Raw genomic sequence first — 473,588 nt, forward strand, 5'->3', positions numbered from 1 at the left:
AGCTTAATGTATGTACGATATATATGAAGGTATTGGTTTTCAAACTTCATTTATGGAATTGGTATTTCCTAATCAACCTGCAGTCATGTTTGTGGAAACTAGTTATATTTGTGTATGTACTCAGTGCTTAGAAATTGTTATAAACTTATTGTGACCTGCCCCATAATGCGCCCTTGTGCTAAAAGCTGTGATTTTGTATTGTGCCCTGAAATGCAATACTGTGGTCTGAATAATTGCAAGAATTTTGAGCTTAACTTTACAGCATTTAGTTGTAAGTTTTACAATCATAGTGTCTGATTGTGAAAATTGCATTGGCGGTAAAAATCAATCACTTACCAGGTGAAGTGATGGCCGTGCATCATGAAAAGGAAATGTGAGCCTGAGCCTCACTTGAAACCATTCAGGCTGTCATGAGACAAGACTAGACAAAAAAACAAAAACCAAGCACACTGGTAAGATATTTCTTCCTTTTTTTGGTGCAGAATCCTGAGGGGCTGTGGAGCTTGTGATGCCTTTGCTGTGCTCCTGAGTGAGCCTGTGGCTCGGTGACTGAGCAGAGGGGATTTAAAGCCCAGCATTTTTGCTGTTTCCAGTAGCAGCCATTGCTTGACTTGGCAGGGCAGGGCCCCAAGAGCTGTCTGGGTTTTGTTCTGGCTCCTGCTTGTTGGGATTTGTTTTCCCTGTGCCCGTGGCTGTAGCTGTAGCTCTGGCAGTGCCGGAGCTGGGGAAGGGCTGGCAGCCCTGGGGTGTGGGTGCATCTCAGACCCAGGGTCAGTGGGTGCAGAAGGGAGCACCCTCCCTCTCCTCCCTGACCCTCCTTGGGCCTGCCCAGCCGCCAGGCACCACAGCCCAGCCCTGACCAGCACAACTGGTATTGGTGTTTGCGTAGACACAAAATGGGATATGGGGGGATATTGGAATATGGTCCCAATATTATTGGGTGGAACCTGCCTGGGCTCATCTGACCCTTGCTGCTGGACCAGAGGCAGCAACTGAGGTGGCTTTCACCTCAGAGACACCTTTGGCTGGCACTTGGAACAAGTCCAGGCAAGCAGGAACTCAGTTTTACCTCTGGTGGAAAAGCTTTAGGTGATGGTGAAGGAGAAAAGGAGACGGATTCTGCCGGAGGGTTTAATCCAGAGCTTTATTCCAGGGTCATGGGTCTCTGAACCTTGTAACAGCTCCAACAGAATCCCGACCCCATGGTCCCAGTGTCCTTTTAAGCCTAGGGGAAGGGGTAGGTGTGCCACCAGCCAGGTAGGAGGGGGGAAGGCTCAGGGGACAAATGACACTTGGATGGCCCAATTGTCCCCAGGGCTGAGAAGCATCTTTTGAACTTTTGCCAATCAGACAACGCCCTTGCTGGAATGTTAAGATTGATGGACAGCACTTAGCAGGAGGCAAGGGGAGGGGAAGGGAGAAGGTATTGGCACACCTGGGAAAGCACTGGGATAGGTAAAACAGGATATTGCATCACACTGCAACAGGGGGAGACCTCATAGCCACGAGATTCACTCAGCTGCAATTTGAATATCGTAGCTCTGTTAAAATCAGACACGTGGATTACCAGCTACCTGTAAATTTAGTGAAGCTTAAAAATATTTTCACTCACGGGCTTGTGAATGTACAACAAATATGCTAACCAGGGCCCTGCATGCTGGGAGTGTGGTTTAAAGGGATTAATTAAGGTGAGGATAGTGCTCTTCCTGGCGGAGGAAAAGCTGATTTATGGCTTCAGGACCCAGAGCCAGCTGAGGAATACATTATCTGTTTGCAGATCAGCAAAGCGTGTCATGCTGGCAGGTCAGGAGTGGCCAACTGAATTCCCACCCAGTACTGAACACCTTAATTAGAGGAACCTTCCAGAAAGTTTTGGCATCCTGAAATTTGCTGTAGCATGGTATGAATTTACAGCATCCTAAATGAAGTAAGTTCCAGGGTTCTGGTTTCCTGGACATAAAACAAATTTCTCAAAGCAGTGAATCACAATTAATGAACAACCATGCGTCAGTTATTGACATTCCCTTCAGATTATGCTAAGCAGCAGCAAGGTACTTTCTTCTTCTAATAAGGCCTAACATGACATAAGGTTCTATCTGAAGGACCTTCTTGCTTTATTAATCTCATTATGACCACTTGAATTGCTAGATCCTCTGTAATGATTAAAACATTTGACTCCCAAGTGTGACATTATAATGAGGATGGAGTTCCCAGAATAAGGCATTGTATCATGCTCAAAGGCTGGCAGCAAATAGAAATAAAAAGTCAAACCCCTCAGTGTCTTTTCCTTACTGTTTCCATGGAAAAACAAGCTAAAATTTTTACATACTTATATATGCAGTTTTTCAAACAAAACTAAGTAATCTCTCATAGAGAGATATATTTTTTAAATCTTAAAAAGTATAGATGTCTTGAGCACCAATTTTAAAAGGAGTATTGTTTGCTTATGTGAAGTGCTAAGTTAAATGTACTATATTACATGACCACATGTAATATAGTATGCCCTCCTCTTCCCACCACATGCATACTTTTAGGAAGGACTGGGACTGACTAGCCAAATTCCAGTTTGACAAATAATATTTTTTTCCTTGTTCTTTGTACTTGAAAATTTTTAAACTGCTCTGCATTTTCTTGAATGTACCATTGCTCTGTGGGAGTATATGATTATATATATATTGAGAAACATGCTTTCATTTAAAAAATCTTCATCTCTTATCCCAAAATGAAAAACTCATGTGTAAAATTTGAAATAAATCTTGTTTCTAAGTAATAAAGCTAAATTAAAGAAAGATAGGAAATAAAATTTTATTCTGCTACATTTTCTTCTGCAGGAATCTTGAGGGAGATAAATTTGGACACTTTTCAGCTTGATGATTTGGAATAAAAAGGCATAACATGTGTTGGTGAAGCAATCCTTAGGTATGAGAATTAGTAACAGAAACTGAGAATAATAAGCTTCAGGTCTTTCTTGTTTGTTTTTTTGAGCTGTGTGGAGGGGGATTGTGTTTTTTCTGATAGAATGAGCTAATCCAGCATTTTTCTGGTTCAAGAGAAATTTCTGTGGGTGCAACTATTACCTTAAAAGCTTTCAGCCTTGGCTCTAATTGTGATTTTCTGCCAGCAGTTTGTCTGTCCCAGCACCAAAACCCCAGTGACTTCAATTAACTGCATGTTCAGTTTGTTTTTTATACTCTCTCTTTTTGGTCTAATTACCTACCTAATGGATACACCCAATTCCCCAAGTTGTGTGCTGTTTCCTAATCTTGGTGAAAGCAGGAAGGGAACATAACAAAATAATGTATTATTAGGGAAAATGTCAAGATTTGAATACAACCTGAAAAAAATATAGAGTAATTCCTGCTTTTGTAACCTCCTGGGAAGTGTTCCCCAGGTAGTCAGGGAACCTGGGGTATATTTGTTTGGGGTAAAATTGATCCACAAGGGGCAAGAAACGTGCTGACCTTTCAGATAAACTTATTTCCAAATGATGTTTTTACTGCTATTTTGACTTGGAAAAGTTAACTTTTGCTCAGACTCTTGACATTGTCTTGCTTTTGACAGAAATTCTGATGTTCAAAACCATTAAAGGGGAGCAACAAATAGAATAGATAGTTGGAATATAATTATCAATGAGGTAGAGAAAGAGCCATCCATCATCTTGGGTGTAGCCTTGTGAGAAATAGTGTGTGAGAATGTAAAAAAATGCCATTAGGACATCATTCTCTGCATTCCTGAGCATTTCCTACTGTATGTGCTTGAGAAAAAAAGTAAAGGACCCTCTCCTTTCTCCCCTGCCCCTGATTACTGAGGTAAAAACAGAGAACCAAAAGGATGGACTATGAACTGTAGATAAACCATTGCAAGAAAGCTAGAAAAAAATGATGAGACATTTTTTCAGAGGGTCATTTTTACTATTATTTGTTTTTTAAGGTCACTTTCCTACGATGCTATTTGAGAATGTCTTATGCATGGAATTAAAAATAATTTCCTTTATTTATTGCACGGAAGGGATTGTGAGCTTTTGGAAGCTGTTTGGTTTGCTAATTATATCATTGTCATTCAGTTGTCAAGTTAACTGAATTTTCCACTTGGTCTAGGATTGGGTAGAATTTGTTCTCGTTAGTCTTAATAGGGGAGAGACAACAATTGCACCAGAAGGGATCATATTCTCCCTAATGTTCTTTGAAAACATAACTGCTTCGGGTCATTACAGCACATGTGTGCATGATAAATATTTTATCACTGTAAATTGGGCTAAGGCTGCGTGGTTTGATTTGGGATGTTGATTCAAATGTCAACAGTGAACCTGACTTCCATATTTCTGCGTAGTTTTCATGTTCCATTTTAAATTCATCCTTACATTTGAAGGAAGCTTTTTTTTATCCTGTGGAACAGAAATTAATACATGACATATAAGGCAGCTGCAGTCTTGTCAAGTGTTGTATTGCTTGCAGTCAAGAAGACAAGAAAGCTGACATTTGGGTTTCACAAGGAAAATGAGGATGGAATAAGGAATTCCAAGCTTCATTTTCCTCTTCTCATTTCTTAGTAGCTTGTTCAACCTAAAGTTGTAACTGCACTGATGCAAAGCTGGGGTGGTGACTCTTCTCATATCTTAGGGAGTTTGAAAAAAGGAATGACTCTAGGCTCAAATTACTTTGTTGCTATAAAGGATTGGGTTTTTTTTCTCAAGAGTTCAAAAGGTGATGACTATTTGACATATGTCCTAGAAGCTGCTAATATACCAAAATCAGGTAAATCTCAGCCACCAAAATCAGGTAAATTTCAGCAATCCAAGGTATGCTTATCTGGTTCTATGGAAGTGTATATATTTTAAGATTGTATTGGTAATATTTTGATTATTATATATAAAACTGAAGTGATCAGCCATTGTAGACAAAAGAATTTTAATTTAGTATCTCAGGAAAACAAATAGGTGAAATGAAGAAATGAAATTATTCCATGCATTAGTTGTGAATGGTGAACAAGATCTTACGTAGTGCTACTTTTACTCTATTCATACTGTAAGAACTCACTTCAAGAGGTTTCAGGTGTTTCATTGCCAGTAGTGAGTTTTTGTTTGTGCCAAAAGTTGTTACAAGCCTTCATCTGTTATAGACCCTTTTCTATCATACTTTATTTAGCTATGTTTTTTTCCAAATAATGTAGGCTGTTTCTTTATCAGTAGAGCCCTGGTTTTAGTTTGTTACTGTCTTTGCTATTTAAAATTGTTCAATCCTTACTGAAATACTGGATTTATTAAAAAGACAAACGCGCTTGAAAGTGGACGGAGTACCTTGGGACTGTTGAAAGAGTATAATGTATATACATAGTGTAGTTTTTGTGCCTGTAATGAAATGTATCAGAAGTGTTGGTACAGTGCCATTGCAGGCAGTTCCAGAGACCAGAGGCACACAGCATGATTTGCTATTTAGCTAATCCTGGAAGATAGGTACTTTGGGCTTGCTGCAATATCCCACTGACAGTGCTGTAACTCCTCCAAGGCTGAAAAGCACAACTCCTGCACCTTAATTAGCTAGAACTACAAAACTCCTGCTTGAAAATCTTTCTCCTAAAGCTGCTTGGGTTTTAGGTTTGTTTTTTTTTTTTGGTGGGGGGAGGGCATAATTTATTTAACTCATATTTCTCAGTATCACTGTGTTTCAGACAATTTAGGAGTTGAAAAGACAGGAATAGCAAAGCTCAGGCTGAGAAAGGAGTCAAGTCCCTGTGTTTGGTTTGTATATACATGAGACTCATACTCAGCTGGACTGTTTGTCAAACTGTAATCCCTTAAAAATGGATCTCAAAAGGCTTCTTGGAATAAAGATTAAAAGCCCCAAACAAACAACCAACCAAAACCCCCACCAGCCATCAGGTCCTTTCTGACAATCATCCTTCTGACAATCCTTTCTGCAAACATCTGTAACAGTGTAGATGATAAGACTTTAATTGCCCAAGGATGCCATGTTTACCATTGCAGGTATATTCCTGCTGGTTTAGGGCAGAGTTTCTGTGGGTGCTGACAATGGTGGGAGGAGCAGATGGGTGGAACAGATTATTTTCTGCTACTTGACTGGGGATTGTTTTAGGTGGAACAGATTATTTTTTGTTACTTGACTGAGGATTGTTTTAGTTTGCTGTAACACTCTGCTGTTTATATGATCATGAAAATAGATGTACTGTCAGCAAGAAAACAGAATGTGATGGTTCAGTGTGTTGTCATTTTTTTAGAAACACTTTCTTACAACAAGAGCTCTGCTCTCACAGGCCACTTCCTCTGTCTGTGAGGCCGACTGGAGATCAGCTGTTTCCCTGTTGCAGTTCTTAGCAGACCTCTTTGGATTCTGTGTTGTGGACCAATCTCTGTCTCTTCTCATTCCTTACTCCCCTGTCCTGATGTATTTTTTGTGCAAGATGTAAAGGTACCAGATTCCATGGCACCTGAAAGAGTTACAAGCACATCATGACAAAAGCTCATCTCTCATGTGGTAATTGCTCCTTAGCATCTGCACAGCAGGCTCTCACTAAATTTAGGCATTCACATTCCAGCTCTGTTAATATATCTGCCAGGAAGGTTGAGTTCTGCTTTACTTGAAACCACCTCTGAGTTCCCTGGGACTGAGGAGGACAGGGTGGAACTGTTAATGTAATTTGTGTTCCCTCTGGGACAATGAACAGGCTTTTTTAGTGAACTCCACCTGTTTTCACTTCTGTATCCTTGTGATTGCTCTGAAGGAGAGGAGAGTAAGAAAGGGTAAAAACCATCATCATTTTAGCTCCTAATAAGCTTTTTCTGTGGTTTTGTTCCTCATTCTTACCTTCTCATATAAATAGCCATTAAGAGCTCTATTAAAAAGTTCATTAATCAGGGTCAAAGAATTATCAAAGCCAGCAAACTAAAAGTTGAATTGGCAACCAGATGCTTGGAAGAAATGAGCACCATTTGGCTCCGAACTACCTTTAACCAAGATTTAATTACAATATTCATTACTTCAGAGACTAGGAAAACTCAATATGACAATCTTAAGGGACCAATAGTAATAAAATAATGAATGAAAAATTCTAAAATATAAGCCAAGTGAGGGAGTATATCTGTAACAGTAAAAAAAAAAAGTAATTAAAACAGTCATTTAATTTCAAACCCGATTGTTTTGTGTAGTCTTTAGAGAAAAAGGATAAAAAGAGAAACCACTGAAAAAAACACTGAAATATGTCTGCTTGTGCTCCTGCTGGATGCTGAAAAGGGTTATGCTGTTAGTCATGAGAGCTTTCTGTGAATTTGGGACAGTCATACATATATCTTGCTATTACCATTGTATTTTTTTATTCCTTATTGGCCCAGTTCCTTTGCCATCACACCAGTGTTAAATCCCAACCCATCTGGTAACTGAGAGAAGAGCCCAAAAGTCAAGGGACTTCTTTTGCAAAATATGTCTGATGCCTAATCATAATGTCCCTCCTAGCAAATTGCAGATAGTTATTACTTGATTTTGTTTTAAACCAGGTAATTTACATGACAGCCACTCAGACTGTGTGGCAGAAGAATATTTTGAGTTTTAATTCAATTATAATATCTGCAGAATTGGTTTAATCTTTGATTTGAATCTTTGCATTTTAATAAACTGTGCATCTGCTCTGGACACCACATATAAATTGTAAAACTAACTCAGGAGTTCAAGTGTCAAGTAGTTTATTTTTCAAGTGTCAGCAATTTCTGAAACTGCATTTATCCTGGCATTAATATTTTCACTTGCACTATGCTGTCAGATAGTGACATTAATCTATTACTGTGTATTAAAGCCACATATTTTGTACATAATACCAAATTGCCACTAAGTGGTTGCAGGTGCTGGTTCCTGCTGTTATTTATGTCAAACTCCTGAAATTGTCATAATCTGTAAACAGCTTGGGCCTTTCTGAACAATTCCCATTGCTCTCAGTGAGGTTTATGGTAACCCATAGAGGAGAACAGAGGATGCTTTGTAATACAGTACTTGGGGTATCATTTTTTTACCCCATCTGCTTTTTCTATTGTACAGATTTCTTTTTCTGTTACATCACAATCACATATTTTGATGGTTGAAATACATATTTTAAACCACATTTTCTTCCCTCTTAAAAGATTTTTTTGTTGTCATTTCTGAAATGAAAACCTTTCAGCTGACGTTGTTTTATCAGTTTATCTATTGAGGTTGTAATTTACTATTCATACTGCACAAGGCATTTGCTTTTCTGTATGTTATATACATACGTATCTAAAAATAATGTAGTCTTGTGATGGCTATTATCCCTTTCATTCATTGTTAAGTATTTCATTTACTGCCATATGTCCCTAAGGACCCAAGCTGCTTAGTTTCATTTGATTGGGTTTTAAAATCTATTTGATGAATTAGGTCCACCGAGGCACACCTCTGATGTGACATGAGCTGTACAAAAATTATTTGGGATGCAAAGAAATGTACTCAAATAGTTGTTTTCCAGGTCTTCTCCTAAAAATGCAGTAGATTTAATCCAAATCAGTGGAGAAGCACAAAAGTTTTATATTGTTCCCAGCATGTTTTCACCTACAATTGCTTATATATTTTTTAAAGTCAAGCCCATGCTTTTATGCTCCTTCATAAATCTGCCCTAGTCAAAGAAGGAAAGGATGTGGGCAGAATATAAAGAGGTGGTAAACCTAAGTAATTTTTAATGAACAGCCATAAGATTGTTTTGCTTTGAGGAAAATACATGCAATGAAAATTCTTGTAGTCATGTGCTTGGGCTCTTTGTGGTCAATAGCATTTTGCTTATGAAAGACTCTAAAGTAGCTGCATTTTCCCCACATCCAAATACCAATCTAGATTCTAAATAACACAAAAGCAAAACTTGGACCCAAATATGGATTCAGCAATATCTGAGGAGGAGGTGTCTGTGAAAGGTAGATCTTGGATTAGGCTTGGCAGCTGGACTAAGGCTTTCCTGGGCCTCTCTGTAGAAAGCCTAAATGATTTGAATGTTTTTGCAACTGTGTTGCATCAAACATGTACATTACCTTGTTTACATCTGTTAAGATGTAGGAGTTTAGTTGTTTTTATTCACATTCAAGACATATCAGCATATAGTTGAGGGACATTTGGAGCTGCTGTCGTTTTGACAGGTAAGGAATGTGATGTATTTAGCAAGGTACAATGCAACCTGGGAAGAAATTGATATTTATTTCCATTCATGTATGGGAAATGCTGCTCCAATGTACTGCCCATCACTACCCTGGAAAAAAATAAAAGCGATGGCATAAAGAAAGTGCTTTTTAAAAAATGCAGGATGGCTGAAAGTAGCACTGTTTTAGGAGCAAAAAACTATGAAAGGAAATATTTAAAATATATCTACAGGATTGGAGGAATTTAGCACCTTAAACTACATCACAAAATTTATGCCCTCCTTCTATTGACAAAGGAACCACCAACATTTACATAGAATTTGAAATTTTTTTGAGATGGTCATGTCTGCTTGATGGGAACAGTCTGGACTTTGAGGCAGTATAGCCCCCTCTCTCTGGGCCAGATACTACCCACTTATTTCCCAGTTTGTACTGCATGCTAGTGTGCAGAACCCAAAGCCTTTCTTCTGTCTGAGCGTTGCTTATTCCCTGTGTTTGCATTATTCATCTCCTTTCCTTACATGCCCCCAGATCAAATATTCTCTGTAACAATCATCCTTTAAGCCAGAATCTACAGTAGTCATAATATAGCCTTTTCTTTGTCTAAAGAGCAGAGAATACTTCAAATTTACAACTCTAACACAGCAGAACTAAAAGTAATAGAATAAATCATGAAATTATGAGCATAGCAACAACTAGTACACGGGAAAAAATTAATTATTGTAGAAATATTTTCAACGTATTTCATTAGAACTCTGTGTACACTGTGCTTTCCTTTACCTCTTCTGAGAATGATTTCTCTTTCCAGTCAACAAGAGTATAAATTCTGTGTAATACCAACAGTTTCTTTTGCTACAGGTGATGCATGTCACATGGTTTATTACCAAGCCAACTTGGTTGTAAATGATTTTCATAATTTTTCAATATGATAGTATTTTCATTCCATAGTGGAGTGATTTTGTGTGGTGCATCCTCAGCTGCAGTTTAGCACATCTCAGAAGGAAACCAACTGGGATTTCTTTATACTGAGTTGAATCTGTGACCTGTCATTATCTTGGCTATGTTAAAATTTTTGACACTTATATAAAGTTTTTGTAGGAAGTTGTGTATTTTCTTTTTTTTAAATGAAGATATATTTGTGGTCATAATTGAAAATTAATAGTGTCAGCTAGAAGGCTTGAAGAATTTGACCTGAAATTAGATATTTTTGTTGAAGAAGTTTAGGAATATATATTAAAATATTTTGAATGCTTGCCCCAGACTTTGTAGCATCTGGATTTTGCTACTTACGGCAACATTTGTAGGTAGATTCTGGAGTTATCATCATCACTATTGTTCTTATAATTTGTACTTGGCAGTTGACAGTACCAATGGTACTTGTTTCATCCAATGCACAGATCCATGTGTGAAATACAGCCTGTGTATTCCCTGAGTGTGCTGCCTTCCATGCCACATTAACACTGAAAGCCAGATCCACTGGGAAAGGAGGATAGCTCTGCTGCCAGTGCTTTCTAGGAAAGGGAGAGCTGGTGCTCTGAGAGCAGATGAAAACCTGTCTTATTTAGGCTGGGTGAAGTGCTAATGCTAATATGATTGCAGTCTAGAAATAGATTTGTATTAGGAGAGAAGGAGAAGAAAAGGGGCTTTGTGTGAAAGGTGAAAGTCCAGTGTGCATCATAAGGATGAAGTAATTTATTTTAAAATATTCATATCTAGGTTGGGAACTACAAGAAGCATATATTTGTTACCATGCTAACACAGGGATATGTTCAATACTCCTCTGAGAGGTAGAGGAAGGATGACATTGCAAGGCTGTTACTGGTAGTTAAGTGCTCATGGCCTCTAACACAGACTTATAAAACATGAGCTTTGTATTTATGGGGTCAGGTGGGTTGTGCTGGATTTTTCTTTTTGATACCACTATTGTCTCCAAGAAATAAGATTCTTCCTTCCATTTGTGTATAATGGGTTTCCAGTGCTGCTGATCTGTGCTTAGGGAAGGTTGTTTAGCTTGCTGTTTTGACCCATTAAATTTGTTATTGCATTTTGGTAATGTAAATGTAAATTACTGACCTGTCCCTGATATTTTGTTCTACTTAATCTTGAATACCCTCATTTTTTGAAATTCCTAAGGTTTTTAAAAAAAACCCTCACTGTTCTTAAATTGCTGCCATTCACTGTCTGGAGGTGTTTTTGTATTGTTGTGATCTTTGGAATCAGTATAAGATGTGTCTTTACTCCCAGAATATTTGTGGTGGTTACACCCCTGAGAACATCAGAAATCTCTTGACTCTTGTATAAAAGCTGAGTAAAGAGTACTTCTCCAATATTGCCAGCTCTTCTCCTGACAATGATCTGTTTCATAGGGTAAATTATAATGGTTTGAGAGTTCTACAGATTAGCTGGATGATATTCACTCTAACACTACTGGAGAATACAAATTACATCATTTGAAGTGACTGTTTCCATTTTCTGCTTTCAAGGTCAATGGGTATTTTGGGCCCACTTGATACCACTTACTGAAAAATTTGAGTCGCTCTTGCCATAGAGAGAGAGAAGATTTGAAAAGCTGAACAAAAATGAGCACTTTGCAGAGATTCTATATGAAATTCAGCAAGTGGGTTCCCATTAAATAAAACAGTGTATTTGAGCACAAAATTGGGAATTCACAACTCTTAATTCACTATGTGATCATACTTAAGATCACCACCTTAGATTGAATTCTACGTGTGGACATGCACCTTCATAAACACCGAGAGAAAACAATGGGGGTGCTGCTTATCTGCATATGCAGAGTTTAGTTTTAGCTTACAAAGTTATGCTGAATAACCCTTATAGTAAATAGAGATGAAACAAATTATTCATAATGACAGTGCTTTCCTTCCAATGTGCATTGAATATATTCTATTTTCAGGCAGGAAGCCTCCAACTCCCCTGCTGTGGGGGGGAGCCACCTGCTAGTTCAGGTTGTTCAGGCCCCCATCCAACCTGGCCTATGGTTTGAAGTTCATTTGGCATCCAGCTGTTGTCTCATTGCAAAGCCAAAATGCCAAAATACAGATTCATCCTTTTGAAGATTGAGTTTCATTGTATAGGAGCTTGTTTAAACATAAAAACTGGTATGAAATTTGGTAGGATGAGTATATAAAGTGTATTACTTCTTTATTAACATTCATGTCATCAGATTATGTTAAATTTAAGTTACTTTGAAAGTTTATTATCTTAATCAGTAAAAAGACACTCTTTTCTGGACTACAATTAATATCATGTGTAAATAATTTGCAGCAGGAAATGCATAAGGAAATATGTAAATAAGCTCACTTTACTTTTTGAATCAGTATTGGTGCAGGCATTTTATCAGGTTTTGCTTTGAAGATTATCTTTGAAGCTATCTTTGGGCTTACCAGAAGTCTACCACCACATCCTTGTATTTGATCATTTAGTCTGTTAGTAGTTACATCAACATTGCTTTTGTCTTTTTTAATGGTAATGTTAGCTTAATAAATAGCTTCGTTAACTTGTACATAAAAATGTTCCATTGAGATCCCAAGTAGGGGTTTGGCTGGTTCTGGCTGAGTTTTGGTGTATAGAGGTATTAATCTGATATATTGCAATTCCCACCTCATCTTAGTGCAGACACAGATAAAACTGGCAAATAGGACAAGCAGAAGAGCATAAAAATAATGAGAACTACCAATGATTTAGCAAAATTTTAATCTGAAAATCATTAAGAATATAAATGGTTGTGTTGCTGATCCACTGCTTTGAGTTTCTTATGCTCAAACAGTTCAGTGACTGTGGTGCTGTGCTGCCCTGCCCCACTTGAGCAATAACCACCCGTGGCAGCCAGGATGTGTGCACCCAGCTTCAGCTGGACTGCAGGGAGCCCCATGGCAGCTCAGCAGCTGGGCTGTCCTGCACCTCGCAGGTGTGAGGCACGATTCTGGCTCAGCCACCTTACTCCAGGAGGAGTGCACAGCCCACAGCCCCTGAGCTCTCAGCCCAGCAGTGGGCTGCACACCAGGAGTAGGGACTGCATGCCTCTCAAGCTTTCTACTTCTCAACTTGGAGAGAATCCTGATCAGTTACTCAGTAAATCAAGTGAGAATAACAGTACTGAAACTTTGAAATCTTGGCTAACAGATAGAAAGGATTGGTTGTGCATATATGACCCTTTAGATGTGAAGATATAGACATTGACCTCTAGGACTGTCTGCATCCATCTGCTCATAGACTGGTCCCTGAGAAGGTGTTTAGAACACAAACAAGTCCTTTCTGAACCTTGTGGCTCAAAGGCAGGGTCTTCCTGACAATTTTGTCTGGCACTGTCCTTTACGCAGTAAATACTTGTGTACCTTGCCATCAAACCTTGTTAAACCAGGGCTGCCTTTACCATTGAAGGTTGGAGTCTTATATCAATCAAATATACCAAGGTTTCTGTCCTGGGAGTGAAGTGCATCACTCCTATGCAATTCTCTGCAGAAATATGAATATGGACTAGGAAATGTTAGGACGTGTTTTCAGTAGCCCAAGGATGATTGTGGTAGAAAGAGAGAAAGGAAAGGAGCTGCCCAGATTCTTAAGCTTATCTTTAATGATTTAATGTACTCCTAAAATGTGGGTAAATATTTCTTTGGAGAAAAACCCAAACTGGTAGAATTTTGATTGGAAAAAATAAAATTATGGAGCTTAAGAACTGCCTGATATATGCCTGTGTATAAAGGTCATTTGGGCACAGTGCAGAAATGGGAGTAGGAATTCAATGAGGGCACAGATTCATGACAGAAAGTCATGACCCTTTCATGCCTAGCAGAGTAGAGGATAATGGATTTCTTGTGGTGAGAGGCAGTGTGCCCAGTGGAATAGGTAGTGCTGTGCTGCCCTGCCGTGCCATTTGTAATGCTTGCTGTGGTTCCACTGAAGGCAGCTGCTTTAGATTCCCTGTAAATGGGAGCTCTGCTTCAAAGGGTAAAAGTGCAAGGATCTATTCTCCTGGTCCAGTGGAATAGGAGAGTGTAGGAACCAGTCTGTGTGCAAACAGTTGGTTGATATAAAAATCAGATGCACGTTGAAAATGTGCGTAATAAATAAAAAAGTAGTCTTAATATCCATTTCTTGTCAAAAGTCTGTACTGCTCTTTTCCTCCATTTGACTCAGAGTGCTGGCTTATTTTTTCAGGACTTAATCTCTTTTCTGTCAGATTTCTATAATATTTACGGACACAGATTTTTTTCAGTCCTTGGTCTGAAACAGGCAAAAAGGCAATTTTTCACTAATTTGGCCACAAAATATTAGATGATGTTTAGTTAAACTTTGTTGCATTTGTCAGTAAACTTAATATATAACTTGATCTGGGACCTGTAAGATGATGTTTAGTTAAACTTTGTTGCATTTGTCAGTAAACTTAATATATAACTTGATCTGGCACCTGTAGAGTAGTAGAATAGATGGGTGAGTTAAGTAAAGTTGCTATATTCTGAATTTTAGAATATTCAAAAGTGATCCAGGCAGAATTTAAATTAAAAAATAAAATACATCACAGAATATTCTGAGTTGGAAGGGATTCACAAGGAGCATGGAGTCCAACCCTTGAGTGAATGGCCCATATGGGGATCAAACCCACAACCTTGGTGTTATCAGCACCATGCTCCAGCCAACCTAGATCATCTCAGACGTAAAAGTAATTAAAAATCTGGTATATGTATGCAGAACAATTCGTCTTACCATCCCAAACCTATGGTATATGCTTATTACAGATCAAAATAAATTCCTTGCATAAGAATTCCTTCAATAAGGATGGTGATAATGTTTAGTCTTTGGTCATGTGTAGATTTTTCAAAACAAGAATTCTAATATTTCACCAAAGTCTAATTTCATATTCCCAGATCAGCTGAGTAACTCATTTTCAGCCTTCTCCAAGGTGAGTTTTGAGCAAGTTTTAACCTGCATGCATTTTTGATACATGTGGAAATTGACTTTCATTTCCTGCATGCCTAAAATAATTTCATGTCTTGCTAGATTAATGCCATACATCATATTTACCTTAATAAGTTAAGAAAATGTCTTCAAAAATGTCTCCCTTAGAGCTAAAACTGGAATTGGGTCTTAAAGATTAATCAGCAGGTAACTTACATTACATAAGGTAGAAATACTGGCTGGAAATAATCATGTTTAAAACAGCATAGTTATCCCTTGATACGATGTATTTTCATATGTTAATATGTTTTTATTTCAAATCTGAATAATTGCCACTGGGACCAGCACATGATGTCTGGTTTTGGTTTCTTCAGAATTTATTGAATTTAAACCCAATTGAAAAATGCTCAATTAAAAATCTGCCGCTTTTTATTATTTCCCGATCTGGCCTGCAGTTGTGTTAAATAACATGAATGCCAGTGGCACAGACCGGTGACTGATTTTCCCCAAATACTAGATACAATATTTTTAAATTGCCTTGGGGTTTCTTTTTTTTTTTTTTTTTTGCAAATATGGGTATGTACCTAAATGGTGCCCTTTCAACCTATTTCATGGCTCTTATGGGGAGCAGTAAAGGAAAATCCCTATTTTTTCAGTGAAAGACACCACAGAATGGACACGTGGAACCAAATGGAGGTTAAAATTTTGAACACCTACTGTATATTATTTCAGCAAAAACAACAGGCTTGAAAGCATAAACTCATATTAAATACATGATAGGAGTGCACAGAAGATGGAGGTGTTGGTGAATTTCATACTTTCATTAATTAATCATGGTTGAGAGCCACAATCCTCACCCTGTGAGCTGGAGTTTAAGCACAGCCTAGCTCCCAGTTGAAATGAAGAGCTGGTAATTTATGGTTTCAATTTACACCAATAAAGGCTCATAGATTCAATGTGTTTTGTTGAACCTTTGCCTTAGTTCCAGTTCAGATCTGCAGCAGAGAAGATGAAAGGTGTTTTGCCTGATTATTGGTGCAGGAGGTGACACCCCCATGCTTTTCTTAAATTTCACCTGAATTCAGCCTGTAAGACTCACACTGCCTGGCCTGAAGGAAGAAAAATGAGTAAACATTTTCAACACCTCTTGTGATTATCTACTGTCAAAAACCATAATCAGCATTCTGCAATTAGGCACTTGGAATACAACGTTGAACATGCAAACACTGTTGAAATGCTTGTATGTATTTAGGTGTGAGATGTCCCTTTCTGCATCTTCACATCCAGGTTTCCACTGCACGAATGGAAACTGTTCAGGGAAAATAACGTCACATGGAAAAGTTGTATCCTTGCAAGGAAATTCCTTGAGTTTTTTGAGATTAGAGATTAAATTCTGGTAATTTAGATATTAACTGAGGAAAATATCTTTATTTGAGATGAGAATTAGGTGTTTAATCCCACCTTTATAATCATCTGCTTGTGTTTATCCACATGTGAGAAGCTTGCATGATTACTACGCTGTTCTATTACTGAACTAGTTTGTGTTAATAACCTTGCCTAAAATGTGTCTGTCTGATGCTGTGCTCACATCTGCAGACTTGATGGTATTCATTTTACTGTGGTGATTTTCTGACATATGTTTTCTTGTCCACTGCATGCTTATGACGCTACCAGTGAGATAAATTTAACTTCCCTTGCGAAACTAGTGCATGTGGGGGATGCTCTCCATCAGACCTGGATTTTATCTGTAAGTTGAAAAGAATAAGAATATCGCACTTAAAAGCACTGTTTGCCTTCTCAAAGGGCTGCAGGAAGCCTCTGTTGAAATTGTAAAGCTTTTCAAACAGCTTTTCAAGGTTTTGTGTGTGTGAGAGAGGACTTTGTCCTCCTGTTTCCTTTATGTAAAAAGCAGGCTGTGTAAAACAGGGAAAAATACTTTAAAAGTTTTTCTGCTATATATTTCTTCACCTAGGAGGATGGAGGACTTTATGCTTTTTGTTTTGCCCCTTTATCTTTCACAATATGTTCCCTGGTCCTTGGGCTGTGTCAGGGGGAGTGGTGACGTTCTTGAGATGCATCCTGGCAGTGCTGGGTCAGATGGTTAATAGCCTCAGATTGGGGAGACCATGCTGCCTGTTTCTCATGCCTCTTTTGCATTTATATGAGCCATTGTTCTGTGTGGTTGAAAAAGAGCCCCAGCTGAAAAATACCTCACTTGCAAAGCATTCAAGCAGTTTTAAACAAGCATTTGGCTGGTTTTCAGACTGTTTCCTGCTGTAATTTCTGCCCTTCAGGGAAGGTAGAAGGTTCTGCTGTACAATTATAGCTGTCATTTTGCAGCAATCCAAGGATAACTGTGGGGGGGAGAAATCTTTTCTGCAGAATGCATATAAAAGGAAATGTATATTGAAACAGATATGTGTAGATGCTATGTTTTGCTTTGAACTTTCTGAAAGAATACCAATATAATTTGGAAAATATTACAGGAAATTAGGATAATATGATGTATATTCATACCGTGCTTCCTAAGGGATCCCTGCCAAATTATACTGTGCAATTACAGGTTTATTCATTCAAGAATAAAACTTTAGAATTGCTAATCTACCAGTCTTGATTAGAAATTGGTGATATATTTTGTTTATTTTATGATTACATATGATACATATTTTGCAAGTACAGCATGATTTCCAATTATTCACAACCCTGAACAGATGAAGGAGTTGCAGACTGTTAAAAGCCATGGAATGAGGAACTTCTGGCAGGGAAAGAGATATTTTTCTGAATATGAGATTTATCAGTGATAAAATAGGATTCTGTACACTGCATCTAGAAGTTGAGAACTGTTTATAGTGGTAAATACTTTTACCAGTCCAGGAACTGACTTAGGTCTAAACTGGGAGCTTTCTGTCTGTCATTAACCACCTGGTTTGTTAACTAGCAATTGTGATGTCAAAAAGGAATTCCCACCTTCCCCACCCTCCACCCCAGGGTATAAGAAAGCAACCTTTGATTTCAACGTATTGCTTTTCTGTGATCATCAGTTCAAAGCATTTTTCTCATTAACTAAGGTTTCTTTAGCATCTGTGGACTGCAGTTGATTCATCTTGTCATGAGGCCTTACTCCACTGATGTGTAGTTGTAAAAAAATGATGTAGGAAGTGGCTTTCAGTGGTAGCAGTGAATGGCATTCTGATCTGGTTTGAGTGCCTGTCAGATTATTATCATCATAGGCAGTGGGCAAGGAAGAAGACTTTCCTTCAAAAGTTGGTTCAAAGCACTTACATTTCTGTTTGAAATGTACCTTGGAGAGATGATCTTTGGCAGAATCAACTAGTCTCCTAATCAAGCAACATCAGAACCCACTGACAGGTTACAGAAATTATTTCAAAAGCAGAAAAAGTTTAGGGGGGGCAGAAGTTATTGGGCAGAAGTTAGGCTTGCAGGTTACTTGACAGGAACATCTCAGTCTTTGTGCCAAAACTGTAATTGAAAAAAAAAAAACCCAAATTCAATCAATCTTCATGTTTCTAGTGATATATATGTTTAATTAACTGGTGCAATGAGCACCAGTTTACCTATTTTCAGCATCCAGTGTATATATGGAATTTCCTGGAGTTGTCTCCAAAGAGAATGATTGGGCATGATTTTGAGATGTTGTGGGGAGTGAAGCTAGAAAGCATGGGGAGGGAACATGACTGTAGTGCATATAAGAATGACAACTTCAGCAGGACCATCTCAGATTTCCATAAAAAACTTTTAAGAAGTAAAAAGTCAGTATAAGACTAAGTATGAAGAGATAATCTTGCCAATTCCCCTTTAAGTTTTTTGATTCTTTTCTGCAAGTGCATGTTCATGCTCTCCCAGGAAGAGCCCTTTTAAGCAATCACCAGCACGAAGGTGGAACTTTTTATCCTTTAACTGAGTCATGATGAGTTTCATCCTGTCTTTGTCTGTTGCAGATGCCAGGCAGCTCCGTCTTCACAGCAGCAGCTTCTGAGGAGAGGAGCAATCCTGTTGGCTTGGTATGACAGCAGTGGCCACTAACTTTGAAATTCTCTGAGGTAAGAGAAGGGAGTGGTGGACTGTGAGTACAGGGCTGTTATAATCACTGATCTCCTAAGGATAAACAGATGAGAGTAAAGATAATGTACAGACAGAGAACAATGCTTTGAGAGTGGGTCTCCAGGCTCACCTCCAAAATGCTTCACATCAAGATGCAGCTTTATGGTCAGTTTGTACCTATGTTTGTTAGCGTTCAGAAACACATAATTACAAGAGCAATTATATGTAGGTGCTTTTTATTGAAGAGCTCTGGGTGTCAGGGGTATTCAACCCAGATCTGACTCTGATATGCATTCGGGATGAACATGTTTTTAAATTCTATCGTTATGTGACTTTCATGTTAATTATTAAACTTATATTGTTCTATTGTATACATAGATTTCAGCCAAGCATGGCTCCTCGTGGCCCACCTTTAAATTTCCAACATAGTTTCTCATGATTCTTCTTATGATTATACAATAATTATATTTAGTTACTAAGCAATCATCACGTGTAACAATTATATCATTTATCATACTGCTTACGCAGGTGCAATGATCTGGCAAAACACAAAGCCTAACCTTTTCAGAGTCTATCTTTAACATTTTCCAGGGCCCCACTGTCATGTTCATTTGGTTCACAGAATTTAAATTCTATATGATGCTGGCTACTGTCTGTCCCTATGGGTGCAGTGGAAGAACAGATAACTGACTTTAAATAATGCTACCACCGTGTTGATGCAATTTCCTACAGCAGTGTAGTATGGGCCTAGAATATTCATTGAAAAGGTGTTTTGCATCATCAGAATATCAATATGCCTAATACAAATTCAAAAAAGAATTAGTCTTAGTTCCATGCAGACTTTTATAAAATAGCATGGCTCTGAGTTATTTGGAGGAAACTTCAAATAAGCTTAACACATTTGTAAAATATGTTTTCCATATATTTTAAACTTTTTTTGATCATTTACTGTGTGATTTGTATGATCTTTTCCATTTGTCATCTTCTTCCCCTGATTTCTAGGAAGCTATTGAATTCATAACAAAGGTGTTAATGGGTTGCAACACAAAGGCAGAGTTTATATTCTAATAACTTAACTTCATCTGGTCTTGAAAGAAGCCACACTATGTTCTCAAGCTCTAGGAGGTCAGGATTTCCTTTCTTCTCAAATATGGTTTGGAGAAAGAATACTGTGAAGAATGGTAGGATCCTGATAATAATCCAAATATTCTTTAATATTTTATCAAACTCATACTTTTCATCTCTGTTGTGGCCTCGTAGGAAATAATTTATTTTAGACTTGATTAGAGAAGTTTGGGGAAACAAAGAATTGGATATGATGTTTCATTGAGAGAGTGTTTGTGTAGAGCACTGCAAAGGAATGTAGCATGTTGGCTGGGTGCTCCCTTTGGGAGAGGAAGCTCTGGGCAAGTACTTTTCCTCAAGGATCCATTTAGTGATTGATTCTAGAGAATCACATCATAACTCTGTATGAAGTGACACTCTCTGTATATTTTCCGGCCACCTAGCAAAATGCCATGTCATGTATTGCTTTTGATTTTGAACTGCAAGGTGTGTTGGTCTTGCCAACTGGGACCACTTGTTAATTTATTTATTATATATTTATTTATTTAATTTTTGGTAGAGCAGCTTGTAACAAGTACATGTTCGCTGTCTTTTGTATGGTACTGTAACACAGTGGGATTGTGCTACAATCTACAGGCTGGTCTTTTTTCCTTCTCATTTCACTTTTGTGTCATGTCTTGTTGTATCCTTTCTTTTTTTCTCTTTCCCACTGCTCTTAATCCTTGTAGAAATCTTTGTTTCCAGTTCTCTCTCAGAGCCTGGAGCAGGACCACTGATGGAGATGTTCTCACTGATTTCAGTGAGCACAATTCAAAGCTGAGGCCGTGCCTGTACAAAGGGGTGTACCATGGGACAATACCCAGCTCATGGCATCTCCTCCCTGAAACCCAAACCTTGTGAGGTACTGATTTGTAGGTGGTTATTAATAGTCCCCCCCCAGGTGGTTTGGCCAAACAAAAGCAACTGCAAGGCAATAACAGATTCTGTGCTTTTTTAAAAAAAAAAAATTGCCCTCAGGCTCCTGGTACCTGATCTCTGTTGCACCTCCATGAAGACAGGACCAGCAAGGTAGTTGACAAAGATTCCTGCACCTATAAACAAAATTTCAAATGAAACACTGAAGCTGATGTCAAAGTTTATTTTTCCTGTAATATTTCTAAGTGGTAAGAGGTTAAGTGCCATTGAAAAATGTTGCAAATTTCAGAATGGAGTTGTGTTGGATTTGTAGCTAGTGGGAATCAATGAAGTTTCACTGATTTTAGTAGGGATTGAATATTTTCATCCATTGAAGTTTTGTGGTAAGATCAGCATTTATATAACAGTTTCTGAGGGCTTGGTTTGCACAGAAGAAAACCAATCAGCTTCATCCTCCATTCAAAAAGTTTCCATATTATAAATCATCAACTGATTTAAAAATCCAGTAATTTTTTTTTACAAAATAATGATTTAAAGCTGTTAATTAGTAACTTTTTAAGCAGTTAATAAATGTAATTCCTGAAATGTCCTGAAATAAATAGCTTTTGTAAAAACGGAAAAAAAAACCCCAAACAAGACCTCTACCATAACTACCATAGTTTTATTGCTGTTAGATTTTTCTGAATTCATAGATTGGTTGACTATCAATTGTTGGTGTTTTTATTATGGAATTCCTCTGTTGTCATTTCCCTTCTTTGTTTCCCCTGGTTTTTTTCCTCTTCTGTGAAGGAGGAAATAAAAGAACCATAATGCTTGAGGCAATTAAGTAAACCACCTACAGCTAGCATAGACAGCTAGTATAGGCAATGTTCAGAAGTTAGTCACAAAATGAGAGGAAACTTGCTCAAAAAATGGAGGTTAAATCTCCATGTGTACCAGAAAGGAGCTGTGTGAGGCCACAGATCACAGATATATAGGACAAAGCTGTGTTTAATTCAGAAAGGAAAAAAAAAGGTTTGTTGAAATCTGTTTGAGTCCAAATCTGGAAAACTATTTTTACCATTTATCTTTCAGTGTGTTTCTCCTCTATGCCTTTCCCCTTGTACCATGCCAGTCTGGCAACCCAGAATGCACTTGAAATGCCTTCCCTTACTGTCTAAAATGATAGCTTTTATTTCAGGACTTGGCTTATTATTTGATCCTTTAACCCCCTAAGGCCAGTATTAGCAGTTGGTGTCAGGAAATCCCAATTCCCAGTGCCAAGGGGTTAATTGCTTTTTACCGTTTGATCTCTTTCTGCCCACTTTATATTCTACCTGACCCTTTCACCACCTATAGGAGGTACACATATTTTTCTTTGTTGGCCTACTTCCTCAGTCTCCCCATAGTTTTCCTCACTGCTGCCTTGCCAATTTCACATTACATATTTCTCAACGAAAAAATTGAAGTTGACCTGAATTTTTCCTTCTTATGCTATCCAATTTTCCTGGCAGAAAAGGTGCAGTGTGCTGCTATTGTATTTCTAGGAACTGAGATAGAGAGGATGGGCATGTGATATATTTTAGAGAAAAAAAAATTTGAATATATGTATAGACTTATGAAATTGGACTGCTGATGTGTTCAATTTGGAGAGCTTTGTTGGATAAAAATAATTTTCATGTCTTTTTAAACAAAAAAGCTAAAGTGTGGGGGATTGGGGAGGAAGAAACCCTTAATATTAAATAAAGGCATCTCAGATTTTATTGCTAAGCTAAATAATCTATAATCAAACAAAATATGATCAAATTTGTCAGGAATATTTCCCATGTCAAGGCTAACCCAATATTCATTGAAAGTTTTGTTTTGTTACCAGTTTACAAGCATAATACATTAACTCCTTTAGGGCTTCTTGTTTTAAAGTAGTAATTTTATTTATGTTTTCTTCCTATTCCCCAAAGCTGGCAGTCAAGCTGATACTATGCCATAGTATTTTTTGAAATCTTTGCAGTTGTCAGCAACTGACATTTTTTGTGATATATATTAATTTTCTTTTAGAAAGTGAGAAATTATTCAAAATAAGGGAAAATTTTAAAAAACCTATCAGCATAGATTTTAATGGCTATAATTCTGAGAAATACTTATCTTCTGTATTTTTACTGTCTCTGAAAATGTAATGTGCCACTCCAACTCTCAGATTTTTAAAATAACTATATCACTAGTAAGATAAACCAACATAAAAAGAGAGAAAACTTCCATGGAGTATATTGGATAGTGAATTTCAGGTCCTTAGTATGGAAAAAATAAAGCAGTTTAAATGGGGAAAAATAGTTCTATCAGTGTAAAAGTTACCCACATTCCAGTGTATCTGTATCTCATGATAAAATAGTCTCAATATTCAATTCTTCCTTTAGCTCGTGATTTTATTAAATATTTTCCATGGTGTTTGTCTGGTCTGACAGAATGAGAACTCACACATGAAGATTTTTACACTAGCAGGGTGCTTAGGCCTGGTCACCAGTCTTTTAGGCTACCTGTTTTTCACAACAGCAATGGATACTTGATTCTCTCAAAAACTTGAGTGATATTGAGCTTTGATAAAAATGTGTTGCCAAGCTAGTGAGTGATTTTTTTTAAATGGAGGTGAAAGGCAGAGAAAGAAGCCTGTGTAAACCTAGTGCAGTCATGTGAGATTTACTGACTTCAGGAAATAGATTAAAATTAAGAGTAAAGTTTTAGCTTTTGTGCATCCTGATGTGTTTAAAAGCTTAGCTGGATTGTGCTAGTTTTTGAAACATTCAGTAAGACCCTGCAGGTCCTTCAAAATGTAACTTGAAGCCAAGTTTACATGCTCTTGAATTTTAGTATAAGATAGAAGATAAAAACCTGCGAAGGTAATTCGAAAAGCCACACAGGAGTTACAAAATTCACCCACCTTTTTGGCTGGTGAATTTTGTCTATTTGGAGTTCATTTATCTCCTGCTCATTTATTTCCTTCCTCTGCAGGAAAGGAGCTAATGCTTTATCACCTGGGAAGGGGCTGTTGTTTCTGTAGTGTCATTTGCCTTCTTCTGTACTGTTATTTGCCTCTTTCAGTGACGCCCCTGCCTGTCCCCTCCCCAGGACTGAGCTCCCTTCCAGCTTGGGTTCCATGGTCAGAGCACACGGATTCTTATTCCTGTGCTCAGGTGTGCTAGATCCTTCTCATTCCAGGACTGAATGTTTTGTTAAAGACCATATGGCCCTTGGAGGGATTTGGGAATTTTATGAGGTTTGCATAATGTCTACTTTGCCACTTTCAGAGATGAAATCCTGCACAGCAGGGACCTCTGCATTGTGGCTGCTTCAGAGTATGAGCTGGAAGGAAGAAGAGGGATCTTAATGTGGGTGGGATGGCCTATGGGATGCCAATCCTTGTTTTTACTGTGTCTCAGAATGTTGCATAAGAAAAGTCAGAACTGTCTCCTCACTAATGAAAAAGGAATAATATAAAGCATGGCAGTAGTAGGTATGTTTGCTACTTTCTGTGGAAGTTCATCATAGTGTCTGGAATTAGAGTCCTTTGATGTGAAAGCAAGGAAACCACAAGCCCCATCTAACAGCCATTTCTGACAGCCCACAGAAAATAGTGGGCATGAATTTATTTCTATTTCTGACATTATAGTCCCCAACTTAAAAATGTTTTCAGCTTGGCAGCCTTAACAATGGGTCAGGAATCAGGCTTGTACTACCTTTCTCATTCATTATCCAGACTTTTATCTTGCTACACAATAGCTACACAATAATAACTAGCTTAATTTCCCTTAGGCTCCTAAAATTTTTGGTGTTAGGAAAGTGCAATTGCTGTATCTTCAGATCCTTTATTGGTGACAGAATGTCATTCCCTCAAAATACAAAGAGAAGTACAACCATTAAAAAAATGAGGAAAATAGAAATGTTTCCCTTCTACTTCTTGATGCAATATTTCATATCTTTCATGTTGACTTAGCTCAGCAAAATTCTTTATAGAATTTCTTTTCCAATGGGCAGACTTAAGACTGCATTTTCTATAAATTATTGTAAACTGCTCTGAAGTGTTGCAACATGAGTTATAGTGAAGAGTTATTTTGGACTGACAAAGTGAAAACATAGAAAATAGAGAGTGAGTTTGCCAGAAATGTCTTGCTGAGTGCCCAGGCTGTTTTTCCATTGGCTTGGAGATTTACCTTCTAAGAAAGGGTTATCAGAGGTGGACATCCATGACACTGGGCTGCTGACTCTTAGCTAAGGCACAGCTGCAAATGGTGAACTACCCTCTGAATAAGTGGCAACAATTCTGAGCCACTGAATGATCTAGTTTGCTCATCTCTTTAGCCTTCATAGGAGTAAACAATGCAGAAATCACTGCTGGTTTGAGGAAAAGGGTAGGTGACATGCACTACTCCTCCTCTGCATGTTTAATCTGCTCTTCTGACCACTTCCTTGAACCTTGCTGAAATAGCCATTTGATTAATTATTTATTTTTGATTTATTTATTTCTGTCACAGCAGCAGATTGCAAATTACAGGATCAAGGTACTTATCAAAATCTGAGTTTCTGTGTGCTTGAAAGCCAAGGACAAACCTACATGATTTCCATGGACTGCAAACCTCTCTATTGTGTGCCACATTTACACTGTCAAGCTATTACCTGAAGTGTCTTGTAGCTATTCCACATTTAAACTTGACTTTGACCTTTTACTGTTTTCATTCCCATGACCTCTTTTCCCCTCTTGTCCAATTTGAAGGATATCATATCTGTCTGGCACCAAGTTGTGCCAGTACTCGGGAGCCTGAGTAAATGTTACAAAATAAGAGCAGCTAATTAAAAATCTGTAGTGTTGACATCTGTTTAATATATGCAATACTTCCAGAATTTGATAGCAGACCACCTTACAGTAGCAAGGGTCTAAGTCAGACTGTTTAAATAAAGTAATAATGAAGTATAGGGATATGGTTGTAAACTTGGAACAGTTCCAAATGGGGTAATAAAGTGTGCTAATTGGTTCTGAGAATTGGAATGCCGTAAAAGTCAAATTTTACCACAGTGACTATTATACAGTGGAATTAACTTGGCTGCTCTTGAGGTTTAAAATATACCTAGCTATTAAGAGACAAAGTCACAAGATTATAGGGATTTGACTCAACTAACAGAGATTGACAAATCTGTTTTCATTTCTGAAGATTAAGATAACAAGAACATCCTAATTAACCTATTTAGGTAAAGGAGGGGAGTGTACAATGGTATTTGTTTCAAAAACTTGGTAGTACTGACAGGCTTGATTAGGTAACGCGCTGGAACACTAACTAAAACTTAAGTAATTATTTCAGTCGCTTTAAAGGTATGTAATTATTTGGTTTACCATTATTCAATCAAGTCATAGAGCAACTTCAATTCAGTAAATGCATTAAGTTAATAAGAAGTAGAGAGATTATAGCTTTGACAGAGTTGAAGTATCCAAAATATTTAAGCCTATAAAAGACAAACAAAATAATTTTATACCAAAGTGGTGATCTCAATGAAATGCATCACAAATATGGTAGCTATTTAACATATTTCTGTAAATTTTAAACCAAAAGGAACTGCTGAGAGGTTTCAGTGTCTGCTGTTATTGAGGCATTCCATTTTCTGTGGCAAAAACCTCTTGATCCATTCAAAACATTTTCTCTACTAAAGTTTGGGGTTTTCTTTTTAATATTGCTGGGGTTAATATGATATCTTATTGCAACTTAATGAAAATATCACCATTTATGTGATGTTTTCTGGATCTTAAAGGCAGTGATTACTGTCATCTGAAAATGAACCAACAAGTCAGTAAGTCATGGTTGTGGCAATCCAGTGCAGCAGTCCTTGCAGCTTCCATTACTGCCTTGCCATCTTTTCTGACAGTGGGGATAGAGACTCAGAAGGAAAATGCAGAATACCTTTTACTGGATAATTATACTTCAAGTGGTACGCTGGGAGAGGCACAAAGGAAGCATTTGGTTCCTCCCCTGTTATTCTCTGAGTCTATTCCAGTCTGAACTGATTCTTTAACACTAATGAGTGCACTGTTAGTAGTTAATTAAACCCAGCTGTGTTCTGTCCAGTCTGTCCTGGTGGGTATGTGTTGGAGCAGAAATTTGTTGGACTTTATAGGATCTGTTTCCTGCAGAGGCATCTCCTACTAATAACCAGCTTCTGAATATGAAGAACCTGTCAGGTACAGAGAAAATACTTCCTGAAGAAGGATAGGAAGGAGTAGGTGCAAGCAAGAAAATATTTTTCTTTAAATCTGTGAAGTCTCCATATCTGAAATAACACAATTTAGAAGAATAGAATTTAAAAGATGAGGCATAAAAGTTAAAAAGAGACAGACATTGTTTGCAGTTGTCTTCTTCACTTGTACTGAAGCAAATTAAAAGATAACTGCAATAGAAAATTGCCATTAATAATTCAATTGGAAACAGGTGCAACAGTATTTAAACTGCACAAAGATTATGTTAGTTTAGCATCAATCAACAGCTGTGGAGTAATTGCCCTTTAAAAATGAAGTTATGAAATTGTTGGCAACAATAACAGTAACCCAAATCTATGACAATGTTGCTAATTTGATACTTGGATCACCATCAGATGCTCAGATGATTAGGTTTTCCATTGATAACTGGATTTGTGGGGAGCTCTGTTGCTAACAAGTTATTGTAGAAATGATCAAGTAATAAAATATATTGATTTAGTCTGTTGAATTTAGAAAATACTTATCTTTTTAATGTACTCAACTGTCAGCATAATATGATGTGAGAGGAAATGTTGTGCTTGAGCTATTTATTTTTAAAAGAAAAAATTTACATTTAAACACTGCAGAACTGAATATAGGTATAGTATGAGAGATTTGCTTCATATCACATTTACTGTAAAGCTTATATGATCATTACATCATTCTTAAGATGAGCCTGAGGAGGGCTCTTCTTGCTTTTTGCATGAATGAAAATTTGCACAAGGTTTGTTGTGTAAATCTGTTGGCTATTTTCAAACTTTTGACTAAATAACTCCTCTTTAGACTTATTTTTCAGCAGCTTAATTTCAGATAATTCTCCTGCAAATAAACTGTAGTTTGGAAGAAGAGGTTGCTGGGAATACATCTCTGTTGCAAAGAAGTGATGTCTTTTCTCTTCTTTCTGATCTCTTTTTGTTTCTATCCCCCACTTTTTTTTTCATTTTCCTCTCAGGCTACAGATAGTGTGCAGAATAGTGATGAGGCAAAAATTCAGCATAAATCCAGACAGTCATTTGCAGATAACTGCTTTGGTCTCTAATCAGCCAAAATGTGCCTATTTTCAGGAGATGAAATTGACTCTATTCCATCCTCCACAGTTTCCATATGAGCCAATATCTGTTCTCTATTTTTTAAATTTTTTTGTAAAGCACCTCTTGGTACATCCTCTTCCATCATGAGAGTATAGCATCTCTTGTTTCTAGCTCTTTTCTGTTTCAGATATTTAAGTTTATAAAAGTTTAAGGATTCAGGGCAGCTGCTACAACAGCAAATATCATGCATATACCTTGTACTTGCTTTCAACCAATATTTCACAAAGATAAAATAGTTCAGATTATGAAGAGGTATTAAGATGGAGATCTCTGCTCTTATCTGCTATGTACCACAAGCCAGTTTGGAGAAGTTGGTTGTAGCACCAAAGTGCTTGCATCAAGATAACTCCAGAAAGCATTTTTGATGTTGATGAGATTTTTTTGTCTAAATAATCTTGTCTGATCTATTATAAATGCCAGTTATTTTCTGAAACAAATCTTACTTCTGTGCTACAGAGTCTCCAGTGCTGTATGACAGTGGATTAATCACTTCACCTCAGCTTTAAATCAATTTTCCTTCTGAAATACTATTTTTGATAGCCTTATGGAGAATAGCTGGCACGCACTTGAACAGGATTTGACCACAAGTGCATTAAAAATCCATTAGTAGCCATGTGTGCTGAAATAAGTAAGAAAACCCGCTCAGTTGTTTTCACCAGCCCCTCACGAAGAATCTCATGATCTGTAATGTCCTGATGGGCTCCTATCACTATTAGCCCTCATGTGTAATCCATTTGACTGGGTCAGATTAAGTTACACAGGGGCACTTTGTGTGCATGAGCTGTGGGCTGTGTTGGTTTTGCTGTACACAAACAGCAGATCAGATGAGGATGTTGTACCTACCATTAGACCTTCTAATGTGGACAGGTATTTTTTATAATGGTGTTTTTTAAATAGCATTAACCTCTTGGTCGTAAGAACCCAAATCAGAGAAAAAATACTAATAAACAAAAAGGCTTCTGAAATATAACTTCTGCTAAGAGGGAATACAGCTTCCCCTGGGACACTGCAATTGGAAACCACAAGGTTTGTCACAGTTCCCAAGGTGTGCTCTGAGTGCACACAGTGCAGGATTGGTTTTCATTTTCCTGCTGTTAATGAATTCTCTTCCTTTTTGATTACAGCATTCTAATAGTTGAAAATGCGGCCTGACTCCATACTGACCTGACTGATCTCACAGTAAGATAACTTGTTAGGAACTCAGCTGTGCTAATCTGGGAATTAAATTCTTTAGGCTACAAAAATACATTAGGACAGGACCTAATAGCATCATTCCTCTTTGCAGGCTTACAGCTGCTACATAGCAAGCAGGGATCTAGTACCTGGAAGCAGCTGGAGAGGTTAAGGGGGAATCAGAAGAAACAAATAAACCACTTTTTTTTCCCTTTGTTTCTCAGACCCTACTGTAGAGAAAAGACCTTGCCTAGTCTACTTCTCTACCTGCCTAGAGGCCTTTGCTGCCCCCTGATGTTTCCTTTACTTTTTTTATATGTATAAAATGAAGGTTGAAAATAATTTTTCCCTATCTGCTGGTCTTTTCTATGCATTTCTACAGTGTCAAGGGCAGCAAAACTCCTGTCTCAGTTAAGGTCTGTGTGTGTTAATGTCATCTGTAAGTTTTAAATCAGCCTCTAAATGAATCACTACCTAGAAAAACCTCTATGTCCTCTAATGCAGTTAAAAATAGGGATAATATGTTGATACATTTTCATAAATTTTTTCTACTTCAGGATGTATGTTTTCATGTAAGTACTGTGAGGCACTATAAAGTCACACATTTCTGCCTAATTCCTGAATTTCACTCTAAAATCCCACCAAACAGACCCTCTTTCACATGATAATTCAGTCTGTCACCACAAAAACGCCCCAGAATTTGTAGTTTACTGCCCTTAATCTTTCCATGATAAACAGCAGGACAGACACAGTAACTGCAGTTGACAGATGCTCAGCTGTTAAGGTAGTTTGATGAAGTAAATAAAAATAACAGTTTCTACAGTCAGATTTCATTCTGCAGGCTTTGGGTGCTCTGGGTAATTACATCTACCTGCCAGCAAGAGTGTGATGTGACCCAAGCCTTAATTTACTGAAGGGGTTTTGTGAGTTCCTCCAGAAGCTTTCTAGAATGAAGATGCAGGAAGAAAAAGCTGTCTTGCACAAAAATGGAGGTTGAGTCTTCTTTCCCATTTCCCTTAGGGTGGTTTGCAGACCAGTCTGTAGAGATCACTGCTGCTGTGCAGCTGCTAGCACTGAAATGGGTGCATTTCTGAATTCTGAGAGGTCACAAACAGTTCATTTTCATGAGCTTTCTAGATGTAGAGTTGATTGAAAAAAATAATAAAAAAAAATGCACCTGAATAGAATTTACCAATATCTTAAAATTTGAAGGTGGAAAAATCCTACTTACTTACAGTTCTGATTTTCAAAGTCTGGTTTTTGAACAAACACACGTGATATTCCTATGAAGGAAGCATAACTACAAATAGCAGTGTTTATTGTATCCTATTCTGAGCAAATGCTCAAAGGATAAAACACCAAAAGGATAAAATATTTTATATTAAATTATTATATTTTATATGAAAAAACATTTTTATGGGTACATCACAGTCGAATTTCAGTAATATATGTTAACTAATATGCATGATCATTAAATAATTTATTAGGTTTTTCTTTTTCTTTTTAATTTTACTTTAATCCTATGGAATGAAAGAAGTAAATGTAAAAATTGGGACAAGCTGGAAATTTTTCTTTTCCTGCCCTTGCATCAAATTCTTTTCATCCTCTTACTCTGTGAGCACAGAAGGAAAAGTGAAATTGACCTTCAAACTACTTACCTTTCTTTCTGGGCTATATTTTCTTCCAGAACCTGTCATCTAAAGTGTTTCCTCAGGTCATCTTGACACCTTCATGTAAGACAGTTGTCTCTGCCCCTTACATCCAAAAGTATTTTCATTTTTGGATCCAGAAAACCTAGCTTGTAACCCATTTTCTCAGATCCATTTTCTACTATCTGAGGCAAATGTTCCCATACTATTTGATCAGTATTCTTAGCAAACTTCATTAACCTTGCAGTTACACTGGGAGCATGTAATTGTTGCTTGGGTTATTTATTTTTTTTATCTTTAACCTCAAATTTGTTGGAATTCTGACCAGTCTGGTGTTATGATGATGTTGTGATGTATCATTATACACTGTTTTTTTTACCAACACATACCATGCACTTTTATATGTAGCTCTTAATAGGCAATTAAGTGTGGTAACTCATGAGTTGACTGAAGTGATTCTGTCAGGAGTTAAGCATCATTGTGGTGTGTCCAGCTCCGAGGCCTGCACTCTGTTCTGTGCTGCTCCTGTGCAGAGGGATGCAGCCTGGACAGCAAGAGGTGAGGTTCTGTTAAGCTCACGTGATCATTCTGGCTTTATGGGTACTATGGACACACTTATGGGCTCTCCTGTGATGAGCAGTAAGGGTGACATTAAAATGTAGGTAAGAATCTGTAGAAATACTGTGGCAGACATTGAAAAGTGATAAGCTAAATTTAAGCTTCTCTTGAGAAAAGCTCTTAAAGACCTTTGAGAAAAAGGTTTTAAAGTCTCCCAAACTCAGCCCCAGCCACACTGAAGCTCTGAACAGAGAATCACAGAATAGCCCAGGTTTGAACACACCCTGAAGGATCACCTGGTGCAGCATTTTGTGGAAAAGGACCCTAGGTGACCTCATCTAATGTCAGTCCAGTTCTATCTTGGAAACTTCCAGTGATGGGAATTCTACCACGTACCTGAGAAGGTTGTTCCAGTCACTGGTTGCTCTCACTGTAAAAAAATTCTTTCTTATCTCAAGGTGAAATGTCTCATGGTGCATCTTGTACAGATGTCCCTTGTTCTCTCCACGTGGCTCCCTGTGAGGAGAGACCTTCCTTTCATGCTGTAGCTGCCCTTGAAGCTGAACTGGGAAACTGTGATGTTGCTCCCACTTGAGCCTTCTGTTTTTCAGGATGAAATTATCTAAGTCCTCAAAGCACAGGTTTCTCAGCCCTTTGGGAAACTTTGTGACCCTCCTCTGGACCCTCTATCCAGTCTTCTTTAATTGGAGGGAGCAGAAAAAGATGAAGTAGCCCAGACAGATAAAGCCTGGCCAGTGCTGGGCAGAGGAGTCAGCTGGCTTTATTCCTGTTGATGACTTGCTGAGGTAGATTGTGTTGTTGGAATGTTTCTGTGGTGAGATGTGAGTGATAAATATGCTTATAATTACTTTTTATGGGAAAAAACCTTTATAACATTTGTTCCCATTGTGAGTCTATCTTACCTGGCTTCCAAAACCAGGGCTATTTTCAGCTATGAAATACATATTCTGCACTATAACTGGGTCAAACGTGTGAGAAGGAAATAATGTGGTAAGAATAAAAATAAATTTATAGCACCTAGATAGTGTAGTGACTGTTGCTCCATAAATATCTTCAACAAAAATTAACATATTCCAGGTGTAAGTGGAAATATAACTAAAAAGGAAGGGAGGTGACCAAAAATCAAGTGGAGGAGCCTGTCTAATGGGAAAATACTGAAGAAACTAAAAACTGTATGGCTTCACAGTCCCCCATCCCAGCACAGTTAGAAAAGTAAATAAAATTAGAGAGATGTTATCACAATGGTCAACATTAATCTTTGTTAAAAAACCCATTTCTAGTGGCATGGAATGGTTTTGTATTCCAGCAGCACTTGGGCAATCAGCAGCACTCCTGATAAAGCAGATCAGGCTACAGGGTCAGTCTCCACTGTGATGAAGTCTGTCTGCACCTGAAGAAGCAAATGTCCCAAACTATCTTTTTTCAGTCATACTTTGTTGCTGAACCAAGCATTGACTTTGGAATTACTATTTGAGTGGGATTGTCTGAATTCTCTCCAGATTTCCCTCAGAAGAATGTGGAACAGCATAAGGTGCAAAAAATGGATTTCTGATATATAAGGATATTTTTATAAGCTTAGAAACAAACTAAATTGCCCTAAAAGTTGTTTTCTGGGCTTTTACCAGTTATGACTTTTTCAATGTTTAGCACAAATAGAGAAAAGGTAAAGAGAGAAAATGAGAGCCACAAAATTAGGGTTTTTTAGTTGAGAAAAAGAAAATGAAATCATTCTCAGAACTTAGTTTTGAAATAAAATTTGAGGATATGTTGCACTATCATTTTAAGAATCTAAACTTTGCTACCATATAGAATTCATTAGCAAGATGTATGATTAACTTTATGTTGCACTCTTGCTGTGTACTTTGGATAGTATCACATCATCAGATTTTGTTTCAACATGCATGCAAAAAGAACCTTTAAGTGAATCCTCTGTGTTTCAGTTTTTAGGTAATTTTCTCAGTGCAGTGAGTAGTAATTTTGTAAGTCCAAGATGAAACATGCTTCTTCATGAGAGTTGGTGTTTTTTCTCTCATTGGGATTTTTTCTTTCCCTTTTTTCCCTTAAAGGGGAGAGGTCACATTTGGGGCTGACTCATTTGATGTTGATATGATTATGAATGCTGCTGCATTGTGTTGGACACCACATCAGTGGCCTCTTTAATACCTCTGTGTATATACATGTGGGCTGCTTTTCTAGTAGATAATGCTTTTGTATTGGATAGCTAAAAAACTTTTTTGTAAAGTTTATTTTCCCTTTGTTTTCAGATACACCTACTACACTAAGTAGCACACAGAGCTCATTTGCTGTTTTATAAATTTGCCTGATTGATATATTCAATACTATTTAGCAAGTCGGTGAGCGGATCTCTTTTTTTTTTCTTTATTTCTCCTCAAAACAAATACTTCACTGACAGAAGCTTAGTAATTGATCTGAAATTGGATGGACAGAATCATCCATACTCAAACACTGCCTCTTTAGTTCCTGTCAGCTTCTGGTCTTTGTTTAATCAATATATTCAGCAGTAATGCAAGATGAAGTGGCCAGGTCTGCAATGGCCAGTCTGCAACAATTCCGTATATGGCGTTTGTAAAATTGAGAATTGATTTTGCCCCACTGTGGAATGCTTAAAATAAATTAATTAAAAACTTGATCTGCATTGTGGAAAATTCTGATTTAGATACTCTTGCCCAGATTGTAGTGAGAAAGTAAAACATAGCAAGGACAGCTTTGACTTTAGGGAACACTCAAGATGGTGATGGGGAAGGGTTATTTTTGTAATATTTGATTTTGCAGTCAGTTTCATATGGCTGAAAATGTCCTGCCTGGATGCAAGAATGATTTTTAATTTTAGACATCAGGAGCAGTAATGCATGTTTGAAAAGTGTATTGCCTTGTGGCTATTGGTCCAGACATACAAGTGAGAAGAGAGTTACAGAATGACAGGAATCTTCTATGACTGTCCTCTTTGTGAAATCAATTTATTTTTTTACAAAGTTGCATTTGCATGTAGATAGCTCAAATAACAGAAGTTTTTGCAATATTTTTTTAAATTACTAGTTGTCTGTAATAAGCTTCTGTTTGCTGCCTACTTTTCCATTCTCTGATGCATGATTTTTCATCATATACTTGGTAAAATATTTAAGTGGAACTAAGAAGAATAACTTTCCTCATTAACTTATAATTCTGGTTTTCACACAAATATTTCTTCAGTAAATAGGTCCTTCAAAAAATGGAAAAAACAAGTTTAGTTCTTCCAAAGTATCTTGCAGCACAGTGCTCAGGCTGAGAACATTAAAAATATTTGTTCAGAGTGCAGAGCTCAGTTAAACTGGACCATCTCCTAAAGTCAGGAATTAGAATATGTAATTTCAGTTAACCCATATGAAGAAGGTACTAACATAATGAAATTGAAAAGCATGACATGATCTTGAAGTTCTTGAAGTTTGGAGTTTGGGTGTTGGGTTTGTGTTTTGCTTTTGGTTTTCAGGTGTTGGTGGTGACTTTTTCCTTCAGTTTGTGGTGTTGTAGTTTTTTCCTTCTCCCCTCCCCCCCTTTTTCCATTTTCTTTTTCTTTCCTTTTCTTTTTTCAAGTGAACAACTAAAGGTCACAGTAGCAATAAATTTTGTTTCTATGGAACAATTTAAACAGCTAACTCCTTACTTCTCTCCTTTCATTCTGTGCATTCCAGTTACTCCTACACTACTTCAGCACAGCCAGGAGTCAAACAAAAAGGTCACTGCCTGGGTTACTTGTGTTTTGGTCCACCATCCAGTCAGCCTGCCTGCTGCATTACATTGTCAGAGTTAGCCCTTCTATTGACAAGCCTATTGATTTCCTGATTAATGTACCTCTGCTTTATTGGCTTTTACTACAGGAGACATAATTTTAATGTTTGGATGATCAATAGGCCCATCAACACCAAGAATTCCTACTGTTAGCTTGCACAGCTCTAACTATGGGGAGTTGTATATTTCTTGATAAATACTACAGGGAAGCTGTAAACATTAGAAAAGCAAAGAAAATTGATGTTCTCTGTGGATTCCTATTGTATTTCAGCCCTAGGAGAGAATGCAAAAACTTTCAAGTAATTCTCTGTAGGAAAGGCAGCCAACAGGTACTTGATCTCTGGGCTGGAATATAAATGTATGGGAAGTAATTACTTTCAGAATTTCCCATTGTGTAATCACTTTATCTCAAATGTGTAAATACCCATAAGAGAAATTATGGCTTTTATTCAGTTTTAGATAAAGAAATTGCATTTTAAGTGCCCTTAGTTAACTTCATTATAGGAAGGGAATTCTGTGGCTGTCATACATGCTTCTAAACTTGTATCTCTCCAAAAATTACACAAGGTACCTTAAGGCATCTACTTAAAATGTAGCAGCTTTTTGTCTTGGAATTGTAACAGACTTCACAGTCTTCACTTGTTACCAGTTTCTTTTCTTCCTTTTGCCTTCTCACCTGCCCTGTTTTAGACTTTTCAAAGCTTCACAGAATGAAGAGACTGATTTTTTTTTCCACTCAGATAAAGTAGTAAACTTAAATGTAAGTTTACTTTTTTTTTAAGCTTTGAAATTAGCTAATGAGAAAATGACAATAAATTGTGCCATTTACCAGAAACCTTACCTAAATATCTTTCAGATTAGATTCCTTCATTTCATTAAAGTTTTCAATTCCCAGTGGCTGGCAGGCTTCCTCTGTGATTTAAAGGAGATATTTCAATGGCTTTTCTCAGTATCTGAGGAAGTGCTTGTATTTGAATATTCTCCCAAGGAGCACAATTTTGTGTGAATGCCCTGGTTAAATCAGGGCTGGTTTAGCCTTACAGACAGGGAGGTGATGGCTGTTTATCAGGTAATTTATGCATTATCTTAAAGCTGGTTCTTTCAGTCAAAGATCAGGACAAAGGCTCTGTATCTTGAGAGACAGAGTACCCACCATTAAATATTAATTAAGAAAACAGAAGGATGAAGGGAAAGCTATTGGAAATTTCTCATCTCTCAAAAAGCAGGAACTCTCCCCTTAAGTTCTTTCCAATAAGGACTAAAGTAGTTCCAAAAACATCCAGCAGTTTCCAAGCACACAATTTAAGTGTTTTGATCTTTTGGTATAAATTTCAGATGCTGGAGTGTTTATCACTTTCTTCCAGCATTGACATATCCCAGTGGATGAAATTCTAAAGCAAAAAGAATCTTCATGTGATGATTAAATCCACTAAAATTAGAGCTATGAAGATCACTGAGGAAGGTGCTAGTGACATGCAGCTAAATCCTCTGGTATATGGAACTGAAAAGAAAAGAGGTCAGTAATGAAGGTTTAGTTAGCCATTAGTTTCCCATATTTGCCCATGGAACTATTTTCAAATATGCCTGTATTCCTGAGATAATTCACCAACCTAATGTTGTAGAGATTTAGAGATATCTCTGTCTCTGAAAGTTCAGAGTAGCAGTGAATATTTACTAAAAACAAGCATAAAATATTATCAATAGGTGCTACTCCTGATATCTATCTCTGTGTCTGATTTTACTAGAATCTTAATTATTGCTCTTGCAGCAAGCCAGCTAGTTTGAGTCATAGCTTTCAAGTGATTGTTTTAACTTTTGGACTCTTTAAAGCCACAGGGTTCCCTGAGGGGATGCTGATGCTGCCTTTTATGTCAGTGACTTTGGGTCCCAACTTGTGTTTCTATTCCCTCTTTTGTGGAGTAGAGACTTGCTGTTCTGAGATTTTACTGGTTTGTTTTGAACACTGTGGGACTCTCAGTTCTTCCTGAGGGTCTGTCAGAGAAAGGCTCCTGCCTTTCTCCTGGGCTGGGGTGGGGCAGAGGGCCTGGCACTGAAGGAGGCTGTGTGGGTGCTGTGTTCACCCTGACTTCAGCTTCACTGGAGAGTGTGACAATTTAGGCTTTAAACCAAAGGACTGTAAAGATTAAATGCTTACTTTGATTAGATATTTGGTTCTAATTTTGTGTTCCCTCTATAAACTGTGTATGAGTGTATAAACGTTCATTACCAAAGGAAGTATGTGAGTCTTTGTACATCCACAATTTTGTTAAGATCTTTAATATATAAATCTTTACCTGAAACAGTAGAATGATTGAGTTCAGGTTTCAGGAAGTAATGACCCTTTTTAGCCTTAGGCATCTTATTTAACTTCCCTGTGATTCATATCATTTTGTGTTACATAAAGATAATTTTAACTCCATTTGATCCTGAAACAAAAATCTTGGGTAAGTACTAAATTAATATACAGATTTTTTTTACCACTTCACTTTACCCCTTTTGTGTGATATCACTTTAACACAGGTACCAATCAGAAAGATTTAATAGAAGCAACAAATTGCCTTTATTTCATAAAGGCAAATTGCCTTTATTTCATAAAGCCCTTACAAACAGTTCTGGCAAAATTCAGGAAAAATGATACTTCAGTTTCATTTTCAGGATTGGTAATTTATCCATCTTTTAGCCTCAGGGTTCTCCACAATTCAGCTTTCCCTTTTTTCTCTTTTTTAAGCAATCACTATAGCAACCCAGTGTTATCTGATGAGCAGTGCACACAGAGGGCAGATAGCCATACCTGCAGCATAAGATTAAGAACCAAAAAAAGAGAGCCAGGTAGACCAGTGAGGTGCTATATTAGCCTGACACACAGAAGATCTGAGCCCAAGCTGCACTTTTGAAGTTTGTTAGCAGGGACAAATTTTTTGAGATGTCATCCCCCTTAGTAGAAATTGGTGGTTTCTCCTCCAGAGTGGTCTCTGGCTGAAATGGCAATGTAGCTGGTGGGTTCCATCAGTGCATAAGAGCTCTATGAAAAATTGACCAGCTTTTAAACACTGTTTATTTACTTTTATTTGTAAGCACTGCACTGGCCCAGGTATTGTAGGGGTAAAATTGCATTCCTGTTGCATTTCTGTTTCCTTTAAGTTGTGTTTAGCCAAGGAAAGATGTGTTGGGACAATATGAGATAAGGAAAGGCAGGCTTTAGAAAAAAATTAGGTAAAGGCCTGGATTTGAACTTTATTAATAAACTCCACAGGATCTGACAGATTGTGCCAATCTTTGATTGTGTCAACCTTTGAAACTTGCAGAATCACAATATGTGAACTCCAATGAGTCAGTTCTTCAATCTTTATTCTTGTTGATTGGTTCTTAACTAATATTAATTGTGGCAAAGGACTGCATTGGAATGGAGTAGCATCCAAGGGGCAAAGCAGTGCTGTGCATCTCAGCTCCAGATCTGCAGAGTTAATGAGCCAGCAACAGGCTGCTCTATGGATAGATCACTTAAAGAAAAGGCACACCCAAATTCACCCATTGGGTACTCCTGTGGTTCTGTCTCTGTTCAGAAGGAATGCATTATTTTAACTGAAGGCTTTTCTTCCCCTCTTCCTCCTCCTGCTGGAAAATAGAGGACTTTCTATCCCTGAACATCTCATGTTTGTTATCACAACTCTGTGCTGATCAGCCCTCTTTCTTTTCTCTATGGCTGTGCCAGTGAGAGCAGCATTAGGAGCAGGGAGAGGTCAGTGCTCAGCTACTCTACATTTTCCCTTCAATGCATAGTTTTTCATGGTCAAGCATTCTGGTTTCACCTGTTATATTACTTGCAAAAGAAATACCTTCCATAAAGAAAAAAACTTCTGCATAATGTGTGAAAAGAAAGAGGAATTTTAATGTGCTTCATGTGCTGTTCTAGACCAACAAGGACCCCTGTGTCTCCATGGTGCTAATGCTCTGTGCCACTAGAAAAGTGAAAAGAGCACATTTTCATTTGTTGCTGTGAAAGAGGGGATACATTTTAAAGAGTGCTTTTCAAGAAATGCCTTTGACTTGCTTTGATCGTGGGTGCCAGAGCTCTGCCTGTACACATGCCTCCATTACAAAGAGAGGTTAATTGCACCACATCCTGCACCTTCTGAATAGACATTATTTTGCATCAATTGATACACTGGTATTTTTACCAAGGGAGGTCACTGTATTCTTCAGCTCAGAAATCGTCAATTTGCTCTCTTTAGCCTCACTCCAGGCTCTACATGAAGAAGAGAACTCAGTGAAATTCTCTCACAATTTTCTGGAGGGGCAAGGCACGCACTGCCTGCATTGGATCCCATTAGCAGGGCCATGTCTAATTTGGGTATTTATGGTCCATGAGATGGGGGTGTGAATCCAAGTTAGGCCATCCAGAGGATCTGTAGGAGCTCTGCTGTTCTGAGGGCGTGAGCTCTGCCAGGTTCTCGCCCCAGCACACAGAGGTGGTGGCTCCCACTGCAGGTATCCAGCATTGGCACATGGATCAGGAAAAGACAGCAGGCATCTCCCTGGGAATGTTTTAGCTGGTAGCAGGGTGGCAGAGGAGACTGACAGGCAGTGTGACAGGGAGACAGTGAAGAGAGAATTGAAAGGTCTGTTATTGACAAGTTAACCACTGATTTTCTTCTTATCTTGAGCCTTAGCTCTGTGCTCTCCTGCCACATATCTGAGCTCTCAGGACTCATGATTTGCTCAAACCCTGAGCTTTGTTTCCCAGTTTTGTCCTGCAAACCTGTAACTAGAGAGGTTATATTAATCTCTCATCCCTGAGCTCTTGTGATAAAAGCTGTAGAGCAAGAAGTAACCGTGGGACACCTCTTGCAAGGGTGGGGGTGTTAGGATTGCCTTGACTGTAGGAGGAAAAAAAGTAGTTCTTTACCCCAGAAAGACTACTTTTTCCTTGTACTTCAGAGAAGGAGGTAAATGCCATGGTGGAGAGGATAAAACTCAGGTAAGGGGTACGACTGTATCAGCTGGTGTTTTGCAGGGAGATAGATACTCCTTTGACCAAAGTCATCAGTTTGCAGTAATATGAAGAAGCTTTGTTCAGAACTCTTGGCTGTTAGCGTTTTATACTATACAGAGCTGAAGAGGAAAGTCTCAAACTAGGTCTGTAGTGAGCAGAAAATTAAGCTAAAAATTTGGCAATTGCATTGCAAGTAAGATCTTTATCTTAAAAACCTTTATAACCTAAGGTAGAAAAGAATGGGTTATCAAAATATAGCCAAGCATTTAGGTCGTGAGTTTACAGCCCTCCACCCCTCACCCTGCAGCAAAATCTGTACACTGCAAAGCCCATCTTACCAGTAAAATGAAATTTCATTTTCAAGCCTAGGCAACCTAAGTAAAACTTAATGTTTTTCTGACACTTCTTGATCCTAAGCATAGGAGGAATTTGAACTGCTGAGAGTGGCCTGATGTATATGTAAGGAGCTTTATTCTTCTCTATTTAAAAACAACAAAACAAGATTCTCAGTCTCTGCTTTCAGCACAGTTTCCTTATGCTTTTAATTGATCGTTAATCAATATCAATTTAGCAGAGATCTAAGAATCTATGACTTGAGCAGTAGGTATCTGATGTGAACAGTAGGCATTTTATGAACAGCCTTTTAAGGCAAGATACTCAAAGATCAGATGTTTTAAAACAGAATGCAATAAGCTATAAATGCATTTTTGAAAGGTGGAGAGAGAAAGGGGTGCTGCTTCAGTGGTGGGGTCAGTTTAGATTGCTTTTTCTCCTGAACTTTGGTCCTCAATCTTTTACCACTGCAATTGAAATTGCTGTGGAAACCTATAAGGATAAACAATATTGAAACTTTCAAGCATGATTTAGTGTTACTAAGGTAACCAATTGTAATTAATTTTAAGCACCGGCTGGCTTGTGATGAGCATGAAACCTGACAAAGGCTCTCAGAAGGACTGCTTCTCATTTTCTTAGCCACAGTAATAAGACTGTGAGAACTTTATTTAAATAAAGCATCTGCAGTAACAAATCAAGGCGCAGCTTTGATATTGGTTAGTTAAAGGAGACCAACCCCCACCTGGCTACACCCTCCTCCCAGGCGCTGGTGGAGAGTGATGAGCTCTGCTCTGAGCCTCCTTTTCTTGGCTAAACACCCCCATCTCCCTCAGCTTCTCCTGGTCAGACCTGTGCTCCAGACCCTTCCCCAGCTCTGCTGCCTTTACCTGGACTCACTCCAGCCCCCCAGTGTCTCCCCTGTAGTGAGGAGCCCAGAACTGAACACAGCACTCACTGTAGCCTCACCAGTGCAAATGGGCCAGGGGGCTGGTTAACAATATATGATCCTATAGGATCACATTTTCAATTGTTTCTTTTCATCCCATAACACTAGAATTGCTTACTTTCACAGCTGGTTTTTTCTTGAATCAATGTTATGATTATTGTATAATTCCTGGACTCCATCATTTAATTAACATTTTGGACAATCATAATTAGAAATATGAACAAGTTCTCTTTGAAATGATAAAGCATAAAAAGAATGAGGACAGTTTTCATAGTCTTTGTGTCCAATTAAAAACACAGAAGAAAGCAGAATACCCAAATATTTAGAAACTGAACTAAGTTACTGATGTGGCTTGATCATTTGGCTTCCTAAATGTCAGCATGGGTCTGGAGAGCTTGAGTTATTCTATGTGATGGGGTAATATAACATCAAAGCAATCACAAGTGGAGTGCTTTTTCCCTCATTTTTAAAAGGGAAGGTATTCAAAGCCAAAAAATTGCCCATACTTTATGTGAAAATAAATATCCTATCTTAAATTAAGAAGTTATTAAACTCAAGGAAGTAAAATTGCTCAATTTTTCATTTGGTTTTGATGCTGATCTCCTTAATCACAACTGAAAGCTTAAGATTAGTGAAAGCTAAAACATTACTTCTGCTCAAAGGAACGTCTTTGAAAAAGAATTTATTTTCCCCAATCCTACAAATGCAAGCAGTACTCTATTGGGTGTTCATATATCCAAGTCAAAATGTAGAGTTTCAAGTAACTTAGAGGGAATCAGCATGGTTACTACCACAGCCCTGTGCAAGACTTGTTATACTCTGTTTGGATGACCCTCAATCTAACCTTGGTTATGTTGGAATACAACCACAGGAAACTAATGAATGATTATAAGACTGTGGATACAGTGAAATTACAGCTGAATCATTCCATAACAACTGAGATAAAAATCTGCCCTGGTTACTGTTTCACTTGGCACAATATGTCCCTAATGAGCCACATTTAACTTTGCTGGTAGGACTTTGGTTGTGAAGGTTACTTTGCACAAAATGGTGCCTTTTTTAGAGTTGAGGCAATTGGAAATTCTCCTTCCATAGGCAAGCTGACAGCCCAAGCTATATATGGTCCTAGATATGAGACTAGAGGCAGGGCTTTTGCTGGTTTATGAGCTGCTGCAGAGCATCCCCTCAGGTGAGTGCTGAGGCCATGCAGTGGCTCTGCTCCAGGCTGGAATGGGATGTCTCAGGCAGAGTGTGGATGGTGGCAGGTCTGCTCAGGCCCTCCTTTATCTGCTCTCTCTGGCCTTTCATGTCTGGCTGCATTCAAACTTCAAGGGAGGCATTTTACTGAGATATTTTCTTCCTCCTTTTGTGTATGTCTTCTCACTATTGTGAGAAGGGGATGCATCCTATTTAAAATATTTTATCCTCATTGCCTTGAAGTGAGGGGGAAACATAGTATTTTTTATCTCTATCTCTGTTATCCTTTGTTGTTGGTAGCCTTTCAGAGTAGCAGCCTGGAACTGATACAATTCTTGAGGGTTTTACTGCTCTCAGAGTTCTGAATGGCAATAATAAAACAGACCCATGTTACTAGATTGATTCTGCTCTTGTATTGAAATGTAGAAGCACTAGTTATTAATCTGCACTATTAGAGATCCTTCTCCAAACCTGTATTGTGAACAGCATTGAGGGTTTTAAACCCTTGACGTTGGGGAAGTTTCTGTTGGTGCAGGTCAGCAGAATGAGTCCACCCTGTGTCATGACAACCCATAATTCAGAAACAGAGTGTGCAGTAGAAAGAAAATGTGCAGGTTATTTGTTTGCTTGCTTAATTTTGCCTGTAAGGTTTTTGGTTACTTGTTTGCGGTAGCTTTTTGTTTCGTTGTCCAGCTACAAACCAAGCTTGCTTTCAAAGCATGCTTCTAAATCTAAGTAGTTAATGTCTGTTAGCTAATTATGCTTTAAGAACATGAAAACTTTTAAAGTCATATATTTATTTTGAAAATTATTGTTCTCATCAATAGTTGATTTGTATTATAACTAATTCCTTCTACAACTCTCGTGCTACATTTTTGCTCTGAATTTAGAGAAATAACTGATCTATGCAAATAAAATTGTGTATGTACAGGCAGATAGCTGTGCCCAGAACACTGGTGGACTCTGGTTTGCCCTTTATATCAAGTAGCTCTTATGACAAAAGTATCTTTTCGCTGACTTTTGTGAAATGTGTGTTAATTTTCCTTACTTTTTCTCTAAATATTTGAGGAGACTGCAGAAATGTAATCAAGTGGAGCTCTACTATAAGGTTTTAACTGGTTTGTCCACAATTATAAACTGACATGGGATAAATCAGAGTTGAATATCTTTTTTTCAAATCAAGTGATTATGCACTCATTGTAAAACCAGCTTTTGATCCCCATGAGCAAAATGCACACCTCTGATTTGAGAATGAAATTAAGTCAGTATATGATATGTATTGTAGTTTCTGTATTGAATTATTTATAAAGGCAGAAGGATATTTAATTATTTTCAGTGTTAGCTTGTGTGAAACTTGTGTTTGAGACTCCATGTGCTAGCTAAACAAAGAATTGAGAAACTTCTAAAAACTTTGAAGGATAACATTTGAGGGCTGGGAGCATTTGTAGCCTCGGGCTATGCCATGAAACAGCCACTGCATTAGTCTGCCTCAAAATCCACAGCAGAGTTTTAAAGAATTGTTATGGGAGTATTCAGGGGAGTAGGGGGGAAGGCTTAGAAGTGTTTGACTTCTGGTATTTCTGCATACATATAGGATAAAAGGCATTCGATCATTACCATATCTAAACCGGTTTCGTTTTTCTTTTACAAAATCTCTTTGGATTTTTATAAAAGAAATCGGGATGAAAAGATAGAGACTGGGATGGTGGGTGAAAAGAACACATCCATTTTAATACTGGAACATTTTAAGAGTAGGACTTAAAAACAGTTTAGGAATGATTTTAAAGTTCAGGAATGTGTCCATATGTTTTAAGAGTCTCAGGTTGCTCACAAGTTTCACAACACATACTTGTTAAAATCACACACATGTAAAATCAGAAAATTAAATTTTGTTATCTAGGTTTTATTTCTGTCTCATCCATCCATTCCACTGAGTTGCATTTTCTCCATATTTGTGTCTGTTCAGTTTTAAACTGAATCTTGGAAACATAGACTCTGTCACCCACGAGGCCTACTCAGAATGATTATTTCTTAATAGCCCTCACATTGAAGTTGTTTACTGCCTGCAGTTGAAATTAAGGGTAGTGCATCAGCCAAAGAGGAACAAAATTTCCAAATTAGAGGCTCAGCACTTTTCATTTCTCGGGCAGCCTTTACATCAAGTGTTCTCAGAAAGCCAATAGAAGGCATTTTAGCAATTTAGGTCTTGGTAAGTGATTTAAAGTTATTTGTTTAGTAAATCAGTTTAGTTGTGAAATGCTGCTTAAAATCAGCTAGGATTGTGATATGGATCTGGAAAAAGAGCATGAATGTGAAAACATGCTGTGCAAAGCTGCCCAATTGTTTTTTTTGCTTTGCTTGGCTCTGCCCTACAGTGTCACTGCAGTGTCTGAAACAGGAGGTTTGTGCTTCTGTACCAGAAAATTCCATCTTTCAGAGCACAGTGTACACTTAATAAATGATTTCTTAGGTTGTGCATAATGTTGGATGTTTTTTCCAGCTGAAAGTTAAGCTCTAAATGAGGCAGGTTTTTTGGTTCTTTTTTTCAAATGGAGAAAAATGCTGTTTGCAAGGTTTGCTTGCATAGGCTAAGATAGAGACACAGGGACAGTTTTCACTTTGCAGACCAATGAATTTCCCCTTTGTGTGCTATGGACAGCATGGCTGCTTTAAAAAGTGTTCCCAGGGAAAGCCTGGGCCTTGGTAAGGGAAGTGCTGGTATGGAAACAACCCTCAGAGAGCCAGGCTGATTCCAGGCCTTGGGGTCTGGTGTGATAAAGGAACATTTCTTACAGCAGAGCCCTGCTGCAAGTGTTCCTATTGCATTTGGGGCAGAGGTGGCAGCTTCACATGCAGTATTATTCCTGCCTCTATGGGCTTCCTGGGAAAGGCTCTTGTTGAGTTGGAAATCTTCGTGGTTGCCTTATTTCACCGTGGCTTGGAGTTTGGTGATAATGACAGAAGTGGGTCTGTCTGTAATGCTTTTATAAATTCTGATGGAAACTTTTTTATTGTAGAAAGCTCCAAGGTCTGTATTTGACACAGAATCAAGGGAGGGCAATTTAACAGTGACATATGCATGTGTATATGGACCCTGTTGAGGGGGATGAGCTTCAGGGTGGGTGGGTGCAGTGTGTATGTGGCATTTAAAATATTGTCTAATAGTACATGCTTAAATGCAGGGTGGAATGGGCTGGGAGAAGGAGAGCTATGAGCACTGAGGACAGAGGAACTGTAAATAGCAGTAGAAGAGGAGGCTAAGAGTTAAATAAAGAAATAGTGACAGGAAACAGGGATGGGAGAACAGAAAATTTCTTTTGACCATCTATTTTCCCCTGAAATAATCAGGTGATGTATCCATTAAAAACACATTCAGTTATACTCCTGGGATTATTGCTGAGTGCTAATATCTATGCATGATGTTGCTAATCTATCTCTAACATCTTCCTTTTTGTAGAGCAAGAGCTGTAATTCATTCAGTAAGTCATTGTTTTACTGTATTTATTTGACACTTTGGAATATACTATAGATAATGGATTGTGAATAAGGAAGGCTCAGTATGTTACAGATTGTGAAATTTTAGGTCAGCAACTCTCATCAGGAAAAGTTTTATTTTGTATTTCCCATGACTTTTTCTTGCCATAGATAGAGTCTAAAAGATGTCTACAAGTAGTCTCAAAATAATGAGGAACTGATAAGGCTGAAAATATGCATCCAATTCAAAGGGTTTGTGTCTGAACAATGTGTTTTCCTTGTGTGTCATGACAAGCTTTTTCCCTGAGGTCACTGTTATGGACAGAGAGATTGACCTCTGCTGCAGAAGGCAGGTTTTAAATGTAAATCAGCTACATCTGCTGCTTTCTGATTTCTAGGTGTAAAAAAAGGTTACCCATCTTTCATAAAATGATCTAAGTTGTTGGAGGTAAGGTTCCTTCCAAACTGGAGAGAACTTTTAATGTCAAGTTTTGTTCCTAATACTGCAAATTCCATGTCCTGTAATACCTTTCATTAATGTAGTGAGTTTTATGTTTACAGCAGTCAGGAAAATGTGAAAAACACCATTTATCTAATGGTTTGGATTTTTCTCATTTTTAATCTACATTTTCTCACAGCAAGGCATTGCCTGTTATTTTGGGTTGGTTTTGTTCTGGTTTTTGTTTTGTTAACCTTATCCTTTAGCCTCAAAGTAGTTCTTCAGAGCTTTGGCTCTACTTGTTGCAATGCTATTGTTTAGCTATTTGGATTTAACAGCAACCAACCAACCCAAAACCCCCTTAACTTTCAGCTCAGTGTTTTCCTGTTCAATCTCAGGATCTCATTTTGTACCAATTCTAGTTTAAATAGCTCTTCCTTGAAGACAGTTGATGAGTGTTATTATGCATTGATCCAGAGAATGTCTTGTAGAATTCTATTCTTTTTTGTTCCTTGGTGTATCCTAAGGTCAGAATATAATCTCTTGGGTCTGTATCACAGCTTTATGATCATCTTTCCTTTCCTTCATGTGCTTTCTTCAGGTGCTTTCTGGGCCTGAATTCCAAGTTAGCTAAGAAAATTACTTTCTTTTTATGCAATTGAATTTTGATGCTTCTCCTACTGCAGTCCTCAAGATTTCCATTTCTCTGATAGTAACATTATCTTTAATAAAGATAAAGATGAAGTTTTCTCACACCTATTTATGTCCATGCTATTGCTAAGAGTACTAAATGAAATACTTAATGAGAGTAACCCTGGGGAAATTTGAAATTACCTGTTCCTGACCAGATGTGTTCCCTTTCACTGCTGTCATTTCCCTTCCCTTCAACTCCTTAATTCCTTGTATGTTTTAAATTCAGCTGCTAATCCTGGCTTTCTGACTTCAATGCAAGCTCTAATGTGACACCATCTGTAATGCATTCCTGGAATCCTGTTAGATAAGATTTTTTTGTACCTCACTTGTGTTGTATTGAAAATCTATTGAAGAAAAGCTGTCAGGTTAGTCTAGTGTGATCCATAGCTGGCAAAATCACATTGAGCTACATCTTGTTTTCCAGGTCCATCTAAGTCTTTAATTAGAGTGTTGCATGCTCTTGAAGACAATCTGTTGCACAGTGAGTGTTTGGGGGTTTTGTTATTTTTTTGGGGGTTTTTTTGGAGGATAGAGGTCATGTTTATGTTTGAGTGTGTTCTTTCAAAGGGGCAGTAGAATTAGTGAAAATTAGCTACAGGGATAAAGGCATTGCCAACTTCAAGGCTCCTGAGTGTCAAAATTAATTTGTGTTGAAAATTAGATTTTTCTAATAACAATGCTAAGCCAGTTAAGTATATCTAAATAAACCTGAAATTTACTCATATTAAATACTGCAGGACAAGGATTTTTTTTTTCCTGTGTGTAGCACTACTGACTCAAATGAAATTCAACAGATATATCTGAAAAGGCAGAATTTCATCTATTTAAGTTTCATGTGAGCCTTAGGATACTACAGGGAGAGCCCTTCTGGAGAATTTAAAATTTTGCCAAAGGTCAAGGTGCTTTTTTGCATCCCTGGAACACTCTCACTTGATGTAGAGAAAGTTGTCATAGTAACACTAAGAAAACCTAGAATTCACACTTTTTTTTTTTTTAATCCTTGCAGTTGAAAATAATGTTCAAATTATTGCTGTAAGTTTGCTTCTTCCCTGCCAGCCCCCTATCCCATCCCAGTTTTCTTTACACACTGTGCCATTGTATTTGTTGTTCAATGCAAATATTTCTACCTTGAGTAAGAGGGTATTTAATTGCAGATGATTTTGATTCTGTGTAAGCATTATTTAGTAATCCAAGGCAGCTGTGTGTGATATTAAGTAAAATGCTGAGTAGGAATAATTGATGGAAAGTTGATTTTAATCATATTCTTTAACTTTCTGGAAAAGTATTATTTCTTTTGCAATGAACCAGTGTGAACCCTGTGATTGTGGGATGCTCACAATCTGAGTTGTGAAGCTGAGTACTCCATTATACATTACATATCTATGAGATATAGAATTTAGGAAGGGAAACAACTGTGACCACTTCACTTGCATCTCTCAGGATATGAACAAATAATTGTCATTGACCAGACACTCACTTCCATAGGGAATGTGCACATACAGAGAAAAAACAATGCAGTTTGCTGGGGGTCAAAAAATCAACAGGCTTCATTATGGCCCACTCTACTTAGTATTCTATTTAGCATCCCTCTCATGGACTTGTGAGCAATTTTACAGACTTTTGAATTCTATGGGGTTTTTAATTCATGTAAAGTGGCTTGAACTGAAACCAATTATTTTGTCATTTTTTCCCTGAGTTAGAAGTAAGAAGTGACATCTTGAAAGCTGCAGTTGTAATGACTTGTATAAGCATCTTTTTACAGCTTCTATATAGGTGACTTGCTTTTGGTTTGGTGTCCTAATAGGTAGATTAGCAAATAGGATTTCAATTTGTACTTTGTTATGCTCTCCCTGTTTTTATTGCATTTTGCTCTGCCACCCAATATGCTCTGAACTGATCCCACTGAAAAGATGGGATACCTGAAAAATTAATTGGTATCTCTCTAAGATTCTGTTAACTGAAACAGCTATTTCCTGACCTAAATCCACATGTTCAGATTTAATTAAAATGATGCAATCTGCTGTTTTTTCTTATATCCTGAACCTAATCAAAGCTCAGTGGGCTTTCTGGAGGAGAAACAGCCACAGTGTTCAAACAAAACCAAAGCAAGCAAACAAACAGTGCAATGTGACATTATAAATATAGGTTGGTTTTTATTTGAGGACATGCACTTCTGGCATGATCAATCAATGTCAGTGTTTGTCACATGAATAATCATGACAACATTTATATGTAAATGTTAAAAGGAGTAAGTTTCCAATTCATTGCTTATATAAAAGAATTTTAAATCTCTAGTCCTCAAATTTGTTGAAATGGAAATTTTGAGACTTGTGTTTTTTGGTTTGGGTTTTTGTTTTTGTTTTTTTAATAACCTAATTCGGACACTAAAATAGTTTACTAAAGTATATAAAAAAACCTTCTTTTAATGAGACATGGCAATTGGTTTTGCTTTAGTATTTAATTGCCTGAATCTGCCTCTTGTTTTGAGTTTCTGTATTTTTTCCTTTCACTATTCATAGAAATATGTGTGAGGTTTTACAATTAATGGAAAGCTGGCATGATTTACAGTCTTAATCCTGTTGATCTCTGTTTTAATCTATGTCACTTTGGTCCTATAATCTGAATACTGCCACTCCACACTAAATAAAACACCTGTCAGAAAAAAAACAATGTTCAACCTGGACATGTTTCTAGTTCCATAACTGTAGCCATGTGTTTGAGCTTAGTTACAGAAAAAAGAAACTAATACTATTTCAATTATTCAGATATGAGCTAGAGGTGGAATGTCGAACCACGGGACTTTGGGAAGGTATAGCTAAAAGAAGGGTTCAGAAAAAAAAAAAGGGAGAGTTTTTGTTCTTAAATTCCTAAACAAAAAGCTCAGGTCTGAGCTGCTTCCCTGCAGCCTCTCTGCAGACAGAGACTGGCCTCCAACTTCATGCAACTCTAGGTGGTACTTTTTTACTCATCACTACCTACCCTTGAATCTTATATACATATATATAAATGCAAACCTACATCAGAAAATGAGATGTCTTGCATGTAAAAGGCATATCAAGAAGTAATGACATTTTTCTGTAGAAGAGTGTAACTGCTGGTAATTCCATTAGAACAGTCTCTTTGAAGTCAAGTCCAGAATGTGATTGCAGTACAGGATTTTCTGGTTAATATCTCTTCTCTTTTTCTCCTTATTTCTCCTGTAGGTGTAGTACCCGCTGACTTTTAGCCAGAACCTGGATGCCCCAAGGGAGAGAGAGTTTTCAAACTTTCTACCCCTTCATAGGCAGTTATCTAGTTGAAACAGGGAAGGAAGATTTAATGGGGAATTGCAGGGGTTTGAGAGGGTGTCAGCTGGCACCACTTTCAGCCTACCTGCAATGCAAGAAATCTATACAGAATCTACTTTAAAAGTTAAAGGAGGAACATGAATGGCCATATCTGAACATGCTGCTATTACAAACTGTCCAGTTTTCTGTAGTACATGGTTCACAATATTCACTTACTTATAAAGACATAGATATATTGCTACACTTTAGAAGATTTTATTAGTTCAGATTTCTGATTTCTTTAGATTTTTTTTAAAAGGTCATATTGCAGGTTGGGGATGCAATTCAAACACTGGAACTGGTGAAATGTCACATTTAGTATACTTTGCTTTTGATTATTCTGTGTTTACTGAACAACAGCTTGATCTTTCCATTTGACCCTTTCTTGGAGATTTCCTCTCTCTGTGAGCTATGTGACCTGTTCTGTCACTTAACTTCCCTACATGCTTTACCTTGGAGACACTAAGTGCTTGCTGAGTATTTTCAATGCCCCACTCCACTCCTGCTTTACATTTTTCATGTCTTTTACATCTGGGGGCTGCAGTTGTATCCTGAACTTTGATGTTAAAATTTGTTTTGTGTCATAGGTTTTGCACCATTTTTGATGCTGCAGAGATCTTAGTGTGTGTCAGGGTTATTCTTATCAGTGTCTACCTATTTTGATTATGTAATAGTAGTCATGAGTTTGAGGTTTTAGGTGCAGCAGATGAGATGTGGGTTACTAAACACTTGATCCAAAGCTGAGAGAAGTCAGGGGAACACTGTTGACTCTGAAGAAATCTAGAAAAAACTGCTAGGCATAAACATTTTGGAAAAATATCTCAAAACAAAACAAAAATATTCCTTTTGCTCAAATTCATATTAGTGACTGATGTAGATTTGACATTACAAAAAATTAGTGTGTTTTGGGATGCTCTTAGTCCATATTGCAGAGTTGGCAAGCAGTAAGGGTGAAATTCAGATTTGATGATAATAGTTTTGATTCTGACATGACCAGGGCTAGGACTGATCTTTGGAAATTTATAACTGTGGAATAACTTTGGAATAACTGTGTTAACTTTTCAGGTTATTCTGCTCTAAATTCTTTGCTGTCATTAGGATTTTATCCTAGTGATTCCCTGTGTAGTAACAATGTATTCCCTGTGTAGTAACAATGAATTAAAAGCAAAGGCTCTGGGGAGACCTTACCTCAGCCTTCCAATGCTTAATGCAGCCCTATGGGAATGATGGAGAGGGACTTTAGCAGGACCTGCTGTAATATGACAAAGGGTGATAGTTTTAAACTAGAAAAGGATAGATTTAGACTAGGTTACAGTTTATTTGTGATGAGGGTGGTGAATTACTGGCCCAGGTTGCCCAGGGAGATGCTGGATGCTCATCCCTGCAAGGCCAGGCTGGATGGGGCTCTGAGCACCCCAGTCCAGCTGAAGATGTCTTGGCTCATTGCAGAGGCGGGTGTGTGTGATTAATCATCTTTAGAAGTCTCTTCCAACCCAAAATATTCTATATTCTAATGAAAAAATTCTGTGATTCCAGCTTATCAGTACTTCTTTTAAAAAAGCAAGAAACATTTTAGGACTGATTGTTACACATGCCAGGCTCTGAGAGGAGAAATGTTATGAAAGATTATAAATACACTGTTCCACTTTATGTTTGGCTAACATCTGGATCTGGAAGATTTTTTTTTTTTTAATTTAAGCATGCATAGCCTTGTTTTCTTATTTCTAGAAAACACATATGTTTCACATGTATTTAATTGCTTAGTAAAGTAATTGGTGGCATTATTGTATTGCAATGTCAATTCCGTATTATGTTAAAACATTGATTCAAAATTTAACATATCTGGTGTTTCTGAATGTTCAAGTAATTGTCTTTATTGCTCCAGAAATAAATATGGAAATTATCTGAGGCAGTACGATGTTGCAATTTTCTCTTTAATGATTAGGTGTACTGGAATTATTTTCATATACTAGGCAGTTGAAACAGTATGTTTTTCATTCATGTTGAATAGGAAATCTAAATGGATCAATAACTGATTAACCAGAATCCTGAGAATGCAGTTAGAGGAATCAAAAGTCTTTCTGTCAGTAACTTATAATGGCATCTCACAAATTGCAATTAAGGTACTCTGAAACTCTCTAAGAACTCACTAGAGGAAAAAATAGAAAAAAAAAAACCAACCCCAGAAGCTCTATTTTATTTTGCTGCATGTTGGAAGGTCATAAGATTCAACTGGAAAAGATCACAGTGGTGGAAATGTTTGGGTTTATTTTTTCTGGGCTACAGCATGCTTGAGGAAAATCCTAGCTTGCATTTACCAAGTTTGCTTTTTTGTTGTAAACTTTGCTCAGTAGAAATTGCATGGCTTTGCTGAACTTAGAACTTCTCAGTGTGGAAAGGAAGGAATTCCTGGAACTCCATGAAATTTTATTAATATTTGAGGTAGGACTGGCCATTCAGCTTGTTTTGTTTAGTTTCCTTTCTCTGCTACACAGGTCAGATAAATTATCAGTCTAACCCAGCCTGTGCCTGCAGCAACAGCTGATGATACTTTGGGAGAGCCCAACAGCTGGGCCACTTTCTGCTCTTCCATCTATTTCTGCTCTGCTCTTCACCTACCTCCAGCTGTAAGGATCATGTCAGAGGTGTTGTGGGCCATTCTGTGAAAATGAAACAGTAGAAATAACAGAGGAAGGTGTCTGGAGTTTATTTGAAACTTTTCCTGCTTTGTAATACAAAAAGATGTTGGTTCTTTAAAACAAGGTGATGCAAAAGAATCTTTTAGTTGTCCCTCACAACTTCTATTACCTCTCACTTTTCTTTTTAGCTAAATCTGTTGCTCTTACTTTTGTGGGGGAAAAAAAAGAAAATTAAATAAGCCAGCCCTTTTATTAATACTTGCAGAAAACATTTCTCTCAAACAGCTTGGGAAAAGCACTGCAAGAAGAGAAGTACAGCTTTTAAGTAGTTCAAATTTATGCAAAAAAAAAAAAAAAAAGGAAAACATGAGCCAGACTTTGAAGGTTGCCATATTTGTGCCAGGAAAGTTTTGGAAACCTGATTTTTGCCTTTGGCCATGACCCCAATCCTCCTTGACAGGCTGAGCAGTCAGGCTTCTGAAGTGCCCTGGGAGCCTGTCCAGAGCCCCTGGTAGTGGTGAGAAGGCTGCCCCTGGGCTGGGCTCTGGGGGCACGGCCAGGGAAGCCTCTGCCTCCTGTCTGCTCAGAGCACAGCACCAGCACAGCCTGGCCGAGAGGGAGGGAGCAGGGCCTTGGCCACAGCGGCACAGCACTGCATCTGCTCTGGCTTCAAAAGATGCTTGGAGATCGTGTCCCTGCTGGAAATCAGTGGCAGGTTCCAAGGACTTGACAAACTTGTGCCCTAACTAGTGCCAACCAAAGAAAAAGGACAAACACAGACTAGCCCCAAATAGGAAAGCACAGCAGAATATTCTATTTTGTTCAATTTGCTAATTTTATATCAACTGTTATCTGCTATTTCTGATGCTTATGTAACATTAAATGAGCATATCTTCACTGAGATGAGACTGAAGGGTGTCCCAATCCCATCACTGAGGTGTTACTGAACTTAGGAGGTGCAACTATCTCCTGATTATCAAGCAAGGAGAATTTCTCCAGGGAGAGTGTGTTTTCAGAGAACATATCTGCATCCTTATGCAGAAACAGGTGTCAGCTAAGGCCTAAACTGAGCATTACAGTTACTCTTGCTGAAGTGATAATGAGTCTTTGCTAACAGTGTTTAATCCTTAGTTAACTGGGTTAAATTACATTTTCTTTTCTGAAGCAGATTGTGTACTAAACAGGATTTGTCCTCTCACTTTCTCAGTGGTCAGTAGAAATCAGCTGTATTCCCCTCTCAAGGCATGTGAGGGCTTGATGAAAAAGCTGGCATTAGAGTGACTCCTTTCCATCTGGTGCTTGTGTTTCTATATTTTTATAAAAATTGTTCTATCAAGTGTGCAGAAAAAATAAGGCCATATTTCAGGTCTTGCTCCTTTGGCCCTAAGTATGTTTCTTTAGTCTGACTAAGGTGGATGTTGACTCTCCACTGCTTATCTTGAACATGCTCAGTAATCTCATGCTCACTTGATATGTGAAATTCATGGGTGGTATTTGTTTATCTCATTTGATAAACTTTTAGCAAATTCTGCCTTCTGACAGATGCTCTGTCACAGTGTTTTAAGGGGAAAAGATCCAGCAGATAAATTTCAACTCCTGGCCCTCCTCCAGCATCTTCGACAGGTCTGTAAAAACAAACTGATGGATGATGTCACAGGAGCCCTGAAGGAGTTGCACAGTAATGACCATGATCATCAGGCAGAATACTTTCTCATCAATCTCAGCCAGGAGAGAAAGGACTGTTATTTTAATGCAGTATAAACATTTTTAATGGGGTGCTTAATGGGATTCTACACACATCTTATTTACTGGTAATATATTGAAACATACCAGGGGGATAATTTCCCTTAATAATATTTTTAAAGACTCCAGTCTAGAGCTTGTTTGTTTGGATGTGCATTTTTTCAATTATTTTGAGCTTTTCCATCCTCCAGGTTTTCTCCTAAACAGGACCTGTAAGCAACAGCTCGTTTTCTTCTCACACAAAGTTTACACTGGGCTAGTTCTAAGTAAACAGTTTTGTGCCTTTGAAATTTGTTAGCAAATTTCCTAAGAGGTGGTTAGCTGATTTGCAAGCATGACAAAAATGGTGTGGAAATTTCAGACAGTGATTATTATATAGGATAAAGAAACAAACAATTTTAGAAGTTAGAGCCCTGTTCCATTTCTATTGTCTGTGTTGCTTTTATGTAAGTTAAAACATTTTACTTTTTCTTTTTATATTACTTCAACTAGTTTTTTACGTACTGCGTGGAAATAATAGGAAACATTTTTTTGCTTTGGAAATCATCTGCTTGGCTTTTCAAGCAGTGCTATTTATCTGTGTCTTACTGAACATCCCCAGCAGAGGCTTGGACACTGAAATGCTGATTTAGCTCTGTACCCCTTACACAAGGCAGCTTCACCTGCAGTTACATGTGTGTCCACTGTGCCCTCGGGGTGTCCCTGGCTGTACTTGGCATGCATATATATACATATATATATATATATATATATATATATATGTAATTTTATATATATATAATTTTCAATATATATATAATAAAAAATTTCAAATATATATATATATATTTGAACATTTTCTGTAAGGCTGTGTGATTTCTGAATGTTCAAGTAGTAAGAGACAATAATTTTTCTCCTAAGATAAATGTTTATGTTTAGTCAGTGATCATTCCTGTGTTGTGCCTTCCAAACCAAAGGGGAAAAGTACCTCTGCTGTCAGCTGCTCTAAACCTGCATCTAATCACACAATTTCCAGGTCCAGCACTCCCTGTGTTCCAGTAACATGGACACACAGAGAACTTTTATTGCCCCCTTAGGCTGCACAAAGATCAGCTGTGCTGAAGCCCTGTGCCATCAGAGTCAGCTCTATCTCCAGAAAACACTATACTCCAAGAGAGGCAAAGGGAGACAACTCTTCTCTTCCTGCATGAAAACACTGGTGTGCCTCTTTCAGTGTCATTGCTTTGGGATCTCTCATCTTACATAGGCATGGCTGGCTTTTTTGCCTTTTTTTTTTTAACTCAATGAATTTAAAGTAGCCCACCTTGGTTTTTGCAGGACTTTAGTTATAAGTAATCTTGCTTCTTGAAGAGTGGACTTGCAGGAGGGAATACACTCTATCTTGGAATTTGAAGCTTCTCTGTGATGTCTGGCTGCTGCAAAGTTTAATGTTCTCTATGAACGAATGTTTTTAGGTGAAGTGGAGCATTGTATCCTGACTGAGACTGTAGACAGTGGCTGGAAGTTTGCAAAAGGGGTTTATTAATTTCTCTCAGTTATCTAGAATTTGCCTGTTCATGCAATCAAACAGATGAGTAAAACAGAGATGTGGAGAATATAGATCATGAATGGATATTTTGTTCTGACCAGTAATCTAATGGCAGACTGTCATTTGTTTCCTCTGACTCTATTTACAACTGCCTGCAATTGAGACAGAAAATATTGCTCAATTAGATAAAAAATGCATTTTTAATTAATTATTTAGTGCTGTCTTGCAAAACTGGAATGTGTCCAATAGAACCTGGAAGTGCCCCCCATATCATATGATACCATGGGTTGAATGAATTCAGCACCTGCATCCAAGGAGGATGTGGTATATATCCATTCTCCTCCAAAAAGTATATTGTTGACAGCCTGCTGTTCTCTGTATTCTTCCTGTGCACTGGACTGAGATTTTTTCATTTCATGCATCATCATTCACAGCTTGCTGGAGTAACTCCATGAAGTCAGTACATATCCCTCACACACACAAACAGAAGAGGGAACAATATATTTTTGCTGCTGTTTTTGAAAGCTGTGCACATTTACATAGATTTAATTTTCCTTTTTGCTTGCTAGTGAAGTCTGTTGTGCAGGAAGGAAGAACAACCTCTAGTTATTTTAAGCTCTTTGTAAGCTTGAAGTCCATTACTAATTTGTTACAGAGTTTGGTTTGCTTTGCTTTATGGTTTTTATCACTTCAGTTAATATGAAAAACAACCTTGATTTAAAAGAAGAGGCATTGCATAGTCTAGCTGAAATCACCTTGATAGTGCCTCACCCCTAAGAGTTAAGACATTAAATTCAAACTCGTGAGGTGACTGTCCTCTTGGCTTTGGTCTAGATGTGCATATGGACTTAAAGATCCATATTCTGCTATGAAGCCTTTTGTACTGATTCATGAGGATCAGCAAGGAACTGGTTAATTGCTTTGAGAGTGTCCTGGGGTGGGGAGTCCCAGCTGGTGAGCAGGGAGTGTCAGGGATGTGAGGCAGGAAACTGCTGTTCTGTGGGCTTGACCTTAGCGTGCCTTTTGCTACCTGGTCTAGTTAGAACATCAAAATTACCTAAAACTGAATGAGCTGCTATGAAGTTGGCTTTTTGTATCTCTGCAGTGGGAAGTGCAATGTCTTTTTCCTTTAGTCAAGGTATGCAGCATGCTGCTCCTGCTGCTCCTGCTGCTCCTGCTCCAGGCTGTAGCTGGGAGCCTCTGGCAGCAGTGTCAAACTGAGCATCTCCCACTGCTGGCTGTCCCCTCTGTCCCTTCCCTGATCTCTGACTCTGGCTCGTGTCTTTGTGATATCCTGTCAGTTGTGGAGTCACTGAGAGCAGGGCATGGATGAAGGAATAGCATCCCCTGGCAGGGATGGCAGGTGGAAAAAGTGACTCCTTGAGCTGCCTGTATCTCTGTGTGCTTCTGAAACCTCAGCAGCACTGGTTGGAAAGGTGTGGGAATAGAATGGCCATCAGCAGAGGAGGGGGATGGATTGTGATTGCTGTCATGTGAGCACAGGGATACCCATCCATTTCTGTAAAAGACCACTGAAAACTCTCATGAATCTCGTCCAGATCACCAAGTGTGAGGGTTGAACTGAGGCTGAACTGCAGGGTCTGGAGACTGATAAAATAAACATGTGATTTAGGTGCTGATTAAAGATGTATGTGTTTATGAGGGAAAACAGCAGGGAGTTCTCAGAGGCAGATAGAGTAATGGGGAATTGACATCAGTGCCATGTTTCAAAGCAAGATGGAAAGGAAGGGGGCTATTCTGAGGCTTATTGCTGACTCTCAGAGACACAGTGTTAGGAAAAATCTTGCTGATTTGAGTTTTTCTTTGTTTAAGGAAAATTACCTCATATATTCTTAATTATTAAAGACAACTGTATTTATGTGAGATGTGAAGTTTATGTGAGATTGGTCTTTCTGATTGGTTAAGTGCAAAATAAAGTTGTGTTTGGATTTTGATTTTGGTTTTCTCATCTGTTTTTGAAAGTTGCATGTTATTTTTTTTAGAAGCAGTGTTTCAAAAATTTACCTTTTCAGTGTAAACTTGATTCAGCACTTAATATTGCTAATTTGGATAGGCTTGATTTCCTATGGCAACCAAGCCCTGGTTTCTACAAATCATATTTTTCTTGTAAATTTTTTTTTTTAGTTGGTTGATTGGTTGGTTTTCAAAATACTGCTCTGTGGCTTTGAAACTGCATCCTAAAGCATAATATATGGTCTAAAGTAAGCTATATTATTTCACATTTATATCTCCATCGATTTTGAGGGAATGATTAGTAAGTGTAATACTATCTAAATATCATCTAAAATATATATAATTAACATATTAATATGATATTTTTAATAGTATCTCCTAGCCTGAGCAATCATTTGCTGCATGTACATCCAGCTTGTGCTCTGAGGATGTCTAAATCCTTGGGTGGTGAGGTGGTTTAAAGGCCACATGGCAGCTCACAGTGGTACAAACTTCTGATAGAGCTTCTAAGCCAAGACTGAACTCTGCTTTGCACTGTGTGAAAGGAGCAGGAGCTGCTAGAAACTGCTCTTTGTGCATCAGCCTCAGTGTGTGTGTGCTGTGCAGTGGTCAGGGCCATGTGCAGTCACAGCAGTACCTGTGCAGGTGTGACCTCTGCATGGCCTTTGCCTTCCACATCACAGGGAAACTCATCATTGTAATCAAGGCACTTTTGTGCACTTCAGGCTTTCAGAAGCAATGTATATTTATCTCTATTGATATCCTGACAACAAAGAGAATTTCTAGGTTTTTAACTGAGCAAGTTTTGATTCAGCCTTTTTTCTAAACTCAGCTTAGAGGGAAATGTGAGTACATATTCTTGTTGATGCTTCTGACTGTATCTATATTGTGTGCTTGCCTTTATCTAAGGAAAGAAATTAAATCCTTTTCTTCCAGTTTCAGCAACGTTGCCTGAATAATGTGCTGGGTGCAGATTGGGCTCTGCTCCCTCCATCAGCACAGCACTGCAAAGATGATCATGTGCTGTTTGAATGCTTTGTAAGTAGCTCAGTGTTTCCTGATACAGAATAGTTTGATCAAGTGTTGAAGAGAACCAAGAGCAGGGACCAAAAATACCCCAGGGACTGCAGGTTTAGCCTTTCCTCAGCACTAACAATTCCCTCCCCAGCTCCCTGCTAAAAGCAAGCTCCAGCCTCTGGCAGTGTGCAGTACATCTCTGGCTGTGTGTGTGGCAGGGTGCTGCCAGCCAGGGCGCAGGCCCAGGAGAGGGGCTCCGTGCTGGGGCAGGGCTGGGGAGAGGCAGGAGAGGGAGGGTGGCCATGGAAACCACCAACACAGCAAGGAAAGGAGGCCCTGAACATGCTGGATCTCAGCTTTGCAGCACCTGCTAGTTTGCTTATGTGGCCAATACTAAGTTAAACCTTAGGTGTTAGTTCTTCCTTTTGTTTCCTCTTTTGTAAATTCAATCTATGCTGTGGACAGTTTGAGGCCAAGTGAAAATGTGGGACCAGGGATCCTGCTCGGGAAGCCAAGCTGCAGTGCTGCCCCTGTGTGCCTGTGAGCAGCCCCCCAGACCATCACTTTCCAGCCTTGGCTGGATCCTGACTTCTGAGATGTGAAACCAACTAAGAATCTGCCTGGGAAGTCATGACAACTACTTTCCTAAAGGTTGCAAGTGGATAGAAGTGTTGCTTACTGTCTGTATTTTTATCTAAGCCACCATATTTTAGGTCAGAAGTACTTGCCAGAGACTTGCAACGTTGTGAAATGAAATATGCCTTGTCTCTGCTTCCTCAGAAGATGAGCTTTTTACTTCCATAAAAGTCCCAACTCATGACTGGAAACTATTTAAACTTATTGTGTAGCATAAAGATCTTTTTCTTAGTGATAGCTGAAAGCTTATAAAATTACACTAATGTGATTTTTAAAAGCTTGATCTTGCAGTTGACAAGTTCAAACTAGCATGACAAATTAGTGTATAATACTAAATCTTATTTTGTTTTCTAAGTTTCAATTCACTTAAAAGTCATGACACAACTTGATTTTTATTTTCAATGAGAAAAAAAGAGAGTGAAATATTTGTGTAACAGTTTTAAACATTGAAAAGATGCCATTAGTTCTACTTTCAAGGATGCTCAGTTTGTGTTAATAGGGATAGGATTGAGCTCAAGGAAATGAAACCAAGCACCTTACAGTGAGAAATTACCCCTCTCTAAGTGTTCCTTCTCTTTTTTTGGACAGTTTTTTCCAAGTGTGAGCAAGAATAAAATATTAAATCATCGTTTAATACTTTCAGAGGAATGCAGCGCAGTGAAAATCTGTACCTAAACTGCAAGCATTTTAACCACTGCTGTATAATAGAAATAACTTAGTAAGAGCTTATTCTCAGTTATAATGAGACATGCACACAAACCAAGGTAGATTAAATCTCAAATTCCAAATTCTGATCTTAATTAATACCAGTGTAAATCTACAGTAAATTCACTGAACACAATATTACAGCAGGATCACGGAAAATATATTGGGGTGTCAATGTACCACAAAATGCTGGGCTCTTCTCGCTCATTTAACACCACTCCATTTGTATAATAATGTAAAGCTAATTGTCCAACCCTAAGTTAGCACATGATATTGGTCTGTAGCTCTTAATTAACAGAACAGGCTTTTGAGTAATTTTAGGTAGACTGTATTTTAAGGTCACAAGGAATTTAAAATCTATTAAATTAAAGATAGCATTGTACATAAGTCATTAGAGTGACAACTTAATTCCACATCCTAAATACTTGATTTAGCAGCACAGTTCATGGTTGCCAACTACATGAGCAGCTCTCATGCATGAAGAGACAGCTACAACACTTCTTTCCCCCAGCTGCAAGGGCAGCTCCTCCAGGAAGGGTCTGGAGGCTGCCTGGGCCATTGAAATATAGAACATTATCTCCTCTGTCCTGCCTCTCCAAAGTCAGCTTGTGCTCTCAGGTTAAAATCTCACAAATCATTAAAGTGTCAGAAGAAGTTGTAGGAGTGTAGAATAAGTATGCCACATTTGTAAAATCCAGCTGGCATATTTTATGGTTAGGAGCATCTCACAATTAACTGTCTTTGCAGAGTCATAGCAGTGCAGCTTTCAAAAGCTTAGTAAGACAGTTTAATTTGGATGAAAATTCCTTGTTTAAAGCTTTCCTACAGTGTTACCAGACTCTTTCAACACTCAGTGGTAATAAGGCACCTCGTTATCAAAATGACAGAAATGCTGTTGTGTTCAGAGTATGTGATAAATATGATTGTCACATCTTATGAAAAAGACTTTTGTACTATTTTAGCTTACCATTAGGATACAAGACATACCATAATTCTTAGTTTTATTATGGTAACCTAACAATCCTCTGGAGACCCAGAAATTGCTGTGTCAGACGTACCTTAGCACCTGATGCAGTGATGAGAAGACAGCAGCTGTGCATAGCACTCCTTGCATTCAAAGGGTGAACTCCTGCCCCAGAGTCCAGGCAACACCCGCTCTGACCAGCCTTTGTCAATTTGAACAGCATCTCTTTTAAGCCACTATAGTGTTTTACTACAGAAACTTTTAAAAGACCTACTTAGAAATTTGAATTTGCTCTAGTGTGTTAGGAAGGGGGATGGCCCATTTCAACAATAATGTCATGGGCAATAGGGAATTGAAGTTTTCCTCTCCAGTAAGTTTTCAATGGAAACCAAGTTGATGCAAAGGCATTTTGTAGATCTTCCCCTCACTTCTTGAGTTCGTATTCTTGAACAGCAAATACAATCTGAACACAGATCTGACATTTAAACAAACTCTCCTCTTTTCCTCCTTTCTGTTCCCAGTAGACATGGGAAAATCAAACCAAAAATTTCTCAACTCACTTTCACAGCTTTCCCAATACAAAAATGTACATTTTCAAAAGGATTATTCTGTTAAAAATGCATGATGTACCTTATTGTACCTCAGGAAGGGTGGAGATCTCTTTCAGTCATGGCTGTGTGTTTTTCCATGTTTTTATCCCTATCTGCCTTCCCAGTGCATCCCAGGCTGAGCTGACAGTGGGCTGTGGGTTATCACTCAACACCCACAGCTGCCTTCCAGCTCAGGCAGAGCCAAAGCCACAGCCAGGGAGGCCAAGGGCACAGGGCCACCAGAGATGGGACAAGTCCCAGTCAGCTCTGGCCTGAGCCTGCTGGGGCTCTGCCCTACAGGACAGTGCAAACCTGTGTCCTCCTGCCGGCAGTGGCAGAGGTCAAACGAACAGGACCACTCCAGTCATATTTATGCTGGCTATGAGAGAAGTATTGGCATCAGCAAGGACACATTGAAAATGAAACAAATTGTCCTGTCTGGCAGTCTAAGTGTGAGAACCTGGGTGCTTCCTTCAACCACTCTTACCTCAGATCCAGTATTAAGGAACTAAGTATAACATACTCTGTTTGATTGTGTTCCTTTAGGACCACTCAGCTTCAGGAAGATTTGATATGATTTTTGGCTAAAGCAGGAGACTCTCAGTAGGTATTTTTTTATGTTTGCTGTGGCAGAGGCTCTGTAGAAAAGGCATTCTTTTGTCCTTTTCCTACTATTCTATAATCACCCAGGCAATACTACAAGAAAAAACCAACCCTGCATATGAGAATGAATGCATTTCAGGATATGAAAACAATTTTACATTTACTTGTCAGAAAACAATCTCCCTCACCCAAGCTATGCTAGATGACAGGAAGATATTTGCTACTCTATTTCCTTAGAAAAACAGAGGAAATGAGCCCTCATGCTCCTATTTCCTGCATGGGTGTTCTGACATTAGATTTGGTACTGTCACCTGGAAAGAGACAAACAGAAGACAGACTGAAGTTCCTTCAGTTTTTTAAAAGATGTGAAGCAAGTAGGCACCTCATGTTAGAGGAAATGTGGACATGAAGAACTAAGAGATGTTCCTCCTCAGGGGCAGGACACTTGGCAGCACGCTGTCATTTTTTGCTGCTTGTTGAAGAAAATACAGTGTTTAGGCAGCTCAGCATCTGCAGGTCAATCCAAAGTGGATTTTGCCATATCCTTACGTTGCTCTCTGCTGAGAGCCTCAGTACCATGTTCAAGGCTCCAGATTTTATTTTCATATCTTTATTTAATTCTTTGTTTTATAGGCACTTTTATTATGCCTAATGCTTAACTTCTCAGTCCCTTCCTGAAATCAGGGGACAAAAGACAGTGAATTTGTACTATAGAGGATATATGCATCTCATGTAAAGCATTCAGTTTCATAAAAAATATAGTTGTGGAGGAAGATGAATGTTTCTTAGAAATACTAATCTGAGCCTGACCTTGTGGGACAGTTAGAACTAAGAGTATTGGTTTTGAAAAGGTGTGTTGGAGTTCAGAAGTCCAGTTTGGACTGAGAAAGATAAGAAAATCATTCTGGCAAACATGATGGATACAGAAAGGCATGGTGGTTTCTGGCTGAGATAATCCTGAAGGAACTTCATCTTGCAGTGCTGATAGCACTGGCATTTGGTATGCTACAGCTGCAGCAGCATGCCCACGAAATTTAGATTCAGTGTGACAGTTCTTAAGGTGGCTTTAAATAGAAATTAGCAATTTGTAAAGTGTTTCCCAGAGTTTTATCAAAGGAGTAGAAGATGCATAGGATAATAAGTCAGGTATCAGGATTTGTGTTCCAATTAGACTTTTGGAAATATGATTGTTTTGATTCATGTGGGAATTGCAAATAAGAACTACTGGAGCAAGAGGCTCACTAAATCTGAAACCAAGGTATTGTTTTTCCCTCCAAGTATTCAGCACAGTAAATTTACTCTACTAGTAATATCATATTGTAACTTTTGAAAATTACCTTCCAAGAATGTGGTCTTTTACCATTACATAAAAATAACATTTTTGCTTTATAAAGGACTGTAAGGATCTGTAGAAAAAGAGAATTTTCAAGTGCTAATTAAGTTTATTTTTCACTTTTAGCAGATTGATGGATTTTAAAAAAATCATTCTAGTCATATCCCTGAAACCTAAATTATGTAATTTTGCTTCAGAAGTTTTATATTAAAATTTCTTTATGTTGTTTTTAAGTAGAATGGAAATAGAATAGAAATAAAAAAGAGTCTAATGAGGTACTAATTTTTTGGTTTATTCAGTCCCTGCCTATCTTTGTTACTTCTAGTGTGCTAATGCTTCTGTTCCCTTCTGTGGATTTTTTTTTGCTAACCTTTATTTACACTCAATATTTTTCAGATGAGTTCAATGAAGATTAACAGCATTTGACATCTATTTGTAAAATGAAGAGGGAAAAGGTGGGTATTTTTGTTTTGTTTCACTTTGTGGATTTTTTTTAATTTTAAGACAAGTTAAAGTTCTTGAAATACTTTTTTTCCCCCTGTAGTTCATTCTAATATCAAATAGTAGCATCTCAAATAGATATTTACTTAGTATGTTCTAGCCTTACATGAAGAGAAGAATTAATCAAAGTACATTTTTGGCCATTGTTCCTTAGGAAACATGTTTTCAATATCTAAACATTTTTTTACATGCAAACCCTTCATAGCCCTCGTTCAGAGCCTTACTGTGTTTCCTGGCAAACAATGATATTGAAAGAACTGGCAAGGTATTTTGGAGGACATTGAAAGCTTTTAGTTTCACCTCAATGAGAAGGTTTTATTCTATTTTCCTTTGCTGCAGACACACAAACATGGAAACTATTCAATTTGCCCTTCTGGATCATATTAGATACTTGTGGGCAGAGAGATTGTTTAAAGAAACCCCTAATTTGTTGTGGTTTTTGCATAAGTGACCATAGTGAGCACATATCAGAGGTCCCTCCTGCAGAGTTATTTATCCTGTGCCCTGGGCATAGCTGGAGCTCCCTCTTGTCCCCATCTGTTCTATTCCCACCTGTGCTGGTGACTGCTGGCAGTTCCTGGACCATCCAGGGAACTGAGTAGGCACCCAGGCACTGCTCTGTCATCCAGTTATACCACTAGAACAAAAAGGACTTACAAATTCCATAGCTCTTGCCCCAGTGGGGAAATTATTCTCATTTGCCACAGTTAAATGCCAAGCCCAGGTGCAAAGTCAGTTACTGGCTGAATATGGGATCTCAGCACATCGTTCCCGATGTCCAGAGATGCCAGGAGAACCCTTGGGGGTCTCGAAGGTCCTGGAGTGTTGCCAAGAGTGTTTGGTGGCTTGATTTTGATCCATCCACAGAAGTAACAAGAGTTTGAGGACAAGAGAATCACTTTAGAGTGAGGGGTGTAAAAGGGACTCATTTGGAGGGTGAAATATAGACTTTAAGGTTTTTGGTACAGGGGGGTTATGGAGACAAGATGGAGGGATCAGGGCGTGTCTTGTCCTTCTTCTTTCTTCTTCTTGTCCTCCATCTCCTGTGGTGATGTTGGCACTTGGGGATTGGTTTATGGTGAAGGTGCACTTGCTAACATGGGTGAAAAGCATTGGGAAATAAAGGTAAATATTGTGTACGTAGATTTTAGTATAAAAAGACATGACCGCCCCGTGGGTGGTCAGAGAGTGCCTGTGACTGCTTGCAGATCAGACCTCTGTTGGGCAGACAGAAAATTTTGTAGATAAGAAATAATAAACAACCAGAAGATCGAAAAGCTGAAGAGTCCAGACTCGTCCTTTGCATCGTGTGCCACCCAAGAACCACTCTACCCGTGTCGGGGCAGAGACAGACAGCCGGACCCGACAGCTGAAGTCCATGAATATACTTTTGCAGTAACAGAGGATGGATTAATGAGAAGAGATTGTTTTCCCATCATTCCAAGGTGAGGTTTTAGCTGAAGTTTTGAAGGTTCTTCAGAATCAAAGGTTCTATGGGCTCATGGTGATTTGCTTGTGCTTTAAAAAGATGCACACTGGTGGTTGATGTGCTAGTCAAGTACTTGCAGTTCTTAACTTCTGCCATCTGTGAGCAGGATGACCTTGGTTCTTACCCTCTCCAAACAGAATGTATGGCTCTCTTACTGAGAATTCTCTCGGTAAAATCCGTGACCTAAAGCAGCTCAGCGTTTCTGCTGAATGATAATAATCTGCTTGGGAACAGAAGAGAGCTGAGGGAAATTGAGTCCTCAAGTGTTATCCTTGTGTGCAAGAGGCGAGAATCCAAGGCTGAATTTCTGCTTTCAGTCTCTTGACTTTACAATTGCAGGCACCCCCAAATGAACTGCTGCTTGTACTATAAGTGAGAGTAATTATTGCACTTATAAGTAAATTTGTGATGTGTCATGCTTTACTTAAGTGCTAACATTTTTAATTACATTAATTTAATTAGATTAAACTACATGTAAATTGATTACATTGCAGTATTTAATGTAACTTTCTGACTTGGTGTTCTCAAGTAATTGCAAAGACAACTTATTAATTTTCATTAATTTTTATGTTTTTGTAGCCATTTTCCATTTAGAATTTAAATGGAAAGAGGCTATAAATTTAAATGGGGAAAAAACCCCCTTAAAATACTTCAGAGATAAGTTAGAAAAATCTCAAATCTTGCTCCCCCTTTCTATGAAGTCCTATCTCGAGAAAGATGTCATAAAAAACCACCAAAAGAACTTGGAGATGATAATAAAATTATCTTATTTATTGCTTTAGGCAGTTAGTGAAACTTCTTGAAAAGTTTTCAAAAGTAAATCAATAAGATAATAATAATAATTTTTACAGTCCCTTATAGCTCTTAATATTAAAGCATTTCTTATAAGAACAAGCATCTAAATGGTAGGTACAGCCCCTAATGGCCAGATCCAGAAGAAAATAATCCTCTGTCTGAATTCAGCTTATGTTATTGCAGAGCTTAAGAAAAGTTGCAATCTGCTTTATGTGCTGGAGTTTGTGAAAATGAGCTAATTGTGTTAAGGGCATTGTCTCCCTAATGACTGCATAAGGCTGAGTTAATGCTAAATGCTGTAATAATATCTTTGTATCTTCTGATGTAACTGATTCATCCATGCCAGTAACTAACTTTCTCTACATGTCAGGGAATTAAGAGATGCATCAAACTGTACCAAAGGGAGAAAGAGTGACAATCTTTTTTTTTTGGTAAAAACTGGCTTTGCAGTATTTGCTAGAGTAGAATATCCTAATTTTTTTATGCTCAAAAGTCAAAATTTTTCAGAAGAAATTTTCTCTAATGATAAATTTTAAAAGAGAGACTCAAAGGCCTGTAAGTTCTTTGTGCTGAGTTTTTAGAATGCTGTCTCAGGTACTTGAGGGCTGCCATGGTATTGCAAGGGGGAAGGCTCTCTTCTGATGAACTGCAGTGATCTCTTCCAGAGTCCTAACACAGAACAATGGTTTAAATCACAGGAAATAAATTAGGGAAATAATGCTAATAAAAGTTTTATTAGTTGTAATAAAACTGCCAATGCAGTTTAGGCATAGTCTGGTCCCAGCAGCAGCACTTTCTATAGCTGGGTTGGCAGAGCCTGCCTTGACTGATCCTCCTTGCTGGGCTCTGAGTGTAGCTCAGAGAAAGCTCATTGCAGTGCCACTGGTGCATTCACAGTGTCACTGGTCACTGGCTCTCTACTGAAACTGCCAGCACTGCCAATCCAGACCTCTCTGCATGGCATGGGTAAGAAAGGCTTTCAGGAGATGATTTCCAGTTAATCTAAAAATTTATTTAGAGTTATATGAAGTGCAGCTGATTGAAAGCTTAACTAGTTAGTTAATGGCTCCTAGATATAGAAGCTATAGGACATAGGACATCTTTTTTTCAGCATGTTAGTAATTGTTAAGATATAATTTATCTTCAGCACCAGCTGCAGTTTTTTAAAGAACAATAACAAACATGCTCTGAACACAAATAAAAGTCTTTGTCTTAATATAAACCTAGAATAATCTCTTTATAATTAATTTTGAATAGTTTGCCATGTAAAAATGAATTGGTCAAAGATGTTTCTGAAAAAGAATGCATTTCACTTTTTCCTATTTCCCAATCACTGCAGCTCGGTAGCTTCATCTCCTAGTCAGGTTGCCTCCTCAGCTGTCTTCTTGAAAAAGTACTGGATTCTTCCACTAGGAGAAAATGATCAATAAAATAATGTTGCTGTGTTGTGGCAACATTTATAAGTTGATATCTTTTGGGGTATTGGCTGTGATGTTCTAGCATACACACTTTGGTTGAAAATCTGGTGCCTGATTTAAAAAAACAACAGCAGGAAACAGTTGAACCCAGATTTTGAAATGTTGTCATACCTTCACAGAAACAACTGGGAATATTTTAAACTCCATTTAATACATTTTAACTGAACTATTTGAAAATATGCATGAATGTAACTGTGCCTGCTGTTTCCTGCATAGTTCCCTTCCAATACTTGTTGAATGCTTTTTTTCTTTATTATTCCTAGTGGGTGAAAAAAAAGCTGCTCATTGAGAAAACAGAACTTTGGCTGCCCTTGGCAACAGCATGGGGTTATGGATTAGGAATGGCAGTAACTGTCAAGTGTAAAATACATATTGGTTTGGTGAGTACAGGTGCATACAAAATGGCTAAGAAATAGCTACACAGTGCTTAGATAGGGGCAGGACTATACTGAATATCTCTTCATACAAGAGGTAGAGAAACTGAATTAGTTTGCAAAAGTTGGTTTCTGTTCTGAAATCTACTCCATGAGAAACGTAAAGGCAAAAACTTTACCAATTACTTCAAAGGAAAGGTGTTTGAAATGATTGTGTTTTTTAAATTGCATATTATTTAGTCAATGTCCTTCAGGATCCTTATGTATTTATAAAAAATTCAATATTATTTAGTCCTTTTATGCCAGTTTTATAGAGGGAAGATAACCATGAGCCCATTCTGTTTCAACCAAATTACCTTTACAGGGGAGAAGTAGCAAGTGTCCCTGCTGAGCCATGATTTACAAGGTAAATAGCAAATGCCAAAGATTAAGTGGTGATTTTCCCTTTTTGGGTGCTTAAGAAGGGAAGAAATAGGGTTACTTTGTTTAACTTGGGCTAAGTAATGCCACTCTTAGAGTGTATCATTCTGGGCAAGTGCTTCAGCTCCTCAAGACGGGCATCTTGGGAACTGAACATATCAGGAATTAGTGTTTTAAGCATGATGCCCTTTCTGGCTGAGGGAAATAACTTTTTCCTGTCCTTTTCTTACTTCAGACTGCAGATTTTAAAATTCTTCAACAGAAAAAAACCCCTACTTGACAGATGAGGGAATGTTCCCACTGAAAATCTTTTCAGTCTGGCTGTGATCAGCCTGGCTGACCATGTAAAATATAAATTCATGTTAGATGTTGATTGCTGCAATATATAAAGTGTATTTTAACATGAAGATAATAATACTGAATTTTATCTGTGGGTGAATTATTAAGACACCAAAAATAGCAGACTTCCTGAAGTAAAATTCATTAAACACAGGGAATTGTTAAGTTCGCTCTGTAAAGAAAGCTGCTGACGTGGAACTCAGAAAACCAGAATAATTCTGGGCACATTCCATGAGCAGAAAAACCCCAATATGCTGAGCCAGGCTGCATGTTTTTGTTGCTGTCCTTTGGACAAGAGCAAGCACTGCTTCACCAGCTCGGAGCAATAAACGTACGGGATTATTGCTTTAGGAACACTTCACTTTCATATGCTAAGGGAATAAAAATCTACTGTGAATTTTCAGCAGCAGCAAGAGACAGAAAGTAAGGACTGAGAGCTTTAATCTGGGGGGCTGGAGACACAGCCCACAGATGAGGGGGGATTTCAAAGGAAAGCAGGCACAAGGTGTGGTTATGGCTATGGCATCCCTGGAATTACAAAACCAGAACAGACACCACGTACTTCAGTTCTCTTTACCTACTGCAGAAAAAAAGGAGCCTAAATTTTCCAGGAAATGATAATTGTGATGGCTTTGGTAAAATTAGTTTGGACCTAACATTTCACAAGTTATGTTACTGTCTTTGTTAACAAATACAATTTCTTGTTCAAACCACATAATACAATCCTTGATACATGCTAGTTCCTAACTACATATTCTATACTAGGGCTGGGCAGTGGAGCTAGAAAAGGTAATATTTTGTTTATGCAGTGTGGTTAGAAATTGTTGGTGTAGGTTTTTATCTTCCGTGCTTCAGCATTTTTTTCCCCTGAACCCATTAATTTTATATCTATTAAAAGAGTACATGCAGCCTCTTAACAAAAATTAGAACTTCTATTGTATTGAGTACCTCCCATCTATACAGTAATAGATTATCCTACCCTCAACTGGACAGACAAGACAGGCAAGTCTGGTATTTAGGTAATGGTTTTATCGCCATTTAAATTAGAATGGAGTTGTTCTTTTCCTAATTTTTATCTATAAAAGTCTTCTATTGAGGCTCAAGAATTGTTACATAATCGGTGAGGAGACAGTTTAATGGGACAGTGCCAAAATTTGGACCTGAATCCATTGGTTTAGGATTACAGTGAAGGTGTACTTTGTGGACAAGCTCAGCTCTGAATCCTAACTGGCTCAATTTTTGGCCAGAAATTTGAATTCCAAGGTTATCTTTTCCTTTGCCCTTGAGTCTGTGGTGCTGCTTTGCTCTGGGAGGTGAGGAGGTGCCAGCTTCTCTGGCAGAGCAGCTCTTGGTGTCCTGGGATGCTTCTCTCAGTGTACACTGAGGTTCTACAGGCCTGAAAGGGGGGACCACAGAGATTTAGTGACTGAGTGGGTTTCTTTCTTCTGTTAGTGTTGTCTTCAGTCATTTCTGAGAGCAGCTGAAAAAGCTGCAATAGAATGTTTCCCTGGGTAAGGTACTGTGTAAAGGTACCATATAAATATTACATAAATATATGTTATGTGTAACCTTTTGATGCACTAGTTGGTCCCCATATAAATATGGACTGAGCTATGTGGTACAGGGGTGGATTATTGGTATTCATTTTATGCTTTTCCATGATAAAGCCCACGGAAGGCTAAAGGCTTAAGGCAGCATTCTTGACCTGTTGAGCTAAAAATGGGCCTTGATGCAAATTGAGTCAGTTTTGATGGAGCCAGTAAACCAGAACTGAATATTTCAGAAAATATTCAGAAATACTAACACCAAGGAACAGCTTATTGTGATCACATTGCTATCAAGCACTTCTCTACTCCCAGACTTTTAGAAATATTTGAAAGGCAGTATGGTACACTAGTGAAAAAGAATCATTTAAACCATGAATTTCTGTAGCATTTAGTCATTGCTGCTATTTGTAAGGCTTAATCTCTCATTGATAAATATGCTTTATTTAAGGTTTTTTTCTGAATCACTTCTTTACCATCTGAGTGGGATCACCTTGAATTTTTTGGCCATGTCTATTTTGCTAATAATAATTAAAAGTTTGTCCAAAAATTTGTCCAGAGTGAAAGTCTCAGGTATATTTTATACAGAAGAGATAAACCAAGAACCAGCCCACCTGATGAATATATGTTTCACAATGTGTTATGTTTAGTGAAATGAAATTTTGGCCTTGGCCTGCTTGATTCATTTTCAAATTAAACTGCTTAGAACTCCAGAGGACCCAGACCACAGCTGGGGAAACAAGTTTCTGACAATTTTTAAGATATCTTTCTAATTGTGTCCAATGCCAACTTCAGATTATTAATTGTACAAAATGTGTCCTGTTCCTACAGTTGTTTTTATTCACTGCCACCAAGAACTGGGAAAGTTAATTTTCTTATTATAAACATAATGTATGGATCTTATTAAAGACAAATACAATCTAGTGAACACTGAACTGATAAATGCATTTTTACAAGACTGTTAAAGGTCTATCTAAATTTTAAAAACTGATGAGTAGAATGAAGAAATGTCTCAATGTAAATGCCTAAATGTTTTCTTTCTGCAACTGTAGCCTTTATTTCTACTTTGCCAGATTTATACTACACAAGAGCACTGGAACTATTAAAGCCAGACGTGATTGGTTTGCAGCTTTTTCCACCTAGAGGTATGATGGCATGTTTTATTTTCTTTAATTATGGCACAATTATTTGCTACTCACACTCTTTGTGAGTAGTTGTTCGGCCTTTTCTTTACTAGTCTGCCTTTTGCCTCCCAAAGTGTGCTTTCCAAAGTCTGAAATACCTGGAATTTATCCAGACTATTATTTTTGCAAATCTTCAAAGTGAAATATGGCATGGAAACACCATTAGCAATACAGACATTTAGCTAAACACTTTTAACCAACACAAGCTTTTGATAAAGTGTCAGGTGCCCTGCTTCATTAAATAGCACAAATTGAACAGATCAATTCAGTAAGCCATTAACAGCTTTATGCAGAGATATCTTTAGACACTGCAGCTATGCTTCATCAAAATGTGTCTACCATCTTCTTCCTCTTGCTGTTTGAATCCCCTCACTGAGCTATGCACTGTGGTCATACCATAAACTTTAAAACCTAAAACTAGCAGAGAGGTTTTATTGTAAAAACAAATGCAGCTCTAGGAATTTGGCTTAGCAGGCAGGACCACTTGAAGTTTCACCTTTCAAAGTACTTCTGTCCTTTTTTAAATTTATTCCCATCGCAGGCAAAAGTTTAATGGACCAATTAATAATTCATAAAATACTTGGCACAATAAAAGGATTTACTTCCGTGTCAGGTAATATCAGGAATCCTGGTACTGATGTTTGAGACAATGCAAAAGCTGCAGCATCAGATCATTTTTACATTTTCTTGGAGGGATTGTGAAAGGGTACACTGCACCAAAAAGGCTTCTAATGAGATGTGTCCCTTAAGGGACAAGTGGGAAGCAAGATGAGTTCATTTTTTTTGTTGCAGAATGCAGTGATTTGAGCACAACATTAAGAAAAAATACCCATTTGAATCAAAGGACAGGATGGCTGAACATCATTTGGGTTAAATGGTGTATATATGCCCAAGGTTTTATTTTGTCACTAGTCTATGAAGTGATGTGCAAAGAGAGGAAAATAAAAGGATGTGATCTAATAGCCAAGATGTAAGCATCCTGTTTATTCATGGTTAGTGGTAGTTCTCCAAGAACATTAGTAACAACCTTTCAAAAGTCCTGATTACAGAGGGAGATGCTGTGCATATTAACAGCTGGTCTTTGCCTGAGAGAATCTGCAACCAGACTGACAAAAGCAAAAAAAAAAAAGCAGCAAGTCAAGGGAAAAAACCAAGGCAACTGCATTGAGCAGAATGATAAAGATGCACTTGAACTAAACCAAGTTAAGTATATGACATCACAGTGGAGGAAGAGAGTTGTTTAGAGTGCCTCTAACTTAACAGATTACCTTGATAATTGTGAAAAAGGGAAAAGTGGGAAACTAGTAGGTTATGCACTGTAAAAGATAGCTGAATTTTATCTCCTTGTTTTAGGGAACATGTACAAGATTTGTTCTCTGGTTGCTTTATTCCAGAATCTAGACACTTGCCAACCTAGCTTGCTTCAATAAGAAGCAAAACTATTATTCCTATTCAGAAATTAATGCAGAAATTTATATAGCTCTGATTCAAACTTTTTTCCCTAATTAAAAGGTAACCAGTAAAGTGCTTTTTTAAAGACTTACAAATCTTTTACTTTACTTAAAGAAACAACATTGCATTACAGTGCCTGATCTGCTTTGGCATGAAATAAGATCTAGGCTTTCCTAATAAAAACATTTTATCATTACTCACAAAAAAAAATACTAAGAAGTGTTGAAATTAAACTGTGTTTAAAAACTGTGGCACTAAATTGCAGCAGAAATATTTCAATTGGGCATTTAGTTATCCATACTTTTAGTTTATAAATTGTGTCTGCTGCGAGAAGATATTGGATATTAATCAGTATGAACAGAGTTATGCAAAAAGAAATTTAAAAATATTATAGGGCAAGATTGAACAGATTTGCAATGATGTTTAAAATCCTTGAAAGAATATAATTTCATTTAGTTAGGGATTTTTCCTTGTTTTTTTACAGTATTAGCTCGGGTCTCGCATTTGGCAAAACATTTGTGACCCAGCTCCCTTCAGTCCCCAGTCTTCCAGAGTTATTGAATCCATACTGTTTTGGGGGTGTCAGCTGTGTATTGCCTTCATTTCTCTGGATGCTGAAACTGATCCAGGGCAGCCAACCTGGTGTTCCCAGCCCTGGGATGAGACCAGCAGGAGCTGGTAACCTTTCACTGGGTAAGGGGGCAGCAGTGTCCTCCTTTGTGTGCCAAGGCAGGGCAGGTGGCTGGAGGATGAGGAGGAGGACTCTGTCCTCCTGTCCTCCCAGAGGGCACTTGTGGTCCTGCCAACACTCTCATCTGAGTGCCCATAATGGGTATAGAATGTGAGGGTGCAATACTCATGGTGCACACAGCTCTCATGTGGATTTGCATGTGGAAGTGGCCATCACATGCCTTCAAGGATATCTTCAAGAACTCTTTATTTTTCCTTCCTGTGATTGAACCTGAAGTTCCCATAAGGACATAAGAAAGGTGACCAGTACCATGGTGCCTCTAAATTCTTTCAGCCAGCTCTTGCATCAGCCCTATATATGTGCAGAAAGGACAAGTGTACCCCATATTTCACAGTGTGGTGTACTTGCTATTTAGGGAAGAAGTTAAAAATAGAGCAAAATATATTCATGCACCTCTCCAGTGCAGTGGGAAGAGGATAAATATGGGTGCTCTGGATATTTCTCACTCTTGTGCTTTTCAATGTTGTTCATCTTTGCTTTAACCTCAAAGCAAATTTTATTTACATACCTGGGAGAACACACTGGCAGTGGCTTTTCATGGGGTGGAAGTCCTTTCTGTTTGTTTCTGCAGATGGAATTACAGCCAAAAGCCTTTCCTTCAGCACAGTTCTGCTTGTTACTGTTGCACATCTTGACATTGCTGTATTAAATAATTATTAACTAGGGGAAAACAGAACAGTAGTTTAAATTTTTGAATTATAAGTTCCAGGTCATATTAATTATTCTGAAAACCATTCAACAGCTTAATAAGACAAGGGTTTGACCGTAAGTGTTATTTTCATTTGTTTGTGTTATTTGAGACTGTTGTAACTGGCTGCTTAATGGTCTGTGTCATGTAGGTGTATTATTATCTCTCATTGGCACATTTTACTCAGTTATCATTAATGGCACAGAATGTCTTTCCCATCATTTTCTCTTGGAATCCCAGATAGAGAGCAAGATCAGTGACAGTTTTATCAGTGAGTTACATTAAGCTGCTCTTTGCCACTTCATCTCAGACTGGTCCCTGCTCTACATAATATCACTGCCACTCCACTCTCTCATTTGCCAAATGAATAGCAGGGCTCTCATTAAATTAATGCTATGATTTTTTTGCACTGGATTACTGGCAATATGTTCAGTTTGCTCTTTTGATTTTACTGAAAAATGACTCTCAAGTACCAAAGAATAAATAACCACAGTTATATAAGAACTAAAGAAAATAAAATGGTATTTGAGTTATAAAATCAGTCATGGTTCTTGACTGAAAATTCAGCAGTAATTGGGGAGATTAGAGGCAGTGAAGCACATTAGTTCAGCTTGCAGACCTACTGTGTGGTCACTTGTCTTTTTATTTGTGCTAAGTAATACAGCAGGTAGAAGAGAGTAAAGAGCAGCTTCTTAGTCACTCCTGTCTGGATAAATCTGCACCTGACACATTTATAGTCAGAAAATCTTACATATCCACGAGCTTTAAAGGAATGAAATTTTCATTTTCTTACTAAAGAAATCCAAAGTACTCAAGTATTTAACCCCCAGAGAAACAACAATCTTGCTATTATCAGGAGAAAACTATGTATGCTCTTCTCTTATCTTAGATATGGAGGAGGGAAAGCAGGAGAAGAAACAACCAGTTTGCAATAATCTAGTCATGGAAATTGGCTGGAAAACCAGGAAATCCAACCACAAAGTCCTTCCTTCAGCCTGGTAAGCCCTTTCTCATTTGAAAGCAGTTCTGTGTCAATGTTTGTTGACTGTTGGCAAAATGTGAGCATTTTTGCCAAGGGAATGAGCTAAAGGCTCTTGAAAAATCAGTGTAAGATAAAGTAATAATATGAAACTCTTAAAGAAGAGACAGGGGAAAAGAGTGAGAATGTTCATGTGGGCTTTGGCAGTCAATTTGCATTAGCAATAGCACAGAAGCAGTTAGAAGATCACAGAATCTTTAGGTTGGAAGAGACCTTCAAGATCATAGAGTCCAACCCATGCCCCAACACCTCAATTAAACCATGGCACTGAGTGCCACATCCAGTCTTTTTTTAACACATCCAGGGATGGTGACTCTACCACCTCCCTGGGCAGACCATTCCAGAACTTTATCACTCTTAAGATAAGTAAAGAAAGGTGAGTTTGTAGAAAGCATATGGTGTGACATGAAGGTGAGAGAGATAGAAGGCTAAATGTGAGAGATGACTCTGAGAAGAATCTGAGCAAAGAATTCTGAGATCAAGTAATTTCCTGAGTCACAAATTAATCTCTCATTTTATTTAGATTAAAAGGAGAATAGGAGCTATAAAAATGCTGAACCAGGTTTCTAGAGTTAGTTCAGGTTTGGGGTTTGTTTAAATCAGGCACATTATAATGCTCATTGGTCATGGTGCCGTGTCTGAAGACTCATGACCTGAGCATCCCTTCAGGTTTGAACTGTCCTGTTGTTTTATTCTGACCCCACACCAAAACACTTCTGTGTGCATAGGGATGTGGCTGGGAAGTGATAGTCCTTCAAAACTTAAAAAAAACCAAAACAGATTAATGGCATAAGCATGACCACTGTACAGGATATTTCTTGTCTGAGGGAGCTGCTGCCTTGCAGTATTTCATAGAATCATATAATGGTTAGGACTGGAGGGGGTTGGAAGAGATCTGAAGGATTATATAAATCAACATTGGATGGTTTTAAGAATTATCATCTGGCATTGATAGAAGAAGTAGGAAACAGGAGTATATGCTCTCTCTGGGAAAATTGAGCATTTATTATGACTTATTCAGAAGTATTTGTGACTAGCTAGTAGGGTAGATGCTCTACTATTCTAATCAAGATTTGAATTTCTTTACCTTGTACACATTGTAACTCACCAAAGAATCCACCATTTCAAAAATAAGATGAAGCTGAAGGCAAAAGGAGCAAATTCTAAACAAAATTTGGAAAGCAGCTATTAGTTTTGGACAATTCAAAAGAAATAAGAATTTTAGATATATTCTCACTTTCAGAAAATGAACCACCATGCATCAAATGCCTTCCTTTAATTTTAAGGGCTGCTAATCTCCTTATGCCAGAGTCTCCTCAGGGCAGGAGATGAGGCCATTTTCTTGCCCTTCTCTGTAGCAACCAGGAAAAATGTACATCTGCTTCCTCTTCAAGATGCTTTTCTCTGCAGGAGATGGGACACCCACTGCTCTGCCCAAGTTTGTTGGTGTCATTGTCAGCTCCCAGCTCTTTGCACTGCCCATTTTTAGGGACTTATAACATCTTCCCACCTTTTTAGTGCCCTTATGATATTTTTGAATTGAGCAGGATAATTCACAGAGAGAGAGTTCTAAGAGAACCCAGGGTATAAAAACTGGTTTGGCATCTGGGCATGTGGTTACTGAAGGAACATTTCAAGTCGTGTGCTGACCACATTATTGGGAGCAATAGCTCACAGCAGACTTGAGTGTGTTACTAGGTCACTGTCAGAGAAATTATTTGTATTACCCTCCTAAATTTTGATCATCAGAGAAACTTTCAATCAGATAAAGCTGGGAGGCTTTTTTAGTCTTTGCAAATCAGCTGTCCATTTGCTGAGTCTTTTTCCAGTGTCTGTCAAACCAAATAAACCAAATTCCTTGCAGTGTAGTATCTGACATTTGAAGCAAGAAAAAGAGATGGTAAAGATCAGTGTAGGCCACTGATATAATAGCATGTTGAAATGAAATGAATAAACATGGGTGTTCTGATGTGTATTTTATACCTAAGATTTTCACACTTGTCTATGGTGTCATGATAGCTTTTATTGACACCTTTTTAATTTTCTTTTCCAGTAGTGCTAGAACATTGTAAAATGCATAGGTAGAAATAAAGGAAAATCATTGGAAATTAGAATTTTTTAAACTGTAAGGTAAGATGCCAATAGGTCATGCTCTGGAACAGGTTGCCCAGAGAGAATGTGGAAACTCCAACCCTGCAGTTGTAAAAATCTTGCCTGAGCAAGGTCTTGAGTAACCTGATCACACTTTGAAGCTGGTCTTTGCAGGCCTTCAGATCTGCCTTCTAACTCCAACTCTTCCATTCATTTGAAGCATCAAATCTGGCTTAAACATTTTGAGCAGTGCTTCCTTTCTGAGTTTCTCATGTGCTGAGGTGTTTGTGGAAGGAAAGGGGAATCCGAGGAGCGGGGCAGTGTTTGAGCTGCTGCTGCACATGGCAGTTGAACAGATGGCTGACAAGTACCGTGATCAAAGGATGCTTATCTCTGTGTGCCTTGATAGCATCTGGAAAACACTGTGGGAAATCTTTATGATAAGCCTGTATTACATATAAAATAGTACTTTATTTACTTTTCTTTTCCCCTGCCAGGCATATATTAGCATGATTTACATGTATAAGGAAGAAATTTAAAAATTTCTCTTATTTTATTTCAATAATAAAGTATTTTTTAGGAGACATCTTGTAGTCCACAGTTTGTTGCAGAATGCTCTGAACTGCACTTTTATTTCAAAAATCATTATCCTTCCTAGAAAGGAATGTAGAAAAGTAATCAGTTTCTTTTACCAGGAAGATGGAATTTTGTTTCTCATTTCATTCACTGCTAATTGGCTTCAAATTTTCAATAATAACATAAACCATAAAAAATTTGTTTTAAACATTTTAGCATATCAAATGCTTGCTCTGGAATATTCTCTGGCATGTCAAGAACACTGATAGTTGGGTCACTTCTTTAAACATCTTTTTGGAGACTTCATATCATTCATTATGTAATTCTGTAACTGTATTTTGTCACATCAGCCTTCTTGTTGAAAATAATATTCTCTTGCTTAATAGCACAAGAAATTACCCTTGAGATATTTATTTTGCTATAAATTTTCCTGGTCAGTAATAATATGCTGACATTTCTGCTGAGAGAACTTGATGAAATCTTGTGGGTTTGACCTATCCTTGAGAATCACTCCTGGGAAAAGTGCACACTACAGCAGAAAATGTTGGAGTTCTGGTGTGATGATGTCATGTTAAATTCATTAGGAGTACACAAAAACTGAAATTTTGTTAGCCTCAGAAAATGATGAAGTATGAACCTGTGTAGTAGAAGGGAAAAAGATGAGTGGAAGAGAAAGAGAAAAATTGTTTGTTCTTGCCTGTTTTCTGACCTTCTTGACCTTATGCTGTCAAAACAGATGGAGAAGACCATTGAGCCTTCTTTCTTTCCTTCTGCCATCCATTTTGGATTGATCTGCATCTTCTTGCACTTCAGTTTCTAGCAGGTGTTTTCTTGTGATTTAACTTTGGACATTTGCCATTAGTTTGTCTCTTGATTTTCAAGTAATTTTAGTAATCTGAATAATTATAATGAGAGTTACAGAGTTACAGCAAAACAAATCTTCTTTATTCAAATTGTATCTTAGGTGACCTTCTGTACCTTAGTGCTGTATTCCCAAAATATCAGGTTTATTTGGGTGAGGAAGGTAGGACCCATCAGTCTAAGCAAAGGCATCTGTACATCAGCAACTCTGGGTTTTAGTGTCCCATGCAGTTATCCATTTTATTCAAAATTGAATTCTAGCACAGATCAGCTGCCCAGTCCCTCCATGAGCTGCCAGGGAATGATCAGCACGGGGGGCAGTGATCAGAAGTCAGGTGAGGTAGATCCTTCTCCTGCCCTTTACAGATAGGCAGCTAAGAGAATGCTCATACAAATAACTCACCTGGATAAGAAAAAACCTGACTCTAAATTAAGCTGAAATGTTTTTAAAATACTGACTTGGGGTTAAAACATGATCCCAAGACACAACAAATTGTTTTACATGCTCAGACTCCATTTGGGAGCCCTGAGCCCATGCAGGTCTTGTTTCTGTGGGGCTTAGTTGAACAGTGCTGTGACACAAACTCTGCCCCAGTGTCCCAGACAACAAAGTGGTTTTTCATTACGGAATGTTCTAGCATTACTCCCAGCAATTTCTAAGCTACTGATGGTATTTCAGCTGGTCTTTATAAAGGGAAAATAAGTTCTGAAGGCAGAATGAAGGATGAAGAGCTCTCTTTCAGTGGCAAGGCTTCATCCAGCACCGCTGTTGAGACTTTGTTACATGAACGCTCGAAGGCTGAGGAAGGCAAGACCTCAGCACCTTTCCAGGGTGTGCTCCTGGCAGATCAGCTCTAAACTGTCCAGAATATGCTCTCACTTGCAACTCCTATATCAGAAACTGATCTGGTGGTTCTCTGGGTTTTTTTGAAGAATTTTTATTACTAACAAAAAAGTTGGTAGTACCATTTCAGAGTACACGATGGAAAAACATTAAAGTTTTCAACAAGATTGAAAACTGGGTTAATTGCTGGTTATTAAATTTCTTGACATGATTTTGTTTCATTCTTCAAGGTTTCCAGGGTTTATTTATTCCTTTTTAATGCAGTTAGCGCAACTCATGAGGAAGGGTAGATACCATGTTTCAGTTTGTTATTCTTTAGCAAATAGTTCACTTAAGCTTCTTGAAATGCTTCTATTGAGGAGGAATTAATTGAGTGCTGCTGACATAGAGTGATTATCTTCTCCTTTAGACTTGTGATTGGAAATAGATTTTACTTTTGCTTGAGGCAGTGTCACTGCATTTTATATGAAACAATAATATTGTTTTCTGAAATGCTATATTCTGTGATTCAAATTTTTTTCTTTATTAAGATTATATTTAATTAGGACTGAGTGGGAGAGAGACACATACTAATATCTGGATTTGGGGCTTTTTACTTCTTTGTGCAGTGTGAGGCTGCACATTTTATTTGTTGGCAGCTAGGCTTTGTTTCAGTGTGAGCAGTGGCTTTGCAACAGGTGTGGTTTTGGTTAGATCCTGAGTAGGTCTCATGGTTTAAGCCCAGCTAAACACCCCAGAGCTGCTCACTCCCTGCCCTGCCAGTGGGATGGGGAGGAGAATCAGAAGGGGAAAAGTGAGAAAACCCATGTGTTGCAATAAAGATGGTTTTATAGAGAAAGTAAAAGCCATGCACACAACCAAAGCAAATATAAGTAAGATTTCCCATGTTAAATAATTTGCTTTTCTTGAGCCCTGTGTGTTTTCCTTTACCCCCCCCTCTACTTTTTTTTGTTTTACTTTCTTGTCAATATTTCATTATATTTTCTATCAGTCTCTTTTAAATGAGAGACGGGAGGAAATGGGAAAGAGAACCACAGTTCAAACAGTATTTCTTTGCAGTGAATTAAAACACCTTAAGAATTAAGACCAAGTCATTCCTCGCAACTGTGATTATCAGTCCCTGTAAAAATCAGTGTGGTAATCTTCATGTTACATCTACCCAGTACTGCCCCATTGGAGGAGTCAGAAGTTTCATGAGCATTTAATCAAACTAAACTAAATATAAGAAAGTAGAGGATCTGGCTGAACTGTGATTTCTTCTATGCATTACTTGGGTTCAAGTAGTATATAAACAAAATACTTTATTATTGCATGTCAGAGGCATAGGCTCAGATATTAGAATGCTTCCAGTAACCTTGTTAGAGAAGCTGTGAACTGAAATGAAAGAAAAGGTTAAGCATATTTCTTTGGTTTTTTTTGTTTTTTTTTTTTCTTTACTGGGCACACAGCAAAATCAGAAATTTTCAGTAAAAGTTCTAAATGCCACTAGGGAAAAGATAGAGTTTAATTGTTCTTCATTCTTGATGAAAAACCTAAGACAAGGTTTGAAATTATTAATAAAAAAGTCATTGTTGAGTTTTGAAGCTTGCAATAATGTGGTAGTGCCCTTCCTGAGACCTAGTCCATTGTGCCTTGGCTATCTCCAAGGAGATGCAGGCATGGTTGTGTGTGTCTTCTTTTTCCTCTATAAAGTGTTGTGTTTAATAGTTCTCAAGTGTAAATGGGCAAAAATTGCCTTTTCTAAGATTTGGAATACTTAACTTTTTCATCTATGAGACAGAAAAAGTATCTGGGGAGAAACCCAGGATTCCTGAAATCTTTTAAGATTTGCAACAGCTCTGCCATGGTGAATAGTGTTTTTAAAAATACAACTATGAAACTGTTACAATGCATTTCTCACTGTGTTACTTGTCATTCCATTTATTAGGTAAGAAATAACCATTTCATTACATGACTACTCTTTGCCCTCCATCTTTTAATTCTCTGTTATTGCTTGTAGAGTATTTTAATTTATATGTTATTAAAACTTGCTTTTGACTTGAAAGTACTTCAGATTCTCGGTTTTCTTCAGTGCATGATAGTACTTCTCAGAGTCTTTATTCCAATTACAAAACACTCCCAATTCTAGTCTGAGGTGCACTTAAAGATAAAAGGTGGAAAGTATCTTGTGTAGAAAAAAAACCCAAGCTGCTTTTTGATACTAAACAAATATTTCAGTGAGTTTCCTGCTAGGACAGGAGCACAGCATTTTGGTGGTGAGAGATTGAGTACCTCTGTTGTACCAAAATACCAAGGTCAGTCTTTCTTCAAACAATAAGCAAGAAACTATTGCAATAAAAAAAAATGATCTTGCAACCAAACTTTACACCTTGCAGCATGAAAGGGCCTGTGTTGCAGGTTAGAGAATTAATCTTTTGATTTGGCCGTATTGCAATTAGGTTTGTTTTCATTTCTTAATTTTACTGTGCTTACTTACATGCTATTTTGAAATATCAACACTGCTTTTATCATATATTTCATTAGCATCCCACTAGAAGGAAAAGGTATTCTGAATAAACCTCTTTCTGCATGTGTAAGTATTCCTAATTATTCACCATCGCCTTGTGAACTGCTGACTGCTGCTGTTTGGGAGCTGTGGCCATAGGTGTGTTTATGTGTAAAATCAAATGTTAATCCCATTAATATCAATCTGTATGTGAAAATATATATGCAGGTAGTATTTTTGTGCCATGAAAGACTCTTGGAAACAGTAGTTTAGTTCCATGGTTGCAGGAGATATTTGTGAATATGATCGACAATGTCAGGAACCGAAAAATTCACCAAGTCAGGCAGGGATCACTGCCACCATTGATTAGAATCAGATACTCAGCAGCACTTCTGACAGTTTGTTGTACACAAAGCTTTTAGTTATGCAGCTCCTCTCTCTTTTTAAGCTGTCTAGAACATTGCCAAACAATTATTTCTTCCTTGAAGTTGTAGTTTTTGGGTATGGAAAGCCTTTTGACAATGGGATAAGTAGAACTTTGCTTTGATGGTGAACTTGCTTCTTCTTGCCTGAGACCATCCACAGAACAACTTGCCAAGAAGTTTATTGGGATTAGGAAGTTCAGGAAAAAGAGAGGCATGCAATTTTACCTTTAGGAAATATTTCTTCAAAGACACTTGCTTTCATCTCATCTCTGTGTTTTCCTGTCCTTCATGGTGTGACACTTGGTGCCAGGGGGATGTGAGTCTTTTTCTGGTAGGTGTTTTTGAGAACTGAATTTGACAACACAGTTTTGTCTAGAGAAGGAGCTGTGCAGGCAGCATTTGACATAGTTACACATGTAGGTATACTGTTAATGAGGAAATGAAAATAGTTGTTAGCTGGACAAATAGTATGCTCCAACCTGGAATGGTGTTCTTATCCTGTCACAGCACAGGCATGCTATGATGATTTAAAGGTTTGGAACTGGGCACCAAGATGCTGTGATGGGATGTGAGTTTTCACTATTATGTGTATGTTATTCATCCATAACTCCTCAGGACTTTAGCCCTACAGATTTCTTTGCTTTGCCTTATTCAGAGCTATTTTTACTTTTGAGAGTTTGATAAAATTATTTTATCATTTCTAATTATGCTGGAAAATAAGGCTTTCCTGATTTAATTAAGCTACTTGTTTTAGATTGCAACAAAAGAAATCAAGTAGAATAAATCTCAGTTCTAAAGTCTCAGTTGGAATAAAAATGCTGAAGTCTAAGCAAGGCAAAATGATTGTTGGAATTACATATGGCTAAGCATAGAGGCTAAAAGCAGTGGTTCAGAAACAAGTTGGGTGGATTTTTAGACTGTAATATCTCTACTGCAGTGCCCATTAATGACATCAAAAATTACATGTTTTCTATAGAGAAATAGCAGTCTTCTCTTCATCTTCTTTGCCTTGAAAAGTTTTCAGAGACCAAGCTTTTTGTATGGCTTTGTTTTTGGTTTTTGTCTGTTAGTGGCATAACGTTATATGTAAGTAATCCAGACTGGAAAAGAGACTGGTACCCATTGAACTTCACAAAGTAAAGGTTTTGATTCTTTTTTCTTTAGCTGTTTTCTGACATGCTGGCACTTCCTGTGCTGACCTAGGCAGGGCTGAGGGACAGAGGCAGTGTTACACAGCTGCTCCCTGTCCCAAGGTGTGCATGGACAGCAGTGGGAATGGCCAGTGAGGGAATGGGACACACAGGGATTCCCAGGAGAAGGCTGTGGTGTGCTGCAGTGTGCAGCAGCCTTTTTTCTGTGTTATTTTCTGTTCCTGGCTGCAATCAAGAGCTCAGGCTGAGGGAGCAGCACAGGAGTCCTGTGTTGAGCCTGCTTCCATGTACCCTCCTTGCCCTGCCTAGTCAGCAGGACAGGGTGGGGTTTAGTCAGCTAATTTTAACACAGGGAAGTTAGGTGTGGTCCAGGGAGATATTTAGAGGAAGTTTAGGTGAAAGAAGTGTAATCATAGCCATGATATTCCATGTTGTTGTGAGAAAAACTGATAAAAAGGAATCAGTTAAATGCTGCCTTGCTAAGGACCCCCTCCAGCATGCACTGCATCATTAGCACAGAAATGCACCCTATTCCACCACCATCAAAATGGGCTCAAATCCACTCTAGCTCCATCCTCTCTCCTGTAGTTCCTACTGGAGAAATAATAGCACCAAGCAAGGCTTGTTTCCTTAATGGTTGTTGGCATTATATCTGATAACTATCACAAAGAGAAGAAATTATTTGTTTTGCATATTGTAGGCTGTTAACATCCTCTACTTGTCAAATTCTATGATACTACAGACAGGGCTGTCACTCTGTATTAATTTGCCCCTCAGCAAAACAAAGGTACATGTTGTATTCAGTGTTAAGCTGAAGTGACAGAGTCCTTTATGCAAGTAAAATAAATACATCCCTGTCACTTTGAAATCAGCAGCGTTCCCTGGCATGATTTTACAGGTGCTAGAGGAGGTTAAAGGAGGAATTGAGAGAGAGCAAACTTATTGACTTTCCTTGCATATATATGTATCTATACTGATTTTAACCTTGCCCATAAAAGGTCAAGCATAAAGTTATTTCCTCAGAGCAGCTGTCTTCAGGGGGTTGAGTTAACATAGATGGAGAGTGCCATAGAAAAAAAAAGTTCATTTTACCCTAATTGGATTAAGATCAGTCTCACGCATACTGCAAAGGTGAGGTTTCACTCAGGTACAAACTGCTGGGTTGACAGAAAAGGATTAATTTATGTGCCTCTTCTCAGGTTGTTGACTAATAACATATTGATTGTATCTGTAAGATATGCAGAGTGTCTGTCAGAAAGGAAGCCACTCTGGAATTGAAAATTGCCAGCATATCTGACATGATCAAAGCTAGATTAATACCATTAAGCAGCATTAAGTAGGCTGCAGCATGTATCAGATGCAGAGCTTTATGTCACATCTCAGAGCAGGACACCATAACCAGGCATAATTCCCAACTTCAGCAATGAGTGACTGATTTGTGCAGTTCCTGACATTTTTTCTGCTTTTCTTTTCTGTGTTCCTGCAGACATATTGAACTACCACAGTTTAATCCCAGAAGAGCCTGCAGGTGGTATTGTCCTTGCATTGCAGAGTTATTAAATTCTTAAGGTCACCATAAAAAAGGTTCCATTAAATTGAGTTAATAAAAACATTGGGCAAAGGTTTGCTAAGAGTGCAGGTATCAAAGCCCTGGGAATTGGACTGTCTATTATAACATCAAGCTAAAAGAGTATTTTAAACATAGCAATATGAAGATGCCAGAAATGCTGCTTCTGTGCAGTTTTGGTGTGGGTAGGGTGGAACATTTGTGCCTTGCTGAAGGAAATGTCCTGTTTAATATTTGGATGTTTTTCAGAAGGAATGGGCTCTAGCAATTTTCACTGAAGAAAACTTTAAACTTTCAACAAAGGAGTTCTCTTCTGTTGTTGGCCTCACAGAATTCTGCATAAAGAGACACAAAGACAAATAGGTATACATAAAAATGCAGATTAGAGCTATAGATCCATGGGTGATCTGTTGTTAACCCCTGTTTTGTATTTATCAAGGGCAACTGTGCCTGGTGTTTTTCCAGTAATACTAAGGTATTCTGAATGTTTGTAGTCAGGGTAGCTCCTGAAGAAGAGCAGGATTTAAAACCATTTAAAGCCTGCTCAACCAACTCTTGTATGAAGCCTCTGATGAGAAAAATGTTGATTAATTTGACTTATCTTTTTAATATGTCTTTTTTTATGACTGATGGTTTCTTTTCTTTGAATGTTAGTATGAGATTTCAGCTCCACTGAGGTAAATAGTGAATCCTTCATTTGCTTCAATACAACCTAGATTTCAGCACAAGAAAAAGCATGTAGTTTTGCTGAAATATATTATCATGGCTTTAAAATGAATAGCTAATGCCATTTTCAACTCCAAAATATCAAGAGGTGATGAATTAAAACCTTTGTTTGCTGCATTTATTGGCAATGAAGTAAAAGGAAATTGCTATATTAGCTATTAATTTAGGACCAGTCTCTCTAAGGTTTTAGTTTTGGATGACAGGACTTGCAGTAAATTACATATTTAATTATACAAAACAATAAAGCTCTTTCATGTGGTGAATGAGAGTTGCATAGGGTAGTTTTAAATAATCAATTTCTTCCTCCATAAGGGTGCTAGAGTTCCTTTATTTGCAATATGACTCATTTTCTCCTTTTTTTCTTTAACAGAAGAATTTTAGCATATATAAAATGTAGGGGTCTTTTTTATAAAGGTCTGCTTTGTAAGCTATATTAATTTTTTATGTTTGCTGGTTACAGTTGGAGATGTTTTAAACATCAGGTATCAAATTGATAGAAATTCTGCTCACAAATAGTATCAATTTCCGTGTATTTGTGTACAGCTTGTTACAACAAGCAAATGTCAAGCATAGCTAACACTTTATTGTTTAATGAGTGAATACTGGGGGACTGCATGCACAGAATGTTAATAATGAAAATGGATATAAATAAAATAGTAATAAACAAAACACAGCTGAGAAATGCATTACAGGTGCAATGCAACCCAATCAGACAGACTTGATCTGAAAATCCCCTTGACTGCTAAACTCAGAAGAGTTTCCCTATTTTTTCATATGCTTTCAAAAGGATAATTTTTCATTGGCTATTTGCTTTTCCATGAAAATACATCAATGTAGCCTTAGTTCTTAGGTCTAACCTCATATTATATCAGACTACATAAAAATGAACTAACATTTTGGCATTCTTTCCCCACTTCCAGTCACAAGTGTATATATCTCAGAAGCTTCACTAGTTAATAAATTCCCTTTCTGTATTCAGAAAGCAAAAGTAGCAATTATTAGGAGAACATATGGCAGGTGCTTTAAAACTCCAGGGTGACAGTAAAGCATATGACTTCAACTCATTATTAAGTATTCTCTATGTTGTTAATTGCTCTAGTAATTAATATTCACCAGAAACTGTGCAAAAGCCAAACAAATAATACATTCCTAATGCATGTATTGCGTTTAACAAAAAAATACGTGTATTTTTTAAATTTTCAATTCAGCTACTTAGTCATCTGTGTTGTTACAGGGATTTATTTATTTTCATTCTACTGTATCAGCTTTTTACCCTTTTTTATAATTAAGAAATTATGTGTTTGAACATTCAGGTACAATGTAAATAAAACTAATTTAGCTGAGGCTGTCACTGGAAGCAAGGATAGCAAGTGCAAGAAATGACAGATTATATCCATGGAAAAAATGTGATTAATCAGTAATGAGAATTCCACTTGTGGTCAATGAACAGTATTAAAAAGTTTTGATAAAAGGTTTGGAAATGTTCTTTAAAAGACTTCAGGAGGTCTTATTTAATCTGATAGTTCATCAAAGCCCCGGATGTTAAAAAATAACTTCACAGAGAGTGAGGAATGTATGTTAGAGGCAGAGTTTGAGCAGGTTTGACTGAGATGGGAACGCTGGGTTTGTGGTAAACAGGGTTATTTTTGTATATGAAATTGGATTCTTAAATGCAAACCTTTAAATGTTTAGTGGTATTAGAGGTTAGGTAATACCCTTGAGGAAACAGTTATTTTAAAAATATAATCTGAAATACATGGCAGCAGGGCCATTGCAAATTGCCTTTCAGGAGAAGGTTTAGTTATTATGTGTTTAATCAATCCTAGCTGTAAGCAAATTAAGGGAATAGTGTAAACAGAAGAAAACTCAGCTCTTTCTTAAAGGCAAAAAGAGAGATTTACAAATAACTGAGCTTTTAGGAGGTTTGAAGAAAGTTCTTTTTCTGGAGTTGAGAAGGAAGCAGGAAGTAGTGATTTATGGGCAATATTTTTTTAGAGACAAAAAGACCTCCAGCCCTTTAATTGAATAGAAAAATTGAAAATTACATTATGAAGCTAAGCACTCCATCTAGAATGACTGTCCATTTAGCCCAGGTGGTGTTTGCTGGGCATCCAGAATATGAAGAGACTGTAATTATTAATTGGGAGAGGAAAAATGGTTTGTGTCACCTCTGCTTTGTAAAACTCTGTAGCTATATTTTTTGGGTACTATTTAGGGTACTGCAGGCATAAAACTGTAATTTCAGTTTCCCATTTACTGCATAATTTGTAAAGTTGTGAATGAATTTTCCCCTGCACCTTTTCTTTACACTATTCAGCATTATTGAACCTCAACAGAGCAAAAAAGGCTCTAAAAAGGCTCTTTGGGGAGGAACTTAGTGATTAGGGTCAAACCCAGCTTTTCAGACACCTCTGCAGAGCAGTGGATGTTCTCCTGTGTGCTCCTTTAATGTCTTCTCAATTTATTACTCACGTGGCATTCCTGCCATCCCTGTATATGCTGTTGTCTCTCTGCAGCCATTTGGACTCTGATTTTATACTTCTTCCTGTAAACCTGTAGTAGCAGACCTTTAGCTGATCTGCCACCACGTTCTGTAATAGAGAGAGGCAAAATTATCCTCCTGGAAGAAATGACCTGAGTCCTTGAAATCCCCACCCTGCCTGCTGAAGTGAGGGAATGGAGCTGGGGAATTTAGGGGCTGGCTTGGAAAGCTGTGTGATCAGAGGCCAGGGAAGGCAGCAGGGCTGCCCATTGCTGTGATGATTTTCCAGTTTTGCCAGCTTAGGGCTCCATCAGGCAGTGCCACCCTGGAGCAGCTGCAGGTCTCAGGCACGAGGATCCACAGCTCAGAGCTGTGCAGCTGTGGGTAAAAGGGTGGCACAAAGAATGGGGTAAAACCATGGGAATTGCTCCTGGCTTTTCCTGGCTTGCTGATGGTATTACTGAAGTGATGCCTTTCATAAACTTGTGAGATGGGGTTTTTTCAGGTTTTTGGGTTTTTTTTTTAGAAATGGTGATTATTTAGAGACTTTTTTTACTTGATCGTTCAGTCAGAACTGCAATGAAACACCTGTTTTATATTTAGTTTGGCAGCTGGGCTAAATCTATCATGCATACAGCTGCTTATGGGTGGGGAATTCCTATTGAGTGAGTCCAGAGCTGTTTGTTCACAGCTGTTGAAAGAAAAAAAAGAAGGAAGAAAGGTTGTCCACTTGCAAGGATGTACCTACCTGCTTGCTTTGTTCATCACATGCCAGAATCTCAGTCAAGGTGCCCATTTCCGCCGTGAGCATCCTGTCTGTGCTTACACTGCATGGAATGGCCTCTGCTGTTGCTTCCAGTTAAAGCTGGAAAACTCTGCCTGGAGTTGGGTGCTACTGGAATTGCATTTCCTGATGGATGTTTGAAAGATTGCTATGGATCTGGGTGGGGTGCAGGCACAAACAGAAATCTGAGGTCACAGGTGTTTTGTGCTTGATTTACATCAATGTGGCGCTGAGAAAGTCTGACAGAACAGAACTTGGTGAATACTTTAAATTCAGTGCCATTTCCATTAGTTTTCTTTGAAGGTAGTTCACCAAAAGGGAGAATACCAGTTGATGAAATGTTTTTGCTTCACACAGAATCAGATAGAATTCAACAATTGTGCTCCAACCCAGTGAGCCAAGTGCAGGAGTTTTTAATGACACCTTGGTTTACAGATGATTTTGGGTTTGGCCACTCTTCTTCACTACCTCAAATCTACTTCAGGATTAGAAGATTGCATTGATTCGCTGTCAGGAAAGAATGTGGGTCTGACTTTGAGTGGTGACTGGCACTGTTAGGTCACCTAAAAAGTATGTTGTCCCTTGCAGGAGTTTGCTTAATGGGTGTACGAGCTTAAAGCACCTAGGTCTTGTGTTGTGTCTGTGTAAGTTGGACTGTTCTGTTCCCCCCATCATGCAATGGTTCTGCCCTGGTTCTCCCTTCCCTCCTTTATGCTGCCAGTTATCCCAACTCCTCCCCAGTTGCCTTGGAGATCAATGTACCCTTTCTGAAATCCCTCCCCGGTGCCCTGTCCGTCACTCTGTGCTCCCACCCTTCTCTCTAGAACTCTCTAGAAACTTCCAGCTAGAGTGTCGAGTGATTGGCTCAGGGGCCGGGGCCCCACCCTCAAGTTATCCCCATTGGTGTTCTCCCTAAGTCAATCTTTTGTATCCCACTCCCCTCTGAAACCTTATTCGTCCAAGGACTGACTCCTCCCTTGTGTCCCTCCCTCCTTATAAGCTGTTGCAACCCCTCTCTCTTTCTCTTTGGCGGTTGGTTCCCCTGGGGCCCAATAAACCTGGGTTCACCGCAGCTGGAGAGCGCTCTCTTCTTATTTCTGCTGACTGTAGCCATCAGCCAAGCCACGTCCTTCCACAAGGCAGCACTGCTGTCACAGCACAGCACGTTTGCCTCAGGTGCTGTCCCAAACCACAGAGATTGGGACAGTGCCCCCGTACTGCTAGCGGTGCTGGATAGCCAGCCGGGACATCCGAGAAGGACAATCCTTCTCCAGCTGGACTGCTTCCCCTAGGGATTTGCAAAGATACTAAAAAACAGCAATAATGGCAGAGAAGTAGACAGATATGATTTAGGGTCTTGGGGAAGAGTACTGCTTTATCTAAGTCTGAGTAGGCATCTTCATTGCTAATTTTGTTGTAGTTTTTAATAGCTTGTGTGGAAGTTTCTATATAGTGCTAATGTTGGCATTTCTCAGCCACTGTTCACAAGAAAACCCTTATCATTATTCTTATCTATATAAATGCTTGGTAATGGGGCAGCTAGTGGCTGAACGTTCAGGGAAGCCAGTTTATATATATATATATATATATACATATATATATACACACATATTTCAAGATTTGGTCTATCATGAGCCAGTGCTGAATTCAGGTCTAATTCCACTTTTTTCTGAAGTTGCTAGTTTGCATTATTAGAACTTTTATTACAAGGCTTCAGGGCTTTAACACTGCTTTTGGCAGTTTCATCCACAAGACTTATATTCAGCAGCTAACTATTTATTTGTGTATATATAAGTAATATATAAAGGTACACTGAAAGTGTAAGACATTTCAATCCTTTATTTTGTAATTAATTAAGTAGTCAATTAAATAGTCTCAGAAAAAATTATTCTGACATCAAGCTTTTTATTATATGGCTAACTTTGGCCATTATTACTTGAATCATTTGTCCTAATGAGTTGGTCATACTAAGATGAAATTTGGCGTTTCTGACTGGATCCTTCTACCTGTGAGAAGTTGCTGTGTTGTTTTTTATTCTAATTCCAATAAATTCAAATAAACTGGCTTAGTTTCAGCAAGTATTAATGTCTATGAACTTTATTTTGCTTTGAGGTATTGTGCAGAATGCTGCAGTTTTCAATTAATATAGATTGCCATGGTAGCTTGGAGATCTTTGGAGAATACTGATTTTCTTTTCCCCTCAAAAATAATTTAAAAAAATCTTCTACCTCTGTGACTCTTGATTTACTTCTGTAGAAAGGGAAATGGTAATCTGATAGCCAATAATATTGGCTTTCCAGGGCAGGTGATTAATTAATGCAGGTTTTATTTCAGATTTAGTAATAATTTTTATTTTGTTTCTCAACAGCATGGTAAAATCCCACAAGACTTTTGCTGCAACAGGAATGTAAAAAGTTAGCAGGTGTTATTAAGAGAGCATGTCTGTTGCTTTTGCAAAATGCCAGAAATTGATTGCAGACCAACTAGGGAAGACCTATGAGATCCTTCCAGTGTACACAAAAGGAATGAACCTATAATTAAATTACAGTTAAACACAGATGGTTATTTTACAGCAGGTGCTCAACTTTGGAAGTGTATCTCTGGACTATTTTTGCTCCAACACGGTGTTTGGTCCCTGTTGGGTTTCTGGCATCATTTTATGGTTAGATAAAAATATTCCTTTGTATACACTTTTTCTTTCCCCAGGATACAAAGCCATCAAATGCTGCAATGTTTTAAAGGAAAAAGAGAAGAAAAACAGGAAACAGAGATTAAACATAGCACAGGGAAAGAATATTAGAATATAAAAAAAGATGTCTTCATACTATTTATGAGATCTAGAGGACTAACATGTAATTAAATTAAGGTCTCAGAATTTTCAGTTATCCAAGGTGAAATAATTTCAATACAAATATTGTAACTGAATGTATTTTAATTTTAATGCCAAAAAGTATAACACTAGAAGGTGAAATCTTTGCGAGTTATATTTATATGATTTATGTGACCTACGACATGGGTTGATACTGAATGAAGTCTTAGTGAAATTTGTGATTCTCTCATTACTAAAACATTGTATATTGAACTAGATTTTAGAAGTTTGGTTTGTCAGGATAACGGAGGTTAATAGTTCAGCTTGGGTGTATTGATGAATGTCCAGAGGACATTTTACTTGCTGTAACCAATCGGGTCAGCCCCTATAAATAAACCATGAATAGAGATGTGGGAGTTCCAGAACAGTTTTGAGAGCAGCTCAGGTGAGATTTCCAAGGCTCTTATTGTTCAGTTTGAGTTTTTAATGTGCACCTCCACCTTCAAGCACAGAGTTAGTTTCTGCAGCCCTGAGGCTGGAGAAATCTCATGAGATGTCCGAAGAGTGAGAGGAATTTTGATGCTTTACCAGCACTGAACAAAAGGACTCCACATTTTCTTGGACAGTAAAATGGCTCCTTCTGTAGCTGATGAGCTGACTATTGTCTTTTGGTTTCTTTAGGAAGAGGAGTGTGTCTAAACATCTTATTTTGTAACTTACAGAAAGTCACAAAAGGATGTCTTCTGTAAATATCCCCTTTGAATTATTTGCTTAACTATAAAGATGCAAGTAAAGAAAAAGAAATTTCATACAGTGGACAGGTCATAACTTATAAATGGCCAGCCTGTCTGTTCTTTCAAGAAAAAGCCAGGACTGCTGTGCATACATGGTGAGAAGCAACCCCCGTCTTGAAGAGTTTGAAATGCCTGATTAACAAATCTAACAAAGCCTGTCCACTGCTGCCCTGCTTTTCCCCTCTTACTCTCTTATATATGCATGACATGTTTAGAAACATCTTATTTTCCAAATAGAGTACATCCCAAAAGCATTTTAGTGTTGTTCATTTAATTTTTTTCCCTTTAACCAGTTTCTGGGATGACTGGTGTTGTTATCATAGTTACAACGTGGACTGTTTCTCTTGTCATCCCCTTACAAGATGACATTTCTTACCAAACCCAATACGTTTACAATTTAAATTGGTATCTTTCAAAGCATTCCTTACTGAGATTTAATGCGTAGAATGGGTGGTTTAGAATTTTAAAAAATATATTAATCCAGAGGTGCATTATATGATAAGAGATGATTTTGCTTAGGATTTTTTACTTTATCAACATTATCTATTCACTTTTTTCAGGACACATTCTTAATTTTTTTTTAGCTGGTCTGTAATATTGCAACACTGAGATTGAACATTTTGTTGTTACACATGAAATATGACAATTTGCTTGAACATTAGTCACATGCAATTCAGTGCTTATTTTTGAGATTTAAGATGAATTGCAACATTTATTCTGTGAGAGTTATGTGAAAAGACTACAGTGTTCTGAATGAGTATTATACAATGTTGACTAGTTTTGCATTGTTTCTAGTTGAGATTCACCTTTACGGATTTTAAATTAAAATGCTTAACCTTATTGAGGCAAACATTATAGTTTTATCATAGGTCAATACAATAAAATGGAGAATGTAATGGTGGCATGGAAGAAAACATATTTACAGCATAATAGATACAAAGCTCTTTTTTCTTCTTTTTAAAGATCAATTCACATTCTTTTCTAATATTTAATCAGTCATACTGACACAGTGATTTACTTGGCATTACCTCTGATGCATTCCACTGAGACTTTGATTCTTAAATTATTTGTCTTTGAACTCACCATGACCTATATTCAGTCTTCTGTGGCTGATGAAAATTACTCCTTTACCTTTCACTGCTGATGACTAAACCACCAAGACAAGAAATATGCTTTGACATTCTTAATACCCACATTAAGTTAGTTTTAAAGTATTAATATATGAGAACTTTTTCACCTTGTGTATGCCTTGTTGCTGTAGCAGTGCAGGTCACAGAGGTCTGCAGGGCATTTGGGTGCTGGAAGCCCAACCTGCCAGGAGCATTTCAGCCCTGGTAGCAGGGAGAATAGAGATGCTGGAGTTTGCAAAAGTGATCTCATCTAACAGCAGTCTCTGTGGGAAACTGTGGGAACAAAGAGAGCAAACCAAGTGTGTCACAACAGCAGCATGATAGACACAATCCAATTACTGTAATATTATGCAAGATAAATTGAACTGTTAACACTAATTTGGATTCTTGAACTTTCTAGTCTGTTATTTCCCCTTTGTCATCTTGGGTTTTTTTCTATTTAGCTAATGGACATTCTTTCTATTACACAGGAGGATTTTTTCCCTCTCTCTACTTGCTTTTGCTGCCAACTGCTGCATCTCATATCTGGGAAAGAACAGGTGTGTGAAAATACTGGATTTGGCAAATATTCATTTCAATCACACGTATTTGTATAATCTTTAATTGATTCCCATATTTCCTGGGATCTCAGGCAGATATTATTCAAAGATTAAAAAAAAACCTAAGGAAACAGAATTAAGACACTCTTTATATCCTGGAGATGCTTTCCTCAGCTGCTGTTATTTCCATGATCAGTGTCATAGTGGCAGTGATGGAGGTAATGTTGGATGAGATTTTGATGTGGTCATGTGTCTAATGCACAGAAGGTATAAGTGCCTGTAGTGAGAGATAAAAGGCATCATAAGGCATTATAAAAGGAATTATGGACGCTCTGTTTACCTTCTGACTATTTACAGTGTAAAAATTCACTCTTGTAGAATTTCTCTTTCTTGAAAGAGATCTCCTCTCTCTTAACCTTGGCTCTGGCACTCTGAGTGTCTCCAAGCCCACAGTCAGGCTGTGTGAGTTTGTGCTGCTCCTACATTGCCAATCTCTATGTTCCCCACCCAAAGTGCCCTGTGAAATCCTCTGTCCTGCTGACACAGGGTCACGGATGATGCTGGACCCACTCTGAGTCCTTGCTCACCTGACAAGGAGGAGCTAAAAAACTCTATTTAGTGAGATAATCTGCCTTGGAAGAAGACACTACCTCTTCCCTATGAAAAGAAAAAGTAGGGAGTTCTCTTTCTGCCTCCAAGACCAATAGACAGAGGGGGAGATTTGAGGAAAAAAGTGATCAGGAGAGGAATAACAGAAAATTCAGTAAAGATAAACCGGTCTATTGTGATAGCATTCTCAAGACATAGAAACAAACTGTCTGAATACTCTGCATGGAGTGCCCACATGGAGGGGGAGGTAGGAAAGGCAACTGCAGGCAGGAAAATGCTCTGCCTGCTTACTGGTGAGAAAGCCCGTGGTACAGTCACCTTCTCTAACCTGTCCTTGTTTGTTTTATTTAAAATCACTGTACTGTTGACAGCTGCATCTCAGAACTAGGCTGCCTTTTCTGTAGAGTGCCCTAGCCTAAGTTGTCTGCTGTCCTTTGAACCTGTCTTGTTGCTCTTTGTTGCACATCTCCCTTTGCCAAGCCTTCCCTTTGCCAAGCCTCCCACTCAAACTAGACCTATGGCAGGGAGATGGCTTCTTGAGGAATTTTTAAAGGAACAGTGTACACAGCCCAGTGTCTCTCAGCAGTGGTTAAACCAAGAATGTACATATAACTATATATAATATAATTTAAGTACAACAAAGCTGTAAAGTTAGAGTATATACATTACAGATCAAGCACCTTTCCTTAAAATCTTGTTTTCTGGCTGGCATTGCAGTCAAACTTCAGAAACTCTTAGTAGACAGATGTTATCAGAAATTTCTCATATAGATAGACCCTGTCTTATCTCTAATACTTATCTACAATAGGATGCATCTCATGCTCTTTTTAGCTGTAAAAGCATTGGTTTTGTCTCCTTTTCCTCTCTCTCTAAATACAGTTTGAGACTGTAAAGGCACCCTAAAGCTGGGTCCTTCAACATTTCAGCATGATCTCCTGGGACTGCTGTTCTCATTTATTAAATGTAAAATGGTTTCAGTGCTTTATCAATGAGTTGCTCAACAATCTCTTCCTTTGTATCTGACTCTCATGAAATGTTATGCTCACTTTATTATTACATTTTTTCCATTGTTGCCTTTAATTAAGTTGTAAAGCTGTTGTCTTTGTGTACTTGGCTCCCAAAGGGGGAATTATAGCTAGGCAAAGTTATTACTGACAATATTGTCTGAAGAGAGATGTGAAGATATTATGTTCATGGTAATAACAGAAAAGGAATTCCCAAAGCTGACTTCTAATGTACATGCCGTTCCCATTCAGAAAACGGGAATCAGAGCTCAATTCTTCTTTTGGGTAAAAGAAATGACAGTAGGTGTTAATTTCATCTGATTTCTTAGTGGCACCAAACCTTGAAATCAGCTCTATGGAAACACAGGTGCAACCTTCAGTCTGAGGCCATGGGGGCCAATGTTATATGCTGAGTAGGTACATAACACTGCTTGTTACCAGAAACAGCCCACATTTTTCTAAAGGAAAAAGAGAAAAAAATATTTAAAGTGAGGTTTTCCACTGAAAGCAAAACAAATATTTAGAAATCTAATTCCTTGATTGTATCCCTAGATTTAGGAAAATTAGACCTGACTTTGGTGTAGTTTAGCTGGTCTGCTGGAAATAGGAGTGGTATTTTGGGAGGCATCAGGGAGCTGAATAACCACTGCCTGATTAGGATGCTTGTAGGAAGCAGTCTGTCTGGGTATAATGAGCACTCTGAGGAAGCAATGATTTCCAAATGGATTCTGGGAACATATGGACTTATTTATATGCAGCATAGTGAAATTTAGTACATGAAAATGGGACAGGACAAATATCCTTTCCACCTCTATATATTCCTATGCTCAAAGACTTGTTCTGTGCAAGAAGGGGAATGCATCAGGTACACAAAGCCCAGAATTTATTGTTAGTTTAGTTAGGAGTAGCATCAAAATACAATGGTGATTACTGGTTCAGTTACTATGGTACTCCTATTTACAGCATTGTAGCTAGATTGTTTAACTACCTTTAAAAATTAAAAGAACTCTTGAATGTTGAACCTTTCTGGGTTTTGGTGTTATGCTCAACCTGATGCTGCCCTTCCAGGTGCAGATCTTGGGATTGCAATCCTAATCCTGGGGTTGCAGTGCATTGCCAGCAGCTTGCAGGGGTCCTGCAAGGAATTCCATGTTTCTGATGGAGGTTTCTTTGTCCCCTTTGCTGGGGCAATCATGATGTTCTTTATGCTCCTCTCCAAAGGCTTGGTCATTTCTGTGTTTTATGAAGCTTTCTATGCCTTGCTCTTCACGGGGCTGCAGCTTCACCTTTGAGCTGCTTTGGGACACATTTTGTGTGTGCTCAGTAGCTGTTCCATGTCCTTTCTCTTGCCCCTATAAGTGGTCTGAGTACTTTTCATCTGTCACTGTTGATAGTTCTGGGCCTGTAGATGAGATTCAAGGGAATGGTCCTGCCTGGGGGAAGCTGTGATCTGAACACATGGGATTCTCTTCCCTACCACACTGCAGTCTGCAGAGCAGCAACTGGGAAACACCTAAAACTTTTAAAACAACAATAAAATAAGGACTGAACATGAGCCATTTTTAAAAAATACTTTGTGCAATATTAAATTATCAAATAAGAAATTTTTGCATTATTCACCTTGCTTGTGATGAGAAAGAAGAGTGAGTTAAAACCTTATTTTTTGAGCCAAATTTCTAGTTGTTTGAGTCTCAAGAGGGTATTAATATTTTCATTGATGTTGAAATAGTAATTCCTAGCAAAGTTGGGGATAATGCTGTAAACATAATTAGAAATTAATTCCAGAAGAATGCTCAGGCAAAATAATGGAAAGCTCAGATTGTGTTGGCATAAGTAGGTGTCCTAGTGCTTTTAACCAGAGTATCTTTATGTACTTGAGTATTTTGATGAAAAGAAAGAAAACATACTGCTCTTTTTCTTCTTTGGAAATATATCCTGAAAGACATTCACCAGACATTGAGAACACACCTGGTGTGTTCTCAAATTCATGTGCAGATAATTCAAGTTAAATTTTGGGAGTATGAAAATAGAATTACACTTAATTGATAATTTTCACATGTAAAGAAAAGTAATTCACAGATAAGTGCTGGCATGCTGTATTTCCAAACAATTCCTTCTAAATCTGAATGAAGCACCTCAATTAATGCATGAATGGTTATTTAGAAGCCAGACCTGTATTTCATCATTTTATTGACTGTAAAAAGCAGAGGTTATGGAAGGTGTGATTTTGTTTAACATAGTACATCAAATTCAATCTGCTTTAATCCAGTATAGTAAATCACTCCCTTTCTTTTTAAGTTACAAGCTTAAATTAATATTAGACACATTTTAAATACATTTACATCAGTAGTAGTATTTTAGCAATATTATAACTTGCAGCAGCTTTTAATTACTGTGCTTGGGGATGTGTTTCTCAGAATAAAATAGGTCCCTATAATATCCATAGTAAGTTGTTTGATACTTGGACTGTTGGTTGAATCACTGATGAGGGGTATAACATGTTCTCTAAGGTAATTGGTTGATGAATCTGCAGTCTAAATTTATACAATTTGATTAGTTCCACTGGCAGATAATTGGTAATTAGATGGTACACAAAATGTCATTTTCTTCCATGCTTCATCTTTCAATCTTAGTTCCCAAATAACATTTGTTGGAATATAAAATTATAGGCTAACATGAAAACAGTTTTATATCCTAGATAATGCAATGGAATAGAGAATTTGGATTGATTAATTGATACGATTTTCTATACTGATGGTAACAATTAATTTATTCTTTTTAAAGAAAATATGATTTAGGTTTATTTTTCACCCTAACATTTTAGAGACAGATCATCTAAAATGCAAACCCTTTAGCTTGCAGGAATAAAGCATGAAATGACACCACCCATGTTGTTTGTCATGTTCAATTCTTTTTTTATTAAAATCTGTTCTCTCTCTATGGTTTTCACAATGGATTATTTTGACATATATGAAAATCTTACTGAAGGTTTGAGATATCTATTATTGGTTAGTTATAAGACAAATAACTGTGAAATTTGACTATTAGCTTAGCAGAGCAGTGGTGCATGTCCCATTATTTCAACAGGATAAGGCAGCAGTTTTATTAATTTAGCGACCAACAGGAGCTAGACAAGACAAAAGTTGTCTTCAGATTGTTTGGCTTCTTGATTCCTCACTGAATGCTCTTCATGAGGTTTGCAGTGAAGGCTGAAAACCAAGGCAGGGCAGCATTTTTGCTAAGGGAGACAAAACCCCTTAGATTCTGAGCCTGTCTTCAGAAATGCGTTAGCAAGAATTAATCCTGGGGGGGAGTGGGGAAGTAGAACTGCAAAATAAATAGAGAATAATCTGACAGAGAAAAGAGCAAAGTGAAATGAGTGTGGGGGAAGTTGCATGATTTGGGCTGTACCCAAATGTAAAAAGCAATAAAGTCTAAACACATGGAAAGTTGTACTCAGTTGTTGAATCCCCTGGTGTTTCTTTGGCAGTGTACACTTGACTGGGTTTATTTAAACTCTTTGCTTCCCCTTCACTCATAATTAAATAACAACAAAGGGAAACAAAGGGTTTGAATCTGCAAGTTCTTGCACTGCACACATTCACCTGTGTGCTAGCACTTCATAAATCATTACCCCACGAGGATGGTAGTGTTCTGAACTCATTTGGAGCAGACATAAATTATTTTCAATGTTAAAGCCAGTAGAGAAGCAGGTCATATGAAGCTTTTATAATTTTTCTGATTTAATTGATGTTTTTAAAGTTCAAACCTGGTCTAGCTGAGGAAAAACTCCAGCAAGGATTTGCACATCTTTATATTGATTGTGTACAAAACTGTTTATCAAGGGTAGTTATTGCCATGGAGATCACAGGGAAGCCTGATCTTCTTCCATGGCTTTTGCTGGGACGGATCAGCAGCAGGTGTGAGATACTGTGAGGAAGAGCAGCCTTTGCTGGGCCTTTCCTTGTTGGAATGGAGAAGGGCAGAGCCAAGCCTTGCTGCCTGGTGCTGGCTAATGTCTGAATAAGGGGAACCTTGGCTCCACAGATGCCTCAGCAAAGCCTGAAAGTGCAGTTTGCTCTCTTTTGCCTGCTGGTGCATCCCCTGCTCCATGACCGCTGCCAGAGGCTCCTCCAGCTTTGTTCCCTGCTCTGCAGCACCCCAGCCCCTGGAGCTGCGGTGCTGTGCTGTCACCAAACTCGGGGAGCACATGGCTGCTCCGTGGAGCCTTTGTGCATGGGGATGCAAAGGCCCAGCTGCACCCAATCTGAAAATACAGGAAGTGTAAATGATCCTAATAGTGGCTGGATTGGGTTTTTGAGTTTTAGTTTGGTTTTTCTGTTTGTTTTGGTTTTCTGTTTGCATTTTTCTTTTTTTGCTTGGCTGTTTGGCTTGGTTTGTTTTGTTTTTGTTGTTTTCTTGTTTGTTTGTTTTGTAGAATTGTAATAAAAATGTGTTCAGTTCTAGTGGAAACATTGACCAGTCATGCATCCACTCACTCACCATGCATCCAGTCTTGCAGCCCTCTGAAATTTCTTGGTCTAATAAGACAATTAATGCAGTGCTTTTTTAGTTCTTAGAGTTTCAAGAAAAGAATGGCTATTGCTCAATTGTACAGCAGACTATAAATCTCTAGTTTATGCCTAATTACTTTCTAGATTATGCATTGAATCTTCAGGTTGGCATTGTCTTGCCTTTGGTACTGAAAGTTTAAATATTATGTCACAGCATTCACATATCTGTTTCTCCTCATATACAGAAGTATTTAGTAATCTTTGAATGTTCAGTTGTCTACTAATTGTCCCTTAAAAACAGTCAGTATGTACTAAACTGTGGATTATTTTAAATCATCAGATCTAGTCATTTATTACAGCAGTGGTGTGGAATTTGGTTTTTAATAATTCACTTGACCTTTTTCTTTGATGGTAGCTTGCTTTATTTTTCCTTTCTCTGAAGTAATTTTAGGTTCTCATTGCTTAGAACTTCTCAATACATAAATGTTCAGTAGATATTTGCAGAAAACAGAAGTTTTTTTTCCTTCTCAGGAGGCTAAAATACTTTGGTTTTCATCTTTTAAAGCAATTTTGCCTTTATATATATTTTAATTTCCTGATGTTTGCTGTTCATGGAAATCTTTAATAACCCTTTTAATGGTATTTGAATGGAAATTAAGATGGAATTATAGAATTATTTTGTGCTCTTATTTGTGAAACAAGTCTAGATGTGTATGTAGAGTTAAGTTTGATAAAATTTAACAAATTTATGCTAAAACTGATGTGTTTTGCAGGAGTTTTATAGCAGAGTTACAGAGCTACTCAGATCAGAGCTATAGAACTGTTAGATCTCATCCCCTGAACCTTGCTTTTTAAATTACATAATTAGAAATGAGAAAATAAACTTTGGTTTTGTTCATTCCTTCTTTTTTCTCCCCCTTGGATAAGCTAAGTAGTAATTGAATCAACTGAAGCTTCTTTACCTTCAGGAAGGACAGTGTTTTTAATCAAAACTTGCAAACTTGGAAGTGTTTGAAAATTCCCAGTTCTCACTATTGGTGAATTTACTTGGATTTGAATGACAGGACATGATTGTAAAAAGGCATCAGGGTTCTGGTGCCATGTGAATACATTTATACATAAAAACATGGTCTAGAATAAACCAAGAATTCTTTTTATACTCAGAAATCAGAGCTTTTCTCTTCATGCTTAGAAACAAAAAGAAGCCTAGATGAAAAGTCACTGGTTTATATGTTCTTACAGTTTTAGGGAGCCTGGTTTTTGTTTGGTTTTTATCATGCTTCAAGCTGGCAGAACCGTGCTGCACCAAGTCTGGAAAGAGGGACTTGCAATATGTGCAGGGGTTTGGCAGCAGCCAAACGTTTCTGCACTGACCAAACGACAAAGTGGGAAGGAGGATCTGCTCTGGGTCTGACAAACAAGTTCAGTTCCTGTCCCTGCTTGCCACCTTTCTGTCCTGCCTCCTGTTAACAAAACTGTACCAGGAACAACTCCAGAGATGTTTTGACTCTTTATAAAATGCCATGGAGTTTTCATAAGAGTAAAGCAGTCAGTGAGGATAGATGGAATGTGGTTGTTCACTTTACAGTGGGTTATGTATTTTCTCCTTGTGAGAGCTACGTGGAATTTAGAGGCAGTGTTTATGTATGTTCTAACTCTGCTGTGGTGTATGTTGTTTATAGCAAGTTCATTTTAGAAAGATTCAGCTTATGTTTGCAAAGCAGATATTCTTGCCTAACATTTCTGTCCTAGAAGATGGTGTTGCTTGAATAGGCTAAGGGTTGCACATTCTTATATGTAGCTAATCGTGAGCTTCTAATTTGTTTCTCTTAGCTTTTCATGTTCTTACTGTAAATTTTTGAGGAGGGGTCTGATTTGTTTAAGTCTCAACAGTTGAGAGGGTTTTTTTTGCTTCAGAAGGCAGGTTTTCTGTACAGGCACAAATCATGATAATGTGTTTGTAAATATATTTATCCAGTTCTTTTATCAACAAGCAATTTTCAGTGCCACAGCCAAGCCCCTGGTCAGTAATTTTAAAAATAGCTACATTGCTCATTTCATTCCCTGCAATTAACATCTCTCACTCCCAAGATTACACGAGGCAGGAGTTATGTAACTTAGAAGTTAAAACTTAGCTATCTAAACAAATGTTGCAGAGCATGTGGTTTTAGCAAAAGTTTACAGAAGCTTTTTCAATGCCTTGTGTGATGTAGTATCTGCAAGAAACTGGGGCAGAAGTGACTCAGGAGATCTCAGTTTGATGTTCAAATGGGTATCAGATTTTCATATTTAGGATAAGGATGTGTGCCTCTAATACAAAAAGTAGATTTTTTTCCTTTCCTTCCTCTCAGTCAGGCACCTGGTTTCTTTCAATTTTTCTTGCTTTTGGTCCTACTAAGGGAGGAGTAGCAAGGCTTGCCAGTTTTTGCTCATGGATTAAACCAGCCCTGCCATATTGGCCAAGTTCTTACATTAATGGTGCTGATAGTTTTCAAGTGTAAATGATTCCTAGGTAAAAGTGTCTTTGTAAATACAAAACCATCAGAAACACACTTGCATTGCTCTCTGTGGATTCATGGGTTAATGCATGTGCTTTGTGACAGAAACAGTGGGCAGTCCTTTTTTAGAATATCATCCCAGTCCTGATTTGCTTCATTGTGATTGTAAAGCATAAAAAGCATCTTTTCTTCTGAATTTATGTGAGAGGACCAGTGTGTTTTTCCTGTTTGCCAGTTAGGTTTATTGTCAAGCTTTTCTTCTTTGAGCACCATAATATCATCCTTATCTTCAGAGATTTGTTTGTGTCCTGAGCAATAGATTTTTTTGTAATCTGTATAAAGATGTTTCTCTTCGCTGCAATTTTTGCTACTTAATGCATGCCTCTGAGTTGTCCCTCTACCTTTCTTGGCTTAACCCACTCCAGGGGATAAAATCCCAAATGAAACCATGCATTATGAATGCACTCTGGGAATAAGCTGTATTTTGAAAACCAACACTTTCTAGGTGCTTTAATGTGTCTTAAAATGAAGCACAGCTAAGCAGGTTACTAAACAAACCACTATCTTCACAAGCCCAGATCCCTTTTTTGTTAGCTTTTTTTTTTGCTACAATGGGGCCACTCAAGCGTAAATTGTTTGATTATGCAAAATGGATAATGTCATATTGTCAGTGCCATAAATAGAAAAGAGAGGAGAAGCAGCAGTGTCTGTGACTTTTGCTGTTCTTCCTACAGAAAACTGGGGTTTCATTCATCAGACAGATTCATCCTTTCAGAGGCAGCACAGAACCAGTGGCCTCACCCAATTTTGTGTTTCAAATGGCAAAGGTGTTGTGGCATGGACCACTGCAGATCGCAGTTAGTTGTGTTTTCTTGGGGTGCAAGGGAAGGTGAATGGGAGGGATGGAAGGAGACAGTTCAAAATTTCATCTGACATCTCAAAACCAGGCAAACTTCTCCAGGCTGAGCCCTGGTGATGCTCTGTGACTTCCTGTGGGAATCATGACTGGCTTGATTTCATTACTCATTGGGGCCCTACAGGAAGGATCTCTCAGGCAGTGTCCTATACCCTGGTGATGGCCTGTGAAGAAGAGGAGGCTGAAGAAGGGCATACTTGGTTTTGTTGTCTACAAGCTGGTAGATTCCATCCCAGACAGATGAAGTTTTATCAAAAACTTTACTTGGAGTACCTCTGAAAGAGAGACTCTAAGGTAAGGGTAGCAGCCAGTAGATCATTACAAAGGTTGCAAACAACATATTCCTGTCCTGAATCAGATTAATGTTGAGGAAATTGGTAGCCAGAATAATGAAGGAAAATGTTTTTGAAAAAGCCAATTTTATCATAACTCTAGTTTTGTAATAGATAATTAGAGACTATCTCTTTTTTTTAAAATAGTTTTTGTCTCTCATGCCTTTGATCTTTTACATTTTTGTGCATGCAAAAGTTTGTGTGCTCTTCATCAAACTGTAAGGACTTTTGTTGGAGGTGAATCCTTGATCCTGTAGGTTTTAGACAAATTGTGAACTCTGAATTCCTTTTGCTTGGCCTGTCTTGTCAGGGGTCACACCAGAAACACGTGAGCTGCTATTTGAGTCCACACCACATGTTCTTCTGTTCCAAAACTATGAATTTGTTTCTATTAAGCCAAAGGAAATTAGTTCTCAGTAGAATTTCTCTTTCCAACAGTTTGAAAAGTTTAGTTTCAGTAAGCCTCACAGAAATTCTCTATCCTGGTCTAGAAAGTGAAGTTTTTAAGTAATTTCATGATAAATCTAAAGTAGAGATTTTCTTTCCCTGTGTTTTCTTTCCCTCTCCTTAGAGCTATAAAACAAGGAGTGTGGCTACAGCCCTGAATGAATACCCAAGTTGTAACAGGGAAATCTGAGTCCCACAAAGAAGTTATCCTTTGTTATGGGTCTTTCCTCACTTCCCTGTTGAGCTCACTCATACATCACATTCTTCACCTGCCAGTTCACTTTGAGTCATACACTTGTTGCATGAGTGTCTCCCTTCTTTTTGAAGGGAAATTGAGAAGACTTTGGAACAAAGCCACATCCGTGCATTACAAGCCCTACCTTGTAGCTGAAGGTACAATTTGTGCCATCCTTTTTTAAAATTAGTTTTCAGTTTGAAGTGAAAGCTTCTTGCTTGATTTCAAGTGCAGAGAGTTTAGGTGAGCAAGCTCCTTTCAAGCTGTGTAGGGGAGTGAGCTGAGGAGGGCAGACACCATTTATGCAGGTGTTACAGCACTGTCTCCTTGTGAAAGCATTATTTTAGGCAGTAGCTTGAAAATTTTAGCAGTGGGTGTTGACTGCATTTCTTGCATTTTTAAAACAGGCTGCCAGCCAGCAAATGATGTGACAGAGAAAAGGCAGCTGCTCAAGGCCTCATGCTGTTTCAGCAGTCCAGGCTACTGGGACTGATTTTCTAGAACAGTTTTCAGACGGACACCCCAGGACGTTGTCTCTGTAACAATTTCCCTTCTTATTAATTTCGTGCTTCAGAAAGTGAGAAAATGGTAGGATTTCTTCCCCCACTTCACAGTAAATGTCATGAACAAATCTTCCCAGCTAAGGGATGTCTGGGGTACAGCACAGTCACTGGCATTCCTGACAGTGACTCTTGTCTTGATGCAGACTGTGGGTAGAGCTGTGGCATAGTGGGCAGTGCGGGCCATCAGTACAGAAACATGAAACTGGAATTCTGCAGAAGGAGAAAACCTTGGTTCTGTTAGATTAGGGAATGTTCTGTCACCATGGGCGTTTCAGTTCTGCCATCAGATAGGTAGATATAGATGGAAAGGGATTGTTATCCCATGGACATTCAAAGTGGTTTTTATAGATGGCTTTCATGGCACAGAGGATCACTTCCAGATGGCACCAAGCTGGGAGGGGATCCATGCACTTTGTAGGACAGAATTGCAATTCAAAACATTTGAAGAATTTAAAATTTGGTCTAATGTGAAAAGCTATAGTTGATTAAGGAGAGTTCAAAGTACTACTCTTGAGGAAGGAAATTTATGTATAAAAGTTAGAGACTGGCCCATTGGATAGCAGTATCTGGGTCACAAGCGTGATGATTTAGAAATGCCCCTTTGCAAATCATAAACTGAACATGAATCAGTTTTGTTTTTCTATTGTGGAAACAGGCAGGCAGCCCTCATTCTGGGATGTGAAAGTGTGAGTGTATTCAAAAATAGGAAATAATCATTCTGCTCCACTCAGTGTGAATAAAGCCTCTGTTGGAGTCTTTTTTCTATTTTTTGACATAAACTTCAAGAAATGTGAGGACAAATTGGGGAGGATTGAGTGACGCAGAGAAGGAAGGATCCAAAGTGTAGCAAATGTAACTTCTAAAAAAGAAATAGGTTATTGTTGGTATTAAGAATGGAGAAGACAGGACTTGAGGTATGGCAGGTCTTCAAATGATTGAAAGAAAACTGAAGAAAAATCCAAAAAAGCTCTCCTAGCCTCCAAGGAAGTTGAGCTTCTGTTGCAGAAAGTGAGATTTATATATAGCCTTAATAAAACCTTCCCAAAGTAAGGACAGTGGGAGATATTCTCTCACACAAGTTTCATAGAATACAATGAAATCTCCATCACCAAGGGATTTTATGAACAGGATGTACAGCCATCTGCCAAATATAGTTTGGATATTTTTAATCCTTTGTTGTGGTAGGAGTCTGAGAGTAGAGGACTGCTTGACGTCTCTTCCAACTATTTTTTTCTATTATTTTCTACATGCATTATCCATATATTCAAAAACCAATCAGGACTAAGTGTTTTTTCTCTGAAAGGTTATAGATTTCTTTTTTATAAACTGTTTTGCAATAATAAAAATACATGGGTTCTACTTTTAAATTTGACATACAGTTTGCAAAAGTATATGTACCTTGCTGAAGAACAATTCAATTTAGACTTCTACCATAAACATGCTTTTTTAAATTTTCCCTTTAGTGATATATATATATATATACATATTAAAAAGTATGCAAAGTAAATAAGTTTAAACATTATTCATAGAACATTTTCCCAAGGGAAAGCACACTATTATGTGTTCCCATGCCATGAGTACTATCCTTGAGCTGAGAAGAGGAGCAATAAATAGGTTGAAATGTTTTATAATGCAGAGTGGAAGAAATACCTTAGTGCCTGAACTGATTTAAATACTTCTGAAAGTACCAATTCTGATGCTTTAAAATTACACTCCTCTACAAATCTGCCGCTCCTGTTAGGATAGAAAATTCTTGAGCATCTGTGTTAGCTGCAGGATTTACATCTTCCCATCTAAGCTGGGAGGAGGGTTACAAACAGTGCCCAGGGGCTGAAATTCAGTACAAATGTAGACTTCAGCAATGCTGCAACACGTACTTAACAAGAACTGGGGGTGGCATTAAAGCCTGGGTTACAGCTGCTAGCATTCATGGCATGGCAGATCACTCTGTCTGACATCCCTCCAAATTGCAGGCACTGGGCATCAATACAAGATGCTACAATCCTGCTTTCCACTGCAAACCATTTAAAAGTTTGATGAAGGCAGAAGAAAGGCCAAATGGACAGTATTACCAAATATTCTATCCATCCCCTCCAGCTGTTTACTGGGGTCCAAAGGAAGCTCTCCAGCTGGAAAATATGCCCTCCAAATTACCCAGATATGAGATTTTCTGTTCAATCATTGTTTTAATGTTTATCACAAAGTCTGTGGAAAAACATGGTCTCTCTTTTTGATGGCCTGCTGTTATTTCTGTGGGTTTCTGACATAAAATTTGGAATATATTTTCAGACTAGCCTGCCTATATGTGTGTCAATATGCATATACAGAGGGATAAGAGCCTGTTGGGTGCAATGATTGCTACAGAGCATTTACCTGAATTCTCAACAGTTACAGCATTTTGTTCATTGAGCTGTTTCCAGTTGGCAGAGGTTATCCTTGAGGGAAAAATCTGAGCACCAACAAAATGTTTCGGTTAGATAATCAAACCTTGGTGGAGTTGATCAGCTGGCAGTCCTCCAAACCAGAACCTGACATGCCCCTGCTTCATTTATTTGTTTTATGCAGATTCTCATTTAATAAACTGTAAATGAGAAAGGGAAAGCAGTTAGGTTCTACTGAGCAAATTTGTAATGTTTTCTTTATTTAGTTCAAGAAACTGCACACTGTAATGTCAGGCTGCATTTACAGTACAGGAATTCTCTCCAGAGGACTGGAAAATAATTAGAAATACACTAGTTATTTATAACAAAAATTCTGTAAACCAGAAGTCTGCAGGCATTGGTGCTTTTGGTGACTAAAATTGTTCTAGGGATAGATATCTTAAAATACAGCAGATTTGAGATATTAAAGACAAACAGTCCTACTACAACTTCAGTTTGATCTTTCATGTTATTCATATGGATAGATATTAAAAACCCAAGCACAAAAATATACAGAGAATGTAAGCTTAAATATGTTGTTTAGACCAGCTTAAAAGACACATCCTCTTTATCTGACATTGCTCCTAAAATCTGTTATCAGATAATCATGTTCTGCCTACAGACAAGCCAGAAGTCATTCAAGTCATTCTATATTTGAACCCATTAGTGTGTGTGTTGCTGTTTGGAGTTACTTGAATCAGCAGCATGTTACTAAATAAAAGAAACACATACTCAGAGAAACAATCTAAGATATAACATTAAAGGAAATAATCAAGCAACAGAATTTTGTAGGATGGCTAATGAGTTTATTTCTACTCTTTGACTCTACTCAGAATTCCCAAATCAATTTGTTAGTAAAGGGAGGGGAAATCATGGTTCAATTCCAGTTCACTTTCTAATGGGGGTTTTAGATAGCAACTTTTATGTATGTAGGCAGGTAGGTGTAATGATCTAATAAAAATACTTACCTGTCTATCATGTCCCTAATTTTTATGATAATCTGGGTATACTGCTGAAGATAGAATTTCCTTATATTTGTGGTTTTACAAGTTTGATTTAATTATCCCTGAAAAAGTTTTCTGTCCTGTTTCAAATTCTGGTTGATTTTCCTTTCTAATTAACCTTTGCTCCCTGCTTCATACACATACTTTTTAATTGTTTAATTGCTTGTAAAGCAGGGACACTTTTGACTTTGCATTCAACCATGTCCCAGAGTACATTGTTGAGCTCAGGGGGGTAATTCAGAGGTGCTTTTGTGTGCAGCACTGTTTGAACTGCAGCTGCCTGCCTGCTGACAGGTAGGGAAGTCACTGTCAACAAGATTTAAAGTTGCTGTCATGTTTACACAGTGCATAGAAAAGGTTGAGAGAGTATTGTGATTTTGTTGAAATTAAGTACCAGCAGGTACTGGGCCAGAGCAGCGTGCATTGGTTATGATTAATGTTTGACATCTGCATCTTTTGGAGATATTTTAGCCACTTTTCCTGTCAGATGAGATGTGCACTGCGATATGTTTCCAGTCATGAGGGGAAGGTTCAGCGTGCTGAGGTTTCCAGGGCTTCAACTGAACTATTTAAAGTCATGTAAGTTCTTAGTTCTAAACCCTTGTAAGGATTTTCAATAAATCTGAGCAGTTGGGAATTCTGTGCTTCAGTGTCAAAAATCCCACTAGACTAAACAAATTTTAAAGCTATTAAACACTCTCCCTTGGTGCCCTCTGTGTTTTCTACTTGGATCTCCTGGTAACTGGTGATGAGTGGTACCAATATGGATCTGCTAAAGGAATTGTTTCCCCTTACATATGAAAATTTCTATCAAAAGTGAGAAATTGTTAAGAGACAGAAAGGGTTTGTTATGTATATTTTCAATTCAGACTGATATTGAGGTATTAGGAACAAAGATTCAACAGTTAAATACAATTTTTGCACATATTTTATTAAAGTTCAGGGCAGCCCAGCAATGCTCTTCTGCTCTCCAAAGCCCTGTGTAGACACAGATTTTGAAGAAAACATCTTACACCATGATTCTTTATTTCTGTCTCAAATGAACAAACATTGTAGCAATATTTTTGAGTGGTTCTGATGGATGCTGTGGATGCTGTCCATGTGTTAATTTATTGGAGAAAAAAATGAGGTGTGTGCATGTAATTGGATCATAGAATGGTTTGGGACCTTAAAATGGGGTGGTTGCAATCCCCGTGCCAGGGAAAGGGACACCTCACTAGGCCAGGCTGCTCAGAGCCTCATCCAACCTGGCCTTGAGCACTGCCAGGATGGGACATCCACAACCTCTCCAGGCCATCTAAGAGTGTTTCCAGCATTCATTGAGCTGACTCTAAATCAAAATGCATATAGCTCAACCCCTCTGATGTTTGAACCGGTCTGAAATCCAGGTCCATATTTTGGAATTGTGAGATTTTGATCCTGAATATGTATTTTTTCAAAAATATATATTTTGACATGTGCTTGATATATAGAATTTGGATATAATATGAACTTGCCTCTCTGGCAGGACTGTCCTGTTACTTCCATGTGGGTTTTCTCCTATGGGAAAAGCCCAGGACAAAATTGATAGTAAGCCAGAATATACTATCTGTATACATTCCATTGTTCTCATTTTATAAAGCATCTTAATAGATGTCTTTAGTTTTCTGCTGTATTTCTGACAAGCTCCCATAAATATTCTATTTTAATCACCTAGAAAATTTGAAACCTTCCTCTGTGCCTTTCTAGGTGTCATAATCAGTTACCAGGCTAATCATCTGTAGTGACATCACTGCCAATGAGTAACACTTGCAGGTTTTATATCTGGAGCTGATGACCTTGCAGCCAAGGCGTACTCAGGAGATGCATTCTGAAAGGATGGAAATTTGTCTCCTTTACTGTTGTTGTGATTTGGTGCTGCTGTGTCTACTTTGCATTAATACTGATTTATGTTTCGCTCCTCTGTATGTGATATGATGCTTGCTTTCACTCTAGGTCACAAAGCAATCTCTTTGAAATTATTAGAAAAATAGAAATTATTTATAATTATTAGTTTCAAAGTGAAGTAATTATAGCCCATCCCTCATTTATGTGTCAATGAAAACAATACACATTAGTTTCAATAGGATTAACACTGCATTGTTTACGTTTGTTTTTTTCCTGCACTCTGATTTCTGTATTTGTGATACTGAGGGAGATGTAATCTGTAGCTGTGTGTTTTGCATATTAATTTAATGCAAAGCATGAGAAATTAAATTTATAATATGTTTCAGCATTTTTGTTCATAAGCTTGTGTCAGAGAACAAAAAAGTCTTAGCAGGCAGAAGAATCAGAAGGGCCAGAGGATGCACAAACAGGTAAAATGTGACAACTGATAAAATAGTTGGAAAGCAGCCATGTGTCTGATACAGACATCAGGGAGAAATGTTAAGCACTTCGTCATTCCTGCCCTCCAGTATCTGATGCTTCTGATTTCTTCTTTATTGATTCCAACTAAAGAAAATATAGAGGAGTATAGAGGTGACCCATTTTGTTGACAGATACACATGTTAGTCTTGTACTCCCAGCAAATAGTTTAGACATCAGGAGTAATGGCTTATAGGTAGGAGATAAACACAATTTCCTGTGGATTCTAAACCAAGCGAATCAGCAGACACAGCCTGCTTTCAGAGTCTCACTTGTTTAGCTTTTATTCAACAGATTGACGATTTAACAGGACCCTGGAAATTCTAAATTTAAAAAAAAAAAAAAGTCCCAAAAAAAAAAACCCTGACCAACTGACTAACTAAAACCCCATTAACGAAAAATTACTGCAATTATTGAACTTCCGTTACTTCTAGAACAGAAGTTACCCACTGGTAACAAAACCAGTGATAGACTACGCCCCTTCAACCTTGTGTGATTTCATAAGCCTGATCATTTCATAAGTTGCAAGTAACTGATGTCCTGCAGTACATGTGATTATGCTATAAAAATGAAAATTGGGCATCAATTGTTACTATTGAGGTATGAATTCCAGCCAAGAGTGCCAGTAAAGGATTTTCCAGTCATATTCCATCTAGAATCAGTATCACACCTTTCCACACTGTGGCTATGAAATGTCACTGGCAGTTGTTTGGAGTCTGTGTGCAGTATTGACCATCAGGGAAACAATTCCTACATTTGTCTCACATCGTAAAAGGGTATGCCAAAGCAATGAAGTAAAAATGCAGCATCTGAAACAGTGACAAACTGTTGCACAGTGATACTATTATCATTCATTTTGATGCATAAACCAGTCATGTTCTACTTTCACATGTCTTCCTTTGTTTATTTAGAAAAATGCTCTTTTCAGTTTAAGTTATAGCTTTAGAAACATGTGAAACCTCTTTCCTTCATGCTCAGCTAGTCAGTTTTCCAAACTGTTTACTAAGGAGATATGAATTGTGGAGCAAAAAGGAATATCCATCTTTTTTTCAGGAAAAAAATTCCTGCAGTCTCCTCCCCAGGAAAGAGCGTGTCCTGGATGCTCAGCATATTTCAGTGTGCATTGTTCCAGGGCACAAAAGATGGCTTATTGTGTTTCATTGCACATTAGAAGAGATTGTGAATGAGAGATCCAGGTGTTTGCAGCAGGGGTTTATGCAGCACTGTTGGAATTAGAATGTCTTTGAAAGGGAGCCTGTGCCTGGTCCATAATGAACCCAGCACCTCCTGCCCACCCCTCCACAGCCAGAGCAGTTCCCATCCTGGTCCTTGGAGATCAGATGTTGTTGATACAGCAACATGGGCAATTCCTAAATTATATGAATGAAGTGTTTTTTCATATCTCTGCTTTCAGTGCATGTCCCACCCTTGTGTTTTTGGGTGGTTTTACTTGCTGTTTGTAGTGTCTATCAGAGGATTTTTTGTGCAGCTATGAAACTTAGTGTCCTGCCTTCCACAACCCTTTATTGATTCCCTTAGCAGATTACTTAACAAAAAAATTTGGTGTAATTTTTCCTTGATGTATATTGTTTACAGCACAGAAAATAATTTGTACTTATGTAGCATTTTTAATTGTTTTCATGTAAATGTCTCTTGTCCTTTGGTTTGCCTATGTCAAAGTAAACCAAAAATTGGAAATTGATTCATTATCTGTAAGGCTCTGTATATTCTAATCCTCATGAATTTCTATTACTCATTGTTATTGGGACTGGAATGAAAAATTATTACATGCAGAGATCTAAATCTAGAACTATAATTATCTATGTAGTAATTAAAGGAGAAAAGACTATTAGAAAATTTTGTAGTTTTTTCTGTGGTTACAAGCACAGTGTTAGACTGGGTATTCTAATTCAACATTACAAAATTGAAACAAAAAAAAGGGAAAGGAAAAAGTATTATTAAAAAGTCAAAAATAGTGGAAAAGTGAGTTAGCAAAATAAGCTTAATGGGAATCCTATTTCCCTATAATTCTTTGACGGACATTTTTCTGTTGACATAAAGATTTTTAGATATACAGATATACATGTGGACTTGATTTTTTTTTTAACTAAGACGAAAATTTTTTCATGTTATTATTTTCAAGAAAACAAGAAAAAGTCAGATTTGTTACATCTAAATAAGTCTGGTAATAATCTTTATTTTACGTGGATGAGTTACTTAATTGCACTACATTCTACAAAAAAGGCTGTAAGCCCACATTAAAGTAGTGAATAAAGATGTAGGTTAAAATTATGTCTATTTCTATAAGTCTTTAAATAACACTGCAGGAAGCCAAACACCTTCTGTTGCTCTTGAGCTGAAATATGTGGGTGCAGGGTAATGACAGAATATTTTTAAATAAGACATTAGTCTTTAGTTAACCTTAGTGAACCAGTTAATGAGTGAACACATGTTAACAAACCAATTAAAATCCCAGAAAAATCTACATTGAGGTAAAGAAAAAAAACCCCAAAACTTACAGGACCTGTAAAAATGGTTTCTTTAAGCTTTCTAAGCAGAGGTAAAAGGTTCCTGCTTAATCCCACATAGCTCAGGAATAGATTATGTTTTGCCCTTAGTTTCTCAATTTCTGGTGACAAATTCTCACTTATAAACCTAACCATGGTGTAGTTCATAATAGGAAAACAATTTGAAGAAATAATAATCATTTGTGGACTGTGGATAATCTAAAAACCCTGACAGTTAAGAACAAGAATGGTGTTCCCAAACCTTTATATGACAATCTTACCATCAAACCTGAGTGGGATTTTTTCTCAGTGTATGACTGTTTCTCCTGAACCAAAACACCTTTCATGAGGGATTTCAATTGCTTTAGGAATTGTCTTTAGAAAGAGGCCAGAGATGCATTAGTTTAGACATCTACCCTCAATGCAGTCTTGAGACTGTGCACAGCAAAGCTGGATTAAATGATTAACGATTATACCAGCCTTAAATATCCATAATGGCATTTGTATAATCATAATTACAATTATAATTATAATTATTAATATTACTTATGTTATTTAGTTCAATTAGATCTGAGAGCACAAACATAAATACGTGACCCATTTGACTCATTAAAGTGTGGTAGAATATTCACAGTAAATAGTTATATTTGCAATGGAACCGCATTGAGAAGTGATTTGCAGTTAAATCTCCATGTGAGAACCCAGTTAGGGACCAGCTCTTCCTTAAAACCAGTAGCTCTCCAGGAAAGGGATTTAAATTGAGAGAGGAGCAAAAGTGAGCTTTTGTGTTTAACTGCGCTTTCGAATAACTTTAGAAAACATAAAGTTTATGACTAAATTACTTCAGTAAAGCTGAGATCTAGCTTTTTGTTCTTTATCTCTTGTGTGTCTCTTGCCTGAGTTATCTTTCATTTTTTCAGGTTTGGTTTTATTTTCTCACATGCATTACTTGACTCTATACAGTGATTCTGTTTTATCTTTTCTCACAGGTAACTTTTCACTCTCATCCTTTTTCTCATATATAGAGTAGTTGCTCTGAAAATATTACTTTAGACTTCCAAGATAAGCCCACAAGGCCTGTACATAGGGTTTGGCACTTAGTTCAATTATAAGATTGAAATTAAAATATGTAGGAATTAAAATATGAAATAACATATATCACAGAATAGTTCATAATTTATGGACTATTCACCAGTTTTTTATAGAGTGAAATATAGTAGGTTTTGAAAGATTTAAGGACAGAACTCTACTGAAAGTAAGATAAATTTTGGAAGTGAGTGCTCACCTTTACCAATTATTATTTCCCCTTACAGACTCTTCAGGAACTCCTAAGCAGTGTTGGGTTTTTTTTGTTTGGTTGGTTTTTGTTCAGCTGATGCTCCTACTAGGTATCAAATTTTACTTAAAATTTTTTACTTCAATTAATTCAAACCCTCAGTTTGAAAAGTTAATTTGGAATTCTACCATATACTTGCAGTCCTCAACCTCATGCCATCCTCAACTCTGTAAATCACCTACTCATAAGCTAAGTCATTAACAGTCCTAATGAAAATTCTGGATGGATCCAAACCCAGGAAGGTTTCTTCCTGGGAAGTCTCCTTTGCTTTTGGTAACAAATGATGAAAAACTAGTTTTGGACTATGTTTTTTCAGCCAGGTGTTGCTCCTGGCTTTTTTGCTTTTTACTTGGCCAGTGTGCTTGTGCTGATGCAAATGAATTGAGGTGCTATCTTAGTTTTCTTAAAATCAGGATGCAAGAGAGTTTATTTCCCATCTCTTCAACACAGAAGGTCCTCTAGCCTGTTGAAAATTTGGTGCTGACACATCTATACAGTCTGCAGTGTTTCCTGTACTGCCTTCCTGACAAGGAGGTGGAGAAGTTAATGCAGAAATTTGGGGGAACTGAAGGTTACTGTCTGGCCTGTAATTTTTGCTTTTGCTCTTTCTTTTTTTTTTAAACACAGATACTTTGTTGTCCCATCTCCCATCTTCTGACAACGTTGTGAGATAACCATAAGGAACGCAGAAATCACTTTGGCCAGTGCTTTAAATATCCTATAAAACTGAGAACATCCCAATAGCCTCAAAACAAGCTGCTTTGTGGACAACTTTCTATACCATGCTTCAAATTGCACTTCAGGTGACTTTTTAGTAAATAATATCAAAAAAACCAACATTTGCTAATATTGTTAAAGTCTGCAATATTTCTCAGTGAATTTAGTGCTACAGCTACATTTTTATGAATATTAAAACAACCCATAAGAAGGAAGCAGGAAGACATAAAGAGTTTTCACTCAAGAACTTAAGAGAAAAAGAAACTAATAAGTCAGCAGTGCATTTTATATGGCTGAAGGGAATTATTTAAACTAGGCAAATTTGTACTCTGCTTCTAGTTTCTTATTGATTATTGGATTTATTTAGTGTTTAAACTATAGCATAAAGAGCATCCTGCTGTTTATAAGGTTTATCTGGTCATTAATGCTTAACACTTTACATCTGCAGGACACTTTATTGGAAAATATCATTGATGCAACTGTTTCCTCAAGGTGTAAAATCTAGACAAGAGAGAAAATGATTAGTCACAGTGACAGAGTAAACGTTTGGGAATCACTTTTTTCTGTGCATATCATTAAAAAAATCAATAAGATGAATATATGGAAGTCAATAGTATTTACTATAGAAGAACAAGGGAAAAGAGAGCAGCCATACTTTGCATTTCTAAGATTTTGCTCTGTGACCAGGTCCTCTTGTGGGATGAAACTTTGAGGGGTTGTATTAAAGGTCACCTTTGCTGTGCTGTGTTTGTTCTCTTCATAGTGCTTCATGGAGAATGACACTCAGATGGCTTAGTTCTAAAATCCCAAATTTGCCCTCTCAAATTGTATTCAGAAAATGAATCCCATGACTTCATTTCTAGCCTGGCTTTTGCATCTCCAAACTGTGTTTAGTGTGCTTTGGATGATTTTGCAAATATAATTTTCCTGTGCAGGATTGTGCATGACTTATTGATAAATATGCAAAAATATAACTCTAAAATCTATTAACTCTTCATCCTGTGCTGTTTATGGAAGATTATAATTCTGTATTTCCTCCCCAAAGGAGAGGCTATGAGGTAATGTGATATACCTGTGGCTAGTGGTGTGCTTAAGCAAAACAGGCATATTGAAAAGCTGAGGAATTTAAATATGTCCACTTATATCTCTGTATTTCTGCTTTGTGGCCAGTGCTTCCATTGCACCCAGCTGGCCTCACACTCAGGGGAGCACCAGGGCCTGCATGTGAAATGTGCCAGTGTGGGTGTGTGCACAGGATCTGCAGCCTGCACACACTGTGAGCTGATGTCTTGTTTTAGTGGCCCTGGATGTTAGATCCCTAACACTAACACTGGCCAGCCCTGTCAAACAACTGTGCTAACCTTTTATGCTTTTTCTGAAGGAAGTCCTTTGTTTGGCACCAGAATACAGACAGTGGTGTTTGCACTGTCACAGGTGATGGAGCTGCATTGAATGGTCATGTGAGAAAACAGCTGATGCACGTGGTAAGAGCAGAGCACAGTAAATGGGAGTCAGCAAAGCTGGGGTTTAAATCTCAATTAAATGGTGAAGATTGCTTCTGACCATGAGTAATCAAGGTACAACACAGATCTGTAAAATTTCTCAGGATTTTGGTGTTGACAAGATATTTTACCCTGTGGCAGAATAAAGTGGATACATGCTATGCTACAATGTGCTGAGCTCTATTGATATTCTCATTAGTACACTATGACTTCAAAGCCATATCCATAACTACCACAGATGTTGTAGGAATAGACTCGAGTTAATTAATAAGTCTTATTTTTCTGTCAGATTTAATATGTACATTAATTGCTTACTCTGTAAATCCCATTTTGACAGAATGTTAATGTAATGGTTTTGGGTTGTTGGTTTTTTCCCCCATCCTGCAGAATCCTTTGCTACAGCAATATGGAAAGAAAGATCTTTAAAGCTCTTCTCTGTCCCAAGTGAGGAGATGAACAAATGGCTTCTAAAGGCATGAAGTGTTCAGCACTGCTGTGAGTACTGATCTCTCTAATAATTTCTGCTTCTGTGTACATTAAGAGCTGAAATATGATATTTAAAAAAGGCAGGTTGGGAACAGGATGAGCTTAGTGTTGAGTACTGGAGCTCAGCTCAATAGGAACTTCTTTAGCAGTAGCAACATCTCCATGTGTGCAGCAGGAATTGATGGACTCTCCTGGCAGGTCAGGGTTTCAGTGTCTGAAATGGCAGCTTCCAGCTCTGGGAGAGATCATGCAGCACTTTTCAGTGTCCTACAAAAAAACAGTGTCTGGGACAGGATGCTCTCCTGCCCTACAGAATCTGTGCCATCACGATTATGGAATAATTTCCAGCCCTCTCACAACCTCAGAGCCCTGACAAGGTAAAAGGAAGGTGCCTATGGAGATTTGCAGCTCCCAGCAGTGAATGCCCTCCTGAAAAAGTGTGTTTCAGGCATGGAGCTGAGGGCACTGACTTTCCTTTTCCTCACTGCTTTCTTCAAAAAATGCTAACTTTCTTTTTTAGTTCTGGATCAGCAATAAAACAGCAGCTGAGAAACAATTTATGGTCCAAGTATATGGAAATAAATAGCTACATGATCTTTAGGAAATAAAGTTATATTTGTGAAGCCATCACAAATGTCTCTTTTTAATTTTATATTTGTAAGCAGAAAACAATAAGGAATGACTGCTTTACAAACTTACACAGCCAGCAAACCTCCTTGAAATCACAAAAAAGCCTTATAAAAGTGTCATGGGTTCAGACCACATTCTGATACCATCATAAATGAAATGTAAAACTTTAAAAGTCTAGATTTCTTTTTTGTCTCTAATGAGAGTTCTTCTCATTAAAAATTAACACCTTTCTATTATACCTAATTTACTTATAAATCTTATTGCAAACCATTATCAACTCTCACAGACGTCTCAATCAACCTTATGATTAAATCTGTTTTATTCAAGCTATTCCTTTTCCACTGATTTTAATTCTATCTTAATGACTTTCCCTTTTTTTCTTTGAAAATTCATTCAACTTTGGAGAGTTTCTCATTGTTTCATGTGTCACTATTTTCATACCTTGGAATTTGACTATTTTTGTAGCTTCCAGCTACAAAAGACTTTATTACAGGTATGCTTGGTTTGCTGAGGAAAAAAAAATTCTCCTAGCTGTATAAACACTTCAACATCCATGAATGTATTTTTGTAAAAGGCTTTTTACTTACCTCTTCAGGAATTTAAACTCTAATAATTAAAATTATGTTTTACACTTCACATCCATGTTTTTGCTAAGTGTATGGGGGGTTTAGTTGTGACTGAGTAGCCAGTGAGTGCCAGCCCTGTCCTGTGACAGGTGTTCAATGTGATAATCCTGACCAGGTGAAATGGCCAGAGGCAAGCAGGAGAATCCATCTATTTCCTTGTGCTTTGGTGTGTCAGACCATTACTATCAGTGCATGCTAGAATGTCTCCTGTAGAATCTGAAAGTGAAGTTATTTTTCCTGATTATCTCCTGCTCTCTGACACATCATATCCACTATGAACTTACAATAAACTATATAAGAAATAAGAAGACAGAGGTTTTTAATAACTGTTAAGACATTTTGGAAGTAGAATTCATTCTTAGTCTACAAGGGCCCACATGGCATACTGTGTGTCTGGAATTCCTAGGACATGTTCCTTCTCACTGCCAAGCACATGAACTGGTGGGTGCTTCCTCTGTCCTGTTTACATGTTCCTACTCTGCCATCTCCTTGAAAGCGTGAATTTTATCCTAAATGCAGTGAGTTAGGCATTCTTTGTTCCAAAAGAAGTTATTGTGCTGATTATTCCTCTTTATTGAAGTGGTATAAAACAGGATGTCTCAGTATATTTGAGTATTTGAGTGGATTTCTTTCTGTTGAATCTGCATTTCTTCCAATTGAGCATGGAATTAGTCCCACTGAGTGTACTCACAGGAACGAGGAGCACTCTTGCTGCTGGTGAGACAAAAATCTCACCAAAGGTAAATATCCTGAGTGTTTTCATAGATGTGTGCTCTAAGAACTCAATGTCTGTTGGTCCACTAGGAGCTACAACAAAAATAAAGCATAGTGAGGATGGTATTTTTGAAAGGGTTAAGGAAACAAGAGAAAAATGTGTTGCTCTTAATTCACTTCAACAAGTGTATGCTTAAGATTTTTTCTCTAAATTTACCATAGATTGATTTCATCTTAGAATCACTTCAGGTAAGTGTTTTAAGAAGGAGCAGGCATTTAACACATTTGTTTAAGCATTTTCCAGGACACCTGAAATTTGAAACACCCCCTTAATCCTGTCACTCATGACAAATGGTAGTTACTTGTCTGCCTAATTTTGTCCTGTTTTTGTTTGTACAGCAGAGAACAGACTATAGAGATCTATTTTAAGGGGAAATGCTGTAATATTGTCATTCACTCACTGCTCACATGGCATGATATTGCTGTTTGTGCTCTGTTGTTGTTAGTCTGCCAGCTTGGATGTGATAATAATCACAACACAAGATTTCAGCAAAAAGCCTACAAACCTTCAAGTCCCCATTGTATATTATTTGGAGAAGCAGTTTTGATATTTGTGTCTCAGCTTGCATGAGCAATATCACATTACTGGAAATTGTGTTTTCCTACAATGACTCCCACAGGTAAGGACTTTCTGCAGCATCAAGATTATTTTGTTCAATTTGGCACAGGTAGGTTTTGCTGCAGGAGCTTGTTAAACATGAAGTAAGGCAAAATTTCTGGTCTTGAATCCAAATTTTTCCTCAATTCTGACTCTCCAGATCCTGATATACTGCTTCTGACCTTTTCAGGCAGAGGATGGCAGAGACCTGAGCATATGGATCCCCTGTTTGAATTAAAGTAAGATATCTTTGCTACTTATGTGACATGAAAGGATACATATCTATTACCATTTTTACTTAGAAGTGAATTAAAATTCAAATGCCTTGAATTTAACAAACATCCCTGCTTAAAATACTTATCATTTCTTGACCTGTGGGTCATTACTGTCTAGACTGCTTCAGGTTGTTGCTGCTATTTAATTCATAGAGGTTTTGAAAAGTTTCCTCTCCCTTTTTACAAATAAGGGAATTTTGTTAGTCATTGATAGGAAGTGGAGATGTTAATTTTACCCCTCTGCTTTTAGACAAATTATTTCTACTAATCATTCCCTTTCCTTATGTCTGAGTCCTTCATTCAAATATGGCTCTAGGAAAACATCCTGACAGATTTATTGAGAAGCATTTTCCACTAATGAAAATAAAAGAAAATAATAATTTAATTAATTAATTAATTAATTTAATTAAACAAAGAAGTAGAACTTCCACCATTTTGTTTTCTAGGGTAGTAGTATCTTTTGCAGTGCATTTTGGGGTTATGCATGAAAAAGCTTCTGCAGGAATTCTCCATTCAGGAGCATTATGGGTTACACCTGTGGTATCTTCCTGCGCTCAGCAATGTCAGTGATCCCTGCCAACAAAACAAAAGAAACTTCAGCCTTTGTGCTGGGATTCATTGAGGGAGTGGAGACAACTCCACAAGTGCAAAATTTACACAAGCTCAGTTACAAGAAACTGAAGCATTTTAGAAATGGTTTCTAGTTTCCTCACAATAACATACAATGCTATATTTGCACACCATATTCTATCAAGATTGCATATTAAAACATGTTTAAAATACTGCTCAAATAGAGAGAGATTTTTGAAGCAAAATGAATAGTTATAATTTAAGCATTTTATCCTGAGGCCATTGTGTGATTTTTAATTTCCTAATGGTGTATTTTATATACAGTATGTCTAGCAGTTGCAAAAAAGAAAAAAGGAAACTTACATTTGTTCAGAATAAAGTGATGACAGTGATAAGTAACTTCTAATCATATAATTGGCATTTATTCAGAAACATAATTCTCTTGAGATGGCTTGATTGCATTCATTATCACCAGTTAGAGACGACTTAATGTTTTTATCAGCCTGATTCAAAAATTGGAATACAGATGTCAGAATTTGCTCCTAAATCAGCCTGCTGGGTTTTGTTTCTTCTTGTTTTGGTTGGGGTTTTTTGGTTGTTTTGGGGTTTTTTTTTTGTGTTTTTTGGGCTGTTTGTTTGTTGTCTTTTTGTTGTTGTTGGGTTTTTTGTGTGTGTATTTTAAACATTTCTGAACTTAATTTCTGTCTTGAAACTTGTTTTGAAAACCTGTCTGTCAGAAAAACTATACAAGCTTATTTGTAGAATTAAAATAAACCAATCTGAAACCAGTTTATTTAAATCACTGTCATTCTCAAATAATTTCATTTTGTTTTGTGAATTGCTTTACTGCTGTGCCTGCCCTGGGATTGTGCCTATCTCTGGATTTAGCACTTCAAGAATTGGCTAATGACTTCTCAGGCCTTTGTAACAACCTCTCTGGAAGAACTGTAAATTAAAGGTTAGTAGGGAACAGAAAAGGGGCAGTAAATACCTCTCAGTGGCCATGCAAGGGGCAGTGAAAATTAACCCTTTAGTATAGACTGGGAAAAGCTGTCTGATACATTTGCTGGTATTCTTCCAGCCAGAGCATCTCTTTAATGCCAGCTAAATTTCTGTTTACCCTTTGAATTTTGAAATAAATAATTGCCTTGCCTTGAGGCATCCTTGACAAACACCAGCTACTTTTTAACACTGCAGAATGACATTTATCAAGCAGTTACAGATGATTAGCTGTGCTTCTTTTGACTGGAAGAGGAATACAATGGTGTGTAGTTCCTCTCCAGTCATGCTAAGGTTTTGAAACCTTCCAGAATTGTTTTAGAGAAAGCAATAACACATTCATAAAAAACATACTCAGTGACCTCAGATAAACCTTGAGTTGATCTAAGTGAGCCCAAGCTTAATCAAATCAAGTGAAAGTTAAGGGAATCCTTTATTCCTTACTGAGTATGAGTTGCTGGTATAGCTAAACAACATCAAAATACATACATAAAGGACCTGTAAGGTTCAGTTCTTCACCAGAAGATATCCTCAGCATTATTATCTTATTCCTCTGCTGACAACTTCCTTCCCTGCTTATAACAAAAAAATCTAGAAGTGATTAAATTTATTCTGATGCATATTTTTGGTGAACTGAGATAGAATTAAGCAGAAAAGGTGTTGTACCTTTTGAAGAGGGTGCTTTTGCTGCATCCCATTCCATGTTTGCAGGAGTTTCTCTGTGGCAGAGATTACTCCCTGTTATGACTTCTGTTACTCTGTGCTGGTAATATTGCAGACTGGCAAGATTTTTGCTGAGGTTCTGTGGAAATGGAAACCAGAGACCACAAATAATATAATTTAAGAACTCTCAGTAAGTGCACTGTTAGTGCCATTGGATCTCCTGCTTGTTGAGGATGGCGTGGGGTCTGAGCTCCAAATCTGTGAACACAGGGATTTGTTTTCCTCAGTATCACATGATGTTGATGCCAGCTTTCAGAAATTGGGGAAGAACACGTACTGATGCACTGCTGAGGAGTCAGGGCATGATGTCTGGGAGGAGGAGAGCTGTGGGAGGGGCTGGGATTGCTCCTGCCTTGAGTTCTGATTGCATTAGGGTGGAGGAGAGACAGAACAGGACTGGGAATGGGGAGGGGAAAGGAAGAAGAAAGGAAGACTGGGAGTGTTCCTTTGAGAGGGAGAAACTGGGATTGCATAAGCCTAATTTCTGATAGTTTAACACTGTAACCTTAATAATCATCCTTTAATTACAGATCAATGTGATGTGGGCCAATACATATATGAGGGTAATTTTTGGAAATAATATTGCAAAACAAATAAACTGATAAACAGCGTTGTTCCCTTGAAAGGTAATTTATGTATCCAGTGATTCTCTTATAGAATCTCTGTCTGGAGATGAACCCCAAGGGTTTAACATATTAATTAATTTTAAGTATTTGACTCCATATTTAATTAGAGAGTAACCTGGAACATGTCTCCTATTCATGCCTGAGCTTGGGTATTATTCTTGATTAAGGTCTGTCATGTAGAAAACATTCCTGTGTGTAAAGTTGCTATGTTAGAGTGGTGGGTGTTTTGAGACTTGGTGCACTCAGAGCTATCCAGGTATGTCTCAACATACACCACCTAATTGTACCTTCTTTTCAGGAGTGCTCCTCAAAAAAACAGCAGAGTTTTGGGTGCTGGCATCCAAGGAGCTGCAGTATCAGTGTAAGGTCATCTTCCAGGCTTGCTTGTGGAGATATTGTGGTGAAGGCACTGGGTGAAATCATGGCTGTATTGGGGTCAGTAAGAATTTTAGCAGGAATTGGGTTTCACTTTGTAGGTAAACTCTCAGGGCCAGGACCCATGAGTTTTTCTGCAGAGGACATAAATAAGCAAGTGAGTTTTGCCTTTTGAGGAGCTGGGAAAAAGACAACACACAGAGGCTGAGCCCAGTCATCTGTCATAAACCATAAGCCTGCACACTGCTGTGTTATGAAATACATTTAGAATCCATGGATTTTAATATCCCATGAAACACTTTGAGTATAGAGATTTTGGAGCTGGATTCTTGTATGATAAACTTGTTTTTGCTAGAACTTCCAGTACGAAACTTGATAATGTTTTTGCTACAGACTTATTTCTGTACAACAGATTTAAAATAATGGTAATCTGTCAGAGATGCTACAGCCTTAAGCTAATGGAGTAAAATGCAGTGCATGAAAGAAGCCAGGAGATAATACACAGGAGATACTTTCAGACTCCTCTCTAGTAAAGAAATTAATTGTGGACTTAAATGCAACTAACTTGCATTAGTGCATCCAAAATGTTAGGGAGGTTTTAAATTCCTTTGCTACTTCTTTGCCTTTAAATGTGTACATTGGGAAATTAAAGTAGGATTATTTTAGATTAAATACCCAAATAAACAACCAGTAACCTGGCAGACATGAGTACTGAATGTACATAATTTTTATTCTGCCATTGACCAAGATTGAGAAAGTCCCCATGAAAGTATTTGAAAAGAAATAGAATATGTCAGATATAAATGCTGTATAATTCTATCTATCTATAATGCCATCATCTCAATAGAATATGGGAAAGGAATTCCCAATTCGTGCAGGTTGAAAGCAAAAATTTTGCTGAATTCATCTGCATGTGGAAGTAATTTGGAGCAGTACCTGTGTGGTGAAGCCATGACCACACTGTCCCAACTGCATGAGAGTTATTCAGACTCCACCCAGTGCTGTCTGTTCAGAGAGGATTGTTCCCTGGACCACATCTGGCTAAACTTCAAGAGGAAGGAGAATAAATTTCATATCTGTTTCCTCCAGACTCACTCTGTGATGCAAAAGCAACTTTATGATGTGAGGATAACTAAGCAATCCTTTCCAAAAGTGCAGTCTTGCTCTGTACTAAAATACTTCTACAGTCTTCTCTGCTTTTAAGTAGAATCTGTCTGTGTAAGGATTATGCACCTTATTGTTGTTGCCAGTTAGAGTGCCTTTTCTGTCTTTATTTTTTAAAGGAGAAGGAAATGTGAGACTATAAAATATTAAAAGAGCAGCTGATATTTTTCTGTTCAGAAAAAATGTTCCCATTTTCTATACATTATGTGTTTCTTTTGGGGTTTGGTGGTTTGGTGGGATTTTTTTGTTGTTTTTTTTTTTCTTTTGCGTGTGTTGTTTGCTTGGCTTTTTTTTAAATCCTCAATTTGTTTTAGGAGCATCTTTAAATCCAAAATATTTAGTTTGATTCCTTACCCCTCTTCTTTCAGGTGGGAGTGTCTTAGATATTTGTCTCAGACAAATGACTGGTCACTGAACTGCAGCTACTGATCTAATACAAAATATCAGCAATAATTTTTTCATTCTTTCTTTCCATTCTCTTGTTTCAAATTCTCATGATTAGAGATTTTCAAGACTTTGAACATTGATTCACATCTGATTGCTAGAGTATATTTCGTAAAAATCAAAGACAAAAGCCTACAATGGCTTTCATGAAACTCTTATGCTTATTGCAGAGCCTGACTTTACAAGCCATACAAGCTACGTGGTGGGGGTTGTAATTTGGATTTTTTGTTATTCAGGAACATTCTGCTCCAGATTTTAAAAAGAAACAAATTATATGCCTTGCTAGTAAAATATGGTATAAGAGACCATTCAGTTAAAAGGAATACAAATATCCAAAATAAGCATAAGAACTCACCCTTTTATTTTTGAAATTGTGATTATGCCCTCACTGGGGGTTTATTCATCAAAATAGTAATAGCCATTATTTACTCTCCTTCCACACAGATCAAAGTGACCATGCAAAAACAGAACCACCAAAGTGATAAGCCAGCTGTTGCTGCTTTTACCTGGAGCTTTATGAAATTCATAGCTGCATTAAGCAGTAGGAAAATATTTATAAAGATAGCATTGCAGTTGCTCCTATGCAGGGAGCATGGGTAAAACCATATATGAATTACTTTGTAGGGGCAGGGGAAATGAGAGTTTTATTAAAGAGTCTCTTTTGAGAAGGTTTTAGTATCGTTAAAAAGGCAAAAAACACCATGATCTTTTTTTGCCATTGGTGGTGCATTTTTGTGTCCTGACACAGCCCTGGCCAGGGCCCTGGGCAGTTTGGGTTTGTGTTGGTCTGGGTTTCTGGGGCTCATTTTCCTGTGTTTCCTCTGTCCTCCTGTCCCTGGCTTCCCCAGCTGGCAAAGGACTGGCAGCACCAGGGGTCAGAGCAGCTCACGTGAATGGAAATCAGCTCAGAGAGAATTAAACCAAAACTGCAATGGGCAGATTTGGAGCTAGAATGAAAGGGATTGAATAGCTAAGGCAGAGGATTGATAGTAGAAAGGATAATGGATTCAATGGGAGATGAGCAACATTACTACATGAAGTGACACTCAGATTTCTCCCCAAAATAGCGAGCTGGTGCCTTAAACTCAGTTCAGAAATTTGAGGAACTATTGCCTTTTCAGGAAATTGAAGTCCTTCCTCAGACAGTGAGGATGTTAGGTAGCAGTGTGGAACCTGAAGTCCCAGAAAGCCAGAGGGACTGAACTGCCTGGTTTTGGAACATTCTGGTGTGTGAGCTGGGGCAGGGCTGTAGCTGAGAGTTTGCTCTATGGAGGTACAGCTAAGAGGAAAATGGAGCAGATCATTGGCCCTACAGAAAACTTGCTAGTTCCAAGAAGTTTTCATTTTCACAGACAAGAAATGTAGCCTATTAATGTAGACATTGAATACTGCGGAGGGAAGAACCCTCCACAGGATCTGTATTGTGGAAAATTAGTTTCTTTTAGTTTATATTATTTGCATTGCTTCAATCTATCCCCCAGGGTTCCTGTAGGAGCACCTCTGATTCTTGAGTTAACATTTCTGCTCATAAGCAGCAGTGGCTGGGCAATGTGCAGAGTACCCTATGATTTCTGGGCTTTTTCAAAACCAGCTTCCTGGTTAATCTTTATATACTGTGTGCCGTGTGTAAAAAAAAGAAAATGTTGATCTTTTTAAATTTAAGCTGTTATTTTTCTAACTATCTGACAACCCACATAAATTCAAAACCGCTTTTATGGTGCTTTTCCATTATTTTTTGTTGCTTGCTAATTACTTTTCTTGCCCAATTTCATTTGCAGTTTGAATAAATAAATTGTTTGGTTCTGCCTTCAGGTTATTGTAGGAATAGTCAATATGCAGCTATAATAAAATCATAAATTTCTTTGAACAGGCAATTTCTAACATATACTTCCACAGAGTTTTAAAGTTCTATTATTGTAGAAGCAACTTGCTTAGGAGCTGCAAAGTTGCAATGCTAATTTCTGAAGTTGGGAAGACATTTAAATCATGCATAGCTCTATACATTGTACAGGTAGTTTAAATATTTGTGTGGCAACTTTGGTTAAAATGATTCTGTTGTGTACTGGAATGCAGAATCCTGAATAATTTTATTCCTTTTTCATCTAAATGTAGGGAAGTTTTGGGCCTTGATGTGGGCCTTGCTGGGAGGAATCAGGCTACTTAACTACTGCATAATGGATCATTTTTACCCCAGGTAAAATTTTACAAGTTAACTACTTCCTTTTCCATGATACTACTTTTTTTAAATGCTACTCTGGTTGATCATATGAAACATGATTATTCCTATTTCCCTCAATCTCCTTCAAACCACCTGAGATTATCTTTATTACTCTGATGGAATTGTCTCCAGGCATGCTTAAAAATCTGTGCAGAACAGGAGAATCACTAACTTGGAGTAAAAACATCTCAGAAATTGCCTGTTACCATGAAGGACAGGTGGTTTCATTAGAAATAGGACTCATCATCTCCCTTCTCTCAGCATGGCAGCAAAATTGGGTCCTGCTGGGCCTGAGTGCAGCCAAGGGAGCACAGTCTTGGCACACAAACTTTGCTTTCTTACTTATTCTTTTAACAATGCATAAAATAGCTGTTTCCTACACAGGTTCCTACACACAGCAGTTACACTGCTCTCCTGGGATGCTTTTTTCATTTTTACTTAGGTGTTTGTTATGGTTCCTACACATTCTGCTGGCTGTTAACCTGTTGTAGGCTTGGTGGGCTTTGCTCCTGCAGCCCACTGAGCTCGTGACTACCCTTGGAGCATGTATATCCCATTTCCTCAAATACTTGGTTTCCTCTCTCTATCCCTCTAGGCTTTGTAATTAGATCATAGAAAAGAAAATGACAGCTCCAAGTAGCTTTGCATGTATAAGCTTGAAAATAATAAGGCATTAATTTAATTTTGTCTAGTATTTATATCAATGCAAACACATTTGCATTTGTAACACAAAGCAGTGGGCATAGATTAGCCATGATTTGGGATATCAAAGCACCAAGAGGGATCGTTACCAACACTATGAATGCTAAAAATTACTAGGTATATCTAAATAGTCACAGAGATAATTGGTTTTTAGCTGCCACACAGCTATTTAATATTCTTTAGGGGTCAGTTTCCTAAGCCTTATGTATTACTGCATTGTGCAAGGGCAGTTTGTAGGAGCTGTAAATGACAGAAATACATGAAAGATTTTATAATATATAATAGCTAATAGGCCACTAGTGGCTACTGCCTCAAGAATAAGAATTAGGGTGTCTCATGAAGAGTAATACACATCTGGTTGATGTTCTGTGGGTGTAACATGACCTTGATCTCTGGGCTAGAAAAAAGATCATGGTGGCAAAGAAATTAATTCTGCTTGGTAAGCTCATATTAGTGGCAATGGATGAGGCAATTTTTCAGGCCACAGGGAAGCTCACTGACTAAGATTTCCTTTCTTCCTCCTCTTTTCTCAAAATAACAGAGGGCTAGTAAGATATTTAGCTGTTGCATCTAGAGGAGATTTATAATCATAGTTGTGTGCTGTTTCTCTAAGGTATAAATGTTGGGATTAGTCTAGGTCTTTCATAACTACCCTAAATAAAATATTTTGTCATACACCGAATTAATGGATGTTTAATCAGCCTGGGAGAGGTTTTTGAGGTCAAGGTCACAGGTACACTTAGTATTCAGTCAGAAAATTTGGTTTTTATTTCTTTGTTTTAAGGCAAATGCTTAAATGTGTGTTTCTGTTACTCAACATAAACATCAAAATAACCAGCCTTGTACAATACAATGAGCCTGACCTCTTTAAAGGTTGGAAACTTGAACTTGTTGTGAACCCAGGGAATGGTGCTGGGGTCTGCAGGGTCATAGAGTCCTAGACCTGAGAATACTGAGGTTTTCTATGCTCTTACCTCATGTGTGGTGAAAGGATGTAAAATGTATATCAGCCTTTTAAACCTCACAGGGTCAGAGAGGGAAGCAGGGAGATGAATAGCCTACAGCACGCTGTAAATTTTATACATAAATGACTTCTCTGTTGCTATTACATCCCACATCTGAGGCTGGAAATCCTTGTGGTTGTCCATGTGATCACAAAACACAGCATTTATCCAAGCTGGTGAGTGTCAGTGTGTACCATGGCTGGTTTTCCACAGAGGGAATGCCCAGGCACTGGGGGATGCAGTGAGATTTCTGCCTTCATTTTCTCTGTTACAATGTACAGTTGTGATTGACTGCAAAAGCTGCAGTAGTGTGCTTGAGAGTCATGACCTAAAGCATATTCCAGGTCCCCAAATAGCATTTTTCTTCCCTTTTCCCCAGGTAGCAATTTTAAAAGAAAATTACCAGATCAAACTGAAATAATAGGCAAAGTGGCCATGCTTTGTTCCTGCTAAGGTGCATCATGCAGCTGGTCCACTCGTGTTAGAAAGGGTCCAAAGTGCAGGAAAAGGATAGAAAATGGAAAGAATGTGACAGAAGGGCAAGATTTCCAGAATGACACTTAAAACAGGGAGGTCACTCTGGTGCCCAAAAGCTCTAAGCGAACAAGCTCTGGTAGATCTGGCTGGGGTAGATAAAGTTACAGCAATTACCAGATTTTTTTTACCCCTTTGGATCCTATACATACCTAAATATATAGTGGTAGAACTGAAAAAAGGACTGGAGCCATTGGCTGGATGCAGAATTGTTTTTTATAGGTCACAACATGGGGAGCAATCTTCATTCAGTGAAATGTTCAAACACAGACACAGATGTAACTTTTACTAGGTCACCAAGTTCTTGCTGAGATGTAAGAAGCCTCACAGATTTTATGGTTATGTAACATCTTAGATTTATGTTTATTTTTATGTAAATTGTGCGTGTAGTACTTCTAGACCCAAGTCTTCAGGGGTATATCCAGTAAATATAAACAGATATAACCCCTGCACATAGAAAGCAGCAGAATAGAGCTCATTTGATCCTCTGTAAGCTTGGGATGGTAGGAGCCTGATACTGAGCAAAGGCAGGAAACAGCAATGCTCCCCTGGCCCTCACAGCAGGGAGGCAGATATGCAGGGGAGCTCCAGAGGCTGTCTGACTTCCCCAGCTTGCATCCTCATCTCTAATGCAGCTTGTGTGACTCTTCCTTACTGACATTGCCCCTTGGCACAGCCACAGCAAACTGGCATGAACTTAGGGAGATTCATCTTGCTAACTAGCACCAGTTAGAATTTAATAATAGTAGTCAGTATTTGGGCAAATTTTCATTTAGTAACATCAGATATTTCTCTGTATTACATTGCTATGTGAAACATGATGCTCCACTATGTATTAGAGTTACTATTTTACATTAATAAATATTTCTTAATAGATATAAAATATCTAATCTTTTAAATGAAATAATTTTTATTAAGTGTTGTGTAAGCAGTAGAATCAAACACTGTATCCAATCTAGACCATTAGAATGTAATTATATAATAATGAAGTCAGACAGTAATTTACATTCCAAAATTTACTGCAGTGTAACTACCCATTATAAATATAAAATTATTTAATTCTGTGATTAGAGCTACATCTCTGGTTCAGTTTGTGAAGAAATGAAGAACAGTAGATTTTTTGGACGAAAATAGGTGAAAAATTTGTCATCGCCTCTCGGAAAAAAAAGTTCACTCCAGTGACACTGTACTGCTTAACTTAAATAATTTTCCATCAGGATCTCTCTTCATACATTCATACATCCTTGAGAGACCCTGAGTGGCTCTTCTAAAATATTAAATTGTTTTAAACCCCCCCAGTATGAGTCATGAGAATAATATGCTTTATTTAAAATAAATCCTTATTTCACCCCATATGGGAATACTTATTCTATTTATTAACTATTTGTTAATTATTATCAATCTACTTTGCAAAAATTGTTGCTTGCCTCTAATTGCCTCTCAAAAGCATTTATTCTTGCTTTTATCTTTGCCTGTATGATCAGTCCCATCATGTTGATTATAGCTGAAAACCAAACACTGGAACTAAGCATTTATTTTATCAATAGACCCAGATTTAGTATTTTTCTGAACATGAAGGTTTTATTTGTGTCATGGTTTCCTTAATGCATGAGTTGATTCACCTTTCCAGAGGAACATTTTCATTCCTGATAGACTTTGACATTTAAAGTTTAAATCCTCAAGCAACAGCATAGGACAAAAACTCTAGGAGACAGGGTTTTTAAAAAAAATATTAAAAGGAGATGTCACTGAAAGTATAAAATGGTAAAATTGCTCCTGCTTGTGAACTGTGACTAACCCAAGTGGAGGCAGTTTTTCCAGTAGTTGGACTTGAAAATTATTTTGTAATTTAACACTCTAAGGTGTCACTGTTAGATAAAGAATCCTATTCAGCATGCTATAGCATGTCCCTGGCCAGTGTGAAAACCTGAGCCTGGTGTAATTCTGATAGGTTAAAGTTCCAGCACAGAAGTCCAATTCTAATTTTTTTTTTTCCTTTTGGCTACAAGGCTTAGTAATTATTTTAGATTTTACATCTTCAACCTTAGAGGCACATGCATTTAAAAATACAGAAGTCAGGTATGAAGTCATTCATAAGTAAAAGTTAAAACCCTCTCGGTTCTGAGAGAAGTTATTTTCCCCAAAGCAATGTAGCAGTCAATACAAAAATTTGGGATATGTTTTAGAGATTTCTGAAATTACTGTCTACTTTCAAAGTGAGGATAAGAAGCCTGATTATACCCTTTAGCTTCCTGGAGAAGCCCATTATATCTAGGCTGACTGACAGAAGACCTTGGAAACTTTTGGCATCTGTAAGCTGCCCTCACACTGCGCTGGTGCGTCCTGGGGGCTGTGCGGGACTTGAGCAGCATCAGCAGTCAGTGCATCTGCACCCTCCTGTTTTGCTGAGCTATGGCCAGAAGCCCCTCGTGCTCTAAGGGGGGTGAAAGGCAATGCCCAGAGAAGGCTGCAGGAGCCCAGGCAGCCCAGCAATGTCCCAGTGGCACCGGGCTGTCCCGGTGGCACCGTGCTGTCCCAGTGGCACCGTGCTGTCCCGGTGGCACCGTGCTGTCCCGGTGGCACCGTGCTGTCCCAGTGGCACCGTGCTGTCCCCAGTGGCACCGTGCTGTCCCGGTGGCACCGTGCTGTCCCAGTGGCACCGTGCTGTCCCCAGTGGCACCGGGCTGTCCCCGTGGCACCGTGCTGTCCCAGTGGCACCGGGCTGTCCCAGTGGCACCGTGCTGTCCCAGCGCTGGCGGTTCCGCAGCCGGAGCCCCCGGCGATGCCGGTACCCAGAGAGGAGCTGGGCTCACACAGCCCAGCATCAGCTCGCTCCTTCTGGGGGCTGAGGGACCAGTGCCACAGCTGCACCTGCTCGAGTGCCAGCACAACAGGCTCATGTTTTATTGAAAGTGGCTAAATCCACCATGACAATGAGAGATGGCAAAATTTGGATTAAAGATAACCCTCTATAAAACAAAAGAGCTATAATGGCTTACTGTGTCTATAGGGTTTTATCTTTTCATCTGCTTTCCTTTCTATTCTTTTTAGTCAATCTTTTATACTAGGCATGTTTTCTTTCAGACTGTTCTTTCTATAATTTGCAATCTTCCTTAATTGTTTTAGTTTTTCCCCTCTAAAACAGTCTTAATCTTTCAAGGCATTTTCAAATTCCTAATTCAGCTTTTCTGTATCAATTAATCAATTTAGTATCTTGTAGGCATGCCCTTTACTTGGGCATTCAAGTACCATTCTTCAGGATTGAGCATAAAATCCTCTCCTGATGGGAAAGGTTTTTAAATTATTTAACTTTATTATAACTATCATTTACGCAAATATATCAGAAGAGGCTAGTGCTGTGGTCATAATAATTATTTCAGGAAACCTAAATTAGTCTTGAATTTTGAATTAGCTTCCTAACGCTTTACTTAACCTTTTGTATTTAACAAGTAGGAAAACTTCTGTGATTCTGTAGGATTCCATGGAAAGAAAATCATTCCCTCTACATCAGGGACTTCTCAGAATGGCAGATCAAAAGGTAATTCTATCCTTTATTTCAATCTTCGGTGTGTATTTGTTCATTCCCTTCTGTCTGCTTTTGTTTTACATGTCCTCTTCTCATTTTATGACACGGAGTCTGGAATTTTACTCTTCACATTGCTGATACATCACTGGGTAGGAAAATGAAAATAAAAAACAATTCTAGTTTTATACCATCACGTCTAAAATGGGCTAAGTCATGTGTGTCTTTCTAGATGGAAAAAAAAATCTAGGAAACTAAAGTAAATGGTAAAAAATAAAGTTTTCTGGGAGTGTTTATGTTGATTGTCATTGCTAACTAAATAAGAGGGAAAATGTAAAAAATACTTTTTCACATGCAAAGCTCTCATCTGCTTAGGCTATGGAAAAGTAAACCAAAACTCTGCAAACAATACAGGTAATTTAAATTGCTACTGAAAGCCAAACACAGCACATACCAGCTATTAAAAATGTACTGTAAATCATATACCCTGGATTTGCAAATCATGGATTTGCAAGCTAAAAGGGCGTGAGACAGATGACAGGATTGGAAAGACAAATCAGTTGGAAAAGGAACGTGTTCAGTCTTTGGCCATGCAGCAGCACCAGTCATACTTCCCTTCCTAGTGAATTAGATTCCTGTTTGCAGCATGGAAGAGATGAGAACAACATGAGAGAGGATAAAGTGGATTTTGTAAATCTAAAACCATGAGGTAGGAAAGCGTTTTGAAGGTATTCCTCAGAGCAGTAGAAAATCCCAGGTCATGCATGTTTAGCATCACTGCATTGAGAGTTGCTCTGGAATCAATGCAAGATCAGCCTTGAGAGACCTTGTGACAGGGACCAGAAACCCTTTTCTCATGCAGTGGAAAACAAAGATTGGGGGATGTAAACTCTGTCATCTGGCCCAAGAAGCAGGGAAGATCTTTAGTGATTTTTAGAGTCTGCACTTTAAGGATGAGGTTTCAGATGTGATGACCACAGAGAAGGAGATAGCAATGATTCCAGTTTAAGGAGAAGAGGTGAATATATTAGTTAATAGTCTGGGGAGGGCAGAAAAGTTAATTCCAGAGGGATTTACAGATAGAAGCCTCATGACTTCTTTTCAGTCTGTGCAGATGAGAAAAAAGCAACAAAAGGTTAAAGTTGAAAATAAAATTAGAACTAAAAGCAGCAGAAAAGACCTGATGGTGATGTTGATTATAATAATTCACCGGGGGAGCTGAAAGGACATAGAGAAATATTTGACAGAAAAAAAAATCAGTGAACATAAGGCAAGAGTATTCTAAATGCTAAGCAACAGCTATGTTTATGTATATAACTGTAATTGAACCATACTCTGATGACAGAGTAACATTCAAACAAAATTAGCCAGCAGTTGTAGTGATAGACTAGACTAGAACTTGCAATGTTGATATGTTCCTTGCCATAATATTTATTCAAAAAACATAGAGGTAATTCAGATATACTGATATAAATATTTCATTTGTATCTAAATTTTAAGTTTAATTTTATATTTATCCTTCTAAAAATCTCTTTCAGCTGTGGTCAAATTTAGTTTCTTTCATTTCTCCCTTTTCTATAACATATGGAAGTAATATTAAGGGATCTGTGCATGATAAAGTTTTCAGTATGAATGCTAATGGCTCTCTGTGCATAAGCTCAGACTTTCCTCATTTTGCCTTCTTTTTCTCTTTGCTGCTTGTCAGCTTTTTCTAGATTAATTTAAATGTGAGCAGATAGAAGTTCTAAACTAATATCAAACCCCTGCTCCAGGGGAATTACTACAAAACTGAGTCCCAGTCCCAGCTCCTGGCAGTGTAAGCTTCTACCTTTGCTCATCTTCACAGGCCTCCCATCACTCACAGGGCCTTTCATCAAACCCTCCAGTCTAACCATGAAAGAATCAAATCATAAAGTTTTATGAAATGCATTTAAAATAGTGTGAACATAGTTGAGCATGCTGCACATTATTTTTTATCATAAACCCCAAACAGATTTATTCTGCTTGAAGAAGCATCACAGTGCCACATTACAGCAGGAATGTATTCCCTGGGTGCAGCAGCTCTTGTGCAATGCTGGCCTAGAGGATGGTGTCTGACATGATGCAGTTCATCACTAAACACAGAGAGATCTGGCATCAAAGGATGTAAAGAGCTGATAAGAGCCAAGAGACTCCAGCCTGTCCACTTGCCCCATCCAAGTGGGATTTTTTGCTTCTCAGGGATGCTGGTTTGGGAGTCATTCACCTGCTCCTCTTTGGGCAGTGTTCACAGCAATGGAATTATTTCTCCTCCGGTGTCACTTTGCCCAGGAGTACCAGTAAATCTGTAAGTTAATGCAAAAAGGATTGCCAGCTGTGTAAACCTGCATATAGGTATGCAGTACTTGCATGAGTTGTTGGACAGAAGCGTGAATGAGTGGAAAATTAAATGGAAAATTCCTTCCTGAAAGTCTACCCCATGAATGCAAAAAGGAATGAAGAGGAGCCTATGCACAATGAAATTTGTTACTTATTTTCAGTTAAAATTCCACAAAATCACCACTTTTAAAAAGTGGAAAGTAGTAACTTGTGGTAAGTAGTCACTTAGCAAGGAAAAGATTAGTATTGCTGGCAGTTTATTCTTTCACTGTAGGTTTGTGTTCCTGTCCCTCCTCTTTCTCCTTCCATCACTTTTATGGACTTAAGTGTTTTCTACCCTGCCATGCTCAGCTTTACCACCACGTGTGAATCTCATGATACTCAGAAAAGTAAATAGTGCTGGTTTGTACCAAACATCTGTAGCCAATGACATTTCTGATAAGACAAGTTCTTCACCAATTTTGCTTCAATTTTCTGTCCCTGTTATAGTGAAAAAGATATATCAAGAAAGAAGCAGGATATGAGAAAATAGAAGGAAAAGGAAAATTGTGGAGAGCAGTAGCAGAAGTTTTACACACTTGTGCAGTTGTAGAAGAGAAAAATAAATGTTTCCAAGCAGCAAGAATGACACAGGATGAGTTTTCCATGGGAATGTTGCATGGCAGAATGCATAATAATTTACCTCATCAAAGCTCATTTCTTAATTTAGTGAGAACTTGCATTTGTTTCTTTAACAGAAGAGGAAAATAGAGGCAAATGTGAGTCGAGGCCCCCAGGCACGATTTTATTCCACCATTTATATATGGGGTTACAGGAAGCAGTGCACATTCCTTAATTAGCAATTTGGGAGCAAGGCCTCATAATGAAGCTGACTGTCAACACTCTGCTGAGCCCTACAGTCTACTCCAGACATATTGCCAGCAGAGTGGACCCACTCACTAGGAAAGCAAATTTCTTTCAGTCCAAAGGTTTTCACTCTTTCCATTAATTGATATATCATTCATTCATTAATTGATATATCCTGCTCAGGTTGTCTTCTGTCAAAACACACATTGGAAATGCCCTGTTCCCCTTTATCAGCATTTCCAGAGCCTTTGGAGTTCTCAGCAGCTCATGTAAATGAATGAGTAAAAATCCAACAGGTCACATCATCTGCAGTGGTGTTAGGATTATTTGAATGAATTTTGATTTTGCTGGGCAGGGAGGAGACAAAGTGTATGATTGTTTTCTGAAGTGACTTTCCATCTAGAGGTGAGTAAGTCATGGACAAGTGTTAGGGAAGTTTATGCTGAAATTTGCTGGTTTATATGAACATTCTTCTTTCTTCTGCTGTAGGCATCTGTGTTTTTCATGATTACAGAAGACTGGGCTGGCTGGACTAAAGCAGGGCTCCAAAATGTCACGTGGCCAGGAGGTGCACTGTCCCCTGACTTTCCATGTTGCTCTCTATCTTGGCAAATGAGGACTAGATCTTTTCCATTCTCTTCTAACTTCTCAGGTATGGCCTTCCTCTGCATGTGCAAACTGCAGCTGTCTGTGAAATACAGGAGCACCCTTCACACACCCAAGGCCCTGTCTCAGTCTCTCACACGTGTCATTTCTCTATCAGCAGCACGAAGGCTCAGAGGCAGGGCCTACCAGAAGCAGAAAGTGTGGCTCATCAAAGCTTGAAAAGCTGCAGCTCTCTGACCCTGTGAGTCAGATACTGGACTCTGACATGGTCTGTGCCTCATAATCTAGGGAAATTAGAGGTGAGTGCTCACATAGTTCCTTCTTCCAAACTGGGGTTCCACAAAGTGGCCTGGAAGTACAACTCTATCCATTCCTTAGCGCCTTGTGACTAGAGATGCATCTTTAAATGCTCTCTGTTTTTTTGAATCTGGGTCTGCATGGCTGATTCTAGTGTGTTAAGATATAAGCCTATTGAAGAATGGAAGTAATTTCAGTGATTTATTTAGGGCTGGTGTCAGGCACTGTTTATAGTGACACCTACAGCAATTGCCTTGTCAGACTTAGGCTTCTTCAGCTGAGATCATTTAAAAATCTGTAGAACTGATGTAATCTCTGGTATTAAACAGTAGTTCCTCTTAATGCACTGGAAGGTATGCTCATACTTGGGAAAGTAAACGTTTATCTTGCTGAGAACTTGTCAATAAGGCAGTGTATGGAAAGAGCACAACATGCAACCTGCTTCATTAAAAGCTGAAGCAAAGACTGTGAGGACAGATCAAGAGTTCAGTCAAACTGTCTCTGATAGACTTATTTCTCCAGCAATCTCTGGCTGTTGGAGTTGCTAAGATAGAGTCTGGTGTTAAGTAGCAATTGGTAATTTTTTCTTCAAATAGTGCTATTCACAAAACCCCACCAACCCAAACAAATACCTTCCTTGTTACTCAGGAATATTGTGCAGCAGTGAACAATTTGCTTATGCCTTCTGTGTGATAAGTACTTGGAGTAGTTTTATATTTGTTTCTTAACAATATGGTTTTATGTTCTCTATTATTTTGTTATAAAACTAAAATAGTTTCTATCATTGTTCTGTTCTAATAATTTTTAATAGTTTTCTATCATATTTTACTTGGGACATCTCTTTTCCAAATTAAAATATCCTGTCTTATTTAATCTTTCCCTTCACAGAAGATGATCTACTAATAGATCTAATAATAATTATGAGTCTTCATTAAGTCTTCTTCATTCTGCTATATCTTTTTTAAGGTGAAGAAAACAAGCATGCATGCAATATTCAAGGTACAGGTAAACCAAGGGGTGATGATGCAGTGACACCAGTGGTAATTTCTGATGAGCTCTTTAATTCTGTTTTAACAATTCATAATCATCTTTATCATCATCATCCCTTTTATAGGATAACCCTTTTATTGTCTGCCCACGAAAACATTAACATTTCTTTTCTGAGTGCTGTCTAATTTATATGCCATTGGTGTATCCATATGGTAAAAATTGGTTTTCTTCTAAATACATCACTATGAATTTATTGATGCTGAATTTTATCTGCCACTCTTATCTTTCAGTCACTCTGTATCCTGAGATCCTTTTGAGCCTTTTGCAGATATTGTCTTTAGTACCTTGAATAATTTGATCTCATCAGCAAATTTCATTCTGTCACTGCAGAGGCTCTTTCTGGATCATTAATAAATAAGTTCAGGCACACCAGTTCTCTTGCAGATACTTGTAGATCTCCACAGCTAACCCACTCCAACCACTGTGAAAAGTGATTTTCATTATCAATTAGAGAGTAATTTCAGGATTTTTCCTTTTACCATGGGAGAACTTATGGTTGTCCTGAGGTAAAAGGATATTTTGAGATATTGATCTATCTCAAAAAATTACTGTAATTCCTGCCTGGCTTCACACTTAGGTATCAGTGGTGTTGGTTCTCCTGAGAGCACAGATGATCCATAAATGAATATTTAGGACTCTGCAGACAGTTTGTTCTACGCTGCCTAGATGCATGTTCATGTTCATGTGTTCAACACCTGGAACTTATTATGTGAGAAATATAAATATTGGACCTCAGGCTGTGGAGACAGAACATATTTTAGGTGAAACCTGACAATGGTTACTTTGTGAAATCTATCTGCTCTTATTGAGAGTAGTATACTGGAGGTTACAGATTATTTTAGAGATGATAAAGATGAAACAAAAAGTACAAAGGCCACAAAATGAGTCACTGTTCATTTTACAGCCTTTCTTTTGATACTTGATGAAAATGTCCTCTCTGAATGTGGCATTTGCAGTCCAGCCCTGTTGACCCACCACAGCTGAGGAAATAAACACAAACTACCCATGACTTTTCTTCAGTTGACTTGAAGCACAGCAGTGTAATCCTAAGAGGCAGCATTAACCAGGAAACACAGGATAGCTCTGAGCTCAGGAAACATACTAAATCATTCTTCTTCCAAAAACTACATCTAGTACTGTCTAAGTCTCTTTGCAATTATTTTATTTAAAATTGCACCATATGTTTTGGTAACTGTTACTTTGAGGTGAATCTCATTCTGTAGACATAAAAGGATGCAGTTGATAGGGATGCATAAAAATCATTGAAATCAGATGTATTTATTCAGAATATATACTCATGCACACTCAGATATAGAATATGTTTATGCTAGCAGAAATAAAATTAACTACAAATGTTTCCAAAGCACAAAGAGTTTAAGTGATAAAATGCAATGTGACCGTAATTTGGTAATAAATAACTCTAATATCACTGTAAAATATAAGGAGTAAAACTATCAAATAGCCTGTAGACTTTATCTATAAAACAGAAGGCTGAGTATATTGTCTTATTTATTCTCATCTTCTAACCTGTCAGGAAAGCATGATGGCCTTTCAAAGATGTAGTTCTTGAATAAGGGTCAATATAAACCAAACTGTGTGGGATTATATATTTTTAGCTAAATGGATGCAATATGATACAGATCATTAACTCTAAACACCTCATCCATTAATCTTTACAACATACATATTGAGGCTACTGGATGAGAAATGCTGTTGAAGGCACAGACCATTTTTAACAGTGATAGAAGAGTCAAATAAGTAAAAAATATTGTCCTTGTGAATTTGCATGATTTTTTAGTTTAAATAACATTTGCTACATATACCCCTTCCCACAAATGTTTACTATATATCACCCTGAAATATAAAATGGGGATTCATTCACTTTGAAGTAATGAAAAAAACAGAGTGGAGTGTTGTTTTATTTTCCTGGCGTGTTATACATTACATTGTTCTTTTCTATCCTCCCACAAAGATGACTCCTGTAATACAAGGAAACAGTTCCCTAGATGTAACTATCTTCACCTAATCATGGTAAGTTACAGTGTGTCATTGCTGTTACCTACAATTCATATTTAGATAAATCTCACAACCTTCCAAGGCAAGGAAAGACCATATTTATAGGCTTCTGAGGCCATATTTCTATTTCACAGATAAAAATTTATTTGGTAGCAGAAAACATCCCAGCACTTTAAAATATAGATTTGCAACGTGGTGTATTGTTAAAATTTAGTGCTGCTTTTACATGTAAGTACTTCATGGCTGTATTTTATAATGAAAAGCAGAATGTACATTTACACATTACCCTGTGGACTTTATACTCACTGTACCAATTTATTCAGGTTTCTTGTCTGGACTGTAAAAACATTTTTTCCTCTCTGACTAAGGTTAAATAAATGAAAGGTTAGATTCTGTTACTAAGGTCAGGGAAATAATACAAAATTTGACTAAATGAAAACCAGGAGAAAAGCTGTAAGTGGTGGCTTTTTTACTAATAACCCAGTAGGATGCAGTCGCACAAAGAGATCACAGTCAAAATATGATTCATGGAGAAAAAATAGCAGCTGTTATGTCTGGAGTTTATTGGAAAACTAACAGCTGGATTTGAAATCAATGTTATTATTATATCTTTTGATTGAGGTTACATTATAAGGATCATTTCCAGCAATGGAACTGACAGTTCCTCAGCACTACTGCAGAGAACAACAATTGATCCAAAAAATGTACAATTATTGGCTTTCCAATTGTTCCAAATAAAATACTACTTATAACCAGGTGGAGATTTCCTTTGAAACCCTTTGAATACTAGCAGTTTTTGGATGCATGCTTTGTAGTGCAAACATTGGTATAGCTATTTCAAATATCAATGATATTTAAGCTACATATACATCTGTGAATGGTAGCTGAATGCTAAGGATTCATAATAAATTAAATTTGTTACTGTAGTATATTTGTGCTAATATTTTCTTTTGTCAAGGCAAAGATTGAAAACCCAACTCTTCTTGGTATGGAATTTAGGTGTAGAGTCCGTCTCTATTGACACTTGACAAATCTTGACCTATTAGTATCAGATTTAGCTGCTTGGCCTTTATTCCCCTTCTCTTTCCTCAGCATGACACCAGCATTTTATCTATTTGGTGAGAAGCTTTTCAGCTCTTTATTTTTCTATGATTTGTGCTAAAAACTTGTGGGAACATATTTCCTGTATTTCTTTCCTTTATACTTCCTCACAGGCAACATGGACCTACCTGAATGATAGGAGAGGGATTGGTTGATAGATGTAACAGACTTGGCCCATCTTCTGACTGTAGGTATTGTCAACAATGTGTTAAAGGGTGGGAACAATGTCAGGAGTAAGAGATGGAAGATAGTATGAGGAAAAGAATAGGAAAGCAGGATTTTTGTTTGTTTTTATCCATAGAATTTCAGGTCCTCACAGCCAGACCAGTTTATCCAAAAGGACAGTAGGTGCTGACAGGTTAGTAGGACAAGTGTTCCTATATGTATTACTTTAGGCCAAATGTGACCCAGTGCACCTTGAACATCTAGCCCATCATGCCATACAGAACAATAATCCATGAAATTCAGAGATGTGTGTGAAGAAGGCATGATGCATTGGAACTGAAGTTAGAACCTGTTCTAAAATTATGGATACCTGTATAAACCTGCTTTATTTCTCTTCAAGCTCTGTGTAACGGCAGTTATCTTTTACACTATTAGTCATAAATCATTCTTTAAAAGAACAAGCAATACATATGTGTTAAACTCCAGTGGAAATGTTCAAACATCCAAAATGGCAAAGTTAGATTCTCTGGGTTTTCTCCAGGTGCTTGGATGCTCTTTTATCTTTATCTTTCATTTGTTGCTCATATCAGACAACATTAAGTCTTATCAGAGCAGGCTATACTTTGCATAATCACTGCATGGATGCTTTATCTTTGTATCCCTGAAACAGAAGAACCCTGAGTACATATCGTTTGTACAAAACCTCTAAAAGCTAATTGCAATTTTAATCTGGGACAGCAATAATTAAAATAACTTGATGAGGCTTTTTCAGAGTTGGTTTGTATTTTTTGTATTACCTTTTGTCTCTCATGTTTACAGGCTGTCTGTTTGCAAGTGAAATCCCTCTTTAATATGATCTTTGCTTTTCAAAGAACCTATTGGATTTCCCTTACGTAAGGTTTTAATAATAACAGTAAGAGTGATGGTTAGGATTACAAAAATGCCTTTTCTACCCTCAAAGCATCTCTTCCCAATGGTACATGAGGAAATAATCATTGCACCTAATGGCAGAGAACAGGTAAATCTTCAAACCTTGTGGCTCTATTGTATTCCTTCATATCATCCCCTACTAATATTTAATCCTTTCAAAAACCCTTTGGCTGGCTCTTTCTTCTCCTCTGAGCTTCATTTTCCTAAATCTTCCCATGCCTTTTGATACAGTTAAGAAGATTAGACAGACTTAGGAGGAAAATTTCTTTCTTTCTTTCTTTCTTTCTTTCTTTCTTTCTTTCTTTCTTTCTCTTTTTTCTAAACACATGAAGACTTCAGGGTGTCTCTTTAGAACAAGCTATTTTGTGAAATTACAGTGATTGTGTCAGCAATATGTACAGCCATGTGGCACTTAACCCCTAATGCAGTGTCCATTTATCTGAAGAGTCATTCCCTTGAGCTTGTTGGGGTTGGGACCAGGCCCTTTCCATCCATCACCCCCCCCCCCACCACGTTTCTTAATTAAATGAAGAGAAATGGTCCAAGCACGGGTGCCATGAAATGCTGACTTCCCACCAAAGATACATAAAAAGAACATCTGTTCACTTCTCCATCACATCTGAGGCGAACACCACCAATGGTGCTGTTTGTAGCACATCAAAAACGTGCTGCCTTTTTCACAGAGGGAGACCATGAGGCTCTGGGGCTGGCCTGAGCTTGTGGCACACCAAGATCTTCTCCCAAGAGAGCCACTGGCTACCTCTTCATCATATGCAGAAAACTGTCTGGGCAACAGCTACAAGAAAGAAGAGGAGCTTAAAAAGCTTAATTCCCTTGATTTTGCCTCCGGGCTACAACAGCTTGGGCAGTGATTGCAGCCATCCTCGATGGCTGCAGTTGGCACAGAGATGTGCTGGGAGGAGCTGCAGCAGGCTCCCTCTAGGAGCCTTTGAATTACAGCTTCTGAAAGCTGCTGTTCCACACGTGTGCTGCATGTTTTGCTGAGTTTTCCCATGCCCTGTATATTTCGGTGACACAAGAAATCAAGGCAATAATAACTTCAAAAAAAAGTTCTGTCTTACAGCACAGAATGGTGGAAGAAAATCTGGCAGGAGGCAAAAGCCATTTCATTTAAAGATTGCAGCTCAGCTCAAATTTCTGTCTGACCTTGGCCAAACCCATTTACTTCACTTTTTGTCTTCAGAGAAGAATAGAAAGTCCCAAAGGTCATCTGCAGATGAAATCTGTTAAGGCCTATGAGACATTCTTATGAAAATAAAAGCCCTAAAAGTGTTCAGCTTGACAATATGGTTCAAGTAAATATTAATGGAAAAGGTTTCCCAAGGTTTTTATTTTGGTTTACCCATAATCAGACTCATAAGTGTAGAGAAGGCAGATGTTTACCTGTTTACAAATTTTTTGTTCATGTGATTTCAAATATCCCACAGAAAGTCTGAGTTAAAGTTTATGGGTAAGTGGTTCTATAGGGTAGTAACGCTTAGCAAATTTTCTTGTATTATCATATTAGTCCTGATAAAGTAACTGCAAGCCTGAAATTTCTAAGTGGCACAGGGGGCCTAGCTCCCTGAAATTAGGTGATTTAAACCCACCAAAAAACGTTGGATTTCCAGTGTGTTTAGCACCCACAGTGCCTACTAAATTAAACTTCATTAACTTATCAAAAGGCACAGTGGGAATATCAGCACCAGCAGTAGAGCTAGGGGATTCCTGCCAGCCAATGCAGCATTCACACTGTCCAGCTCTTTTACAGAGAACCCTGCTAGCAGGAGAGGTTCAGCATACAGTGCAGATCTTCAGCACAAATAATGAAGAGAAAATGGGATTTTGGGTTGACTGAAGTCGGTAGCTGCATTGATCACAATTCAGCAGGGCCTTGGTTTAACCCTTTAGGATTGGTTCCCATGTGCAGTAAGCATTTACCTGCCCTTAGCAGCAAATACTCTGTACAGAGTATGAAAATACTCTTTAAACTGCTAGAATGGCATGAATTAACCTTAGAATAGAATCAGGCCCTTTAATGAAGATATAAGAGAATAAAGCAAAAGATGCTGCTGTTCCCTATGGAAAGTTATGGGTTAAAGTATTTATATGCTTACTACAGGAGAGTATTCCTACAGTTTACAGAAGCAAAGATGTAGTAGCAGTAAACTTAAAAAAGGAGTGATACTAGGCACTAATTTACAGATGTAACAGGAAAAGAGATCTGCAACATGCCATAGGATGCTGGTAATCAAAGACAGCTAAAAAAAATTAAGTTGAAGCATTTTTATTTTTTCAGTGTGTAAAGAGTGAGAAGTAAATTTAGGATGACCTGAACATATTTTGCAAAAGCCAGTGCTTTTGGAATGGAATACAGATGATTCAAGAATGTTACTCATATTTGTAATATTCAAGCTGATATTAGAGAAGTTGTCTACAGTGTACACACTATTGGAATATCATTAATGAGGGTACAATATTCTAAGATTAAATTTATAGAAGGTTCAGACATTGTGATTTTGTTTTAATAATGCTAATCATAGATCTTTTGAACAAATGTGATTAGTTAGACTGTATGTTACATATTTAAATCACCACAGCTCCTCTATTTCACAGTAGCTAAGAGCTCTGGGCAATAATAAAATGTGAGTAATGACTCTTTCCATATCAACCCTATAAGCAAGAGTTAGAAATGCTCAGTGTTTATGAGAAAATTGTGATTGGGGAAGTGAAAAAGCAGTAATCGTTCTGCATTAAGTAAACAAAGGAAACTATCATATACTAATGCACTCTCCATTTTATTACCTGTTAGTCAAAAATTCTAATCAGCTGTGACAGGAACTGAATGAATTGGCAGCACCCAAAGGTGCTGCTTATTAATTTATCATAACAAATAATGATGGTGTGTCAAAGTAAGTTATGTCACTTCATGTGTTTTATGTCTTTGTTTTAGAATACCAGCAGTGAAAAAGGGTTGTTCATGTTCCCTTTTCAGAGTCAGAAAGGTTAAGCTCTCCATGCATTATCTGGTTTTATGTTTCCCTCCCTTTTCACCATAATCTGGATTAATCACAGGGCAACCATGTAGGCAGACAAAAACAGACACCCAGAAACACTGGGGAATTCTGTTCCATACCCTTTGCTTCTGCACTGAGATAGTTAAATTCTGATTTATATAACATTTATATAACATTATAGAACATTAGTGCTTGGAATCCACACCAGGGTTTGCTTTTCAAGGGGAGGTTACATATATGTGTGTAGATGATAATTTAATATGTATGATGTGTACACATGCATGTCTACACATGCACACATACATAAGTTAAGAAATTGTTCTTAAAGAACCTGTAGGGGTAGAAAGAAAGGAAACCTTTGTCTTCATCCCTGAGGACCAAAACACTGAATCTTAAGTGAGTTGTCCAGAGCCTGAAAGCAGCATAGTGTCCCCAACAGGAATGTAACCTGGGTCTCATTCACTCCAAGCCTCAACTGTTTTAGCCTATTTTTCCTCTCCAGTGATATTTCTAATCTATACCTCCAGCCTTGTGTGCCAGTGGTACCTTAACTTTTAATAAAAGTCCTTTTGAAGTCAAATATCCAAATTCAAGAGTTGATAGAAGGAAAAGCAATTTTACTGGGTTTGACTGTATTGAACTGATACTGGTTCCCTGATTAAAAGTTACACAACTGAATGACCACTTTAGTGTCTATTTTTGACACTTTTCAAGTGTAAACTTTGAATCACTGCACTTTTATTAAATGGGAATGAAATTTCATCCTGAATAGATGAGATCTTTCTGACAAAGATGAAATACAGAAAAAAAATATGCACATGTGTATAATGTGAATATTATTGCCTTGAATTTCCCAAACAAAATCCAATTTGCTGCCACATACAAAAATTAGTTTGTAATACTGTCCTCATAATAAGTCAGAGAAAGTATTGTATTAGCTGGATTGCCATTCTCAGAGATTGTCACAGGACATTTCTAAAATGGATGGACACAATTCAAAAAGCAGTTGGGAAAGACATGTCTGAATATCCACTTTTTAAATTATATAAACTCATTGATGTTATTATATGGTGTTCAATGTGCATTGTAACAGCAACTAAGGATTTGAAAATAACCAAAATACTCAACAATGTATACAAGCATGCACAATCTACTAATTTGCAAAAGCAAGTTCCAGGGGACTGCATCTGTGATCCTGCAGAATGTTCACATTGGCACCAAAATACTTCTACAGACCCTGAATTCAGAGCCAGGACTTCTCTGTTTTCCTAAACTGAGCTTCTGCTTTCTGCTCTATCAGCAATGGGAAGCAGTGGTATTCTTGGGCAGGTGATGCTTCATCTGACATCTTCTTTTCAGGTCAATCTTCCATAAGTTCAGTTGAAGGTAAATAAGAAGAATTTTCCCACTCAAACCAAAGCGACTCTCTACTGACAGGTTATATCACAGAATATGTTGAGATGGAAGAGACCCACAAGAATCATCGAGACCATCTCCTGGCCCTGCACAGGACCATCCCCAAGAATCACATCATTTTCCTGAGAGTGTTTTCCAAGTGCTTCTTGAGCTCTGTCAGGCTGCTGCTGTGAGCACTGCCCTGAGGAGCCTGTCCCAGTGCCCAGCCACCCTCTGGGTGAGCAACCCATTCCTGATATCCAGCCCTAACCTCCCTGCCACAGCTTCAGGCCATTCCCTCGGGTCCTGCCACTGCCACCCCAGAGAAGATGTCAGTGCCTGTCGCTGCTGTTCCCTGGCTGGGAAGCTGTAACTGCAGTGAGGTCTCCCCTCAGCCTTCTCTCCTCCACGCTGAGCAGCCCAAGTGCCCTCAGCCAGTGCTCATGGCTTCCCCTCAGGGCCTTCACCATCCTCGGGGCCTCCTTTGGACGCTGTCTGATGGCTCAATGTCTGTTCCACGCTGTGGCACCCAGAGCTGCCCCAGAGCAGAGCAGGACAACCCCTCCCTTGCCCGGCTGGCTGTGCTGTCCCTGGTGCCCCCAGGACAGGGATGTCCCTCCTGGCTGCCACGGCGCTGCTGACTCCTGTCCAACTTGCCATGGACCAGGACCCCCAGGGCCCTTTCCACAGTGCTGCTCTCCAGCCTCTCATTCCCCAGTCTGTCTGTCCATCCAGGGCTGTCCCATCCCAGGTGCAGATCCTGGCACTTGCCCTTGTTGAATTTCATGCACTTGGTTCTTGTCCACCTCTGTAATTTGCTGAGGTCTCTGTGCAGAGGCTCCCTGGGTATCAGTGTGCCACTATACAAAGGCATTATCAGGAAAACTAACCCAGTGAATGACAAGGAAATATTTGTACCCAGAACACCTGGGTACTTCTGAAAATTCTATGCTTAATATTCAAATGGCTACATATATTTTATTAAAAAATTTGTTGACACACCCTCAGAACAAAATCCTAAAACTAGCATAAATGAGCTTATTTTATAGTTACTTTGCATTTGTACCTGATTTATGCATTCCTTTATTAGAATTTCTATGTTGTCAGTAAAAGAGAACATGAGTGCTTGAAAATAAAATGGAACACACATTCAGTTACCTTAGCCTGGTTTTGCAGAATGATTTGAATATTTTTTAAAGCCACAATAGCATAGGCAGAACTGTTAACTCAGTCTTTATTGACTCACCTATAAGGACAGTAGCTCCAAGTAGCCCTGCATGTCCACAGCTACTCAGCTTGAAAGTTCCCATTAATTTCTTTACATTTTAGGATTAAGAATATGAACACAGTCTGTCTGAGATAAATTAATCTGGTGTGATGAAAGAGAACATTCTTTAATTGCAATTTAATTAATTGCATTTATGCTTTTAGACATGGAAATTATTGATGCTTAAGATGAAATCTGAGAATTAGTAAGACCTGAAGTATTTTGCTGTATTTATTATTTCTGACAATCCATCATTTTTCAACTATGAAAACTCACATTTGCTTCCATGAATCTTCATCTATCTAAATAGATCATAAATCTTTCAAGGTGTATGTACTTGAGCTGTATATCTTGGTCATCCTGGAAATATATTTTATTTTTGCAGATTGTTTATATTCATAGAAAGTAAAAAAAAAAATCATGTTTTTATATGATCTTACAAAAATTTTGCATCCACAAAATAAAGACTGTTTTTTGTTGGGGTTTTTATCCTGCTTAGTGTGACAATGGTACCTCATGCTACAGTTTCCCTGTGGTAGTTTGACTGTACAGCTATTATTAATGTGGGGTGGGTTTAAACTGGATATTTTACTAATTTAAGGTTTAAGACTGAATTAAACCTTAAATTAAATTCTTCTCTTACCAGAAAATTGTCAGCATCTAAATGTGAGTATAAATAGGCTTCAAACAAATTGGCAACATTAATATCTCCTATTTATATTAAAATAAATATTCATGGATGTGTTCAGAGCTTTTCTGGTATTGTTTCAATCTTCAGCCCTTGTACCTTCAGATCCATTTTTAAGATCAAAAAACTGCACAGTTTTTGCAATAAAACTTGATCAGATTCTTCAAGTTTTACAGGAAAGATTGGGATTAACAAAATAGGGTGAAACTTTTAACAAAACTACCTATGGCTTCTGGCATTTGTGCCTCCTCTTAATGACATGTTTTGAAGCAGCTGCTTGTTTATTTTTTTATATGCTCACATACCTATGCATAGAGGTTTGTAGCAAAAGTAAGATTGTTAGTACAGCAGGTGTTCAGAGTTGCAACAAAAATGGGTAACTGAATTGGGAATTATGCAAAAGGGAAGGCAAGGTTTGAGAAGGAGATGAATGCAGTGTCAGCAGCTGATGTGAGAGCTGCTCTGTTTTACTGTCATGAGACAGCATGACTGTATTAGGAATTAGATGACTGATTTTGTATTTCAATTTTAATTGAGTTTTCAATATATTAATTCTGTGGACATGTGTCTGAGTTTAATAACCTTCAAATACATGTTCAGATTGAATGACCAAGTCAATTATTCCTCAGAAATGCTTATTAGGATTGTGTTGGAGGCATACAAATAGCAAAGGAAACATTCTCATGAATATGCCACTTGTTTCCAAATTAATTTCTCTCAACCTTGGCAGCATGTTTTTTGTTAAATAATTATTCCTATATTTGAGGCATTCTTGTAGTACTACAGTAAATGAAAGTTGCAGCATTCCGTGCATTTGCTGAATAAATCAGCTTAGAATTATAATGCCATTTGAGTCAGTGCTGGATCCTCAAATGTGGCAAATGTAGCTTATTTGGACAGTACACAGTGGAAACTTCCTGGTGTTCAGTGGCTCAGTGTGTTGTGCTTTCTCCCAGGCAGTATTTATCAGAATTAGCTAGGTAATGCTGGTATATAGGAGAGACCATCTATTGTATTGTTGGACAGCCACTGTCAGAAGACCAAGCTTTTTTTCCAGAACAACTTACAACTTGTAATTGTATATATCTATATCTATATCTATATCTATATCTATATCTATATATATATATATATTTTTTAATTCTTGAGCAGACATGGTTCCTTTTGCACTGAACCTTGAAATGCACTACTTCTTAAATAGTTTGCTTTGTTATCCTTCACCTCTTTAATGGGCAACAAGGTAAGACATTTTGTGGAAAGAAAAGAAGGCAAAAGCAAGTTTCCCTTTTTTGTGCATGTGCCTTTGTCAGCCACATGAAAGCAAACTGTGCTACATTCAGAAGCAATTTCTTGCAATGAGTAATTTAGCAAATGCCGTCATTAAGAAAGAAATGATCATAATGTGTTTCTTTAATGCACTTAATCTGCATGTCATGAGAACACTTTGGCCTTCACCCCTTCCCTCTACCCTATTAATCTTCTAGCCTTTTTATCTCATCCCTCACACTGAATAATGCCATCAACTAGAAAACCAAAGGATGACACCAAAGAGAAACAAAGAACCATTATTGAATAAGATAAATGTAGTGCCACTTCTGCTAATTCTAATTTACTTAGAATTTAGTGAGGATTATTCTGTCACATCATCCATCACAGACAGACATTAGGGTAGGAGTGAAGTAAGCAATTAAAAACATGTTCTCCATTTCAGGTGTTTTGTGATTTCTTTTTCAGTTAGGTTCCATTGACTGTTTCTCTTTTTCTGCTAAGTATAAAATCATTTGTCAAATTTTGAGGTTAAAATTAGTGTCCCTGAAAGGGCTTGCATTGACAGCCACTGAGGATGGAGTATAAATATATTTTACTTCCAGGACAAGTGCTGCATTACAATGACTGCTGAAGTTTCCCCAGGCTGCCCCATCATCACGTGCTTCCACCTTGGCCTGTGGTGCAAACTCTTAGAGATAAAATTGAATATTCTGACATTTGGGTTGGTGGGCTCTCACATAGCCCAGTCCACCTGCAGCACCCCTGCCTGAGGAAGCTGTCAGGGACTGTACAGCATCTCTAACAGGACTGAAATATTTTATATGCAGTAAGGACACTCAGAGTTATGCAAGCTAAGATAATAAGTGTAATCAAATTTCATACTCCAAGGAATACACTGATTGCTTCAGGGACCAGGAAAAATTTAGCTCCATATCCTCAGCTTTTGTGCTGCTTCATGCAAGCAGAGCAGCTGTCACAGGGCAGAAAGTCCTCCAAGGCATCACTTATTGTCCACCTTTTCAGGCAGGGTACCAAATTGTCTAGAATTTTTTGATACTACTCAAAAAATGACTATTCAGGGTGGGAGATTTTCCACACTGGAGAAGTTTAAATTTGAGAATTGATTACTTCAGATTCTAGTTTGTCTTTGATTTGTATCATGTCATAATCCTAAATATTTCAGTTCCAATCTCCTAGTTAATATTTCTGCATGGAAATATGTGTGTAAAGTTGTTGGCATCAATCAGATATTCTCTGTGCCAAGTCCTGGGTCACAGAAACCCTTCAGCACACCACCTAAACTGAGGAGCTAAAGTGCATTACACCAGCTTAACATCTTAATTATTGAATGCCTTTGTTTCTCAATTTTGGAGATCGAAGAATTCTGTGGGTACTTTTAAGGTGGCTGTAGACTCACTTTTGAGCCATAAATATATATTTGTAAGGCCACCTACACATTTTTCTGTCCCTATAGAGGTGGTGGGGAATGCCCCATGAAGATTGTTCTACCCTCTTGGTGTAGAAGGTGGTGTGTGCGTGTGACTGGTGCCTTTGGCATGAACTTGGCATGAAAATTAGGGTTTAGCTTAGGTGTAGCTGATTTCTGACATTTCTTTCAGCCATAATAAACAAGAGCCAAGTTGTACAATAACAGCAAGCTCCTTGGTAAAGAGAACTAGGGGAAATTTAATGCTTTGAAATTAAATTGTTGTTTGTCACAACTGCAACCCCATCTGGGGAAATAACTGCATTTTGTGATGGTGCTGAGGGCCCAGAAGGTGTTAGTGTCCTGATTGTGCTCACCTGGGCAGGGCTGTGAGTGCCCTTATTATCCTCACCTGGGCAGGGCTGTGAGTGCCCTGATTGTGCCCACCAGGGCAGGGGCTCTTTGTTAGTGCCTGACTGTGCTCACCTGGGCAGGGCTCTTTGTTAGTGCCTGACTGTGCTCACCTGGGCTGGGGGTGGTACTGACCATAACTGCTCCACCTGTCTATATTTCAGGGTCTACCAGTCTCTCTCTGAGTCTCTGGGACTTTCTCCCAATTTTCTGAGCTGTCTTCAGAGCTTTCCTGGCTCGGTTACTCCTGCCTTTGGAGGGTGCTTGTGCCCCCTGCCAGCCCCTGCTGGTCCATGTTGGCCCCTCTTTTCCTCCAGCTTCATCCAAGTACCTCTGGCTGCAGCCCTGCTCTTGGACCCCTCATGTAGTCACCTGAAGGACCCTCAAACAAGCAGGTACCTCTCAGTTTTCTTTACCTGTTTTTGAAACCTGTCTGTTTTTGCATTACTTTCTGTCTTCATTGCTTCATCAAAGTGTGGCCTGAGGCCTCTTCCAATGATGAGGGGCAGTAATTTCCCTGGGGGATGGTGGGGGTTTAGGTCTGCATCTGCCTGATTAGGTTTTGGGGCTTTGCTGGTCTGTTTTATGTTGATGTCCTGAAGCATGAAATTTTCTGAAAGGCTTTGTGGTTCCTTCCTTATTTGCTTTTTCTCTTAAAAAAAGCCTAGTCCAGCTTCATTTGTTTGTCTGTAAAAGCCTGTGGGTTTAGGTGGTGAGCTCTAGAGATGAGATGAAGCCTTAGCTGGGGTTTTTGGCCTCCAAGAGAACTTGGTTAGGTCAGTGACATTGTACCAGCATAAAGGTAGTTATTGATCACATCTTGTGCAGCAACTGTGTTTTGCATTTTTACTTTATTTAAATATCAGTTTTTGTGTTGTTAATTCTAAAAGGTGCTGCACATACTAGTAAGAGCATTTGTAGGGGTGCAGGTAAAGTCCTTGAAGGATGGGCAGGTGGGAAGCTCAGTCTGGGAGAGGCTATTCAGGGCTCAGGGAAACTGGGGCAGCCTGTGGACAGATGAGGGAGGGAGCTGATGCTAAGAGGGCTGTCATTGCTGCCTGGTGGCTGATGGCAGAAGCGAGGATGGAAGTGGAAGTGTTGCAACTGTGTGCTTGGTGTGACTGTCACAGCAGCTTCAGTCAGGAAAGGTGTCCTGGTAATGGAAATAAATTGTGTGCTGTGGATTTGCAGAGGAAAACGGTGGTAGAAGGACAAGAGAGTAAGATGTTAACTGCACTGGACTTGGAACTGTAACTTAGATATTGAGCTGAAGTGAAAAAGGCAGAAGTAAAATTAGCTGACTTACAAAAGGAAACGTGGAGTACTGAAAGTGAAAAACAAGGAGACTGCCTGTCTATAGAATATGGTAACTTAATGGAAATGCAGCTTTCCTGGCTGTGGCCCTGTAGCTACCCATCTGAATATCTAAAGAGCAATACATCAGGAGAAAAAAGGCAGCTCTTCCCTGTTCTTTGCTAGGAGAGCTGTATCCTGCGGGTCTGAAAGCACTCTCCAAAAGATAAATAAGACTGGACCAATTTTAAGTATTAATATTAATAATGCTGCCTTGGACTTCAAGGGTAGCTTTGTCACTGATTTTATTATCACAGCACAAAATGGTAGCCAGCATGCAGAAGCATTGCTTCCAGTGCTTTTTGTCAGAGCTCCCTGTGCCTTTCATGAGTCACTTGGTAGGTCTGGGGTGTTAGCTGCCACAATTATATTTGTTGTTTAGACTATTCAGGTGTGACTGGGGAAACACAAGAGTTTGCTGGCACAGCTTCTTTCATGGTGGTTGCACCTTGTGCTGGTCTGGCTGCCTTAGATCTGCTATTAAAATCAGCATCTTCTGCTTTGTACTTCAGGGCTTCTGTGCTGAGAATCAAATCACCTGGGTGGCTGCTGCTGGTTTAAGAGCATAATTGAGTAGTCTAAGCAGCATCTTAGCAGCTGCTCCAAGAGGCTTTAACCTCCGTGTATACACATTTCCTGGGATTTTGTTTTACAAAGAGAGGGATTATTGTCATATTCGTTGTAATCACTCTTAAGTACTGTAGGCCTGATTCCTGACTGCCTTGTACCTTCTGCAGTCATTTACATCTGAGTAAAAGGACTATAATATGTGATGCCACTAGAATGGCTATGATATTATTGCATTTGCAGATTGATTGTACATTGCATATAGCAATGAAGAGCCAGGGCATGTGCAGAATGACTAGAAAGTCTGTGTATTAAGGTATTTCTGAGGTGTAAGTGAATACATGATAGAGAAAGGCTGTAGAAAGAGAAAAGAAGACAGGGGAGACTATATTGTAATTCTAAATGAAGTTCCTATTCAAATCTATCTTTGTGTGCTTGGACTCACCGGGAGTTGCCTTGATGTTCAAGGCAGCCCTTACTCTAGACAGTGCTCTGGGCTGGGGTGTTTATTTTTAGCTGGGTTATTTTCCAGATGATCTTCATCTCTGCAGTCTGACATGCCAGGAGTGGGCCAGGTGTTTGGAACTGCTTGTAGGCAGTAATGATTTTAGGTAAACATAAAGGCAAATCTGATACTGATGTGCGCCACCAAAATGCATTGTCAATTCACTTTAAAAAAAAAACAAAACCAAGAAAATATAGTAAATAGACTTCTGCTTGCTATATTAAAGCTTGGATTAAGCTTGCAGAACCCCAAAGTGTGAGGTAGTAATGGCTGTACTGTTTTAGAGGTAAAGTTTGACTGCCAGGCTTTGTTTGCACTGAGAGCCAGCTCGCTCCAGACAGAGCAGAGACCAAAGAGCTCAGACACCTGGAGGATCAGGCTGGCACCTGAACCTGGGCTGACAGGAGAGCCCTTGGCTTGTGGTAGAGACAAATCTCCTCTTGCTTATGTATATCTGGCTCAGCCTGACTGTTCTAGTTGTATTTCCACTCAAGCTGTAAATAGTTAGATAATTTTACAAGTGCCAGGGGGAAAAGAAAAAAGTTGCTTCATCTCTTAGGGGCAGCTTATATGTCACTGTCTGTGATTCTGATAGCACAAAATGTCTCAGTCATGAAATGTCAAATCTTAAGTATGACAAATAATCCAAAATTATATTAACATTTATTAAAGGAAAGGTGGAGAATGTATTTCAGAGCTTTAGTAGGAGTTCTACTGAATTTCCATATGAAGAAATCACTCTGCTATTATTGTTGTTTGGAAGTACCATATTTTGAAGGTTATGTTGTTGTCAAGGCAAAAGGTTCTGTATTGCATTTTCAACCAAGCCTGACTGATTAAGGGTGTTGGGAAGAATGAGTTTTCCTTCCAGAATCTTAATTAGGTTGACTTTAACTCACGACAGGAGATTCTGCCAGCTGTCAGCTACTGCTTGGATGTCCTACTAATTAAAACTCTGAGGAAGCCTATTAAAGGTGTTCAAAAAGCCAAATCTCCCTTTAAAATATCTCTGGCACAGCAAAAAAAAAAAAAAAAAAAAAGTATATGACAGTGATATTGCAGCATAGATAACTTGTCTTTTGCTTTTCATGTTGACAAGATGCAGCTTATATTACGTGGCTGAATAGGCTCTTCATTCCAAGCCCTTATCTGTCACCTTCCTGTGGATGGACTGAAAGGAATTTAAGGTGAAGTTTTGTTGGTTTTCAGTGTAGACATGTCTGACATTCAGATTTTCTCTAAGATGAGTCTGGCTGATACTGAAGCACTTCTCTTGAGGTTTAATTTCTGAGACAGCAACAAACATCCTGTAGTTCGTAAATATTTTCAGTATTGAAACAGATTATAATTTCTAATTACCATCATTTTTGTGCTGCAGCTCATGTTCTTAATTAGATGCTGCAACTGGGGTATATCTGTATTTCAAAGCTATTCTAGTGTACCTGTTTCAGACATGTTTAAAAAAAAATCTTCCTTACATACTTCATCAATTTTCCAGACAAATATCCTAAACTAGTGCCAAAAAATTTGTTTTGGCAGTATCTCTTACTCCACTGGGGACCTGGCAAAATATCTCTGAACTTTTGTAGACTGTTTTCAAAGGCAAAATTTTGTTATTATAACTGAATTTTATCTTCTCAGGTGTAAATAGATAAAAATCTAGGAAGGTTTTGCAGAAAAAAAGGAATTGCTACAACAGCAAGAGATTTCAGATGGCAGGGGAATGGAGGGGAAAAATATTGTTTTCCAGAGAGTCAATGAGCTTCTATCAGATTGCTGTCATTTTGTACAGGAATGGATTTCTAACTCAGTTCCTGGCTTCTTGGTAAGGAATTCAGGGGCTAAGAGAAAAAAATTTGTGACAGATGAGAATAACTTCACTGAGAGGCTTTCTCAGTAGATACCTGCTAGGAAAATTAACCAGCCATAATAAGTTCTGGAAGGTGATGTGTAGGATTCTGATTTGTGGCATAAAAAGCTTAGAGCTGCTGTCAAGATTTAAGGTAATTTGGGATTACCCAGAAGTGTGAAATGTGGGATTTCTCCAGAAGAGAAGGTACAGTTCCTTTGAGCTCCAGGATGACCTTCCTCTGCTCCTCGGTCACACACCACGGCAGGCACTGCTGCTCCTGTTATCCTGGCTCCTCACACAAGTTTAAGAGCTCCCTATTTCCCTCTAGGCATATGGCCCTGTGCTAAGTGTGATGTGATTGATGCTCAGGTTTTGCTTATGAATCCTGCTGTGCTCCTGTTTCCCAGCAGGGCAGCCCTGCCCAGGGGGATGGATGTAGGGTGGGTGCATCTGGCTCAACAGGGCAGCAGCTGAAGCCATAGTCATGCACTGCTTTCTTCTTGGCACCTATCCATTCCTGCTCCTATACCTGGCTTGAAATAGATGTTTTTTTCTGCAAATATTTGCCAAATGTTCATGCTGTGATCCTCTGTAGACATAGGTACTTATTTGGGAAAAAATTCTTATCTGCAATGCTGCATTTGTTCATTTACTTATTCCTTGACAGACTTTGAGTCAGTATTGCACTGTCCATGTTTTTCCCGCTGTTTGTTCAATTAATCATGATGTCATGCCAATGGCACTTATTATCTATTACATAGCTGTAGCTTTTAAAAGGTGCTAAAGCAATTCTTCAAGTATTTAACAACTTAATAGGTTAATTAAAGGGTAGGTTTTATTAATTGAATTTCAGACAGCAAGTTCCATCATGTACTTTGGGAAAAGATAACATGATTATTGAAACCCTAGTACCTAATATGCTTGAATGTGCCCATTACTGGAAAGAAGAAGGAAAGTTTTGGGGGAAAGAAAAAATAAAACCTTCAACAAGCTTATTTGAGCACTCCCAAAGGGATAGATTAATGTCAGACCTTTCTAGGCAATACTTCAGGTTTATGCAATTCTGTTCCTTGATTTAATAATAGAAGCACATTGAAGAATGAGATTATAGTTATTTTTACTTGGTTTGGAGCAAAACCTTCTTGGTGTGTGTTTCTGTATGTTTACACAACTAAATTTTTGTACTTTGAACCTCTTCCCTTCCTCTAAAAGAAATATAACTTCTTTTGCTGCTACTATGATGAATTACCTAGTTTTTTTCTGGATTAAGGATGCACATTTATTTAATAGGCAGCTGGTTCATCTAGGCACATTTGTGCCTCAGTTGTTAAAGTTGATTAGAAAGCCATTTCTTTCTTAGTCAAACTGCACAGAAAGGAAGAGTGAATTTTTTTATTTACAAAAACTTCACTCAAGAGGCATTAGATCCTTATTCATGAATTAATTGATTCTTGTCATCTGGGGATACTAAACTATTCTAACACTGTAATATGGCTCTCTCAGTGTCTTAGTGGTGTAGAGTTATTTTGAGGTATTGCCATATGGGCATCTGGTAACATTTCATTGTCTAAGCAGCAAAATTGATCATAAAATTATCAGTGCATCCATACCAAGTTCACATGGCAAGTGAACACCTTTGGAGTACTGAGTGGGACATTTGGTAACTCTCTCCATATGCTTAATAGGCAGCATTTTGATCAAATTATAACTTTGTGATTAGAAACTCAAAATAATGGTTGTGTTATCGAGTGCTGCATCATTCCTTACATGTGCCATTTTGCAGTCCTGTTTATATATTTTATATATATATATATATGCTCACACAAAATTTGTGGGTTTACATGGGTTGGTGTGAAATCTGAAGCTGTCAGGTTTTTTTTCCCACATTCTGGTAGAGCTGTGTGCCACCCCAGTCCCTTTTAGCAGCACATTTCCCACTTTTCACATCAGCATAGCTACCAATTTATCTCATCGGATGAGTTGCAGCAAGGAGACTTTACCTTTTGACCTGTGACAGTAATAAAAGGTGCTGTTTTAAAAAAAGACAAATTGTAAAATTCACCAAGGTGCTCAGATAAGATATAAACTACTTTTTTTTCCCCCCAAGTAATGTGAAGACAAACAAAAACAAAATGCAGAAGGCATTGATCTCTTTTATAGGCAAACTGTTTTCAGTGATTTAAGCTCTAGACTTTAATCTCTGTGTTTTACATATGTTTGATCTGAGGGGCTGCCACTTTGAACTAACAGCCGGCTCAGAATGTTACTGGGGTGTCAGCTCAAAACTCTACTCTGAAATGCATAATCTGGATTTTAAATTGGGAGTTTGGTGTCCAGCAGCAGGGTAGCTCTGCTTTTCCAGCCTCTGTGAAAGGCAGGTGCCTCCAGGCTGATGCCTGTCCCTGGGAAGGGGCCGGGACTGTGTGGGGCAGCAGCTGCAGCAGCACAGAGATTCTCCCTCCTTGTCCCAGGCCTGACTCTCCCGGGCATCCTGGCTGCTCTTGGGCTGTCCCATGGCACCTCTGCCTTGGCCCCAGGTGATCTCTGCTGTGATGCCCTTTGCCCACGGCCAGCTGGGGATACCTGCTGATTTCCAGCAAGAAAACCCTTGTGACAGTAACACTTGGCTCATTGGGAACAGCAGCAGCATCCTTATGTTGAATTATATCCACTTGAACTTGCAGTTCTTTTTGTGTTTTAGGATCTCTTATGAGAAATGATTATCCCTCCTATTTTGCAGAGTTTGGCAGCTGAGTGTTTGTTTATATCTGTGCAAGACTGATTTTCTGGCTGCCAGGCTGGTTTGCCTTGTTGTACATGTAAGGCACAAAACCATGCCAGTGAAGGGGACCATGGTAGCATTCAGACAGTGATTAATTTCTTAAACAATTAAGTACTCTAAATATAAAAATATTAAGTGTATAATTCATCTTGATTCAACTCCTCAGATACAACCAGTCATTCAGGTAGTTCACTTTGTTGCATCAGAAAATTAAACCTGGTACTAGTCATGTTGCTTTCTTAAAAAAAAAAAGAAATCTTTATAGGTGATAGATGACTAATAAAAACCAGAAAGTATCACACAGAGTTTTTATAGTGGATACTCTTGTATTCTAACAACCTGTGCCCCTAAGAACATTATGTGCCAGTTTTATAGAAATACCTGTGGAGAGTTTACCACTTAAAGCTTTCCAGTAGCATTTTCACAGTTTTAGTAAAATTATGGAGAGAAAAAAAAAAAAGTGGAGTCCTTTTGTTTTCTTCATAATGCCTTCCTTGCCTCCTCTTGACTCCACAGTTTAAATTAGTGCACAGATGCCTTTGAAAACTGTTAGGGGATACAAAGTGTAAGCAGTTTGCCTTTTCATCTCCTCTCACTGGTCCACATGCAGCAGTAGGACAGAAGGGCTTCTCTGAGGTTTGCAGCTTTTTCAGAATTTTCTAGGGCTAAACCAAATTTCCCTAAGTATCTCTGAAAACAGGACAACCACAAAGCTGCCAGGACACACAAACAAATTTGTGGAGTCCAAGGGATGTGCAGATCTGTTTCATATCAGGAGAAATTTTTTCTCTGTTTGAGCAGATCTTTCAGGGACGTTCTGCACAGACAACACAACAGGGAAGCAAATTGTGTGTACAGTGTTTGAAGGCATGCTTGTAATTAACCTCCACAGTTACTGTTATTCTGTTAGCATAATTGTTGATGTTATTGAAGAGGTAACAAAGTCCTTTGATTTTACAGAAGCTGTAATAAGCATTGTTGTACTATTGAATTATTGCCCAGATGCATCAGCCTTTTTCTTTCATTTTGAAGAGCTGTGCCATAGGAAAAAAGAAAATAAAGTTAATATACTATAAAATCTTCAAGTGTAAATTTATTTTACTTTTTTATCTGTGACTACAGAAATTTTCTTTTCAGCTTGTACTTCGTGCTGATTATTTTTATGCAAGAACTTCAAGTTCTGGAAGACATAGAACTACAGAATCAGTTTATTTTTTGGCAGTTAAGTTGCAAAATGGGAAAACTTGGTACTCCTGCCTATAAATGGATTGATGAAGAGTTAGGTTGCTGCTGAAGCCTGGCTGCCTAGACAAGCAGGGTACCCATTTGTAACCATCCATTCTCATTGAAAAGGGATCTGTGAGTTACAAAAGTGAAAAAGACCAAGTAGTTTTTTTGTGTCTATTCAGATGTTACATAAGTCTTCACAAGGTACTTCAAATGCTATTTCCATTTTGGTAAGCATGCTATGCCAATGTCCATGAGAACCTGCTGCTTTTTGCATGATGGAGTTTGAAATATAAATATTCTCTATTCCACACAGTTTCCCTGTTTTGTTCCCTCTCATACATCTCTTTGGTCAAGGAACCTGTTAAGCACTTTCATTAAGCTAGAAATGTAATTTTTTTTCTTAAAACTGTTTTTACTCTTCTATTAAAAACAAAGGATCAAAAATACTTTTCAAAATTCCTCAATTTTGATAAAATGGTATGTAGTTGACAAATTCACCATCATGTTTTATTTGGAGGGAACACAGAAAATCAGGCATGAATAAAAAGTGTTTCTCTGTTGCTTATATTTTGAGAAGCCACATGACACAGTTCACAAGAGGAGCATTTAGTTTTGCAGATATCTGGAGTAACAGCCAAGTGTTATGGGGCACATACACAGACCTGTGGGATTTCTGCCTTATCCTTCGCTCCTGATCTTCCCTGATGACTTTTTAGCTGTCTAGCACCTGTGCAAGCACCCCTGCCAGCAATTTTAACCTCTCTATAAGAATTTACACCCCTAATTGCCAACATTCTGGCATCCCCAGTTCTCTGATTTTGCCAGGAGAGAATCTATTGAACATGATATTGAAGTGCAGAATCACTTTCCAAACTGGAAGTGAAATAATCTCAGTTTTTTTGTCAGATAGAGGGATAGTGCCTGTAAATCACAGTTCTTGAAGTTTAAGTCACTTCTGATGAAGGAAGAAGATTTGCAGTTCCTCATTTAAAATCTTGCAAATTCTTCTGTTTATCAGCAAAGGGAAGGGGAGAAGAGAACCTCAGTGCACGCCCTGTGATCTACAACTTGTGTAAGATATTCCTCATGTCATAAAACTGATACACCCTGAGAGGTCAGAAAAGTCTTGAATAGCCCCTATGATATTAAGGTGCTGTTGTGGAATCCTCTACACCACTAAAATTGTTAACAATGGAAAGACAGGTTAGGAGTCCATGTCAATGAAGGATCAACTTCCAGTAATCATTTAATCCATGAGGGATATGTGCACATGATGATCCTACTATTCCAGCAGCCAGAGCTAGGCCAGTGGGTGCTTTTCAAACAGGTTTAAGCTGATAGAGAGAAATTGATATGTGGTACATAATAATTTCCAGAAAAGCATAGAGGATAGGGTAGAAATTCTAAAATTTTGATAAAATACTTCCTGTCTGAATGGGGAACTCTTCTAACAGCATTTTTACTTGCATTTACCAGCTGCAAGCACAGGCTCTGTCTTCATTGGCACGAGCAGTATTTAGAGCAGAGTACATTAATATTGTGCTCTGGCATGTAGCTTTAGTTCTGGGACTGATATTTGTGCTCACCTTTGTCTCTATATAAAGCTGTAGATAAAGTAATGGGGATTAGAGGCAGCATTATTTAAATTATGTCTGTATAATATATACTATGGCTGAAATTCTTATTGTGCACAGAGTGAATGCTCAAGTTTCATATTTGCAGCAGCTGAACAGTTTTTATGTTGACCCTTTGCACAGGGATGAACTTTGCCTAAGGAAGAAGGGTAGTAAAATGTCACAGGAGTGTTGCATATTCTGCCTACATTAATTTCATGTGGAATATAGAATCAGAATTTGCTCACTCAGTTCTCTGAGGAGAAGGAAAGAAAAAGGTGCTGAAAGAGTGAAATGAGCTTATCAGTGCTAAGTGGAAAATTTGACCCTTATTCTTTTTGCTAAAGATGTGTGTAAATGCTAAGCAGCAAACAGATTTAACGTGCTTAGTTCTATCATGTTCAAGCATAATATTTGATAATTAAAGTGCAGTGAAAGCAAAATGGGTGTTGGGCATCAGACAGACTTGATAAATCCAGAATTAATCCCCAGATGTGGGACATCCAACCCCTTCAGCCAGACAGTAAATAGATTTTATCTTCTATGTATGACACTTCCTATTGCCCTGGACATCTGGAGTTTGGTACTTGCAAATTGATTTGTCTTAAATTACAACACTCTCTCCCTCCCAACTTCTATCCTATCCCTACTGTCCATATAAAACTCACTCATGTCCATATTTAGAAAAATTAATTCCCAATTTGGTGCTTTGATTATTTGCTATGTATTACCATAACTTGTTGAAATCGTATTGTTGGCATGAAAAAAGACCTATTCAACCAGAAATACCCAAGTTGTCATAAAAGCTACACAAACTCATTAATCCTTTTAGTTATTTTAAAGCAAGAACCAGAATGAACTGCAATTGATTGCAAAGGTCATTTCACATTAAAAATATTCCAATGAGCTTAAAAATTCAGGCATTTATCTATTATGCAGTTATTGCTGATGAAATAGGACAGAAGTTCACACAATAATTTGCATGAGCAGCTTGCAGTGCTTCTTTGGTATTGATAGGATGTTCAGGATGCAGAATTTATTAGACAACTACCAACAGAATGTAAAAAATAGGGTTGTTGCAGTTCTCATTAATACACCTCTAATGTATGGAACTTTTGAAATAAACCTCTGCAGATCAATCCCATTGCTGTTCACTAGAGACATCTTTGTCATGCAATGTCATTGGCATAAATAATAAAGATGATGTGGACAGATAGGATGATTAGACATGGGGAAGTTGCTGTCAAGTGCTACTGGCCTTCAGCAGCATGAAAATTCTGTTTTCTCTTAAGAAATATAAGCAAGGAGCATCCTATCACATCTGACTTTTCTTTCTTTAACTTGCCTCCTTTCCCTAAGCATGCAATAGGAATGACATGTTTTTGCAGCTGTAGCTAAATACAACAGAAGTTTTCAGGAAGGTGGAGAGAGCAAATTAAAACAGTGATTTAATCATCTATTTGAAAGCTGGGCCAGGGCTTGCACTTTGTTTGATGTGCACCTGTGCTCAGGGCCATTTCAGCCATGCATTGCAGGTGCAGAGCCCAGCCCCATCCCTTCATTGCTGTGAATAAGGGCAGCAGCATTGGTGCTCAGACCCATGAACTTGGGGTAGAAATGCTATAAGCTTCTATCACTCATGCTTAAAAGTCATTGTTTACCAGCAGCAATCCCAGGGGTAGCAGGATTTAATATTCCAAGCCTTTGAAGGAAGAGTAGTTAGTAATTGAAGATTGGATTGGTATAAAATTTCATCAAAGAGATTACTTTCTCCAGGTAATGGCTGTATTTAATGTTTTAAAATGTTCATAAATGTGTGACCTATGACTTCCTCTCTTGTAGGTGTGTTTCAGAAAAATGATTAACTAAACTGTCTGGTATTCTGAATTGTTAAGCTTCAAGAATTGGAGTTTTTTGTATAAATATAAATTAGGTGTTGAATGTGCTTTTCTCCAGAATAATTGGTTTTTTGCTATCAAAACTTCAGTGCAATCAGGAATGTCTAATAACTGGAGGGCTAGGTTCCTTCAAAATAACTTACAGGTATAAATAAGTAACTTATAAGTGGGTTTTGGCCTTTTCTATTTTATCTGTGCTTAAAAGGTGAAAATAATTTAGTACCTTTTACTGTATGCACTTGGACACATGAATTGATTTTCAGTACTGGTGCTTGATCTACCATTCACTTTTTACTTGATATCATTAGATAAAATATTTAAAACAAATATTCCCAATGTCAAGCAATAAGACCTTGGTTACACAACTGGTTCACTGCCAGGAAAGGTGTGGGGTTTCTTACCTCAGGGTAGCTATCACATGTTAGTTATTCTTAGTAAAAGCTCAGACAGGCTTTGGCATGTCCCTTGCACTGCCACACAAATAGATAAGGTCATGTCCAGGTGTGGAGCAGAGTGAAGACAAGGTCTGTAACACGTTTTATTGACCAGAGGCAGTGAGGCAGGCATGGTGAGGACAATACACCAAAGTGCAAGGAGCTGAAGGAGGGGACAATAAAGCAAGGGAGATGGGTATTCATGTACTTCAGGGGGGCAGATGAGTGAGAATGATGGAAGATAGGACTTCAATTCATGCTAATTAGCTATGCACAGCAGGGGGGAAAAGATGGGTAAATAATGCACCTCTTCAAGAGATGTATGGGCTGATCAGCCCCCACAGCTGCCAGAGGGAGAGGCTGCAGTGCAGGCCTCAGGAAGTGCTGGGATTTTCCTCTTGGGGCAGGGACAGACAGCAGGAAAAAGAAATCTTCATGGTCTTTAAATTGACTGCAAGACTCTAGGGAGTGTGGGTGGTGATTCAGGGTTTTCCCATACCTGCAGCTGGAGGTTGCATTCTTGCACAAAAGGTGATGTTAATTGCTTTTATTTAAAGTCTCTCCTGGTGGTTCATTTTGGAGATGTTCAGAGCATATTTCCTTGAGCATGGTATTCTTTGGTCCTAATATCTGTTAGAAGAAACATGGAATAAAGCAGCAGTATGGACTTGTACAGTATGCCAGCATCAGACTTTTTAAATTCAACTTCTTGAACTCTTCTCATGTCCCTGGTGTGTGCCTGTTGTCCCAGATACTACATTTTCTTGAGGGAAAACCAACCATCCTTTAACCTCAGCAACAACTTTCCATTTTTTTTCTCTCCATCTTTGGCAGAAGTTTTCAAGTGAAGCTCACAGCTCCCTTTCAGAATGATGCTTTTAAAGAACATGTTATGTTTGCTTGTTTCCTAATTTCCATAAAGTCAGCATTTGCAAATAGTGCAACTCATTGACTCTTGTCATGAAAGAAAGAAAAGGATTGGAGAATTCATTAGAAGAACAGGGTTTTGCAGCCCTAAGTACAGAAGCTGTCCTGTGGCCAGTTCAATGCTTGGACCCTACAGCCCACAGACTCTGAAAACATTAAATAGAACTAAAATTTTAGCTTGCCTTTAAAACATATAAATCCCTTCTCTTTACTCCTGGTTGTTGAGGAAACTTTTATAAATATCACTTAACTGTGCACTGGTGCAATCTCTTTGGGTTTTTAGGGCAATATGACCATAAAGGAGTTGCTGGAAGTCTGAATTGCTTCCTGCATCTGTGACTGCAGACCACAGAGCCCTGTGCTCACCTGAGTTTCTGTAGCAGTGAGATGTTAGATGTGTATCAGTCTCTGCTCTAATTAAATCTGCTGCTCCAAGAACTATATGCCAAGAAGGTGTGATTTGATGTACTTATTATTCCCTTTGCTTCAGTCCCAGCTCAGTTTTGTTTCTGACATGAAGTACAAGCCGTGGTGCAGACTGCAATTGCACGCTGTCACAAGTAGACAGCAGTGGGGTCCTGTTGTCTTACAAAGCCTACAAAGGTTCTGTTCCAAGAATCAGGGTGTGTTAACTTGGAATGGGGTTAGAGAGGCAGCATCCTGACACGTTGTCTCTGTTCTCTGCTATTAAAGCTGTGTTTTTAGTACCTTTTCATGACAGTGTGTCCACAGCATTATATCTATTTGACATGATCATTTAAAAGCTGCTTTTCTTTCAGGCCTGTTCTTCTGTCCAAGACATTGTGAGATTGATGTACAGCTCATCCTTTTTAGCCTGTGCTGCTTGCTGCATGCCCTGTTCAGGTGAATGATTGGATTTGCCAATCTCAGGGATGCTTGTTTCTTCTCTACCCTATAAAAAGACTACACAGTGAAAGGCACATACTCAGTTCTGCCAGACTTATGGGGCAGCTTCTGTGGAGTTTCATAGTAGGAAATGCCTTACCTAACTTGGATGAGTACGCTTTATGGGAATTAGAGATAAATCAGTATCTGAAGAAATTTATTCATTCTTCCTATCAGAGGTAATGATTTTGCAACCAGAAGTGCCTTGCTTTGACATCAGAGAAATTCTCAAGAACTGAGTTAGGTTAGACAGCTTGCTCTAAATGGCTAAATTTAAATGAATTGTGCATTGCCTTGGGTGCCCAACTTATTGCAATTCTGGGTAAACGCTTGCCAATGCCGGATTTGGAAAGGAAGACCCAGACTTCTGTGAAATAATCTTGAAATCACTTTTCTCAGTTGTTAATATTAAACACATATTATTCTAAATTAACCTTCTGAGCCCGCTCCCAAAGAGCACTACAGAGCTACTCCTAATTTTTTGTTTCTACAGTGTTTTGTTTTTCTTCTCTCAAGGGCATATATTATGAAAGTTTGTGTTGCATGTTGTCCTGGCTCTGCAAAGATATGGAATTTACCCAGATGCTATTTACTGCCTGCTTGAGCTCTCACACACACCTATATTTGAAAACTAATAGTCAAAGTTTCTGTGGTTTGGTGCATGTGATCTTAAAATTGTTGGCAAATTATCTACATAGAGTGGGGTAAAAGTGGTTGAATTTTTTCTTTAACAAACCCTTTTCTGTGTCACATATCTTACTTAACTGGTGAGCATTTAACCAGGATGGCTGTTTTATTGGGACATCTCCCAGGAAACCAATTTAGCCTAATGATAGTCAATGACAATGACTGCTGTTTAATTGGGACATTATTAGCCAAAATTCAGCTTCTATGAAAAGTAGTTGGCTAGTGCAGTGAGGTTAAGTAGTGTTTAACCAGGTGTTAAATAGACCTACAAGTCTAAGCTCTCCTCTCTGAAGAGGAAGTAGCTGGATGTATTCAATATGTTCCAAAACTCAAAGTGGCGTTAGTTCTGCTGGTTATGCTGTTAGTATGGGACAGCACAATGGACATGTGCTGTGTTTTCTAAAACACAGATTTAAAGTTGGCCAAGAGCAACAGGAGAACCTGCAGCCTGAAATGGCATGAATTGTGCAGCAGCTTTGAGTGATTGATGCTTTCTGACTTTCCCTCATTGCCTTTGGGCTTCATGGTAGGGAGGACAACTTTTGACACATTTGTACCCTGGGGAAGGTGTGTTTGAGCACTGGTAGCAAGCAGTGTTGTCCCAGCACGGCTGAATAAAGGCCCAGGCTGGCTCTGGACGGGATTTTATGGTGGTTCTGGACTTGCAGCAGCGACACATGGATTAAAAGAGAGTTGCAGTCTGCAGTTGGGTGATTCAAGTAGTGGCACTCTCCAAAACAGTTGTTGGGAGGTTACAACCAGGACACAGCCCTGAGACAGGGTGCCAATTTAGCTTGGGATTTACAAGTTATTAATGATAAATTCAGAAGGTATAAATTTAAGTGTGCTGGGTTTTGGTTGAATGTATTCCATATTAGTTTAATTGTGTAAAATAGAGGGGAGTCCTTTGCCTTATCTCCAGTGGTTGTATCACATAAAAGACTTGGGCCTGTGCTTGACGATCCTTGACATCTACCTCCATTAATGTCAGCTTAACATTCTTTCTACCAGATTTTCAACCATAATTTCCCAACACCACAATTCTCACCTTTCACTTCCTTTTCCACTTGAACTCCAATGTGATCCCCACAATGGAGCAATAAAGCCACATTCCTTTTGCTTCATTTATATTTAGGCCCTGAGGTCATTAATTCTTAAATTTGGTTTCAGAAGCAGTTCTTATTTAAGCGTTAACATTGGATCATACTAACATTTCTGCCCCATTAAATCAAGCACTTTTAATAAGAAAATGGTGTCATTAGTGGAGCATTTACTTCCTTCCCTCTTCTGCTGCTGCTGCCTGGAATATAGGGACCCTTTCCTGACCTGTGTCACTGTGATTTAAATTTGCTGTCCACTGGCACACTTCAAATCTGTTTCCTTGGGGAAGGTTACTTCTGATGCTTTCAAAAACTGAATCTTGGAGACAGGTTTATTATAATTGACCTAACATATGCATTTTTAAGACCATATAGGAGGGTATAGTTAACAGAGAAAGATATTCCAATATCCAGTTCTGTGGTTCAAGAAAAATTTCTTAGCGTAAAATTTACTTTTGAGGTAGGTCTCCCAAGGAAACTGTGAAAAGGCAACAGAACATATTTTTTTTTATGGCAAACCCACGAAGTTTCAAGCCACAAAGTCTTTTCTGGTGTTTGTTAAAAACAAACAAACAAAAACGCAAAGCAGAACACCTGCACAAAGCTAACTTACCATGTCTGGAAAGTACAAAAACCAAATCTGTGTAAACTTTCATATCAGCTGACCACTTTGTTCTAACAAAAAGCCAGATGAAGCTCTTGTTTTCAGATATTCAAGAAAGAAACCCTAATTACAGAGTTCCTACAAGGTGTTCATACAGAGTTGAGCTTAGTGCTTTCTAAGTTGTACTGTTTTCTTTTGCCCTGCTTTGTATGTTGGCCTGCCAGTTGTTTTGTAATTAAGATGGGGGTTTTTTACTTGCTCTTTACTTTCTGGAATAATGTCATTAACATTGGAATAAAATAATACTCAAGAGGTGTGTCCTCATCATTGCATTGATGAGGATCTATTCCTAAAGAACTTGTTATAACAACACAAGATTATATGTGAGTAAAGAGAGTATAAATGTAAAGCTCTATCTACAATGGTTTGGTAGTGCTTGGATGCAAAAGCAAATTTCAAGATCACTTGCATGTTATGATTTTTATATATAATGTTAGTATTTGATTTGTGTGTTTGCATACAAGGATGGCTATAAAAGTCCTAAGGCTTTAATTGTGCCTCTTAACCATTACAATTCCTTCATTTTTTGGTAAATGAATCAAAGATTTATCAGGCTGAAAGAGGTAGCTATTCAAGACCTTTTCCTGAGCAGTAGTGGAGGTGAGTATTGCTTGTGTGGATGTGTCCAGTGAAAAGGTGGATGACAATACCACAAAGGAAGAACTAGATGAAACTTGAGAACTGTAATAATGGCAATAAAACTGTAATTCAGTTATATAAAATGCAAATTCATGCCCTTTGAAAGTAACAATTGGGATTTCTGTACTAAGTTTGAAACTCATCAGCTGGAAACGACTGAGGGAGGAAAGGACTTTGTGTACTCTTTCACAGAATCAGGCACTAATGAGACAGAGACATAAGAAAGATAAATGTGATCCTTCAGGATGCATTAAAATATGTGGGATTTCTTCTCAAGGGAGAAAAGGAAATGTTAATGTTGTTGAGCAAAGTAATCTAGTGACACTCCTCAAAAAAGCTGACTGCAATTCTGGTTACCCAGAATTATTTATTTAAGAAGATGGGTTCAAATGGGAACAGATAAAGAAAAGGTCTAGTAATGTGAATGGATGACTTGCCATGAAAAGGAAAAAGGTGCAACTGTTAGACCTCTGATGCACTTGTAGAAAGTGTTTGCTTCTTCAGCTTTGTTTTCCTGTGCTGGGAGGAAAAAAAGCCATTTAAATTCAGAACAAATGTAAGTCTGGTAAAGGATAAATGTTTGGCTGAGAAGTAACTTCAGAGGTTCTCCAGCAGCCTTCCAGTAATTGCAATGAGGGTCTAAAAACGATGGTTGGTGTTAAAAGTCCTGCTGGATCAGTTTGTGAGGATAATAAGGTGAGGTGGCTGTAGCCATGAAGACATGGTGCTACTGGAGCCATGGGGTGCTTCAGCAGGAATGGATGTTTGACAACATCCAGCATCCTCAAGGTTGATAACTCCATAGAGAAAAGGACCTGGGTGTCCACACACTCTTGTTCCCCTGCAGCTCAGCACAGCAGAGGCATCCTGAGAGCCACCAGTCCCTGAAAAAAGCAACCCCACTCCTGTTCTCCAGCTGTTCCACTGGAGACTGTGTAGAGGCTGGTGCAGTCCCAGAATAAGCTCCATTTAGGGTGATCAAGTGGAAGGCAGGTAATCCTGTAACGCATTCTCTGCAGGCTGATTCACACACAGATGCTCTCAGAGTGGACAGAGCTGTTGGTGATGCAGAGGGTGCTGTCACCACATGCAGTGGAGAGAGAGACAGACCCCAGCCACTAGGCCAAAACAGTGTTTTCAGAATAAAAGAAGCTGTTAATTGCATTGTACAAGGTTGTTAGGGGAATAGTGAGCTGAAGTACCTCTACCTATTTCCACTCACAACTCTCCACCCCCACCACTTTGCCTATTCACATATTTTTCTTCTAACAGTGGTAACTGAAGGTCAAAGGATTGAGCTCAAAGCTGTTAATGCTGGCCCAGGAGAGAAACGTGGTTTATCACATGCTTCTGCCATTAGTGTGTGTTTGTGGCTCTGACACTCACAGCAGGTGGCCACAGTGAATCTGACCTGGAGCATTCCTTGCAAAGATTAATTCTTAACCAATTCTGATTATTTTTAAGTGTTGTAGAGTAATGTTTTCAGTATCCTACCTATTACATTAAATTTAGGTTTCTTATCTGCAACTATGATCACACCAAGTGAGGTACTAGGTTAGATTTTATGGATTCTGAAACACAGCATTTACTGGTTGAGCAGAAGTGCCACTAATGTAAATTGCAAGAACAACAATAAGGAAATATTTCAAAACATTGTCATATATTAGGAAATGTGTGCCAGGTTCTGAGTAAGAGTTAGAATTAATGCAAGCTGTGGAATTGACCATAAGAGGCACTGAATTCCTCCTGAGAGATAATCATATAGCAATTCTCTGGAGAATATTGGTAACTTATGGGAGCGTAGTTAGAGACAAGGAGAAGAATAAAAACATAATTTGGTGGTCAATGATAATGATGTTTATTCATAATTTGAGGAAGATCTAGAAGGGAGCAAAGTAGGAAAACAAATGAAGAAGCAGGCTAAATGGAAGGAACTAATCCAGTAACTATTTATTGAGCTATGAGCATGACAAATTAAGGGCTTGGAAAAGCTCAAATTAGTTTGGCTCCAGGGTAGTGTTACACCATGGTTTAGGTTTAATTTAAAAACTATTCTCAAATACCAATTTTTTTAATCTTATCTCTTGGAAAGTCCTTTTTATCCCAAGTGTGTTTAGATGTATAACAAATATGTATATCCAATCTATATAATGATATCTAGACTACATCTAGAAATGATGTAATAGCAGGAGAGCTGAATCCTTACAGGCATAGCTGCACATGCTGATGTCTGCTTCAGACTGAGGGCACTGACAGGAATCTCCCTGGGGCTCTTGCCCTGTCCCAGGCTGCCCTTGCTCCACAGGTGCTGCTTTCTTGCCAAGCCTCCACATTGCCCTGCTGTGGGGTCCATGGGAAGGTGTCTCTAGATGGCACAGGGTCCTGATGCCTTCCCCAGAGCTTTCAGCTGCACTCCAGCCAGAGCTCCTGGTGCAGACCTGAAACATGAGTGATGAAGGTGTTGAGGGCCATGGATGGGGATCTGCAGACAGTTTTTGCTTGAGGAGGAGACTGGGGCCACTGTGAGCAGAGATCCTCCCTTTGCTGTGCTCTCACCTCTGTTCCCTGGAAAGCAGAGGCTCAGGAGGAGTTAAAAACCAGAGGCTTGCAGTGTCAAAGTACACTTTTGTTTGAGTCACTTCAAACTGAGCCCTTTGGGAGACAAGTTACAAACTGGGATCAAGCACTAGATGGACACATGCACATAGAGACATCCCAGCTGCAGTATAATTCTTCCAAAGTGCTCCTGTAAGACATATACAATGTTTTACTGGTCATAGCAAAGAGCCAAACAAAAATCCACAAAATTATTGGCCAAAGTGCACTAGTTCTTTTCTACTGAATGATAAAGTTCAGGGAATTACAGTGATATGTTTATTGTGCAGTACAGGAGTTGATGCAGTGATAAGTACAGTCAAATTTATTGGGCTTTTATTAAGTCAAATATAAGGAAAAACTTAAGGCAGATAACTAATGCATTCCTGTTTTGGTAAATTTTCCTTTTTTCCTTTTAATAGTGGAAGTGCTGGGGGTGGGTGTGTTTTTTCAGAGGCAGAAACATAGGTTTATTTACAATTCATGGTGTAAAGCAGAGGTTTAACCACAGCTGGCAGCTAAACCACACAGCTGCTCCCTCTCCCCCCACACCAGGAAGGGGAGGGAATCTGAAGGGTTAAAGTGAGAATCCTGGGTTGAGATAAAGATGGTTCAATGGCTAAAGGAAAGGTGTTGCATGCAAGCACAGCAAAACAGAATTCATAGAGATGATTTTATCCATGACTACGTTGACGTGCTCCAGCTGAAAGTCATCCCTCCAATACCCTGGCTCCTCCATACCAAGTATTTTGAGCACTGCATTGGATGAGGTGGAAGTCCTGTGAAATGCATCTTCTTGCATTGTGTGATGCAGATTTATCCTTTCTACTGGTCAGAGGAATTTCCTGGTTTTCTCCTTGCCTTTGACAACCTGAGTTTTGTGAAAAGTGTCATCTTCTCTTTTAAATTATTTTGTTTCAAGCTAAATAATTCAGTATAGCAGACATCTTTACCTAGAAGATAAGGCACTATTGAAATCAGAGTTGCATTGGTTTGCCAACAACCTCAAACATTCCAAAATGGACATTATTTGAAGTGAGAAAGCTGAAGCTGCTTTCCAAGATGTAAAGATGGGTGGCTACACAAGGAGGCAAATGGGAAAATACAGCTCCCTCCCCTAAAGGAGAAATTAGGAGAGAGCAAAAGAAACTTCTTAAATGTATCCATCATCTGCAATAAATAAATAGAAATGAAGGTTACCTTAAAAATGGAGATTACTAAGGGAGAGTGATTTCTCTGAATATATTGATTAGGGACCTTGGAAAGAATAGAGGAAAGAGGGAAATAAAAAACCTGAATTACCTTTAAAAAGAGTAAACTGATTCATTAAAGGCTTTGAGATGAAAGTTGAGAGTTGAAATTGAGCTACTGAATCTAACATCTAACTTGGTGTCTCATTTTAATGAAATAATAGAATTAAGAAACCTGCAAAAAAATCTGACAGCAGGTATGTCTATCTACTGGTTTAGAGTGTTGAGAAACGCTATTTTCCCCCCACACCCCCTGGACTCTGTAGTTTTATGGTGGCAGAATAAGACTTACTCTTCTATGAGTCTCCTTTTATCAATGTTTCCAACCTGGAGATGTTCCTGGTGAAGGGCCATGGCAAGTTTTGATGATGAGTTCTTGTGTGCACCTGCCCACCTTTCTCTTTATGAAGATTTTGTGATCACTGAAGATATTTCTCATGTAAGTTTTCTTTCCGTCACTATGACAAATTTGCTTTAATAATTCTGGATTTTCTCTGTTTTGTATAGCTATCATTCTCCACTTATCTGAGGGAGGTGCCTCTCTCTTGAGGGGATAATACCTTTTTTTGAAGAGGTATTTCTTATGTTTCAGTTCACTGTTTTATTGTTTGCAGTGTATCTTTATATGGTTTCTTCTTCAGTATACTGAAAATTATTACAATTTATACAAAAACATATTGTGAATTCAAAGACAGGTGCACAGTTTATGCAAAGCAATCACATAATTTCTTTGAAATGTTGTGCCTGAACAAGGCATTATGAATGAGATTGGCAGAGGTAGACTGAGTTTGAAGGAGTTCATTGTGTTTCCAAGTGAAGCTGCTTATGTGTTTCATTATGGGAAATGATGAAATCACATATTAAGATTTCTGGTCTTAGCAATTGCAATAAAAAATTTCTTTTTCTATGCTGTGCCGGGGGGGACCCATGAATTTAAACCCCCTTGCAAAGGAGATTGTGTTTACCTATCCTTCTCTCCAGCTGCACAGAAAATCCACATAGACTCAGCTTGTGCTGGCATGGAGCTCTGCTTTCTAGGAAATGTTTCAACCATTGCCCCAAAGTATCAGGGAACGTGCCAAGGAAAACTGAATGTAGAGCAAGGTAGATAGTGCTGGTAAATGGGTTTGCCTGTGAAGCTTAGTGCTGTCTAGGTGTGGTACCCCTGCTGGAAAAATGGGTTATAAATACAATAAACTTTCTAATGGCAAAGAAATGCATTAGGGAAAAAACCAAAACAACCAAAAAAGACAACCAAACTAACAAGAAACCATCCCTGCAGATACTACTAATAATGAACAACCTTTGAAAAATCCCAATTGTAGCTCGCTGGTGTCACAAATGGGTCTTCTTGTTTAGCCCCGTTCCCCCGCCTCACCACTGAGAACAAAAACTTGGGGAATTACTTTCCCGTCGGGACAATGCGATAGGATACTGCCATCTACAGGTAACACATCTCCTCTTGAACTAAGTGCAAAAATGCCTTTGGAGCTGCTGCTGGTTATAACCCCAATATTCCAGACTCTTTCTTCTGAATTCGACGTATACTTGTTAAAGAGAGCCCATGGGGAGCACATGTAGCTGCAGGGTATGCAGCAAAATTCTTGTTCTGCTTGCACAGTGTCTGGATACAGGTATTTGGGCAGGCTCTGAGAATTTAAGCCTGCCAAATATCTGAAATATTTATGTATGCATGTGAAAATCTTTGTGCCCTGAAAAAAAATCCTTCTGAATTCTTGAGGGCTGTCATGAGCAGAAAAGGTAATTGTGTGTTTGGTGTCTGTTCATTGAGGCATGAGGTTGGTACAGATTCCTCTGATCACAGCTTCCCTCTCTTGCCCCCCTCTCTGTGTTAAGCTCTTAGGACAAAAACACAGTGTTATGTTGTTTGACTGCTAAGCTTTGAATATGACCAATGAGTTTTGATAATAGATTAAAAGTAACCAAAGTAGTGATGCTTCCATGATTTTTCATCAATTCATTGGATGAGCAAAAAATCAGGGTGCTAGAAGAGAAGTACTGATGGAGTTAGCATTAGCCTCAAGACTTTTAAATAGTTTTAGTATCATAATTTCTATGGCTTTTCAAATGTCGTCAGTTTTAAGGTCCTGGTTTGCTCAAAGGATTTGAGGAAAGATTTGAAGCCATTAATTCTATATCAGACTTTGTTTCAGGCTTAATTGATTGTTAAGGGATATTACAGAATAGTCATGCTCTAGGAAGTAATGTGCTAGAAATAATCCTCCCTGAAGAATTGTATGGTTTGATGTATACTGCTGAAGCAGGAAATTGTGACCTTTTATTAAAAAGATAAAAAGCCTGAAAAATAAGTTTAACTTGTCTGGTTTTATTTTGGAAATGGAGTCACATATCAGCACAAACTGTTTATATCTCAAGTGTGGAACAACTTGTTGGTGTGGTGGTGTTGCATAAATCAGAGAAGGCCTGTAAACTATGTGAGTAGTGAAAGGGGTGAGATATTTAAGGGACTGGGTGTCCCAGTACAAGAAAGCTTTTGAATTCTTACCCCCAAGTAGGTCCTTGGCTTTATCAAAATGTGTTTGAGCTGCAGCATGCATGGAAAATACCTTTCACTTTGTATGTAAGGCTACTGGAGCAGTATGGAGATCACTGTAAACATATGGCAAAGAATGTCTTATTGAATTGTATTATCTTGCCTTTCATGAGGCTCTATGTCATACAAATGTCACCATTAAGAGAAAATAAAAAAGCTTAAACAGCTTTTACCTCTGATTTTCACATATCTTTAATCTTCAAAACTGTGCTACCTTGTGCTTCTGAATACAGCATTTCAAGGGAAGATAGCTGGAATCTGCAGGTAAAAACATTTTAAGATTCAAAGAATCCATTGTATATTTGGATGTCAGACACAACTAGAATTTCTTTACCTTGTAATCTATCTTAAAAATAACTGGTTGGGTTTAGGGGTGTCAAATACCTGCTTCTAGCTTTAGTGGCTCATGATGTGTAATTTTTAAACACTTGTTTCTCAAAGGAGGCCTCCCCACCTGATAAATGCTGTGCAATTGCACAGTTGAGAAGGATGGAGGGGGTGTTTCCTTTCCAGTTCTTTTCAGATAAGTTATATCTTAGGGGACTGAGCACCACACCACTGTGTGGTGTAGAAAGGAGCAGCAAAATTAGAATGCTGATCTTCCCACTCTTCCCTATGGCTCCTCATTCATTTTTGTCCCCTGTTACATTTGTAGGTGTGGACATTTTTTTCCCTTTAAAAATGCTCATCTTTATTTTCATTTTCCACTATGTAACCATCTCTTCTCTCTCTTTTAACCAGGGAAAGAGAAGATTTCTTCATTATAATGGTCAGGTTTTCCATGCCTTTTTATTCTGAATAGCTCAGGAGTTATTGAAAAAAGTTATCAGGAGTTTTCTTGACCAGACACCTTGACCAGAAGCAATGTTGTATCAAAACACAGATATATATATATTAGATATGCATTACATTGCATTACACAGATATATATATATATATTACATTAGATATATTTATTGTTGTATCCCCAGTGACTTGAATTTTGGACTTTGCTGCACACAGGGCTGTGGAAAGAAGCTCTTTGTGATTTCAGCATCCTTCATGTCCAGTGGAAATACAGAATCATGTAACCAGTTGTGGTTGACATTTATACAGCAACTCACCTTCTGGACTTTTTGATGCTTTTCCAGATTTATTAAATGATCAGAATTAATTGCTGTGACAAGTTCAATGCTTGTCATCAGAATTTGAAGGTGGCCATGTCCTGACACGGTGAGCTCTGCTGAAGAACTCTTGTCCCCAAGCAGCAAGGGGAGTGTGGCTGACAAGGGGCACCAAATCCAACCCAAGGCAAGGGGGGACAGGGAAGGGTGAGGCCCTGTGGAGACACAGGAGAGTGGGGAACTGCTGTTTATGGTGGTAGGAGAGACCAGAAGGTAACCTGATATGTTGGTAAGCAGACAAGGGAGAGAGAGCCTGTAATGGCAGACAAGGGAGCTGCAGAAATGAGGATTTGAGAAGGGGTACAAAGAGGGATATAGACATGTCTGAGGGAGTAGGTGATGTCTCCTGGGAAGAGGTCTCAGTAAAATGGATTCCTGAGTGCTGATCCAGCATGTTACACATGCTCTTAACTTCAAACCTATAAAGTCAATGCACTTAGAGTAAGTGCATTTTAAGTATCTTACTGAGTCAGGCAAAGTGTGCAACTCCATGTTTAATTTAGCCCTTACATACATTTAGCTCTTCTGTGAGCTTTATCCTTTAAAAGGTTTGCAGGAACATGCATGTTTTTGTATGAGAGAAAATTCATCCAAGCTAACTTCTCTGGTAGCACAAACATCTGGCATGCTGGCTTGTAGAGTTGTGCATTTATTTTTGGTTATTTGACTTGGAGTTACTTTGGTTATTTGACTTATTTGAATTGAGTGATTGAGCTTTCTCCAGAATATGTGCTCTGTTTTGCTTTGCTCTGATGCAGGGTCTGGTCCAAAGCCTACTGAAGCTGGAGGAAAGACTCATTACTTTCACAGCTTTTAATCAGAACTCTAAGGTACCCAGAGGCCCAAATGAAAAACAAGAGCTTTTGAATACCTTCAGCCAGAGAGGCACATTATGCTGCTTTAGCACTGGAGCATCATAAAACTCCAAGAAACAGCTTTCTGCCTTTCTTTTTTTTTTTTTTTTCCAAATCAGAGCTGGTTTTGGTGCAGCTATAGGTTCGTAAAAATGGGATTGATCTTTCCACTCTTAAAGAAAGAGGATAAGACTTTGAGGTTAAGATCACTATGCTAATTATTCCCTTTGTTATTTCCATGTATAAAGATCTGCACCATTTTATTTCCATTGCTGCTGTTGTCTCCAGGAACATTTTCACTCTACACACCTCACTCTACAGGTGTGTTATTAATATGTGTATGAACCAGGCCCCTTCTGACAATGTGTTATCCTAGAGGGCAGAATTGGATCCAATTAAGTTGCTTCCCCAAAATTACTATGTTTCTTAAATGACATTTTCAGATCATTACTATCAAAAATGAAAGGAGACTTTGCAAGATAAATTTGGGCTAAATTCTCAAGTCCAGGAAGTTTCAAGAATTTACATCCTTCAAGGTAACTTAGACGATTCTACTCCTTGTTGGTGGGTTTAGCAGCACTGGACACGGAGCTGGGAACTGGGAATTGTCAGTATGGCAGAATTGTCAGTATTGTCAAGGAACTTAAGCCCAACATGGATAACTTGGGAGGCTTAAAATTGCACTATGATTTGAGTTAGGAGCTCCAGAAATCAGTAGGTTGATTTCCAGAGATGCTGAGCATGGTACAATTCCCATATTCATGATGGAAGAAAAACTGTCTCATAAACACACACTCGAGATTTGGAGCAGTGCTCTGCAGAGGTAAAACTAAAGGTGCAGGAGAAGGATATAGGGAGCTGTACAGGACCCTTCCAATGCCCTTTGAGGAGTAGCTCTATCACACTTTGACACCAAACCTAGATTGTATCATGCTTTTAGCAGGGAAGACAAGCTTTTCTCTTTTTCGTTTTTACCAGGGACCTCTCAATCCAATGTCTAGTATAAAGGATAAAAAACCTGGCAGACTACTTGATTATTCCTTTTTTTTTTTAGTATGATGTAGCAAAGAAATAAAACCTGACCTTTGGGGTGGGCACAAAGTTTTCAGGTCAGCTTCTGTGGGTTATCAGAGTTTTGTGATCTGAGTTCAGTAGCAACTTTGTTGTGATTTAAAGGTTGTTTGGAAAAAAAACCCCAACACTTTGACTCTCCTTAAGACCCCACATTAGCTTTCATTTATTTGCATGCATATAGGCCTCAAAAATTGGAGCTAAATCTACTTCCCTTCACCCTTTTCTTTTTAACAGCCTCAACATGCATAAAGCAGCTTTTTCAAAAGCCTAGCATTGCTCTTTTCTCTCTTTTCTGGTGGCAAGTTCTGGAGTTGTTGATGATGAGCCTGACCTGTGTGCTCTGAGCCCCCTAGGTGGGACAGGGGTGCAGAGAGCAGCAGGAGCTGCAGGTGTGGGGTTTCAGCTCCATCCCTGAGCCTGCCCAGCTCCAGCATCAGCTGGGACAGGGGTGCAGAGAGCAGCAGGAGCTGCAGGTGTGGGATTTCAGCTCCATCCCTGAGCCTGCCCAGCTCCAGCATCAGCTGGGACAGGGGTGCCGAGAGCAGCAGGAGCTGCAGGTGTGGGATTTCAGCTCCATCCCTGAGCCTGCTCCTCTCCAGCATCAGCTGGGACAGGGGTGCAGAGAGCAGCAGGAGCTGCAGGTGTGGGATTTCAGCTCCATCCCTGAGCCTGCCCAGCTCCAGCAGCAGCTCAGACCCTCTGCCCCTCACCACTGGTTACATTCCAAAGGTCTCACTTTGCTTCCATAGGCCAAGGTCTGGAGGTGGCTGCTGTGGGACTTTGGGGGTGTTTCAGCCATTCTCAGCCAGTTATTTTGTTTCCTGTAATTGCAGAATAATTTTTTAAGTGTGTCTGACAAATGCAAGGAGTTTGTGTCTCAAGTGGAAGGGATGGATTCAGGCTTGTTCCTTGACACCAGTCAGACTGTGCAGGTTTTTGTTACAGGCATCTTTGAGGGAAGGTTTCTCTTTGTCATATTCAGAAAATGCCTCTCTGAAGTCGATTACTGTCATTTTTTCTTTGATTCCTGGTTTCTCTGTTTTTCTCTTCTGTTGTAAACATTTCAGTATTTCCTGTCAAAATAGCAGTTTACTTTGAGACAGACTGTTCAGAGATTTCCATCCTAGAGAGCTGGTGGCTGCTCTGTGCAGTTCAGTATTGCCCTGTAACAGAGCTAACCTTTGTGGCAGAGTCACAATACCTAGATTTGTAAACCAGCTACAGCAGATAGCCCTGATAGACTCTCCCTAATAAGATTTCATCATGTTTTTATGAGCAGCTGAAATAAATTGCTTTTAAAAAAGTGCCATACCACATTAAATGGGGTTATGTGCAGTTATCCTCTGTCATATGAAATAATTCACAAACTCACAAAATGCAAGCTGGGAAGCCACCCCCAGGCACTTGGACTTTTTTTTCTTTCCTTCCTAGCCTTGGAAATAGCAATTTAAACAGAATCCATAGCCACGTACAAGGGTAGTCTGATACAGATTCTTTCCTTCTTTAAGCCTGATCCTGCAGTCTTTATTAATATCAGAAAAGCATACTAACTTGGAAGAAGTTTAGCCAATTTTTTATAAGCTGGTTTTCATGAGGATATCTTAATATTTGTGGCTTATAAAAGATTTTGTGTGTGTGGTATAAAATATATTTTGAGGAGAAACTTTGGTAGAATCCTTTAGCAAATATCAGGAGTGAATTGTTGAATTAATGTTATTGATAAGGGTACTTTATGGGCACACAAGATTAGTCTAGTAAGTCTCTATTTATTATTGTCTGTTATGCATTACTTTATAGCTGTCTCATTTAATTGTTGATTGTGTTCAACAGCAGATTAAATAGAGATTATTTTTTTCTTAGAAAAATTAAAGTAGAAAAAAATGCATGTAACTGAATTTTCTTCATCTGTGGAACCACAGGAAAAAAATTCTAGAATGAAGAGTATATTTTTCTGCCATCCCCTAAAGGGCAGGTTTTGGACCTAGTGACTTGACACCTTTTTTTGAAGGAACAGCAGTCAAGTTTAAATTTCTGTTGCAAAGAGTAAGACATTGCTAGTTTTGAAGACTGCCATCCTATAATATTTTAAAGATTATAATTATTTTTAAAAACCAGCTTGTATGAGAGCTTTCCTTTTTTCAATTAAATAAAATCCTGTACCACATCTCAACATGCAACATGACTGTATATTATGAGTTACTGATCTCTGGAAAAAGTCTAGGTCAGAATTGTCAATTTTGAAATACCTAAAGAAAATTATTTTTGAATACATTGCTCTAGAGTTTGTCACTAGTAAGTCTGCTTATGCCAGAAATACTGTCTGTCTGTCTGTCCCCTTTGCTCTCCCTGTGTGGAGCCCTGGGGAGGCCAGATAGGCACCAGAGGCTTTTGGCAACCCCTGGTGCTGCTGGCTTCAAGAAATCCAATTGGTGTGTGAGCAATTCATGGATCATAAAATAGAATATAATGCAATGAATGTTCTGATTACTTCTGTGCAGTTCTTGGAAATGTCAACAGTTCAAACCATTGCTAAAGAGTCTCTGGGTAACCTGAGCATAAACTGCTTGGATGTGCTGTAAAACATTTCCTGCTTCAGATGCTGCTAAGGAGGAGAAGAGGCAGCAAACTCTGCTACCTGCAAGTTAGGGTGCATGCAAAAGTACATTTTTTTAGACAGATATAGTCCTGTCACAGTATTATCTAGATGGCCATTTTCAAAGCTATTTCTGTGTGTACATGGTATATGCCTATCTTAAAGAATATATACAGCCACTGTGGTTTTAAAACTGTGCATACTACTGTGTATATCTCTTTCCAATATTTTTGTAGCTGCTTAGTTTGGATACTAAGACTGATATCCTGAATGTCTCATGGTTGGAATAGGTCTAAAGCCAGTTAATCCATTCATTCCAATAAGAGTGTTTAAAGAGTTAAAAATGCAGAAGCATACACATAAATTAACAGGTGTAGAAAGCTCAGAACACTGTTTTTGCACCTGCTTGACCTACTGTGAAATATCAACAAAGTGTTTGGAGATACAGAGTGCAATACCTTTAAAGAAAAGAGAACCATGAAATGTGATTTCAAATAAAGCTTTCAAATGGGGATAAACCACTCAGGGTACATGTGGCTTAATAGAATGTAATTGTTTTAATCAGTGTTTGACATACACCGTCATTAACTGTGGAGATTATGTCTACCTTGTTTAATAGGATATTAATTCCACAGCTATGCAGCACTATGTGGAAACTGCATGGTATCCCAAGAGTGGTATGATATTATTTTTTTCTCTTTTTCCCCAAAGCCTTACTATGCAGAGAGAATTCTTGGGTAGTTACCGGTGTAAGAAGTTCCTTTGATTTTTGTGTGTAGGAGTTTAAGCTGGTGTATCACATCACTCCAGCAGTGCTCACATTTGCAAAAACAGGCTGTCCTTCAGACATCTGAGGCCCATTTCAGAAGCATTTTTCTTTGCTGTTTCACTAACAGAAATCACTGAAGGACACAAATCTGTCTCTTTCCCTCGTACACAGAAAAAGCCTCCCAGGCAGTGGTTTCAGTTCAGCACATTCATTACCTTTTAATTGCTTCTAAATTGCATTGTGACCTGCTGCATCAATAGCTGAATCTAGCAGAAAGTAGCTCGAGCTGAGCATATGTGGTGTAGAAGCTTAACTGGCAGTTGTTTTGCTGCTGGACTGCAGAAAGGACACCCCATGAAGGACAGTGGCATTTTGGGATCTTTTTCAATACACTATCATTAGCATTGTTTGGAAGTAGCTGTAACTATCAGCTTGTTTATATGCCAGAAATGTTTCCTTTGGGCAACGAGCAGCCCAGAACCTTGTATCACTATCAGATGTGGATATATGTATTAAGTTTTTACTTGTCACTGACTAAATGTAAAACTTCCAATGTCAGCTGTGGCATGTAAAAGCTTCCATGGAAAACGTACCTGCATGCAAAGTCACAACTGAATAAAGAATTTTATTTAAAATTCTAAGCCATGGTATAAGAATCACCCTTGGAGGAAAGAGAAGCTTGAATAGGTTTTAGGCTGAGCCACAGCAGGCCCAGTGCTGTGAAAGGTAAGCTATCACACCAACCACTGAGGAAGCTGAGGTATAAAAATCACTGCTCCCCTGGAAGGCTTATTCAGAGCTATTTTGCAATCACTTACAGGATGTAACCACACCATCTTAGCTACTGACAATTTCAGCCACCTAGCATGTGTGTTTTAGTCCTTTGCTTTACTCCTCCCCACCACCCAAAAAAGGCACAATGACTGTGAGCTGGAGTGTGGTGTTCACTGTATTACAAGTGCACGTTTCCTTTTCTTTAGCCTTTACATTTAGCAAACCATGTGTATAGAATTAGTGCAGCTGTTGTTCCTTTACAATTTTGGAGGATTTTCTTTGTGTCTTTTTTTTTTGTGGGAACAGTATTTGGTTAATAGTGAAGAACAGCAGTATTTTTAAATTATATCTTCCTTTGAAATTGCCCTACTTTAGGGATTGTATCTATTATAATGGCTTAGCACTGCTGCCTTTTGTCCACTACAGAGACTGCTGTGGCTTCTTTTTGTAAGACATTTTCTACTTTAGGGCCAGACATCATTTGGATTGTTTCACAGGCTGCACCAGTCTTTGCAATTGGGGACACTGGTGAGAGATTCAAAATAAAGTGCTTTGTATGGATTGGTCTCTTGACTAATACACACAATTACAAATATTTAGATCATTCTTCTGCTGTTTTTGAGTTTTGAGGTCACTATCTCTTGAACACTTTAATCCAAAAAAAGGCTTTTCCCAAGCATGCTGGGAGCATTAGAAATCCTTGATGTCCTTGAACTGCAATAGCATCTCCCAGCTCCTCTCGGGTTACTCGTTGTTATCTCTTCTTTTCTGGTATGAGAGAGACCCCTGGAGGCAACAAAGCTCTCTGGAAGTTGGATGTGGAGTAAACTGCCAATGCTGAAAATGAGGAGAAATAGCAACAGGTTTCTGTGCCATGATCCTTGGTGGGCAGAACCACCAGAGACTGTGGGGAGGGACTTTGTTAGGTTTGTACTATAAGACACATCAATACCACAGGCAGATCAAGGTCAAGTCCTTGGGTTGTGTTCCAGTTTATCAGAATATCTTCAGGCTGTGGTTGTCATGCACTCATCTGAGTGGAGATGCCTGGCAGAGCACTGGGAGGGAAGCTGGAAGGGTGCTGCAAAATGATTTTTTCTTTCATTTTGGACTACATCTATGTCAGCTATGGCTGAACCTCAAAGGTTTGCAAAGCCTTTAGGAAATGTTGTAGACTGAAATGAAATGTTTGGCTGGAAATAATATAGAAGACTATTATTGCTTTCTAGTTTTTTCTTAGAGGAATTAATTACGTTATTAAGCTAATTAGATTCCCATTACATATAAGGAAAAATGCTGACTGAAAATCTGTAGCCACAGTAATGGAAGTAATCAGACTACATGGTTACACTCTTCAATTCTGACCTCAAAAGCTAACTATCAAGTGTATGAAGCATTTCCTCAAAGCTACTTTCAAATTTGTCATAAGGATGAGTAAATCAATTATTCCAAGTGCTAACCTGGTTAAAGCAAAGTATATTAGAAATATTAAACATATATTTGTCAACTCCTCTTTGAAAAACATTTTTCTATTGCTGTCTATTAGCTATTCTATTGCTATCTACTTAAAGGAGAGAGCAAACAAATAAAGCAGCCACATTTCTGCTCTGTGCCCCAGAAAGCTCTCCTGGAACAAAAGATCTCTTAGACTAATGCATTTCAATAGAGTTCAACAGAGTATTTCAGTGAAAGGTCCATCCCTATTTTTTGCCTCATATGGTAGCTTTCAAATGTTGACAGATGTGATCTACTGCCATGCTCCAGAACAGTCTCATGGAAATCAAAGATATGTGTTTGCTCTCCTTGAGGTGAGCAAAAGTGGACTGACCCCACTAAATAGAAAGTTTAATTCAGGAGCTTTAAAAAAAAAAAAATTAATACTAATGTCTTAATTTCTAGAGTTGGATGAGTCACTGCAGGCTCAGGCTTTCACAGGGATTAGTCATTGCACTGTGGGTCTCCACTGCTCTCAATAAGCACCATATGAGGTTTGGAGCAAGGATGCAGTTTGAGCTCGCTGTCGTACTCTGGCTCTGCCTGCAGGAAACTGGCTGGGTGCCAATGAGCTTGGACTTGAAGCCACATCTCTCTGCCTGGCATGAGCACAAGGAATATCTGTCTCTATCTCTTTGCTTATGTGTGCTCTTGGACCTATTGGTTTTTCCAGTGATCCATGGGTTACAAAGCAGAGTTAGGCACAGCAGTTCTGCCAAACCCTGGACGGCTGTGCAGTATGATAAGCACCACATAGTTCATGATTCACATGATATCAAAGTACTTCAGGAAGAAAGGTTTCAGACCTTCTGCTTTCTAAACATTTTCATCTGCAGAAGAGACCATTTCCTTTAAGTTTTCAAATGCTGTTTCTCCTACAGCTTTTTTATGACTGTCACTGCATGAACTGACCAAGTGGTTCAGAACACGTCTGGTGGAGGCTGGCATTGCAGTTCACCTGGTAAATGCCCTGTACCTCCCTTGCAGTGCTAGAAAGTGTAAGCTTGCCCAGCAGCCAATGCCACTGAAGGGATGCTGATGTGCATCTGTAGCTGAGCCAAGTCTCTTTTGTCCCACTTGGCAAAGGGGCAGGAAGGAGAAGCATTATTGCAGCGAGGGGATGTGAAGTGGTGTCAGGTCCCCTCAGGCAAGGACTGATCTTGAAGCTCCTTGCTAACAGCTCTGTGCTGCACCAGGACCAATGTAATAGAGCTGCCTTGCTGACACTTTAAGTTTGTTCAGACTGAGGCTCAAAGGTGCTTTCATTAATGTGAGTTAGGCTTTGCCTTTTTTTGCCTTCTGACATTAGAGTGTTGAGATTTGCTTTCCCAAGGTCACACAAGAAAGGGATCCTGAGAAGAGACCCCAGGTATCCTGGCTCTCATTCCTATACATTAGTCTCCAAACATCTTGTCCTCTTTTGCTCCCACACATTTATCTCTTTTGCTTCCATGCTGCTTGTGGGGTTTTGCTGCACTGCACACACTGCCAAGCTTTGGAAACACAGTGTTGTAGGTAATGAATGGTATCAATTTTCTTGCAAGTACTGTGTATTTGTAGTAGAACCCTATTAACACTGGCAAGCTAGCTGTTATGATTGCTGAATAAATCCTGAAGGCTAGGTCCTAAGTAAAGTTAATATCTGCCACATAGATATTACCCAAGGGAATATACCACTCTTTGAAGTAGTTTTAGTCTTTGCAGGACTGTGAAAGTTTAATGCAACTCATAATCTGTTATCAGAAAATATTCATGGGAAAGCTCAAATGTGAAAACACACTGAAATCTCCTGTAATTTTTTTTTCTAAGATACTGAGCTGTTGGGGTCTTTTTTAAAATCTGAAACAGAAATGAGGATGCTATGTAGTCAAGTACTGCATAATGAAATAAACATGCATGATAAAATAACTTCACTGTGGAATCCTTCCATCCTGAAATTTCAATAAAATAATTGCTATTTAATTAATTTATTTCAGATATTTAATGAAAATATAATACAGTTTGAGAACTAGGTTCTGTATTGTCAATGGAGTTTAGTGGGAAAAGTCTAAGAAATTACCCTACATTTCAAGTAAAAAGAAATACCACTGCCAAAACAGAGCATAAAGGAAATTCTGAATTATGACCACCAGTGAATCAACTTTGCTTCATAAAGTTCATGTGTTACAGTAGATAATAAACATTGTTGAATGTTCTGAGCCTACATAAAAGTGCTCTATAAAACCACCTTGGATGATTTTCTGTCTAGCAGTGGCAAAGGGAAGTTGAATACATTGGGTATCAGAAGCAAACCCCCTAATTCTGGGGACAGCAGGGATCAAGATGGATCCCCCTCCTAATTAGAGTAGCCTCGAGGCTGCTCCATTTTATGCTCAGCTCCCAGTGTTCTCCAGAGTCCACTTGGAAAGGGACATTTTCTAGGAGACAGCAAAGCATCATTGCACCTGTGAAGGAGCTGGTGGTGGTATATGCTGCACTATTGTGTTACCTGGAGACTGCCTCCTCCTGGGGACATTCCTAGGAGATTACTGGATTTGGTGGAACTGAAGGATGAGATTCATTGTTCTGTGTCAATTTTGAGGGTTAAAATTCACAACCCCACATAAGAAAACAAGGAAAGATGATAAACTCAAATGACTGTTACTGTGGAGATTTTAGACTGTTGCAATACCTGAACAAGGATATAAAAGTCAAGCAGTATACATTTACCTATTTGGGAGTGAGGCAGGGTGGTTTTCAGTAAGCAATATATCTTTGTAGCTGTTGATAAGGTATTGACAGGACTGCATCAGCAAGTTCTCTGTATCATTATCTAGCAAGTTTCTTTGTCTCTTTGGAGTTATCTCCAGCTTCAAACATGTTTATTTACTCTTCCACTTGTAAACTAACTTAAGTAGTCTTTGAACCGATTATTTGTGCTTCCTTTATCCCTTTATTTAGAAACAGGGTGAGCAAACAAGTGCAGATGGGAGGCCAGCAGCTGGATAGCTCTGGCTGGATTTTGCAGCTGGAAAAAGCTGGGTACATCCAGCAGCTGGAGTCCAAATCCAGGCAGCTTTGCCTGCCCTCCTATACAGCACCAATCCTAATGCATCATAACACACACCTGCTAATTGGTTTTATAGCTTATTCACTTACTGCCTATACCAATCATTTTTCTTGCTGTGCTCCAGGCTGTGTTCCCTGATTTTGCATGTCTTGCTGTGTGACCTTGGAGAGGCATGAACATTGTGAATTTTGAAATTAGATTTGAAATTAACTTTCTTTGTGGGCTTTTTCCCCCATGCTATAGTCTTGTGAGAGAATCACCTTTAGGCTTTTGCTGAAATAGTTTGGCTTCCAAAGTACTATGTAATAAATTGTATGTAATAAATGTACATAAATGTAATGTAATAAATTATAATAAATGTAATAAAATAATGTAATAAATTGTACATTCTGATGTTATTTCTTCAAGGCTGCAACAAAATTCTTTGTAAATAGATGAATAATTTTCTCGTGATCTGTTTAAAGTTAAAAGTTTGAAAACAAGTTTGACTGGCACAGCAAACCAACAGCACAGTTTGATTTTCTTATCCATTTAAAATCCCTATGTTCTACTTGAACATATTCTCAAAAAATTTAGAGGTGGTTGGAGACCATGTGGGTCAAGGGAAAATGTGGATGGGGGTGATTGCTGGACACTGTATTTGTTCTCTCTTCTGTAGATTTTTAGATGATTGGTCTCACTTAATCTGAAAGCCTTCTAGATTTGTGTGTGGGCAGTTGACATCCAACAGGTTACCAGCTAAATGAGATTATCCGTTGTTTGGGGGTGTGCAGGTACTGTGTGCTTAAGCCTAAGTAGCTACAGGTAGCTGAGGTGAAACTCATTCCATTAAACAAATTTTGTGTCTGAGGAGGAACTTCTAGTGGACTTTGAGAGAAATGTTGATGGAATAAGAATATCCTAAGAGGTTACTTAAAAGAAAAAAGTCAGTCTTTCCTCTCAATATAAAACTCTTAGGAAAAGTAAATAAGCAAAATCCTGTCTGTAACATTAGTGAAAACAAATGCTTGAAACAGTGACATAATTAGTGAAAATCAATCTCCAAGTGATATTTGAAGAGATTGGAGATTTCATTGCTTAGATGCTCACACTGAGGCTGGACAGAGCATCCTCTGTCTTCAGCAGATTTGCAAGGCTTGCACTGTCACCTGGACTGAGATGTAGCTTCCAATTCTCCTCAGCCAGTTAGAATATTCTTTTTTTGCCTAAATTATTGTCTTTAAAAAGTAAAAATCAAAAGCAGTCCTGTGTGTCCAGAAAATGGAAGCACAGAAAAGATATCTGTTGGTCCTCATTGTTTTATTAATATTACAAATTAAATTTTTCACTGACAAGATACTGTTTTATATTTAGGCAGTTAAACATTTTTAGAATTGGTAGGGAATTTTATTGTGTTATAAAGCTTTGTCTAGCTGCATATTTGCTGAGAGTTAAGATCCAAGTAGAAAAAGGTCACCAAAACTTAAGTAATTCAAGGCTATCATCTCGTGCTTATAACCCCATAACATCTCAGAAAAGAAACTCATTATTGATTGTGCCTAAGGCTTAGGATAAAGTATGTCTCTGTGTAGTTAATTGTACCCCACGGTACTGCATCATTTCTGCTGTGGCAAGCTCAATTTAGTTTTGTGGAAGTATTACCCAGTAAGGTTTGCAGATGGGGCTGATAGACATCCATTAATTAGGTGACCACAGGAAATGTGGAACTGTCCAGTTGGGAAATGGGACTTTGTAATGAATTATGTCTGGATGTGCCAGTATTAATGGCATCTCAACATTTGTTGATATGTACCAAGGAAAGTAAATCAAAGGAAGGTTCAGCTGAACTTGTGTTTTGCAATGCAGATGGGTTGCAAGTGCCTGCTGCTGGATCTGATCCTAATCTGCTTCAAGTCGTTGCAACATTAAGGTCACAGGAAGTCTGAGACTGAATCTGGGTTATTTATGTCCAGACATGTACCAGAGGTAGAAAGGAGACTAAAAACAGGGTTTGAAAATAGCAAAGGCTTATCAGTCTATATCTTTCTTATTGGAACAATAAACTGGTTAGCTCAGTAGTGCCCAGTCCTCTGGGTGAGCTGGGCCCCAGAGGCAGAGAGCACTGAGTTTTGTAGCAGTAGCTCAGCTTCCAGTCTGGCAGAACTTAGTTATCACGGGAATTTTTACCTTTAAGAACCATTTTAACAACAAATTCACGTTTCATCTTCTCTCCCTGTAAAGTGGCTTGAAATGAAATGCAGTGTGTTGCACACCAAAGCTGTGTTGAAGTAGTGCTGTGGCTTCTAAAGTATATGGCCTCCAAGGAGCTGCCAAAAATCTCCTTATATTTTAGAGGAAGACCCCTAAAACCTTAATGAACCACTTCATTACAATGTACTGCATGGTACTCTGACTATTAATGTGGCTTTGCTTTTCGAAATGTATCACTTTTCTTCAAATACTTCTTGCTTGTGAGTTCTAGTTTTCAGCAGAATTTACAGTCTAATAGTTTAAAAAATGTAGCATCAGTTTCTATAATTGTGCTTTTCCTGATGTATGTTTTGCTGTGGCACTGTGGAAAAGAGCTCAAACCTGAAGAGCTCATGCCCCTCTGACAGTGTTTTACAGTGCTATTGGCCTCCTGTGAGTAAAGGGCCCTTTTAAAAATGAATATGGAAAAACAAGGACTACTTTGAAAAAGGACTTCATTGGTTGTTTTTTAAGCATAATTAGAATTATCAAAATTAAAATAGAATAAATGCCTGTAGTAAGCATCTAAACTCTTTGAAAGAAGCAATCTGTTTTACCTCTCTCTTTATGGAAGAGAAAACTGATAAACTGGAGGTGTTTAACATTTTAGAACACTTTAGAAATTTTTCTTGTCAGTTTTCAAGTGTTCTGTGGAAATGTAAATTACTGTCTCTTGGTTTGCTCAAAATAAGTTATATAACAATAGACACTGCCAAGAAATGGTTGCAATTGTAGCAAATTATTTTTGGTGTTACACCAAGTCTTCTTGAGCAAGTTAAATTATTTTTTGGACTCTCAGACTAATTAGTGTCGTATCAAGTTATTTGGAAAAAGTAAACTGGGTAGAATTTGCAGAACTGTGTTTTTGCTCAGTGGGTGGTTTCCATGGAAAGCCCACACTACTGCAGAAAGTTATTTTGTGTATGTGGCAGCATGTGAAGAAAAATAAGACCATGTGAAAACAAATTCTCAGAATTATAGATTAAAAAAAAAAAGGTCTACTGTGCAAGTATCAGTTAAAAGCTCAGTTTTAATTCATCTAGCACACATAGGTGGAAAAACAATCTCTGACCAGAGCCAGATATTATATTTGTCCAAGGCAACACCTACAGTTCATTTATCATTTCACTGAGCCGAGTGATTCATGGCCCATGTATTATTTTCCAGGATGATTAAGTAATAAGCCAAGGACATGAAATAAGGAAGGAAATAAATTGGCAGTGTTTCTATAGCTACTATTCTTATGGCTTAATTGTTTAATGGAAATGTGGTGAGGTTCATACATTCCTAATTGGAGGAAACCATGAGCTGATAAGATAATGTAGTGCTTCAGCTGGCTGATTGCTAGGTTCAGTCCATGTGTACAAAATTTTAGATTAGCCTATTGATTGTCCAGTTGAAAAGTCTACCATGTGGAACACTAAATTTGCCCAAGAAAAAAATAAAACAAACTTCAAAAGGTGTGATAAACTCACAGGATTATGTACTCACTTACATAGGGCATTCATTTTTTTTTTTAGATGTCTTGGTTTAATGAGTCTGCTGCTGCACATTTAATATTTACGGTCTTTAACTTTCATTTTTCACAATTTCTGCATTTAAACAAATGCACCCACACTTGCAGACTATGTAGATGTTAGAGATGATTTTTTCAATGAAGCAAGAAGTAAGCAAGTTCTTTCAAATCAAAGAAAAAGAATGATTTATAACCTGTTTGTAACAACTTTGAAATTGGGTTTTATTAAAGAAATGTATTAATTGTTATTCTAAGTGTAGTTGGAAAACACTTTCTGAAACAGCAATGAAATAAAATGTAAATGTTGCCTAAGTAGTCCCTAAAATAAAAGATAAAGTGTGATGGGTTGCAGAATATAATGAGGGCAAGTACATGGTCTTGTACTTCTTATCTCCTTATCTCTCTTGTACTCCTTGGTCACCTTATCTAGTCATCATCTAGTGACCACCAGTGTTGAAAGCTGCTGCTGTCTCATGAGCTCAGTGACACGTGCCTGAGATCAGTTAAATGTTTGTCAGCACATTGGGGTGTTCCCAAAAACTATTGCACAACCAGCACCTATTATTCTTTCATAGGCCAAAAGGGTGCTGTGCTTCCTGTAGTGTCCTGAGAGCCAATATCAGCTCTCACTCTCCCTGTCCTGGTATTTTTATCTGTGCATGAGCTGTGGCTCCACCTGCTCCACGTGCTGTGGAGTGTAGAACAGGGCAGCTCAGCCCTCCCATGCATCATCCATGCAGCAATTGCAAGAGATGCTGTAGGAAAACACAGAAATGGAAGCAATTTACAAACTGGAAGTTTGTAAATGAAACCTTTAATTTTAGCAGCTTCTCTTTATTTTAATGTAGCAAAGTGGATTGGAGCAGAACAGGCTCATCATTATTTAAAAGCAACTTGCAATGCAAACTGATATTTCTTCATGCACTTAAAAGCACTTGCACAAGATCTCTGTTTGGGGAAAGGAGTTATCAAAATATATTTAAAATTAAACTTACTAGAGCATAGGCATCTTTGAAATGGGAATGCAAATGGCTTTCTAGAGAATCCATTCAAATCACAATTAAATTAGATACCTATTGATCACAGTCTCCCTATTGCAGAAATTCATGTTGATTTCTGGATGTTGCTTCAGCTGCACTCCCATATGTACCTGGGACTTTCTCCAGCATTTCTCTCTGGGGCATAAAATCCAACAGGAAATGCATCTGCCTAGGGAAAAGGTGACAATTGTAGATAAGAATACAGCTATTGTTCAGGACCTCTACAACTCAAATAGTATTCTCTGATACTCAGCTAGAAGTGTAAGGTATTAATTGAAGGCAGCAAGGGGTCTAACTAAGACATTTATTTTGATTTTTTTCCTAATTAAGCAGAATTACTAAATACATAGTGTAAATTATGGATTTTGCTAACTAGCAGGCTTGTGGCACCTTCAGGAAGCACAGCTACATGTCTGGTTGCAATGATGCCTCAGGGGACAGAAGGAGACATTTTAAAATTTCTCTGAGAAAACAAAATACTCAGAGGGGAGTGGGAGGAGCAGCATTGTCCCAAAACACTCATTGGTGGTGGCACGCTTTGCGCTAGCCCTTTTTTGGTTACACTTTATGAAATATATGACTCAGCATTAAAGATATAATTGTAGTTAAAAAGCCAACCTTTAGCTGTGTCAGAGAGCATTTACAGTTGCAGATCTTTTAACTGAAGCTGTTAAGTAAAATATGCTAAATAAGTGAATTGATGCTTGTTTTTGAAAGAGCAGATCAAAGGGAGGTAACCTATTATATCTAAAATACATTATGCAATTTTTTGACAAAAATTTCATAAAATAAATATGTCTTATGCTCAGTGAAACTTCTGAATTCTGGAAATTTAGTTACACATTCATTCTTACCGTCACACGGTCTCTCCTACAGATCTGTGAAACAGAAAAAACCTGAAAGCAGCATGTTTGTCTGTCCCCAACAGTATCAAATAATACATTTTGTGGTGACTTCATTCCTCAGGTTCCCTTCAGTCATACATTCCTTTAGGCTTTGTATATCGGACACGTTAATGTCACTCACTGCAGCTCACAGCAAACATTTGCAAGCTCCAGGACAAATCCTGCCTCATAACTGAGGGTTTAGCTTTTACCAGCTTGCTCCCAGTGCCATTGCCCAACAGGTGCTGTGCCAAAACCGTGGGCCAGATACACCCATTGCCAAGTGATGGTTGAGGCTCTTGCTGAAACCATGGGAAAATGTGGCCTACACCAAAACCCTGGAGCTATGGCATGGCTGCTCTCCTTAGATCATCAACCCAGGAGCCTGGATCTTGTAGTTTAAGTATCATTCTTTGTGCCTTCTGGATTCCCTGGGGTGTCACCAATAGTACTGTGCAGGGAACCTGAGTGACTTGTTTGGCTGTTGACAGAATTCAGGCAACATAATGTGTACAGAAAGAAGCATTAATTGTATAGATATGATTTAATAACATTCAGTGAGGCTTAGACTAAACCCAAGAGGCTTTTTCTGTACTTGACATAATGTAACTACAACAGGAATAATTTTAGCAAACCATTTGAAAGCAATTATTTTTATAACTCTGCTTTGTCCCATAGGAGAAAAAGGAATCAATTATGCAGTTCCCATCTGAGTTGCTTTTAATATTTAGTCAACAGTTGGATATATAGCTATGAACAGATGATACATGGGGTTTTTCCATATCTCTAAATATTGTATTTAATTTTTTTCTACAAAATTCAGATTCTAATAGGAAATTTTGCCCTAGGAAGTAGATCCACATCCAGCACAGTAAGTGATGGCACAAAGTTTAGGGTTTTTTTTCCTCATGTTTATGGGTTGATACCTTAAAGCTGGGTCATAATATGCCTTGTGAAATCTTTCAGCTGCCCAAAAGATTTGTTTCCTACCTTGTCACCAGTACATACAAATTCATTAATCTGGAAGATGACAAATTTTCAATATTATATGCTCTTTGAACCTGCTGACCTGTAGTCATAATACATACAGAAAAAGCAGGTGCTCTTTCCCTTTAATGTATTTTCAAAAGCCAGAGGGGGAAATAGTGTATTTTATAGAAAAACAGTAATTCTAGTGGGGCAGGTTGTCGGTAGCTTGACTGCATTCTGGGAACACTAAGAAATGGTTCCCTACACAATTTAGAGTTTGAGGTGTGTGTTCTTAAGTATTTCTGCACTAACCCTCAGATGTGCAACTGTGTTGGTAATTTAGTTGTGATTTCTTACACAAATGTGGTGGAGTTCACTGGGAATCCCCTCCTGCCCTCAGATCTGTTGCTCTTGTCTCAAAGTGCTACCTTAGAATGGCAGTGTCACTGAGAAGAACAAAATTAAGGAAGGCAGAAACCTGTTTGACCCACTGACACACAGCCACGTTCACAGAGAATATTGTGAGAGATGTAATAATTATCTTATTACTAGTGGGAATAGAGCTTTTGTGGTAGATAGGATCCTGTTGTAATCCTTCCTTAATTTTTTATATACATATCCAAATAATTTTCAGCAGGAGTTGTGATGATAAGTGAGAAGCAATTAAACATATTCTCCTTTTCTTTCAGCTTAGACTGTGATATTTTATTTCTCAGGTGGTACTTTACTATAGAGAAATATGATTGAATCACTACCTCTATATATATGCACACACATACACATACACATATTCTTTGTAAATATTACAGTATCAGTAATGGAGGGTTTCCTGATTCTGTCACTAAGGTTGCCAGCTTTGTCTAGGAGTAAATTACAGTGAACTTACATTGCTCCTATTAATAGGTCTGGTTGCAATTCTGTGATATGGTCTCCTGAGCTGTGACCTTGCTGCTTCATAATGCATTTCCCTGCTGAAGAAGTAGAATAACCTGACTGGTTTCATTTGAGCTGGACTCACTAAAGCACTGTGTTCTTAAATATCACAAAGGCACTTGGCATTTCAGGTGAGGAGCAACAAATTCCAGAGTGGAAGAACCTGCTGGAGGTGCTTTGGTTCTGTTTAAGTACTGAATTACAGAATGCTGCATGAAAACTTCAGTAGAGGCCTCTCTGAGTAGTATGTAATTTGGCTTTAAATATCAAATTCATCAAGCTTTCAAACCCCTAAATAATACCCTAAATAATATTCCTTTCAAAACTGGGACCTTATTAAATTCACAGAAGTAAATCTAAGAGCTAAGCTGTAATTGCATCTGAGCAGCCCACGGCCAGAAAAAGATTTTTAAGAAGTGCTTTGTATGAGCAGCCCATTAAAGGGAAGCCTAAGCAGTTTATCTGATTGTGGCTAATGCAGAATAAACAAGTGAAGGTGGTGTTGAAAGTGCTACTGTGCCTGAATGTGAGGAGGGAAAGAACTTTATACTGATTCATGTGCTACCATGCATGCTTTGTTATTCACAGCTGCCTGAAAAGCAGAAGGAATCTGAAACAGACTTGATGCAATTTTCATGCTGCTAGCATATGATACCTTTTTAGACAGTAGATAGGGGACAGTTGGAATTTCAGTATTTTTAGTTTCTGATGGCTTTTGCAGGCAGCCAGCAGCTGGCCTCTTATTTCTGTAAGCACCTGTGCACAGATGAAGGGCCAGCACCTTCTAGCCAAGACAGTGCCCATCTGGATTAGAAGTGATTGCAGAGATGGAACTATTATAATCTAAGGAAATGGAAGCAAAAAAAAGTGTTTGAATGTGTGATTCTTGAGTGAGGTATTGCTGAGTAAGGCTGCACTGTTGGGGAGGAAGTGCTTGATGAGTACAGTTGGAAAGGGTGGATAAGAACACCTGATTTCTGTACGTGTCATGGGGTTGGGATCTGCAGCTGCTGCCAGCCATAAATAATATATAATAAATTCAGAGCACCATCCTCCCCTTCCCTAGCATTAGCCATGACTGGCTGTTGTCAGTACTTGGGAAATGCAGGTTTGGGTATCCCTGAAACAATCAATATCTAACTCTGTGTTTTCTGTTCGGAAAAAAAACAAACACAAAAGCAACTGACACTACCAGAATTTTTCCCACAGTTCATGCTTTTTTAATGTCTTTTCTTGTATTGGAGCTTTCTCCTTGAATTCCTGTTTTCTTTCCTGTAGTTTTCAGTTTAAACACACCCATGTGCCCACTCCTGTGTGTGGAGCTGTTGCTTGGGATGCTGTGCTTTTCTCTCTCCCAGTAAGCTCTTGCTCTGCTATTGCCATGTAGCTCTATCTTTAATGGTACCATCTATTATTTTCTTTATCTCACTCAATAAAGAAGCTTAATTGTTTTGTTTCAGGCTTTTTATTTAGCCTGACTGATGAGCATACTAAGCACACTGCAGCCTCAAGTGTGCTTGCCCAGAGATGCAAGGCACTGCTGATGCCACCAGAGCTTTTCAGAGGAGTTTCTTTAGTTGGCTGCACCCTGGTGCTGCTTAGCAGGGAGGTGTGGAGCACACCTGCACTATGAGGGGCTTGGCAGAGCCCCCTGTGTCCCCCAAACCAGTGCTTGGGAGGGATTCCACTGCATCAACCAGCCTGGCTTCCAGGGGGTAGCAAAGCCCAAAGCAATCCCTGTCTTTGGGTGCTCGTGTTCTGTGCTGCTCTGACAGATAAACTGCGATGGCTGTGGCATCCCATCAAACAACCTGTCAAAATCACAATAGAAACAATTTTCTGCACTTGTTATAACTGGAAATAGACTGTATTACAGATATTTTGTTTTTTTCTGAGGAGTGTTGTCCGTAAGGTATTTTTATTGCATGTGATTTCTATGATCCTTTCCATAATACTTTAGATGTAGGAACATGGATCTAGGAAACATTTTATTTGGAAAAAAAATAGCAGGGGCATGTCCTACTAGGAAAAGAAAAAACAATGGATCCCATTTCTAGTCAAGATTTTCTGTTGGGGCTGAAACAAATCAGAGAGCTTTGCCAGAATTAAAACATATCTGTGCAGCTCTAACTTCAGTAGTGCTGTTTAGAAATTGTTTGAGGTTTTAAGAAAACCTAACCAAACAACAAACAAAAAACCCCAACCAAATATAGGGGGGAAAAAAATAAAACAAATCTGCCTGGAAAAAACCTGAGCAGAATTGTTAGAAGGAGGCTGAAAACAGTGAGGCATTATCTTAGCCTCTACACTTGCAACTCAGTTTAGAGGTTTCAGTAAAGCTATTTGTGAAAACCGGTAATTTTTTTTCTTAGAAAGAAATTGATTTTTAATCTGGCAAGAGCTTTTTCTATGTTGTGGTGATTTTAAATGGATAATAATGCCAGGAATAAGGGGAAAAAAGATTGCAAATATCTCAAATAAGTCAAATGTATCAGAAAGCCCCATTCACTTATTTACCTGCCAAGAACATGAGAAGCATTAATGTGGCAAATCATTTTTTTCAACTGGATATATTAAAAGGCCCTAAGTTGGAAAAACAGAACCTGTAAGGAATTAAACAGAACAGAACGTGGATTATACAAAATATATTATAGGAAATTATCACCAAAATTGTAAAACACCACAGTAATATCCTAATTATCTGGGTAGAAGTAAACAATACTTAGAATTTTAGCTGAGAAATGGGTTACTTAAGAAAATTTATGTTAGCCTCAACATTTAAGTTTTAGTTTTCTCAACTTGTGTACCAGAAGAATCACACAGTGCAATGCCTCTTTCTGACTAGATGTCTTTTTTTTGTTATTAGTGAAAATGTGTGTGGCCAGTTGTGGAGTGAGCCAGCTGCAGTTGTTTGGGGCTGTAAGTGCAGTCTTATGTTTCAGTCAAAGGTTATGGCAAATATTCTAAATGGAATTTCAATAAAGGAAAAGGGGATAAGAGAAACTGACTCCTTTCTGCCATGGAAAGGTGTATTTCATGCTTCTGAGAGAAACCTGAAGACTTGTCAGTAGCACATTCTTTTTGGAAATGTGGAGGGAAGCAGCCTAAATTTTGCATATGCAAAGTTTATTTCCCAGCACATTTTATTCTAGACAGACATCCAGCATGTGTCTGTGCTTACATCTCTGCAAGGATGTAGCTCAGGGGTGGAAATTCCAGCATTGATATCAGAAATGATACTACAAAAGTTCTTATTTTCTAGTGCAGTAGAAATGGCTTCACTTTTTCAAAACAAATCATTACATCTTTTCTGGATTGCATGGCATGGTTATTTTTATTCTCTTCCTTCCTTTCTGCCATCTGTCCATAAACCTACTGATTGTCCCAGCACTCTCTGGTTTTGCTGCTGATGCAGTGTATCGGTTTCCTTTTTATGACAGGGACTTTTCCCCCTGATCTTTGGAGAACATTTATGTAAACTGAAACAAAGCTTAGTTATAATGGTGATGTAAGCAAGGGGATAAAACTGCATTGATCCAACATTGACTATAATCAGGAGGAATAAATCACACCTTAGAAAAAAGGGATGGGATCAATAGTTTTGAATAATTTCTTCATTTCATATGATTTTGATATATTAAAGTTTGGTTAATTTTTTCCCCTATGTACCAGAAATGCTCCTGACAAGCTTAAAATAATTTTGTCAAGGGCCTGTTGAATATTTCTAGAGAGATGCTTTGAATATTTCATTTTACAGCTTAGGTAGTTAACCTTCTGGATAGGATGTACAGCTCCTATCAGACTGATTAACAAGATATGCTGGGTCAAGCTCTTCCTGTCTTAAATAGTCTTACAGTTCTATAGACATGGAATTAAAGCAACTAGTTTTTGTGAGGCTGATTTCCAGATTCCTTTTAAAGTTACTTAGCCAGCTGTGTTCATTGAAGAACATGGCAGATAGGGGTTGATCCTAAAAGTCAAGGCTCAAATTAGAATGGAGATAATAAATAATGTCTGTGAACAGAAAAGCTGTGTTCAATATATTTATCCTTATAAAGGCTGCATAGAAATTAAACTGTGTAACTCTAGAAAATTAGTCTGTAAATATTTTTGTTGCTTCTTGAAACTCCCCTTGCTTAGGTGGAAGATACCTTTCTGAAGGATTCTGTATGTTTTACTTATGCAAATTTTACATAAATGCAGTGCTCTTGTATGATTGATCCTGTTATCTGAAGGATAAAAGTACAGACAACAACTTTGAAGAAATGCCAATAAGTTACAGTTATAAAAGCAGAATACCCTTCTGTGTTTTCAAATCACACTTATCTTAGCACTTAATAAGTTGATTTCTTCTTAAAGGAAGAAATTACTGCTCCTCTCTCTTTCTTGTGCTTTCATGTTACTCAGGCAGAGCTGCTTGTTTCTGATGAAGGGTGTGTTGTGATGTTAAGGTCTCCTGACTCACACTGGGCCACGCTTTGGGGCCAGCCTTCTCCTAAGGCATGGTGTTACAGAGGCCACTGCTCCAGGGGTGGGACAATCCTGCCGCACAGGGAAGCAAAAAAGTGTACAAAAAAAAAATTGACGAATTGGGTTAAAAAAAAATTTGACAAATCGGGATGCAGTCTATACCTAAAATCATCACTGACTATAAAATGACTTTTAAAAATGTAGGAAACCAGATCAGTTCAGTCATTTAGGTTTTTGGGTTTTTTTCTAGAATACTATTTAGCAAAATACAAAATTTTGCTCAGTAAAGATCACTTCAATGACTGTGGAGATTGAATCCCCCTGGCTCAAGTTCAAACAACTACTCATACTCCCCAGCCAGTTTTAAGCTAAGAATTTGCTACAGGGAGAAGCAGGAAATAAAAAATGCTAGTAAATAACATTGCAAACAGCTTTGCATGATCACACCTCAGTGGTTTTAAGTTGGTAAACAGCACAATGATATCAAATTGAACTACTTAATCATTAAATAAAGATTTCTGACCTATACAAGGTAATTCTAATTGAAATCTAGTGTCTGTGCACTGCAATTTATTGCATCCATTGCAAGCTTTTTGCTTTCTAAACTACTTAGAGTGATACAAAGAGAACAAATTTTAATATTGGAGACCTTATTGCCGTAAATTTGTGGTACCTAATGCCTGTTTCATCCTCATGTCTTCTCCAATTTATCCTCAAAAAGTGTGTTTGCTTCAAAACTACTTTACCCTCCCTTACCTGCTGCATGCCTTACTTGTGGTATTCTCAGAATTTTCTCTTCAGGCATGTTTTCTTTCTTCAGGGTTTTCCAGGGGGATTTTTTGTTCTCTTATTTATTTGGTTTTGTTTTGGGTTTTTGTTTGTGCCTCAGTTTGGTTTGTGGGATTTTTTGTAATATTAACGTTAATTATATATTTCTTGCCTTACCATAAACCATTTGAGGTTACATGCTCTTGTCACTGAATTAAGAGCAGCTGATCTTGTTCATCCTGTATTTAGTTTGGAGTTTGAAATCTGGATTTAAAAAATGACATTTTTTCATTAAGTAATGTTATATATTATTTCAATATTTTTTTGTTTTCACGAATATTGATATGCTAATGTGTGGCACACCTTTAACAATGGACATGATAATAATTAATATTTAATATTGATTTATTTTTTGGGATTGGTTTTCTTCAAATTATGGTTTGTGCTATTCTTCAGAAATGCAGGAAATTTCTGAAAATTGTTAGATATCTAGGTCAGTTTTCTATTTCTGAAAACCCTGGTATAACACTGGAAGCATCTTCTGGTTATTTGATTGAATTTTGCTGTTGTAAGTAAACTGTGCCCTATCATCCATTTTATAAACCAATGATTATGTAGCCATCTTTTGTTTTAGAGCCAAGCCTTGGTTAACTTCAGTCACTAATCATTCCTCCTGTAAAGTGGCCTCACTCCCTTCCATTTTTCCCTTCCTCTGCTTCCAGAACAAGAAAAAAATGGTCACTAGGTCTAATCCTTTCTTTTGTTTGTGGTGAATTGTCATCCTGAGTGGCTGGTAGCTTTCTTTTTTTCTTAACTTGTCAAGAATGTCAAACGTAGTCATTGATACAGAGCTGTGCAGGAAATGAGGGTAAAAGGAGTGCATTATGATAAGGTTGTACAAAGCTATCTAAATCTATTCCAAGCCTCAATGAATAAGGCAAGTGTGAAAGATAACTCTGACAACACTAAATATGCTGAATACTAGAAAATTTTGACAAACATTGTTCAGATTTGTATTTCAAGTTCCCTCTTGAGGGAGAAATCACAGAGTATGCTGTATTGTTGAGAAGCATGAGGAATACTGAAGTCTCATTCTAGTTTCTCTAAATTTTACTGTACCTCTGAAAGGAGGAAGTCTAAAACATCAGCAATCAAATGAATTGAACTTTTCTAGCGAGGTAGATTTGATATTTTCCATGAAGAGACATCTTGTTTGACTGGAAAACATCCTGTCTGCAGTTTCTTGTCTCGTGTGTTGGTTTTTGCTGTCAGAAGTTCTGCACGTTGCTGGTACTTGAGCATCAATCTCGTGCTGTCACAGAGCTGGTGCCGCTGGCTGTCAGGCCCGCACGGTCTCAATTGCCAGACTTATCTGTCTCCAGCAGGATTAGACAGAAATATGTCTCCTTCACATGATGCTCCAGCCTTAGGCTGCACCTGCCTCAGGAAACTTGAGTGCATTAGCTTCAAAGAAACTGTCTGCAACCTCTTCTGACAGCACATTTTACAAAGGACCCTCCAATCTATTCCTCTAGCTGTTTTCTCTGTCTCTAATATTTACTCTTTGTATTGAATTAATACTTTGCCACTTGTCTCTGGCAATTCTGTAATAGAAAGTGTTAGGCCATTCCTTTTATAAGTTTACCTTAGTTATGTGCTAATATATTTCCAGTGCAAAATGGTCCTATACTTGGAGCAGAAGAAATACATAAATGACAGGACAAGACAGTGCTTGTTACAGCCTGTCCCCAAATTCCCACTGTATCCTGACATGAGCAGTTTTCTTCAAAACAGCTGATATGCTCCATGGCTTTGTTTGGTGCAGAGAATAAGAAATATTGTGACTGGGTCATCTGAGAAGTTCCTGTCATCAGCCTATCTAGGCCTCACTTCTATTATTGCAATCTTATATTAAAAGAAACAGAACCACATTTTGAAATTATCTTCATGACTCTGTGCACGTGCACTCCATAGTCCCACTCGTGTTATGTATATACACACACTTAGAACTGCACATATATAACCTCAAATGAACACTTCAGTTTTTAGGATATAGTGTCCCACTGAGCAGCTCTATCTTGCCTGCAAAATATTAGGCTGTAAATTGTGTTTATTCTTTCTGGGTTAAGCTGTGTCGTTCTGCAAATAGCCTGGTGCTACACATTATAGCATTTAGTGCCTCTGAAAGCTACCTGTTATCAGAGAATGCAGCTTATAAATTGCATATTCTTAATAGTAACATAGTCTGCCTTGTATTTTTTGTCACTTCAATTCATACATACCTCAACAATAGTATGTCCCACCCAGGACATGATAATTAAATACAGCTGCAATACTTGGTATTGCCAAAAAAATTGGTATTTAGGTACCAACAAAGTTTCTTTCTTTTCTGATGCACTGGAGAAACAAGATCTGCACTTCCCTGTGAGAGTGCTACTGGTTTTATTGCAGGCAAGGATACATGAAATATGACTCTGAAACATCATGGGACCATGATGCCTTGAAATTCCCAATTTTAGCTGCCTCTGTTTTAACAGTGTAGAAATAATTGTACAATCACAAATGGCTGCAATGTGCTGTCAACTTCTGCTGTGTATGCTCTGACTGAGGAAAGCAAAGAAAAAAGGAAAAAGTTTCTTTCCTTCCAAGGGAAATAAATTCAAACTGTAAACCAGCCAAGAACCAAACATAGGCCTCCCTACAAAACTTTTCAACAGAAAATACAGAGAAGTTTGAGTGTAGAGTCTGGTATTCCCATGAATGTACACACCCCCCTTTTATTTCCATTGTCTCTGGAAGAGGTCAGCAGAGCCTGAAGGTGTTTGTTACCATCCACATGGAGAGATACCCCTGCAATTGGCAGCTGCAGTGTTTTGGAAGCTGCTCCTCTGCTACCATACCAGAGGAGTTCCCTGATTCTGCATTGAGCTTTCTCATGCCTCTACCAAGAGCACAGCCACGAAAAGGAGCCAAGGAGCCTTTTCAGCTTCAAACCTGTTCAGCATAGTTTTGTGGACAAGAAGGAATGATCCTTCTTTCTTGGCTTTTTGTTGCTGTTGGGATTTCTTTGAAAAATAGAGACTCAAGGTATCTGACTTCTCTGAAATGTTTCCCATTATCCATAAAATTTCAATTCACAATAGACATGAAGTTACAAGAGACCATGTAAGTGTTTGCAAATGTGTCATTTAAACAATGCTTTAATTTTTCTTTGAAAAACAACTTTTATGGCTAAGAACTTGCTAATCCAATCAAAAATATGGATATTCTAGAGCACATACAGAGAGTACCTATTTTGGAAAACTTTAACTCGTGGAGAAAATTACACAGCGAGTGTGTCCAGGAGAATTTGAGCTGAATTATTACTATGAAGAAAGTTTGTAGGGTGTTTTGTTTTGTCTTGGTTTTGGGGGGTTTGTTTGTTCTGCTTTGTTGGTGTTTTGTTTGTTTATTTGGTTTGTTTTTTGGAACACAGTGGATTAACAGGGAGCAAGTTTTGCCAGGGATGCACCTGTAAACTTTTCTATTCAAAAAAGGTCGATATTTTTCTGAGATAAACTTTGCAATTCACTCGTGCCCATTCAGGTTCTTCTCAGGCTTTGCAGCTAATATGCAGCAGCTTAGGACATGATTTTGTGAATAACTGCAAGGCTTAGATGGTTTCAGTCATGCTGGGCTTGATTTGAGGACAGGAGGCTTTGTTGCTGTTTTGTTGTCAGTGCTAAAAAGCAAGTAAAAAGGAGGATGTGCCTGCTAGACTTTAATGCAGAGAGAGTACAGAAATTGCACTGGGGCAATGGTGTTTGCTAAGTTAAAATGTGTGGTGTTCTGAAAGGTATCAAAGGAAACAAACTGTGGGGTGGGGAGAAACTGGAAACCTGCTAAGATGGAAGGCAAAAAGATGCACATGGTGGGGAAGTGGAGGTGAGTCCAATTTAGCTTTTAGAATACTAATTCAGGACCTGCAGAGGTATTTTAGCAGCACTAGAAGAAGCTACTTTGCCTGAAGAAGTTTTGTGAGCTGTAGATACAGTGTTGGAAGAACTGGGGCTTCATCACTGCAAAGGGGAGTTTGGCTGCTGAATGTCTACAACGCATTTTAAATGAAAGTGTCGATATCCTTGGGAGTTTCACAGCAAGGGAACTGGATGCTTAATTACTCATTCTACAGAATGTCACTAATGAGGGGTGTGGCTTTAACTCAAGGTTTTTCACACATAGTAATTAAGCCATTTTCCTACCCATGTGTGTCCTTTATTCTTCAGCTTCTGTGAATAATGTTGTTTTCTCCAGTGATGTCTGGAGCTCTCAGTGTGCTGGATGGTTTGCCATTTCCAGGGTGTAGATTAGTCAGTCACTAGCTGCAAGCCGGAGATGAGCCTACCTGCTTTCCCATCTGTGGGAACACTAATTAGAGTTTTCTTTCTCTTTCAGGCACTTTTTTTTTTTCCTGGAACTTTCAGGAACTTAATTATCTCTGAGAATTTTTCTGTCCCCTACCCTGTGTCAATTGGATAAAATTAAACAGCAGAATTTCTCAGTTATTAAGGTGAAAACAGTGAAAGAGGCAGTGCAGTCACGTGAGTTTCATTGCTCTAGGAAGCAGGACAGAAAAGATTATTTCTATAATGGCAGCACTTCATTTATAGAACTACACTAGTCCTAGGACATCCATTCTGGTCTTGGGATTTTTTTCCTCCTGTCAAGCAGGCATTTTGATAATTCAATGGGACAAAGATCAGATTCTTTCCATAATCAACAGCAGTGATGCAACTGCATGCTCTGGCAGGAAAAGAGATTGGATGGGGCAGAGACACTGCTCAGGTGTTCACTCACTCTAACTCCACTGTTTTTTTTTAAATATCCTTTCACTTAAAGTTACATCCTTAAAGAGGATGGGTGTGAATGGCTTCCTCTTTTACTTAACCTTCATAAAGGTGCTAAGCAATGAGGTTTGCCTGAATGTCTGTTCTGTGCTCTTCTGTAAATGAGCTGTTACAATGTTAACTAGACCTTCATTTGTCCTTTTCATATGTTAGCATCCCTAATGTTCTGATTTTGTGACTACAATATAGTTCTCTAGGGAGTAATTTGCCCCAGTTAGACCATCTGAAAACAGTTACTTCATGCTCGTTATTGCTCAGTAATTCAGCTATTCCTTCAGTAATTAATACTATTTTAATTAAAGTTTTAGTGTATCTCTCTATATGTACTTAGGCATAACCTAAAGGTATCCCAAATTTTTTATGTTCCCTGGTTTTTATTGCAACTTTCTCCACAAATGTCCCTGATTATTAAAATAGTGAAATAATGAAATGGAAGCTGCACAACTGAAGGGCTCATTATTGTTTATTGCACAGGGTAGAGTGTGTGTCTAGGACCACTGAGGCCACATATTTATGTCTCCAAGTAAATCTCTAAACTGCAGTTAACATCAAATTCTGTACATCTGCTGGTATGGGTTTTGGTTTTTTTGGTTGTTGGAGTTTTTGCCTTTTTTTTTTCTTTAACTCTGCTAGCACTTTCTATTATAAAAGTTTGTACAAACACACAGGAAAACCTTAGAGCAAGGAGTGTGCAGTGCAATAAAAGAAGCCTTTTTCTCAGCATGAAGCTGAAGCCACTCTTTCAGTTTGCAACTAAACAAGCACTCAAGTGTTTAAATATTTTAATTCAGTGTTTAGCTGTGACCAGGCCTTTGCTTTGCATGTCTAAAAGGATAAAAAAAAAAAGATTGATTTTTGTTTCTGATTATAAAACTTACAGAAATACTTTATTTCTGATGGCTCCAACATTTTGCTCTATGAAATTCACTTACTTTGAAACATCTGTAAACTATCATCAGGGTTAAAGTTTTCTTCCCTACACAAAGACATGTTCTCTTATATGAGGCTATAGATAGGCATGTCTTATCAATAGTCCTGCTGCTTCTGGTGCAAGAAAGATGTTGAGCATGTTTGCTTCATTCTGGTAGGGAAACTGTACTTAATAGAAGAGAAAAAAGAAAACATTTGACAGCTATTACATAATCCTGTCTATTGCTACTGTTGTAGGATAATATCAGAAAGCACTTGGATGGTTGCTACATCATTAAGCTTCAGAAAGTAATTCTGCTCTAAAACCATTTCTGTGGTTTAGACAGAAATAGCAAAGTTTTGCATTAGGGAAAAGCTTTCGGAAGTTTTTTTTGTGTGTGTGTTTTTTGTGGGTTTTTAAACTTTTCCTCAACCCTAAAAACCTCTCAGTATCAAGCTAGAATCTGAAATTAAAGATGGTTCTTCCTGGCACATATTTCATCAACAATGAACTTCCTGTAATCCTGCAGCATCCTTGGGCTGCTCCTGCTGCTGAGCAGGCTGGCTGAGCCCTGGCAGGGCTGAGCTCTCAGTCAGTCCTGCTCCTGGCCCTTTCCTTCTCTCCTCTGTCCAGGGATGCACTGCACAAAGGGGGAGTGTGGGCTCCTTTGCAAGGAGAGCCAAGGGTTATCATTGGTAGCTCAGACCTGAAGATCAGATTGTCAGATTTGAACAGAAGAAGGCTGGTTTAGACCAGTCATGGGAATGGGGGACAGTTATGAGAGGAGGTCCATGATAGAAAAAACTGTGGGAAAAGAAAGGTCCTGAGGAGGAAGAATCAGCCAGAGAGAAAAACCTCTGCCAGCAGGCACTCTACAACTCCTGAGTTATGTCCCACCCAGAGTCCTTCAAACACCACTGCCTTCCACAAATTCCTTTAACTCATTTCTTTGCTTGAGAATCATTCTGAACATAAACCTTTCTCTCATCTCCCATTCAAAGCTTACACCTACAGGGCAGAAAGTTTGGATGTGACTTTGCTGACCAGTGTTGTAATACCTAAAATACACCATGCCCAGGTGGCAATCACTGCTGGCAATGTTAGTCTTAATCTTTTAGTCATTGGTCCAAGTGAAATAAAGAATGTTTTTACTGTGCTGGCAAGAAAGAAATTTTGCATTACCCCAGCTATGCAGTTTTAAGAATTACAGCCCAGAAATAAGTTTTCTTGTTTAAGCCTGCATGAACAGTGCCAGCCAGTTGAGGATTAGGAGTATCAAGATATGAGGATGTACTAGTGAGCTGTCTTGGTGAGAAACAAGTAGGAGGTGCAAGGCTGGCCATTCTCCTTGCCAGGATATCCAAGGTCCCTGCCTTGCCTGCACAGGATGCTTTGCAAGCAGGAACAGATATAAAGGCAGTTTGCAGCTCCTGACAGTTGTACTCTGCCTGGTTGTCCTGTCTCCTGTGTTGGCCATAGGTCCCTGACAGTTTCTTTTGAATCCAGTTTATCTCCTGCTCCTGACTTGGTTTGATGCTGCTGTTTCTCCAGATACCCTATCACTTGTAGAGTAAATGCTATGCTGAATTTCTTCTTACTCCTCCTCAGCCAAGAGAAAAAGCATAATTGTTGAAGGGGAAGTTTGCATTGGGAGATGACCTTGGCACTCATTGTTTTTATAACAGCAGAATAGATCTCATTTATATGTTATGTGCTGCTGAAGTTCATGAACTGTAGGCAATGAACAGGGGAGCAGTGTCCTACTTAGGGCTATTGTGAGCAGTACAAGCTCATGTTCCTATAGGAGCAGCGAAAACTTCAAAATAACCTTAAGAGATCTCTCAGAATTTCCCTCTTTTCAAAGTTTCAGTTGCTTTTTAGCCCACTCTCTTTATTGCTTAAAATACCTTGACTCATATTTGTGAGGGTTGCTTTGTGCTTGGTGTGAACGACCAAACAGCCCTCTAGCTGATTTTGCACTGCTGCCAGTGCAGGAGGGAAAAGATTCCTTCTTGAACTTGTCAGAAATCCTATTTAGAAACCTCCTATTTTTTCTTATTAGAAATAAGGTGGAGTCACTATCCCTGGAGGTATTTAAGAAAAGACTAGACATGGCACTTCGTGCCATGGTCTGGGTGATGTGCTGGTGTCTGGTCAAACTTTGTACCTGATGATCTCAGGGGCCTTTTCCAACATGGTAGGTTCTGTGATATCACATCCCAGCTGTTATCAGGATGACCCATCTTTTAGAAATCAGTTACAGATTTTGACACCCCCTGAACATTCTCCTCAGGTGAGATAAATCCTGCAGTTCCCACCAGTTTGCCTCTTTGTAAAGATTTCAGTCCCTGGGGTGTTACTTAATTGTTTCCTCGCTTATTTTACAAGAGAACTGCTTGTCTCCAAGTGCTTGAACAGCGACTGTTTGGCTCTTTGGTTGAGGTCAGTGGAACCCTGAAGCTCTGGTTCATGCAGTGGCAAAGCATCTGCATGTAACCAAGCAGGGAGGAATGTGGGGAGTGATGCTGATTGGATGCATTTCTTGTTGACTTTAATTCCCTGGATACTCTGAAATAGTTTCTTTTCTATAAAAGCAACACTGTTGATTTCATGGACAAACTTCCTGATGTTTCTTGCTCTGAGGGAACTTTTAGTAGCTATGTACACATGTACATGCCTGTGCATAGAAATATAGTTACTGAATTTATGGCATGAGCTATTACAGCTTTTCTTTTAAGTGCTCACAAACGAGACTATGAAAATTTAAAAGCCGCTCCAGTGCAGCTGTTGATTGACAAATATAGAATTACTCAATCTACATCTAACCATCTTGATCCATACTAACAAGACCAAGATGAAAGGTTAGTTTCTGCTCTTCTCGTAAATAGCCTTGCAAATGTCTTTTTTAAATTCTGTCATGCTGAATTACATGGCTCTTATCATTTGCAGATCTTTTTTGAAAGTAGCCCCAGGTTACATGCATATTGGATTACCATGCATCAAAGAGACTAAAATAGGTGTGCTATGAAGATAAGGACTTTTTTGTATTCTACTTGCAAAAAAAAAATTGTATTAAAAAGACCCTTTAGAGAAAACAAAAAAGGGCTCAGGGGAACCAAACTGAAAGAAGCAGCTCATAGAAAACTGCAGAATGGCTGACTGATTCCTGACAATATTCACTGGTACTTTGTTTCCAGCTTTAATGTGTTTTATATTCTCATGAAGAAGCATAAAGTTGGGCATTAACATGTGAGAACAGAAACTGCTTACACATTATTGACTCATTTCATAGTCTTTCAGACTTATAAAGAAAATCAGTTATTTTCTGATGGTAATTTTCTTAGGCACTCCTCACTGACAGAATCAACAAGAATTTATAGGTAACCAAATTTAATGTAGCAACATGTGAAATTATTTAGGAATTTTAGAGAAAGATTTGAGAATTTCTTTTTTTATTTTGAGGTATGGTAAGTTGAAAGTTTCATTTGATCCTATTATCTATTAGCAATAAAAAGTCCACAAACCGAAATGGCGAAGAAATTATATGTTGCTATTCATAAAAGCATTTCAAAGAGCTGCCTGTACACAGAAGGACCAAAACCAATTAGATCATTGAAAATGCAATTAAAATGTGAAAGAACACTAAGTTCTCAAGGGGAATGCATTTTGAAAATGTCATATACATTTGCCTGCCTCTTACTCGTGTTGATTGATGGAAAATCCAAGCTCTGAGAAAGGCTCTTGCACTTCAAGTCAATAATCGTTGTCTTGACAACTGGCAGATACCTGGGGTTAATTTGGGGGGCTTTGGAGGAACAATGTTTGGTGGAAGGATCTGGGGTATTGAGTAACTCAACTTGCAAGATAAAAAGCATGAAACTCTGTGAGCTCCATCCAGCATAAGCCAAAAAAGGCTATCTGCAATTCATTTTGTTCCCCAGACAATCTAAAAAAGGGCTGGTTATGGGGGGGGGCTTTCTGGGGTTTTTCTGACTTACACAATCTGATCTTACTGAGATTGAGTTGATTAATAGTTATTTTTGAAACACATGAGCCTCTAGATGATTTGAATATTTTTATTTGGAACATTATGAGAACCAAGTGTGTTAGTCTATTTTACCACTCTCATAAGCTACTAAAACAAAGAAAGCAGTATTGGAAGGAAATGGAATAAAGCCGAGATGCTAGAAAGGGAGGGGGGATGGAGTTCATTTGGGGACAACTGCATATGTTATTCACCACATTTTGGGGGGAAATAAAGGTATATTTAATTTTAATATCAAAAATGACAGAGAGGGGGAAGCTGTACATTCTGGTGTCCTGTCCAAGAGTACAGGAGTGGGAGAGAAGGAACTGTCCCCATCCCTCCTGGTAAGGGTCATGGGGGAAGGAAGAGCTCCCAGCACTTGGTAAAACACGTTTGGTGGAGAGAGGGAAGTGTTCTCCATCTGTTTGTGCACCAGTGTGGTCTGGGAGCTTTATGGCCTCTGCCCTGTGCCGCTCCTGGCTCCACAAATCTGCTGGCTGCTCATTCCCCCCCAGCCCAGGGTCTCTGCCTGCGAGGGTGAGCTTTGCTGTTGGGTGTGCCCATGGTTTGTGCTGTGCTGCTCCTTGTAGGTGCTGCTGAGCGCATCCTCAAGCTCATGCATGTAATTAAAATATTCCAATTGCACTTCAAGACCAAGCACCTTATTGTGCTAGCAGGGATTAATCACTAAGAATTCCCAGCACCAATCAATCAATTCTCTGAAATCAATGGATTTAGTGAAGATTAACATATTGACTAGTCAGCTTTTCTAATGTACCACATAATTTCAGAAATGGTCTTTGCCACCTGTGTCTGACCCTGTTATAACTCAGCAAAGGCAAAACATAACATTTGGCTTTTTCCTAAGCCTACCACAATCATCTTGGCCTACAGCTGGCACCTCTGGGCCCATCTCTCAGGGACTGTGTTCAGACCAGCCAGCTCTCTGAAATGACTTCTGACAAATTTACCCTTTCCTAGGGAAGTGGCCTGCCTATGGGTAAAATTGGTGCTAGGCTTTGTGCTGTTCTGCTGCTTTGGATGGGGCCACTCTCAGAGGAATTCACAGAGGAGCACTTATTTATCAGGTAGATTGAGCATTCTACATTCTACATTAATTACTTTGCACTCACAAACCAATAGTTAATACAACTCTTACACAGAAAATACTTCAATGTTTTTGCATATAACAATTTCTTGCCACCTCGTCACCTGCCTTATTCACAAGACAGTAATTTCAAAATTGTTATCTAACAGATAATTTTGAAATCATGATCTTGTGATCACTTTTGCCTCCTTACTAGATGTGGTAAATTAACCTGTTGCTAAATGCAACAGCATTTGACATTAAATTTGACACCATTTTTGTACAATAAAACAGAATTCATTTGGTCAGGATAATGAAGAATTCAAGAATTCTCAAAAAAAATCTTGACATTGATGTTTTGGGCAAAAATCTCAGCCAATGTAGGTGATTCTTCATGTAAGGAAGTCCATGAAAATGTGAATGTACTGTTATTGCTGGATTTCATATGAATACAATACAGTGTTTTACACATGTAAATGAATGTCATTAATGTTTTCCATTAAGAGCAGGTAATTATAAAAAGAAGAGCAGGTGTTGTGGCTGTGCTTAATGCCTAAAGAGTTACAGGCTTGGCAGTGAAAGGGAGGACCTTTGGCTCAATGCTGAGGGTAAAGCTCTCCTTTGATAAATGATTACAAGCATACTGAAATTCACATTGCTTAAGGCATCTGTGGTTCAGCAGCATTTTTTTTAGAGCAGCATAGCAAGGGATTAAAGTAAAAGAAAGGAATTTTTATCGTATGATAATAACTCTTTAGGCTTTCATGCTTATTCCATTCAGGAAAAACATTGAGGCTGATTTTTCATCTTCACTTTTCTCAGATGACTTTTGTCTTTATGTGACTGAATTGTATATTCTCCTGAATAATTTCTGAATGGCTGGTTAGCAGGAAAATAAGGCAAACCTGAGCATTTTATAACCTTATATTAAGGACAAATTGCTAGGATTTTTTGTGAATGCTATTTGTAGTAGCTTTTAGTAAAACCAATTGCACCAGGGAAGTGTGAAAACTTTGATTAAGAATTAATCTTTTGGAGTTCAGATGGCATTAAGTTATAACTTATTACTGAAGAAACTGGCTCAATCTAATCTTCAGAATGATGATGGTTTTCTTCACAACCAAGAAAAAAAATCTCAGTAGATAATTAATTAATGGTAGATTTTGAGCTTCTTTGATTGGAGGACCAGGGTTAAAAGGTGTTTTGGAACAAAGAAAACTGCAGAACAAAATGTAGGTTTTTCTCATTTAGATTTGTCAGTTTTAAAATAGGTTTTGAAAAAGTCAACAACAACAGCAGAAGTGGAATTGTCTATCAACAATAGAAGGGGTACAAGGAGGTTCAAGATTTTTGATTAGCAAACATAAATCATCAGCTGCCTTTGAAATTTCAAATAAATGCTACAATTAATAGACTAGAAATCCAACTATGTTTTATATTTTGTTTAATTTAAAGCTGTAATTCTGACAATGAACAGAAGCTGTGGACTGACATCTGTGGTATGGTTAAGGAGAAAAGAAGGACTTGAGTGTAGCATTCAATAATGAGTAACATCCAGGTTCTTCAGTGTGCTAAAGACTGTTCTGTGTTGGCTGCAGAACACAGATATTCTGTTAGGAAATATGTTTGTAGGTTTCTCAGTCCTTATGATTTTGTGACCAGCCTTGAAATGCCAGCATACTTTTATGTTATAAAATGATAGTGAAGTCACTGACTTCATTTGAAAGGTAATAAATTTTAAGCCACAGAACTGCTGGAATATTGACACCCAAGTAAGACTTGATCTGATGTCTACTGAGAATAACAATTCTGCCTGTCATGGCTTCAGTGGGCATCAGATCAGCCACACTTTTCAGCCTTCCCTTATTATTTAATTAGTGTAGTATTTTAAAACCTTTCTAGATATTGATTAAATTCTTAATTGAGATTAAACATGGGATGTAAACTTTCTTTCTTTAGTTTTTTTCTGTTTCTCGGGGTGGGGGGGTTTGCAGCTTTGTTTTTGTTGGGATTTGTTTTTATTTGTGTGTTTGGTTTGGTTTTTTAAGGAACAAAATTTTATTGAGGTCTTGGAAGGAATTTTAAAATCAAGTGAGCAGCAGCTGCCATAGTGTTAGCTGGAATAATGTGGGCAACAGGAGCAGAAAAGCAGACAGGCAAAAGTAGCATCTGCAGAGGAAAAAGGCTTGACAAGAGGTAAACTTCATGTCACTGGAAAATAAGAGAAAATAAACAAGAGCAGGCAGAGAGAGAGTCATAAATATCAAAGCATCATGATTTCACCAGGAAAAGACTTATTTTTTCCAGTGACAACATATCACTTAGTGATGTATTTCAGGTGTCCTAGGTTTTGACTATATCATGAACGTAAAATAGCAGAAAATTATTTCAACCTCAGACAATAAATTATCCAAACGAAAAACTATTTCCCCAAGATGTTGTTAACAAGCACTCCAGGAAAATGCAGCACATGGAGGGGATGAATGTGAATATTAAAACCTTGAAGGCTGAGTCAGCCCACTGACATTTTTGAAGCCCCACTTGGGTGATGACCTTACCTGCATGCTGAATTATGAACAGGCAAAGCACACACTCACTGTGTGCTGTTCATGAAGCAGCAGCACAGGGCAGGTGGGGGACTCCTATTTTCAAAGGCTTTTAAACTTTGCCTCAACACGAAGCCACTGATGTGGAGCTTGTCTTTCTCCAAGTGACTATTTTTGCTTTCTCTTTCCACTTTTAAATTCAACATTACAACTGATATCTGATGCACTGGAGTAATGAAATAAAACAATGGACATAAATCATAGACTTGATTTACAGAGTTGCTGAGGTTTCACTCAGACCTGATGAACTGAGGAAGACATAAATGAGACACATGGTCCAGACTGTCTTATACCTTTGAGCAATTTTTCAGAATCCTATCATTGGTTAGAAGAGGTACACAAATTTTGTTCTGACAAATAATGCTTGGTACAGGACCTTATACTGTGTTGCAGAATGCCAACATCTTTCTGTTCAGCCTCAACCCACTTCTAAGAAAAATGCTGCCAATACCTATGAAAGCCTATTCCTACATGGAAACAACTACTTTTTATTCTCATAGGTGCTTTTAAGTTCTAATGTGCTTTGGATGAACATAAACCTTTTTTTCTTTATGGTTTAGATTGGGTCTGTGGTGAAAAATTCATTCATTTTCTTAATGGATGAGCATTCATTGAATGCTCCAAGCAATCCCTCACTTCCTCCCTCCCACATGATCCTGAAGGCTGTTGGGGTGTGGGAATGCCTGGCACAGAGGACTGGACAGAACTTTCCCTCCAGCAGTTGAGCTGGGGTGATAGCCCCTCCCCAGGGAGTGGAATATGACATTTTGAACATTCTAGAGGTGGCAGGAGTTGGTCTGGGTGTTGCAATTACATATAGCTCAAACTAACCAAATAAGCATTCAGGGCTTTTTTTTTCACAGCTTTTGAAGGAAAACAATTGTGTGCAAATGAAATCTATTGACAACATGATTTGTTAGGCCTGAAAAGCAACAAATGAGCTATAATACCCAAAGTGCAAACCTATGCACTTAAGTAAAAACAAAAATTTCAGCAATAAGCCAGAAATTATTCAGCTGAGAAGGCCAGAGAAACAGAAGGCCCTTGGAGCATTAATTAATTGGAGATTGGCAAGGGGCCAGCTGAAGCTGCAACTGTGAAAAACACAGATGTATCAGCTGAAATTCTTTCAGCTGAGGTAAAGCCAAATCTTTTCTAGAATACCAGATATTCAAATAGTTAAGCATATTTGAAAGACATGGAACAGGTGCAACAAAATTTTGAGACTGATGTAAATGAGGGTCTGGAGAGTCCCTGCTGGACTGCAGAAAGGAAAGGAAGAAAAAAATTATTTTTTGGATTACAAATCTGCTTGTGAGGATTTTCTCAAGCAACAGCACAGTAGTTTCACAGACTCACAGAACGAACCAGGTTGAAAAGACCTTTTGAGATCATCAAGTCCTGCCTATGATCTAACATTTCCTCATCAACTAAATCATGGCACTGAGTGCCACATCCAGTCTTTTTTTAAACACATCCAGGGACAGTGACTCCACCACTCCCTGGGCAGATGATTCCATTGCCTGAGCACTCTTTCAGTGAGGAATTTTTTTCTAGTCTTCCTTAGCAACAGGAACCATTTGTTGGGATTATAGTGTGGAAATTGCTTTCAGCTTCTTCTACTGCTTGAGCTGGGGTTGAGGGACTGTATCTTTTCCCACCAGGTAAATTCCTTCAGCCAGGAGAGAAAAGTTCTGGCTCCATGTTAATATCTGTGCAATATCTGCCTTGCAACAGGTATTTGAGATCCTTGTGGGGATATTAAACAAAAAAAGGGCTGAGCATAGATCAGTGATCAAACTGGAAGAATAAACCTTAGTCCAGTGATCAAACCAGAATAAAAAGGCAGAGAAGAAATAACTTCAGAAAACAAACAAACAAATATAAACCTCAACCAAAAATGCCCAAACCCCAAAACAGTGTTAGTGCACTGATCGGTGTCCATGTGCACATCTATAACTATTTTAAGTTATGTATATTCTCACATGCTAAATGCTGTCTGAAAATCTGGATTTCCTGAGCCTCTATGAGGGATGGCATAATATGCTATAGTAGGAGTTTGTACTGAACAATATTCAAGTCTTTTGAATATTAGACACAATATAGTAGACATACTTCATGTAGACCTAAAGTACTGGAATTTAAAAGTTTGTAGCACATGTACAAACAAAATTTGATTTTTTCTGTAATATAAAAACCCCTTAATCTTTCCTGTAAGCAGTGCAGGAAGTGCCCCATGACAGGCATACTTGAGTTCTATAACAGTGTTCCTGTAAGCTTTATGCAAAGTGGTAATTTCAAGCAGCTCCAAGTCCCAGGTTAAGTGATGTCTGGTAATTAACTCCCATCTTTGTTGGACTATCTTTGGTTATATTTTTCAGAACAAGTCAAAAAGCTCGAAATGTTCTCTTCCATGGCTGTGTTCAGTAAGGTATCTAAACTGTTGTTGTTAGTGCTTCAGTAGAGCAAAATACATAATTGATTTGCTGAGCTATTAAAATGCATGGATTATGCACTACAGTAGGGATGAAGATTTGCAAATTATAGATCAAAAAAACCCTGTTGCCTTCAGGATCAAATACAGACTATAATGTATAGAAATAGTCTTCAGTGGAGCCAAGAATATTGAAGATGTTGAAAGTACAGGTCTCTATAAAGTACTTGGGACAGGGACCTTCCCCCCCCCCCATCCTTTCCCTGCATTCTTTGAACGACCAAGTTCTGAAATTTAATTTTTAGATCAGCGGAAATCTATTAGAGATGTCAAACTGTACAGCACATTTAATCAGATATCTTTTGCAATCCTATTACAAGTTGCCCTACGCCAGATGCTGTATTTTCTCTTTGAGTGAGAAGCAGAAAATGTCCATGTTGGATGACAGACACAATGAGAGTTTCAGAGTTCAGAAGTCCCAACAGTCCTGTAGCAATATTTGCTACATTCAAGTGCCTTGAACTTTAACTCTCAAGTTGATTATGGAAAAAGTGATATTACCAGGATTTTTTTTTTGGTGGGGGGTATATTCACATGAGACAATGGTGATAGTAGCAAATGATATAAAATCTCTATGTGAAAAACTCTAAGCAGGTATTGTTAGCCTTTGTTGCTAACCTACTGTTGGGCCTTTTCAGGAGAGAAATGTTAGAGTTAGGAATATTAGAATTATAAATTCCCATTTTCAGGGGAGAAGAATGTTTTTCGTTAGTTTGCAAGCCTTATTTTAATGTAGTTTTAGAGGCACCCCACACTAGAGACAGAAAGTTGTATTTCTTCCACCTCCCCAAGGGTGAGGTCAGCTGAGGGGGCTTCAATTCAAGCACATCCCCCCCAAATAAAGATGGAGGTGTTGCAAATGCTTTCAACAGGCTGCCCTCAGCTATTTCATCAAACATAAATAAAATTTAGGTGGTGTCCCCTCCATGAGTAATTGCTTGCAGTCTGAATAAGACCTGAAAGTATTGGCATGCAGAAGGATGTGATGGCAATACAGTGGTGCTTCCTGCTTTACTTTGAGGTGGGGGGTGGGTGTGTTTCTGCTTTTTAAAGGGTTTTGAATTTTTTTGGTTTATTTTTGAAATGTGTAGTAAAATTACCATTAGGTGATCTGTGTCATGATTCACTGGTGCTGTTATAAAATCTTTTCTAAAGAAATATTTTCTGCCATATGAGAAGAGCCCAAGTCTCCCTAATGTACAGATTATCTTGCATTTCACATAAGGAAGGTGCTGTGCCTAGATAGTTGCTGTGAAATAAATGTCTCACTTCCCTACAAGTGTCCTTCCATGGGGAAGCCCAAAAATGGAAATTCTTTGTTTTCCTGTAAAATAAATTTTACCTGCCTGTCCATCAAGTATCTGATTTTATCAATTTCTTTGCTGTATATAGTGCAAAACAGTGATTTTTATCTATAAACCCAAGTGCTCTAGGGATTCAGGTTGTTTTGATGTCTCTTATTCTCTGTTTCCCTGTTTTATTAGAGAGCTTTTGTTTTATTTATGTGTATGCACTTGGAGGCATTTTTGAAGTAGCATATCATAGATAAAATCATAAACATTTTATAGATTGATATATTAAAACACAATAAGTGTGTGCAAATCTAAGCTTGGTGCTTATTTTCATAATCAATCTTGATTTCTCCACTGACCCTCATTTTCTCTCAGTAATGTGTCAAGAAGGGAAAGCAATTTTTTAAACCATATGATTACTGACATGAATTACTGTCAGAATTACTAGCTATAAAAGAAATATTTATATAACTGATTGTAAAATGCTCAGTAATGCTGAGTATTGCCTTGTTGTTTTGCTTGGATTGTTTTCTTTATTAGCACAATATATTTCCATTATTAGCATTCTTTTTATACACTCTATTTTTATGCTATTTATAGCTAATTTAGAATATTTTCATGAAGCCCAAATTATTCTGAGATTATAGTCTCTGTCAATGATGACTTTTTATTTCTTCTTTTGTCTTTTCCATGATCTTTTTGAACAGTACAATTGAAATTACCCACTCTAATTTTGATACAATGAATCATGAGAGTTCAAATTACCTAAGGTCAAAAACCTTTTTCCAGGAGGACTTGCATACTAAATGTATCAAGAAACACGTTGTAACTCTTAAAAGGCAAAATGATGAATAAGTTATCAAAGGAAGTTTTAACAGAAGTGGAAGTAATATATATCCCAAAGGAAGCTATTATGAACCCATTAATATCACAAGCCAAAGTTTTACTTACTGAATATAATCTAAATTGTATTGAACTCCCCAGCCATCAAGGGAAATACTCAGTTTCTGTGGTCTTGTGGTTGATTCATTCCTTTGATTTCTTCAAATATCTTTCTTCCTCCCCTCTTTGTTTACATGAACAGTTCAAATTCAATTAAACAAACCATAGTGATTTGGAAAGTCATTGTTCAGAACAGAGTGATGTTCCTTGATGCTTGTGAATAATGGTGAAAATTTCCTTGATTATCCAAATGTGATAGCTCCAAACCTGAGGGAACTGGGACTTGAGCCATCCAGTGCTTTGTGTGCAGTGCTCTTTCAGACCCTCTGAGCACAGGTTTTGGATGTACCTCCTGCAAAAAGGCTGGGAGCAGCATGGCCTGAAGCAGCTGCTGCTCAGCTTTGCTGCAGCTGCTGTTCCCAAGCTGAAGGTGTGCTTGGGCAATGGGAAAACCGCCCAGCAGACCTCAGCTACACAGGGGCAGGAAATGGTGCTTAAAGGGGTGATTTTTCTGCCGTGCAAACCATCTGATAATGCTGAGTGCTGTGGGTGTCTGTCAGGGAGAAGAGGAGGCCTGGTTGGTGTGTGCAGGGGCTGGTGAGGCTCTGTGTGTCCGTGCCCTCGGCCAAGCCCCCTGAGGGCAGCCCTGTCCCTGTTTGGGTGGGCTGGCCCCAGCCTGAGCTGGTGGTGGCCATGAGCGGGGCTATGGTCAGGAGCACCCTTCTCTGCACGGCCTCCCCGCTCAAGGGCCTGCACCTGCAGCATCTCCAGAGCCTCTGCTACGGCAAGGCTGCTCTTAGCCCTGTGTGGGGTTCACCTTCTCTGAACCTGAGAGAAGCAGAGAAAAGAATGTTCAAAACAATTCTTATCTCATTTGCTGCTCCTGTGTTGTGCCAAAGTAGAATGCAATAGGAGATTGTTTACCCAGGGTGATGGTGTTTTGTTTCCTTGGCCTATCAGGGCCAAGAGTGTGTCCTTACTGTCAGTCAGCAGACAGTCACAAGATTCAGTTGAGTTGAGTGCTTGTGCAGTTTCCATTTAGATGCAGTGTAATATAGTACAGAATAATATAGTATAATAAAGTAATTAATTAGCCTTCTGATATCAATGGAGTCCTCCTTGTCATTCCCCCCGGCTGTTGGGGTTGCCTGCTTTACCAGGGCTGCCTGGTTGGGTGTGGCTGATGGTGGCTGTGCTGGTGGCACAGCTTGCCCCAGCCCCTTCCCACGTGTGCTGCACCATCCATCACCCTGTGGTCAACAGTGCAGCTTCACCACTGTTCCTGTGCTGACACTCCTGGTGTCATTCCCACAGCATCTCCTGGCTGGTGGTGGCTGTGCCCTGGCACAGATGATGCCACAGCTCAGAATGACTCTGTTGCTGCTCTTCCCTTTCCCCTTCCCCTGCCATCCCACAGCTGTTTTCTCAGCATCTGCCTCATGTGAGCATAGCCCTGCTACAGGTGGTTTTATGGCACATGGCCTTTCTTTCTCATCCTTTTTGGTGGAGAGGTTAGCTCATCCTCAAGTCTTCAATGCATTCCCAGAATAGATATTGTGCTGCAGATAACTACTAACAGCATGGATTTCACCTCGAAATAGCTAACTGTCTGTTCTCACCAAACTACAAAAAGACATGCTGTTCAAGGACAAGATTTCTTTCTGTTTGGGAGAGAGAGATGTAGTTCTGGTATATTTAAGGAAAATGTCTAGGTCAAAGAAACAGAAGTTTGTCTTTGGACTGAACTGTCTCCAGAAGGCAGTAGAACAGGGGCAGGACTGCATGTCTGCACTTCCCTCTGCCAGGGGGTTAAAAGTTCTGGCACGTTGCACAAATTTGCTTCTAAAGCAGGTCTCCTGTAGACTTTTCACACAGGATTTTTTTTGTAAGAAAATAATGTTAGGTAACTTGAGCATGCTAAAATTCCTCATTGCACGTGAATGCATTCTTTCCATTATTTCTTATCTGTATGTTGCTTGTGTGTGCTTTATGTGCAAAGCACACCAGCTACTGAAGGTTTCCAGTCCCTCCTCCTCCTTGCTGGGAGCTGAGTCAGAGAATGGGCTCACTGGGGGAATGTCACAGAGTTCAGCAGTCCCCATCTGATCAGTACCAAATATCTTTCACTCACAGCTTGTCTTTTATTAAAAAAGGATGAGCATGGACTAATATGAAGCAAAGAAATGTGAACATTTATGCTTTGCTCAGGCCAACTCCAAGCACCCAGGAGGTACCTTGGGGTAGTAGATAATGACCACTAAATTGCGTTATTGCTTAGCAGGGAAGGAAGTTTGTGCCATTTCTCCCCAGTGAGGGAAGGTTTGAAGTTACTTGTTTTTTTCATCATACAGAGCCAAATATAGGCCATATATTTTATGTTACTAGTTTTTAAACCAACTCCATCTGAAATATTTTTAAGTGTCTAAATTACATTTTGGTTGGCCATTAGCCCCACTTCCCCTTTCCTGCTCACCAAATTAAAGCATTATCCTAAGATACATAAGAAAAAAATCAATTAAATAGAATGAACTCTGAGATAATCCCACCCCTACAATGGAAAAAATAAAGCTGAGCACTGAGACAGTTTCGTAACAATTTTGTAACTCAGTCAAAAGCTTCTGAAGGATTCTACTTTCTTATTTATTCGTTCTGTTATGGCTTTTTAGATGGTGCATTCCACAATCGATTGTACAGTACATACCAAACAGCCAAGCATCCCTAGTAGGTACTTATTATGTATGCTCTTCACATTTTCTGGCAGCTTCAGTTCTATGACTCATTTTTTCATGAGCTTCCACTTTGATGGCCTTTAAACTATCTATCTATGGCTGTTAAAATGACTGCAGAGTTTGAAATTCTTTCCTGGCATGACTTAATTCTATAACCCAATTAAATCAGATGGTGTGAGCTGTTTCTCGAGCATTTTTGCTTGTATTGCTTACTGCTCTACCATCAGCTTTTCAAATCCTAGAGTTTGAGGATCACTAAAGTTTCTGTTTCCTTTGTTATTATGGAATGCAGCTGAAGCCACTTTGTTATGGGTGTTTTTGATAAGCACTAAATGGTTAATAGACTTAAAATAGAGTTTTTAATTTGTTCATGAAAAACATTGAATGTATTTTGGAATATGCATCAGATTCTTATAAGCATGGCTAAATTAGATTAACATACCCTGCTGGGTCAGATATGGGCTCTGAAATGCCTGTTTATATTTGCTGTTGCTTTTCCAGAGAGAATCCTGAGCATAACTTTAGCTTGATGTGTAGAATAAAGGGTAGAGTGTGACATTATTCTGTGTTGTTAGAGTAGAAGATGGCATTCCTCTCTCTAGTTTACATTGAAATGATCATGCTAAGCACAGTGACCATCTCCCTGTGCTGCAGGGACATCCTGATTCCATTTCTCCTTTGGTTCCTTCCTGTGTGGGAATCTGCTCCCACCTGCTGCTGGAAGCAGCCAGGTGTGGCCACGTGTGCTCGCTCTGCATTCCAGCTGCAGATCTCCAGCCATGGGATCCAGGGAGGCAGGAGGAGATGGAGTTATATAGGTTATTAGTTAAACTTGGGCAAATGTGAAAGCAGGCTATCTTTTGCCATTCCCTTCGCAGCAGGGAGCAACATCTGTGCCTCCCTCATGTTCTGCTGCTTCATCTCCTGTCTGTCCTGGGTACCTCCAAGCTGACTGCTGTTCTGAAGGGCTTCTGAGCCACAGATTTCATTTATTCAGCCTTTGATCTAGACAATAGGAGAAATAACTTTGATATAATTTTGAGAATTGTTCTTCATATGTTTTGATAACCTCAAGCAATGTGTATTTCAGTACTAAGAGAAGTTGCAAATGTACATGATGGTTCTGGGAAAGCATCAATCCAAGATTGGCATTAACTGCTTTTTTTCCTCCAAGAAGTGGGTAGTGACATCAAGTTAACTTCTACCAGCTGCAAAAAGGAGCTAGTGTCAGACCAAAGTATCATTATCAGTAATCCCAGGCTCTCATACATTTAATTGAAGCACAGCTTTTTCTTGTTCAGTCATTAGAGCTAGGGAAAATAAGTGGTGGAATACTTGTCTTCCTTGATTATGTTTGAGTATCATCCCAGATTATAGAACTTTAAACTCTTCAGGAGTTATGGTGTATTTCTCTGTTCAACCATCAGGAACAGTGGAGTTTTTAATTGACAATATTGGACAGAATCACAGTGCTGAAGAGAGATTTGAGGGATGTCACCCTTCACTAGTATTTTCTATTAGTTCAGTTTCTAATGTGTAACACTTATTTGAAGAGCTACTAATGAAATACAAGTGCAGAGGCCAGATTGTCACCTTATTCTCCTGCTGAGTTCATGACATTCAGAGAAATCAGGATGTGTTTGTATTTCTATGCTTCCAGACTTGAATTTATATAAGATAAACCATTTAGCAGTCGACTCACTTTATGTAACAAACAAAACTTTTCTGATATAAAATCTGCCTTAGCCTTAAAGCTTTTTTTTTTTTTCTCTTTTTGGTAAAATGAAGTTAAAATTATTTATGATCAAGACTCTATAAAAGGTGACTTAAAAACAGGAACAGAATATTTGGAATAACAGAGGATGTACCTGTAGTTTTAAATGTAAAGTATATTTTATAATTAAAACCAGAGAAGCCCGTAGGAGGTAAAATACTGGTTATTTAAAAATGGTCACATTATCTTATTTTGAAACTTCTGTATGCTTAGGATTTTCAGATAGAAAGGGTTTGTGGAGTTTTTCATTAACAAACAAGCAATTTGTATGTATTCTGCCAGTTAGCATTAATCAGGGACACCCAAGTAATTCTCCTTTTGTATTGAGGGGATCTCATGGAGTATAAACCACCAAAGACATTTTTATACAATGGAAATGCAAAAATATCTTTTTACAGACCTGAACATTTAAAGTGAGAATGCTGCATTGGGTGCTTATGGTGCATAGCCAATAATGGAATTTAAGGTACAGTTTTCTTGTGATCCGAAAACCTGGTGATATATGGCAATTATTTTTTCTGTTATTCCAATTGCAAGTAAATAGAATATTATAAATGCAAGAAATAGACACTAGTCATTTACGAAATTATCTAGTTACAAATCAATTTGTTGTGTACTTAATACATTTTAAGGACAAGTGCATAAATTTTGTGCGAAAATGAAGCAAAGCAATTTTATTGTCTCTTAAGGCTGATATGAGCCACTGGAAACAGTGAAGTCTTTGGTCATGCTTTGTGCAAATAAATGTATAAAATATCATCTCCTAAATATGTATGAGTAACATAGTGCATTGCTTGATAGGATGATGAACATAAAGATGTCAAAGAACAGCTCAGTCTAACAGAGAAAAATAACTAAAAATTACAAGAAAGCATTAGTGCCAAAAATGCAGCTTGGGCCTTCTATGGGTTTTTAAAGAGACAGGAGTTTTTAATGTTCCTCTGAGCACTTGTGCACCACTTATGGCACAAGCGAGTCTGGCAGGTGCCCTGACTGCTCCCTGCCAGGCTCTTGGGACTCAGTGTCCCACCTTTGGGCCTCCACGTCCCACCTTTGGGCCTCCATGTCCCACCTTTGCCACACTGAGCTTCCCGCCTTGCACTCCCAGATGCACGTGGGGACTTTAATAAACAGAGAGCTATTATTTATGCAATAGTAAATCTGGAGGCTTAAGTTCAAGGTCCATGGTTTTGGGCAGGTCTGGGCACAGGATGGGGACAAGAATGAGGTGCAGTCCTGTGCACAGGGACCTGAGAAGCATTTTTACCTCAGGGTTGCCAGTGTTATAGCCTTTTCCTCCTGTTGCATAGAAAGCTGTTCATAAGGAAATTATGATGTTATTTTATAAGTATTAGGACAGTTAATCTGTTAGAATTTTAGTTGTAATGAAATTACTATTCATCTAAAATGAATATATTTTTTTCATCCTGGTTTAATTAAAAGCCCACTATACAGGACTGCTAGTTACCCTACAATTAAATTCCTTTCAGTTTGATCTCTCTCATTTGGGGACTTCTTATCCAAACTCCAGATTTCTGTATGCCTTCAGAATACATTTAATACTAAATATAGAACAAGGTCATGATCAGACTTGGCTAGTCTTTAACATTTTCAAAAAGATTTTTCAGAAGGCTGAAATTGTTAGATGTAGCTTGATAATTCTGCTTTTTCTCTGAGATGAATAAAGCTAGCTCTTCAAAAGCATGACACAATCTAATCTTTTGATGTCCCTTAACTCCAAAGAAAATGAAATCTTTCCGGAGGGAGGTCCAAAGAAACTCCAGAAAGAATTTGGAAGACCTTTGAAAATGATAACCAGCTGGTCATGAAGCAGCAGGCTGCTACTACATGAAAGTGTTGCAAAGCTAATAATAACCTGGAAATAATGGCTAGTGAGCTTATGCTTTCAGAATATCTGGCTGAGTACATCCCCTTCATCCGATACCCAAGTATTTCAGCTCAGAGACCACCTGTGCAAATCATCTGGAATGGGAGGTATAGAGACTCACCATGCAGCGTGTTCCTCACACTAAACAACCCCAGCTACCACACCTTTGGGTCAGTGGCTTTTGACATACAATATATAAGACTATGTCGTTCTTGTTAAAAAGAGCTCCATGCATACACACAGAAAGATATTTCTCTCTTTTCTCTAAAAGATAGAAAGATAAATAAAATTACTTACAAAATGACATTTTGACTGAGTATGCTTAGAAAATTGTATGCTTTATTTAAATGTCTGCTCTAGTGGTACTTTGGCTCAGACAGGACACACGTGTGGGAAGACATTTAAGACCTCAAAGCTTACATCAGTGCTGAATAATTCAATATTTGTTGCATTACCCATGTGAAATAGGTTACTGCTAAATGTTATTCCATAGACTGGCTCTTCCAGCCTCAAAGAGACTTAGGTTATGTGTGCAGTATGTAACATTTATACTATGGAGGGAGAAAGATATATCCTGAATTAGGTCAGAAAGCGGTATGGTACAGACAGTGTTAGGTCTTATCTGTCCCATACAGGATATTGATAAATATTGTAGAAAGAGGGAGCTGCTTCCATTTTTAATTAGTCCTTTTTACTGTAAAGCAGGTTTGTCTTCTTTGCACAGTGCTCAGCTGTGTATCATGTAGCCCACCTGTAATATCCATGCTTGTTAGCTTGCCCCAGTGGTGACCTAATAAATACAAAGGAAAACCAGAGTAATTAATACAAATGGAGTTGGCTTTACTGTACATCTTTAAAATGAATGCATTGTGTCACTTAATTTTTCTGGTAACACTAAAATCTCCCATTCTGTACTGAAATGCATGTGAGAGCCTGGCCTGCCACTCTGTTGTGTTTGTCAGGTGGGGGAAGACCAATCTGGAAAACTCTGGACTTGTTCTTCCTTGCTGATCAGCCAGTCACTGCTATGCAGGTATTCTTTTGGACTGGATATATCATCTCTAACATGTATTTTGGGCTGTATTTTGAAGAGGATGCCTCAATTTGAAGCCGGAGATATTGGGTGATGTGTCAGAAATGAGCCTCTTACCAGATCCTAAGCAAGGTCTCATCCCAGAAAGCAGGGGATGAGAGAACAATAAATTACAATTTACAGCTCTACAACCAGCATAAGCTGTGTTATGTGGGTGCTTTGAATGACAGGCAATGTCCTTGTCAAGGGGCCAGAAGTCTTGGCTTCAACATCTCAGCTCTTTCACTGTATAAACAGTGGCACACAAGCTGCTGGGCTGAGTGCTTGAAAACTAAACAGGTATTGTGGTAAATTTAAGTTTTGAGGAGAAAAGGTTTCTTGATGTGGCTACTCAGCACTGAGAAAATGCAAACCGAGTAGCATGCATTGTAAAATGCTTTGAAATAAACAAGTCAATAGTAAATGGCTAAGGAACTAAAGAGACAACTTCTACCTGCAAGAAAGTTGTAGCAAGGTGGAAGTTGGGCTCTTCTCCTAGGAAGGAAAAGACAGGACAAGAGGGAATAACCTCAGGTTGTGCCAGGGGAGGCTCAGGTTGGATATCAGGAAGAATTTCTTCACTGACAGTTGATTCATCATTGGAATGGACTGCCCAGGGAGGTGGTGGAGTCACCATCCCTGGAAGTGTTTGAGAAACAGCAGGACCAGAGTGCCGTGGGCTGGCTGACAAAGGGGCCAAGCCTTTCTTTTAAAGGTTGGACTTGATCTTGGAGGTCTTTTCCAACCTTGATTATTCTATGATTTTGATAAACGAATAGAACTATATGTTTGAAAGGAAATTAATATATGTAATGCAATTTAACCACTCAAATGAAAGTTAACAGTTTGGAACAGGAACACAAGGACTGCTTTGTTAACTTTAAATGGCCTCTTTATCCTTTCTTTTGAAAAGCAAAATTGGTCGGACCTCCTTTTATAATATGATATCTGTAAATACAAGGTAGTTTTTTTAGATGTATTGAATGCCTCTGAAATCCATCACTGTTGAATTAGAAGAGCTAAAAGTAATCAGTGTAAGGATCACTAATCTTGCTTTCAGAACAGTAAAGGGAAGAGTTTTGACATATGCAATTGTATAAATTGTTAGTGTTACTAGGGGAATTAAAACATGGTGGGAAATATGTTTAGTCACTGTGCCAATGCTCCGGCAGGAGGAAGACAGAATTGTTTTTAGAAATATTTGTTTCTTCCATAAATATGAGAAAAACATTAATTGAGGTTTCACCAAACTGAACTCAGGTTTACCATGTGTATTTTCTATATTTACAAATGTAAAAGCAGAAATGTAAGATGGATGTGGCAGAAAGCCAGACAGGAATGAAGCTGCAAAAAATTTAAGAAAAGCATTAGGATTAAGCAGCTTTAATTATAGCACTATTTGCTTTGTTCCACTAGGATCCTTAATCAAAACAAAGCACTTTTTCCCTTGATCCTTCATTGTTATTGCATGCACACATATATGTGCAACAGTTAATTAGTGTAAAAGCACAGAGCTTGTTTTCTCCCTGTCTAATCTTTGATAGTGATTAATGAAGAATATAAAATAATGTGCCTGTTAAAGCAGGAAACATCTTTATATTCAAAGCAAAATCAAAGTTGCATGTATGTGCTTTACAGCACATCTTCAATGTCTTCTCTTTGAGAAGCAATCTCTCTGAAACAAAGTTTTTACCAGCTTGGAATGTACTCTGGCAACAAAAGCTTGAAAGAAATGCTTCTGGACTTCAGTAAGGCTTTTGATATGCTATCACCTGGGAAATCATGCACATGGAATAAAATGAGGACCAGGAGGGAAAATCTAATGTGACCAAAGAGGTGCTTGGAGAGGAGATGATGGAGATATATTGGAGGGGTGCTTTCCAAAGTGGATGAGTTCTCTAAAGATCTGTATTGAAGTGGTCCAAAAAAGTAATAAAATAGTATGGAGAGGAAACTGCCGGGGGGAAAAAAGCAAGCTGGAAGGCTTTGTTAAAACAATACACATATTAGAAAAAACACTAGTAATTAATGCACATCCAAGGTTTAATCACAAGCTTTTCAACTGTGCAACAAAGAGTTCTACAGACTGGATGTTCTCGTGGTTTGATGATGGTTGGTTTATCTGAATGAATATTTATGCTTCCCAGACAATTTGGAATCATGAGTGTGCCAAGGGCTTGAACGAGCACACTGTGGCCTTATTGTGTGTCTGACAATGTGGTCTGGGTAGGTCTGTGTGGAACTAAAGCTGTCCATATCCAAAGCACAGTTCAGTTCTTACCTGAAGCAGTGTCCTGAGCTCCTGAGCACTGGGTTCAGCATGCAGGGGTCAGAGCTGTGAGCCCAACAGGGGCTGCAGCAGTGCTGGGGCTCCATGGGAGCTGATGGGCATGGAGCACAGAGCAGTGTGCAGCCCTGGCAGCTCTGTCCTGGGAGCTGGGTGTTGTATTTGCTGGGAATGTCCCAGTTAAGGCAGGAATGATGCATCTGACTCCATGTTCTCAGAAGGATAATTTATTACTTTATAATACTATATTATATTAAAGAATACTATACTAAACTATACTAAAAATACAGAAAGGATACTTACTGAATGTTAAGAAGATAATAATGAAAACTCATGACTCTCTCCAGAGTCTCTACACAGCTTGGCACCAATTGGCCAAAGAGTCAAAACAACTCACACCAGAATCCAATCAGACAATCACCTTTGGGTAAACCATCTCCAAACACATTCCACGTGACCAAAACTGAGGAGAAGCAAATGAGACAAGAAGTATTTTCCTTTTCTCTGACACTTCTCAGCTTCCCAGGAGAAAAATCCTGGGTGAAGGAATTTTTTCAGATAATGTGAATGCCACAGCTGTGCAGTGCCCTGTCCCAGCAGTGTTACACACACACACACAGAGGCAGTGATTTAACTTACTCTCTAAAGTGAAGTGGAAAGTCAAGATGTTACTGACTAGCAGGGTAACTAACCGGATTTGTTTCAAAACTTAGCTTCTGATAGATTCTTGTGCTGAGGTTTAGTGTTCTGCTGAGGAGGTGACTCCAGGGTTTCCCCACTCTGTGACCTGCTCAGAAGGGGCTCTGTTGCCCCAAAACCCAGCCCATTCCCTGTGCTGTTTGGACTGGTTTTTTGCCACTCCAGTGTCTGTACAGAGGGATCAGACAGTGAAAGTGTCCTCTCAGACACATCTGAGCTCTGCTATGTCTGAAATATATTCAGCTCAGCTCAATGTTTTACCTGAAGAGGGTTAAATACAAAGAACTATTTGATATTGCATTTATATTAATGAGTGGCTTGGTGTTTGAATAAGCAGGGCAGCACATCCTTGTTTCAGATGATTTTAGTTGCAGTTTTGGTTAGCATTGGTTATCTGCTTGTGCAGTGCTCTTTCACCTTTCACGATTGAATCTGTCATGCCTATTAACTGTCCCTTGATACAGTTTTGTGTGTCATAAAGAGCCTTGAAACTGAATTTAATGTACTTGAGGATAATCTCGATTCTTTCAACCCCCTTGTGTGCAATTTAAGGAAACAATAGTATCTGTTAAAAATTTAGAGGAGAAAAGCAGTGGATTTACAATCCCTGGGAGGAGGTTGTATCTCTCTCTTTTTTTTTTTTTTTTTTTTTTCTTCTTTTTATTTTTTTTTTTTTCTTATTTTTTTTATTTTTTTTTTCTTACTTTTTATTTTCCTTTTTTTTTTTTTTCTTTTTTGTTTTGTATAACCTATGTTTTTTATGCAAGAAACTGCTTTTTCTTTCTTGTTTGACTTTTTAAAATTATCATTTCAGATGTGGTGGTGGTGCAGTAGAGCAAGCACTAATAGCTTTGCAAATGGTAATCCTAACCCTGCACAGATTGGCACCCAGCGATAGCGAGTTTTTGATAGCTAGAGAGAGAGAACTAGAAATACTTTTAACAGCATGTGAATGCTTTATGGTTTTAGGCTAGGATAGTTGAATATGTGTGAGCCTCAGCTAGTGCTGCCATGGCTGGAAGGCAGCATAATTATATTGCATAGCCTTTCCTAAGATAAATTAATTGTCAATCTCCAGCAAGTTTTGCTGGCCTCGCTTCTGCAATGCAAAAAGGGAAATCATCACACTTTCTATTTTGTTTTGGTGACATTAAAAGAAAAATTAAACAGGAATGAGACAGGAAAACTGAGCCTTTTTAGTGATGTGGCTCATTCAGCCTGTGAGTGATGGTAATCCGGCCCAAATCAAGCATCAGAGAGGGGTGGTTGGTAGAAACATAATCTATAATAAACAGAGAGAACTGTTACCAATATTGATGCAAAATAGATTCTTTTGGAGGACAGAAATACCCCTCATCTGTGTACCTACCTGTTTCCACACTTTATTGGCTATTACTCTCCTTTTTGTCTGGGCAGCTTAACTACTCATTTTTAGGCATTCAAGTCATTGCCATTATGGAGTATTTTATGCTTTGTTACCAAAATATATTGGAAAGATAGCTAACAGTAAATAGAGGATAATAGTGAGGATAATCAGGTGTAATTGAAATCCATCTCTGCTACAATATTAAGAAAGAACGTAGTTGTAGCTTCAAAACTGTTACGAGCTAGTAGAGCTGTGATTCCAATTTAGAAAACAAAAAGGATTCTATGAAAAATAATTTTTTTTAATTGCTTAATTATGTTGTAGAGTAGTGGTAAATAACATGAAATGTGTATATAGTTACTAACTGAAAATTAAAGAATACAAACATTTGCCAATAAAAGCTTTGTCTTATAATTATACAAAGAAATAATAAAGGGTGTCTGCCCAGATACCTCATTATCTGCAAGATATGGCATCATTAAATTATTTTACTAAAACAGTCAATGTGACAACAGAAAGGATTCTCATTAGTACCCTTCTGTCATATTTAGGAAGAATCCTGAGATTAAAAATTTTATGTGTGAGCCAGAAAAGGATTGTACTCTCACCAATAATTAAAATATCTCTTCAGGTTTTCTGGTCTTCTAATGGTCTAATATTGAAATTCCAGCTGTGTGAAAGGCTTGTATCACTTTGTAACTCTGACTTGAAAGAGATGAACATTTTTAGTGTTCAAAAAATAATAGGCTTTCACTGAAGAAAAGTGAAAGCCTATTTTCCCCCCAGTGTTTCAGTTCTTTCTAATCCTCAATTCTGTAAAAGTTAATACTGTCTATTAGTTTAATTTACATCAGATAAAGGGTGGCTTTCATAAAGCAAAGCTTTATGTGTACCTGAAGGTACTACTTGAAGTATACAACCCCTCCTGTACCTGCGATGAAATGTCTTTAATTGACACTCACAAATATTTATGTTCATTAGAAAACTCTCATTAAAAATATAGTCTACTTAAAATCAAAGAAAATATAAACATTTATACATCAGTAAATGTCATCAGTCGTGATTGACTTTCTGATAGAGAAAATTTACTGTGCTAGATTTATGAATTAGCAATCCTTTTCCAAGAGAATGACTCCTCTTTTATTTTGAATTGTTTGCAAAAGGATTTTTAAAAATCATTTGTTATATTCCTCCAACTTTTTTTGTGCTTGAGTAGGAGGGCAGAATCACCTCTCTCATGCTGCTGGCCCCGAGTCCCTTGCTGCAGCCCAGCATAGGACAGGGTTGGATTTCTGGGCTGCCAGAAGAGATTTCTGGGGCTTGTTGAGCTTCTTGTGCTGCTGCTTCTCATTGTTGATCAGCTTTGGTGTAACTCTAGGGCACCTGATTTTTCCTGGAAGATGCATCCTCTGCTTTCTTCATCTGTGGCACCTTTTGTAGCAAGGCCTCTGTAATATTTTCCATAATATAATTTCTAACAACCAGAGCTTTTCAAACTATAGGAATCTGTAGACTGATACTTTTAGATTTTATGTTTATGAAATCTACTTAAAATAAAAATTTCTACTGTAATCCTCATGTTCTTATCTGGTAGAAGCTGTATCTGACTTTTAGGGAAGATGTAGCCAGTTCAGATCAGTTTCCCAAAACATATAGTCACACATTAAGTTTCCTCTCTGGATTTGTATAATTCCAGATGCACTGCATTTATGCACTGAATGTGTAAGAGAGTCTTCCAGAGAATACTGATTGCTGCACCCTAGAAACATCTTAAGGACTGAACTGGAATAATAAGGATTAAGATGATATCTAATAAGTATCACACCTATTTAATTGTATTTCATCACTAAAGAATTATCATAGAGAAAAGCTGCAAATAAAATTAACAGTCAATATCTATTTTTTCTTTTTAGATGGAGACATTGGAAAGTTTTTTTCTGCAATTTTGCTTTTATTGTATGGCATAAAGAGGCTCTTCAGTAAGAAAAAATGTATTATTATGCATTCAAGTATCCATTTTGACAGAAATAGCTGAAGCTTGACATATATGTGGTCTTGAAACATGATCATGCACAGTAAGGCTCTCTGCTGGCATACCTGCAACACTTAGGGTTGCTGCAAGTAATTCCATTTTTCAGTATGATGAACCCTCTCTTCTGATCCTCAGAATCCTCTATTCTGAGCATGTATTATACATAAAGAAGAATCAGTTTGGTTGTAAAGATGTCTGAATCTTAACACAAATGCACTGTAAAAATGGTTACCCCAGGTAATGAGTCAATAACAGCCTGAGCCATTTTATATCTTTATTAATATATTTCCTATTTTTAGTATATTAAAAAATTGCCTTTTGAGGTACTGATATTTTCAACAAGTTTGCACTCTCTAACTATATAGTTGAGATAGACTCCAAGAAGGACACTGACCTGGACACCAGACCTCAGTGATGGTCTCAACCTCAGTGATGGTCTGAATCGCTTGTAAATATCTTCAGATTAGCTGTAAAGTGAACTCACTAAAAATCCTGGAGCTGAGCTCAGTATGCTTTGGAGATAGTTGAAATTGAAGAGGTTTTTATTGTGCCTTTAGTTTATGACTCCTGATCTTTTATTTCATTTATGTTACTTTAATTAAAAATCTGAATCATTCACCAAAGTGATAAGTATCCCTTACACAAAAAGGCTGCATGAGTGACTTCCTCTAATAAGATTGGTATGGAAATATGTATTATGATCTATGCCCTTAAACTGCAGTATTTCCCACATTTATATGAGATATGACTAAATAGCTGTATTTGAGCAGTTGAAAGTACAGGCACAAGTAGATATTTTATAGTGGAAAAGAATTAAAATGTATTTTACTTCACAGAGTTTTCTTATAAGAAGAGCTGAAATAACTGTAACCTATGCTACTTTTGTTTGCATTCCATACATATAAGTATGGATAGTATAACTTTTTTAGGAGAAACATGGCTGGACTGGAATAATGGTTCCTTATTAACATTCTGGTGAAAGAATATGGTTTTCTTCAGATAGTTTCATTATTGTGCACCTATTTAAAGGCAAAACCTTAAAAGACCTTCAATAGGAGGGAGTAACACACTCATCAATGAGGTGACCCTTCCTTGTGTTTCAATACAGCTGCCATTGTCAGGGCCTTTTTCTATCAAAAATTATCTAGCTTGTAAAGAATAAGGACTGGGTTTTTTTCTTTTAATGTGTGTATTCTTCCCTATCTGTACAGACAGTGAGAAAAATGGTCGCGATCTAGAATTGAAATCAAACTTCAACTCATTGAAAAAAAATATTATATCCACAATCTCTAAAACTGTTGTTCTGTTTTCATAACAAAATACAGGATACTTCTTCCTTACCACTGGATTCCTTGATACACTTCACACATAAGTTACTGTACCTTGTGGCACACCTTGACTCCCATGGGATATAATGGTTCAGACTGAGCTTCAGACATCTCAGATGTCCAGAGTCACTGTCTTCTCCATCTCCTTGTCTTTAATACCTTCCCTTGTGAAGTGTCAATTGTTCTGATTTATTTGACTTGTTATTCTAAATACTTTTTCTTCTTTTATGCCGTTATTTTCATCACCACTGTATTATATCCCTCCAGGGAACACCTGATGCTTTGGGCACAGTGCTTTGCATGTGAATTAGACTATTCTGTTCTGTATGAATTTTTGTAATGTGTTTATTACCTCAGGATCTGGGCACCTCCCAGTGGTACATTAAGTAACCAAATCTGTCACAGCTTATTTGCTTCCTTATACTCTCCTTAGACTTGCAGGGGAATATTTTCCTTTGCTGTGGTTTTCTGTTGCTATTTTTGAAGTATGAGCCATGTTTACTTGTGCTACAGTGAGAGATGAAATAATTTTCTGTTGCACTTGGGGCAGAAGCCTTGAGTTCTTGGATCCCAGGGATATTCATCCCAAAGTCAATTCCCAAATAAATAGGAATCTCTGCCCAGCTTTCACAAAGGCAGAGATGTGACTTTTTTAGTAAAAGGGTAATAATTACCACAAATGGAAATCTAGAAATAGTAATTGAAATACTAATGGAAATATTATAGAAATAATACAGAAAGAGCTCTTGACTTCTCAGAGAGTGCTTTTAACCATACAATTCAAGTAAGATTTTACTGATGATCCTTAAGGAAAAAAAAATAGACCAAATTACTAATTTTCCATGTAGCAGTGTGTCTAAAAATGTTTCCTGGATGTCAAATCTAATTTCTGTTATAGATAATGTAGTCAACAATATTGGTGAGAAAAAGGGATGAGTTTTGTTTCTTAGTACACATTTTTCTATTATGGACTTCTCTAACAAATTTAGTAGTAGGGATTATTTTTTGTAAATGCAATTATATATGCAAGTTACAGTTTATTTGGTGAATTATCTTCAGATGTATTGCATTGGCTTCAATATTGTCATATTTTTGTGCAGTGGTATCATCAAACACGACATCCTCAAAATGGGAATTGCCTATAACAAAAACACAGATGAATTCTAGAAACTAATTTTTTTTTTATGAACATGAGGCATTATTTGTTTTACAGATTTTTGAGTTAAAATATTATGAGGGAACCAATCGATTCATAGCTCTCAGAGGATTGAGTCAGAACTGGGTTTGCAATTGTTATCTGATAAGGACTGTTGATGCTATCATCTCTCTCCATCCCCTGAATAGTGAACAGGAAGGCTCTTCCTGCTCAGCAAGGCTTATTTCTGTTAGATTGGCTTCTAAACCAACCTAATGCAGGTCACAAAGTGTAGTAAATTGGCAGCTGCTCTAACTGATGAAAAAAATAATTGCAGTGTGAGGCAGGGGAAGTTCTAAACTAATTTTTCCTTAGCAGAAAATAGGTATTATCAAATGCAGAGAAAGCTATGTTAAAGTAACCTTGAATTTTTGCCTTGAAGTCAAAAGCAGCTGGAATTTTCAGTCATGGTAATGGGTACATCTGAACAGTTGCATAATGAAGCTCCAACATCTAAAGAAGTTTGATGCACATCCCCCACCCAATTCAAAGGTGCTATTTTTCCAGGAAGGCAGCCTGTATAGCTGGGACTTTCATGCATACCCTTCAGAATGATGTCCTTGGGACCTTTCTAATGCTTTGATGTGGGCCAGAATGGTAAGGCTGTGTATCTGAAACTGGCACATAACGTTTAATTTTAGGAACTCAAAATCAGGTCATTGTAATGTCAGAAGAGCTAACATTGAGGTCTCAGCATTAACTATGAGTATAGTCAGAAAATTATAAAAAAAAAAGGAACAACAGGCAATTTTGAATGTTTTTTCCTCAGATTCTAGGATGTAAAGAAATGTACATACAAGTTAGACTACAAAATATGAAGAGATAGTGAATTAGTTATTTATACTGCTTTATGCCATAAAGATCAGAGGCTGCTTGTAGTTGTTCTGTTATTTCTCTAGAGTCTCATACTGGTCTTATCAGACTTCTAAAGTCCATACCTCTTTGGCATATTCTTATGGCTGCAGCTCTTCACTGACTCCTTCTGCTACATGCTGTTCTCTCTCAGGTCAGGGCTCCTCCAAGGCTCTCCCTGACTGGCAAACCCACCCCCTTTTATCCCAGTCATCTTCATTGGTTACAACTGCAGCCCATCAAGGGCAACTGGGACCTCTGGGGCAAAGCCTCTATACACATATTCAAATACATATCCTCTACTATAGCTGTTGGTGGGAAAGTAAATGTGAATTGTGTCAGAAGGGCTTAAAAATCACAGAATCACTTAGGCTGGAAAAGACCTCCAGGACTGAGTGCAACATTTGACTGAGCCTTGTCAACTAAACCAAAGCATTAAGTACCACACCCAGTTTTTTCTTGAATACCTCAAGAATGTTGACCCCACTACCTCCCTGGGTAGCCCCTTCCTTCTCCCTTTCAGAGAAGAAATTCTTCCTGGTGTCCAACCTGAACCTCCCCTGGTGCAGCTTGGAACCAGCCCTCTTATCCTGTCGCTGTTTGCCTGGGAGAGAGGCCAACCCCCACCTGACTACAGCCTCTTTGGGGTAGTTTTAGAGAGCAATAATGTCTTCCCTGGACCTCCTTTTCTTCAGGCTAAACACTCCCAGCTCCCTCAGGCTCTCCTGATATAACTTACTCTGCAGACCCTTCCCCAGTTCCATTGTCCTCTGGACATGTTCCAGCTGCTCTAAGGAACAAAATTTCTTAGTTTCTTTCATCTCTGTGATTTCCAATGACCCAATATGAATTGTAAATACGTAGAAGATTGCTAGGCAACAAAATCTCATTGCGTATTCTTCACCAATTCTGGTGATAATGCCTTTTAAAATGCCTGCAGATTGTTTTATCACAAACTTCAGTATAATTTCCTTTCTACATGACAGCATTTTGGTCTAGCAGAAGAAACTCTTTCAAAAACTGAGGTAAATATCTGATGCAGCTTAAGGATATACCCTGAAGCAGAACATAATATTTGCATAAGAAATTACTGACTTATCACATAAGTTTTCCTGTGTAATTTGCTAGTTTGCCTCCAAGGGGCATGTAAACCTGAGAAAGAGAGAAGTCAAATGTAAAATAAGTATTTCTGCTTTTTAAAAGCTGTCTTATCTGAAGGCTTAGTATGTTCTGTCCTGATAGGAAGGGGTTTGTCTCTCTGGGATACATGGAAAATTTTGTAGGCAACTTGTGCAACTTCTTAGTTGATGCATTGAAGTTGTATTCTCTGTATGCTAGGCTGCAGCAGGGTGATATGGTTATATGTCCTCTTGCTTCTTAGAAACTTAGAATTCTTAGAATTTCAACATCAAGGATATTAATGATGACAAAAGTCTATACAGTTGAATTGCCAGGAACTGGTAATGGTTTCTCAGAAAATTTTATCCTGTTTTAATGTAGTGTAACAAAGAAGCTATTTTAAAAAGATGAAGAACTTATACACATGAGGTGAAAATGTGAACTGCATGTAGTCATCCATATCATTCAAGGTGTATACAGCAAAAGATTGAAGGGAAATGGTGACTGTATGATGTTAAGCATGCTCATATATAGATTACTTGGAACTGAAAATGCAGCTCTAAATTAATAACAGCAATGAAAAGAAGTGTAAAAGGGATGGGCTGGTAGAGCTTGATACAAAGCATCACTGCTTTAAACATTTATTGTTTGAAACACTTCTGGTTGGTGGCCAGGAAAATTGTAATCTTTGCACTCAGTATGTTTTATTAATCGCATGAGTTGTTTGAGAAGAACGTTGTTGGATGCCATGGGTGAACTGGGAATGTGGTGCCTCTCCTGCTCTTGACAAATGAGGGGATTTGTGTGTGTGAGCCAATGTCCCTCTGAAATCATTAAAAAAGGACTATAAGTTCAGGGGCCAGCAGATGAGATTCCTCCTCATTGACCATCAGAGATGTTTTTATCATTGATTCTCATTTGCTTCTCTCAGTCAATAAACTACTCACAGCACTATCTAAAATAGCCCTCTCTGCTGAGGTCAAGCCTCTCCCACAAGTCATCAAGTTCATGACATGGAAGGGTCAGAGGTGCTCACTGGAGAAAGGTAATGATCACCTGGGATTAATTTAAGGAACCTTGTGGTTACAAAGCACAAAGGGTTTCCCTAGGAATTAATTTTTAAATTGATACTTATTAAATTCAGTGAAGCAAAACAAGATTGCATCACTGATCCATTTCACTGTGCAGTGTGTGTATGTATTCCCATTAATTTAATCCACTGAAAACCAGAAAGACGCTATTTTTATAGGATTGTCCGTGTCATACACTGGAGTAAACTTATACAACTGTCAGCATCTATTTTGTGGCTATAATCCACTTGTAAGATGCAGACTGTGTTTTCTCATTAGTTGGTGTTTGTGCAGAACTCAGTGCATGAGCATGTAGACTCAATGTGTTCCCAGGAGAACCTTGGGTTTACCTAAACACCACAGAAGAGAAAATGTAGCTCTTGAAGTATCTTCAAAACAGTATTGTCTTTGTGACTTATCACAGTCTGGGCTTGTACATTTGTTGTTCTCAAACCACAGTGCTCAATAAAGAGTGGTTCTGTTGAATAACTGGGAAGAGACTTTCTGGCCAGGCTTTTGAGAACCATGCCGTGATGGCTCTGCTGGAAGCCATAGTTTGCATATCTTACAATAGCAGCATTTTCTGTCAGTGCCAGAACTGTTGTAGTGAGTCATCATTCATGGGAGTGTAATATCTTTGTAATGCCAAGTGGGAGAAGGACAATGACACCAGCCTGCAATGCATGAAACTTGCATATCCTAAACACATGGAAATATCTGTGACTGCAGATGGCCAACTCCAGTCCATTTTAAAGTAAGTACTTGACCATTTGTGCATCAGAATGTGATTCACTAGACCATAACACTGTGAGATGGTACCATATAATATTCTTTCTGTCATTAAGTTGGCCATGACATCTCAGTGCTACCAACATATATTACAAGGCAAATGACCCACCAAAGAACAGATCTCACCTTATTAAATGAATGATAAAATTGAACAATACCATTAAAAAAAAGAAGTATGAGCAAATCAGGTAAAAATTGAGAAATACTGCACTAATTTAGCTGTAATGACAACATAAGTCACAAATTTAGCTTTTGGAGATGTGTGAGGGAAATTACAGTGCAGTATAGCAGATGTCAGTTCACATGTCAGCCTTGTTCTTGTGATTAAAAGGAATGTCTGCAAAACCTGAAGCAGCAGTATTATTCATATGAACGTTGAGAAAACAGATTGAATGCAGCTGAAACCAGCTCAGGCGGAAACAGAAGCTTTGTTGTTCCAGACAGAATATACGAGCAGACATTACAAAGTTTTAGTTGCAAAGATCACACTGGTGCCACCACAATATATACTTTATAGTATCAAAGCAGAACTCACATCTGGCCGCATGCCAAAGGTTGCTTTGCTTTGCTTTGTTTCAAAAGCTTCTATCTTTTTTTCCTTTGCTGCATGAGATGGTGGCATTGCTTGTCTGGGAGATGGATCTAACAGCTCTGTGGAGTGCAGTGTTCTCATGCATTAGGACAATCCTCTGTTTGCCTGTTGTGAACAGACTGTCTGCTTTGCAATGCTCAGGCCATGTAAAGGAACCAGATCATGAAAAAAACCTCTGTTTCTGAGTGTCTGCCTGCATATTTCTCTCCCAGCAGTTTTCATTCAGCAATTCAATTTGCACTGACAACTGGTAACACAAAGCCAGATTTTGAAAAGTTTCTGTTAACTAACATGCAGATGGGGGCTTTTGAAAGTGCCTGGGCACAAACTCCCATGGAAGCTTGATCAGGAATACGCTTTTGATTGTGATTCATCAAAAATTCCTTCAAAATAAGAAGTAAAGTCAGAGAATGGTCTTATATAATGGGACAAAAGAATATATATATATCAACTGGTTTTCTCACAGTGCAGTCCTGGGAGCCAAGCCATCTTTGGCATGGCTGTAGTCTGCATCCGTCACCTGCTTTAATGTTGACTGTTCATCTTTTCAACATCTACTTCTTTCTGTTTTCTCTCATCATCTCCTTTTTGCTCCCATCCTTTCACCATGAAAGGATTAGTGTAGGTGAGAACATCTTTTAAACACATCCCATCCAGATTCATTTGAAACTTACCATTTCAGAAGCCTTTGAGCCTTTCCTTAAATCTTTTAAATCATCTCTATACTGATCTCTGCTAGAGACCAAGCATATGATAAAAACTGTGTGCTAGGGAAAAATTCCTAATGCCACAGTGAAGTCAGCAGGGATAGTCCAGATTATAAACCTGTTTCCTTCTGTAAGTGCAATGATTGAAATGCCAGTCCCTGCGATTCAAGGTGGCTGAAATTGCAGAATTATGATGAGCACTTGCACTAACTTTACTTGGTTTGCTTCCTGCTGGGTTTGCTCTCATTTTGCTAGTTGAACTGAAAAAGGAAGGAAATTAGTTGGCTGGTTTCACATCAGGGAGGGATGGCAGGAAAATATATATTTTTTATGTAAATTTTCTATTTTGTAGTCCTCAAAATTTATGTTGTTGAAAGTACTGTTCAAAATACATCACTGGACTTCTGCAGGAACACATAGAGTTTTGTGCACAGCTAAATTTTATCCGTTTCCTCTACAAAGAAAAGTGTTTTGCCCAGGGTGTATAGTTCCTACCAAGCTGGAGCTACTAAAAGGAATGTGGGTGGCACACTCTTTCTATTCCTGTACCATCATGCTTCATATTGCCTGAATTTATTCATCTGCATTTTCCTCTGGTTCAAAACCTGGTTCCAAATTTTCATGACACTTTGAGAAGGTCTAGAAATAAGCTTTTTTCCAATCCTTTTAATAGTTTTTGCCGGCTATTCAAAATCTTTATGCTCAGTCTTTCAGAAATTTTTATTAATTCCTTTTTTCAGTAAAATATTTGTATCTTTCCCCAGTCAAGGAAAAACATCCATCTGAGGTCTTTTCTTTCAGTAGGCCTTGTCTTTGGACACAGGTATTTGGATATAATTGCATTATTTCAATGCTTACCAATATTCTCCACAGATTATTAGCAGTGAATCCCTTTGCTAAATTGACACATGCTGATTCACTGATAGCAGAAGTGTGTTTCTTTCTGCTTAAAATTAAACCAGAAAAAATTTCTTGCTTAGTCTCATTGGAATATCAAATTGATTAATAGAAATGTACTTTGCAGAACATCTGCCCCTGACAACTGGGCTGCAAAGGGATGCCACCCCCATGCAGAGAGTACAGCTGGGTGTGCTGATGTCAGCTCCTCCACTGGCCAATAACACTTTTTGAAATCTAATAATTTGTCTTCTATTATGTGTAACAACATTATAGTCACTATTCTGCCTGGTTGAGGTACTTTCTATATCTAAGAGGTGTTACAAACCATCAGTCTTCCTCCAGCTAACCTTCGCTTTCCACACAGGCCAAGTCACTTATGAACTACTGATAGTACATTACTATTGTTATTTTTATTGTTATTGCTATTATTATTATTATTATTATTATTATTATTATTATTATTATTATTATTATTATTATTATTATTATTATTGTTATTATTGTTATTATTTATTAATTTATTTATTATTATTATTATTGAGAGTAAAAGCTTTTTATTATTACTGAGAGTACAAGCTTCTCTGATAGGGATCTCTTAGAAAACTGCAAAGTAGTAGAAAACTGGCAGTGGATGAAAACAATGAGGCTCCCTTTTATGTATTCTAAAGTGATTTTTGCTATTTCGTGGTACCTTATGCAGTTTGGTTTGTGACTGTCCTGTGACCCAGTATGGATAACCCAGGTAATTATTACTGTACACCTCAGCATCCAGGGCAGTCCACTGGAGCTGAGGGTGGTAGGAAGATTTCCTAGCTGTATGCAATGAAATAATGAAACAGGAGTATCTGGTTCATGTGCAGAGCTATTGGGAATATAGACAGTCAACTCAGTCCTCCTATAAATTTTTAAGTTCAGTCCTCTCAGGTGGGAAAAGATAGGAACAATTTCTACCCACTATCCAATTATCAGCAAATGAGACTGCAGTCTGTGAAAAGGCAAGCCATTCTAACAAGCTTGAAAAAAGGCTTTTACCCCACCTTTACCATTAACTCTTTTTATATCATTCATGTCTACCTCTTTCTATTATTCTTTCGGTTTTTACCACACTGTGACAATGATGGCAGTGTATAAATGCTACATCATGAACATCAAAAAAGCATTTTCTATTAGAAACTACATCCTGTCTGTGGCTGGTAAATTAGTATATTAGTTCTTATTTGAGCATCAAAGGTATCATAGAATATCTTGGGTTGGAAGAGACTTAAAGATCAACTAATTATATGAAGAGGAAAACCTTTAGGAAGAGTTGTCACGATATTTTCTTATATAAAAAAGATTTTCTTGTAATCATGGTAGACTAACCTGAGAAAAATATTTCTCTCCCCATTTATTGTGTATCCAAGCATCTCATTCTCAGACCATTTAAAAATTCATGGAATCATGCCAGATAGACAGATCTCAAAATTTTGCTGAGTGCAAGTAAAATAAGTCCATTGCCTGAAGCTGATATGAAGGGAACCTGAACAGGAGGAACAGTTATACCAAGTGGGATGTACAGTTATAAAATTGCACATTTCAAATAGAAGACAAATACTTTCAGAACCACTTTCTCAAAAAAACCTCATTTTTTCAATAGTTCAGTGCACAATAGTGAACCAAATAATAAACCAAGTAGGACCAGAAGATTTCCTTTACAACAAAGGAAATTATCCCCATTGCAAAAGAGGTTTGCGTTGATTCCAGTAATATAATGAAATGTGTATTTTTAACCATCACTTTTTACATTTTCCATTTTGACCTAATACTGAGGTAGAGAGCTTTAATTAAAATGGATTATTGTCAGTGAGCCCAAGCACAGGGACAGAAAGATTAGGAAGCAGCAGGCAACCGAGGAAGAGCATAATAACCAGAGACAGACTCAGGTTTCAGAGGGGAAAAAAGTACCATAGCTACCACCTTAAATTCTCCTGTAGCAGCTTTCTATTGAATAAATAAAGGAAGGTACATTATAAAAGGCTACACAGGTCAAAATATGAGTTTACTTTTAATTGGAAGACTTTATCATCTTCTGCAAGATTTAATTGCTTAAACTTTTAGTGGCTTAAAATCTATATTAAACGGAAGGCAGGGGAAAATAAAGGGAATATCTAAAAGAAGAAGTCATGTATATGGATGGAAAAAAAAGTGGTTTTCCTAATTTTGGAAGTGAAATAGTATCATTAAACAAAGCAGAATAATAATTCATATATGAATTTATTATTGTTTTGTAGAGTGAAACCAAACAAGCCAGATTTCAAAATAAAAGATAAGCCGTACCTATCAGTGTGAAAAAATGAAATTAAGGATTTGAATTTAGAAAAGATGAGTTTTAATTCTTTCTCATGTGACCTAACATCTTTAGAACATTAGGAGTTTGCAATTGTCATGGGAAACAATGGTCTTCACCCTCCACAGGTACATAACAAAGAATATTAATTGGAAAATGAGTTTTGCTTTCCTTTCCCTCCCATGGCTTATTCAGATACATAAGACAAAATTCCTATCTAAATAGGACAAAATTCTACTGGGTTCTGTTTTTCTGGTTGGGGTTTGGTTTGGCATTTTTTTAGCTAATAAATGCAAGTAATATGACTGGTGTCTACATCAAGTATAGTGGCACATAAGATACACAAATAACAGGTTAGTTTGCATTCATTTTATGTGTGTTGTTAGTATTTTTCAATATTTTTATCCAAATGTCTGAAAACACACCCTGTGGACATTTCACTTCTGTCACTGGCACACTGCTCTCAGAGTGTAAATGCCAGGAATGCAAGGGGTAGTTTAGCCCTGGGAAATCCCAGAGGAAATATTGTTAGTTTTCGTCTGAATATTATATCTCAATATCATATTATATCTGAATATTACACAGTTGTGGCATATTAATTTGGGATTAGACCAATAGTCACTGTTTTCTGTCCTGATTTTACTTAAAATATTATTTTCTGGCATCTTCAGGAAGAGTGGAACCAGATTACTACGATGTGCAGGGGGAATAAGATGGAATTGGGCTGCAGGCTGTGGGCTGTGCCTGCAGAATTCCATGGCAGCACAGAGAAGCTTGTCTCCACCAGGGAAGGCTTGTCTCCTAGGGGGGAAGAAATGGGACCTGGCAGATGCCCTACAGACAGGACAGATGAGTGAATATCGTGTGGTCACCCCCATAGTGGGCATGAAAGGGTGCTGCTGACCTGGCACTGTGTGATAGGTCACTTAGAAGTACCCTACAAGGGAATAGTGGTTTTTGGAGAAGAGTCTAAAACCAGCTGGTTTCTTGCAGTAATGATCTTGGCATCTCCACCCTGCATTTAGCTGTCACACCATGGTCCAGAGGGACAGGAGTCAAGCCACATTTATTAGCACACTGAGCCAGAAACACTGAAACACTGTCATTATCTGTGCAAATGTAGTCATTACAGGACTCCTCTACGGCAGAATTTCATTTTTGCTTAAATAGCTTCACAAGCTTTGAGGGCAATTTCTTCTTCTCGTGAGATGTGCAGAGGCACACCTTTGCTCGTGTCTGGTGTTACCCACTCAGAACCAGAGCATACAATTTTCCTGTCACTGCAACCACTAGAAATGGTTGGTGGGGCTGTGAATGCAGTTACAGAGAAGGTTTGTGTTCTACAATTTCTCTAGAAATCTCACTCATTATTTCCTCCTCTGGGTTCTTTGCACACATTATTTTAAGAGGAATAATGTGAATCATTGCTGCCTTACAAGAGCTTCTTTCATGAACTCTCTGAAAAGGAAGTAAAGCTCACAGTAGCCCATGTTTGTCATAATCTGGGACTGGTAAACCCATGACCTGTTTTACAGTATGCTCTGCTTTCATGTAGTATGTTTTAAGCTTAGACTGGAGCCCAAAATCTGACTAATAATTCATTAATAATTTGCTAGATTTATCAAATTGGTAAAGAGGTGACAGCAGCAAACAAGTCTACATAACTCCTGTGTGAAACTCTGAAATTAAAATATGTCAGTTCAAACCTGCAGAAAATAAGTCAAGAAACCCTACAGCATTGATCAGCCAAACCAAATATCTTTGCATTGGCAGATCCAAATTTGATTTATTGTAGATTTTTTTAAACTTATGTTCAGGCTGTTGAGTGTGGAGAGAGAGAAAGAGAGAAATCTTTACAGTGGTCATAGGGACTCTTCAGTGACACAACACTGACTATAGTAACTCTTTCTTCAAAAAGTTTCTTGTAGGTTTGAAAAGTCATTGCATTTTTCCAGTGAAGATCAGAGTCAACATTCAATTCTCACAATATGAGTGGCTGTTTGTGATATAATATCAAATTCAGCTATGAATTTATTAAAATTATTAAAATAGAGCTACCCTTTTTTCTGAACTGGGGTGACAGTATATTCACTCATATTTCAGAAATTTCAATATTTCATAAAAGGTCTACATAGCTAAGTGTGTTCAGTGGCATATTTAGAAATATCACTGGGCTTGAAGTCTGAAATTAAAGACAGGGTGAGATAATAATACATCTCATAATGAAAAACTGCTCATCATAAATACCCCTGGTTGCTGTAGTTCTACCACCAGCCTTCAGGTGTGTCAGTGAAACCCTGGACTCTGCAGAATAAGCATCTTAAATACTTGCAATTTTATTTGTTACAGATTTTAATATTTGTGATGGCTATATTACAGCACAGTGGCTGAAAAGCTGACTTGGTGCTCAGGGCATTTCTGGCTTCTCTGCCTGATTGATTTTGCTGCCCTGTTTTGGCCTGGAATGAGCAGTTGCACCATAATTGCACAAATTCCTGGAGCTAGCAACACATGTTATATGCTGTTGGAAAGTGTGAAATCCACATTTTCCAGTGCTAATAGTTATTTGTTTATTTTTAATTTCTTGGTTCATGAAGTGCAACTCCCCTTCAGACTGTACTGCTGCCTGCTTGCTGTGGCCTGCACTTGTCCAGATTTCTAATTGTCTTCTCTTACATCAAGGGAAAACTCAAGGGGAAATGTTTCAGAAGTACTGATTTCAATGCTGCCATTTCCATGTTTGAATTTTTCCTTCCATTGGATTTATAACTTGCTGGCCAGAAACATAAGAGGATGTCACATTATTAAAATAAGAAGAGAATAAGGTTGATTCCCTTCAAGAGTCTTCTGTTCTTAGTTAATGTCCAGGTTAAGACTCCTCTTGTTTTCATACAGAACATGATCCAACCATTTTTTCCTTCAGTTAATCTGCCTTTCCATTAGCTCCTTAGAGTAAAACAGTAACATACTAATATTCTTTTGGTTTCATGGCCAAATATGGGTATTTCTCCAGACTCATTCATTACTATTCATCTAATAGCTACTTTAAGGTTTATGAGAAAAAATAAAACCTACCATAGGGATAATCTCAAATATGGCAAGCAGCTTTTGCCAAATGGTTCACAGCAGCTCTGCAATTATCTTATTGCTTTATTTCTCAGAAGGGAAACACTCTTTCCTCAAGCTTTTGCTTTAAAAACTGTGGAACTCTAAAAAATTACTTCTATTTTAAAGGTCTGATTTCACACAAAAATTATATGCATTGCAAATGTTTTCTTGGCAATTTGCTTGTCATAAATGCCTATTGTACTGAAAAACTCTACATGGAATTGGATGTATTTATTCTGCATGTGCTTAGGAATTTGTAAAAAAGACACAATGACAATAAAAATAGAAATAATATGACTCTCAGAAAACCCCCAGATACAGAGATTGTTTTCAACTCAAATGTAGCTTTCTGAGGTCTGTGTAAACCAGGCTTCCTAGCAGGGATTAGGTAAATGCTATTGTACTTTCATAATGAGGAGAGCACTGAACCAAACAAAAATATTGTGCAGTATTGACAGAAGACATTCAGAGCCGGTGCACATAAAATAATGCAGCTAAATGCCACATAAGGCTCACAAGACTGCTGTGTTTGGGCCATTATTACTCTGAATGCAAAGCTTAGCTTTGTTGTTTAAAACCTACTCTGAAAAGAGGTGCAACGGCCCACGCTCTGCTCCAGTTCAAAGCCTGCACCCAGAGTGTGGTCCTTGGAAAATCCTTCCCAGCTTTTGGAGGGAAATGTGCCCAAGGGGCAGTGGCTCTGGCATAAAATCTGAATAACTTGATTTCCACATTTCTGCTGAAGTGAGCCTGAATCCAGCCCTCTGTATTTTCACTTGCCTGGGGGAAGCACAGCAGGCTTTGAAGTGGAGAGTCCTGCCTGGCACTAGCAGGACAGAGGTACAAACATTTTCAACCAGGCTGGTGAAAACTCTTTGAATGGGTTTCATTTTCAGCTGTCTGACACTGAAAGACTCTCAGTTTTTAATTGTAAAATTATTAGCTGGGTGGAATGGGCAGCCTGTGAAAGTGGTGAGGCCAATGTCCCTGGCAGTGTTTAAATGACACATAGATGTGACATGTAGTGACAGGGTGCACCTGTGGCCTGAGCAGGGCTGGGTTAATGGCTGGATTTGATGATCTTAAAGGTTTTTTGCAATCTAGATGAGTGTGTGACTTCAATGCAGTTGCTGATAACAGGCTGCACTGCTGTGTGGACAGATGCAGTGTTGGGATGGGTGCACATGCACTCACAGGAGTGCACTGGTTTCTCTTATGCTTCCTTTACCAAATGCTAAAAATTAGGGGGGTTTTCCTCCTTATAGTCTCGGGAGCATCCTATTTGCTTAGGAGAAAGTAGAGGCACACAAATAGAGTTTGAGAGTGGTATTTCTATTATTTGATTACAATTGCTTGGGAACTTTTCCGAAAAAAATGCTAGAAGCTGTTTGTTCACTAAAACTAATCATTTTTCCTCAGAAAACAGTCCTCTGGGTAATCTGTTGTAATAAATGATTTCATTTAAATGTATAATTCTGATGTTTCCTGCATGGAATATACTAAGAGGTTTAAGGTAAAATTAAACATTTTGTTAGGAAGTAATTTTTAGGGTTTTGTCTGTTCAGGCTTTTGGAATTATGGATTTCCTCTTTCAACACAAAAACATCTAAGACTGGAAAACCTGTGCCGCCTGTCTGACCAGATTTGTTGCATATTTTTGGGCAGAAAGAAAATTTAATTGGAAGCAAATTGTGTAAGATATTCCTTCCCCAAAAGTTTTATGCCACACATACCATGTAAGAAAGCTGTTTTCATTAAAACACCAGCAAGGAGAGGATTTTAGTACGGCCAGAGTTGTTCAAGGAGTCCTTAATGGCATCAAAAGTACCCCATCAAAAGCTATTGCTGGTACACCAGAGCTGTTGTGTCATCTCCAGTAGTGGCTGAGCTCAGTCAGCTGGAGACTGGTTTGTTCTCCCACATGCACAGTGTCATTAGAGAACTTCTTGGAAAATCTTTGTCTGGTGCAGGCAGGGCAGCTCCTGGAGTCAGGAGAGACAGGTGGAGACTCTGCACACCTGGGTGCTGGGGTCAGTGCAAGCTTGGGCTGCCTGGGACCCTGCAGGGGCAGTGGCTGAGCTGGGACTCTGCAGGAGCTGTAGGGGCAGGAGGGCTCTGCTGAGGCTGCCTTGGGAGCAGGGATCTCCCTGGGGAACTGCTATCAGTGCTGGGAGAACCCCCAGCAGAAAAGGGCTGGATGAACCAACCTCTTCCTGGCAGAGGAGTGGTGCTCTGCTGTGGACCTGAATTTTCCTTCCTGAACATGAGGATTAAATATGAGTTATTTCCTCTCCAGCCTTGGGGCAGCAGCACCTGCTGGGAAGAGCTGAGCCAGGTGCTGGATGGATGTGAGCTGTGCACCTTCCTTGCACTTTCCAGCATGAGTGCTGTAGGATTTATCCATGTATACTGGGGGATGGTCTGAGTAAGAGCAGTACAAACCTAGGCTTGCCAATGTGTGCAGTGGGATCACACCTGGTTGTTTTATGTTATAGTAGGAGGGCATGCTGAGCTGTATGAAGGATTTGGCATAAAGACCCTCAGGTAATTTGATGATACAGGATGACTTAAGTAAAGAGTTCAAGGAGTGCTGAGTTCCAGGTGGCTCCACACTGGTCTCTAATTGTTGAGGTGAGGCCACTGCTCAGCCCCCCTCAGCTGATTTGGATGCTGGACCAGGAGCCCTGAGGCACAGCACAAAAACACTTGCTCCATTAGATAGCCCTGGAGGGACTTCTCAGCCCCTGTATTTGGCAAGCACAAAACAACAGAGCTGGCAATGGGTCTGCTCTGTATTCATCTCTGCTTTAACAGGCCTGGGCCAAGCAATACCTGGATCTAATAAAGCACCTCAGGGTCGCTCTGTGAGGGCTCTTTCCAGAAGAGATGATGGGCAGTGCCATGCAGCAGGCTCGTGCCTAAGCCTCATGGAGGAGACCCAAATTAAATCATATCTCCAGAAGCTGCTGTTCCCTAGATACCAATATGAAAATAATCCATTTCTAAAGATAAATTCTTCTCATACATCAAAAGTAGAGTACATCAAATGCTGCAAGAAGCTAAAAAACAGTAGCTGTAGGGATGGTTTCAGAAATTTCAGAGTGTGTAGAGGAAACCCAGAGCTGTTAGCATATTTTTTTTACCTTTTTGACAGCAAGTAAATGTTCTGTGGTAGACAAATCTGCAGGAAATAAAATTTTATGATGTGCTGTAACCATACTGGTTCTATATCTATACACTACTGGCAGGCTATCAAAAGACGCACGCTTTCAGCGTTTCTGAATGTGACTTGAAAGCAGCTTGACTTCTGTAATCATAAACACTGACAAGTGTACTCTGCCTACATGGACCAGATGATGTCTCTCTTCATAATAGCATGGTGGTGTTGTACAAGCAGTCCAGTGAGATCAAAATTAACTGAGAAGAAAAGGGAATTTTCTATCTTGCCTAAATATTGGTCATAAACCAATTTGCCTATAAAAAGAAACTGCAGCTCCTTCTGTTTTCTGTCCTATTGAGTTACTGCTCAAAATAACAGTAACTAGTGCTGGCAATTATTCCTTCTTCATTCTGTGCATATTAGTAGTATGAAAACAAACTCTCTTTTCATTTATCCTAAGATAATCCCTAATGGAGGGGTACTACTGACCATCAAAGCAATGATAGCTAATTGCAGACATAAAATACCTCTCTTCATGTGTGCACATTTTGTAAGAGCTCTGATGAATCTATATGGTGCACAGCTGTACTGAATCCTCTCCAAGCCAGCACTGTCACACACAAGCACACAACCCAGGTGTAAGCACATCCTTCCAAAACCCCTCCCCTTTTCAGCTCCTATTCCTACCTTCTAGAAATTTCACATGTGGATTTTAGCTCAGTTGAAAACCAGGAGTAATTAATGATTTCATTATCTTTTTTTATGGAAGGGTAGGAGTTACCATAATGAGAGCATGATGAAAAATAATAACAAGCATACAACTTAACAAAACCCATTGGGCTCTGCTTTTATACAAAGGCAGTGCATTGGTGTGTGTGTGTACCTAATTACCACACTGAAGAACAGAGTCAGTAAATGTAAACAATTTGGCTCTAATCTTGTTGTCAGGACCTTCATCATTAATGTAAAATGTCCTTGTTCTGGCTGGTGATGTCTGCTCTGATGAAAAGCTGTTCTGTCGGTGTCACATGCAAAAATTGCTCTGTGCAGCAACCTGGGGGTCATTGATAAAAGAAGATGAAAAAAGCAATACCAAGCTGAAAAATTAATTATTGTATTGAAAATATGCTTTACACTATACAAGGCTGAGGTAGAACAAAATTAAATCCCCAGGGAAAATCCACAAAGTACAGTAATATAGAGCAAATTAAAGGAAAATATACAACTTAATGGAAATGACCACTCAATCAAAGGATTTGACAGTGCTCCATGATTCTGGTGTTTTACTTTCAGGCATCTGAACTTTCACATTTTTAGTCTATGTTCTTTATTTTGCTCTTAATGTAAAAGTGTGTTAGGTAATCCTCTCTAATGCTTGCAAATCAAGGAAAGTTTCAAAGATGAAAGTGGAGCTCTTCCTGGGTAGCTTTTGTCTAAGTGTTCTTAGTAGCTGAGGTTCTTAGCCATAATATACTGCCCATGAATCAAAGAGAATAATGTCACTACAACCAGAGGAAAGGCTTGTGGATGTCTGTTATTTAAGAGGCAACAAATAATGGATGATGTGGAAAATATTGAACGTTAAATGCTCTCTTGCTGCTGACTTACAGAAGGCTTTGATGTTACTAGAGGTTTGATAGTACTAAAACTAAGAAAAAAGGATCATGCGAATATTCCAAAGTTAAGGAAAGAATGGACTGCAGGAAAATTTTAGAGAAATCGGAGGCCAACAGAAAAATTCAACAACAACAACAAAAAAAAGCAAAATTGCAGCAGAGCCCTCAAGGAACTGGCTGAGGTATCTTGAGGGGCAAAAGAGACAAAGTAGAGAAATGCACGTTTAGCATCTATATTTAAAAGGAGTTGACTACTTTATTGTATTGTGCAGCTTGTCACCTGGCTCAAATATCTAAAAAGATAGCAAAATATTAAATAACATCATTGCAAGCATCAGGAGACTTACAGAATTGTGGGAACACCCTCAAGTGATGTCAGATAGGATAAGCCCAGTCTAATGTACAAGAAAACTGGTTTGATGGTGGGAGGCCATAGATGAGACATAGCTTGATACTGCCCAAACTTATGAAAAGTAAACTAGCAAAGCTAATACCAATCAGATGTGTTCAGCTGTCATCCCCAAACAATGGTTCAAAAGCCATTGTTTTTGAACAATGCTTGCTTGCTTTGTCAATGTTGTGCTGCAGCCCAGATGTCAGAGGGGTCAGCACGCTCAGAGTTTTTTTGCCGCTGCTGGCCAGAGTGACCACTGTGCATTCAGGGCTGCACCACTGGCTGGGTTTCCAGGTACATAACCACTCCTTCAGATTTCCCTCCAGCTCCTGGTTCAGGATCTGAGCCACGTCAGACTTGGGCAGAGTTTGGGGCAAGCAGTGGCTCTCCTGACATCACTGACCTAGAGCCTGCTGCAAGAGCACCAGAGCAAAAGCCAAAGCTGGGATTGTATCACATTTCCAATGGCACATCCCCAGTGGCACAGGCAGGGTCCGTGGGCTCCTGTGGCTGTGGGAATGAAGCCTGCCTCAGGAAAAGCCTGATCTCAATAGTGTATACCTAGGGAAGGGCTTCTTGGGATCATTACTGGAAAATTTCTCCTCCTGATACTGAAAGCAGCTCAGTAAAATAAACACAATTTGTTTCAGAAAGAAAAATATACAGTGCACCAAGACATTCAGTGTACCAATTTTCAGCATACTTTCTGCATAATTAGCATGCTATTAGAAAAAATAACTAGAAGGCACATTTAGAAATCTTTTTTGCTCAGGGCTCTTCACTATACAAAGCTGAAATACCATGACAGATTTTAAACAGCAATTGCTATTTATACTGGTACTAAAAAACCTCCTGAGGTGAATTTCTCTTTAAGCTTCTCAGCCTAAACCTGGGCTACACATTCTCCCCGTGCTATACCTCTGGATGCCTGGCATTAGCTTAGTCAGGGATGCTGTGTTTAGCTTTTCCTCAAAGTCAAGTCAAAATCTACCATGAAACCGTGCAGTAGAATGCATTTATATTCCAGAGGTGAAGTCAGTATATACCTGTACACTGACTTCTATTTTGAATCAATTTTATAGCCCTAAATGATTAGTGCCTGAAATAAATGATTGAATATGCCTTGAGAGAAAATGTGTGAGGAATAAAAAGATGAAAAATGCTTTGTTTTGTGGAGAGACCTGGAGCAGATTTATCTTGTTAAAAAGGTTGCTAGAGTGACAATGAGGTAAAAATCTGAATTTTCATTTTCAATTAACAGATTTGCTAAGACAGTTTTCCTGGAATATTTAAAATCCTTTCTAGCATAGTGGTTTATCTTGCACCTCCTGTCTGCTCCTCCTTTTATCTATAAAAAGTTGCACATATACACTGGAGCTGCTTGCTGTTAACAAAAACTTATGACAAATGTTCCCTGTTGAAATGGGACTTGATTGACCAATCCATGGCCAACTCTTCCACTGTAAAATCATTCCACCCACCTGTGATTTGAAAAGATGACCTAGGAATGGATCTGAAATCCTTGGGAGTGCTCTTAGATCATGTGTATGTGGCAGGACAGACAGTAGCATCCCCTCAAAACTGGTTTTAAGCAGGTATTTTTTGTAAGGCCTCAGCAGTAATTTACAAGTAATACATACAGAAATTTCTCTCTTAAGTCTGTGGGAAATAAAACACTTTAACTGGAAAAAGATCACCTTTTTTTAGACTCACTGAGCAGAACAGCATCTCCTGCCCCCTTTGGAATGGAAAGTATTTCTACCTTTTGTTTGTAACAGTCCTCATTTGTCTGGACATTCATATGATTAAGTATATTGCTGAAAAAGCACAGGCCTGATATGATCCTTGTGCAGGGGAGCATAAAAGTGTCCAGCCACCTTACGGTGAGGCTGGAATAGCATTAGACAGCTTTCCTACTCTTGACAAGCTCACCCAGTGATTCCAAGGCTTGTGTATTTTTACCTTCCAGACAGATGGAAAATGCAATTTCAAACAAATTAAATAAACAATACCTACTCTTTTGAAAGGACTTCTTTAAAAAAAAAAAGTATTATTTGATTAACAGTAGAACCCTTCTTACCACTTTCTGCAAAACTGACACCCAATTGAAGAGAACAACCAGCAGTCACCTTTGTAAACCTTGGATCCTTCTGTGTAGAGGCTTTATGATTTTATCTTCCAGGGATTCAGACCAGTGCAGTTCATTAAAGACAGATTGTTCCCATGGAGGGTGAATCTCCTTGAATTTGGCATTATGTCAGTAAAAATAGGGTATTTCCATGGGCTTTCATCACTGGCTGCTGACCCAGCCCTTGAAGCACAGACCCCACTGCCTCGTGCTTCCTGCCCTACAGTGAACTAAAGCACACTTTTTATTTCTGTCAAAAACCAAAATATGCATGGGCCATATTTGGAAGATGCACGTGCCAAGACCCAGAGCAACAGCAGAAGACATGCATGACTGACAAATGCTGCAAGATGTAGCCTTGAATGCAACAACAAATCTCCCATCTGTAATTTTCCTTAAAAATCACACAGCTGAAGCTCATCCTCTCTCTTTCTTGCTAAAGTAGGTGTTTTGTTGTAAAGCACAAATTAATTCACTCATTATTAGCAATTTTCAAAGGACTTTGCCTTTTCCTGTAAAAGCAAATCCTGTACTTTATCCACTTACACTACATGATACTTGCAGCCTTTCACATGCACTGTTAGCTGCTCATTTATCTTGCACTAGTGATAGTCTTTTAGCTGACCTGTGGTGTGACTTTAGCTGAATAGAATGTAAAACAGGAGCTGATAAAGAGCATTTTTACATCTGAAGGTCATAAATATTGAACAGATTCCCTGTCATGCTTGTAAAGAAGAGTGTCACGCCTCTTTTGGTTTTGCAGTCAGTCTTTGAAAAGCAAAGGCCTGGCAGGAGTGCTGGGGTATATATAGAATACATCTTCACACTTCTAAAGGAGTACAGAACCACTTCTATAAATTTAATAATAAATACAAACAGTTTGTGCTTCAAAATGGTACATTAATGCAGTGCTAGCACTGTAATATCAGACACACAAAACCAGAATATTTTAGAAGGCTGGGCTGTTCTAATTGTAATGTGGCTAAGCTGCATATCTCAAATTATATATGGCATATTTTAATAGTAAGAATGTATTAAAACTTACATTTTAAAATCCACTTTCTTTTTCAATATGTGAGGCTTATGTTAATGAGGAGTGAGTGACAAAGGCAGATTTGAAGGTGATCTCTTCAGTGGTTAGAAAGTCTCAAACTCCACAGTTTCACATCTCCTTTTTAGACCATCAGGTTGATTTTAAAATCATGCTGGCCAAAATAAGCAGTTCTTCCCTCAGAGGTAATTGCTTTCATATTGAAATCATCTCAAACACTGAACTGTAGTGTTTTTAGTTTTCCAAATAGGTTAAATATATAGGGTTTGCATATTTTTTTTAAAACATGTAGACATGGAGAATTTAGAGAGCATGAGCAACTCCATAGTCTTCTTGTCAAAGTGTCTACTGGGAAATAGGAAAGGCTGAGGGATAATTCATACTTTTTGTTTGAGACTAACACTGAAAATTCCATTTCAAATTGATTTGTTTCATGGGTACTTTGCTGCTACCAGTTTGTAATTTGTTATCTGGACTTATTAAAATGTGTGAGGTAGCTTTGCTTCTCTCTCTTCACACGAAGAGCAGCACTAGTGAGCAATTCAGACCTATTTTGATGATCTGAGCATCAGACAACATTTTGTGATCCTGATGTGGTCTCTAAACAACACACTACAGTGAGGGTTAACCCTGACACCCGATTTTAAAAACCAAATTGAATTTTCCCACTGACTTAGTGTGGGCTTTGACTCTGGCTGCATTTGAAGGAACTTACCTGGGAAAATGCAGACATGGGAGGGATTCAGCTGAGTACAGACATTTTGTCCCTGTGTGTGCACTGTGCTGCCCTTTAGAGACCTCCCTGGCCCCACAGCTCGCCCTAAGACTCTGACTTGTCATCCCTAAGAAGTGCCTTAAACCTTTCTTTTAATCTGTAAATAAAATTTGTATCTTATTTGGAGGCTGAATTCAGCACAATTTTAAATATACTATTTGTCTTAGCTACTACTTACTGCAGTATCTGAATAAGTACATCACATTTAGATTTCACTTTTTAAGAAATGCATGCTTTGTTGTAGATGGAAAAGTGGAAAATTAGAGACTATTGAACTCCTATCTGTTTTATCTGCTAAAGAGCTTTAATTAAAATGGGGATCTCATTAGCAGAGTCATTAATCTATAATTTATTTTTTCATTTTTCCAAATGATTCCTAAAGCACGACTTATCATGTAACACATCCAAACAATTGATAAAACCAGTCTGCAGTCTGACACAGGTTGAGTTTTTTAACAGACTTATCAAAAGTCTTTGACATTTTAAAAAATTTCTGCCTGTTAGAAAGAGTAACGCTCTTCCCCATTAGAGAGACTTTTTCATCAATGGCAATGATTGATAGGGAGAGTCTATTCCTGCTAGAAAATAACCCCAATTCACATTCTGAATCTAAATAAGGCTCTGGAGTCTTAGTTGAACAGATGTGTGGCCTTGCCCCCTCTGCACAGCCAGAGCAGCACAGAAGTGTTGATGCACAGCTGTGGAAGTTTGCTGGCTCTGCCTGTCTGAGCCACAGCTCACTTCTGCACCCTCACAGTTTGCACTCCTGAACTGCAGGCAGCCACTCTGGACATTGGGTTGTAATTGAGGGATCATATCAATTTAACACTAACCAAAATCTCTCTCATATCTCTATAAGGTTGGGCTGTATCATGGCCTCAGAATGTTCATCAGTTAAGGTTTTTTTCCCTGCTGAGGATATCAGTTGTTCCACTCCCAGAACCACCAACCATCCAGGAAAATATGGACTTTCTCACTCTTGAAGCTTGCAGAAGAACATGATGGAAGTAAAACTAAACTTTTAAGTGCTTCTCTCAAATTTAGCAATGTAAATGGGCTGTAAAAATAAATTTCGTTATTCAGTGAGCAACAAACTTCAATTTCGTTACCTGCACCAGACTGTTCTAAATTGCACATCTTGTCCAATGTCATCTAAGCCTCATGAAGCTAAAGGGTCGTTGTAATTGAGGGCCATTCATCCTTTATTTCCTGAACAATACAATACCAAGCAAAACCACAAGGCCTTTTGTGTATCTGAGACAAATGAATGTGCTTGACGTTCCTGAGACAAAAAGGACGTTGGAGCCCCAGTGATGTAGTTAGACTTGAGGATTTGTGAAGACTTGGAAAATACTGTGGGGCCAGGGATTTTGGAAGGCTTCTCCTCAGCTGGCAAAATCCACAGGTCTTGTTGGAACTCTGGGGCAATTTTCCAGCAGAGGGGTTTAGAAGTTGTGCCATGGAAGTCCTGTGTATGACACAGGAGGTATTTCTTGTCAGAAACCTCTGAACTGAGCTCCCTGCTTCCCAGCTTCCCATGACTGAGCCCCTGGAGGCAGTGTCTGCTACTGACCCCAGCACGTGGGGAGGATGGTCCTCTCACATTTTGTGTCTGGCTGCCAGCCTGGAAGGGCAGGTAGGAAAGGAACCATGAGGGCTGGCCTGAAAGGTTCACTCAGCTGTTGTTGCTTCAAGAAAAAACCTTTGCCTTAATATATACTAAGGGGTCAAGAGGGAAATGAAAATTATTCTTTCAGTAACGGTAAATGGCTAAACAGTTTTAGCTGAAACCTGCTAAAAACCTTTTCCCCCTGGGTGGCCACAAAGGAGGAAAATATCACCAGAGAAGGAAAATATTTCAAAAAGTTATCTGAATGAAAGAGACAGAAAGTTATAATGGCACTTCTGACTTAACCTTACCAGCCACTGCTACTGGAGCTTACTATAATACTGCATCTTATCTGACCCAAATCCTAAGCCAAATAGTTTTGTTCTCTGTTCCTTTATATTTTGCTGCTGGCTACAGATAAAATTGAGCATGTTTCATTCAAAGAATATTAGTGTCTAGATACTAGGACTGTTCATCCGCTCATAGATACAAAAGGAATAGTAAAGGGTATTTGCCTCAACATAATGACTTCATCAGACAAATGGAACACTACTGTAGAAACAAGTACTGTAGAAACAGTATTGCAGAAACAGAGAGTTTTCATAAACTGAAGAACAGGAGGATAGGGATGACTGTTGCACTTTCATGGAACAAAACTGGGGATTCCTTTGATAAACAGCATCATAAAACAAAGTTGGGTGTTATTAAAATGTGTCTTGTCTCTGTAATTTTGTAAAAGATGGTGTAAATCTTTGGGGCTATTTTGCTTATATCCTTGAAAATAAAAGGACTCTTAATTTATAATTCATAAGCACAGCCACTCCAGTGAGTGTTCCTGCAGGCTACTCTGACTACCTTAGCAACCACCAGAGAATGCTAAGCAGAAACAGCAGCGACCCTTTTGGACATAAATAGGTTTTTTCTCATATCAGTTGATAATTTTTTTTCTTTGGACTGTTAAGTCCTTTGTCCTCTTCTACCCAGGATGTTAGCTGGTCATCTCCAGAGTGCTGCAAAGATGAAAAGAGTGGAGATAACACGGAGCCATCTCCAGTGCTCCATGCTGACAGGGCAGAGGCAGCCGCTATCGATTGCCACGTCTGACTGGTAATGAGAATGTAAACTCAGCCTTGTGCTGCTTTCCATCAAAGCAATGCAAGTCCAGCTTTCCTTCTGCACAGGCCTGCATTCATTTCTCCAGCTGTCAATATGTCCTGATAGAGCTTTTAGAGACTTATCAATATTTAACTGCACTTCTATTGACTCAGCAATTACACAGTAATTGATTTAAGATTGATTATAATCATGTTAACATTTTAATGGTCAAAGAGTAATATAACTAACTGAACATGATATTATTTAGGCTTTTAGTACCTTTGCCCATGTGTTTTATTGTTCCTTGTCACCAGATTTTAAGTTTTGTTTAATGTTGTATTGTTCACCAAAAATAACTGAGAATATTGTTTATAGATTTACTCTTTGCCAGAATTAATTCTTATTTTTACAGCATAATGTTTTTACTATAATTAAAATATTCAAGTGGATCTCTTCAGAATATCTTGCTAGTTAAAACACATGAAAAGTGTGAGTACTGGCAAACAGTCAATTAATCCCCTGTGCCACACATGAGGCAGTTAGCTAAAGGATAAGACAACTAAGTTATTTTATCAACTGCAGTGCTGTATCCAAGAGCTGGGTTTGATGAATGATGCTTTTCATTAATCAGTTTTATTGATTTCTTGCATGGAGAGCTCTGAGACCAAGCTGGAGCTACAGCCGGCTTGAGCTCTGCCAGATGTGGAAATATAAATATCAGCCAAGAAAAATATCCAAAAAATAAAACCAGGAATGTGGAAAGATAGAATTTTTTCCCAGTGCAAGTGATTAATTCAGTTCTGTTGGTGCTGCTAACTCTTTGTTTCTCTTGGTATGTGAGGTGTAGTGAAGGTTGTGTGAGACCTGTTGTGTACAAGAGCAGTGGGATGTGAGGGCAGGACAAGCTGCAGCCAGGACCAGGTTGGGATTTTACCTGTTAGACAGGTGGGGGGTTTTTGTTTGATTGGTTTTGGTTTTTTGGGGTTTTTTGGTGGTTTGGTTTTTTTTTTTTTTCAAAAGCTAGCTAAATAAATACAAGTGCAACAGAAAAATAAGAGAAATTAGACTACAGGTATTCAGAGACTGTCGCTATAATCCATTTTCCCATTTTACACCCAGTCTTTTCTGAAATGTTCAGAACTTATTTTAAGAAAATCTAACACTATATTTTTAGCTATCTTTTGTCATGACTTACTTTGCTGGGGCACTTTCCAAGAACCCTCTTCTGAAGTTTTTCTCAAGACACAGAGGCCGGTTGCTCTCACAAATGGACCTTGGGAGACTGAGTGTTAGATCTGGGCCTTAATCAAAGGGGAAAAAGAGGAAAGGAATCTTCAAAGGAAGCCTCACTATGCAAACGAAGAGGTCTGTGAGCTATTTCATTGCAGAGCCAACTTGTTCACTGGTATCACTAAAAATTATATTTGCTGCAATGAAGTGGGGAGGTTTGAAGTTTTTGGAAGTTTGTGAATCCTGCTTTAAAAAGCTATCAGAAAACAGCCACTTGCTGGGCTGCTGCATCAAAGATGGCAAACCTAACTCTTCAGCACTGTCATTGTAGGATTTGGTCAGACTTGTGACTATTTATGGATGTGTATTTGTGATGTCTTTTCTGTTCCTTATCAACCATTGGAAGTTTTGTAACTTTCAGGCATGAGCAGTCCTGCAGAGAATTGTTAGGGTCGGAGGGACCTCAGGAAATGATCCAGCCCAACCCCCTGCCAAGGCAGGGTCGCCTGGAGCAGGTGACACAGGAACATGTCCAGGTGGAATTTGGATGTCCCCAGAGAGGGAGACTCCATGACCTGCCTGGGCAGCTGCCAGTGCTCTGCCACCCTCACTGCAAAGTTCTTCCCCGTGCTGAGGTGAAACTTCTTGTGCTTTAGTTTATGACCATGAACACTAGTCAGAATTTTATTTTATCAATGTTAGAAGGAATGGAAGCTCTTCTAATGAAAAGGAATTTTATGCAGACTCCCTTTTTGTTCTCTCCTTCTTTTCAGCTATTGCATCCTTCTTCTCAAAGCTGAGGTTCGGTCTGATATGGTATTTAGGGTGGCAAGGGTAAAAATAAAATAGAAGGAAGTCCTTTAACATTAACACAAGGGGTTCAATTGGCATGTAGTGAGAAAATTCATCAGAACCTTCACTAAATACTGAGGTTGCTTCTATTGTGTAGAAAGATTCCTTGAGATGTGTGGTTTCAACATCCTCACCTTGTGGTGTCATTTCAGCACAGCAGCTCAGACTAGGCATGGCAATTAACACTTGCCATAATAGAGAGTAATATGGTAAATATGGCTTCAGGATTCCTACTGCCATGTACAGTGTCCAGCAGGAAGGTCTTTGAATGTTCCCTTCTCACCAACCCATGGATGCCAGAACCTGGAGCCTCTCCCAGCTGCAGAATGGGATCTGCTCCAAGAGAGCCTGGTGGGCTTTGGGGTTTTGCCCAGGTTTGTACCAGGAACTGCAGTGCAGAATCTTAACTTGAGCAAGGTGACAAAACACCATCGTTACCAAATAATGTGAGAGGTTGCATGAGTGCAGGAAGGCTTTAAAGGCAACAGACAGCTTTCTTGAAGAGTCCAGGGAATTACTCCTGAAGGTTTGATAAACCTGTCTTTTTGGGTTTTTTTTAATTATTGGTTGAATCACTACAGAAAGAGCCTCATACTGAGGCTGTATTTTGTATAAAACAAAAAACAAACCATAGACATTCTTACAGGACTGAAAAAAATAGGTCCTCCTCCCCCAGAGATGATCACTGTTACCAAGCTGGGTTTGAAATTAATTTCATTTCTGTCTTGCATCTAGAGAGATATTAGATGTGCATAAACACCCAGGAAACTTTTTTGTTCTGACTTTGTTGCAATTTTCAACTACTTTGCACCAGGCCTGGGCCTGCAGTGGATTATTCAACTCCCCTCATTTGCTGGAAGTAAATTAGGGCAGTCAGAAAAAGTCAGTGTGCTGCCTCAGAAAAAGTTTCTGTGCTCAGGATTCCTCTGCATCCAGTCAATTTGGATAAGGAATATCAGGTGAAAAAGTTGATCCCTGCTCAGTCAGACTACTGATGGGGAAATAAATAAAACATTTTAAAAGGACAAGCCTGTCCACATGTCTACACTCAAATTTAAAACTTCATGCTTTATTTAACATTCCTATACATAGGTAGAAAATACTGGGTTTCACATTAAATACTTCATTTTAATTAAAATATAATACCAGGGGGAAAATCTTGAATAAACACACTGCCTGTAAAAGAAAAAGAAAATAAACCAAGCAAAAGCCTGACATTACAGAGCTGTAACTCAATTCTTAGAGTCTCCTTTTGTAACTGTCCCGCAGGAAACTGAGGAGCTGAATTTTTAGAGCCATTGGGTGTCACAGTTTTATTTGAAAGTAGAGGAGGCTGCAGCTGCCTCAAATTCCTCAAAATTATATCTGAGATACCTCAAAGTACATGGCTGGGGTTACTTGCACTTGAGAAAAAATTGGTCCTTGAGTTCTGGATCCTTGTTTGCCGTATGCATCCAGAGGCTCTTTGCTTCTCCCCTGACATCCACAGCAGGCCACAAGGAATGCATTTTATTTAATTTTTTTTTTTTTTTTTTTTGCTGCTTTTTTTGCTTGTTTGTTTCTCATGAGCTTTGGGTGAGATTTAGATGTAGCTGTGCTCTTCCTGGCTGACAGGCAGAGCCCAAAAGAAGCCTCCTGAGCTTCCACAGTTCTTGTCTTCTCTGAGCCATCTGCAGAGCCCAGGCAGGAATTCTGTCCAGCCTTTGATCCATCTCCTCTCATGCTGCTTCTTCCCACCCTTGTGCAAAATCTAGGTGGATTCCTAAATAGATTCTGTGATTATTAGCTGTTGCCAGAGATGGCAATAATATTTAATACTTCCCTTTTATGGAGGTTTATAATGAGGTTAGTGTTTGAACTAATGAAATTCTGATACATGATATTCATCTCTCGTTGCGGTTACAATTCTGCACATTATATTTTTTTTTTAAAGATCAGTGCTTTTTTTCTATTTAGCTTCTTTAGAATGACTTTTTAAACTAAATATAAAAAAAAGAATCCTTGAAATATACAGGCAGCACTGCAAAAAGGTTATCTGTTCAAATTGGTCAAAAGAAGCTTGGGCCTGCAGCTACACAAACACCTGCGTTAGACTGAGTCACATATATGACACTTATTGTAATGTGCCTCTGAGAGACAAGGCAGGACTGAACTTTAACAATGCCTCTCCTACTTTAGCTTCACCTCTTTTGGGACAATATCAAAAGAAAAAGGAAAAACCCTTAGATGTCATTTATTATATGCCAACATGCCCTGGCTCCAAAAGTAGCCCAAACCCAATTCCTTCACTTCTGTGTGACAGGAGGTCTAGAAACAGTTGTTTTGCATGACAAATTGCACTGTCACAGCCACTCTTGTAATTAGTATGGAAGGTAGATATGTTAGATTTAGGGGAAAAAAATGTACAAAAGATTAATTGCAGTCTATTAAAATTCTAAATTCATCATCACTGGAAATTTTTGTCATTTTATACCAGAGCAGGAAAACTTCAATGCATTCATGAAACAAACCCAGTATGTGCTAATCTGCCATGCCAACCTCATTCCAACTTGAGGGCCCAAATGTATTATAAAGCATAATTAAGAGCTAAAATCTTAAGGAAGGCTTTGAGGGCAGTGTCTGTGAAACACAAATTGAAGTTGCCATGGTTCATGGATAAACAGAGAACTTAATCTAGCAGAACCCATAAAAGCAGGACCTCCTTGATTGCCCCAGGTACCAAAACAGAAGAAGTGTTATTAGAAAGTCCATATTTCATAATGGTTTTGAACACTGCTCATTTTAAAATGGATTGAAAGGCCTCCAAAGCAATGAATATTTCCATATGTTTTAAATTAAACAGTTTTAATGTTTTTTATATTGGCTAGCAATTGCCACAGTGGAATTACTTTTTTAACATAATTATGTCTGCAAACATGCAGTATTTAGGTAGATTATTATGAGTCAATGTCTCTCTCTTTTTTTTCCTAGGCAGTTATATCATAGAATATTTAATAATATATTGTCAGCCACTGAAGTGTCATGGAAGAGGAGATGGTCTTTCTTCATTAGCCTTTTCCAGGATAGCAGTGTGACTTCTGAGAATTCCACTCAGGGCCATTTAAATCAGTACATCATTTCTTTCTTTAAGGTAATCATTGAAGTCTTCTTTCAAAAAAGTAACCTGATGAAGACAAGTGGGGTCAAATCTGACAAAAACAAATTGTTCTTCACTACTGAAAATCCCATTTGGTAATGAAAAGATCAGTTCAAACCAGAATTTCTGTTCTGAGCTTTGAGAAACTTGTATTTTCTTAGTACAAGTGAACAGAGGTTAAGTACAAAACAAACCTCTTCTGCCCTTCTTGCTTGACTGCAACATACAAAAAAAAAACCCCAAAAAACAACAGAAAATCCCTAGCACTAACACTTCTTTACTTTTCCATAATATCCATAGCTTAATTTATCCTAAAATTATTATAGCTTGATGATCAGCTAACTAGGAACACTCATCATAATTTTCACTGGCTGTTTGCAAAACATTACATCTGGGTAATTTAATGCAAGTTACTTTTGTGAACACTTGCTTAAAAAAAATAAAGCACACAAACAACATAAGCAGATGAGACATCTCATTGCATGAGAGCACTGGGAAGAGCACTTTTTATCTGCCTGTAGAACTGCTTATAGGAGCAAGCTAAAATCACAGGAAATGCATCATGGAGAGTCCCAATGTGCTGAAACACATTGTCTTTGTTTCTGTATAAATTGTTCTCTCTCAGTAAACCTTTCCCCACATTTTTTCATGCTGGGATAGCCAATGGTTGACATAATTTCTTCTATTTCATACGCATAAAATTACATGATGAGTCATTTTTTATAAGCTTAAGTTTGCTGTTAGTGTTTATCCTGTGTGACTCATGACCTGATGGGCTTTATGTGCACTTAAGAAATTAGTGGAGAGGATTAAATACTCTGAAATCATTAGAATGGCTTTGCTATTTGTCTCAGTGTAGATGCTGAATCATCTGATGCTGAATCAGATGCTGATGTTTGTCATCTAATAATGACAAACATTTTAGCAATGAAATGAAATGGCTGAAAAATGGGGATGTCTTTGCCATTGCCCAGGGAGTGACTCACATCCAGGATAATACCCCAGAAAGCATTTTGATATCTAGTTTTCATAGCTGTTTTCACAACCATTAGGGCACAGTATTCCTTTCCCTCTAATGCCATTCCTTCTGCCTCAGCCATAGAGGTCAAGGTGAGGGAGGGGCCTCACCTTTTGAGCCATAGGGGTCAAAAAGGTGAGGGAGATAGTGATGAGGGAGACTAGATAATTTTTATTTTTTTTATGTTTAGAATAAAAAAGTACATTGAGTTGCAACTTTAAAATAAATATTTAGTAGCAGTATTTATACAAATATGTCCAAAAGTAAAAGAAGAACTTTTTGCAACAGGGACTATTTTTGGTACTCTAGAGCCAAAACAAGCTGTAGGTGCTATAATATTAAGCCAAATGAAACAAAAAAAAATCACTGGTACTCATATAGGATATAAGGACATCCTGAATGTTCGTCATTTCTACCCTAAGTTCATTGTTCTGTAAATTTGATTTTTATTTCTGTCCTGAAATTTTCGGTTTTCAAAATGAGAATTTGATCAATTCAGAAGAAATAGATGCTGTATTTGTGTATATGGGAAGCAGAACTGGTAAACACAGATTTAAAGGACATGTGTAAGTTCTAAGTAGAAACATCTTTTGATTGCTGAAGTTTTGCTACTCTGTCAACTTCATCCATAACTTTGACTGTCCTTTCTATTCTGAAATAGCTGGCTAAGTCATAAAAATAAATGATAGAGATACTGTCCAAAGGTTACTTTAATCATGGAGATTGACCCAACAGTGAAACAAGGATGGAAATGTTTCTTAGTAATATATTTCTAATCTCAGGGTTTTCCTTCTCACAGTAGCCATAGGATTTGCTACAGGAAAGGGCATTCAACAGACCACTCTGCCTAACAAAATCAGCCAGGAGTTGTGTTGTTTCACATCTGTTTTCTGGCTACCTCAGAGGAGCAGGTATAGTTTTATTTCTTACGGTTATCTGAGGCTGTAGTAAAAAAAACAGATACTGTTTGCATTCAAAGGCTAGAAAGAAATGAAACATTTTTTTCCAAGCAAATTTGGAAGGCTTGTTCTGTTATCACTGCTCACTAACCATTCCTTTCAAAGCTCTCTGCATTTGCACTCCGTTTTTGCATTGTCTAAACACATTCCAGTGCACTGAAACTGGTTTAAGAGAGCTAACAATCATTTTAGCAAGTATTATTTGCATTAATTTTTTTGCTTGAAAAACCCTTGACCAGCATAGGTGTAAAATGACCACGTGTATCTTTATGTTTACAGAGGAAAAAAACAAGGAGATTGTAGTGGTGGAAAATGACTTGTAAATACACTTGATTCCAAACCCATTCAGTCCCTGAGAGTTTTTCTGTGATATTCAAATAGGCCCTCAAACTACCTTCCTAAAATTATGGCTTAATGTTTACAAGTTAAAAGAGCTCAGTCCCCAGGTGTTTATCCAGTGTTTGCATTGCTTCCCCAATGCTTATGATAAAGAGTCCCCTTCCTAAAGCACTGCTTAGTTCCTTCAACTGTTTGTAGGCAGCTGTCATGTACCCACTGAGTTTCTGCTCAGTTCATCTCCTGTGTGTGCATATGACCCTTCTAAACATTCTTCAGAAGTCAAATAACACCAGTTCCCTTTCCTGCTGTGCTTGGCAGTGTTTTCTTGTGCTGATGGTGAGTGAGGTGTGATCAGCCCAGATCACACAGGAGACAGGAGCTGCAGGAGCAATGCCTCCACCCAGCTCTTTGAGAAGGGAATGGCCAACAGAGGAAAATAGAGAGGATTGGCAAGGCTGGTGTGATTTTGTCTCCACTCACCAAAGAGAATTAGTACTTCAAAGCTGGAATAGGTAATTATGAACCCTTTTGTGGAACTGGTCAGTAAATTAAGCTGTGATGTGCTCAGAAAAGAGTAATGACAACAATTCTGCTCCTTTCCTTGATTCTGCTCCTTAATCCTAGCAATGAGAGCATTCTGCAGGCCTTCCTCCAACAGACTGGATTTCACATTTCCCATTGTAGTCCCCTGAAGAAAATGTATAGGCAGTAGCACTGTTCCTAAATCCTTAGGGAATTGAACACTTGGAGTCAAGTGCAACTAGAGCATGATTACATAAATCTTGTAAGAATAGACTTTAATTCTCTGGGAGAAAAAAAGAGACATTCTTTAATTACTTTTGCTTGCCTTTCTTCACTTCAGATTTGCTCTAAGTGTGAATTGTAGATATGATAATGTTATCCTCCTTCAAAAATGATTGTTAGAATGGTAAAAGCAGGGATATGGCTGCTCCTTTGAAATTCTGCCCTTAGGATACAGAAAAGTTGGGCTGGCTCAGAAATTGTACATTTTAATGTGCTTCATTTCTGTCTCAAAGGTAAATTCTTGTTAAATGCTGGTTCAAGTACAAGAGCTGAAAACCTGTGAGCTACAGCATGTGAGCTACAGGTACAACCCAGAACTGAAGACAGAAGGAAAAGACAGAATTCTCAAGATGAGGCAAAATAATTGCTAAAATTGACAGTTTAACAAAAAGTTAAAAAAAAAAAACAACAACAACAACAAAAAAAAACCTAATTCAAGTGTGCATGAGTGTATCTGTGGGTTTTTATTGTTTCACTAGTAAGAATTCTTAGTCTAAACAGATGTCATTATGACTCAATTAATATGTGGAGGACTGATGCCAGGTAGATTGAATATGGTGTGGAAAACCTCTTCTTCTCTGACACATGAAGCACAAGCTTTCAAAAGAGTAAACATCCTTTTTACATGTCTGCTCAGGGTCTTGCTGTGACTCATGAGATTGGGCTCAGCTGAATAACTACAGTAAATAACTGTAAATAACTACAGCAAACAGAACACAAGGTGCAGTTAAAAGTTGGCTAAGGTAGAATGAAACAGAAGCAGCAGAGAGCAGCGTGGTAGCCACGATGGAAGAGGGATGGCCACCATTACAAAAGCAACATAACAGCAGAATTACACTCATCAGGTGGCAGAAGAACTTCCCAGCACAACCAGCTCTGGGAGCAAACACTGCTCTGATGTGGCTCTCAGGTTGCCCCAGAGCCCAGGTGTCCTGGTCAAACAGGGTCTCCTTGTTCCCACTGGGAGCTGCAGAGGCTCATGCTCCAGCTGCACCATGGTGCCTGGCTCTGTTTTTCCTTAATTCCATAATACTTTTGTCAGAAATTCTCTTTTTTTTTTTTCACTTTTTTGGAGAAAAATAGAAAATGGCAGAAGTGTTCAGATATGGAGCTACACTTAGAGAATCATAAGTTCCCTGTTTGATACTTCAAAGTGCCTTCTTTCATATTAATCTAGGACAGTTTTTAAGGAAGTGACAGAGAGTCTGTAATTTTATGTAGAATATTAAAATAATTGCTTTCTGTAGCTGCTTGCATTTTAAGTCAATTCACTGTCTAAAAAGCTACAATATACTTCAGTGCCATTTTTTTTCAGCTACAACATTTTAAAACACAAAAAATTCCCTTCTTCAGGTCAGTGCAGACAGAATGCACTGAGTAAGAATCTGCCAATTTCCTTTCATGCTTGATCTTTGCTTCCTTGATCATTTCTGTAATCTCTATCACTTTGGCTGTCTATGCCTCCACTCGTAGCATTAACCTTGATGTTTTGTAATAGATGTCTCACATGGCCTTTGCTCTTTCCTGCTCTCTCCCTTAATTTCCTTGGCTATCCACACTAGTGGTTTTCTTCTTTTATAGCCTATTTATTTCCCAGTGTTATGTTCTTTCCTTGGACTCCCATTTAATTAAAGCTGTACTGTCAACTTGAAAACCACATTTCCATCTGAAAATGTTGTGTCTTTTCTTGTTACACGAAGCCCTTGAGATGACTCTGGCTAGAACACAGAGCAGGCTGGGGGGTGTGGGGAGTGTGCCTTGCCTTTTGTCATTTCACTCATTTCACCTCACTTGTGTAACATCCCAGCATTATTCCAGTGTCTGGCATTTCTGCTGCCTTAGACACTTCTGCCACTGGCTGTTTGCAGGAGGAGGAGAGAAATGACCCTTCCAAATAACCCTTCCAGCCTCCCACCATCTCCCCTGTGGCCTTACAGGAATACAAGTCAGTACTGAATGAATTAAGGTGTATTACTGAGCTGCCCTAAAAGAAAATTAAACTCCAGACCTTTTGCTTCCCCTATTGTTAAGGAAGGACCAGGATGTGTATGGGCAGTTCTGGGATGTTTTCATTAGTGTTTCATGACTTCTGAAAATGCAGCCACTTCTGTTTGCTCTCTGCCTTTCTCTGCTCTGCTATCATGTACCAATCACAGAGCAAATATGGCCCTCTCAAATAAACCAAATGTCAAATAAAGAAAACTCTTTTTGTTCATAATAACTCCTGCTGCACCAAAACCCTGTATTCAGGGACAGTATCAACTTTTTAAATCTCTCATTTTAAAAACTCACCCAAAAGAGTTTTATAATACTATTGTCATCCCTTACTTCAGCAGATACACTTTACTCACAGCAAACATGACATTGTGTTGCAGACTTCAAGCCCATTTGAAAATAGGCACTGAGAATAGTAACAATAACCTCTATGAATTATGAATATGGAGATATTTATGTGTTACTGTAAAGCTGAGAGATAACATACAGAACAGAATTAGGAAATGTACTGGTGATTTATATCGGTAAATAACTTATGACCTTCTTAAATTAGGTGGCTGGAAAGATTGCCCACAGTGACACCATAATTGAGCTGTCCAAGTTCACAAGGACTATTATTTTTTTATTTAAGTACTTCATAGTATTGCTGGTGGTGAACACAGAATGTTAGAGTTGTTGTAAGAATTGAGATCACTTTGAAAAGGCAAGACAGGGAAGGAGTACAGAATGAGGGGCTATCTCTTTGTATGAAAGGAAAAATAGAATTTTCTTAATAGAATTACTGGGTTTCTTATAAGGTTTTGTGCCATTCATGTTTTTCTTTCTAACATGCTCAGTCATGTAATTTCCTCTCTCTTTTACTCAAAGCTAATGAATTTTAAAGATTTTTACACGAGGGGGAAGGAGGGTTTCTGAGAACCCAGCCCACTGCAAACCCTGGACTGCACAGCCATCACACCCACTGGGTTATCCCACAAAAGAGAAATTTCTCCACACTAATATTATGACTTAAATTGCCTACATCTTTTGGTGGGTATTTAGTCAATTGGAACCATGTTTATCAATACTTTTTGAATAACTGCAATGACAGATTTTGGCAAAAGACCTTTTATCAAAGGGACTTTCACGCTTGCTTCAATATAGAATGTTTTATTCCTCCTGGTAAAGAATAAATGCTGTCTGGCCAGCTCTCAGTGCTTTCTAAGTGTATTATACTCTATATTGAAAAATATTATAGTAAATTGATGTGAATTTACTAAGCTCTGGAAAGCAATGGCTTGCTCAGTGTGTGGGTGAATTTCTTAATAAAGGCATTGGGTCAGGGTTAGATGTCTGTTTACCAAAGAGGGTTATCAGTGCTTTGCCTCATGCACTGTCACAGACCCCAGATTTAGATCAGTGTTATTGCCTGGCAGGATTTCTGTTCCTAGTCTCAAACATAAAAAAATAAAGTAGAAGCTTTTTTCTTGTTTAGTTTAAACACATTTTTTTATTTTCTATAAACCTGATAAGTAAAATTCTTTTTTTTTTCATTAAAAAATTTATTCCTGAAATCCAAAATCCAGAGAAACATACTAGGTTACTCTCTTGTTGCATGGAGGTAGCCCTTTGAGGGCACCCACTGTGTCCCAAACCCAGGAACAATGTTTAGGGGAGAACTGTACCTGAACAAAGCTTCCACAGACTGCACTGAATGTGTGATTTGGGCACCAGATGGAGTTTCCTTCCATCCAATGAATGGAAAGATTAGATACCCTCATGGGAAAAAGAGTCAGATTTTAGTTTATAGACCGCTTTATACAAATATTGTATTTTAATTCATTATTTTTTCACGTACATATATGAGCTATCCCTCTGATTAAAATGAAAGTTATTCAATTAGCTGAAATTAGCTGTTGGGAGCAACACAGGGAAGCCTTTTAGCCCTAGAAAGGGCTTAAAACAGTGGCTGAAGAGCTGATTTAAGGAAATGTCAAAATTAGAAAATATGTCTTTTCACATCCAAAAGTCCCAACATTTTATTCTAAAGATTGAAAGAAAAGGATTTTATTCCTGAGGGACTTTCAGAGAACTTTGATGTCTTCCACAGTCCTGACACTACTTGACTTTCTGCAACTTCTTGGAAAGAAGTTACAAAGCAAAGGTTTCTTTTGTTGTTTCAAAATCTCTGGGACAGACTTTTGGTACCAGTATTTCCTGAGACTAATGAAAAATTATATTTTGAGGGCACTAGAGATTTTTACTATTTAAATTCTTAGTGAAACCCTATGCAACACTGCTATTAAAATTCTGATTTTCTTCGCATTGCTGGTAAGAACTCAGACATGTGTTAGCTGGGAAATGAAACAACTGGGGCAAATAAGAGTAATTCCTTTCAGTAGAATAACTATCTGAACAAACAGTATGTCATTTTCTTAATAAAGCTCATAGTGAAAGAGTGTTTTTGGATATTCATCTGCTTCTGGATGGTGTCATAAAGATGCCCAAAGCTCTTTTTCCACCTGCAGTCACCAAAGGGTTTGTGCCCTTTTCTTCCCTGGTCCCTCAGAATGGTTATCTGTGGCTTTTTGTTCCCAGCTTCAATTACACTGAGCATCCTGGAAGGTTTATTTTCCATTTTCAGTTCAGCAGCATTGGAGGCACAGAGCACATTATCATGTGTTAGATAGATTTTATGTACTGTTTCTGTATTCAGTGCAGGTTCTTGGTTTCAGTCTCTTCTTTGGCTCTTTCAAATCTGTTCCTCTTGTCATGCTCTGCCCTTGTAACTGAGATGAGCTGAGATAACCCTCTGCAGGTATTTTGGCAGTTGCAGGAAAGACAGTGTCATTGGCAGGGTATAACTCAGCATTTTCTTTTGCTCTTGATCCTTGGAGATTATTGACCTGCAGAATACATAGCTCAGCCTATTAAATATATCTTTCAGTTGCTTTCACAATGAACTTGAGGAGATAGTGAGGTACGAAGGCAAGATTATGATTTTGCCTTCAGTCAAATTAAGCGGAATTTAAATCAGGGGAAACTTCACAATTAAAGTTGGCTTGCACAGGGATCAGTTTTGTCCAAGTCTACTAATGGGATTTTAATTTTTGATTGATCTGATTCTCCTTTCACACAATACAGATGAAAGGAACTTCAGTGAACTCACTGAACCCTCACAACTGCAAAAAAAAGGATAATTTCTGCCTATGTAGCTTAGCCTTTTTAACACTGCTGAAAAACAGATGCACATGCACATACCCAATGGCATCTGTTCAATTTTTCCATTTCTCATGATAATGTAGAATAGTTAATGTGCTCTCTCTAAAATGCCTGCTACCTTAATGTGTAAGACAGAGCAAAGTAAAATGAGTCTTATTCCTCTTTCATTTCACAAGAAAATTAATCTTGACTATTGCTTTATATAGATTTGCATGATGGTGACTTGGGTTAAATAGACTTCTCAGCTTTTCTATCCAAATTTATGATGGGAACAATTCCTTGTAAGTCTCATTATCATAATGAAATCCTATTACAATAGATTGGGGGGGAAAAAAAACCAAACAGAAACATTTACAACATTTACATGCAAGTCTGCTTTAGTGATTGGCATCTTTATGATACCCAGGTGCTCTGCATGTTTCTTTATGAGAATTGAATTACATGACCTGGAAGTTCAGAGTAAATGTTTAAGCTTTTCTAGTCCTTGAAAAGCATTAAGGTGGAGAAGATGTTGCAAGACTTGTTAGTGAAACTATTTGGAAATTGAATTACAGATGCTCTCAGGGCCACATCCCATCCTTATGTAATTTACAGAGGCAAGTTATCTCCCTGACCCTCAAACCTCTGGTACAACTGCTTCCTTGCTAAATAAAAACAACTAGATCATCTACTTTGACAAGCCAAAGCTGGGAATCATTTTTTAAAGCCCATGTCTAGCAATGTCCCTTGCTTATTGTTGGAGGATGTCCCTTCCTTCTGCAGCTGGAGGTGCTCAGCACTCCCTGGACGATGCCTGCTGCTCTCTGGGCAGTGCCCCCACGGTTGGGTCTGTTTAGCGGTGGTGAACAGCCTCTGAAAACCCAAAGCGCAAAACGCGCTTTGAAATGGCTGCTGCACACCAAGGTTCCCTGTGACCCTTTCTGTAGTGCCTGGCTCTGGAGAAAGCCCAGTCAGTGCTCTGGAGGGGCAGAGAACAGCCCTGCAGCCTGCCCTGGAGCTCCCTGGCCGGGCAGGACACGCTGTCTCTGCTGCGAGCGCCCAGGGATGGGCTGTGCTGCCAGTGGGAAACAGGTTGATAAAAGCAGTTTTCTGTGGGTGCAGATAGACTATTGCATTGAAACCACGAAGTAAATGGGCAAAACCCATGATTCTGTCAGAATTCTTCCCTGTCAAAGCACACCTGAAGTGGTCTCCTCTCTGTCTGGTTGTGACACTACAAAGTTGGACCTGTTGACTTATTAGGTCATTCAATGAGGTGTTTAGCTAAAATTCTAGATGTTTAGTGTTACTGAAAATAAGAATAAGAAAACAGGATGGCATGAAGAATTACATTGATATTGCATTAAAAGAAAATGTCAAAATACATTATACAGTAGTACAATAAGGGTTTTACCAGATTTCCTTAAGTATTTAAATATAGAAGAGTCCTGGAGTATCAAAAGAAATTTAGTTGGGCAAGTGAAAAATAACACTCCTGAGCAAACATATAATATTATAGTAATTACATTGTGTTATATTAATTTGTGTCATTGATTCTAATATCTAGTGTAGAAGGAAATTTGTAGCACTTTAATATAGGCTGTCACAAGTGATCCCAAAAGTGTTGGACACTATGGTTTGTTTCCTAGGGGAGAATATTTATACTCTAAATAACATTTAGTAGGCAAAAAAGAAAATTCATAAGTCCTAGAACTCCTCGATAAATTGTAAAAATGTGAACCGGATTACAGTAAAATAACAGTTTGTTAAATTGTAGTGAACTATTCTCTTCTTGGAATTTATTCCAGCCTCACTGATAGAGGGCTCATTATTTGAATGCCATCATGACTGGTTAACTACTCTATCTTGCAAAAATGCCAGAAAAATAAATTTGTATTGGGCAAGTTAAATATGCCAGGTTACACAGGTGCATAGGTTACCTGGACCCTTTATCTCACAAGTTTCCAGGATAGAAGTAATCCTTTAACCTTCTGAGTGAGTCTCAAGGCTCTCGTTTTAATGCTGTGCTACATTTTCATCTACTTCTTTTTTTTTTTTTACTTTTCTGAATCTCCTTGCTAAATCTATTCTGTGTTTATTAGGTGCTAGAGGTGTCCCTTCAACCCTACTGACAGCAAAGGCTCTGGTGAAGTATTTTTTATATAAAAAGAAGATGATTTCCCTGGGTTTGCAAAGGGTCATTACTAATGGCAAGGAAAAGATTTTGAACCTGATCCTGGCCAAATGACAGAAGAGATCAGTGAAAGAAAACATAAGGGTGACACAGAAAATGGGACAGAATAGTAGAATGGGAATGCATGTTGGCTGAATGCAAGCCTTTTGTACCTAGGAGCTGATTTCTCATTCAGATAATTTAATTAAATGCATTGATGTTTATTCATTACCTTCTGGTAAATTATGGAGGCTTTGTATATTTTATCCTGCCTCTTTCACGTTTACAGTACTGCTTGTCTTGCACCACAGAATGAAGCTAGTGAAGAACACGCCACATGCTCACTGAGTTTGGCCAAGGAGCAGCTGATGAGCCTTTATTGTGTTTGAGAAGCTGTGCAATTTCTAGCCCAGTGCTGGTGAGATTGAGATGGTGCAGCATCCTAAACAGTCCCGGTGATGATAACATGTAAGTAACAATAACAGGAGGTGTTATGTCATCTCGGCAAAGTTACAACTTTGGAATATCACTTTAACTATGAGTATTTGCATCATAATCTGTATTTGTGTCAATTCTGCACTGCCTCCTGAATTCCTTAAACGTGTGCAGAGCAAGTGTAGAAATGCTGCCAGGTCCCATGGGGACACAGCACCTCAGACAATAAATGTTGAGTAAGACCCAGGGACTCTGCTCACACCATCAGCTCAGTCCCTGCCCTGGCCTGTGCTTCAGTGCTGACTCATGGAGCCACCAAACCCTTGGGACTCCCTTTCCTTTTCCTTGTACAGTGACTGTTTAGGGGGATGGTGTCCAAATGCTGGGATACCAAAACTGAGAAAGTTCCTAATTCTAATCACATGCTTCAGATTTTTTGGACTTCTGTGATTCACTTCTTCCTCATTTTTGATGCAAGACCTAGTTCTGAGTTTTTCAGTGCCAGGTCCATCAGAGGAAGTATACTGGCAATTTGTACAATGCCTTTCTATTGCCTTTTCCTTTGAACATAATTTGAAATATATTTTGTCAGATAAATCATCAAACATCCTTGTGATTTCCATGTATTCTTTCTTTCTATAATGCTAATTAAATGTCTGGTGAAAGAAATGGACAAGCAATGCTGGGCGAATTCAGCTTGGCCTGAGGCTCGTCTTATCTTCAAACTGACTCCAAAATCTGTGGTTTGAAGGGCCATAGAAGTGCTAAATCAGTAGAAAGCTTAAACAAGAGAGCAATAGCTCATGTTATCATCTAATGTAAAGAGAAAAAGATAGCAGAAATAAGTAATGTAGCTAAGTTTGAATTGTGCAAATTAGGATGCTTCACCTTATTTTAAAAGTTTCAAAAACTAGAAAGGGTTCGGTACAGAATCCATCCATTACAAGGAGTTGTTATAAATAGGTGGGCATTATTGAAATAATATATATATAAGATCTGAATTCTCTCCAAATAATTTTATCTGAAGAGTCCCATAAAAATTTTTATTTGCAGATAATTGAAAATTCACATTTGGTATGTGAGTTCAAAATACTGTCTCATCATCTCCTATGAGGAAGATCAGCATAGCACTCCCATGCATTTTATATTTTCCTATCAATTATTGACTCTCTCCTGCTTTCTATTGTATTAGTTATTCTGAAATTTTTGAATTTGCTTATGTAAGTATTATTAAGGTATGTGTATTTTTAAAAAGCTAGTTTACATCTTCATGAAAATTATCTATAAAAATTCTGTCAGCATTAAAAACGAAGGGAGTAAGAATGTCTTGTCAGTGAGCTGCTAATTGGATGGAGCTTTCTAGATTTGTCTGCAGTTTCTGGTGCCATCACCAGTGAACCTGTGTCAGCCTGAACCTAGACCTAGACTTTTATTTAAGGATTTAGATGTATTAATAACTCAGAGAGGTCTGAGTCTTAAAACCAACATTCCTCATTTCTCATATCTGTCAACTGATGCTGTTCCTCATTTTGCATCTCCTTATTTCTTTAATTCCATGTGCAAAAGTATTTTAATTATACAGTTGATTTTCCAGGACTGATGCAAAATTGCTTTCCAGAACTATACAAAAATCATCATAAAGATGGGGGAGAAAAAAGTTATTTTATACACATGTAAAATAAAAAAACCCTCTTCTTTCTCCTTTATGAGAAGACGTGATTGAAGCATTTTCTAAGTTGACACAACACAAAGAATGCATGCTTAAAAAGAAAAAAAATAAGAAGAAACTAAGAATTTTCAGTTTACTGTAGGTTGAAGATAATTAGTATAATTGTTGATGAGCTCAAATTAGCAGTTAGTGTCACTGGCTAATTTTGGGAATATGAACTGAGGACCCTTCCTAATTGGTAAAAAAAAAAAAGGCAAAACAAAGTGTGCCCCAAGTCACGTCTACAAGAGAATAATTTTTTCTCTCATTCATATCCATTTCACCTTGTCTCTGTTAGAAGTTTAGTATGTAGGCAGGTTAAGAGCAATATTCTGCAGTATATGAGGAGTTTTCTTTAATGCTTTCCATGTACTCAGCTAGAGTGGCTACTACAGGAGGTTTCTCTTTACATATGCATTTGTTAAGAGAGTTTAAGTGATGGAAAAAGAAAGTGAAGTACAGTTAATACAATTTTGATTTTTTATTACTTGGGATTAGTCAGCTGGAAAACTGGCTCTCTAGCTTCAAATTGTTCTGCTATTTAAATGTATCAGCATCTGAAAAACCTCTGTGGACTATAGCTTTGAACTGAAAAGGCATCATTGCTGACATCTGGCTGAGAACTGTCACACTGGGTAGTAATTAACCTTCTGAGGTGCAGTTTCAAGGTTCACTGGCAATTAAAGGTGGGATGTGGGCAGCACAAAGGAAGTACTGGATGTTGGTGCTGCCTGCTATGAGATCCTGGAAATACTTCCCATCCCTAGACCGTGAGGAGTATTGGAGGATGGGGGAACTTTGCAGAGGTTTTTCTCAAATATAATTGCCTTTGAGCCCCTGGACTAACCATGAGCTGGTGACCTGCAGGGGTTGCCAAGGGGATTCCATGAGCAGCAGAGAGGGCATTCAGGGAGGTGGCTCCAACTGCACTAATGCCCAGTGCCTGCATTTCTGGCATTGGCTGAAGAAACCAACAACCCCTGAAAATACCCAGGGTTAATGTGGTGGTAATGGTGGAGATTGTGTTTGGCAGGGGCACGACAATGGATGCAACCATCAATCTCAGAGTTTTGTCTCAATGAGTACCACTGTCCCTAACAGAGAAAACAGGTTGGAAATTCACTGTTTTGTGTTACACAGGGACATGGAGATGGGACCTGCCTCCTCTCCAGCCTGTGACAGAGTGCAGCTTGAGCTGCTCTGGAACTTGGGGACTGTTTCCCACAGAAACTGTGAAAGCTTCCAGGTACTGATGGAAGTCCATTGGCTTGATTCCATCCTAACATTGACCTGCATGACAGAACACTGCTGTCAGGTAACTTACCTCAGGATGAGAGGAGAATTAGATCATAGCCATGGCCTGGTCTGCAACTGCTCTTCTTTTATTTTTTTCATTTTTTATTTTGGCTGCATAGTAAGAGGGAAATGGTCTGTTGCATCTTATATGGTCAAATGGACTTTTGCTGAGGTGATGCCCAAATTCCCCATAAATGATCACTTTTCACTTGGAAAAGGTCTCATTTTGAGCATCTCAGGATTCAGATTTAACTGAAAAAAACTTCTCTCTGCAGTGTAAATTCTGCAGTGCAACCCCTCAGCCTAGGATTTAAAATCTCCTGAGTAGGAAGCAAATTAAACAAATATTTATTCCCTCACTTTCATTGGGTGAAACCCCACTACTTTGTATCACATCAGGCCTGAGTGATGTTGTGTCATCCTAGGCAGGGCAGTTCTGCCTCCTTTGCTCTGTGGCTGATTTCACAGCTGGACTGCTATAAAATATGAGTGGGTAATAGCAATATTATGGCTACCTCAAGAGAACAGCTACTTTATTCATGAGTCTTTGTATCTAAAGGAGGGTGCTGAACCAGAAATATAATTGTTAGTCTTGGTTTATTCTGTCAAAAATAAGGAAAAATAAAGACCAAAAAAAACCCCAAACTCAAGCCAGTGATTTTCATGTAAAACCACTTGTGCAGAGTATCTATTAAAGACTATGAGTATTTCTATTCAATACTCGTGCCAGGTCAAATGCTGCTGTTTTCACATTTGACTGTAGAGGTACTCCTCAACACTTATCCATACACTGTCCTTTTAAGAAAGCTTTGTTTCTGGAGGCAGTCTTTTTTAATAACAAAATTCTCCTTGATCTGTCATTGCAGGTGGGGTTAAGAAAAAGCTCAGCTTTATTAAGTGCTGTGAGAAAACCTTTATGTCCCTCACATTTAAGACTTAGTGCATGTGCAGTTCCTTTGCATGATTCTAAATGTTTTAAACAGGAAATAAATGAAAAGTCTAAATGCTAAACTTCATATCATTCTTTTCTAGCCAAAAAAATATTCAAATAGAAGGTTACATCAATACAGTGTTGTCTGTGTCAGTGAGACTTCATTAACAGATGCTGTGATAGTATAGATCATACTTTTTGACTGAAAGAGGGACAGGTGTCATAGCTGTCCATTAGCAGATAATTTAGGCTGACTCCAGAAAACACTCAGATTCAGTCTTCTGTGGATATCTTCTTTTACTGGCAGTTTTGCCTGCGTTTTCATTGCTTGCAGTGGCCATTTAACTGAAGAAATGCAACTCCCAGCATGAAAGGATTATTTTGCTAATCTTCCTTAAAGCTTCCCCCCAAGTATTCTATCAATATGAGGTTGTTGGTAGGAGACAACATAAACCTAATATAAATCCTGTTTTTTGGAACTGTGATTTGAAGTTGCACAGCATTCCACAGTCATGTGGAAGGGTATTTTGTATAATGCTTGTTATTCATTCTTTCATTCTTCTGTCCCTTAAATCTAAGACCCAATAGGAATAATGTTTTCCTGTAGCTGCCCTGGCAAATATGGCTTTTATTACAGGAGATTCACACAATTTTCAAATCCAATTAGACTCATGCCACCCTGCTGAGGCATACATTAAGCTTTAGCAAATTAATCTTATGGAATGACCTGCTTCTTCTGCCATAGTAATTCTTCCTTTTAGTAAAGGATTCTTCAACCTGAAATTTATTTTTTTCTGTTTTTCTACAGTGGGCTCTTTCAGTAAAGGAAAAATTTGGAAACACAGAAAATGTATTCAGAGGCAGGGCTGTAAATGGGACAGTATGTTCCATCTGAGATAATAGAGATGACCTGCTGGTTAATAAAAGATAAAACCATTTCCAGGGCCCTGAACTAACTGCAAGAGAACCCAAAAGGAAAAGATTTTTTTTCTGTGTAAGCTTTTTAGAAAAGAAAAATGAAACAAAAAAACCCAGCACCCTTCCACCTCCATTCTACTTGTGCATTGGAAATATGTCTCATTAACTAGATGAATCTATTGTCCCAAAGGTACATTTCAATGTGATTTCACCCAGAAAAAAGATTTGCTGAGATTCTCCTTAGTGAAGGAGATCCTGACAAAACCACAGATCATTATAGCCAGAGTTGGGCCTGACAGATTCTTGCTGTTTGACTGACCCTTAATTTTTGTTAAGTGTGAGAAAATTTTGCCTAGCACATCAGAATATGAACTAACACACTAAATATTTTATTCTGTGCTAAATTAAGTATTACAGGTTTTAATTCATCTTCATCAAGCACCCTTATTGAAAATAAAATGGGCACAACGCAGCAGAGTGGGAGAGGAGAGGCATTATAATTAAAGCACAAATAAGCAGAGCATGTGACTCTATTAAAATTTATTATTAAGCTATTCTTTGCAAAATGTGCCATACTTTAGCAGTGCTTTGCCATAATGAAGTGCTCTAGCCAAGGCCCTGGGGTTTTGGATCTGTTAATCCTGCAAAGCCCATCCTGGTAAGCGGGAGGGGCTGTGTGGCAGCAGGAAGCCTCTGGTGCTTCATTTCCCATCCTTTGAAGAGCAATCTGCCCCAGGGCATGGATCAGGGGAGCCTGCACCACTCTGCACCCCTGGCATGCCCCCCAGATCCCACCCAGAGCAGCAGGGAGCACCTTCCCTGGGAGCCTTAGGGAAAGGCAGACCTGCTGCAGAGCAGAGAGGTGTGGAGATGGTGGTGCCCAGTGAGTCCCTGAGATGGGGTTGGGATGCAAACCCTGTGCCTTCACAGTGTTGTGCCTGGGACTGAGCTGTTCAAGTGCCAGCTCTGGGGTCAGGGAGCCCAGCACTGCCTTTGCCTCTGCTCTCTCTGAGCCAAGCACGAGCGCCGTGACTCCGAGGCTCGGACGCAGCAGCTTTGCTCCTCAGGTCAAGGCCTGCAGACTGAAACCCCACCAGACCCAAGAAGGGCCAAAAGTGTTTGCTTTGGACACTTTGATAAAAACTTCCATATTTGTAGCAAGACTTTCTGGATGGCACAGATCTTTGTTTATCTATTATACATTATTTTCACTCCTCTATTTTTATTTAAATTCATTTTCACTCTCATTGTTCTGAGATTCTCATACTGAGACCATCCTGTTCGTGAGTGCACTTAATTTGTCCCTACAGCTGCAGGCTGAAAATCTTCTTTAGCTATGGCTGTGACAAATGACTAATCTGCACTCATTGTTGCTCATGAACATATTGTGTCATGTTTGCTTTAGTGGGTGATCTGGTGTCAGACTATACAGGAAGTCTTTCTGCCATTTGTGTTAGGATTTTTTTTGTTACCATGAAGTTTAAATGCATAGGCTTAGGACTGTGTTAATTTTGGTTTTCTGCCTTGTTACCTCGTGATTGTAGCTCTTATTACAACTTGGTCAATTCTTTGTTGAGTGTATTCAATTTCCAGCAGAGTATGCCTGGAGATAATCACCCCTTTTCCCCTCTGCAATACCTGTACTTTCTTGTCAGTGATTCACTCAGACACTGTTCCCTTCCTGAACATGCAGTTTTAATAGAAATGCCAAAGGTAGTGAGCCTACTTTAATGACTAAGTGCATTGAATGTCACAGAGTGGATGCATTAAAAAAGGAGTTGAGACATTCTCCCAAAAAACTTTTGAAACTCAATAAGAAATATGGCTAATCTTTTAAGAACAAGATTGTGGCTGTGGTCTCATGCAGTAAGAGCCCATTTCATACCCTGAGGGAGCTAGTTTGTGTCTCTTTTCCAGAGGTAGGACAGATCAGGGAATTTGCCAGTTTACACCTTCTGCTAGCAAGTGGCTGGGCAGGGAGAAGAGGCAGGAAATTACCACAGCCTTATTTTCTCCACCCTCCCTCCTAGATTGCCTTTGTTTCTGGTTTGAAAGGATAATAATTTACAGTTCTCTTTTGCTCAGGGATGGACATGAAGGCAAAATCAACCTTCTGTCAGAAATTATGTGAACTAGCTGGTTTTAGAGCCATCAATTCATCACTGGCACTTTTTATAGTCAAAATAATGGTGCTCCAACTAATGGTACTCCAACTGCTCTCCAGTTCTTGTTTATGCTTTATTTATATCAGCCCGTCTCCAGAGCCAAGAGGAGCCATTATTAGCAAGGGTTCTTCTCCTCTTTCGGGTTGGAAAGGCTGGGAGAAGCTGCAGGCTGTTTCCAAGGAGTAGGAGCAGGCAGGGTGTGCATAGCCAGGCTCCCAGCTTCCTTTGCACAGGGCAGCCCCTCAGGAAGCAGGGCTCTCCTACAAAACACTCCTCCTCCAGTTAGTGCCAAAGAGAGGAGTCATCTGACCCATAAATATTGGAGTTGAAAAAACCTCTGTGGTCACCAGCTCCAGCCCCTGCAAACAATGGATCCTCAGGGATGAACATTTGCCTTGAAATCAGTGATTCTCCCTGCCAGAATACCTCCCTCCTCTCTCATTTAGTCCTATTTAATCTACATTTTCCCCTTCAGTAATTCTGAGCTATTACTATGCTTCTACCTGCTTTCCCCATGCTGCCAACTGTCCTCCCACACCACCCTCCACCTTCTTGTTATTAATTCTTCTTAAGTACTCACAGCCTGCTATCATTTCATCTTTTCTCTAGACAGGCCAAATTCAACAGTTGGCTTTCTTGCCTAACTACTCTTAATACAATAGCTGCTGTCTTCTGAACTTTGAGGATTTTTTTGTTTGCTGCCTGCCCTAGTTAAGTGTTCTTTTCTCTTTAAATCTAACATGATTTCCAAGTAGGGAATGCTCAGAGCATTGCAGATGTAGCCTTACCAGCCAGGACTGTGTAAAACATTGCAATTCCATGTACAATATCTTCCTGCATGTAGCCACAAGGACAGTAATCAATGGGATTGCAGAAAACTCTGGATTTTATAGAAATCAAAGGAAAAATCACTGAGCCCTGTGGAAAAAAAGTGAAAGATGAATTAGGTCAGAAAGATTAAGAAATTTATAGGATTATATCTTCTTAATAGTCCAAAGACAGGTATCGATAGATTTTGGTTTTTTGGGGTTTTTTTATTTGTTTGGTTTTTGTTTTTTGGTTTTTTTTAAGAAATCTATAAAATATTTTTTTTTAAAGGAATTCTATTTTAAATCCCTATTTCTTCTGTTCTGCAGAGAATGCTTTGGGCCAAGCTTCTTTACTGATTATTAGCCCGTGCTGAGTGCACACAGCACTTTGCCCTTGGTGGTCTGCAGGGCACCCCAGTCCTGCCATCACACAGCACAATACCCAGAGCACTGCCTCTTCTTGCCTGGCTGCTGCATCACATTCTAAATCACAGCATGTACTGAGTGCAGGTGAAATAACTTAGCATAAAGACAAGGTCTGCTCTGAAAGAATCAGCCCCAATTTGGGTTTGGAGTTAAGAGCATATCAGTAGTAATACTGTGAAAAGAAATATCTCCATCTCTTTTAAAATTGCTTCTAAATTGAGGGCAGGGAAGGGTTGGCTTATTATATAAGGTTTATATTTTTTATTATTAAAATTATGGCTTATATATTGTATGTTTGCTTTAATTTTAATTGCAAATAATTTTGCATAATATATGTTCAAGATTGTCTGAAAAAAGTACACGATACCTCATCATACTTCCCTCTCAATACATTGTGAAAAATAATGGGGGAGAAGGATATCCACTTAAAACCATAAAATCTTTAATTAAAGGTATCTATATGGGAAGCTTCTTTCTTCAGATTATTAAATATTGCCACCTTCAGGTGAAAGCGTATCTAAACATTTAAGGAGAATTTTTCACACATACTCTTACAATTTTTCATCTTAACTATTTTTAAACCATGTTTATGCTTTTTCTTCTGACAGTTGAGCACAGAAGGGCAGACAGGGTGGTGTGCTGAATTTGGGGAAATTCAGTTCCTTGGGTTTGAGGGAAGCAAAGCAGAGTGGAAGAAAGCACCACAATTAATACATTAAACCCAAATAGTGTGTGGTTTCCTTGAACAAATCATCTCAGAGAACTAGAACTCTGCAGTTCAGTTTTATGTGGTTTCACCTCTTGCAAAACTTCTTCCAAGTTCTCCCTATCTTATATAGAAGAATAAAGATGATTTTTAAAGTTAATAGAATTGACTTGGTTGAAATTCAGGTCAAAGTTAAGCTTAAATTTATAAGAGAAATTCCCTATATTGAGGAAAGACAACTAATTCTGCTGGAAAAGAAAGGAAATTTACGATTAATTAAACAGTGATATCAGTCTATAGCAAAATTCTCAAAGCTATTTGCCTTACCAAACATTTCAATCTCTCTTCAAGTTTAGTGAAAAAACAATTATAAATACAAGTACCCCTACTGGAGAGGGCACTTACATTAAATAACATTCGCTTTGTTCCTGGTCTTGCCTCTGCTGGTTTCTTCCAGTGCTAAGTAGGGAGATTGGTCCATGGCAGTGAGTTATCGATTGACCGATGGCAGGATCCCATTTCCTGTGTATCTAAAGTCAAATTCTTTTGAAACATGGCATTACACAAACAGTGCCTTCCACCCAGAGAAAAATGTCATGCTGTTCAGTAATAGCAATGGCAAACACTCCCTTTGGACTGAGCATAACGCTCCACTTCCCACTTAAATGGTTTTGCACTGTTGCACTAAAGAGCTGGCACATTACTCCCCACAGGTGGCTGCATTTCAGCGCCTGGGTGAAGAGAGTCTCTATTTCATCTTTCAACTGCACTGAGTACTAAACATAACATGGGGCTCCTCTATTTCCACAGGCTATTAACCTTCCAAAACATTTATCTCCAATGCTAAACTTTCCGGGGCTTCAGCTTCAATTCCAGCAAATGTCTCTATTCAAAAACAGTGCATTGAGAATGGATGCAGCAAATAGTAACCATATGCCAGAGCTAAAGCTGGGCTGAAACAGCTTTCTGAACTTATTCCTTCTCAAAAGTAACATTTTTATTTTGGCAAGTTTGAGCAAAACTTCTTTTTTCATTTCTGAATAAGAGAGTAGCAATAAAACAAATAATCTTACTGAACTTCTGTTCATAAAAGCATTTTAAAATATTGTACTTTATAAATAGTATTTTCATAGCATTTACAAAATGCAGCAGAAGGTCTGAAGAACTGAAAGCTGACACCTCTGAAGGAAAATGGTAGGTCTGCAAGACTTGGCAAAAAAACCTTTAGCTTTCTTCTGGGGAAATACATCCAGCAGACAAACACAACCTCCTAAACAAGTGGTTTAAGTTGCCCGTTTGCTGAAGGTAATATTTGCTTAACAGAGCAGATGGAAAGGGTGGCTCTCAATGGGTAGCTGGGCAAGTTTGACCATGGGCACTGCAACAGCCTCGGTGCCAGTACAGTCCTGAGTGACCCTGGAGGGGGACCCTGGATCAAGGAAAGGGAGGCATGCAGGCACAGCTGACCTGTGGAGAGGTGTGCTGCCCCCACCCAGCCTGACCTTTACAGCCACAACCCTGCTGCACTGGAAACCACCAGTGGCAGCACACCGTGTGTGCTGGTCGTGATGGCTGCAGCCATCTCAGAGCAGCCAGGGGAGACAGCAAACAGCTCAACAGCCAAGGGCTAACTGAGCAATACACCCACCTAACCACAGTGCTGCCCAGTGTTCAATTCAAGCCAGATTTGGAAGAAATAAGCCTCTGTGCTTGGTCTGCAATTCTGATTCTATGATTTTACTCCATGAATATTGGACAGCACACAGCCTGTTGAGATCTTCTGCCTGGCAGTGGGTTGCACACCAGGATTTCCCCTGAGGTGGGGCTGCCTCTCAGGGTTTCTACTATTCAAGTCTGAGAAACTCTTTATCACATCAGATATTTGGTAAATGAATTAGGAATAGACACACTGAAATTCTGAAATCTTAGCTAAGTGACATGAAGGATGGATGGTGAGTATATAATCCTTTGGACATAAACCATTGACCAAGTCTGGGACTAAGTCTGAATTCAGCTGCACCTGAACTCTCCTCTGAGATGTTTAGAATGCAAGAGGGTCCTTTATGAACCTCATGATCTTCCAGACGGTTTTGTCTGATCCTATTCATTATGCAGTAAATTCTTGTGTACCTTGCCATCAAATCTTGTTAAATCAGTGTTGATAATTCAGTGTCTTTTCTCAATCAAATATATTGTTGCTTCTCTCTTATGAGTGAATGCATCACTCCATGCACAACATCTAAACAAGATGCTGCATATGCCATGTATATAAAGTATTGCACAGCTCTTGCAGGGAAAGTAATAGCTAAGCATTCAATACCTCATTTTCATTCCCTCTGTCGTTTAGAAAATGTGGCAGAAGATGAGATATTCTCTGCTTTTATAAAATGGAGGATTATAACAAAAAATGAAGGGCTGTAGAAGAGGATGGTTAGTCAGAAATACTTTCTACAGTAGAAAGAGGAAATAAAACTGAAATTAGGTACTAAAGGGAGGAAAACTCATCCAACAGTAATTCAGCATTCAGTCACTGGCAAAGGGAGCTTAGCAGTCCAAATAAGAGATTTTGAAATATTTAATCTGCAGGATCTGTGGAATTATGTATAATTCCACTGACTGTTTTCTCAAATTAAATTGATCGAGATCTTTGCATTTTATTACATGGATTTATTTTGATTAGTTCTAAAGCTAAAAGTCTTCCAAAAGAAGAGTCAGAAACTCAAAAAAATTCTTTTTTTTTTTCTTTTTTAGGGGGTCATGGGTTTATCTCAGAAACATTACATTCTTCCTGCACCCATGGTAGAAAAACTGCTGTGGTTCAGTGGATGGGGGTAGTTATGATACAGTCACCACAGTGGTATCAGAACACTATAATCTCTGAGGAGGTTGAGAATGAATGGCTTATATAAATGTGGAATATTATTACTATATGCTCAATTGGGCCATACTGAATAGGGTTAGCTGCTTATTGGGTCCATCTCCATGGAAACTGGTGACAGTCTGGAGTATTGACTGCTAGTTAATCAAGATAGTATTGGCACATGCTCTGCTTAAGAGGTCTGACTTAGTTTCTGTAAAATAAAGTACCCTTTAGCCAGGTGACAAATAGGTGTGACATCCTGAACCAGTTGGTAAGTGCACAGGTTGCCAAATCAAGGTGAAGTAGCATATTTTCCTAGTCCCTTGGGTAGCTCAGACAGGAGTGCAGTGGTGCTGGCTGGGGGTAGGAGCAGTGTGCCAGCATCTCACCAAGTCCCTGCTGGGAGAGGCACTGGCAGACCACTGGCAGCATCAATTCCTGCCTGGCATTTCTGCAGTTCATAGCAAGTGAGTGATGTGCCCATGCACAGCCCCAGCCCAGACCCTGGCACTGCCCAGCAAAGGGCCTGCCCACCCCAAACCAGGCCCTGTGTGCAGCACCTTCCTCCAGCACAGCTTTTGGAGAGTGTGAGGAGATGTGTTCCACAAGATCCCTGGCATTTAACTTCTTCTTTTTGTGCTTGGGCCAGAGTGGAACTTCTAATGTGAATTTGGGAAAGTGTCCTGGGACTGTGACCAGGAGTTCTGCTAAATTAAACAGTCTGTGGAAGAGCTAATTCTGTTTTTAGTGTTGAGAGGCACTGGGTTTGATCAACTTGGCATATGTGGGAGTGCCACAGCTTTGTTTTCTCAGCCTTAAGCCATTCACTTAACTGTACTATAACAAAATAGGAGTCCACAATTTTTTCCATAACAATACTGATTTTCTCTTACCTGAAAAATCATATAGCCTCTTTGTAAGATAAAAAAAAATCCCCAAACAAAAATTCTTTGATTTCAATGTTAGAATCATGCTAGTAAACACTGCAAATCGTTATGGTCTTCATAATGGGGCATTAAAATGAAAAGTCCACAGATGCTCTGCTGTGATTTACAGCCTTGCTGATAAACACCTCAGGCTGTTTTATTTTACCATGGAACCAAAGAGAATTAACTATTTCTCCTGTATGGAAAAACCCTGAAGATACTGATAAGCCTTTTCCAATAAAAAAATTAGCAAAGTCACCATGAAACTGGTAGATAGTCTTGGTAATTATTTTATATATTATTAATCATTGTTTTTAAAATTATTATCTGATACATGAATTATTGTTTTCCACATTGAAAATGCTATTGAATATTCTGTGCAGTGCATCTGACAACTGCTGGAAGCCATGTCTTATCAGAGCTTCTTGAAAATACATTGTAAACTTAAAATAATTCAAGATGCATTCTGCTTCAGAGTTTCCATAAAAATTCAGTGTTACTTTGGTTCTCTTTTCATGCTGTCAGCAATTTCTGGACTCTGGAAAACTTTCAATTTGCTTCTTATTCTTAACTGAAAGACACAGTAAAAACTGAGAACCCTATGATATTATATTCTTTACTTCTAACATGGACTACAAATCTGTTGTCAATAAGCTGTGATGCATTGTATTCTATATTGGATGTATTTGTTGAAACCTCAGCTGCTGAAACCATGTCTACAATTAGTCTCATCTAACTTATACTGTCTGAGAATTAAAGTAATCTCTTCTCTTTCTTTTCCTTCTTCTGTGAGCAGCCTGTGAGCAGCCTGTTTGGTGGAGTTCCAGGACCCAGTGAGGTGTGAGTCTTTCTAGAGAAGCTTATCCCTCTGTTTCACTGTCAGAAACAGCCTGAGCATTACCTTTTCCCTCTCTGAAACTCTGGGATCCTTATCCTAAAACTTACGTAACTTTGCATACATTCTATTGACAGTCTTTGAGCAGGACAGTCTTTGAGCAGTACCTTGCTTGCTGTTTATCTTTGCAGTTTGTTTTAGGATTAGCACACTATTAAACATGTCTTCTTTATTTTTCCATCTATTTCACATTTAAGTGAAAGGGAGGATGTGAAAAGTCTGCTTCCAGTGCTCTGTACACCTCCCAGGTACTGGGGCTCTCATCTGCCTCCTGGGTGAACAGGGCTATTCAGTTCCTGCAGGGCAGAGGCTCTCGGTGGGACCAAGAAAGACTCAGGGGTATCTCCTCAAGGAAATGCTCAGAAAAGCTCACAGGACAGCCTATAAAGTATCCCAGACTCAAATATTCTACTTACAATTACAGCTGTATAATCTAGAGGAGTATCTTCTGATTTATAGATGTAAAAACAAAATGCACCCCTATTAACTTAGCTGTTCCTAGGCTGTGAGAATGTCAGTTCTGGATAGTTTGGCCCAGGACAATTAGAAAACAAACTTTTTTTTTTAACTGCTGTAGGAGTTAATTCTTTATGTTCTCCTAATTTATTGTGTTTCACAGGGAAGATTAATCAGTCTTGTAATTAGTTTTTTTCTCTATAATCCTTTTCAAGACATTGGATGAAATAAAATTATGATCAAGACTAATGATAGACATGGATCAAGAGGCCTTTTCTCTCTGTCATGAAATGGAATGTTATGAAAAGGTTTCCTTCCATTATTAGTTTAGGAAAGAAGAATCAAGTCAAACTGGGCAAAAAAAATGAAGGAGAAGGTAAAGTTGGCAGCAGGCAGAGAAAGACAGCTTCATCTCTTCCCAGTTTGCTAGAAAATACCTTTCCCTCTCTCAGCATCACCTTTCATTCCCCCTACTCCCAAATTATGTTAAAATATTTACTGAGGTTGGTCTTTAAACCCACAGCAGCTAAACCACTTTAGCATGGGGTGAATTTATAACAGGTTTCTTATAATTTGTGCCCAGGGACATCATTATGCAAGTGTCATGCATAACAGTCAGGCTAAATGGTGAAACTAAAAGGAAAAGAAAGGAAATCACTCATGGACATGCCTGGGAATGAACACAGTGGTTTTCTCTGAAGCAATTCAGTCATATTGAGAAGATATATGCTCAGACCATTTTAAAACTTATTATTATTTACTCAATAGGCTGTAGCACCTCTGAAACTTACTGCAGTGTTTATTCAATAGACCAGCTCTGTATTTTTGGTCTATCATGTCAAAATGCATTTAAGCAATTATGAAAGGGCACATTTTACTCAGTGTCCCTTAGTGGCTCCTCTGGAGCCTGTTCTGTTGTACAGCACTTTGTAATATGTTGCAATTCCAGCATTAATGGAGGCATACTCATGGAGTGCCCTTTCAGGAAGATCTAAGGACTGACTCCTTTCTAACCACTCAGGTACTTGCATGGATAGGGAGATTGTTCCAAGCAGCCTTATGTTATGCCAAGATTCTGTCTCCTTAAAAGGAGACTTGCCTTCTGGATGTCAGCAGCCAGTGGGATTAAATGGTACATTCCAAATTTCACTGGAGGATTGTATGCTTAAACTAATGTGAAAAAACCCAAAATTTCCTCCAGTTCTCTGGTAACCCCTTGCTTGCTTGAAAATCTCTTTTTTTTCTGGTGCATCTGTGAATATCTCCCTGATATTATCTCAAGCTCACAAATTTAGGGCTTTTAAATAACACACACTTGTCTTTATCTTGCATTGATTCTTGCCAGTGTTTCCCTGCAGAGGAGATCTGTATGTTTGTGGTGATCCAAAAGGAAAGTGAAGCAGCAAGCTGGAGTGACCTGGGGAAGCCTGAAGTGCAAGGCTTTACTTCTCAAACCAGAAGCATCTCTCCAGGCTGCATGAGGGAGGAGCACTTCTGTAAACAGCAGTCTCTCAAGACCACAAGTGTTTTCACCTGTGCCTGGCTTTCCCACGGCACGAAAACCCCACTCCTGAGTTATCTCCTTCAGACCCTTTGACAGGACAAGGCTCTGTGTTACCTCTGAAAACACCTCTCTAGTTAAAACATGGGCCAGAATCTCAGCTACTGCATGTTTGGTGTAGGACTGGAAATAATTAGTGTCTTCTCTGTATTCCCTTACTTCTGTGAGACAAAATTGATTAATGGTTGGAGATTTTTTATTTCTACTTTTTATTGTTTTAGTTCCATTAAAGCTGCTGGCATTGCTGAGGCATTAACACCAGTAAGAGGCGAGTTTGCATATGCAAATTTTACTCCCTTAATTAAAAGCAGGAGCACTTGATTACACTGCTGAGCCCCAGAGCTGCAACTATGTAAACAAAGGTTACATGCTCAGAAAAGAAAATTGAGCCCTAAGTCACAGTTTTGTGATAGACTTCTGTTAGTTTTTAGTTAACATGAAGCCCAGTGCCAAATTTAATTCCTTATTCCCAGATAAAAGTGCATGCTCTTCCAGAAGCACACTTTGTGGTTATTTTCTTTGGGTTTGGGATTGTTTTCTTCTCATTTTGTATTTGCTCTTCTGACTTGGAATGCCCTTATTTCCTGGCTGGTAGCAATAAAGAAATTAAGAGCAGGTGTAGCTTGAAGAATGTGATGCAGCATCTAGAAGAAGTGATTAACAGAAAACATAAGCCACAGGCTTTAATTTGTTTCTTAATTGTCATCCAGGTCCTTCAAAATTGTGATGATGCTGGGCTTCTGCTGACTCTGGGAGTCATGAGGACTGACTGCTGGAGCTGAGAATAATGTGGTGAGACTTTGTCTCATGCAGTAACCACCTTTCCCAAAATTGCCTCCTCCTGTCTTTGCACTGTAGTCCTTAGCCCCCTCAGTTATCCTGAAATGATTGCTCTTGGTAAATGGGGTCATACAAATCACCCGGCCACAAGAAAAACAAAAGCACCACCCTGGTACTGTGTGCTGTCTCTAAAGCAGCTGATTTCAATTCTCCAATTCTTTGCACAGTTCCAGAAAGAGTGCTGGCATGACCTGGGGTGAAGCAGGGGAAAAGGGGCTGGGGAGAGATGTGCTGAGGAGCACGAATGTCTTAGGCTGGCTATACCAATGCCATGAGCGTGTTTTGTAGACAGACCCTCTCTGACAAAGACAGTAGTGTTACATTTTAGATCTTCTAAGCATAAAACAGTGTAGCAATGCAGGAGATTCCCTTTCCTTACCTGGGTATGTCTTACTGAGCTGACAAGTTCCCTTTTTGATCAGTCACTTATCTCCCAGTCTTAACAAATAATAGCAATGCTGAAACAGACATGGGGATGAAAAGGACACAAGATACTTTACACTGGTGGGGTTCTGACAAACCCACACTTCTCTGGGTGCTTCTTTAAAAAGCCATGTGTATGGTGCCATGTAGGGGTGATACTCTCTGCCCTTTCATGCTGCTACCTGGGCTTTGCAAGGCAAAGGTGGCTCTGCATGCTGCCTGCCAGCACATAATAGAACCTGTTTTAGGTAAGGAGCTCTGGGATTTTCTGAGGTTATGGTGTGGTGTGCCCTGTTAATGTTTTTTTCAAAAGAACATTGCAGGGAATTATATTTTGACTGTGATCTTTAATACTTTGGGGTCTTGTCTGCTCACTGTCTATCTATTGGCTTTTGCTGATGTGGAAGATATGTAGCAAATTTCAGTATCTGCACAAATGATCCATCAGGAACAGCAGCATGCAGCCCATATGTGACAGTTTCAGTTTGTAAATTCCACTAACTTTTTTCACTGAAGGGTACAATTCAGGTCCCCTCTCCACACACAGCCTCTAATTGATTAGAAACAACTAACTACAAAAGAAAATTTGTAAAATAAATTGCCGCAAACTTCACAGGTCCAATGAAAGCACAGCTGGCAGGACCCAAGATCAAGGCAGATCACAGCTGCACAAGTACTGATCAGAGTACACCCTTGGGTGAGATTTACTGTCATTAAGAAAGACAATTTTGATCAAACCCCATTGAATCAAGGCATGTATTCACCAACTCTGCATACTGACCCCAGCATAACCACTGAGATTGCTGTTCTGATCTGTGACATAGAGACTTCACATGGCCTGGAAAATGAATCTCTGCATTTTGCCCTCATTTGGCATGGTGCATACAACACAGCATGAAACACAAGCTGGATTATTAACAGAAGGAAATGCATTTCCTGAAGATGACCTAGAACCCAAACACCAAGGGCAGGTTCCTGTTATCCAGGTAAAGTATATTAATTTATCAGTTCCTGCTTACACCCCATTCCCATTGATGGCAGTTTCAGCCTCACACATGTGGATCTTCCATTAACACTAATGGGTAATACCTGCACATAGATCTTGGGCTAACACTAGGGTGGGAATTACATATACCTGCAACACTCATTAGCATTAATGAGGATTCTCCTGTGGCTATCTAATGATCATTAATGGGAATTACACACATGTGTGTTTCTCATTAGCATTAGTGGCACGTGCATTTCTCATGAATATTGATGTTAAATGCAGGAAGCCATATCTCCCATTAATATTAGGAGGAAAGTTGCACTCACTGCAAGCTAAAAGCTTTTCCTGACGCATCCTCAATGAGGAAGTTTGAGCTGTTGTTAATTCTGTTCCAAAACAACTTCAGTTTGTGCTTTCAGTGAACTATCCATCTCCATGACCTTGGCCACCAGGCATAAGCTTCGTTCCCATATGAATGAAATAGTTCTGCAAAAGCCTTTTATTTGGAACCAGACAGCATGTCATCTCTGTGGTTTTTAAGCAAAGGTATTTCTGAATTGCTGCTAATTCAAAGAAAAGTCTGTATATGCTTTTCACAGCATAGGGTGGCACACTCCAGCTGCTGAGTTATTTCCATAGGCACACCAAATTTATTATAAGTTCTTGTCATCGTAACTCCATTTTAAATCATGCACTAATGGAGTATTGTGTTAAACTCTGACGTGGTTCCTAATGAATGTAGTAGAGACTAAAGGCCACAGCCTCCCCTCAGAGTAAAAAACTGTATGAATTTACTACAGGATGGAGCTTTTTATCCTTCCAGTTACAAAGGCATTAAACTTCAATAACCCTTTCAAAAATGGGTACTCACACCTGCCAAGTGGTTTCCATTGGCTTTTCTGCAGGACTGTGGTTTGAGTCTCCTTTAGAACAAGTGCCAGGACTGTTGGCTGCTGTCAGTGGGAGCTCAGGGATCCACATGGCAGGGAAGCCAAGGGCTTTGCTTCTGGGGAGGGTTTCCCCCTCTCTCTTCCAAGGACCATCCCTGCTTGGGTGGGTGCTGAAGAGCAAAGCTGTGCGCGTGGTGTGAGCAGTGGTGACCAGACAGAGCTAAGGAAGAGTGCTTACCTCCCTATCCTTTTTGGATATGGACATATGGGAAGGTGAGCGCCCCACGTCCTGAACTGGGAATCAAGTGATTTGCTACTCACCTTCATATCTTACAATTATCATATTGCTGGGACAAATTCTACTTTTTCTATTCTTTGTAATACCCACCACCTTGTACACAGGAATTATAACCTGTAACAGGATTTCTAGATGCCACTGTAAGCGCTTACAGTTAATACAAACAAAAACAAGCCCATCAGATATAAGCTATTTAAAACAGAGAGCAATATATTTAGTTTTAAAAGTGCCCTTTGGTAAGATAGTCTTATTGCTTTTCTCATTACTGCGCAGAATTAGAATAATCATTGCCCATGCAAATTAGTTACAAGAAACAATATTTGCAAATAGCAGCTGAAAATTAAAGGATTATATTTGGCAAACACAACTGCTGGATCAGATTCCCCGAGGCTGGGGGAGGTACAGATTGCACCTTCCATGCTGCAGAGGAATACCTCAGTGCAGGGAAGGGCAGGCTGTTCCACTGAAGCTCATTCCAGGAGCCCTCTGGAGAGAGGCAGCAGGAGTGTGAGAACAGTTTCCAGCTCTCAGAGGAGCTGCAGACAAAGTGCCCAGTGTGAGCCTCCCCCCTGCCCTAGCTCTGCCCCTTGGCAGCAGCTGTTGCACCCCCTGTTATCCCATGCTGGTTCTGCCTTGGCAGGGGCATGTGGGAGGTGCTGTTGCTTTCTTTACAAGCAGATGTTTCATTGCTGGGCTCCTTGACCACAGCCCCCATATGGGCTCTGTATGTAACCAACTTCAATTCACATGGAAATCAACCACCAATTCAGAGAGAGCCGGCATAATGCATAAAGCTCTTTACAAGCCCAGACATTAAGACTCAGGTACATGCTTACATCAGGTGCACACACTTAGCCACACTCATACACACCCATCCTGGAGAGTATAATGCAGGAAGGGTGATTCTAGTGTTAATCTAGTCTAGCATGGCAGATGTTAGGAGACATCAAGGAAAATCACAATAATAGTATTCTGTTTGGCTACACAGCATTAAAGATTCTAATCTGTAACTACAGCTTTCACTTATAATTCAGACTTTAGCTGCTAAACAAGCTAAATAATTTATCAAGTACAATATGTTCTAACTCTGCATCTTGCAAAAACTGCAGCCATACCTTTATTTCAAAGAGTCACCAAATGGTGGAAATGTCAAGCTCTTCCTTAAAGTGCATCTTCCTCAATTCCCTTGGTAGATAGCACTGATTTTTTTTTTTTTCCTGAAGATCTTTTATTGTTTTCCTACTCTTCATCAGGGTGGGGTTGCCATGGCAATAAAGTAGGATGTCTTGCTGGATTTCACCTTTGCTGTCTTGCTTCATATGGTTCTCCCTCCTCAGAGCAAACATGGTGGACGCAGTGCACATACAGATGTCTGATTTCAGATTTCTTTCTCGAGTGTGCTTGGCAGCTGCTCTCCTGAGACAGGCAAAGCAGCACTTCGCAAGCAGCACTTCACTTTGCATTCATCTTCCCACTCTCCAGTGGCCACCATCATGTCTCCCTTGCTTTGTGAGCTCTCTTTTAAGATGGACAAAGCTTTTCATGAAAGACTTGCTTCCAGTGTAAACAAAAACTTTTGCTTAAGCATTTCAATTAACCAAACGACCAAACCAATTCTCCTCTCAAAGCTAGTTGAGGTAAAGTGGCAAAATATGCTGCAATAGATATAAACACCCATTACATATCCCAGCAATCTCCCCAGTTACTGGATTTAAAAGGCTGAGTTTAGGCTGTGATGTTATGCCAGATGAACTGGGTCTCACCTTTCCCTGTGCCAGTGTTTATTGCCATACCAGTTTTCCCATTTAGATTTGTCCCAGGAAGAAAAAGTTCAAAAATTAAATCACTCACTGGTTGAAGAGTTTTCATTTTATATATCTTTCCTGCATCCTTCAAAATAAATAATAAATCTGTTATCGATATCTGAATTTCACAGTGGCAGCATCTCAAAAACCCAGATGAAAAGGATGGTAAATGCAGACTTAACTCACAGTCCTTCAGTGAACATTGCAGATTAGCTCTTCTCTCCTTGTGGAGTAGCAAGAGTGGAAATAGTTGAAATTTCAGGATGCACTAAAGAATAATGCATCCCGGGCTACAAAATTATCACTAATATCACAAGTATTTAAAACTCCATATCCAGTAGCTATATATCTCAAAAGTATTTTTAAAATACATGGCATTTTTAATATAATGGGATTTTTCCCCTTTGGTGTTTGGATTCCTCTTTGCAATTCTACCAAATTAAAATAGGGATGTACCACATGAACTCCTGTGGATTAGCCATGATTCCTTTCTTCATCACTTTCCAAAACTCTGCTTGTAATGGCCAAGCTGAGAAAATCTTCCCAATTTCCAGGTCAAGGGTTTATGTTCTGCTTTCCTTCTTTCTGCCTTACTCACTAGAGTAGCATTAAGTTTCCCTTTGATTTTGGTAACACTGCCTTGGCAGAACACCAGTGTCATTTTAAAGTATCATTATAATATTTGTTCTTCTGACTCCATTGGTCTCTGCTTGCCAGTCCCTATTTTTTTCTTGGAAAGATACTATTGGCATAATTATTATTCTAACATTAAAACACCCCAGAGACGTGGCCATTGTCTTCCTTTTTCATTTAGTTAATGCCACAGGAAACTTACAATCTGGGTAGAGGACAAAAAATAACACATGTATATCAAGATAGATAAGAAGAGTGCTTCGAGACTACATGACTGTGCATGCCAAGCAGCAGCACTGTGATAGTCTCTTACTTTTGGTGCATTATAATAAAAGAGATTGAAGAGGAACCTCCAGTAGCTGTTCCTTCAGAAGCTCTTTCACAGGATGGAGTAGAGCAAAGAGTATGAAGTTGCTTCTCTGAGTGTCTTGCGCTTGGTGTGGGATGTCGGCTTGTCAGGTGAATGGGTGGTAGGAATGCATTTCTTAGCAAAGTCACTCAGAAGGCTGAAGAAAATCTTCTGTGATGTGAGAAGGTTTAGTGCACAATGTTTTGCTGACCTGGAGCATCTCTTTCCAACCTGGCAGTAATGACCTGCTAATAAAAGGCTCACTGCTGCTATCATGATGAGGACAGTCTGCATTTTAGAAGACTGACTCTATTATTTCTTCCCCAAAGTAACGCTTCTGTGCAGGACATATCCCAGCTACAGAGATAATCATGGCTGTAGAGCAAGCTGTGCCTTGGCTGCTTCTCTCCAGGCTGTTTTTCAAGACAGAGGCCACCTTTCCTGCTACTTTGGACAGGACCAGGCCATCTTGTGCCTTTTAAACCAAACCTCAGTCCAGTTTATCAATGCACATGGCACAACTTCAGCTGGCACCAGTAGCCTTTCCTCAGGCCATTGTGACAGTGCCTGGTTTTAGTGACCTAAAAGCAGGTTCTGCACAAAAAACCTCCAGTGCTCATTCTGTTGCCTGAAATGTGTGGCATGTGTAGGTCCCTTGTCCTGGAAAGCTGTGCTACATCTGCTGACTTTCTGCTATTTTAGGAATGCACCAAGCCCCAGGAAATATATGAAAAGAAAAAAAAACAGAATTTTTAAAGGCATTTACATTGCTTAGCATTTTTAACAGGAAGATTTTGAAGTATTTTATGTGAATATTACTATTATCCCCCGATTATAGCTGGTGGGACTTGGATAACATATAGATCAGCTATTTCCTCAAATCCATGGGAAAGTTAAGTGATGAAATTAGGAATGGGATCCCCCATCTTGGCTTTCTATTCCATGTTGTAACTATCACATATTTGTATGTCATGTATGTTTCTGGTATTTACAATTTAATTCAGCTGCGCTCCCTGCCATTTAATTCAGTGACAATATGTGCATTTGCAGGAGTGGGATGGGAGGCCCTACTTTTTGGGCAGGCTGTGCATGCTGTTTATAGTTTAAAAAGCATGTAGTGTGAAAATCTGATGGCTCTTGAAAATATCTTCCTGGACATTTCGCTGAGCCTGCCAAGAAAACTGATAATTAACAAAAGTAATTTTTGTGACAGAAACAAAAAGGCTGACCATATGCTTTGCTTATAGTCCTATACCATTTCTCAGGAAGAAAAATAGAATTTCAACCAGTATTGTGAAACATTAGAACTGAAAATACAGTTAATTATTTACATTACAGTCCATGTTTACCTTGAATAAAAATATAGAATAGAATTCTATGAAATTCTAGTCTATATTTTTATTCAAGGTCAATAGAATAGAATTCAGTTTTTATGTTTAACTGCATTATTAGAAAGATCTAAACCTGTGATTAACAAGTTTTCCTAGGCTCAAGGACACCTGGCTGAGTTGAGGTGCTGAAGCATGTTATGGTGTGGTATTACCTGAGTCAGCATATGAGCTCTAGCCATAGTTGATTCAAATAATGTTAAAGAAAAATAGATAACTGCCTCAGATTTTATTATTCTTGAGGGAAAGGTCAACTGAGGATGATTCCTAACTGCTGCTGAGAGAAAAAAAAATGCATAGGCTTCACTGCTGTAGAATCAAGCCAATGCAATGCAACAATGCAACTGCAATAAGGATGGAGTACACAGAGGTGTTTGATATTCATGCATGTGAATGCATTTATGAGGAGTATTTTATTGTAGCACTTCAAAAAGTCTTGCAGGCCAGTGAAATGCCTTAGCTTTTCCATAAGTAATATTTCAGTAATAGCAAAGCTCATGGAATATTGGCACATATAATCATTTCTCTGTGGTAAGATGGTAAAGTTATTCAGAACTTTCATGTAAACAGCAGGTTTCTTTAAGATCTTTCTCTATTCACTATGTTTTTACTTGGCAACAGGAGTACCAACAGCTCTTGTCTAGGGTAGGGGAATGACAATACTCAGTCACCCTTTAATTCACTTACTGCTGAGATGCCCAGCAAGCCCTGTGACCACCTTTTTCCAGCTGCTACAAACTGTCTATTTGGGAGGATAATTCCAGCTTCTTTCTGCTGACCTGGGCTGGATTCAAGTTACTGTCCTAAAAGGAAAAGCCTGGCAAGGGTCATGAAACTTTGAATGCATTTATTTTTAGGACACTCAAGCAGAGGGCAAGCAGAGATGAATAAGACTTGGAATAACAGCAGATCACCACTCTTCAAACAAACAGTAACTATCTGACCTATAATTGAAGATAGCTCATGGTATCCTGTTTCTTTTGGGTATTATAGTGCCTCCATGTAGTCAGAGGGGAAAAAGAATTCTGATATCAGCACAATTCATATGATGATGAGCCAGAGCTCTTCCAGTTAAAAGCTGAGGTACATTTTGTCTGTGCAACTGGAGGAGAACCATTGCAGTACACGTGACTGTTATTCTTCAGCTGTGTGATTGTCTCTATTTCTCCATGTGAGTAGTTCCCTGAAAAGGAATACAATATAAATAATCTTGAAGAGTTGAGAAATTTTTGATATGAGCATGCTTTAATTACCTTGCCAAGCAGATTCAATAAGGAAATATCTGTTGCCTTGAAAATGGTTCACATAAATTGAATAGAGTATTAGTATGTGTTTATCAAACAGTCCAGATCAGAATACTCTTGTTTTTTAGAAATTGGATGCAATGTGGCTTAAAACAGCAAGAAAAAAAATTCCTTTCTGATTAAATAATACTATGAAGGGCAGGTCAGTCTCTGATTTCTATGTTCATTTTAGAAACACTCTGTGTGAATACAACAATAATACAAACCTGAAGAATTTAAATCCTGTTTAGGGTGAGACAAACCCACAACTCTTAACAACCACATTGCTCAATCTGACAGAGAGCAGGATTTTATTGCCACTTTCAAAAAGGCTAGAAGCTCTCTCTGGAAACAGGAACCAGTTAGTGTCATCACAGCAAACACCAAGAGATATCAGTGAGGGCTGGAACTTCAGCCAAGCATCTCAGAACAAAATCAGACAAACTCTTTAGTGACAAAGATTCAGCATTAGTGCAAAAGCTTCTGGTTATAAAATAGTGAGGAGGGAAAAAAGACATTCTGTATAGGTGAAATCTCAGTAGACTGATTCAGTTTTTTCCATGAAGCATTAGCAAGGTTTTAAATAGCTGCAACCTGCATATTAAAAATGCCCATGTGTATAATACATGAACAAGGGCACCTTGGCTGAATACATTATGGAACAGAGCTGTCCTCTTTACCCCCTTCACAACCATGCTTTTGCTTGCTTATGTGAACAGTCAAGAATAGTGATGAGCACTTATCAAAAGTTAAATTAGGCAGTCAATCAATAGATTAAGACTCTACTAAAAAAAAAAAATAATAAAGCATTCTCCACCAGTTCCTTTCTTTCCCCCACTTTCTAAAATGAGGCCATTTCTCTGCAGCTCTTTATTTAGACACAAAGGCTGGAAAATGATCATGTTTTATCTGCAGACTGACTGAGGCTTTTTTGTGATTCATTCACCTGCTGCTCCAGCAAAGACATAATCCCATCTTCATTTATATACCTAAGAGACAATTCACATACAAGAGAGAATGTCTGCTACCAAAAGGAACCTGCTACATCTGCTGTGCTTGATATATGTGAAGTGTGGCTAAAATCTCTCTGCAGCTGTTTGTCTTTGTATTTAGCATGAGACAATGTAATAATGCACTTGTAGGCCAGGAGTGACTCACCAAATATTTCAACAAGACATGTAGATTTTATGCTGTGTATTCAAAAAAAAGAAATACTGATTTTGACTAGCCATATATTCCTGACCCATAAGCCCATTTCGAGAAACAGAGGCACAGAATTTTTTGATTAAGTAGTTTGACTTCCTCCCCTTAAGTATTGCTTCCCTGTGTAACCATTCTGTTGCAGCTCTCAGTAGAAGGACTGGAAATTCTGCTTTTTAATGATGCTCTCTCTCTAATGATGAAGGGAAAAAAAAGAGTGCAAGTTTTCTGGTTGAGGTTTTCTTGTCTGTGCTGCTGGTTTTTAGCTCTCAAGTGAGTGGGACAATGTATAGCTCCAAGAGATGAAGCTTCTGAATTGCTGTTATCAGTGAGAGCTTGCTGAGAAAATGAAGTGCATGCCTACACTTCTATTTCATAGTTCATGGAAATTAACACCATTTTGAGCCCTGCATGAAGGCCTTTACAGATACCTGAAATGTATTTTTTCCATCTGACTCATGTCTCTGTGAGTCACTAACGGGGCTTTCATATGCAGAGGTGTTTTTTAGGCTATTTATGATGCTTCTTTGAGTATATTTAAGCCCTCCTTTTAAACAGGGGCTCAGCACACAAGGAAAAGAAGATTCTTCTGGACAATAATTTACAATTATAGAAATTACAATGATGATCAGAAGAGGGAAATCCCTTCATATTTCAACCACAAACAATTTCCAAGAGCAGACTCTCATTTACTGCATTTCATCGTAAGTAAGGAAATCTGCCGCTGGATAAATCATATGACCTTGGCAGCCCTGAGCATTCCTGTGGCCCCAGAGCTGGAGAGGAGGAGTTCAGGATGAAGCAGGGGCAGGGCAGAGCCCTCAGCCCTTTGCAGGCTGTGCTGCACTGGGTGCAGGGCTGGCAGGAGGGCAGAGCCACAGAGGGCATCAGCGAGCCTGGGAGACAAAACCTTGGCACCCTGTGCCTGGCAGCAAACATCAGCACTGCAGGGGAAAAACAAAAGATGCAAGAGCGCTAAAATGGCAGAGCTACTGTCTTTGCTGAAAGAAAAGATAAAACCAGCAGACAAAGGTGTTGGCAAATAAAGGATTTGGGGTTTATTGCTACCTCCAGTGGAGATTTCACTGGTTTTGTGTCGTGCACCATCTTATTACCCTAAGGGTATGAAATTAAACTTCCTTTCTTCTCCAAGACTGTTTGCAAGTTGCTTCCCCATCAACATGTACTCCTTGAAAATGGCTGCCAAATTTTGAAGGTGATAAAACAAAGCAATCAACTCCTGTTTAAAATAATCAGATAATAGTTAGCAAAAAAAATTATTTCTGTCTGCTTTTTCAAACCCCTATTGAGATAAAAGGGGTTTGTGTGTGAAAAAATCAGTAACCTCCAAGTCACAGCACTTCTGTGGGAAGGTTGGAATGGTCTTTTCAGGGCTTTCTTTTTATTTTGAAAATTTTTAGAGATATAGATTTGAACAGACCAAAGAAAGGGATGAGACACCCGAAAAGAAAAGTATGAAACAATATTTAAATGATGTGTGATTTCATTCTTGCCTGAGGGCATGCTGAATTCATCAAGAGAGTCCCCCAGGATATTTCACAGTGTGGTGGTACACGGGCTGCTTCCCTGACAGGTCATTACTGCACATCATGCTGGGATCCAGTACACAGCAGGCTGCTGGCTGCTCTACCTGCCTGGGTCTCAGGGCAGTCCCTGTAAACACAGGTCAAGGACTCTGTCTTTGGCATCCCAGACGTCCAAGCAGACTCACAAGATGAGTGATTGATTTCCACTGCAGGCCAGAGCTGTCGGGAAAAGTCATCCTCAATTCAGAAGGTTTCTAGACAGGCTCCTTGAAAAACTGAGGTGCATAACACAGTTTGGGGTTGGCTTCTTGAAGAACTCCTTTCTGACTTCATGTACAGCAGCAGCCTCTGAGTGACCAAAATAAATCCATTAAAAAGCAGGAGGAAGTACAACAACAAGTATAGAACAACAGGAAAGCTGAATGAAAAATACCTATTAGAGATGCATTAGAATGAATGAAACTGCAAGGAAAAAATACTTTGATAGTGGGTGCAGTGCAGGCACCTCTCAGCCAGCAGAAGAACTGCCCTTCTGTGTTGCATGGTGTATCTGAGATGGGAAAATCTGAGCTTGGTATGAGAGTTTTATGTGGCTGTTTTGAAACTCAGGCTGGCTCCTCTGGTCCTGCAGGAGGTGTCACTGCACTGATGACCCAGGAGAAGGAGGATATCTCCTCCCAAGCAACCTTCCCCTGGCAAGAAATTGCCACCTGACCTTGGTCCACATTCTGCCCAGTCAAATAGCAAAGTAGTAATAGAGCAAAACTCCTGAGTGCCTGAAGATAGATTGGGCTGAGATTGGTGATCCAAGACCTTTATCTAATTAGGCCTTCAGAAGTTTGCATTGCTCCTGCAAACTGTTGGTGAAGAAAGGTTTTTTAGTAGTAGCTGATGTTTATAACGATTTTGAGAGCAGATCACCCAAATGTTCTGCTTTATAAATAGTGCAGCTGTGAAAGATTTAGAGATACATGGAACATGGGGAATACAGTGTTACTTCTGTCCAGCAAAATATTCAGCGTTCCAAAGGCAGGCAAAATTTTGGGGGTTTTATGCATGCAGGTTATTTAGGACTGTTTGCATTTAGATTCAGAACCTGAAAAATTAGTTTCCTGGCAGTATTACTCCCCTCCTAAAACTAAAATACCAGTTTGTAATAATAACAGATACATGCTTAGGGCATGGCCATCCAATGGGAAATAAAGCTTAAATATTCAATTTTTATGCTACATTAAAAGAATTTGACTTTTGGCCAGTTAAAATAATTTTTCAAATCCACTGTGTTCTTCCTATAACTTTTTTGATTACTTGGACACAGAAATCACTTTTTGAAATACGGTAAGAGAAAATATCTATTTAGCATTAGAGTGGGAGGTGTATCTGCAACCTTATTGTTCTTTTTTTAAATCTGAATGAGCATTTCTTATTATAGGGGAATAGAAAAATGTGGGAGTCAATAAATAGTGTTTCAGTATGAGCTAGCAGAATTGAGGAAATGCAGCTGGGGATAGAAAATGGCTAGAGGCTGCTATGTAGTTTTTACTAATCTAGAGTGTGAAATCTTCAGCTATGTACTTATCCTTTCTTCCTCTCTTTTTTTCTTTCTTAGAAATAACTTCAGTCAGTTTATTGATTAGTTTTTACCCCAGATTTTTAACATGTAGAAGTTGCTGTGACTCCTGGTTTCACCAGGTACCTGTCACCTTGACAGCACTTGTAGGCTTGAATCAAAGCTTCCCTGCATGTTTGGAAAAGTCCTTAGTTTATGAAGGCACTGCCAGATGATTGAATGGGAACATCAGAAACCAAGGCTATCTCACTGTAGTTCTTTGCAACACAAAAATGTTCATTGGTGTTTTATGTAAGGTTTAATAAGAGCTTCTTCTTTGAGCACTCATGGTTTTAAAGCCAAAACCATAATAATATGACAAACAGGAGACAGGGTGTGGGGACATGTGCACATGACTAATCAATGCATACTCACTCTCTGTTTGATCTGCATTACAGAATTTAATCCTGCTTCTTTGTGGATACAGATGGCTCCTCTGCACTGCAGCCAGCCTTGGTTTTTCCACAGGAAGACAGAAAACAGTGGATGGCCACATGGGAGTACACAGGTGATGGACTGAACAAAGCTAAATTTCTTCACTTGCTCACATAGCAGTAACATAATGGAAGTAAATAGATGAAGGACTAATAATTCTAAAATAGAGATAAATTGAATACTATACATACAAAAAGCAGCCAGTAAATGTAAATGTGCTGTCATATCACAGCAGGAAATGAGGCTTCTCTGCCTCAGCTTCCCCACCTATAAGCAGAATTGGTCCACAAAGTTTCTTGGCATCCAAAAAGTTTTAAACCCAGTCATAGATCAGGCAACTTTTTTTACAGGAGACTACTCCTAATTAAAATGGTTTCTAGTCAGACAGTTTCCTTTATTCTCTTCTGCTTTTGTAATGCCCCATTATTTCCAATTTCTGTGTTGCATTATTCTCTCAGCCAGTCTCTGAAGCTCCTCTCCCAGCACAGTTATAGTTACTGTGGCACCCTTGGTCAATGTTCAGCTGCAGTACATGATTCCCACAGATGTTCCCATCAGTCAAATTGTTCTCTGCTTAAACATTAGCATTGCTTCTTGGGTTTTTTTCCCTAAGCTCAATGTCTCACCATCTATCATTGCCCCTCTTTTATAGCTTGTCAGCCAATTTAAAATCCATGGACAGTGCTCATTTCTAACCCAACTGAGTTTAATTTCTCAAGTACAATTTCTGAAGTATTGCATCTGCTGTCTACCCATACTGGGTACAAGATCCAAAATTGCTTAGGGTTACAAATTTGTGACCCCCCACTGTAGTCAGCCTGTGCTCCAACACGTATGTCTGGGATCATAATTTCACTCATTGCTGTTTATCACTCATGTTTCTGCTGTCAGCTGCTTACTTTCCTTCAAAATCCCCAAAACCTCACTTCTGTTATTTTCCTAGGGAATGTCACGTAGTTTAGCAGATGATCATTTCCACGATTACTCTTTATTCATCTTCTAAAATTCAGTGCCATCCAGCCATCTGGTCTTTCATTAGTTCTGCAAAAGCCCTAACCTACAAAGAAAAAAATACTCACATGGCTAATTTTAAGTATGTGAATCCTAACGATGCAAAGAAGACTGCTCATATTTTTTGACAGAGGCATATAGATAATTCTTGCAGAACCAGGCCATAAAATACTCTAAAAAGATTTCTGTGGTTAATCATATAAAGTAATTAGCATGAACACTGCAATGTACTTCACACAGAAGTGCTAATAGGCCTGTATTAAGGTTTTCCATGCATTTCTTTACTAGCTCTTTATCAATCACCTGGGCATCAGACTTGTGACAATATGAAGAGCAGTGTAAGTATTCACCTGAAACATGTTGGTGGATGTATGCTTTCAGGACATTTGGAATCAAATGCAGAGTGTTCATCATTTCTTAATTAGCCATTTTGCTTTCTCTCTTCCTCATTGGTGCTAGACATCCACATATGAGTACATTCAGTTTAAAATCAGCATGATCTTTTTTTGGTCTTCTTCCTTAAATAGCAGATTTTCTCTTAAACTACTCGTCCTCACTAATATATGTGTAAAACCCCATCTCATTTGTTTTGTATTCTGCAATGAGAATTCATTTCTTTCTGTCTAGAGAGGTGTTACTGCAAAGGAGCAGGTTTTTTCATGACTGTATCTCAGAAACACCTTTTAATTTGCATTGCTTAGTTAAAAAACATCTGCCCTGCACCAATTTTTAGAATGCCATTATTTAGGTGTGAACCATTTTGTGAAAGGCAGCTTGTTACTGCTTTATATCATAAATATCCTTTAAACACCTCCTCTTTGAACTTCTGACTCATCAGTCTGGCATGTGAAATTCTCTTCTGTTAATTACAAAATACTGATCTTACTCATTACCACTGTAACAATAACACCTAGTTAGGCATAGAATGCTGCTTCTCCTGGCAAACTGCAATGTTTCATGTTTCAGTGCTGTCACTTAGCTTATATTAAATCAGTTTGCACATAGCCAGCTTTGCACATGCCTCTGCAAAATCCTGAATGTTCTTTTGTAGGCTTCTGAATGCAGACCAGGTGATGTGGAATACACAGGATGAATATCACTTGCTACCATTAACTTGTAGATCTTTCCCCAGCCCAAAAAGGCATTGTGCATTTTGCTAAGCAACAGAGGAGATTATGTATTTTGGTTTTTTTGAGTATGGATCAGTAAAACAAGGAGAAATCAAGTATTTTTTCCTAGGACCTGTAGTAACTCTGCAACTGAATTTCCAGAAAGCCAGTAAATGGCTTAACTGCAACACTGCTCCTTCTGAAAAAGTAAAGCCTCCCAGTCACCTTAACTGCCAGAAAATCTTAGTCAGATAAGGTAAAGGCAAATTCACCTACCTACCTCCAACTGATTTGAGTCAGCAGGGATTATTCAGGGTTACTTTATCTGCTTTTATGTCATTTATTTGTTATGTGCATTTTCATACAAGAACAGCCTAGGAGAAAGGAACATCCTGAAGATAACATGACCAGGAGAAACAGGTAGACTGGCCAAACTCTGGAGTTGGACTATGCACAGATGTAAATAATCAACAAATAGCTCTTCCCCTAAAAGAAAACCACAAAATATCCCCAGTAGGATCTTTCAGATTAAAAGGTTTTAATTCCCACTATATACTTATGTAATCACAGTCCAGATGAGAAATTATTAATGATAACAATAAGCAGGTGTTTGGTTGACTAAACTGTCAGGTAGAAAGTTACATAGGTAGTCAGTAAGTTTGAAATAAACACTACAGTGTGTTTCCTGACATTCACAAGTCAGGAAAAAATGTATTTTTAAACTTCTTGAAAGCAAGCCACTTTTTGAAAGTCTCTAGATTAAAAGCATTGTGAATTCATTTCAAGCTTAGCATAACAGTCCTGATGGACCAGGATGTTCTCTGGGATAAGCAAACATGGCATCTCCAGAAGGAAGAAATTTCAGCAGAGCAAACTCAGTTCAGGATCATTTAATGCAAAATCTCCATGCAATTTCCTTTATTTAAACCATTATTAAGAAATATCCTTCAGCTTATCACATGTGAAGCATAAGCTTCCTTTGGTATTAACTTTGACACTTGGGGGATTATATTAATATAGGTGATAGTACCTGTTAGTGAGCATTTGATTGCCCTCACTGCAGAAGGATTTACTCTTGTTATTGATTTGTTGGCTAATATATTGGTTGGAAATCCCCTGGTATTGCTGGTAGCTGCGTATTCTAAATTTTATTGGATTTGTGGGCTATTTTCCTCTGTCTTTAAACTTATGATCACTTTATAAAAAGAAGAGCCCAAGAGTAAGCTGAAAAACAATCTGTGTTTTTATTTTGCTGAAAAGGAAAGCTGTCTTGTTTTGCTTTGTTCCTGGTTGTTGATTGCCTTTGTCTGGCTTTTGTCATGGTTACTCTTGAGACAGGCAACAAACTGAGAATACATTGCTGCAGGAGCCAGCAAGAGGAGCCATTACCTCTAATGGGCCAGGGGTCACCTGGGCAAGCTCTGTTTCATGCAGAGGATAGAAATCAAACCCACATATTCCTCACTTGCCTCGAGTGTACAGGCTGCTGTGACTTCTTTTATAGTACGACTTTCCTCCCAATCATTCCCCTCAGTCCTTTGGGCAGGGCTTGATTGGAGCTGGGATAAGCCAGCCTGACCCTTGAGGGCAATGTCGTGGGCATGCAGGCAGCCCCTGCCCACTGGCACAGCCCAGAGGGGCCAGGCAGGGCACCCAGAGCAGGGCTCTGTCCCTGCCCTGCAGGTGGCACAGCCAGGGAGAGCTCCTGGAGGCCTGTGGTGGTGACAGCAGTGCCTGGCTTGCCCATTCCCATGCTCAGCCTTGCTCTGTGCTCCAGTAATCAATATATTCTCAGTCTTTGTTATTTGGGCCCCAGGAGAGGTAAATTGATTTATCTTTATCTTTTCTTTGCCGAGGTATAATTCCTCTGTCTTTACACACTAGAATTTCTGGTAGAATATCATAGAACTGTCACAAATAATAAATGCAGAATTGGGCCTCCAGGACACAAAATGTCTCCTCTTTAGTTTTTCTTCAAGATTGATTCATAAAACTTGATCAGAATTAACAACAACGAAAAAGGGAGTTTAATTAAACCCATATTGGGAAACGTCTAAAGAAATAAAGTGTTTCATTATGTTCTCTTAATATATCCTACAATATTCATCCAATTAAGGTTGGCACTCAAGTTATTTTTAAGATGTGGCATGAATAAGATAACCTAAGATATTGTATGATTGCTCCAGCTGAGACATAATAGTTGAAAGTCATTTTTTCCAATAAAAATAACTGTGAACAGTGCTATTAATTAATTGTAATGATGCTACTGGGAGAAGTGTATGACTTCCACTGCTGAATAATCAACAAAAGTAAATTAGCTTTAAGCAACAAAATGTGCATGTATGTGTATGTCTGTGAGCGTAAATGACCTTGAGAAAGAAGAATTGAGAAAAGCAGGTTAAATACAGTTTTAACCATCATAAGAATTTTTTAAATTATGCATTTTGAAATATAATCCATGTAAATTCAATACTCTGCAAGGCAAAATTCATTGTGAGTCTCTTCTTACATATTATAACTAAAATTCACAGACGTGTACTTGTACCCGAAACATTTTCAAATTTTGGCTTTATCCCATGAAGAAATATGGTCCCTGGTGTATTTCATTTCTGCTTCTAATTTAAATTTAATAAATCTTCAGCTTCTTACCCTTTGTCTCTCAGTCCTCACTATCTCTTTCAAGTGGGCTGTATTTAAAGAGAAAGCATTTCCCCATTGTGGATATTTTTGATCAGCCTTTTCAAGCTGGTTTAAAACATTCAACTTCTTAACATAGGAAATTCATTTTTAGCTGTATTTATCTATAAATTTGAGTCCTTCCTTCCTTCCTTCCTTCCTTCCTTCCTTCCTTTTGAAGACTACATATTTTTCAGTTTTGAGTGCTTCACAGCTGGAAATTAGAAATACTAGATTAAGTGTTGATTATTTAATTTAATAATATCCCCCACTGGCTCCTTCATATTTGTTTCTTTTAAGATGGTTGTTTTCTTATGAAAATGTAGATAGAGATATATAAAGAAGAGTCAAACACTTAATGAAATATTGATTTTCATCTTGTCTCGAAAGGAACCGGTACTTCCACAGTTTCTCTGCTGCAAATGTTCTGTGCACAAAATATATAAACAGAGCATTTTTGAACATAACCTCAGAGTGGCCATTGTGCAATTATTATATTGGTTTGGTGTACAACTCTTACCAACAACTATTTTCAAGCAGAATTTACTATAGCTTTTTAGCAGAAATATGCACATCAAGGGACATGTGAATTCCATAGTATTTCTACTGCCTAAAAGTGCAACTTGAATGAGGATAGATATATGAGACATAATTAGAAGCAAATCAGAGATGGATTAGTATACCCACAACTCATTTTAAGTTACTTAAATCTAACAGTACTGATGTACTTCAGCCCATCAAAATTTCAGGCAAATATTCATGCACCCTTCTGTTGCTTTAGAGCCAAGTCTCAGCAGTTATAAGACTCAAGCTTCTTTTGATGACAAATAACCTGAAATAAATATTGTGATGTTCACATGTATCAGCTATATGGTATTATTGACTAAAATATGTGAATGATTTCTAGTAAGTATTATATACATGATGAATATATTTGTGACTGTGCTGACTGACAGTAGACAAATCATGCCTTTCATTGATTAGAATTGATTAGAATGTATACCTTAGATTCTTCTTGTCTGGAATTATCTAAAACCACAAGACTGCAATTGAGCCTGTTCCAATGCCTGACCAACCTCTCAGGAAAGAATTGCTTCCTAGAGCCCAGACTCAACTTTGCTAGACTCACATCTAATCCACAGGCTTAGTCAGTGTCTCAAGACCTTTTCATTTGACCTGTTAAGACTCTGGTGAGAGGAAACATTCCCCCACCAGCATGTTGTAGCTGTTGGTGTGCACAGCTGCCTTTGCTGGGCAGAAACACAAATTCTGTGTCTGAGAGAGGCAGGAAAGACAATCATTATTCAATGGGGTGGGTGTCTTCCAGAGTCTCTTGCTTCATGCAGTGTGTGTGTGCCTGCGTGCACAGAGGGACTGCTGGGGCTTTCCCATCTCCATGTGCAAGTGATGTTTCCATTCAGATATTTGAAGTCTCATCACTGTTTGGAATTTTTTTTTAAAGCACTCTCAAGCTGAGAGGAAGTGGTAATGCACTTGGGCTACGTTATTGTGCCGCTTTGCTTTTTATGGCACCTTGTGAAATAAAATGCTTGATTAAATTTTATAAAGGCTCTAAGGTTCCTGAAATGTTGGCTGAAAAAAAAATTCTTTATGGGATTTTATCCCAAGTCTATTGGTGTTGGCAGTTGCATAGTAACAATGAGAAGCTGCAGTGTGTTTTGGCTGTGTCCCAGAAAGACCCCTGGCTGGAAAAGTGACTCAGAGACTTTTCATGGAATACTGGTGTGATGAAAAAATGTGTCCAAGAGTAAGTCAGACATCAGAGCCTTAAAGACCTACGCAGCTGAACAAAAAATATTGCTGTCCCTAAATTCAAGCTACCATGAGCTTTTAACAATGGTTTGCACCTTGCTAGATAATAGATGCAGAAAAATAGATTTGGTGGATAAGTTTTGGCACCCAAACTGATACTGGGTATTCTAGGTTTGCCTAAATCCATAGGAACTAAGGTGCAAGAACAATTCTAAATAGGAAAGCCAAACCTTCTTTTTAAAATTGCCTCTTTAACCTATGAAATAGCACATAGACTAAAAAACTCATTCACAGAATTATTTTTTATACATGAAAAGCTGCAGAATGTTTAAAACAAGTGACCCTTCCATCCTCATCTAATGTGGGTAGTTTTAACATAAACTGACTTTAGTGATTTTCACTTTAGCCTTGCCTATTAAAATAAAAGTATACTAAAGAAAAAGCTGGAAGAAACTGTTATAAATAATGAATACTTTCATTATTATCAAGCAATTCAATTGCATTTTTGTTGGGAAAGGCCTTTTATGCAGCTGTGCTATGTAACTTGCTTCATCTGCTCATTTTGAGTTCTAACAGAAAGTTTTGAGGACCTGAGCAGAGAAAGTCTTCCTAAGCATATAAACTATAATAGTGATCTAACATATGCCTTCAACATCTGTGCTTTGCTGGCTTATAAAATTTCTATGAGAGTATGTTTTGATGATGTAAGCAGCATTTCCTCATGCTTTCTATGCATGAGAAAACAAACAAATGCAGGGATATTGCTCTGCCATTCCATCAATGAAATATTGTAAGTATCCAATTTTGTGTAGGAAACAGTGCTACAATGGCACTCCATACCCTCTCCACTACCTATAAACCAATAGGGCCAAGCATTAGGGGAAAAAAAAGAAAAAATAAATTAAATAACCTTTTCTATAATCCTGTAGACTGCCTTTTTCCACATGTGTTTTCTGTTAAACAAATATTATTAATGAACATTTTCTAAGATTGATTGTCATCTAGCAAAAGCTAGAAAAAACTTAGAGATCTCATCTCTCACAGGACAGGAACAAATCAGTGAATTAGGTGAATTTCTACAACAAATCTGTGATTAATGTGAATTTCTACAACTAAAACTTTCTCCTGGAATGATAGAACATGTTTCTTTTAAAGGAAGAAAAGTAAAAGGACTCATATTAAATCTCTTAGATGCTTTAAACATGCTAAGTATATTTAAAGCTATTTGTCTTAGAGTAAATATGAAGTGATGGAATTTTGATTCTATTAAACTGGGTAGTAAAACTATCCTAGCAGGTTCCTCTAGTTCCATAAAGTTTCCAGCTAAATCACTGAGATGGAGCTTAGAAGTGCTCATGCTCTTGAGAACCTTTCTGCTAAATGTAAGCTTCTATTTTTCTGATTTAGAAATTCAGCTGAATACTTATAAACACAAAAGTAGCCCCCAGAGAGCTCTGTCTGAATTGTTCTCTAGACTATGCATTTTGAAAATGTGCATTAAACTTCTGCAGCTGGCATATCTTTCAGTGTAAGCACTGGGTGTTCAAAGAGCTGGGAAATCTGCTCACTCATTTGGCTTTTACTCTTCTGGTCAGTATTGCAATACATGTTGAGAAGCTAAATCTACCATGCCATATTTCCTTCTATAAAATTGGAATATTTGCTTACTGGATCACTTTTCATGCAAAAATGTTGAAATTATCATATAACTGTCTTTGGGCTTTTTAATAGATATGACAAAAATATAACAATATCTGGTATCATCAAGTATACTGATGTGTTTTAACAGAAGCAGAACACCTATTTTACTATTTTTAAGGCTCTGGGTTTTGAAAATTCATCTCTCCTATTGCTGGTTTCCTAACTTTATGTGCTAGAGGTTGCTGAAAAATTGATCATGTCTTCCTGCTCATTATCAGTTACTCTTCCTCTTTCTAGCAGTTCTATATTAGTCTGATTCTGTGGAGGGAAAAAGCCAAAACACTACTGTTGCAAGTTTTTAAATACTTTGGAGTAGAAGGAGATAAGCTGGGGAGATATTCCAAATATTTCAATGATAACAAATTTAAACCAGTAATGATTTTAACAGGACATTGGAAGGAGATTATTGAATTTGGAGCAGAATGGTGACTCCCTGCTCCTGTTGAATGTAGCCAGAAAAGTACATTGGACTTGTACACAGTGTACAGGTTTCTTTTGCTAGGAAAATTTTCAAAAATTCTGTTACTTTCCAAAAACAAAAAAAATCCAAAAAAATATCCAAAAAAAAAAATTCAATCACCAGGGGAAATAATATAAAGCCTTGCAGTCTCATAAAAAAGATGTAAAAAACATGTACAAAGAAATCTAGAGATGTAGATGAGATTCAGCCAGGTTTTGCTAAAATGACTGGGGTAAATCAGACCACAGAAAGATGGCCAGACACCATCCTTGAGCAGACAGTATTTCAGCTGTACACCACTCCCTGTGAGCAGTTCAGGCTCTTGCTGCTGAAGGCTGTCCCCACAAAGTTTCAGTGTCATAGCAGTATTGGTTTCCACCTGTTAGAGCTGCTCCATGCAGGAAGTCACTGCAGGATAAACATGAAGATGTGATAGCACAGGGGGCTTTCCTCCCTGAATTTCCTTCACACAGCACCTGCAGGCAAAACACCCAAGGTAACCAACTCCCCTTCCAGTGCCAGCCCACAAGGAGCAGCTGCTGCTTGCTAAATGCCTCCTTCCCTACCCTAGTCTGGGTCACCTTCTGTAACTCTAGATCTGTCTTGTGGCCATAGCATTATTCTGATTTTCTGCCAGTGTCTTCTGTTGGCAAATGCTTTCTGCCACCTCTCAAACACAAAAATAAAACCTGTTCTCCTTGCCTCTGTGGCAGCATTATTGCTCTTTAATGGCAAATAAAAATGGTAGCAAAATATTTGTTGCTGTAGTAAGGATTCTTTAACCTGAAAACATTGTGAAGGAATGATCTGGCTATTTTTAAGATAGAAAAAGAAGTGTAAAGGCTAGAAACCTTGGTGCTTTGTGCTTTATTTTATTTAATTGAGCAGTTCCTCACATCTAAAGAAGCTATCCCATAATTTCTTACATCCTTTTCTTGCACTTTTTGTATACATGCTGGTCCTTTTCAAGGACAGAATATTGGACAGGATATGTGGGGCTTGTGCTCTGGCACAGCAGATCCAGTGGTCAAATTCAAGGTGACTTACAGCACAGCTGTTGTCCTGTGGTCCTGGAGCCTGTTCCTTGTGTCATCCTGTGATAAGGTGTGGCAAAGTGACAAGTTACCTAGATGTATTTAATTTGAAATGAAATATGTTGCTCTTTTTTTGCTTCTGTTTATTAATTTTTTATTTTAATGGCATGTCATCTTAAAATATATACCTGAGAATACTTCTGAACTAGGGAATGTATTAGCCTACAGGTCACTTTATTATTTATTTATGCTTTCTTCCACACAGTCATGCTACAAAATATGCAGCAGAGATTCTGAGTTTTAGGAGAGGCAGTGATGTCACAATGCAGAGTGAATAAAATAATTAGCAATATCAATTATGATTTTTGTGTGTGAGTGTGTGTCTCATACTGCTTTGAAGTTACATCTATGAATGCAGAGTCTGGCCCACACTGTGTTTCCTTGTTTGCACAGGAAAATACTAAAAGTTCTGCTAAATCCTTTCCTGTTCTGACCTTCCAGATCTCCCCTGCTTCAGTGAACCCTTTTGCATCCTGGCCTGCAGCAGGTTTGGTTTGTTATGGTAAACCATGGCAGGTTGTTTTTAAGGACCCCGTACACTTGGTACCAAAAGCTGTATGCTCTCAGCCTGCTGCACGCATATCCTTCACCCCTACTTCACTCCACACAAGCTGAGAATTTGAGCTGGAAGGTGGGCAAGAGACCTCTTTGTCTATCACCTATAAAGGCAGAGCTCCTCACATGGGAAACTCAAACAAGTAACAAGGTATGAACATCTAAATCCTTGGAGGTATAGGAGAAAATTCAATTTTTAGTACTTGTGCGGAGAAATGTTACTTTTTCTCAGAAAAACTTGAATTATGACAGAGAGGTTACACGGAGATCAATGTGAAGTTTTTGCTTCGATAAAGAGTAGATATTGATGGCTGTTGATGATAATTATGCAGCAAAAATCTAGGTTAAAAATCATGCCTCAGCTGTGTGTCCACAGTGCTTGGATGTTCAGGCAAGCAATGAATGGAAAAGTTGGGTTCATCTGGCATTTGATATCATCATATCCTTGGTAAGAATTCTATCTGCAAGAGTGAGCCTATGCAGTCTCAAGGTATGAGACAAGTAAGACCTACAAATAAAGCAGGGTGAGATACTTGCTGTTGCTTATTTTGAAACGAATTTTCTGCAATGCAGTATCTCATTGTCTAATAAAGTTTTGGTTCTAAATAGTTTGGTTTAAAACATATTCATAAGAGTTTGTTATTTTCTGGAAATTCTGTAAAACTTTTCCATGAGAGTTGAGCTCAGTTCCATATTCAGTAGAAAGGGGCATACTTAGGGCTAAGAACTGCACCCTTAAATTAATGTCAATAGCAGCTGTGTGTGAGCATCCAAGGACAGACTTTTTTTCCTCAGGGTATGTTCTACTTTGATGTTCCTGGAGTCTATAACCTTTTAAAGTTAATGGAAGTTACATGCTACAGTATACATCAAGGAAAAAAAGATACACCCTGCAGTTAAATATAATAACATTCCTCTTCATAGACCACTACTGGGCACTGTGTTCACATTGCTGAAAAACATGCCTTGAATTAGGCTCTGTACTAGTGATTTATGTAGTTATTTACATCTGCCACTGCAAACAGAAATAGAAATGTTGGCCTGTCATGGCAATGGGCAGACTAACAAGTTCCTACTACACCATGACAAATCATTAGTGTGGCAAATCAGCAGCTCTGCAGCTGCAAGTGCCAGCTCCCAGCAGTGCTGCCTGACACAGACTAAAGCAGCAAGGGCTGACCTGCTGAGAGTGATTTCCCTCATGATTCTGGAGGCATGCGTGTGTCTAGGCCTCCTCTGGCCACTAGTGGAGAGGCAAGACGAGATTTTCTGGTTTAATAGCATTATGTGTGTCCCTGGAATAGAATTTCTTTATAGTTCTCCACCATTCTTTCACTCTGTGAAAGCTTGCATGTGTGTGTTTGTGCCCATGAGTTTCTGTGCCTGTGAGGACCCCCTGTGCCTGGCTGTGACACCACCCAGCTCTCATTCCCATGCTGGGAGCTCCCCACCTGTCTCTGAGCTGCTGCTGCAGAAACACTGGGCTGTGATTGTTTTGTTATAAGAGACAACAGCAATAACTATTTAATAACATAACCAGGTATTGCCTCACAAAAGGGAATATGATGTTTACCCTGGAGTATACACTGTCATTTTATCTGCTTGCTCTGAATGACACCTTTTGCATGCAGCTCATTTTATATTGATAAAGCAATGCCATGGCAGCTTCCTGCATCTGCTCTCTCTGCTGCCTGAAAGTGGCTGTAATTATTAACATCATAGCTAATCAACAAGAAAAGCTGCCAGACAGTATTTAATGGCCTCAAATTTCTCTTCTCCAGAAACTGAGGACATGAAAGAGAAAACGAGTGCACAATATGTTCATTGATTGCAATATGTTCATTCTTATCTCTACATGTTTTTTGTTGAAATCCAGTTACATTATTCCACTGGAGTCTGAGCCACAATATGAAACAAGAACCCATTCTACAGTACTTCTTAAAAGGAAAATTAAAACAAACCCTGCTGATATCACTACCTTGTGATTATCTTCCTTGAAAATATCCATCTCACACTATAGTTGCACACAAGTGGTGTGTTTACTATCTGCTCTGGATGCTCATAACACTATTGTTTCAGTTGAGTAAGCTTGATATTTTAAACAGTATTGCCATCTTGTGGTACCACAAGTTTTATACTTTTGTTTCTTTTTGCAACTTTTTATTTATTGGCAAGAATTCCTGAAATGCCGTAGCAGATAAGTATTGTCCCAGTTATAAAAGATTCACAAAAAGGACAAAAAGCCTGTATCTGAATGTCATAATATATCTGAATGTTCATCAGTCCTTTAACAAAGCAATTTCATCTTCTTCCACTTAAAGGAAGAGAGTAGGGTCATTGGGAGGCTGATTATAAAGGCTGCCTTATTAATTATTGCCCACTTTTGAAATTAGTTTGTTCCTGACACATATCCTTCAGCAAGTGTCTGGACTCTTCACGTGTGCTGAGTAGCACCTGATATGCTCCCACTGAAGGAAAGAGGCTGTGACTTCTGCTGCAGATTAAGAGATAGGCAAGACATTTTTCTCTCTCTTAAGAAAAATCTCAAGCTGCTTATTTTCTGTTCAAATAGCAAGTCTTGTATCAGAATTTCTTATATTCTTCTTATCAACCTTCTGGTGGCCCTGAGAAAGTATTACCCAACACACACCCAGAGCCAGGGCTTTCCACATGTGAAGCAAGGCCCTGTAAGTGAGCCATGGCTTCCCTGGGTCTTTGCTCTTTCACATTCATCTTGGAATTGTTCTACCTGCTAAGAAATCAGTAGTTTTCAATATTCTGGATTTAAGCTCCGGTCGAAATCTGCCAGTTACTAAACAGGTACCTTTGAAAATCTCACCAGTGGGAAACACTGCATAGTGCACATGAACTCATGAACTCCATCTTTTTCTTTCAGGACACTGAGCTTATGAAGAATTTTCTGGTTTGGAGGTAAAGTCCAAGGACACAACATTTTTAGGGAGGGAATTTATTGGCAAATAACTTTTCTTGATAAACCAAGGATTCCTTACAAACTTTCTCCATTTCAAGCTTATCAAAGCTGTACACGTTGGTGAAGTATTCTGTTTTAACTTTCCTGACCACTAATCAAGATAGATGGGTTGTGGAAAAGTAATATCTTCAGCCTGGAAAGTCCCAAAGTGGCCTACTAATGGAAATATGCTAAACACAAAAACAGGATCTGTGTTTACATATGAGTTTCAGGACTGAGTTATAATACTTACTGACATCCAGGTGTTTCCTTGAGTAGTGAGCATTGCTGGAAGATCTGTGCTACATTGTTCCTATTTCACTCCAAAGATAAATAGCCTATTCCAAAAATTCTATTCTGTCTGGTAAGAAACTTTCCCTCTGTAAGAAACCAGAAAGCAAACATATGAAAATAAATTAAGATTTTAACAATCTTTAAGTCTTCTGATGGATAAAAGCAAAATAAATCATTCTCTCAGTGTAGTGATACCAGAAAATGTAGTGTTGTAATGCTTCAAGTTTCAGAACACACTATACATGATGTACTGAACATCCTTTACACCTAGATCCTGAGACAAAAGATGAGAATTAAATTTATCTATGCATGAATGTTCATCATTTGAACATCTGCCAAAATATATCTAGTTATTTTAATTCTCCCGTTCAGCAAAGCTGACCATCTGCTCTGTCATCAGCAAAGATCTTGTTCTGAGAGCTAAATCAAAAGATCACCTGTCTTGTATAGCTTGTTCTCACTTCACAGAAACAACATTTTAATGGTATCCATCTGTAGCAGTGATGGTGACCTGCAGCAGGCACATACTCATTGAGTCAAAATTAGCAGCTGGAGGGGTAGAAATCGGAATGTCAGTTTAAATGTTTAGGCTCTATCAATAACTAAAAGGCATCAAATTAGGTGTACTGCTTAAAAGAGTAATTCTGTATAATTGTAATATGGAATTTTCAGATACCTATAAAAGCCAATGACACAGAAATTAAAATATACACGCATTTCTTGAGGTGATACTAAAGTCTGCAATGAACCATTGAACTTTAATCTTTGTATTTTCAGGTACACCATAATGCAGAAAGGTTCTATCACTGCATAAATATAAATTGTAGTACATACACAAATTGACAAAGTAGTTTTTAATATGAGAAACTGAGTTTTTAGTGTTCTGATTTTAATATAATTTCTCGAATTACAGAAGAGCATATTCCATTTTATGAGGGAAAGTAAGAGGCTGATGTTAGAACCTTTACTTCAGTGCTCAATAAGAGAAAAGTGTTAGAGAACAGGATATTATCAGATCATTTGACTTAGTTAATGGGTTTCTATATTTCTTGCACAGCCAACACTGGCCTTGCAGAATTTTATTGTCTTAGATTTAACAATAAGAATGTAGAAGCTTTGCAGGGTTCACAGAATTCACAGAATCATTAGATTAGAGGAGACCTTAAAAATCATCAAATCCAACCCATGCCCCAGCACCTCAACTAAACCATGGCACCCAGTGCCACATCCAGTCTTGTTTTAAACACATCCAGGCATGGTGATGCCCCACCTCCCTGGGCAGACCATTCCAGTACTTCATCACTCAAAGACTTGAAAAGACTTCAGCAAAGTGTTAACTTTCCCACAGAGGGAAATCTCCCAGAACCAGGGATCTTTGGGCTGGCTCCCCTGGCTCAGGCTGCCTGAGGAGAGCTGCTTCAGCCAGAAACCAACACACGCCTGTTCCTGCAGCCCCAGCTGCTGACCTGGGCTCCAAACCCTGCCAACACTCGCAGTGTTCTGCTACAGTTGCCAAAACTCGAACTTTTCTCTAATTGAGGCTGCATTGTTGATGCAAAGCACTTAGCAAAAGGCACCATTTACGCTTTGTGCATATTTGCAGCTCAGCAGAAATCCTTTGTCTAGCATTGGAGTGAAGTTGTTTCTGTGTGCTAGGTATAGTACTGTCAGCAAAAATTGCATGATTTCATCATTTCCTATCAATACCAATTAGTGGTTATTTTCCAGAACAGTCCAATTTAGATAAAGCTAGGCTATTAACTTTATTAGTATTTACATTACCCTGATGATCATGATTCAGCTTCTTTAATTAGGCATATCAGTATGTCTATGTAAGAGCACACTTCTGTAGACAGTCTTTTTAATTTTATTTTTTTTTGTTAGAGACTCATTACTGACACATCACTTTGTGTTCCCAGAAACATGTAGCAATTGGGCCTTATCTTTGAATTACACGTGATCTTTTTGAAATACTTTCTAATTGAAAAATCATAGGATGGCATTCAAGGAGTAGAGATGATTTGAAATTAAAAAGGAAAATCAAGTAATGCTTCTCTTTACTACACAGCTTCACAGCAGCTGAGATTTCCCAGGCTCAGCCTGTCTCTGTCAGCCTCCTGTCACTACAGTTTTACTGCTGGGCTGGGCAAACTCGGGAAAAAGGGCCTCTGATATTTCATATAAACTTGATGCATTTTTTCCTCCATAGAGAGTGGCCTGTTTCAATATGTAAGATGTTCAAATAGATGACATTATCATACTATCTATGAACAAAGCACTTTCCTCTGTGCTGAAGTTGTCTGGGAAATGGTGAAAAGTGATTCTGAAGGTTGATACTAAGTATAATTGAATGCATTCGGGCCACAACTGCAAATCTCTCGAAAATGTCATAAACTGTGCAAAGCTACTTCCTTGGTGACAGTTTGTTGAGCATAAAAATGGAATCTGTAGAGCCTAAGCTATTTATTTCAATTCAGTGAGATATTCAGCAAAGCTTACAACTCTGCTATATTCCATACAAATGCAGGGTCTCTTAAACACACAGATAATGTCATCTATATTATAAATATAGATCCAACACTGTCTTTTTGTGTATCTCTCTGTATATGCAATATAAAAACAGCAGTACTTAAAGAAATAATATATTTACTTTGCACAATTTAAATATTTTCAAAATTAGAGAGCAACAGAATTTTGGTTTTATACACTCTATCTCTGGCTTAGAGCATATTGTTTCTAAAGTAAACAGCAGGATAGTTTAAAATAGCAAAATTGTGCCTATGACTTCAATGGCAGCATGGACAGTTTCTCTAAAATCTTTAGATATTTGTTTCAGAAAATTTGTACATTCACACTTACTAACACTGTAAAGTCCTCGATTTTGCTGATAGAAGCATTTGTGGATTTGTGTAGTATGGCTCCAAGCTAAAAACAGGCAGATGATGTAGAGAGTGTAGAGAATATCTTAAAGAATATTACATATCTACGAAGAAAATATTTTTCTAAGGACATGACACAAGGAATTGGGTTTTCTTGATGGTTTGGTTTCTTGAGAACAGAATGCCTTTTATTTTTCAAGGATAATAGAAAAATGCATGGAGCCATGACCTGCAGAGTTGTTGCCAAGGTGCTCTACAGCACTAGACTCCTAAAAGTCCAAAGTAATTTTAATTAGTAGCAGCACAAATGTATTTTGAACAGCTGAACAATTATTTCATTCTGTATGAAACTGCCTTGAAATGAGACACCAAATAGACCTGTCAACTCCTCTGCTTCTTTTATGAGACTCTTCCACATGAAAAGAGAGGGAAATCATCTGTTCTCTTCTCCTTCTTCCGAATCTGAAGTCACCTCCCACCACAGTAAATATTTCAAGTGGCCATGTAGAAACAGAATGTATTCCTGCAAAATAGTGAAGGGAGAAGGATAGACATCGGGTTTCCTTTAAAAAAAAACAAAAAACAAAACATAAAGACAAGTTTGAAAAAGAGCTGCCATTTCTGAGAAATAGAAGGAGTAGGAAGAGTTCAGAGTGAAGATGCTTTATTTTGTAAAGGGTCTTAGGCTTCAGTAAAAAGTTCTCCACTATTCCCTCATTTGTTAGGATAAGGGTGAATTAAAATTCCATCTCACTGCAATATACAGCAAGCACCTTTAAAGATGTTCTAATCTTAGTTAGAACTCAAGAAAAAATAAGACTCAATATTTCAAAGACTTTAAGAGAAATATGCATAAACAAAACAAGTGAACTGTATCTTGTCAGTCTCAGTGCTAATATTTTTCCTATAGTGTTATCTATTTGATCTCAATGAAAATTCTGGATGCACAAGAAATGTGATATCGCACCATTATTTTTACCAGAAATAGAACCCTATTTGCTAATTCAGATTCCTAAAAATTTATTTGCAGAAATTGAGCATAAAGTGATCCATAAATGTTTCATTTAATTTCCAGCTAAGGGCCCAAGGGATATTCTGGAAGCATAAGGAATGAAAAAAACCCAAAAACAATAGATGAAGATGTGTGAGATGTGTGTATGGACACACACTATATATACATACATATATACATACATATATATACACACAATTATATGCTAGTAAATATATGCTTGATTTTACACTAGTCAGACCATTTGTTTCCTAATATTTACAGGGTAGACAGATGCATTGAAACAAGGTTATTTACACCTGCAATTAATATGGGTTAACTAAAAAATTTTAAATATTTAAGTATCAGATCATTTGAGGCCAAAATTCTACAGAATTGTGTAGGAGTAGAAAAATCTTGTTATTAGTTTTGTTTGTTTGTTTGTTTGTTTGTTTTGGGGTTTTTTTTGTTTACCTAGATAAAAAAGAGGAAGTGAAAAATGAAAGTGCATTTCATTTTGTGGCAGTTGATTTTATTCTTGTTATTCAACACTACACTGACACGCAGCATACACTTAGTTTCTTGCTATTGGTAGGAAATATTGTCAGGGGAAAGAAAAGGTGTTTTTTAAGGTGATTAAAGAGCTATAATGAACTATAATATGAAAATGTAAATTTTATCTTACTGATAAAAAGAAATCTGCCCATAAAGTCCATTAGGCAGTAGAGTAGCACTTCAAAAGAAGTCACAGATGGATCAACAAAGTCATGTTCAAAGTAGGCCAGATAAAACATTTAAGAGGTGTGTTGAGAGGATCATCTTGTAATTATAGAGCAACTGAAATGACCCCAATGGTCTTATCCAACCTTCTGATCTCTAAGTGTGGGATAAACAGAACATGGCACTGGAGTGTGAAAATCAAATGAACAGAAAGCCAACTGTGTCTCTAGCAGATGAGTATTTCTCCAAAGTTAGCAGACATGTAAAAGGGCAATTGTATTTCATGCATAACAAATAGGAAGATAGTGAATCATAGCTGAATTATGGGATGTTTCCTTCTTTTAGAAAAAAACACACAGCCCTCCACAGTGAAGTCACATCCCTTCTCTAGTTTCTCAGCTTTCTAAATATGATGTAGACTTGTTAAGACAAACTTTGTCTAGTCTCATATGAGGTGAAAAAATTACTTGGCTGATTGTACAATGAAGTTTTGATACCCACAGAGTGCACAAGGAATATCAGCAGAGATAACGGGTCTTCCTCCTGAAGAGCTGTAGAAAGCATTTTCCCACAATGTAAAAAAAATCAGGAAAATGGGTTTTTATTGCAGCTATTTTGGCTTCTGTTTTGGCAGTTTTTTCATGTGTAGGGGCTTTTTTTGCAGAGCTGCCACATTTGCTTCCCTTGACAAGCAATGGGGTATTTTATGTAGAGACCACAACTTAATTTATGGTATCAAGGCTGGCAATGAATGTGGTAGTTATTATATGTAAAAATGGCTAACTTTAAACATTTGTAGGAGAGATACTGAAATTCTAAAGAACAGTAGAAAACTTGATCCAAATCCATTGCTCATATTTTTATGACACATTTCCTTCCCTCTTTGCATCATCTGAGCTCTCTTATCAAGAGATTTTAACATCCCATTCTTATATAGCTTACAAGCCTGATACTAAAATATGGCAATCTATTTGTCAGCACAAGGTCTTTACTTTTATGACAAAGTGAATAGTTTGCTACAGGTTACAGCACCATAAAGTTCTATCATTCACAGCTGCTCTAAGATACAATTTCTTTTCCCAGTTAAAGCATGCATGTCCCATCTACAAGACACAAACATGGTGCTTGCTGAACTGCTAGTTTTATTCCTGTTTTTCCCCTTTCAATCTGCAATTTCTACCCATTAATATAGTGTGTTCCTCTAGACAAGTCATCTAGGACTTTGCCTCTTCCCTGTGATCTGTCTTGTTCTATTTATCATTTTAGTCAATCTTGGTATTCCTTTTAGCTTGCCACCTATCTGATTGTTCTGCCCTGCTCTCTGTCCAACACTGCTCTGACTGCTCTGTCCTGTCCCTGTCCCCACTGCACATGTCAGCTGTCCTTTGCTAGCTTCACTGTCTAGAAAAAAGTAGATTCAAGGGATATTTGAGCAAAGGCAGAAATGTGCACAGAACCCAGACTGAGAAACTTCATGGTTTTAGCCTTTATTGCCTTACTTACTGTTGTACCCCATTATCTGTCTTCACAAGGTTCAGAGGAACTTCTCTGAGATGCAGTGAGACCAGTCCATGGAAATCCACATGCACTCCATGCCAGATATCCCAGGGTCGATCGCAGCAGGAAGGGTCTGATATGTTGTTGATCCCAAAATGATCTTGCTGCATCTTTGCAGTAAAATATTGTGCTGCCATTTTCTGCCAGACCATGCAGATTACATATGTTTAAATATAATCAAAAGGGTGATTACAAATGCTGAAGGGCAGGAGAGTAAATGACAAGTGAAGAGAGATTTATATATCTGTAGAGGTGTGCAGCTGATTATGCTAGCTACTTCTCAGCCTTGTTGGCTGGATAATGCAATCTAATTATTAGTTTAGGAACAAGAAATACCAAACATTTGTATTTCTCTGACAAACATTTGGTATTTCCATTTTCAACTCAGAAGAGCCACAGCACAGCTCACACTTTATTACTCTCCTTCAGCACCTTTCTTAATCCTACTCTAAATAATTTGGCTACTTATCCCCTAAGTGCTTTAGTGTGCCAACTGGGTGAAAATCCTAGCACTCACTCTCACTTTGTCTCTAGTGACTGGAGATAATTCACAACTATCATCTCAACCAGTGTCACCAGCATTCATTCTTACAACTATTCTGATGTAACATTAGGGCAGAATTAAAATTGCCACAGCATGAAAACACTTGCAAAGGAAATATCTGTATACTGTTCAGAATTGTGCAAAGAGATTAATACACTAAAACTATTAAAAACACAGATTGCAGATAAACACACAATCAGCAATTTAAAAGTTAGTGTTGTGTGTTGAGCTTTTCATTTGTTTCCCCTTAAGAGAAAATAACTTGAATAAAATTTTTACAGTCTCCATAAAAGAAACAATAGATTGTTAGTTTCCCTTTACAGAACTCCTTCTTCTCTTAGGAAAGTAACAGTGATTTAGGGAAATAATAAGCTGACACAAAGTCATGCAGAGCTGAACAAAAGTTTCTATATTTGCTGTTGCACTTAGCTGAGAAAATAAGTTGCCATGAATAATTCAGTAAACAACTTTCTGGTCCACTCATAGGACACTAGGAGTTCATGGTTTTTGTAATCTCATTGTTTATTTCCACTTACCTGACAAATATACAATTTTAACCCTGTGGATTAAATCCACTAGAATGATAAATTAACAAATCATACAACATTTCTGATTGGATGAATGTGAAGGTGTTTATTTTCTGAATGTGTCACTCTATCTATATATATAACTTAAACATGAGCAGTGAGCAGTTGTACATTCAAGCAGCTGTTCATTTGCTTTATTGTACTGCACTTCCATTAAATTCTGATCACTATTATGCTGAAAGCCCCATTTTGAAACAGACCTGCGGTGATGAAAGAAAACTACAAAATGAAAAATAAAAAAAAGAAGAAGAGAGAAAGAAAAATAAAGAGGAAAAAAAAAAGGTGAAAAAATTAACATAAGTGTAAATTTACAATGCATTTTTAGAATCAAAGATTAATCACACAGATAAAGTCATGGTTTGGCCAATGAAAGTGAGCACCATTTCTAACAGAAAATGAAATATTGCATTGTGCCAAAAAATTCTAAAATTAAGGCCTTAGTGACATCACTTCACAGAGAAGAGTAGCAATAGAAATTATAAAAATTAAGACAAACATTTCCTAGTACTAACATTCTTTTGAAAACTTAGAGATCAGCAGCAAGGTTGACTGTAACTCTGGGTTTAGTGAATTATCTGAATGATCTGGTGTTGCTCTAGATGACTCTTGCCTTCTCCATCATCTTTATGCTCAAATGATAAGGCAGTGTGCCAAAATCCTAAATAAAAGGAACACAAACCAAGGTCTGAATGCAATTTAGGTCCTTTCAAAGCAGTGAACATTTGGCCACAAAATTTTACTTACACCTAAAGAAAGCATCTCATGATTTCTTTTTCTCCATGTTCTCTTTCATGCCACTGGGAAATGCAGAGCTACCTGAACCTACATTAAGCAAAACTCTCATTGCACCCCAACATCCTTGGGAAGTGGATCCACATCTGTTCACAGGCACAGACAACCCTCTCCATATTCAGCCTGTTTTTATGGATTTATGGGCACCTCAGATCACTGTGTGGCTTTTCAGTCATGTGCCACAGAAGCTCTGGGGCCTGGGGCTGGAGTTGCAATTTGACATGTGAACCGATTCTTCCATTTGGGAATGGGCAATGTGTGAATAACAGAGGATGGAATCCCAGTTTCTGAGGGCTGGAGCTGAGTGCAGGGCTGAAGACAGCTCCTCTCAATTTCAGAGGGGCCTGAGGGCTCCCTGACCTGCCCCTCTGTGCCAATAACTGGTTTGCAAAGGCCATCAACACCCTGCCACGTGGGGCCCAGGCCTTTGGCACCTCTCCACTGAGGCAGGGCCCGAGTGCATGGATCCAGGAGACGCTGGCCACAGCCAAGGAGGGAGACAGATGGGAGGGGCAGTGCTGGGCCAGGGACACTTCCCACACCCTGACTGCCCTGACAGACACCCGGAGCCCTTGGGCACACTGAGAGCCAATATCCACCACCAACACCACAGAAAGGAAACTTCAAACTGCACCTTGACCTCAAACTGGAACAACCTCCTTCCATTTTTCCCTCCAGAGGGGCATGCAGTCACCACTTTTGGCCTAGCAGAGCTTCTGCCTTACAGCAAGGCCTGCACACTTGCTTTTACCTCAGCATTTTCTCACAGCTGACAAGGGATTAGGGAAAGCTGCCAAACCTCTACTGTGTTTGCATATTTCTTTGAGATATTCGAGAATAAGGGTGCCTAACACACCAGAGGCAGGAATTGGCCGTGCCTCAGCCAGTGGCACAAGGTGGAAGCAATGCCTGCATACATCGCGTGTTCTCAGGCCCCTTCAGCACCCGCACAGGGAGCGTTCGCTGGCCTAAAACCACTGGGGCAAACCATGCAAGAGCTCAGGCTCTGCTTTGTCCAGGCACAGGCTGACTGTGAAGCAGGAAACCTGCTGGTTTCACTGATGCCACAGGCTGGAATAAACTGATTGGCACAGCCCAGCTTCCCTCAGTGACCCAGACGCCAGGCTTGGTTTGTCATAAGGAAGGGTTTATATCAACTCTGTACGTAGGCACTGCTCACAGCTGACAGCCCACAAGGTGGCTGCTCTGGGACACAAGTGGGTGTGCACGGATCAGCCCTGGAAATCCTGCACGTTTCCTTTGCCATTTTAGCTGGCTTTGAATCTTTTTTTTTTTTTTCTCTCCAGTGTTTTTGTTACACAGGAACTGGAATGCTGCATTGCCTTAAAACCTATCACTGCATTGCCACTAGTTATGAGGGGATAAAGTTACATCGAATTCGTTAAGGGAAAAACATTACTCCTCAATTTGAATGCCGTTTATTATGCAATAGAGATTCCTTCATGCTCAAAAAGCAGGGAATAACATATGGGGGAAACAGTAATACACAGATCAAACAGAGGAGGCTATTTCTCCCAAATTATAACTTGGCATCAACATGAATTGCAATAAATGGATCTTCAGCATCGGTATTAATCTGGAAATTAGCCTTTCCATCACCAGAAACAAACACCTGCTTTCCAGTACATTTGTTGTTCTCCTTTTGTCCAGAAATAACATCACAGTAGGTCCCAGCAGGCAGTCCAGTTTGCACATAGACATTCATATTCCTATGAGAAAATAAACATGCTTTATGCATTGTTTTTAAAACAGGTATTTCAAAAGGTGTGTAAGATTTCTGAACATGATCTTACTCCCCTATTTGAAGGGCATTGTAAAGCATAAGGTTTCTGATCCCATCCCTCCTACACACCCATTTTAGCTCTCTGGACCCAGCATGCACTCAAATGACTCAAGTTGGATTGCAGATGAGGGATGCTATTGTTCTCTCTGGGGACCGAGAGAACTTTCTGCCGCTGACTTACCAGTCGTCATTATTGAAGATGATGAAGCCTTTATTACCACGGCCAAAAGCCACTTGATTGCTGCCATTGTCCCACCAGTTGGAGAAAGGCTCACCATCCACCACGTTACGGAAGATCACCATGTTCCTGAAAACACAAGCCATGTCTGCCACTGCACCTGCAACACCCTTAAAGCCACATGGAGCAGGAAGCAAAAGCAGCTGCTTTGACTTCTTCTTTCTCCCCAGTGCCCTACCTGATCTGACGCCAGCGATGTTCACAGACCCAGTCGTTGCCACAGGTCGTGTCCGGATTGATTGTAACGGCCTTGGTGGAGCCATCTGCGTTACTTGGGGGCCCAACCCAGTCATTGATGTCCTGTCATTAAAAAGAAAGGTTTTCTTTCTTCATAAAAAAGAGATTCTGGCATATTTTGTGGCTGAAAATGCAGAGAGTCCCTCTGGTGAAGAAAGCTAGAGGGAGCATCAAAGTTTCACTGTCTACATCCAGCCAAGGACAGGGAAATCTCTCAAAAACCTGAAATGCACTGGACTACTTCTCTGGCCCTGCTCTCACCCTTAATCCCCATGGGAGGATCTTCAGCATTAACAGCTCACCTTTCCATTTTGAAAATATCTTGGCCAGCGAAAACTTGACATCACACGTGTGAGGCCATACGGATGGGCAAGCATGAAACCAACTGCCATTTTATAGAGCCTGTTTGGTGGACAAACAAGGAATGAGCCATGGAAGGAGGAACCTGACTGAGAACACACAGACAAACAAGCAAAAGCAAGAAGCGTCACCCACACAAGAGCAATCCCTTACCTGGCATCCCAGAAGGTTAGAATAGAAGATCCACCAGCCCCGTGTCCTCTCTGGTTGTCATGATTATCCACAAAGACCAGGGCTCTGTCAGAAGGCACAAAGCCCCAGCCTTCTCCCCAGTTCCTAAACAAAAACACAGACTTGGAGCTACCCTGTCAACTGCTCTATCCAGTCAATCCTACATCAATTGCAGCACCTTCATCCTTACTTTAAGTAGGCCATCTTTTCTCCGTTCCACTTGCGCAGCACTGTCCCCAGTTTGGCACCGTACTTGAATTCTGTCACTCGGCCATTTCCAAAGTACTCGCTGCCTTTGATGGGCTCTCCACCCAAGTCAATTACCTGGTACCAGAAAGAAAACCTGCATCCCTTCTTGTCTCACAAAGACCAGCAATGCAAAAGAAAGTAATGATCTATTTGTGCTGTGTAGAGCAACACAAATGCAGAATAAGACTTTAGGAACACATATAAAAACATGACTGATGAAAGGAAAGCTAAAGTTGATTGACAATCTGTTGTGGAGGCATTTTTAAGAATCAAAAATGCCTATGTCTGCAGGGCTGCTCTATGTAAATTGTGAGCTCCTTCCTAGGGTAAATGGGATGAAGATGTACTGTTGCTCCTCTGAAGGAGGAGGCAAAAGAGATAAAAAAGAGAAAGGCAAACATAAAGGTTAAAATGTGGAGATTACCTCCTGATAAATGAAAGGTTTAGTTCCTGCAGAAAACCATTGAGTGTTTAGATCATGCAGCTTGTCCAGAAATGCTCTTATGTCTCCAGGCCACATGTGCTTGGCAGCATCAATTCGGAATCCTGCTACACCAATGTCAATGAGATGGTTCATGTACTCTGCGACCTTTGAGCGCACATAGTCCTTCTCCAGGGCCAGATCCAGAAGGCCGCTCAAGCGGCAGTCCCGGACCTGTGCAACAGAAAAGAAACACATAAAGATTTCTCTGTATTACACCAAAGGAGGGGTGCAGGTGGGGTGGTGGGTAATGAGGTTGGATTGGATTGGGAAGAAGGGAGGGAGAGATATCCAGAGTAAAGGTTTTGTCTTCACAAGTCACTGTTGCTCATGATAAAGCCCTACTGTCCTGGAGACAGCTGGACACCTGCCTTCCAATGGGAAGTGGTGAATAAATTCTTGTTTTACTTTGCTTATGTGTGTGGCTTTCTCTTTACCTATTAAACTGTCTTTATCTCAATCCATGAGTTTCCTCAGTTTTACTCTTCCAGTTCTCTGCCCCATCCCACTGAAAGTAGGAGGCTGAGTGGTGTTTAGCTGCCAGCGGAGTTAAACCACAAGGTCTCTTTGGTGCCCAACATGGGACTCAAAGGGTTCGAATTAACAACGGCTATGATTAATGTGCTAGATGGAATTTACAGCTGTTACTGTATTTTGGCTAATAATTGACAGGCTCCTGTGCTTGCCATGGGGCTCACTGGCCTCACTGTGCATTCGAGTCTAGGGCTCAGCAGCAGCTGCTCTGTGCTTGGGCTGCAGCTGCAGCCTGTGCTGCTGATGCCCTCACCCTGGGGCATTCTGACCCCGGCACTGGCCATGGCCTGGGCTGGACCTGAGGGATTGCAGGGTCTGGCTAAGTCCAAGCCAGAGCAGGGGGAAGGGGAGGAGTTCATTGCAACATTAAACATGATGGCCTGGTCCAAAGGAACTGGGAGTGTACATTGTCATGGAAATACCTTTAACTTGTTGTAATCCAGGATTTGAGATATGTCTTATAGGGATTACCACAGAAGAAGCCATCTGAACCCATGAAGGACAAGCCCTACATGAAGCAGTGCAAGTGCAGAAACACTATAATGTATTGCTGCAAAGTGGCTGAAGGCAGAGCTTGAGAAAGAACTGCTACATATTCTGACTACAAAAACCAGTAAGTTGTGTAACTACAGCAGCACCTTGCACTACTGTCAATTTTCCAAAGGGGCCCCTTATCATGATCAGCTGAGTTCATAAGCTATAAAAATGAGCTCACTCTGAGCTGAGTACACTGGGCTCACTTCTGGAGCAAACATCTGCACACAGGTTCTTGATTCCTCAGTTCTTAGAATATTTTCAGCCACACGTACCTATGGTCACTACTTCATTCACTTGTCAAGTGACTAAGCACAGGTTTTGTGAGACACTACACCATTTGATTTTACTGTAGAGTTAACAGAACATGTAAAAAAAAAAAAATTGAAAATTTCTGGAGGGGAAGTTACCTGATAGATATCATCATAACGTTCAATTTCTCCACTTCCTGTGTGACATTTGCCATCATTGAAATCCCAGCCAGAGTATGGGACAGCTGGAAAATCTCTGTTTCCAGCATTAAAATGGCTTCCACAGGTAGAATGTGTGCCTGAGCCACCTGCAGCCCCACACATATGGTTGACGACAGCATCCACATAGATACGAACCTGGAAAAGCAATATGTGCATTTCAGGCTGTTTTGTAGCACACGTGAACTGAAAGCCACCAATCACTATTAAGATGATTATTTTCCTTCTCAGTTTCTTCTCAGTTTACACCTCTTTTGAGGGCAGCAGCACCTTCCCTCAGCTGATACAGCACTTCTTACCATATCAGACAGAATTTCAAGGCACTTACTCCAACATTGTTGCATCTCTTCACCATGTCTTTGAATTCCTCTTCATTTCCTGATCGAGTGCAGATCTTGTAGCTAATGGGCTGGTATCTTTCCCACCAAGGTCTGTTCGGGTTAGTAATGACAATATTTTCATTTGGAGGTGAAACCTGCAGATGAAATGATGTACTTTGTTAAGAAATGAAATGGCTTTACCTCAACATTTTAAGGGCAAAATCTATGCTCAGGACCTCTGCCCTCAGAGGAAAGTTAGTACCCAACACAGTTTCTCTCCCACAGCAGAAGTTCAGCTCTGTGAGATGTCTGTCTTGTACACTGGCAAGAAAGGCATTTTGGTTTGTTCCTGTGAGATGCCCAGGTCCAGCATGGGCCTGCTTTCCAGGACATGGGCATGGAAGGGCTGAAGTCACAGGAATTATTTTTACCTGTAACAGTGACAGCCTTAGGAATGCCAAACCTCACTGCTACCATACTTCCTTTAGAACAAGGTAAAGAGCTTTACCCTCTACTTAGCTTTCAGGGGAAGCCTTTCAGCATGCCCCTTTCTAACCGATCTGCTAGACATACACCATCATTCCTCCCTACAGGGTCCTGCAGAGTTAGGGTTGCTTCTAAAAGCCCTTACTACTTCCTACCCTCCCTCCTCAGCAGCAAAGTTACTTAGAGATGACTGTCTCAAACTCAGGCATTAGTAATCAAATTATTTATCAAATACTACTATGCCATTTTCCTACTACTGACAGGAAACAACTCACCTGAACTCCTCCAAATCCATTAGGAGCTAAGTAGCGTTCACACTCCTCAGCAATATCCTGCCAGCGCCATTCAAAGAGGTGCACAATCGAGGTTCTCTTTGGGACAGTGTTGGGGTTGTACTGCCCCCAACAAAGCCCTGCAGCTGCCAGGAGGAGGAGAAGGATCCGCATGGTGCCTTCAGTGTAAGGCTGTGGTCTCTTCACCAGCTATTTATGTGCCTGCAAGATGACAAAGTTCCTGTAGCGGGTGTCAAAATTCACATGGATCAATGCTATCAGTTATTATTTCGGTACATAGATCAATATCATTATTTGGTTTGTTTTTTCTCCCGAATAACCCAACAGCTGAAGATAAAATAACTTTTCACGATGATTGTGCACCATCATAAATCAAGTGGTTCATGAGCATTGCACCCAAATCCAGATCTGCATTCTTTCCAACCACGTGAACAAAGATACTTTACCAAAAGTATTCCAAAATATAGAAATCAGACAGCCACAGAAGCTGAGCTGGGTGCTGCCACCATCCTCTTGGCCCTGGGAGAGATAGACTCAAGGCAAGGACAAAAGTGAAGACCTCCTGTCTGGACACTCTGACTGATCTGGCAAAAGAAAGTAACAAGGACATTGCTGATGACAGAATGACAACCAAGAAGATTGTGTTACTAAGGGAACAGGGGCAAAGGAGTCTGGGTGGAAAATTTTGGACAGAACTTAGAGACCTATAAATACTGGTAAACTGATGCAACAAAGAACTTTGCTTGCATAGTATGGTCCGTGTCCCTCAATAGCCACGAGGGTGTCCCGTGTGAGGAATGACAATTCCCTGTCTGGCCATTCTGGGGATGCCCCACAGAACTGAAATGCTCCTGAAAGGAAGAAGGAGCCAGCTGGCATCCATCCCTTCAGGTTTTGATGGTGAGCTTTGGGACATGGGCAGTAATATGTCTTCAGAAGAAAAACGTGTCTTTGAACTTATGCCTGAACTTTTAGAGAAGCCCAGAAAAACAGTTGCTTCTCATTCTCTTAAGCTGATTTTACACTGGGCAGAATCCCACGTTAAAGGGTTAAAGGCCAGCATGGCTTTCCCAGTAGAACTGTGGGATGAACAGGGCAATGAGAGGTGATAAGATCCCAGCTGGTTTTGTACCTCACTGTTTTGCCCAAACAGGCATTCCCCATCCGTGTCTGGGCCCAGGAGCCTTTGGCCACAGTTCCTGTGCCCTGCCCTGCTGAGGAGGGCAGGCAGAGAGGAGCTGGGCTGGGTACCGGGCACCCTGACAAGGCCAGCACCCCACAGCTACACAGGCATACACTCAACCTGAGACTGCAGAATGATTCCTGATTCAGTAGAAATGACTTTTTGCAAAAAGACAAAGTTAATATTTAAAGAAGGCTTTAGGTCAGGTAACTGCTTTCCTGATCAGAAGCAGCCATTTTCTTTATGCTGTTAATTTTTCTGTCTGAATAAAATACAAAAACAATGGAAAATCCACCAAGAATTCTCCTTTTCATATTTGACCACTAGATGATACTGTGACTCATGAATGAAAGAAAGAAAAAAAAGGAGAGGAAGAGAAAAGGAAAAATAAATAGAAAAAAAAGATGAAACAAAAGAACATAAGTTTAAATGTACAGTGCATTTCTGGAATCAGACAATAATCACACAGCAAAATTCATGGTTTGGCCAATGAAATGAGCATTGTTTCTAACAGAAAATGAAATAGTGCATTGTGCCAAAAAATTCTAAAAGTTTACAATTCAGCAGATCTGTTGTGCCATCCTGTTATGCCCCAGAAAATATCTTACCTTAAATTTGATCATTTCAAAACATAATTTCAGTTTTTCATTGAACACTGGAATAAAAAAAATTAAGGCCTTAGTGTCATCACTTCACAGAGAAGAGTAGCAATAGAAATTATAGAAATTAAGATAAACATTTGCTAGTACTAACATTCTTTTGAAAACTTAGAGATCAGCAGTAAGGTTGGCTGTAACTCTGGGTTTAGTGAATTATCTGAAAGATCTGGTGTTGCTCTAGATGACTCTTGCCTTCTCCATCATCTTTATGCTCAAATGATAAGGCAATGTGCCAAAATCCTGAAATAAAAGGAACACAAACCAAGGTGGTCTGAATGCAATTTAGGTCCTCTCAAAGCAGTGAACATTTGGCCACAAAATTTTACATACACCTAAAGAAAGCATCTCATGATTTCTTTTTCTCCATGTTCTCTTTCATGCCACTGGGAAATGCAGAGCTACCTGAACCTACATTAAGCAAAACTCTCATTGCACCCCAACATCCTTGGGAAGTGGATCCACATCTGTTCACAGGCACAGACAACCCTCTCCATATTCAGCCTGTTTTTATGGATTTATGGGCACCTCAGATCACTGTGTGGCATTTCAGTCATGTGCCACAGAAGCTCTGGGGCCTGGGGGTGGAGTTGCAATTTGACATGTGAACCGATTCTTCCATTTGGGAATGGGCAATGTGTGAATAACAGAGGATGGAATCCCAGTTTCTGAGGGCTGGAGCTGAGTGCAGGGCTGAAGACAGCTCCTCTCAATTTCAGAGGGGCCCGAGGGCTCCCTGACCTGCCCCTCTGTGCCAATAACTGGTTTGCAAAGGCCATCAACACCCTGCCACGTGGGGCCCAGGCCTTTGGCACCTCTCCACTGAGGCAGGGCCCGAGTGCATGGATCCAGGAGACGCTGGCCACAGCCAAGGAGGGAGACAGATGGGAGGGGCAGTGCTGGGCCAGGGACACTTCCCACACCCTGACTGCCAGAGACACCCGGAGCCCTTGGGCACACTGAGAGCCAATATCCACCACCAACACCACAGAAAGGAAACTTCAAACTGCACCTTGACCTCAAACTGGAACAACCTCCTTCCATTTTTCCCTCCAGAGGGGCATGCAGTCACCACTTTTGGCCTAGCACAGCTTCTGCCTGGCCAAAAGCACACTTGCTTTTACCTCAGCATTTTCTCACAGCTGACAAGGGATTTGGGAAAGCTGCCAAACCTCTACTGTGTTTGCATATTTCTTTGAGATATTCGAGAATAAGGGCGCCAAACACACCAGAGGCAGGAATTGGCCGTGCCTCAGCCAGTGGCACAAGGTGGAAGCAATGCCTGCATACATCGCGTGTTCTCAGGCCCCTTCAGCACCCGCACAGGGAGCGTTCGCTGGCCTCAAACCACTGGGGCAAACCATGCAAGAGCTCAGGCTCTGCTTTGTCCAGGCACAGGCTGACTGTGAAGCAGGAAACCTGCTGGTTTCACTGATGCCACAGGCTGGAATAACTGATTGGCACAGCCCAGCTTCCCTCAGTGACCCAGACGCCAGGCTTGGTTTGTCATAAGGAAGGGTTTATATCAACTCTGTACATAGGCACTGCTCACAGCTGACAGCCCACAAGGTGGCTGCTCTGGGATACAAGTGGGTGTGCACAGATCAGCCCTGGAAATCCTGCACGTTTCCTTTGCCATTTTAGCTGGCTTTGAATCTTTTTTTTTTGTCTCTCCAGTGTTTTTGTTACACAGGAACTGGAATGCTGCATTGCCTTAAAACCTATCACTGCATTGCCACTAGTTATGAGGGGATAAAGTTACATCGAATTCGTTAAGGGAAAAACATTACTCTTCAATTTGAATGCCGTTTATTATGCAATAGAGATTCCTTCATGCTCAAAAAGCAGGGAATAACATATGGGGGAAACAATAATACACAGATCAAACAGAGGAGGCTATTTCTCCCAAATTATAACTTGGCATCAACATGAATTGCAATAAATGGATCTTCAGCATCGGTATTAATCTGGAAATTAGCCTTTCCATCACCAGAAACAAACACCTGCTTTCCAGTACATTTGTTGTTCTCCTTTTGTCCAGAAATAACATCACAGTAGGTCCCAGCAGGCAGTCCAGTTTGCACATTGACATTCATATTCCTATGAGAAAATAAACACGATTTATGCATTGTTTTTAAAACAGGTATTTCAAAAGGTGTGTAAAATTTCTGAACATGATCTTACTCCCCTATTTGAAGGGCATCGTAAAGCATAAGTTTCTGATCCCACCCCTCCTACACACCCATTTCAGCTCTCTGGACCCAGCATGCACTCAAATAACTCAAGCTGGATTGCGGATGAGGGATGCTATTGTTCTCTCTGGGGACCGAGAGAACTTTCTGCCACAGACTTACCAGTCATCATTATTGAAGATGATGAAGCCTTTATTACCACGGCCAAAAGCCACTTGATTGCTGCCATTGTCCCACCAGTTGGAGAAAGGCTCACCATCCACCACGTTACGGAAGATCACCATGTTCCTGAAAACACAAGCCATGTCTGCCACTGCACCTGCAACACCCCTAAAGCCACATGGAGCAGGAAGCAAAAGCAGCTGCTTTGACTTCTTCTTTCTCCCCAGTGCCCTACCTGATCTGACGCCAGCGATGTTCACAGACCCAGTCGTTGCCACAGGTCGTGTCCGGATTGATTGTAACGGCCTTGGTGGAGCCATCTGCGTTACTTGGGGGCCCAACCCAGTCATTGATGTCCTGTCATTAAAAAGAAAGGTTTTCTTTCTTCATAAAAAAGAGATTCTGGCATATTTTGTGGCTGAAAATGCAGAGAGTCCCTCTGGTGAAGAAAGCTAGAGGGAGCATCAAAGTTTCACTGGCTACATCCAGCCCAGGACAGGGAAATCTCTCAAAAACCTGAAATGCACTGGACTACTTCTCTGGCCCTGCTCTCACCCTTAATCCCCATGGGTGGATCTTCAGCAATAACTTAGTTCAATTAATTGAAACTAATTATTTAATTAATTAAAGCTCACCTTTCCATTTTCAAAATATCTTGGCCAGCGATAACTTGACATCACACGTGTGAGGCCATACGGATGGGCAAGCATGAAACCAACTGCCATTTTATAGAGCCTGTTTGGTGGACAAACAAGGAATGAGCCATGGAAGGAGGAACCTGACTGAGAACACACAGACAAACAAGCAAAAGCAAGAAGCATCACCCACACAAGAGCTATCCCTTACCTGGCATCCCAGAAGGTTAGAATAGAAGATCCACCAGCCCCGTGTCCTCTCTGGTTGTCATGATTATCCACAAAGACCAGGGCTCTGTCAGAAGGCACAAAGCCCCAGCCTTCTCCCCAGTTCCTAAACAAAAACACAGACTTGGAGCTACCCTGTCAACTGCTCTATCCAGTCAATCCTGCATCAATTGCAGCACCTTCATCCTTACTTTAAGTAGGCCATCTTTTCTCCGTTCCACTTGCGCAGCACTGTCCCCAGTTTGGCACCGTACTTGAATTCTGTCACTCGGCCATTTCCAAAGTACTCGCTGCCTTTGATGGGCTCTCCACCCAAGTCAATTACCTGGTACAGGAAAGATAGAGCATGTCTTTCTACTCAAAAACCAAACAAATAAGACACTGCCTGAGACATTGCTTTAAGCAAGGGGACAGTACTTGAGCTAATTATTGGCTCAACTTGGCTATTGGTTATTTGGCTTTCTTGCAAAATCGTAATATGTAAGGCTATTTTCTCTTTTTAGCTCAGCCCAGCTTGTGAACCTCTTTTCCATCTCTGTCTTGTATCTCCTTACTCCAGCTGATCACTTTCCCATGATTAAGTGATGTACTGGGGCTGTACTTCCTTTATATTTAGTACGGACACCAATGCTTCTGCTTCCAGCAGTTGGGCTGCATCCTTTCACTATGGAGCTAAAGAATGTTTCTATTTGCTTAGACTTTGCAGGCAAGATACTAATTTAATAAAATATGTGCAGCAAGTTTTGCTTCTGCTGACTGAAACCAACACTCACCTGCTTGTTCCAATTCGTTCCAATTCAAACGGAAAACACAAATTCAGGTTATCAAGTAATAGTTGTTATATACCATTGGAAAATAAACTCTCAGCCCATAATCAACACTTATGTCTTCTGTTCCAATTTATTATCCAGAATTTAAAATTCAGGAAATTATATCTCTTTTTTAAACCAATAAAATTTTTACACTAACTTCAGTGCAGTAAACTTCATCTCAATAAAAATTCTCTCAATAAAGTTTCCAGGTTACCTAATTCCAGTAGGTCCAAAACAAGTGGGCATTTTGCACATCAATTACCATTTATAGACAGATTAGATATTTGTAGATTATGTTTGAGGATGAAATTGAGGATGGTTTCGGTAGATCTGATTGGGCTCAGCCTATACAAAGCATTGCCATGCGTGACTGAGCCTGTACTGGGCCTGCAAGAAAAATGTTTGTGAAGTAAAATGAAAAAAAATAAAGATTACCTCTTGGTAAATGAAAGGTTTAGTTCCTGCAGGAAACCACTGAGTATTTAGATCTTCCAGCTTGTCTAAAATGGCCTTAACATCAGCAGGCCACATATGCTTGGCAGCGTCGATGCGGAAGCCCGCGACGCCCAGGCCGATGAGCCGGTTCAGGTACGCGGCAACCCTGGAGCGCACGTGCTCCCTGTCCAGGGCCAGGTCCAGCAGGCTGGCCAGGCGGCAGTCCCGCACCTGAAATCAAACCCTTCTCACCAATAAACTTCATGCAGTGTTCTACACACCTTTTGAATGTACTTGGCCTATATTACAATGCCAAATAAAACCTTCAGTAGCCTTTGTTTCTCAGGCATTTCTTTCCTTTGCAAAGTCATCTACACAGAAGCTGCAATAAGAAATTGAGTTTACCCCTCTCTTCTGAAATTGAGACCATGGAAAACTTCCAAATTACAATAAAAGGCAAATAATAACCTTACCTTTTTTAGCACTAAATAGATTTTATGAGCTATAATTGTCTTTATTAATTACCTAAGCACATTTGTCTGAATCTGAAATTGAGACATTGTCTCAAGTACAGCTATCCCTTCCTTTAAGAAGTGGTGTTCGTAATAACAACACTAACCTCTGTTATTAATTTGGATGGCTTTTCATAAGGCTTTTAAAAATTTCTTTTAAAAAATGTCTGACTGTAAATGAGAGCAAAGAAATCACAGCACAGGAACAGATGTACATGAAAGCGACAGTTGTAGGTTTACCTGAGATATATCATGATAATTCTCAATGTTTCCACTTCTAGATTTACATTTATGATCATTAAAGTCCCAGCCAGAATAGGGCACAGCTGGGAAATCTTCAGTCTTTGCATTGAAATGGCTTCCACAAGTAGCATGGTCACCAGCCCCAGCATTGGCTCCACACATATGGTTGATTACTGCATCCACATAAATGTGCACCTAGAGAACAGTGTCAACATAACAATTTGAAAAAGCTACTTCCCACAGCACCACTAACTAATGTTCTCTCTCCCAAATCTCCTTCCCTATCCCCCTACTTCTGCTTGCTAGCTTCAGCCAATATTTTATTCCATTTTTTTATTAGCATACAGCAAGGGTGTGACTGTGTTCACAGGGGTCTTAGGATGAGGGAAGAGACGAGGATTTCACTCCATGTTTCAGAAGGCTTGATTTATTATTTTATGATATATATTATATTAAAACTATACTAAAATAATAGAAGAAAGGATTTCATCAGAAGGCTAGCTAAGAATAGAAAAAGAAGGAATGATAACAAAGGCTTGTGGCTCGGACAGAGAGTCTGAGCCAGCTCACTGTGATTGGCCATTAATTAGAAACAACCACATGAGACCAATCACAGATGCACCTGTTGCATTCCAGAGCAGCAAATAACCATTGTTTACATTTTGTTCCTGAGGCCTCTCAGCTCCTCAGGAGGAAAAACCCTAAGGAAAGGATTTTTCATAAAAGATATCTGTGACACAAGGGTGATAAAACATGCAGCTCAGCAGACAGGCAGGTAACACTACATCCATTTTTTTAAATGGTAGAATCACTGCTTGGCTATATCCTCGCATTGTAAACACCAAAAGGTTTTCAAAGTACTTACTCCAACATTGTTGCACCGGGTCACCATGTCTCTAAATTCAGTTTCATTTCCAGACCTTGTGCACAGCTTGTAGCTGACAGGCTGGTATCTCTCCCACCATGGTTGCCGGGGGTCAGTAATGATAACATTTTCATTTGGAGGTGAAATCTGTCAATAAAACAATGGTAACACTTGGTAACAGGATACTGAAAATGGTTAATTTATTTGCCCAGTATTTTTAGAGAAAGAACATTTTTAGAGAACACTTAGATCCTCAGTATCCTCTGCTTACACTGTAGCAGGAAACAAAAGACTGTGGTCTGGCCTCAGAAAGCCAGTATAAAAATTAGGCCCATGAACAGAGAGGCCTAATTTTCTTTGTGACTTCAAGCTTCAAAAAGAAGCATCTGAAATTGAAGAATTAGGTCAGCAGAGGAAGGAAGTGACTGCACAACAACTGAGGTAACATCCAGCCTTTAAAACTGATCCAACTTCCCATTTTTGTAACGCTTTGGATGAACGCATGCTTGACCTAATTCTTGTAAGTTTCCAGGTGAGTTATACCTCTTTCTTTTACAGACTTTTCAGGATACTTTTTAGGCAACAAGCTTTTGCTGCTATCTCCAAGCCTCTGGCCACAACAACCTGATCCAACCATTTCTCAGAAAGACCCCTTCAGCCTCTTAGCTGCCTTCCTGACCAGCTCAGCAAGTCATCATCTGAAAAAAACTTCTGAGACCCTGCCACAGAATGGATTAAAATGATAAACAGGCATAGGCCACAGTCTGAGAAATCAGTTTTAAGCCCATCTGGCCTGTGTGCCTGGAAAGAAGGTTGCAAAGACAAGATGATTATTTGAAAATTATGGGAGAGTTCTCACTCAGGGCCAGCTTGCAATCTCTTGGGCTACAAGAGACAGGCAGCCTTCACACCAATTTTTCCTGAGCAATCTGACAGGCAAATGGGAACACTTTAATAAGTGGCTGCTCTCCTGCCATGCTACCCCACCCAAGTGGCAGTTCTGGTTCTACAGGAACACGTCTCTGTTGTTCAGACAGAACTGACTCACACAGGGACACCTTCACCAGAATCTGTGTTCAGTTCACTTCCGCCCGCTCACACCAGGCTCCTGCAAAGAAGGGTCTCTTAGTGGCTTACTGTGGTACACAGAGAGAAACTTGCCAGTTTGGGTGAACACAATCAGCAGCCTTTTGTACTTAATTATTTAACATCTTCAGCACTTTTTGTTCTCTTTGGAAGCCCTTTGTTCAGTCACAGTTTCATTTTACATTTATCTAGCTCTTAAGAGCTTTCCTTGATTTAAAAAATGTCAAGCAGATAAACATAGGTTACTCTTCACAGCAGTAAAAAAAAAGATTTAGCAAGTGATGCACAATTCTAATTCATCTAAATGTAATAGCACAGACTGCAAAACATGCACTTTGGAGCAATGAAATAAATTCATGCTTACTTGAAGATAGCTGAAGAATATATTTGTCAGCATTTACTACTTCCATTACCAATTTCTATTTTTCTTGTTCAGTACCTGTCCTTTGACGAATTGAACGTTTTCTGTGAAAAACAAATTATCATCTATGTAGCAATTTCACTACCTACTGATAGGAGCAGACATACCTGAACTCCTCCAAATCCATTAGGAGCTAAGTAGCGTTCACACTCCTCAGCAATATCCTGCCAGCGCCATTCAAAGAGGTGCACAATCGAGGTTCTCTTTGGGACAGTGTTGGGGTTGTACTGCCCCAAACAAAGCCCTACAACTAACAGCAGAAAATAGATCCCCATCCAGTGCTCTGTGATCTGCTGGGCTCTTCTTACTAACTGTCAATGTTCCTGTAAGAGGGTAAAGTACACATTAGAAAATACACGTTTAAAGGTAAACACCCATCTCTGGTACCATATTTATTTACCTGTTATTTTGTATGAGAACTGGATCTTATCTAAACTATATCAAATTCCCATACTAATAGTAACTTTGTTTTCATGCACTTAAAATTCAGATGTTGCCTAATGCAGGCTGCCTCCAGAATGCAAAAGTTGTGGCTTTATTAGTATAAAGCCAAAAACTACCCCAAAGAGCAAAGGAATACTTATATAGACTGAAATGGACATTTTGTTTATCATTTTAATGTATGTTATTCTACATTCCTATTTATCATTGAGAGACATTTTTTTTTTCCAAATGGTGTTGCTACAACTTGAACATATTTGGATAATACCTTGCAGAGGCAGCATATTTCTTACCATGATTTGTTATGAAACCTCAGATATTTTGGAGGTTTAACATATGTGAGTCTGTTATTCATGATACACATGATATCTCTCATTCAAACAACAGCCTGAAATCTGGAAGATCTCTCAGATTCAGAAATCATTAACTATAGCGAAACCCAGAAATGCTAAATGTCTTATCTCTGCACACCTGCAGGATTTGTGTGGAGATATTCTCCTTTTAAGAACATGTGCAATGGCATGCAGATGTTGGAAGTGCTGTGAAGCTCCATAACCAAGAAATCTCCTTCTGAGTGCCCAAGTACAGAGTTCTGCAGAAGGAGCTTTCCAGAGGCTTGCAGCTACATTTCCTTCTGATGAGCTAGGCTAGGAACTGCATTTCCCAACTCATATCCTATTTGTATTTACTTAGGGACAAACAAAGACAACGATCCTTGTATCAAAATTGCCTCTCCTTTTCCTCACCTAGAGAGCTACAACATGTAACAAACCTAAAACTAAACAACTATCAACATTCACATTACTCTACTGAGAACCTTACATTGCACTCTTCCCGTTCAGAAGTTGGTTTAGAGAGTCCGAGATACAAAGAAGTCCTACAAGAACTTCTGCAAAAAAATGGCTGAACTAATACTTCCCTGAAAACAAAATACAGAATCTTGTTACTTTCCTGTAAGTATCTATTCTTTTAAAAAGTTATCTTACAGTGACAGAGCAAAGAGAGATTCCTGTCACAACAGAAACCAAACACCTCAGTGAAGGTTTAAACATGAACACAAGGGCCCTCAGGTTTGGTACACAAAGGAAACCAGTGCTTTTCCTGATTTAATACACACTTGGGAATGCACTGCTGAAAACTCTAACCTGCTGTGATACAGTTAGCCAGACATAAATTGATAAAAAATTTTACATGATTTCTACAAAACTGCCCTCATTTCTGCTTCGAGGAAAGGACATCTCTCAGGTATTGGAGCACTCTTTGGAAAAAATTTAGGCACAAAATATAGTTTATAAAATGTAGAACCAGCCTTCCAGAGCCTACTGCTATCAGCTGTCACTGCTCTTCACAAGCAGGCAGAGTTGTTTAGAATAAAGCATTTGGTATATTTAGCTGGCTTTTCTGCTGTGAACAAAATAGCTTTAATACAATTATTTACTTGCAGATCTTCAGTAAAGTATACAGATTAAGTTTCAGCCACAAGCAGTTGTTCTGCATGCTTCCATTTTCATGAAGGAATGCTTTTTGGCCCTGATAGGAAGAACATACATTAAGAGAAAATGAGCTAAGAAAATTCCATCTTCTCTGATGAGAAAAGCCATTTATTAGATTGGCAAGTTTTACTTACAGCAGTAAGCAAAGTAGTAAATGACACAAAGTAGTAAGAATAATGTACCTTGACCCAACCAGCTCCAAAGCCTAGTGCTTAAAGATTCAATGTAGATTTTCATTTCTCTGAAACAGGTTTATGGCTGCTCTGCCTTCAATACAAGCAATAATAAGAGAATGGGAATGTTGAAATCCTCACCGCACTCTGATGGCTCTAGCTTCAAAATAATTTCGAAACTTGGAAAAACTTTAGGAGGCCATGTGGAAGAGAGCAACATTGACTGCAATGCAGAGAAGCTGGGAGCGGAGCGTCTCTGCAGAGCCCTGCCGCTGTCCCGGCCAACCCGGGAACTCGGGTCACCCTGTGTCTGCTGGGCTACGGCCGGAGCGGTGCCGCCAGCGCCAACACACCTGCGGCCGCGTCCGGCCCCGCGGGACGCCGAGCTGCGGAGGCTGCAAGTGCCAAAAGCTGTCACAGGGCAGCACGGCAGTGGCCCTGTCCCTTCTGGCGGCTCCCCACACAACCCCCGAGCAGCCCCGAGTTTCCGGCAGGCGAAGCAACCCCGCTACGGCCGCCCCGCGGAGGCTCCCGGCCGGGCTCCCCGTGCGGCGCAGAGCCCGTGGATCCCAGTACGAGCCGCTGCGGCCGCCCCGCGGAGGCTGCTGCCCAGGCTTCCCGTGCGGCGCGGATCCCGTGGATCCCGGTCCGTGCCCGCCCCTCGGAGGCTCCCGGCCGGGCTCCCCGTGCGGCGCGGATCCCGTGGATCCCGGTCCGTGCCCGCCCCTCGGAGGCTCCCGGCCGGGCTCCCCGTGCGGCGCGGATCCCGTGGATCCCGGTCCGTGCCCGCCCCTCGGAGGCTCCCGGCCGGGCTCCCCGTGCGGCGCGGATCCCGTGGATCCCGGTCCGTGCCCGCCCCTCGGAGGCTCCCGGCCGGGCTCCCCGTGCGGCGCGGATCCCGTGGATCCCGGTCCGTGCCCGCTGCGGCCGCCCCGCCCCTTCCGCCGGGATGCGCCACTGCCCGGGCACGGCGAGCCCGGCCCCGCCGGTGCCGGGGACAACGCGGACAGGGCACGGCTCTCTGAACACCGCGCACTTTCTTATAAAGTAGTTTTGTCCTTGAGCACAGCACCACCTTGCTGTTATCCTACTTCGGCGCCACTTGTGGGCCTTTAGTCCTGTAGCTCTACATGGCTCACAGGACACACTACTGTAGAACCACAGAAGCATTTAAGTTGAAAAAGCCCTCCAGGATTAAACGAAAAACACAGTCCCCATGAGAAGTGTAAAATAAGAATAATTCTAGTAAAAGCACTTCAAAGGACTCTGCTAAGCCAGCTCCTATTGGAAAAAAAAATAGCAAAGATAGATTTACTTTGGACCAGCCACCAGTACTACTGATTTAGATTGCAGCTGGAGTAATGACAAATCATCTGCACCAGCTCCCACACCATCAGCTATGATTTAGTCATTTATGGAATAACTTTTCCTTTAAGTCCACTGGACTAGAATATCTTGTAAATTAAATGTCACTCCAGTATTTCCCACACGGTTTCAGACAGTTCAACTAGCCAGCCCAGTATGTAGCAAATCCTATCCACTGTTATCATCACCCTCAACAGGGCAAGGACCACATCTATCCCAGCTTTAACTGCTACTCTGCTTTTAATGACTTCAGTCTCACCAGTGACAGTTCTCAAGTTGCAGATGAACAATGGAAGGTTATTACTGAGGAAGACCAGTGCCCAGTTTCACAGTACAAATTCAGGCACATGCACCCATCCTTCTGCTTGGTCTCCAAGACAAGAAGACCTGTCCTGCCCAAAACCCCAAGAACAAAAGTCAAAACAAAGAGAAGGCAGCAAAATTAAGAGAAGGGAAATAATTTATTAGATTTCACAAGCAATCTAACATACACTTATGATGTAGTAAGTCTTGTGAGATTTAAAGATATGTGGAATCCTTAAGACAGGAATGTTTATTCTCTGCCTTTAATACTTTAGAAATGCAACTACGCACAGTTCAAGAGTCCTGATGATCACACTGCTTCTTCCCCAGCTCGGAAATACTTGAAAGAGAAGGAACACAAAAGGGACCTGGAACATCACAAAGGCATGTTAAAAGAACTAGCAAAAAATAGCAGTGCTATACTGGCTTTTGACAATTAAATTGAAAGATGCTTAGTGTTTTAAAAAGTGCTTAATGTCTGTGAAAAATACATCTTAATAAATGCAGACTGTATTAATTTTATATTATAGAATGTTAAACAGTAATGTAGAATGAAACCTACAGGAAACATGTAGGTCACTAGCAACAACACTACCTCAGTGCAGATAGCAATGTAAAAAAACCCAAACAACCAACAAAAAGGTAGCAGTGATTAATAGTTGATTATTAGTCCAGCTCCAAATACTTAATTGCAAGATATTGTTCATTTTCTTCTTTACTCAAAAAAAGACAAAGTAAGGAATGTATTAACTAAATCAACTCCAAATTGTTTCTCATGTACCAGGACAACAGTAATCATCAAATGATCTAAAATTCTGGTCAACCCCTTAATATTAAAACTGCTCTGCAATGTATTTTAGCCAACATATTATTATATTAATATGTTTTTAAAGCAAAACAAGGTGACCTGGTCAGTGTGAGATAAGCACAGCTTCACACAGATCAGCTGGTATGAGCTAAAACTGCTCCACTAAGGAACAGGACCACAAATTACTAGGGTATCTGAGGAAGAAGGTGAAGGCCACCTCTTAAGCCTAAGAACCTTCATTGTGTCTATTCACACAACACAGACAACTCTTCGGTTTATTCCCCCCCCGAAAAAATTTGCTTTTTAAAATTATTAGATTAGCTCAAGCTTAAAATGTGCTAACTCCTCCCCACTTCTACTCTATACTCTATTATGAAAACTTAAGATGCAGTTGAGTGCTACAGGAAACATTGCACAAAAAAGGATACAACAAGAAAGGATACACTCTGCATGACAGTATTATTGCAGAATTTACGCAGGAATGTTTCTAAAGAAGAACAGCAGAATGTGGTTTAATTTTACTTGATTCTCAGTTTTGCACACACATAACTTTATGCTACCTACCAAAAAAAAAAAAAAGCAAATATGCCTCTTTGATAAAAAACAATTCTAACCCCTTATGAGATTTAACGAGGGCTGATGAATCCATCAACACTAAACTTTATATTCAAAAGGAAATGCATTTTTTGATAACTTGAACTATTAGGACACGAGCAGATTCTTCCATCTCCTTCAAGTCTTTGCCATTTTATAGAATCACTTCATTTCCAAAACCCAATCATGTTTCCCTTTAATGCCAGCTTTCAAACCACTTCTTCCTTATGAAGAAGCTGGAGACCTCTCAATATCAGTTTCTTCCACAAACTTTTCTCCCAAACAGTTGTATTTTAGGTACAGGAAAAAGTCACTTTAGGTGAACTTTTTGCCAGTCATCCTTCAATAAAGAGACATTTCAGCCAGCAAGGAGTTCTGCAGTATTTTATGAACCATGTGTATTGTTTTGTCAAAAAAAAGGATAAAGCCTTTGTAAAAAAAAAAAAAAAAAAAAAAAACTAAAAAAAACCCAAAACAAAACAAAACCCACCCAACAACAGAAAACCAACCCTAGACTCAAGTAGACTCAAGTTTTTATCATGGAATTTTACTTCATAAACCAGCATCCATCCAAATATTCCAGCAGGAACAGAAAAACAGTCATGCAGAAATAGGGGTCAGCTTAACCATTACTTGGGAAATGCAACAAGTATTTTTAATTAAACCTCATGGATCCTTAGAAACCTGTGTAACTCCTTGGCACATTGATATTATTAAAACATACAAAGAGTCAAGGTAAGAGAAGTTCTGCCCTTGGACAGAACACCAAGAACACTTGTAAGATTGTAACTCGTGGAAGATTTTCAGGTGCACAATTGAATCTTGCCTCAGTACGGTTTGCTCACTCTAGAAAAAGCTTCTGAGTTGACCATCAGAATAACAATGAATAAGTACTTTGTTATTTTCTTTATGCAATTCAAGTATTTAACATGTTTAATGAATTCAGAATTAATGTACAAAATGAGTTGAAAAAAAGGGCATTCCTAAAAGAATAAAAGTGCTGACTTCATCTATCAGGTTCTCCAATAGCTAAAATGCTTCAATTTTTTTTAATATAAGAAAACTTTGTAATCTTATTAGACAAATAGAAAGTTTTTTCTAACAAGAAAGGAGTGACAAACAAGACTGAAATAGTCTCAAATACTTGATCCTAATAGAACACTTTAGCCAAGGCTCTTCAGAAGGCCTATAAAAAAGTGATGTTTAATCTGACAAAATACAGACTTTGCAAACTATAGACAATAACACAAAAATAGGAAGTAAGACCAAAGAGAGAGAAACAAGCCTAAATCTGATTTTGGAAATCCTTAGACAATGGATGGAATGAAGAACCTACAATTAGAGTAGCTATTAAAAATAGAACTACCATCACAATAACCACACTGTGGGCTTTACAGCCAATTTGCAAAAATCAAAGCAAATGTTCACATCCTTTATTTCAAATTCAGGTTTTCTTCAGAGTAACAAGGATCAAGCTCCAGATTAAAAACACACCATGGGTTAAGGATTGTTTCCTAAGCACTCAGGGTAAGATTTCAATTAATTTTGTTTTAAGCAGAGGCATAACCAGAGTGATCTCAACTGTAACCAGAACTTAAGTTCCATATCCTTTAAATTGGAGCTAATTCATGTATCAGAGGGTGCAGACTGAGAAATAAATACTTTTTATTCTTGCACCAGTTACTGCACATGGTCATTTTTGAGTTCACTATGCAAATATTTGCAGGCCATGAAACCACTCAGGTAGATTAGAGCTGATTTGGCTTGACTTACTCTCACATAAATGAAATACTCAGAGTAGGGAGCAGTGAAGTAAAGCTACATGATAAGAGATAAAAGTTAAATAGCAACTTTCTGCTAGAAGGTACTTTCTCATTACACTTAAATAATGCCAAAAATCAGGACCTACATATTCCGCAACAAAGGAAGCCTTCATCAATGCAACATTAAGCAGCACTTTCCAACAGAATATCCTTCACTGATTCAGACAAGTTTAAAGGTTACTGCAACAGCACTAAGAACTCATTTTCTGAAGTTAGAAAAGATTCTTTACAGCCAGCAGAAGTTTATTGCTGGAACCAGTTCTTCAGAACCCCATTACAACGGCAGGGATAGAAAGGAAGGAGTTAAGAGGCAACACTTTTCAATAGCAAAACCCTGGGAGATTACTAAAAGATAAGTGGTCCAATTCCATAAAATTATTCTCCTTATCTTTGCAAATTAAGGATTAGAGAAACTGACAAGTGCCCTACAATATCAGGATTAGGAAAATATTGGCCTCTGAGTTTTTTAACACAGGAAAAAGGAAAGCTATAAACTTACACCAACTATATACCTTGCACTCTGTTTTTCTAATATAAGCACACGTTTAAGAAAATAAATTTGTATGGAACATTTCCTCTCCATCATTAATATTCCTAAAGAAGCTGTTAAAGAGAGAGTAAATAAAACCAAACAAACACTAACAAAACCCCCAGCCCCAATCCTTTGTTTTCACTTTCAAGCAGGGAGTCCATACCTTATGCAGGGTTTTACTTTTTTCTTTTCCCTTCGTTGGCATCCTGTTTTGGTCTAGCTGAACGAGCAAATTGCTGAGATTCTATTAAGGACTACAAGTGTCTGGTAAGCAGAAGTCAATTAAGAAAGACAAAAAAGATTACTCCTGCAAATTAGTCTAGAAAGTGACCTTTATCTGTGAATCAATTCAGTATGAAGTATTTTAACAGTGTCTATTAGTCAAAGATTAGGACCTCACTGATACACAGTACAGGAGTTATTAGAGAGTCCATAAGGAGAACCAACTGGGAATGGGTTAGATGCAAACAAGGTAACTACAGTAGGATAAATGTTTGATATTTATAAACTTCCAACCCAGCATGTTAATTCTTAAAGTTAATGTCTCAGTATTTGAGAGGAAAAACAGTAAAAGCAGCAGATGCTGGGGTTAATGTGAGTATAAAGAAAGTGAAATAAACTATGAAATGTTAAAGTGAAAAATAAGAAAGGACATTCACACAAAAAAAACCAGTGCTATGCAATCAAAAAGAGACAGTTCCAGCTGAAAAACCCATCTAGAACCACTTACTCTTACAGGAGCATTTCTTATGATCATGATTCTGCAAACACACACCTAACCAAGTCAAAAACCTTGTATTTAATTTAAATACAGTGGTCATGCAAGCTGAATTATCTTCTGTATTGTCTTTGCAGGATCAAAGATGTAAGACCAGCAAATTCTGTTCTTAAATCACTTTTACTTTCCTATTTCAGAAGAGTTGCCCCTGTGTTGTTTTCAGCTACCATAAATAGTGCACTGTGTTATGCTGATTGGGTTTCTTAAGGCATTTTTTATTTTGCAGAACACTGTGACAACAAAACTTGGCAGAGACTGGCAGAGATGATAAAGAATATAATGTAAATGCTTGAAGAAAAGGATACAACCACCATGGGTTTTTCAAATAAGACATAGCCATTAACTTCTTTTAGTGCTTTAGCAGCTGCCTTCTCATTGGGAAGTCCAATGAAAGCCTGTCCCTTCATCCGGCCCTCCTTCATCAAACGGATATCAAACCTAGGGGCACAGTGCAGAACTGGGAATTACTCATGGTTAACAAACCTTGCAGATTTCACAGTACAAATGCACAATTCTCATGCTTCAGGTGGGAGAAAGAGCAGAAACAGAAGCAAAGCCTACAAGGAGGCAAGATGTCCTTGGAGACCATTTTGCTTGGGGAAACCATTTACTGAAAGGTAATATTAAACTGCAAGATGGCAAATTGATGTGCAGTACTACTAAACAGGACACATGCAAAATGATCAGATACACACAATCATCTACACAGTTCATTCTGTGTCACACAGCCAAGAAAAGCAAATCTGGGAATGAAAATATAAAGGCAAAATAATAGGGTCTTCAGTCACTCATAATAAAATAATTTGATTTCTTAATCTTCATAAATGAAGATTTTTAGGTCTAACACATTTTTGTTTATGCAGAAACACAGAAAATGTGAATATGGCTATTTTTAAAATCCAGTTTTCGGAAGTGTCATAGAAGTTAATATAAAAGGCTTAATTCTAACCAAGTATGAAATGAACTCACATATTGCGTTCCACCTCTGACTGGAAGTCAACATATCTTCCAAAAATGAACTTAAGATCCTGAAATTAAAGTGTAGGCGTAAGATGAATGCTAAGAAAAAGCCCTTTTGATAGATATTTAATTTGCTTGTTTACTTACCTTTTCTTGAACTTGTTTAGCTAAATTCTTCACATATATCCTGCAATTTGGATCACCTGGCTCATAGTTTTTGAAAACGGAATATTTTTCCATTTCTTGAAGACAAAAAATGAACCATGCCTTAGTTAATTTACTTTGCACATTTGCTCAGTATAAAATAATTTACTATATGCTCAATTAAGAAAATAAACACTTATTTAAGCTATTTGTAGCAACAAATAAAAAAGCTGTTACTAGATAATCGGTTCTCACAGTTATACCTTCTCTAGAAAGTCTGTTTTTTTCTAGATCCTTTCTAGAAATAAATTCTGATGGTATTTCATCATCCTCCTCTTCAGTTTCCATTTTATCATTTGAACTAGGAGCTGGGAAAATCCTTCCAAAGCCTGTATTATTGATTTCTTCTGTGGTTGCATAAAGGTCTGAAATTTCAAGAAATTATGTAAGTGGTTTTTACCTTTATTTACACCAAAATCAAGAGCCAGCAACAAAAATCACACTCCAGCAACATTATAATAGAGCAGACTTTGCAAGGCAATTTGAATACACGCTTAAAAATGAGTCTTAATCCCTGGTTTGACAAAAGCACCTGCTCTGTGCAGTCCTATAAAACCTCATGTAGTACAAATAAAGGCCATGGCACACATTAGTTATCATAAAACTTGCCTTGCTGTTCAATCCTGTATCCATTTCATTATTTTTCCTTAAAGAAACTGGATACTACTGTAAAGTACCAAGAACCACAGATTGACCATAACCCTCTAAAAAGCCATCACACCTCATTGTTATCAGTGCCCAGCATTTTTATGGCAGATAATCAGTGCACCAGAGAAAAGGGGTTGGATGTTGCCCTCTAAGAGCTGGAAAAGGAAAATCCGAAATTAGCTTGATAACATAAAATACTGAAAATTTGTAACATTTGCATCCTGTCATTTAAAAGACAGTGCAATTCACCATAAACCACAGAGCACATAGGAGAGCCCTTTAAAATCCTCTGGATCCTTTCCAAAGCTTGTAATGTGGAAAAAACAGCAAATACAACTATGATTCAACTTGGTGTTGAAAGCTCCAGTACAGTAAAGGAAAAGAATTTCTTGGTGTAAATTTCAGCACTCTTTATATACTGAAGCCACATGACTTGAACATTAAACACATTTGAAGTACAAACCCTCTTACCATTTTTTTCTTCTTTTTCTGGGTTTATCTGAAGAACAGCTGGGATCTCAGTACTAATATGAAACTCTATTTTTTTATGACCTACATGCTGCAGCTGCTCAAAGACATCTGAAGGTGACAGAGTAGGGTGCGAGTTACTGTTTAAAACAACAACAACACATTAATTAAAGACTCAGACACTGATGAATGCATGCTCAAACATGAGATTTCTTCCAGTTAGATTTTATGCTGTTGTTTACCACAAACACATGTTCTCCATTTCATACATTTCACCCAACAGATTTTCAGGTGATTACAACACCACAGACACAGAAGGTACGTCTGGCAGTGGGAGCAGAACCAACCATCATGTACCACAGTACAATACACACAGGCATTTATTAAAACCTTTATCAGTAACTTCAGCATGAAAAATAAGTGGCCTTGCTGCTGCTCTCAGCTAGTATATAAAATACATGACACTTAAAAAAATGTAGCAAATCATTTGGAGGAAGCAGGCAGCCATTAGTAAAAATGCATTCACAATCATTCATCACAACACAGAAATACTGCACTGCTGTCTACTGTGGCACACTGCAGTTCTAAGACCCAAACTCATTTTAAAGTAAGCCAGTTTCTATACTTCCAGTGTCATACTTTTAATTCTTTGTTTTAAGAAGCAGCTCAAACAAGAAATCCAAATTGTTTCAGTCACAGCTGTGATGTGAAACTAGTTATCTTTTTAGGAAAAGGAATTTCTATTAGTTTGACAGGAAGAGAAACAGAGCTTGAATCAGGCACACTTTAAAGTTGTTGAGCAGACTTTAGTTCAAACTAGAAGAAAATATGATTTTCAGGGCAATAAAACCAATAGGATAAGTGCAAAAACCACAAACCTGTGGGAAGTACACACAGGAACATTCAACATGTCCTTAATTCTTTGCTTTTTTCTAACACCACGCTTCTTTGTGTTTATAGGTCTTTTAGGCTGAAGGGTTGCTAATTCCATCAACTTTGTCATTCTATTTTAAACAAAAAGAAAACCAAAACCAAACAAAAATAAAACAAAGAGGTTTACAGTTTATTGAAAGTACCAATTTAAAAACCATACCCCTTTCCTTAAAGCCCTTGATATAGAACTTTTCAGAATATAATTGTAAAACTACCTTAAAACTGAAGCTGTAACACACAGCAAATCAATATACAGAGAGCACTTAAGGACTGACCAAAATCCTAACATGTCAGTGATGCCCTTCCTTCCCCAAGCATGCTCCTTACTGGGGCACTGAAGCTGTGATGGCCCAGGCTGAACCTGATTTTCTAACACTCAACAGGGGTAGCTTTTTCCAAATACAGCATAGGGACTTTCTGATTTACTTCTCAGTTTAGACAGTAAAGGAAAAAGCCGCTTTTTAATTTAGAGTTAGTTTAAAGATTAAAAAAATACAGCTGTGATATAATTCAGTCCCAAATGTGCAAGAGAATCCTCAGCACAAATATTATCACCCCTAGCATACCCGCTGATGTACAAAGAATGTTCTGGAAGTTGGTGTGCACATACAATTCAGGCTGAGGAGTCAATTTAGAAAGACATGGAACAATGAAGACTTCAGAAAATAATCTAATTTCTGCTTCCCTACATCTGCATTCTTCAAGCTGAGTTTTTGTTTAGTTGGGTTTTTTTGGACATGGGAACAAACGAAAACTTGCACACCAATAGGCCACTCCCCTTTTCTTACTGCATTTAAACTTGCACTGACCTTCTGCACTCTGGAGTTTCTCTAAGCATCTGGAAAGATTGCTACACACTCTCTACAAGCTGCTACATCTATATTCTGCAAACATACCACTTGCTGAACTGGAAGCTGGAACAGTAAAACCCCCTCTTTCAGCAAGCCCAAAACCCTGCAAATGACTGTAAAATGCATACCTCTCCTTTTCCTCATCATTATCACTTTCATATTCTGATTCATCCCCACTAGACAGTCCTTCTTCCTCTTCAGGCAAAGGAGGCTCTTCAGGAGGCAGAGGTGGGATTGGGGGAGGTGGCACAGGCACTGGTAAATACTCTTCATACTAATTATAGGGAAGAAGTTGAAAAAATTAAACTTCTTGAAGGAAAAAACCTAAACATGTCTTGTTTTCTTAATAACAACAGTCAAAGCAATTAATGATAATTTAACAAGTATGTCCTCCAAGTATGCTTATAGGGATCTAGATAGCATTTTGGTGAATTACATTACTAATGAAAAACTTTCCACAAGCAAAAAGTCTGCTTTCTGAAGCATAACAGTGAATGGTTTCTTTTAAGTTGAGATGAGAAAAAAATACAGCAACCATGGCCTTGGATTTTCACTTTGCACTCAGCTTCAAGGACTTTCCTGAGAATACAGTCCAAGTATATGGGTGAAGGCTTAGGCTCCAAAGCCATGTCAGTTCCAACAGTGAAGCAACAGTCTGAAACACTGCAGTGCTGCTACCAGAGATGGGTATTTCTTTGTTCTAAGTACAGTCCAAAAAATTGCTTTAGAAGACCAACATGTATCCAGTGAAATGCAGCAGGATTTGCAATCCTCTAGAAATTCAGATCTCCTACTATGCTGCTAACATTTTAAATTGTGAATCAATGCTACAGTACTGAAAACATATTTAAAATGTTACCATGGGAGGGCGAGCAGTGATTGGCCCAAAAGGTGGAGGGAGATTCATTTTATTCATCAGATGGAGTACCTGAAATGAGTCAAAACAAGTAGGTTTCTTCTGAATAAGTAAGTGATAACAGTTCCTTGCTAGGTAAAACAGCCAATCACTCCTGGCAGGTGTAAATGAGCACAGTTTTAGTGTTGAACAATGTAAAACTTGCACTTGAGATCCAACACTAATAGTCAATATAAGAAACACCCTAACAAGGCTAATAACAAACATACAGCATCCTCTCAGAATGAAATTCCAGGAACTCAAGTCACATCTAATTAGGAAGAGCATATCCAGTTAAGTCCTCAGTGTCAATTAAGTAATCTACCTCAGGTTAATAAAATCTCATTATCTCAGCACAGTAAAAAACTAAGATTGGTTAACACTATCACAGAAAATCCAAGTTAGTATTTACAATGACAAAAATAATTACTTCTGTAGATAATTAAAGAGGAAAAATTAAATGTCTTTAATTTTTCACTTTTTTTCCCCTGTTTTTTACTTACCTGGACATAAAATTTGGGCACACTTGCCAAGGCATTTGCTATATTTGCTAGAATTGCACTTGAAGGTGGTGGATACAAATATTTGAGGCAAGAATTGATGGGAAAGGTGAGGCTGAGGAAAAAAAGATTGAAAACAAGACACCTTAACATTACTGCCACTTAATCACCCATAACAATTAATGATTACTGGAGGCTTAATATTGATTACATCTGAAGTAACACTGAAATATTATTATTTCCCCTAGAACAGTTTTGGGCCACTTAGAATGCCTTTAACATCACTGAGTAGTCCCCAGTGTATGACAGATTTACTGGGCTTGGAAATACTGAAAGTATCAAGCCATGCAGGAGCCTAAAGCAAACAGAAACAAACAACATGCACAAAACCAAAAGCACATCAGAGCAGCCTGCACAAATATCAGAAACTCAATAAACTCAAAAATTTACTACTTCCTGTATGCCAACATGAAAATGGGGGGGAGGGGAAGGAAGACACATCAGGAAAAAGAAGTCAGTGATATTCTGCTGTTAGCACTGGGGGAAACTCAGCCCTCCAACTCCCCAAGAAAGCAATGTGCAGTGCTAGAAGGCTGTTCTGCAATCCAGAAGCTCAAAGCACGAGTCACTATGCAGATGTGAGGATTCTAAACTTGGGGAACTGAAACTCCATCTTTATGACAACTCCTACATGCCTGAGGAACAGCAGCATAGGAGTTATTGCTTTGAGCATCTTATTCAACAGTACATAACACATTTCAAAATAATCTGTAACAGAATAAAATAATTAAGATAAATAAAACCCCGACACTAACCCGAGGTTGGGTGCAATTCCATTCTCTATTTTAACACAGTTTGGTTCTATCTTCTCTTCTTCTTTCACTGGTTCTTCTAAACTGAAAATTAATTTAGTCTTAATTAAAACAGTGCAAAAATTAGGTATGCCTTATGTAATATATAAAATATGCATAATCCATAAATATAAAAAATAAATTAGCACAGGTATTTTTAACATCTTTTACCATTTCCATTACTACAGCTGTTACCAATTCTTCATAACTAATACATGAGGATAATTACAGTAGTGACAGTCTTCTAAAATAAATACTTATGCAGATTTAAGTAAGATTCCCTATATGCAAACACTCCTGACTTAAATCCACTCAATGGAAAAGAACTGAAATTATTTATCATGCACTCTCCTCAGAGACCATAAATTCAAAGGTATTAAATTATTGATTTGTTCATATTCAGAAAGTGGAATAAATAATCTGAAAACTCTACTACAGTATTTTTAATTAAGCACTATTACATAGCTTTTATGACTTATTTGCACATTCCACAGGTGCAAATGACACAGTTCTGTTGGGAGGAATGCAGTCACTGTCCTATATTTCAGAACCTGTTTGTTAAGACTTCCAAGTGGTTACAATTTATCCTTTGAGTTACAAGTACTACCTAAGTATCAAGAATGCAGAACCTCCTTTCCTTGACCACAAAGATAACAAGGAAATTACTCTGCACATACCTTTTGCACTTGTCTGAGGCAGAAGGCTGGCTAAGTACCTGTGCACTCTCTTGCTCCTTTGCAAATTCAACAACTAATGTGTGACCCAAAAGTTTCAGCTGATGCAGTCTTGATAAAGCCTTCAAGTAATTACAGAGGAGAAGAGAAAGGGAAGAGGACAAACATGAGAATTGTTTTAAAGCATAACTGTTTTTCCTTTGAGTGGTACACTGGCCATAGGATGCAGGCCCAACTGCTTTAAGCTAAGCCTGTGCTGCTGTGAACACGAGAGCCCTGCACTGCTTGTGTCTTCCCAGCTCTGCTTTTAGCAGCATTTCCTGCTGGCAGGAAGGAAAGGGACCAGCACAGCCAGAGCCACAACACAGATTGGTCACCTGAACACAGCAGCAGCCCTAACAATCAGACTTTTCACACAGCCTACTAAATTGCTGGAATTTCAAGTAACCAACCTTTTGCTCCTGAAGTACAAACATGCTAAACTCTGTCAGTAACAGCTAGGGATTCTAAAATCAAGATCTTAACAGTGGCTCTGGGAAGATCCAGCATTCTTAAAGTCCAGAGCCCAGCAGGCTGCTAACAACTGGCACCTAATTCACCACTGCTCACCTCACACAGTCTTTCCCTTTTTTAGTCCTATAAAGTGTGGCCTAAAAGAAATAGAAACAATGCAACAAAACCCCCAAACCCACGTTATATGGGGGAAGTTGTGGCACAGGCTTTTTAACCAGACTAGTATTTAAAAAGCATTATTAGTATAACCTTTTTGGCTTATGTCCTATTAATACAGTAGTTTTCTTATCAAAGTTGGGCATTCAAGGCAGACTTGGATTGTGAGACTCACAGGGCTGACTTTTACGGCAAACAGAATTACACAGGAGACAAGGAAACTCTGCTTGGTTTATAGTTTGTATATAAATGCACACACATCCTAAAGAGTGCCCTGATCAGTCTCAGCTTCTTTAACTCTGCCAGGCTGGATCAGATAACTTCCACAAACCCCTTTCAATCCACCTTTCCTAGGACTCTAGGAAACACAGAAGTAACCAAGAATTTTATCAAGTCCTGCAAGCAAACCTGTCCTGAAACGGAACTCTCATACTACATTGTGTTGCTTTGTTTTTTCCTAGCCCTAAGTACCAGATGATGTGTAAAAAACATTAGAGCATTGGCAATTCAGTGCTTTGCTGAAACATTCAAAAACAAACTCAATACAAACCTTTGCAGCTGCATTTTCACTGGGAAAGGTGGCAAAAGCAGTATGTTTCTAGAAAACAAACAAAAAGTTATAATGTATTTGAATCACAAACGTAAGAGATTGCATGTAAAACATTGAGCCACAAGCACTTTGCTAGTCCAAGTTTACATCCTTGAAAGTTACCAGATGGGAGTTATCTAATTCCCTTTCAGGGCAAACATGAAGGGCTAGAAACCATTTTTCTTATGAATTTCGGAAAAGTACCTCCTGCAGTCAAAATCAAGACATGAGTTCAGCAGTTTGACAAATATAGGACAAGTGGGGATTTTTTAGTGAGCTAAAACCATTCTAAACTGCACGAAAGTACCTATAGATACAGAGGTTTAATTCTCTTCCGAAACAGAAAACTCATTGGAGCACCTCATAAGACACTTTCATCAAAGTTACTCTTACTAAAAGTAACGCTCTTCCTGCTATGAAAGTTGTAACTATTGGGCTCTCAACGTTTGAATGGTTTCTAATTTTCCCCCCTAATTTTCCAAATTAAATCAAATCCTCACATAATACACCTCTCCAAGCGAATTTTTTTAAACAAACTTTATTACCCCATCTTGCCACTACATGACTCCGTACCCAAAATCATTGTAACAAAGTCAGTATCTCTGGTATCCTATAAAGCATGACCCTGATAAAATATGCAGACATCATCCATCTGCAGTTCTGCAAAACTCAAGGCTCTTTATGAAGAGTACTTATCACAAAACAAACACATCCATGTTTTCGTAATCTGGAGGAAGAAGAAAGCAAACCAGAGATTTCAAGAGAGCTGTGAAGGTGCATCCCTGCCCGCGCCAAGAGGCCTCTGGGCACGGCTTAGCCCAGCCTCGCCGGCCGCACAAGAGGCCAAGCCGCGGGCACGGCGCTTGCGGCGGGCGGGCCGGAGCCCGGAGCCGCCCGCTGTCCCGCCAGCCCCGCGGGACTCCCCGGGAGCGGGACCCCCGCTCCTGCCTGGCTCCAGGCTCAGCCCTGCCCGCGGCCGCCCCGATCCCGGTCCCGGTCCTCACCAGCCGCCCGTGGTCCGACAGGACGCGCACAGACACGGCCCCGAAGTGCTGCAGCAGATCCTCCTTCTCCGCCGCCGTCAGCTCGGCGGGCAGGTGCCGCACCAGCAGCGTCCGCCCGCGCCGCCGCGACACGCCGGGGTGCGGCGGGATGCCGGGGTGCGGCGGGACGGCGGCCAGCCCTGGGCCGCCCGCGGGTCCCAGCCCACCCACCCGCAGCTCCTCAGCGCCCGGTGCCGCCATCGCCGCGCAGGGCCCGGCACGGCCAGCGGGACAGGCGGCGCAAATCGCGCGAGAGCCAGGGCGACGCCTCTGCCTCAGGTCTCGCGAGACTGGCGCACGCCGCGGAGGCGGTGGGAAGCGCGCGCGGAGGCGGGAGCGTCCCCTCCTGGCAGAGCCTGCCGGGGGACGCCCGCGGTGCTCACCCTTTAACGCTGTAACGCTTAGGAGCTTGCCCTCACGCCAAATCCTAGGGAGTGTTGCTCTCAAAATGCCCCCTCCTCAGCCTTTAGTTGCACACACTTGTTCCTGCCTCCCTCCCGTGAACAGCAAGGTTACTGATGTGTGCCTGGCCACGGGAAACACCGCCATAATTACAACAATCAGCGTGAGCAAGGAGGATGGACAGATTGCTGTCACTTACCACAGCAGCCACACAGGCGGCTCCCAACAAGCCTGCCTTGTTCTGGGGGATACAGGCTGTGATCCTGAGAGTGAAATCCCCGATCTACTGAATTAGCTATTTGCTGGCCGGCAAAAGCCGTGCCTGCCTGTGTCGCTATTATCACAGGCTGTGTCCCACAGAGGCGCAGTGCGGGCCTGCTGAAGCACTTGCCGTGGCTCTGAGCAGCCGGAGCACACAGGGACGCCCGGGCTCCGTCACTGCGCTGGGCTGTGCTGGAGCCAGCCATGGAGAAAACTTGCTTGGAACCTAGTCCATAAGACGGGGGCTTCCCACACCTCTCCATACAAAAAGCAAGGCCTTCAGTCCATAAAGTCCTTCAGTTTTCCTGAGCGGTCATGACAGACCTGGTGCTGTGCGCACTGTGCACCCGCAGGGTTTTGGCCAGGCACGTTTGGTGGCTGAGCACTGACAGATTGGGCAAAGGCCTGGCCATGGTGGGTGGGCACAGCAGTCTCATTAGCTCGATCAGATGACAATCTAAATTTCTCCAAACGAGTTTGGGAAGGATCTGGGTAAGGGATCAATGAGAAAAGGATCTTCTGAAGGGATCAATGAGAAAAGCAGAAATGTGGGAGCTATTTCTTATGGGATTTGTTACTGCATTTTTGTTGCTGCCATAAGTATAAGCTGGGAAATATGAAGTGGGAAGCAGGTGGAATAATTGACACGGTGTGCAAACAGAGCAGTTTAGTTTCTCTCTTGATAACACCAGCAGTACTGGTTTTGTTTTTTTTTTCTGAGGCTGTTGAAACTCTAAAAGTTGCACTGGCCAGCCAAACCAGTTCTGTGTGTGGCTTGTGGTTTGTATAAAGTCCAGAAGATTTTCTGGGGTATGCTGCTCAATGTGCAGTTGTAGCAGATGGGAAGATAACAATTGTAAATGCAAGCCTGTGGTGGCTGTGCTGCTGCATCCTGTTTAAATTGGCCTGACTTGTAGTTCACTCCTGGGTAATGACTTCAGAGAATTTTTAATGCAGCAGATCTGTGAAACCTGTAGGCAAAGCAAACCTTCCTGTTTCCGTTGTAGTGTTCTAGTACATTCCAGTTATTAATAAGCACATCATTCACCAGATGGTAAAATAATGAAATAACTTCAAATATGTTTTCCCCTCAGAACTAAGGAACACTGTTCCCAGTTCTGCTTAGAGAAGGCTGAGGAAACTATGTACTCTTTAGTTACACTGAACAATTGACAAGAACTCTTTCACTTGAAATAAATAATATATCATGGCTCTTCAGCCCCCCCTGTTCCTCCTAGCACAAAATCCCCCTCAAAAAAATCCTCTTCTAAAGTCTCTTTACCTTGTTAGACCGGGCTGCTGAAGATGAACACCTCTAGAGCAGAGGTTTAACATAGCAACATGCAAGTCAAACTGATAAAAAATGTGTATGTGTTTTTCCTAAGTCACAGAAAGTTAAAAAAAATAAAAAAATTCACTTTCTCTCACGATCATGCCTACAGAAAAAATGTATGAATAATATGTTACCTTTTTTACTTTTCAAGATGTTTAATTTGTAGATTTTTGAACAGTAGAGTTCTTCAACAGCAACACATCATGTTTTTGTGTTGAAATCCACGGCTTAGAAGTTCTTTGCTTATACAGAGATTGAATGCAAATGGTTTAGCAGTACAAGTAAGAGTCAGAACTACAGACTCATTCAGGTGGGAAAGAAGGGAGATCCTTTTGCAGCAATCTCGAGTCCAGTCAAAGTCAAGTCCAATTCCTACTCAGAGCAAGGTCAATACTGAAATCCAACCTCATCATTCAGAACTTTCTCCAGCCTGGTGTTAGAAGGCCCTAAGGGTGAAGATTCCACAGCCTGCATAGACAAGCTTTTCCACACCTTAATTAAACTTCTAGTGATTTTTTTTCTCCCTTTTAAATCCATTTGAACATGACTATGTTTTTGTAAATGTGTGGCAACTTCATGAAGACAAAAATTCAAATTCCAGTTAAAATGTATTGAATTGATAAGAACGACAGTCTGATCTGTAACTATACAAACAGTGACTTGCAGAACTATAGATTATGCAGTCAGGGCTGTTTGAGTGGTTCTCCAAGTGGACTCTGCTTTTACTTTTCCTGAATAGAATCAAAATGTGCGTTGCAAATGCTGCATAGCACGCCAGTTTCTACAAAGCTTCTAAGCTGCTCTTGTATGTTACCTTGCATGTGTGTCTCCATGCACATCATTGACTCCAGGGCCTCTGCTGTCATGCTTGGCCTGTGTTTCTGCATTAGTGATAAATATTTCCTTCTCCACAGAATGACTACTTGTTACTACAGCTTAGATCAAATCTGGTTTTCAGCGCAGATGTTAAAGGAAATGAAATTTGGCAGAGCCACCTCATAAGGAAAATTGATGCCACATCTAAACAAGTTAAGACAGAGCTCCAGACAAGCCTGTCTGAGTTCAAGCAAAACAAATCTGACATCTCTCAGTCCTGAGGCTTTGAAAGCCTGTGGCTCTTTATTAATAATGGCAATACAGTATTTACTGGCCTGCAGACCAGCATCCTATATTACCAGGTCATTGCTGCAATAAAAACTCTGTAGATCAAAAAATATAGGAGTTATAGACAGAATTAGATGTTATTCAGACTCAGTTCCCAAAGGATATTTTTTCTGCCTAATTTCTTGTGAGCTACACAAGCCTAGAAAGGTGTTTTTTTGTTAAGAGTTTTGAAGCCTCAGGCAAAAACGTTTTGATTACTGAGGTAAGAAAGAAAACCACCAGAGCAGCCTTGAGGTAAAATGGCAACACTACTGGGCAAAATCTGATTTTCATGGTGGCAGTTCAGTAACTGTCTTCATATTCATCTCAACAGTGTGGTGTAAGAAAGTGCTTTAGAAAGAAGGCAGCAGAGGGGCCCTGGTGAGGTTGGCAGGATCCTGGCTGTTCCTGCCAGAATGGTGTTTGTGGTACCGAGGATCCAGCCGTGGGCAAGCTGCATTTCATCCACTGCACAGCCCCACTGGTTTGTGGGGCAGGGTTTTGGTAGCCAGGGGTTACAGGGCTGGCTTCTGTGAGAAGTGCTGGAAGTTTCCCCTTCCAGAAGAGCAGGTGCCAGCTGGCCCCAAGGTGGACCTGCCACTGTTTTGCCCAGGGCAGGCATTCCCCATCCAGGAGCCTTTGGCCACAGTTCCTGTGCCCTGCCCTGCTGAGGAGGGCAGGCAGAGAGGAGCTGGGCTGGGCACCGGGCACACTGACAAGGCCAGCGCCCCACAGCTACACAGGCATACACTCAACCTGAGACTGCAGAATGATTGCTGATTGCTGATTCAGTAGAAATGACTTTTTGCAAAAAGAGAAAGTTAATCTTTAAAGAAGGCTTTAGGTCAGGTAACTGCTTTCCTGATCAAAAGCAGCCATTTTCTTTATGCTGTTAATTTTTTGTCTGAATAAAATACAAAAACAATGGATAATCCACCAAAAATTCTCCTTTTCATATTTGACCACTAGATGATGCTGTGACTCATGAATGAAAGAAAGAAAAAAAAAAGAGAGGAAAAGGAAAAATAAATAGAAAAAAAAAGATGAAAAAAAAAAAGAACATAAGTTTAAATGTACAGTGCATTTCTGGAATCAGAGAATAATCACACAGCAAAATTCATGGTTTGGCCAATGAAATGAGCGTTGTTTCTAACAGAAAATGAAATAGTGCATTGTGCCAAAAAATTTTAAAATTTTACAATTCAGCAGATCTGTTGTGCCATCCTGTTATGCCCCAGAAAATATCTTGCCTAAAATTTGATAATTTCAAAACATAATTTCAGTTTTTCATTGAACACTGGAATAAAAAAATTAAGGCCTTAGTGTCATAACTTCACATAGAAGTTTAGCAATAGAATTTATAAAAATTAAGACAAACATTTCCTAGTACTAACATTCTTTTGAAAACTTAGAGATCAGCAGCAAGGTTGACTGTAACTCTGGGTTTAGTGAATTATCTGAAAGATCTGGTGTTACTCTAGATGACTCTTGCCTTCTCCATCATCTTTATGCTCAAATGATAAGGCAATGTGCCAAAATCCTGAAATAAAAGGAACACAAACCAAGGTCTGAATGCAATTTAGGTCCTTTCAAAGCAGTGAACATTTGGCCACAAAATTTTACTTACACTTAAAGAAAGCATCTCATGATTTCTTTTTCTCCATGTTCTCTTGGGGGAAATGGGAGCTGCAGAGGAAATGCAGAGCTACCTGAACCTACATTAAGCAAAACTCTCATTGCACCCCAACATCCTTGGGAAGTGGATCCACATCTGTTCACAGGCACAGACAAGCCTCTCCATATTCAGCCTGTTTTTATGGATTTATGGGCACCTCAGATCACTGTGTGGCATTTCAGCCATGTGCCACAGAAGCTCTGGGGCCTGGGGGTGGAGTTGCAATTTGACATGTGAACCGATTCTTCCATTTGGGAATGGGCAATGTGTGAATAACAGAGGATGGAATCCCAGTTTCTGAGGGCTGGAGCTGAGTGCAGGGCTGAAGACAGCTCCTCTCAATTTCAGAGGGGCCCGAGGGCTCCCTGACCTGCCCCTCTGTGCCAATAACTGGTTTGCAAAGGCCATCAACACCCTGCCACGTGGGGCCCAGGCCTTTGGCACCTCTCCACTGAGGCAGGGCCCGAGTGCATGGATCCAGGAGACGCTGGCCACAGCCAAGGAGGGAGACAGATGGGACGGGCAGTGCTGGGCCAGGGACACTTCCCACACCCTGACTGCCCTGACAGACACCCGGAGCCCTTGGGCACACTGAGAGCCAATATCCACCACCAACACCACAGAAAGGAAACTTCAAACTGCACCTTGACCTCAAACTGGAACAACCTCCTTCCATTTTTCCCTCCAGAGTGGCATGCAGTCACCACTTTTGGCCTAGCACAGCTTCTGCCTTACAGCAAGGCCTGCACACTTGCTTTTACCTCAGCATTTTCTCACAGCTGACAAGGGATTTGGGAAAGCTGCCAAACCTCTACTGTGTTTGCATATTTCTTTGAGATATTCGAGAATAAGGGTGCCTAACACACCAGAGGCAGGAATTTGCCGTGCCTCAGCCAGTGGCACAAGGTGGAAGCAATGCTTGCATACATCGCGTGTTCTCAGGCCCCTTCAGCACCCGCACAGGGAGCGTTCCCTGGCCTCAAACCACTGGGGCAAACCATGCAAGAGCTCAGGCTCTGCTTTGTCCAGGCACAGGCTGACTGTGAAGCAGGAAACCTGCTGGTTTCACTGATGCCACAGGCTGGAATAACTGATTGGCACAGCCCAGCTTCCCTCAGTGACCCAGACGCCAGGCTTGGTTTGTCATAAGGAAGGGTTTATATCAACTCTGTACGTAGGCACTGCTCACAGCTGACAGCCCACAAGGTGGCTGCTCTGGGACACAAGTGGGTGTGCATGGATCAGCCCTGGAAATCCTGCACGTTTCCTTTGCCATTTTAGCTGGCTTTGAATCTTTTTTTTTTTTTCTCTCCAGTGTTTTTGTTACACAGGAACTGGAATGCTGCATTGCCTTAAAACCTATCACTGCATTGCCACTAGTTATGAGGGGATAAAGTTACATTGAATTCATTAAGGGAAAAACATTACACTTCAATTTGAATGCCTTTTATTATGCAATAGAGATTCCTTCATGCTCAAAAAGCAGGGAATAACATATGGGGGAAACAGTAATACACAGATCAAACAGAGGAGGCTATTTCTCCCAAATTATAACTTGGCATCAACATGAATTGCAATAAATGGATCTTCAGCATCGGTATTAATCTGGAAATTAGCCTTTCCATCACCAGAAACAAACACCTGCTTTCCAGTACATTTGTTGTTCTCCTTTTGTCCAGAAATAACATCACAGTAGGTACCAGCAGGCAGACCAGTTTGCACATTGACATTCATATTCCTATGAGAAAATAAACACGATTTATGCATTGTTTTTAAAACAGGTATTTCAAAAGGTGTGTAAGATTTCTGAACATGATCTTACTCCCCTATTGGAAGGGCATTGTAAAGCATAAGGTTTCTGATCCCACCCCTCCTACACACCCATTTTAGCTCTCTGGACCCAGCATGCACTCAAATAACTCAAGTTGGATTGCCAATGAGGGATGCTATTGTTCTCTCTGGGGACCGAGAGAACTTTCTGCCACTGACTTACCAGTCATCATTATTGAAGATGATGAAGCCTTTATTACCACGGCCAAAAGCCACTTGATTGCTGCCATTGTCCCACCAGTTGGAGAAAGGCTCACCATCCACCACGTTACGGAAGATCACCATGTTCCTGAAAACACAAGCCATGTCTGCCACTGCACCTGCAACACCCCTAAAGCCACATGGAGCAGGAAGCAAAAGCAGCTGCTTTGACTTCTTCTTTCTCCCCAGTGCCCTACCTGATCTGACGCCAGCGATGTTCACAAACCCAGTCATTGCCACAGGTCGTGTCCGGATTGATTGTAACGGCCTTGGTGGAGCCATCTGCGTTACTTGGGGGCCCAACCCAGTCATTGACATCCTGTCATTAAAAAGAAAGGTTTAAAGGTTTTCTTTCTTCATAAAAAAGAGATTCTGGCATATCTTGTGCCTGAAAATGCAGAGAGTCCCTCTGGTGAAGAAAGCTAGAGGGAGCATCAAAGTTTCACTGGCTACATCCAGCCCAGGACAGGGAAATCTCTCAAAAACCTGAAATGCACTGGACTACTTCTCTGGCCCTGCTCTCACCCTTAATCCCCATGGGTGGATCTTCAGCAATAACTTAGTTCAATTAATTGAAACTAATTATTTAATTAATCAAAGCTCACCTTTCCATTTTCAAAATATCTTGGCCAGCGATAACTTGACATCACACGTGTGAGGCCATACGGATGGGCAAGCATGAAACCAACTGCCATTTTATAGAGCCTGTTTGGTGGACAAACAAGGAATGAGCCATGGAAGGAGGAACCTGACTGAGAACACACAGACAAACAAGCAAAAGCAAGAAGCATCACCCGCACAAGAGCAATCCCTTACCTGGCATCCCAGAAGGTTAGAATAGAAGATCCACCAGCCCCGTGTCCTCTCTGGTTGTCATGATTATCCACAAAGACCAGGGCTCTGTCAGAAGGCACAAAGCCCCAGCCTTCTCCCCAGTTCCTAAACAAAAACACAGACTTGGAGCTACCCTGTCAACTGCTCTATCCAGTCAATCCTGCATCAATTGCAGCACCTTCATCCTTACTTTAAGTAGGCCATCTTTTCTCCGTTCCACTTGCGCAGCACTGTCCCCAGTTTGGCACCGTACTTGAATTCTGTCACTCGGCCATTTCCAAAGTACTCGCTGCCTTTGATGGGCTCTCCACCCAAGTCAATTACCTGGTACAGGAAAGAAAACCTGCATCCCTTCTTGTCTCACAAAGACCAGCAATGCAAAAGAAAGTAATGATCTATTTGTGCTGTGTAGAGCAACACAAATGCAGAATAAGACTTTAGGGACACATATGAAACATGACTGATTAAAGGAAAGCTAAAGTTGATTGACAATCAGTTCTGGAGGCATTTTTAAGAATCAAAAATGCCTATGTCTGCAGGGCTGCTCTATGTAAATTGTGAGCTCCTTCCTAGGGTAAATGGGATGAAGATGTACTGTTGCTCCTCTGAAGGAGGAGGCAAAAGAGATAAAAAAGAGAAAGGCAAACATAAAGGAGAAAATGTGGAGATTACCTCCTGATAAATGAAAGGTTTAGTTCCTGCAGAAAACCATTGAGTGTTTAGATCATGCAGCTTGTCCAGAAATGCTCTTATGTCCCCAGGCCACATGTGCTTGGCAGCATCAATTCGGAATCCTGCTACACCAATGTCAATGAGATGGTTCATGTACTCTGCGACCTTTGAGCGCACATAGTCCTTCTCCAGGGCCAGATCCAGAAGGCCGCTCAAGCGGCAGTCCCGGACCTGTGCAACAGAAAAGAAAAAAATAAAGATTTCTGTGTATTACACCAAAGGAGGGGTGCAGGTGGGGTGGTGGGTAATGAGGTTGGATTGGATTGGGAAGAAGGGAGGGAGAGATATCCAGAGTAAAGGTTTTGTCTTCACAAGTCACTGTTGCTCATGATAAAGCCCTACTGTCCTGGAGACAGCTGGACACCTGCCTTCCAATGGGAAGTGGTGAATAAATTCTTGTTTTACTTTGCTTATGTGTGTGGCTTTCTCTTTACCTATTAAACTGTCTTTATCTCAATCCATGAGTTTCCTCAGTTTTACTCTTCCAGTTCTCTGCCCCATCCCACTGAAAGTAGGAGGCTGAGTGGTGTTTAGCTGCCAGCTGAGTTAAACCACAAGTTCTCTTTGGTGCCCAACATGGGACTCAAAGGGTTCGAATTAACAACGGCTATGATTAATGTGCTAGATGGAATTTACAGCTGTTACTGTATTTTGGCTAATAATTGACAGGTTCCTGTGCTTGCCATGGGGCTCACTGGCCTCACTGTGCATTCGAGTCTAGGGCTCAGCAGCAGCTGCTCTGTGCTTGGGCTGCAGCTGCAGCCTGTGCTGCTGATGCCCTCACCCTGGGGCATTCTGACCCCAGCACTGGCCATGGCCTGGGCTGGACCTGAGGGATTGCAGGGTCTGGCTAATTCCAAGCCAGAGCAGGGGGAAGGGGAGGAGTTCATTGCAACGTTAAACATGATGGCCTGGTCCAAAGGAACTGGGAGTGTACATTGTCATGGAAATACCCTTAACTTGTTGTAATCCAGGATTTGAGATATGTGTTATAGGGATTACCACAGAAGAAGCCATCTGAACCCATGAAGGACAAGCCCTACATGAAGCAGTGCAAGTGCAGAAACACTATAATGTATTGCTGCAAAGTGGCAGAAGGCAGAGCTTGAGAAAGAACTGCTACATATTCTGACTACAAAAACCAGTAAGTTGTGTAACTACAGCAGCACCTTGCACTACTGTCAATTTTCCAAAGGGGCCCCTTATCATGATCAGCTGAGTTCATAAGCTATAAAAATGAGCTCACTCTGAGCTGAGTACACTGGGCTCACTTCTGGAGCAAACATCTGCACACAGGTTCTTGATTCCTCAGTTCTTAGAATATTTTCGGCCACACATACCTATGGTCACTACTTCACTCACTTGTCAAGTGACTAAGCACAGCTTTTGTGAGACACTACACCATTTGATTTTACTGTAGAGTTAACAGAACATGTAAAAAAAAAAAAATTGAAAATTTCTGGAGGGGAAGTTACCTGATAGATATCATCATAACGTTCAATTTCTCCACTTCCTGTGTGACATCTGCCATCATTGAAATCCCAGCCAGAGTATGGGACAGCTGGAAAATCTCTGTTTCCAGCATTAAATTGGCTTCCACAGGTAGAATGTGTGCCTGAGCCACCTGCAGCCCCACACATATGGTTGACGACAGCATCCACATAGATACGAACCTGGAAAAGCAATATGTGCATTTCAGGGTGTTTTGTAGCACACGTGAACTGAAAGCCACCAATCACTATTAAGTTGATTATTTTCCTTCTCAGTTTCTTCTCAGTTTACACTTCTTTTGAGGGCAGCAGCACCTTCCCTCAGCTGATACAGCACTTCTTGCCATATCAGACAGAATTTCAAGGCACTTACTCCAACATTGTTGCATCTCTTCACCATGTCTTTGAATTCCTCTTCATTTCCTGATCGAGTGCAGATCTTGTAGCTAATGGGCTGGTATCTTTCCCACCAAGGTCTGTTCGGGTTAGTAATGACAATATTTTCATTTGGAGGTGAAACCTGCAGATGAAATGATGTACTTTGTTAAGAAATGAAATGGCTTTACTTCAACATTTTAAGGGCAAAAGCTGTGCTCAGGACCTCTGCCCTCAGAGGAAAGTTAGTACCCAACGCAGTCTCCCTCCCACAGCAGAAGTTCAGGTCTGTGAGATGTCTGTCTTGTACACTGGCAAGAAAGCCATTTTGGTTTGTTCCTGTGAGATGCCCAGGTCCAGCATGGGCCTGCTTTCCAGGACATGGGCATGGAAGGGCTGAAGTCACAGGAATTATTTTTACCTGTAACAGTGACAGCCTTAGGAATGCCAAACCTCACTGCTTCCATACTTCCTTTAGAACAAGGTAAAGAGCTTTACCCTCTACTTAGCTTTCAGGGGAAGCCTTTCAGCATGCCCCTTTCTAACTGATCTGCTAGACATACACCATCATTCCTCCCTACAGGGTCCCGCAGAGTTAGGGTTGCTTCTAAAAGCCCTTACTACTTCCTACCCTCCCTCCTCAGCAGCAAAGTTACTTAGAGATGACTGTCTCAAACTCAGGCATTAGTAATCAAATTATTTATCAAATATTACAATGCCATTTTCCTACTACTGACAGGAAACAACTCACCTGAACTCCTCCAAATCCATTAGGAGCTAAGTAGCGTTCACACTCCTCAGCAATATCCTGCCAGCGCCATTCAAAGAGGTGCACAATCGAGGTTCTCTTTGGGACAGTGTTGGGGTTGTACTGCCCCCAACAAAGCCCTGCAGCTGCCAGGAGGAGGAGAAGGATCCGCATGGTGCCTTCAGTGTAAGGCTGTGGTCTCTTCACCAGCTATTTATGTGCCTGCAAGATGACAAAGTTCCTGTAGCGGGTGTCAAAATTCACATGGATCAATGCTATCAGTTATTATTTCGGTACATAGATCAATATCATTATTTGGTTTGTTTTTTCTCCTGAATAACCCAACAGCTGAAGATAAAATAACTTTTCACGATGATTATGCACCATCATAAATCAAGTGGTTCATGAGCATTGCACCCAAATCCAGAACTGCATTCTTTCCAACCACGTGAACAAAGATACTTTACCAAAAGTATTCCAAAATGTGGAAATCAGACAGCCACAGAAGCTGAGCTGGGTGCTGCCACCATCCTCTTGGCCCCTCGAGAGCTAAACTCAAGGCAAGGACAAAAGTGAAGACCTCCTGTCTGGACACTCTGACTGATCTGGCAAAAGAAAGTAACAAGGACATTGCTGATGACAGAATGACAACCAAGAAGATTGTGTTACTAAGGGAACAGGGGCAAAGGAGTCTGGGTGGAAAATTTTGGACAGAACTTGGAGACCTATAAATACTTGTAAACTGATGCAAGAAAGAACTTTGCTTGCATAGTATGGTCCGTGTCCCTCAATAGCCACGAGGGTGTCCCGTGTGAGGAATGACAATTCCCTGTCTGGCCATTCTGGGGATGCCCCACAGAACTGAAATGCTCCTGAAAGGAAGAAGGAGCCAGCTGGCATCCATCCCTTCAGGTTTTGATGGTGAGCTTTGGGACATGGGCAGTAATATGCCTTCAGAAGAAAAACGTGTCTTTGAACTTATGCCTGAACTTTTAGAGAAGCCCAGAAAAACAGTTGCTTCTCATTCTCTTAAGCTGATTTTACACTGGGCAGAATCCCACGTTAAAGGGTTAAAGGCCAGCATGGCTTTCCCAGTAGAAGTGTGGGATGAACAGGGCAATGGGAGGTGATAAGATCCCAGCTGGTTTTGTACCTCCCTGTTTTGCCCAAACAGGCATTCCCCATCCGTGCCTGGGCCCAGGAGCCTTTGGCCACAGTTCCTGTGCCCTGCCCTGCTGAGGAGGGCAGGCAGAGAGGAGCTGGGCTGGGCACCGGGCACCAGACAAGGCCAGCGCCCCACAGCTACACAGGCATACACTCAACCTGAGACTGCAAAATGATTGCTGATTCAGGAGAAATGACTTTTTGCAAAAAGAGAAAGTTAATATTTAAAGAAGGCTTTAGGTCAGGTAACTGCTTTCCTGAGCATAAGCAGCCATTTTCTTCATGCTGTTAATTTTTCTGTCTGAGTAGAATACAAAAACAATGGATAATCCAGAAAAATTCTCCTTTTCATATTTGACCACAAGATGATGCTGTGACTCTTAATTGCCAATGATAGTGTACTGTGAACATTTTGGTTTATTTTATGCAACTCTGCAGCATTTTTATATGAAAATTTGGTGTTTTCTTTTTCTTATATGCATTGTAGCTGTAAGCACATATAGGCTGGTTAGTTTCTATACAAATCCATATAGATCAGACATTTTGCAGTAACTCTTTCTAACAATATGGGGAAATTCACATTATTTTTGAAGCTGTTTCTATGTTCTTCTCCCTAGATGCAGATGTGAACTGCTTTGAGTAAAGACTTCTGCAAAAAGTGGAAACTATACTGAGAAGAGATTTGAGATATATAATTTAGGTCTTTATTTATAGCTCTTTCTGTTTTTCTTTGCTACATAGTTAGAATGGTGGGTTTAGTTTCAGTTTTGGAATTTATTTTTCTGTGCTGTAAGAGCATCTGGAATTAAGGAGGATATTTCTGTTTAGGAATTACTGCTAAAAAATAGGTGATCTTATTTATTTGCATAGGCATTATTTCTGTTTTCGGATTCCATAAGTCATTTCTTACTTTTATATTTAGAAGTGCAGTTGTTTGATCCACATTGTTAGGGGTCCTAGCCAAGAGCTCCATTAGCCTTCCACACATGACACCATTGTACTGATGATCTTTTCAAAGTGATTTCAAGAGAACAGCATTCTGTCATGTGAGCTAATTATTTTTCACCATTTGCCATTTCTATGAACTCCTACAAACACATTTTATTTTTTGCAGCAGTCCTTCCATCTTCTTATCAGAAATGTTAATACAATAAGGCTGTACTGATTGCAGCAGAGAAAGCAATACTCAGCCAGCTATCTTCTGTACAGAAGTGCTAAAGGCACAGCTCCATTCAGGTGATCCCCATATGTCAAAACCAGAGGAGGAATGAAAACAGGTTATACAATTCAGAACAGCTTGCAAGCTAGGTCAGTGCCAGTCAGTCCCAGCAGAAAAGAGCTTTGGAACTAGCTTAATATCTGCCTTTCCCACTTTTAGACATGCATGTAGCACACTTCTGCCAGTCAGAGATCTGGATCTTATTTTCAATATGTAAGCAAGGAAATTACACTCTCTGAGAGGTAAGGAGTACATAAAGGTTGTTTTTCCCTCACTGAAATGGCATCTGCCACTCACACTGGGGTCTGATTGGGAAATGCCTACATGACACTGCAATTCCAACTTCACTGGGACGTGGTTCCATCCACAGCAGGCTCTGAGGTGAGGGATAATTCACATTCATTTTAAAAGTAAGCTTCATTTTTGCAAGCTCATTAACAATTATACTGAAACTGAGCTCCTGTCACATAAATGTGCCAACTCTCATTTTGAACACGTTTTCACTAATTTACTTGCAGGTAGGCTTGTACAAAATCACCAGGTTGCAGTAATTCTGCTGAATACATAGGATAATACTCATTTTACTTCCAGGTGTAAACTTAGTGTCACCTTCAAAAACACCTAATACTGCCTTCCAATAAAAGATATTATATACTTATATAGGCAACAAGTACCTGAAGTTTAAAACTCCTTAGGAGAACTTGCCATTAAAAGTTGCTGAAAATGCTGTGCCGCTGGGATGCCAGCCCCAGGGGCCCCGAGTGCCCAGCCCATGCTCACACAGCTGCAGTGTCCCTGCAGGAACCATTCTCACAGGGCAGCACCACAGAAAATCCTCTGGCTTTCTTCAGGCTTAACTAGAGACCAGCCTTTGCTTCCAAGAGACTCACAGCAGTGGTTAAAAGCCACTTGTTTTTCTACTTCTACCCCATGACCAGGCAGTTTGGACCCTTGTTTCACCAACAGTCCCACTGATATCCAGGTACTGTGTGAAGTATTTCTTCAGTATTGGTAAGATCAGCAGTAAGAATAAATACATGGATTTATTCTGGTCTTAAAGCTATTGGTATACAACTGTAAGGACTAAAATTGATACAAGAGGCTTCATCACCTTAATTTCCATTTAAAAAATATATATATATTTACCAAACTGAGGACACTTATGTTGTAACATACTCCTATTCTGAGTTATTTTTTTAAAATTTCTTTGTGTCTCAACTCTATTTTTAATGGAAGTACATCTACTTCTCCTCTGGCAGAATTTCATTGTGAGAATTTCATTCTTCTTGCAGAAGAAGCTTCCCTGCTGCAAAGAGAATTTCCTTTGATAACTTTAAAAGTCTTCTAGAGATTTATTGACTTGAATTACAGCAGCTCACTTATCACTAAGGCTTTCTGTCAATCACAGAAAAGGATAACAAATTTCGTATGGGAATGAAGTGGACTTCCCACTTTTACTGCTAAATAGAAAAGCTCAAACAATCATTAATATCTGATGTGTACATCTACACTTTATATATTGTGCCAAAGTCAGCCTAGAGATTGGAATCAGTCTTATTTAAGAAGAGATGTATAAGAGAATGAGAGGAGACTATTTTAAGCCAAACAGCAAAACATAAGGATATTTACTAGTGGCTAAATTCTTTCCACTGCAGAGTGTCGATAAAATTTACTTTGCAGCTCTGCTTCATTTAAGACACAACTATAAATGGCTTTATTTCCCCCTAGGACCTGCTTGTTGTACCCTAATTAGAGTTTTTATCTAGCGTGTTATTATTCTGGTTCTACTAAATATGAGCATGACTGCTTTGAAAGGCTTTCAACTGCACACTCTCCTAAGTCCACTTTTTTTTCCCTAGATTTTATAAAACAAATTATTTTCATGTTTATATTATGATATTTAAGTATTGATTATCCCCCCAAGACAAACATTCTTTTTCCAGATAAAAAACTCTGGGCCTAACCAACTTGTTTATACATTTAGGACAGTTATTTTTGTGGTGCAGTTTTAATAAAATCTATGCAGTGAAGCATGGCATTGCCTTCATCTGTGTGCTTCCAGAATGATCTGGGAGAGGTCTGTGAGTGAAAGATCATCTCTTAGTAATCCTTTTTTCCTATAGATATTTGTCGGACCAGGCTACCTTAGGCAAGGTCACTCTGTGGAGTTTCACAGTATCCCAGTGTTACCCACAGAGTGCTCCCTGTGCCCAAAGCTCCCACAGGCTGGGGCTGAGCACTCTGCCTCAAGCAGAGCCCTTTGGGAGCAGGCTGGAATCCCTCTAGTCCCATTAATTACTGCCTGGATTGAAGTCTGAGCATTCAGTATAGTTCAGATCAGAAAGCCACCAGGAAAGCTGCAATTTAAATTTACTCTTCATCAAAGGAGAATGTGCAGATGGCATACTCTGTCTAGGAGATCACTGGAATTTCCTACTCTTAGTTCCTTAATTTAGGAGGAAGAAATCCTACCTTTTTAGTTACTAAAGTAGCCTTTGCATCTGCTGTAGGGATATAGCAGTGAGATGAAATGGTGGAACAAATGGAAACAAGCACTGTTGAACACAGCCTTGGGAACACGGCAGTCAGGAGGCCATAAAAAGCTTTTGACAATCTGAATGACAAAGGAAAGTCTGGAAATATAGAAACTTTGTCTGCTATGGTTTGATTCCCGTCATAGAAAAAGAATTTGTAATGAACCAATACCTGACATCTCAATTGCTTCACATAATGGGAAAAGAGAACCCCAAACAAACCCCAGTCTCATATTCAGCAAAATGCTTGGACCAGAAAGCTGTAAAAATTCATGCTGGGGGAGTGGGAAATGAATGATTTTATTAATGAGAGAGCTGCCCCTGCTACTGTTAGAGCAGGGATAAGAGGAAGCTGCTTTGGTGCTACTTCCACGAGCTGTGCTGAGGCAGAGCCCCGCTGTCCCTGTGTCCCTGCAGTCAGGTGCTCTTGGGGGGCTTTGGTTTGCAGGGGTTTTTTGTCTGGTGGTGTTGTGGTTTGTTTTTTTTTTCCTTTTGCCTCATTTTTTATTGTTGGGTTTTGGTTTGGGGGTTTTTAAAATTTTTATTGTTTGCTTAGTTTTGTGGGTTTTATTTTTCTTTTTCCACCTCTAGCTCCTTTGTTTGTAAATCAGTTCATCAGCGTAGAAAATACATCACAAAGCCTGCATGGGGTTCATGAAATCTCCTAGTAATGTCTCTGATACCCCCAGATGAACAGGACCAAATAGCAGATTCATATTTTCATTTTGCATATGCATTAGTTAGTGGAGAAAACATGTCTGCTGTGAAAGAAGCACATCTGTCAAACACTGCATTTACTGCAGAGAATTCTTCTAACTTATTACTTATTCTAGAACTTTAGCCCAGAAATAAACCAAACCAAACCAAACCAAACCAAACCAAACCAAACCAAACCAAACCAAGATGGCATTTTCCTTTCTGCTTGTTCAGCAATAATTTTGGCAAGAGAAAATTTACATGAATATTTTAAAGAGGAAGAGCTTGGGATTTGTACACCTAAGATTCAATTAAGGGAGAGCTTGGCATTTTATTCCACACCCTACCCCCCCACTCCTCCTCAATCCTCGAAGTGCAGTGACCTTTCTTGGATTTCACTAAGAATATATAATAAATTATTACTTCTCTTATGACTCCTGAGAGTTTTCTCTCTCCCTTTCTCTTCCAGTAAAATTCTTCTGATGTATATTGTGAGGAAGTGGCCTGAGGAAGTGCTTGATTTAGGGACAGATGAAGTCATAAATCTTCATTCATCAAGGATAGGCATGAAGTAGTTCTACTGAAGACAACTGTCAGGGATTTCCTAGAAGAAGGAGACAGGGGAATTTGAGAGAGGAGTGAGATCTACAACTAGGAGGTTCAGTGAGAGCCTGAGAAGAAGGGTAGGAAAAGAAGGGCAAAATTAGCTGGAAACATGAAGAGAAAAAGGAATAGAAAATCAAGAACAGAAAGATACAAATAAAATCTAATAAATATTAATTACCACTGCATAACAAGAAGATATACTGAAGACTAAGGACAAGCTGCACAAGAGTAAGCCTGAGTGGGCAGCATCTCTGGCCCTCAGGAAAGGCAAGGTAGGAGCTGAGCAAAATAGAGCAGCCAGAGCACAACCCCACAGCACCTGAGCAAGGTGAGCAGGAAACCTCCAGAGAGAGCCCCCACACCCAACTGAGAGTCCACATCAGGGGACAAGGTCACTGTGGTGATACCAGGGGAGAGACAGCCAGCCCCACACACCAGGACCAGTTCCAGGATTGCCAGGCAGGCCCACAGCACTGCAACAGCCCCAGGTGAAGTCTGCAGGTCGAGTCCCAAATCAAGGAGCTCAGTGGGCAAGGGCAGGCATGACCAGCACTGATCTAGCCCAGCACCCCTCCAGCAGTGCTGCCCATGCCACTGACAGCCAAAGCTCAGCTTAGAAACAGCTCCTGGGCCCATGGACAGGGCGCTGAGTGGAGGCTCCAGCTGAGGCTGGTCACAGCCCTTAAAGCCTATTGGTGCCTTGAGAGCTCTGACACCAAGAGGACACAAGCACAGTGACCTCAGTATTCTGTAAAGCCTTTAAAATGTACCATCTACCTTCAGGATATGAAAATCCACTTGACAACTAATTGTTACATTTGGCACAAATAAGTACCCCACCAGGCAATTTAAATCAAGTTGGTGTGCAGCAAGAATGCTTCAAAGGAGCTAAAAAAATGGTGCACATACCAAATGACACTGCTGTAAAGATGACACTAGTAACTGGAACTGCATACAAGTGCAAGTTTCAGTCATCTGTTTCCTTTTGTGGCCTCTCTGTGAACATTACAAGCATACATGCTCTGCTATGTTCCCTGTGCCAGCCCAGTGCTCCTGCTGTCCCACCACATGGGGTTTCTGCTTGCTGGTCTGGCTGTGAGCTAACCCCACCAGAGCAGGATTCTTTCCCTTTCTTTAACATGTGCCTGAGATGCTGCTGCTTTTCCCTACCCTAGAGATTTATAACACAGAGCACTTTTTAGTGACTTTTCTTCCTGCATTGGCTTTAGGGATCATGGAGCTAGTCTTTGTGAATAACACCTCAGATAGATACCTATGAACATTAATATTTATTGTCATTTTGAATGCAGGGTTTGCAGAGTGCCTAAGTTGGGTGTCTACATGTTAAAAAGGCACTTAGGATATGTGAAAAATTAGATATTTTGTGTCAAATTTCTTTGACATTGAGTAAGCCTCAGAAATAGCAAACTAAAAGTTTCCTTAATTTTTTTTACCAAAAAGTTCATTATTCTATTAAACATTTCTTCTTTATTTTTTTTTAAACTTTGGGTAAGCCCTAGGAATATGAAACTAAAAGTTTCTCAGATATTTTCAACAAAAGCTTTCTCTTCTAAGTATGTAAACTTTTTCTCTTCTTTTTCCTGCAATACTAATAAAGGTCATATTGCTGCATGCTGAATCAACTATAAGTATTTCCTGTGAGTTGAATTTTATTTCCGAAGTTGCTGACCTGACTTCTGTGTATGACTGGATCAGAGAACCATCTGGGAGACATCTGTGAAGCTGTAATATCTCCCAGACAAGGAACATATCCCATAGTTTAAATGCAAAAAGCTGAGGTAACCTTCCACCTCTATGCAAGTGTTCTTTAACAAATAGCAAGCAGTAAATAAGAAAACATTGAGCAAGTTGCTTGGATTCTGTCCATAACAGTGCAGAAGACACAGCTATTATTTTGGTGACCTTGTATTTGAATACAATAAACAATAGCTCAACGTTTGTTGCATATCTGTCTCACTCTTTTGTAGTCACTGTTTTCAGCTATCCCAACACACTTCAAGAGATTAGTATTTCAGAAAGCAATCATACAGATTTTAACATATTTATTCTAACATCTATACTGGTTCTCCAACTGTATTTTTATAATTTATAGTAGTCTTAGTTTATCTATCTATCTATCTATATCTATATATATCAGAGCAATGATATATCACGATACAAGCAAAAAAAACCCAGCAAAACTCCCTCCGTTAAAATAGAGTCTCCATAAATGCTGAGTTTTAGAAAAGTAGCCAATGGAAAAAGAGTCTCTGATAATTATATTTCTACTTTATACCCCAGCTCTCTGTGGACAAATTAAAGCCTTTTCATTCTAAATCCATTTATTTGACTTGTATTATTCTAGTATTATAGAAGTGCTCTAGTTGGAGAACCAGAGAAAGTGCCCTACACTGCAGAGTGTAAAGCTCAGAATAAGTTATAACTTTCACATCCCAACTCTAGGTTTCAAGTTAAGAAAATGTACTTTTTTCCTTGAGTATATTGTTTATATTGTTTTTTAACATGGCCTAAACCACAGTTTTTCTGCATTTAAATCCCTCACCATTGAAGAAGAAAAATTTCCTGTGAATATCACTGAACTAGAGTAATTCTCTCCTGAATTGTACTGCAAAAAAAAACCTGTCATTGGCACTTAACACTGTGGTTCTAAGGAACATCAGGAATGGCTTTGCCAGCTATGGATGTTACCATTAAACACATAATTTTTTAAAGTACAATATAACACATTATATAGCCATGTTTTCTCAGCTATCAAGATATGGAAATGAGTCACAGGAATTGTTTTAGTAATTGTACTTCTGTATGATTAAATAAAAGTAAAACCAAAATTAAGATCTTTTAAATAGTTTGATATATAAAAGCACTTCTTTTATTACTTAGAATGTGCATATTGCAAATTCATTCAATGATGAGAGAAATAAAAGTAATTCACTGAGGCCTAATAATAGTGAAATAAAAATGGTGTGTAATTCTATATCATTTTACAGCTGGTATTACAGTAAATCAGAGTAAAGCAAGAGTCTAGAAAGCTTTATACCTTGTGTTGGTGCTGCATTACTGGAAAACAGGGGAACAGAGAGTATTTGATTTTCACCTTACAGATAATTTCTTCTGCCTCCTGGATACTATTTAGCTGGGAAGTGTGAGTACAGGAGTGGGACATGATCAGCCTTCAGCCCCAGCACTGCAATGCCCTGGCCATTCACTAGACTGACCAATCTCCCAGGATTTTCTTAATTACCTTGGACAGCTGTGCTTTCCATGATCGTTAGATTGTGCTAAGCCACTCTCCTGTGCAGCGTCTAGTACAGGCTGTACTTGTAAAATTTATTTTTAAAACACTCAGAAAATGGCCTCTGCTGTTGTTACTCAGCAAAATCATGCTACAGATAACAAGTCATCTGAAGTTTGCAATAGGTCTTTATCTTGCTTTAATATAGGATAGAATTGCCACTGAACTTGGCTGCTTTTGCATCAAAAATCCAGTAAAACAATATATTCTAGTCCATGCAGGAAAAAAAGCTGCTTTTCCCTTCTTTTGTGCTTCAGGCATCCAGAATTGACAGGATATTGGGTTTGTGGGCTTGCCTAGAGTAACGTCACATCTGAGAACTGAGGAAGGCATCAGGAAACAGTTATCTGAGTGAAACCATACATAAAAGATATCATTTTCTAAAATGTAGCATCAGCTAAAAATCTGCTAAGAAAGTTGCATCTTGCTGATGATTCTCTTTTGCTGACCAGGTACATAGCAACAAAGATCAAAGATGTCTCAGCAATCTGGAAAGAGCTGCTGCAAATAAAACTCATCCATCAAATCCAGCACAGTATAAGGCAGCTGGCTGTGAGACAAGTATCTGCACAAGGTACAAGACAGCAGGAAATCAGTGCCTTAGAGGTGCAAGACAAGTGCTCCTATAGCAGTGAGTTTGTGACAGGCACACTGAGTGTGGGCCAGCGCCATGGAGTTTATCTTATTTACATAGAAACAGGAAAGTGCCTCTGACCTGTAAGGTCTGTTCATACCTAGTCCTTGCATCTTTAGCCCATTTTCAGACCTTCTCTTCTCCAGCTTGCTCACCTTGCCAGGTTGTGAGAGCAGGTCTGAAATGAGGCCATGGTCCCACCACTGGAGCTGCACAGGGCAGAGCCCCATGCATGGGCTGGGAGACTGAAGCTGCTCAGCCTCATCCACTGACTATTGAAGTACAACAAATTCCTTCCATCAATTTTAGTGAATTTTTGAAAACTTGTATGTGATTTAAATATGCTGAAGCAATACTTCCTTTTCCATTGTTTTTCTAGAACCTGACACAGGCAGTTTCAGTCTGCAGGAATTGCTTAGGGACATGTCAGCACTATCATGTAAAGGGAGCTTCAACTCAAGGCTCCCAATATTGAATATTCACTAGAATGTCCAGTCTAATCCACAGATCAAGATAGTATGAAAACATTGAATAAAACTTTGGGGAAGTCCTACAAAAAAGTTTATTATGAACATTTTTTTATATTTCTTTTTCTAATAAATTTTACCTTATTTTTAATAAGTCTACCAGGATACAGCGAGGTTTCTTATCTCTTTAAAATTAGTTATGTGATAATATTGTAATCTCAATGGGAATGAATATATGTGCATTGAGTTGTCTTTTGTTCAGAATTGAGTGTTTAATCTGTAAAGTGGTAAAGTTTTTGCTTTAATGTTTATCCTGATGACTTTAAACCTTTTGAACCAGCAGCTGACTATAAATGAAGTGAATTTTTTTTTCTGACAAACTTAATTAACTGCTAAGAAACCTGCTCTATTTAGCAGTGTTTTAATAGTTTAAGTGAATCTTACTGACCCTTATTTCAAGCCATTCTACCATTGAAAATGGCTTTAAAGAATTTACATAAAAGAAACAGAATATATTCTAATTTTACTACGTGCTATTGCAAAAACTTTTTTTCCATTGGGAAAACTGGCAAAGAGTAACTGATGGAACATCAAAGCATTTCTGATTAAAGACATTCCCAGTGTCACCCAGCCTGTGCCAAAGAGGCCAGCAGGACAATGTCCCATAGCAGCATCAATGCTTGTCCTAGCTCAAAAAGAGACTTCTTGTACCCCTTGGGTCTCAGCCCTGCTTACACCAGCTGCTGGCACTGCTGGTACCTGGCACAAGGATTGAAAGCCCAAAGGGGAGGAATGCACAGCAAGTGGGAAGAGAATGCCACAGCAGCCTGGTCCAGTTTTGAGACCTCCCAGCCATTTCCTCAGTTAACAGCAGGTCTCCATTCTACTCAGTGTACAATCCTGCATTATTTGTTTGACCTCGTTTATTCCTTAAAGTTTATTATCCATCAGTATCTGGGATAGGATCCTTACCAAGGACATATACATGAGTCATGCTCATCCAGATTCACAAAACTCAAAGATCTGCTGTTAAAACTAAATGATAAAGTTTTGAGAGGGAAAACATTATCATCTGACATTGATGATGCATTTAGAACATCAGCATCTCTGCAGTCATCTGAGTGGGTGACATAAAAATGCTTCTCTCTGTCCCTTTTGTTTTATCAAAGAAATCATTGTTATTTCCCCTCAGGAAGGCTTTCACTCCATTATAGACAAGCATACAGAAATGTATATTGTCATTTATATATTCCAACTCACTCAATTTAAGGGTCATATCACATGTATATATACATATTGTATGTATGCAGGAGAACAATCAGTCCTGTTAGGGAAAAAATTAATGATCTTCACATTTTATAATATGCAACTCAAGAAGAGTAGCTCTTTGAGAACAACAGAAAATAATATTGCTGTCAAAATGACAAAAGAGAAATTATATTTCTTCACCTAGAGTATTTGGACTGACAAACTGTCAGAATTAGTTTTTCTGGTCCACAGAATAAGAAAATAATACCTGCATTTTCTGATCTTGAATGATCTCCTTATCTGTGATTTTTGGTTATATCAAATCAGGACTGCATTTTTTATGATGAACCAAACTTTTTTCTTTTACATTTTAACATGTTCTAGGAAATTTATTACAGTCCTAATTTTTCTATAGTTGGCATGGTTTGAATATCTGATAATATTGAAGTGTGTAGATAGATTTACATCGATAAAATATTCTTACTATTGGTAAATTATCTACCCCTTTCTTCCACCTAGGAAATATGCTTAGGATTAGGAATATTTCCACTGAAATACATTGTCTTTATTTTTTCATGTCTGCCTAACTTCAAGCATTACATGGAAAAGAGAAGCAAGGACTTTGGTTGTATAAATAACAAAGACCTGATTTGCATCCCAAACTCATGTCTTTTCATAGTTTACTTGGCAAAATTACCTCAAGAGGCAGGAAAAGTTAAGCCTGTATTCTTGAGACTTTCTTCAAATGTTTGTCTATTTAAGGTATTATGAAAACCTAACATATAATTTGGAAACTGTAAATGCAATTTCCAACTAGAAATTTGGTAAGCTAACTGTGGCATCTATTGGCAAAGCAAAATGTGCAAGAAGGGGCAAATAAAAGCAAAATGCAGAAGGTAAGTTGATGAGTATGTGAGGGGATCACAAGCCAGTTATGGGCCAACACCACGCTTTTACTTTAATTAGGGCTCTGTACAAAACAGGATCATGATGATCATAAAGGCTTTGTAATTATTATATGGGGGGAAAAAACAGCCATTGTGCATATTGGGATTTGAATTCTAAGCCCTGGAATTTCCTCCATGGTTTATATGAAGTGGAAAGCAAACGTGGAGGAGCACATCAGGATGCCCTGTGTGCCAGGGTTGCCCAGGAGGAGCACATCAGGATGCCCTGCGTGCCAGGGTTGCCCAGGAGGAGCACATCAGGATGCCCTGCGTGCCAGGGTTGCCCAGGAGGAGCACATCAGGATGCCCTGTGTGCCAGGGTTGCCCAGGAGGAGCACATCAGGATGCCCTGCGTGCCAGGGTTGCCCAGGAGGAGCACATCAGGATGCCCTGCATGCCAGGGTTGCCCAGGAGGAGCACATCAGGATGCCCTGCGTGCCAGGGTTGCCCACAGTGTGTCTGACAGGGCACAGCACCAGGACCTGCCCAGAGAGCCAGCCACCAGCAAGGGTGACACAGCCAGGAGGACAGTGCTGCTGCTTGGTTACAGACTGGTTAATAAAGCCTGCAGAGGATGTGAGCCATGGAAAGCATCTGTGTCCACTGACACAGGGAGACTGCTCTGCTGTTTAAAATAAGTATCTCAGACTGTGAAAACTCCAGGGAGTTATGTGAAAAAACACTCTCACTAAGGAATAGCTTGCATTGCTAGAGGCAGACTTTCAGATTATTATCACCTACACTTAGGTATAAATCTCAGGTACTGACACTGGGAGCTGAAGACTCTGAGTAGGAAACAAAAATAAAAAGTCAATTCTGTAGGACAGATCACTCTGTAATATCATAGGGAAACTAATATCTGAATTGGCATCTGAGTAAGGTGATTAAAACAAACTGGTGTGAATATGACTGATGTTGGGCACATTTGCCACAGCCAGAAATATGCTGCATATAAATACAGGGAGGAATGAGCTTCCCCAGAATTTCTAAATAGATTAATTTAGGATGTGTATACATATTGCAATGCACAAAGTGCATTAGTCAAGTGTGTATAAGGAATATGCAATTCTTACAAAAGCAGCTCTTGAGAGAAAGGCTCAGCAAGGAACATGACATATTTTGAGTTAGGCTCCCCCACTTTTTCAAAGTAAAACCTGACTTATCAGTTCCAGCATGTACCATAGAGAAGCAAGAGTCTCCTGACAAAGCTGAGCTTATAAAGAGCAGGCAACTAGAGCCTCCTGGACACAGGGATAATCTTTATGTTGTTTGTGTAACAAAAAGAATGAAAATAAGCCCTATATGTGTTAATATTTTACTGAATATAAACATTCAGTCAATAGAAAGTTGTAATAGAAGATATAGCAGCAATCCCTAACTATAAACTATTGCAGTAGAGAAAGACATTACATTTGTCACATACCCTCCCCTCTTTCTGACTGTTTTTTGACTGTGGATTGTATCAGACCACTGGCCAGGCACAGTACACGAGGATTGAGACACTGAGATGTCCAGAGGCTGTCAGCAAGCAGTGCTGATTCACTGAAACCCTTATCCCTGGGTGGTACCTTGCAAAAGCCACTAAAATCCATGCAAATCACCACATGAGAAAATGTCCCTCCCAACAACACATGACAGCCCCACCCGTTCTCCTGAGCACCCAACATCAAAGATATTCCATTTATGTCAGCTGAAAAAGTCCTGCAGCTGTCACCAGGAGCCGGATCAGACTCAGTGCCCAGCTAAGGAACTTGATGCAGAGATTAGTAAGAGTTATTCTTTAGCCTGTATCATATTTGTAGCTGTTAACATAATCATATTTTCTGACCCCAACCCACTTGTGTGGAATTTCCGCGGTGCCCCAGCTATGCCCCAGCTTTCCTGCTCTGCCCAGCTGGCACCACACTCCAGCCATGGGCAGAGCTCCAGGCAGTGTGGGCACAGCAGCTCTGAAGGATTGCCACACATTGCACTCAGTTAATGCATACCCGTGTTACTGCTGCAGCACAAGTGGGAGCAAGGAAATTCTTGTTTCTGTAGTTCTCTTCATGCTCAGTTTGGGCTGAACAACAGCAAGGGCCACAGCACTGCTCCATTCCTGACAGGATTTAATCTGGGCAGGGAGGACACCAGCACCTCGTTAAAACAATGACATTTTTTAAAGTTCTCTCCACAAAACTATCTGTTTATTATGAAGCAGCTCACACTCTACAACATGTATCACTTAGGAAGTGTGAATACAATATAGCCTCTTTATTTTAGATATTCTCTGAGCTGACATCTTCATCAGACAACTAAAACATGTTCGTAGAAGCAATATGTGATTTTGTAGTAGATGTGTTCTGTAAGATTTCCCTGCTTATTTAACACTCTATACAACCAGTGCATTACATTCTCTGTATTTTTGCTTCAGAATGATCTTTGAGCTTTTAAAAAACACTTCTCTTTGTTTTCTCCCCATCTTTGGGGCATTTCCTCTGCTTGAGGAGAGGCCTGTTTTTTCTGTTTAGGTGGCTGAAGAGGGGCACAGCCACCCCCACATGTCCCAAGGGCAAACCCACAGCCTTCTCTGTGCTCAGGATGTCACTGCCTTTGGGACTGCAGCTTCAGTAATAATGCTATGAAATCAAAGGAACAGTTTTATCTCTTGTTTGAGGAGCAGAGTAATGAAGTTGTTTGCATTTTCCATTATTACCAAGATCGATTTACACCTCATTTCCACTAATACATTTATTAATCATTAATCAAAAATAAATAATAATTTGAAGCACTCATAAGAGTTCCATTGCATTTTAAAACAGGCCTCAGGCAATTCCTCAGTGCTTCCTTGACTCCATTTACATACTTTTCCAATGGCCAAAGAGTGCAAGAAATGTTTAACAAGAGGGGACTAATTGTTCCAACTTGTTCACCACTTTGCACCCTGCTAATGACAGGTTTCAAAGGAAAAGTTTCAAGCGATAGATGACATAATGCTGTAATAAACACTCCTGTCTCTGTGCAAGGGAAGAAATATATTCCTCAAAGCCTCAGGATTGACAGATCTTATTATAAGTTTTGTCCTAGCTACTGCAAGTGTTATTCTTGTGGAGGGTGATTTTTAATCTGCTTTTGCATCTGTCAGAATAGTAGCCCATGCTAGGCAGTCTCATAGTTAATTATATGTTAGACACAAGGATTTATTAGCCTTTCCCATATTTAAAAATCAAAGGCCAGATTCCCCTTCTAGGCTGTTAACTACAGGGATTGTAGGCAGATATAGAGCAAAGGCAACTTTATTTCTTCAGAGACAGAAACAGCTGGAGTAATTCATCATTAGCCAAACTCATGGTAAGGGAGCCCCACTGACTCATCCACTCATGATCACACTCATAAACTCACCTTGAGATTTCATTTGCTGATTTTTTCAGTCTACCAGGAAGGACTGTATAGATGACTGGAAGGTTAATCCTACTTTTCTTGAGTTGACTCCTGAATGGGGTGTACATCTGCAAGAGCAAGTATTACATATAGTTATTTTTGAATTTCTGAGTGTGTTTGCACTGGGAACTGACAACTCTGACATTTCCTGTGGCTTAAAGAAAGAGCATGTATTTAAAGCTCTGTGAGTTTGCATGAGATATATTGTTTCTATCACAAATTTCTTGCATAAATATGTACTTTGTATGAGATTGTAGTAGGACTGTTGTTAATGTTTGCTTTTGGCCTTCCCATATCTATTGAATATGTGTGCGTTTTTTCCAGCCTCAGGTGATCTGTTATCTTCCAAAACCTCAAACTAGAAATGTTTCTGTGTTGGTTTTGTTTCTTTCTTTTTTTAAAAGGACATATTTTCAGTATTTCAGGTTCATCTAAGCAGTTGCATTCTGTTTTGAGTCTTCAGAAAAAATATGCCAGGACAGTCCTAATGGAGGATGAAAGACAAGAACAAGGTTCCATTTTTCAGCCGACTTGGAAGAGTCGTGTGAATTCAGGGGTGTACAAAGACTGTTCCCCTTGGCTTTCCTGGCACTGCAGTTACAGAGGTGGAAGGTGCTATAGCCATGTGTTGCTCTTGCAGTACAATAATGGTGCCATTGAGAAGTGAACTGAAATTTATATCCATATGCCAGTTTTACAGCCTTGCTGTAAGCTTAGTGAGCAATGCTGCCTCCTTTGACCTCTCTGGGGGATCTTCTCTGGATATAAAAGGAGCTTAAGGAGTCTAGGCTATGAAAACTCAGGGTATTGTTTATAAATTATTTATCATGTCACTAACAACATCTACTTCATAGTTTGCATCCTCATGCACCGAGGCAGGCAGCTCATGGGAGGCTTGATCTCATTAGGGCAGGTTGTCCTAGCAAAAGCCATTGTTAATATCTGCCCAAACTACCCATGGGAATGGCTTCTTTCTTCCTGTTCTTACAATGGAAATACTACTATTCCCTAAAAGGTTGTTGTTTTAGTAGCATATTTCAGCATGATGGTAGGAGCAGGCAGCGTGATGAGTCATTCAGTGGCAAGCCAAGCCTCCCATCTAGGAAAGACAAATTCACTAAAAGGCATCACAAAAATGTGTTCTCCAATCATGAGGCATTCAGCACAATCACAGCCTAGAAGATACTTGGCAGGGATATTAAACCCCCAGTCTTCTTCAGGGTATTTTGCTATTGATCATATTCACCTGCTTTATTAATGTCCGTTTGGAATGCCATCAGTTACTTATGATAGCTCTCTCCTGTTACTAGAAGTCACATAGGTGAAAGAAAGAATCCATTTTAAGTATCTGTGATATCAAATATAGTGTCTGATGGCATTAACATTACCTTCCACATACAGAGTTAACCACACAGTATAATTTCTAATGTTTAGGGTATTTTTTTTTTCTGCTTACTTCACACTTCAACTAATTCAGCTGAACCAACGAGAAGACTTTTAAATCATCTTTCCTTTTTGGAGAAGGAAGAAACCAGGTGTGTGAACTCCATGGCTCATCACTGTCAACCAAATTACTCTGTGATTCTAGCAGTTAACTCCTTCTTTATGGGGATTTTTAAAATATCGGGGCGGGGGATATTTTAAAAAGTTTTTAATATTCGAAAATCAAAGATGCCATTTGCCTCCGGCCTTGGCAGGTGCGATTAGGCTGTAAAGTATTTCATAGTTCTGAGAGCTGCCCCGTGCCGTGACACTGAGCCTCGCGTCACCACGGCTCGGCCGCATTCCCGAAGGAGCGCGCTCGGCATTCCCGCGGGAGCGCGCCCGGCATTCCCGATGGGAGCGCGCCCGGCATTCCCGTGGGAGCGCGCCCGGCATTCCCGATGGGAGCGTGCCCGGCATTCCCGATAGGAGCGCGCCCGGCATTCCCGCGGGAGCGCGCCCGGCATTCCCGCGGGAGCGCGCTCGGCATTCCCGATGGGAGCGCGCCCGGCATTCCCGCGGGAGCGCGGCCGTGCTGTCGCTGGCCGCCAGGGGGCAGTGTTGGCCGGCAGATGCCGCCCCCGCGCCGGGCGCCCCGCGGGAGGGGGCGGGGGCCGGGGCGCTCCCAGCACCTCCGGCGCTCCCAGCGCCTCCAGCCCTTCCAGCACATCCAGCGCTCCCAGCACATCCAGCCGCCGCACCGGGACCTCGTCACTGCGGGTGTTGGAATATAAACAGGGAAAAGCTGCTCACTGCAGCGCCCGGGTTGCGCTGGCCCCGCGGCCGGGCTCTCAAGCAGTGGCCCGGGTGTCCGAGCGCAGGGACACAGGCAGGGTCTGGGACACACGCAGGCACGGTGCGGGACACACACAGGAAGGGTGCGGGACACGGGCAGGGTGCGGGACACGGGCACGGTGCTGGGACACAGGCACGGTGCTGGGACACGGGCAGGGTGCTGCGATGCGCTCCCGGAGGTTTGTGCTGGGTATTCTTCCAGTTTATCATATTTCCGATGGAATCTGCAGTTTTGCAGGATCTTACCTCCGCAGGAGCCGGCCAGCTGCTGCCCTCTGTGTGAATGTGGCCCTGGAGCCAGGAGCATCCCGCTCTGGAAGCACGAAAGAAGCGGGGAGGGGAGGGAGAGCAAAAAGCGATTGGGGGCTGCAGGAACAAAGAGCTCATCTCTAGGGCTTCATGCAGCTGAAGAGGAGGTGGCGGGGACCTCCTTTACCATTAACATTACTAAACTATTTTAACACTAAAGGCAATCTGTCATTTTGAGTAAATTCTCTTCTGCTTCTATAAACACAGCCGTAATCAATTAAAGACCTACTTGTGAAGGAGCCATTGTGTGCAGCCCCATTCAGACATTGCTGAGTTGTCTTTTAGACAGCCTGTGGGGAAACACTGGTAAGGTGATGGGAAAGTTCAAAGTGCCTAACTTTTCAATGTGGATTTTGTTATTGAGACTTTTTTCTCTCTCTTTTTTTTCCATATTGCTTATCACAGCCAGGGTGAAAAATGGTTGATATCTCTCTCTGCATTTAACATTTATGACGTCTTCTGCTTGGGAGGTTCTGCAAATATTTCAAATGATTCTCTAATGTAATTCCTTGGGGGACTTCTGCATGGCAGCAAATCAGTTATTAATCTGAAAGTATTGAAAGCAACAAACAAATCCTATGGAGACTGTACATCCATATATACATATTTATAATTATGCACATGGGCTCAGTTCCTAACACATCAGACACCAGTCCAATACAATTCTGTGCAGTGAAATAGAACCTCATTTACAATAGTTTGAAGATGAGAATTGCTGATACAAGCCCTTCAAGAACTCAGAGTTCCATTTCATATTGAGAGAAACAGCCCAAAAGATCACTCCAATGACTCTGGGGTTTTATTATCTTTCTGTTGCACTGGATCACCTGTGCCTTACGAGTCTGTGCATGTTACTAATCTTTGCAGAAGCAACCAAAATAAACAAGGAAACTTGAACTTAACCTAGGTTATTTTATTCTCTTTCATTTTTCTGAATGAAGGAAAAGGGAAGGTTAAACACAAGAGTGTGTGTAAGGAGACAAATTCTTTACCCTTGTTTTATTAGGTTGTTTCCCCCCACCCCTTGGCATGGATTCTAGGGACATGAGTGAGAATAGAAAAAATTAAATACAATTGGCGTTAAAAATTTTCCCATTTCTTTGTGTTTGCATTAGAAATAAATGTAAAGAAATTTTACAAATGGTCTCTATTAAAACAAAAAATAATTAAGAGTAGATATTTAGAGATACTTATGAAAAGAATCCCACCTGTAGAAGCTGGATTTCACTGGGCTTTCTGATGTAGTTGCTTTTGGATCCCTTGTCAATCTTCACTGCACAGTCAGGGGGAAGAGCCTCACAGGAAAATTATATTTGTATCACACTCTGGAAATTCATAAGCACATTGCCTGGGGATTTAAGAATGACAGTGCCTCATTCCAGGGAAAATCACCTAAAATTACCATTAGGCCAAGCAGTCTTTTGACATGGTGTAAATTATTTTGAAGAGACAAGGTAAAAAAAAAAAAAGGAAAGAGCGAAGATCATAAAGAAATTATCTTCCTTGACAATGTAGTGAAAAATCATAGATTATGAGAAATGTACTTTCCTTAGGGTGCCTAAGGAAAATGAACAGTAGCTTTTTCTAGGGCAGTGGGAGCAGACTGAAGCTCAGTCCTGTGCTGCAGGAGTGCTAGCCAGCAAAACTTCTTAACTTCATTTTTCTTTGAATGACACTTTTTTGGAAGTTATACAGGAGAGCCTTGGTGCACATACCAGGCACTTTGTAGATGAGTCAGGACACCTTAACTAAATCTATTCATTACCCTGTCCCCATTGGGACAGGCAAAAGCTGCCAATTTGATGTTGGTAATGTGGATGCTGCATTAGGGAATTGGCTAAGCCTGCCAGATTTCATTCCTGAACTTTAGCAGCCACAAAGGGGTATTTCTCTGTCGTCTGTAATTGATTCAGAGCCAGGTCCCAAAAGGACAAGCTTCCTTTTGTGTGCCATCTATACCAGGGTCTAAGGACACATAGTGCTACTACTTCTTTTTTTGGTTTTTTTTTTTTTTTTTGTTAGATCACAGGAAACCTGTTGAAAAAGAAAAGAAATAAAATCCAAGTTGTCATAAAATATATTTGTGAGCTTTCTAAGATAAATTATTTATTAGCTCTATTATTTCATTCTGGACCATACTTTCCGAAAACAGTCACAGTCAGTTTATTATAATCTGAGTATTTAATGTCAATAGTGTTACCATTTGGAGATTAAATGAGGTCTGAAACCAAAACAGAAAAATGTATTTGTACAAAAAATAAATTTTCCAGTGCTTCAGCTCACTAAGCACAGTACTTATTATCATCAGTTCATATTCAGGTCAGATTCTTCCTTCCTTTGAAAAACAGGTTGAAAAACCCTTTGAAGACTTTTCCCATCTTCCCCTTACCCATCTGGTTACAAATTTAATAATATTATTCATTATCACTTCGTGTTTCACATTTGTGTTCTGCATCTACTGGGCAATGCATTAAAGAATTCATAACAGTAACTCAGATACTCCTAATAAGGATTATTAGCATCATCAGTCCATCCTGGCAACATTCTCAACTCATTCTGCACAAAATATCCCAGAAATTTAACAAGAAGATATTAAATTTAGATAGCAAAATTGTGGGCTAGTCCCAGTATATTTTGTTGCCTGTGTGCTCATGTTTCAAATGGTTTTAAAAACACCAAAGTATTGTCATAGACTCTATTCCCAGTTTTCACCCTAGAAGTGACTTTGAATTTGTTGAAGCAGGCATCATCTGTCTGAACCTGAACATATTCACTGTATTTGTTCCTGGTACTCAAATACAAGAATAATCCACTATAAATGTTTCCAAAATGCTCACTAAACACAGCCTTACTCACATGAAAGCACACGAGTGCTCCAAAGGCTTAGGACAGAGAACCCTGTGTGTGGAGGCTGATCCCAGCTCAAACCCAGTGGTGCAGTGGTGAAACCTTCCTCCTTCCCCTTCCCCTTCTCCTTCTCCTTCTAGCGGGGAAGCAGAAGAACCCAGAAAGGGCAAACCCAGCCACTATAAATGTTCAGAGGTTTAATGAATGTGCCATAGCTTTCACCTACTAACTGCAAGGCCTTCTCAAGCAGACTCCAAATTCCTGCTGAAATGAAGACTTTCTTTCCTGGACCAGGCCTGGCATTCCTGGGGAACAATGGCCCTTTTCAAGTCACCTCTGAAATTTCACAGGTGAAGGGAACAGGGCAGTCATTCGATCCCATCCACAAGGAGCCTGTGAGCACTTTAAAAAGTGGAGACAGAGTCTATCATGGAAGCAGAAAAAGGCAACCTAGACCACAGCTCAGGAGACCCTTGTGAAGCATTAATCCATTTGTCTTTTACCTCATGCCACAACTTCTCTCTCAATTTTTTTCAGGGTTGGGCCACTCAGCCCACAGAGCTCAGGGAACAGCTCTCCAAGCAGTGTCCCAGTGCTTTGGAACAGTGGTTTCCATGCTTCTCAACCAGAGCTTCACTTGGAGAAAGAGCAAGCTAAAGACAGCTGTTTGGGGATGTGGTATTGGGTATGGAGAGCCCTCAGAAGGCACACGGGAATCCAGGCCTTTAAAATGCCCTTCAGTGAGCTCATTTCAGGAATGAAATATCACATATCACAGTCACTCCAGCTGATTTGTTAGAACAAGATCAAATTCACTAGAAAACATTCGGCATTATGAGTGCTGCCTGTGCACTGATAACATAATGAACTCAGAGCATAAAAAGGCTGTATTTGCAGATCCTTCATACTCCAAACATCCAAATACAATATTCTGAAGGGACACAAGGGTTCTCAGTTCTGTGAAGACAGCTACAGAGGACTCCCAGATGATTTGGTAAATATTCAGAATTCTTAAGCTAGAATGTGTCACCAGTTCATGTTGTAGGGGATTATTTTCTTTATATAGTTAAAAAAAAAATCCCAACTGACTTTCATATGGCAGTTGTTATATTGAGAAGTATTTTGCCTCTCAAATTCTGAGAATTTTTGCACTCTCTGCCTCCAGCATGTTATAGGGAATATTATGCTTATTGGACTTTCTTTAGGAGAACTTGAAGGATAATTGAGTTCAAATTTGAACTGCTTTCTGAGAGCAAATCTGAGGGAATTAACCAGGTCATTTGATATGCAGAAGTACCAGCAAGGGGGCAATATACATGCTTGAGACAAGCTAAATAATGGCTGACTAGTACAGGACCAATATTTCATACATGAGTTAGGCCAATGACCTAACTCATCCAGGCAGGGGAAAGTTGCTGTGATTTTATTCAAAGCTGATATTGAAATTGCTCTTTCCTAGTATTACAAGGGGAAACCTGCTTCAGTGCTTACTTCACTTCCTGTCTTTGTATCATAAAGAAGAAGCATTCCCCTGCTTTTCTTCCATTAAAAAAATCCAGCTTACTGTCAGGGAACAGATTCTTGCAGGCCAACTTGCATTTCCATCTTGAATTTGAATTCTGCTCTTGGAGAAATGAAGGCCTATTTGCTCAGTTTTCCAGTCAATGTCATTACCAGAACAATTCCCATTTTTCCTTATGAAAAAGTGAAGTTGATGTGTAAGTCAATCCAGAAATATTTACAGAGACAATGGGGAATGGTTCATGTGACTAAGATGAGAAGCCTTTACCTTGTGCAATCAAGAGGAACTGGGGTTAATTTCATATGTGGCATGTGGAGAACATTTTTTCAGTTTAAGTCCCTCTTGGTTTTACAACATAACTGTTTAGATGTGTTTCACTGAAATGCTGAAGCCAAGGTGGATTGTAACCTTTGAGAGGGCTTTCTAACGGGAAGCAAGAGTTTCATAACTTACTCTTTCCATCCTTCATTTCCTCTTCCCTCACTGCATACATGCAGATGGTTTTTAAAAATTCTTTAGGCAAAAGCACTAGGTCAGAGATATTCCTTGGTGCTCATTGCTATGCAAAGAATACACTTCTCCATAGCTTTCAGTAAATGTGGGATCATGGGACATACTGCCCTGCCTCAGGCCTGACAATTCAGGTCAGAATGCCTGCACTGCAAGTCCTCAGCAGTTGGTTTTGCTGCTGTGAGGGTACCACCAATGCCATCAGTGGTGTCTATGTTCCCATTGCTAAATACCTGTACAATTATTATATTTGGTCTTGTTTTCCTCAAGTTCTTCTCACCACACTCTAGAACTACTGAAAAAAATCTATCAAGCTCCCTGTCTATTTTTCTGGACATGCAAAGGCTGAAAGTCACACTCCAGGTTTCTTTGCCCATTCCTGGCAGTGCCTCCACATCATCAGGCTCAGCAGCAGGAGAGGGACCAGTCAGGGTGAGGCACCGAGGGGAGGCTGCCAGGGAATGCTTCTGGGGTGAGCAGAGAACAAGGGGGCTCTGGAATGTGCTCACAGGACTTGTGCTGTGCTTGGAGGTGCTTTCCAAAGAAAGTGGGTCAGCCATGCCACCCTCATAAAGGCTGGTGCTCTTTCCTGCGGGGGGAAGATTGTTTTCCACAGCCACTCCACCCAAAAGGCAGAGAAACAGAGCTTATTGGCACCAGGAAGGACAAGCTGGTGGGAAGCTCTCCTGGGGCAACTCCTATGAAAAAGCTGGAAATAGTTGCAGAAGTGTGTGAGGCAAAGAATGTTGTTGGAATACTGTTTTTTAATTATTTTTAAATTTTTTTAGGAGTGGATTTAATAGCTACAGTATTGGATAACACAAAGGACTTTAGAATTACTGGAGTGATTGCTCTTTTGGCAACCTCAGTCTTGCTTTACCACAAGAAGTCCTCAAGAACTCTCCATCATTGTCACACCTGGAAGTTCCATTTCAGCTTTTCTGCAAGTCTCCCTTTTAGTACAGAGTTTGAACTGTTGATGGCTTGTGACTTTGAAAAAACCAGGAGAACCACCTTGGTATTTGGGTTATCATTAGTCCCATTCAGTCCCTTTATTTGTACGTGTGGAAGTTGTTTTTTCTTGTTTGCTGGAACTCTGTTTCACCACATTGCTGTTTGGGTTGGCAGTGCTATGCTTTTTATTAGAACAAACAGAGGTCCAGAAACTGATGAAATATAAATAGAAGGTTCACTGTAGTCTACTCTTTTCAGGGAAAATAAACATCAGGGGGTGTTTAAAAAAAACCCCAAATAATTCTGTGATATACCTTCCTGATTAGCAGCTAAAATCTAAATGGAACATTCTTAGAGGTAGAACTAACCAGAAAGATTATGCTGCTCTTTGCTTAAAGGAACCTATTTATCTCTCTATTTTTATAATTATCACAAGTTTCCACTGCTTCAGACATGTGAAATTGATTATATCTGGCTACAATGCTATATGTAAGCTTCATCAATTGGAAAATTAAATCCTCAGAATTCCTGCAATCAGGTTTCCTTTTCCTTTTCCTTCCTACAAAGTAATAGAAAATGATGTGTGGGTTTTGTTTGGGTGGTGGGTTTTATTCCTTAAAAGAAAGAAAAAGAGTTTCAAACAGGCTATGTTCAAGGTTTTATAGGAATTTCAATGAGGAAGAGCAAGACAAATATAATCAATGCTATCAGTTGTAACTTTGGCAGAATGTGTTGCCTCTTAGTGTTCTAGGTGAGACACACAATGCCTGTCTGTTAGCACAAAAATGGATATTTTCCTTCACTGGGCTACCCAAAGGCAGCTAGTCTCACTTTTGAGTGCTGGCCACTGTAGATGGGCTAAATTTGTAGTACCCACTACCTGTAAAGCAAACCAAAATAGCCACATGAAACCTGACCCAGAGAGAAGCTCAGAACGCCAGGCTGAGTGTTTGCTGCTCAGCCCTGAAATGTGCCCTCTCTTCCCCACCTCACACCCTGCTCTCCCCACTCCTGGAGGAGTAAATAGGGCCATTCATACAGAGACAGAGAAAGAATTCTGAAAGTTATAAAAAACACCCTGTATGTAAAGATGCCTCCTACAGTGCTAACCACGACACTAATGATGAAAAAGGTCCACCCTACATGTGCAAACTGGCATCCTTTTTACTGTACATGGGTTTTTGTGGAATGTAGGTTTGCTTTTAATGACAGTATTTCATCAAGAGTGAGTATTTTTGCTGTTTTTACTAGTTCCCATTCACATTTGATTTCCAATCCCATGGGTCAGGATTAGATAGGAAGCTTTGAAAAGAAAAACCCCTCAGAAAAATAAAAGAAAGACAGAAAGACTGGAAGAATATAAAAAGCATTTGTTAATTCTGAGCTCTTGGTACCCCAAGGAAAGCTGTTAGAAGATGTACATTGGAGTTTTACCCTGACATAGATTTTAGGCCTAGAAAGAGCTAGCAGGATGCAGCTGATCCACAGAGCAACTTTCATCAGTTCCAAGCAAAAAACATCAGACTAAAATCCTCTTATCCCTTTGCAGGAATGAAATACATAAACAATCTCTGAATCTATTTAAGATGTGAAACAGTCTCACATTATTAGAAAAGCCCAAAGACCTTTTGACTGAATATTCTTTGTCAACAGCAGCAGAAATTGACTCATAATTAGGTAAGTATTGGAGACTCTTTCTTTTCAAAATAGCTAGTATAAAATTTAATCCTAATGAAACTACAAAGAAAGTTGCATTACTGTCCAAAAAAAAAAAAAAAAAAAATCTAGAATTCTTTTTATACCATCAGTCATTTTTTTTAGCAGGAATATGGTAACAGTCTACCAAATGACAATCAAATTCTACATTTCTTGCTACTCCATAGAAGAAGTAGCATATATATTTGAAAAAATGACAAAAGTACATTACTGTACATTACTAATGGCATCTCCCATCATGAGCAGGCCAGCACAGACCTATAGAGATCTCTGATTTCCATCATATTATTTGTTAAATACAATCCTAACATCAATCAATTTGTCTGTTGAAAACAGAAAAAATATTTCTTTCTTAAAGCTAAAGTCTTTCAAAGTGGAACTGTAAAGAATTAAGAAAAGTTGTTTTTAACTGAGTGAGGACTACAGGAATTTGGGTGGCCTGTTCATTCTCTTCTTCTCCTCTTCTTCATAGTTGTATAGCAGCCTCCCATTGCAGGAGGGAAAGATAAAACCTTTTCTGGTATTGATAAAACTTTTTCTGGTCTTGATAAAACTTTTCTGGTATTGATTCCCTCAGTCTACCCAGGTTTCACAAAGCCCCTTCAGGAACCTTTCTCAAAGGTCCACTGAAATGGGAAATTAAATAAGCTTCCCTAGATTCAAATTTCTCCAAACTTGTCAGTGGAAATCCAACAAATGCCCTAGGAAGTATTACATTATTCTGTATTCTGTTCATTATGGAATTCCCTTCAGGGAGAGCTCTGCAGGCACTCTGAGTTATAGAAGAATTTAGGCTCCTTTTCCTTTGTCAAGTTCACAGCTGGGCTTTATAGGATTCTGTGACAACACTGCAGCAAAACAACATCAACTTAGGTACATGGGAGACAGGAGAGTTGACTGAACGAGTATTGAAATAGGATCAGAACACTCCCTTAAAATACATTTTAAAATTCCATGGGCTTCCTTCCCATTTTGTTTGCTCCCTACTTAATCCATTTTATCAAAGTCATAAGCTTAAAATTAAAAAAAAAAACCCAACAAAAAAGCAAAAGCCAACCAAACAAGCAAACAAAACCCCCACAGATACTGCTATTCTTTCTGTGCTGAGAGTGCATTGCTGATGAGTTACTTGCCTCTGCACAAACTGGGGAGATGCAAAGGGAACTTCACTAACAGAGATGGTAAATTCGTAACTCAGCCTTGTAGAGGCACCTATTTTTACTGCTAGGATTAAAAAGTGAAATTGGTACACTGCTTTAACTGAATGTTTAAGATAAAAAGCTCCCAAGAGTTCAGATAAGACTGTGGTAAAAACGAATGTCCAGAGGAAAGCCATTCCTCAGAACTGCTCTGTGGTGGAAGCCACAGCACAGGACATTTCCCTCTGTGCTCAGGCTCTGTGCAGATTCCCACTGGGGGATGGCAGGGATGCCCCATCCAAGGCTTACTTTGATGCAGCCAGTCAAAATATTCCAGTTCATTACAAGGGGCATTTTACAATAACCCCTACAAATCTCTAATGTCTGGTGAGATGTTTTCAGTCTGCTTCCTCACCTAATGCCAGGCACATCACATGGACCTTTATCTGCATCCCTGTAAGTTACTCCTCTTATCATTTCCACGCCTTGTCAATCTTTTTTTTTTCCTCTCAATTTTTAAGTAGTATTTCCAGATAAATATTGAAATACATACCACATGGATAAGGTCTATCCTTCTGTTCAAAGTATATTTGGGGCCATACTGTGGGTGTCACTCTTTGTTCATCTGTGACGTCTCCAAGATTTCAAAAATAAATTTTTCATTATTTGAATGAAGAGGCAAAAATACAATGACTAAAAGTCTTCAACAACAGTTCATTTGTACAGCTTACTAGCCCACTATAAATCATTAATGCTGGAGGACAATATATACTGCTGGGTGTCTGAGCATGTTTCAGAATGAAAATAAGTTAATATAAGGTACTTGTACTCTGTCTTCAGCTATGTCTGTTTTGATTTTCCTCCTTAGAGCACACATTTGTCAGTGCACATGCATAAACACACCATGTGAGTGGATACTGAATAAACCACCCTATAGAGAGGGAGTACAATATTTCACTGACTGTAGAATGAAGCCCCATTTTATTGGCAGACTCCAATGATGCTGGACAATAAAACATTTGTACGTTTTGCTGCAGACAGTCTGGCTGGCAGTTTCAGCAGCTCTAATTTATTGTGAATAAATAATTTCCTGGAATCTCTGAGGAGTCATTTTAATGCTCCGAAAAAAATTAAAATCTGGCATGCTGTTAAATTTGTTTTCCGTTGTTTTGAACCAAAAATACTTTAAATGAAAGAATTTAAAAACCCACCCTGATTTCAAAGATATTACTTTGTAAATGTTAAATCTCCTAGTTTCACACTGGTTTTACACATGAATAATTTTTGTTTACTTCATCTTTATATTTAAAGGCATGAAAAATGCCAACTGTTTCCAGTTTCTTTTCGGTGTGTTATTTCTCAGTACCAAGCAGAGAAACTGTCCAGGTTAAAGGACTCCCATATTTCTGCAGAGTATATTTGGATGCTGTTTATGTTTCTACACTAGCATAAATTGATTATTACTTATAGCATAATGGTGATCTGACCATTTTCAAAGGCAATGTGTTCTTGAACCATTAAACAGAAATTCAAAAACTACTTCAGAATCTGTTAGAAGCCAACTGTAAAAATATAGATGGAGTCAATTACTTGATTCAGTTTTGCAGCCATCAGCAAAAAAAGAAGCTTTAGTTTCCACAGATGCTGAGTACATTTTTTCCATGAGGCACCTCACAGTTCCTGCCAGTGGACTAATATATAAGTTACTATTGCACTTTTATTAAATTCTCATTACCTTGATGTATCCAGGAGATATCAAATAAGAAACTGAACTAGAAAAGGGACAGATTTTAATCACCAATAGCATCACTTAAATACTTAACATGATTCCCAGAAACTGTACCACTCAGAGCTTTGTTGATACTCAGCATTATCTGTACTGGTAATAGGAAATTATAATGGAAAACACTGTGTAAATTTAATTGTAGGTCTCATTCCCTGTCATGTCAGAAGTGTTTTCTACAGACTAGGTACATTGTGAGGAAACAACCCATAACACAAAGTAAATCTAAGAAGCAGAAAAGGCTGCATATACATTTTTGTGTGACTAGGTAGCATCATCAAAAAGCTAAATGCATATTTGATCACTAGCTCAAAGAAAGAGAGGATCTTCTTTTCTGTGGCAAAGCCACATGACCCCTGTTCCCATGGAGTCACTATTTCCTTTTCCTTGCAGTCTTTGCAGGGAACCGTTTCCTTCTCCAAGTGCAAAGCCAGCATTACTTTCATCATGTTTAGCCAGGCTGAATGCCTGCAGCACACTTGGATGAAAATGGACAATTACCAGTGACAGGCTTGCCTGTGCCCTAGCAGAGGGCAGCACACCTGCCATGAGCTACTGCCACGTCTGTTTGTTTGGCTTGGCACTGAGGAGGCAAAAACTCTTTGCAGCACAAAAGGTGCTTCCCTCTGACTGCAGCAACCAGTCTCAGCCCCACCAGTGACTGTACCCCCAGTCACCTCAGCAACATCAGTACAAGCCACGAATTTCTGATTCCCTTTGTCTACCTGTGCTCCAGTTGTTCAAATCTCTGTGAATTCTGTGAGACAGGGGTGATGAAATTTTCTTACATAAATTTTTAATTCAAATGCATAAAAGCTCAGCCTCAGTCCTGTTTTGGTTCCTTTCTCTTTGGTAGCTCAAGCCTACACTCTCTTTCCCTTGTTCCTGAAATGAGATAATGCTTTCTTTCTCTTGTGATATTTGCCTAGCAGTATGGCATGTAGAAATGCAGAGTACACCCTGGCCCTGTGAGACTGACACTGCCCAAGGACTGCAAATTCCACACAGCCTACATGGTTCCTTATTTCAGTGTGCAAGGCAGGAATAGCACATTTCCACATGGAATACACATTGGCTTTTACAATTCCTGTTGCTTTCCAATAGTGTCTTCTTCCATTGATTTCAGCACAGTTTGAGGCAGGGTGTAGTGGTGTATATCAGCACTCAATAATTTTCACCCTAAAGAACAAACAATTTTATGGATACAGTGAAGTAAATATTTTCTATAAATGGAATCTAATTTAATTTCAGCCCAGGATAAAAGCAGATACCCCTCCAAGTATTCATAATCCAAATAATCCTACAATAACCAACACCCTTTATAGAGATTGTAAACAGGAATTCCAGATGGAATTTCACCTGGATTCCACCATTTTCTGGTATCTGAACTCCTAGGCCATGAAAACTGTGATGTTCAGAGGTACAGCTTATTAATCTAATATATCACACATAGTTAATTTTTCTGAATTAGTCTAAAATTTGGTGCTAGCTAACTTTGTCAGTCAGTGGGTCATCATTTTTATGTTCAATAGTGTCATGCAAAAAACAGATATAATAAAAATTGTATTAGTATGTTAACCAGGTAAAACCTTGCACTGCTAAATATAATATAGTACAATATATGCCTTGCCATAACTCCTATGACTCTTGATTCCTGGATATTTTCTAAAGGTGTTGTGTTTTGGTTGGGCTTTTCCCCCTGCAGGGCATGAATGAGACACAGGTATCAAGTTCAGGGCTGTGTTGAATTCCTGTGTCAGTGGGAAGGAGGAGACTCACCAGCAGGGCATTCAGAATAACTGAGCAGGTGTCTAACAGGCAGTGTGAGCACCTTTCACAAGGATACCCACTCACAGATTCATACCCAAATTCATGTTCCCTTGCTGTAGCAGTAGGGGCAGGAATTTCTCAAGGACAACATATTGATACTACTGAATGTATTCCTCATAGGCAAACTGACAATCAATCTAATTTCAGAGAAGTGAATCTGTATGTTCTAACAGTAGTAACATTGCTATTGGATCAATTATATTTTGCTCTTCTGAGGAAAAGATACTGTTTCATTTCCCAAATATTAAGCATTAGTAAGGAAAAATTGGTTAGAATACTACTATGTCATAGTCTACTAAATATATCTGCACTTCCTAGAAAAAAATACTGATATATATCTCTAGATGTAAATTGATATATGCATGTATTTAATAAGTCTCCTTCCAGTTGAAAGCAATTATTTTGCACTTATATCACAGTTATGAGCTCATGGAATTCAATAAAAACATTCACATCAGCTTTAAATAGATTTTGGATTAGGCCTTTAAAAACAAAAATAAATGCTCTGTAAATCTTTAGTAGTGCTGTTTTGCTAAGTATGAAATCTGTTAGAAATAATCTTCAGGGCAATTTTTGTTTGCCTGAATGTGCATAATTTTTTCATTTTCCATGAAAAAGTGCAGCAACAGTTAAAGCCAAAAGTTTGAAAAATTCAAGACTAAATACTTGGATATAATCATCATATATACTCACTGGCTGGTTTGCAATTTCATCAAGTATGAACAATCTATTTAAAACATACTGAATGTTCTTATGAGATCTTTTTAGACTCCTACTGCATAGGTTATGCATGTTTAATACTAAATCTGACTTCAAAATACACAGCAGCATGCTCTAACAAGTTGTTTGAAGTTGATTTTCTGGGCACCATGTCTAAAGTTCTGACATTTTTCATTCTGTGTCATGTTCCAGGCATTCATCTGTGGAATAATACAAAGATATTCCATAAGTACCTACAAGAAATGCTCTGCATTCTAAAGGCACTTGCTGTGTTTTTTACAGGACAATGAATTTGTTCTTTGAGACTCAGGATCTACCCCAGAGAGAAAAAAAGCCTCACCTGCACCTTTCTACTCTTTTGGAAACAGTCAAATAATTGATTAACAGTAAAGTGTATTTCATTTATCATTCTATTGTCAATTGGATAAAACAAGATTTCCTTGATATCTCCAAGGAGATCTATGATGTGGGAATGGTGGGTTTAACCACATATTGTGCAAGAGGTGACATCAAAGTTCCAAAAGCAAAAGTATGTAGTCCTAGGCTGAGTATTTATTACCTCTTTTGAAAGAGGTATGTCTGGTTACCAGAAATGCAAAAAAAAAAAAAAAAAAAAAAAGTCATATAATTTAATGACTTTGGAAGGCAACTTCCTAAATTAATGCTATTTGCTAAGATATCAGTTCCTGATTGTTGTGTAAATGTATAGACAGCAACTACTGGGTTTCAATGTGCAGAAAGGAAGACTTTGGTTGGATATTGGGGAAAAGCATTCAAATCATAATAACATGAAGAAATATCAGAATTCCACCACAAGCTATCCATTACATAGGTATTCTACAGCAATGAAATGAACAAATATTCAATATCTTTTGGATTCTTCCAGCCATATTGTAAACTTTCACATTGAGAGTAGAGGGACAGCAAATACTGAGAATAAAGAAAAGGCCAGTCACTAGTACAGGATGATATTCCCTACTTCTTCATGTAGCTGCTTCGAGAACTTCTAAAAATAAAATGTTTTTTCTTACAGGAATTAATTTAGGCAGCTCTTTCACCTTTTTTTTTTTTTTTAATCTGTCAAGACAGATAGGCTTGCAGATCATAAAGGAAAGGCTCCCTTGTGGCTTCATAGAATACAACATCCTAACATCCTCTCAAGTGGCAAAAAAGCCCCAGGCAGACATGAGGTTAGCAAAAGAGTTTCTCAGTTATATTACTGAGAAGGGTGATGAACCTATAGCTGTGCTTAGGTCTTTAACAGACCTCTGAACTGAACCCCCACTTCCTAATTTTCTAACCAGTGCCTTAACCGGAGATTTTGTGTCCTCTTTCCAAAATACATATTAAACAAGCTTAAAAGGAAAATAAGCTAGTTAATATATCTTTGCAAATATGAGATGTATGAACTGGCCAGCGGGCCAGAGCAGACACCTCATGTGGCCCTTGTGGCTGCTGAGGTGCATTGGTGGGCATGTGCAGACTGGAGATGTGCCTGGTTTGCTCAGCAGCACTGATGCTGTCACTCAGGAGCAGACACTGGGATCGTGGGCAGATCTGGCCCCAGCAGGATTTTATTGCAATGACGTACAGAGCTGACGGAGAAATTTCTGAAACTGGAAATTACAGCCCACAAGAATTAGAGGATTTTAAACCCTGGTGAGATGTAACATTTCTTAAGAACAATAGCTTATAGCATTTTTATTCTGTACTGCTTCGGATAATTAATTTAGTAAGTCAGTTGGTTTGTCATTCATGCATAAAATAAATTAATTTACATGTTGTCTCCTTATTCATTAAGTCTTTAAATTCAGCAGATGAGACTCTCTTTCTGCCAGGAAAAACATTGGGTTATAGATGACTGTCAATAAAAAGTAAAGCCAGCTCCAATGAAAAATCATGCTGAGAGCAAATACCTGTTGAGCACTGAGTCTTTATTTCCACTCCTTGTAGAAAAAAATATGTTTATGGTTTGTTTATTGCTTGCAGAAAGAAAGCCTGTTCATCCTCCCCTGCTCCACCCCTGTCATTTGCTGGGCTGGCTACTGAGCAGAGCCTAATCACAAGATGTCTGTGTACATCAAACAGATGTTCACCAGCAACAGAAAATCAATGTCTGCCATGCAGTTATATTGTGTTTGTAGACTCTACTGAGCACACTTTACTTGAAAAGAAATGCTTTGTGTCACTGTATCTGTATCTCATAATAAAGAACAAGTGCCCACTTCAAGTTATGGATCACCTCTGTCGTTCCACAGCAATGTGTTTTACAGATGTCTGCAAATGAATTTTAGGCTGAACTCCCTTTGCTTCTGAACCATAAGGAAGTATGATATGCTATCTGTCTGGTATTTAGTTATTAAATTTTGGTTGAAGAGCAGTTAGAATCCCTCTGAATTCATTTGAGCTCCTGTTTTAAACAAGACCTCTGGCATTTGACGTCTGACCAGTGGCTCTGACAGGTTTTCAGCACGTTACCTTTAGCTGGCAGTGATGTAGTAACAGCACTTTATTTCCTGTGAAGCCCACAGCTAACTCATACCTTCATGTGAAAACTCAGATGGGCCTTATCAGGTCCTCCAGGGCACTGTGCCCCCCTTGGGACCATGGTGTCTGTTTGCTGATATTGAGAGGGACAGCAATGAAACCACAGCAGCACCAGGAGCCATCCTTGCAGACTGTGTCTGACACAAGCACTGAGTGTTATATTATCTGCTCCACCTAAGCAGAAAGAGGAGACCACCAGGGAGCTGGCTGTGCTCCCTACTTTTCTGTTCTTCCCACTTTTGGACACACTCGTGCAACCTGTGTGCTGCTGCAGCCTCTGCCAGCTGGCAAGGGTTCCCAGGAGACATTCTGTCCATGAGGGCAGCTCTGGGCCAGCCTGGCAGCTGCTCTTTGCTCTCTGCAGTATCAGGGCTGCAGTGCCAGGGCTGGGAGGGAGGGCTGCTGGGGCAGGCACACGCTGCCACCCACCCAGGAGGCTCCAGCGCCAGGCCGACCCTCACTGTGGGCACAGGGGACCTGCAGCCTCCCTCTGCTCACCACTCCAATGCTATTAAAGCTGACAACTTCCAGTCTGTTCTTCTGGAGAAAATAAAAAGTTCAAATACAAGCATTTTGTTTCAAAGTAGCTCTTTACCATTTCTGCTGCAAACAGAAGCACTGTGTTCTACCACATTAATTCCAATGAGCTACCCCATCAACCACAGATATTGTCTCCATTTTATCTTGAACCTTAGGATGAAGTACTTCATCAACCACAAAAAAAGCCCAGACCACACGAAAACAAAACTGAGATCCGCAGACAAGGGGAAGAGCAACATATGAAAAGAAAAAGCTGTGAAATTCTGTGTTAAAAAATAACATGTTGAACTAGCATTTTAAAACCCATAGGATATCTACTCAACTATGGACTCTGAAAAATACACCCATACTAGAGATGCTTAAACAGTCTGCTGAAATATATCTAGCACAGCTATGCACAAGTGCACATGGGTCCTTCAACTGAAATGACCTGATTGAAATTGTAAATTTACACATGGAATCTTAGTCAGAGGTTCTGTATGTGAGTGGATAAGGAGGCATGGATACTTGGGCTATGAATATGCTCTCCTTCCTACCACAAAATGACACACAAAATAGAATTCAGACATACCCTGACAACTGAAAATAGAGATGCCATATTTTAAATATCTAAGTAATTGCCAGACCAGGTTCTCATTGAGCACTGGTCTTCCCTTTTGCAAACACTTTTTAAACTGAGATAATTGTGCTCACTGCCCAGCTTGAGCTGGGCTTCAAGCTCAGCCCTGCCAAGCTCTTATTCAGCATGGCTAAGTGGGAGCACAGAGAGCAGCAGGTCAGGGCTGCTGTATCCTGGATCAGCTTGAACCCTTTCAGTAATGAGAATCATATTCTGTCCTGGATCTTCTCTTTCCCTTCAGTCCAAGCCCCCAAATGTCTTTTGCAGTGGTAGAGTAAGCTATGAGAATAATGGCTGGCATAAAGTAACAGCAGGCTGTCTATAGCTTCCCCTAGGGAATCCTCAATTTCCCTGTTAGGAATAAGTTAGGCTGAACATATTAATGGAAAGGATCCTACCTTGAGCCAGGGACTTGTTTATCTACAACTACTGTATTGCAATTGTCAAGGCAGTGTGGGAGACACTGCCTCTCTTTACTTAAAGAGATACTATTATTTATTTGTGCAAATATTATAAAATAGTATGTTACACACTGATGAGATGAACAATACCTCTCCTTTACCTTCTGTTACCCTCTCAGTTTTCTCAACAAAGATTTTAGAAGGCTTGTTGGGAATTACAATCTGAGCCTAGATTTTTTTTTCACTTATTCCAACTGCTGAAGGATAAACTGTTATTTACTTTGTATTGTGATGCTCTATTCTTATTTTGGCCCTCAAGTTATGCCAACATCTGGATTTATTCCTCAAACTCTCTTGTCTAGATAGTGACAAATCCTTCTTTCTCTTTTTCCTTTGGACTAATCATGAAAAAAATAGTTGTCAGATGGAGTCAGAACAAACACAGATTTCTTCTTGTAGTGACAAAAAGCAAAAGAAAGCCTTAAAGAAAGATATCCTCAAAGCAAGCCTCCTTTTCTTGACAAAGCAAAATTTCAGGAAATAGACATAGCCTTTGAAATCCATTCAGAGCAGAAATAGCCTTTGAAATCCATTCAGGGCAGAGATGACACAAAACTTTTAGTGAAGTGAGCAGGAGATTCTAGAAACAAGTGTTTCCATATTCCAGGAAACTGAGGTTTTTCCTCAGTTAAGGGTAGATTGCAGCTAATAAAGGAGTTGGCCGCTCCCAAGACTCACTCTAACTTTTGCTTCTAATTCCACACACTCCAGAAAGGCCTTCTGCAGAGCTACCAAGCACCACTGAGTGATGGTCCTGCTTTTTAACTCAGGTGACTTCACAAAAGTGCTGCCAGGTGTCCTGGCCACATGTCCTGCAGCCTTTTTGGATTCTGTGTGAAGATGATTCTTAAGAACATGTGACAAGGAGAAACCTAGACCCAGAAGCTCAACTTTAGGTGTTTCTGATTCACACAAAATTCCTGGATTGGTTTGAGACAGGCTTCACCAAGTAGCAGAGCCTTCAGCTTGGCCATCGTGGCTATTCCTGCAGCCAGTGGAGGTGACAAAGCATCAAATGGATGAATGACACCTCGTGCAGACCAGTGGATGGAATATGCTAGCTCCTTATTCTGGTGGTTTATAGACATGGAAGGGATAGCATAAAGGACAGTGCCCATTTTCCCAATCAGTTCTGTGCTTAGTGCTGCACAGAAACAGCAATTACAATCTCAGGTATTAGGAGAGGGACTGAGAGTAAAACAGAAACATTGTCATTACATCATTTAATCAAGAAGGTCCACATGAATTGATTAGCATGCAGTTCTAGTTCCTCACCACAGAATAAACAGGCACAGACAAAGCTATAGAGGACAGCAAAGATGGTGACACAGGACTGTCTCCATACAAGAAATTAAATAGAACTACACTCCAAAAAGAAGAAGATGGGAAGGATTGAAATAAGTAATAAAATTAAGTTTAATATTCATTAAATTAATAATTACGTTGAAAAGGTGAGTAAGAAATTTATATTATCAGTTCCTCCTAGTACATGATACAAGGAGCATCAAACAAGGTTTTAGGAACAGATCAGAATCACAAAGTCTGTTAACTAGTGAAATTCAGTGCCTCAGAGTGCTGTGGATTAAAAGTACTTTAAAGCTCACTCTTTGTTACACAGTGCAAAGAACAACAAGTGTTGCTAATGTAGCTCAGCAAGCCCCACATTATCCTCCTGTAGACTCCCTATGGCCCTTAATTTGATATTTTGGCTACTTTTTTCTGTTCTTCTCATCTGATGACTTGATTCATTTGTGCCACCCCTAGATCTTAGATAATTTGCCTCTTCAAGTCTTCAGCTGCCAGGCAAGTTTTTCCCTTCTCCTTCTGTCCTTCTTCTTGAAAGGAAGAAAGGACAGGAAGTTTGAGAAATAAGTACTGTGGTGAACAAGAATAAACTGGAAAAAAACATACTAATTTCAATTCTTCAGGCACATGGAATTTCAGAGAAGTGAGAACTAAACTTCAAAATGAAGAAAAATAAATTATGAGTGAGACCATCTAAAAGTTTCTTAAAGTATTTCATTCAGAATCACTACTTTTAAAGCAGCAACTGTAAATAGATAGTGTGAAAAAGCCCAGTGTAAAATTAAATAGCTGTCTTTTTTCCTTCTATTCCTTTTTTGCCTTGGCTGTCCATCTCACTTTGAGTGCTTCAAGATGTTGGTTTTACACTTGACACATTTGAGCGTCACTATAGACATAATAAACAGAATTATTGGTGTTAAAGACAGCCTTGAGTTCTCTCTGACAAACCAGCAGCTCTGCGACTCTGTCACAGCCTCATGGCTGGCCTGTGCTGGAATAAGATTTTTCTTTGGTTTACAAGATTAAGGTCTTCCGAAAGTTTAAGTGGAAAATTTGCTTTACAGTTTTGCAGTTACATGTAGGAAATCTCTGCTAGGCTGCAAGTTAGCCCCCTGGCAGGAGTCTGTGCAGCCAAGGAATCCCTTCACCTCGTCCCAGCCGTCACCCACCTCCTGCACTTCCCACCCTGGCTGATTAATGGTGTGCTGGCCCCACAAGGCATCCTTGTTCTTCTCCATACTTGTTACACTTCAGTGGTTGTGAGTTTCTTTCAAAAGTGTCAGAATTAAAGGCAGGGTATAAAAGCCCCATTTCATTTTGTTTCAAGAGTCCATCCTGGTGTTGTATTTTCCAGAATGTCTGTTGAAGTTAAAAAACAAGATTGTTTGGTCAGGATTCCTTTGCCCTTTCTGCCCTTCTCCATCAACAGCCCTGATTTCTTCTTTCAGCACTGTTGACTTATAAACTAAATATATCAGCAAGTACAAGACTATTCCAGACAACTCTTTTAGCTGTTCAGTGCCTTTTATTTCACCCTATCCCTTTCACCTTGTTCAGTTTTATACTCTACTGGAAAAAAAACCCTCTGAGTACTGTCTCTTTTACTGCTCTTGCTTCTTTCTGCTGTTTTTAACAGTTGTGAGGGGATATCCCTTCTACTGTCCTGCCATTCAAGCTTGGGAAAATGCTAAAGCCCTCTTTTCCCACTGATTCCCCCCAGTCCCAGCTGTGGCTCAGATGAATCAGCCAGGTGAAGCCAAAAGCTCAGAAATGCACACAACTCTCTGCCAGCACTAATCCCCCAGCACAATTTGTGTAATGATAGGAAAAAGGAACCAGAAATAAAAATCACCAAATGCAGAGAGAACACTGAACGTTTATGCTATATGTAACATTAAAACCATTTATTACATTGTAGGCACCCTGCGAAGCTTGTAAGTTATTAAAGGATTAACAAATAAAACAATTAATAAAACTGAAGTGTAGGCAGTACTTCAATATCAAGGGACCCTCTCATAATATCAACTCTTAAATTACTGTCTTCTAGTAATTCTTTTTATAAAAATTGATACAATAAGATTTTATAACTGTACAGTAAAATTTATAATTTACTTTGCAAAAAAATATTATTTGTTTAGCTTTTAAATTAATGAGCAACACTCTGGGGATATATCACACTGATTAACATTGGGGTTCTTCTAATAAACTATTTCTGAGCCCATAAAGATTGTGATTGGAAGTATATCATAAAGAATGTTACCCCACTATAGTCTGCAGCTCTGGTGTTACAGTTTTGATAAAGATAATTTACAGCTTCTGTAAAATATCATCTTCTCACTGTCAACTTGGAGATGCCAGTGTGCCACATGATGCTAAGAAGTAGGTGAGTGCAAAAAGTGACATTGCTAGAAAAGCAGAGTTGAATATAAACAATAAGTAAAGCAGAGTGTATATATAGTATATGGAGTTTGTGATGATCCAAAAGATGCTGCTGTTTCTCTAAAAAATTGCAATTAACTTCCTCTGATCATAATACTATCTAAGAGAAAATACCTGAGACAATACAAAAACATAAATTCTTCATTGAGAGCCCTGTTCAAATATATGAATATGGCACATGGGACAGCAATTAGTGAACAGAGTCACTATTATCCTCTGCAATCATTTCCAAACAAATGAAGAAAGAAGGCTGCAAAGCCATATGGTACATATATTATAAAGTAACCTGTTCCATTCTTTAGACTTACTATTACTGCTTTTGACACAGCTACAGGAAATAAAAAGCTACTGGAATGCAGACCAGGAAAATGTATTCCCAGAAGGCTTTGTAGAACTAGAAGCTGGAATCATTGAGTGGAAACAGACTTAGCAAAGCAGTCTCCCATTCTTTGCTGCTTAGATGATCTGCTCTAATATAAAATACATTCTACAAATGTGCCATATTTGGTAGCTGTGCTTTTAAGATACTTATGGAAAGAAAATAAAAGAAAGGAAAGAGAAAAAGACTTTTGAAAGGGGTAAGTCTCTTCATGGAGAACTGTAATGTGGACTAGAAAAGAACTGTTTTCAAGAGAGGAAGCACGAAGTCAAACAATTCATACTTTGTTTGCAAGATTTGATTATTTTCCTTCTCTATCCTTCTTAAACTGGTTAAAGGAATCATATTAATACACATGAAAAATATATGATCCACAAATCCTGTAAAAGTTGTTGTAACACTATTGAAGAGTATTCTGCACACAGGCTGAGACATTTAAATCAATACTCCATTAACATAAATATTTTTAAATATTATTCTTCTTCAAAATACCTAGCATCAGTGTAACACCCTTGCTCTGAAATGGTAATAATTAAACTGCAATGAAAGTATACATTATATAAATGAAAGAAAGCTTGTGAAAAAAATGAAAGTTTTACTTGGTCTGCCAGTGATTTAAATTTAATTGCCAAATATGTGTAAAGCCTTGGCCTCACTGAAGGCACTATGTCTATTATTCATGGATTTAATCTGTATGTTCTGAAGAAGTTAGCAGGAATCCTTGCATCTCATACTAAATAAAGCCTAGAAACACTTAAGTCTTCATCAGAAAAAGAACAATGGCATGTACACAATATCAAATTATTTGGTCATTTGTCATTTAGCTATATTATTAATAATAACTGATGATATTGATAACATTGAAAATACAATAAAGTTCAGTGAAAATTTCCATCTCAACAAAATTAAGGTGCTGCATATGGTTTTACACTGAAGTGTACATGCTTGCAAAAAGGGAAGTGATTTGCTGATTTCAAACAGATTAGCAAATATCTATCTGAATTAAGATATTTGTGCTCTGATGAGCAGTCACACATGGCTTCTCTAGACTTGCAAAACCATTCCAAGAGAGGAGCTCCCTATGTGAGTGTGCTCGTAGGGCAGCTGCTTGGACTGAAGAGAGCAATATTCAGTGGTCAGTCCCTGATAACCTCTGCTAAGGGATTTTAGCCACCAGGACAGTGTTACTCAAGACCCAAGTTTCCCAGAATTCGTCCATTTTTTGTGTCTGGAAATTGTGTCTCAGTACAAGCTATGGCCCCGCTGCTAATTATTATTTAGAAATAAAGGAACTTGAAGTTCTTCGAAGAAGAGAAAATAGAGACTAAAATTTGCTGTATGGATTTTCTATCTTGTCAAGTTGGCTCAACAAGCTAAATGAAACTGGTTTGTTGTAATTAGTGAAAGAATGAACTTCTATCCTTGAAATCTAAGATTAAATAGTGAAATACTGACAGAAGCAACAGATCTCCAAGGTATTGTATCAATCTTGTGGCCACATCCAGTTCTGCTGATGCAGAAAACCACGAAGGGGCTTGCACTCTCCACCCAAACCCAACTGGTGAGACACCAGGTGCCCATCAGCTGGAAGGATGGACTCGGTGAGCAGGGGGAATGAGCAGGCTGTAAATGAGCCTCCAAGATCATTTGGGCCTGGAACTGGGGGTACAAGGCCAGACTGCCTGTCCCCCAGGCAGCATCCCCTTACTCATCTCACTGGACATCTGCTTGATCCATGCTGATTTGTGAGGGAGGCAGGCCAGGCTCTCGGAAATGAGATCAAGATGATCACCTGCTGCATTTTAACTCTGCTGTTTCTCTTTAATCTGTCGGCTCACAATTCACTGCCTGTGCTTCTGCAACATCTCTGTAGTATCATAAATACACACAGCTACTCAGAACATTAAAGCAAAGGTCCCAAATATCCTACAACTGACATCATGCTGGCCAGACAAAAAATAGGAAGTTCAATTGCTAGGGGGTGAAGAGTGACAACATTAGCTTTCCCTAAGATGTAAAAAAATAATTGAATCCATACATAATAGACATAACTATAAGAAAAGAAATTATGTTTTCTTCCCTCTGAATTTCATTGTTTCCAAGAGACAGGGTGGTAGGCAACAAAACTAAGATAGGTAAGGGTAGGCAAAAGGAGAAGTAATTAGAGATATTAAGGAGCAGAAAAGCAAATGGAAGAAAAAGAGGGTATAGGCCAAAGCAGTTTCTATTTTGTGCAGCATCTTTAAAGGTAAAAACAAGGAGAATAATGTGCTGAGTAGGTGAGAAGTCAATAAGTGGGTTCAAGATGCTGAAAGGAAAAGCATTTAGAGTAGATTATGATGACGATTTTGGCAGCAACACCTTAGACTGGAAAAGTCCAGCCAGGGGAAGGCAAGAGTTGTCAAGGAGATGATGAGGATGAAGCAACAGCACAGGAAACGAAAGAGAGCAATGAGACTAAGTCTGCAGAAACCCTTCACACCAGCCAGATTTGAATATACTTAACTGGGATGTATCCTTTGGCTTCTGTGATGAACATGGATTTATGTCAAGGCAAAAGACATAATTCTTTAGTAATACTCAGATTTACACTTTTATAAAAGAAAAAAAAAAATCCCCTGCAGTTTATCCCTCAGTACTTTGTGAAAATGGAAACAAAGAACTGGAAAAGTGTATACTCTTTTGGTTAGCGGATAACATTCCAGTAGGATGTATATAGGGTTCCTATTTATTCAAAGGTATGAAATGTCACTATATTTACAACAAAAACTCAGTTGGCAAAAAAAAAAAAAAAAAAAGGTGAAGTTTCACTTGGTTGAAACTGAGGAATGCTAGCAACAATGCTACAGTTTTTTGCCACCACCCAAAATTAGTAGGTTAGAACAACTGTTGCTGTTGCCCGTATTTCTTGCTTATTTTAGTTGCTGTGCTTTCAGGGGTGCCAAATCAGCCTTTCTGGCTAAAAGTTCAAAGCCTGCAAGAAGCAAAAAAAGTAAAACCATGCAATTTATAATGAATGTCTTGGGTCCAATCCTACAAACATACATGTAGGTAATTTTACTTGCATAGTAAATCCCATTTACTTCTCTGGAATTATTCCTGTTACTAAAATTCCTCATGTATGTAAGAGTTTAGAAGCCTGGGCCTGTTCTTCACTGTTTCTGCCATGTGCTGGCAGTGTTTTAGTAAGGGAGACACTTAAAAAGATCCCAGACAGGAGCACGAAGAAGTCCAGAGGAGCAATTAAGCAAAACAATGTAACAATGAGGATAGAAAGACTTGCTCTAGAACTAAAGCTGGTGACTTCTGCAGGAGCTTTATAAATGCACTGAGAACCCTTTAAAATTTTGCTTGCTCCTTTCCCTCCTTTTGGAAATGAATAGAGCCTTTCATTTCAATGGAACTTTTGTCCTGTGGGTCTGGAAAGCTGTCTGAGGAACTTGCACAGCTCCAGGTATAGCAAATGTTTGTAGAATCCCAAATGTTAGTCTGTGATACTAATCTGGATGGCCTCAGTGCAAACTAAAGTGGCTCCATAGAGATCACCCACTACCAAGACTAAACCAAACTAAATGTTTAGCCACACCAAATCATTGGATACTTTTAAATATTAGCAAAATGAATCAAAAAATTGGCCTTTTCCTAGGCCAATCTACAGAAGTATTGAGACAGGTAGAAAAAAAGGCATGTGAGTTCTAAGTGTTCATGTCAAAAAAGAAAATGAACGTAAGGAAGTTCATCCTGAAAAATTCAATATGGTCTTCACTAAAACAACAAACTCCGAAGACCAAGGTCTTACACACTCTCAGATTCACATTCACATTGGAAGACCTCTTTTGCCACTGTATGCACTTTATTTTCATAGCCTGAGTGTCAGTTATAAGCAGGATTTGATGAAATCCTTTTTAGAGTCTGAAAAGACATGCCAAGGTCTAAGACAGTGACTAACACATGCTATGGAACACAGGACACCTCTAAATGAAGTTTATTTCTTTTATGGCTTCTTCCTCACAAGCTCTACCTATCTTCCATCATACTTTCAGAGCCATGAACAATTTCAGCTATCCATCATTGCCTCATTCATTTTGTTCCTTTCTGGTCCTATCTCTTTTGGCAGCTTCCACACAAAGTGTTTGCCTCTTGGACACAGGCTATCCAGGGGGCTTTGTTTTTCTTTTCTGTGATGCTCCCAGTTCTGAGGAGTTACCTGAAGACAGTTCCTCCCTGACACACCCTTTAGCACAGAAAATAAATAGTGAAGTAGTAGAGAGACAACTAAAGAAATATTTTCTTAAAGTGAAAAGAAACAGTCCATAAAATATCACAGCAAGGCCAATACCTGCTTAATCAATGCATGTTGAATTAACATTTTTAGCTTTTTGTTATCTCAAGGTTTCCATTCTGCCTGTAGCTCCTAATACATCGCTGACCTTACCAAAGTGTTGCACATTTTGGAAATACTACAGTTCTTGGGTTATTTCTTTGCATAGGAATAGCTGCCTGGATACTAGCTTGCCCTCCCAGGAGGGCATTTAAGACCCACAGAGAACACAATTCTATATGTGCATGGAAAAACTAAAAATAAATAAAAATATGTTTCCTTACTAGTGCTTGATTACATGGTGACAGTGTGTGACCATCTCTTTCCAGCAGAGAAAGGTACCAGTCTGCAGTGAGAAATGATGCATTTTACTTGCAGCTGGATTTTAATGGAGCAGGTTTAAGTAGCTTCCAGCTGTCTTTGGAAGGACTTGTCAGAATTTTCCTCTGAAAGGAATCTAGAGATATTAAGGAAATAGCAATAACTTTAATAAATCATGAACTGAAACCACTGAAAGCTGGAACTATTCAGTAGCACAAGACTGAAGGAGGAGGGGAAGAGAGAGAGAAGCAAGCATGACAGAGTATGATTTGAGTTAAAAAAAGTACTTTGAAATATAATGCCTCCTGTTGTGCAAGATGACTCAAAAAGGCAACAATTATCCAGGGGTTGTGCTGGGGCACAAAGCCAATGACAAAATATCCATCCTTGGTGCAGGTGAGCAGGTCATGCCTTACCTGACATGTCCCCCAATGAATGGGTGTGTGCACATACTTTCATACACAGCTGTACACACTGGAGAAGATATAGGTATTTACAGAAAATATGCTGTAAAATATCAGTCACAACTGTCTTTTTCTGAAAAAACCAAAAACAAAACAAAACAAAAAATAAAGGACTTATATCTTTTAGGGATGCATTTTGCCTGAAGTTCTTTCCCTCAAATTTCCTCACTCACTGGCTCAAGAAAATTTCACCAAACAGGAAATATTTATAGTTCCTAGTGAGAGCCCAGAGCCAGCTCACAGGGTACACATGAAGTTGTGTGAGTGCTATCAACTTTCCTGGACTCTGCTGCAGTGTCATTTCCTCATCACTGAGGGAAAAGTGATTTGTTGCTGGGTTACTTCAGAATGTCTGAAAAATCATTGCTTTATATCAACAAATTGCTTTTAGGATTCTCTGCTTGGATGCTCAAAATATGAATTGAGCTCCTGAAATGTAGCTTTTAGAAAGACTCAATAAAAATGGACCTTTATAAAGGAAGCAAGAAAATTCTTCTTTGTTTATTATAATGGCAGTCAGGAGGTCAGCTTCTGTTATCCCCACGTAACCCCTCTGAACTTGCTCAATGGGGATGCAGTGCTGCAAAGCCAGGGCAGAGCTTAGCTCAGTGTGTACATTTCAGGAAGAAACCTTCACTACAGAGCTCAAAAGAATCCTTGTGCTCTTTGAAGGAAAGGTATAAAGGGGTGCTTGTTAATATTGGTCAACACAGTTAGTTTTCTGGAAAAAGAGCAGGGATCTTGGTAAGAACCTGTGGCAAGGCAAAATTTCTCCAAGAGGGAAAAAAAAAAGCAAACAAGAAGTATTTAAAAAAACCACAAAAACACTACCTACTCTGTACATCTTTGTAATTGTATGACACATTCCTATGGGATTGACTTTCTGCAGGAAAAAATCAACAGCTCAGTAACTGACACTATCATGTAGTGCTTTTAACTTTTCAACATAGTTTTGATCTTTAACATAAAAAGTATTCTTTTTTAAAGTCAAAATGCTTTTATTTTTTACAAAATCTAATATTGTGCTAGTATTATCTCATTATCTGTGTGAGTCCTGTTTATTCCAAGACCTAGAAATTGCTTTAATTTCTTTCCTGGAAGAGAAGAAAAAAAGCAGCAGCATGCTTGTGTGTGTGAGGAAGAGAGAAAATGAGATCTTTTGTATGACTTTGAGAGAAGGATTTGTTTAAAGAATATTGAAGGGATCTGTAGGTGTGAAATAGAGCCAGGAGTGGGTGGCAGCCTGCTGTGTTTGGTATTTTGCCTCCATCCTCTCGCCCTGCCAGTCATCCTGCCTTGGTCCCTGGCTGGCGCAGGTGAGCGCAGGTGGGAGGGTGCAGGTGTCGCAGCAGGGACAGGGCAGGAGCAGGGGCAGGGATAGGGACAGGGACAGCCCTGGCACAGCTGGTGCCCCGGGGCCATTCCCGCCTCCCAGCCAGCAGCTGGAGCTGCTGGGCTCGGGGTTCTGTGGCTCTGGGGAGTCTCTTCGTCTCTTCCCCCGCTATGTCCCGGTACAACAGCGCGACACCCGCGCTGCTCCCGGGGCCCCGCATGCCTGCAGAGGGGGCCAGAGAATGTGGCGGCCTCTGGCTACCGACTGCCACTGGATGTCTCATTTTGGACAACCTGGGACGCACTTTGAACAAAGGGAAACTCAAAGTCACTCATTGTTTCAATATAGTATCGCCCTCTGAGGCAATGTGCTCATCTCAGTTTTTTGCTTTAGTAATTCACCAGCCGTTTTCAGTGTTCCCAACTTTTTGAAAATGCTAATTTTTCTTGTTTTCAGCAGTTTATATTTTTCACTTCAGCTTTTGGGGAACGTGTGCCAATAAAGTCTTAATGATCTTTGTATTTTTAAAGCTTTTTGTCAGAAGCTGAATGCAATATGACTTTTCCAAAACGGTATGGAAATCATGATCCATCTGTAAATTCTCTGTGTACCACAGTCATTTATTACTTCATACTGAAATTTGAAACATGAGAACAAAGCAGAGGCAAAGCCAAATAAAAAAGCCACACCAGAAAGGAACATCTGCAAAATTCTATGAAGAAAAATGCACAAATGTTATGAATTAAACCTTTTCTGACTTTTCTTACAGCTGCTCAACCTCACACTCAGCAAGACAGGAAGGACTACCAGAATATTTCCTATTCAATATGAAGAAGCAGAAGTCAATACCATTTTTTGAGAAATATTAAATAAAACTCTGCTGGCATACTCCAGAAAATCCTACAGCTGATAAAGAATGAACATGTGAATCACAAAATGCAATATAAAGTGCAAGTAATTTCAACTTTAGTCTTTAACACAATCTTTGCTACAGTTGACTCTGTTAACAAGTGGTAAGATCCAATGGAGAAGATGCTGCATTTCACACCTGGAGGGCATGCAGAAACTTTTGCAAAAACCATTTTTTCATTGGAAAACACCAGTTTGTAGAAATAGAAAGTGCTCATGAGACCAGGAATGTTTTTGTGAGTTTTAATTTTGTTATAGGGCTCAGTGTTATTCAAAAATAATATGCCTTTTCAAACACTTCTCTTGACAAACCAAGTCGTTACTGAGGAGTAGGGGAGGATGACAAAGGAAAAACCAGCTTGAAGTAGTAGTCAGTCATTCATCTGTAAATTCTTTCAGTCTGCTGGTTTATTGACCTTTTCTAAAGTTAAGGATGGTATTCATGTTTAGGAAAGGAAATCTCAAAACTCAGGAGCAATATCCCAGATAAACTGCTTCACAATCAGTAACTGACTGCTTACATTGAGATAATGGTCTACACCACTGAAGTCAGTGTGCAAAGGGTTGGGACTCAAAATAAGGTAAAACATGAGCCACAGAGCAGATACTACAAAGCAAAGCACATTTCAGGTGGATTTTAGGTGGCAAAATTCTAGATTACATACTTGCCAACTTGTGAATTATGTAAGAAAATTGATACATTTCTCTTATCAAGAGTGCAACATTTCTCAGTACACTTTCCAATATCAGCATTATAGTTATCATAATTTGACAAATAATTTGAAGTTCTTCTTGTCCTATATTTTACTGACTTCTGTATTGTAGGGTTTTGCAGGCAGGTATTGTGTGGCCACACTCTGTATGCAGAAGAAAGGAGTTTGAAAAGGAATATGTCACACCACTGAGATATTCTGTGCAAACTCTTTCTCTGCACTGGAGAATGAAGTATTGCTCAAGAGAAATCTGCTGAAGGACCATTCCCACATCACAGCTAGCGTGGCCTGTCTCATGTGTAATGCTCTGGGAAAGTACACTTTCAGTTTTTCCTTTATTGTACCCTGCTTTAGGGAGCCTTAAGCAAGAAAATATCTTGTTTCTAATATTTGGGTAGAAACCAGAAAGATATCTACAATCTCTGCATAATCTTTTAACAAAGCTGTAATAGAAAGCAAGGAGAGGTGTACTAGCAGAAAAACCTTTTCCTCATGCTTATCTGTACTCTCACTTAGAGTTTGCACATGAAATTAGAATTTATTTATAAATAAAATATATCCGTTTTCCCCAAAGCTAAATTATTCAGGAAGATATTGCTATTTCTTGAAGTGACATAGAAGTGACAGTCATTGGAAGAAAAGTCCTAACCATCAGATAAACATTATACAAGACAAACATTATGTGTTTGAGTTAAAACTTTTCTACCTTTATCATTGCTAATAAACAAAGTGAATGATGTATTTGTACATAGGTTTACACTTTTGACAAAAGTAGATTTGTTTGCAAGCCAAAGGCTGGATATTATATTTACAAAGACCATGCTGTTATCAACACGGAGAGCATATGAGTAAGAGTCTTTCTTGGAAAATCAATCTGAAGATTCATAAAAGCAATCATTAAGGGAAATAAAAGATTTTTAAATAGAGAAAGAGTGCACCAAGTATTTTTCACATTAAAATCATGCATAGAATAAAGCTGCCTGAGAGAACACACAAGCAGGGCTGTATCACTGTCCTTTTCATTGCAGAGATGGGAGAGAATGTTCATAAGTTACTAACACACTAAAAAAACACCCCCATTTCCTACTCTGACTTACTCATTCCTCAAAGCTGCAGTCACTGAGGTACAGGAGCACAGTGGGCCTGTGCCAGTAGGCCCATGGGGGGATGGAAATGCTGGCAGTGACACTTATATTCCAGACTGTAAAGAACCATATGTCAGAGCTGCTGGTGACACCTTAGGCACCAGCTGTTAGCCACGTTCCAGCCTTTACACATCGATAGTCAGAGTTGCAGTTACATGATATTAAAATATTTCTAAAATCCTGGAGGAGAACCATTTTAAACACAAGAAAGTGTGCATAGACTGTATAAATTGAAATGTTCACATTAATTTTCACAAACAGGGGCTTCCTTTAGCTGGCTTAAAGGTTCATGTGCTTTGTGGTCAGGGTAAAGAGAATTGCTGTCTTTATTTGCAGTTCAACTTGGCACTGAAGTAGCAAATAAACTTTGTCTGTGGCTGCTTTCCAAAGCAAATAGAACTTTTATCTCTATTTGATTCTTTTATTAAAACAATGAATATCACATCTAACATTTACAAATTCCTACGGTCCTGTCCTAAAGTGGGCCATGCAGGAAGGATAATTTGGGTAATTAGCTCAAATTAACCCTGGGTCAGAGGAAAATTCATGCATAGTGCAATGTGTTAATGTGGAAGTGTGATCAGATCTTGTGCTACTCTGTTCACCCTCTTAACTCTACCGTCTCCAGAAAAAAGAAACTTGACTCAACTGCGGTTCTCCTGGGAACCCTGCTCTGGCATGGTTCCTTTTCTTCCATTCACAGTGAACCTCCTTTTAGAAGTTGTAATCTGCCCTGGAATCTGGTTTCGTATTTTGAGTCAGAAAAATACTACCTCATTCTTCTCTTTATTCCACTGTATGTGATACACAATTTTTCTGATGCTATCAAGTATATTTAACACCCCAATAAAGGTATTGGGATCAACTTTTTAATATTTAACCCTAATATAAAACTTGGACTCTCCCTTATATAGAAAGAACATTTACTTGTAGTTGGATCCTTGATATTCGACACTAGTAATAGACTGTTCACTGTTTCCAGCCATTCATGGATGTGTTCCAGATAAGTCCCTGACATATAAAAGAATTTTATGTTATTTGAATACTCTTATGGTAGCTGGAAGCATTTTTCAACAAAGGACCTCACTCAGGGTGATATATTTGGTGAACAAGCTTTCCAAATAATTCTTCATGAGGCCGCACTGAACTACTGCACACTGGTAATGTACATGTTAGAGATGTGCTCAGTACAGATGTTCCACCAACACAAGTATTTCAAGCTGAGAAACTGCTGGCCTTAACCCTACGTTATTTAAAAAGAACCCTATTATACATCTAGTGCTATGAGAATGTTGTGAAGCTGAAAGAAATGTTACCCTGACTTGAAAGTTTAGTAAAAAACAAACTCCCAGTTTTGGGGGCAAACAAGAGAAAGATTCTAGAGAATGCCATCTGTAAGTTCTTGACTTCTGTTCCTTTAACAAGACCAAACCAGGCACTTCAAGAGCAGGCTTGATTTGCTTGGGGAGGTTGATTAGCAATATCAATTTCGTAGAACATTTGCTACAGAGAGTAGAGGAACTGCAGCAGGTTTATCCTGCAAGCCTGTCTCACTGAAACCATATCAGCATCTGTCCAGTACTCGGGAAATTAAGAGAAGATTCATTAATTCTATTATTTGTCAGTGCAGGGTATTACCTTCATTCCTTGTCCAGTTCATTTGGAAAGACAGAGCCATTTCCAAAATCTCACACTGTTCTCCAGAATGCTCTGTAATTTTAAGTGTTAACATCACTTTTCTTGGGCAAAAATTAGTATTTTTATTCCAGCTATTGCCTGCAGGAGCAGAGTCAGAATTAAGCTTTTACTTAGTACAGGGCTCCAATGCTGTTTATACAAAATATAGTTTTTCAGTATGGTGTGCTCCTAATTACATCTGTGCTTTTTCTCATTTTTCTCTTGCTGGAAGTTATTTAAAAAGAACACTGCAGACAAAAGGCAGGCAGAAGCACATCCACAGTGGTCTGGGCATTGCTGGCTATGCAGCCATGGCAAAACTCAAGAACCTACCTAAAAGCAAGTCAGATAATTGGATGTCAGCCTGAGGTAGTATCTGTGCTGCTATGACAGCACAGGCAGCACAAGACCCTGGCATTTATCTTTTAAACATGACCTAATTGCCATTTCTTTCATTAGTGCTAATTGTTCTAAGTGGCTCTTATGCATCAAGCTCTTATGTCAGTTGAATAACATCTGCTCCCTGCTCATGATGAAGTGTTTCAAACTAGACAAAATTTTCCTCATATGGATCCTGTAGAGCATTTGCTCTACTCCTTCTGTCCTGTGTGCTAGGAGGAAGGGCAGTGTGCAGAGGCATGTGTTTTGCCTTATCTGCAGCTGGAATAAATTCTCCAGGCAAAGGTGAGAAGCAGAAAAGGACCCAGGGGTTACAGCAGCTACATTCAATATCCCCGGTGCCTCTCTGTACCGACACACCTGATTTCAGACCTCAGTTCAGGACTAGATTTATAAGGATGCCCCAGCCTCTGAGTCTCAAAACCTCTTTGAGTCTCTAAAACTAACTAAAAGATTCAGAGAACAGAACAGAAATAATATAGCGGTAATGCAAATTGCACTACAAAACCCTAACATAACCCAGTTTGTGAAGAGAAGGATTCTCCTTCCATGAACATGGAAACAATCACACCTCATTCATTCTGTGATGAATGCAATCAGAAATTGCCATTGAATATCATCCATAGATACATAGAAACAACAAAAAGGATTGGCTCTGTTCCCCTCTTTTGTGCAGCATGTGCAAATTCTGTTGTATTTTTTCCTTTTTGTTATTGTATTGCCAATCCTGAATGAAAGAGCTTACCAATATAAAAAGATTTGGATGGAAATATAATACCTGCAGTTTTGTAATCTATCTTTTCTAAAACCCCAAAACACCATGCAGAGCTTTTTAAAATTGAAATCTGCAGTTATGTCCCAGCCACAAAAACATGCCTATGCTATCATGTGGATCCCAGCAATTATAGTTTGTTTCTGTAATCTTAACTGTATAAAGTCTCCAAACAGTTGTTTTGGACTAAACATATTTCTATGTTGTTATTAAACCTTTTAAGATCACTTTCTATGAATTCTATTACTTCAAATAAACAGGCTGGTATTTCAGAGGGAATTAAAAAGCAGGTAGTTTAAAAAAACTTGTTAGTACCTGGTTGACTTTGTTTTGAAGAATGTTTGAGTAGGCAACAGTCCCAAATTAATGCAAATTTGTGAGCCAGGCCTGGCCAGGCTTTGGCCAAAGTAATTTATGCCCTTGCCCATATTGACAATTTTTCTCTAAGCTGCTCTAGAGGTGAATTCTCAGAGCCATGAGCTGTATCAAGCTCCACTGTCTCTGGATTCAGCTTGGATGCACTGGGTTTGTATGTTTGTGCCAGCTAAGATTAGAGACCTCTGCTAGTAGGCCTTGTTTTATTTATCCCTGCAACTTACTCTTTACATAGTGCTGGATTCCTGCTGCAGTCTGGGTCATCAAAGGGATATTTATTACTGCATGTGTTTATATGAACACCATACTATGTTCTAGTGGTAAAATCTTTTGCAAAAATCATCATTTAAAATTACTTTTATTTTGGTACCACATTCCATAAGTTTCCAAGTTGCAACTAATTATATATTATTTATCTAGGCAATCATGTTTTTAAATGATATGAACTGTGCTGGTAACTGAAAATAATAAATTAAAATGCAAATAGGAGTCAGTTATTCAGAAATTTTGGTGGTTCTGACACAGCTCATTTGGACTGAGACTTTTCTTAGCCTTGTTCTGCAAGCAATAAGTTCCCTTTAAGAATCATTTGAAAAATGCAAGGATGGCAGATTGGATGGCATTGGTCAAACACTCAGTTGCTGGCCATGTTTAAGACACAGATATAAATGGATTGATAGTCCTGTGGTGGTGCAGCACAGCTGGGACCCAGCCCGTGTGCCAAGAGTGGTGTGAGGTCACTCATGATAAAGTCAAGCACAACAGAGCCACAAAATGCATTTTGCTTTTAAGCAATGCTTCCATCTCCCACACTAACAGTGGCCAGGAGGAGCTATTTCAGCTGGTAATATGGTTAACACATACTTTCTCAATGTAGTAGCTGCTCTGTCTTTCCTGTCATGAGGATATATGGATTTCATTTTTTCACTCTACTCAAGACAGAGAACAGTAGGGATTTTCTGTTTTCAGCTGAAAACTGTCAGTTTTTATGGAAGCAGAACAAGATCTCTATGGAAAAAATGAGACTTATATTTGTGCCATAAAAAAAAAAATTAATCTAAACTAATTTCAGAATAGAAACTTTTAGATAAATTCCTCTTAGCCTTTGACACTTAGTCTACATTTCTCTCACTTTCCAAGAGAGGTTTTATCAATAGTGCTCTTTGCTATGTGCTGGTAAATGTCTGCATAACTTATAAGCCACAGGCATCCAGGACAGAGTGAAGGAACAAGCAGTACCTGATCGAGGCATAAAATAGCGAGTGTTTGTGAAAGGTATGGGGAAGGCTTTCATGCAGCACAGTTTATCCAACTGTGAAAACATTACTCGGGATATTAGAGTGGGTGCTCGGAGCTCTTTTGGCTGCTGACCAGGATAAATGGTCCAAGCAGAGGAGCTGACTGCAGATTAGTTACATATAAAGAAGACACAAAGAAAAAAGAGAAACATGACCCAAGAGAGAGCAGCATGTGGGTTGAGAGATTAATCAAGCATTTCCTGAGTTATTTTTCCCTGTGTCCTGCTCCTCAGTGAACTCTACTCTTTCCCTCCTCTCAAGTAATACCACCTTGCACAGTTCTATGGGTTTACACACAGAATTGCAAATGTTATCACATCTCTTTCTTTGGGATGCTCCTGGTTTAAGACACAATTATATAATTGCTGAGAAAAAAAACAACTAATTTCATTACAGCAAGGGCAGAGAGTTCAACTCTACACCACAGCCTTTCATTGAAAATATTATCTGAAAATCACACACAAAACAAACAAATATGGCTTTTCTCCATCATCACATCTTCTTCAATCACACTTCCATTACTTTTTCCACACTCTGAACATAATTCTTACACTTACATTTGATTCAACTGTGTAAGTTTGCATCTCAGGTGATCTTTCTGCACTCATCAGTACTCCAGACTCATCACTGAATGGCCCCTGAGAGCTAGTCAGTCACTCCATTGCCATTCTCAGCTGTGTTCAAAGAACAAACTGAATGAGATTGATTTCGGACAAAGTGAGAGTGAGTTTGTTTAGTGACTGTGACAGACTGGAAAGATCTCCATGCTCCAGGATACCCATTTGTGTACTAAATTTTCATCCTGATTGGATCCGGCTGAACACTTTTATCCAAAGCCAATATTTGGCCACAATCTAGTTAGGAATAGTTAAAAGCACTGCAAGAAAATTATATCCTAGACCAGGAAGAAAGCTGACATATTCTGAAATCTCTATGGAATTTGATACTCTTGTCTGCTCTCGATTTATGACCAAATTGCTCAGGTACCATTTAAAATATAAAAATGGGGTACCTTTGGATTATTTTTATTGCCATATAGTAGAATGTCTTTCTGTTGCTGATAATTCCAGCAAGCTGGAGACTATTCTACTTCCAACCCATCCAGCATCTCTAAAATAAAAGGTATAGCATCCTTGACTGCTGAAGTAATATTGCACAGAAACCACTGGAATAAAAATCTACCACAAAGACAGTTGAAGGTTTGCAGTATTCAGGACATGCTCTGCTCAGCACTTTTTTTTTTTTTTTTGCTATCACAGAAATGTAGAACTGCAAGAGATCTTCCTTGCAGAACTCACCCCTTAGTGCATGAAATGAGGGATTATCAGCTACACACAGAACAAGGCTTTGTGTGACCTTATCTCCAACTGTAAAGGATTGCAAAGCCTTAAAGGTACCCTGTAGTGATTTTTTCCCATTAAGGTACTCTTAATTGGGTTTTCTACTAGTATTTTTTCTGACACCTGAGCTAAATATTCCTGTTGTAAATTAAAGAGTGGTGTTCTTGTGACTTTAAGGTCAGAGGACAGAGAATCAGCTCTCTAACAAGATTACACACATAGGAGATTCTCACACTGTAACATGACATTTGATGACCTTTTCCACAAATCTTTAATAATTTTGACTTTGCCAAAACATTATCAAATTTTCAGTTCTGCCAACTACAATAAGCTTTTTCTCAGCAGCTTTTAATGTTCTCTTGTGGAAAGTCTGATCTATTGTTTTTTTGCACAGATAAATGCAACGTATTATTGCTAATAGTGGCACATACATTAATGATGCACTGGTATCCCCACAGTATGATATATAACATCTCCTTGCTATCCCACCTTTTCAATACCTCTACAAAGTAATTGGCAAAGTGTTTGACAAGCTGCACTTACACACCTGTGTCATCACACCCATTTCCATGCTACACTGCAGCCTATGCACAGCCTCCTGCTCTGCAAAATGTACCCATCCCATTCAAATCTACTTCCTCATGCTATTTAATTCTTAAAACACTATGATTGCAATACACTTTGATTATATAAAGCATTTTATATAATTAATTCTTGCTTATTTGAATATTATTTGAGTTTGTAGAAACCAGTGAAGACCTGTCTCATTTTATTAGCAGCAACAATGATTAGTGCTGCCCACTATGTTTTTAAATGAGGTTCTGCTTCACAGTTCACTATGCTTACAAAACATTTTTATAGATGGTTGCTTTGCCATATGCATGCTGTGCTTCACACAACCTATTTAATGTGTTGTTTTTCCTACAAATAAATCTGTTCTCTGCTGGGCATTTATCACTTGTTTTTATGATAAGTTCATACATCTTAAGTAGATGTTCTTTTAAGTCTTCTATTGCAAAACACTGTTTTAAGATATCATTTAAAATTCACATTCCTGTGTTACAGTAACAAGGACAGAACACAAATGGAATTGGAATTCCCTTTTAGAAGGACAAGTACAAAGGAAAACATGTAAGGATCATCAGTATTAAACTCCACTTTAATTCCTTTATTAGACCGTTCTCTAACTCTTCAAATTCAAATATTTATTATGCCCTCTAGTTCTACACCATCATGATTAATGCTTTCCTCTGTGGACTGTTTTTAGTAGATTGTTATAACTTTCTCACATCATAATTTTGTGTGGCTTTCCCAAGTGATAGACAAAGATCAACCACCCATTCTCACTCTTGGCCAGGCTTCCCGTTAGAATACTTTGATTACTTCATTCTTTCCAAACATTACATTTTTCATTTTCCAAATATTATTATAATAAAGATATGACTTTGTAGAAGACTGCTGTGAGATAAATTTTCAGCTAATTTAATTTCATAATATGTGCCAATGCTATACAAAGTTATCATTCCAGCGTAGATAAAGGCATATGTCTTGGTCTTAATAAAAACTACAACCAAGGTTTAATCATAGCTATGATAAATTTCACTTTTATAAGTGAAGTTTTGTTTTTCTGAAGAATTATGGGGGTTTTATAGTTTTATTTGGTGAAGGGGGGGGAGGGGGAGTCCCTCAACAAATCTTAAAATCTACTTTTGTTATTTGGAAGCTCATTTGAGAGCCCCAAAGGACCTTGAATTCCTTCAAGATTAGAGTTTTAAGTTTTCAAGCATAGAGTTTTATTTCTAGTTAGTAAAACATTTTCAGCATAAAATTATTGGTTGCTAAATATTAAACTTGAAAAAGAGAAGTTGTCCTTTCCAATTAACTATGGTTAGTCGGTGAAAATTGTACATTTGAGAGGTGTAGTTCTATATTTATTTGAAGTTAAATCCACTATACCACAAACAAATGGTTTTCTAGTCTCCTGCTTCTAGAAAATCAAATAGAAGCTTGCAATTACTTGAACTGCACACCATCTGCTGCACATATCTGCACATCATCTTCAGCAGGAGTTGGAGGAATAGGTATGTCTGGGAAGTAGATCAGCATTCTTGGGGTTTAACATACTTCAGGGTACCTCTCAGTGGTATAATGAATAATTGAGGAGATTCATGATGTGCTCCTACTTGAGTTCTTACTGTCAAAACTTCAGCATATAACAACAAGAAATCTTCTCATCAATTTGTTTGATTTGGAGTAGGTGTTCAGAAAAAAAAAACAACTTAGTTCTTCACAGATTTTGAATATTTATACGGGTGTAACTGTTCATTTTTCTTTATCTGATTAAATGTCTATGGAAAGCTGTTCAAAATGGTTCATCAGTAACATATGTCAACCACATAAAATTAGACCAAGCACTGGCATCTCTTAGCAGCTATTTTCTTAGCTTGGAAAGTTCAGAAAAGGAAGAGCAGCACAGAAATCACTTCTGTGAGAAGGTATTGAATACTAAAATGAGCAAGTCAGAGGAATCACAGAATAGTCTGAGTTGGAAGGGACCCAAAGGGATCAGCAACCCCAATCTTAAGTGACTGGCCCATGGGGGGACCAAACCCACTACCTGGGCATTATTAGTGCCATGGCCCAAGCAGCTGAGCTGAGCTCAGGGTAAGCATTGCCAATGGCACAAAAAGGCAGTGAGACATCCCATCATCCCTTCAAATGCAGGGGGATGTTTGTTTTCTGTTGGGTCCTCCATAAAAGCTTTCTTTGTACCTACTGCATAGTCAGCTTGCAGTGTGAAAACTGTAAAGACACAGCTTTCTCTGTAAGGAATATTTTTATCACAAAAGTATCTTTACCCACAAGTAAAATGTTTCAGCACCTTTTTGCAGAATTTTTACATAAAGTATGAGTTTGGTTGCAACACTAGAAAGAGTGTAGGCCAACATATTTTTTTAAATAAATATAAAATCCTGACATGATCAAAGTGATTAAACACACAGTCAAGGTTTGCACTCACAGTGCACCATACTTTGGTTATTCCGTGTTATTTTTGTGATATTCTTAAATATGAATGTGAGGGTTTTTCTCTTACAAAAGTGACCTGAAATAATTTAGTTTTATTAAATTAATTTTAAAAATAAAAAATTAATACTGAACCATTATATCTGCAGTAGTACTGCAGCTCCAGATCTCACAAATATTATATAAGCTATGGGAATTATAGGCCAGCTGGGAGACCTATTTAGGATGATAAAGGATCAAAGCAATGTCCTTAGAGAGCAGTACAGTTATGTAGTTTATTGGGATGTTTTGAAACAACAGTTTAATTCAGATAAGAAATAATAAATTCAGATTTGGGTCAAGCATATTTTAACGAGTTGAATTAATTTTGACTTTCACCATCTGAAAAAAACAACTCAAAAAAATTAACATCCATTAAAAAGTTTAGTTTGTAAAATCTACGTTACCTATTGAGACTATATCATTGTTACATGAAATTTCCAACTATTTCTAGTTTAAACATTGTATAAAATTCTGCCTCTGCCAATTAGACATGCATCAGTCCCTCAGCACAAAGCAATTTTACCATGTGATGTCCTAATGCAAAAACCACGGCACATGAAAAAAGCATTGGGTTTGCAGAATGAATATTTAGTTATTCTTTAGGTTGTCATTTGTGGCTTTATGAAAGAACAAATGTTTAAAAAAAAGAGAGAAAGGCGTTCTCTTGCAAATAGAGAGGGATGCAGAAGATTACAGTACAACATAGAACATAATCATATATTTACTGCACAAAACACACCACAGAAATATATACATTCTGAGAGTTACAGCAGATGTTCACCTACTTGAAGTTAAGGCCAACAGCTCTCCCTAAGCCCATAAAGCACTGCCTAAGGGAGGAAAACATAAACAACCAGCCAAACAAAACCAAGCAACAAAATCAAAACACAGACGTGACTTATTTATCTATGGATCTCAGTTCCCTAGCTGCTCAACTTGAGGCTTTTGGGTTATAAGATGACCTAAAAGAGCCAGAAACATTCAGAATATGCAGGTAGCTGCTCTGTAATTTATTTCAACCAATACATTACAAAGGTTTTAAAAACTGACAAGCTGCAAATAAAAGCTATTCCCAAGATACATTCCTTTTAAATGTCACCTGCAAAGCAAAACAAAAGGAAGGAAAATTGTTCTTTTTTATCACCTAATGATTAAGTTATTTTGACCATGAAATTCCAACCAGGTTTCTCTTCAGCCTGACAGGATCCAAATATATATTGCCAAGTGAGAGAGGTGGATGTTGGAGCCCACTGCCATGACCAGTTCTGCAATTTCCAACAGATAGAGGCTAAAATTCAGCAAACCATGTGGAGATGGAAAAGTGTAGGAAGGAAGAAGACATGGACCAGTTCTGGGTTTAGCATGACTGTAAGTTTTTCTCACTCTCTCCATAGGCACACTCCAGTCTCCACACCAGCCTCATTATTCCTCATTCCCCAGTCAGTGCCTCAACAGGAGGCACATTCCCAGGCAATGTGCAGCACCTGAGGGAAAGCCCATTCACTCCTCCCTGTCCTTGCCACTCTTTCCAGAGTGGTCAGGTGTGCTGGAGCAGGTCACTCTGATGCCAAAGGCTCATAGGCTCCTACCAAAGACTATGAAAAACTCATACCAAAGGCTATAGAAAGGACAAAACAGGCACCCCCATCGCTTTGGCAACAATTCTCCCCAAATATGGGATGAATTGAATCATGTATTTATTTATTTGCTTGCAGGGGCTAAAAATAAAGGGTGAGGGCTCTACTCCTTCCTTCCAACTACTTCTCTTGCGTTTCTGCTTCCAAGAATATTGGTTAAAGGCCTCAGCTTCTCAGACTATTGTGTCTATATGGGAATACAATAACAAAATTTAGTGTTCTTTTTTACTTGTTCCCCTGGATAGCTTTATGTCATTATTATAAAGCCAGTGTGCATTCATAAGGATTGCATTAGCACAAGTTTTTCCCATGTCTGTATTTATTTACTCACTTTCCCATAAGAGAGGAAATAAATAACTTTAGAAATGGATTGGACTCAGTTCATGTACTAATCATTATATATATTTGTATATCTATAAGAAAATGTAAAAAAAACCCAAAAACCTGACATGGTAGTTGCCACTATAAACAAAATTCATATTCTCAGGCATGAAAATACAAAATTTACTTGAAGGAAAAAAAAGTTCTTATCATTCAATTGTCCTTTTAATACAATCAAATCAAACAGCTTTGAGGGAGGAAAAATAGAAAATGTTCTAGTTGTAACTGGTGTTTTGGGCCAGGTAGCCTCAATATGCTGTGTAATTGTCAGTTCCAGTTTTCCTTTTCTACCCAGCAAAAAAGCCTTCAATGTCTGTTACTCTGCTGTTCAGCTGGTTATTGGGTGCATAAAATGGTGTCTTCATATTAGAAATTGATTGAGAGCTACCAATTGCACCACCTGAAAATCCCCTACTTTACAATTTGAGAAGATAAAATTATTTTTAATAGTAATAAATTGTTTCAGAAAAAAATCAGTTTGGAGATGGTATTCTGGGTATATTGATGGTATCCCCTTATTACTACAGATATATGTTTACACTTGCTAGATTTAACTAACTCACCACAATGAATTATTTTAAAAGTCAAGGAGCAAGCATTTTCCAACTGCAGAAGTGAATAATGATTGAATAATCTTTCTGGATGTTGCCAGTAGTAAATGTCTACAGATTTTGCCTCACACATCTTTGCCTTAATGTCTAAGGTGACAAGTAAATTCAGCTTGAAAGTTATAGGAAATACTAGTGCTGGCATATACTCAGTAGACTCAGCATATCCATCAGCACCATGTACTTGTCCTCAAAACTGAATTATGAATTTTTGTCCCTTAGGTCTCATACTGTCCTTTTCTAAAAATAAAAGGGTGAGAAAGATGACTATTTCTCTGCCTATGAATCTTTTTTCTTTGCTTTAAAAAGCTACTTCTTGTTAACCTACTCTACACAACATTATTGTCAAGTATTTTTCTCTGATGGTAATAACCATGTGATATCCTTCACAAGTATCCTAAGCCTTGAGTGTCTCATGGGAGTGTAAGAAATCCTGCCACCATGTATCTGCAGTTAGAGACAGCACACATGCCCAGAAACCACAAAAACCCCCAATATTTGTCATTCAGTTTTGCTCTACCTTTTAAGCACATTTTATGATGGCAACATTTCCTCTTCAAAATGGACTGGAGGGAATTTAGAAGAAAGAAGTGTGTTTCAGGTAGGGACTTAAAAATTCAGATCATGTTCAGGAAGGTCTAATTTGAGAGGTCTAAAATTAGAAAAAGCAAATCAGGTTTTTGGGGAGTTTTTTTGTTTGTTTGTTATGTGAGTTTCTTTTAATCACTGTTACACCTTTGACTCCAGACCTGAAATTGATGGTAGATATTAGTTAGCCTTTGGAGGGGGCTTAGAGAGAGCCTGTCTTGCTTTAGCTCCTTACAAGATCCTAATCTGTAGATAAGTGGATGTATCAGTGCTGCCTGACCACTAGAATCTCTTCATATTTCTTAATTGGCATATGCTCTAATTAAATGCATATAAATTTCACAGAAAAGAACTATTGAAGGATTTATGATAATGGAAGTTCTAGCATAAGGGGAAAATTACTTTCTTATTGCTAAATAGTTTATACCATGAGTACAGCTTTGCTTAGGGAGCTAAACACACTTGTAAACTGTTAGGTCCAACCCCAAAATGAATGTGTCTGTGTCTCTCTCATGACACTTCTAGTCACTGGAAAAAATATTCCCAGATAAACACAGCAGTGAATCTATGGATTCACAGTTTCTGCTAAAGCAATCACTGTAACACATAAACCACTGCTTTCAGACATGGGAAACATCCTGAGGTAGGTAAATTAAAAATTATTTTTACAGATTGGAAATAGTTGTCACCGCATATCTACCTAGATTTTTTTTTTATTTCCCCCCAGGTCAACATGCAATGTCACATAGTAAGTCCTGTGAAGAGACAATAACATTACAGAATTCATGCCAAGAGTTCCACCTCTGATACTCTCTGAGCATTAACTATTGAAACAGCTGACTGCTATTTATTTCAGTTGTCCTATTAAAAATCCCTCAAATTTACTAAAATTAGTCTCTAAAATACATAAAGATACAATTAGGCTTTGTAAGCTCCTTTACATAGTTAGCATAAGTGAATTTAACAAAGAAAAATACGATTGACCCGTTATAATTAACAAGAGCAGTTTCATCAAGAAGTGATAAACACTTTGTTGTACCTCAAAACTGGTATTTTTTCTAGAGACAGAATGATCTTATATAGAACCTGAGCACCACCTTGCTACCCTATATAACCTTCAGACTATATATTAATCAAAGCATGAGTGTCAAGAAATATTTCTCAAAACAGTTAGAATTTAGCATAAATTTAAATAAATTTTACTCTGGACACAATATAATTATGGGCTGGCAATATTGTAATGTTCTGCTAAGGAGCTGCAAGGTGCCTCCTTCCAGTGAGACACAGACTGGACAAAAGCCAATGGGAAATCTAAATTTCACGTCCTACTCTCTCTTGAAACGAAATCCTTCCCCATCTGGAAGTCAAGGAGAGTTTCACTCTTGACTTTAGCAGCAAGGATTTAATCTGTAAATAGAAGAAGACTTCTTTATTGGGATCCTTTAATTTTGTGTCCTGTTGGCTGATAGCTTTTTTAAAAAGTGAGATTTTAAAAAAGTGAGACTGTTCAGTCACAGTCCTTAGTTTTGCAAACCTCAGGGGGTCCAATTAGAAGTAGAGAGTAAAAAAAACAGCTGTATTTTGCCACTTTAACACAGAAAACCATTTTGTACCAGACACATAAAAAAGCACATTTAATTATGAAAATGAATTTGCCAGCATGAAGGAAGTTCAAGTAGCATAGTTAAAAGGTAAAGCTTTCTAATGCTGCACTGTTCAGTTTTCATGGGCTTTTATCCTTTATCACAGACTCTTATCTGAACTATTCATATTAGCTAACCAAACTGTATAATAATTTATCATTATTTTCCCTTTCTAAGTAAGGAAAAAACAATACTATTTATACTTGTTCTACTCATTTTTTTAGATTACTCAAACTGAAATACAACATTAGTTCATCATTTATTGACAGACATCAAACACTGAAAAAACATTTAATGATTCCTTCTGCCAGAGTCCTTCTTAATTACAGAAGGAACCAAGTTCAGTGCTCTTATTTAGTTACATCCTAAAATGCTTCTTGGACTCTCTACAATCATTTTATTCTCATAGACTGGATGATGTCTCCAGCATGACTAGTCCAGACTCTGGATGCATGCTCTCCTGACTTTATAACAAATACTTGTCATCTGCCAAACTCAACTTGCTAGGGCTTCATCTACACTGTAATTGGAACGGAAAAAGCTAGGATATCCAAGCAGAGAGTTTGCTACAAAAAAAAAACAAACCACAAAAACAAAAAAAAAAAAAAAAAACAAAAAAAAAACTTCAGGAAGTAGACAACAAAGGCACTTAAAAGACACCACCCATTTGAATGGGAAATCTCAAGTGAGACAAATTTCAGAACACAAGAAACATTTAAAAAGGAATCAAACATCTTGTCATCACTTGTCAAGTGGCTCTTTTAACATGTCTGTATCTGACAGATTGCTCTCCCTCCTTCCAGGAAAAAAAAGACAGTACAACCAACATTAATATTTACATTACACAGGGAAAACAATCTCATGAACCACCATGATGGACAAGAGAGGAAAACCAGAGACCGTGATGAACATGTGGAGTAAATTTTTGGATTTGATCACTAGCACAGTCCACTCTCTGTACTAGTGCTTTTTACTTCTAAACAGGTCTGTTTTGCAAAGTCAGCCAGTCAATGTATTCCATTCAATTTTCTTCAGAATTATCCCTCCAGAGTTTTTACCCCATAATCCACCTCTTCTTATCAACTTTTACTGCTTTCTTTGTTATAAAAGCTCCTTCAATCATTGTCCCAAAGTGCAGTCCAACAAATGTTGTGGTGATTCCTGACATGTGTGAAAATTTACATAAAATGTTTCATGTTGATTAATTATTTTTTTAAATGGGAAAGCCAGGAACTAGCACTGGATGTTTTGTGCCAAGAGAGAATCTGACTCCCTGGAGTAAATTTTCATGACAAAAAACCACAGCCAGCTCAAAGTCAGGCAGAGATGAAAACAGATAAGCTCTCCTGCAGAAATATTATAAAACTCTTCTATCACGTCCCTTATGTCAGAAGACAAGAGCTGGAAATCAGCAGGGCTAAGAACAGTGGCCAAGTGTGTAATTTTCAGTATAGACTGTTGAACTATTACACTTGCACGTCTCTCTGCAGTCTGATGTGGACAAAGCACAGCTGCCAAGTGTATAGTGCTGGGACAAAGCAGAAATAATGAAGTGTTACAGCCCAATAGGGAATGTAGGTAAAGGATTTAAACAGGCAAAAAGTGTGAAGGGCTGATGCAGAGCAGTCCAGCTGCCAGAAAAAGGAATAGGCAAAAGGGAAAGGTACCTGCAGTAATCATGTCAGAAGAGGCTACCCAGGCCTACAGTCAGGACAGTGGCCAGTCATTTATTAGTATTTTGAAATCTGATTTCAGTTTAAACTTCAGAAAAGCCAAGCTAACAAATTCTGTTCACTGGATTGAACAGTGAATATGAAAAACACTAAAGTTATCTGGAAACGAAAAGGACAATGTGGAGCTGTGGATATCCCACAGAAAACTTTTAATGATGGCAGTTAAAGAATCATTTTAAAAAGCAAATAAGAAAGCCCCACCAGCAATAAAATGCATCAATGTATGTTATATAAAATTGCAAGAATTACAGCCTAAAAAATGCAATGACCTAAAATTATTCAAGCACCTCTCAAGATAATAATAATGCAGATCCAGTATGAGACAGTTAAAAGAATGAAAAAATGTTTACAATAACATCTCTAAAGATAGCAAGACAAGGGGTATGAAAATATTTTTCTTTGGATCATTTAATCTGTGGAATTATTTCCTTTCTTCCTGTTAGAAATATAATACTGAACTGAATGAAGCTCTGATGAAGAACTGAAAGAAAAGCAAGCAGGAAGGAAAGTAAGATCCCATAGGTAAATGAGTGTAATATGGAGGGGAAAACATAAGATTTATATCTACAGTATTACTCTTCAGTCAACTAAGGGAAATGCAACCTTTTTTCCTACCACTATTACCCTCCCCACAGCCCCAAGATTTTAACTGGGTTCCTGATAAGCACAAAAAAGTTGGATCCATTTGAAGACTCTGAAGTTACTGAAACTCAGCGCTAAAAAGTTTCTTTTGCCTATGAGTGGCAGCTGGTAAGAGCAGGAAACACATCACACAAAAATTTAGGAACAGAGAGGATGAAAGTGAGCGAGACTGCAAAGTAAAGCAAATGTTGTGCTACTGCAGAATTCTCTTGCCTCATTTCATGAGTGTAATCACCCAAAGGCAGAGACTAATGTCAGGTTTAGGGCACCAGAGTGGCACTTGCTAACACATCATAACATTTCAATGCTTGGGCTTTAGACAGCTCAGCTACCCTCAGTCATCATGCTCTGCTGAGAATTCCAGGAGAAAAAACCCAGCATTTGCTGCAGAAGCAACATGAGGGCAGCCTACCAGGTTAACTTTTAGAAAAGCTGAGGAAAAGAAAATAAGGCAACAAAAAAAAGCCAAATATAATTTGAAAGCTAGGATCTTGTAAAGATATAACTAAAGTATTTTTGAGCCTAGTAGTGGGCTAGAAAAATACTCTCTTGTTACAGTAAAGCTAAAGATGGAACTGGTTCAATTGGCTGCTGTAAAGGCATATCAAGAAACCATTTTTTTTAGTGTGCATTATTTTCATATGTTGGCATCTGCATTAATCTCTCAAAATGAACACGGTGGGGCCATAGACACACGTAAGAAAATTGATTACCCTAATTAGAAGGGTAACTTATGGTTAAAACTGTGATATAAAAGCAAACAATTGAAAATCATAAATATCAGCTGTTGAGAGCCATCCAAGCAGTAGGTATTGTTACAAGAGTAATTTGGACATTTGCTGCCATATTGGAAGATCAGAGGTGTGAATCCTCTGTGATCATCTTTCAGATCTTTCAAATAACTCAGCATACAGAAATTGTCTGCTTTTAATATTGTTTCCAGATGTACTTTTGGCAGCTTTCGTCTTCTATTTGGACTGATATGAATGATCTGAACCTTGGGAATGCAATTATACTCTGGGACAAAAATGTTAGTCTCTCCAAATAAAGAACAAAAAGCTGCAAGGCAAAGATATGTGGTGACTTAACATCTAAGTAGCTCATTACCCTAGAAGAGAGGGCAAAGGAAGTTTTGATTACTCCACCCATTTTTGAGTTTTTGATGCCTTGTTAAGGCTGACCTAGAACAGAGACTTGACAGAGTTAAAGCATAAAGTAGGTATTTATTAAAAGGCCTCTATGGATACACCTTGGGCAGTACAAGAGCCCAGTCAGGGCTACACCCCAGATGAACCCAAAATGGTCACAAAATGGACGATCGGTCACGGGGTCTCTCGCTCTTATAAGTTTTGGCCCATCAGCAGAGCTAATTATAGTTTTAGGTTATGAAGTCCCACCCTTCTTGGTTTTGTCTCTTCAGTCTACATTGTTTATGCTCTTGGGCCTGAAATTTTGATCAGTTGTCCTTGGTCCCAAGCTAGAAAAGGAATTGTTTTGTCTAGCTACTCTGTGAAGAGAGATTTCCATCCCTTATTATGAAGCTCAGAACTACACACTAAAGCAGTACAGAATCTGAAAATTATAAAAGCTAAAACCTAAGACATCATTTGTATGAACACATTCCAACATATTCAAGGAGTTAATTAGATGACTTCAGATTCAGTCTTAGAGCATTGAGTGCCCATTAAATTACAGATTAGCAATTGTGTTATAATCATACTTGTTTTTTGGAAAAAAATAGATTAACTGGAAAAATGTAATTGAGCTAAATAATTAAGTTAAAGCTACAGAATTTGCATTCCAGCAGTGCTGACTAGTCCCTCTGGAAGGGCAGGCAGGACATCCTCAAGTATTAGCATTTGGAGCGTAACCCTAGAAAGATGTCAGTGTGTGTGACACTGCTGGGCTGTGTGTAGTAGCATCAACATGCAACAGATCTGCACAGAGTCTGCTTTCAGCACACACTAAAAACTCCTTGGCCCAACAGTGGCAGAGGCTGGAAACAGACTGCCAGAGCCAAGATGAGTAAATATGGCCAGTTCCCAAGAGCTGTCATCCCCAGAGCCCCATGGCTGCCTTCTGCTTCCTTAAAGCCAGACCTGCAGCCAATACTTGACAGGAGGGGAATGCTGGCTTCCCAGGAATAAGCATCACTTAGTGTATCATAGATCCCAGGAATTATCCCACTGATCCACAAAGACTCCACAAGCTGTAGTTTAAGTAATGCTGCTTTTGACTATTCAGATTTCATAGCAGGACTTCATCTTGCAGTGATCAACTAAGTTGAGAACTCTACTGTTAGTTTGGTGGGAGAGCCTCTTTTTGGAGAAAATAAACAAGTGACCAGCCAGTTACAGTACGAGGATCTCTCTGGAGACTTCCCACCACATACCAGGAGCATATCTCCATCTTGTAAAAAGTATATTTCATCACTATACCAGAAACCATGGCAATAAAGAGAACAGCACAATTTCAGCTGCTAACAAGTTTGATGTCAGTCAGCCTAGCCCAACAGAGAAGAGAAATCTGGACAACACAACACTGCTCCAGTTAGCAGCATCCCAGGCCTTACCAGTGTATTTTCATCACTGAGTTTATTTCTACCATTCATATTCAGTTACTATTTTACAATTACCTGCATGTCCTTTACCATATTGATTATCTGGGTAATGCACTCCAAACAGAACTCATTCAAGCTACACTATCTATGGATGAATTTTGTTGGAGACACTTGGTTCTTTAGAGGAATAAAATGCTGAGAAAAGGCTCCATCCTGCTGGTGGGTACTGGGCTGTTTTTCAGAGTGCTCACTGGGAAGAAACCAGTCCCTGTTAGCACTGAAACCAGCAATGCTGCAGTTTTTCTCCCTGTAAGAATTATTTTCATAAGAAAAAATTACTTCCTACTTTTGATGCTGGAGTCTGTGAGTCTGTTCTTCATGGAATAGCCATACATGTGCAGCTCACAGAAAATCATAACTCTTTAGATCACTTTCTGCAATTTCCAGCTTCCCTTACATATGACTAAATATGAATTCAGTGCTACAAAAACATCTAAAAGGAGCCCTCCTCATCATTCACAAGTGGGATATTAAAACCACTAGGCATTTGAAGTTAAGGGACAATACACTAGCTTTTTTAAACTTAACTTGAACAATTTCTTTTACTGTAAATAGATCAAATTTGGTCAATAAAACAATTATCCTAGATATCACTGATTTTCATTTATTTAAACAAAAATGTTATTCCTTTCAGTGAAAGGCCACTATGAGTTCAAATATAATTCATGTCTCCTTCTAACAATTGATGTTTTCTTTTACCTAAGGGCAAACATTAACATTTGAACACCATAAATTTAGTCTTTAATTCCCTAAGAAATTGCACAGAAACTATTTTGCTAAGTAGTTAAAAAAATCAGTTTAGATAATATAGCTGCTAGAAGTGAGCATCATTATTCAACTTTCTATTACAAGTACAGGCAGCGTTGCATTGCTCAGGTAGCATATGAGAACAGCTTTCTCATTTAATATCTGATTTCTGCACCAAAATTATTTTTTTCTTTCTGGAGAAGGTAAAGCTGAAAAAACATGAGTTCCTCCTACCAGTGGGAATCTCTGTCCCATCAAGCAAGAGGTCAGCAGTTTACTGCAGTGGAGTCAAGACTGCTCTTTCAGAAATGCTCCTTAATCATTCTTTTTTTTGATTGTTGTTTGGCTTACTGGTTGTTTTGGTTTTGCAGCAGTGGGTGGAGAGTAGAAATTTTTGTTGGGATGGGTAACAATATTTTCAAAAGTCAAACAAGCAGTTGTGTCACTACATGGAGTTGTACATACTAGGAACTACATTTATCTCATTTTCTTGATATGTTCTAAGACAGCCTTTCATACCCACCATGTCCCTACCTCACAAGAAGTTCAGCAGATGTTGGACAGAGTTGGAAGATTTGCCATAGCACTGCCCCTCTGACCAAACAGAGACTGGTGATAACTGAGGTCACACACCAGCCAGGAACCACAGCATTTTACCTGGCTGTCTGAACCACTATTGCTGAAAATAAAAGCATAAAAGATAAGCAGAGGCCAGTGCTTTAAATTGATAGTCTCCTGCCCATACAGCTGGGGTGCTTATTTTGGTTTGTCTTTAGGAATGAAATAGGCTGATATGCTTGCAGTAGGTGGGGAATCAAACATACTGGACCAAAAAGTCAAAGTGAGTTGGATAAGTAAACAAAATATATCAAAGGAACTCAACTCCTTGGCAGTGGTAACAGTGGATTCCAGTGGAGCTTGTGTCTGGAAAATTGGACTCCAGGGCCCAAAGGGATTAATTTTTCAAATTTATTTTACTTTCTTGTTGCAGATTTGGAACTTTGTACTCTTAGGTCTTCCACTCATTTTCTTTCTCACTCTAAGAACTGGATTACAGTCAGGGGAAAAAAGTTGAAAATATGTACTAATTACACAGTAGATTGAAAGACTTCCTTTCAACTTGGTACTATAAATAGGAAAACAAACAGAGCTATTGACATTAGTCACTATCAGAAAGTAGCTGATTATTCCACATATGCTGTTTTTCTACAACTGTACTTTAAACTCATAAAGTTGCTTCAATATATAATGAGGCAAAAATTTTGTGATGTTACTAATGTGAAATGCTATTTCACAGCATTGTAAAACTACCTACAAACACCCCCAAAAAGAGAATGTGAGCACTTGCATACTGTGAGGCCATTTACTAACAAGGACCTGATAATAATGTCCTTCTGGGACACAGTGCATTGTTTTGGGAAACCAGTAATCTTTAATTCAAACTATAAATTACAATGACTCTTGGCATTCCATCAAAGTGAAGTCCTTGCAAGCATAGCTATTTTAGGGTTTTTTTCCTCTTGCATCATTAAAAGAAACAAACTCAGGATCCTCTGCCCAAAAGCTAATCGGAAGAAACGTGACAACTTTCAAATTAACAATTTCTAGAGAAATGCTCAAGGGTTCAAGTATGCTTTTTAGTCTTTCATTTGAATGTCTAGGCTTCTTTATGCCTAAGGAAGTCTCACTTTTAAAGTGGGGTTTTACTGCTAAAACCCCTCTCTAGTAATTTTATAGACTTATAAACCAGCTTGGATGAGAAGAAATCTAAAGATCATCTCATTCCAATCCCCCTGCCATGGGTAGGGACACCGTCCACCAGACCAGGTTTTTTGTGAGCAAAACCACATAAAGTAGCTAGAATCCCAAAAGAAATGTTTCTCTCTGGTGACTTCATTCAGCTCATCTAAAGCAAAGGAAAAAAAAAAATCTCATTTATTTCATTGTATACTAAATACAGCTCTAAATGAGCACAAGTTAGCAGATGAAAGTCTGGTTACCTCAGAGCAAAAATAGTCAAACTCCAATCCTACAGCTGACATTTTTTTAACTAAAGTATGATTTTTTTTTTAACCTAAGTTCAGTGAAATTGTTCATCTATTTGCAGACAGCTCCTTTCTCATCAAGAGGTATTTTAAGGTAACACACATCATTACATTATGCCAATTCTCTGTCGCAGACATAATTCGTTCTGATTTGACTGAAATTTTAATCAGCTGCCAGGAGAGCAAGTCCTTCACTGATGGCATTCAAAATCAGCTCTAATACTCGAGCTGCCTTGGGAATTAGAGCTGACATTATTGTTATAGCTCTGAATGCTCATACAATGCATTTTTATCTTGCACAGCTGAAAAAAACAGTTTTCTATGCCTTGAAAATTAACAGAGAGTAATCTTATAATAAAACAGCTACCAACTGTATTTATACATAAATGAGTGAAATGCTACATGTAGATAAGCAGCAACTTGAACTTAGCTGAGAGGCATTCAGAACAATAATTGCCTTAAAAATCATGTCTTTAATCTAAGCCAAACAGTGTTAAAAAGTTTTATTTGAGGGCAACATATCCTGTTTAGGGTATAGTGAGGGATGCCTGACACAACACAAAATTTAATTAATTAAATTAAATTAATTTTTCTCATTATTTGTCAAGCTTACTTGAGTACTGATTGTTATATCATAGAACTACCCTCAAACTGGATTATGGAGCCCTTACACACAACCAGAAAGATGCACTTGAACTTCCAGTCAGAGTCAGGCATGAAATTGGCAGTCCAGGAATTTTTCAATGTAAGCTTTTATAGTGCACAAGCAAAGAATTTGTGAAACTAAATTCAGCTTTGCTTCCAAGTCTCACATCTGAAACTTCTGCTTGATTGTTGAAGATGCTGATGCTAAGTGTCCTGTGCATGCATCTGTGGCTTATCACCAGAAGTTACAGGGGTGAGTTGGCCTGACACTTACCCAATTTCTTTGCCTGATTAACATATTTCACACCTGCTGCCCATGTACCTGCACAGCCTGGATATTCTATAACCACCATGCACCTATATTCCTGACTTTAGAGATATTTTCTGCTTAGTCTCAATTCTCATCTTTCCACAATCACAAAAAGTAGAATCCTGTAAAGGTGAAATTAGGCACTTCATGAAATATACAACAACTTCATTGTCTGCCATTTTTAAGGACAAATATACTCATTAATAAAGGGGGGAAAATAAGAAAACTAATCAACACCCTCCACCAAATTCAGAGTTAAGCCCTGAGGACATTTTGTCACTGACTTTATTTGGTACCAAGCCCACTATAAAGCCATTCTAAAAGGGAATGTAGGGATTTGCCTGGCTTCTCACAGGTATGAATTATAAGGACATGGGACATATGTGAAGGAACTAAACAATCTTCATTCCGCCCTGAAATTCTTAAATCTCTAATCATGTTCTGAAGAGAAAAATTAAGAACAATTAGGCCATATGCTTAGTCTCTAAAATGTCTCACTTAGTGTTGCAGCAGCATTTCTTAGAAATACTCGATACAGCCATGCAGCAAGCTCTTGAAATTGGTTTTTAAGTACTAGATTTTGCTCATACATTTTTCTTTCAGTGATTTATTTAAAGTAGTTGAAAGATACGCAGTGGTTTTGCAGTAATGAAAATTCCATTTCTTGTAGCACTTGTGTCTTGGCTCCATAGCTGCTGATTTGCTCCAAAATATATTACATAATAAAATGAAATTTCCAGACAGAAGTCAGTACTTTGCTGCTAGATATATATCAGGGAAAAACCTCTTCTACACGTTGGCTGCTAATTATATGCTATTGGTTCTTGACAGAAATACTTTCTGGATTACATTTTTTTTTGGTTTTTTTTGTTTTTTTAAATAAAGATATTTAGAGAAGACTCTATAGCATACTTCCATCTTATTTTCCACACAAATCTATCCATCTTTTCCTGGGACAAAGTGAGACTTTATAATGAGCAAGTAAATTTGGATTCCAGTTGAATTTTTTTTAATATTTTTTCCTAAATTTGAAAATTTGAGGTTTAAAAGGTGGTTTTCTGAGGAAGGTGTACATCAGAAATAGCAGAAGTAGAAGAACAGTCTGCCAGAATAATCTAATATTTAATGGTGGAGCAAGGAAAAATTACCATTTCTAAGGAAAAGTGGTGTGTTGTATTCAAACTTAAGTACTAGATCCATGTGAAATTCAAGATTATAAACAAGTGATCCACTAATTCTTTGTTTAACTTAACCAAATTTTGTGTATGGAATACACGTACAGTTCAGGAGAAGTGGAAGGAAGTCCTGGTTTCATTTAGCTGGAAAAAAAAACATTTTTCAAAATGTTTTCAAAAAAACTCGCTACATTGATCCCAGAAATTATACTCTTTTTAAAAATATGTCTCAGTGGATATTCTAATAAGTGACATGAAAAAGCTTGGACAAATTAGAATAAGGTCAATATAAACCATTATGTGATGATCTGATTAACTGTATAAAGTATGTAGGTAAAATATAGTAGCCTATATTCACTATAGAACATCATCTAGTGAAGTCACAGATTTACCAAACAAAGAGGAAGATCAAATCATAAACTTATGTAATCAGATTCTTTCTGTGTGAGATACAAGCACCATATCCTATACTTTACTAAGGGAAGGAGATGCTGGAATGCTGAGAAGTGAATAAAGAACACACAGCCAGTTCACTCCCTATTTTTTCTCAGGAAAAGCAGATAAATCAGACTATTTTTATTTAGGCCTTGTCTAGCAGCTGAGTTAAAATATACTTTCAAAATTAATTTAGAAGACAAATATGTATTGATCAATGCACATTCATCCATATTCTTGAGTAGTTTAATCCTCTAGCTGCTCTAAATATAGAGATTAGACCAATTGTTATCTCTTTGATTAAAGTATTTTATCAAGTGATAATCTCCCTCCTTTCATTTGTATTTGGTAAAGAAACTCTTCCCTGTTTGTCAAAATATCACCACTTGGAAAGGCATAAAATTCCTCAGCAAAAAATGCAACAGAAACACAGTTAGGAGATAAAATGCCAGTATTGCAATGCAAGGGGATAAATGAAAGGGATCAATCTGGAAAAAGTTATAATTCAAGTTACCCTGTACACAAATGACAATTCTTCAGTGCTTTGTCTTTCACCTGTGTAAGGTCAAACCCTTGGTGTTACTGTCACCATGGGCAGCATTTGCAGAGCCCAGGGCAGGGCCAGGCTGTGGGGACAGTGAGGGCCCAGAACAGCCTGAGTGCAGCCCAGGCCCTGGCACAGCTGCCCCACAGCTGGCACAGCCCCAGGGCAGCCAGGCCAGGCTCAGAGAGGTGCTCAGAGCCACAGCACCAGCACCACAGCTAATACCCCCGAGGACTTGTGCTTTGCACAGGAAACTTCCACTCCATCAAAGGTGAATGTTTTGTGAAGAAGAAATTTTAACATTTTGGAAAAGTTGGTTGCTAGTTGTTGGTTGGTAGGGGGTTTGTTTTGGTTTGGTTTTTTTGAGGCTCTTAAATCAAATCTTTCAAACAAATGCCAGAGGAAGTAATTTGTCCTTATCAGACTCCTTTCTTATGTGTTGCAACTCTCGCCCACCTTTTCAGTTATGTCTCCAGACACCACCCTCACCTCTATCAATTCTGGCTCCCCTATCCTGCAGTGGGATACTGAGATCTACAATTTAAATAAGACCTCAAACTACAGTTGGATGCACGTGGCAGCTTTGAAATAAAGAAGGAGGACATTTTTCTATCATATTTCACACACACACACAGAGTTTACTTTTGCAGTACCTTAAGATTTTCCATAAACACAGGCTACCTTGAGGTTTTTTGTATGAAACTAGGGTCTGATATTAGTGAAAATGGAGCTTTTCATAATAAGTATTAACAGGTCTATTAGTACTCTGATCAGGTCTGGAAAGATTATTTTTTTAAACCAAGCAGAATTCTGGATCTCCTTTCCCCAAAGTGGAAAAACTAATTTTAACCTATCCCAACTCCAATACCTCCTCACATCTGAAAAAGACATTGAGCAGTCCACATAGTGCTCCCTGAAAAAAGTCAATTTTAAACATATTTATGGGACCCAAATGTTTCATTCAAAACAGTATTAAAAGCTAGAAAGAAAACCCCACAAATTCAGAGATTTTTGTCCCCATATATGTGCGCAAACTTTTACTCTTCTACAGTAAAGCCCCACTGGAATAGTAGTGCACAGATAATAAAAGTCCATATACTTCATATTTGATCCTTAATTTAAAAACTGAACTAAGAAAGTGGCATTTTATTTTGTCAAATCTCCAAACACCCCAGAAGGAAGAAGAGCCACCACTTCCTCCCTGGCCTTTTTAAATTTTCCTGTCACCCACAGTTCCCTCTGTAGACTTCCAATCTACAGCTGGCATAATGTTCCTTTTTTAGAAGTAAATATAGTTCACAAATGTAGTGTAAAAATAAAATTTTACTTCCTTGAGAATGAGACAGAGGTGACCTTGCCAGTGAGTGAGGTAGAGTAAGCTGTATGAACCTCAGTGCAACAGCTACTGAATTACACTCCTTCACATCCTCTACCTGCAGTGAGCATGGGTTTTCAGGAATCTGGAATGAACAGAGGGATTTGCTGGAGGTAGGGGTTTGCTCAGACCTCACCTGAAGTTAGTCCTCACCTCTGAGTTATCTCTGGCACCTAAATTAGCTAGACCTAAAGGGCAGTCAACAGCCAGTTGCCAGTCACTTGGAAAAAAATGGGTAAAACAAAAGGAGCAAAAGAATTTTCAGAGTATTTTCAAAGCAGTTACAAAATTATCACAAGGCAAAAATCTGGCAAAATACAGACTTGGATCGAAACTTTTCAGACCTGCAAAAAGCAAGATGCAAGTATAAATGGGGGAACAAAAAATAGATAGATGTGAAGAAGGGTAAAAAATGTAAGAACTTATCTCCTAATTTAAGAAACTATAAGACTGGACATACAAGAAAAGCTAACTGAATGCAATCACACATGGTTGCATAGTTTTTCCCCAAAATTACACAAAGCTTCCCTCAGAGCAAGTTCTAGGACCTATCTTGAACCTCAGGAGTAATTAATTTTTGATAGGCCTGATTTCTCCTGGATTACCTCCAAATCAGGGATTAAGAATTATGTGGCCCATACACAAAGCATTCAACAGTTTTTCCTCTCAGACAAGTAATAAAAAAGGCTGAGATAACTTCTTACTATAGTGTTACCTGTTGCCTTTTTAAGTACCATTTGTTTGGTTTATTTAAGTAGTGCAACAGATTCCAAAGATTTTTGTTTAGTCTACAGTCCATCTTTTGAGCAACCATTTCAAGAACACATGCCAATAATTAGCTGAATATCTACTGTATGCCAGAGGCTGTGAAAGGAAAAAGAATCCTTCAGCTGACTGTAACAAATAGAATAATATAAAACAGATAAAAATATACACCATAATAGTCTCAAATAGGTATTTTATGGTTATGAATCAATATATTTTTGCATTCTGAATTCATCATGATTGCCACTAAATATTTCCCAAAATGCCCTAGAGGCAAAGTATTCAAAGGGCCTAAGGAACGTAGGTGCCTTAATCAGGTTTCAAAATATGACTTAAGTTAGTTTGTTAGCTGGATACTTTTGAAAATTTTTTTCTGTTTTCTATCTTTTAACGTACATCCCATTAATAACTGCATTAACATCTCATACTTCAAGTAAAACTACTTTGTGTAAGTAGTCAAATTCCCTCACATTTTATAGTCTTTGTCTAGAAGACATCCCAATTCTTTGTGATTTCATGTAAAAACCATGTGTACTCACATCCAAAAGATGTGAGTATATGCAACACAGTTCACTCAAAAGGTACCACCAGTAGAACACAGATTCTATGAAATATGAAGTTATCACGGGTACTCCAAACTCTGTTTTCATATTAGCCCCTTCTAGGTGACCTTATCCCAACTTCCCAGGTCAGGTTTTGAGTCCTGCACACGCTGTAACTTCCAGGAATGTATCTACAAAGTTCTCATTTTGGCTTCACTTAATACTCATGAATAGTGTTACTCAGAATGAGTCAAACAGACAAGCATATAATTTGCTGATTTACCTTTCCATTTCCTTTTTTCCCCTTTGAGCCAGCCTGTTAGTTCCCCTTTTGTCTTTCCAGAATTGCACATGTAAGCAACATTAAAATCAATACCCTCACCATCTTCTTCCCTGTGTCCCAGTGGTTCAGTTCCTGGATAGAAGTCCCTTTTCCAACATATCTGCTTTACTTGAGATGTAATTAGAAGCATGAGGCAGCTTTTCCCAGTTAATTCTGAAGCATCTGGCATTGACCACTACTTGCCTTCTGTATGTCAATGTATATGTTCACAAAATTAAAACCAGACTGAGATAATCCTTGACCAAGCAAAATGCAAAATTTGCATTCCAGAATTCATATGAAATCTACATCTACTTCACAACATAGGCATCCTCATCCCCTCATGGACCTCTGTCTCTATTACTATGAAAAAAGAAATTAAACCAAAGGCAGCAAGTAATAAAAAGAGTGGATGGATGACAGAGCAGCCTGCTAGTGACATTCCTTTGCCTCTGCTCCATTCTTTCTTCTGTCACATTAATTTATGCAAGCAACAAAAAGAAGTAGAAGAAAAAGCATATAACCAGCACCCATCACATCTGACACAAATATTTTAGTTATAGTAGGCCCTGAAAGAGGGAGTTTGCAAACTTGGGGTATATTTTTAAGTTTAATCTCTTTTGCTGTGGAGTATACGCCAAAGTAAACAGTTTGCTCCTCTAAATAGCTTATTATGCACACCTGAACTTAATTCATACCACCAATTCTTCACTCATTTAATGAGTTCCAATTAAGAACTGTCCAAAAATACCAAGCAGGGAGGTGACACTAGTGCAGTCTAGGCCCAAGCACAGACATGGCTGCCCAGCACTGTCCCTGTCATGCCCAGCAGGGCTGAGGGAAGCTGGCACCGCTGTTCCCACTGCTCCTGAGGGGCTCAGGCAGTCCCACTGCCCCTGTCATGCCCAGCAGGGCTGAGGGAAGCTGGCACCGCTGTTCCCAGTGCCCCTGTCATGCCCAGCAGGGCTGAGGGAAGCTGGCACCGCTGTTCCCACTGCCCCTGTCATGCCCAGCAGGGCTGAGGGAAGCTGGCACCACCATTCCCACTGCCCCTGTCATGCCCAGCAGGGCTGAGGGAAGCTGGCACCGCTGTTCCCACTGCCCCTGTCATGCCCAGCAGGGCTGAGGGAAGCTGGCACCACCATTCCCAGTGCCCCTGTCATGCCCAGCAGGGCTGAGGGAAGCTGGCACCGCTGTTCCCACGGCTCCTGAGGGCTCAGGCAGTCCTTACCAGGGGATTCCGCTGCCCAGCTCCACTGCTGCCCGCCTTGCCAGCCAGCGGCGCCACATCTCCATCACCCTCCTGGGTCTGCCAGACAGCTTGAGGTTGGTCTCCAGTTTTGTTAATGAACCAAATCATAATTATGTAAAAGGCAGGGGAAATCCCAGGCTGCTGATTTTGGTTTATATTCAGTTAGGGGTGGGAATCTTGGTGAAGGATTTTCAGACCTGTTGCTCTGCCAGACTCGGTGGTGTTCATCCAAATCACACCACAAAGACACGAATTTTCATTGTCCACTTCATCCATTCTCTTCTCCATTGATACCTGCAAGTTCTATTTAGTTCTCAGGAGGTTTTTATGGGCAGGAATGAAAAATGTCCCTAGGAAAGCTGCAAGGTCACATTTGCACCAGGTGTCTGAGGGGTGGCCGCTATGAGGGGAGGCCTGGTCGGCTCCACAGCACCCCAGAGCCTGACAAGCTGAGCCCTTGGGAAAGCTGCTGGTGCCTCTCTGAAAGAGTATTTAAGGGGAAAATGCCACAAAGGCAGTGAGCAGTGAGGAAAAAAGTGGGGTAAACAGCCCTTAGATCCCCAAGGTCAGAGAAGGAGGGGAGGAGACAATCCAGACACACCAGTGTGGCTGAATATTGATCCTTGGCACTGCTTTTACCTGGGACATTGGCAATATATTACATAAGAGGGTCATTGGATAAGAGGGTCATGGGCACCCATGCTACCATGAGGCACCTCAGTAAGGCACTGCCCTTTGTCAGACTGCTCTAGAGCTCTGCTTCCACCTCTCCAAGCACAAAAAATTCCTGCACACCAGGCCCCAGCCCCTGCACACATTCCTCTCATAACCTGAGCCTGTCTCTCGCTGATGTACCCTCCATGCTTACTCATCTCCTCTGTGGGTGGTGGTGTCAGCATTTTGAGATGCCTGGAGAAATAAATTACAAGTTCAATTTTGCCATTTCAAAGACTGCTTGCCTTGCAGATGTTGCTGTGTTCATGTATCTGTGTGTGTGCTCACACAAGAGCAAGGCTTGCACTTGGGGGTGATCGACAGAAAAGAACCCAGAGCAAACTTCCAGAAAAGGATCACACAAACATTTTCTCAGTATAAAATTCTTAATTTAAAAAAAAGGCAAACAAATCAAAAGAAAACCCCCAACAAAACCATACTAATTCCTTTTTCAGCAGGCTTTACTATCTCAAAGATAGAGTTAGGTTGAATTCAACTACTGAGTTAAATAAGTCTCTAATTTGAGTAATTGTTGAAAAGCAAATTAACCAATGATATTTCCATAACCTGTACTATGCATGCTGTGCAACTTCTCATTGCATATATACAAAAATCTTTTTCCTCTTAACTTAATGTTATCCTTTTTATGAGATAAATTGCTAAGATTGTCATGATAAGCAAGTTCTGTGATATAAAGTTATGAGGTAAATAACTATCCAATTATGCCATATTGCTTAGGTATAGCACAGGTAAACTATAAACCATGTTTATCTGTTTGGCATTCTGTTTATCCTGGTGGGAGATGCAGTATCTGCCATCTCTGCTCATCTGTCAAATCCTCTCAGCTGCTCCTTGTATGTGCTTGCCAGAGACGTCTTGTGTGCTGTGCCCTGCTGAGGCTCCCTCCTCCTCTGCTCCAGGCTGGCTTCCAACTTGTGCCTCACTATGCCAACTGGAGATCTGCCTAAGCAGCTCTGTTTTGTTACTGGTCAATGTCCATTAATAATACCACTTCACTTCATCTCACTAATCCAAAAGCCATCATTACTTAAATAAAGCACAATCAAGACCTAATAGCAGGCCACCCTTATGCTGCTGGACAAATCAAAGCCAACTCAAGGAAAAAAAACAACCTAAGGAAAAGCCTGCAGCAATAACTACAAATAGAATTTACCAATGTTTATCCAAACCAATGTTTGGATGTAAGAAATACAAAACAAACTTAGCAGGATAAGATACAGTCCCTCCTAATGAAGTTTCTACTGGCCAAATTTTAGTTTTACTCATGATGATGTGAGTCTTTGGCAATTCTAGTGTTTTCCCAGATAGCCATTCTGGATTTGCCCCACTGGAGCCAAGATCAGCATCTGGCCTCTGAGCTCCATTCTCTCACTTAAAAGCAGCTGATATGAAGTATTTATATGATTTTAGGCTTTCCAACCATCTATTAAATCTTTTTGGTTTAGGGCAAACTTATTCCTTGGATATAACTTAAGTTACTACCACTCCTTTCCTTGGTAATTAAGATTTATCTCTAACAACAGAAATAAAGTGTGCTAAAACAAATCTGAACAATACTGATGATATTAAAATCTGTAATTTTTATAGGCTCAAGAATACTAATGTTGTCCTTCCTAGTGTTTACCAGACATCCCTATTGGCTCTAGCACATAACCCAGCCTTTTACCTTACACAGAGATATCTATAGAGGCTGATAGACTGAAGAAGCTTCTCATAAAAAAAAAAAAAAATTAAAAATCCACCCATCTGGGACCATTTTGCTATTTTCAGTTTTCCAGCTTTTCACTAGAATCAGAAAGACTTGGTTGCAAGAAAGAACTTTCCTTTTCTTGCTGAAATTCAGAAACATATAAGTCAGCACCACTGTGGTTCTAATCTCAGCTTTCAGCTTGAGGAGCTGAACTGTGGTCACTTGTTCTCTGTAACTACCAGAGAATTCAGGAAAACTGTTAAGATCAAATTATGCCTTTTCAAGGGCAGGCAACTCACATGGTAATGTGCTGAGCCACCACCAAGGAATGCTCTGGATTCTATTAATACAGGGGCAATTTTGTAGCATTTTCTCTAAATACGCAGCTTTACAAAAAAGGCCTTATTTTCATGCAGCTAGCACAGAGGAAAATGTGGTTAGAAACTCACTGGTTAAGTACAGTAACTTTGGCTGGAATAAGAGGAAATTATTCAGGAGTTTGTAATTTAGGAATTAGCAGTTAGATCATAAAAAAGGCTACTGGTAAACACTAAGTATTAAGGATTAGAATAATATATATTTTTTTGTTATTGACACCAAGAAATCACTTCACTAACTGTAGTATGCTGCTTACAATGATTAGGCTTGGATACAGTTTTTGAGGTATGTGTTCATGAGCATTCATTTACATCTTAATTTTTTCTGAAAATTTTCTACATTCATTTACATCAATGAATGATAAATCTGGGGGGGAAAAGCCTGGAATATCATTTTAACATAGCAACATCTAACAAGCTCTTGAAAACAGGCTTTTAAAGCATGTATCAGTTTATTAGAGATGTTTTGACAGAAAGTTTCCAAACTGCTTTCTCAACAGCTTGCTATCACAGAAAAAATCTGTTACATATACTGACATGTTGTAGATAATCTGGAAGGAGTATTAAATTTCTTCAGTGCATATTACAGCAGTACAGCTTTTCTGTGGCTAATCAAAGCTGGAAAGCAGTCATGGCAAATCTGCAGTCAGCATGAGGTGTTTCAAACTGTTCATCTAGAAAAACAGTTTCTTTTTGCAGTCCAAATTCTACAGGGCTCACCAGAACTGTGAGTTGTCAGAGCTCCACTGTGTTAAATACCAACCCTCCCCTGCTGCACACAGGGCTCCAGTGTGATTCCACTGTGAAGAGGGCAGAACACTTGAGCATTGGTAAAGGGACCTGTGTTTCTCAGGTTGTGTGTATTGCTTAAAATATGCATGGAACATCTTAGAATTACTCTGGATGATTTTCTGAAAACTATAGTTCAATACTCAGATGCTGACAAAAAGACAAAAATTAAAAGAGAGAAACAATCATTCAACACTGACTAGAACTCTAGCACACACATCAAACCTGCTACTAGTGACCACCTTTCACAGAAGGATGCTTCATTACCACATTATGGAACCAGTTCAAGCAGAAGTATGGAAGGTTTTCTGAACAAGGATAAATTTAAAAGATCTAGAAACTTCAGCTTTGATATGAGTTGCACTAGATGTAATGATTAATGATTAAACATTAATGAATAATGATTAAACATTATAATAGAGAAAATGGTCAGAAATTATTTCTCGGTGTTTCTTATCATTCAAGAAAACTGGCAGTCACATAAAGAAGTAATCATTCAGTAGATTTAAAGTTAAGAATAGGAAATATTTTTTCACATGTTGAATCTTGAAATGGTAGCATTTATAACTTTAATATTTTAAATGCATATATACAGATTCAAAATGAATCAAGTAAATTAGTATAAAATAGGTTTGTCAGCAGCTTTCAAACATGACAGTAGAGATGTTCTGAAGAGGAAAATTCTTTAATAGCAAATTTCTTTAAACTGGGACAGTGCACTGAGAGATGTTCTTACACACCTGTGAGCTTCCACTCTTGGCCACTGTCTGGGACAGAATAAAGGGTTAGATGGATCATGGATCTGACACTTTACCTGTGTTTCCATTTTATGCAACAGCATATGAACAAAAAAAGCATCCTGCTGCTTTCCAAAGATACCAAAAAAAGAATTTGCATGATACAGTTTTCCCAATGATCATACAGGATTTAAATTTCAAGTCTTTAACTTAAGTTGTTCTGCCTCTGGGTACGGTACACTTCCTCAATAGACAGGAAATCATCTCTGGTTCCTGAAAGGAACACAACAAAGGTCCTCAGAGCAGATAGAGTTTCAGAATGGAAAAAATGAGAATTACCAAATCAAACAATCAGTTTCCTGTCTTGCAGGAGCCTCGTGCCTTACTGTATAATACAATATAAACACAAACTCTGTTTTTCCTTAGCATTTTCATTTCAGTTCATAATAAAATAAATCTCCTTATTCATATAAAAGAAATCAAAATGTAGCTGACACATTACTTTGGAAATTAGCTTTATGCCAATGATAAAAACAGATCTGAACATGCGCTATTCTATTTTCATTCAATTCCATTATTTGTAAGAACTGGTTCAAACAAGTGATGAGCCATTCATGCTACAAGAGTCCAACAAAACTGAAGTAACAGAAAGTGTCAGAAATTTATTATTTCTGCCATGTCAGTCTATGGCCTGTTATCTCCCACACTGTGCACCCTGCTCCAGGAGTTAATTAAAGCCATCAGAAGAGCTGCAGGGAACCTCTAAAAAAATCCCAGGACTTGAGAGTGACTAAGAGGAGTCCCACCAATTCAGGCTGATGGAGAAAAGCAGAAGAGTTGCCAATAGAAGATCCCTGGCACTACCTGGGCCAGGAATAAGGAACAAAGTGTTTTTCAGCTGATTTTCTATTGGAGGATGATGTGGTCATGCTACATCTGTGTGTCCATCAGAGAGGTTTATTTGATTGCTCCTGTCCCCAGGAACAATGACTGAAGGTTTTATAGGCAGCTCCAGAATGCAAAGCCATACTAGGGCAGACTGAAATTGCTTCAGGCAGAGGGAAGAGGTGGTTCTTAGCAGCTGGCTAAAGGGAAGATATTTTTTATATTCTGAAACTTGAAAATAAAATCCTGTGAAAAAACCCCTAAGTACTTGAACTTTCAAGTCACACCACTCCACCCTGAGACATTTCTGTCACAGAGGAGTTAAAACTCCTGCTCTCTCTCCTATCCAAGAGCAGGAATCTCTCCTTCCTTATTCTTCATTCTCTCCTAACTTTGCTGGAGAGATTATCCCTTCCCCACAGGGACAATTTCAGTTTAACAACTTGGTCTTTGATTATGAAGCACTTGTGGCTGTACTGTGACTTGTGCTCATCACTACCAGAGCAATGTGAAGTATCTGCTTTCTCCAAAAGACAGAGAAGACTGAAGATAGGATAAGCCACCTCATGCTTTAAAATTTAAACACCTTTAGGGGATTTGTGGACCTAATACATTTGCCTTCCTTAGCAGATACAGTTCAGTGTCATAAACAGGTTATAATTAGGAGCAATCTATGCATCAGATCCTTTCATTAGGACTTACCCCTGCTAGTAAACATTCCTCTTAGTTTTTACAGCTCACTTAATATTCACACTTCATACGCATAAGAAATTTTATTCTTCTTTCAGTCTCTTTCACTAAGTTTTCCACAGTTGTATTGCATGAGATTTACACAGCAAAAATGCTGAAGCTGTGCTGAGGCAGTCTTTTCTTTAAAATAAATGCCTTTTTTTTCAAATCAAACAACTTCAACATATTCAGGCTGTCACTAAAATAGCTAAGCACCCCTAGGACTATAATGCTTGCCCAGACAAATGCACATTCCTGTCTGTAGAGACCTAGCCGGAATGTCTAGCATCAGAATTTCACATTTGTGCAGTCAATTCTATTTCATGTACTAAGTCACAAACCCATTCTGGTTGAAAACAGCAGAAAGTCTGTTTTGAATTAGGTGACGCAAATCCAGTAGTAACAGAGAGCACAGAGAGCCCAGATGTATATATACATCCACAGACAGACAGGCAATGCAACCAAGCAGCAAAGGCAGGTACCACTTAAAATGCTCTCCAAATTCACCAGTTTAACTAATGCTACTAATGAATAAGACAATATCTTTACTGAACAAAAAGGCAATGTAGTGTTTTACATTTCCCTCTTACTGAAGCTCTATGAAATATGAAAGCAAGAGAAACAGGTAATCCTAGAGTGTAATAAGTGAAGGTTCTTTATTACAGAAGGGCTCTCTTCCTTTGAATGCACAGGTCCAACAGACAGGACAATAGGAACAACTAAGGAAGGCAAGCCTTGCAGAGAAGACATTTACACCCACAAGAGTCATCATCATTTACCAGAAAAAAGTAGGAGAAAATTATGCAGGCAAGAAATTCGACAATATTGCATTTTATACTGTAGCTGCTTAAGAGAGCAAGATGACTGTCTGCATCAATCTCATTTTTAGACTACCTGAGATTGTTCTAACTTTAGTGTGGAGACAAAAACAAATGGCTGACAATTTTTTGATAAATTTGTTCAATTTTAAAGATCGTGATTGATGATGTGATTTTATGTAAAAAAAAAAAAAAAGCTTGAATGATGAGACTAAACCCAAAGCTGTAAATTAGTGGATTAAAATAACTCCAGCCATTTTCTAATAGAGAATTCCATGAAATTATTTGATTGTTAAATGAAATAACTAACTGATCTTAACAATGGGCGTATTTGAAGTGACTTGTCACTCATCCAGCTCAGTTCTTCCCAGCACAGTTCTAGCCATAGGACATTGTTCCACTTATCCAAGGACAAAGGAAGTTATGAATAACAGGTGAGTGCCAGTAGAACCTACAACTTTTGCTGTGTTTTGAGATTTTCAAGGCTAAGAAAAATTGCCTCGTTGAGGTGATAAAGCCTTGATTTACATTAAGGTAGTTCAGTAATTCAAGAAGGGTTGGCACAAACACTAAAGTTGTAGCTATTCACATACACACAGAAAAAAGGCAAACTGAAGAAATATTGAAGAAATAGTATTGTCATTTTTATCAACTTCTGAAACTCCACAGAACTCCTCTTCATTTTTGAAGGAAGCAATAAAACCATGCACATTATAAAACATAATTAAATATGAATCACGCAGTAGTTATGTCAAATTGCTATTGTTACAACCAGCACACGGCTCAGAAACAATTGAAAAATTGGAATTTTTCTCTTCAAAAAGGTTGGCTACAGAAGCAAACACCTCTTCCATTCATTGAAAGGTGTACAGGATACTTGTTTTGCATCAGTACTGACACTACAGATACAAAAAAAAGATATTAAAGCAAAGTCTAGTATATAGTATTTCACTAAGGAAAAAAAATATTGTGCAAAACATTTCATTTCTTATTCTGTATCAATCCCCTAGATTTTTCTTTTTTTCCCCATGTCCATCTCTAGAAATTTCTTTTACTTGCATAGGTTTTCCCTCCTCTATTTTTCTATGGTATTTGCTTCTTTAGATAATAAGCAAGCTATATTTAAAAATCAATTCTTCTCATAAATTATTCTTATAGATTCTTCAAATCCATAAGCCACCGTTTTTAATTCATGTGACACTTTAAAGAAAGCTTGTCTTGAGGTATTTGACTAAGATGAGTCAACAAAGCAAAAGAGGAAATAACATACTATTCTTAAGACATACATACTTTGTGATAAATCAAAAATATTTCATCTTCAAAAATCACTGTGGCACATTCACATACAGTTCATATAGTTCATGCTGTCTTATTATTTATTTTAGAAGATAAATATTGAAGAATAGTGTGGGAAAAGCTAAAAACTAAAAATAATTAGTCTTTGATGTTGGAAACAACCTTTTAGTAATAAATTTATCCAATTTAGCCTGACAGAGGCAGCCCATGATTCAAAAAAATGAAGTCTGCAGCATACAACAGGAGGGACAGAATCATTAAGTAGATTTTTACTCTCAGCCATTTTTTTTAACTGTCTTTGCACAAGGTTTCTGTCCTGCCTCAAACTGTCAGATGGGGTAGCTTGGGAATGACATGCATGAAGGGGTTTCCCTTCTCTAAAGTACCAACCATTCCATGTTCTCATATTCAGACAATATATCTAATAAATGTCTTCGTACTGCACCTATAAATATAATCACTGCAAATAGAACTGATCTTAATTTTTTTTTCTTAATAAAATAAAACAAGCATCCTTATCAAGAATCTTGCTAAAAATCCTAAAGCTTTTTTTAAAAGATACTTCCTAGTGAAAGTGATTAGTGGGATTTAAGCCTAAAGCAAGATGAGCTCTTGTTCACTATTGCATCCAGACACATGGGTCTTCTGGAAGATTGGGGTTTTTCCTTCACACTTTAATTAATTTTTGCATTTTAATATAGCTGGTGTGTAAGCCCAATGGCATTAGAGTTTTATCATCCGTACATTTGGGAATAATAGTGCAAATTGAGAGTAAATCTTAATAAATACAGAATATTTCTGAGACTTGTTGCATAGCTTCCTTCATGCCTGAAAGGTCCAGAAGAATAAAACAAAGCTGCAAGCTTTGGTATACTTTGTCAAATTAACAAGAATCTCTGCTGAGGGCAGGAAAAGCATCCGAGATTTGCATTACAGCATGAAGTTTGCACTTAAAGAAAAAATAGAAGAAAAAAGCCAAACAGTATTTATTATCAAAGAATAAGGCAGAAATATTTCATGTAAAGTCTTCTACCCAAAGACCCTAAGCATTTCTTTCAAAAGATGCATTCAAAATGAAATGGATGCAAAAAAGTAACAAAAAATAGGAAGATTTTTTACAAGAAATTACAAACACTGCCTGATTCAGTCTACCAAAGCTGATGCTAATGAGAATATGATAATTTACCATCAATACACCAAGACAAGTAACAAGTACTTTTTATGCAAATATATTATAAACTAGCCCTAGGTAAATGTAGCCAGCAAATTACAAGGCTCTTTTTAATATCAAAGGATGGACTTCAGGAACAATCTTTCAGTTAGAGAAACAACTGAACTCATTTGAGATGAGGCCTGATAAATTTAAAATAGACTTAATGTCTTTGCAGTTTTAGACATTTCTTAACTTCTCAAGTGTAGGAATGCTTTCCTAATGCTTTAATGTTTTTCTTGCTTGATCTATGCTTTTTAGCATCCATTTTGTGTTTCATGACAGCAGAAAAAATGCAGGAAACCACATATAATGATATGACTGTCACTGTAATTTTGGTCTTGTGCATCTCAATGATCACATGGCTTTGATATGCCACAGTAAGTTTTAAAATGTTGCATTTAATGGTAAATGTGGTAAGCCACAATTGTAGAGCTTGTTAATGCTTACTTTGGCTTTGCAAAATGGGATATCAAAGAGGTATAAGATCAACTTGCCATATTTGGCACCATCAAGTTTAACTTAAACTTTATCCTAGGTGGAGAGTCAAATAAAGCCATGCCTCTGGAAATAGCAGGGTACTGTATGTAACCTAGAAAAATTATTGGTTGTAAAGCAGTCTGGACTGAATATGACAAACTCAGCTGGCTTGAGCTCAGGGAGCTGTTTCTTTTGCTTCATAACAGAGCTTTTGTTTCAGAAGTTGGAGACCCTGTGTTTAGCCCAGCAACAAACTCTGAAATGAATCAACCATGTGTAGGTTTGATAGTGTGTTTACCAAGGCTTCCATGTGTGTATTATTTTGTCCTTGTACCTTAATATCATGTGGCTGCCTCTGTACTATCCTACGCTAAAAGAAAAAAACTACAAATAAACCAAAGCCTTCCCCTTAAAATATTTTTAAAGGAAATTGTGCCAGAATTACTAAGCATCCAGAAGACACATCTACTATCACACTAACTCCCACAAAATGGTCAGTCCCCCCACGTTCTCAAACAACTCATCATGCATTTTCCTTCTTTCTTGATGGTAAATGGGTCATACTCCATGACCCATTCTTAATTCCTTTTGTCAATTACCAACATTTTCCTACTCCTATTGCCATTTTAATCTTCTTGAATGGACTAAACTACATTATACAATCCAAGTTTCCCATTTCAGGTCATTATTATTTTAAGGTAATTTCCAACTTAAATATACATCCATCCCAGGCATAAATATAACTAGTTGAATGTGGAAGTACAAGTCAGTGTGAGGAAAGTTTATACAAAGTCTTTTGTACATTCAAATTTCAGCCAGTGTGTTCCACAAAAATAACTTCTGTGAAATCATTACCTTGGAGATGAAATAGCACTGTGCTTGAAGCATACTGTCTTACAGCCTGAAATTTGTGGTTTATAATAATTACTTAAGAACATTACTCAGGAACAGAAAAACAATGGAAAGCAGGAATTTGTATCTACCCTATTCAAAATGCTTTTACAGTACCATGACTTCATGTTCTTGACACCATCAGGAAGGGCTGGGAAGTGTTATCCAGAGATCCTGACAGCTTAACTGGGGTTACAGGGATGCCTACCTGGCAGCAAGGGAAAGAAAGTTTACTTGTACTGACAGACACGGCTGTGCCTTGCATTTTCTGCACTCCCAAGGGAGATTTGTGCTTCACTGTTTGAGAATCACACAGAGTCAGTCTCCAAACCTTCCACAGGTGAATAGAAAGACCAGGCAAGAAGTTAAAGGAATGCAGAGTCTGACTCCATTTATATATACAGCACAAGTGGTTGAAATATTTTTCAAACCTGAACAGGAAATCCAGTTAATATTTAGAAAAGGGAGTAAGTAATTTGCCCAGTTTTTTAGGGAAGTTTTCCAACAATCCACAGTCTTGATTTGATCCATTTCTAAATTCAGTTACTTGGCCTTTTACTAAAAATACAAGTTTAGAACCCTCACTATTGTTTCGAATGAAAACCCGGTGAGCTCAACCACCCAATCTGATTTGCTTTCACGGCTACTGACCAAGGCAAGAATCTACTATTTTTTTAATCTTATTATCACAAACACCCATTAGGATAAACTCATACTCTTCCAGCTTAGCAAATATCCACAATATCAGCCTATGGCTATATGATTTGTTACAGTTCCTTCATCTGCATATTTCAAATCTTAGTGTTCCCCACCTCTTCATTTCCAACAAGATGACAGTAACATGTCAAAGTTCCAAATATTGGGAAAGCCCTCTGGATGAGTTGTTTTGTGTATTCTGATGTGTATTCATTGATACTAACTCAAGAGCAATGGACAAGAGGGAAACTGGTACTAGGAAATCCAGACGATGCTCTACACCAAAAACCCTTTGGATTGGAAACATCATCTTTACCTAGATATTGCTTTGGTCGATGTTCTTTGCTTTTCCATGCCTCTCTCACAAACTATTTTTCAAGTGAAAAACAGAAAAAACAACACAATAAACAAGAAGACTCCAAGAACAACTTTCATTACCTACCAAATCTTTTCTTTGTTCATATTTTTGAGGAAAATCATGATAACCTTAATATTTCATTGATATGTTTGGTTTTTTTTCTCCTTGTGAAAAAGTAGATTTAAGAATCTTAATAATTATGAAGAGTTCCCATAACTTTTGCCATTACCCTGGCCAATGCAAAATATCAGTGATCTAAGGGAATTAAAAGTAGAGCAAATTTTCAGAAAACACAATAGAAAATATGGAGTATAAACATGCAGAATTAACTTACCTCTTAAGTCTGCTGTTGAGTAACACAATACTGAAATAGTAAATAAAGATCCATTTTTGCACCTGTCAAAAAACAATAGGCAAAGGACTTCTAGTACCATATTGATTAGCAAGGGACAGAAAATTCATAATATGCTTATAGTAATCTATAATGGTAAGAATATGAGGAAAAAAGTTCCTATACTTCTGATGCATTGATTTTCTTAGATTTATAGTGAGAAAATGAACAGCATAATCTCAGCTAATGAAGACCAAATCATGTGCTTCTGATATCACTTATTGATGATTTATATGGACATAAGTTTATTTAAGCAAGCATGCAAATAAAAGTGGCATTGGGATGAGATTATACTGTGCATGGCCTGAATTAACGTTCTGTTACAGAGATATTTGTGTTTGAGAACTTGAGCTTGTCATTAGCCATCTTCCTTGCTGCTGATTTCTGAATACTTATTTCACAGTAGATATCAAAATACACAGAGAGGAAGGGAAGTCTTCAGGATTTACCACAGCAGGAATTAGCATCAAGTTACAGCATAATAAGGAATTATGAAAACTTCATGATAAACCATACAGCTGGATTTTCTTTTAAAACAAATATTTAGTATTTTAAGGCATTTTCCTCAACTTAACACACTTAAATTGAATTACACTTGAAAATTCTTGTGATTGAAAAATAGACTGCCTTAGTCTGATGAGTTTCATTTTACAGACTTGGGATAAAAAATATAACCAAGAAATGCTATTTACAGGTTGTTTTTAAAATCAACCTGATCTATTTTATTTTACATAGGAATGCAGGGCTTTAAATTCTGGCATCCCAGGACTTAGTCACTCAGAGAATTTCCCCTTTTCAATTACTTTATTCTCCTAGTTCTAACTCTCACTCTTTGTTTCTTTTGGTCTAATAGACTATCTCAAAAAAACTCAACATGGGTAAAAACTTGCCCTTTTGGTCTTCAGGCTACCATAACAGTGAGATTAAGCTCCATAACTGGCACAGAGAAAACAAAGGTGCATTTTTGCACCTTTGCATGGCAGTTTTGCACCTTGTGCAGGGCGGTTCATTTAAAGAAAGACAAAAAAACAGCTGCGACTGCTCAAGTGTTCGGAGTGTTATAGCCATGTTGTGAGAAGCTGGCTGAAAAATCAAATGCAAATGAAATAATGAAAGATGGGTGATAAGTGGAGTTTGTAGTGACTCAGACTCACCATAGGAATACCAACAGCCATATGCTAAAAGCCAGTCAAAGAGATAGACCCAGCTTAGCTCCACAAGAATCAGTGTCCCTGCTTTAGAGAGACCTCTATAACCCTGGGTGACAGGGCAGGGAGCAAGCCAGGACTTTAAGGCAGAACTATTCGCACCTTCCTAGAATCAGCAGTTCAAAAGTGGTTAAAGGGTTTCCATTACTAAACTAGGTTTTAGTAGAACCCAAACTGAAGCAAGGTTGCTTTTCAAGTCAACATAGTGCAGATCTGTTTAAAAAGGCAGGTTTAGAGAACAATTCACAAACAGTACATTCCCTATCCTCGGTGCCTATATATTCAAATCCCGCTCCCATGTCCAGCAGTTTTCAAGCCTTGGATAACTACACATTCAGCAATTTCTTTGAAGGCCTAAGGTGGCTTTCCTTGTCCCTTTATATGTAGCTACATGTCTGCTCCCTGCCCTACAAGCATTTCCCAGGTCCTCTGCAAACTCCCCAGCTGCTGTGAAAGCTCTGCCAGGTGAGCATGCCCAGCAACACTCAGAAGCTAATCCCAGGGAAGTCCCAACATCCCTTCCCTTTGAAAAAGTTCACCTGAACTGAATAAATCCCTCATCAGGCCTAATTTCATCTTTTTTATAAAGAGTAGTACACAGTAAGCTGTGATCAAACAAGTTCCACAATACACCTTTCATCACACCATGGATGTAATACAGTGCTCAATTGTTAATTTAAAAAAATACCTTACTGCTAAATTTGACTTGCTTACTCTCTCAGTACAGCAGGATGTTCTGTACCACCCAGCACTCCTGCTTGTGCTTCCTGGCAGTGCCACAACAGTGGAGAATCCTTAGGAGCTCTTACACAAGGAGCTCCACAAGGGCTTTATTTAATGTGTGCTTGATCAAGAGCTCACTGATCTCTGCTCTTTTCACTTAAAATGAGACTTTTTAATTTCATGCTCAGATATTTGTTGGATGGATAAAGGAGCATATCTCTCTCTGTTGCAGGCCGATTTCCTCGCAAGGGAACAGCAGGGGAGGGTTTGTTTTCTGAGACAGGTCATCTTTTCCATGAAATGGTCTTTACTGGTATTAAGACAGTTTGCTGTTTTGTTGTGGTGGTTTTGTAAGCTCCTCAAACACAGGTTTGACATAGATCTATGAAAGGATGGCATGGGCTTCAATTTTTACTAACTCTTGATGTTTAACAACTTTTCTTTAAACAAACTATAAAAACCTTGGATCTGAGTTATCTACCAAATCATGACCCTCAGAATACAGTTTTAATTTGATTAAATAAAAGCAGCAATTTTTAAAGAAATGAAGATGAACACATTTTTAAAGAGAGAGGCCTAAAAAGTAAGAGGGGAAGCAAAGCACTGAACATCTATTTTTGAGGGAAATTTTTCAAAAACAAAATAATTCCTGCATTTTGTGCTGCTGTCTTCTGAATAGAAAGAAGCCACTGTTTTACAAGCCAGACCATTTTGCCTTTGGGGAGGGGAAGTCAGAAACAGGGAAACTCCCTGTTGAAGGGACAGCAGCAACATTCCCATGCCTGCAGCCCATTCCTGTGGCTCCCACAGCTGGAAATTAAACAGAAGAAGTGGGTAATGCAAACTTGTGGTCAGGTTTCAAAGTTAGTAGATTGTACCAGCTTGACATGTTTGAAATCAAACTGTGCATTCTTTCATTCCATTTTTTATTGTTTGACCAACGTAGGTGTTTGAAATTTTATGAATATCCACTGCGACAGTATGCTAGTACTCTGTCCACCAACACAACCCTTAAAACATTGTTTGTGTTCCTCATTCTCAATGCAGTTTGAGATGAAATCTCACAATACGACTAACAGTGTAAGGGTAAGTAATATAAAAAATAAATTAGCAGTTTCATTTTGTAGGATCATTTAATGAGAACTTTTCTTTTCCCCTCAAAAACAGTAAGTCCAGTGAGTTTCAGGAACATATAATGAAGTTATAGTAACACAAGTTACATTTCAAATCAACAGGACAACAAGCTACCATCTCTTTGCCATTTCTTTTTATAATAAAGAAATAGATTCAGAGTTTTCTTGGGAATTTGAGACATATTCAAGGCAGATAACACAAATTCCTTACAGCCTAAGGTAAGCCATTGGGAATATAGGCCTTGGAGACAAAGCAGTTCTGATAAATGAACCCTGACAGAGACAAACAAAGTGACTGACCCACAGGCAACTCTGAAGGCAGCAGCTCTCCTGCCTGTGAAGTTTGCCACAAAGCCTAACATGCCCAGGTATTTTCACCTGCCTGTTCATTACTCTCACTCCTGTCAAAATGCATCTCTCTTGCTACACCGTGGATGTTTTGTCATCCACAAAACGCTCACTTTGGGCTCCAAAGGCAAACAGGCCAAATTCAGGGGTCTAGCAATCTGACACAAGCCCGTTGAAGTCAATAGCTACACTTACTTATATATACATGAAGAATTTTGTCTCAGTATCTCAGAATGTGGGAAATTCTGACCTATTCAATTAGAAGCCATTAAGCACAGGTTTGTAGGAATTTAGGGGATTATTTCAAACAGCAAAACTGCAAGACTGTAGCTTATCTCAGATACTATCTAGAATTGTTCATCTGAGTTTTAGCATCAACACTTCATCAATCTCTTCCCCTTGCTGTTAGCAGTACAGGCATCACCAAATGGTGGACACTGAATGCCCATTTACATTTAGTCATTCTTCTTTCCCAAAGAGCAGAGCACTGCAAATGAGCCTCTCATTCACTGCTTCCCAAGGGTCTTTCCAGGTATTTTCAGTACCATAACCATCTTGGGTCCAACAGAAGAGCATATACAGAGAACTAATAATCCTTTTTGATTCCTTCATCCACTCCAACACTTCTCCAACTCAAAATGATGGTAATGTCATTCTGGTTTATATTTGTCTTCACACCATACAAATGCCCAGGAAATACACATTGATTCTACTTTTCCTACATAAACCCCCCAGTTACATACACTGAATTTAGAAATGCCTAGCTACCTTGTAGTAGTTGGAACTAGTCCTGAGGAGAAAAAAAGACACAGATAAATATAAACCCCAATGAGGTGCACACATATTTAGATGCTTAAAAATTAGGCACCTGCCAAAATACTAGAAGGATCATAATCATAGCTAGCTTGCAGATGTCAGAATAAATAAAGAACAGAAACAGTATTTGTGGTTAAGATAGGTTGGATGTTTTTATCTAGGGGAAACTAAAATACAAGATTGTTATATATCATCTGGAATGAATTTTGAGCCTTTTCCATACCTAAAAATAAAAACAGATGTTTAAAATCCTATTGGCATAACAAAACTCAGCTTTGAAAAAGCTATTGTCTGCAAATGTGATGATCCTTAAGTCTGTCTTTAGGAGGACTAAGGGATTCTGAGCAATCCCAGTATGATAGAGGGCATCCTATATATAATAGCCAATACTTGGAGTCAATTTTTTTTCTCTCAGTTTCTCAGTCTTCTTCTCATATCTGATTATAATTTGGCAGAGAATTAGAAGACTAAACCATATAGTAAATTTTGGAACATTACTGCAGTCATCACCCAAAATCATACTGGATACAAAAATTAATCCTTAGTATAAAATAAACATTGCCTCCTATACATCACCACCTGAAAACGTACACTGTAGAGGCTATAAATATATCAAAGCCTTACTTGCACCAAACACTGAGAATCTGCACCAGCACTGCACCTGTCACAGACAGGTGATCTCTGGTTTTAATGTCTCACAGCACAACAAACAAATAGGCATATTTCAATCTTCAGTATTTTGCCCACTGTATTTCAGAAATTCTGCAACTGATTTGATAGTCTTTTCACAGTACTACCTTCTGGAATGTTCACTTTTTTTTCTGAATGATATTTTGGATTAGCAATCTTATTTCAAGGCATTATGTATAAATTCATCAAAATGTTTTTGATTATACCTCTATAACTTTCATTATGTAAATAAGCAAAATATTTACATTCTCATAATCCATGTCAAAATTACCAGAACAAATTTAATACTGAAATAAATTAATTTGCAACTCATCAGCATCACTGAAGATTGTTATGTACTACAACATTCACTTATTGCTATGATAGTCTGATAATCAATAAATACCCTTTAACCTTGAGGGTCCAATCACATGAGTTTTAAAATAATGGAGTGGTGGAAAAAGCAATGTAATGGAATTTGGATTTCTTTAAGAATCCAGATGTGAACTTCCATAATCTTATCTTTTTCACTGCCTATTTTATAAAATTTCATTAAGGTAAAAGTAAATGAGCTATATTTTAATCCAGAGTTTTATATTTTGTACCGTTTCATCTTCCTCAACCATCATTATAGTAGTAGACCTCGTTACTTTTTGCTTCAGTCCAGACTGGTTACAAATGAATCTAATTATTTCATAGTTTGGGCAATGTGCCTGGCAGACAGCAGGGCTTGGACACCCACTGCTGCTTTGAAGATACATGTTGAAAGCAAAACTTGACATTTTTTCTGATAAAGTTATTAATTTTCATTGTATTGACTAGAAAATAATCACTTTGTGGAAAAAGATCAGAATATGGGCAGCTGAGATTATTACTGACTTCAACAGAATTACTGAAAATTGTGAGCACCCATTAAATATGTTTTTGAGTGTTGAGAGGAAATGAACCCTACCAAAAGTGAATGAAGTAGAAATCAACATGTTGATCATTAGTCTAACACATGTTATAGAGAAAAAAGGTGTATCACAGCTTCAAAATAACATCAGAAAGGAAAAGGTGTATGCAAAGATTTCTACTCATCCTGCATTTGCTGATTCTTTTTTGATTCTCACAGAGCTGCTATACACTTGCTGTTTGTCCTAATATGAGATGAAAATAGTCACTTTTTTACATTAAACAATGATCAAAAATAGTATTTTCTTTACTTGCCTTCTCAAATCCATACAAATTCCCAAGCAACATGTAAACACACCATCCCAGAGAGGCATTTTGTGCTGTGCAGACATCTCTGCCCATGGACAGGAAGCTTAAGGCAATTTGGGAGTTTTAGGGCAAGCCCTTTTTTCACTATCCCCTGCCACATGAACTACTCAATGCCTTCTGGGAACTGCTGTTAACACACCCAGCCCACTGGGCTCCTGGGACTGGTCCCTAAGACTTTGTAGGGACTGTTACTGCCTCACATTTCAAAAGGGAGTGGTCAGCCCTAAACAGGGTTTTCAAATCTTAGACAATTAAAAGGCACTGACTCAAATTAAAAGCTTTTCTGTGCCTAAATTTTAAAGCTGCTACATGTAACTCAACCATTTTCTTCAAAGGGGTTTCTTTATTTTCTGGGATAAAACTGGAATGTTGGTCTAGAGAAGACATATTACATGGCATGCTAATTAATGCATGTGATTCAGTTTTCATCAGCTTGGACTACTAAAATGACCATTATTTTATGAACAGAGGTGGATAATGAGAAATATTTGAAGTCTGAGACCACTCATATTCCAAAGCACTTGGCAATTGGGAACCTCTGACTTCTCTGAGAGGATGTGTCATTTTGGACAAATGAGTTAAATAAAATGGGACTTTTATATTTATTAAATTATCAAGTTCTAATGTATTTTTTCTTTTACTATTAATTAGATGTACTTTATGTTTTGGCCCCCATCCTCTCAAAACTGGACAAGTAAGAAATAGAGCCTCCTGAGGCACAAGGCCTCCCTGAAATGTTACCTTTGCTCTATGTTCTTTCTTATAGAACAGGATAAATTTTCTTCTACTTCAAAGTGCTTTAGCAAGTGATCAGTCATGAGGTTTCTATGCATATGAAGAAGAAGTACAGGATTATCATGGCTGGACATAAATTCATTTGCTGTTAGAAATTCACCTTCTTAGCTCTCTCCACATCTTAACTTCTCCTATTTAAAAGGAACTGTGAGGGTGGTAGCATTAATGTTGCCAAAAACTAATAAACATGTTACAAGTGTGTGACACATGCAGACCATTAGTCTGTGCCTGCACTGCCTCCTTGTGTATTAGATAGGCCACCAGTGCTCCCCCAACACAAAACAACGCAGAGGTGGGACTCTAAGAAGCCTTTTATACTTAAACATCTGTGTTCATAATTCATCCCAAGTCACAATTAAAAATGGACTGTGGTACGTAGATATTGGCCCACTGCTTCAAGAGCAACACTGATTGAAGCAGAACTAAACAGGGACACTCTTTGATAATATGATAAACAGTTGCCAATGTGAGTAACTGAGTCTGCCTACACTGCCCCCTTTTAGCTCTCCCAGCCCATGTATTTGTTTCGATTGGTCTCCTGCAAAAGGAAGTTCCAGATAAAATGAAAAAAAAAAAAAAAGAAGACAACACTTTGGAACCAAAAAGACACCAGCAATTGAAAACAAATATTTGAAAGTGTTGCGTTGCAAAACTGCAATAGACTCAAGTTTTAGTAGGCCATTGGAAAAGATTCAGAAATGGCAATCAAAATGCAGATTTCTGGCAGTTCTGGTGTGTAATAGCAATACGTAAAAATCAAAAAAACTGAGAAATGGCATCAAGTATATGTGTCTCATTTTCAGTTGTCTTAAATGAGGAAAACTACAGTATCCCTTATGCATTATTTTTTAGAAGATGTAATGCACATTACACCAATAGCTCCTTTTGTTTTTTCTCTAGAATGAAGTATAATTATGATTACAATGGCTATGATTTCAAAAAGAAATTCATAGAAATTAAAAGAATGATGGGTTGCTGTGTCAGATACACAGTGCAGTCCTATAAAATACCAGTAGGTGACCCTTGAAAGCTTGGGGAGTTTGGCTGAAAGAAGCCTTCAGAAACTCGAACCAAATGACAAAGCTGAGCTGGTAATGCTGCAGGATACTTGATATTTCCTGCAGCTTGCTGAACAGAATTGGGACGTGCTGTTTATATGCTATAAAACACTATTTCAGCAGTATTTTTCTGGGGAGGGAGGTGTAGGAAGACCAGATAGACCAGATTACTCTATAAAACAGTCATGATTAAGATTCAGCAGTCAATGACACCAGGAAACACAGTCATTGCTGCTTTTCTCCAATGAACTTCATAGGCAGACATTATTTACTTTCTGTTTTAACCGGAGGCCAAACACATAGCCCATTCCCAGAAAAATTCTGGTCAGAATATATTCCATTCACAAATGTGAATATGCAGTAGCTCCTCAAAGAGATCACCTGTATCAACATTAAAACACTGCTTAATTTTGTGTATGTTAAGGCTATATAAAGTAAGAAAGGAGGAATGTCATAGAGAATTACAAATTCATCAGACTACAGTGATCAATGAAAAGAACAAAATTATTGAAAAAATTTTGCTCCTTAATCGTGGCAAGATTTTATGTAAATGCAGTTACTTTTCCTCACATATAAAAATATAGAAGCACACTGATCAAAAGGAGGGTTAAGGAGTAGAACATGTGGAAGAAAGTGACTGTGTGACATGGATGTATGCATCAAAGTAGGGGTTGGAAGCTCAGGTTCAAAACACATGCCCTCATCCTGTCTGCAGAGACAGGTCAGAAGCAAGCAAATAAGCTATTTTTTTTCCCAAGCATCTCAATTATGCAAAAGGAACTTCCTTTTGCAGTATTTAAACAAAACCACCACCAACAACCACAAAACCAAACCTTGAAAATAGTGCAATAAGTTCAGCTAATACCTGTTACTTCTCACCCTTTGATTCACAGACAATCCATATATAGAGGGTCCTTCATCCATTTCTTCCTAAATCACAGCCATAACCAGACCAATAGCCACAGCAAGCATTAAAATCAACTGATAATTCAGGCTCTCCCAGAGAATTCTCAAGCCCAACCTTAACACCTACCTATGTAACCAGCACTTGTAGCAAAAGATTCTCCTTACACTGGCAAGCCCTGCAGTGTCTGGGAAAACCAGACTCTTCCATTTTATTGCCTGAAGCACCGAACATAACTCCAATCCTAAACATTACTTTCATTGCAGCAAGAGGGGGGATCACTACAAACCTTGGTAAATTGTAACCTCAGGTTTAGCCTGTTTGGCAATACTTACAGCATCCCTGAAATAAGAGAGCAGCCCATAAAAACACGAGAGCTGTTCAGGGAGCTCTGCAGAATCAAACAATTATTTCCAACAATTACCCCACATATTTAAGTTTTCTTTTTCCAAATTATACTTCCTAACTCCATCCCAACTCCTAATTTTATATGCATACATATGGGTATCAAAAAGAATTTAAACTCATGACGATTCCATGGAACATCTTATTCCTTCAAGCTTTGAAGAACCTTGCTTTAAACATAGAATATTTTCAAGACCTTTTTCCATCCTAACATTCAAGCCAATTTTATCCCTAACCTTCACAATGCCCATTGCTGAAAACAAGGCATTTTCTACTGATAGCAGTAAGCTGCTTTGTATTCCCCAGCAATAACTCAGTCTCCTGAAGTCATCTCTTACAGGATAACCTTAATGAAGGCTGGCAGAAAGATAGCAAACTGAAAATAAGATGTTATACCTCAGTGATATCAGACCATTTTCTATCTCTAGATCCTTGAACTAGGTTGTCTATGAATTCTAGTCCTCACCTCAACCTCTCCTACTGCGGACAGCAGCCTTCCTAACACTTCAGATCTGAAAAAACTGATTGTAAACTGGAGTCTTGACACAATCCTAATCTTAATCTGAAAGACTGTAAATCATTACTGAAGAATAAATGGCATCAGTTTCTAGCATCACTGGGGTTTTTTCCTGCCTCTAAAAAGCTTCCAGAGACTAACAGTAAATTGGATTCTAGATAGTAAATCTTATGTCAACCCTGTTCAGAAGGCCAGACACCTCAGGGCCACAAAACATTCCCTGGACCGTTTTACTCACTGGATTAAACCTAAAGATTCTCAAACATTAATCCTAAATTTCTAATCCTCACAATTCTAGTTCTTGCATTATTAATAACTACAGGATCAATTGCCCCAAACAGCTTCTTTCCATGCAAGCTGAGTCTTATCAAGTCTTACTTCTGGGAACACTGTACATGCTGCATAAACGATGTTCTTTACACTTAGTCATCATCTTCCAAACCCCTACTCTTAATTTGTTTCAAATCCTACCAACACCCTCCTAGAGCAATTATTCCTGCACAGACAGAAAGAGGAAAACACAACATAAGCCTTATAACAGTATCTGCCCAATTCTCACCTCTGTAGTATGTGCAGAGTCCAGTGCTAATTTGTAATTTATACATAACCTGTTATAGTGTAGGACAGTATCAGTCTCTGCTTTCCACATGTACTGTTTTTGTGCTTCTCTGGAGGAGACCCTGTACAACTGAACATTACTCAGGGATGCAGACACATCATAGTAAAAAACCCTAACCTCTTGTGTGGCAAAATTCTTCTTCAGATCTAGAGAATGAATTCTAACTGTAAAAAAACCAGACTCTTAGTTTATTTCTCCACCTGACGCAAATACTATTTCTCTTGAGGAAGAAAACCATGAAAGCTTTGGCTGCCACCTTCATTAGTACAAAGATTGCTGACAGGATTCTGCATTTGGGTGAAATGAATTTACCTGTAGATCCTGTATTTTTCTAAGACTTAAACCTTCTCTTTTATACTAGACTTCTTCCCAGCCTACAGGAGACTAAGGCATTGATTTCTGCCAGTTGGTATAAAGCACTGGCCTACCTCCTTCCTATCTCCTTGCTTCTCATAGATTCAAGCTGGAAAATGAAATTGTAGTAATTCAGAATGCAGCTTTCAGCATTAAAGCAATTTCTAATAGTAGTTTAAGAAGGGCACCAGTTTCTACAGGAAATCACAATACATCAGAGTCTATTAATTGCTCTCTGCTACTCATCTTTAGCAGTCTTACATAGTTGCATTATTCTGTATTTATGACAGATACAATTCTCAAACCCCAACACTATCACTAGAATAATAACTAGGACTTGAGTTAACTAGCACATAAGGGAGCAAACCCCATAGTTAATGGCAGCATTAGTCAATGACTTCTACCACTTAACTTTGGGGGAACCTGCAGAAAGGTATTAATGGCTCTTAGCTAAAACCTTTGGCCTAAACTCAATTGCCATACCTAATTGCTAAGCAGTTGTCTTCTAACTCCTATGGGACTAACAGAGGTCAAGGCACAGGTTTCCATCAAAACAATTACTATTTCCAGGGGTCAGCAGGAACAATCTGCCTCTTAAGACTTGAAATTCCTCAACCCCACCCCTGTGCCAAATCTTCCTCTTATTGTTAACAATATTCTGTGTGTCTGTCCACCTAGATCTGGAAGAAGAATTCTACTAACTCATTTCTGAGGTATCATCCCTAAGGTGAAAAGCAGCACAGGTTATTGTCTTGCTTT

General features: G+C 38.8%; 4 protein-coding genes and 3 long non-coding RNA genes across 15 annotated transcripts; 2 read left to right on the forward strand and 5 right to left on the reverse strand.

The window, feature by feature from the left end:
- Positions 1–19,015: 19,015 nt before the first annotated feature.
- On the forward strand, positions 19,016–139,189 carry LOC143694700 (uncharacterized). Its single transcript, XR_013183354.1, has 12 exons — positions 19,016–19,119; positions 65,158–65,216; positions 72,775–72,846; positions 76,666–76,774; positions 117,477–117,652; positions 118,948–119,050; positions 119,456–119,563; positions 121,391–122,421; positions 123,916–123,985; positions 129,471–129,552; positions 135,267–135,354; positions 139,033–139,189. It is a non-coding gene; the product is annotated as an uncharacterized LOC143694700 (long non-coding RNA).
- A 126-nt stretch (positions 139,190–139,315) lies between these two features.
- LOC143694640 (uncharacterized) lies at positions 139,316–309,541 on the forward strand. Its single transcript, XR_013183244.1, has 8 exons — positions 139,316–139,448; positions 140,413–140,445; positions 142,469–142,527; positions 154,346–154,576; positions 276,240–276,396; positions 305,672–305,781; positions 307,008–307,057; positions 308,615–309,541. It is a non-coding gene; the product is annotated as an uncharacterized LOC143694640 (long non-coding RNA).
- A 19,304-nt stretch (positions 309,542–328,845) lies between these two features.
- Positions 328,846–335,625, reverse strand: LOC129123550 (pancreatic alpha-amylase). Of its 2 annotated transcripts, XM_054637985.2 has the most exons (13): positions 335,536–335,625; positions 335,391–335,437; positions 334,046–334,183; positions 333,582–333,800; positions 332,829–332,975; positions 332,441–332,638; positions 330,906–331,136; positions 330,423–330,556; positions 330,215–330,337; positions 330,004–330,103; positions 329,643–329,764; positions 329,408–329,533; positions 328,846–329,152 (listed from the first exon to the last, which is right to left on the reverse strand). In XM_054637985.2, the coding sequence occupies exons 4-13, from the start codon at positions 333,750–333,752 to the stop codon at positions 328,963–328,965; spliced, it is 1,542 nt and encodes a 513-aa protein (XP_054493960.2). In that variant the 5' UTR covers positions 333,753–333,800; positions 334,046–334,183; positions 335,391–335,437; positions 335,536–335,625; the 3' UTR covers positions 328,846–328,962. The 2 variants fall into 2 exon arrangements, with proteins under 2 accessions (XP_054493960.2, XP_077038246.1); XM_077182131.1 differs by having other exon boundaries at positions 334,046–335,595.
- A 1,607-nt stretch (positions 335,626–337,232) lies between these two features.
- Positions 337,233–346,888, reverse strand: LOC129123551 (pancreatic alpha-amylase-like). 4 transcript variants are annotated; one of them, XM_077182133.1, is made up of 11 exons: positions 346,761–346,888; positions 343,137–343,352; positions 341,523–341,669; positions 340,655–340,852; positions 339,903–340,133; positions 338,847–338,980; positions 338,639–338,761; positions 338,428–338,527; positions 338,028–338,149; positions 337,793–337,918; positions 337,233–337,538 (listed from the first exon to the last, which is right to left on the reverse strand). In XM_077182133.1, the coding sequence occupies exons 2-11, from the start codon at positions 343,302–343,304 to the stop codon at positions 337,349–337,351; spliced, it is 1,539 nt and encodes a 512-aa protein (XP_077038248.1). In that variant the 5' UTR covers positions 343,305–343,352; positions 346,761–346,888; the 3' UTR covers positions 337,233–337,348. The 4 variants fall into 4 exon arrangements, with proteins under 4 accessions (XP_077038248.1, XP_054493962.2, XP_077038247.1 ...); XM_054637987.2 differs by lacking the exon at positions 346,761–346,888 and adding an exon at positions 345,490–345,624; XM_077182132.1 differs by lacking the exon at positions 346,761–346,888 and adding an exon at positions 345,278–345,417.
- Positions 346,889–346,945: 57 nt separating this feature from the next.
- Positions 346,946–360,869, reverse strand: RNPC3 (RNA binding region (RNP1, RRM) containing 3). 4 transcript variants are annotated; one of them, XM_054637982.2, is made up of 15 exons: positions 360,586–360,869; positions 359,543–359,590; positions 358,327–358,445; positions 357,614–357,694; positions 356,802–356,913; positions 356,263–356,331; positions 355,532–355,677; positions 354,498–354,623; positions 353,623–353,759; positions 352,707–352,868; positions 352,447–352,541; positions 352,309–352,367; positions 351,645–351,777; positions 350,725–350,797; positions 346,946–347,172 (listed from the first exon to the last, which is right to left on the reverse strand). In XM_054637982.2, exons 1-14 carry the CDS (start codon positions 360,823–360,825, stop codon positions 350,738–350,740), a joined length of 1,587 nt encoding a protein of 528 aa, XP_054493957.2. In that variant the 5' UTR covers positions 360,826–360,869; the 3' UTR covers positions 346,946–347,172; positions 350,725–350,737. The 4 variants fall into 4 exon arrangements, with proteins under 4 accessions (XP_054493957.2, XP_054493956.2, XP_054493958.2 ...); XM_054637981.2 differs by having other exon boundaries at positions 346,946–348,099; XM_054637983.2 differs by having other exon boundaries at positions 346,946–348,172.
- A 6,001-nt stretch (positions 360,870–366,870) lies between these two features.
- Positions 366,871–373,061, reverse strand: LOC129123621 (pancreatic alpha-amylase). Of its 2 annotated transcripts, XM_054638125.2 has the most exons (11): positions 372,116–373,061; positions 371,652–371,870; positions 370,899–371,045; positions 370,511–370,708; positions 368,976–369,206; positions 368,494–368,627; positions 368,286–368,408; positions 368,075–368,174; positions 367,667–367,788; positions 367,432–367,557; positions 366,871–367,176 (listed from the first exon to the last, which is right to left on the reverse strand). In XM_054638125.2, the coding sequence occupies exons 2-11, from the start codon at positions 371,820–371,822 to the stop codon at positions 366,987–366,989; spliced, it is 1,542 nt and encodes a 513-aa protein (XP_054494100.1). In that variant the 5' UTR covers positions 371,823–371,870; positions 372,116–373,061; the 3' UTR covers positions 366,871–366,986. The 2 variants fall into 2 exon arrangements, with proteins under 2 accessions (XP_054494100.1, XP_077038250.1); XM_077182135.1 differs by having other exon boundaries at positions 371,652–372,253.
- Positions 373,062–377,519: 4,458 nt separating this feature from the next.
- LOC143694641 (uncharacterized) lies at positions 377,520–390,535 on the reverse strand. The gene is made up of 3 exons (XR_013183245.1): positions 390,420–390,535; positions 387,858–387,964; positions 377,520–377,865 (listed from the first exon to the last, which is right to left on the reverse strand). It is a non-coding gene; the product is annotated as an uncharacterized LOC143694641 (long non-coding RNA).
- Between the last annotated feature and the right edge of the window lie 83,053 nt (positions 390,536–473,588).

Source organism: Agelaius phoeniceus, chromosome 8 (genome assembly GCF_051311805.1).
Source record: "Agelaius phoeniceus isolate bAgePho1 chromosome 8, bAgePho1.hap1, whole genome shotgun sequence".
NCBI lineage: Eukaryota > Metazoa > Chordata > Aves > Passeriformes > Icteridae > Agelaius > Agelaius phoeniceus.

What these genes read in the sequence shown, in the direction of transcription:
- LOC129123550 (XM_054637985.2), bottom strand. Translation starts at nt 333,752, where the DNA reads ATGCGGATCCTTCTCCTCCTCCTGGCAGCTGCAGGGCTTTGTTGGGGG. An exon ending in ATGGATTTGGAGGAGTTCAG is followed by an intron (nt 332,976 to 333,581) that starts GTGAGTTGTTTC and finishes TTTCATCTGCAG; the next exon opens with GTTTCACCTCCAAATGAAAA. An exon ending in CTAACCTTCTGGGATGCCAG is followed by an intron (nt 330,104 to 330,214) that starts GTAAGGGATTGC and finishes TCCACCAAACAG; the next exon opens with GCTCTATAAAATGGCAGTTG.
- LOC129123551 (XM_077182133.1), bottom strand. Translation starts at nt 343,304, where the DNA reads ATGGGGATCTATTTTCTGCTGTTAGTTGTAGGGCTTTGTTTGGGGCAG. An exon ending in ATGGATTTGGAGGAGTTCAG is followed by an intron (nt 341,670 to 343,136) that starts GTATGTCTGCTC and finishes TTTTATTGACAG; the next exon opens with ATTTCACCTCCAAATGAAAA. An exon ending in ATCTTCAATAATGATGACTG is followed by an intron (nt 337,539 to 337,792) that starts GTAAGTCTGTGG and finishes ATTTTCTCATAG; the next exon opens with GAATATGAATGTCAATGTGC.
- RNPC3 (XM_054637982.2), bottom strand. Translation starts at nt 360,825, where the DNA reads ATGGCGGCACCGGGCGCTGAGGAGCTGCGGGTGGGTGGGCTGGGACCC. An exon ending in TGTCGGACCACGGGCGGCTG is followed by an intron (nt 359,591 to 360,585) that starts GTGAGGACCGGG and finishes TTTGTTTTCTAG; the next exon opens with AAACATACTGCTTTTGCCAC. An exon ending in CTAAACAAGTTCAAGAAAAG is followed by an intron (nt 352,368 to 352,446) that starts GTAAGTAAACAA and finishes CTTTAATTTCAG; the next exon opens with GATCTTAAGTTCATTTTTGG.
- LOC129123621 (XM_054638125.2), bottom strand. Translation starts at nt 371,822, where the DNA reads ATGCGGATCCTTCTCCTCCTCCTGGCAGCTGCAGGGCTTTGTTGGGGG. An exon ending in AGAGATGCAACAATGTTGGA is followed by an intron (nt 370,709 to 370,898) that starts GTAAGTGCCTTG and finishes TTGCTTTTCCAG; the next exon opens with GTTCGTATCTATGTGGATGC. An exon ending in CTAACCTTCTGGGATGCCAG is followed by an intron (nt 368,175 to 368,285) that starts GTAAGGGATTGC and finishes TCCACCAAACAG; the next exon opens with GCTCTATAAAATGGCAGTTG.